At 40.9% G+C, this 576,716-nt stretch overlaps 1 protein-coding gene and 1 long non-coding RNA gene across 4 annotated transcripts; one reads left to right on the top strand and one right to left on the bottom strand.

Annotated features, from left to right (window-relative positions):
* Positions 1-304,376: 304,376 nt before the first annotated feature.
* Positions 304,377-562,444, bottom strand: Pid1 (phosphotyrosine interaction domain containing 1). 3 transcript variants are annotated; one of them, XM_045147429.1, is made up of 3 exons: positions 562,358-562,444; positions 439,388-439,534; positions 304,377-306,583 (listed from the first exon to the last, which is right to left on the bottom strand). In XM_045147429.1, exons 1-3 carry the CDS (start codon positions 562,442-562,444, stop codon positions 306,104-306,106), a joined length of 714 nt encoding a protein of 237 aa, XP_045003364.1. In that variant the 3' UTR covers positions 304,377-306,103. The 3 variants fall into 3 exon arrangements, with proteins under 3 accessions (XP_045003364.1, XP_045003365.1, XP_045003366.1); XM_045147430.1 differs by lacking the exon at positions 562,358-562,444 and adding an exon at positions 560,630-560,769; XM_045147431.1 differs by lacking the exon at positions 562,358-562,444 and adding an exon at positions 531,415-531,516.
* Positions 561,060-576,168, top strand: LOC123460110. Its single transcript, XR_006636789.1, has 3 exons — positions 561,060-562,195; positions 573,850-574,004; positions 574,207-576,168. It is a non-coding gene; the product is annotated as an uncharacterized LOC123460110 (long non-coding RNA).
* The last annotated feature ends 548 nt before the right edge of the window (positions 576,169-576,716 follow it).

The following is a 576,716-nucleotide window of genomic DNA, read 5'->3' as shown; positions in this document are numbered from 1 at the left end:
CAGGATTGCTCCCACAAATGATCCAGGCTTTCCAGGCAAGCACCTTAGCTGCTAAACCATCTCTCCAGACATTAAATACTTTGTTATCTGTAATCTAGACCACAATAGCACCCCAGAAGTCTCAAAAGGACTGGAGATAGAGCTTATCAGTTAAGGCACTTGCCTGCAAAGCCAAAAGACCCAGCTTCAATTCACCAGAACCCATGTAAGCTGGGTGCACAAGGGGTGCATGTGTCTGGAGTTCATATGCAGTGCTGAAGTCCCTGGTGTTTCCATTCTCTTTCTCTCTCTCTCTCCTCCCACTTCCTCTCTCTCTCAACTAAATAAAAATAGGAAAAAAATTAAATCTCAAAATTTATAAATTCGAAGTATTATATAGCATGCATAATGCCTAATTGAGGAGGAAATTGCTTCATTTCTGGGTGTGTGTGTGTGTGTGTGTGTGTGTGTGTGTGTGTGTGTGTGTAAGAAATGGGAATTAGGAGGGATAAGTCTTCACAGGCTCTGTAAAACAGCTGGTGTTGCGGGAATTTTCCTGCTTTTCCTCTTGGGAATGGAGACACTGACCATATATGTTTTTCTAGACTAAAAATAAATTTCAACTCCATGGTTCAGCTGAGCATTAGTCTAGCAATTTCTGAATGGATCCAGCTGCCGATCAGGACAGGGAGTGAGTGGTATCACCTGTTTCTTCTGCTGTCTTATGAACTTGCTTTCACTAAGAAGCATCTTGTAAGAATGTTTAGGGATTCGTGCATAGGTCAAAGTAAAATTAATCCTTAGTTTTCTAGAACAAGGCATAAAAGATTATGAGCAAGGGATTAGGCAGGTAGGGAAGTGTGATGAATTTGGGTTAGTATTATCTGTCATTAAGAATTGGTGGTATGTGGAAGGATATGTACTGCATCATTTTACACTTGGGCATGCCCAAAATATGTCATAAAATGGAAACAAGAGACCAAAATGTGAGGCAATGATTTAATCTGCAAGGATTTATTACACACCTGCAATGTCAAGGTTCTGTGATAGGCATTTCTTTGGGAAAAGATGATATAAAATGTGACCTTGGAGAGTAGAAGTACCCAAGTGACACTAAATAATGTGTGCTATGTGTCTAGAAAGCAGTGCAAACATGGATACTCAGATATTCAACCAGAAGAGATTTTTCTGGTAAGAAAGGACCACTGGAAACAGTTGATAATTCACCTGGAATTCGAGGATGGGAAAATTTTCAATGAAAATAATTGCGTATGGGAACTACTCCAACAGAATTTTATAAATATTTTCCTTTACTCGTGGGTTTATTTATAAGAAATTTGTGAGAGATTACCTAAAAGTATGAGTGCAGGTTAGGAAACATCTAGAAACGTCTTGTGGTGGTGTAGGAAGTAGGGAATCTGGCCAGAGAGGGTTTGGGTCCCCTTCCCTGGCCCCGCCATGTCACATGCCAGAAGTGTGACAGTGGCAAGTTGTGTAACACGCCAGAACCACATTTGACAATCTAGCATAATGGAAACTTCGGCTCATTTTTTAAAGGAATAAATCAGGCAATGCATGCTCTTCACTGTTACAGGATTTGAGAATAATATTAGCATATATCTTTAAGCAATAGAAAAGAAAGATGGTGAGTAATTTAACATTTGGTGAATGGCCAGGTGATGAGAGACATTATGGATTTTTATGATTGAAAGTGGAAGGAAAAGTTATAAATAAATGAAAAGTAATAAATCAAGTTCATTGAAAGGTTAGTAAACTACATCATTAGTAGACATAGGGAAAGGGAACCAGGTAGTTTGAAAGTCAAAATATCAAGCTTATTGTTAGCCTATGGAAATGGAGGTGCCAACAATATCTTTATATAAAAATGCACAGGTGGTATCTGCACGTGAGAGAAGGAAAACGGACTTAGAAGTATTTTTTCCCTCCAGTAAATCTCTCTTTCACCCAGCGCATTCACTGGCTGAAAGGTAAACTCCAAAAAAGCATGGCTGTGGTTGAAATCAGAGCAGATGTGAAGGATAAAATCTAAAGAGAGATTAAACTTGCAATGTGAGGAATGTTCTAGAAGGGAAAAGAAAGGTAGAGATGAGATTAGAAAAGAATTAGAATGTTGTGTTCAAAAGTAGAGCACTGGGATCATACGTTTTTGGGACTAGAAAGAGTTTATCAATGGATTAGAGTGGGATTCTTAGGAAAGCCTGGAAGCAAGGACCTGGGGAAATCCGACTGCAGCTGTCACCTCAGGAGCTGCAGGGGTGGAGATGAGTTAGCAGGCAGAAGGGAGCCAGATGTGAGCCTCAAAGCAGAAAGGGAGGGAGAGAAGGGAGAGAGAGTAAGGTGCCTGTGTGAAAAGGAAAGCAGACGGAAGGGGGGTGAGAGAGAGAGAGAGAGAGAGAGAGAGAGAGAGAGAGAGAGAGAGAGAGAGAGAGGGAGAGATACAGAGACAGACCCAGTAACACACACCCGACGTCAGGAAAGAGGACCAGAGAAAAGAAGAGAGAACGCACCTGGTCTTTCAATCCTGTTCTCTCACGCATGGTGACTTACTTGTCCAGAGGAGGGGCGGTGCTCAGGGAAGGCGCCTGCTTGGATGGAGCTCCTGCTGAGGTTTGGTCAGGTGGCAAGGGGAGAAGGGAGACTGGTAGGCGCTCTGGGACTCTAACGTAGAGTAGCATTAGAAAACATGCAAGGCGTGAATGGACAGTCAGGGAAATAAAACTGTGGAAACATGGTGGAGAGAACAAGGCTCAATGAGGGATCTATAAGGGGTTATTTAGTTTGGTGAGTTACGGCATGTGGCTTCCATTTTATAATATCAAGAGCATTTAGATGAAAAGATTTTACAGCATAACTCAGTGGCAGATGCAAAACATTTTCAAGGACCGATGGTGGCGTGAAGGGGATGCTCACGGGAAAACCACACCGGAAGCTGTCTGTCCAGGTTACTCATGGACTCATCACACCGCTAAGCAGCCCAGAGAAGAAAGTGCTTTTGTACGGAGGAAGCTGCAGACGAGGTGAGCAGCGCTGGTCAAGGGCTGATTATCGTTTACCGTTTACCATTATTGTCCCCCTGCCCTGCGCCCTTCTTTCTGGATAGTTCCTCTTTTATTTGAGTGTTATTTTATTTTGCCCTCCTTTATCATCTATATATAATATTGATGAGATCAATATTATGCAGATTTTCTTGAAGTAATGTCATCCACTGTGAGGTCATGAAGTAACATTTAATGTCCAGAAGATAATGTTCCAAAGTACTTGTCCACATCCTCTGGTGTGATTTATTTTTATTTTTTATCTTTGTAGTTAGTGAATACAGTCAAGTTGGTACCATTGTTAGCCTCCTCCCTGTCCTCCTCCCTCCACAGAGACCCTCCTTGTTCAGGTAAGTGTGTCAAGCATTGTGGGGTTTTAGTTTCGGGTAGGAGGAAATGTCTCTGCTGCTGTTTTCTATTATGATTTTTGAAGCACCCCTTGTGTGGTGGTTTGATTCAGGTGTCCCCTATAAACCCAGGTGTTCTGAATGCTAGGTTCCCAGCTGATGGAAATTTGGTAATTAACACCTCCAGGAGGCAGTGTACTGTGGAGGCCAGGCTTATGGGTGTTACAGCCACCTCCCCTTTGCCAGTGTTTGGCATACTCTCCTGTTTCTGTTAGCCAGGGGGTGATATCCACCCTCTGCTCATGCCATTGTTTTCCCCTGCTGTTGTGGAGCTTCCCCTAGAGTCTGTAAGACAAAATAAACCCTTTTTCCCACAAGCTTCTCTTTGTTGGGTGATTTCTACCAGCCACACGAACCTGACTGCTACATCTTGATCTAGATGCAGCACACCTCCATGTTCTCCACGTAGACAGATTTTAGAGCATCTTACATGTATAATAAGTAGTATGTTGGTTTGAAAAATGCTTTTATTTTTCTGCTTTATGCTAGATCATCTTGTATTAGCATTAATCTCAAAATCCAAAAGTCCTTGTCTGGCATCTATCTTCTAAACAGAGATGACCAGCATCTCAGAATAAGTGGTGTAAACAAATGAAACAAGAGTAACAAGCACATTGGAGAGACACTAGACTGAATAAGACCATATGATCATGAACATGATAACCCTTTCATTGCACTGAGCAAAGGTGGACAAAATCTGGAAACAAAGGAGACTGCCTTCTCTGTTTCAATGTCATATCCACTCAAAAATGCAATGGTACACATTCACTAAATCTTTCTGACAATTTTTCCATACAACAGCCTGTAGTAAACAGTTTTAGGTCACTGAGATGAACTTCCAGACCAGTCACAGTTATAGAGGAAGGGATTTATTGAAGCTTACAGATCCAGGGGAAGTTCTATAATGGCAGAAGAAATTGGCTTGCTCTTATAGGACCAAACACAGAGGAAAACAAACAACAGTGACAACACACACACACACACACACACACACACACACACACACACACACCCCAACACAGCATACCTCATCAGAACAAGGCACTTTGTATATCTTTAGACTGGAATTGTAAATCCACCATCGCACCTGAGGACTGGACACTAAGACCTGCCGAGTGACAACCAGGTGGCTATAGATCCAAATGTGCATTTTGAATTATTCCCCTTGAAGCCAGGTATGGTGATACATGCCTATAATCCCAGTACTCAGTAGGCCTAGGAAGGAGAACCACAAATTCAAGGCCAACCCAGGATATATAGTGAGTTCTGGGAATGCAGGCTGCTATACTTTCTCAGAAAAAAATACATACATATGTATATGTATACTGGAGGAATGGCTTAGTGGTTAAGGCATTTGCCTGCAAAGCCAAGGGACCCAGGTTTGATTCCTCAGACCCACATAAGCCAGATGCACAAGGGGCACACACATCTAGAGTTCCTTTGCAGCAGCTGGAGGCCCTGGTGTGTCCATTCTCCCTCTCTCTCCCTCCCTCCCTCTCTCTCTCTCTCTCTCCCCCTGAATATTTCATTCTCTCTCAAATAAATAAAGAACGATATTTTTTTACAAAAAGTCCCCTGCCACAATGAATAACGCACTAAGCTCCCCTCTCTGTTCCAGGTCCTAAGGATAGAGCAAGGACAGCATGACAGATGCCAGTGCTTATGGAATTTAAGTTTCTACCCACAAAAATGCAAAACAGGGCTTGGGAGGATGCCTCAGCACTTAAAGGAACTTACTTGCAAAGCCTGCTGGCCAGAGATCAGAGATTTCCCCAGTCACCCATTTTGTTTGCAGCATACATGTGTGTGCGTGTCCCGTCCCTGGCTCAGCCACTCACGCACAGATAGTGTACCATACAGCAGAGGGTTCTTCATTTGTCACAGTGCTCTGACTGGCACTTAAATGCACACTGTGAATCAATTGTCTTCATTTTACTGAGTTATTTAGGTGCTGTCTACAACTTGGCAGGGAAAGGAGCTAGGAAAATTTATTTTTAATTAATATATTCTGGTGGAAATAGGAATAATTCCAAACCTACCTAAGATGCCTTGCAGGATGGAAGATATGATAAAAGTCATAAATGAAATGAATTTGGCCTTGAAGGTACCCAGTGACTCCCTGTTTCACAATAAATCATAGCAAGGTGTTCTTGATTACGCTCAAAGAGGAAAGCAATCTTCAAAGGTTCAGCTGTGTGGAGGGTGTCATTGTCTTCCAGGACCTCTGCTTGTCACTTTCTCATGTCCCATAGCTGTATAGGCAGGTTATGAATTTCCCTTTATGCTTACCTTTTTGGACATCTGGAATTCGCAGTTTCAGTGATGAGCATGCTCAGCCACAGGAAAGTACCCTTCTTTGTTTGAAAGAATTGCTGATCAAGTTAGGGTAAGTACTAAAATTAGAATCAAGTTTTAAATAATTGGTTATCTTTCCCAACTAACCATTTGCTAAATTATATTTGTGTCACTATATCAAATGCTTATAAGTCTAGTCATTGCCAATCCATCACAAATATGTTAAAAGTTGATAGACCCATTGGATGAGACTAAACTTTTAAAAATCAGAATGAACCATTGCATTAATAACTTTATCAACACCTTTATAAAGCAGTGTGCATCTTAACAAAATACAAACCACATGAAACCCTATGTTTTGAGGTCACAATATTAAAAGAAGACAGTCCTTCATACAATTACAGACTGAATTGGTTGTCAGCTGCATAAAATGCTTACTGGTGGTGAAGGAAATCAGTATAGATGGGACTATGATCAGGTGAGATCTTGAAAGAGGAATAAAAATCAGCATATTAGCTGGGCATGGTGGCACACGACTTTAATCCCAGTACTTGGGAGGCACAGGTAGGAAGATCTCTGGGAGTTCGAGGCCACCCTGAGACTGTGTAGTGATTTCCAGGTCAGTCTGAGCTAGACTGAGACCCTACCTTGAAAAACCCACACAAAAAAGAATATTGCTTCAGGCAAACGGAGCATATACATAAATCTAAGGGCACAAAGGACGCTGCGTATTTCAGAGGCCCAAGGAGCTACAGCAGCTGCTGCATTTGGAAGTCCAGCATGGGAGAAAAGGGTCTTGGAGAAGGGCTGAGCTGCAGCGTTGGTGGACATCTTCAGTGGTTAGAATCAAGCTGGTGTTTATAGGCTTGGTGCATAGGCTTGGAAAGGCCATGGGTAAATCATAGGAGATTCCAGTTCTATTACTGGGTCCAAATATCCAGGATACCTGAGGAAACACTATTCACTATCTTGTGGAAGACACAAACACTTGATTTCTTAAATGATTGCCAAATATTATATGCACTTGCAAACGTTTTGGATTATACTCATATAGAATTAAAATGTATTTTTAACTTCAGAATAAGTGGTGTAAACAAATGAAACAAGAGTAACAAGCATTTTACAAGAGAAATAAAGCTCAATATCTATGAAACAACCAATCTAACCAATAAAAAAATGGAAAGGCTATAGAGTAGCTGAATTTGCTAATAACTTTATGGAAAGATTTTCCATCTCTCCTAGCAACATGGGAACTTCTAATAGACACACATGGACTTTATGCACCTTCATCCAACTGGTCAATAAGTGAAATTCATGGATTACAGATTAATAAAATAATCCAGAGGCAATTGTGTTATTCATTACAAGTGACTGACTGCATTGGTACTGTGATTTTTAAACAAGTTGTTATTATCAAGAAAATATGAACAGCTTCATACAGTGTACTTTTCAAAAACAGAGTAAGATGGTCATAAGCATCAAAAGGACTCAGAAAACATGCAGGGATACTCCAAAAAATATAATTTACAATGACAAAGTAGGATAAATTAAATATCCACCAATATGAGAATGAATAATACAATTGTGGTATCTTTCTATAATGGCGTATTACGAACAATAAATTTGAACCAAATATAGGTACATAAAGCACACAGAGGAATTTCAAAGACATATCAAGAGAAAAAATAGCTATAAAACAGATTGAGAAATTATCTGACATATGATCAAAGATTTATGAACAAGGATATGCATCATTGTCAAAAATAAAACTGTGCAAAGCCCAAAAGCTTAGAAATCTGTACACATTATAAATACATTAATATCCAAGTTTTCAAAAGTTATTACTTGGCAAAATATGATCAATTCTAAATTTTAAATTCTAAGTCAACCTTCAACAGAATATGGAGCATGAGTTTTGTTTTCTACATTCATGATAAATGAATGTGATGGGAGGAGACATGAACTTTATTTAACAGAGAAATCCACCAGACGTATTTCTGGAGCCCAGGGCGTAAGTTATTTGGGAGGCAAATAGCCATCTAGTCCAGAGTTCTGCAGAGATCTCCTTATGTGGAGGGCTTGTGTGACACTTTCAGTAATGGGCAGGTATGGGAAACGTGGCAGGAGGGCTCAGCATAGATTAAGGGTCATGCGCATCTCAGGAAGGTTATAAAACTGAGTTCCATGGAAAAAGCTAGCCTTGGCAAAATAAAATCATGGGGTAGGCAGGGCGTCTGCAGGGTTGAGTCCAGGAAAAAGTCAGGCACAGGTTACACAAAAAGGAGCATATGAGAAAACTGACAGCCAACTTTGCTTGCCATTGGAGTTCACTATTTCACTATTGAGTAAAAGCCATCTTGCGCATGACTGCTTTCTCTAGGCTGCAAATGTTTTCTATGAAAATTGTAACTATCATCTCAGTGCTACTTTCATGTTTTAAGACAAAACTGCCACATTAAAGCAGGGAATGCTAGTTCAGAACACATGAGATTTCCCAGCATCTCATGAGGATCAGTAGGCTCTCTGAGCTTCTACACAATTTATTCTGACTCTTAGTTTCTGCCCTGTAAAATGAGAAAGAAAATTACGGATAGAGTAAGATGGTCGCAGGCATCAAAAGAGCTCATGCATTTTGAAGGAAGCCAGGGACTGTCCTCACAAAATGCGGCACTCTGCTATGCTGACTCTCTCGAGTTAGGGGAAGTTGAAAGCAGTAGATGCTGACAACGGAGTTCCTCTTGTACTTCTGTGTCTGCTTCAGGCTGAACACCAAGGAAGGGAGGAATTTCACCAGGCTCCTTCTTGAGTTTCCATTAAGCAAATTCAGATCACAGTTCAAGAGGGGTATGGTTGTCCACACACTTTGACAGACTTTGGCCAAACATAGTGTGATTCCTACCCCAAATTCCAAACAGAACCATTTATAATCCATTTCCCTTTGTGCTGGCCAATCAGACTTGTCCCAGAAAACTGTGTATTCCCCAAGGCCAGCAACCCTCCCCCTCCCCCCAAATAACTCACAACTTCTCAAAATTGTCCACATCCTCCATTCTCTCCTCTGTTGAAATGCGATCCATGAGCTTCTGGGCCATTCTGGACTGGGGTTGATCTTTGTACTATGATCCCTTTTTTTCTGTACATTTGCACATTTATAGACTTTTATTCCCTGCCAAGTCATTATTTCATTGTAGTGAATCTTCAGAGGGAAAAGAAGAGAAATGCTTGAAAATCCATAGAAATTTTGTGAAAAAACAAACAGACCTCAAAAAAATGTCTATATAATATATAACATAGAGAATTTATATCAAAAGCATTTAGAGTTCCTTAATAGCTCCGGTATATTTTTTAAAAATATTTATTTTATTTATTTGCCATCAGAGAGAATGCATGTGTGGCGGGGAGGGGAGAGAAGGAATGGGCACTGTAGGGCCTCTTGCTACTGCAAGTGAACTCCAGATGCATGTGCCGCTTTGCACATCTCACTTTACGTGGGTACTGGGGAATGGAACCTGGACTGCCAGGCTTTGAAGCAAGCTCCTTTAACCACTGAGCCACTCTCCAGCCAGACTGGTCTTTTTGTTTGTTTGTTTGTTCATTTTTGAGTCTGAGCTGGGGTTCAACTTGTAGCCCAGGCTGTCCTTGAAGTCACGGTGATGCTTTCTGAATGTTGGCATTGCAGGAGTGAGTTACCATGTCCCACCAGCCCATGTGACTTTTACAAGCTGTTGTTGGGTTGTGAGTGTTGAGAGTGCTCTCTCTTATGCAGATAAGAAGCTCATGTGGCATTCCTGCTACAGCACTGTTCTTTCCTGAGTCTTACTGCATCCCTTCGTGCCACAATTATCACCACCAGCAGCTCATGTCTCGCTGGAGCAACTGAGGCTGAGGGTACAGCCTTCAGATGTTGAGCTCTGTGGATTTTCGTGTTTCTAAGAATGCTCCCCCAGGATCAGCATGCTTCCCACTGGGTGAACATCCTGCCAGGCATCTGGAAGAAGAGTAGTTTGACTAAATGGATATTTGGAATTAGAATTGAAACTCGGTTTGTCATGGAGTCTTCGAAGGGAAGAGATTCTCTGAGGTGACCACACACTACCTTCCATATGCACAGGGAGAAATAAGTGCCTGTCTGTTGGGTCAGGAGGACAAAGACAAGGGCCCTGACAGTTTCATAGTTATGGCCTGATGCTGGATCTCAGACAACCAGTCTACATTCCTGAGCTTTGAGAGGTAAACTTGTTTCCTTCTAATGAATCCCTATTTCATAGTCAGCCAGCTAGGTGCGTTATCTGACTTTCACTAAGAATCCTGACCAAGGTTCCTAAGATCTCTCTTTCTTACACATTGTGATATGAAGCAGGGACTGTATTGATTCTGCCCCTTCTGTGAACCTTCACTCAATTTCACATTTTTTTTCTATGAGACAAACTGATTCATGCTTCAGTGAGTCATATATTTTAATAACTTGCCTTTGAAGTAGGAAGATTACCTGTTCTGTTTTTACTATTATTTCTACTTCCTTTCTAAATAAGCACAAATAGTTTTTCCCACCTTATAAATGACGTAGGAGGTGGGGTTAATATTCATCTGTTTCTGGCAGCACACCCTGGACTGATTCAAGACTTCTCTGGATCAAGCTGTGCTTTCTAAACGTTGTTAAAATATTTTTCAAGAGACAACAAGAAGCAGAGTAAAATTTATTATGATTTCTGAGCAGCACTCCACTTTCCCATTCCAGTTTCAGATAGTAAAACCTTCACAATTTAAACAATATTTGGTTGGAGTTTTGTTTTATTTGTGGTTTTGTTGTTGATGCCAATTGCTAATTTCTTCTCAGCTTAACCAGGGGTGTCTAACAGGATGGGACTGCTTAGTGAGCAAGTTCCACTTAGGTAAATTAGTTGAAGGGTTGCTTTCTCTGTGTGCTTTGCAGCATATGCTGGCTATCCATTTGCAAAGATTCTTTTTCTGAACCCCATGAACTTTTTCATTCCTGTAACTTCCCCACCTGGCAGCCAAGATGCTGGGTGAGTCATGCAACTTCTTGCATGAAATGCCAAGTCTCCACACTGTCCCAGGCTAAGCACAGACATGTGAACTTCTTTGAAATATTTATTATATTTTATGATTTTCATTTGTTTCCTGCTTCTGTGAGGTTACCAGGCTATTTGTGCAATATGAAAGTACATAAGGGCCTTCCAAGGATGAACTCACTTAAGATTTTTGGTAAAAATATCTAAAAGTTTTCCAGTGACACACTACTCTTAAGAAGCCATTACACAAGAAGCAGAGAACTCCCGGCGCCTGCTGACAGGACCTGAGCACAGGAAGAGTTTCTGAAAAAGCTTTCAAACGAGTCAGTGGTAAAACCCCTTGGATGAAATTCCTCTTGTGAAATAAACACAACACAAAAAGCCACTGGTTCCCTTCACTTAGGACTCTCTGTGTGATTCAAGGCCTATAATTGCAGTTGTAGGATTCAAGCTATCTAGGCCACATGCCTCCTAAAGGCCATTTCAGTCTGGCCCCTCAGACCCTTTGTTCTGTTGTGAAATGTGTTACTTTTACAGATATGTACAAACAAGGATAAAATAACACTTTATGATTTCACTACAAAAGCTTACCTCTTAAAAGTATGATGAAATGAAATAAAACATGCATAGCTAGAAAATGCAAACATTTCTTGGTTTGTTTTCTTTTTTATTATTAGATATGGACATATTTTCTATGTAAACATCACATGTTGGTACCATCCTTTCCCTCATCCCTGCCCCTTTTCTGAAGAGGCCTTCCTCATTGGGGTGCAGGTCAGCTACATGAGGATTATGGGTTATGCATTATCAGGGCAGCAGCCAGTTATGGGAGAGAAGGAATGTTTCTGTGTAAAAGGTCCCAACTTGTGCCTCTAACAATTTTTCTGCCCCTCTTCTGCAAAATTCCCTGAGACATGCTGGGAGCATTTCAAGTCTCCTTCAGTGATGAGCACGTAGGAGCATCTGGACCTCTGGTTTGTTAGGCCTTGGATGTCCTCAGTACCTTTCTCCATCAACCCACAAAATTCCCTGAGATGTGCTGGGAGCATTTAAGTCTACTTCAGTGATGAGCACTTCGGAGCATCTGGATCTCTGGTTTGTTAGGCATTGGATGTCTTCAGTACCTTTCTCTATCAACCTTATGCTAAGGGAGCAGCACTCTTGCTCATTTCCCCAATTCCTCTGTGGTATCAGCTGGTGCCAGGGTGGAGTGTGCTGGATTGTTTATCTCCCCAAGTCCAGTTCTCATCTGAGAAAGAGAAGCAGATTCTTGAATGGGGAGTGAAGTCAGCGCCAGTTAAATGGATAACCATTATTAATTTAGAGAGAATTAAAAGGGTTTAGACACACTTATGGTCTAAGGTTAGTGGGAACTTGACAATGGAAAGCAGAATCATTATCTGGGTATGATTCTGACTTGTTTCCCAATTCCAGATTATGGTTTCCTTTCCACTGAGTGGATCTGTTAGCCAATCCAAGAGTAGTTGGTTACCCACCATGGCTGGGTGCCACTATTGCACTTGTGTGAGCATCATGTCAAGTAACATATGAAATAAATGTGGAAATGCTCCAGCCTTTTCTACTCTTGCTTCCCAAAGGTAACACTGCAAACAACTTCGATCTGATGTACAACAGGATGACTGTAGTCTTGAACTGTTCACTTCAACATGCTTACATATTCTCACCCACAAACATAAAAACAAACCAAAAGAGTACCTAAGTGGTTGATGTGTTGACAAACCTACAATGATGGTTAGGGTGTTGTCAACTTGATCTGTTTAGTAATCCACAGACATCCCTTTTGGGTGGGTCTCTGAGGTTGCTTCCAGGAAGGATTAACTGAAGGAGGAAGTCCCTCAGAATGAGCCCTTCCCCACAGTGGGTGGCCGCTTTTAGATGAGGACTTAATATAAGGAAGCACTGAGGGAAAAGAGCCCCTTCCTTCCTTCCACTTGGCTCCTGGAACTGCTTGCTACCTTCCAGTGTGGATTGAAGACCAGCGTCAATTGAAGACCTGCGTGGATGGAAACCCAGAGGCTTCTCAGGAAGTCTCCAGGCCTTTCAGTGCTGGATTGGGACTGCTGAGGCATCTGGCCAACTGGACTGAGCAGCTACAGGGTTCCTTGATTCTCAGGCCTACAACTGCTATTGGACTACCATAAAATAATCCAATAAATTGCCTTTTTAATATAATTCATTCTAGCAGTTCTGTTCCTCTAGAGAACCCTGAGTAATACACCTACAAAGCTGCTTAAGGGAATCATTTCACAAAAATATCTAGATATGGAATCAACATGTTGCATATCTCAAACCCACACAATTGTAGTGAATAATTATGTCTCTGTAAAACTGGCATTTTTTCTTTCTAAAAAAGGAAATGAAACCCAGGAACAAGGAAGATAGCTCAGCAATTAAAGGTATTTGCATGCAAAGCCTGCCAGCCTAGGTTTAATCCACAACCTGCCCATATAAGCCACATTCAAAAATTTGCCCTGATACAAACGTTTACACAGACAAACACACACAAACACACACACACACACACACAGTAATGATAAATAAACAAGTTATAAAAAAAGGAAAACCGTCCAAAGTAGTTAATTAACATCTAAATGTACTTACAAATCGAATAAGCATTTTAAATAGATATCTTTACATTCTAAAAATTATGATCAATTTAAATTATTACACTTTAAAATATCTGATATTAGATTTACGATTAACTATTATCTTTTTCCTCCTCCACCTAATATTCTGTCCTTTCCCACATATTTACTTTTTCAAGAGGGATACTAATGTTATTTTGTCAATATGCACTTCCCTAACCACACATATAGACTTTAGACAGACAGAGAGAGAAAGAGATGGAGACAGAGAAGATAGAGACAGATAGAGAAAAAGAGATCTTGATCCAGGTGGGATCCATTACACAGTCTCTAGTACATATTAGAACCATGGTTAATACCCAATCCTTCATATGCATACCTGTGATAGAATTTACTTTATACAGTAAAGATTAACAACTACTAATAAAATATAATCATTATAGCAACATGCCATAATAAAAGTTATTTAAGGTCTATGGATTGTTTCTTTCTGGACATTTCCCAGTTAGTCTTTTCAGATTGCGGTTAATCCAGGGTAACTAAAACCACGGGAAGTGAAAGCACAGATAAGGCAGAATACAAATTGGGATGCATTTTCTTAATTCTTAAAAGTTATACTGATGTTTCATAATCAATGAAGAATGCTATTGCATTTCCTCTGATCTAAACTTGGAATGTATTATTCCCTTTATTGCAGTGCCAAGGGTCATCAGGACAGTGTTACACAAGATTGTGACAGGCATCTTCAGTGAGATTCTGAGCTCAAAGGGAGAGAATCTCTGATTTCCATATTGAATGTGATGTGAGCTAAGGGTTCTGGTAGAAAAAAAATGTCTTAATCTAATAATAAGGAGAGTTCCCTTCTAGTCCTAGTTCCTGGTTCTAAATATGAATCTCAATAGAACCGGTCATAAGGCATTCCATTTTGTTAAGGCTGTGATCTGCATTTATTGATTTTTTTAAACTGAAAAATAGTATGTATTTTTTTTGTCAATTTTTATTAACATTTTTCATGATTATAAAAAATATCCCATGGTAATACCCTCCCTCCCCAACCCCCACTTTACCATTTGAGATTCCATTCTCCATCATATCCCCTCCCCATCTCAATCAGTCTCTCTTTCATTTTGATGTCATGATCTTTTCCTCCTCTTATGATGGTCTTGTGTAGGTAGTGTCAGGCACTATGGGGTCACAGATATCCAGGCCATTTTATGTCTGGAGGGAGCACGTTGTAAGGAGTCCTACCCTTCTTTTGGCTCTTACATTCTTTCTGCCACCTCTTCTGCATTAGACCCTGAGCCTTGGAAGGTGTGATCGAGATGTTACTCAGTACTCCAGTCACTTCTTTCCAGCACTATGATACCTTCTGAGTCATCTCAAGGTCACTTGTGGGAAGCCACGCTGGCTTCGTCAGGCTTTGCTATGTCAGCTTGTTTACTGCTTTCGTATCCTAATTGTCTGCACATGAGCACATGATGTTATTCTAATATGGCTGCTCACCCATCCCGATTGGGTGATGCAAAATCATCTGATGAGACTTAAGCCAATCAGATGACACTGTACAATCACATGACCACAAGTATATAAGCTTGGCGCTCCGTAGGGTCTGGGTCCTTCTCTCTTTCAGTTTGGAGCTCCCAATAACGTGTGCTTGAGAAGAATCCTGTTGTTGTCGTTCTTCCTGCTGGCGGGAGGGGCACAACAGTCACTGCCATCTGAAAGGGAAGATTCTCTACCCAAAGTGAGAGTAGCATTAACATAAGAGTATAAATATTAAGAGAAGTGCTTACTGGGCAGTTTGATAAGCATAGTATATACACTTATCCAGATATCAGCAGATGGTACACCCCTAGGGCTCATGACTACCCATTTTAAGTTTTCAATATCAGTGAAGTATCCCCCCCCCCCCATGGAGTGGGGCTTCAGTCTAATTGGAGGGCAGTTGGTTTCCACCATGACAAACATGCCACATTTATTGTTTTTTAATTGTTGCATAAAACTTTGCAAGGCTTATTGATATAAATCAAATAGATCATGACATGCTATCTTTATATATAGCAATGAATTTTATTTATTACAATGTTGTTTAGGATTTTTGCCCATATTCATAAGAAACATTAGCTTACACTAGTTTTACAATGTCCTTTTGATATTTTAGTATCAAGGTTTTGAAAAACTCAAAATTGAACTATGAAAACTCATGTCTTTATTTTCATCTACATTTTCTAGGAGATCTTATGAAACCCCTGTGCTACCCCTTCCCTGGGTATCTGGAACAAACAGTTGGCTAACCTGTATAAGAAATTATCATGATGAAAATTTAAGTTTCACATTTCACTTAATAGAACAGGAGTAATCAGGCTTCTAATTTAATCAGGTTTTAAATTTCTTATCATTTCAGTTTTGGTGTGTTTTTCAAAGTGTTTAGTTTTCATTTCTTCTACATAATGAAGATATTTTAGATTGAAATTTTCAAGAATTTTATGTTCTTTATGGTTCCAGGGCTTACTCTTCCAAGCTGGTCATGGTTACCTTGCTGGGCATAAAGTTTCCAACAGATGGGACATGACATGCAATTCCTCCTTGATGCCATTCAGTTGTGAGATGGTTTATTTACAATAGTCAGTCAATATATATTAAATTCTAAGCTATACAAATGTATGTGGTATGGTTAAATTGCCTTTCTTCTCCTTACCCCCCAAATCAGGCAGAGATTTAACACATTTATCAGTCCCTTCAAAAAATTTGGTATTATGTCCCTGTTTTCTGTCTCTTTTGATTTTGCTCTCATATTTATTCTTGTTCCTTTTTTGTTTGTTTGTTTGTTTTCAGGGGTTGATTTGCTAATTTTATTACCTAAAGTATTATTTTAATTAATTGTCTCAGACTAAAACATTTTTATTATATACATGTTGGACATTTGCACTTTGACCAGGCAGCTCTGTCTGTGCACGCTACCTCTTTTCTTTTCTTTTTTCTTTTCTTTCTTTCTTTTTTTTTGAGGTAGGGTCTCGCTCTAGCCCAGGCTGACCTGCCACTATTTAGTCTTAGGTTGGCCTTGAACTCATGGTGATCCTCCTACCTCTATCTCCTGAGTGCTGGGATTAAAGTTTTGCACCACCACACAGTGCATTATTTTTATTTATATATATAACCTTTCTAAAGATAGCAAATCTGGTTTCTGAGTGCTACTCTCTGTTATCTTTGATTATACTAAATCTAATATTTACTTCACTTCACTCATCTTATTTTTCTTCAAGTTTCCATTTGATAATTTTAGTGGATTTGGAGTCTTTCCTGCAGTTTCTTCTTTTGCTCCATTTCCTTGACACATCATGACAAAATACTTTAAATTTCTAATCAAACCCTTCAATATTGGAATCACCATGGACTAAGATCTGTTTCTTTTGTTTCTTTGTACTTCTGTTTTCTCTCATTCATGTTTGGTATATATTTTAGTACACTTCATATTTTCAATATATGGTGAACATAATTGGTAAACATTTTAGTGGTTGGTTCACACTTGCTTAATTTTTTATTAAAGAGTAAAAAGAGGTTCATTGGATCAACTTAGCTCTGCTGAAAGTTGGTTTTAGGTTTGTGTGGGGATGAACTATTTTAATTTTGACCTTTTATATGTAATGACCTTTTGAGATCTTAAAAGAAAGTCCAATTTGCTTACCAAGCCCACTATGACAGGGAGAATAATGGCCCCATCTGGGCTGTATGTTAGGTCACATCATAAGGGGAAATAAAGTGTCCAGATAGATTTACGTTTGCTTACAAGCTGAACTAAAGATGCAAAGCTACCTGAAAACCGTGAGGTATATACAATAAAACTATAAGACTTCTTCATGGAAGAGCCAACTTGAAAGCCTCAGTAGGTCACTTGAGAATTAATACTTTTTCCCCCAGAAGAATCTATTTCATTGATCCAAGCGTATTTGGTTGCTCTAAAATGCTATGGGTGTTCTAATGACATGGGAATATTGGTAGCTAAATAGTTTTCTAACAATAAAATATCCAGTAAAGTGTTTCCATGTGTTGCACTTATTTGTGAATCTGGTTCAAACTGAACTTCTTGCTGAGGGTTCCCTTTCTTGGACACTGAATGTGGTGGTTTGATTCAGGTGTCCCCATACACTTAAGTGTTCTGAATTCTAGGGCCTCACTGGTGGCTATTAGGAAATTGGAGCCTCCTAGAGGTGATATATTGTTGGGGGCAGGCTTATGGGTTTTATAACCAGCTTCTCCTTGCCAGGGCTTGGCACACTTTCTTGTTGTGATTGTTCTCCTGATGTTGGCCAGGAGGTGATGTCCATCCTCTGCTGTGCGGTAGTTTCCCCTGCCATCATGGAGCTTCCTAAGTAAAAATAAACATTTCCTCCCACAAGCTGCTCTTGGTAGGGTGTTTTCTGCCAGCAGTGCAAACCTGACTGCAACACTGGGGTAGAACAGAGAAGGAGGAAGTAAGTTCTTCTTTCCAAAGTCTAACCATAGAGACCCGCTATGTGTCACACACCACAGCACAAAAATAAATTGCCTTTGTTTGAATATGTTGTTGATGTCTCTAAATATATTATTAGGTAATTGTCATTAATTCAAAACAAATATGCTCTATGGAATTTGTAACAAATGGGTTGAAGTACTTCAATGGTGATACAAAACACTGTTTAATCTATTTTTCATAGGTAAATGACATATTACCTTTAGGGACATGTCAAGCTGAGAACTCATACCTCTACTTTTCTGTAACAATAGTCCATTTTTTATTAACTATCTCACTAGGAAATAATACTAGGCTCTTCATTTTTATTTCTTTACTAAGAAAATAGAAGAAAAAAAATCAAGGAATGTCGCAAAACAACAAATTTTATGTTCTCATCAATAGCAACTTGGTTTCCACTAAATCTTGGTGGGGGTGAGAGGAAGGTGTATTTTCTTGACCTGGGAACAAGACTAGGGTAACTGTCCATCCTGTCACACAGATCGGAGACAAGGGTCACCAGCCATCCTGCCATGCAGACAGAAGAGCGTGTCCATTCTATAGCTGTGTGCTGCCTGGGAGGCTTAAGAAAGTAATCCACCATTCTCCCTGAGCAGCGGTGTATGCTTTTCCTTGTTCCTCCTCCATGCTTGCTTAGAGTGAGGGACACAGGTAGGTAGGTCACACTAAGGGTTCATGACTGGGATGGTCCTGTAGGTTTATACCAGCAAGAATCTCCACTGGGCAGTTTTACAGGTGGAGAGTTTCACTCTTTCTTGCAATTATTTATGTAGTTATTATTGGAAAATGCTGTGATATGTTGAAGATTCGACATGTAAGAAATTAGTTATAGAATTGTGGTCATTTGAATTTATGTCCCCCCCCCCCATAGACTTAAGAGTTTTATGAAAGCTGGTAACTTTGATTTCTAGCTGCATAGCTAGAAGAGGTGTAAAATCCTGGGACCCAGCCCAAAGGTGTATTTGGGGGCAGATATGAATGTCAGCCTAAAGGTATGCAAGAGTGCTTTAGTTCTGCCTGGGGTCCCTGATCTTTAGCTGCCAGTTCTGCTCCTGCTTGTGGTGTTGGTGTTTGTCAGTGGTGTGTCTCTGCTTGGGGGTGTGAACAGGGACCAGCTTCTTCTACCATCAGTGCAGCTTCCCCTGGATCTGTAAGCTTCCTCCCATCAGCAGTGCCTGGTTTGGAAGGCCATCCCAACAGCACAGAGCTGACTACAAGAAGATGACTCAGAGGAAGGAATGCATGAAGACCTGAATCAAATCCCTAGTACACAGTTAAAAAGCTTGTCTAGAATGTATGTGACCCCAGTGCTGGGTGGGGATGGGTGGAGACAGGAGGATTGCTGGGGCTCCCCATTATTTAGTCTACCAGAAAAATGCTGAAAAGAAGAAAATAAGGAGGTACAGTTTCAGTGAGAGACTCTGTCTCAGGGAGGTGAAACAGAACAAGGAGGTTGCATATATATCCCTTATATATAATGAAAAATTTTAAAAAATAGTCCTAGTGATACATGTTATCTTTAAATACTAGGTAACTTTTAAGTGATCTTATTATAATTAGAATATAATGTCTGCTCTAAAATATTGCATATTTTTACCACCAAAAGCAAAACACCATCACCATATCCATCTAGGAATATCAAAAAGAAAGCCAATTTCTAATCTATAGTACTTAGATATCAGGAATTTCTCTGCCAGTGAACCCCCCTGTTTTAGTAGAAAAGAGAATAATCATTTTGACATAGAAAAAGAAAGTGTTATAAAATTTACACACTTCAGCACCCTATAGTCTACTAGCATTTAGTGCCAAAATAATGAAGGATGGCTGTTGTTGTAAGAATGCATTTTTCTTCAGTAAAATAACTGCATGACTATATTTACTTTGGATTAAGTTTCTCTAAATCTCAATTCATCTTCCCACACTCTCCATTACAACGCAGGGAAACTCATTTCCATTTCATTACATATTCTTCTGTCTCTACATATTTAAATCTTAATTCTTTCAAATAGTCACTTTTATGTGGACTACAGCTCATAGTGCTCTTTCTTCATTTCAAATTCTTCCTGAAATAAATTTGGTATTTTATTTTCCCTTCTAGCTTTCCACTAGTAGTAATAAAAATACTCAATGTTGTTCCATGATTTTCCTTTCTAGCAATTATGCATCACAATTAGTAATAAATAATTACTTTATTTAATTCATAAACAATTGTTTAGAGATATATTGCCTATATGTTAAACTTTTTGCCTGGTGAAGACTATATCTTTTTAAGGCATGAAATTTGCATGACATTTGGAAACCATAAAAAAATATATAAAAGTGTATGACATTTTATAAGCTCATTTATATTATCCTTTGAATGATATGAAATATAGTCACTAAATGATTTTTGTGTACAAAAACAATGACTCAAATGGAAGAATAGGTTGTGGTAGTTTGAATAGATGGCCCCCAAAATGTTCAGTTTTTTTAGTTTGTAGATTGGATCTGCAGCCACTTGGCTGGAGGAGGTAAGTCTTAGGGTCCAGCCTTAAGTTGTGGTGGTGGACTTGAGATTTCAGTCTAAAGGTATGCAAAGTTCTACCTGGAATTCCTGAAGTGTGCTTTTGTCTTTCAGATTCTCCCTCCCTCTCTCTCTCTCTTTCTGTCTCTCTCTCTCTCCCTAGTCCTTTAGGAGGTGGCCAGCTTCTTCTACCATATGGAACTTCCCCTGGATCTGTAAGCTTCAATAAATCCCTTCCTTCCATAACTGTGCCTGGTCTGGAAGTTCATCTCAGAGAATCTGAAGCTGTCTGTTACAGAGGGTTCAGGTTTAATCTGATGTGATGGTATTTTAAAGCTCCCATTTCTTGTGACAATATTTTATTATGGTCAAATGTCTTTAACACCATTATGTATAAAAAGAAATATTTTATAGTTAACAGTATGTTTCATTTTTAAATTTTTTTTGTTTGTTTTTTTAATTATTTATTTGGGAATGACAGAGAGAGAGAGAGAGAGAGAGAGAGAGAGAGAGATTGGACACACCAGGTCCTTCAGCCACTGCAAATGAACTCCAGACACCTGCACCCTCTTGTGCATCTGGCTAACATGGGTCCTGGGAAATTACTCAAGCTTTGAACAGGGATCCTTAGGCACTTAACCGCTGAACCATCTCTCCAGCCCAGTATGCTTCATTTTTAAATACATAAGTATTTTTATTTTGTGTAATATTCTAAGTTGTAATACTATGTCATATTAAGTATTCAGCAAGCATCAGTGGCAAGGAGCCCCCATCATTAGAACGTAAGCCAGAATAAAGGTATGAAAACAGAGGGAAAAATGGAGACAGGGAGCCAAATGGTTCTAGAGGGAGGAAAATTGAAGAGTGTGGTTCCAGCACCCGCCTGGTTTCTGGCAGGGCTTTCGTACTGCTCCAGCTCATGAAAAGAGGGCAAGGCCTTGTGAGCATGTGCAAAGAGGACAAGCATGAGGGTTCTGCTCTCCTTACATCAGCTACTCTAGTGATAACCATTCCAGGGCCACTAGGGTTCCAGTCATCCCTATAATGGCGTTTTCTGAGTGCGGGGGATTGAGCCCAGACTTTGGGCATGCTAGGCAATCGTTCTAAAATTAAACTACACCCAATCTCTCCAATCCCTTCTTAAATGTCTATCATGTCCAAAACTATCTCACTGGACACCAAATTTCAACATAAATTTCAGAGAGGATAAACTGGAGCAAAGGAGAAGGAAACTTTCTCAATCATATCTCTATTTCAGCATGAGAGAGTGATGCTTTTCTCTCTCAAGGAAAGGTGATTATGGGTCAGAAACTCATTTTAGGATGTGAACTGAAGGGATGTCAAATGTCATATTCTGCTAAGCAGTTCTAAAGACAATTCTCTGTGTCTACAGACAGGCAGAATCTTCCTTCCACAGAACCTTTCTTTCTATGAAGGCCCAAAGTTAACAAGTCATTCCAGGACTATCTCATTCATTTTATTTTCAGCATATTTCTAGGCTTATGCCTCTCACAGCTACCAGCATGTCTCAGTCCAAGGAACCTCCTTCCCACCATACCTACCTACCTTTTGTCATTGAAGTTAGGGAAGTGCTTCCCTCAGGGTAAGTTGAACAATTCTAAAACACATAGTGTTTGAACTCACTTGAAAAATCACATGAGGGTTTTTTGTTTTGTTTTGTCCCTCTCCCCCTCTGGAGGGATTAAAGGCATGAACCACCACACCTGGCACATATGAGGTTTTTGTTACAGTATGACATTGTCAACATACTCTAAGCACAACACCAAGTCTATACTTATTTTTGACTAACAAACCATTATTTTTCACATTTTACAGAAAAAGTGGGTTGCCTCAGGCACTCCATTACCTGAAAATTGGACATTTTGACTAAAAGGAGTGTTTAAAGACTTTCCTTACAAGAGAGCTTGCTTTTATTCTCTACTCAATTATGTATTGTAGAATCAGATCTTTTGAAGTATCTATACCTGAGCTACTCTGAAGTCAAGAAATCTGCTTTTCTTAGAAATCCAATCCCAAGTGTAATAACACCATGAAAAGCCATTATTAATCTTACTCTAGAATGATAAGCAGGAGAGAGAGAGATGGTTATGGCCACTGAGGAGACTTGTTTCCCCTCATCTCTGCTTATTGAATATGAAAGCACATTGCTCCAAGCATAAAAGCATTGTGTGTTACAAACCTTCTGAGAATCTTATCTTCCCATGACCAACATGTGTGTTTGCCAGCTGCAGCTTCTTTAAAGTAGCATTACCCTTTGTCTTCAGAATCTAGCAGCAGGATTGGGTATATGGGTGAGAATCCAGGGCTGTTTCACAGAAGAACTCAAGCTTAACTAACGCTCTATTGCTAGAGTCTTCAAATATTGAAAACACGCATCTGGAAGCCCGTGCATTATGCTGAGGGGTAGTGGCGTAGGCCACGCACAGGTGTTCAGAGCATTTCTGCTCAGGCACACACCCAGGGCCTCGATGCTCTGCCTGTGTGCAGCATTCACAATGAACACAGAGTTCTCTCCAGTGGGCTCACAGGTGTGGACATTCAGTGTGACTCAAGATACCACAAAGGGAGTGGCGTGTCCAGGACTGAGTTCGCAACAACACTGGTTGTCCTGAGAGGAGGACCTAGTTCCTATCCAAATCACAGAGGGCTGACTTCGTCCCTTAGACAATTTACACTTGCTTCCCACAAATTGTCTTCATGAAGCAGGCTACTTATTTATTCCTCACACTAGTAACATTAGTTTAGACAACGATGCCCCAGGGATGCACTGTGTCAATGTGGAATCTGTCTGTGCTCCTGATCTGAATCCTCATTCAGATGCATGCCCCTTATCCCCAGCCTACTGCTTCTGGCCTGAGATAACCACAAGTCAAATCCCCCTGCACCCATGAATATGCAGGTTCAAGCCTGCAGACATTTGCCCCAAGCCCAGCCTTTTACCTCAACCCCTTCTCTATCCCCTGTGTCATTATTCTCAGCTTGGCTATGGACTCAGTAGCTGAGCCATACTTACAACCTGAGCAGACCTGTTATGATGCTTAGTTGAAGTCAGTCTTCCCCTTCGAAGTCAGTAGAATAACACAGGACCAGGAGTCAATCCAGTAGTGGCTTCAGCATATTCCCTAGGGTTAACCGCAGAGGAAGGTGGTGGACTGAGCCAGCGGGCAGTGAACATTTAGAATAGTGTGAGCCAGAAGACAATAGCTATTGAGCAAGGCTTTGAATAGTTATTAAATCACTCAAGCATTTATTGGATGCTGATAATGTTGGGTATTCTGGGGACAAAATACTACAAAGAAAATTATAGACAAAAGTGTGGTCCTTGTCTTGGCATCACTTGAAGTCAAATAGAAGAATCTTTATTATGTTTGATGAGGGAGAGTGTTCAAGAAGATAACCTAAGCTATCTCTTGGGTTTAACAAAGTGCTCTTTCGGAAGGAATTTGGACTTCATCCTTTGAGTGGAGGAAATAAGGAAAAGCCTGTGTGGAATTCTGGCCATTGGAAGTATTTTTTCTGGATTGGTTTGCATCATCTCAATGATAGTTTCATTTGCAAATTAGCAAATCAAAGGCAAGACTATGTCTATGCTGTACTAATTGATGACCTAGGAGCATTTAGAGAGGGCTGAGGAGATGGCTTAGTGGTTGAGACACTTGCCTGCGTAGCCTAAGGACCAAGGTTCAATTCTTCAGGTTCCACATAAGCCATTGTACAAGGTGACACATGCATCTGGAGTTGGTTTTCAGTAGCTAGAGGTCCTGGAGTACCCATACTCACCCTCTCTCTCTCTCTCTCTCTCTCTCTCTCTCTCTGTCATAAATAAATAAATAATAAATCAGCAAATAATTAAAAACTCAATAAAACAATAACAACAAAAATATTTAGGGAATAAATAATATTTCAGGAGAAAATAAGAGTCATGTTAGCCTCCATGATGGGAAAAAAAAAAAAAAAAAAACCAGCAAGCTTTTGTTTTAGTCATTCGTTTTATTAGTTACTACTATGATGGTTTATCAGTTCTTAGCTCCCTTCCTTACCTGTGCAGTCCTTCATTATGCAAGTTTTGTAGGCATCAGTATGTGCATTTTTGATGCCTGTAAAGGAGCCTTTTGCATGCAGATAAGATTATTCAGAGGAAAATCATTTGAAAAAAATAATTTTCATTCATTAAATATCATTTAATTATTAAAAGGCCAACTCCAATAAACCTGTTCATCCTTAAATTTTAAATTCAGAGTATACATCTTATTCTATTTATAGCTCAGCACATTTTTATGATGATTTTTCTTTGAGAGAATCATTGATAAAAAACTATTTACTTTTTCTTTCAAATTTGGCCCATCACAGTCCCTGAAACAATTTTCACTGAATTGTCAGATTCACTGTTAATTTTTTGTTTGTTTGTTTCTTGAGTTAGGATCTCACTGTAGCCCAGGCTGACCTGAAAATCACTAAGTAGTCTCAGGGTGGCCTCAAACTCAAGGCGATCCTCGTAACTCTGCCTCCCAATTGCTAGGATTAAAGGCGCGTGCCACTACCAGCAATGGTTGTATTTTTATATACTATTTTCTGAGTGACAGACATCTCAGATGATAACTTGCAATCTAACTCCTTAAACATGCATTTTATTAATGAAACTTCCTCAATGAATTGATTCAGAGTGGGTGGGGGATCAAATAAAGCTTAGTTGGAAGAAAATAAGCTTTCTAAACAATACAAAATATGCTTGGTGGAGGCATTTTATAGGGAAAACTTGTTGGATAAACATTTTCCTCTGCATTTTTACATTCCTATTAGAAAGACATTACAAGCCAGACTCAAGGTCCAGAGGCATTTCATTAGACATAAAGTCAGCTGTGGTCAGAGACCCTTAAGCTAATTAATATATTTCCAAAAGTTGTTTAAGCATTTGATCCTGTGTCTAGCTATTCTCTCTTAGAAGAGGCTGCTAGTCACACCATAAAGTTCTGCCTCTGCTCAGAATCTGATTTTGCTTTCTCAAGTTGGTCAATCTTAAATTAATACCCAATATATAGCAAATTTCTACTTAAAATCTCAACCAAGACAATTACTCAGTTAAACAGTTTTAATTTGAATTGCCCTACCATAGCAAATTAAATTGAATGTTAAAAATAGTTAACATGTTAAACCACTCAGAGCCCTCTTTAACACAGAGATGCTAATGCTCTGAAGTTGATTCCTTTAAATATTCCTTTTCATAGATGATTAGCTCTCCCCAGGATTAGAGACAGTTATCCACTAGAGATTCCCTTATCCTGTTGAATGAATGAGTTTACAGATTTATCAGAGATCTCAGTTGAATTGAGGTCGGAGCTCCATATACATGAGTTGTTTTTTTCTTTTTTATTTTCAAAACTTGCTGATCTAGTTTTTATTTTTTTTTTCTTTATTTTTTTCTTTATTTTTTTTTTTTAGTTTTTAAAGCTGCTATGTCCAAATATTTAAAAGCCAGCTACTCACCCAGCTTATAGTATTCATGCCCCACATTTGTGACTTAGAATCTACTAATGATGGTCTGAAAACCACATTAAGACTAGGGTAACTTTGTTGATTTACCATATTGCATTTCTTTAATCTGTTGCAGATAGTGATTTTTCTGTCCAGCTCTAAAGACGGGTTGAAGCCATTCCACTCACTTCTTTACATCCTGCGGTAGTTGCTGTGTCTCCTTGGAACTGGACTGGCTCTTCCCGTGGTCCATTCTGTCATTACCAAACGTACACGTCCTACCACAGCAGTCGCCGTGGTGCTGGAGGTCTTTGCTGGTGCTAACAAAGATGGCAGCGCTGCGGCAGTGTCCTGTCCACAGTGGAGGTGGCCAGGCCTGCTGGATCCTGCAGCATGACCTGACAGCTGTTCCCACAGACCTGTGTCCTCTGGCCTCTGCTCCTCTTCCAAGTATACCTCACCATCTCAGGGGTTCCCAACAGCATTCCACTGCACCTCACCATCTCAGGGGTCCCAATAGCACTCCACCATGTCTTACTTAATGGTTCCCAATAGTTCTCCAGTACAGGAACTTCTAACTTCACTGTTTGCAGTCAAGAACTTGGATCTATAAAATATCACTTAAAATAGGAAATCATAATAGAAGCATAGAAGCATAGTTGATAGGTTTAGTGCTGAGTGATTTGATAACAATTGTACACAGATAGTTCTTGACAACACTGGCAAATCTGAGGAGTATTTAACACTAAGAATTTAATCTGTCCTATTGCTCAGACAAATACAACATGAGCATGCTTAGAATTTGGAAATTTCCAAACAAATTATTTAAAATTGTTTTTGTGTGACTTTATAGGTGATTCTTCTACTGACTCTTTCTGTCTTCCTAGAATACATACTTATTGCCCAGGTAAGTTTTAAATTTTTTAAATTATATTTCTGTGGAAAATACTTTGCCCTTATCATAGCTACTTTTTTAAAATCAAAGATTTATAAATGTTAGCATTACCAAGATAAGCTGTTGAGGATCCTAATCAAGTGATAGACACAGTGTTTAGGGAGGTACTTCATAACTCACCAGTCACCATGGAAAGCCAAATATTAAACCAAGAAAATGTTTCAAAATCTCATGATTATTTCATAATGGCATGAAATTGAAAATTGCTTTGTAATTTTAGACAATAGTAATCCTCTTACTTATTATGTAAGTTCATTTTATAAAGCTACAAGACATAGCACTGTTAGAAAAGTTATATTATTTTAGCATCTATTTTGTTGTTTATATAATCCTTGAAATTTTATTTCATCCTCATTAGTTTGGAATATTTCTCCATGCACACTTAATTTCAGAAATGAGTGTTATTGAGTGAAATATATTAGCTTATGGACAGAGTTATTAACAAATCAAATTTAGGCAATTCCCATGTAAAATATTTCTGTGACAGGACATCACAGAAGCAGATTTTAAAGATCTCAGTTCTGCTCTAAGCACTGGTTTAGCATCATTTTATAGACTTTGATATGCCAAGTACTAATATAATTTACCACTTTTTTATAGCTTCAATTATAATTTTATATTTGGCTCAGGGATTATAAAGAAGTATATAGCTTCATTTCTAGACAGCTAGAAAATCATAACATTAACAGAAAGATTAGATAATCACTTTTCTCAGATATTACTGTAGACTTAAAGAAATGTTAACCCAGACTACTTAAAAATATGATTAATATATAATCCCCAAAGTAGTCAGTTGATTTTTTATGTGTGTATGCTATGTTTGGGTGTGCTCCATGAAGGTTCACATGTTGGAAAGGTGCTGTTTTGGGTAGTGGTATTGGACTCTAAAGTGTCACAGTTGGATCACTGAAGACATTGTGCTCTACAGTCATATGGAGTGAGCTGGCTGCACAGAAGTGGGCTGCCATAAGAACAAGAATGGCCACTCCTGCTGCACAGTTTTCTATCTTACACTGTGATGTTCCTCATGAGGCTCCCCCACTATAGCATTGTCCATGACAGGAGATGTCCAGGAAGGAGTACCATCCTCAGAACCATGAATGCTACTAGATATATCGGCTTCCAGACACTGAGCTAATTAAGTCTCATTTCTTTATACATTCTCAACCTCAGATATTCTGTTACAACAATGGGAAAGCAGATGTAATAATGAACTAGAGTAGCAAAGGAAGCAACAGGCCAACAATCCTGTGCTTTACCCTAACGGTCCATTTCATATTGCTGCTTTCAAAATGAGCCCCTGAGTGCTACTTCCATAATGAATGCTGTAGCTGTCCAAATCTCCTAATTCTACTTTCAGCTTACGACTGCCTATGATCTGGGGTGGCCCAGTTTCTCACCTGCACTTTGAACCCTCTGCTTTTTGGTAAGAGTTCTCTGACTGAAAGTATCTGCATGCTTCCACTATGTTGGAGCAAAGCATGCATAGCCCAGGAAAGCACTCAAGACCTGTGGGTAATCCAACACTTAAGGGAGAAGCTTGGCTTAAAGGCCCTTAATGTGTCCTTCTTCCATGAGGATCCTCAATGTGGGGGCAACTAGGTGAGGTCAGGATGTCAGGGAAGCTTGAGGCCACTGGCTGGTAGTATGTGAAAATATTTAAGGAGATACTTTCCTGTAGATGCCAGGAGCTCAGGAAAAGGCTGTCCTGGGTATGATCAGTCCCTAGCTGATCCCTTTTACATTTTGACAAAAAATAACTTCAACAGGGATGGGGATTATAGAATTCAAAGCAAGAAGTATGCACCTTTGATATTGTAAGTACTTGTAACACTAAAGAGACTAACCAATTATAGTACAAAGTTGGTTGTACAGTTCTTCAGAATATAGAATTAAGGAAAGATGGATGCCATTATACTTTCCCTTAATGAACCCTTTACTTTAGAAGATTTATAGATTTATAGACAGCATGAAGGTCCCCATGTGCCCAACATATAACTTCTCTTTTATGAACATCTTATATTAGTATATTTATCAAAAGTAATGAGCCAAGACTGGTTATTTCTTACACAATCTCCTCTTTCTTTTATATGTTTCAGGATCCAATTTAGGATAGAATATTATATTCCTTGGCATGAATCTGTAGTGGCTCAATCCATTAGGCTTTGTGATAGGGCCAAACATAATTTATGGCTCAGAGTCAAGAGTCCTAAAAGCTCCACCCCTCTCAAAGTGCTGTACTTTGATCCAACACTGGAGAAGATTGTGGGGGGGGGGGAGATGTCTCTCCTGGAGAGAACACAGCTTGGCGATGACAGATTGTGTTATTCCCAAAGTCCTTTAGGGGAAGGGGTGGGCAACAGAATTCACAAGGATAATGGCTTTCCCCATCACACGTGATGAATATTACCTTCACTTACCATTGTAGAGAACGTTTACCATACATAAAATTAGGCAGTTTAGCAGTAAGTAGTCTTGACATGACTGAACTAAACATATGAGTCCACATTTCCTAAAGTATCAGTTCTTATTATCATGGATATTTATCTGAAATATTTGGAATGAGAACCACTTCCAGAAAAAATGTTGCTATTATACATTCCATAACTTACAAAGAATGTGCTTGTGTCTGTATGAAATATGTGGTGCATTTGTGCTATTTCCTCTGAGTGGTCTATAGGTAGAGCTATTTTATTTCTGTAGAAAAAGAAAAGGAATTACTGGTCCATTCTAGGACTGGCTGTGGAATATGAGCTGAGATCCAAAGAATGTCACTGCAGACTTAGCAAGCTATAGTCCATTTTCCAGAAACACTGTGTTGCAAGTATGAGTGAATGTGAAAACCATATATACATCACGACAGGATTATGGATAATATGTGATTTTGCAAAAGCTGGGGTATAGCAGGAATTTAGTTATGTAAGTGAAATTGTATATGAACATATATACAATGTGCACAACGATGTTTCATGTGTACAGTTTTTTTTTTTTTTTTTTTTTTTTGCTTGTACCAGTGACCATCTCTTGAGCACTTAACTGTGCTCAGCAGCACACTAAACCCATTGTGTGGGCTTTCTCTCTTAAGATTCCCAGCTCCTTAAAGGTGAGGGGCCCTGATCTCCTTTTCGTTGATGTGGGCAGATGTTCAAAATCACAGATACTGGGCTGGAAAGATGGCTTAGCTTAGTTAAGTCACTTACCTGTGAAGCCTAAGGACCCGTGTTCTACTCTTCAGATCCCACGTACGCCAGATGCACCAGATGATGCAACCATGCAAGGTCACACATGTGCACAAGGTGGCACACACATCTGGAGTTTGATTGTGCTACGTGGGGGCCTTGTGTGCCAGTGCCTATTCTCTCTTTCTTTCTTTCTCGCTCTCTCTTTCATCTCTCTCATACACACATTAAAAAGGGGCCAATTTGTTGGGCTTGCTTCAAAAATAATAAAAAATAAATTTAAAATATAACAACACAGATACTGATTGGCCATGAGGCCAGCTCCATGGGAGAGAATTTATATCTGGTATTGGAAATCAAGTCAGAATCCCACTCTCGGGAAACTCAGACTTTAGAGAGAAGCCCTCACTGTTCTTTGGAGAAAAAGAGTGAGTTTGCACACTAAAAAGAATTCTCAAAAAACTTTGCATTCCCCCTTTAGTTCAGGCTGTTTTCACTTTTGGGTGGAGAATATGCTTTATTTTTCAAATGACGGAGAAAATGGAAGAGAATGAAGGTCCATGGATAACACAAGAAGATGGCCAACTGCCCATCATGAAAGGTGCCACCTCAATCACACCTGCCAAGGTCCAGGAGATATTGCTGAGAAAGTGACGACATGAACACTGCTAGCCTGAAAACCCATTCCAGGGTGATGGTGACAGACATGGTAATGAACCAAAAGCTAAAAAGCATAAATCCAGAGGCTACATAGAACTCCACACTAATTCAGACTGCCCATAGCCCTGTCGTGGCTCAGTGAAGGGACAGAGACTGTGAGGGCCACCATGTGTAGGAATCCCCTGAGGCCCAGTCTCCCCATGACCTCACAGGGACTGACTGAGGCCTGTGTGACCCCACAGAGAGTACCATAACCCCACTGAGGATGTCCCCAGGGTAATGGGGACAGGGACAAGGAATTTAAATAGTACAATTTAAATACAATATGTGTGTATATTATACACACACATAATTTAAAAAACAGATCTAGAGAAGTTTAAAGCCTAAAACTAAAAACTAGTTAGTATGAGCAAAGCCTTTAATCAGACAAAAACTATGCTTCTAAGTGCAGGGGGAGGGGCCTCCTACACTGGGATGGGTACCCTCTTGAGTTACAGAAAGAATTAGCAAGGCTAACATAAGCCTGTAGAAATAAACTTCTAGTTCTTTGACACTCCCTGTATTTTTTAACGATTTTTATTCTCAAACTGGTCTTTCAGCAAAAGCACTTTCTCTGTCCTTTCCCTGTCTGTCTGTCTGTCTCTCTCTCATAAAACCCACATCCTCATGCATGCTAGTTAGTGTCCCATCACTGAGCTATACCTCTAGCGCAAGGATGGGATTTTGAGACTGCCTGAGGGCTTTGGTTTGCTTACTGACTTTTAAGTGCACCAAACATTCCCTACAATGGACACACTTCTCATTGGTATCATGACTGCTAGGTCTGAATCTTATTATTATTTAGTTGTTTGCATTGGTAATGTTTATGAAAGTAGCAAATAATGTTCCCTTCTTTCTAGCTTAATAAAACTAGAAAGGAACCAACAGGACAAGTTTCTTTAACAGAGAATAGCTAGGTATGCTTATTTCCAGGATATCTTTTAAGCAACTCTCTATTATAATTCTGCCTCAATTTCACTTTTCTCTTTGCTCACAGGAAGAGAGAGAGAGAGAGAGAGAAAATGTATCAATTGTGTGAGATTTAGACCCTAACTAATCTGGTGACCATTTCTTGTTTCCAAATTAGAAAAGATGTCTTACAGACTATGTAACTCACTTCCTAACTGGCCAGCCCTGCCTGGAACATGGGGGTTTCACAATAACATGACATTACTATCTTTTTACCTTTTGAAAACTCATAGAATCTCCCATCTCCACTTTGAAAATCTGCTATAAGACGGATCATTCTTAGAAGCGATGGATCTTTTCTTTTCTTTTGATAATTTTAGTGATTCATCAAAATAAACACAAGCCACATTCTCTTGTGTTGCAGGGTTCATGCAAAACTTAACTTCTATGCTCACAGCTAGCTGTGCTTCTGGCATCTGGCCTGTTCCCACCTCCAGAGGCAACAGACCCTGTTTTTGAACACTCAATCACAGTACGCTACTAGACTTTCATGGTGGCGTCTCAATCTGGGTCACTCAGAACGGTGTGCTGGAGAATGGTGATTAGGCAGTGAAAAGAGACTATCACCCAGTCCACAGGCGACTCATAACCGGTACCAGACATGCCTTCTGATAGCACTGGAAGCAAAAGTTAAGTAAATCAACACCAGTGAATTAAGCAAACAAATAAATATAGGATAAGTAAATAAATAAGCCAAACCTACAGCTTTCCACAAGTGCTAAATCAGTGCTACAGAAACAAAGCTATCTTAACAGAAAAGCAAGATCAAGACCATCACCAAAGACTGGCCATACATCATAGGAAAAGTTTCATTTCAGTTTTATGTTGTAGAACTTAGAAGTCAGATGGCTTTCCACCAGAATAAAAAATGTTTGCAGAAAGAGACAGTATGTCTGTTTCCTGACAGGATGAATAATGGTGAGTGAAGCTATGCATGGAAGCTTAACTATTCTCTGGAAACCATGGCTAAAAACAGTTTGATGCACTACCAGCGTGAGCATTAGAAACACCACCGATGTCTCTGCACACTCAAAGCGATTAATGCTGATTCAAGCCAACAGGTCAATACCAAGGGCAAGGTCAAAAGGCCTGCTGTTCCTTGAAACACTGCTCTGGCTGCTTGACCACAAACCCTAAGTACAACTCTCCTGGGAAGGGTTAGCAGCCCATGGGACCAGTGAACTGCCACTCTCCTCTGGTGCTCAAAAGTGGCAGTTATTCATTCTGGTAATGAGCTTCCTCCTCCTAGGAAAGGTAGGTTCTTCTTTCCTCAGACTCTCAAAACATAGCACACATGCATGCACATACAACACGTGCACACACATGCACGCATATATTCATAATAACTTTTACAAAGAACTACATGAAGAAGACAGTAACTCTACCAAAGGAGCAGTGCAGATCAACCACATCAGCATCAGGTGCAGTGTGGCTCACAGAATGAAGTTATGCAAAGCTGTGCTATTTCTATGAGAAAAAAAAAAAATTCATCATAGCCTCCAGTTCTTACACAGAGCTCCCACACCCTTGAAACTTCCTAGGTGACAAGAACAACATTTTTCCTAATGATGTAAGTATTGCAGAGCTTGAGAACAGGCAACCACCAGAAGACCAAAGCGTAACCAGAAGCCTAGGACCGCTGGCTCAGCCCCATCCTCTGGGAATGGGAGAGGGATTAGAGACTGATTTAATCCTTGTTCATGGTGAAGCCACCATAAAAATACCTGAAGGATTCAGACAGCTCCCAGTTTGATGAACAGGAACACGCCCACTCCCACGTGCCAGGAGAGCACAGGGCCTCCAGCCGTTGTGAGCAAACTCCAGAAACATGCACCCCCTTGTGCATCTGGATTAAGTAGGTCCTGGGGAATTGAACCTGAGTCCTTTGGCTTTGCAAACAAGCACTTTAACCAGTAAGCCATCTCCCCATCTCAGTAATTTGCTAGCATCACTCGCAGAAGCAAAAAAAATAAAATTAAAAAATGTTTACCTACCATTTCCAATTTATTAATAAGTGCATTTTAAAGGTTTAAAAATGAACTGAGAGACAAAATTGCTCTAAAAGCAAATTACTGAACCCAAGAAGAGGACTAAGGGATGCGTTGATTTGTAATGAAGTTGTGTAGAAGTTGTGGGTCACCTGGGACCCCTGCCTGTGATTAGCATCAGAAGTGGAGACAATGTTGGGAGACTGAGCTCACAACCTGTGGAGAGTGTGCTAATTCCCAGGGTCAGAGCTGGAATGGGATGTAGGGCACCAAGGTGGAGCGTGCTGAGAACTTCTTAGTGTGGGAAAGGCCTCCCTGCATAGAAGGAAAACATTTTGTTTTTGTATTTCATGATATGAAACTTCAATTTAGCTTATCTTGACTATTATTTAAATACCAGATTCAGTTCAAGATTCACTTGGTTTTTTTTTTTTTTTCTGGTTTAATCTGAAAACCTGAAAGAAACAATGGCTGATGTAGACGTCAGCAACTGGTTACTGAGACCTACTAGAGTTCAGCCACTTTTCTGGCCACTGGAAAAAACAACAGCAACAAGAAAGAAGTTAAAAAAAAACCCAACAAAAAACAGTGATCAAAACCAAGACCCCTTCAGAGAAGTTACAGTCCAATGGCAACGAGAGACAGTCTCCAGCTACACAAGTCAGCTCATAGTGTGGCTGTGGCAAAAGAAGTATTGCCTACAGGATAGACAGCTGGAGACAACAATGTGACAGGGCCTGTTCCTGTGTATTAGGAAGATGAAACATAATAAAATAGAGAAAACCCAGCACAAGTACAAACACAAACTACTTGACTTTCAAATTTTCTGACTCAGTATATTTTTGGTTTTACCTGAATCACATATGCCATTTATATATAAGCAAGTATAAGGTATAATAGTTTATTTTGGAGCAAGAATAAATTTCAAGCACAATGCAGACTTTAAATATCATAAGGCACAGATATTTAAAGTAGATTTTTTCCTTAAGTACCTGAAATATTTATTTCCCTCCCCTTGTATTTTGACATAGTTTCATGAACTTTTTTCATAGGACTGGTATTCATTAACATTTTTCTATGTGGAGAGAATTAAGTGATAAGTTGACATTGTCTATAAACATGTGTTGAATTATTCTCTCCCAAATTTTGAAGTTCTATCTCTCACTGTCCCATAAAACCAATGAGTTCATTTGGAAAAGGGGTTGTTGCAACTCTAAGGGATTAAGATGAAGTCCTATTGGAGTAGTTTGGGTCCATGTGTCCACCATGGTGTCCATATGAAGTCACAGAGACACAGGTGGAGACAAAGACCAGCATTATGTAACTACTGCCCGGTAATACCCATCCAGATGCAGGAAGGAGCAGGAAGGGATGGGGAAGCTTGAAGGTCCATGGACCTAATGACAACATTTCAGGTGTCTAAAGCTCTGCCACAACTATGAAGCAATAAGTGCCCCCTGTCTTAAGTCATTCTATTTCTAATACTTTTGTCATGACAGTCCTAGGAAATTAATAATCCTGTATGTTTAGTTAACTTTTGTAGTTTTAGAGAATCTAGAATACACAATTTGTAGCTTCTTAATTTACTATTATAATATAATAATACAATATAATTCTTGTCATTCTATTTCTTTTTTTTAAATTTTTTTAATTTATTTATTTGAGAGCGACAGACACAGAGAGAAAGACAGATAGAGGGAGAGAGAGAATGGGCGTGTCAGGGCTTCCAGCCTCTGCAAATGAACTCCAGACGCCTGCAACCCCTTGTGCATCTGGCTAACGTGGGACCTGGGGAACTGAGCCTCGAACCGGGGTCATTAGGCTTCACAGGCAAGCGCTTAACTGCTAAGCCATCTCTCCAGCCCTCTATTTCTAATACTTTTGTCATGACAGTCCTAGGAAATTAATAATCCAGTATGTTTAGTTAACTTTTATAGTTTTAGAGAATCTAGAAAACACAATTTGTAGCTTCTTAATTTAATATTATAACAATACAATATAATTCCTTTCTATTGTTGACTTTGGGAAAGCCTGTAAGGCTCTCCTTATACAACCTCTAAAGATGATTCTATATGACACACATGCATCTAAAGTGTGTGTACTTATGAATATAATTGAACACATTGCATTGAATGTTCTTGACAGAAAAAAGTCCTGCCTTGACCAGAGTTAATGAGAAACAAGTCTTACAATTTTGCATGTCTAATTACTAAAAGGATTTCATACATAGTAGCTCTCATTCATGGATGTCAAATTTTGTTTTTATTCCTCTGTCTACTTTGTCAGAGGGCTGAGGGGACAGCTCACTTCCACGTTCCTGTACCACCCTTGGTGCAGCACAAGTTTGCTTAATGGATAAAGAAAAAAACAAATTAAAAGCCACAACTTTTCTTTTGGAACAACTCTATATTTTGTTACTACCCTGGAAGCAACTGAGAATCACAACCACACAGTGCCAAGCCAAAGCTATATCCATTCTCAGCTAACTCCTAGGTGGATCCCCAAAATGTCCTTAGAAATTCCAATATTTCCAAATGAGAATGAATGTGTGGTGGGGGGACATTTTAAAGTAAAAAGGGGCAGCAATTTCACCTCATTAGAATTAACTGTAATATAATACATTCCTGAGGTACTCTCTGAACTCAATGAAGGATCCCTGTGAATATTCTATCTTAATTAGCCTGTGGTAAGTTTTCTTTCTGTCCTCTATTTGCATTTGGGAAGATTCCAGCAGTTTTAAGGACATGATGGTTTCAATGTCCAGGTTTATAGATTTATAGAAACCCTCAATTTGTAGAGGGTTTCAAACCACACGATATGTAAGGATTTCTGTCCAGATTTGTGCCTCTAAAATGTAAGCTTTAGAGATAAGTTAAGAGATGTTTTAGGGAAGTCACTTGAAAAGAACTCCCACTGCCTATAATATGGAACCCCAAAGAGTTCCTTCTAAAATCAGATCTACAAATAACCCCCAGAATTTGGTTTTAAAGTAATGTCAATAGTAAAAAATAAAAGAAAATAATGGTATTAGTTCAATACATATTTTAAAAGTTCACAAAAGGAAAAGTATTTGCTTATGATATTAGAAGAAGGTAAGTGACTTTTACATATATTCTTTAGCAAGGGTTGATGTCTCCTCAGACACAGAGCAATTTCTCAATAAAACTGTTTGTAGGACAAATAAAGTTTGGCATTCAATAGTGAGGAAAAATCATTCATAAAATTTAAATTTTATTCACATGAAATATATGATATTACTTAGAATTAATAATGTTATTATACTGCTATAGTCATCTTCTTATTGTGAGGACAAAAATACATGACCAAAAGTAGTTGATCAGTGGAAAGTTTATTTTAATTTTCAATTCTGAGGGAAGCTTCATGGTGGCAGTTTAAAGGATGGCATGAGCAGAGGCTGGGCATCTTTCTACATCACATCTTTCTACAACAGCTGGAATAAAGCAGCAGGAGTGAGCTGAACTCTGGCAAAGGGGATATGGCTATGCCACCCCTAAGATTGTCCCCAGCAATGCATCTCCTCCAGCAAGGCTCTACCTCCCAAATTGCCACCAACTACGACCAAATTTCAAAGCACATGAGTCTATGAGAGACCACTAATTCAAACCACCACACATATTATAAATAATAAATGTTCATATCCACATTATTTTCTGGCAAATGAGTAACTAAATAAGTTTTTTTTTTTGCCTGAGGTCATATATTGGGCTATTTGTTTTACAAACATATGCTAATAGAAGTAGGCAGAATAGTCATAATAATTTAGAAATTATGTAGTTCTCAGCACTTCCCAATATGGCATCTTCAGTCAGTGGGAAAATGTACTTTATCCTGTACAAATACAGGCAATACCTTCATAGGACCTATAATTACATTGACTCATCCCTGAAAAAGTTATGGTCAGTTGTTATTGTCCCTACAATATTGCACTGGGTTTTTCTCATAAAATTTCCCTAAAGCTAAACCAACAGAAAGGTGATGACGTGGGATGAAAAATTTATTAGATCAGGTAAATCCATCAACAAAGTGTTTCAACATAACAGGTTGATTTTTTGTATTTTTTTTTTATTTTAGGGCTTCTTCCATCTTTTCTTTTCAATTCCATTGTTCATTTATACAGAGTTACTTCCATCTACTTAAAATTATGAGTATCATTAATTATATTATGTTGTTAACAAAATTAAAATAGTCATTGAAAAGAAATAAACTGGACCCAAATCTTAATCTCAAGAATAGGGCAATGCAACAATAGATAACTTCATTAAAGTTCTAGTATAGAATACAGACTAGGGTTTAAATGACTCATTATTTATTCCAGTTTCTACTCTAGACAATGTATTCTCTTATGTCTTTCTTTAATGTCTCAATGTCTTTCTTTAATTTTGATCTCATACTTATTATCTTTCCTCTAAGATAAAAACCAAGACTCCACAGCTTGCCATTTGAGTCTCAGCCTCAATTTAGTTGAAGTTATTGCATTAATCTTACCTTCATTATTCCTCAAAATAAATATGCTTCAAAAACTTCATTGATTATAGACTATGTCCTGATATCTGGGATTCAGAATGAATAAGAATCATCTGTTAGATTGATGTGAATGTCATATGAAAATGGTGATAACACAATTATCTTAGAGGTTAGGTCAATTAAGGTAAAGAGAGAACTGTCCAAAGAAAAAAATCCAAATCAATAGGCTCTGTATCAGACAGTTCTATGGAATTATAAGCCAGAAAATAGAGGAATAAAGAAGCAAACTTGATATCAACAGACCGATATCAATGTCATCACATAAAACTGGGCACACTGGTAAAAGGCTGGATTCTGAGGGGGTATGCCAAGATTAGCTTTCAAAGTTCTGAATGAAAAGAGAAACCACAGGAAATTAATTGTTCATAATGGTGTCTAGATCTTAATTCAAGCTATCAGATGGAACTGAATGGCATGGCTAAGGAGACCAATTCCATCTGAGGTACTGAAGACTACAATATAGGACCAGCTTCATACCAAGTGTGACCGCATACCACACTATGGCAGCTAAAGTAGAGATGATCCCACCTTCAATTTGTATCTCGGTTGAATGTAATCAAAATTAGCAGGGACTTTATCCAGTGCAGAGAAAGATGAATAATATTCCTAATACTTTTGTGCAGCTAATAGTTATAGCACAAGTGTGAAGCAAAAACTCCGAGTAGACACATAAGAAGAAACACACACACACTCATGCAATTGCACACACACACACACCAGTATACATGCACCATTCTTCTTCACCCTTTATTGCCAGTCTACCCTTCTTTAGGTGGGTAAAGGGAGACGTGTACACTATTTGCTTTGTGTACAGGCTTTTCACTTGTTGGTTTCACCACTGATGTGTGAATGATTTTAAAACCATCTGTACTCCCAATTCTTTCAAAGAGGATACTCGGAGCAGAAAAGATACCAGGCAGTATAAATGGCACAAATTAAGTTCAAGTCCATTAGCATGTAATTATAAAGTAGAGGTCATCTAAGCTTATCAGTAATTAGAAAATGTGGCTGAGGCAAGTTTCCATTAGTTTATGTAAGTATGCTTTAACAGTAGGGGAAATGGGTTGAATATAGAATATCAAAAAGCAGAGTTCTTCACATGGGGAGCTCTGGATAAAACTGAGGGTTAAAACAACCAGGAAGAGCCCATTGAGAAGAGGAGACATATTTATCAGAAATGTAGGCTATCTCCAGTTTTTATAAAACCATGCATAAAGTGTTATTCTAATATAGGACCACTTCCCAGGACTAGGACATCTTGCTATGTTTGGTTACTGTTGTTGTTTATTTTGAGACAGGGTCTTACACTGTAACTCAGGTTAGCATGTTAATCATTATGTTGTTTGGACTGGTCTTAAAGTCATAGAAATCATCTTGCTTTGACCTCCCAAGTGCTTAAGATTATAGGCTTGAGTCATCATACTTGGCTAATGTTATTTCTTAAAAAGAAATACGTATGTGGCTATCAACTTTTAAATAATAATTTTCTGTACATTATATATTTTCTACTTTTAAAATATACTGGTCTTTATGCTTAAAGATAAGCTCCTTTCCCTATGTTTGTAATCTGTTTAGATATTGTTTATATCAAATAGATGTTCATATTATTTGGAAAGGATTACAATTTGTTGAAGAAAATGAAACAAATTTTTCATACTTATAGTGCATTATCCTTATTGTGGCTATAGTCTTATATCTAAGAAAGCTTTGCATATCAAACATTTAAAAATTGAGATATTTAAATATAATGAATAGGCATTAAAATACAGAGATATCAATATAATGTTTGTGTTTAGGTTTTCTCCCTAAGATTTGAAATTTAAGGAATGAAACACCTTCTTTGGAAGCACAAGCCACATTCGTTAGTTCTTTACAAGGTGACGGTTTTCTATGTGCTGTATGTACGGAGCATCAGGCTGACTCCCATGTTTACTAAAGCTGCCTCCAGCTCAGAACCCACAAGGACACCTGCCCTGCCCTTAATCTCAGCTCAGCTCCTGCAAAATTAGTATGTACAAGATGAACAGCATCAATCTGGACAAAGAGACCGCATAGAATACGAAAGGAGGGCTCATGCTGTGGCGTCTGCTGCAAACTGTCTGGAGTCCTGGCCTTCCAAGGGCATGTGCCAGACATGTGGAAATATTAGCTGAACTAAGATTTACTGCCCAGTTGCTTCTCACTGTCTGCTGCACACTTCTTCCGTGCAGCAAGTCTGTTTTCTAACTTCAGTCTGTCTGCCGACTAGGCAAAGAAAAAGCAAAAAGCCCTAGACAGGCTCTGAATCAAAGGGAATTATCCATTGCTCATTTGATCCAAATATAGAAATTCTGAAGAAAAGAAAAAAAAAAGCCTCTATCTTAATAATATTTCTTACAAGACATTATTTATAGTCCTTTGAGGAAGCTATGCTGCCTTATTTACTAAATTGGCCTGCTTTTTAAAGGGCTCTTTTTTGGGACCCTACAAGAACAGAATGTCTTGTTCATTTACATATAGTTAACAGATGTTTTCTTCGTCCAACACAAAATTGAGAAATAATTCTGTAACTCAACCCATTCATTGTAGCTTTGAAAACCCTGACTAATAAGGATCCCCAAGTTGTTTATATGAACAAAGTATGTTATAAAAACGTGTTATAAAGACCATTCATCTTCTGCTTCCTGCACACTGAGTTTCATTTTAACTGTTATTTCACAGACAAGCATGATGGCTCCTATTATTCATCTATTTATTCATAACCAGGCCAGTGGTATACATGTCAGGTTTGCTTTATTGTCTCTGTTCATCTCTGCTTTGGAAGTTGAAATAAAATTTGAAGGTGAAATATTTCCTTCCAGAGGTCATTGTGTGACTGTCCTGATCTGGCACCCCTTGTTTTCTTGCTGGGTCTTTCATTTAGGAGGAGAAAATAGTTTTCCAACTGCTCTTGGATATTCTTTCTCACTCTCAATTATCTTGGCAAGTAGATGGAGTAGTCTTTGAATTCCAAATAATACAGAGACTTCTACCTTGATGATCAAAATAAGCATATCCTAAAATGGACGTCAGGTATTACTCAAGTCTCCACAGGCTTTGATTTCTGTTGTTAACAACATAGCCCACAGGAATGTAAACAAGATGTATAAAGAAACTAGAAAGCTAAGGAAACCTCCTGAAACTATATTTTCCTATCCTTCTCCTGACCCCTTAAGTCAGAGGAAGGATAAACCTTCATAAGATTCTAGTGGAGCTCGGTTTTACTTTTTTCCACTTTGGTGTTTTATTTTGATGAAAATTTTATAAAAAATTATAAAAGTACCCAATAGTTCATTAAGTGAGAATTTAACATTTGCTTTATTGGAAAGGTTTTTTGTTTTGTTTTGGTTTGGTTTGGTTTGATTTTTGGAGGTAAGTCTCACTCTAGCCCAGGATGACCTGGAATTCACTATGTATTTTCAGGGTGGCCTCGAACTCATTGTGCTCCTGTACCTCTGCCTCCCAAGTGCTGTGGTTAAAGGAAGCACCACCACACCTGGCTTGGTGAGGTATTTTTAAAGAAGTAAGAAATAAAACTTGTGGGCTCAGTCTGTACCTGACTCAAGTTTCGATGCTGAGCTCTTTTAAGTATCACTTTGTCCAAGCTGCTGCTGGAGGAACGGCAGAGGGTTCTGAAGTGAAGAGTCCATTGTCACATTTACTTTTGAGAAGTACTTCAATTTTCAGATGTTTCCGAAAGAACCTATTACATCTTAGGCTCCATTCTGGATCTGGGAATACAGTCATATCCAGAGTTTCCTTTACCTTGTGGGAGGAAGATGGACAGCAAATCATATAAGCTAATGATAATTAATACTGAGGAGGTAACATCTGGCTCAGAGTGAATGAGGAAACTCTTTGTACTTTTTTTTAATTAGCATTATTTTTTGAGTGAGCAAGAGAATGAGAGACTGAGAGAGAGAAAGAGAGAGAATTGGCACACCAGGAACTCCCACCACTGAAATTGAATTCCAGGCATGTGAACTACCTTGCATGCATGTGTGATGTGTTTCCATCACCCTATGCGTCTGGCTCATGTGGGATCTGGAGAGTCGAACATGGGTCCTTAAGCTTCACAGGAAAGTGCCTTAACTGCTAGGCCATCTCTCCAGCCCTGGACATGGGTTTTGAGTATAGCCTGAGGTTAGGTCAATGGAAGGAGGCCTGTAGATGCTGGCCTCAGAGCAATTCAGACAGAGGCCGCACAAAGGTCAGAGGCACTTAACAGGAGCAAGCTATGTGTTCTGGAGTGATAGTGCAGCAGCCATGGGTTCTTCTACCTCGCCTCTCCTGCTGTATGGGCAATGACTGCCTGCCGTCTTTTCTCCCATCCCAGTGGATCCAACACCATGTTCATACCCAGGCTGTGGTTCCCATGGGATGCTCTCAGCCAACAACTGCTCATGGTGAGGACGGTAGTACAGACCTAGCCTGTGTCTAAGGACTCTCTTAATTCATGCTTTACTTGAGGTGAGTCCCCCCAGACTTGCTGAGACCTCATTAATGCTATTGAGTTCTGTGAGACTATTTATTTTATTTAATTTTTATTTATTTATTTTTTTATTACTTTTCTATTCTACGAGTACAGGCAGTTTGGTACCATTATTAGGCTCATCTGTGACCTACCCCCTCCCCATCGGCCCCTCCTTGTTGAGGTATATGGGTCGTGCATTGTGGAGTTAGCCCACAGTTATTGGTATGATAAATGTCTCAGCATATCATGACCCAACATGTGGCTCTGACTTTCTTTCTGCCCCCATCTTCCACAAAATTTCCCTGAGCCATGTTGGGTTCATTTTGGTCTGCTTCAGTGATGAGGTGTTGGGGGCTTCTGGGGCTCTGGCTCTTTGATTTGGTAGGCCTTGATTTTACTCTGTGTTTGTCTCCTTCCCCCTTGTGCTGGTATCCAGTTCATCAGGAAAACAGCACCCTTGCTTGTTTCGCCAATTTTCTTTAGTTTCAGCCGGGGCCCTTTTGAGGTATGATGGGGTGGCTCTCTCCTTAGGATCTGCATCTATCTGAAAAAGAGAAGCAGATTCTCCAACGGAGAATAAGTTATCACCAGGACAAATGAAATAGCCCTTACTTTTTTTATAGAGAGTTTAATAGGTGTAGGCCCTCTTGTAGCCCATGATTGATATTGGAGAGAGGGCTTATGTTTGGATATGGTTCTGACTTGTTTCCCAGCTCCAGCTATGGGTCTCGTACCACTGAGGGGATCAGTTAGCCGAATCAAGAGCAGTTGATACCCCACCATGGCTGTGTTCCACTATTGCACTTGTGTGGGCATCACAATAGGTTATTTGCTGCTAAGCAGGTTGGACCATGAGTTGCGTGGACAGATATTGGTCATTTCCCCCAGTCGCCCATGTAGCACCTTCTGGCACTAGACACGCTGACTGTGTGGGGACTGACTCTCTCCTGGCTTCCAGCCATGCCATTCCATTTTACATGTCAGCTGCATATGATGTCTTCAGCAATAGGGTCTTACCACTAACCTTTGGTGGGTCATCAAGTACTCTGACAGAAATCTGTCATTCTTTTAGAGAACCTTGTAGGTTTCTCTGATCAAAAGCTCATTGTGGGTGATAGCCCCATGCTGGTATTGGGAGTTACAGTACAGTACCCCCTAAGAAAATGAGGAAAAAAGGTAACTAATATATAGGAGTTAGAGAGGAGAGAGAGAGAGAGAGAGAGAGAGAGAGAGAGAGGGAGAGGGAGAGGGAGAGGGAGAGGGAGAGGGAGAGGGAGAGGGAGAGGGAGAGGGAGAGGGAGAGGGAGAGGGAGAGGGAGAGGGAGAGGGAGAGGGAGAGGGAGAGGGAGAGGGAGAGGGAGAGGGAGAGGGAGAGGGAGAGGGAGAGGGAGAGGGAGAGGGAGGGAAGGAAGATGTAGAGGATTTAGGTTACACTTGATCCTACCCTCTCCATTGTCTTGTGGTTCAGGTGTTTCCTGTAAGAGCTTGGTGAAGGTTCAGCCATTTGGTCTGCCTTTTAGGAAGTAGAATTTTATGGTACCATTGCCCTTTGGGTCTATATTAGTGTTTCCCACCCTTTCAAATCCCTCCCCTTCCTCCCCATCCCTCCTAGTGTCTAGTTCATGAGATGCTTTCTGGGTATGTAAGGTATCTTGGGTAGATTCAGGTTAGGTGCTGTAGATGAGTGAGACTATGTGGCGATTTTTTTTTTTCTGTGATTGGGTAAGTTCACTGAGAATGATCTGTTCCAGGTTCAACCATTTTTCCTCAAATTTCTTTGTGTCATTTTTTCTTACTGCTGTATAGAATTCCATTGTGTATACCACATCTTAGTTATCCATTCTTCTAGTGATGGACATCTGGGTTGATTCCAGCTCTTACCTATTACGAATTGAGCCGCTACAAACCTGGTTGAGAAAATCTCTCTGAGACTATTTTAATTCCTTCCTTCCTTTCATCTCCTTTCTCAGATATCTGACTTGCATCTTTATCTGAAGGCTCATCCTAGTTACTCCCACTTTCTCTCTTTAGTTCACAGTAATTATGAAAACATTAGGACTCTCAACACAAAGTAACCCCATGCAAATGCCTACATTGAGGGACTTCACCAGATCCTAGTGCAGTATCTTGCAGCATGGTCTGCATTTCTAGACTGACCAAAGATCCTCCTAAAATGGCTGCCTGAGAAACTTTGACACACCATCCAGAAAATGCACTATTTATTCTACAAACACCTATGGGAGATCCTTGGCTTTTCTCTTAAGGCATTTACTGGGAAGAGCTTCCAGTCATAAATATGCATCTCTTACAGCCCCAAGTATCTCTCCCGAGGGCCAGAGAGACATTCCTTTTTAATGTCATCACTGAGAAGGACGGGACTTCTGTCGCCTAGGCTCTGTAGGAGTATAAGGACCTACTGTCAATAACTGTCAGCCAGCAGACACAGCTGGCCTAAATTTCACAAAACCTGGCCAGCTCTTAGTAATGTTTCTCATACTAAGGAATCCCTTCTCTTCTCCCTGATGCCCAAGTCACCTCTGTAAACGTCAATGTTGAAGCTAGGCTTTGCTCAGGATCACCAGTGGTTAAGGAAAGGAATAAATCTGTTTCCACTGCCGGATCTGATATCTGCCTCTGCTTATCTTTGAGAATTTCTTCCAGTGACTTTCTGGCTCATCTCACCCCATCCTGGTGTCCACTTCTTAGGAGCCTGACCTATCATAGGAGCTCTGGGTGCCAAGGGTTACCAAGACATGTGACAGGGAGAGACAGAGCCAGGCACAAGCAGATCAGGCCATGGGAATGGCTGAACTTCTTATTTCAGTGAAATGGGATGGAAAAATAGAGTTTCAAGCAAATATGTCATGGTGTGACTTCCTTTCTGTAGCAGGATCCTCCTGGCTCTGCTGTGAGTGAGATGCCTGCAGACCCGGCAGGAACCCATCACACTAATCATGAGGCAAGGTTCTATATAAGGGTTGTGTCAGGCGATAGGGGAAATGGTAAAAATGTAGACATATTTGAAACTAGAATTCACAATGTTTGCTGGTGGGATGATGTATGCTGCTGAAGAGATAAAAAATCAATTGGGAGAATAAAGCCAATAGTATGGCCATGTAGATGAATAAAGGGTGTGCAGGGGTGAATATGAGAATTCAGCATTAGTCATATTATAAATGGGTAAAAATTATGTGAACACATTATAACTCAGAAAATTAATGGGAATGAAGTAATAGTGCAGTTAACAGAGGAACTGTCATTACAATGAACTTATTTATTATCAATTCCTATTCAAAACTTAGCTTCAATTAAAGAAGACTGAATTTGTAATTTGATGACATAGTGTGGTCTGAGTCTTAGTCTCTGACTCCCAAAGCAGGATAATTGGATCCTAGACTAAATGGCATCTCTTTGCAGGCTCCTGAGATTTACAATGAGGAGCATCTACTCCGCCATCAGCACAAATTAGCTTGTCAGAGTCATTGTTCATATGACTTCAAAGCTGCATTAAGTTCAACATTAGTATTTTATGATATCTTCATTTATTTAGTCTTTTTTTTTTCCTTTAAAAGTTGTTTTAAAATCCCTTTGATACCACCCTGTGATCTAGCACCACGTCCCTGGCTTCTATATCCCTGTGTCTCTCTTTATCTCCTGCCCTCAATAAGATTTATTGCAGGAAAAGGACTCCATTCTTCATCTTGGCTGGATACCAACATAATCTTGATGCTTCATAGCATAAAAAATAATTTATTGATTGTTCTAAGATATAAATTAACAAATATTTTTATTTTGTTCCTTCTATCTAAAATAAAAGAACAAAAGCTGACTGTTCTTGGGGCTGGAGAGATGGCTTAGCGGTTAAGCGCTTGCCTGTGAAGCCTAAGGACCCCGGTTCGAGGCTCGGTTCCCCAGGTCCCACGTTAGCCAGATGCACAAGGGGGCGCACGCGTCTGGAGTTCGTTTGCAGAGGCTGGAAGCCCTGGCGCGCCCATTCTCTCTCTCTCCCTCTATCTGTCTTTCTCTCTGTGTCTGTCGCTCTCAAATAAATAAATAAAAAATTTATAAAAAAAAAAAAGCTGACTGTTCTTTCAAGTAGCATAGAAACAGATCCTACTGAATTGAATATTACTCCACACCATGGCCCATGACATATTTTCAAAAATTACTCTTAACTTTCACTATAATTTTTTTATTTGCAGCACTATAGGACTTAGCAAGGAATCTGAATTTAGTAACAATGGATAAATATCGGCCTAACACTTCTGAATAACATAAGTGCATCAAAACTACAAATGTGCTTGCATGGACCTTGGGAAGAGGAGGACATTAAATACTATGTGTCTGAGACATCTCTTTACATCTCTACCCAGAGGGATAAAGTGGTCCAGGGCTAAACCATCCAGGTAAGTGTTACCTGAAGGATATTTGAAACTCAGCAAGCTGATTAGAAGAGAATCTGCCTTCCTACACACATGCCAGAAGCTGCTGTGCCTTGGAATGTTGGCCAAACAAGGAACCAGTTAACCTATTTATGCCATTGACCTTATAAGACCATCTTCTAGTGGTGGCTGGGTGTGGAGCATATGGACATTGTAATCACTGCTCATATAGCCAGTCACCACTAGAAATACCAGCAGATAAATGTAAGAAGATGAGAAATTCCATAACTAGCTTTTCTGGTAGCACACGGCAGAGAAGCACCTTACAATACGTTTGTACCACAGCCAGGCTACTGGAACATCAGTGTCCTCACAGAGCTTAAGACCCTTACCATTTGGTTAAACAAAAAAAAAAAAAAAAAAAACAAAAAAACAAAAAAAACAAACAAACAAAAAAAAACAAAACAAAACTGGCAGCTCATATAACATGGAGTGGTGAAGAGAAAGGCTGACATTTTGGACTGGCATCTGCTCCATAGGAGTGTGGACGTGGGAGCTGGAGCCTGGAACAACATCTACAAGCCTAAATGTGAACACGGAGAAACAGCATGAAGGCAAGTGTATTGAACTCCCAACGAATTTGATTTGGAGTAAACTCAGAGCCATAATCAACAAGGAAGGAAAGAGAAGAAAGCCAGCTGTGTGTTCTCACTGGGGTCAGGGACTTGTGGATGATAGGTGCTGCATGCCTAAAGGTCCCTTTAGGAGTCATTGTTCAGTAGGTCTCTGTGTCATTGTGAGTATAAGCCTCTCCTGTCTCTCCCCACAAGTCATCTGAGTCTACATGGTGCACTGCTTTGAAAACTGTGAACACATGTCTATAGACATTTTATGCTTGTAGACTGGGTTCTTAAGATGATAATATGCTGAGTCTTCAGTCTTATCCTAACGGGTGCCCTTGAGAGGAAAGCCACACATGAATTTAAATGACAGTCATCTTAATAACTCATTGGTAGCAATATTTATAGCAATTATGAGTCTCTTTTACCTGTGAAAAATACCCTTCCCCATTCTTTTTGCTTGGGTCCCTGGAAATAATGCTATGTCTTCCCAGATCCATTTGTTGCAGTCCTAACTCCTATCATGAAGGTATCAGGATGTGAGCCTTTGGGAGGTGATTAGATCTTGAGAATATAGTATTTATGAGTGGACTTAGTGCTTCAGAACAAAGGATTGAGAAAGAACTTTGCTTCTTTCTACCATGTGAGGGCACAGTGAGAACTCACTTAGTTTTCTGCAACCAGAAGAATGATCTTACCAGAATTTACCATGCTGGCTTCCAGTTCAAAGATTTCCAGCCTCCACAAGTGTGGGGAACATGTGACTGTGTGGGTGTGGTGCTTGTTACAGCAGCTGATTCTGACTAAGATGCCGAGGAGCCGCCTCTGGAGACACAGTCACTGCTCTGCGCAGCCCTGTGCAACTGGCACCTGGAGGGAAATGAGGGAATGCTATGTAGAGCCAGAACGGAAGGTCTGAAGACAAATCACAGGCAGTGCAAAACAAACTGCTTAATCAGTGCTGGAGAGATGGCTTAATAGTTAAGGCACTTGCCTGCAAAGCCTAAGGACCCAGGTTCATTTCCCTAGGACCCACTTAAGCCAGATGCACAAGGTGGCACCTACGTTGGGAGTTTGTTTGCAGTAGCTGGAGGCCCTGATGCACTCATTCGCTGTCTTTCTCTCTCTCTTTATCTATCTACCTCTTTCTCTCTTTCCCTATCTCTCTCAAATAAAAGGTTTAATAAATAAATACATTTGTCAATCAGAAGAGAAAATGCTAAAAGAATAAAATGAGAATGAATAGCTAAATCAATGCTAGAAGAAAGTACTTTAACAAGGAAGCTATAGCTGATTATTTTAAACATGAAAGATGTAAATAAATGTAATATTACCATCTAAGTCCACTATAAACAAGCAATATTAAAAGAAGTAGGAGAGATTGCTGGAGAGATGACTCAGTGGATACGGTGCTTGCTGGAAACCATGTGAAGCTAGACGCCATGGCAGTCATCTGAAATCCCCCTGTGTTTAGGGTAAGAAGGGAAGTAATGATGGTGATTCTTCTGGAAGTTTAGGGATCAGATAGCCTACAGAATGTAACAGTGGACCAGAAGCCATGCCTGCCAGGCATAGCGGCACATGCCTTTAAGTCAAGCACTGGGGAGGCAGAGCTAGCAGGATCACCATGAGTTCGAGGCCACCCTGAAGCTACAGAGTGAATATTCCAGCTCACCGTGGGCTAGAGACAAAGTTTACCTCAACAAAACCAAACAAAAAGAAGCCCTGCCTGTGTAAAACAAGGTGAAAGGAAAGGACCAACAGCTGGTGGTGTCCTCTGACTTACACACACACCTGACAGATGTGCACCTATGCTTACACACATGAACATGTTCACATGCAGGCACATGCACACGTAAAAAATAAAACAACTCAGTAAAGTGGTTAGACATTTTCAATGAATGAGAAAAATGTAAGGCAACTAAGATCTGTTTCAGATCTATTAACTCGCCCTATGACATGTGTACAACATGCATGTGTGCAACATGTATGTGTGTGCATAATTGTGTGTTTTCAGGTGCACAAAAGTGTGGGACCACATGTATATAAGTGCATGTGGAGGCTAGAGGGCAATCTCAAATACCTTTCCTCAGAAATGCTGTTCATTTTTAAAAATATTCAATGAACTTGTTTATTTGAGAGAGGGAGAGGAAGAACAGGTGCATCAGGGCCTCTAGCCACTGCAAACAAACTCCAGACACATGTGTCACCTTGTGTCTCTGGCTTACGTGGATGCTGAGGAATCGAATCTGACTCCTTTGGCTTGGCAAGCAAGCGTGTTACGTACTAAGCCATCTCTCTAGCCCAGTTGTTCACTCTTCCGTTGGGGTGGAACTCACCTAATTAGGCTAGACTGACTGGTCAGCAAGCCCCGGAATCCACCTGTCTTTGCTTCCCCAGTGCCGGGATTATAAGCATCTATCAAAATAACAGCTTGTTAAAAGTGGGTTCTGAGCTCTGGGGATTGAATTCATGAGTGCGCAAGGCTTTACTAGTTAATCTGCATTACCAGTATCTGAGTGCAATTTTTGACTTTACTTTTTTCTTAACTCTGCTGTCATTTCTTTGTTTTCTTTACCCTTCTTATGATTTTTTCTCACAGCTATTAACAATTATGTGCACAATCTCATTGTAGCAAATGAAGTTTTAGCATTTGGTATGTTTAACAGAGAAGTTTTTGATGTACCTTGAAAGTCACTAATCTAAAAAAAAAAAAAATCCTTAATTATCACATTAAAAATACAATGTCCACCTGACTGTGAAAAACCCAGCAGCAATCTTGTAATGAAGCAGTTAAACAACATGTATGCTGTTAATTTTCTTTGTTCTAAGGAAGTTGTTACTACCTGGGGACAACTTTTCCAAGCACAGAGGCCATCTGAGAATAGGACCACAATTATTTACTAAAATTACTGCTGTGAGACATGTAGAATGATAGTCATTTTATCCCTTTTATGATAAGGGAGAACATATTTTATAAAGATGAATGTCATAGAACATTTATTTTTACTTCAGGCCATGCCCACTGTATGAGAGCCAATAAAATATTCATTTTCTGCTGTCCTCCCTTCGTTTGGGGGTAATGGGCTGTCATAAAGAGATGTGAAACGTCATTATACTAAGGAGCTTTGAGACAAGTGGGCCCATCCTACCCCACCTGGAAGCCAGGAAGGTCTCTGGGGCTTTCCTATGCTCTCAGTGCTTAACGACCATCCCGGTCTCAGGGACTGGTGATCTGGGCTCAGTCAGCAGGCACAGGGCAATGCACCAGTGAGAAGCCATTTTTCTGGCTGCAAGCTCTCCATCTCTAGTGATGTCCTAGACAAGGAGCCACCTGTGTGTCTTGTTGTTTTGCTTTTCCACCTTTTCCTTCAGCAGTCAATTTTGGAAACTCTGACAGTCTAAGATTTTGATAAAGAGTTACAACAAGTTGTTTGGCTATGTAGCTTGGTTTTAGGGAAAGCAAAACCAGAGAATATTAAAGTCATTCTATGGGAGCTTTCTGCTACTTGAAAACAAGTTATTCCAAATTTACTGGAATATAACAGAACCCATTTATAATCTCTTTATGTCTAAAATACAGATATAAATTCTAAAATACAACATAACTGCACAGTCTTCTTAAAGCTCATAGGATTACAAGCAAGGTGGCTTCAGTCATATCTTGAGCTTGCTGACCTCTTCAAGGTCATCTGATTTTTTCAAATTTTTTAATTAGTTTTCTATTAAGCAAATGCAGGCAGTTTGGTACCATTATTAGGCTCTTCCATGACCTACCCCCTCCCCAATGGCCCCTCCTTGTTGATGTATATGGGTCGTGCATTGTGGAGTTAGCCTACAGTTATTGGTATGATAAATGTCTCTCCATATCATGACCCAACATGTGGCTCTGACATACTTTCCGCTCCCTCTTCCGCAAAATTTCCTTGAGCCATGTTGGGTTCATTTTTGGTCTGCTTCAGTGATGAGGTGTTGGGGGCCTCTGGGGCTCTGGCTCTCTGGTTTGGTAGGAGTTGATTTTTCTCTGTGTTGATCTCCTTCACCTTTGTGCTGGTACCTGGTTCACCAAGAAAACAGCACCCTTTCTTTTTTTTTTTTTTTAATTTTATTTATTTATTTATTCGAGAGCGACACAGAGAGAAAGACAGATAGAGGGAGAGAGAGAGAATGGGCGCGCCAGGGCTTCCAGCCACTGCAAACGAACTTCCAGACACGTGCGCCCCCTTGTGCACCTGGCTAACGTGGGACCTGGGGAACCGAGCCTCGAACCGGGGTCCTTAGGCTTCACAGGCAAGTGCTTAACCGCTAAGCCATCTCTCCAGCCCAACCCTTTCTTGTTTTGCCAATTATTCTTAGCTTCAGCTGGGGTCCTTTTGAGGTATGATGGGGTGGTTCTCTCCTTAGGATCTGCGTGCATCTGAAAAAGAGAAGCAGAGAGATGCCTTGACCAAGAACTCAAACACCTTGGTCCAGAGCCACAGTGGGTAGTCTTCTTCCTTTGGGACTCTGAGCTTCTCGCCATATGATAGCCTGTCTTGGCATGAGTCGAAGCTAGGGTGGGAATGACGCTTTCTCGCACAGTGTGGAGTTTGTGGAAGTGCTAGAACCACAGCTCTACTGCCCACCTGTGAGGAAACAGTGGGGGGAAGGTGAGTTCGGCTGAGCTGAAAGGCTTCAGCTCTCTGACTTGCTCTCAGGACAAGTACAGCGAGTTCACACTGACACTGACCAGAAGAGGCACTTCGTTACATTAAAGGATGACTCATCTGGCATCTCTAATCTCTAACATGAGGCTCCTTTGTCATTTTCATTCTTGTCTCACATTCTCAGCGTGTTCTTCAATTTGCCTTCCCCATCCCTAGGTCAATAAATTATGCATCCTCTTTTCCAGTCCACGCCTGCATTTCTTCTATCTACTATCTATCTATCTATCTATCTATCTATCTATCTATCTATCTATCTATCATCTCATTTATCTAACTGTCTCTCATCTATCTCTTATCTATCTATCATCTATCTATCTATCTCATCTATCTATCTATCTATCTATCTATCATCTCATTTATCTAACTGTCTCTCATCTATCTCTTATCTATCTATCATCTATCTATCTATCTCATCTATCTGTCTATCTCTCATCTATCTATCTACCCATCTATCTACAATGACAGTTAACACACTGCATCCTCTCCTTTTGGCATTCTGTAAGAATCATAGCTTTGCACACATACCCTCCACTTGATTTCAATTCTAAAGTTATGGGACAACTTACTAGAGGAACCTTTTAATCCCTTTAAATTAATCCTCTTTTCTGCATAACAGTCACCTAATTATTTCATGGTGTTAAAAAGGTGAAATAAGTGACCTGTGTGGACATTGTTTGCAATATGTAAGTGATTAAATACCGCATGGGAGCATCTCTATGATACAAACAAACAAGCATGCTGCTTCTGGGGGCTTTAGACCCAGGTTGGAGTACTACCATGATCATTCCCAAGGCATTGGATGAAGCACCTTACATGGCCTGTCATCACACCAGTTCCTCTTCTCTTGCTTTTTCTATGTCCATGATATTCAGTGTATACCGCCACTGCCAAGTAGCTCTTGAGAGGTGTGGACTGAAGAAGGCGTGTGAAACTTCCTAGCACCTACCACTAAGGACAACAAACCAAATTTTTCCCCACCCAATATACATGTGCCCCCAGATGTACGTATAAACACAAAGAAACAAATGAGAGAAAAATGTAGAATGATACTCTATGCTCTATACTCTATCCCTTCACTTGAGTGTCAGTCTTCCAACAGAGTGTCTATAATGTAAGGAGAAGCCCAGCTAGCCGGATCCTCACCATTATAGACAAATGCAGAGACCACTTCCCAAAGGAGAACCTGGGACTGGTGGGAACTGTGCAAGTGTTATCTCTGAGAAGGTCAACTTTCCTAAGTCAACTCCACACTCAAATCCTCTCTTCCTAAAGGGTAAGCCCAGTGGAGCATGGGACACCCTGGCTACTCAGCTCTGAGTGTGAGAAGTTGCAATGCCCAACAATGTTCCAACGCTGTTCATTATGAATCTTGACAAAAAAACCTGATGTCAGTAAAACTTGAATGACAGGTTATTGTGCCACTAATAAAGTAATTTCCACTTTAACATGACAGGCTTAAACAATTTAGAATGTTTTCCCATTAGTCATTTGCATAGTTCTCATATGAACCTGAAAACACGGGAAGAGGCACACTAAAAGCTTCAAAGCCAACTTCCCTTTGGAAACCAAAAGAGAAAGACAACTGAGGGCATCAAGGGAAGGGTAAAGGAAGCAAAGGATGGATGAAAGAAGCACAGGCAGGGGGAGGCGGACAGGAAATAGAACCGCAACGTCAGTGTCTACTTAAGAACGCACTTGTTAAGCAACAAAGCCTCTGAGGCAAGTTCACGTTGTACACTGGGGCTGTCTTTCAGTCTACAGCGTTTACACATAGGTTTTTTTGGATGAAACTTATTGCATCAGGTCAAAAAAGAAATAAATAGTACACTTGTTTCTGTGAGATATCAACACATGGACAAGTTACATACTGAGCCTGTGTTCATGTAAATGAAGGGGTACTGGGCAGGGATGTTTCCACAGAGGTGGAAATTGAAGACAGTAACACACTCCGATGGGGACAGAACGGGACAAGAAAGCTGACCCCGGAAAGGCAGGAATCTCCCCGTGTTTTAACCATGGATTTTGGAAGAAATGCATATGGCATGCATTTGGCAAAATGACTCTTTCCCCACCCAATATACATGTGCACCCAGATGTACGTATAAACACAAAGAAACAAATGAGAGAAAAATGTAGAATGATACTCTATACAATATCACGTAGGCTTATATTCCCTGTTCCAGTCTATTTTATTATTTTTTAATAGTATGATGATGGAAGAAATCATGGGATCTGACCTTCCCTGGAAGAAAAAATACAAACAACAACAACAACCCAAAAATCAGTTCAAGAAGTGGCTGTGCCCAAAGACTGTGGCTGGCCTGGTTCCTGCCTTCATCCCTTTTCCTTGGGGCTAAGAATCTAGTATGTTGGAAGGGACTGGTTGAGGACGGGGAGCTGCGGTCCTCTGCCATGTGGGTACACAGCTTTTCTGTGAGCAGTGGAGTTCAGGACTAGGGAGAAATCCTGTCTATGCAAGACTTGAAAGCCGTCACCTGTGATGGGTAATCATAATTGTGAAAGTGACTGGATTTGGGTGGGGCTGTGAAGGAATGCCTAGGAAAGGTTCACAAAGGAGGAAGACCCTCCTCCCGCCCCCCGCCAGGCAGCAGCCTGGGCGGGAAGAGATCAGTGAGGAAGGCAATGTCTCTGGCCTGCCTGCTTTCTCCTCCTGCTGGTGTGAGTGGAGTGAGCAGCTGCCACCACCTCCTGCACTGGCAGGAGCTCAGAAGACAGTGGCTCTCCAGGAATCCTCCAGGTCTCCAGCTCCAGGGAGGGCTGCTCTGTCTTTGTGCATCATAAACAACTGCAGCCTCTCCTGCATAGCCCTATCTAGTTCCTGTTGTGTAATCCCATCTCATAAACCCAGTTTTGTAATATATATACTCATTCATTATCTTGGTTCTGCTCCTCTAGAAAGACCCGAATAGTACAGTACCAGACTCAAACTAGTGTGCGAACAGAGGCCCATCAAAGTGCTTCTGTAGGTCAAAACCTTCTTCTAAAAAAAAAAAAAAAAAAAACAGGTCTTTTTTTTCTTTTCTATTTTTTGATATATTCCCCCTTCTTTTAAACAAGAATGTGTGTGTGTGTGTGTGTGTGTGTGTGTGTGTGTGTGTGCGTGCGTGCATGCACACATGTGTGGGTCTGCCCCACTCATTGGCAGAGCCCATAGGAAAACATCCACGTGTCTTTTGTTGCTCATTCGTGTGTTTCCTTGAACAGGGGCTCTCAACTCAGAGCATCCCTATTTTCATGTTTGACTGGCTGACTACTGAGCCCCAGCAATTCTTTGATCTCTACCCGCACAGACTGGTCATAGAGGTGTGTGGTCTTGGCCAGCTGTTTCACATGGCTAGTGCAGAATGGAACGTGGTTGTTTCAGGCCTTCTTAGACCGTCACGGTTGATGGAAAGTGTTCCTACCTGCTAAGCAGCCTTCCCTGACCAGGAAAAAGCACTACGCAAAAGGAAAAACATTTTGGAATTATTCTCAGGGACTTGGAGGTAATTTGCATTTGTTCTGATGTGTTCAGAATATTTTTAACTGATAGAAACAGATTTATGTAAATTCCTGAGGAAGATAGCTGCCCACACCAAGGTGCCTATTAACAATGCTGTTTGTACCCATAGTTTTACAAGGCAGCTATTAAAACACACAAACCCTAGCCTAGACTAGCTGTCCATACATTGCTAACAGCTTACTCTTATATTGGAAAAAAAAAAAATACTTCATTGGCCTTTTGCTGACAGAAAGCAAGTGCATGGACTATGGCTAGATACATGTGTAGTGACAGAAATTTTGTTGTTTCTCAGCTTCTAACACAGTCAAGCTGCCACCCACAATAGAGCCAAGACAATAATTTGGCTCTTTTGTTTGTGAGGCTTTCTTCATTAGTATGCTCAGGAAACCAGTCTGGATGGCTTGTCTTACCTGTCATAATGGCTGTATGCTGTTTCAATAGTACACAAATGTTTCATGTAATATTAAGACTCTCATCAAAAATATTGATCTCCTCACTTCTACGATTACACTCACTTCCTGACTGCTTCTTCTTCTCCACGAGAACCCTCCTGAAATCTTGCCCTGTCAAAATGCACTCTATTTTTAGAAAGCTTTTAAAAATAGATGATTTATTTATTTGAGAGAGAAAGGGAGGGGAAAAGCGAGAGAGATAGAGAGAAAATGGACATGTCAAGGTGTCTAGCCACTGCAAATGAATTCCAGATGCATGCACCACCTTGTACATCTGGTTTATGTGGAGAATAGAGAATAGAACCTGGGTCCTTGGGCTGTGTAGGCAAGCACTTTAACTTCTAAGCCACCTCTCCAGCCCTCAAATATATCTTTGTGGCTTCCAATTCATGTCCAAGTTTTCTAAGTCAATGCACTATCATATACTAACCTGTACTTGTAATGTCATTCCTAACTTGGAGCGATAAAGTTTATTCTTCAGTGATCATCTGCAATGGTATTATTAATTCAGTAACTTGTTTATTGAGTCATGTTCACCTATTATTTCAGACTATATGTTTCTCTGTTAGAGCTGAGACATGATTAGATACACACACACACACACACACACACACGATTAAAATGTGATGAATGTGATGAATGCAATGACTATCATGTTAAAGGGACTGTATACAGCTCACTGAGTTTTAATAAGAGACTACATTTAAAATTATTTTATTTGGATTAGGACAACAATATGTAACTTTTAGGCTAAAAATTGAGGTAAGTGAAAGATGGGAAGAAACCAAGCAGACTGACTCGAGTGGAGGGGAAGGCCTACACAAGAACTGTGTTCTTGATGAGCACAGCACCTGCAGGGGACGAAAGCACCAAACAGTGCACCAAGCTCAAGCAGAAGTTCAGGCTTGGAAAATAATCCAAACCCCAATCTAGGAATGACCCGCACCACTAAAAGACAGGGACTCTTGAACTAGGTCAAGTGGCCTTATCAGATTCGGCCGCCATGAGTCGATCTGATGAGAGGAGGGAATAGTCGGGTGAAGAGCTCTTACAGAAGGACAAGTGCAAAATGCTTTCGGCCTGAACTTCACAAGCGGGGAGGGAAGCGAGGATTGAGACACTTGGCGGTAGAGAGCAGGGTTTGGTGAAGGAATGATTTCAAGGTGTGTGGTGGTTTGGATTAGATATTCCCCCGTATAATCATGTGTTTCACGTGTTCAGTTCCCAGAAGACGGCAGTTTTGGAGGAGGTATTATCGGAGGTAGGCTTAGGGGTGCTATAGCCAGCTCCCCCTGGTCAGAACTTGGCTCACTCTCTGTTGCTGCTTCCATCTACTGCGGCAGAAAGGATGTCCAGCCTCTGCTCATGCAATGCTTTCACCTGACAACATGAGTCATCTTGAGAGCCTTTCCTCACATCAGATGTTTTTAGTCAGTGTGAAGGTGAAAGATGAATTTAGATTTGGGAAAGAGATTTTATGATGTACGTGGGAAGACAGCAGAATTGATCCCTCACACAGTAGATATCAGGCCCTGAGCAAAGGAAGAGGCCTGTGCATTGTGAGTTTGTGTCAGCCTCATTAGCTGATAATCAAAATAATGGGAATGGATGGTGTTCAGAGAGGAATGTGTGAGAGACAAGGCCAGATAAAACTGAGAATATAAAATTGCCTTAGCTTTAGGAGAGTGAGGAACCCAGAATAAAGAAAAATAAGAGACTTACGTGATAGCTGGGGGACATGGTGCCATGTGAGACAGAAAGAGCACGCTTTACAGAAACATTTAGTACAAAATGCCCCCAAGCAACCGAGTCACAGAGATGTGCTTATTATTAGGATTTCTACAGAGACTAGTTTTTGGAGGAAGGTCCTATTTCAGACTATAATTGTGTCCTCACAAGGATCCTGCTTTTCACTCTTAAAAGTGGGCCATTCTGAATGAGAAATGTTCAACATCTCACTTGCAAGGATAGCTCCAGAGCGTTAAGGCATCAGGCAGTGGACTGAGAATTCAGTTACTGTGGGGCACTGCCCTCTGGACCTGAACCTGCCAGTTCACTCCCGACCCCTTGATAGTTACCCATGACCACACAAGACTGGCACAGTTCTGAGCCCATCCACATTGTGACGTGGAGGACAGGGGGACATAGAGGACAACACAACGAGACAGAGGAGGGAATGCATTGAAACGAGGATACACAAGGGATGGGGTAGGGAAAGGGGACCAGTAAGGAAGAAAAGACAAATGACTTATGATCATATACTAAAGCTCTCAATAAAGAAAGGGAAAAATAAGTAGAAACAGCTAATCAAAGATGGTCCTTGAAACTGGGGAGATGGCTCAATGATTGATGTGCTTGCTACACAGCATGAACACCCACATTCAGATGGCCAGCACCCATGTAAAATGCCTGATTTGGTGGTATATACCTGTAATCCTTGGGATGATGAGTAAGGGAATTCCTGAGGCTTACTGGATAGACAACTAGTCCAGCCAAATAGGAGAGCTTGGGGTCCAGTGAGAGATACTATCTCAAAGGGTAGGGTGGAGAGAGACTGAGAAAGATACACAACATGGACCTCTGGTTTCCACACACATGTATACATATGCATACACACAAACATGCACACATGCATACCCATCCCATTACACCCCGTACATATAAAAAACATAAGATGTCCCTTAGTTACAGTGGCAGAGAAAGGGAGATAAGGTGACAAAGTCATAGAAAAGAGGACAAGCGCTATTGAGGACAATGTTTAAATGCTACTGGGAAGAAAGTATATATATATATATATATATATATATATATATATATATATATATATATATATATATATATATATATATAAAGAGAACATGCTAACCAGAGAGAAGTTTCTCAGGCAACAGGAAGAAAATTCAAGGGCACAAAGGAAGAGCATTAAATAATTAAATAATGAGATCTTACCTTTCTCATTAAATCTAGAGAGAAGGATGAATGACTGTATTACCAAAGGCCTGAAAGTCTGAGGTTGTTGGATTTTAAAAGCTACTTTTTGACATTTTCATAGATAAATACATAACATTTTGATCATATTTATCCCACACAACCTTCCCTCATGACCTGATGGCCATAACTCTCACTGTACTTCTTATCTTTTACTAGTGGCTATGCCCTGGATGAGCATGAACCCCCCTCCCTGGCAACCTTTATCTGTCATTAACTCATGAGGAAGGGACTGCCCTCCCAAGCCCCTCCTCTCTCTATGAGAGAATGAAGACTGGCCTCATCACATGCAAGTTTTGTGCAGGGAACCACTTCTGGTGTGAGTTCATGAGTGTGATGGTCATGTCATGTCCAGACAGATATCAGAGCTTTGAAGTCCTTTTCCCACACCTCTGGCTTGTAAATTCTGTCTGTCACATGTTCTGTGATGTTCCCTGGGCTCAGGAGAGGATCATGTGTGTGTTTCATTTAGGGATGACCACTCACCCTATAATTGTTTTTAATGACTGTGACTAGACTCCACCCCTCCAAAAAAGCTTTTCTGTTTGGAGCTGACAGCAGAACAGATATATGGATGTGAAGATAAATATTTTGAAGGCAGTTTGAAACACATCTGGTCAGCAATGCAAGAGTAGAACCTTCTTTATGGCCTACATGCTCCATAAGCCTGTTCTTTTGACCAAGAGTTTCTCTCGGCTGACTTCCTTCACCTCCTTGGGTTTGCTTGCTTGGTATTCCTGTGTTTGAATATTTGTGAGCTTTGTAAATCGAGGCACAACATGTTATTTATTTATTTAGATACCTTTTGAGCCCTTTTTCCCTGCCAGAGGTCTCCCTCCTCAAGGCCAGCTACAGCTATGAAGATATTTCTGAACTTCTTTTTCCGTTTTAATTATTTATTTGTTTATTTATTTGACAGAGAAAGAGGCACAGAGAGAGAGAATGGGTGCACCAGGGCCTCGCCACTGCAAACAAACTCCAGATGCATGCAACCACTTGTGCATCTGGCTAAGCAATCCCTCCAGCCCTATTTATTTTTTAAAATATCTTATTTTTCTTTATTTATTTGAGAGAGAGAGAGAAATAGGCAGAAAGGAGAGAGAGAGAGAGAGAGAGGGAGATGGGTCCTGGGGAATTGAACCTGGGTCCTTTGGCTTTGCAGGCAAGCAGCTAACCACAAGCCATCTCTCCAGCCCTATTTATTTACGTGTTTTACATGCATGTGTGATGTGTGTATGCATATTTGCATGCATATGGGTACAGGTGAGCTTGCGTATGTTTGGAGGCCAGAGACTGGCACTGGTTGTCTTCCAATTGCTCTCTACCTCATTTTTGAGACAGGGACTCACACTGAGCCTAAGCTCACTGATTCAGGTGGACTAACTGTCCAGAAAGACCCCATACCCTCCTATCCCTCCTCTCCAGTACTGCCAGCCTCAGCTTTTATATGTGTGCTGGTGATCTGAACTCAGGTCTGCACGCTGGCGTGACAAGCACTTAACCACCAATTCATTATCCCAGCTCCCATGTTGGTTACGTGTCACTAAAGCTAGTGAGGATGGCACTGAATGGGCAGCTAAGGTTAGTGTCCAGGGACTAGAGTAGGTTTCAGGAGTGGGTCCGAGTATGGTTGGGGTGTTCCATGATTCTGAAGCCGGAGCTCTGGCCTCTGATCATGGTTCCTACCGTTCCTCCATTTCCACATATGTTAAATAACAAATATTTCTAATTTCAATCTCCTATTGATTTTATGGACTACCCACACTAATTACACAGGTAAACGGATTGTACTATGATGTTTTATAGGTGCAAATAACGTGCTTTGATTTTATCTACCCCATTGCTCTCCTCTATCTTGTCCTCATCCCTGAAACCCATTATGTTTAATAATACAACCCCTCTCTCTTTTTATCTCTCTCTCTCTCTCCTAGGCTGCATATATAAGAAAAAATATGTGATAATTGTCATTTGAATCTGGCATTTGTCTCTTAACATGCCTTTGTTTTGAAAGTGGTGACGGAATAGAGATACTATGATTTAGTGCATTTACTTAAGACCTTCCCTGACTTTTCCTTTGGAAATTCTTCCACATTTTGCCATAGAGAACTGCAGCATCCCAGCACTTTTGTTTCTAAAACCATACTTCTCACAAGTCTGAGGATAGTGATGGAGATTCCAACTCAATATGTCAAACCTGGACTGAACTGTATAAGTTGGAATTTTTATATGAGGGGTAGAACTAATTCTGAACCTAGTGATAAATACCTGTTCATAAATCTCACTTTTGCTACCTATTATTTGTGTTACCTTAGAAAAGTGACTAAAAGTCAAACTTCTGTTTATCTGTAACACAGATGCTCAAGTCAGGCCCTGGTGAACGAGCATGGTTTCTACAAGAATGGGATCAGACCGTGCATGTGAGAACACGCTTCATGAAGGGCAATTAATAAAACCAGAGGCAGTGTCCAGGCCACGCCTGTGTGCTGTGACTGAGCGGGCCCATGAAAGTGACTCATCTGATTCCAGGAACAGAGAAGAAAATATAAAGAACAATCTGAAGGTGAATTACAATTAAACAGAACTCAGCCAATCAACAGCATTCATCAGTCAATCACTGCTCAATAGTGGCTATTTTTTATGTTTTGTTTTGAGATAGAGAAGATTTTATTTTATATTTATGAGAAAGACACACACACACACCACCACCACCACCCACTTCCACAACAGGAATCATAGGACATAACACGGAAAATAATGAGCTAGCTTAAAACCTGCATCCTCAATATATAAGACTTATACACAGTGAACCTTAAATCGCATTTAGTTAAATAACTCCTCTATCATATATTTCCCAAGGCAGGGAACACATAGATGTTTATAGCTAAGTTATGGGGAACTTTCCCCCCATTAATTCTAAAATGACCAAAAAATGCAATGCCCTTGCTGAAGTAATCCAAAAAATTAAAGCTTTTCTCTGGGCTATCATTAGACACTTGACTATATTCAGGTTCATCTGCTTAGATTTGATTTTCAAGACAATGAAAGGACTTTAGTTCCCATCTTGCAGTCACTTTCCCTGCCCAGAGCCGAGGGTCCTTCTTCTATGGCGTCTATCGGATCGTGACAAGGGAGCCCATTTGCAGCCTTGGTTCAAAAAGGTGTGTCTGGAAATACATCCACATTGAATTTCTGCTTTTACAATTTGCCAGTGGAAGCCATGTCCAGTGATCTGTTTTTCTACACATTCTGTCCCCCCAAGATGTATGAGGGAGAGTGTATATGAGGAAAACAGATTCAACAAAAAAGATAGTAGTTCCCACCTCCACCTGACTCTGTCTACTTTTGTCATATGTCAAGGCTGGGAGTTTGCTCCACTTCCTAATCATACAATGGAAATAAGTCCACTTCTTCACTTGTGGTAACTCAGCTCCCTTTACTAATAAGGAATTTTCTAATGATCAGAATGGGGAACAGGAATTTGAGAAAAATACCATTCAGCACAATATAGGAGAGAATCTTGACAAATTCTTTTGGGAAAAGTTTGATTCATTATTATAAAAAATTGTATAAGAAGACACCACACACACACACACACACACAAACACACACACACATATACACAAATGCGTGCACATGTGTCAATATGTTCCATCATATTTGTGTAGACAGTCTAAGGATTTGATAACTAAAGCTGCAGCTGCTATTCTGGGACCATTCATGAATCAATCTAGCAAATGGTACCAAAGGTCTAGCAGAAACTTAAAAAGGAAGGTGGTCCAAAATGATGGTTTCATTCTGTTGAGCAAACTTACAGTGTAAACAACTGCATTTGAGCCTATATGTACTCAAAGCACCTTATACCACCTTTAAGATTTTCCCCATCTTTTGTTCTCAGAAAGCATAAGATTTACTGAGAGGCAATCTGGCTGGAATACATACCTTCGGGTCCACTTTGCCCATAGCAATATGGCACATGTAAGAACAAAGAAGAAAATGCCTGCCCCTTAGAATATGGACTTCATTCATTCTACATGATTCATTCACTAATGGCTTCCCAACTTCCTAAGTCAGGAGGAAAAATCCAGCCTCTTTGTTCTTTCTACCAGCCTTCCTAAACATGGAGACTTGGCACATAGAATGCTACATTCCCCACAATTTTCCCTGGTTGTCCAAGCTTTCACACAGCCTCAACTGCTGCTTTGTGGCTCCAACCATCTCACTATCACCGACACAGCAGCACGGCATGCTCCCACTGTGAATGTGACACACAGCCTCAGCAACACTCAAGGGTTGAAAGGCAGCATGAGCCTCTACTCCTGGAATTCTCCCTATCTCTGGAGATCATAGAACGTCCAGCAAGCACAGCCTGTCTGAACTAACATTGTACAATGTCAGAGTATGAAAGTCAGACAGGCTTACGTTAGGGCCTCAGGTCATTATCCAATTAAATTGCCGGCCAACCATTACCCTCGGCTTGTACCTGAGTCCTTGATCTCCATGGCATTAGTTGGGATATCTTACCTCAAATACTATGATGCCCTAAAATGAAATCTAAGAATTAACACTAAAATATTTTATTTCTGTTGTAAAATTTCTTTTCAAAACTTATTCACTACTCTGCTCCTATTTTTGTACAGATTTTGACCAATTTATTTATTGTATGTATATAGACATATACCTATCTATCTATCCTTTTAAAATATATTGCATTTATTTATTTAGAAGCAGAGAGAGGGATATAAAGAAGAGATAATGGGTATACCAGGGCCTTCAGCCACTGCAAACTCCATATGCATGCATCACTATGCATTTTGCTTTACTTGGGCACTGGGGAATTGAACCCAAGTCAGTAGGCTTTGTAGGCAAGTACTTTACCCACTGAGCCATCTCTCCAGCCCCATCTATACTTTTTGACTGAAATCATATGGTGAATTGAAAACTCCAATAATTATTTTTGAATGACCTCACTCTACAACCTCTTTCTATTTCTAAGATAGATTAATTTTTCTCATATTTTATTGTATTTTTAGACGTGTGTGTGTATGTGTGTGTGTGTGTGTGTGTGTGTGTAGTGTATGCTCATGTATATGCTAATGTGGTGCCCCATGGGCTCATCGGTAGTGTCTGATAAACATCAGGTGTCCTCCTACACCCACCAGTCTGTTTTTCCTGGTGAACAAGTCTCTTGCTGATTCCACAGTTTGCTGTTCATGAGCTCCAGTGATTTCCATAGTCTCTGTTCTCCACAGTAGTTGGCTTCTAGACTTATATGTTTTTACGTGGGTTCTGAAGATTGGAATTCATGCAGTCTCAGGTCTCATCAGACTGTCATGCTTGTGCAGGAAGCTCACGTCACCTCGGTGCCATCTCTCCAGCCCTGATCGTTCTTTCAGAACTAAGGTCTTCTCCCAGTATCATGACACTACTGCTCTCACTAGCAACACCAGCTAAGAGAGGTTGTCTTCCTCTGTCCCCACTCCACACATCACAGGCATGCATGTATGTCTACCTATGTACACAGGCACATACTACTTGAATTGTGGGCAAAACAGTGTAAGGAAGAGAATAAGGAATGGAGAGGTTGCTATGCTTCACCCTTTCCCTACCAACCATCAGACTCTTCTTTGGAAGTCACTTGATCCAGTTTAATTAGTTTCTGTTTGGCATTTATGGGCTACTTAAGTGCCACATTTCATTTCATCTTCAGAAAATACCAAGAAGGAATTTTTCTATTTTCAATACATAAAGAAAAATGTGACATGTGTTAAATATTTCACCTAAGTTGGTGATGGAATTCAGGCTCTCTAACTTCAGGACATATACTTGAACCTGAGCTAAGTCACCCTTGGAGACACAGGGAGGGAAGGAAGGAATCATTACTTTAGAGCTGATTTATTCTGGGAACTTGTGAGAGCTCTCAGAGGCTGCCTTAAGCAAGGGTCTGGATAGGAGACTCAAATTTTTCAATAAACACAGATGAATTAGGTACTCTGGAAATAAAGAACTAGAATGAACTGAACATAGAATGCCAAGGAGCAGCAACATTGAAGAGATGGTGTACATAGGAATCCATGAACAAGAAGCATTAATTAGTCAGGGAGACAAAGCAGCCAAGCAGACATGGTGGGAAGGAAAGTTGAGACCCCATGAGGCTAGTAAGAAAAGCATTGAAAAAAAAATCCCCATTTAATTCTCAATATGGGAAAAATAAAACAAAACTTACCCAAAACATGGTGGAATTGATTCAGAAACAAGGGGCAATAGGTTTAAATGTAAATGGGAAGTGGCCAAATGGTGAGGCATGTAGATTAATTTTCAAAAAAGAAAGTTTAGATGAGAAGATGATTGCAAAAAGATTCAGAATCATGGCTAATTCCTTTCATTATTCTCACTGACTATTTAGGACAACAGTGAATTAAACAGACTGTTGCCAAGTTTCCTAAGTAGATGGTGATTGAGGAAGGTTCACAACCCCAGGGAAATAGCCCATGTGATAAGTTAGGCCCACATATAAGCATGCCTTTATATCCGCAACTATATTTTCTTATTCCAACAACAGAAAACATATTAAATAAACATGAAGCAATCCCCCCCTCCCATGCTAACAAAGTCCATTTACCTTTATATGTCCTTGAATCTATTCCTGCCTCAAGAACTCTGGTCATTAATTTTCCTACTAGTTTTTGTACCCAAAGCCTACCTTCTCCATGGGTACCTTCCTTTTGAAATCTAAATCTGTCCAGAAGATGCTACTTTCCTCTCTTCTATTTTCTCCTGCAGTTTCCAACAATCTGGGTCCTGTCCTTCACTGACAAGCTTTGGAAAGAGTGTATTACAGGCAAAGATGACATTTTTCTTTTTTTTTTCTTTTTTTTTAATTTTTATTAACATTTTCCATGATTATAAAATATATCCTATGGTAATTCCCTCCCTCCCCCCCACACACTTTCCCATTTGAAATTCCATTCTCCATCATATTACCTCCCCATTACAATCATTGTAATTACATATATACAATAAAAGATGACATTTTTCCCCTGTTCATTCATTATGTAAAATTTTGGATCTCTTTACACTAGGAAATTACTCTCTGAAAAGTGACGGATCCTCTCCCTATTTCCTTATTTCTGGTGAATTGAGTCCTTCAGGTCTGCAAGTGTTTTCTTTTGCAAATGATGGCTATATTTTTTTCCCTTACCTTACTCTTAACTGTAATTATTTCATTATTGCTGGTAATACAAAGTTTGACTAAACCTTCTTAAGGACAGACACACCATGTCCTCTGAGTCATGGAAAAATATTACATATATTAAATGTTTAGTTTGCATACTAAGGACAGACACACCATGTCCTCTGAGTCATGGAAAAATATTACATATATTAAATGTTTAGTTTGCATACTCATGAAGTAGAGCCTATTGTTATGTCCTTTCTGTAATAGAGAAAACAAAGTCAGTTTGGTTAATTGACTCAAGACTACATACCTAGTGAGTGACATCTAAAGATTTAAACCCAGGAAATCTGATTCAAATACTATACTCTTGATCCCTAATCAAAGACAGCTTGTAGCAATCCTTATCATATATATATTATATTGGGTGACTAGCTATGGTTGTTTCTCGGGGCTTTTCAAGCTTGAGCTGTAATTGCTCTGTAATTATTAGAATGTATCCTTTTACAATAAAAAAAAATCACTGCTTGAGTGATACATTACAAAGTCATACTAATTTTATACTCCCTTCTTCTATATTCACCCCAAATCCGCCAAACAATGATTTCCAGATTGTTTATTATTTGTTCTGGGCACATAGCATCCATAATTAATCCTTGCAGCAACATCCTGGGCTCGGTTTCCCTATTCCCAAGTGAAGACAGGTTCAGACAAAGGCTAATTGTCTCGATTAAAGCTACCCAAAGTGGCTAACTCTGGCAGACTTAATCTGCACGTGTGTCTACCTCTGAAACCTCTCATCTCTCTCTGTATTTTACTTGTATTCTAATCACCCTAACACTTCTCTTTGGCTGTTTCCAGTTGCTGCCTTGTATTCTGCCTTGCGTGACAGCAGTGTGGTTGTCTGTCCATCTGTAAGGACTGCACCCTTTGCCGCACAACCTGCGTCACAATCATTTTAAATCACCCAGGGTGCACAGCATGGATTGGCCCCTAGAAAGCCATTAGTAATTAAAAAAGTATATATATTTACTCTGTAATCTCACCACTTGGCAAATTTAGCTAGGTGTCAAATTTAACTTCATTTTTTTTTCTGGCTTTTCTTGATACAAGCTTCTCATGTATTCATCCCACACACTGCTTCATGCTCTAATATACTCAGCCACAGTCTGCTGAACACAATTTCCGCCCAGTGATTAGAAAATGCAGCCCAATCAAAAGCGCATCTGCCCCAACATCCTCCGTTATAATTTGTGAGCACTGGGTGCCACCTCCTGAATTCTAAAAGCACTCGACCCTTCCTGCTATCCAAGCTGCATGCACACCGGTCCCCCATTGGCAAAGCAAATGTGTTTCATGTTCACAAACCAGGAGCAAATAACAAACAACATTTTTTGATCTTCTGTTCAGTGCCTGATGCTCAGAAAGACTTGGCTTTAAAACTAGTGCATGATTTTAAGCTCAGTGCTAGCTATAGTAAAATCACCCAGGAAGCTCTTAAAAATAACATGGATTCCAGACCACACTACAGATCAATTATATCAAGGTCTCAGGGCATGGGTGCTGTAGGAACTTTCTCTTAAGTGATTCTCACCTGAGTGAAAGGCCATAAATTCAGAGCAACTTGTCTATGACCCTTCAGTCTGCTGAAAGCATTCTAAAATAGCCTTCAAAGAAGAGACTCTAAACATTAAGACAAAGAAGCTCTCCTATAGTTGTGCTCCATTCTGTAGACACTTATAACTGCTTCTTGTACACTCTCTGCTCTTACAAAACTGCAGACTCACATCCATTCCTACTCATGGGAGGTCTAAGGACAGTATTTCCATTTCCTCATGGGCACAGATGGTCTGCACTGCTCTCATCCCAGCTCTGGGCTCAGCCCTCTACAAACAGCTCAGGATTCGTGTCTCTAACACCTCCCTGAACTGTATGCTTTTGGGAGCATTGGTAAATGTCGATATATAACTTGTCTGGTTCTGTTAGGACTAAATGAGGAGACAAGTAAAAATGGCTTATGCATAGAAGCTTCCATAGTGGTAACATTCCCTCTTTCCTTCTCCAACCAGCCCTGAGGATAAAGAGTGAGCAGGGTGTCCTCGTTCAAAATATTCATCAAAATGGAATTGTGCAGCATCTTATTATTGCTGTTGAAAATAGATTGCAGGAAGGAGTACACCTGTTTTGCTTTGTCTAACATACTTTTTCTAGCATTATTTTAATGGGAAGTTGTGCAGAATGGCAATGAAAAGTTAGATGCCATCAGCCTAGATCTGAGTAATTACTTTATATAAAAGATCAAGAAACAAGCTGCTGCTGAAGTCTCCTCCTTGTCTGGGAGCCCTTACCCACGTAGCCTGACTGGGGCCCACTGCTTGCATTGGTGGTTACTGCCTTTGTTTTTCTTACCCCATACTCAAGATCTACATCTCCCCTGCTAGGTGAAAGTCAGTCTTCAGTGACTGACCTTGGTTGAAATGTCTCTAAATGGCCTTTGTGTTATTGGCTAGGAAACCCAGCCTCTCATCACTAGATAATCTCATCAATGTCATATAGTGCTATTTGCTAGCTCCATAAAGACAGACTCACATTTGTGCAGAGTTGTAACAATCACCATCCCGTTCCTCAGAGGGCTTACTCCCAATCACGCACGCCTTCTGGTGCCATCTGAGTTCACCTTCCAGAGCATGCTCAGCTGGGCATGGTAATTATGTCTGTGCTCTTAAAATGGAATATGAAGTAGTCTTAAAGCCATATTTCATACTAATATCCAATTACATCTGGAGTAGTTTTTCTTGGTTTAAAAAGATTTGGTGATAAAGGTTAATGACTTAATTAAGTCTACTGCCCACACCTGCAGCTGCTCCATTATATCCTAAGTGCAGGTTCACACCGCTCACAGGAGATTCTGAGAAGAAGGTGTCCACAGGATGGAAGCTTGAATTTTTCAGCTGGTGAAAGCTTTATTATCACATCTTGAACTAGTGACAATGGCTCAGGGAATAATTCTGATGGATAAGGCTCAAGCCCACTGGTATGGATTAAGAACATGTGGCTCAAGTACATTTTATAGTCCATGCTATACTCAGGAACAGCGGGAATGCTTTTGCCTCTGCCCCCCCCCCCCCAGTGTCCCAGTGCATCAGCCAATCCATGTCCAGTGAGTGAAAAGTAGACAGTAACTTGAACAAGGTCTGGATTTTCTACTCAGTGGCGGGATACACGCGTGTGGAGGAACGTGAGGTACACTAGGAAAGGAGAAGTCTCTATCCTCACAAAGCCTGAGTGGTAGATGCAGAGGTGGTTACAAGAAATGTGGAGTGTGGGTTGCTCAGTTTGTGAGAAGATGGCAAAACTTGAGGAATGAAAGGGAGAAGTGCAGGCAAGGTGATGGAAAGGGCACATTCGACACCACTAAGGAAATGCCCTTTGAGTGGAACTCAGGAAGTGCCTGCATTAGCTGCCTTAGGGCAGGAAGGAGCAGGGCAAGCTCAGGGGAGGAACTCACAGTTCTGTAGCACAGGCTAGAGGTATACAGCAACGGTGGTGGTGGAAGGCCAGGCCAGCTAGAGGAGAGAGAAGGCGAGAGAAGCAATACTGACGAGATTGCCTGAGGCATTAGAGCCACTCTGAAAACTCTGGAGTTTATTTTGAGTAGGAAGTTTTTAGTAGAAAGTTAACAAGACTTAAGGTAAGTTTCTGGCTGTCATGGGAGGATGGAGGGAGTACAGAAAAGCAGTGAGATGGTGTTGAAACTCTTCAGAAGCCAGAGTTTTTATTCATTTTTTAGGACTTAATGGATTTTACTGGGGGCCCCTCCACTACCCCAATTACAAAGTCATTCAGTGTTTCCTTTTTACTTCCGTTGCATTAGTCGCCACTTTGGAAGCAACATAATAGGTTGCTTCATGAGTGTGTCAAATTTTTGATTCAGCCTGGTTCACATCCACCCCAATCAGTGCAACTTTGTTTTATTTCCCTAATATTCTTTGCACAACCTTCTATATCCATGTCCTTGGCTGGTACCCTGGGTAAACAGATGGGATTTTCCCAATGAGCTCTCCCTTTCTTCCTGCCAACAAGTGGTACACAGTGGCCAGAAAGGTGGCTGTTCTTTTCCCCAAGCTGCTTTCTTTAAATAGCCATGGTCAGGGCAGGACTATCTATTCCTATGTGACTAGCTAATGGAGATCCATTCTTCACTTCTCCATTGAGTCCTCAAGGCTGCAATAGAAGGTCGTTATCAAAGCAAGAAATTGCAGACCATGTGACTATGAAGGATGCCATGGTGTCCATTATTAATTATGAATTCCATCTGAATTGCGAAACAGACCTTTCAACATCACACCCTTGTTTTGTTTTCTGTGCACGAGATTGAAGAGTCCAAAAGAGAATTCTGAGACATTATTCATCTCCATCTGGCCTCAGAATTTAAAGGTTTGCCTTGTTTTCCAGTAGCCAGTATGGTTAGACTTGGTGTGGAAGAGTACTGGAGACCATAGTAGACAAAGTTCATCTGTTGTACCTAGAAAGTTGAAGGCTCCGACATGGTTTGGGAATTCTGGGGGACTAGCACACAATGGCCTTATAACTTTCATTTATTTATTTTTGGTTTTTCGAGGTAGGGTTTCACCATAGCTCAGGCCGACCTGGAAGTCACTATGTAGTCTCAGGGTGGCCTCAAACTCATGGCGATCCTCCTACCTCTGCCTCTCAAGTGCTGGGATTAAAGGCATGCACCACCACACCCAGTAATAACTTTTATAAAATTGTAAGAAATTAAATCCAGAGCCATGAATTATTACTCTAGGCATCCTAAAAGAAATATGAAATATGTGGATTCCTTAACTATGACAGCACTGAGTTCTCAGGTAAAATTTCCACAAAGAGCTCAGGCAGTGGTTTGGATATAAAATGTCCCCCGTACACACTTATGCTCCAGATGGTGGCGCTGTTCAGAAAGGCAGTAGGTGGCGGGACCTTTAGGGAGTGCAGCGGCGCTGGAGGCAGCGTGTCTCCAAAGGCAGGCCACGTGGCTGTAGCCAGGCCTCACACGCCGTTCTTTGTGTTCTCTCTCTCTCTCTTTCTCTCTCCCTCCCTCCCTCCCTCCCTCCCTCCCTCCCTCCCTCCCTCCCTCCCTCCCTCCCTCCCTCCCTCCCTCTCTCTCTCTCTCTCTCTCTCTCTCTCTCTCTCTCTCTCTCTCCTTTCGCCATGCTGGTGTGAGGATGTGATGCTGGCTTCCTGCTTCTGCCGGGCTTTCCCCTCAGTGATGGGCTTCCTCTTGTAACTACAGCTGAAAATGAAACCTTTTCTTCCTCAAGCTGCTCTGGTCAGCTATTGTGATTTAGCAATCAGAAGGTAATAGATACAATGCATCATACCTCATCTTTCCTAAATAACGTTGACCCTAATATCTGTGTTATGTACAATGTACATTGGTACAATCTCATAAACACATATCAGCCTTATGTTCCACCTTAATTTAAGTTGTGCACATGCTTTGTTTGAAGATAATATTTCTTTAGGTCAAGCAGTTTGGCAAAGTCCTCTGAATTTTCATTCAAAGAGAATAATTCATCTCTTCCAATATAGATTATAAGAATTGTTTCATAACCATGGGTTACAATATATGACAAGCTTGTTAACTAATCATATAATTGCAATACAAATGACCCAAGTCAGTATTTGTGAATATAAAGCATTAATATTATTTACTTGACTTTCATAATCAGATTAGATTTCAATGCTGCTATCAAATGATTAAGAAAAAGACTTATGAAGTCTCACGATTCCATCATCAGTTATTTTGTTTTGTTTTGTTTTGTTTTGCTTTACATAGCAGAAATCAGCTATGCAGGAAGTATATGTGGAAGATTTTGTCTTCTCCTTGACCTTGAATCATCTGCAGACTGAAGGGGGTGAGGGCGTTTTGTTAGAACCTTTGTCTGCGCCGCCTGTCTTCTCTCCAGAGAGCTGCTACTCAGCAACACCGCGCCCCACGCTCCCCACACTCCACGTCTTGTATGAATCTGTGTTTTATTTGAGCGTTTACCTCTCCTTATTCACGTGACCTCCAGGCAACTCAGTTTCTCCCCGTATTTTTATAGATGTTATTAGTAAACTTTTATGAAATTAACACCACATATTTTCTCTAATAGGTTATTAGATGCACTAAGCTCCATCCACCCACAATAATTGGCTTATGCCATCACATATATTCATATGGTAGTTTCTTTCCAAATTCAATTTTAGTCAACTTGTCTAATCACTTACTTTGCATTTCTTCAACACAGCATAAGACTACAGCAAGAAAAGTAATGCATTCACAACCCAGGGATGCTGGCAAGTGATATCTATCTCACAGGTCAAATTTCAGATACTATATTCACATGAAAGACAAAAAGAAGCAAGGAAAGCAAAATAATGACAGTCCTCTGGCTAACACTTAATACTTGTGGAGGGGGGGCATAAGTATTGAGTGAATGTAGGAAATTTCTAGGTGGTATCTACTTAATAGTTAAAACAGAGTTGGTAAAACTAATTTACCAAGTGGAAATCCAAACTTTGGTCCATCCAAGAGAAATGTTTCCAGAAGAAAAGTTCAATGTAACAAAAGGACAATACCAACCCTGTGACAACAGTGTGGCCTTCATTGGTAGATAAAAGGATGCCAGTGGTGACTACAGATGAATTACTCCACAGTCTGGGATTTTCAATGGAAATCTTATTTCTGAATCTTCACATGGTTGGACAAAAGAAATATATCTGTTTGTATTATTAAGAAGAAAGTGAATGTGAAAATGAAAAACAGTGTGCAACTTCAAAGAGAAAGAGATGTCAGAAAACATTTGAATTAATTAAAGAATAGCAGAGCTGTTCATTGGTAGGGTTTTGTATGCACATTTCAAAACATCTGTGCTTGTTTCCACGGAGATGGTGCCTGGTTTATTTTGTTGCTAATATGCCATATGGGCATGAAAGAAATAACAGGAAACTACCTGATGGAAAACTAAATATAGACATTTCCAGACAGTCTCAGAGAGATGTTATGACCTCCTGCCTAGGCGGAGGATGTTTTAACTTCTGGGTGCAATATGCCAAGTTCAATGGACATCACTATTTTTAGAATACTGAATACTGGCAGTCTTCTTAGAAAAGGCACTAAAGGGCTTTAGTTCTAATACAAATTAGACCTGGTATTCTGATTTGAAAAGTTCCCCAAAATAAAAGAAAGCCTATTTCAATATATATATATATATATATATATATATATATATATATATATATATATATATATATTTATATTGTATGTATGTGTGTATATGTATGTATATGTATTTATTTATTTATTTATTTTGAAGGCCTGGAGGTGTCCTGGAGAGAAGCTGCTCTTCAGTCCACGCTGGACTCCGGTCCACACTGGAAAGCAGCAAAAGCAGCAAGCAGCCAGCAGCAAGCAGCACTGGCAGCCAGGCGGGAGGAGAGGAGAGGAGAAGACCTTTCTTCCCAGAGCTTTTGATAAAGCCTCCCCTCGGAGAGGGGCCGCACTCTCTGGGGGACGGGCTCACCCTGGGGAAAGGATTCCTCCTTTCGTTAATCCTGCCTGGAAGCAACCTCAGAGACCCACTTATGAGGAATGTGGTGGATTTCTGAACAAATCAAGTTGACACAAACTTAACCATCGCACTGGCTGTGGTTTCAGTTTACATTTCCCCGGTGGGCATTTTTCATATGTTAGTTGAGTATTGTATGTTTCTTTTGGAAACATGTTCATTTGGGTTGACCATGACCATATTTTTGGTGGGGTGGGGGGAGAAGGAAGGCTTAAAACCTTGTTACTGAGTTTTATTAGATTCTAACATATTTTAGATATTGGACCTTTACTTGATTTTTTTTTAATGTTCTGTAGATTGTCTTTTAATTTATTTGACTCTTTCCTAGTACAGAAGTTGGTTACTTTGACATAATTCCATCTACCTAGTTTTATTCTGGTTTCTTATGCTTTTGGGATCAAATAGAAAAACCTCATTGTCAAGACCAGTGTCAGCGAGTTCTTTACCTATGTTTTCTTCTATGAAATTTTATAAATTTTGACACATTTTGTGGCTATTGTCAAAAATAATGGACTGCATTATGACATTGTAATACACGGATGTCATCGCGCTTCACTCCCCTCCCCTCACGCCCCCACCCAACTTCCCAGTGGTCCCGTCCTTTCAGCAAATCAGCCCTCTAGCTCTCTTTCTCTTTCTCAGAGAAACACGATGTTTCTGCATCTGGCTTATCTCCAGGTCCATTTATTTCATTGCCACTGGCATAAGTTCATACTTCTTAAATGGTAAATACAACTCCAGTGTGTGTGTGTGTGTGTGTGTGTGTGTATGTATATATATATATATATATATATATATATATATATATGTGTGTGTGTGTGTGTGTGTGTGTGTGTGTGTGTGTGTGTGTGTGTGTGTGTATGTATGTATGTATGTATGTATACACTTGTATGTGAGCTATGCATGCATGTATGGTTTCATTGTCCATTAATCATTTGGTGGCGTCTTTCATTATCCATGACTCACTTGATGGACTGCTTCTATACCCTGGCTGTGGTGAACAGTGCTCTAATAAACATGGATATGCAGATAGCTATGTAGCATGCTGCCTTAGCTTAGCCTCCTTTGGGTGCATACTCAGAACTGGTATAGCTGGACCGTACTGTAGTTCTGAATTGAGTTTCTTGTGGTCTGAATGTTGGTTTCTTTGATAACACCATGTTGTTTTTGTAACTCTGTGGCCATTTGAAATTATGCGTTGTGGTATCTCCAACATTGTTCTTTCTTCTTAGACTTGGTTTGGTTTTCAGTTTTTTTTGTGTGTCTCTACATAAAATTCATAATTTATTTTTTTTTATTTCTGTGAAGAAAGCCATTGGAATTTTGATCATTATTACATTGAACCTGTAGCTTATTTTTGGTAATAAACCCATTTTGAAAACATTAATTCTTCCAACCCTGAGCATGGGGTCTCCTTTCAACTTCTGCTGTTTTTTAACAATGTTTCTGAGTTGTTTGTGTAGATATAATTCAACCTATTTATATATATATTCTCATAAATATTATTTTTGAACCTATTTTAAATTGAGTATCTTTCATGATTTTATCTCAGCATGTTAATTATTGCTTTGTAAAAATATTATTATGCTTTACCATTTTATACCACCTATCTTGCTAAAAGTATTTATTAGCTCTAAGACTTAGGTAATGGAATCGTAAGGATCTTTTAAGTTTGGGATACGACCCATTGTGTTTTTTCATCATCAATCACAATTGACTTTCAGAGCTTTCATTATATCATCTTGTGTTTTCCTGGCTTTCTGCTGGAAGATCTGGTGTTATTCTCGTACATTTGCCTTTGTAAGTGTTTCTCGTGCTACTCTCTTTCTGTGTTGATTGATTTGTAGCCTTGGCATCTTAATGACAAAGTGTTTAGGGCTATTTCTCTGATCATTTATTTGGAAGTTTAATGCCTCTTGTGCTTGATGCTCATCTTTCCCCTAAATTTGGAGAGTTTCTGCTATAATTTAATTTCATAAGCTTTCTGTGCCTTTAGGTTTTATCTCAGCTCCTTCTTCTACCCCATGGATCTAAAGCTTTCTTTCCCAGTAATGTCACACGATTCTTAAAAGTTGGGGTTTTTCTTTTTGGTTCTTCTCTACTGATATCAGAATACAACATTTCCTCATGTTTTTCTGCCAACCTTAATATTGTTTCTTTTGCTTGATCTAGTACATTAGTGATGATTTCTGCAATGTTTTTTATTGGATTCTGTAATATTTCTGTACTTTTTATTAATTAAAAAGTCAGTGTTTTGGTAGATAGTATTCTAGTTAAAGTTCACTCTGCTACTTTCTTATGGTACTCTCAATAAACTCTTAAAAGTAAACTTAATGCCTTTGCGGAATTACTGCTCGTTGTTGCTACTTTCACATCTGTTTTTCTGGCTATCTTACCAACATTCTGAATTCATTTTCCTGCTTCATTCATCACTGTGTGTGTCTCCTTAAAATAATTGCTCATTTTTACAATTGGAATGCTGAATTCTTTGTCTGGCATTTCAACTATTTCATTGTCTTTGGTATCAGTAACTGAGGAATCATGGTTGTCTGGAGGAATCGTTTTGCCTTGGTTTTCAAGTTACTTGGGACTCTATCTTGTGATCTGTGCATCTGTTGACATGGCTGTCTTTGTATAGACACATCATGCGTTGGTGCCATCATTTCCCTCCTCCCTGCCCCCATTCCACCGAGGGCTCTCAGTGGGTTTACTGGTATTCACCATGGGGTTGTGGGTTATGAGTTGTGAGTGCAGCAGCCAGTCACTGGGGTTAGGGGAGGGTTAAACTGCCTTATCATGTGAGCTTGATACTGAATGTTCCTCTGAGAAGAGGAAACACATCACTTCTTGCTGAAGGGTCCACCTCTCGCACTCCTGCTTGTGTGCTATGATTTGCGCAGCTGCTTGTTGAGCCAGACTGTCAGCTCTCCTATTCCCTCCACTGTGATTTTTTTCTACTCTTCCGATCTTTCTGTCTTTGAAATATTTGATTCTTTATTACCCTCACTCTTCTCATAAACCCTGCCACATGGAGACCTCATCTATTCTACCCCTTTACCTAAGAAATCTCTTCTAAGTATTTTGTGATTTCAGATCTTACAGTTAATACATCTTAAATTCATTTTTGTTTAGGATATAAGAAAAGAGCCCAATTTTACTTTTTTTGCACATGTAAATTCAGTGTAACTGGCATTATTTTTGAAGAGTCTAGCATTTCCATTTTATGACATTTAAGGAGAGTTAGTTGACCACATATAAACAAACTTATGTATAGATTTTCTCTTGAGCTTCATGGCTCATCCTTAATGTAGATAGGACTTTGTCCTTCAGCACATTCTGAGTTGATGGGATGGAGCATTAGGTTATAGACAGAACATTTGGCAGAATGATGCAATTTTAGTTTATTTCAGAATTTCATAATATCCATCAGGCCAAAAAGATAACGTCCCCATAGATCATTTATTGTTCCAAGAAGAAAAAATTATTAGCCCTAGAATTTCCCTTGAGGCAACGATGTATCTTCAAGTACTTCCAGTGCACTTTTTTCATACCTATTATCAACAAAATGATGACATGTAATTAATCTCAAATATTGCTTCTGAAATGCCAATATTCATAAAAATGCTCAGGAGTGTACTAGATTTGGATTGCTGACATTATAATTTATCTCAAAGTGGTATTTAATATAAAGCAATATCTGAATATGAATAGCTTTTAAGTGATTACCTTCCACCTGGTTTTGTTTCAAACACTTATTAAGCAGTTAAGGAAAGCATACACAAAGTGGAGAGACAATGGAATGCAGGTCATGATATCATATATGATGTTTTCTTTACTTTTTGAAACAATCTTGGAAGTTGATGTAATTAACTATTTTCTAATTAATGAAAAGCCTTTCAATTTGCTTAAACTGAAGCTTACTGAAGCTGTTCTTTTAGGATATCAGTTTTTAACTCTTACTCTCTTCCCAAGGATATAAGATCCATGAGGCAGGGATCATATCAGATCATATCATACAAGAATACACATGTTTCTGCCTTACATACCTCACATTGATCAGAAACTCCACAAGTATTTATTGAATGAGAGGGTAAGTAGTCCAGTTTTTTCTATCTCTCCATCACCTCATTGCACCATGAGCTTTGTGCTCTATAAACTAGAACAGGTCAAGCTATCCATTCTAATTCTCAGTAAACTCAAGAATTTTCCCAGTAACTTTGCTGTTTATAAATTTTCTTTTGTATTTTTAAGTTCATGGGTTTGGTGCTTGACATGAGAAGATAGTATGAGACAAATTACTGCAACCTAATACCAAGTTGTGTTTAATTCTCAGCCCTACATATAGAGGCCTAAAATATGGTTGCTGAAAAGAAACATTTATGCATTGCATAGATATTTAATATCTCATTGCAATGAATATTCATGCAGATTTTTCTGGAGGGTCAGGATGGCAAATTTCATTACACAGGACATAAGATCAAGTATCAGGAGAGCCAGTTGTGTTCATTTGTCCTGTTACTGGACTCACAGTGCTTATTTTTAATAAGTAATTATATTATTTTCCAAATAAATGACTGAAGGAAAAGGATAAAAACTGCACAGAGACAAGATTTATTTATGACTTACAGTATGTCTTGGATACTTGCAATTTGTATGGAACGACATATTCATCATTTGAGTAATTCCGAGCGACATGTAGCACCTTGCTCTCATGTTCCCAATAAGAAAACAAGGTGAAACAACTTGTATAAACAGGCACAACCTATAGGTCATGCATTCCTAGCTAGAAACCTTTCTCCAGGGTCTGTGCCATTAACCAAGACATCCCACAGTCCACTTTCCAATGGCAGAAATGATGATGGCCCTCCTCAGGGGGTTTTCAGTATTCACTGCGGTGTTACTAATGTCTCTGGGGCAGATATGGAGTGCTATCTCAGAATACTCTTCCCCACCCTGTGGCTTTTACATTCTTTCTGCCTTATCTTCCACATTGTTACCTATGCCTTGTTTGAAAGGGGGAAGGAGAGAAGGAACATAAAACTATAACCTTATAGTTATATACAATAGAAATAACATAAACAAAATAAACTAAATGCTGGTTAGAACTTCAAGTCAACCATTCTCTGCTGTTTTCAATCTATAGAGCATTAATCTCATTGAATCTGTATTTAACAGAGAAAATTAAATGTAGTAAACTGAAGGAATTGTTAAAATTTATAAAAATTTTTCTCTATCAAATATATAATTCCCAGTGTTATTCCTAAGATTTATGTAAGAGACTTCATTGATAGCATTAATATTTTAACAAATTCTTAATATTCTGTATAGCTTATGGATATAAATGATATGTAGATGGGTAGATGATATTCAATCAATGCATATTTCAGCCAGATAGATAGATGGCAGATAGCTACCATGAGTATAGACAGATATTTGCCATGCTGATTTGAACCCTAGGCCACTGAGTACTGGGTCATTGCTCTACCTCTGAGCTATACACTCAACCAATGCTTTCAGTTTAGTGCATAGCAATTGACTATGATGTGAATGGGTAAAAAATAAACATATTCTAATTCCAGTTGTTTTTCTTATTCAATGTTATAAGATCTATTCCACAATTCCTTATCCCCAAAGTAATTTAACCTCAAAGTGGCACATGGAATACTCACCTGCACTCTGTTGACTTCATATTTTCATTCCTAAATTAACTCAGTGGATGTAAATCCTTTTTATTGGTGTTTGACAATCTGTAGATGTCTTCTTATTGTTTTATTTTTGTTTCTAGTTTCATTTTGAGAGGGTTTTTTTGTCACGAATTAATGCATGACACCTGTAATTTGATTTTATACTTGAATTAAAGTTTGGCTGACTGGAAAATTTTTAGTTTTCCCACTCTTCTCCTCCCTCTTCACAATTTTCCATTTTTTTTGTTTCTTTGGAGATTGCTAATGTAAACTCCTGTTTGGTTTTGTTTGGCACTGATTATGAAAAATTCTGAAATCAAACTGACATTTACTTTTGGTTCCCCTTTTCCAGCCTTTCTTTTCAGGCCCCTTGTGTATAAAAAATCTTTGCTTGGAATTTCATACCATGCTTTATTGCAGATCATTTTGTTTCAATTACTTTTCTCCACTCTAATACACTGTGCATTTTCAATTTGCATTTTCATAAATTTGTTTCAGAAAGTTTTCTCCTATTATGTCTTTCAGAATATTTTTTTTCAGTTTCGTTGTTCTATTTCTGTGTTGAGTCCCACATCAAGGATTCAGATATCTCTGTTATAATTCCAGTGTCTTTCCTCTTTCTTACTTTCAGGTACGCATTGAGGGGCCAGGAGGAAAGGTTTCAGTCATTACCATCACTGCCCATCTCTGTCGCGCTGTTTGCTTGACAATCGCTCACTTCTCCGTGTACTCCATGCTTGTGCTTTACCTTCTGTTTCCTTTGAATTGTTGAGGTTCTCCTCGGAGCCTTCCTTGAGAAACAACGAAGCAGTAGGAAATGTTGCCTGTGATTGCTTTCCGACTCCGATGTGCCATTCTTGTCGGCTTTGTTGGTGTTTAGTCAGTAAGCGCCGCTTGACGGTTGCTCGCGTCTCTCCTGTGCATCCCTGCTCTGCCTGTCTGTGCACAAGCCCTGCGCTGCTTCCTCTCGCTCTCTTCTCTGCGGCGAGGATGGCAAACTGGAAGAGCTCACCACTTTTCTACTTAAATGTTTTATTGATTTATTTATTTGAGAGAGGCAGAGAGAAAATGGGCTTCTAACCACTGCAAACTCCAGATACAATCACCACCTTGTATGTATGGCTTGTGTGGGCACTGGAGGATCAAACCTCAGTCCTTAGGTTTTACAGGCAAATTATGTAACTGCTAAGCTATCTCTCCAGCCCGAGTTCACCACTCTTACTGGACCTAGTATCCCAAACATATCATAGGATCTGACACTGTGACCCCTGTTTCTTTCATGTTCCTTCTGGCCTTGGAAGTGCATATTCCTTAATTTTAGGCAACCAAAACCCAAATAACATTTGAGGCACCAGTTAACTGTGTTCCCTGACCTTGATTGCCTCCCTCTGACATCTCTGTGACCAGCATAAAAGTCAAGTAGAAGTGGCCCTGTCAATGTGCATCCTCCTTGAGTTCCACTCCCACCACACTTCCAAACAACTTTAAAGGGCACACCCAAACCATCATTCTGGAGGTCTGAGAGCTAACCAAAGGGTCTTTAAAATTTAATTCTCTTTGTGACTGAGAATTTGAGAATATGCACAGAGTGCTGGGTTCCTTCACCTGGCTTAGTGTAGATGTCACATTATTTATAAGACATGCTTCAATGTCAGTGTGACTTTGGGTTATGATCATTCTCTCATTTCATTGAGAACTTTGTTTCTTCAAACTATTTTCCATTATTTGTTTTTGGGGAAGCATTTTAAGGAGGGATGAATATATTTTTACTCTGCCATATTTACTGAGATTTTATTTTGTGTCTTTGAAGTAGGTGGTTAATCAAGCCTACATAAATGTGTACAAAACCGGAAATTTGTTCTTTATATCAACTGCTTACATCCCTTGGTATTCCTGTCATACATATTTTTCTTGCTATGCTGCCTTACTATGTACTTCAGATAGAGCCCCAAATACACACACAACCCAAATAAACCAAGCAATGGATGAGAAAATAGTGCTCTTGGGAAGCCTCACATCAATAGAATCTCCTTTGGCATGATAAAAATCAACATGATCCTGTCCTTCCAATATTTATATTTGAAAGTAGATTTAATTCTAGACAAAAGCAATATCAAATAGGAAAAGGTTTCTAGGAAGCAGGCTGAGGCAGAAGAAAATACTGGGAGCAGGAAGAGGGGGGAAATTTCCTGAAAGCCAGGAAATCTGCCCTGGTCCTTATTTTAGCATGTTAAGATCTTTCTGTTTTTGTCTATAGAGATAAAAATCATCAAATATTTTGTCACATTTCTTTAGTTATAAGCATTTTATGATAAAGAGCCCAGACATTTGAGATTATTTTGCATAATCTTTCACATAGAAAATAAATGACTATATGACAGTTGTATGCAAATAAGAGTTATTAAGAGTTCCCACAAGTCCCATATTCTCATTTGCCTATTAACATCTGATAATCTTGCAAACAACATGAAGTTGCTTAGGAAATCTTTCTTGTGTGAAAAGTAAATATCACTGGTAATGTTTGGATTATATTATTCAGAATTAATAATATTATATTATATCATGATGGTAGTTATTATCATTCCAGTAATATAACAGCATTATTATGATTTAACTCATTTTTAAAATTTTCATTTATTTATTTATTTTTGGGTTTTTGAGGTAAGGTCTCACTCTAATCCAGGATGACCTAGAATTTGCTATGTAGTATCAGGGTGGCCTCAAATTCACAGTGATCCTCTTGAGGGCTGGGATTAAAGGCATGCACCACCACACCCGGCTCTCTCTCAAATTTTTAGTCCTGTTATATAAGAAAGAACTGTACTTGTCATGAGCAACTTGAGCCACATCCTGTTAAGAAGTCACCTTTGCAAACACTGAATAACCTTAATGTGCTGTTTATATATTATGATTCCACACATATTTTTTATTATTATTTTATATTTGAGGTAGAGGGAGAGACAGAGAGAATGCGCACACCATGGCATTTCAGCTTCTATGAACAAAACTCCAGATGTGTGTGCCCTCTTGTGTGCATATGTAACATTGCATGCTTGTATCATTGCATCTGGCTACATGGGACCTGGAGATTTGAACATGCATTCTTGGGCTTTGCAGGCAAGCACCTTAATTAACTACTAAGCCATGTCTCCAGCCCTCCACACAGGTTTTAGTTATCAATCCCTTCATTCAGTTTATAAGTTATAAATTATTTATACTAAAGCTGGGGATGTAATCTGATCCCCTTCTATGAGAAGCTAAAGAAAATGTATTGAATGTCCTCAAGGAATGCTGGGAGGCCATTTTCAGTCTTTCCCATCAAGTGTGTGGAACACATTGAAGTGCTGTGATAAAACTACTCTGCTGGCCCATTTGGAACACACTGAGAGAAAATCCAGCGTCTATCTCAGCCTGTGCTTCGGGAAAGTGACATGCTTATGAGTAGAATCTCTCAGCCCTGGGCTTTCCAGAGACTGTGAGCTGCATCAGGCACCATGTGCTGCTTGCAGCCATGCCTGGTTCCAGGACATGGACCTGAGGTGAGCAGTCACTAGACAGAAAGTCCATTATTTAACAGCATGTTTTTCCTCAAGTTACAGAAAGTGATCATCATTAAAGTGTCATTTGTTCACCAAGCCTGACTTTCTGCTTTGCTCAATGGATGCAGAAACAACTCAGTGTTGGAGAGCTTAACTAATCAATTAACATAACAAACCTTATCATAAAAATCTCTTCAGCTTTTTAAAATCAAATGTTATTTTGTTCCTTCTTTCCCTGTGCCCTTGTCAGCCTTTGTCTTTGATGATAGCCATTCTGATCTGAGTGAGATAGAATCCCAAAGCAGGATGAATTTGCATTTCCCTGATAGCTAAAGAGGTTGAGTGTTATTTTAAATGTTTATTGGCCCTTTGTATTTCTTCCCTTGAGAACTCTGATGAATCGCTCCATTTTTTGAGTTGGTTAATGGATTTTTAAAAATATATTCTCAATATCAAACCTGTCAGATGTATAGCTGGTGAAGTTTCTCTCCCATGCTGGGCATTGTCTACTTTCTCTGTGAGTTGTTTGCTTAGCTGTACTTTTGCTTTTAAGTTTCATGAAATTCCATTGGCTAAATGTTTGTTTTCTTCCCAGTACTATGAGACTCTTATTCAGAAAATCTTTCTCTATGACTGTATATTGGAGTGTTCTGCCTGTTTTATTCTCTAGTCATTTCAGGTTCAGGTGTTATATCAAGGTCCTTGATCCATTTGGTGTTTTGGGTGCAGGGTGAGAAGAGGGTCTAGATTCATTTTTTATTTTATTTTATTTATATATTTGAGAGAGAGAAAGAAGCACAGAGACAGAGAGAGAAAGAGAGAGGGGATGGGCACACGAGGGCGTCTAGCTGCTGAACTCCAGACACACGTGCCCCCTTGTGCATCTGGCTTATGTGGGTCCTGGAGGATCGAACCGGGATCCTTTCACTTTGAAGGCAAATGCCTTAGCCGCTAAGCCAGCTCTCCAGCCCTAGATTCATTTTCTTTTTTTTAAACATATAGTTATCCTGTTTCTTCAGTACAATTTGTTGAAAATCCCCTGTGGGGTGGAGAGAGCTTTACCCTAAAACCATAGGACATAATGCCAGAGATGAGTCACCCTCTCCCACAACAGTGGGCTGTTGTTCAGGGAGACCTGTGAGGTCATAAAATAATGCAGGCCACTGCCAAGACACTTGGTTAACTAGCAGAACTAGATGATGATATCCTATTACAGAAGATACCACAAGCTGTGGTGCAGGGCAGTGAAAAATCAACCTGGAGCTAAGCTAGAAGCCATCCCCTGCCCAGCTAGTGGTCATGGCGCTAAATGCTGCTTGGGGAGGAGGGTGGAAAGGGTGGGAAGTCATCAACAGCATGAACAAAAAGTGGACCCTGCATGCTACAAACTAACCAGCCAGGCAATATGTACCTATGGGTGAAATAGTGGTGTACAAATTATGAAGGTAATCATCTTCTCTCTGCTTGCATATAAGGCCCACTCAGTGGGAAGGAATTCATGTCTTGCACTGAGAACCAAGTGAAAAAACTATGGCTTGGAAGGTCAGATTCTAGAGGGAAGTTTCCACTGTTATGTGACTAAATGGAGAAGTTATTCCCTCAAAAAGCCTTATAAATGTGTATGTTTATCCTCTTTGATACATGCTGATCTCACAGTTAGAAAACCTGTTTTTTATACATGGCAGTGACTATCCAGGAGAAATCAAAATGACAAAAAGAGAAGGCCAAGTGCCAAGCACTGGATGAGTCACCTCTACCACCCCCACCCCAGGGCCCAGGAATTATCACAGAGGAAAGGATAGATTATATACGAATGTGGCTCTCTCGTTGCTAGCCAGAGAGCTGGTGGTAGACATCCGGGAGACACAAACCTCTTAAAAGCAGAAAATAAGAGGCAGCCAAGAGCTTAACACTAAAGGAGACTTGAAATATGTCTTCTTTGGGTCAGGGAACATTGAGCAAGACGGGTCTTTAAGAATGCAAGAGATGCAGGAATCCCAGCACTAGGGAGGAAGAGGTGGGAAGATCACCATGAGTTTGAGGCTACCCTGAGACTACACAGTGAATTCCAGGTCAGCCTAGGCTAGAGTGAGACTCTTCTTTGGAAAAACAAACAAACAAAACAAACAAAAAAGTAATGCAAGATTCATACCGAAGGAAGGCACTGTGAGGCACTATCCTCCACACATGAATTGACTGGTACATTCAGGATGCCACAGTCGTTACTGAGGAGGGCCTTCAGTGAAGTGAGGGTTGGGGAGAGGAAAATTAAACAGGATAATGTGATGTGCATGTGACAATTTTACTGTATATTCATATATTAAAATTCTGAATAAAATTATTTTTAAGTGTTACTGTGGGTTGCATTTAAATGTGTAGAAATATTGAGGAGATCACACCAAGAATTTCCATATTATTAATATTTTAAGTTTGTAACAATTAATGAACCATAACTGGTTCACTGTTATTGACTTTTTAATATATCCTGAATTTCTGCCTCATTCTTTTTGTGCTCTAAGACTTTGTCCAGGGTATTACCTCACCATGAACATCCCTCATGTCTGCCTTGGCTGTTCATGACTGAACAGGTTCTCAAGAGTCCTTATTTTGAATGACAGTTTGTTTGGAAAGTTTTGAGGCATCTGCTGTCTGGTAGTTTTCTTGTGATTACTCTTGGGATACAAATTTTGCAGAAGGAAGGTCATTGAAGTTAAGAATCATTGTCATCACATCCAAAGGAGTGTACTATTTTTTAACATTTTAATTTTATTTATTTATAACATTTTAAAGTATTTTATTTATTTATTTGACAGAGAAAGAAGGTGTGAGTGAGAGAAAGAGAGAGAGAGAGAGAGAGAGAGAGAGAGAGAGAGAGAGAGAGAGAGAGAGAATGGGTGTCCCAGGTCCTCCAGCCATAGCAAATGAACTCCAGACATGTGGGACCCCTTGTGCATCTGGCTAATGTGGGTCCTGGGGAATCGAACCTGGGTCCTTTGGCTTTGCAGGCAAATACCTTAACCACTAAGCAGCCCTCCAGCCCATATTTTTATTTATTTATTTGAGAGAAGGAAAGAGACAAGGTAAGAGAGAGAGAATGGATGTGTCAAGGCTTCTAGCCCACTGCAAACGACTTCCAGATGCATGCCCCACCTTGTACATCTGGCTTACATTGGTACTGAGGAATCAAACAGAGGTCATTTGGCTTTGTAGGCAAGAGCCCTAACCACTGAGCCATCACTCCAGCCCCAAGGAGCACATTATTAACATGATGGGAGCCTTGATCAGCTGGAACAAGTAGCGTTGCAATGTACGTCCATGGTCAGGTTACTCTTTTCCTCCAACTCTGAATCAGTTTGTGGAAGTAAGCATCCACTATGGCTCACATGCAAAAAGTTATGGTTGGCTCCACTCCTGGAGGTACCTATGCAAGTTCCATGGAATTAGTCTCCACAGGAGATTAATTTTTGTTTGTTTGGTCCAATCTATATCACTCCATTAGTATTTGTTCAAAAAGATAATGACCTCACGCTCAAATAACCAAATACCATGAATGCTTATTGGCATTTTCTACCCCAAAATATTAACTTCCCTACCACTCCATGGGCATGTTCTTGTGTCAGATCTGAGTTAACAATGCTCATTCAGCACATTGACAGAGGCATTATATTTCTTCCCTTCCCATTTTGGTTGACAGGGAGTCAGTGACGGGATTCTTTGGAAAGTTGCACTTCTTCTGATTACAGGTTTACTTCTCTACAGCTAAGTATAAATAAATTACTTGTCTATAGACTGATTTGTGTTGAAAAATTCTTATTTGTACTTAAGTTATATGTATACTGACTCCAGTAACGCACTTCAAAAATGCTCTAGGTAGACTTGGCCTCTTGAGGCCTTAGGTCTCCATCTTAATCATTATAATATATTGGGTTGGCATCAGGATTAGTGTATGTAATTTATATAAACTACCTAGAACATATCAGTAGATAGTATGCATTACTATGAAGCAAAACATTTGAAATATATTTGAATGTGTCCTATCGAACTCCAAAAAAATAAATAAATAAAGTTAGGATGCTGAGGCAGGAGAATCAAACATATGTCTGAGTCCAGTCTATGCTACAGAGTGGGTTTTCTGGAACTTTGGCAGAATTTATGCTATCAACAATTTCTGTGGAGTGGTATTGTGGGCCAAGACATATACTGCCCTGGGATAGGAAGAGGCATTAACAAGGTTCTTCTACAGAGGATCAACCCTTGGGAGCTGCCTGGAGATAAAAGATTCTCCATCACCATGGATCCAGCACAATGATCTGTAAATTATAACTATATTTGTGGAAGTCTTGAATTTACAGACATTGTTACCAACCATCTCTATGAAATCAAAGACAGAAAACCTTAGTGAAGGTAATTTTAATATCGTTCTTAAACAGAAGAAAAGAAACAAAAATTTTCAGAACAAGAATAAATCTGGTGATTAAAGGTTGAGGAAAATGTCCTACTCTCCCCCCTTAACCCTCAGCAGAGAGAGCCACAGAAAATGGGTTATGATGTCTAAATGCTTTCAGAGAAAAACAAGAAGGGCAAGTACCTGAGAAGAGTAGATTTCTCAACCCTTTTTAGCATGAACTCTGTCCAGTATTCCTGTAGGCCTTCCTCCAAAGCTTCAAAGTCCAGAAAGTCATATCATCTCATCCCAATAATTCCTGATAAAAGTTTCAGTGTTCAGACTGGAAATGAGAGGAGGAAATATCTGTGAGCATTTTAAGGCTGAAGTGCCACAGAGCAAGAGCAAGAACCCCTGGGAGGAGCCATGAACAGACACTAAGAAATCTCTCCTTCCCTTCTTCCCACTTTTCTCATCAACCCAGAGCTGGTGAAATGTTCAGCACTCCCCATTCCCTTTCTTAAGCACCTGGTTACTACCACACTTTTTCAAACTCCTTAGTATAAAATCATTGACAGAGATGGCTATATAAACTGACAAGAACAGTGAAGATGAAAGACCAGGGCTCTTTGATCACAAGCATTAAGAATGGTGGCTTCAGAGTGTTAAAGGGCCAGTCCCTCTAGGCACAGTATCCTGTGTATTTGTGAAGTCACAAGCCCTTAACTCCACCCAACAGGCTAGATCTGCAAAGTATCCCACTGTGGGAATTTTATTCTTCTGGCCTTCTTTTCTGAAAGGTAGTAAGAACTGGCTCAGTGTACTCCATGGGATAAGGAAGGTGTTGGGATCTTCCTGTAGCTCCCACCCTCTTTCTGGGTAGTTCTGTGGGGTAGAAAGTATTGAGTTATTGCTTATTATACACGAAGAACAGACTTCTTGGTAATTTTTTTGCCCAAGGCTCTAAAGATTTACAGTGTTAACAAATATATGTGGTGTACTACATTGCAATCTCAGTAAACATGAATTCATAACAAGCCTGAGTCATAGAACCCAGAGTTTTGTGTGTGTGTCATAACCAAATTGCCATTGTTTGAATTCCTAATTCACCACCATAAACTTAACTGTCTTAATGGAAGGTCACTGGATGGACATAGACATGCAAGTCACAAATTAGATCTCATTAAGTCAAAGTCTCACTCACAGGGAGAGAATTCTCAGAATGTAGACTCCATATCTCCCAGAATGCCACTCAGAACTTTATTCATGCCAGTGCTGACAAACTGGAGGCATGAAGAAACTCCTGCTCTGAATGAGGTGACTCATGTTGGACAGTAAAATAAGATGGAGGAAATGAAAGGCACTTTCCTGGTAGAAATATTTCAGTGGCTTCTGAATCCAGAGACAACTCTGTGTTCCTGACTCAGAAGCGGGTTTGTGAGAGTCTAGAGAAAGAGACATGGAATCATATTCTTTCAAATGCTACCCACAAATGAGGTTCACTGAGCCCTATATGGTGAGGCAATAAGTCTGTGATTTTTCAATGCTGAGAAGCTGTTGGATCAGGTCAGAGGTCACAAAGAGGAGTCAGACCCCAATCCTCACCTGAATAGAAGGCAACCTGACCTTCACACAGTCAGCCCAAGTAAAACTGTCAGGCAGGAAAGGACTGAGATCCAGCCCACCCATTCTTCATTTTTGCTGCTGAAATGGACTTTTAAACAGAAGAGGGGAGTAGGAAATTCTTTTTATAGAACTGCTTTCACTAAATTTCACTTTGGCATCCTGGTGGCATTGATAGTGAGCACCAAAAACATGACCCCTTTGACACTGATAAAAAGTGGCTCAAACAATGTCATTGAGGACAGTCATTCTCTGATACAAGATCCTTAGGGATAATTTTTCCTTCTGTGTAGATTCAGAATAATGGATAAGCAAGTAGCTCCTGCTTCCATCTCTGTCATGGTTCCAGATAGAGGGGCATCCCTTACCTTACAGAGTCCATCTAGGACTGAGCAGAGAAACAGAAATTCAGAGGACAGACACTGTCTTCTGGCACCAACTCTTGTCTTTCAGGGATCATTTTCAACATCTTCTGTCAGTCAGATGCTACCACAGGAGTTGCCCGGTTGGAGACATCGCATCACAGTACACGACCAGCAAGTCTCTGCTCTGTCTCTTTACCCATGCAACACATTGTAAGGAGTAAATACCTAGAAATCGTTTGAAGAAGAAACTAAGATTCAAAAAACAGTAAGCCTTCTAAGAAATGAATTATAGAAAGAAAAATATACCATCTGGTTAGATATGTATATGAATATGAGAGTATAGCAATGGATTAATTGTGTGTTTTGTGTTTGTGAACACACACACACATATATATATTTGTCTGTATGATATATACATATATATATAATATACACATATGTATATATATGTATAAATATATGCCTCTGTATATATCTATTTCCTTTTTAAAGCACCCATCAGAACTCTCCCCCCCCCCCGTTTCTACACTTACAATTCCCTCAAATTCATGAACACTGAAGTGAAAATGTAACCCTGGTCCCCAGTTGCCAACCCAAACAGCCTGTGAGTGCCCATGAACTTGGGCCTCTTCTGGCCAGAGCCCCAGGAGACCAGGTGCATTTTACACTGCTGACTTCAGGTGTAGCCATGCTGCCCAGGGCTGCTATGCTCACTGTTCATGACAGCTTTCAGCTTTCAGCATCCCATAGTCTCACTTCACCTCAGGCTACAGATGCAGGCACTATGACATGCCCCTTGTTGTGGCTCATAGGCAGTTACTGTCACCATCAAGCAGAATCATTCTAGAAATTCAGAGTCTCTGGACCCACCTCAGTCCTTCTAAAGTACTGCATTTGGGGATAACGCACAGGACACACTTTTAAAAAGCTACCTAGATGACCAACACTGGAATTTGGAACTGATAAAAACAGCTATTGCCACCTTTACCAAAAATAGTGCGACTGTAAAGTGCAGGCTTGTTGACGTTCCCCTGTACAAGGAAAAGGGTGGGGGGTGTTGGATGGTCATCTGAGCTCTCAGCTGTCTTCCGTGGTGGCTGCATTCAACAATGCATGAAGTCTTGTGGTCTCAATGGGAGACTGAACACATACAGTGCAAACACTTAGGAGTGGAGACCGCCATCTGTGCAGCTATGGAAGGCCATCATCCATTTTGGATGGGGTGCCTCGATGCTATGGCTGCTTTGGATCTCCGCGCTCCTGTAACCCCTCACCTGCACTCTGTAAGAGAACCTAATAAACTCCTTCCAGAAGGGAATCGGCATTTTGTCTTTTGCAGATGCCCTGCGTGGGGCAGCAAATGTTCATGGGCTTCTCCCCAGAAAAGAGGTCACTCACCAACAAGCACAGAAGTCTTGGAAGTAGTGACCATTCTAATGGAGTCAATGTTCAGAATTAGAGTGGCTGTCAGGAGGCGTACAATCTCCAAGGAATGGAAGGATAGAGAGCTGATTGGTGTCTCGTACAGGGATTTGAGAGTTAATAAATATGCATATCCCAAAGAGGGGCAATTTGTATAAGGAAATACAGTGTCAAGATTTAGTAATTGTCAGAACATCTCATAAAACATCATCTTGCTATAGGCAGGACATTGTTGCAGTCCGGTTCACATTGCTGGTAGAAATCACCCAACCAAAAGCAGCTTCTGGGAAAAAGAGGTTTATTTTGGCTTACAGGCTCGAGGGGAAGCTCCTCGATGGCAGGGGAAAACGATGGCATGAGCAGAAGGTGGACATCACCCCCTGGCCAACATAAGGTGGGACACAGCAACAGGAGGGTGTGCCAAACACTGGCATGGGGAGACTGGCTATTAAGCCCATAAGCCCGCCCCCAACAATACACTCCCTCCAAGAGGCATTAATTCCCAAATATCCATCAGCTGGGAACCTAGCATTCAGAACACCTAAGTTTATGGGGGACACCTGAATCAAACCACCACAGGCATGAAGGATTTATGATTATCATTCCATCCCAGTTAGATGCATTTCAAAATGTAACTGGTTTGACTAGCTTCCAAAACAAGGCTATCATGTCCTGAATCTGAAATGTCCCCCACAGGCTCCTGTTTTAAACACTTAGTGCCTAGCTTCTCATGCTCTTTTGAATGCTATGGAAAGGTAGGAGGCGAGACCTGTGTGGAAGGAGGTCCCTAAGGGGTGGGTGTTTAAAGGTTCTGCTCAACCTTGGCTCTCGTCTGTTTCTCGCTGCTTCTGGGCCCACTGCCATGTTACCAAGCTACTGAATTGCTCCCTCCCCTCACAGACTGAGTCTTCCATGTAGGGACAGACTGTGGCTCTGAAACCAAAAGCCAAAATCAGTCTTTCCTGCCTTGAATGTCTTCAGTTAGGTGTTTCGTCATGGTGATAAGAAACATATTTAATCTGGGGTGGATTTGGTGCTTCTATGTCTACAGAGGCTGGGCTGAAAATCAGTGATTGAAGAAACATTCCAAGCCTCCAATCGCCACTTTTGTGTTTGCACTCTACCTGCGTGTGTTTGCTGGGTTTGAAAAGCCTTGCATCACAAATAGCTGAGCCCTTATCCTAAAGCTGCGAGAAATGATTGCCAATAAGAACCTCCTGTCATGTTTTCCACTATGGCTTTTATTGAACAGTTGTGAGTAACAGGAAAAAAAGGCCCTAGGAATGATTCTGAATGTAAGTTTGGAAAATATCAGGTCTCTAGGTTCAAAATACAAGTGAGTGTAGTGAGGTACAGACTTGCAGAAGCTGAGGCACGGGAGCACTCTTAAAGTGAAGCAACCTTCCTGTCTATGCAGAACTTCTGATGCATAGCATCCCTCACCTGTGCTTCTCTACCTCAGCTTGAACGGTGCCTTTGACTACTCAAATGTCTCTGGCATTGCTCATTTTATTTTAATGTGTGTAGCATTTCACTTTACTAGGCATCTTACTTCTGTTCAGTGTGTTTAGAAAGAGATAAATTGCTACACTGTTTCCCTAGCAAAGAAAGTGTGCGTGTTTATGCAGCAACCAGCAGTGTAATCAAGTCCATTCTGGGACCTGTGATGGTTGAGCATTGTCAACTGAATCTGGAAGGACTTAGGTGTGTCTTTGTGGATATTTTCAGCGAGGGTTAACTGAAGGGGAAAGACCTTCTGAATGAGGATGAGGGTGGTACCATCTCATAAACTGAGGTCCTGGAATAAATAAAAAGAGAGAAAGGAGAAAACAAGAGGAGCACTGGCATTTCCTAGTTATGCTTTCCAGTCAGAGAAGCAGACCAAGCTGCGTCCTCTGCCGAGCCTTTGCAGGCATGACAGACTGTCATCCTGTGAACTGTGACCCAATAAACCACTCTCTTCCCTTAAGTTTCCTTTTGTCAGACATTTGGTCACAGCAAGTAGAAAACTAATACACATACACGTGCTGTCAAAATTATATAAGGTTACTATGATAAAAAATATCGTAGGTTGGGTGACTTAAATAATAAACTTTGTTTCTCACAGGTCAGGAGCTGGGAGTCCATTACTACAGCCAGTTTCTTGGTCAAGGTTCTCCTCTTGGTCCCCAGGTAGATGTCTTATCCTTCCCCCTCACGTGGTAAAGGCAGAACAACTACCCGTGCCTCATCTTATCTGGGAAGTAAGTATTAATCCATTCATAAGAAACTCTCCTTCATGATCTAACTGCCTCCTAAAGACAATGTCTGATTATACTGTCTCACTGGGGGCTAGGGATTCAAGATAAGGATTTTGAGGATAGTGAACCACAAATATTCAGCTCAAAGCAAATGCAAGTTAAAAGACTAGCTGTTATGGAGTGGTTTCCTGGAGATTGACGCATTCTCTCCTGGAAGGAACAGGGAGACTCATTAGGTCTTGAAGCTCATGAAAGTACCAAAGTCAGGAAGGTCACAAACTCACGAGGCTCCGCCTGGAAGTGACATGACCAGTAAAGAGTTGGTGGTGGGAAGTGGTTCTTTGGTGGAGTAGCTACCTACAAGTTGTCAAGGACGTCCAGTGATGCAACTTCTTTGAGGCATTGCCCATGCTTGGGTGCGTTTTGGTGATGCGGTAGCTGAAGTCACCCATGATCCTGCAAAGGAGCCAACTTCACCTCACTGACACTTGAAACAAAATCCAACGCCCACAGGACATTACCAGAGCTTTCTATGGGAAATACAGATGAAGGATACCTAGAATAACTTAAAAGTAAGTTTCCAATAGCTCACTTTAGCCCTCAAAAATCACCATCAGCGATCAGATGGAGTCCTTGTTTAGGAAGTGGTGTGTCACACCAGTGCCCCACCCTAAGGCCCTGCTTCATTGGAGCAGCTATCTGTGGGGTATAAACTGAAGGACAAGGTGATAAGAAACAGAAGAAGACATGATGTAGCTCACTGGTGTGGACTAAGGAAGTACCAGAACTTGAGTAAGATTGTTTAAGAGCAATATTGTATGTTTTCCTCTCAGATTAAGATATGAAAATCAGGGCTGGAGAGATGGCTTAGTGGTTAAGCACTTGCCTGTGAATCCCAAGGACCCCGGTTTGAGGCTCAATTCCCCAGGACCCACATTAGCCAGATGCACAAGGGGGCGCACGCATTTGGAGTTCTTTGCAGTGGCTGGAGGCCCTGGCACACCCATTCTCTCTCCCTCTATCTGCCTTTTTCTCTCTCTGTCTTTTCCTCTGAAATAAATAAATAAAAATAACAAAAAAAATATGAAAAGCAAAGGCTGAAAAGTTTATTTTGTATTCTTGAAGTAAATCCCAGGAACAAACTTGTTCTAGTGCAAAACTCACAAGCACCTGTCACATCTGTGAGGTTTATCAAAGAGAATTGGAGCTCATGGAGTCCAATGAGCAACTGCACAGCAGGCTTTCCAGCAGTATGTGTTTGCTCTCAGAGTTGGAGAAGGTAAGACATTGTATCATACTAAGTGTTTTCTGCTATTTTCACAGAATGACAGCTGCCTGGACCCTAGAGAGAGGAAAACAGTTCTTTGCACAGGTCTGGGATTGACATTAGTTGGCTTGGACTCACATGTGCAGTGAAGAAAGTGTCACTTAAAAGCCAGATGTGAAACAGTGACCTGGCAAAAAATAGCTGAGTGGCTGGGGGAGGTGCCATGAGGAGTTCAGCTCAACTGAGTAATCTTTCGGGCTCGTGGATGCTTGTTAGAGGAATGCTTGTTCAGTCTTTGAGCTTTTGTTTTTTTTTATGGTGGGCTAATAGAAAAGTTTGTTGTTAAGACAAATAGTCACTAGAGGGCTCAAAATTGGAGGTTCAGACTTTTAAAAATCACTTAATTTGGCCAAATTCTTGATATTTTAGGAGCATAATTTTGGTCATAAACCCAGGAAAATTCTGGGGAATAGGATTATTTTGGTCTCATTGCCCAAGTCAACTCTTTTCCAATTCCTTGAGCCACTTTTAAAAAAGAAATTATTCTGGCATGTGCTACAATGGCGAAAGAGACTTTATAACTATTGTTACAGGTGTCACAACTGTAGCCCAAGGAGAGAAAGATTGATCTCCACTCTAAGTACAAAAACATTACAGTTCCAGCTAAGGAGCAGAACGGGTGTGCATAGAGGGTCTTGTGACAGAAAAGCACTAACAGGGAACTTCAAGGGCAGGCCAGGCTCTTGCTAACATGGGCCAAGATGTTCAGTGTCCAGTGTGAGGGGCCTCCCTCTAAAGGACTTCACTTTTATTTATTTATTTTTATAAATTTTTTACTTATTTATTTGAGAGTGACAGACACAGAGAGAAAGACAGATAGAGGGAGAGAGAGAGAATGGGCGAGCCAGGGCTTCCAGCCTCTGCAAACGAACTCCAGACGCGTGCGCCCCCTTGTGCATCTGGCTAACGTGGGACCTGGGGAACTGAGCCTCGAACAGGGGTCCTTAGGCTTCACAGGCGAGCGCTTAACCACTAAGCCATCTCTGCATCCCAGGACTTCACTTTTATAAGGGCTCTCACAGAAGCCCAACCTATGGGTCCAGTTGAGAAGAGAAAGCAGAGGAGCTTGCCTCGTTGACCCAAGGACAGTCTTGGCCACGATGTAAAGTAAGAACACACCACCCGTGTCACAGTACCTGGAGGGGCTGTGGGGTTGGCGCCAACTGCGAATACACCCTGAAAGCCACAGAGTCACATCCCCTTGTGGAGAATGTCTGTGATCCGTTCTGGCTTCTTGGGTCTTGTCCATGTCCTTCAGCTCAAGCCACTTATTGGGGATAAGTGATTACATGCCATAGATTCTTTCAAAGTGAAGATACGTGGATGTGATGTGCTGGCCAAGTCAGAAGCTGTCTGTTAGAATCTGAGTAGGTGACCCACACCCCAAAGTCTTAGTTTTATGTATTGCCTGTTTTTTATATCATTAAAGTAATAAATCAGAATAATTTCTGAAGCCAACCATCTACCTTTAACATTTAGCACCTGGGGTATATTTTACCAGATTCCAAACTACAGAAATTTAGTCAGGATTGATTGTTAAGACGCTTTCCATGAAAAACTTAAACAAGAAAAGAAAGTAGCTTAAGCAATAATAAAACATTATGAAACATTACAACATATATATGAAACTCTTCATGCATAACTTGAAATTCAGCAGTTATATTGTGTTAGATTTTTCTCTCACTGCTGTGATCAAAATACCTGATAGAAACGACCTATCGTAGGAAGGATTCTGAATTACTGTTTCAGAGGATTCAGTGTGAGAAGGTTTGGCCTGACATAATGTAGAGAACCCCAGGCAGAGTGAGGGTGTGTCTGAGGACAGCGGCTCCCTTCAAGGAATGCTGCCTCTCTCCTTCCCCCTCTTTATTCCACCCAGACTTCTAGCGCGCACAAGATGGTGCTGACCACACCCTGGGTGGATCCTTCAGTTGATCCATCCTGGAAAGGCACACCTCCCAGAGGTGAGCTTTGCTGATCTCCAGGGTGATTCCAAATCCAGTCATAAGGGTGCGGAAGATGAGCCCCACTCCTCTGTCATATGAAACACAGATAATAACAGTTTTCATAGCTCCTTAGTGGCTTTCTCTTGATATTATTCTCACCCTGGTCTTATGGTTTCACAGTGGATTTCTGTGAAAATGGAAGCTATGTGTTTCCCCTTAACATTCAACAGATGGCAGAGACATACAATCTTATTTTCCGCATGTAAATTTTATAGCTAGAAGTTACATGTCACTGCACCACTCACCATCACCATCACTACCATGATGCCATGACAACTGAATTCTGCCCTTCACTAGAACAAGAGCCGAGAGGAGTTCTTGCACACAGTTGGGACTTCGTTAAAAGAAATGGAAGGAGTAAGAGATGTCTGTACTGAAAATCATTTGAGGACAGACATAGCAACATCCCTGACCTTGTCACATACTACACATTTGAAAGGCTAAAACCCAGTAGCTATATTTTGCAGAAGCTCTCTCCAAGGATACTAGGACAAATCCTTCCAAAGAGGGAAAATTTTGTGACCTACGGAAGGGAAACTAAATACAGAGACTGGCATGACAGATAGTCACAAGAAGGTCAGTGGCTTCCAACTGCTATGTAAATGGCCCCTAGATATGTGGAGGCAGCATCCTGTGACCCTGCAGACCACACTCTGTAACTATTAGAGGAGTTTTTCTTGACCTTCACCCTCCAAGCCTTTCATACATCCTGAGAACATCTGTTCCTTGGTACTACATGTTAAAGATGCATGTTAAACAGTGTGCATGTTCAAATACACATAAGTAAAACAGTGGCCACTTTCACTGTCTTTAACTTACTACAAACCTGGCATTCATGACACCTAGGAAAAGGGTGGATATTAACTAGGAAAAATGCTGATGGATGGCATCAGGGAAGTACTGTGAAGGACAGAGCAGTATTTCCACTGTATTTTCTAATCTCCTTCACAGGAAGTTAGATTTGTTCACATGCATGACTACTTTATCAAAATTCACATATTGACCAGAAAGATACCTCCCCAAATACATAACCTTTAGTCATTGATGCTTTTGAAAAATGTGAAAGTCACAGAGGCCTAATTGCTAAGATCTTTCACACACAAATATTTAAGAATGTTAAAAGAAAAGCACAGTTAAAAATGAAATATGATGTTGTCTATGGAAATAAGGATAAAGTTAAATAACACTTAATCCTGCCGAAAGAAAAGTTCCAGCCATCTGCCCCATGCTTTGCTGATAGAATTGAAGCTGATCAGTACTGTCAAATTTACAATTTGGCTGAATATATTGAGCATCTTAAAAACGTTTGTGCTTTTTGACTCAGTAATTCCAATTCTTGGAATCTATCCTCAGGAAACAAGTCCAATTTTAAGCAGCCATATGCCTTGGCTATATCTAGCACACTGTTTTTCATAATAGTCAAAAGTTATAAACAACAAAAATGTTCAGCCACAAACAACTTTAGTTAAATTAAATTATTATTAAATAGATCGGCTTAAGTAAATATCTTACACTGATTATAATTGTAGTTATAAATACTAGTAATGATATTAACACATAAAAATGTTAATTAGTAAAAATTAAATGCAGAACTTAGTTACAGCCATTTAAACTATATCTGTAAGCTATAAAAATAGAATTAATAAATATAGACATGCAAGATGAAGGACCAAAAAGAAATGTAGAATTTGTTTCTTTACTTTTATAAAATGTTTGGAATACATAAATACTATTTCTATTCCACAATGCATGCTATGCTTTTCTACTAAAACTGCTTTCTCTACAGTTGTGTATTTTCAGTATAAACTAATATATGCTCATATATTACAAGAAAATACAAAATTCCTTGAGTATTAATCATCTTGGACTTCCATGAAGAAGTGTACATTAGCCGGGCGTGGTGATGCATGCCTTTAATACCAGCACTCAGGAGGCAGAAGTAGGAGGATCGTCATGAGTTTGAGGACACCCTGAGACTACATAGTAAATTCCAGATAAGCCCAGGCTAGAACAAGACCTTACCTCAAAAACAAAAAGAAAGAAAGAAACAAACAAAACAAGTATATCCTGGGCGGCTAAAACAACAAATACTCTTTTTTTTTCTCTCCCAATTCTTCAGAGTGGAAATCCTGCAGCGAGGCCCAGCCATGCCACTCCTGGTGCAAGCTCAAGTCCTGGATTACACATGGCTCCTTTCTTTTGTCCTCATATGCTAGAAAAACAGATCTCTGTATCTTTAGTTCCACTGATAAGGACATCTGCCATTTCAGGTTAAGGCACTTCCTTTATGATCTCATTTATCAGCCTCTACTCGCTCATATACTCTATCCTCAAGCAGAGTCAACATTCCCTAGAGCATTAAGGTTTCATCCCATGCAATGAAGAGGGGCACACACTAGTTCATAGCAAAGTTCATACCACAAGCAGGCAGAGTGTTATGACCCACACATATGCAGGACTTCATGCTAACAGAACTGGGTGTATCCCTACCCTACAAATGTTTTCATTTATGTTTTTAAACATTTGAAATATATTTAACACATCCCAATGCCCCCAGATCATTAGAGTATGAAGTTTTCATTGCAAAGGGAAAAACTCTGCCTTTTATTCATCTAATGGGGATCCTTAAAATTTTTGCTATCATTTTCCACCATTTGACCTCATATTTATAATCTCTATGTTCTATTTTATTTATTCGCAAATTTTCTGTTGTAGATAATTACCTAGCCTTGCTACCCTACACAAATTTATTCATCACCCCATTCTCCTGTACTCAGCCAGATAACACATGTACACTGGTATAATTTCCAAAACTGTTGCATCTCCAGATCCTTCTTCAAGGGAGATCCAGTAATACTGAGATACTATCCTTACATTATATGGCCAGAAAATATATTATTTTTCTAAAATATATCATAATTTTAATAATATTCTTATCTGGAAGATGTAAAGAAAACACAAAGTCCCAATGATGTTCAATGAATCTTTTCTTCTTCTCTCCTACCATTCCAGATTCCATTGAGGACTATCCCCTTTTAAAATAGTCCTTCCTCTGTTTTGTTGTCTCATTCCTTTTTTCTTCCATGTCAAAATATTTATGGACTCAGGACAGTGCAGGACTTGTGGGTATAGTTATCATTGTTTTATTATTATTATGCATTATATAAAACATGTGTATAATTTTATAAAATATATCTATATAAAATTTTGATTTATTTTTTAATATATTTAGTATATGTCAACCAACTGTAAGTTTTTAAAAAAATATTTAATATATTTAGTTGCAAGCAGAGAGAAACAAAGAAGAGAGACAGGCAGAGAGAATGGGTATTCTAGACCCTCCAGTCACTGCAAACAAACCCCAGATATATACGCCACTTTGTGCATCTGCATTTATGTGGATGCTAGGGAATTGAACCCAGGTCATTAGGCTTTGCAGACAAGTGCCTTAACCACTATGGCATCTCTCCAGCCCCTATCATTACTTTTATTTGTATGTTGGGGAGCGTGTGTGGAGATCAGAAGGCAGCTCTGAGGACTCTTTGCTTTACCTGCTTTGAGACAGGGTCTCCTGCTACTTGAAATGCGCTGCCCGACTGCAGGGGACCCGGAGCTCACTGTGTCTCCTGGCTCCGCTTGCCGTCGCTGTAGGTGTGCTGGGCTCACAGGTTCATGTGCTGCTTTGCGTCTCAGTTTACGTTTTAGTCAATGTCCGACTTCTTTTCTGCTCATATGACACTCATCACTACAAGTGATGAGTGAGGAAGAGACTGAGAGGAAACGGTGGTATTTTCCTGTTCCTCAGGAACCAGTGCTATCTGGTAAGATAGACCCTCTGTCTTATCAGGTCTCTGATTCCTGAGCTTAGGTGGGAGTGTGCACTGCCTCTGATCACACTTGTTTTATCTTCTTAGTCCTCCCCTGTGCACAAAGCAGATGCAAAAGCTGTGATCACGAGAACATCTCTTCAATATAGTTACCTAAAAGAGAGACAAAGTGTAGGGCCTAGCTCATCCCAAAACATGATCAGGGAATGAGCTTCTACAGGTAATATTTTCAGCTTTTTTCACAACAATCTATAGGCAGTAAATTATGATATTAAATGTTTTATGTTTATGCATTTGAATCCACACATAATATTAATGTTGATTAAAATGTTAACCACTCACTTATTTTAATTAACTATTGAACTTCTGACAAGTAATACTTCAATAATGACTAGGCCATACCATAATGGAGAGACATCGTATGAAGACAATACAGCATGCAGCAGGATGCAGTTTTTCTTGTTTTCTTTTTCTTTTTTTCTTAAAAAATTAGTTTATTTACTTATCCATTTTAGAGACAGAGAGAAAAAGGGACAAAGGGAGAGAGAGAGAAGTAATGGGAACACCAGGGCCTCTAGTCACTGCAAACTAGCTCCAGACACATGCACCACCTTGTGTATCTGGCTTATATGGGCACTGGGAATAGAACTAGGATCTTTAGCCTTTGTAGGCAAGTGCCTTAACTGCTAAGCCATCTCTCCAACCCAGAGTGCATTTCTTTAAACTGGCTAATGGGGTTGGAGTTACTGCCCAGTGGTTAAAGGTGCTTGCTTACAGAGTCTGCCTGCCTGGGTTTGATTCTCCATAAAGCCAGATGCACAAAGTGTCTTATACATGGGGAGTTTGCAGTGGTGAGATGCCTGGTATGCCCATAGTCTCTCTCTCTCTCTCTTGCTAATAAATTAAATTTAAAAAAAAACTGGCTAATGGTTAGCACTAAGTTGATAGATAAGCAAAGGCCCTGCATGTATATAAATTATCTTTTTGATTGTTTCTATTATTAGTACACAATTCACAAATTTACATCTTTTGGAACTTGAGAAATGTATGTGCATGCTCGTAATCATACCATCACTTGGTTTAAATTATTCCCTCACTCACAAGTCTGCTGACGCTCCTTTTCACTCTGCTGAGCAGGCTCCCTGTGCTCCAGCCTCCCAGTCACCCCATCTTTCCTTGCTGGCTCTCTTCTTCCTGCTCAGCATGCTCTGTCCCTCCAGTGCACATACTCCTCTCCTGCTTAATGGCCTTCGAGTTTCTTTCCTCTCTCCTGGGAATGTTCTTCCTCAGGGTAGCTCCAGGATTCACTGACTCACTTCCTGAAGACCCCTGATCAGATATAACTTTATCCTGTGTGTGTGCATGTGCACGTACGTGTGCATGTGTGTGTGTGTGTGTGTGTGTGTCTTTGGACTCCATGTCTCTGTCGGCTCAAAACTCATATGTTGAAATCCAAATCTCTATTTTTTGGGAAGTCAGGCTTTTGGAAAGGTAAATGGGACTGAATGAGGTCATGGGAGTAGGGTTTTGGTCTGTTAGTGTAAAGTGTTTCAACTGAGGAACCATAGAGGTGGTTGTCTTCCTCTGTGCCCCATGCGAGGATGCAGTGAGGAAGGCCATCTACATTTAAGAAGTGAACTCTCACTCTCCCAACCAAGGTGATATCACGGTGCCATCCAGATGGTAGCCTCTGGAACTGGAGATAAGAAAGAGTCTATCAGGGACACTACCCTGACTATGGTATGTTTTGTTTGGCAACCAAAGCTAATCAAGTAAATGTGTATATGTTGTTTTTCTGGATTCCATTAATTTTTATCCATTTTAGATTTATTTTTCTTCATAATATAAACCCCATAAAACATACTAGTTACATACAAGCCTAATTGTTAATTTGCTATTATAACTTTAAATATTATTTGCTATTATTTCATAAGCACATATTTTCTGATAATTTGTCACATCTTTAAAAATCAACTGCTCATTTATCCATTCACTTATGCATGCACACATGGGGAGTGTGCCAGGAAGGTCTTGCTATTATAAATATTGTAAATGAACACCAGATGCATGTGCCAGTTTGTATCCGACTTTACAAGGATACGAGGGATTCAAACCTGGGCCAGCATGCTTTGCAAGGAGCCATCTTAACCACTTACCCATCCCCCAGCCTCCTATTGTGTCTTTTCAAGGTTCCAGGTGATGTAAGACCCAACATTGTTTCTTGCTGTAGGTAGAATGGCAATGTCTGATTTTGCTGATCTGAATGATAAATGTGTGCTGACTGAAGAAGTTACATATAAATTAGCTTCAGGCTCAATACAGCGTTTACTCATACTGGGAATAAGTTTACGAGTTAATCTGATCAAAATTTCACAATGCTTACATAAAGCTCCTAATTGTTGTAAGAAATAAACATAACATGCCACTAATTCCAGATGACACATTCCAAAAGTTAAAAGTATATAGGTTTTTAAACCATATGACAGATAGCACAGGATGAAAGTAAATAAAAATTGCATTTGTTCTCCTCAACCTCAGTCCAGAGCCATGCTTGATGCAGCGCTTGTAATCACCATAATGTTGAGATATTTCCTTCTCTCGTTGGATACAGCATACATCATACTGGAAAGGCTGCAGTGAGAGGGATTTATGATTGACATTCCCTCTCCATCTGCCTATTGTAGTTTTTCTTTCTTCTCTGCTAATTACAATTTTGGCTTAAGGATGTGGACAAGATGGTGAATAATACATTAGAACTGAGTATATACAGGTCAATTCTGGCATTTATACTTTGAATATATATAAAGCTAATTGCTTTTTACCTATAATATTATTTCATTTTTTACATTTTTTTCATATATACTTCCCAAACCTGTACAAATGGCCAAGTAACTGAGTTTGAAAAGAGGCATGCAAAACTTTTTCACACGTTGCCTTTGGGCAGAGTTCTACTTATAAACATTTCGTTCATTAATAGTTTGATATATTGAGGGATGAAGAGAGGGGTCAGTGGGTGAGTGTGCATGAGGGTCTGAGGGGGCCTGGGACTGCCTGAGCCCGAGGGGACCAGAACCAGTGTAAACAGCGGGGGGTGGCCACACATTTCTCTAACCCCAGTTCTGTGGGAACCACGACAAGAATCACTGGGGCTTGTAAATGACAAATCAGAGAATCTGTAAGTGATTCCGCCACAAGGAAAAACAAGCAGGTGAGTGATGGAGGGGGCACCTGAAGTTTTCTGACTGCCTCAGGCAAACCATAGGGTGACACAGCTGAGTCCATGGAGCACCACACGTCAGAACATTCATGTGTCAACACCACACGCGACACACGTGCGCCACGCGTCAGAACATTCATGTGTCAACACCACACGCGACACGCGTGCGCCACGCGTCAGAACATTCATGTGTCAACACCACACGCGACACGCGTGCGCCACGCGTCAGAACATTCATGTGTCAACACCACACGCGACACGCGTGCGCCACACGTCAGAACATTCATGTGTCAACACCACACGCGACACACGTGCACCACACGTCAGAACATTCATGTGTCAACACCACATGCGACACACGTGCACCACACGTCAGAACATTCATGTGTCAACACCACACGCGACACACGTGCACCACACGTCAGAACATTCATGTGTCAACACCACACGCGACACGCGTGCGCCACGCGTCAGAACATTCATGTGTCAACACCACACGCAACACGCGTGCGCCACACGTCAGAACATTCATGTGTCAACACCACACGCAACACACGTGCACCACACGTCAGAACATTCATGTGTCAACACCACACGCGACACACGTGCACCACACGTCAGAACATTCATGTGTCAACACCACACGCAACACGCGTGCGCCACACGTCAGAACATTCATGTGTCAACACCACACGCAACACACGTGCACCACATTCTAAAGTAAAGAAAAAATAAGTATTTTAAAATTAATTTAGTAGCTCTTGAAACAAATACAACTTAGTAAGCATCAGTAGTATTGGCAAGGAAAGTAGAATGAGGCTAGGAGAAATGGGAGTCCGGGAGTGACGAGAGGAGGTCCGTGAGGTCACAGGCCTCAGAGGAGAGCTTCTGTGCAGACACTCATAAATGTTGTCAGATTCTTCCCAAAAGGAACATTCCTTACCCTTCTCCCAACAACCTTCTCTCTTCCCATCCATATCCCACTTAAACTCTTCTTCCCACCTGATCCCCCATCCTTTTTTCAGGCATTTTTTTGACCCGCTGAATTGAATTAGGGTCATTTTCCCAACCATGATGGGTGGGAGTTTATTGATTGGAAAACGGGCATCCCACCAGTGGTGACCCCACCAAGGAATATGATGCTCCTGCCCAAGAAATGATCAGTTGTCACTATTTACTCTGGGGGGTGTGGAGGTTCACTGGCCCCTCCCTTATCTGAACTTTTGTCAGGCTCTCTCGTGTGCAGGAAGCCACAGTTGCTGTGAAGTCAGGAGCACAGCAGAAGATGAAGATGGCACTCAGCACCTCCTCCCCTCTCACATTCTCTCTGCCCCCTTAATCAAAAAAAAAAAAAAAAAAAACAATGATGAAATCAGTCCTGGGGCCATGACATTGGTCTGTCCTGGAGAGCAGAGTCTTCATGGTCTGTGCTCCTCTTGCAGGTCTAGGTGTCAAGACTCAAGGGAATCTGTTCCCAGCTCAGGCACAGGAGAGCCACAGCCATCGTAAAACACATACATGCACACTGTCAAAGGAGGGTCACGGTGAAGTGTAAGCTATGCCTCGCTAAGCTCTTAGCATGTGTGGTTCATGGGAGAAGCTTGAATATGAAAAGGAGAACTGCTAATGGTAATAAACAAAAGAAAGGAAGTGAAAATCTCAGGGCCTTTCTTCCATGCCAGAATAAAGCAGATGTTCTGACTTTTGTAGTCCCTTCCACAACTGCTATTGCTTTCCCTGGAGAATTAGCCAATGGAATTCAATTTCTGTGTTTTAGTAGGAAAAAGTCATTCTATCATGGAAGAGACCAGGGTTCACATTGTCCAAGTGTCCACCTTCTTTTAATGTATTTGATGTATGGAGTATTGAGTTGGTCCAGTGCTTCATGGAAGAGCACCACCATTAAGCATGTGGTGTATGTGATGTGGTTAATGCAATTATAAATTAAATTATTAATGCATTACCTCTAGTTTATAACTTGGCTTGTACTTTGATTGTTTTACTGATTACTTGGTGACTGGTTTGTTCAATATGTCATGTTAGAGAATGGACTCATGAGGGTTGAATGATTCTATCCTTGAATGACTTCATATTTAGTTGAAAATGGCTGATCTCATTTCAGAAAAAAAAAAGGAAAGCTGTGACTATCAAAACTGAAAGAAATTCTCTTGCAAAATATCATGTCCCATTTGTTAAGGATTTTAGGAAGACTACCACATGTATAAAGGATTTCATCAATTCTATTTTGAACAACTTATTATATGTCCTACACTGAGCTTTCCTGGGTGATTAGAAAGTGTTAGCTGGGCTGGAGTGATGGCTTAGGGGTTACAGCACTTATCTACAAAGCCAAGGAACCCATGTTTGATTCCCCAGGACCCATGTAAGTCAGATGCACAAGGGGCACATGCGTCTGGAGTTAGTTTGTGGTGGCTGGAGGCCCTGGAATGCTTATTCTCTCCATCTCTCAAATAACTAAATAAATAAAAGTATTTTAAAAAGGAAAATGTTAGCTATAAGATCTAAAACTATGATAGGCTATACTTGATCTGTTGAGATTATCCATACACTGATCAAACATACCAACAAAATCAGCCCCATGAAAATTTACATGTATTCACTAATATTTGAAAGCATAAGTATGATTTATTTCCATTTGATAAGGGAGACACGTTGTCTTCACCAAGTCACTGAACTTTGCCACGTTCCAGTGCTCTAATCTATTCATAGAGAACTAAGGGAGTAAATGAATTAATGCTTCCTGAGTTAATGCAAATGGGATAATAAAACAATCTTCATGACATAGTTCCTTTTAAACTATCATTATTTGATGTCCATTAAAGTATAGATATTGGCACATAGTACAAGATCTAATTCTAACTCTCAGAGGCTTCCAGTGACAATAAATGACTTTGGGCAGTTGTGACTGTCACTGGGGAATTTTTGTGCATATGGTTGCTTGGGTGGACTATTTTTGAAGTGACTCTAGAACAGATGGACAGATGGCATAACTGAGTTAGCAGATGATGTTTTCTATTTCTTTTTACTCTGTAGCCTCAGGCTGGCCTTGAACTCACAACAATCCACCTTCCTCTGCCTCCCAAGTGCTGGGATTAAAGGTGTGTTCCACTAGGTCTGGTGCTGGTTTTGATTCAATTATTGCAGCCTTAATCCTTTCTGGATGAAGTTTCAATTTTATTTTATTTTCCTAGGATAAATCAAAAGTAAAAACCACAACATCTAGAAGCCTCTGTCCAAATGCTCTGTCCAAAAGTTCTGTGGAGCTGACCACTCTGATGTACCCAGCCAGTAAATCAGTGTGCCCCAGAAGAGCAGGGTACTTCTGATCTCCCAACAGCCAGCACTGCTTCCCTGAACATTGGCTGTTAGCTTTTGATGTGCAGAGCCAAGAGCCAAATGCGTGTTTTCCTTCACAGCTCTTAGACTGAGTTTCCCCTCTACAGAGTCTTCCAGAAGGCAAAATGGTCCCACTTCAGCCATAGAAATCATACCACTTGGCCTGCTTATATATTCAGCAAATGAATAACCAATATTTACCATAAGCCTTGAAGCTTATAACTATAAGCATAAAAAGATTGAATTTTCTGGGAAATAGCCATATTTAGATATGGAAAAGATCCTCATTTTTTTTTTTTTTAAATGTCTCCATGGGGGCTGGAGAGATGGCTTAGCAGTTAAGGTGTTTGCCTGAAAAGCCAAAGGATCCTGGTTCAACTCTCCAGGACCCACATAAGCCAGATGCACTAGGGGGGGCACACACATCTGGAGTTCGTTTGCAGTGGCTGGAGGCCCTGGAACACCCATTCTTTCACTCTCTCTCTCTCTCTGTCTCTCTACCTCTTTCTTTTTGAAAAATACTTAGGTTTATATATCTTGGGCAGAGTTCATTCACATCTACACAAACCAATGAACTAGAAACCTGTCTTCAGTCTATGAGGAAAGCAGGCTCCTGGTTGGTGGAAATTACGGGGCTGGGCCTGGATGAGGGAACTAAATACTTCTTGCCCTTATGTTCGTTGCATAGAATTGAGAATTAGTTAACATAACAGCATCATGAAAGGCTGTCTGTTTGAAATAAAGGTAAATCACCTGAATTGGATTAACAAACCCAACTGTGATTAGACCATAAGCAGGAGCCAAGGAATGAAGTTGGGAGTGCCAAAAGGAAAGGTGACCACACCACAGGGATTTTGATTCAGCTGGGGGGCTTTAACTTCGGCTGGAGTAACATCCTTCTTGAATTTGATTCAGCTGGGGGAAAATATGCTGTTCAGTCTGATGTTGCATTTAACACTGCACTTGAGCAGAGGTGGCCACAGGCAATTCCAGCTTCCTGCTCGCTTCTGCTTCATTCAAATACAATACCACCATTGCTCACGACGTGCCCTGGGTCACTGATTTCAGGAGCAAGGCAATGGTAGGGATCTGCTTAGATATTAGCTTGCTTAGAGCCCATTGAAGATGGGCCACTCACAATGATCAGCAGCTTTTGAAACAAAAGCAGAAACTGCAGGGGGCTTTGACTGCTGGAGAAAAGAATAGGACCTGAGTGGTATCATTGGCCCTGGATAGGAATATGACATTGTACATTTCCCCAAAGTCCATAAGAGTAATATTTAACAGAAGGCTTTCTGGTATAGAACGAAGACATACTGGCCATGGTTCCCTCTCTTTAGAGTCAATCCAAATATCCTGTAAATCTCCTGGACTGAAAGGAAAAACCATTCTAGAAAGTTGTCTGACCTAGAGACTTTAAGAAATAGTATAAAGTCTACCAAAAATGCAAGTTGTGCCACAGTGGTCTCTGACGCCTTGGGAGTGTTTCCCTCTCAGTGATCTCTGTGACCGCTAACCTCGCTCACTCCTAAGGGGCTTCACTTATCCTGATAAACCACCTTTTACATTCTGGTCTCTGAGACTCACCCGAATTCTTTCAAGGGACATTGTAGGCACTGGGGAACCAAAGGCAGGAAGGAGTGAGATCTCCAAAAAAAGGACATAAAATGGGTTTTGGCTAGTGAAATATGAGAGAGAGCATATGCAGACCTTCCAAAGAGTGTCATAAGAACTGGCAGACACTGACTTTCCAGCCTCTGTCCTAATCACACACAACACTGATGATGCTTATGGGTACTGTTGCACCCTCACAGTGTAGAGAAAGACACAGAGCAGAGAGTCCCAACTGTGTGCATACAGCAAGACATACACCAAGAAGACATATAGGCACTGAGCTTAGAGATCTGTCATTGCTTATTACCTAGTCTAACCTGCTCAATGCCATGGGAACACGTGGTAACCAGGCAAAGTGGTTACGACAGATGGGTTACTTTACACATCCAACTTGATATCATTCATTTCTCCAAAGCTATATATCCCAGGGTTTTATAGTCTCAACTTTATTTACTCAAGGGCAAAGGCCTGGTAGAAAAACCAAAAATCAGTTTATGTGTTTGATTCCAGTCTTTGACACCATCTCTATTATAACACTTTATAATTGCATATGGCATCAAACCCCGAATATCTGAAGGATGAGGAACAAACCTTTGTCAGTGTTCTAATGCTAATCATAGAATGTTAAAGGCAACATTCTTATTTTAAGCTACTCCTTCAGGTGCAGAATGCCACCTGCCCAGTGTAGTCCTTACCTTATCTGCTACTTTAATTTGCTGAGTCACGGACTCCTGGCCCAGCAGGCTACACTGCTCTTCCTATGTGGAAGGCCTCCCTTGCTCTGCTCTGCAGAGCCCGTCCACACCCTCAGCACTCACGCGTGTGTGCGGTCAGCCCAAACCGTCCTCCATCACTATGGTCTCAGCACGACTGTACACTTAGAAAACGCTGAGAACACAAAGAGCCTTTGTTTACATTTTTATAGCTATTCATGTTTATTTTTAAGAAATTAAAACAAAATACTTTAAACTACATATTTGTTAATCAAATTTAAACATTAGTAATAAATCCTGCTTATATTAATGTTAGCAACATGATTTTGTTTAAAATGTTTTATTTTACAAATGCAAAACACTTTTACTGATAAGAATGGCACTGCTTTACATTTTCATAAATCTTTTTAAGGTCTCACATAACAGAACACAGCCAGAGCTTCTCCTCAGATTCTGCGTTCAATTTGTTGCAATAGCCGCATCTTATTGCTTCAGGAAACCTCTGCTCACACTGCTGAGAGCGTGACAGGGAAGGTGGGTGAGGGCCATCTTAGTGTTGCCATGGAAATGTGTTTGAATTTGTACACCCCCTTCAGAGGCCTTCGAGACTCTTGGGGCTCTTTCTCTTTCTTCTCTGAAACATTGTCGGGTTAGAAAGTCTTATAAGAAGATTCAGGGCTGGAGAGATGGCTTAGCGGTTAAGCGCTTGCCTGTGAAGCTTAAGGACCCCGGTTCGAGGCTCGGTTCCCCAGGTCCCACGCTAGCCAGATGCACAAGGGGGCGCACGCGTCTGGAGTTCGTTTGCAGAGGCTGGGAGCCCTGGCGCGCCCATTCTCTCTCTCTCCCTCTATCTGTCCTTCTCTCTGTGTCTGTCACTCTCAAATAAATAAATAAATAAATAAATAAATAAATAAATAAATAAATAAAAGAAGATTCAGCACTTGATTGTCCTCCAAATGTTGTATGCATACCACTCATGAACCCTAATCTAGAGAAGCTGTTTAATGTGAGGAGGGCATAGCAACAGATGCCTCACAAATGCAGGAGAGAATGGAGAATAAAATCTACTGAAACTGCATTATCATAGTCAATAAATATCAAAGTGCCATTATTTAAAAAATAAATGCACACTTTAAGTAATGTAAATCCATAAATTGAACATTATTCAACTCCTTCCCACCTCCAAAGACAATCAGCAATAGTGAACTGAGAATCACTCCTAAGCACATCCATAGTCTGGCTTTATACTTATTTTCCACTTAGATAAATAATGCTTTCTGTAGAGTCCTTCATTTTTATACTCAAAAAGTTTTAAATTCTGTTTTTCATGGCTACTTTTAAACCTAGTAAATTTATTTAAACCTCTATATGTCCTTATGCCATATCATTTTTTACTTCCTATGAGGGAAATTTGCCTCATTTATCTTTATGTACAAATGATGCTACAATAAGTGCCCTGTTCATCTTTGCAAGTCATCTGTGCAATCATTCTAGACACAGCTTTGTATATGGTCCTTTGTAGGCCTGTACTTTTCTGTTTCAGCAGATGAAGTGTCTCTAACCTTTGTGTTCCAATTTATAACTGTACGAGCAGAGCATGAGAGGTCACTTTCCTCACACTTACCATTTCCTGGTATTATTTTTGTTTTACTGTACTTTTTTGAGCCTAGCACAGTGTCAGGACATCATGAATCTTTAGCAAATATGCATTGAATATAGCAACTCTAGCCTGAGTGTGGGCATATGGACCCTTTCCTGGCTGTTTCTGAAGGAAGCAGAGTATAAGGCGCAGCCAGAAGCTCCTTTCAACATATTACTGTTCCAGCATTACACTGCATTCTGCACTCTGGAAGAATGGCAGCACTGTATGTTTTAATGGTCCATATCCTTCACCTCCAAGGTGGACATCTTGTCTTTGAGGTCACCACTACTACAGTGTTGAGACAAGTGCAGCCGAAAAGCTTCATCCTAGACAGAAGCTCCCACAGCCCCCTTAGGTACACTTCGCTATGCATAGCTATGCAGTGAGACTGTTGTCTGCACTCAATTATGCTGATACAAGGATAATGTGATGGTTTCAAGACCCTACAAATTACCAGATGTCAAAAACCCACTCAGATGTCTTTCCATGCTCCTATAACCTGGTGGGGGCGGGGGGAGACTGGAAAACTGAGAAAGAAGTTTACATCTTCTTGATACCTCAATTATGTGTCTTCTGTGAAGGGTGTCTTGGGCATGTGTACAAAAATTGTGAGGACAGCGCTGGAGAGAAAGCTTAGCTGTTAAGCGCTTGCCTGTGAAGCCTAAGGACCCCAGTTCGAGGCTCAGTTTCCCAGGACCCATGTTAGCCAGATGCACAAAGGGAGCACACGCATCTGGAGTTTATTTGCAGTGGCTGGAGGCCCTGGTGCACCCATTCTCTCTCTCTCTCTCTCTCTCTCTCTCTCTCTCTCTCTCTCTCTCTCTGTCTCTCTCTCTCTCTCTGTCACTCTCAAATAAATAAATAAAATATTAAAAACAAATTGTGAGGACAGCACTGTTCTAACCAAGCTTCTCTGAAACACCCACGACAGGGTAATCTCGAGTCATGTACCCATTTCATTAGAGATAGATAGGAACTGTGTTAAATGACATACCCTAGGTATGACATAGAAAACCATAGGTGCATATGTCTTTTTGGTTTCTTTATAAAATAAGTTTTAAATAAACAACAAAGCCGGGGTGGTGGCACACACTTTTAATCCCAGCACTCGGGAGGCAGAGGTAGGAGGATTGCCATGAGTTTGAGGCCACCCTGAGATTCCATAGTGAATTCCAGGTCAGACTGGGCTAGAGTGAGACCCTACCTCAAAAAACAACCAAAAAAAAAAAAAAAACCACAATAAAATATATGCACCAAGTATGTAGGATGACTGGGAAATGCTACTGCAGTGACTTAAAATATGATTTTCATCATCCTTGATAAGAGAGATGAGGTATGAATTGGGAAAGTAAGCTGGCAGTTCAGCGTACAGGCCAGGACCCATCACCCATGGCCAAACATATCCAATCCAGTTTCCCAACAGCCATGTTTACAACAGAAAGTTCTAGTGCTCATTTCTGCTGTGCTGTAGCCCCTTTGTTTCTTTTCAGGGAAATTCCAAAGGTCAGAGAATTGGCAAGTTGACCCACCGGCTTCAGCCTGTGAGGAGCTTCTGCTCTGCCTCAGGCTCCCGCCTCCATTGCTAGTGCATGCCGACAATCCCTGGACCTCAGGAGCTTCCAAATTCTAACTTGCCTTTTGTTTCTTTCAAATCTGAGGTTCTCACCCCCATCGTGCTCCAAGTAAACCAGTTTATTCTGCCCCCTCTTTCCAAATCCACCAAAAAGTCTACTAAATTTTATATACCAACAATATTGATTCTAGTTATTATAAAATGGCACCCCAAACTAATATGCTGATAATATCTGTTTTACTTATTGCCCTAAATTTTTAACAAATATTTGATCATTCTTTCCTCAAAGAAAATAACATCATAAACAAGAACATCTGAGATGGATGCCTTTCAGTGGCACTGTTTTGGATGGTTGTGGGACCTCTAGGAAGTAGAGCCTTGGTGAAGTGCGTCGCTGGGGGTGGGTCTTGGGGGCTGTAGTTCTGCCCCAGTTCCTGTGCTCGCTCTGCTTTCTGTGTGCAAGGGTGACCTGGGCAACTACTGCTGCTGTCTCCAGCCTGCCTGCCACGCCCCCCCGTCCGTGAGGACCCCCCACACCCCCACATACTCTGCCACCTGCAAGCAGGATCAAGCCCTTCTCCTTCCATAAACTGCTTCTAATCAGGCGGATTGCCCAGGCAGTGAGAAAGGAAACAATAGAGTTCCAGGTTACATTTCTTACCCTTAATACACAAAACATTTTTACTCCCATATGAAGGTTGATAAGGCTTTTACAGATAAACAGTCCCCTTGGAGCAGGAACGAGGATGTCAGTGCTGCTCTGGGAGTCTCACGAGGTCTTTGAACTTTGTAGCAGGCATGCATTTGGCCAGATACTTACCACCAAGATGGACAACATGGGTCCCAAACACAGAAATACCAGCAGGTTGAAACACTGGGCTAAAAGGGTAAATAGGAACTGAAAGGAACAAACCTAACCTCAAGCTGGTAACAGTCATTTTAAGCTCACATTTATTTGATTCTATTTTTCCGAGAATAATGCAGCAAAAATAATCGCATTCCTTTTCCTTTACATAGTTGTGTTCAGAGGAACCAGCTGCAGGAGGAGTCTCCGCCCGCCCGCTCCCTGACTGTCAGCTCTGTTTAGTATTTCAGGTTTATGCAACAGAAATGAAAGAAGCAAAGGCACTACGTCGTGAGGCTTCTGTATGTAAATCAGTTTAACCATATTTTCTGAAAACAGACAAGAATCCTGGTTCAGATGTGTGTGTCACACTGATGTTTCAGAGCTATGATTTTGGCTGGGTTTTAAGGATCGACGTACGTGCATCCTTTACATACATAAGAGCATGTCTGCTGGATGGGTGATTTTTCAAGAGGAAATATTTACAGTGTCCTAAAAACATGTTCTTGTCCTCAGTCACTGCTGTCGTCAAAATCACAACTAACACAGTGATTATTTACTCATTAGACACTGATCTAAAGCCCTCATTTATGTATCACAAGAACTCCTTCTTGGAGAGAAATACTCTCTTTATTTTACTTTACTTATTTTTTAAAACAGTCACGGAGAAATTAAGTCACTTAACCAACTTATTATGAATTAAGTTTTTTTTCATGTGTATGTGAACATGTAGTACATGCGCATGTGTATGCATGTTCATATGTGTGTGGTGTATGTGTGTGCACATGCATGCATGTGTGTGTGTGCGTGTGTGTTCATATGGAGACCAGAGGTCAATGGCAGGTGTCATTCTCAACTGTTCTCCATTGAGACATGCTCTCTTACTGCAGCCACAGCTCACCAATACTGCTACTTTAGCTAGCCAGCATGCCCCTGGTCTGCCTGTCTATCCATGACTGAGTTCACTAGTGCATGCTGACATGCTTGGCATTTATGTGGGGGATTCTGAACTTAGGGTCTTACAGTAGGGTGGTCAGTGCTTTACTGACCCAAGCCAACACCAGCCTGAATCAAGAGATCTTTGAAAAAATATTATTCATTTAAGAGAGAGAGAGGCAAACAGAGACAGAGTGAGTATGGGAATGCCAAGGCCTCCTGCCACTTGAGATTCAAGATAACTGCACCACTTTGTGCTTCCAACTCTTTGTGGGCAGTGTAGAATCAAACCTGGGCTGTCAGGCTTTTAAAGCAAGCACCTTTAATCATGAGCCATCTCTCTAGCACCAAGAGATTCTTCAGAAATTCTTTTTAAAAATCTTTTTCTTTCAATTCATATTTATTTATTTTAATCATACCATCTGTGATACATTTTATTTCCCAAGTAGTCCAAAGTAGGGAATGTAGGTTGGAGTCCCATTTTCTCTGTCTTTATGTCATGTGCTGGTTGATCAAATTGCGCAAAAGGAAGAGGCCTCTCCTCTTCACCCCAAAGTATGCTTTCCCATCCTCTCAGAGAGCTTAAACTTTGATTTCTGCCCCTTTTCTGTACTCTTTTTTTTTTTTTTTAATCTTTATTCTACCCAAGCTCTACTAAAGTTGGGGCAAATGGTTATAGGGTTCGTTCACAATTAATATTAGTGATTATGCCTGCCATATTATGTCCATACTTCCTTCTAGACAGAGCATATTTAACTGTCTTATTGAATTTTGGTCTTGATCAATGGCACATAAGTAGAAGTTTTTAATGCCGCATTCCAAGCAAAACTAAATGGGAGGCAGTGGTTTAGCCCTGGATGCTTATATCCCTGTTCTCTCTATAAAAACAGCATGTTCCAGACAGGAACTGTTGCTTCACCCTGTGAGAAAGCACAGGGAGCCCCACCAAGCCCACACCATCAAAAGCAGGAAAGCAGCTGACCTAGAGCCCTGTATGAAGTGAGAGAGAAGTCCATGTTGTGTGACACTGAGCTAATGTGTTTGGAGGTTACAGGAGCCCAAACTGATAACAAGGGAGAAAAATGCCATAAAACATCAACAGTCAAAACCACTAGAGACAAGCCATCTGAAGATACCAAACTTAAGAATTTCTAGATGATGTAAAGTTATGGAGAAATGCACACTGGACAGTTTAGGTGGAGCCACTGCTCAGCAAATGCAGGAAGGCTGCACTTTGCCTTTCAGAAGCTGACAGAAAACAGGGAACCAGCCTCAAAGCCCATGAGCCAACTAATTGCAATCTCTAGTACTCATCTGAACCAAAGGAGAAGTTAAGGAGCCTGCTTAGACAATGGTTCTCACAGTTATATAAGACTCCATTATTGACTTCTAAGACATACTGGTCATTTGAGAAATGTGTACAGTAAAAGAAAAAGTCCAGTACTTTCATAGATAAAACACATTGGTAGAATAAAAAGAAATAATGATACATACACGGAAAACAATAATCCTAATTACTATGTTCAGAGATGTTTGAGGAGAGACTACATTGACAAAGATTAAGGAAAGAGAAATATAGCACTAAAGAAAGGGAATTTTCTGAAAATCAGAAAAAAAAAAAGGTTCTCTTTATCATCTAAACTATTCCACCTTTCAGGCTGGGGAGAGGTGTCAGTGGATAAAGTGCCTTCTTTTCAAGCATGAGGACCTGAGTTCAAATCCATGATTCCCATATGCATGCTAGGCAAACAGAGTTGCGCCCACATACATTCAAACACATGCACACCAAATTTATACACAAGATAGTAATTAAAATAAAACATCACTCTCAATAGTGATAATGCTAAGTTTATTTATTTATTCATTTATTTACTTAAGAGAGAGAGAAAGAGGCAGAGAGAGAGACAGAGAGAGGGAATTGGTATTCAAGGGCCTCTAGCAACTGTAAACAAACCCCAGACTCATGTGTTATCTAGCGCATTTAGCTTTACATGGCTACTGGGGAACTGAACCTTGGCCCTTAGGCCTTATAGGCAAGTGCCTTAACCACTGAGCAATCTCTGGAGTCCAACAATGCTAACTTTGATTACTTGGTTAAGATGGTGTCCAAGAGATAACTTCATTGAGAAGGAATATCTTTTTTGTTATAATTAAGAAGTAATTCACGAGATGCTCCTTTGGATTTTTAATATGCCATTTCATAGTCACTTGATAGTCACTTCATGGTATTGGTATCCAATGATAGTCATTGCCTGAATTTACTCATTGCATTCAGAATAATGGATGATGTTTTCAAGTTCTGCTGTTCACTGCTCATTTTTTATTTAGTTGTTTGTATCTGTCACTAGCATTTATTAATTTAGGAAGAATAATTTTTCTAACTTTTTCCTCTGAAAAGACCTACCATTTGTCTTTTAAGCAAGACATGTCTGGATATTAAGTGAACCTATAGTTTGAAGAAGGCTACATACTTTGTTATGATAAAATAACGTCAAAAGAGAGTCTAAGAGCTGGATGGAAATGGTCACAATGACATTCAATGAGCAATGTGAACACAGACAGAAATCCTAGAAGGCAAAATTTTCTCAACTTCCATTCTTTGTCAAAATGATGAATAAACTGTGAAAGAAAAACAGAGATGTTTGCAATATTCAAAGTCTCAGAATTTATCCCCAGAAGAAAATTTTGTCAGGGAGCTTCATGAGGGCCTATGCCAATAGGATTTTAGAGGAAACCAAGATGGAAAAAAATGGATTTATGGAATAATGGCAGCCTAACATGTAGGACAGCAAAGACTAGAAAGCTTATCAGGTCAGTTGTTTCACAGGTTGGGACAAGAAGTCCAGCACAGAACTAGAACATTCTAGTGGCACAGATTTGGAAAGGGAGTCCATCAGTCTGCAGAGGCTGCCATAACAAATGTCACAGGCCAGGAACAAGGATGCTCCAAAACTGGAATTTGTTTCTTCGTGGTTCTGGAGACCAGAAAGTCATGGCCAGAGTGCCAGTACTTTTATATAATCACAATCATGAAGATATATTTTAAGATTTTCTGATTTTGGAATCAAGCTCTACATATCACATGTAAGTCTTAAAGATGTCTTTTAGAACAGCATGTAAATTTATTATCTTTGGCAATTTAAAAGCAAAATACAGAAGACAGATGATGCAGTGGGGGGGCATGGGTGGGGGGAGAGATGTTACTAGAAAAGCATGGATCTTCAAAATGTCATGGAGCAAAGTGGGATAATAAAATATATATATACTATATATATATATTAACCTTGGTGCTATGTGGAAAAAAAAAAAAAAAACATTGCCAGAAGTTGAATTTTGCCCTATGCCAAAACATATGTTGGAGACCTAATTCTAAGACTTCAAATTTGACTGCCAATAAGGTCTTTACAGGGCTGATTATCTTAAATGATGCTATTAAGGTGGGCAATGTGGTTAATGTCTTTATGAACAGAAGGAATTGGAGCAGAGGAACTCATATGTAGAAACAATGTAATGTGACTGACTCAAGGAAGCGGACGGCTATGCACAAACACAGCCAAGAAGCCTGGATAGCCTTTAGAAGGTTCCTGGATTGTCAACACCATGGTCTTGGGACTTTAGTCTCCTGGACTCCCAGATCATAAATTTTTGTTGCTGAAAACACTCAACTTGTGACACTTTGTTATGACAGCCCTAACAAACTCGTACAACCATTCTAGTAAATTCGGGCGAAGTGAAAAGTAGAAAGTGTGTTACAGTCACAAAGTCCTCTTCTATGAAGGCAACAAGTCATCAGCTATGTTCTATAACTGATCAGTAAAGCAGCAGTTATGAACCAATGTTTGGAGAAATAGAAGATGCTCTTTGAATTTTTATAAGCACATTTTGTCAATTACCTCTGGGTAGAGGAATGGAGGTGGGAAAGAATGAGGCAGGAAATGGTTCCTCTTAATTAAATTTCCATATATTAGCAGGCTTTCAAGTTATGAAATATATTACTTTGTCTACCATTTGAAATTAATTTAAAACAACAATGAGAGAGTTTTGGGGGAGTCAACATTTTCATTAAATCTTTGCTATGAAGTAGACCTCTGTACATTGTGTGTGTGTGGGGGGGGGTAGGTCCTAGCTCTTAGTTTACCTGAGCAGAAAACTCTCAAAGACATGATCAAGGTTCCTTAGGAAGCATTTGCTCCAGGCAGGGGAGGCTCTGGAAGTCTCACAAATCTTTAAAGTGAATTTGTATTGTCACCATGTAAATGGGTCAGATTAGATCATTAATATAGAACAGAAGTAATGTCAAGGCCATAATATGCTGACATTATTTGGCCAGGAGAGAATGAAACATTGCCAAATGCCCAGCATTGAGCGTTGTATATAAGGTGTGCTGCTGCGCATAAGGTGACAGAGGGAGCCAGCTTCATTTTATTCCACTCTGAAATTTAATTATATGCAATTCAGCTTCCCACCCATAGGAGGAATTCAGCTGGAAGGATTTATGGGGGCTATGTTCAAAGATTAATGGAGCCATGCCAAAGGACAAGGGAGCTGGCTTGCAGGGGCTCCTGGTGGCAAAACAGGGGACCGTAGGAGCATCAGTAGGAATGACAGTGATGGATTACAACACACGTAATTTTTAAAAACCTGTGTGTGCATTGTTAAAATGAGGAAAAGGGAGGGCAGATGGAACAAGGGAGAAAAGTGGTTTTTTTTTTCTTTTTTCAGAAAAATATGCAAGGCTTCAGTAGCTATTCAACAGGAGATGATCAATAGTGTTTCCTGGCTCTCCAATACATAAACAGGGTTGATACATACCAATGTGTGCTTCTTAATCCTTGTTATTTTAATCTATGAGCAAAATGTAACCCAATACACAGTATTATGAATTCTTGAAGGATTTAGTGACATGGTATTAATGTTTATTCAGAATAGTGATAAGAGGAAGCTGAAATCTAAACTGTGAAAGACAGAGAGAAATACACAACACTAATTCATATTACAATGAATTTGAAATATGTGAAAATTACAATTTAGATTTGTTTTTACAAGAAAACTCAGTGCAGTCAATGAAGCAACTATGCAAGTGCATATGTCTAGGATTCCATGTGTTGGCATGTTAACACAAGTGGGTAGTGAATAGATGGTTTAATAGAGGAATCTGAGAGGACATCTTGCTGTTGAGGTAACGAAAATAAAAAGGAAGAAGGAGAAGAAGCTGAGGTTGCTATTTCAGTTCTTTCTTTAAACTTTATAAAAATTATTTATCTATTTTAGAGAGATAAAGTGGGAGGGAGAGAGGAAGAAGCAAATATAGAGAGAGAGTGGGCATGGTAGGGCCTCTAGCCACTGCAAACAGACTCCTGATGCATGTACCACTTTGTGCATCTGGCTTACGTAGGTATGGGGGAATCAAACCTGGATGCTTGGGCTTTGCTGGCAAGTACCTTAACTCCTAAGCCATCTCTCCAGCCCCTCTTTAAAGTTTTTATTGACAACTTCTATACATATAGAAACTATATCATGACCATAATCCCCTCTCACAACCCTTGTTTTCCCACCTCCCTTTCCTCCATCCACTATTTCCAAATAAATCCCAAATTACTCTAAAATTTAAACTAAGAAAAGGAATTCTTTTTAGAAAGCCTTTAAACTAGTAGAAGAAAATATGAGTATATGTCCTTAAAAAAGAGCGTAGAGAAATGTAGTAGCCAAGCTGCTTGTTTATAAGTTAAAAAAAAAAAATCTAACCAAGTAACAACAGGAAAAGCCATGCATGCTTTGCAAAGGACAGAAAACAGAGGGAAGGAGAGGAGGCGAGGAGAGGACAGTAGGACAAAGGTCAGCCACGCTCCCCAGCAAAACCAGTCTCAGAGACATGCTGACTGCCACCAGCCTTGAGTAGGAGATTGCGTCCCTTTCACTAGTACCAGGCGAGGCTCTATACTCTACCAGAGACCTTGGGCTGAGGGCTGCTGCAGCTGCTGCTGCCGCCACCTCCCCACCCGTGTTTGCTTCACTGGTTGCTGATGCCATCTGGCAGAGAACTGGAACTGACCAGCTATAGGTCATGTACCACCAGCATTTCGACTGTAAGGAAACCTGGGAAGAATGATCTAGTCTGCAGACCTTCAGGTTAGAAAAAGCTGTGAGGTCGGCCTGCCAGCAGCACCGTTCATACAGCCTGGAATGACCAGTGCAGGAAGTGGGTTAAGATTCTGGGTAGCCCCTAAACTAGAAACAGCAGTATGAGAGCAAGTACAGCCATGTAAGAAAAGATTGCATCAGTTACTTGAATGCTGGTTAAGTATGCAGAGGAAAATCAAATTAAAAGAGGATATAAATGTAAGAGATCTGACAATAAAATATATTTAAAGAAAACAAAAAAAATTACAAATATGCAATGCACATATGTATTCAAATACATATCTCCCACAGAAAATTGGACAGGTCATATTTTAGAAAGAAAATATACATGATTGATTGAAATGATAAAGAGTAACCAGACTCTCAATTTAAGAAATATAAGTTTAGTGGCTGGAGAGATGGCTTAGTAGTTAAGCAATTGCCTGTGAAGCCTAAGGACCCCAGTTCAAGACTCGATTCTCCAGGACCCATATAAGCCAGATGCACAAGGGGGCACATGCATCTGAAGTTCCTTTGTAGAGGCTGGAGGCCCTGGTGCGCCCATTCTCTCTCTATCTATCTGCCTCTTTCTCTCTCTGTCTGTCACTCTCAAATAAATAAATAAAATAAGCAAAAATATTTTTTAAAAAGAAATTTGTTTAAATTGAACTCTCTGTGTATACACACACACACACACACACTTTTCAGATTGGCAATATTTTTTTCTAATGAAATTCACAATAGAAGGAGTAGGGGAGATGTTTATCTACATAGCAGCCTTAAAGTGGGGGTGTCAGCAATAAAATAATACCTGGGTATATTTGCCCTCAGAAGAAAATGTCCACATTCCTGCTTCAACTATGTCAGAGTCTCAGAGTCTCACAGGATCTCCAATCTCCCATCCTCACAGCACACCATTTTTTCAGTCCCTCACCATAGCTGGCTTCCTCATGAAGTCCCTCTACCCTCAGGACACACCACCCCTCTACATGCTTTCATGTCTCCCTGCTTCCTCTTTTCCATCCAGCACAAACACACGTGACTATTTACACGCTGTGGGTTTGTATGGCTGCTCTTTGTTTGGGTAAAGGTGCTTCACAGATATTTGAACAGAATAGGCATGAGTAAATAATGGTAAAAGAGGGGATATATTCAATTACTGTTTAAACTTTTGATGACAAATATGGGTCAATCTTCTCTCTCTGACAACCATATTCTATATGCTTAATGTAAAACAAAGTGTGGGAACAAGAAGTACAGTTCTCTGCACAAATGTGCTTGGCTAAAAGAAATCTGCCTATTTTCTAAAATGTAGGCCCCATTCAGATCAGTTTGAATCAGGTGAAGTGGGGAGAATGGAAGCAGGCATGCCTGATCATCTCTCACTTGGGCCAGCTACAATCTGTTTATTTTCCCCAGATATAAAATCCAAGGTTTCAAAAGGAAGAAAATGTTGAGCCAGGCATGGTGGTGCACACCTTTAATCCCAGCACTCAGGAGGTAGAAGTAGGAGGAGCTAGAGTGAGACCCTACCTTGAACACCGCCCCCCAAATAAAAGAAAATAAAATGTTTATAAAATCAAAAACATTTGAGAAATTTTCACAGACCCTTCTAGAAAATTCACAACAGATCAATGAACATTCTGACACATTCTGTCTCAAGGTAACCTTTTGTATGACTTTAGGTGAGTATTGAGTACAGGCTTCCAGCCATAGAAACATCAGAAGGACTGCATGACCTCCCCCATGAAGCTGTCGAATCAGACGAATACGAGTCATTGTCCTTCTGCTACTGTGTGTTCCTGTTTATGCTTCTCTAACAGTGTTACCAGAGCTACCATCGGGATTAACAGTGAGTTTGTCTAGTTCCCTATCTCACTAATTCATGTGTTTACGAAGACAGTGTCTTGGGCTGGAGGGATGGCTTAGCAGTTAAAGTGTTTGCCTGCAAAGCCAAAGGACCCAGGTTTGATTCCAAGGATCCACGTTAGCCAGATGCACAAGGGGGCATGTGCGTCTGGAGTTCATCTGCAGTGGCTGGTGCGCCCATTCTCTCTCTTTCTCTCACCCTCTTTCTCTGTCAAATAAGTAAGTAAATAAAATATTAAAAATAAAGCACAGTGTCCTTGTCCTATTACAAATAGGACTGCAGCTGTTTCAACCAGCTATGGTAGACAGATGTAAAACTGCCAACGTGTGATGAGTGCTGACAGGGAAATGCACGCAGGGAGCTGTGACAAGGCACGGTGGAAGGAGAGGTTTACTCCAGTGAAGTGAAGGGACTGGTTAGGACATGAAAAGGAGTGCTCTCTAGGGCTGGAGAGATGGCTTAGCAGTTAAGCGCTTGCCTGTGAAGCCTAAGGACTCCGGTTCGAGGCTCGGTTCCCCAGGTCCCACGTTAGCCAGATGCACAAGGGGGCGCACGCGTCTGGAGTTCGTTTGCAGAGGCTGGAAGCCCTGGCGCGCCCATTCTCTCTCTCTCCCTCTATCTGTCTTTCTCTCTGTGTCTGTCGCTCTCAAATAAATAAATAAAAATAAATAAATAAAATAAATAAATAAATAAATAAAAAGAAAAGGAGTGCTCTTCACACTTTGAGATCTTGATTATAGGTGACCATAAAGGATAGTCCTGAATGGCCAAAAGGAGAAGTCGTTCCAAGTACATGGAAGGCATGGAAAACCATGGAGAATAATCAGTGAGCATACTGAAGAAAAGGCAAGAAGAAAATCATGGGGCCCATGGTGCGGAAACGGGGTAGGAGAACTATCATGACTTCCAAGAATACTTAAAAAAAAAAAAATTGGGTGAAATTTTGAAGAGGAACATTTCAGCCTCTAGACATGTGGCTTGCAATTGCAGCGTGCATGAGAAGCATGTGGCTCATTTGGGAAAACAAACATTTACTGGGTCCAAATATGTAAATTCAGAGGAATCTGTTGTGTGGCTTAGAAACTGCATTTCCCCAAAGAGGCTATCCTTGTGTAGGCCACATTCTGGGAACCCTCTGTAGTCACAATGCTCTAATTAATTTTTTTCTTTTTTCCCAAGCAGGTAGGTAAGAAGTCCCACCTGTGAAAGTCGTCCAGCAGTGCAAGAGGAAAATAAGTGAATCACCACTTGAAGGATTTGTAGCTGGCCCATGTGCGAGGTGATCAGGCATGCCTGTCTCCATTCTCCCCACTTCACCTGATTCAAACTGGGCTGAATGGGGTCTGTTCTTGAGGAAGGTACAGTAGAGGATACGATTTCAATGCATATAGGAAGAAATAAGAATGGACACGCAAGGATATACATCTTGACATGAAGAGGAAAGGGAAAGAATATTCTAGCAAATGGATCTAATTGATTTTTAACTGGAAGAGTCACAGGAACAGACACGCAGATAAACAGACATAAATGGGCCAGTAGATAACAGGTAGGTGAGAGACATGAAGGTAGACAGATGGTAGGTCATGAGTGCTTTGCAGCTGACAAATGGACAGTCCATATAGAGACGTGAGGGGAAAGAAGACCACGAATGTAAGTGTAAAGAAGATGAGCAGTTTGACTTGGGTTGCCTGTATATTCATTGTCATCCAATTATCCATCATTTCAATCAGTCCATTTGGATTTGGATATCAAGTTTCAAAATTTGAGAACTATATGTACTAAAAGTACTTGAATAATAACTCAGAAAGTCCACTTAGATTAGATGGCTAGAATAACTTACATACTGACCTTTATGTCAACAGGAACCAGCTTTCACCACTTCTACTGATGTCCATCTCAACCTCCACTTCTTCCCAAGCCTGCCCTTCATAATGACCTCCATCCAGGGATGGCAAGCAAGTTAGAATTAATTTGCTAACCTATATCTACAGGTAGACTCCATTTCCTTTATTAAATTATCCTCTGACTAGAGTCTTTCTATCATTTGTAATCAGATTCAGAACATTACGAAAATGAAAAATTGATTCTCTTGCTAGTGCAAGAGGAGTAAACTAAGCCCCTACCAGTCAAGTCAGAATGCAAGCTCTGAAAAATACTATCACATTGCAATCATGTGGGATGCCAACTGTGAGTCCCTTCCTCGTTTTCTGTATCACAAGCCATTCCCTTCTCTCTGCTCCTCATCCTATTGCACTACTCAGTTCCAGCCTAAGTCTATGTACTCATGAATTTCTATGGAAACAGTTAAAACTAAGAATGGAAAACAGAACATGAAATAGAGACTTGATGTGAACTCAGCAAGCACAGTTTCTCTTAATCAGGGTCAATGGCTATGAGAAGTGCTGGAAGAGAAGAAATGGAGAACATGTGAAGGGGAGATAAGCTCCATGCTGGGCATGCATGCTGATGAAGATTGGAGTGTGGGAAGAAGACCACAGGAAGCTTCGTTCATCTTCTAGGGTGATATTGAACATAAGAGACTCAAGAGTGTTTATGTCTCAAGATTGCATAATTAACAGGACATACAAATCCAGTAAGAGCCAACTGGTCATAAATGAAAGTAGAGGAGAAAGGAGAGGGAAGTATAGCTAGGTGGCAAAGGGTGACCAGATCCCATGTTCACAGACTGGTGCTTGTCAGAGTGCCCTGGGTTTCTGAGCTTTTTGTGTGTGAAAGGTTGTCCCGAAAGCTAGCTAAAATCCTACCCTCACAGGCTTTCAGCAAGCCACAGGAACTGTAGGGGTGAGATGCAGAAGCAATCCTTCCTCTGAGACATCGTGCATGTAGGAAGCTAATAAGAGCCTTGCAAATGTTCCAGGAGGTCCATGCAAAGGTGAAAGTCAGCTGTCCCCGGGGTGAAGCCAGGATGACTAGAAGGGATCAACACACAGGTGTAAGAGAGTTGGGAATGGAATGCTAGACTGAAATACATAGACTGGGAAAACATTTACATGGAATTTAAGGTTTAATAGAAATTATATCCTAAAATGTTTTCCAGTTCTGAGCAAGAATCAGTACTTGTAAAGGAGCTGAGCTCCGTAAGCCCTGCCTCACCTCCATATGGCTGTGCTGTAGCTTGTGATGTTCCACCCTTTCCACTAGGCCCTTCTGGTCGTGACTTCCTGATGGAGTGATTGTCATATTTCCTCTTTAAAATAAGACCTCATATATATATACATATATAACTTCTGCTACCTACTACAATTCTTTCCTCTCTCTCTCTTTCTTTCTTCCTTTATTCTTTCCTTCCTTCCTTTACTTTTCTTTCTTTGTTACTTTGTTTCTTTCTTCTTTCTTTTTCTTTCTTTGAAATCCTGGTTATTAAACCTAGGACCTCATGTATGCTAAGCAAGCAAGCACTCTACCACTAAGCTATAACCTTGGCCCCAAAAGCTTGTTTGAACACATTCTAACCATACTAAATGCATGAGACAAAGACTAAAAGGAGAAGAAAGCCTTCTCTGAAGCATATGTTTGTACTGGAACCAATTCAAAAACTGGAATCCAGGTCTCTCCACTCACTGCCAGGACTGAGTTGGCTAGGTGAGCTGACTCAAGGGATTTTTGTGTCTCTTCCTCCTTATACTGTTTATATACTCGGGGGGGGGGGGGGAGAAGAAAAATAAGAAGTAAAAACAAGGAATGAAGATTCCTTGCACATTGAAAACTATTCTTCAATTGAAGACACGTGGGTGGATTCATTTCCCTGCTAGAAGCTTTAACCACCATGACATCTCCAAAAACAAATATAATCTGGAGTTGGAACAAGCCTTCTACGAAAAGTTTGGTTAAATTGGCATTTTCTTAGATATTGTGAGTTTTTATTTTTCAGAGCTATTGAGAAATACCAAACATGTTGGTTATCATGACCATAAATGAATGCTTTCTCTGTACTCTGTGGATGAATCAAAATCATGTCTTCAGGATTCTCCAGCCAGATGATGCTTGCTGTAAGCCAAATTGTATTTTGGCTTTAATAAAAGATAATTATAATTCAGTAAAAACATCTGATAATCTAAACAAGCTGAACACAACCAGCAAGCACACAAGACCCTAACACACAGCCCTTTTTTTCCAAAACATCAGATTGAGATGATAAATCTTAAGCAACAACACAAAATACCTCGTCACGGAGGTCACAGATGCATGCCACACACCCTGCACGTACGAACAGTCCACAGAGAACATTCTCAGCATTCTGAATTATTTAGAGTGCTTTCGAAAACACTTTCTTAGACTAGATTAGAAAAAAAAGGAATTCCAAACAGATTCCAAATGCCAATAAAATCCAGCTGCGTTCATTCTGTACATAGGATTGTGAACTCTGATTGGTATTGGAGGAGAGGTCCTCGCTGTGACTCAATGCATATTACTGACTTCTTCTGAGTCTGATTGTGATTTAATCGTTTTTGTATTTACCTTGGCTTTGTTGGAATTGCACGGAGATGAATCCTTCTTCCATCATGTGTGTTGGCTTTTCACATATAATTGCTTTTTACTTTTATTTAACAACTTCCATCAATATAGACAATATGCTATGATCATAATACCTGTCCACTGCTCCCCTCTCCCCCTTTCCCAATCCACCCTCCACTGAAGCCCTTCTTCTTTCCAACAAGTACGTATAACTTTTTACAGGGCACCCTGTCTAATGAATCTTGGACTCTTCCAATAGGAAGGGTACTGGAAGCTAAGAGTGTCTAAGTCAGTCATTTAGAATTCTCAAGCACAAAGTAAGCAATGAGCAGGTCATATACACTACAGCAAACCATTTATGAATTGGATTGTAAGAAACCCCCAAAGTCTAATGTACCAAAGGGTTGAAATCCAGACTGTGGCCCTATTTGAAGGTGGTGGAAGCTTTAGGATATGGGAACTAGTAGAAGGAAGTTAGATCATGTGGGGAGCGCCCTTGCAGGGGATCATGAGATACTGTCTCCTTTCCTGTCTCTGCTTCCTAGAGCCATGCAATGAGTCGGTTTCGCTCTGCCATATGCCCCCCACATGTTCTTATGGACAACTACCTTCTTCTCATCCTTTCACTTGCTCATCTACGAAATCCTCATTACTTTGTAAGCGGGCGATTTGAAGGTCTAAAATCAATGATGAAGGAACATGAGGCAAGAGTTTCATGTTTATTCCACTTCAGTTTTTCTTTATGCATGTCTTGAGCTGTCAGTAAAGGTTTTGTGATTGCCTGTGGACATACCCCCTCTGTCTTATGCACAAAGAACGGATTCCAGGTACAGGGTGTGGTGAAAATGATGAAATCTAGGGATCGGAAAACTTCCTAGTACTTGAATAATTTCAGCAGAATCTAAGCTTAGTTGATTTTTATCATTTCAAGAGTGTAGATTTCTGAAGTTCCTACTGAACTGATGAAATCACAGGGGGTTTTCCATGCTTTCTGAGTCTTTGAGAGCAAATAGTTAAGAACAGACAGAATATTTATCATTCTTCCAGAAGATATTACATACATGCATTGTTGAAAATCTAGACACCGATGCCCCTTTATTCTTCTTACATACCAGTTTTTGCCACCAGACTGTGCAACTTCACTCTTGCTAACCCTACTTCCAAGGACCTTCCCCCTTAAAGAACAGCTTACACATCTCCAATTGTTTTTTAGGTTTTATTTGATGTTTTCTTAACCTTTTCTTTATAAGAGAAAGCAAGCGAGAGAAAGAGAAAGCATTGGCGCATCAGGACCTCCAGCCACTGTAATTGAACTCCAGATGCATATGCCACCGTGCTTGTATCACCTTGTACTTCTGGACTACATGGGACCTGGAGAGTAGAACATGGGTCCTTAGGCTTCACAAGCAAGTGTCTTAACTGCTCATCCATCTCTCCAGCCCAGTTTTATTTTAATTTTATAAAAATACTTTTATTGAATTAAGAGAGGGAGGAGAGAGAGAGAGAGAGAGAGAGAGAAAGAGAGAGAGAGAGAGAATGGACATACCAGGGCTTCTTTCTATTATAAATGAAGCCCGGATGCATGTGCCATTTTGTGCATCTGGCTTTCCATGGTACTGCTGAATCAAATCTGGGTCAGCAGGCTTTGCAAGCAAGATCTTCAATAACTTCTAAGATGATAGGCCTCATTATCTCCTTTTTAATCTAAAGAAGTCCTGGGCTCTCTCTTCTGTTTATTACAATTGCTCACTGGCTATGTTAACAAGGTGGGGCTAAGGTTATGTGAGGTGGAGAATGGAATGGAAGCAAATGGAGGAACTTGCTCCTATTACTCTTCTCATGATCCTTGTTGGCGGGTGTGAAGCAGAATCTTATATAATTGGTTCACTGGAATGGAAAACATTTTGGAATAATTGATCATGACTAGCCTATGAGGCCAGCATGGACTTGACATGAAGACTTTGTCTCAAATAAAAAAATAACATTGATTATACTGTTCAAATGTGACTTCTAATTTAATATAAAACACATGCTTGATTAGCTTTGAAATAAAATGAGAGCAGAAATAAAAGAGCTGATTGCCTATTTCCTATTTTATTAACAAAGAATGAATATAACATTTCCAAAAGAGAGCTTTGAAGCAATCAGCTAGTGTACTCTGTGATAAGAATGGCCAAAAGTATAGGAAGAGAAGGGAATGTGCTTCCTCATACAAGATTTGTAGTGGAAAACCCAACAGATCCAATTACTATGATTTAAAAACATTGCTACACATAGGCACTGGCCAGGCATAAAAGTGTTGGTGGTGATGTATAGCATTTACCAACCACCAATGAGATGCATTAAATAATGAAAGTTACCAAGGCAGGTTCTGCAGCTACAGATCAATATAGAATTTTAACTCAAGCTGTTTTTTGAAAAACTAAAGAAAGTATTAAACGCACCATCATTTTCATTATCTTGTCAGTTAATTTCAACTATATGTACATTTTAGCATACTCGGTCATTTTGATGGCCTAATCAGCTAGTTTCAGATGCAATTTCATTCAAAACAACTACCTTCCTGCTTTCACTCTCACCTTAAATCTAAGACTGCACTGTGTGGTTAATGTCCTTGGGGAATGTTGAGATACGTGACAGGAAGCTGCTTGATAAGGGAAGGGTTTGCTTGGCTCACAGTTCCAGGGGACACACTCCGACACGTGGGCAAATGTAAGCCAGCAGGAGCGGAGACCAGCTGGACACGACGAACCCAGAAGGAGAAGTCAGTCAAAGGTGAACAGGAAGTAGGGTGGGCTATAAAACTAGTGGGGGCTGGAGAGATGGCTTAGTGGTTAAGGTGCTTGCTGTGAAGCCGAAGGAGCCACGTTCCACTCTCCAGGTACCCCATAAGCCAGAATCGCAAGGTCACTCACACGCGCAAGGTGGAGCACATTTCTGGGGCTGGAGGACCCGGCTTGACAATTCTCTTTGTTCTCTCTCTCATAAAGGCGTGTGCCAAAATGCCCAGAAAAAAAGAAAACAACAACAACAAAAGAAAACTTTACAGGGTTCTCCCAGTGTCCCACTTCCTGCAGCAGACGTTTCATCTCCTAAAGATTCTGTAACATTTTCAAATAGCACCAGTAACTGGGGCCCACGGGGACACCTTGCATTCAACTACCCGTACACCCTGTGCTGTTAGGACAGCCTCAGACTTTAAATCCCTGCCGCCTTCCCCTGGAATCCAGCAACAGGTGGAGCAAGCGCTGTGTATGGGTGCACGGCAAGGCCAGCTAGACCACCTTTTGAGGAGACACTGAGCAGTAACTGTTCTGAACCCTGTATCCTGTACCAGTTAGCTGGTCAGTCAGCTATGGATACAATTAACTTTCATTTGTGTGACCATCAGGAAATTCACTGACACCCACTATGCTTTTAGAAGCTATCCTAGGAGGATGTGGATCCTGGTACTGAAACAGAAGAGAACTGGAAAGGACCAGGGCAGAGAAACGGAAGCAATCTGAGTGGTACACTTTAAAGACAAGGATTTCACTCAAAGCTTTTCTTTTTTTTTTTTTTTTTAATTTTTTATTTATTTATTTGAGAGCGACAGACACAGAGAGAAAGACAGATAGAGGGAAAGAGAGAGAATGGGCGTGCCAGGGCTTCCAGCCTCTGCAAACGAACTCCAGACGCGTGCGCCCCCTTGTGCATCTGGCTAACGTGGGACCTGGGGAACCGAGCCTCGAACCGGGGTCCTTAGGCTTCACAGGCAAGCGCTTAACTGCTAAGCCATCTCTCCAGCCCCACTCAAAGCTTTTCTATGTAATGAATGGGTGCCTTTTGGTCATGCTATTTATTCAAATTATTGTACCACTCGAGAAATAACGACGTCTATTTTAGGTGACTAAGACTGAAAATTGATATTGGTTCACCCCACAATGCTGCTTCTGTTTCTTTAAAGAAAACGTGCTCCTTGCTCTCCAGGTAGCCACTTTCTGGTTTTTAATGGTTTTCATTTATAAATCTTATATGAATGGAATCACACAGTAAGTCAGGTAAGGAAATTCTTTGTTCTTTGTCTTTGAGGCTATGTCTATATAGATGTTTAGAGTTTTAAATGAGTTCTTTTTAAATAATGTATAAGACCAAAGAGTGCATTAGGATTTTTAAATTAAGAGCTTGTTGGATCAAATTGATTACTGCAACACTATTGATTTTTCTCAGCTGCTTCTTGGAATTCATTAATTCTTCTAAGTAATATTTTCAAGTTTTCAGTGTATAGATATAACGTTTTTCACTGTATTTTACTCTGGATTCAATGACCTATTTTTATATTACTGGATATGACTTGGTTTTTAAAATGTTCTTTTACCAATTGCTTATTGCTGGTACCAAGAAATAAAGGTTTTATTCATGTACCCTATGGCATCATAACATTCACATATTGTTGTTTATTAGAATAGTTAATTTTCTGTTTTACATGTACACAAGTATGGTCTGCCAAAAAGCATGATTTAATCAATCCGCTTGATTCTCTATGCTTATTATTTTATTTCATTTTCTTCATTGAAGGGCAAAGGCATCCAGGCAATTTTAATAAAACTGCAAAAGTAGATGCCCTTTCTTTGTTCAGAATCTTAGGGGAAATTGCTGTGCATTTCCTCAACAGTAGGTCAATGTAGTGATTTTAGGGATATGTGTATCTATGATCATAAGGTTATTGACTGAGAACTTCCTTTTCTTTAATATTCTAATCAGGCTTTAAGAGTTATGCTGGCCTCCTAATTGAAAAGGATTTCCATGTCTGTATCTGAAAATGTTCATTGGTGTTGTATTATTTCTATTAACTTCCTTAAAGACGCTATAGAGATTTCAACAACAAAATTACCGGACATGGTGACTTTCTTGACATAAAAAAAATATCCATTTATAATAAAGTAGGTCTATAACACATAAGACTTCACATTTTCCAGTTCTTTTTCAGTTATTTTTAAAGATATTTTTTGAAAAAAAAAATTTAAAAGGTTATGTACTCTTATGTCCTTTGCCCACACCATTCCATGGAGGGCCTCTTCAAGTGGGGTTATTGGCACTCCCTGTGTGGTCAGGGAGGTCTCCACCAGCCTCAGTGACGCAGGGAGACTGTGCCTCAGGATACGCCTTCCCACCCTATGGCTCTTAAAATACCCCCCCCACCCCCAGTTCCCTGAGTCTTGTTGGAATGTTAGAAGTTTGATTTAGTGTTGAGCTCTCTGTAGCTTCTAAATTTCTGCTTTGATGAGTTTTGAGAGACCATGGTTTCTGTATCTATCTTTCTGGAGATGGTTGTTACCTACTTGTTGAACTTATTCCCTGGGATTGTTCATATAACCTGTTAGAATTTATAGACTCTCTAATGAGATTCTTCCTTTTGCCCACATGGTGTGTGTTTATTCTTTCACTTTCTTTTTTGACTCGGTCTCTAAAGGTAATATATGATTCTTTCTGTATTAGTTTTGTACTCAGTGAACCCACTCAAGTTGGTACCATTGTTAGCCTCCCCCCGTCCTTCCCCTCCATAGGAACCCTTCTTTTTGGGGTATATGGGTCATGCATTGTGGGGTTAGCCATCAGTTATGGGTAGGAGGAAATGTCTCTGTGTATCATGACCCAACATGATGCTTTTAAGGATCATGTCTGCTCTTGTCTTTAATTTTCTGTAAAATTCCATCTTGATTTATTTCATTATTTTCTTTTTTAAATTTACTTGATAAGTTTGTATTTTTTCAGCCAGGCATGGTGGCTTAAGCCTTTAATCCCAGCACTCAGGAGGCAGAGGTAGGAGGATCACTGTGAGTTTAAGACCACCCTGAGACGACATAGTTAATTCCAGGTCATCCTGGACCAGAGGTAGACCCTACCTCAAAAACAAACAAACAAACAAACAAAAAAAACCCACAACCAAACAAAAAAAAAAATACTGTGCTATTTCTAGCTCCATAAATTAGAATGACTAAACATTATTTTAGAATATATGCACTTAAAGTTATGAACTTTCCACTAAGAATTTATCTAATTGTACCCAACATCTTTTATCATTTTATGTTTTTACTATCACCTATTTTTTAATAGTGTCTGTTATCTTATATCATTTCTTTTTTTTTTAAATAATTTTATTTATTTATTTATTTGAGAGCAACAGACACAGAGAGAAAGACAGATAGGGGGAGAGAGAGAGAATGGGCACGCCAGGGCCTCCAGCCTCTGCAAACGAACTCCAGACGCGTGCGCCCCCTTGTGCATCTGGCTAACGTGGGACCTGGGGAACCAAGCCTCGAACCGGGGTCCTTAGGCTTCACAGGCAAGCGCTTAACTGCTAAGCCATCTCTCCAGCCCTCTTATATCATTTCTTATTAGACCCATTTAGAATGTTTTAAATTTCCTAACATTTGTGGGCAGCCTAGTTATCTTTTTTATTATTGATTTCTAATTGAATACATTTTGCCCCCAAAACATATGAAAATCTATATATTTCAATTTTATTTTTTTAAAAAGATACCTGGTTCATAAACCAGTACAGGTATACTTTGGTGAATATTCCACCAGTGATTGAAAAGAATGTGTTTTCTCAGTATGAAGCATCCTGTCCATGTCCATTTGATCAATTTATTTAAGAATATTATGACAGGCTTGGTAGAACATACCTGTAACCCAATATTCAGCAAGCAGAGGCAGAAGGAACCTAGTGCAAGGCCAGACATAAAGACAACCTATCAACAAATAAGGTTTAAATTCTAAAGTATTTTCTATCCGTCAACTAGTGGTGTGAGATTATATCTAGTAGAACTGTGGATTTGAGCATTTCTCTTCAGTCATATCACATAATGATTAACTTTTCCTGAGTATATATTATTAAGTGCATACACATCAAGGTTTTTATGTTGGTATATTTTTACCTTTTGACTACAAATCTTGTTTTTATAATGGTACTTGCCTTAAAGTCTGTTTTGACTGACATTGACACTAGTTATACCTGCAATTTCTTTTGATATGTTAGCATATTTTATTGCATCTTTGTACATAATTGTGCATTTTATGAAAATTTCTTCATACTTAGAATGCTTCTGTTAAAAAGAGTATGTTTGAACCCTTTTCCTTTTTCATCTTTTTTGTTTGTTTGTTTGTTTAAGGTAGGGTTTCACTGTGGTCCAGGTGAACTTGGAATTCACTTGAACTCATGGCAGCGATCCTCCTACCTCTGCCTCCCAAGTGCTGGAATTAAAGGCATGCACCACTACGCCCAGCTTTGTTTGAGCACTTTTTTTTTTTAAATTTTCAACGTCTATACTTACAGACAACAGACCATGGTATCTCCCTCCCCTCCCCTGCTTTCTCCTTCATAGCTCTGCTCTCCATCATGTCCCCTCCCTCTGTCCATTAGTCTGTCTCTTAATTTGATGTCATCATCTTTCTCTCCTATTATGAGGGTCTTGTGTGGGTATTGATAGGTACTGTGAGGTCTTGGATAAAGAGCACTTTTAAACCATGCCCTGAATTTATTCATCTTATTGGAGCATTCAGTTCATGTCCACCTAAAGTGTTTCCTGTGCAATATGGTTAAATGATCGTATTCTTGTCCACCAACTTTCACATTCATTATTTCTTCCTTTCTTTCTCCTTCTCCCCATTTTTACATTAATTGTATTTTATTGCATTTTTAAAAAGTGTGCTATTTACTTTATCTTTATTCATCATATATATATATATATATATATATATACACATATATATATATATATTCATATGTAAAAGAGAGAGAATGGGCATGTCAGGGCCTCTAGACACTGCAAAAGAAGTCCAGATGCATGCATCACCTTGTGCATCTGCCTTACTTGGGTTCTGGGGAATCACACCTGGGTCCTTAGACTTCACAGGCAAGCCTTAGCTACTAAGCCATCTCTTCAACCCTTATTGCCTTTTTGATTATTTGTTTTAGCATTATGGCCTCTGCTAACTTTCCTGAATTGTCTGTAGATTTTAACACACATCCTTAAGTCACCATATTCTATCTTCAATAATACAACCATGCATGCAGCTTAACAACTTCAGGGCAATATGATTTCCTTCCTGCTCGCTCTTCCTGCTAGTCCTGTGTAGTAGCAGCAAGTCACAAAACGAGTGGTCAGCCCACGTAGGCACGCATGCAGTATGAACGTGTGCAGGAGCCTAGTCTGTGATTGCAATGGAAAATCATCAGTTGTTAACAGAACGGTGGGATGGAATTCCCAAAAACAATTACTATAAACATAGAAATGAGCAAAAGCTGAGAGAATACATTCATTACCAAAGGGTAGGCAAGAAAACAGATACCTGATTAGTAATAGAGAAACCTAGAAAAATATTTAGAAAGCTTTTTTCTAATAAACTATGGAGTTGCCATCTCTTTGTTGTGTGTGTGTATTTAGTGTGGCAGGTAAATAGGTGATGCACATGACATGATGTGCACCACCATGCCCGGCTCAAAATTGGTGTTTTGAAGTGCTATCCCCTCCTCTCTCAGAATGCAGCTGTAGTTGGCGATTAGGTCTTCCAAGGGGTAATTTAAGCTAAAATGAAACATTTAGAATAGGATACACTTAATCCAGTCTGATTTGTGCTTTAGTAAGAAAGGGGCAATTTTCTAGAAATAAAAAAAATGAAAATTTCAGTACTTAAGCCCCACAGTTTGTAAAATTCATTATGTCAGACCTACCAAACTTATACGTTGAGTAAAAATGACCATGGTTCATTTCATTATAAAACCATAGAAACTGTATCATTAAAAGTTAGAATATTTAACTTAAAAATATTGAAGTCTGTTTGTCCTGTAAAACCTGTTGTTTAAAATGTTTAAATGCTAATTCAAATGGTCACAACATGAAGGAGAAAGACTCTTAACACCATCTCTTCATGCCATGAACCCTTATGGGGGGCGGGGGGCTTCAGAGCCAAGAAGGTAAAGACCTGGACTTCTTACAAATGCTTCTTTATGCGCCAACTGGATAGAGCATGGCTCTACGCAGCCACCACTGTCTGCACAAACCAAGAGCAGAATGTATTTGTCTACTACCAATCAAAACTATCCTTCAGTTTATAGTTCACATGTTCAAAATAGTTATGTAAATTGATTGCTTCATGAACTCTGACATCATCTATTCTGCAATCATAATATATTTTTTAAAGTTTTGATTTCAGGTATTTGCAAAGAGTGGTGGAAAAGAAGCCTCTTTAGATTCCTCAGTAAGTAGTGAGGCAAGATGAAACTTAGATAACTCAATGCAGTCACAGAAGTGCTTCAATACACCATCACGTTATTTTGTTTGGTTCATGTAGGCCATGAATTAAACAAGCAAACAAACTATATATATATATATATATGGATATAGATATAGTTATTATATATACATATATATATATGTACATATATATGTATATAGTATATATATATATATGTGTGTGTGTGTATATACTACACACACACACATATATATTTTATATATATATATAGAAACATAGTGAAGGGCTGGAGAGATGGCTTAGCGGTTAAACGCTTGCCTGTGAAGCCTAAGGACCCTGGTTCGAGGCTCGGTTCACCAGGTCCCACGTTAGCCAGATGCATAAGGGGGCGCATGCGTCTGGAGTTCATTTGCAGAGGCTGGAAGCCCTGGCACGCCCATTCTCTCTCTCTCCCTCTATCTGTCCTTCTCTCCGTGTGTCTGTAGCTCTCAAATAAATAAATAAAAAATTTTAAAAAAATCTGATTAAAACATAAGGAAGAATTCAGGGTTTAATTTTACTTTACATATCAAAGATTTCCTTTTATATTGTATGGTACATACTTTTGTATCTGATATTTTAGGTTGAAGAAATACACAATACCAATATAAACTATTAAATATATTGACCTTTTTTTTTGTTCTTGCATTTGAATGATTAAGTGTAGTGAATATTCCACTTTATGTGATATTTCATTTATAACTAATGTTCAATCACCAATTTATTCAATTAAATAAATGTGGTTTTTTTTCCTACTAATTGCTTTCATCCATTGTTTTCTCTTCAGTCTTAAATGGCATATGTTCAGTTATATATGAAGGAATTTACTTTGGGTGATGAAGAACATAACCACTCTACATCATGTTGAGGACTATATCACACAGTAAAATGTCATTTGTTTTAGTCCAGAATAGTTCCAAAGTATAGTAATACCAGGTACTGGAGACACACTCATCACGTGTAAGTTACCCCACTCAAGCTAAGCACCGTGGCACATTCCCGCAGTCCCAGCTACTTTGGAGGCCAACAACAAGGTCTTTTGAATCCAGAAGTTTAAAAAAAAAAAAAAAAAGGATCAAACAGAAAGACCGTTTCAAAAGAATAAATTAATAAATAAATATTTTTTAAAGCTAATAAGCACTATTAATTTATTTTGCATCAGGTAAAACATTTTCAATACATTATTCATTTACTCCAAGCCTGTTTCTCCACTTTTATTGCACAGATAACATTTACAAGGTCATTTTGACCTGATACACAATCATCAACAAACAGCTCTTGCTCAACAAACATATTTTCATTTTATATGTGTTGTTGGTCTTTTACATCACTTTAACTCAATCTTAAGTTTCTTATGTAAAAAATGTAATTAGTCTTTGATAACTAAATAAAAAAAAAAAAACGTAATTTCTCGAGCCCAGCTATCCCCGTCTTTGGGGAAACTGCGCGTGGTCCGTTGCAGCGCACAGCACGTGCCACTGCGCAGCCCAGAAGCAGAGGTCCGTGCGCGAGACAGCAGCGGCGGCGTGCCGAGAGGCGCCGCCCTTGAGCCGGTTTCGGGAGCTCAGGACGCGCCGTTACTGCCCTCAAGACACTTCTTACAACTTTCTGGCATTTGGGAGAGTCACAGAGATAAGACTCTTCCAGGAAAAAAGAAAATGACCAGGGCAGAATTAAGATCCCAAACACTGGAAGACAGGAAAACATGGCCACTTCATCACATCCTCTACCCAGTCAATCATAGTTGGAACATTTAAAGACATCCAGGTCTACATCATGAAATAATTATTAAAGTTTTACTTTGGACATTCTAGGTAAAGACATTATACTCAATGAGCACACAGATTTTTCTTCTTTAAAAAAGAAAATATTTGATGGCCCCAGCTCCAGGTCTGTCATGTAGATACTGACCCACTCATCCACCAGCTCGTCCACTAGAAATCCCCTCCTGAAAACAGATTTTATTTTTTTTTTTATTTTTAGTTATTTATTTATTTATTTTTGGTTGTCCGAGATAAGGGTTTCTCTCTAGCCCAGGCTGACTTGGAATTCACCATGACTTCTCAGGGTGGCCTTGACCTCACGGTCACAATCCTACCTCTGCCTCCCCAGGTGGATTAAAGGCATACACCACCACACCCGGCTCATTTATTTTATGTTATTTTCATTTATTTTGTTTTATGTAATTTCATTTATTTTATTCTTTTTTTTTTTTTTTTTTTTTTTTTTTTGGTTTCTCTAGGTAGGGTCTCTCTTTAGCCTAGACTGACATGGATTTCACTCTGTAGTCTCAGGGTGGTTTCAAACTCACAGCCACAATCCTACCTCTGCCTCTCCAGTGGAGGGATAAAAGACGTGAGCACCACCATGACCAACTCATTTTAATTTATTTTATTTTTTTTTCCTTTCATTTATTTTGTTTTGTTTTATGAGGTAGGATCTTGTTCTAATCCAGGCTGACCTGGAATTCACTATGTCATCTCAGGCTGGCCTTGAATTCATGGCCATGATCCTCCTACTTCTGTCTCCCCAAAGCTGGGATTAAAGGTGTGGCGCATTCTTGGCTCAAAATATTTATTTTTTCCATTTTTAGTATATTTTATATATTTGAGAAACAGAAAGAGAGAAAGAATGGCTGTACTGGAGCCTCAAGCCACTGCAAATGAACTCCAGATGCATGCAGCTCCTTGTGCATCTGGCTTATATGTGTCCTGGGAAATAGAGCCTGGGTCCTTTGGCTTTACAGGCATGGTACTAACCATTACACCATCCCTCCAGCACCTAAAGTTTTTTTTTTTTTTTTTTTTTTTGAGAGAGAGAGAATGGCTGCACCAGGGCCTCCAGCCACTGCAAACAAACACCAGACGCATGTGCCTCCTTGTGCACCTGGCTTATGTGGGTCCTGGGGAATCAAACTATGGTCCCATGGCTTTGCAAGCAAGTGTATTAAGCTCTCAGCCCTCCTCCTGGTCCACAGACAGCTCTTCTAGGCAGTGGTGCTACTGGTGCTTCGCCACCAGCAGAACAGTCAACAGGCAGCTGCTCCCTGGGGAGAACTCCTGCCTCAGCCTCTTCTCCTTGCTGCCAGCCACATATATTTCCCTTAAAGATAAGATTATTAAATGTATGGGAAGGCAATGTTAAACTCACAGAAAAATTTCAAATATAATGCAAGGAATAATTTTTTTCCTGACCTTTTAGGAAGCAATTCATTCACCTTATACCTACCACTTTCAAATATTTCATAATTTTTTCCTACAAACAAAAATATCATCCTGAATAGCACCTTCATCAAAACCAGGAAATTGAAATTAATAAATTACTGATACATAGTACTTAATTTTTATAGTTTAATAATCCCAGTAAATTCTCTAAAGCCAAATAGATCCTGTGCAGAGTGACATCTTTATGTATTGTTGCCTTGAATATGAAGTATTTCCTGAGGTTTTTCTTGATTTTCATATCATTGTCACTTTAAAAACTTTTTGCAATTTTGTATAATATCCCTCAACTTGAATTTGTTTGGAATTTTATACATGTTAAAGTCCATTTTCAGTGCCATTGGTAATAGTATTAATCATATGATAGTAACCTAGGAAAAATGCTGCTTTTTTCTCAACATTCTTTTTCTCCTTATTCCATTGCTACTGATATACATGAAGAATAATTTCTTTATTGAAATTTCCATGACAACCACATTTTTAAACCACAAAGTCAAGAAAAACAGTATTGGAGAAAATAGTAATGACTAGAATCTGCAGCCAAGTTTTGTGTAGGATACCTGATTTTTCAGACCCAAGGCAGCCAGGAAGGACCTGAGAATCAAACTGTTTAGCATGAGTATTTCTTCACAGGTACACTGAACTAGAGTCAGAAAGTATACTGGAGGGCTGGAGAGATTGTTCAGTGGTTAAGCTGCTTGCCTGCAAAACCTAAGGACCCAAGTTTAATTCCTCAGTCCTCATGTAAACCCAGATGCACAAAATGGCACATGCATGTGGAGTTCATTTGCAGTGGCTAAAGGCCCTGGCATGTCCATTATCTCTCCTCCCCCTTATCTCTTTGTCTTTCTCTATTTGCAAGTAAATGATTTTCTTTTTAAGTACACTGGAGTTGAAGCTAAACAAGGAAGGGTTGATGTAAAGAGAACTTGGTACAGGTCTCAAGAGGCCTCTGGACTTCTGGATACCCTTCCTGACTCCCCACTTTGAGGATTTTTTTCTATCATGTTTCCATGCCTTTTCCTACTGCCAAAAGGAAACTAGAAGTTTGTTTATAAGAGAGGGCATGCCTGAAAGCCCTTAGGTAGGATTCCCAGCACAGTGAAGACTTTAGTCAGTACACCACAGACAGAAGATGAAGAGATGGTTGCATCATAATGAACTCAGAACCCGAAACTCCCAGTTCCTCTTCCATGTTCTGGCTTCGAAGCGTCTCACAGGCAGATACTCATCCTCCAGGTGGGACCCTGACAAACCCACAGATGGTTTACAGTCTCTTCACAATGAAACTTAAAGTTGACGAATCCTATCACAAGCTCCTATTTTCAATAAGCTGTTTAATCAACCATGTCTGAACATCACTAGACTATCAGTTATCTGAGGAAATACACAAGTGTGGAGCACATCTAAAAATATTAATCAATTAATAAACTTAAAGGAAACTGAAATCATGTGCAGTGAAGACAGCACAAGAAAGTGTTTGGAATGCATGGAGGAGTGGAGGTGATGCTGCATTCACAAGGCAAGAGTTGAATGTTAGGTGCTGACGAGATAGCTGAGTTGGTAAAGCAGCTGCTTCTCGAGCATGAAAATCCAAGTTCAATTCCAAGTACCCGTGTAACAATCTGGGCAAGGTAGAGGAGACACATAAACTCAGCGCTGGGGAGCTGGGGCCAGGAGGATCCCTGGGAGTCAATGACCAGCCACTCTCCAGGCCAGTGAAAGATCTTGTCTCCAAGGAAGTAGGCAGTGTTCCTGAGGATAACAGCCAAGGTTGTCCTCTGGCATCCAGTGGCATGATTGCACGCATGCGCATGCACACACACACACACACACACACACACACACACGCACAAAGACAATGTGAAGAACAGAGCTATAAATGGGGCACTTAGAAAGTGAAATAGATCTTGTATATTGAAAACATGACAGTGGAATATTTTAATGCCATCAAAAGATACATTTGAAGAAAAGTCACCCAGAGTATGAATAAAGAAGGAATAATAGCAAACAGAATAGACAGGAAACTACAGAAGCGCCCTAGGAGAGGAGAACCAGTATCAAAATAACGAGTTGTGAGGGGAGAGAGGAGAACATGTAAGAAAATAAAAGACTAGCTATCACCAATTAAATATTTATGAAAGGTTACCACATTAAGACTTGAAATGTTGGATTTCTCAACGGAAACTCTGAAAGCCAGAAAGGCCTGGTATGGAACACTTCAAAGTCTAAAATACTAGAAACGATACTGGATGAAATTTATTCATATAAAATATTTAACTGTGGAACTTCAGACTTAAGTAGAAGTAAAATTCTGTAATCTTGTAGATAATAAAATAGAAAAACAAGCACCTACCTAGAATGTTAAATTCAAAAGACTTAAGGCTTGTCAACAGCAATAAAAGAAATAAGACAATGGTAATATGTATAATATATAATGCTGAAGAAAAGATTATGCCAACTATCAAGTCCTAGGGTAATATATCTCATAACTAAAAATTTTCAAAACTCACTTCCAGTACATCCTTTTTGTAAGATGGCTTCTGCTTTAAAAGGGAACAGATTCAAGTAAAAGGGATGACCAGGTTTTCCAGCTGATAAACACACTACTGAGAACAAATGTGATGAGAACCTCTTAAACAAAGGTGAATGGAGATCCCAGGCAGACATACAGAGGCAGCAGAATTCCCAGACAAGTCTGATGTAGGAAACAGGCCTGTGTGAAAGGCAGTCAACTCCAAGGATCCATGGATGCACCACCATTAGCCAGATAAAGTTAGTGAAAAGTCTGCCTCCATCAGAAGAAAGAGGATAGTACAGGAATTCCAAGGGAGATTAGAAAATCCTCAGGGAGCAATTCAGATAAGCCCTAGATGTTGGTTAGAAAAAATCCCCAAGTGAAATAAGACCAGAGAGACTGAGAAGATATGAGAAGATGTGCAAGTCTTGACAAATACATAGACCTTCCAACCTCCTAGGAAATAGCCCTGGGAGATCATGAGAAGCTGGAAAGAACTAGCAGTAAGTATAAGTATAATGTAGTTAATGAGAAAAGAGGGGCTGGAGAGATGGTTTAGTGGTTAAGGTGCCTGTCTGCAAAGCCAAAGGACCCAGGTTCCATTCCCTGGACCCATGTAAGCCAGATACACAAGGGAGCGTATGCATGTGGAGCTCATTTGCAGTGGCTGGAGGCCTTGGCATGCCCATTCCCTTTCTCTCTCTCTCTCCCCTCTCCCTCTGTGTGTGTGTGTGTGTGTGTGTATTTCTCTCTCTCTTAAAATAAATAATAAAATAATTTAAAAATAAAGAATAAAAAAAGAAAACAGTAAAACTTCAAGAAAAATGAGAAAGAAGAAAATCATCATATTAAAATGTTTCGCTGTGAATGTTTTTACTGTGGATGTGCTGGAATGATCTTACAATCCTAAAACAGATGTGAGGAACTCAGATTTCCCTAGGGCTCTGGACAAGTGTTAAGCATTGAGAAAACACTCTTACCACCATCAAAACCACCCCAGGACCCACGTGATCCAGAGGCACAAGGTGTCACGTCTTGTTGAGTTCATTTACGGTGACTGGAGACCCTGGTGTACCCATTCTCTCTCTCCCTCTCTCTCTCTCTGTGTCTCTCTCTCCCTCTCTCCCCACCTCACTCTTTCTATCTCTTTCTCTCCCTCTCAAATAAAATAATTTTTAAAATATTAAACATATTTTAAAATAGGGACCTGGAGAGATGGTTTAGAGATTAAAGCACTTGCCTGCATAGTCTAAGGGCAGATGTTCAGTTCCCCAGTATCCATGTAAGCCAGATGCACAAGGTGGTGCATGCATCTGGAGTTCATTTTCAGTGGCTGGAGGGTCTGGTTCACCCATTCTTTATCTACCTCTCCCCCTTTCAATTATATTAATGAAATATTTTAAAAAAATAATATTAGGGCCTGTGGAGATGGTTCTGTCTTTTAAGCACTTGCTGTTCATGTGTGAAGATACCCAGTAAATTGTCATACATAGTGGCAAGTGCTTTTATTTCCAAAATTGTTGACACAGAGACAGGAGGAAAAGTAGCTGGCCTAGCCAAATCAGTGAGCTCCATGTTCAATGAGAGACCCTCTCTCAAAAAATAAGGTGGAGGAGCCAGGCATGGTGGTGCACGCCTTTAATCCCAGCACTCAGGAGGCAGAGGCAGGAGCAATGTCACGAGTTAGAGGCCATTCTGAGACTACCTAGTGAATTCCAGGTCAGCCTAGGCTACAGTGAGACCCTACCTTGGAAAACCAAAAGAAAAAAAAAAAGGTGGAGAGTAATTGAGGACATCTAATGTCAACATCTTGCTTCTTCACACATGCTACATGCATCCACTAAGCCTTGACATAGGGCAGAGATGAAGTCCCACATGCAGCAGGCTAGGAACAAAAGCAGCAATGTGTTCTGCTGCCTTGACAGCTGCAGGAGAACTGGATCTGTAAGATCAGCCACCCCTGTGACTGCAACAGCCTCAGCAGACAAAGGCGCAGAGCAGTGCGACAGCAGCTCCCGCAGAGCCACATCACCAGCTGCTGTGGCGGGTTGAGAAACCCCAACATCAAGGACCGGAAACAACAACGTCAGCCATCGCCGAGAGATGAGGAATCTCAAATTCCTACATCTACACAAGAGTTACAACACTTGAAGGACTAAGAGTCTCAGTTCCCTAGGCCAGCGCAGGACCAGGCTTCCACCTGCTTCTGCTCCCTCTTGTCTGCTGCTACAACTCAGTGCTGTTAAATGATGAATGATACAAAGACTGCCAATGGCTGGCACATTGCTTTCTTTTCTGCCCACATTTTATATCCTTGCAGAACCAGCTGGCTGATCATCAACAATCCCAGCACTCAGAAGAAGGCAGAGGCATGAGAATCCCTTGAGACCAGGAATGTAGGGGCAATTTGGATAACATTAAACCTTATTTCAATAATGATGATACATTTATTATGTTTTTAAATTTTTATTGTACTTATTTCCTTATATGAGAGAGGGCAGAAAGAGAGAGAGAATTAAAAAAGAGAGAGTATGGACATGTCAGGGCTTCAAGCTCCTGCAAACAAACTCCAGATGCATGTGCCACCTTGTGCATCTGACTGACATGAGTCCTGGGGAATCGAACCTCTGTCCTTAGGCTTCACAGGCAAGTGCCACAACTGCTAACCTATCTCTCCAGCCCCATAATGATATTTTTAAAGGCATAAAAGAAATTCTGAACATTCAATTAACTACATATTATGATGTAAATCTAGTAAGGAGGGGAGAAATGTAAACAGGCATAAACATATGTCAAAAGAGACAAGCCTCTATCTAACCCAGATAAAATTAAAATGATATTTATACATATGCATATGACTCTTTCTGTGAATGTTTGTAAATTCTAGAAGAAAGAAACAAAGACAAGCAGGATGAGAGTGGTGAGAAAGAACAGTGCAGCTGCTGGCTTCTGGGAGTGGCCTGGTTCCCATGGAATATAAACGACTTCACAGAACACCAGCATTCTAAGAACCATGATGAACAAAGACTAATACATGACCTCTGGGTTGTCTCGTCGAAACATGGACAAAAACTAAAGCAATGTCCCTGGGTTGTCATATCGATCAATAGAAAAAGACTAAAACAAGGTCCTTGGATTGTCACATTGAAAGCTGACAGAGGGGGAGCACTGGCCTGTGACAGAAATGACGCACCTACCATGAGGGGTGACTGTTCCTTATCAGTGGATAATTTTAGTCTTCCTTCCTATGGGATAAAATGCATGAAGACAGATCATTACAAAATTCCCTCTGCTTACATTCAACAACCAATTCAAAGCAAAGACCCATTTCCTTGAACCTTTCCCCAAGCCTCCTAACATAAACTCTAATACTTTCTTACTGAGACACTCCACAGTGTCTATAGTGTGTGGTTGATCTCCACACAAGTCCAAGTGTAAATTTTCTGGGCTTTTGTTGGAAGTTATTGTAAGAAGTGTGGAGCAGGGCACTATTGGGTTTTGTTAAAAGGGTTTTATTTTTTAAGGGGATTTTTTTTAAAGTAACCTTTTGGACATGTTACATATGCATGTCACCTTATTAAAATATGGTTTTTAAAGGTTGTATTATACTCCATACCTATTCTTACTAATGTTAAATTACATCCTTTCTGTCAGGGGGCTTTTTGAGTGCTTTTTAAAGAGCTGTCAATTTTAGCAAAAAACTCAATAATTTTCAGAGATGACTAAGAATAAATAGAATACCCATGGTACAAGAAAGGCAACAATTGTGGGATGTTGGGTATATCAGAAAATTTATAGCCTATAGAAGCAAAACTAAAATCTTCTTCCCTCTGTCCACTTGACAAAAATAAAATTGTAGTTATCTCTTAGAATTTAGATCAAAATGAGCTTGCATGTATATATATTCATTAGTGATCCATGAGAATAAAAGCATCCACTTTAAAGTCCCAATTTAATATACCAAGTATTAGATGCACAAAAAATGGATACACCTTTAAATACCTATTAAGTGGCAATTTTGGTTGATCTCAAAAATCAACTGTCTTATTAAAAGACTATGTACTTTTGAAACTAGTGCTAATGCTATCTTTAATTATAGATCCTGGTTCTTGGAGGTAATTAGAATGACCAATATAATTTTTTAGCTAGCATTAAATCATAGAGGGAAAATGGAGCCACCCATCAACATAATCATTATCTCAATAATCCCTCTTTGGTACAGACACCTGTGGATAAACAAAAAGCCACAATTTAGAAATCTACCAAGATGTTATCAACCCAGGCATTCATTCGTAATAACAAGACTTTTAGAGAAATATCAAATGCTGTTGTCAAAAGCCAGTTATCCGGCTTTAATAATTTTCATTTATTTCACTTTGTCAATTGTGTTTCATGTATGGCCCTAATCTTGCTTCCCCTAAAACAAGAATACTTAGCAAAACAAGACACCTTATAATTTTATCTAAAATCACTCTATAAGCTATCTGTTAAAGATAAAGAACAACATAAACACAGTTCCATTTTCTCAGTAGAATTATAGCAAATAAACTAATACCATCCTCAAATATCCCATCAGTCTTCAACTACCTCCAAAAACCTCATAAATATTTTTACATAAACATTTATAGAGCTCATATTTTTAAAATTGGGGTCCAAAATCCCACACATGACATTTGTTTTACATTTCTTTAAAGTCTTCTTAAACACACTATTTCCCAACCCTTCTTTTTCCTATTTATAATATATTTGCTAAAACATTTTTAGAGGGATGGAGAGATGGCTTAGCAGTTTGGCACTTGCCTAAAAAATATCCAAAAGACTTAGGTTCAATTCCTTAGGACCCACACAAGCCAGATGCACAAGTTGGTGCATGCATCTAGAGTTCATTTGTAGTGGTTGGAGGCCCTGGCACACCATTCTCCCAACAAATAAATAAATAAAAATAAAAATATATTTAAACAAACTTTTTTTTAGAATTCAAATATTCTTGATTTTACTATTTAAATCCACATTATGTTTTTAAAATAATTACTTAAATATTTAAGTAATTCAATATACTTAAAAACTTCTGGCATCATTTTTATGTCTAGCTAGCAGTTCTCCTCCCCCCTTTTAATATTAATATTGATTCATGGGTCCAGGTGGGATCAGTCAGCTTGGTTTATCCATTATAAAAATTCCCAATCACTTTTCACATAATGATTTTGGCACCACTTGTGATCATTATCTTCATCCATTGCTGAGGTAGCCAAAGCAAAATGATTGTATTCTAATTCCAGCATTACTTCTGCATCAACTAACTAAGATGTTTACCTAATCAAGACTTTCCCTTACAATGATTGTCCGGAATACAATCTACACAGAAATAAAACCAATGTTCAACTCACCATCCATTTACTAGTTTTCATATTGAAGACAACTTCTTACATTCTCCAGAGATTGTCCAGGAAGTGAATTTTTAATAATAGGAGAAACTTTTGTACATTGCAGCACTGTTACAATATTTCAAGGTACTGCAGTAATCTTTATTTATGATGCCAGACTGGCCCATATTTTGCCAAGAGAATTCATTGCCAAGTATCCTGACATAACCCAGAGTTTTTAACAGTATACTATTTTCCAGGTAGAAAATATTCCTACATCTTCTTATTCACATTTAGTCCCCAACCCAACAGCAAAACACCCACCCGAAAGAGCTAATAACAGTGAAAGTTTGCCAGGAAGTGGAAGTCATTATCTTCTGTGGCATGGCCACTGGTAAATGATGAGAGAAAGACAGTGAGACAGGCAGATAAGAGAAAACAGTGTCAAGTACATACGTTAAAATGTAAAATGTGGGTGTGAAAATGTCAAAAGGTGCAACAAAAGCAGAAAAATTCACCCCAACATTTAACTAGAGCTCAATGACGTTGACCTCTAACATACTCATCCAAAATTATGTTTGTTTTTTAAAAGTATTTTTATTGACAACTTCCATAATAATAGACAATAAACCATAATTCCCTTCCCTATCCTCTTTCCCCTTCACAAATCCACCCTCCACCATGTACCCTCCCCCTCTCAATCAGTCTCCTTTTTATTTTGATGTCATCATCTTTTCCTCCTAATTTGAGGATCTTGTGTAGCACCAGGCACTGCAAGGTCATAGATATCCAGACTGCATTATAAGCAGTCCTACCCTTACTTTGGCCCTTACATTCTTTCTGACACTTCTTCCGCAATGGACCCTGAGCCTTGGAAGGTGTGATAGAGGTGTTTCAGTGCTGAACACTCCTGTCACTTCTTCTTAGCACTATGGTGCCTTTTGAGTCATCCTAGAGGTCACCATCATTTTAAAAGAGAAGCTTCACTAACTAAAAGGGAAAGTAGTATTAATATATGAGTATGAACACAAAATTATGTATCTTATGAAGAATGAGACCTTCCACTGGCCCCCACACCAGCCTGAGACCATGTTTCTGCTTCCACATGATCTCTTCTTCCAGACAAAAAGGATTCAATGGAAAAGGCACAAGTCAGATCAGGCAGATGAGAACAATACAGCGATTTTTACAACATATCCACTGAGACATGGAATGTGTGTGCTTACAGTAAAAAATGGTCCCCAGAGAAGCCATTGATCATTGTTGTTTGGACTGCGCAGTATCCTTTGGCTCAGCATACTGCTTCAGTACTTTCTAAATTATCAAATAGTTTCATTGTTTGTGCAGTGGCCTCACAAGGCTTTGTCTTCTACTGTGAAATTACCTTGAATAGGACCTCATCAGATATTATTTCTTCTAATTAGATTTCTTGGCTCTTAGGGACTATTATGCAAGAAGTCTCTTTTCCCATCACCCAGCCCTCCGACTTCCCTCTCCCGTTGCCTCAGTCCTGCGTTTATGTTTGTATTGACGCAAGATGTGAGCCAGATGTTGCATTAATAAGAGCTGATTTTCCTCAAGGAGCCATTCATCAGCACAGAAGCAGACCTTTGCAATTTCTGGGAATTCCTTACATTCCTTCCTTATTTTCTTCCCTTCATTTTAACTAAAAAAGTCTAGAAGATATACTTGAAAACAATATTACTGTGAGTGTAGGATTACATTTATTTACTGCAAATGCTCATGAAGATTGCAATTTTCACAACTAAGTTTGGGTTTTAAGGAATTTGAAGCCAGGAATATATTTTGGGTTTTGCTGTTGTTGCTGCTATAGTTTGAGACAGGCTCTCCCAGACTAGCCTTAAAGTTGCAATCTTACTGTCTCAGCCTCTTCCAGTGAGGATGAGGAAACATTCTTTGCATAAGTTTGCAGATATCATATTATAGTAAAATTATATATATTGCTTTTTGGAAACAAGGTATAAGAGAGATGTTTGGTCAAAGCAACTGAGTCCTTTACATCATAAAGTTATGATTCTTTGTTGTTTAAAATAGAATTCAATGACACTTTTATTCCTGTCCAAATGCTACTTTATAAAATGCATTATATTAAAACAAAGACACAAAAAGTTTCTCAAATATTTTCTTAAGATGAATACATCTTATAAAGCACACAGAGATTTTTAAAGCACAATTAAATTCATTATGACTCCAAAAATAGTCATGGTGGACCTTGTCTTTAATCCCAGCACTTGGGAGGCAGAGACAGGAGGGTCACCATGAGCTCATGGCCACCCTGAGACTACTGAACGAATGCCAGGTCAGCCTGGGCTAGAGTGAGCCCTCCCTCAAAACACAAAACTAACAGTCACGAAATTGCTACCAAATATCACAAGATCACTCAAAAATATTGCAAATATCTTTAAGTGCTCAGAAATAAGTTCTACATTTTCTCTCTCTACTGGTGTTTATTCTGTATCTTTAAGTTAAATGACCACATGGAAGAGATCATGTGTGACTCATGACCACACAGAGAACATGATTACATGGAAGAGGTCATGTGTGACTCATGACCACACAGAAAACAGTAGATCCTGGGGCCAGAAGCAGTGTTTTCAACATGTGGCCCAGACACTTTTAACAGCATTTGTAAATTGAACCATAACCTTGATTTTCATTTATGGTACCTATCCCTGACTACCACTAATGCTCTCTGGTACCACAATAAATAGAGAAAGATATGGCTTAATTGTATCAAGCCATCTTAATTAGTAATGTATAACTGAAAATCATTTTTTCTCTGGGTCTACCAGAACTTTAATCCATCAAAGCAATGCCCATCCTTCTCTACAAATTATGTTGAACCTCACACAAACACACATTATATTCCCCAAAGAAGCAATATAAAGGATAAAGAAGTTCTACGTCACTAAATATTTTAATTATATTCAAATATATTTTTATTTATTTGTGAGAGAGAAAAAGAGAGAGGGAAAGAGGGAGTGAGAGAGAAAGAGAGAGAGAGAGAGAGAGAGAGAGAGAATGGGTACACTAGGACCACTAGGACCTCTAGTCACTGAAAATGAACTCCAGACACTTGTACCACCTTGTGCATCTGGCTTATGTGGGTTCTGGGGAATCAAACCTGGGTTCTTAGGCCTCACAGGCAAGCACCATAACTGCTAAGCCACCTCGCCAGCCCTTTTAAAAGCTTATTTAAACTGTTCTGTTCTTTTTCAGTTCAATTGCTATTTTCTCTTCCACTCTTTGAAAATATAATGTTGTTTTTCCTTAGGGGTCAATCCTTAGGCATTAATTACTTCATCTTCACACACTGATTCAAAAATTAAGGTCTCTATCCTATCCTTCTCTCTTGAATTCCCAGTGTGTAAATCCAGCATTACTACCCACTTCCTATACTATCTCTCATTTGCTACATTCTGGAAATACTTTGACTGCTCACTCATACTTCTGTCCCTCCACTCACACCTACTGAGTCTGATATTTGAATATCTCTCCTTTGGACCACTATGTTCTCAATCAATGTCCTTGTCCTTGTATTTCCATCTGATAGTGTATCTAGATGCTACAGTCAGAGTGAAGATGACAAGCCATAATTTCTCTCTCCATCTCATCAGTGCCATCTAATGTGTTCCGCACTCCACAGAGGGACAATTCATGTATTTATACAGACCAAGAAGACCTGACCTCAATCTCTGAACTTTTGCAAACCTCAGCTCCTTCTAGCATGTGATTCATCTCACTTTAGTTACACCAACTCCCTTAGTTTTTTTTTTTTTTTTTTTTACCCAAGATGATGACTGCCAGGGAATCTTACATGGACTTTTGCACATGTTGCTTCTCTTCATACAGTAGACATCTACCAGCATCTACCAGCTTGCTTCCTCTTCATCATACATCCCTTGTTTATTTTTCCCCATATCTCCTGTCATTATGTGATACATCAAATGTTATATTTATTTTGTTCATTGCCCTATTACCCCCATACTAAAATATAAACTACACAAAGCCAGAAGTTGTCATCTGATGTGGATATTATCATTTTCAGATACAAGATAGCATAAGATAAATATTGAGCACTCAGTTAATATACATTGAGTAAATTGATATCAACTGGTCTCCCAACTTACCAATATTATTAATAAACCTGTTAAAAAACATAAAATGAAGACATACAACATCCATGAGTGTGTATTTACTGCCATGGTTGACAAAAATAAAGAAATGACATTTTCAGGACATGGGTATATAGAACACAAATATCAAGTACAACATAGAAGCATGGCAAAAAATTAAGAATCACATTTACTTATGTCACTGCCTCACTTTTGAAAAATGTATGTTGATGAAATACACTTTTTGGAGTTCCGGTCAAGATGGCGACCGCCTTGCTGCACTACAAACAACGAGGGAAAAAAAGGCAAGTATTCAAGGAAAATTAGGAACTTTTTGAAGAGGGAGGGCACAGATTGGGATAAAAGAGGGAAGCACACACCCCCGCGACCCACGCCAACCCACCCGCTGCAAATAACTGCATCGGGCGCAGTGGCCCGGCGCCCCGTGCACACCAAGCCCCAAGCGCCCCGGCGGCCCAGCGCACCCCACAACCCCCGTGCCCCACGCCCGCCGCACCCCCCCGTACCCCCCCAGCGCGCCCCTCCCCCCCAGCGTGCCCCACGCTCCCTATCCACACATGGCAGACGCGGCCCAAGCGAACCAAGGCTTCCCACGCCCTGGGCGCCCAGGCCTGCCCCGCGCCCCCACGCGCCCAAGACCCCTGCGCCCCACCCCCGCGTGCCTCGAGACCACCCCACGCCCGCCCCACCCTCCCGCGCGCCCCACCCCCCGCGCGTTCCGCGCTCTCTATCCACACACAGCAGGCACGCCCCAAGCCCCCTGCGCCCCAGGCGCCCAGGCGTGCCCCGCACCCCCGCGCCCCCCGCGCGCCCTGAGACCCCCACGCCCCACCCCCACGGGCCTCGAGCCTCCCCCCACGCGCCCCGCCCCCTCCTCCCCCCCAGCGTGCCCAACGCTCCCTACCCACACGCGACAGGGGCGCTCAAAGCGCCCCGCAGCGTCCAGCGCCCGTGCGCCCAGGTGTGCCCCGCGCCCCCCCCCGCGTGCCCCGAGACTCCCCGCGCCCCACCCCCACGCTCCTCGAGCCCCCCCCCGTGCACCCCACCCCCGCCACGTGTCCAGACTGCCCCGCAGCGTCCCGCAGCATCCAGCACTCCATCTTACCTCAGCGTGCTCCACGCCCCCTGTGCGACCCGCGACCCCCTGGACCCCCTCACCTCCCGCCCCTCGTGATCCGCCCCCTCCCCCCCTGCGAGTCCAGAGCACCCCACGGTATCCCACAGCGCCCCACGCTCCTAGCTGCCCCCCCTCCCCTCACGCCCTGCAGTTCTCACATCACTTGCCTCCGGTCAGTTTCTGCTATGTCCTGATTCCGTACCCACATCATCTGCCTCTGCACTACAATTGCACGTGCAGTGGGCCCAGTCCCACAGCAAGAGCCACATAAGTCCACACTGAATCACTAGCGCCAGCGCAGGTGCCATCCCCTACCTGTACATCGCCACCCATCCCCCACTCCCCTGAGGCGGAAGAGCACAGACTGTTTACAGACCCCAGTGTACCCAGCCAGAATCTAGGCACCTTCAAGGCTTGCTACCTCAGTCCCTTTTCAAGCTCAAAGGCAGACAGCTTAGGTGCATTACTGGGTGAGAATTCAGGCAACTTTGGTGCCCCTGTCAAGCTATAGGTAGGCGGCTTTGGCAAGAGTGAGCAAAAACCCAGGCTGCTTACAACTGCCCCAGGCTGCCTTGGATTTGCATTAAGCTAGATCCCAGGCTGCTCCACCCACCTACCTGCCCATACACTGACATGGGTAGACCACAGCGCAAAAGAAATAACACGAAAAATAAAATGGAAGAAAATCCAGACAGATCACCCAGTCCAACAAGGATCACAACAAACCAAAACATAGAAGAGTGTTTAGGATCAGAACATCAAGTGGAAGCAATGAACAATGCAACCCTGACCAAACTACTGCTAGATCTGACAGGAAAGCTACAAAGGATAGATAATCGTATGGATGCTACCATCACTAAGCTAGAGCAATATGATAAGACACTGGAAGGAATTCAAAGAGAGCTAAGAGAGTTGAGGGAGAATGAAAAAAAAGAGGACCTTAAAAATCAGCTGGCCACACTAAATGAAAACATAAAGAAATGCAAGGATGATTTCCAAGAATCATCAAGAAAATCAGAAAATGAGACAAAAAGGGAGCTGGACAAAGCGATGGAAGTGATACATAGGAAGTAGTAGAAAATGCAAACTTAATTGAACAAGTCCAAAACTCACTAGAGGCTCTCAAGAATAGAGTCAGCGAAGTGGAAGATAGAAATTCTGATCTGGAAGACAGGATGGAAGAAACAGTTCGAGAGTCCAAAAATTTCAGTAAGTTCAAAAGTTCCTGTGAACAGAACATGAGAGAATTGTGGGATACACTTAAAGGTCCTAATATCAGAATCTTTGGAATACCAGAAGGAGAAGAATTTCAGACCAAAGGCATGGAGAACTTATTTAACACAATAATTGAAGAAAACTTCCCCCGTCTCTTAAAAGAAAGGCCCATCAAGATTCAAGAAGCAAACAGAACTCCTAACCGACTAGACCAAAGGAGAAACTCCCCAAGGCATATTATCATTAAGACTCTAAACATTGACACCAAGGAAAAAATCCTAAAAGCAGCTAGGGAAAAACAGCACACCACTTTCAAAGGAAACCCCATCAGAATTACTTCAGACTTCTCAATGGAAACCCTGAAAGCTAGAAGGGCCTGGAATTATACTCTCCAAACTCTAAGAAACTATGGCTTTCAACCCAAACTACTCTACCCAGCAAAAGTCTCCCTTATAATAGATGGTGAAAGGAAAACTTTCCATGATAAAACTCAGCTTTACAATTATATGAACACAAAACCAAACCTACAGAAAGTGCTCCAGGAAATTCTCCACAGAGAAGAAACAAATAACCAAACACAAATGCCTACAAGAAGAAGATCACAGCAATCAAACCCAGAGTAGATACAAAAAAAAAAAAAAAAAAAATTCCATGGAAATGCCAACACACCTCTACCACCACAAAATGACAGGGATCAAATCAAATCTCACAGTCATCACCCTAAACATTAATGGCCTTAATTCACCCATCAAGAGACACAGGCTAACAGGGTGGATCAAAAAATTAGACCCCTCAATCTGCTGCCTTCAAGAAACCCACCTTACCACTAAAGACAGAAACCTCCTCAGGGTGAAAGGGTGGAAAACAATATTCCAAGCAAATGGGAATAAGAAACAAGCAGGTGTAGCTATATTAATATCAGATAAAGTTGACTTCAAACCAAAAACAATCAAAAAAGACAAAGAAGGCTACTTCCTACTTGTAAAGGGAACAATCCATCAAGAGGATATTACAATCATAAATCTGTATGCACCAAACACAGGGGCACTGCAGTTCATAAAACAAAACCTACTTGACAATAAAACAGAAATAACCACCAACACCATCATAGCTGGGGACTTTAACACACCATTATCAGTAATAGACAGATCATCCAAACAGAAGCTCAACAGGGAAGTAAGAGAGCTCAACAAAACCATAGAGCACTTAGACCTAACAGACATCTACAGAACTTTCCACCCCAAATCCACAGACTACACATTCTTCTCAGCAGCCCATGGAACATTCTCTAAAATAGACCATATACTGGGTCACAAAGATAGCCTCCACATATTTAGGAAAATTGACATAATTCCCTGCATGATATCAGATCATAATGCTATATTCCTAGAAATCAACAACAAAAAAACCAACAAGAGCCCCAACAGCAACTGGAAACTGAATAGCACACTCTTAAACAATAAATGGATAGTGGATGAAATAAAAAATGAAATTGCAAAATTCCTGGAATTGAATGACAATGAGAACACATCATACCAAAACTTGTGGGACACAATGAAGGCAGTCCTCAGGGGAAAATTCATAGCACTCAATGCCTTCATAAAAAAGACAGAAAAATCCCAAATCAATAGCTTAACCATCCACGTAAAGGCATTGGAAAAACAAGAAAAATCCAACCCAAAGAGCTCCAGAAGGAAGGAAATAATTAAAATCAGAGCAGAAATTAATGAATTGGAAACCAAGGAAACAATTAAGGCAATTGACAAAACAAAGAGCATATAATAAACAAGATTGACAAACCTCTGGCCAATTTGATCAAGCAAAAAAAGGAGAGACTCCAAATTAACAAAATTCAAAATGAAAAAGGAGAGATTACAACAGACATCAGTGAAGTCGGCAGAATCATCAGGACTTATTTCAAAAACCTCTACTCCACAAAACTGGAAAATGTGGAGGAGATGGATAAATTCCTGGATGCATATCATCTACCAAAGCTAAACTCACAGCAGATCAACCACCTCAATGAACCCATCACACTCATGGAGATTGAAAAAGTAATAAAAAACCTCCCAAAAAAGAAGAGTCCAGGACCAGATGGATTCCCAGCCGAATTTTATCAAACCTTCATGGAAGAACTCAAACCAATCTTCCTAAAACTGTGCCACACAATTTAAGAACAGGGAAAACTACCCAACTCCTTCTATGAAGCTAGTATCACCCTAATCCCAAAACCACAAGAAAAGAAAACTATTGGCCTATTTCCCTAATGAACATAGACGCAAAGATCCTCAACAAAATTCTCGCAAACCGAATCCAACAACACATCAAAAGCATTATCCACCTTGACCAAGTGGGATTTATCCCAGGAACACAAGGGTGGTTCAACATACGAAAATCTGTCAATGTAATACACTACATAAACAAGCTTAAACATAAAAATCACATGATCATTTCGATAGATGCAGAAAAGGCCTTTGACAAGATACAACATCACTTCATGATCAAAACATTGGAGAGAATCGGCATGGCCGGTTCACATCTTAATATAATAAAGGCAATATACAAAGCTCCAAAGGCCCAAATAATTCTTAATGGAGAGAGACTGGAAGAATTCCCATTGAGATCAGGAACAAGACAGGGATGTCCTCTCTCACCTCTGCTTTTCAATATAGTTCTGGAAGTCCTAGCCCAAGCAATAAGGCAGGAGAAGGAAATAAAAGGGATACAATTTGGAAAGGAAGAAGTTAAGTTAGCTCTATTCGCTGATGACATGATTGTATATGTAAGAGACCCGAGAGACTCCATCCCAAAACTCCTGAAGGTGATTAACTCCTATAGCAAAGTAGCAGGATACAAAATCAATGCACAAAAATCAGAAGCATTTCTGTATGCAAATGACAAAGACACAGAAAAAGAAATAAATAGTCCCATTTTCAATAGCAAAAAATAAAATAAAATACCTTGGAATAACGTTAACCAAGGAAGTAAAAGATCTATACAAGGAAAATATAAAAACTCTCAAAAAAGAAATTGAGGAGGACTTGAAACGATGGAAAAACCTCCCATGCTCCTGGATAGGCAGAATTAACATTGTGAAGATGACAATCCTACCAAAGGCAATATATAGATTTAACGCAATTCCAATTAAAATCCCTACAATGTTCTTCACAGACATAGAAAAAATGATCTCAAATTTCATATGGAAAGGCAGAAAGCCTCGCATATCCAAACATATCCTCAGCAAAAGAAATACCTCTGGTGGCATCACCATACCCGATATAAAGTTATACTACAAAGCCATAGTAATAAAAACAGCATGGTACTGGCATAAAAACAGGAGTATAGACCAATGGAATAGACTTGAGGACCCGGATTTTGGGCCAAGCAACTATAGCTACTTGATATTCGACAAAGGCCCAAACAATATAGACTGGAAAAAAGATAGCATCTTCAACAAATGGTGCTGGACAAACTGGATAACCACATGCAGGAAACTAAAACTTGATCCACACATTTCACCATGCACAACACTCAAATCCAAATGGATCAAAGACCTCAACATAAGACCAGAAACTCAAAAACTACTGGAAGAAAATTTAGGAAGTACTTTCCATGATATAGGAATGGAAAAAGACTTCCTGAATAAAACCCCAGTGGCTCAAGTTCTTAAACAGTCACTCAACCATTGGGATCATATGAAGCTGAAGAGTTTCTTTACAGATAAGCATATAATAATCAAAGCCAATAGAATACCCACAGAATGGGAGAAAATATTTGCAGGTTATCCAACTGATAGAGGCCTTATCTCTAGAATTTACAAAGAACTCAAAAGTCTAAACAATAAGAAGACAAATACCCCACTCACAAAATGGGGCACAGAGTTAAACAGGCAATTCACAGAGGAAGAGATACAAATGGCAAACACACACCTAAGAAAATGTTCATCATCCCTAATCATCAGAGAAATGCAAATTAAAACAACTATGAGATTCCACCTTACCCCACTAAGGATAGCCAACATCAAAAGGTCAAATGAAAATAAATGCTGGCGAGGATGTGGAGAAGCAGGGACACTCATTCACTGTTGGTGGGAATGCAGGATGGTACAACCACTTTGGAAAGCAATATGGAGACTCCTGAAAAAGCTGACTATAGAAATACCAACAGACCCAGTTATACCATTACTGGGCATGTACCCTAAAACCTTCAAACCAAAAGCCAGAGAGATTTGCTCAACCATGTTTGTAGCAGCTCAATTCGTAATAGCTAAAAGCTGGAATCAACCCAGATGTCCTTCATTAGAAGAATGGATAACAAAGATGTGGTATATCTACACAATGGAATTCTATACAGCAGTAAGAAAAAACGACATAAAGAAATTTGAGGAAAAATGGTTGAACCTGGAACAGATCATTCTCAGCGAACTTACCCAATCACAGAAAAAAAATCGACACATAGTCTCACTCATCTGCAACACCTAACCTGAATTTGCCCAAGATGCCTTACATACCCAGCAAGTACCTCATGGACTAGACAATAAGATGGATGGGAGGGCGGGGAGGGAATCAAAGGGTGGAAAACAGTAATCCGGACCCAAACGGCAATGGTACCATAAAATTCTACTTCCTAAAAGACAGACCAAATGACTGAACCTTCACTAGTCCCTTACAGGAAACACCTGAACCACAAGACACTGGAGAGGGTAGGATCAAGACTGACCTAAATCTCCTACATCTTCCTTCCCTCCCTCTCCCCCTCTCCCCTCTATCTCTCTCCTCTCTAACTCTTGTATATTAGTTATCTTTTTCCTCAATTTCTTAGTGGACACTGACCTGTAACCCCCACTTCCAGCTTGGGCCTACAATCCACAATGAGCTTTTGATCAGAGAAACCTACAAGGTTTCCCAAAACAATGACAGACTTCTGTCAGAGTAATTGATGACCCACCAAAGGCCAGTGGTAAGACCCTATTGCTGAAGACTCCATACGCAGCTGACACGTAAAATGGAAAGACATGGCTGGAAGCCAGGAGAGAGTCAGTCCCCAGACAGTCAGCGTGTCTAGTGCCAGAAGGCGCTACATAGGCAACTGGGGTAAATGACCAAGATCTGTCCAAGCAACACATTGTTTAACCTAATTAGCAACAAATAACTGGATGTGATGCCCACACAAGTGCAATAGTGGTACATAGCCGTGGTGAGGAATCAATTGCTCTTGATTTGGCTAACTGATCCACTCAGTGGTACTAGACCCATAGCTGGAGCTGGGAAACAAGTCAGAACCATACCCAAACACAAGCCCACTCTACAATATCAAGCTACCATCAATCACGGGGTGTAAGAGGGCCTACACCTATCAAACTGTCTATCAAAAAAGTAAGTGTTATCTCAATTTTCCGGGTGCTAACTTACTCTCCGTTGGAGAATCTGCTTCTCTTTTCCAGATAGATGCAGATCCTAAGAAGAGAGCTGCCCCAACATACCTCAGAAGGGGCCCAACTGAAACTAAGGACAACTGGCGAAATAAGCAAGGGTGATGTTTTCCTGTGAACTGGATACCAGCACAAAGGGGAAGAAGATCAATGCAGAGAAAAATCAACTCCTATCAAATCAGAGAGCCAGAGCCTCAGAGGCCCCCAACACCTCAACACTGAAGCAGACCAAAAATGAACCCAACATGGCTCAGGGAAATCTTGCGGAAGAGGGGGCGGAAAGAATGTCAGAGTTACATGTTGGGTCATGATTTTCAGAGACATTTATCATACTAATAACTGGGGGCTAACTCCACAATGCACGACCCATTTTCAATAACAAGGAGGGTCTAATGGGAGGGGGTAGATCACAGATGAGCCTAAATAATGGTACCAATCTGCCTGTATTTACTGAAAAGAAAACTAATAAATTAAATTAAAAAAAAAAAGAAATACACTTTTTAAGAAAGCAGTTCCAGATCTATTCATTTATTGAAAAATTTCGTGGTAACCCATGTTGAAATAAAATAAATATTCATTCAAATATTTACTCCAAAATTACTTATGGTAAGCATCATAGTTCAGGCTGTTGAAACAAAATACCATTGATTTGTTGATTTATAAATAGCCAAAGCTTGTTTCTCACAGTCATGTAGGGTGGAGATGTGTCAGGGTGCTAGCATAGCCAAGTTCAGATAAGGGCCCTTCTTTAGACTGTAGAGTACTTGCTTCTAGTGTCCCTTCCATAATTCCATTCATGAGAGATTCACTCTAATGAACCAATCACCTTCACAAATCCATACTTCCTAATACCATCACCTTGGGAATAAGGATTTCAACAAATGAAAATGGGGGTAAAATAATCAACTGGCTCTTAACAACATCCCTCTTATATCATAGTATTAACCTAAGATAGAGTATCTGTTATGAACTATAAGGAACAGTCCACTGGTGATTGGAAAGTTCACCATCATTGACTTTGACTTTGTCCTAGTGGATGATGGAAAAACTGTTAGCATTTTCTTCATAATTATACAATATGAAAATCTGATGGCTTTACTAGCTAGAATTTCATTCAAAATCTATTTTCCAAGTATTATTTTACATGAGGAAGATCGATGAGGGCAGAGGAAAATTGTGGGACAGGTCAAAAAGCATTTGACTATTTTATAAATAATTAAATATAGAGCTATTATTATATGACTCAGTAGTTGCTCATTAGCATAAATGAAAGAAATTATACCCACAAATCTTGTACATGTATGTTCTTAACAATGTCAGTAGTACACAAACTCTGGAGGCAATCCAATGTCTAACAATAGTCCAATGAACAAGTAAACCATTACATATTATTTCTGGAAACTAATTAATGAGAAAAAAGGTCAAGATATTGATGGGCACAATTTGGTTGGCTCTCAAAGTCATTATTTTAACTGAAAGTAAAATACTGACATAAAATTGAACTGCTAGGTACAGGTAGGGATACATACAGTTGCACAAGAAAAATTTCCAATATGTTGTATTTCAGTTGGGTAATTATAGTTAACAAGAACTAATTTTATATTTCAAATTAATTATAAAAGTGAATTTTGAACATTGATCATTCCCAGCATAAAAACTGATAATTGTTTAGGTCATGGATATAGCAGTTCCCTGATCCAATTATTACAAACTGTACATTTATCTAAATGTCACTCTGCACATCATAAATTTGTATAATTATGAAAAAATTTGAAAACATGTCTTTCATTTATGTAATTTCTAAGAAATGCAAACAAATGCATAGAATCAGAAAGCAGATTACCATATGAGAGGAGGAAAGCATAAACTGGTAAGTAGCTCAATGGTCTATTTTAAGGTGCTAAAGGTGCTTGTTATAACCATTGCAAAGCTCTTTTATGAGACTATTCATGTGCCAGTAGCCATTGTAACCATGATATATCCCTCAAGTATGTACATTTTATTGTCCAAAACTTTATATTTCAATAAAGTTCTAAAAATATATAATCTGAATTTATCAAAAGAACATTTTAACACTGAGTCAGCCCTCAAGAAAATATACTGGCTGGAGCACCTAGTACAGTGTTTGGAATGTATTAAGTTCCAAAAGTGTTCTTGCTGAACCATCTATCCATCTATAAATCATAAGCATTTATAAACTGCTTGCCTTGACTATACACTGTTAATGTATATAATACTAACTTTTAGAACCATTTGAGTATTTCTATTTTCACCCATTGTTAAAATAGGAAAACTAAGCCAAGTGCCCTCTACTGTAAGTTAATACACTAAATCACCGAGAAGTTTCCATGAAAGTTATTTAGCTGGTGATGCATGGGACTGAGACTTCTGTGCAAATACTCCTATCTATGGATACAGCTCAACACATTACCATGTTGAAAGCAGGAACTCTGGAACTCAGAAAAGACTGCATTGCTTGTGCCTTTGGAAATTAGAGAAGTTTTTACAAGAGGGTAGGATGTTTGCTGAGCTTTGAAGTATGGTTAAGCTTTGGATCAGGAGGAGGCATGACAGAGCCTAAGAAATTGGTGACATTCCTTAAAAGGCAGAGATATATCAAAGCTCAGTGACATTTTATCTAGTAAATATTGCACATAAGACTTAAATAGCAAGATCACTAGGAAAGAAGGATAGGGGAAGTGTGTCTTCTAGCAGAAACCCAGTGATATAAAGGGAAAGGAATATGGAAGTAGAGCAGACTCTTTAATGAATAATGAGACTTTTCTTACAATTTAATGTATTGCATGACCAGGGAAACTGATGAGACGTGGCTGCTCGCGCTGATAGACAAAAAGAAACATTGCAAGTGTCATTTGCCAACATTGGAACTTGATCCTGGAATTACTAATGAGTAACAACAAAATATCATTCATATGATTTCTCCATGCTGGTAAAGATGACATTGGCCAGATTCAGGGAAACAAAATCTGTACTACATAGATTCAGGTCTGAATAAAACAAGACATCCTTCATAATGAAGAAAATGAGAAGAGAGAGATTGAAGAGCCAGATTGAAGAGTTCACACAGGGATACAGGAAGCAGTCAAGAAAGCATCACATCAGGTGGGGAGAGAAAGAGAGAGAGAGAGAGAGAGAGAGAGAGAGAGAGAGAGAGAGAGAGAGAGAGAGAGAGAGAGGAGAGAGCTCACAAGCCAGCCCCAGCAGTGCTTGGGAAGGGAGGAAGAATGGAAATAGAAGAGCAGACCTGGGACTGAGGATGCCCTGGACCTTTTCTGATGCAAAGAAGAAAGTAGGCAGTGAGAGACAGGGCACTGATGTGCCCTCCTTGGAGGCTGCCATCTGCAACGGAGTGGAGGAGCAATGCCCTGCATTAGAAGCACCTCTACTACAAGCTCGCTCTCCTGAATAACTGCATGTTGGCATAAAGTGGGGTCCACAGCGCCAGACTCTACTGAGTAGGTCTGGAAGGAGCATAATTTATTCAAATACATGCAATGATCACAGATCTGCTTCCTCCTAAATAAAAGTTATAGATGTTGCCAGTCAGGAAAAATGGAATTGGAAATGACAAATAGCAAATTATAGCACAGAGATGGAACACATTTAAAATATGATAAATGTGTCATCACGGCTTGAAAATTTAATAAATATCAAAACCTAAGCTGGCTTAAAATAAGAGCTGAATGCAAATATATGAGATAGAACCTCAGCCCAGAAATGAAGACCACTGGAAACAGAACAAAGTGATTACTCAACACCTGCTAAGGAGCTGAATTCATCAGTTTGAAAAGCAATGAGCAAATTGAACATAGCCGAAAGTAAAGAACAAAGTAGGAGTTGTGAAAATAATACAGTGATAGTCGGATAAATCATTAATTGATCCTTAATAAAAAGAACCAAAACAAAAAAAGTATATTTAGAGTTAAATAGTCCAGAAATTTAAAAAAATCCTATCTTAATTAAACTCCAAATGCATAGAATAAGTTTAAGATAAGTGATCAGGTTACCACTATGATTAAAAACATACTGACTTGAAACCTTTCCACAGCAATGTTAAGTAAGTTAGGCAAGAAAGGTTGCTCACAATGTACTCTCAAACACTTATTGAAGCCTCCATTCAGGTATATAACAAAAGACTGATTTCTTTTATATGTAAATAAAGTTAAAAATATAGTTTTTATGAATCCATAGTAAAAAAACTAAAGACCTACTATCAAGTGACCAAAATTTAAATATAAAGTCATAAGACGTATTTACTTCTGTGAATAAAATGAATGTAAGGAACATTAATAATAAAATAATGATAAAAATCTATTCATTAAGTATTAATAATTTCTAGTCACTGTTATAAATTCTCACAAAGTTTCTATGAAGTGAGTACTATTATTATTCTAATTGTATGTGACCCATCATTCCATCATCTACCTGCTCAGAGGTTAAGTAACATGACAGAATAGAAATCTTACAGGCTTTGATAATATAGAAGTGAGATACCTGAAAGAATTGTGGGAGAAAAAGAAATTGCTGATGGCCTCATCTGCTCAACTGATAAAGCATAATTTCAAACTGATGATTAATAAATTAATATTTTAGTTTTGGTTCAAGGCATTGCATTAATCATTAAGATAAATAATGTAATACAGGGCAGGAGAGATGGCTCAGAGTTTAAGGCACTTGTATGCAAAGCCTAACGAACCGAGTTTGATTCCCCAGTTTCCACATAAAGTCGGATGCGCAAAGTGGACATGCATCTGGAGTTTGTTTGCAGTGGCTGGAGGTCCTCGTATGCCCATTCTCTCTGTCTCTCTTCTATCTCTCTCTGCTTGTAAATAAATAAATGAATAAATAAATTTATTTTTAAAGAATGTAATCCACTGAGATGAATTGGCTGAGAGGAAATTGAAGATTTAGAGAGATAATTATTTTAATGACATTAAAATACAAGGTGGACCTGGGGAAATGACTCAGCAGTTAAGGCACTTACTTATTTGCAAAGCCTATCAATCTGGGTTCATCTCCTCAGCACATACCGAAAGCCAGATACACAGAGTGGTGCATGCATGTGGAGATCATTTGCAGTGGCTATGAGCCCTGGCATCATGACTACTCTCTCTCTCTCTCTCTCTTTCTCTCTCCTTGAAAATAAATAAATAGAAATGCTTTTAGAAATTCAAAAATAAAATAAAAGGTGACATTTTCTGATAATAGAATTACAAAAAATAAGATGATAAAATAAGTTAAAGCTACTTTGTGTTCAATAACAAAAGGATCTGTTATATTCAATGCTACTCAATTTGCAAGAACACTGAAAGAAAATTATAGCAAAATATTGATCAGGAAAAGTATTTGTAACAATTCCTGGAAATATGAGGTCAAAAAGTAGTGGTTGTAATTTTCACTTCAGATAAGATTACATATAAGGTGAAGGAAGTTAATTAATTGCAGAACACTTTATAGTCAACAAGAAAAAACTCCTTAAAATGAACATAATAATCTTGATTATCTGTCAATCCAATAATATTCAAGCAACATTCAAGAATAAAGATGAGACAATTACAGAGTAATTGGAATTTATGATGCATCCCTAACTTTGTTTGAAAAATTTCTGTGAAGAAACATAGGTAAGGACATAGCAGAGGCAGATAATAAATAAATAATACATATAAAGCTAATTATGTATATAAAAGTACTACTTTACAAGAAAACACACACTTTTTTTCAAGGAACCTGAGATCATTAAAAAATACTAGTTACAAACAAAATGTGAATGGGTGCTAACTTGTAGAAGTAATGTTCACTACAAGCACATTAAATGGAAAAAGAAGTCAATATAAGGAACTAATGAGCTGAAACTTAAAAAAAATTTAGTTACCTGTGCCAGTTAAATTATTCCACAGCAGGAGCCCACAAAGTTTTCTATAAAGGTTGAGATAATAAATACCTTTGGCTGTATGGATTCCAGTCTCTACTGAGCCCATCCTGTTCTGTGAAAAGAATGAAAATGAGCACAGGCAGGATGCAAATGAATTGAGTGATTGGTTGTGTTTTAGTAAAATGTTATTTACAAAATCATGCAGACAATAGTTTATAATGCTCATTTTAGGAATTAAAAAATGCTCCTTCCAATTATGTGTATAAAAGTGCCAAATGATAAAATTCTCAAAAGTATAAAAAGAAGTCAATTCTTACAAATTGCTAAGACAACCCTTCAGCAAAATATTAACATATAAATTCAGCATCATTTAAGACAATAAATCAAAATTATGTGGGTTTTTATCCATTAGCATCAATATAGCTCAGGGTTGGGACTTACCAGCATAACTCACTGTGCCAGCAATGCTAAAGTAAAATCTCAAACGCCTACTGACTGTGAGATAAAAATTTATTTACAACAGCTGCAGACAGAAAACTATTTAATGTCCTTATTATTCTAAAGGCCAGTATGATGTTAAATGGAAAACAATGAGAGATTTTCCTTTAAAAATGATTGATTAGTACTTGTGTGTGTATGTGTGCATGCACACATATGCACGCACATGCACAAGCATCTCTTGTTGCAACAAGCAAACATCATGGCTGCTTTTGCTTTTCATGGATGTCTGAGGAATTGAACCCACACAGACTTTGCAAGCAAGCACCTTTAAAATGCTAAGCCATCTCCAAGCCCTAAGATTTCCTTTTAAATACTAATATGCTTACTATCAATAGGAAAAGAGGGGAGGCATAAAATTAGGAAGATTTGTAATATGATCATGATTTACAGATGGTATGACCATTTATTTAAGAAGTTCAAGAAACTCACTTAAAAACCAATATGCATCAATACAGGGACATTAGCTCAATCATGTTTATAGCTGCTCAATTCATTATATCTAAGAACTGGAACCAACACACATGCCCATCATTGGATGAATAGATGACAAAATTGTGGTACATTTACACAATGGAATTTTACTCAGCTGTAAGAAAAATAATAGAATGAAATTTGTACAAAAAAAAAGGGCAGATTTGGAACAGACCATACTCAGAGCACTCACGCAATTACGGAACATCAAATGCCATTTTGTCGCTTACCTGTGGTTCCTAACCTGGACCTGCTAGAGTTGCTAATGTGCCTGATGAGCACTTCAAGGCTCAGATAATGGGAATGGAAGCGTTTGTGGGGAGGGTGAGAGGAGGGTAAAAATAGACACAAAATTAAATCCAAAATGAGCTGATTCATAGAAACCTTTATCCTTAGACATAGCCTAAAATATATGACCCTCAAAAGGCATAATGGGGGGCACCTGAAAAGTAGGGCTCTGGTAAGAGTGGAATGAAGCCTAAGCTTAAAAGAATTTTTTCTCTGTCTCTGACCTGTAACACCCAGTACCAGAGATTGGTTGCTACCCACATTGAACTGTTGATTGGAGAGACCTACAAAGTCCCCAAATCAAGACAGCTTTCTGTCCAAGTACTTGATTAACTGTCTGAGGAAAAAACTAAGATCCTATTACTGAAGACACCATATGCTGATGACACAGAACATGGAGAGACCTGGTGGGAATTCAGAAGAAAGCCAGGCTGCAGATAGTTAGCCTGTCTAGTTTTCGAAAGTACTACATGAGCTACTGGGGGAAAATAGCCAACAAAGGTCTGAACAACCAGAGGTCTAACCTACTCAGAAGCAAGCACCCTGACATGATGTACATACCAGTGCAAAAGTGGCACACAACCTCAGTGGGTAACCAATAGCTTTCTGAGTGGGTAAGAGATCTGCTCAGTGTAAAGGAACCCATATCTGGAATCGGGAACCAGATCGGAATCCTATGGAAACACAGATTATGTTCTACAGTGTGACGTTCTCACTAGTCTGTCTAAAAGAGGGGTTACCTACATCAAATTCTCCCTAAGTTAATAATGCTTGTCCCATTTGCACTGTGCTGACTTCACTCTCCACTGGAGAATCTGTTCTTTTTCAGAAGGTATCAAGATGGGAGGAGATGAACTACCCCTTACACTTCAGCCAAACCCCTGCTGAATCCACACAGGAATTGGAAAGACAAGAGAGCTGCTTCCATGCTGAATGTGCTAATCAGCCACAGTGTCAAGTAGACAACCCAGAGGACACTCAACACCAACCAAAGCAGAGACCAGGAGGCTCCTAAGAGCTCATCAATGAAGTGGACTCACCATGGCTCAGGGAATTTTGTGGAAGAGGGGATGGAAAGACTGTAAGAGCCGCAGGTTGAGACATCATGCCCAGAGGCATTCCTTTCCCCCAAAATAACTGACTACTGCTCCCACAATGCATAAGCCAGAACCCCATGTGGAATACTTGCAACCCCACTGGGGAGCATCCCTAACAGAATGGGGGAAGGGACAAAGGAAAAGAGGGTACCAACACATGATTCATCTATATAAAACATCTTGTTAATAATAATAATAATAATAAAACAAATGTTAAAAAATTACTGATCTCATGGCTTCTAACCTGGATCAACCTGTAATGCTGCCATACCTAATAGGCATCATGAGGACCAGGCAATAGAGAGAGTAGGGCTTGAGGGGAGGGTAAGGCTTGGGGGGCACAAAACTGAACCCAGAACTGGTACCCTAAAGTCCTATATCCAGGAGGACATACTAAACGGTTGACCCCTCATCAGGACCTGAGAGGGAACACCGAATCAAAGGGCTCTGGGGAAAGTGAGATGAAACCTAACCTTAATTTTCTCCTGTTTCTTTTCTTTTTCTTTCTTTCTTATAATTTCTTTCTTCTCCCTTGGCACTGGCCTGTAACTCCAAGTGCCAGGATGTGTTTTGGCTAACACCCACAGTAGGTTGTTGATCAGAGAGACCTACTTCTGTCAGAGTACTTGATTAGAAGTTAATGGTTAAGACCCTACTGCTGAAGACACCATATGCTGTTGGTACAGAACATGGAGATACCTGGCTGGAATCGGGAAGGGAGCCAGTCCCCAGACAGCCCATATAGTGCAAGAAGGTTCTACATGAGTTACTTGGGGAAAGTGGCCAGCATCTGTCTGAGCAACTCTAGGTTGAAGCTACTCAGATGCAAACATCCTGACACGATGCTCACACAAGTGCAGTAGTGGCACACAGCTGTGGTGGGTAACCAGCTGCTGGGTTGGCCAACAGATCAGCTCAGTGGGGGAAAAAAAAAAAAAAAACATATCTGGAACTAGGAAACAAGTCAGGATCATATCCAGATAATGAGTTTACTCTCCCAAATCAAGCTCCCACCATTCTTGGGCTACAAGAGAACCTATGCTCATTAAATTCTCTCTAACCATTGTTTAACCTGCACTGACATCATTCTCCACTGGAGAATCTGCTTCTGTTTTTCAGATGGAAGCAGAATCAGCCAATCGCACCTCACTAGGGCCCCAGCTGAAACCATAGAGGAATTAGGGAAATGAGCAAGAGTGCTGCTTTCATGGTGAACCTGGTACCAGCAAGAGGGTGAAGGAGATAGACACAGAGAACACTCAACTCCTACCAAACCAGAGATCCAGAGGCTCCTAAGAGCCCATCACTGAAGTAGATCTAAAACAAAACCAACATGGCTCAGGGAATTTTGAGGATGAGGGGGAGGAAGAGGCTAAGGATGGTACCAACAAATGCTATTTACAGACTATGTTTGTAATTAATAAAAAAATAAAAAAATAATCCCTATGGGGCTGGCGATATGGCTTAGCATGTAAGGCGCTTGCCTGTGAAGCCTAAGGACCTATGTTCAACTCTCCATATAAGCCAGATGCAAATGCACAGGGTCACACATGTGCACAATGTGGCCCATGAGTCTAGAGTTTGAGTACAGTGGCTGAAGGCCCTGGCATCATGCTAATTCCCTCTCCCTCTCTCTCTTGCTCTCATACTATCATAAAAAATTACAAAAGTATTTAAAAATCACTATAAAATAATAATAAAGATCAATAAAATGGCTCTGTATGTTTGTATTTTCTATCTGAATATGCGTGTGTGAGTGCATATAACTTTGGAGTAATAAAAGAAACAATTAAAAACAAGAGAGAGAAAGAAAACAAATTGTTAAAGCCAAATCTTATAAGAAGCCGACAAAATCCATCATATGAAAACTTTTTAAGTTTAATTTGTAAGCATCAGCAAGGTACCAAAGAAATTTTATACAGATGAAAAAGTACAGGATATATAACCCTAGATTAAACTCAAAGCCATTAAGCTATCAACTCTTCCTGTTACTCTGTAACTTCATAGCCATCTGAAGAAAATAAGCAGATGTCTAAGTGTCATAAGAAAACAAGAAATAAAAGTTATCAGTGTTTGAGAGAGGAGGCTAATGAGTTGAAACTGGCTCTGTCAGAAAACATAATCCATCTTTGCAAGGATCAAAGCAAGACTATGGAAATACACCCAAATACACAACAGATTTCATTGTAGGAACTCTGTCAGTGGAAACCATCTGGATTACTCAATAAACATTACTGAGGCAATTAGGTAGACATTTCTACAAAACAAATCACTGTGCCATTCCACAATAACATTTGAATGTATCAAATACCTGTTTTAACTAACATCATATAATTAACAGTGTATGTGCAGTATAGGTATGAACTCTCTAAAACTGAACAAACCATATGAGGAAAGAATATATAGTTTCACTGTATAAACACAAAAATGTATGCACAAATTAAGTAATCATAAACAGGGACAAATACACACAAATAAATATTTAAAATTTATAAACCATGGCCTCTAACATTTAAAGGACATAAGTAAAAATCAATAAAATAATTTAAAAGTGCCCAAGTGAATAATTTGATATTAATAGAAAGTATATATGGCATTTGAAAGGTGGTCAACATTACTTTTCTCTTATATGATGATGATGATGATGATGATGTTTTTTCTCGATAGGGTCTCACTCTAGCCCAGGCTGACCTGGAATTCACTATGTAGTCTCAGGGTGGCCTTGAACTCACAGCGATCCTCCTACCTCTGCCTCCTGAGAGCTGGGATTAAAGGTGTGAGCCAACATGCCTGGCTCTTCCATTGGTTATTGAGCTTACATTTGGTACCCCTTTCTATTTGAGCTTAGGTTTTTCTTCTTTGTGTGGCTTCTGGAAGTAGATATTTCATTATTGATTTTAGACTTTTATTATTTTCAACATAAAAATGATGAATTTCCCTCTCAGTACTTTTAGAAATCCCTTTATATATTGCATTTTCATTATCTAAAAGTTTAGTTTTAACAGTCAATGCAATATGTTCTTTGATCTATGGGTTTTGTAGATGTATCCTATATAATTTCAAGAATTTGGAGACTTTACAGCTCTTTCACTGGTACTGATTTATTTCCTATAGTATGCCTATATTTCAAAATTTATTGAGACTTGTTTTATGGCTCTGGATATGGACAATCGTGATCAATGTACTATATGTCCCTGAAGACAATGTGTTGGTTTTATGTTAATGAATATCAGCAGGGCTGAGTTGATTGACAAGGGAGTTAATATTGTTTATGCCCTTAATAATGTTTTGCGTAGGTCTTCTGTTAACGTGATGTTCACAGAGATGTGACAACCTTCAGATTTGCTGGCACATATGATCAGAAATTCACATGGAGTGCTACTGGAGGAATTAAATGACCCAACACACTCCAGCCTGGCCCCAGCTGAAACCACAGAGGAAGTGGGGAAATGAGCAAAATCGCTGTTATCTGGGTGAACCTGATATCAGCACAAGGGTGAAGGAGATAGACACTGAGGACACTCAACATCTAACAAACTAGAGATCCAGAGGCTTCTAAGAGCCCGTCACTGAAGTAGACTTAAAAAGCACCCAACATGGCTCAGTGAATTTTGCTGAAGAGGGGCAGAAAGAATCTTAGAACTACAACTTGGGTCATTTTGCAGAGACATTGCCTCTCCCCCATAACTGTTACCCTCATTTTGCAAGACCCACAATCCCCATGGGGACGACCTGCATCCCAAAGGAGGAGGGCCTCTTCAGAAAAGGGTCAAGAAAGAGGGAAAGGATGGTACCAATATGTGTTATTTACATACTAAGTATGTCCATAACTAATAAAATAAAATTTAAAAGAGCACATGGGGCTTGAAGTTGCCTATTAATGACTTATAAATGCTGAAACTCTTTAATTGGGTACATATATTCATGAGTGTCACATGGTATTGATGAACACGTTTTAATATAAAATTGTGCCTTTTCAGTTCCTTTGTGTGTATGTGTGTGTATGTGCGTGGGGGTTTAAGGATGGTGGTTGGTGGTGCCCATGTGTGACTGTGGAAGCCGGAGGCAGACATTGTGTGTGTACTTCAGTGTACAGTGTCTATATTAACAGACAACAAACCACGGAACTTCTCTCCCCTCCTCGGCTTCCCCTTCATAACTCTGCTCTCCTTCATATCTCCTCCTTCTCTCTATTAGTCTCTCTTTTAATTTGATGATGACATCATCTATTTCTCCTATTATGAGGGCCTTGTGTAGGTATTGCTAGGCATTGCATGGCCTTGGATATCAAGGCCAATTTCTGTCCAGACTGTTGTATTGTAAGGAGTGATACCCTTCCTTTGGCTCTTATATTCTTTCCATCATCTCTTCCATAATGGTCCCTGAGCCTTGAAGGGTGTGAGATGTTTCAGTACTGGACACTCCTCCGTCTCTTCTTCTCAGCACTATGTTGCCTTTTGGGTCATCCAGTGGTCATCACCATCTGAAAAGAGAAGCTTATCTAACCATAAATGAGAGTAGCATTAATATATGAATATGAACATTAAATGTAGTGCTTTCAGGGCAATTTGGTGAGAGTAATATATGCATTTATCTGAACAAGAGCAGGCTTTATGCCCCTAAGGCTCATGACCTCCCTTGCCATAGGCTTTTGATTAGGTTTTCAGTACCAGGCATGTATTCCCTCTCATAGAGTGGGCCTTCAGTCCAGTTAGAGAGCAGTTGGTTTTCCCCAGCACAGACATGCCACTATTGCACTTGTTCAGTCATTTGGCCTGTCTGGTCACACTTGAGGCTTCCAGTGTCCACGGTTTTCATTGTGGACAACTTCTGTCTCCCATAAGGCTGCATACAGCATATAAATTTCAGTTGGCTGGGCTACAGGGAGAAGGTTTTCTGCTCAGCACTAGCTTGATTTCTCAGTAATTTTGCTGCTCAGGCACATGAAGTCTTTAGCAATAGGGTCTTACCATCTATTTCTCACAGGAAACTAAGGGCCTTGGCAACAGCCTATAACATTTTGGAGGCAACAGGGACCTCCCTGGTCACTAACTCACTGGAAGGTTTCCTGTCCCTGGCACTGAAAATTTTCTAGTAACAGTCTATAGCTTCTGGATGTGCCATTATTCAAGAAAGTAGATTTTCATATGTCTTATTCAGAATATCTTGAATTTTGTTTGAACCTCCCTCCCACCCTGACCTTGCTTAGGCCTTTTCCTCCCTGTAATCTGTTCTTCTACTTATACATATATACAATACTGTCCCCTAAAGTCTTTCCCTCTCCTCCCTCCCTTATGTTCTTTTTCTAGCTTATGTGCTTCTGTCACTGGTTTTTGGTTCCAGCACACACACAAGGCTGTACATTTGTAGCTAGGATCCACATATGATAGAGAACATGTGATGTTTGACTTTCTGAGCCTGGGTTACCTCAATTAGTATACTCCTTTCCAGATCCGTCCATTTACCTGCAATTTTCATAATTTCATTTTTCTTTACTGCTGAATAGAACTGTATTGTGTAAGTGTACCAAGTCTTTATCCATTCATCTGTGGAGGGACATCTAGGCTGGTTCCATTTCCTAGCTATAGTGAATAGAGCAGCAATAAACATGGTTGTGCAAGTATCTCTAAGGTTGTAAGAAGAGTCATTAGGATATATGCCTAGGAGTGCTATAGCTGGATCACGTGGTAAATCTATTTTTAGCTGTCTCAAGACCATCCACACTGATTTTCACAATGGCTGAACCAGATTACATTCCCACTAACAATGTAGAAGGGTTCCCCTTTTACTGCATCCTCACCAACAGTTACTGTCATTTGTCCTCTTGATGTTTGCCATTCTGACAGGAGAAAGATGTAATCTCAAAGTAGTTTTAATTTGCATTTCCCTGATGGCTAAGGATGCAGAACACTTTTCTTAGAAGTTTATATGCCATCTGTATTTCTTCCTATGAGAACTCTCTATTTAGTTCCATACCTCATTTTTTAAGTGGGTTCTTTGATTTCTTATTGTCCTGTTGTTGTTTTTTTTAATTCTTTGTATATTCTGGATATTAATCCTCTGTCAGATGTGTAGCTGGCAAAGATTTCCCATTCTGTATGCTGCCTCTTTGCTCTATTTACAGTGTCCTTTGCTGTACAAAAGCTTTGGAATTTCATAAGATCCCAGTAGTTGATTAGTGGTTTTATTTCCTGAGCAATTGGGGTTATATTTGGAAAGTCATTGCCTTTGCCAATATGTTGAAGGGTTTTCTTACCTTTTCCTCTAGCAACTTCAGTGTTTCAGGTCTGATATAAAGGTCCTGATCCATTTAGACTTGATTCTTGAGCATGGAGAAAGACAAGGATCTATTCTCATCTTTTGATATGTAGATATCCAGTCTTCCCAGTACCACTTGTTGAAGAGGCTGTCTTTTCTCCAATGAATATTTTTTGGCATTTTTGTCAAAAATTAGATGGCTGTAGCTTCCTGGATTAATATCCGGGTCTTCTATTCTGTTCCATTGATCTATATGCCTGTTTTTGTGACAATACCGTGCTGTTTTTGTTACTATGGCTTTGTAATACAGTTTAAAATAGAGTATGATGATACCACCAGCTTTATTTTTGCTGCTCAAAGTTGTTATGGCTATTTGAGGTTTTTTTGTACTTCCAAATGAATTTTAGGATTTTTTTTCCTATTCCTGTGAATAATGCCATTGGAATTTTAATGGGGATTGCATTAAATGTGTAGACTGCTTTTGGCAAGATTGACATTTTCACAATACTGATTCACCTTATTTTTGAAAATTTTTTTGTTGTTATTTTATTTATTTTAGAGTGACAGACAGAGAGAGAAAGAGCCAGAGAGAGAGAGAGAGAGAGAGAGAAAATGGGAGTGCCAGGGCCTCCAGCCACTGCAAACGAACTCCAAATGCATGCACCCCCTTGTGCATCTGGCTAACGGGGGTCTTGGGAAATTGAGCCTTGAATTGGGGTCCTTAGGCTTCACAGGCAAGTGCTTAACCACTAAGCCATCTCTCCAGCCCAGATTCACCTGATTTTTTTAAGACAGGGACTCACACTGAACCTGTCTCTGCCTCCCCAACACTGAAAGTATAGGTATTGCTTTTACATGGGCCCACGTCTAAATCTTTCCTTTCAAGGTTTTCCTACCCAGTACAAGGCTGTGGTTATGGCCCTGAATTCTGTCCTTTACTTTATTTTACTACCCAATTCCATCCATCTTCTGAGGCATTAACTTGGAGCTGCCTTTAGTTGAAGAGCCACTGAAAAAGGCCACATCGTCCAATGCTATTCCTTGCCTATCTGCATATATTCTCTTCCTTATTCTTTTAGTTTTGTTTACACTCCTTCATCTGGTGAAGATTGGCTCTACATACTTTTTAATTATGTTTCTCCTGAGGTTATAATTGTTATCCATGGGAATTTTTCCCTGATATGAGCTATGCTACACTAGTAGAAATGGGAATTTACCAAGCACATTAAAAATGAAAATAAAAATGACCATAAGACACAGATTTTGATCTGTCAGATCTGACAGGTAAAATGAATACCACGCAGGGTTGGCTATACTTGGATAGGTACTTATATGTATTGTTGATTGTCACAAATCATTATTACCCATTGGTAACTAGTTTGGGGAAGCACAGACTACAATTCCTAATGAAACTGAAAATGTACACTTTATTTAAGTGATCAAAGGCAAACCTAAGAACCTATGCTGCGGGCAGCCACAAGCAATGTTAATGGATTTTCAAGTATATCAACCACAAGACTTTAATGGTAAAATAATTGAAAATGTTACAGATCCACCGATGGGAAACTAGTTGAATTTATTAGCGCATATGTGCTTGCATAACAAATTACCACAAAGAAAACGAATACATATAGAAGGTTTTGTTGTGCCAGGCACTACTCCAAGGGCTTTACATGTGTTGTCTTACACGAGTTCCAGCGATACAACTACAACTATTATCCTATTGTATATTTCAAACAGAAAGTTAACCAATCTACCTGGCATAGTACAGGCAATAACTGGCAGCACTAATATAAACCCAGGAGACTTTGAATCATAGACTTCTGTACCACCATAATTCACTGTCTCACCATTGTATGATAGTGAAAATAACACAAATACTGCTCTCAAGACTAGCTGAAAACCAGTCCCAGGGAAATGGCAACAGACACTGTGCTCATTCAAATCTCATAAAACAGAAATCCAGAGTCTACAGAGAAAACAAGTCTAAATCAGATTTCTACCTTGCCTATCACTGCTCAAGAAGCATCTTAGAAGAGGGGCAGAAAGATCATGAGACCTTCAGGGTGAGTTGGAATAGCCTGAAACGCCACATTTCCTTGTAGAGACTGACTGAGGCCTTTTGGTCCACACAACAAACACCAATAACACTACTGAAGATCCTCAGAAGAACTGGGGTGGGGAATATGAGGTCTATTGTGCAGCCCTCTTATTAAAAAATCAATAATTTTAAAATTATTTTGTATTTATTTCAAAGGGAGGGTAAGATATACATATATATATGAGAGAGAGAGAATGTGCATGCCAGAGCTTGTAGCCTCTGCAAACAGAACCCAGACATATGCACCACCTTCTGCATTGGCTTATGTGAGTACTGGGGAATTGAACCTAGGTCCTTAGGCTTTGCACACAGAACCTTAACTACTAAGCCATCTCTCCAGCCACTTTTCTTTTTGAAAAAATATAATAATTTTTAGCTGGGAGTGGTGGCACATGCCTTTAATCCCACCACTCAGGAGGCAGAGGTAGGGGGATCACCATGAGTTCGAGGCCACCCTGAAACTAAATAGTGAATTCCAGGTCAGCCTGAGCTAGAAAGAGGCCCTACCTTGGAAAACCAAAATAAAATAATTTAAAAAAATGAATTATGACATAGGATGTCTATGACAATATGATTGTAATAAAATTCAACATATTTAATGAAGACTTTTGTGAACTGAGGCAGAGAATTTGAGGTCAGGCTGGACTATGTATGAGACCCTGTCTGAAAACAAAACAAAATTAAACAGAAAAAAATTTAAAACTTAATGCTTGTTGCACATATATTTGTAAATTCTTATTTTTTGTAATACAAATGGTTTTAAATGAAATAGCCAATTTTGTGAACACAGACAAAGCTTTCAGCCAAAAGACTGTGAGCAGTGTCTGTCCAGTCAAGGCAAGGCTGAGTGGGTTAAAATAGAGTGGGTATGAGCATGGGTGCCCGCTACCATGGAGCACACACCAACTTAGTCATATTCACTCATTTAAACGTTATTTCTGGGCTAGAGAGATGGATTAACAGTTAAGGTGCTTGCCTGAAAAGCCAAAGGACCCAGATTGGATTTCCCAGGACCTATGTAAGGCATATGCACAAAGTGGTTCGTGTGTCTGGAATTTATTTGCAATGGCTAGAGTTCCTGGCATGCCCATTCTCTCTCCATGCCCCCCCCCAAATAAATAAATTTGTAAATGTAAAATATAAAAGTTTTTTCCTATCTTTAAACGAGGTTGCAAAAAGAAATAGGATACTTTTATGTGTAAATATATACATACTTGTGTGCATAGTTTAAATGGCTAGATAGAAAGTATTTCTCCACAATGGAAAAAGAGAAGTTTCTTCTCTCCAGAGGCACGACAATGCAGGTTATCCATTCAAACTAGTGTGATCATGTACTATATTGGTCTGCAACTTGCTATTTTTACCAATTAATTTTGTTTCAAGAGTTTGTGAAACATTGGGTCTTTTCATTGCCCCAAATGTAAACCCTAGTCTAAATGAGCAACCAATGCACTTCTTAAATCTGAGCTAGGAAATGGGAATTGCTTTAGAAACACTGGGGAAAAATCAACAGATCCTGCCTTGCTGTAAAGTCTAGATTGTAAATCAGGATTTGAGACTCTATGTGTAAATCACAGAAACATTGCTGCCAATCTGAATTTCATGCATCTGCAGGCCACTGAATTACATATTTGTAAGCACCACGAAAGCATGCCTAACATTTTTTTTTTTTAAGTAGAGGAAATAACCCTGCATGTGTACTCTGTCTGCTATGCTAGATGCTTGTTTATGGGCCCCTGAGACTGTTCACTGTGCCTGAAATTTATAAAGTAATTACATGTTGAAAGTGGAAGCTGGAGCCATGCTTTATGTTCTATTGGCTCAAGCCAATTATAACTTCTTTTATTATAAAATGCTCCCATAAAGTCTACTGATGATGGCATATATCTCCACGACAGAGAAGTAGTTCATCTCTCATTAAACTTAATTTTTTAAATCCCAATGAGAGATAATTCTGTCTTGAAGCATAATAAATAGCCCTCACTTCAGGATATGAGTGAGATATCTGTGAGTGTCTACTCTTCCTCCTTGTCATGACAAGGAAGACTCACCTTTTCCAACTAACTTGTTTTATTTTCTACAAATAAGTTTACTTAATACTTCCAGTGATACATATTTACACCCAGGATATTGCCTATCTGGCTACTGGAGGAAGCACTATGGATTTGCCAACTTAAAGAAAACCCCAAGATCAGCCCAAGGTAGAGCCATATCAAGTCCCCTTGATCACAATTCTATCTTCTGACTGACCCATAGGACACTTATTTATTCTAGGACCCACATAGAAGGTAGGCTATTTAGGTCATTCTTTATTCATCAAAACTCCCCTATCTTGTTTCTCATTCCCTCTGTCTGACTAAATGCTAGCAACTATTTCAAGCTGGCCAGGGTTAACTGAAACAATAGAAACATCTGAGGGTTACTTTGCACCAGTTCAGGAACGGCAACTGATACAGGAAATTATCTTCTTTCTCTTTAAAAGTGGAATGGCATTTCTTTCCTCCCCTCTCTGTGTTACATGATTTTATTTATTCATGGGGTCTTTCAAAAGAGTCAAACACATAAAGGCAAAGAATTATAGAGTGGTTATCACAGGCAGCGTGGGGGAAGAAATAGGGAGATGTAAGTTTAAAGGGACAAAAGTGGCAGAATATGTTGGATAAACAAGTCTAGAAGTCTAATGAAAAGCATGAAAGCTATAGCTAATCAAATTGCATCATGTTTTAGATTGTTCAAGTAAGTAGATTTTAGCTGTTTTTTGTCCTAAGTTGTCACTATGTAAGAGGATAGCTATGTAAATTTGTTCCTAAAGTAATGAGTTTATTAACTGAATATATTCCATAACATGTAATAACTTCAAATATACAATATAATTTTTTTTAGACTTGTCTTTTTTTTTTTTTTTTACATCTCACAAATTGGAAAATCGACACTCAAAATGATCATTAAACATTATGGAACTAGTTAGTTGAAGGTCAGACCCAGATCCCATGTCTCCTCTTCTTGCCTCACTAATTTTGCACCCTCAATCCTGTCATATTATTACATATATTTGAATTTCAACATAACTTCTATGTGAAACATTCTGAAATTCTATCACATATGTCATTTAATGAAATATATAGTACAATAATAGGAACTATATCTATGTGAAACTGTCTATATATTTTATAATAGAGAAGCAAAATATACATACCAGATAATAATGAACACTGATCATGGAGCATAAAATAAAATGATCATATCAGACTGTGAGAGAAGAAGATGAAATTGGGCTCTTCTCTCTCAGAAGGAGGTACTATACGATGGTATTTCCATGGAGAATTATTTTCTTATACTTTAAACAGGTAAATGAGATAAAGATAACAAATATAATCAAATATTATAGTTCAGGCTGTCCATTCGACTCTGGAATTGATCACCTATTATTAGACTAGACTCTCATTTCAGGGACAAAAACACCTGATCAAAAGCAGCTTAAGGGGCTGGGGAGATGGCTTAGCGGTGAAGTGCTTGCCTGTGAAGCCTAAGGACTCTGGTTCGAGGCTCAATTCCCCAGGACCCATGTCAGCCAGATGCACAAGGGGGGGCCCACGTCTGGAGTTTGTTTGCAGTGGCTGGAGGCCCTGGCGTGCCCATTGTCTCTCCCTCTCTCTATCTGCCTCTTTCTCTCTCTGTCTGTCGCTCTCAAATAAATAAATAAAATAACAATTTTTTTTTTTTAAAAAAAGCAGCTTAAGGAAAGAAAGGGCTTGTTTTTGGCACAGGGTTTTGAAAGGAAGTCCGTCATGGTGCAGAAAGCACTACCGGGCAGAAGACTGGGCTCACACTGTGTCAGCAGCATGAGGGAAGTAGAGGAGGCCTGCTGCTTCTCAGCTAGCCTTCCCTTTGTTATTGAGGCCAGGATCCCATCCCATGGACTGTTACTGCCCATAGTGAGGGAGGGACCTAATTTACAACATCCCTAAGAGACATGCCAAGAGATTTATTTCTCCAGTGGTTCTAAATTCTATCAAGTTGACAATCGGAAGTTAAATTGCCAATGGGGACGTGGAGAAGGGTGGGCTATTCATGGGTCTGTGTTTGTTGGTTGGTATTTGTTGGTGTCTGTGTTTTGATTGATTGGTTGGTTATTGTGTTTTTAATTTTTTAATTTTTTTTGCTTATTTTTATTTATTTGAGAAAGGCAGACAGAGGGAGAAAGAGGCAAATACATAGAGAGAAAATGGGCACACCAAGGCCTTCAGCCACTGCAAACAAACTCCAGATGCATGTCCCCCCTTGTGCATCTGGGTTACATGGGCCCTGGGGAATAGAGCCTCAAAATGGGGTCCTTAGGCTTCACAGGCAAGCTCTTGACCGCTAAGCCATCTCCCCAGCCCTGTGTTTTGAATTTTATTTTTGTTAGGAAAAAAAGATATTGGGAGACATAAGGTATGTTGAATAGAGTTTCTGACATAACACAATCACAAAACAGGGCTCTAGAATGATGCACTGAATATCAGCCTGAGCCCATTCTAGTCATTATTCAGTCATTTTGTTTTATCTCCAGTACCTGCTACTAAGTACCACCTGACTTGTTCACTAAAGTTAGATGATCTCCATTTTTCCTCATTCTCCATAGTACCTTGGTGATAACATTTACCAGTCTCTGCTACAATTTTCTCTGTCCATATCTACCTTCTTAATAAACTATACCACTTAATGAAATAAAATTTGATAAATATTTTTAAATTAATTAGTTAATAGTGTATTTTAGTCTGAATACCTAACACATGATATGATGCCAAGGTCCCCTGGAGAAATAGAACCGACAGAATGAATAGATACTATAAAGGTAATTTGGCACGTTTGCCAGGAAGTCAGACAATTCCTGTCTTGTATGTATGCTAGAGAATGAAAACTCAGTAGAAGCTCATCTCATGACGCTTGATGCCTTAAAAGTCCTGATCTTGTTTCTTCGTCCTGATCTGGAAGATCTGTGGAGGACTGCTGGTCTTCTTGGAAGGCTAGAGTGTCTGGGTTCTACTGTCTATAAGGAGTATACTCACCACCAAGAAGCAAGGGCAGCCCCACAGAAGGGCCTTATCCTCTGGAAACTGTCTATACACTGCTCCTAGAAGGGCTGCCCACTCTGAGAGAAGGTCTACACCTTCAATTAATTCTTGTTGGACTGGCCCTCACAGACCTGCCCAAAAGGCACATCTCTTACTTGATTCCTTGTTCAGTCAATTTAATAACAGAGATTTAAGTGTTGCAGTAATAAATACACAAACATCATTTGATGAATAAGTGAATAAGTGAATTGTTCAGTCTTCTACAAGCTGTATTGTACCCTGGGAAAAATTTTGCTGATGTGATGACATCCTATGCCTAAGCTATGCAATTTGCTCTTAAATGTGTATGAACAAACAGTGAGCATTATGAGTGCCTCTATTTTTTCAGCATGTCTCCTCTCTCAAAAAGCTGATGGATACCTTTTGCATTTATATGTAAGAAAATGCATTATAAGCACCCATTTTCTTTTTTTATTTAAATATTTTATTTTTATTTTTTCATTTTTTGGCTTTTATGTTCTTTTTTTATTATTAGTTTTCTATTCTGCAAGTACAGGCAGTTTGGTGCCATTATTAGGCTCATCCGTGACCTACACCCTCCCCATTTTCTTTCAACTATATCCAATCAAGACATAAAGGAAATTTAGTTCCTAAAAATTTTCAAGAAGAATTAATTTTTAATCCTTCTAAGGTTTTCCTGTCATCTAGATGTGCTGCATATTATTTAAAAATCCCATAAAAAGGATGCACTTCTCAGATCCAATAACATTAATGCTCTCATAGCTGTGCCTATTTACTCCTAAAGACTTATTTGCCATGTTTACACTTTCCATCTCTCCATAACATATACCTCATGTACAAAATAGAGCAGATCCTAAGACTTCCTTCAGAGGAGAACTGCAGGAACAAGTAAGTGACACAAATAAAGCAGTGAAAACAGATCTTGACATAAAAGTAACAAACCTTAGTATTAAACTTACATCCAAACCTCTTACATCAGTCCAGGAGATTTTAAGGACGTACTTAAATATATATACTGGTTGATTAAAAGTGACTTTGGTAAAAGAAAGTGGTGACATACATAACTCTAGCATTTAGAAGGCTGAGGCAGGAAGATTGCAACTTCTAGGATAATTTTATCCACATTAAGCGAATGGGAAATGAAAGAAGGAAGAGAGGGAGGAAGGGATGAAAGAGGGCACTATGATGTTTGATCTTGACTTTAGCCCTCATTATGTTAAGAAATGCCTAGGACATTAGGGAGGTATACCTTTAGGTGTCTGTGAGAGCATTTTCTCCCTGGGGTTGTTGCTTCTCAACTCCTTGATCATAGAGACAGAAGTAACTAATGCAAGTACTTGCATAAACCTTGACTCTGTAAGTCCACTCATAGACCTCTGACAGCTTCTAACCTTTCCTCAGAGCCCACATTTCTACCATACCAGCTAATTTAGAAGTAAAACACCACATATTCAGAGCAGAATGAAAAGCTTAGGTTTAAAACCCCTCCATGGTGCATCTTTCTTCCATGTGCCTCCACATCTCATTCACTTCCTCCATTCCCACTTCAACTCTCCTGGATTTCCAGCTTTTACCTTGCTAAAAACACAGAGTTGAAGCCTTGCATCCATATTTATAATTTGCCACTTTATTCTTCAATCTCTGCAGGATGCTTCCTGAGGCCAAGGATTTCCCACCTTGAAATGAAGCAGACACCTGCAGAATTCTCTAAAACCTAGCCCCTCCATCCTGGGGCTGAGTGTGAACAGAGCAAAGGAAAGGCTCACGGATTGATGAGGACATCACGTGAAAGGCCAGTGCGTCTTCCTGGGAAGGCACTAAGATGACTTTTTTGTTCAAAAGGCAGCTGTGCCCCAGGGGAAAGGAAGGACACTCAGATAATCCAAAATAAAAGGATTTTATTCTTGACCATTTTCTCCCATTCATTTGACTGAACCAGACACCCATTTTTAAAATTTATTTCTTAGCTTTCCTCACAAACCTCAGTGACCGAGGATGACTGCCATTTATCTGTCTAGTGAGAGGCCAAGAAAGCTGACCTGAGAAGAAAATGGTCCTTCACCTGAAGTACTCAGAGACAACAGGCAACAACCATCCTATTAAGAGTTAAATCCCAGGCCAGAGAGATGGCTTAGTGGTTAAAGCATTTGCTTGCTAAGCCAAAGGACCCAGGTTTAATTCCCCGGGACCCATGTTAGCCAGTGCATGTGTATGGAGTTTGTAGTGGCTGGAGGCCCTGGAGTGCCCATTCTCTCTATCTCTCTCTTTCTCTGTCAAATAAATAAATAAACAAAAATTTTTAAAAAATAAAATATTTTTAAAAAAGAGTTAAATCCCTTTCAGACCATCACAACTAAATGTTTTCTGTTTGTGATGCTCAATTTACACTCAAAGCAGTGGGGTACATTTCCTTAGCACTGGAAATTTTTCTCTAGTGTTTTAACAACTGTCAGAAAATGTACCAAGTGATAATGAGACAGAGCATATTATATGAACTATGCTGTATGAGGTTGTATTTTATCACTCACAATATTGATGCAAAAATTTTGAATTTGTTACTTTTTTGGTCACTCACTGTGATTAAATACATGATGGAAACAAATTAAAGAGGGACAAGTTTATTCTGGCTCCCAGTTCATAAGTGAAGCTCTGTCATGTCAGGGAAGACATGGTGGGCATCTTCAGCTGTGCAAGGGTGAGGCAACAGCTTGTTCACATCTTGGTGGACCCACAAGCAGAAAGCCAGACAGGAAGAAGGCTGACCTGCAACCCCTCAGGCTGCACTCAGGCCCTACATCTTCCAGGTAGATCCCTCATGTCCAAAAGGTTCTACAACCTCCCAAATCAGTACCACCATGGAACCAAGAGTTCAGCATGAGACATGAGACAATGGGGGTCCACTTCTCACTCAAACCATAGCACCATCCACCAAGAAAATATACTACTTGCATGCTCCCAGCTGGTGAGGGGTTTGGCATGTGGGACCTATGTGATCCTGCTGAAGGTCGCAAGACCTTAGGAGATAAATCACCCCTCAAGCTTCAGCCAAGACATAGATGAAACCACCATGAAAATGGGGAGATGAGCAAGAGTGTTGTTTCCGTGGCAAGCCTGACAATAAGTACCAGGAGATAGATACTGAGGATGTTCAACACAAACCAAAGCTGAACTCCAGAGGCTCCTGAGGGATCAAACTGCAGTAGACGTAAAACATACCCACAAAGGCTCAGGGGATTTGGGGGAAGAGGGAACTAAAGGATTGTAAGAGCCACAGATCAGGAGGACCTGTCCAGAGGCATCCCCTGACCAATAACTGGCTGTTGCTATCACTACCCATAACCCACAACCCCATGGGGAATATGAGAAACCCCAGTGAGGTGGGCCCTCAGTGGGTTGGAAGGAGGGAGGAGAGAAAATGTTACCAACACATCATATGTCTACACAAAGAATATTCTTAGTGAAAAACAAAAAATACACAGAAGCATTTAAAAAGGGAAAAATACACTACGTAATATAGTTTTTACTGGATAGATGTACTGGAAAATGTTTCCCAGGGATCTGCCCTTTGGTCATGTGGAAAATCATAGCTTCATTTAAAAAAAAATGATGAAATTTTAACTTCTGTTCACCAGAAATGTGTCTTCACAGTGCTTTTTTTTCTCCTTCTGTTTTCTAATTCCTATCAGAAAATGCATAAACAGGAATATTCCACTAATGCTCAGTGCAGAAGAGAAAGTGAAGAAGAAAAGACATTACTGTGAAAAAGCAAGCATTGCTTCTACATACCATTTTACTCTTTCGTCCGGCATAGTGAGCATTTATAGAGCGCATGTATCGCTTGTATGATGACAAGCACTGGTGCATGGTGGAGGAAAAGACAGGACTTTCACTTCATGCAGAATCCATGGCAGCAGCAGGGAAACAGAAATAAATCCAAGATAAATGTCATAGATACGTCCAAGTAAATGCCAGTGTTTAGATCACAGATGATCACTGTGTGTAACAAAGGATGGCAAGGAAAACGAAATGGAGAGATGACTCGGGGCTGTGAAGTAATTGCCAGTGTTTAGATCACAGATGATCACGGTGTATAACAAAGGATGGCAAGGGAAACGAAATGGAGAGATGACGCGGAGCTGTGAGGGGTGGGAGGAAGGCCCCCCAGGTCTCCCTGAAGTGACACGGCTACTCCGTGAAGGACAGGGAGTGAAGTGTGTGCGGTTCCCGCACAGAGCGTTTTGGATAGAATGGAGGACAAGTGAAAAACTCAGAGGAAAGAACTATGTTGGCCATAGTGTCTAGAGCAGGGCCAGCCGGGAGAAGTGGTGTGGGAAGAAATCTAAAAGAGCCAAGAGTCAAACTACGCAGCCCAAGGGAAAGACATGACCATTGCTTTCCCTGTGTGGGAGGAGGTAGGAGAAGTAAAGGCCAGCATGCAGAGAGAGGAAACAGCCCGGAGGTGTAAAGAGCATGCACTTCTGAGGGGAAATGAGGTCACCAGATCCAGCTCCCACTTTGAGTCCATCTCCAAGAATAGGACATCTTTGCCTGGAGCAAAGTCACTTTACAAATTTGGAAACCTATAACACATGAAAATGCTGGTGTCTCAGTCTACTAGGATACTAGCAAGATAGGATACTAAAATATTGCTTGAGGGCTGGAAAGATGGCTTAGCGGTTAAGCACTTGCCTGTGAAGCCTAAGGACCCCAGTTCGAGGCTTGACTCCCCAGGACCCACACAAGGAGGCACACACATATGGAGTTCATTTGCAGTGGCTGGAGGCCTTGGTGTGCCCATTGGCTATGTATCTCTCTGCCTCTCTCTCTCTCTCTCTGTCTTTACTTTTAAATAAATAAATAAATGAAATAAACAACAAGAAATACTTTAAAAATATTGCTTGAAAATAATATATTCATTAGGGTTCTAATGAGTGAAAATATAGACATATAGAGCAAAATTCAAAGCAAAATGTGCAAAGAGAAATGTATAGTTAAGGTGGCAAGATATGGAAACATTTAGTTTTCTTCTTTTATATTGTTTTATAACATTTTCATTGAAAGAAAATCATTTTGAGCTTTTTTCACTGTTTTTTCTGCTTTATTAAGGCACAGTCTCACTCTAGCCCAAGGAGACCTGGAATTCAGTATGTAGTCTCAGGGTAGCCTCAAACTCATGGCAATCCTCCTACTTTTGCATCCAAAGTGCTGGGATTAAAGGTGTGAGCCACCACACACCAATCCATTTTGAACTTTTTTTTAAAATTAGTTTTGTATTCAGTATATACAGTGAAATTGGTACACTCGTTAGCCTCCTCTCTTCCCCCCTCCGCAAGGACCCTCCTCATTGGGGAATATGAGTCATGCATTGTGGGCTTAGCCATCAGTTATAAGTAGGAGGCAATGTCTCTGTATGATGACCCAATGAGTGGCTCTGACATTCTTTCTGCCCCCCTCTTCCACAAATTTCCCTGAGCCATGTTGGGTTCATTTTAGGTCTACTTCAGTGATAAGATCTTGGGAGCCTCTGTGTCTCTGGATCTCTGGTTTGATAGTTGAGTGTTCTCGGTGTCTATCTCCTTCACCCTTATGCTGGTACCAGGTTCACCAAGAAAGCAACACTCTCGCTCATTTCTCCAATTATTTAACTTTTAAGGCAGTAAAACATATTTTTGCAAGCAAGTAGAAAAAGGTTTCCATCTTGAAAAGATAGAAATGAACTCTGAGTTTCTTTATAGCATTTCATCTTATCTCAGTAACATAAAGCCCTGGGAGATGCAGTGCTGGCATTTGAATTAATAGGTGTCATTTATAGAAGTCTAAGAGACTGAGGATGGGGCAGATTAAATGAAGAACCAGCTGCTGCACAGTTAATTAAGCTTCCTCACACATTTGATGTGTCTTAGACACTATTGTAGCAATGTTCTATATGGCCCAGGAGCCAAACAATGACAACCAGGATCTTGACTTCATGAATTTGAGCTCAGCATGTTTTCCAGCTGATTTACAATCCTTAGGATATAAGTTGTTCCACAAATAATTAAATACATCTTTAATGCTGTTTTGCAATCTGGCCTAACGATGTGGTAATGGGAATGGACAAAGTGTCATATGGCCTCTGGGTATTGTAATTCCCCAAGTAATCTGCTGTCCTTCTGTCAAAACAACTTTAAGCTGTCTTCATCTTGCATGCTTGGTATACCAGTTTCTAAATATTTCAGATTTTTAAAATATGTTTCATTCGAGCTGGGCATGGTGGCACACACCTTTAATCCCAACACTCAGGAGGCAGAGGTAAGAGAATCACCATGAGTTCGAGGCCACCCTGAACTACATAGTGAATTCCAGGTCAGCCTGGGCTAGACTGAGACCCTACCTCAAAAAACACCCCCCCAAAAAAAATGTTTCATTCAATAGTAACTTATTATACATTTCAATCTTTTTGAAATGTTTTCTTAAGTATTGCATCAATAGTACAATTAAAATGAAAAAGGAAACAAAAACAGATGAATTTTATCTCATCAAAATAAAATTAAAAAAATAACTTTTGTGTATCAAAAGACACCATAAGGAAAGTAAAAAGACAGCCCATAGCCTAAGAGAAATTACTTATAAGTCACATACATGAAAAAGAACTTGCATCTAGAATATCTAAGGAACTCTTTCAAATGAATAACAAAAAGACAAATGATTAGGGAATCTGAGTAAACATCACCCAGAAGAATACATACAAGTGGTCAATAACCACATGGAAATATTCTCAGCCATCATGGAGATGCAAACCAGCACCATAATGAGATAACATCAACAGTCACTGGAAAGACCAGCAATAAATGTTGACATGGTTACCAAGAATTTGCAATAATAACAGACTTTGGATGGGAAGGAAAAATGGGCAGCTACTTTGAAAACAGTCTGTCAGTTACTTAAAAAGTTAGAAAACAGTTTCAGGTCATTGCTAGGATTGCCAGGTTTCTTTCAGAGAAATAAAAATATGTCCATACATAAATATATATATACATATTATTAGTTATGAATTATATATCATTATTATATGATTATATGATATATGCTGTACATTTTCATATCATAACACATAATAGGTAAATGTATTATGCAAGCAATTTTATGCATGAACATGTTTTTATTTCTCTGATGGATATTCTCTTATATATTATAAATTATGTAAAATATAGGATACACTATATATAACATAATATATAATATATTATTAAAATCATATAAATTATGACACACACACACACACACTCACACACACACACATATATATATATCAGTACTATTTATGAGGGCTAAGAGTGGAAACAATTCCAATATACCTCAGTGAACAAAAAGGACACAGAAAGCATGGTATATTCATACAACAAAATATTGGGTACTGGTAAATATTATGTGACTGAACCTTAATATCATCATTCTGCATAAAAGACACAAGCTAATAAAGTGTATACTGCATGAGTCCCCTAAGATGAAGAGCCCAGAATGGGAAAATCCTTAGAGACAGACTCCAGGTAAAGTCAGTGAGTGGCTGCAAAGAAGTGAGGATGGGGAAATGGAACGTGACTGGAAATGACAAGGGATGATAGGTGCAGGGCTTCCGTTTCTCATCTATTTATTTGCAAGCAAAGAGAGAGAGAGAGAGAGAGAGAGAGAGAATACAGGCTCACCAACCAGGGCCTCTACCACTGCAGATGGACTCCAGATACTGTGTCACTTTGTGTATCTGGCTTTATGTGGGTACTGGGGAACTGAACCCGAGTCATTAGGCTTTGCAGGCAAGCACCTTAACTACTGAGCATCTTTCCAGACCGGGTACACTGTTTCTTTATGGGGTGTAAAGCTTCTCAATTTCACTGAAGGCTACAAAATTCTGAGAACAGTCTTGAAACTATTAAATAGCAGCTGGTGAGATGGCTTAGTGGTTAAGAATTTGCCTCTGAAGCCTAAGGACCCTGGTTCGAGGTTTGATTCCCTAGTACCCATTTCAGCCAGATGCACAAAGGGGTGCATGCATCTGGCGTTCGTTTGCAGTAGCTGGAGGTCCTGGTGCCCCCATTCTCTCTCTCTGTCTGTTGCTCTCTAATAAATAAAAATAAAAATACTAAATAGTACATTTTACAAAGAGTATGCGGTATATAATTTATATCTCAATATGAATTTTGTTTTCAAAAGGAAAAGTTCTTATTGAAGTTGACAATACCTATATGATTTTAGCTTCACATGTTTTCCTCCTAAATGGCAGAATTCTAACCTGCTCAAAATAGTCAAGTACTAAGATTAAAACAACTAAACTTTCATTGAGCTATAGATGCCCGCAATATGAATTACAGAGACTAAAATGGTCAAGAAATAAGTATTTTCAAAACTATATAATGATGGCAAAAATAAAATTCTCTTATGTAAGATATTCACTTAATGACTGCATCTGTCATAATGGTGGAACTGTGGTTTCAGACAGTATCTATATAATCACTTGACCCAACTTCTAATTGTAAAATTGAGACCTGGAGGTCAGAAGTTGAAATGTCTTGGCCCACACCCATTCATAAAGTAAGTCATGGACTAAGAAATGAAAAAAAAGCCAGATGCCTCAAGTTCAAATTCAGAAGAAAGTCAAATAGATGAATTCTTTTTTTTTCTTTTATTTTTATTTTCTTTTCACAATTTTTCTTAACATTTTCCATGATTATAAAAAATATCCCATGGTAATACCTCCTCCGCCCCCCACACTTTCCCCTTTGAAATTCCATTCTCCATCATATTACCTTCCCATCTCAATTATTGTAATTACATATATACAATACCAACCTATTAAATACCCTCCTCCCTTCCTTTCTCTTCCCTTTATATCTGCTTTTTAACTTACTGGCCTCTGCTACTAAGTATTTTCCTTCTCACATAGAAGCCCAATTATCTGTAGCTAGGATCCACATATGAGGGAGAACATGTGGCCCTTGGCTTTCTGGGCCTGGGTTACCTCAAGTAGTATAATCCATTCCAGATCTATCCATGTTTCTGCAAATTTCATAACTTCACTTTTCTTTACCGCTGAGTAGAACTCCATTGCATAAATGTGCCACATCTTCATTATCTACTCATCAGTTGAGGGACATCTAGGCTGGTTCCATTTCCCAGCTATTATGAATTGAGCAGCAATAAACTTGGTTGAGCACATACTTCTAAGGAAATGAGATGAGTCCTTAGGATATATGCCTAGGAGTGCTATAGCTGGGTTATGTGGTAGATCAATCTTTAGCTGTTTTAGGAACCTCCACACTGCTTTCCACAATGGCTGGACCAGATTGCATTCCCACGAGCAGTGTAGAAGGGTTCCTTTTTTTCCACATCCCCGCCAACATTTATGATCACTTGTTTTCATGACGGTAGCCAATCTGACAGGAGTGAGATGGAATCTCAATGTAGTATTAATCTGCATTTCCCTGATGACTAGTGACGTAGAACATTTTTTAGATGTTTATATGCCATTCGTATTTCTTCCTTACAGAATGCCATATTTAGCTCCATAGCCCATTTTTTGATTAGCTTGTTTGATTCCTTATTATTTAACTTTTTGAGTTCGTTGTATATCCTAGATATTAATCCTCTATCAGATATATAGCTGGCGAAGATTTTTTCCCATTCTGTAGGTTGCCTCTTTGCTTTTTTCACTGTGTCATTTGCAGTGCAAAATCTTTGTAATTTCATGAGGTCCCAGTGATTAATCTGTAGTTTGATTGCCTGAGCAATCGGGGTTGTATTCAGAAAGTCTTTGCCAAGACCAGTATGTTGAAGGGTTTCCCCTGGTTTTTCCTCTAGCAGTTTCAGAGTTTCAGGTCTGATGTTAAGGTCTTTAATCCATTTGGACTTAATTATTGTGCATGGTGAGAGAGAAGAATCTATTTTCATCCTTCTGCAGATATATATCCAGTTTTCCCAACACCATTTGCTGAAGAGGCTGTCTTTTCTCCAATGAGTATTTTGGGCATTTTTATCGAATATCAGGTGGCTATAGCTACCTGGACTTACATCTGGGTCCTCTATTCTGTTCCACTGATCTACATGTCTGTTTTTGTGCCAGTACCATGCTGTTTTTGTTACTATGGCTCTGTAGTATAGGTTAAAATCAGGTATGGTGATACCACCAGCCTTATTTTTGTTGCTCAGTATTATTTTAGATATTCGAGGGTTTTTGTGATTCCAAATGAATTTTTGGATTGTTTTTGTCTATTTCCATGAAGAATGCCTTTGGCATTTTGATAGGGATTGCATTAAATGTGTAGATTGCTTTTGGTAAGATTGCCATTTTCACAATATTAATTCTTCCAATCCAGGAACAAGGGATGTTTCTCCACTTTCTAGTGTCTTCTGCAATTTCTTGCTTGAGTGTTTTAAAGTTCTCATTGTAGAGATTCTTTACTTCCTTGGTTAGGTTTATTGCAAGGTACTTTATTTATTTTTTTGATGCAATTGTGAATGGGAGAGATTTACTGATTTCATCCTCTGTGTGTTTGTTTTTAGCATATATGAAGGCTACTGATTTCTGTGTATTTATTTTGTATCCTGCTACATGGCTGTAGGTTTTAATCAGCTCTAACAGTTTGCTAGTAGAGTCTTTAGGGTCCTTTATGTATAGAATCATGTCATCTGCAAATAATGATAACTTGATCTCTTCCTTTCCAATTTGTATCCCATTTATGTGTGTCTCTTGCCTTATTGCTATGGCTAAGAGACTTCCAAAACTACATTAAATAAAAGTGGGGACAGTGGACACCCTAGTCTTGTTCCTGATTTTAGTGGAAAAGCTTCCATTTTTTCCCTATTTAGTAATATGTTGGCTGTAGGCTTGTCATAAATAGCTTTTATTATATTGAGATATATTCCTTCTATTCTGTCTCTGTAGGACTTTTATCATGAAGGGATGTTGGATTTTGTCAAATAATTTCTCTGTGTCTAATGAGATGATCATGTGATTTTTGTCCTTCAACCCATGTATATAATGTATTACATTTATACATTTGCATATATTGAACCATCCCTGCATCTCTGGGATAAAGCCTACTTGGTCAGGGTGAATGATCTTTCTGATATATTCTTGTATTCTGTTTGCAAATATTTTGTTGAGAATTTTTACATGTATGTTCATGAGGAAGATTGGTCTGTAATTTTCTTTTTTTGTTCTATCTTTGCCTGGTTTTGGTATCAGGGTAATGCTGGCTTCATAGAATGAGTTTGGTAGAATTCCTTCTTTTTCTATTTCCTGGAAAAACTTAAGAAGCAATGGTGTTAGCTCTTCCTTAAAGTTCTGGTAAAATTCAGCAGTGAATCCATCTGGGCCTGGGATTTTTTTAGATGTGAGATTATTCATAACTGTTCAGATCTCCATGCTTGTTATAAGTCTATTTAAGTGATTAATCTCATCTTGATTTAATTTAGGTAGGTCATATAAATCAAGGAAATCATCAATTTCTTTCAGATTTTCATACTTTGTGGAGTATATGCTTTTATAGTATGTCCCTATGATTTTTTGAATTTCTCTGGAATCTGTTGTGATGTTACCTTTTTCATCACTGATTTTATTAATTTGTGTCTCTTCTCTCTTTCTATTGGTCTGATTTGCTAAGGGTTTATCAATCTTGTTTATCCTTTCAAAGAACCAACTCTTTGTTTCATTAATTCTTTGCATTGTTTTTTTTTGTTTCTATTTCATTAATTTCTGCCCTAATCTTTATTATTTCTTCCTGTCTACTGATTTTTAGTTTGCCTTGTTCTTTTTCCAAGGATTTAAGGTGAAGCATTAGGTTGTTTACTTGCAACCTTTCTAATTTCTTAATATAGGTATTAAGGCTGTATTTGCCTCTTAGAACTGCCTTCATTGTGTCCCAGAGATTTTGCTATGTTGTGTTCTCATTATCTTTGACTCTATAAATTTTGTTATTTCCTTCTTGATTTCTTAATTGACCCATTCATAATTAAGTAGTGTATTGTTTAGTTTCCATGATTTTGTGTATGCTCCTTAGCCTTTCTTGCTACTGATTTGTAGTTTAATTCCATTGTGGTCAGATAGAATGCATGGGATCATTTCAATTTTCCTGAATTTGTAAAGATTTGTTTTGTGTCCTATTATATGGTCTATTTTAGAGAATGTTCCATGTGCTGCTTATAAAAATGTATATTCTGCAGCATTTGGATGAAATGTCCTATATATATCTGTTAGGTCCATTCCTTCTATGACCTCATTTAGTCCAGATGCCTCTCTGTTTATTTTTTCCCGGGATGACCTGTCAATTGATGAGAGTGGGGTGTTAAATTCACCCACCACCACTGTGTTTGGTGGTACCTGAGATCTTAATTCTAATAGTGTTTGTTTGATGAATTTGGGAGCCCCCATGTTAGGTGCATATATGTTTAGAATTGTAATGTCCTCCTGTTGGAGTGTGCCCTTAATCAATATAAAGTGACCTTCCTTATCTTTCTTGACTTACTTTGGACTGAAGTATGCCTTGTTAGATATAAGGATAGCAACCCCTGCTTGTTTTCTAGGCCCATTTGCTTCAAAAACCGTTCTCCAACCTTTCACCCTAAGATAATGTCCATCCTTTGTAGAAAGGTGAGTTTCTTGGAGACAACAAATTGTAGGATCCTGCTTTTTAACCCAGTCTGCAAACGTATGTCTTTTGGTTCTGTCATTGAGGCCATTGATATTAAGAGATATTATTGAAATGTGTATGTATGTTTGCCTTTTTTTTGTGTGTGGTTCTGGTTCTACCTTTGCTCTCTTGTGTTAACTAGTATGTGAGTATTGCTTGTTTTTCCCAGGTTTCTTCAGCATGGAGGATTGTATCAAGTATTTTCTGTAGAGCTGGTTTTGTCATCAAATACTCCTTTAATCTGCTGCTTTTGTCATGGAATGTCCTTATTTCTCCATCTATTTGAATGGATAGGTTTGCAGGATAAAGTAACCTTGGTTGACAGTTGTTATCTTTCAGAACTTGGAATTCATCACTCCAAGCCCTTCTGGCTTTTAAAGTTTGTATTGAATAATCTGCTGTAAACCTGATGGGCTTGCCTTTGTAGGTAACTTGATTTTTCTCTCTAACTGCTTTCAATATTTTTTTTTGGTTTGTGTGTTTGGTAGTTTGATTATAATATGGCAAGGAGAGGTTCTTTCCAGGTTTTGTCTGGCTGGGGTTCTAAAGGCTTCCTGTATCTGCATTGGCACCTCTTTCCCAATTTGGAGGAAGTTTTCTTCTATGATTTTGATGAAGACACCTACTATGCCTTTGGAGTAGAATTCTTCTCCTTCTACTATGCCCTGGATTCTTATATTTGATCTTTTCATAGTGTCCTGAATATTTGAAATTCCCACTCATACTTTTCTATAAATTTGTCTTTCTCATTGTTGGACTGTATTAGGTATGCCACCTGGTCTTCTAGCTTAGATATTCTGCCCTCTCCTTCATCCATTCCACTGGTGAGATTTTTCTACAGAGTTTTTTTTATTTCATTAGCTGTGTTCTTCATTGCTAGTAATTCTGACTGGTTTTTCTTTATTATTTCTATTTCCTTATTTATGTCTTACATTGCCTTCTTTATTTCATTAAATTGGTGTTCTGTGTCTTCTTTGATTTCCTCTTTGATTCCTTTGATTTCCTCTTTTATTTCCTCTTTGATTCCGTTGATTTGTTCTTTGACTTCTTTGAACATATTTATAATCATTCTTTTGAAATTTTTTTTTTAAATTATTTATTCATTTGAGAGCGACAGACACAGGGAGAAAGACAGATAGAGGGAGGGAGAGAGAATGGGCGCGCCAGGGCTTCCAGCCTCTGCAAACGAACCTCAGACGCATGCGCCCCCTTGTGCATCTGGCTAACGTGGGACCTGGGGAACCGAGCCTCGAACCGGGGTCCTTAGGCTTCACAGGCGAGCGCTTAACCGCTAAGCCATCTCCCCAGCCCTCTTTTGAAATTTTTATCAGGGATTTCCTCTAGCTCGTTCTCACTGGAGGTCATTTCTAATGCATTAAAACTTTTAGGTGGATTTATATTTTCTTGTTTTTTAGTGTTTCTTGTGTTATAATGTATATATTTTTGCATTTTGGGTTAAGTTAATGCTTGGATTTTCTGGCTAGCTGGGTATTCTTAGCTGTATCAATTGATTTGATATTATATATCTTCAGGGTAGGAGCTTAAAGTGTTAGGTGTGGCTCTAAAGACTTTCAGAGTATCTACAAAGGTGTTCCTAGGGGTTGAGTTTCCCTGCTATGGGAGTATTCACATAGGGTGAGTGGAATAAAATACAGGTATATTCTAAAATTTAACTAAACACTGTATACAGTCAATCAAGAACTTCACTGAGTATTTATGTAAGAGTAGTTATTATAACAACCAGATCCTCTATAAACAAAGAGGTTAAGATTTCTGGTCTGTTGAGGGATCCAAGTCAGCTTGTGACCAAGTGAGATCCTTCCCTGGTGCAATCCCAGTTACCTTCTTGGATGATTTTGGTCTCAGTCAAGTTGGTGGCTGGGTTGTTGGTCTGATGTTCTGATTTCTGGAGCTGGGCACTGGCTTTTCCTGCATGGCAAACCAAGCCTGGCAACTATGGTCCTGCAGATCGGCACCCCCACTCCTGGAACCACTGCTGCTGTGCTGAAGCTGCAGCTGCTGAATCTGTCACCATTGCTGCTAAAGCTGCAGCTTCTGGGTCTGTTGCCGCTGCTGCTAAAGCTGCTGCTGCTGGATCAACCACTGCTGTTGCTGCTGCTGGGGCCACTGTTGCCAGTGCTGGAGCCACTGATGTTGCTGCCAGACTCTGCTCCTGCTTGGGTCCTGCTGTCTGCTCAAGTTGGCGTGGCCAGTTCCAGGACTGCTTCTCTGTTTGCTGGATCTGGGCACAGGTGGTGGGGGAGGGGAGGGAGCTACAGCTGCTGTAGTTCTCTAGCTGTTCCATGTGTTCTGCCTTGCAATCTACTCCTCCATTGTTCACTGCCCCTCTCCCTTCGTGTTTCTAGAGTTTGTGGAGAGCTCCGGTGTGAGTGGAAGCTCCCCTCACCTGGCTTTTCCTGCAGCTCAAGCTGAACCTGGCGGCTTTCTGGTGTGCTGCCACTGCCAGGGTCAGCGGACCGTCTGGGGCCGCTTTTGCCGGCCTTTGCAGGTTCTGGATGCTCTGGATTTCTTCTACTTCTCTGCTGCCATTTCAATTTCCTATACACCTCACTTTTTAGTAAAAGTGTGTATTTTGCTGAGTTTTTTTGGTCTTTTTCCCCCTTAGGCTGCTTTGGCATGGTACCTACACCACCATCTTTACTGGAAGTCCACACTTTGTTTCTAGATGAATTCTTTGTAATATATAAAGATATTACATAACAGTTTGGCTATTGTTTTCTTTTTTAAGCTATGCTTTTCTTAAAGCAGTGCTTTATTTTAATAACAAACACTAAATTTAATGTAGTCAGTACTTTAAATCTGAGGTATGGGTTTAACTCAATGAAAAAATATGTCCCCACATATGTAAAAGGCACATTTTGTCATGTGTTTTCTAAGGTATAATAATTTTTAAAAGCAGACTGAGAATTCACAGGAAGATTCATTAAGGTGTTGGGAAATGGATACTTGTGATCTTCCTGGTCACCCTATCCCTCTATTCCTAGCCCTTAAGAAACTTGGAAGAACGCACTTATCAAAAGAGGACCCTAGGATCCGCAGAGGTAGGAATATTGCCTTGAGTTCGAGGCCACGCTGAGACTGCAGAGTGAATTCCAAGTCAGCCTGAGCCATAGTGAGACCCTACTTCAGGAGAGGGGTGGGGACATAGGCCATGAAAGGAATAGAGGGAAGAAGTTAAAGAGCTGAACGTGGTAGTCCTCCACCTCTGTCGTATAATCCTGAGCACTTGGGAGATGGGAGGGAGGAGTTTCAGATCATTCTAACTTACTCTATGTTGAGGTGGGGACTGAAGAATGGCCAAGAACAAGTTCTGGGTCTCTCATTCAGGTGTCTGTGTTGTTCCTCTCAGCAGGGACCAGAGCTACTTTGTTCAGGGACAGACTCCAGTCTCCCCTCACCTAGGGTTAACCACCACCTGTAATTTTTAATTTCACAACATCCCCAGATGTTTACAACTTGAATTCTCTGGACACACTTTCTTCAGCTGTTTCTTCAGGACACTCGTTCTCTGCTGGTTGGGGTCCCAAGTAAACAAGGAAGCTGAGCCAATTCTTGGGGACACTAGTTTCGAGGACTCACAAAGAACATGTTCATTTTGGCAATCAGCTGCCTTACTATATCACCCCATGGCCACAAATCCACTGCTCTTCCTCTCCGTGAGCGCCTGAGGAATTCCCGCACCTCTGCACTTGACTTTGGGTTACATTTATGTGCTTCTAGTCATGCAAAAATAAGGAAGGAATGTCCTACCTCCTGTCAAAACCTCCAATTTCACAAGTTCAATTTAATTATGGCCACAGATGGTACTGTTAAATAAAACTCAGTATTGTGACACCCAATCAGCTCAGCATTCCAGGCAGAATGTCTGGTGGTAGAAACCTGTTGCTGAATGTTAGTTAAACTTTAAAGTCTAAAGTCATGTTAAGGAATCCTTCATTCTAATTTTATTCCAAGTAAAGATTGCTGTGGAAACTTGTGTGTAAGCTTAGTCACATTTCATTAGGCTTTTCTCTGTCTAAATTGTAGAAAAAAAATGTTCATGTCACATGAACATGAAGTATTGCCTGGCTTGGATGGTGGGATGGAATTACACCCATGTGATAACTGCCTGGTCCTTTCCCGGTGCTCTCGTCCCCCATCTACAGTTCATCTAAAACCCTTTCTAGCCACTGCCTATGACAGCCATCTTCACTAAAGGGTTAATGTTTCAAAGAGAAATCAAAGAGGAAAAGTAGTGAAAGTTCTTTTAAAGACTATGTGATATTTCATTGTAGATGGTAAAACCTCAGTACTTATACATGTCTTTTTTTCTGTATCCACTAAAGCAGAAGAACCTGTCTTCTGTGACAAAGAAAATCATCATGGATGTCTGGAGAGGTGCCTCAGTGGACAAGGCACTTGCCATCATCCCTAGACATCATGCTAATACCTGGGAGCTGAGGACGGCTTCTATAATCCCAGCATCCTGACGAAAGAGAAGAGGCAGTCAGGAAAATTTCCCAAAAGCTTAGGAACTTGAGACATGAGCAAATGTCAAAGCAGTAGCAGTGAGAATGAGAGAAGAGATGACTCTAAGGAGGTGGAAGGCAAGAATTGACCCCAGAAATGGCTTCTGATGTCCACACATGCAACCATGGCATATGTCCACCTGAGTGCACATGAACACTACAAGCACTTTCTTTTTGTGGTCTTTCGAGGTAAGTTCTCACTCTAGGTCAAGCTGACCTGGGATTCACTGTGTAATCTCAGGGTGGCCTCGATCTCCCAGAAATCCTCCTACCTCTGCCTCCCATGTGCGCACAGCTTTAATCCCATAATGGAGGTTCCTAAACAGCATGGAGGTTCCTAAACTGTACAGTACTTCAAGTAAAGACACAAAGAGTTTTTGTTTGGATTTGATTTTATTCTTTAATATCACAAAAGCTCTAGGAGACAGGGAACTACCAGCTCTCTCTGAGAAGAGAAAATGCTTAAAACCTCAATAAACCACACAGAGATAGTATTTCCACATCCAGAAATAACTGATACTTGGGCTGGGGAGACAGATTAGCATTTGAGGTGTTTGCCTGCAAAGCCAAAGGACATCAGTTTGATTCCGCAGGACCCATGTAAGCCAAGTGCACAAGTTGACACACTCGCCTGGAGTTCGTTTGCAGCTGCTGGAGGCCCTAGGGTGCCCATTCTCTATTATTTTTTCTCTCTCTCTCCCTTTCTCTTTCTCTCTCTCAAATAAATAAATAAATCTATTTTTTAATTTTTTAATTTTTTTGTTTTTTATTTATTTATTTGAGGGCGACAGATAGAGAGAGAAAGAGGCAGATAGATAGACAGAGAATGGCCTTCCAGGGCCTCCAGCCACTGCAAAGGAACTCCAGACGTTTGCACCCCTTGTGCATCTGGCTAATGTGAGTCCTGGGAAATTGAGCCTAGAACTGGGGTCCTTGGGCTTGACAGGCAAGCACTTAACCACTAAGCCATCTCTCCAGCCTAATAAATCTATTTTTAAAGAAATAACTGACACTCCCCAGCAGCTCATTTTAATGATGGATTAGGATGCTGTGAGAAAGAAGTGATCATTGAGAGCTGAAGCACAACCCAAATCCATTCAACATGAAGGAGCTCATTTTGAACATGGCTAGTTATTCTTGCTTAGAGCTGCCTTCTGACTTACCTGAGTGGCCAATGACTAGCCAGCTGCACCATGAGGGCTGCCTTTAGAATCTCAGTTCTCCAGCATGGACAACTGGACCCAAAATCATTTTTTTTTAGTGTGACTTTCATTGAATATCCATTGGTCCATTATACTCTCTGAATCCCCAGGTTGTATCCTTAGGTACCTATGATGGTGAAGTTCTGTTGTTAACCTGTTCTTATTAGGAACCCGAAGATCTTCCTCTGGGGTGGATCTCCAAGGTTGCTTCCAGGAAGGATTAACTGGAGGAGGAAGTCCTTCCTCCAGACTGAATTCCTCCTCTAGAGTGAGCGGATTTCCCAGTGGTGGAGGGTGCTCTGAGGAAAAGCAGTCCCTTTCTTTGCCTGGCTGCCAGTGCTACTTACTAGTGTGTGCTTTCACTCTAGCAAGCATCTATTCTGTTTCTTTGATGGCTTTGGAACCAAGTTTCCTTAGCTTTCCAATGTGGACTAAAGACCAGTGCATCTCTAGAAATGCTCAGGCCTTCAGTGCTGGATTGGTACCACTGAGGCATCTGGCCAAGTGAATTGAGCAGGTACTGGGTTCAACTGGTTCAAGCCTGCAGAAATCAATTGCTTGACCGCATAAGCTGATCCAATAAATTTATTTTTTAAAAAATAGAATTCTTGTTTTCTTTTTTTGTTAAATAGAAACTTTGTATGGACACATACTGTGCTGATACCATCATTTCTCTCCTCCCTGCCCCTACTCTACTGAGGGCTCACCTTAGTGGGGTTGCTGGTATCCACCATGGAGTTGTGAGCTATGAGTTGTGAGAGCAGCAGTCAGTTGTCATGGGGAAAAGAGGCAACGACTCTGAATATTTCCTCCTACCCTGTGGTTCTTACAATCTTTCTGATCCCCTCTAAATTCCCTGAGCCCTGGTGGGTGTGTTTTAAGTATATTTCAATGTTGAGCTCTCAGCAGCTTCTGGATTTCTGGTTTGGTGTGTTCTGAGCATCCTCAGTGTCTGTCTCCATCACGCTGGCACAGACTGTTGGGCTTGCCATGGAAGAGGCGCTCTTGCTTATCTTGCCAATTCCTCTGTGGTTTCACCTGGGCTCTAGCTGCTGTGTTAGAGTGGTTCATCTGCTGACAGGGAGTCAGCTATTTTTCTTGTCTTCTTGATAGACTTTGGCTATCTTCAGTTTTTTCTGCCTTCAGAAAGTAAAACAGATTCTATAATGGAGAGTGAGGTCAACATAGGTTAGAAGAAATAAGCACTGTTAATTTATAGATCTTGATGGGTGTGGCCTCTCTTTTGGACAAAACCTAGCAGGACCTTCTTGTTGTAGTCCATAATCTTGGTCTCCATAGGATTCTGACTTGGTTCCTAGTTCTAGCTATGGGTTTCTTTTCATTGAGTGGATCTCTTAGCCAATCAGAAAGCTATTTGTTACCTACCTAGGTTGGGTGCCACCATTGCACAGGTCTGTACATTTTGTCAGGCTCGTCACTTTCATTTGGCAGTGTACCCTGCTTTCTCACAACAATGTTGTTGGCCATTTTTCAACATTAGCTCATGTAGCACTTTCCAGAAATATAGAGCCTAACCATCTGGGAACTAGCTTCCTTCCAGGTTCCAGATGGATCTCTCAGTGTCCTGTATAGGCAGCATGTGGTGTCTTCAACAACAGGATTTTATCTTTTACCTTAGGTGCTTTTAGAGGAGCCTATCTTGTTTTGGGACCTTGTAGGTCTCTCTGATCAACAGCTCACTGTGGGTTGTAACTGATTTCTGGTACTGGGAATTAAAAGGCAGAGCCAATGTTCTATGGTTAGGTTTCATCCCACCTTCTCCAGGCCCCTTCTTACCAGACAATATACCCACATTCCTGTTGAGAGTTATATATTTTAGTCTAATATCCAGGAGGAAGGTTTCTTGGCACCAATTTATTTTGTATATAGTTTCCTGTATATCTCTTTCCACCTTCCCATTCACCCTCCCCAAAACCTTTCCATCCATATTATCTGTCCAATAAATTCTTTCCTAAAATATTTATTTTATATTATGTATTAGAGAGAGAGAGGGAGAGAGAAAGAGAAAGGCTTGAAGAGAGTGAGTATGGGCATGCCAGGGTCTCTTGCCACTTCAAATGAACTCCAGAAATGTGGCATATATGCATCTGGCTGTACATGGGTAGTGGGGAAGCAAACCCAAGTCAGAAGTGTCATTAACGACTGAGCTACCTCTCTAGCCCCTAAATTCCTTTTTTAAAATTTATGCAAGAGAGAGAGAGAGAGAGAGAGAGAGAGAAAGGGAGGGTGAGGGGGAGAGAGAGAGAGAGAGAGAGAGAGAGAGAGAATGAACATTCCAGGGCCTTTAGCCACTGCAAATGAACTCCAGATGCATGTGCCACCACGTGTACCTGTCTTAGTGAATAATGGGGAATTGAGCTTGGGTCCATATGCCTTAACCACTAATCCCTCTCTTCAGCCCCTAAATTCCTTTTTAAATACTGATTTTTCTATTGGCTCTTTTCCTCTGGAGAACTCTGATTAATCCAGTACCACTATTCTCAAAATAATGGCCACAATCCTGCTTCAGCTGTGCATGTGGTAAGTCCAGCAATTTTTAATTTTGTGACAACATATCTTTCTCTCTATAATAGTAAACACAATTAGTAGCAGTACTGAGTTAAAAGCAGTCTATATGAAAAATTTTTATGTAAAATATTGTGTACTTTTCTCCATTATAGTGGTTATCAGCAGCCAGACCGTGGACCAGCCATAGTTCATCACTGTAATCAAAACACCTGACAGAAACAACTTAAAGGAAAAAAAGAATTTTTAAAAATCATTTTAATTATTTATTTATTTGTGAGCAGAGACAGACACAGAGTATGGGCACATCAGAGCCTCTCACCACTGCAAATGACCCATGAGCCACTTTGTGCATCTGACTTTACACGGATGCTGGGGAATCAAACCCAGGCTGGCATACTTTGCAGGCAAGTGCTTTCAACCACTGAGCAATCTCCGCAGCCCTGAGAAAAGAATTCTTTTTTTTTATTTTTTTATTTTATTTTATTTATTTATTTATTTATTTATTTATTTATTTGAGAGCGACAGACACAGAGAGAAAGACAGATAGAGGGAGAGAGAGAGAATGGGCGCGCCAGGGCTTCCAGCCTCTGCAAACGAACTCCAGACGCGTGCGCCCCCTTGTGCATCTGGCTAACGTGGGACCTGGGGAACCGAGCCTCGAACCGGGGTCCTTAGGCTTCACAGGCAAGCGCTTAACCGTTAAGCCATCTCTCCAGCCCGAGAAAAGAATTCTTTAGCTTACAGTTTCAGACAGTTCAGTCCATGGTTACGTGGCCTCATATGCTAGGGTAAAGCATCATGGCAGCAGGAGTGCATGTCACAGCAGCTCTTTTATTTGTATTTGTGTATCTGTTTATTTGTGAGAAAGAGGGCATGGATGTGCACATGCCAACCTGTGTATATGGAGGTCAGGGTACAACTTCGGGGACAAACGTTCCTCACCTTCCACCTTGATTTTGAGCCAGGATCTCTCTTGTTCACTGGGGCATTCAGCAGGTCAGAAACCCTTAGAGACTCAGGATTCTCCTCTTTGCACTGCCTTTCACACCACAGGTGTCCTGGGTTACAGATATTTACAATATTCTTTCCTGGGTTCTGAGGATCTAAACTCAAGTTGTCAGGGTTACAGAGAAAGTGTTTTACCTTTGTGAGGTTTACATGTTAGAGAATTCTGATGTTTTTTTCTCTTTTTTCTGTATTAAGGACAATGAAAATTTGAAGTAACATTTATTTGAAGCTCTTTATGATATCTCCTATCTGAGCCCTGTGTTCCACAGATATAGTACCTAAACCGTTGCCCCTCTAACTTGTCCAGGACTCAAGAGCAGTACTGCAATACTAGTAATTATGGTGTGCCAAGTGGGGAGAATATAAAGAGCTGTGCTGACTCAACCACCCTTTACTTGACAATAGCTGCAGATTTGGCATTAGAATCTCATAAGACTTACAAAGAGGTTTAACCACATGATTTTATCTGTACCTTTCAAAAACCATCCAGTGCTCCTAATTAGTCTACCTTTCAAAACATAATAAAACATAAGAAGTGTGACTTCTTTATTGAATTCTTCAGCCCTGGCCATGATTGGCTAACATTCAACCCATGTTGCAGAATGAATTCAGCTCAACATCAGAAGTCCCCATGCTCTTCAACTGTTCTTTCACTGCTATGAAGTCTAATGTCTCTTCAGACACTTAAAGCAACCTCTTAATTTTGACTCTCTATAAAACATAAATTATGTATTTCCAACACAAAATGGCACGAAAGAAAAATTTACAATACAAAAAGGAAGAATAAATGCCTTGTATGGCGATATCAGACCAAAGCAAGACTGATACCCAGTACAGCGAGCATCAACTCCCGGAGCTCTGTGTTCATTATCTGCTGCCACGGCATCTCTGGTGTCCTAAGGTCTTGCACTGCAACCTGGGCGTCATGGTCACAACTTCACAGTGACCTCTAAGGACCTACTTTCAGGAGCTCCAACCCCATCTCGCATGGCCCAGCTTCAGCTGCTCTCTGAAACTATGCAACAAGAATCCACAATTCCCTTAATCCTATATATTTCAAATATGCATAACTGGTATCATGTGGATGAATGTGTCAATTTTTGCTGCCAGCTCAGGAAAGAACCTGAACTCTTTGGACCAAAGTTGTTTTGGTCCTATGCTCCTGGATTGCTGAATCTGTGAAAATACTTTCAAAGAGGGTTGTTTTTGAGTTTGGAATCCCTTTTGCAACATTCTATTCAGATGTTCTTCTTTCAGAAGGATTTTGTTTCTCACAAATAAGAGTTTTCAATTAAGGGGGTTGTGCCCTAAAGGCATCTTTCCTGTTGTCCCAGTGAAGAGAGTGATGTTTCACTTTAATCTCATAAACACTGACAGATGTGTTGCCAGCTGCAATCTTCTTGTCCAGAACTTTGAGCTTGCTCATAAACCCTTCCTCTCTGCATTTCACTTTCCTGTGTCTATTTGCTCTATTTCTGGCTAAATCTGGCTAAGAGCCCTTCAGAATAACAATGCCACTCAATGAATGTCATTGTGTCTTAAAATTTCTTCTGCAAAACATATTAGTCCATTACATTTAAATTCAAATTCAACCTCACTCAAATTTTCAGGACATAGAGTGCAACCAAATATTTTGTCAACATATAACATGAACTGCCCTTTACCCCATTCCCAATAGAACCCTTGCACCCCTCTGATACCTTAGAAGGAGGCCTCCACTGCTTATGCCTCACTTGACTTTTCTGGTTTTCTGTATTTTCACTATAATGGACCGTTATGCAATGTTTGTAGCTCTGTAGACTTTCTCTAGCCCAAAATTCCAAACTCTTCCACATTCCTCCCACAAACCAGTTCTGAAGATCTGCAAACATATGGTCAGGTTTAACACAACAAAGGCCCAATTCTTGCCACCAAGTAATTACTTTATTCACTATAGTGACCAAATGCTTGACTATAAGCAGAGTAAAGAAGAAGGGGTTTATTTTGGCTTACTGTTTCAGGGGATATAGCCCATCATGGTGGGTTAGGCATGGTGGCACAAGCAATACAGGCTGGCCGCTCACATTGTATGCACACTCAAGAAGCAGAGTGTGAACAGCAAGTGGGGCCAAGACCCACCTCTAGGAACCCACTTCCTCCAGCAAGCCTCCAACCCCTAGAGATTCCACAGATTCTCCACTTGCAAGTGCTCCAACACCTTAGCCTATGAGAGACTTTTCATACTCAACCCCCATCAATCTATGACTGGGAAAATTCCTCTTCACTGTCATGTTCCAGGAACATATCAAGAAACAGCAAATCGAAGATCCTATGTCATCATCTAATCCAGAGACACAAGATGGTTCTTGAGATTGCTGACAGCATGCTGCTATGTGAAAGAGGAAGCAGAAATGCAAGCATCCTAGAGAATATGAAATAATCCTCATAAAATGTCAAGGACTTTACATCTCAGAGAGTTTTCTGGAGCTTGAAAGTTCTGAAGTGGGTTACTACCCATATTCCAAAATAAAAGGCAAATCGGCGTATCAGTGACCTTGTACACTAAGAGAGTTGGGTCTGGGGGCAGCACAGCCCCACTTACTCTGCTGGGCCATCAGGGTGACAATTTGCATTGGTACAACAGGTCCAGAAGACGACCAAGCTGCTCTGTGCTTGTACCTTACCTGTCTGATGTGAGATAATTGCCCTACACACGGAAGACAGGGATGCTGCCCCATTCTCTTCAAATCTTCAAATACCTTTTGATTCCTTTATTTTTGTTGTTGTTTAGTAACTGCTTCCAAAGAAATTTTAAAAGGGCATTATTCAAATTTCCCTGTTTAAGCATAATACCCACTTTACAAGAGACTGTATAGAAAGTAAGCAATGCACTATGTACTAAAACTTACTGATATTTTTCTATAATCCTTATAAATCTATAATACAAAGTCAGTTCAAGGATTAATCATTTCTAATCCTACTACCTATAAAGTTCTTTTGTAATACACAATTCTTATACCTTTTCTAAGTGAAATTCCACTGGTCCTGCCCTACCTTTGGAGAATTTAATAGATATAATTTGTCAGATAGCCAATTGTGAAACCTACTATTTCCTTGTTAATGATCTCTCTTATAAAGTTGGTTTTCCTTATAGAGTCAGTTCTTATCTTTACCAAGCTTATGTGAAAGTTAACATAAGACATTCGCTGCAGAATTTCCTGTAGATACTAATGCTTTGGCATTAGGATTTATGAGACTTGGTAATAAATACCACCTTGTGTTACAAAGGAAAGCTGTATTTGTTGGCCTGCTACTCCCCATGGATATGACTTAGTAAAAATCAGGATATCCAAAGCACCACCTTACCATCAGTCCTCCAGATGAGAGGACATCAACCACAAGACAATATCCCCCCACTCACAAAATATCCCAAATGATGCACAGCACAAAAGAAACTAAGTGTCCCCCCTTCTTAGTTTAAAAATAACTCTAGCACACAGTGGTGTATACTAGAAAAAAAAAATGGCCCTTGAAACCAAAAAGAATAGGTCATTAGGCTGTAGGCAAATGGGAATTTTAATATTCAAAATGTGTATTAAATATGTACCAAAATGATCTTGGTTTTGACACAATACTTAAGGAGACTGAAAACCTCTGCCAAATTTGATCTTGCTCAAGACATTGTGAGGAAGGCTTATGAATATATTTTTAGCAAATTAATTTTTTTAAGATTTGAAAAATGAAATAGGACTACGCCATTAAAATCTATTGTTAGAAATAGCAGCTGGTGACAATTTGATAAATTATTCATCCAAGACTTTCAATAATCTAAAACAACTTCTCCCACGTATGTTGACAGGGAAAGAGCTATCTACCAAAATTGATGAAACAGAATCGTTTTAGGACACTTCTGCATTGATTAGAAAATCCGTTTGTCTTTTCTGGCCCTGTTTGCACTTACTTTTAAATTAACATTATTGGGCAGCTATGACAAAGATTAGATACATTTTCAAAGTAAAAGCTGTCAGACACAAAAATGCTATCCTCACAGCAGAGCTGAATTTCACATAGATTGAAGTGGTCTTTAAATGGACATAGACAATATGAAAGAAATAACTGAATGTAATTATGACATTTCCTACATTAAAGTTTTGGTAAAAAAAATAAAAGAAGAAGAAAAGACAGAGATTTGATGGACAGAGATACACATCCCAGATTGTCTGTAGGAAAGGACTTCCTGTCACATCCCGTAGGGATTCTGTCACCAGAGAGCCACTGAGTCCAGGACACTCCCTTCATGCACTGCCCCTATCCAAAGGCTGACTGATAGAAGGCTTCTTCCAGCATAGAATCATGCAACTGTGACTGACCATGTACTTCACAATTGTTTGCATGTTAGAGAGGCTGTTGTTGGGCATATGGTACAGAAAACTCTGTGGCCCAACCTCAGGCCCTCCTTCCTCCCTCCAAATACACTTTAGTAGACATCCTATGTAGTAAACTCTCACATACTTTGTTTTCTAATTAAACAATCTGCAAATTATAAAAAAGTTATAAATTAAGTTCATTGTCACTCATTAGTTCAATAACCACTAACTCAGTATCAATCAGTGGCTAAATTATGATAATTTTCAAGGTAAGAAATGGAGAACTTTCTCTCAAGGACCTCACAGTCTGATGTGGAAAACTGAGCTACAATAAAAACTGTGAAGTGAAGCTGGGAGTGGTGGCACACGCCTTTAATCCCAGCACTCAGGAGGCAGAAGTAGGAAGATCACCGTGAATTCGAGGTCACCCTTTGAATACAGAGTGAATTCCAGGTTGGTCTGGGCTAGAGTAAGATCCTACCTCAAAAACAAAACAAAAGAAACCTATGATGTGCAGTAAAATAGGGTGAATGTTATTGAACATAAATGAAAAGAACTCTCAATACTCATGGAGACAGAATGGACTTTCCTGCCTAGGAAGACAGCTGGATTTGGATTGATTCTGAGTTAGTAATGAGATGTTTTCTCTTAACCTCTGGAAATGGAGCCTGTCTCTTTATATTTCAGGATAATCAGAGAACAATTGTGCAAAGAGGGAACACAACACCTTATGTCTACTAGAGAATTCTTCCTGAAGTCCTGAAGAATCACCTTTACTTACCAATGAAAGTAAAATCATCTTCATTGCAACAACACTTCCAATAAGTTTGGACTTAGTAAAGGCTAGCCACAGTGGTTAGAAAAAGTATGTTACATAGAATTTCTACATCTACCAAAGGAGGGGCTGGCTTTTGGTTCCTGGGGATGTTTTTGACATCTTCGTGTGGTCAGTACATATAAGCATATTTTTACTTCTTTTTATTTTAGTTGGATGCAACACTTCTTGGTTAAGAAATTACAAGGTAAGCATTCAAACTTCTGGCATTTATTCAAGGACAACTAGGATGAAAATACTGTCTGTCAAGTTGATTTGTTCACAGGAACTCACAGCATAATGAATTGAATAGAATCTACATTCCAAATATATATATATATATATATATATATATATATATATATACACATATATATACATATATATATAAACAGGTTCAAAAATATGATGACTCAAACCTGAAAGATCCCCAACTAATAAAAAAAGCAAGGATAGGGACCCTTCCTCCTGATACCATTGTGATAAGGAAAAAGGGAAAAGTGAGAAATCTGGGCCCATCATACAGACTTGTGAAAAGTTCTGAGGATTTGTGAAAAAGCTAGCTTAAGAATAATTTGTCATTCATAATGGAAGGTCCTATAGACCCAGGCCCCAGACGCCTGTCCATCTTCCAGAAAACAGACACTGAACACTCATAAAAGAGGGTCAACATCACTAAGTCTTCTCCATGGACTTGCAGGGAGGGGATAGACGCATTCTCCCAGTAGAAATCACAACAAGCCTGAGGGACCACTGTACAACAGTGAGGTATAGTTGAGGCATGACCCCACACAAAACCAGACTCCTCTCAAGAAGATGAAATATATTGTCAACCACTGAGCCAAAGCAAGACAAGGACTGTGGTGGACATTCCACCGCCCAGCATGAACTTCAACTGAGTGTGGTAATCAGGAGGGAATCACATATACCCAGGTACAATGCTTCTCCCTACATGTAACCTAACGACCAAAGGGAAACTTAGATGTGAGACACTGAACTCTGCATGCATCAATTTAATCATAGACCCAAAGTGAAAAAGAAAAAAATAAAACCTCAAATGTCTACAGGAAACTCTAGAACATCTAAGCAGAGCAATATTGCTTAATAATAAAAAAATTCAACTGCTAATGCATGCTAGCAATGGATGAGTTTACACTAAATGGAAAAATCATGATATAAAAGACCCTTCAACATGTTATCCATTCACTGGAAACATCTACTAAAACTAAATCTGAAAGGACTGCGATGAAACCTTGAAATTGATATCAGATGGAAGATAGAGTCTCTAGGGTATGATAGAAATGTTTTAAAGTTGTAGAGATTGTTCCACAACTCCACAAGTTTATTAAAATTCATTTATTTTATACTTTATTTTTTTATTTACTTTATTAGGTTTCTTTTAAAGACAGGCAGTTTGGTACCATTGTTTAGGCTCATCTGTGATCTACCCCCTCCCATTGGACCCTCCTTGTTGATGAAAATGGGTCGTGCATTGTGGAGTTAGCCCCCAGTTATTGGTATGATAAATGTCTCTGCAAATCATGACCCAACATGTGACTCTGACATTCTTTCCGCCCCCTCTTCCGCAAAATTTCCCTGAGCCATGTTGGGTTCATTTTTGGTCTGCTTCAGTGCTGAGGTGTTGGGGGCCTCTGAGGCTCTGGCTCTCTGATTTGGTAGGACTTGATTTTTCTCTGCATTGATCTCCTTCCCCTTCGTGCTGGTATCTGGTTCACAGGAAAAAAATCACCCTTGCTTGTTTCGCCAGTTGTCCTTAGTTTCATTGGGCCCCTTTTGAGGTATGTTGGGGCAGCTCTCTTCTTAGGATCTGCATCTGTCTGGAAAAGAGAAGCAAATTCTCCAACGGAGAGTAAGTTAGCACCCAGAAAATTGAGATAACACTTACTTTTTTGATAGACAGTTTGATAGGTGTAGGCCCTCTTATACCCCGTGATTGATGGTAGCTTGATATTGTAGAGTGGGCTTGTGTTTGGGTATGATTCTGACTTGTTTCCCAGCTCCAGCTATGGGTCTAGTACCACTGAGTGGATCAGTTAGCCAAATCAAGACCAACTGGTTCCTCACCATGGCTGTGTACCACTATTGCACTTGTGTGGGCATCACATCAGGTTATTTGTTGCTAATTAGGTTAAACAATAGATTACATGAAGCTATAAAATATAAAAAGAAAAGATACTAGACCTCATTTTTCCTTTAATACCACGTCAGATAAGTACAAATGAACACTCTAGTCCTCAAATTAACAAAAGAAAATATATTCTTTCAAAAGATAAATTGACATAATCTTGGTCTAGAACATGTACTGTGAGAAATACCAAGAATTATGAGCTAAATGTCAGTAGCTCCCTTACCTCAAGACCACACCTGTAATTTATACACAACTAATTCCCAACTAGCAGAAAAGACAGCCTTAGCACGGCCTGAAGTATAACAGCAGTCATGCTGTCTCCCTAGATTAGCTCTTGAACAGAGACTATTATTTGTTCATTAATTTTACTGCCATTTCTCCCAGCATCTCATTTAAAACCTATCAGTGCAAAGAAGCTGTTCTTCCCATGAGAAAGTTTTAAAAGAGAAAATTAAACCTGAAGCATTAATTCATCCCACCAGTGATTATTCAGGACTGCCTATGTGTCTGTAATTTTAAAAATGGAGATAGCAAAAAGACAAAGCATGCCTTTGTTCAGTTAACAGACATCTTGCCACTGGATTCAGAAATAAGTAACGGGGCAGGAAGATACACTTCATTGCATCATAAAGGGAGTGTCTGTAACAACCTCAATATTGTTTTTGCATGACTCTCCTCTTTATCCTTCTTTGCCTCTCTGGATGTCTCTCATATTATTAAAAAATAATATTTGATAGAATATAAATTCAATATTAGTATACTCAAAAATATACTGAACTCTACCACATATAACATGCTGTCCTGATGATTTGCTATCATCTCTTACTTCAAGAAGTTCTCAACACAATGATTTAATGTTAAACTCTGTGGTAACTATAATAACATATCTATGACAGACCAATTTTAAAACATTCCTATTGAAATGCTATACAAATAAATGCTGCTTTTTAAAAGGATTTTAGGAAAATTCAAAGCTATACATAGCCATGGCTATTTCCTTAAGAGGGCATCTAGATTTTATTTTGTATAGGTTTTACCATTAATAAAACCTGACACCCTGAGATGTGCATCATCGTTTTCGTCTTGTGAGGAGATTCCACGGCTCTGGCTTTGCACCACGCAGCAGTGTCTAACTGCGCTTCTCAGGCGAAGCGGTTGAGGCACCAAGCCCGCGCCGGCAGCGCCCCTTCGGCTGGCTCTCCTCTCTCTTGCATCTGTTCTCTCAGCTCACCACTCTTACTTGCCTGGTGCCATGGAAAGTTTAAGCAATCCTTGAAGCAATGAGGAAGGAATGTCCAAGAGATCCCACCGCCACACCTGCATGCATGAGCTCATCGCCTTCGGTTAACGATGCTCTGTCCATCCTGCAGCCTCAGCCGACCCTCCATCTGTGCACTGGATTCCATCCCTTCTCGTCGTTCTAAGGGAGCTGCGCCAGAACTGCTCAACCACTTGTCTGTACAATTTCTATAATATTATATAAAAACATGCTACCATTTCTCCCAACATTAAAAATAAATAAATCTTTCATCCTTTTGCCCCACTTCTCTGTTTTCTACTGCAACATAAACCCCCTCAAAACGGGCTGGAGAGATGGCTTAGCGGTTAAGCACTTGCCTGTGAAGCCTAAGGACCCCAGTTTGAGGCTCGATTCCCCAGGACCCACGTTAGCCAGATGCACAAGGGGGTGCACACATCTGGAGCTGGTTTTCAGTGGCTGAAGGCCCTGGCGCGCCCATTCTCTTCCTCCCTCCCTCCCTCCCTCCCTCCCTCCCTCCCTCCCTCCCTCCCTCCCTCCCTCCCTCCCTCCCTCCCTCCCTCCCTCCCTCCCTCCCTCCCTCCCTCCCTCCCTCCCTCCCTCCCTCCCTCCCTCCCTCCCTCCCTCCCTCCCTCCCTCTCTCTCTCTCTCTCTCTCTCTCTCTCTCTCTCTCTGTCGGCCTCATTCTCTGTCTCTGTCTCTCTCTGCCAGGCTACACTCCTGGTTCATGAAATAAGGCCATAGACAAAGCTTAACAAAAATTCCCTGTCTTCTCAGAGGTCGCATCTTAGGGAAGGAAACAAGCACTAAATACTAAACATAACCAGCCAGGAGGCCATTATGGAAGATTCCCAGCTGTTCTATTCCTCTGTTCTTTGGGCACAAAGCCAGGCAAATTTCCTAAATCCACTTGTAATTACCATTCTCAGTGGAATGTGACTGGAAATGTTAAGTGTCATTTCTTGGCCAATATAGTCCTCCAAGCCTTCTTGTGTTCTGTGTTACACTGGGTGCGATACATCACAGGGCCCTTCAGTGTGATGCAGCCTCGGATGATGCTCATTGAATCCTCATGTGATGTCGCTGCCTCTGGCCAGGCACCTTGCTTTGGACTGTTTCATGTGAGGAAAATAAAATTCCTTTGTGCTGCCTTTTGGTGTTGGCTTTGTTTGTATAGGATTCACTGGGTTAGTCAAATATACAGTAGGACTGAAATGACATTTTCAAGCTTAAAAAAAATGGACAAAGTAGATGGGCTTTGCATTCTCAGGTATGGGTTGATGGCAGTTTTAGGTAGAGAATTTAGTATTGGTCTCATGGAAAAGCTGACTGTATGTAATATCCATGGACTAGATGAATTAACAGACCTTGCTTTTCTCAAAGTCCAAGTTCTAGGAGCCCAAAGCCAAAATGTGAGCAATGTTGATTACTTCCTGTGATTTACTATTGTTTTGTAGAACTCTAGAGCACTTGGTATACATTTCATAAGTTCTTAAAATAATGAAATATTTATGTAAAATTTTATTTTAAAAGTTTTGCCTTTGAGTGATCGTTAAGCAAAGAAACAGTGATAAATGACTTATGTAGATTTTATTAGTTTTTAACAAGCCTGTGAGATTGGTATATTTCCTTTTTTTCCTGGGAATTTGAAAATATAGAACTTTTTAGTTAGTAATAAGATTCTATCATTTTCTCTTTGGGTATTTCAAAAGATTTGCTGGTATCAATTTAAAACTTTTGTTGTCATTGTAAACCATATCTCTTTGTACTTTAGTTATAACTTATTTTAATCCAGTTCATGTATTATGTTAATTTGATAATATATACTTAAACACTTTTATACCGGCAATCACCATATCTTCAAAAACAATTGTCTCTGTCTGGGAAACCTTGGCATTTCATTTCAAGTTTTATTTCATTTCAGATATCTTCTGAGACTATCCATTTAAATAGAAGTAGAAAAAGCTGATATCCTTGATTAGCTCTTGAATGTAAAGGAATACTCCTTGAGAGTTTTATTCTTGAAAGATCATCTTTATTACATGTATTTCATTTCTATTTCTCATCTTAAGTGATTTTCATTGTTGACTTTACTTGAGATTGCATTCTGAATTTTATTCATTGTTTTTATTACAACTGTGAAAGAGGTTGCATATTTCAGACTTTACACCTCAGCTTTAGGCTGTATAAAAGCAATGATTTCAGATCTGCTTTACTAAGAGAAAACAGATTTTCCCAGGTATATGCAGGTCATGCAATTTGCGGGCTGGACTATTATTCATTCCCAAAGGTGAATTTTGGTTAATTGCTACAAACCACACTGATTCCATTATTTCTTTCAGTGATTGGTTTAAACCTGAAAAAGTGACATGACGCTGGCCAATGAGACATAAATTGTATTTTTCTTGATGGTTCTAGAAAAAAAGACAAAGGAGAGACTCATCTGTTTTCTCCATTTGGATGAATTGAGGATTTCCTACCACTATCTTGTAGCTGAGCAGGGAACCATCCACACACTGACTACTTTGAGGAGAAAAAAATAAATGGAATAGGGTCCCTGGTACCACATCTGTAATATTGAATCAATTCTGAATGATCCAATTCCTATGTGCCTTGTTTCAAAAGACAATGCAGGCTCTTACTTGATGGCTTCTATGTGACTTTAAGTCAGAAACATTTGATCAATAATGTGCAGTGAATCAGCTAATGTTTAGTCATTCTCATAGTATAGATCATGCCTTACCTGACTCTGATGTGTAACTAATGTCACCTCGGATTCAAATTGCTTGAATTCCATCTAGATACCCCTACATTCAGCAGCAAGATTACGTTAGAATTTCTCCTTGTATATTGGTCATATGCAAAATCATGACAGTTTTATAAAGAGATGGTTCCATGCCTCACACCTTTATTTGATGAGATTATATCAAACTTGAATTAGTTATTCCTAGAACATCTGCTATAAGTTGGCTAATAATGGGAAATTATTAGTTTTTATTTAGTCATGTGCCTTTGTGAATGTCTTGTGAATGTCCATGTGGTGGAGAGATGTTTGTTGCTGATTACTAATTTGAAATTTAAGAGGGTGGTGCTGAGGAGAGAAGGCAGACCCCTTTTGCATGCTACCCAAGTGTTCACCACTGCTATGATTTGATTTGTTTTATTTAATTTTTTTTAAAAAATTAATGAATTAATTTATTTATTGATAATTCAATGCATGAAAAATCATGTATTCTAATCGTATTCACTCCCATTACTCTCTATCACATCCTTCGCCTGCTGAAACCCTTTTTCTTCCCAACTATTTCCCCTTTTATTTTAATGTGATTTTGTTACTCACTGAACTTAGAGTTGATTGCATGATTTAATTTCTTTCAGAAGGGTTTTAAGTTTTCTGTGTCCTCTTGAATCAGTTGTGACTACATCTAACTATATGTATAGAGCTATCTCTACCTATAATAATCTGTTTCCTCTGCATTCCAAGTAGACTAACATAAAATTATTTTGTGGACAATTATAGCTTTAAAACATGTCCATATATCCCTTCTTATATTATTTACATTCCTTAATGCTTATTTCTTTTATTTTCTAAACAAGTTTCATGTGAAAATGGGGCACCTCACCCATATTCTTAGTGTACTTTGAGCTTGAGGGGCCTTTCTTTTGTTCCCTTGTTTCTGTTGTAGCAATTTTTACTTTTAACTTATTATGGCTTCTTTCCCTTTTTATAGCATTGTTATATTGTTTTTTCTTATATTCCAACATTATTAATTAATTTAAATATATTTAAATATCTTTTTTTAATTTTTATTTATTTATTTAAGAGAGTCAGAGGGAGAAAGAGATAGAGAGGCAAACAGAGAGAATGGTCGTGCCAGGGCCTCCAGCCAAGACAAACTCCAGACCCATGTGCTACCTTGTGCTTATGGCTTATGTGGGTCCTGGGGAATCGAACCTGGGTCCTTTGGCTTTGCAGGCAAATTCCTTAGCCTTTAAGGCATCTCTATAGCCCTTAATTTAAATATTTTTATAATATGCACTATAGATAAAGTATTAACCTGTGTATCACATTGGCTATGTGATAATTTGAAAAGTAATATATACATTTTGCTCATTCTGCTTACATTCAAACATCTATTATTGCATCCACCATTGTCAGCTAATGAGGTAGAAGCCAGCTTCATGGTGCTGTTATTAGCACTGAAGTGAGCTGCAATACGACAGTCTCAATAAGTACCCAGGTTTTCAGGCTATCATTAGAATAGACTTTTATTTCTTTCTGGGATTAACATCCCTCTTCTTCTATGAACCTTAAATTACCCACTAATTTCCTTAACATCAGATTTACACAAATTTTTATCATTTATCCATGACTCTACATGTACATTGAAAGGAAATGTTCAGATGGCAGAAAATGGAGATAGACATGCTATGGTCATTTTTCTCATTCTAGCAATGAATTTAATACATTCCAGATGATCAAAGATTGTTAACACTCTTTGATGCTATTGTGTTGAAATAAGTTGAATGGACTTGGGAATCTCTCAACAGATTCAGATTTCTTAACAAAAATCTTCCAGGCCAGGACAGAGCAGTAAGATAGAAGAGCTACCAAGGAAGAGTACTTACTATACTTGGCAAAATAACATTGTAAGCAGAAGTGAGATAAACATGCTTTCAGAGTGCAGAAAAGCAGAAGGCAGACATTACCATGCCTTAGAAGAAGTGGCAATAGAAGTTACACAAGTTAAAACAGAAGATGCCAAAGCACTGTATCCAAGCAGACACTCCTGTGCTTTCTCTTCTGTGTGCACATGGCCAAACACGGGAGGCACCTTTGCATACGTTCACATCATTAGACATATGAATATTAATTCCCACTAGGGATTCTTATTTAAAATTTAATTGTATATTGTCTATATAATTAAATGATATGCAATGCATAAATAATCTCATAATTGTAAATATGCAATATCTTGCAGCTTTTAAAAATAAAGGATATTCTGACATCTGTTCAAACATTGATAAACAGGAGAAGCACTTTGCTATGTAAAATAAACCAGACATAGAAGAAGAAACACTGCACAATATCACTTACATGAAGAAGCTGAAATAACCAGAGTCATCATGTGCTGAGACATGGAAGGGGAAAAGGAACACATTTCATGTAAGGGTGAAAAGCTTCAGTTATCTGGCATCGGTGGGTTCTGAAGACCTTCTGCATATTGTAGAACCTGTAGTTAGCAATACTGTAGGGTATACTTTGTAAAGTTAATGAGACAAAATACTGAGCGTCATCATCACAAAGTAATGCAGAGAGACAGCTAGGGAGGATGTAGACTTTCAGAGGTAACAGATACATGGAATAAATTCTGCAGTTCTATACTTATCTGCAAACATGTCAGGTTGCATGCATTAAGTATGTACGTCTCTTTTACATTAATTATGCTTCAATACTTACATTTAAAAAAACAAACAAGGCCCAGGCACATGTGAGTAAACCAAATAACTATCTCTGCAGGTCAAATACAATTACCTGCTTCCTCTACCTTTTGAAAATCACTTATTAAATAATTTCAGAGAAAGGTTCCCTTTCTCTCAGAAATTAAAAATATAAACAGATCATCTCTTTTCCCCTCTGAATTTTTTGGAAGTAATCACTTCATGGTTCTATTTCTAGATAATCTGAAGTCCACTATCTGAGTTGGAATCTGATGAAAACTTCAAGATACCATTTAAAACAGAATATAACATGTCGTAAGTATTACTCTAAAATATTGGTATGTGTATAAAGATGCAATATATTTTTGCAGCAAAATTTGTCCTTCTAAGTCTGGGGAATGAAGCTCAGTGGCAGAGTGCTTGTCAATCATATGAAAGGCTCTGGGTCTGATCCCCAGCACCACAAACCAAAAGGCAAAACCAAAAGAAAAATAATGGTCATTTTCTTTCAGTAATGTTAGATTTAAAGCAGGATAGGAAAAATGTCATCCTCTTCCATCTTAGTCTATACCATGTTTTTATGGAAGTAAATTATGTTTGCAGACATATGTGTGTGCCATGTATGTATGTTCATATGTGCATGGATGCATGCATGTGTGTGCATATGGATGTAGAGGCCAGGGACAACGTCACATGTTGTTCCTAAAGAAAAATACCCACCTCCTTTGAGACAGGGTCTCTCATTAGGCTGGGGCTCAGAGTTTCAGATAGACCAGCTATCCAGTGAGCTGCAAGAATTGTGTTCTCTCCACCTCATCAATGCTGGGTGTACAGGTGCATGCCACCGTGCCTGGAATTTACAGGACTGTTGGGATTAGACTCAACCCTTCCTGCTACTGAGACAAGAACTTTTATCCACTGAACTATCTTCGCATGTAAGTAGTCTTTGTAAATAACACTGCTGATGGCCTCACATGCAGAAGTTGGAATGTTGGATGTGTGTGTGTGTGTGTGTGTGTGTATACATTTTATCTTTAATTTGGCTAAAGGAATGATATGTTCTTTAGCTAAAAAGCAGAAAAATTGCCTAGTCTTAGTAAAAGTGAATTAATGGCTTAAAGATACATAGAAAATAATAAAGCCTCACTGATTTTGTCATTAATAATTGAAAATTCTGATGACTAGGATAGTGTCAAGTCTAACATCATAAATAATTTTAAGTCCCTAAAATACAAGATATATATATATATATATATATATATATATATATATATATATATGTACATACATACATACATGCATGCATACATACATACATACATAATCACACTCTAAGGAGAAGCACATTGCCCTAAAGATCTTCAAGAGAAGCAAAGGGCATGCTAATTGCAAACACTTCTCCACTTACTGAGATGTGTTCTTTTAGAAAGTGGTGGTCTAGATAGGACATTAGTTTCCTTGCATGTTGCGGGGGCAAAACCTGACCAGGAACAACTTAAGGGAGTAAAGATTTATTTCTGTCACAAGTTCCAGGTGAGAGTCCATCATTGAGGAAGGCATCATGGCAGACACTTGAGGGAAATGGTTACAGTGAGTCTGTACTCATCAAGCAGAGTGCAATGAATTCTACTGTTCAGCCAGCTCTCTCCTATTTATAAATCCAGAATCCCAGTTTATGGTCAAGGTGGGCCTTCCCACTTCAGTTAACCTAACAAGATAATCACTCACAGGCAAGCCCAGCGGCTAATTTCCTAGGTGACTCTAGACCCTGTCAAGGTAACAATAAACATAAAATAGCACAATGGCTATAACTACAAACAAAAATTAGATATGCTTTGAAATGCATCTTTCTCCATGTATTTTGTGGTTTTGTGCTGACTACAGGCATGTAAGATGATATTGCTTTAATTGACACTCCTACATAAATGCTGTCTAATTACTTTAAGAAACCAGCATTTTTTAATCTCTTGTTGTAACTGAATAACTCATTGTGGACACACTGAAAATATAGACCTTAGCATACACTAGGCTTACCCACTGCCTATTCAGAATCAATACCTAATTAGACCTAGTCAAGCTGATGGGAAAGCAAACATCATTCCTACCTCCCTGCTTCAGGATGGCTCTGAATGCACACTGGGGACTCAAGTAATCATCTTCCCCATTCCTTTAAGGGTCTGTTCACTAAAAAAAATCAATATAACTTGCTAAAGATGTTTCACTCATTTATCATTTAATTACCTCTAGAATGTGTAAATAATCCTAAAGAAGATTAAATGCTTTTATTCCATGCATTTGCAGACTAAGTATCTTGCTACTTCTATTGGGACTCTTTGAATTTTATTTTATTTAAAATGTGAAACACTTGCAGATTTTGCAGAGTATTCTGCAAACCACTGAAGAGCAGAGCTTTTCATGTCAGGAGAGTATATGGACACATGGAACACTGGAGGTGTAACAAATAAACAGAGCAAGATACTGACCACAGAAGGTTTTCTTCAACTAAAATCTTGCCCTCCTAGGACTGCTGTGGCACATCAAGGTAGATTTATGCCATTTGATAATATCAATAATGTCCACGTTTCAGCCAAAATGAATAATAATAAGTTTACACCCTCAGCCTCTTCTGCAAGGATTAGAGAAGAATCAGTTAGTAGATGCATCTCTTGGTGTACTTAGATGACTCAGTAGGTAGCCATTTATAAGACAATGTAAATAAAAATTCCAGGCTCTGATCTCAAAGGAAATTCAATATTCTACTCCTTGTTCTAATCATGTATTTGACTGCTCTTCCCAATTAAAATTTTCACTAAGCTATTTGTACTATTAATACATTTCTTCTCTGTTGAAATATTCTTTGTTTTCTTTTTTGATATTGGACTATACTCCCATTACCATGGTAAGAATTCCATAACTGTACACCTGTGGATGGTATTGCAAAATGATAAAAATTCATGCTAACTTCTAACAGCAAAATGAACTCTGCAACTTTCTGATACAAAACTGCCCGTATTTGCTGAATAGAAAACTAATTTAAAAAAATTTTAAAAAGAAAAAAGAAAAGTAAAAGGATACATAGGAGAGTAAAAAAAAGAGAGAGAGAAGAAAAAGGAGAAAGTAAAGATTGTTTTGTTCTAAATATGATACCAGAAAATCATACATGTTACGCTTTTCTTTCCCTTCTCCTTTTCCTCTTTCCCTCTAGCCTGTTATTCTGTCCACAAACTCATCTTCCTTTCTTTTTTCATAATATATGTTTCCTTATATCTTTGCCTGCATTGTCACCACCTCTTGCACCCCTTTCCCGTGGTCTCCTATCTCAGCGTACAGCCATACTCAGTCTCACATCCCTGTATCAGAAGTCAGAATGTACATGTGAGAGAGAACATGAAATTGTGTCTTTCTTGGTATGTGTTACTTTACTTAGTATACTGCTTTCCAATTCCATCCATTTTCCTAAATTCATATTTCTTTATATCTAAGTAAAACTCCACTGTGTATATGCACCATTTTTCACTATCCAGTCAGACGGGATGGGCATTGATTGAGTAGAGCAGCAGTTAACATAACATGAATGTCCAGGTATCTCTACAGTAGGGCGTAGAGTTCTCTGGATATATGTGCAGGAGCATTGTAGTTGGATCACATGCTTCTTAAGTGGCTGAGTGTAAGTGAGCAGACTGCCTTGCCCTGCCGAGAGTTGTAAGGAAAGCAGTTAACACTAAAAAACTGAGCCATAGAACAGCAGTCACCCAGCTATGTGAAGAAGGCATATACCACTTCCTGCCATTTTCTGGCTGTGTGATCTGGTTCTGTGAGTAGCCTTTTTCTAGATGTTTCCCAGGTTGTAAAGTGGCAGCGGTATTCTTACCAGTGCCCTTGTGTTACCACTCACGCTAAACATCTCTAACTCTGGGCGGCTGTTCTTCTGTTCCATCCACATGGAATGTCCTTCACCAAGAGACCTTCAAGCTCCCAACCTTCCCACACTGTTCTTCAGTCTCTCCCGGAATCTCTTTGAATGATAATGCTCCTTAACATTGTGTATTTTGGCTCATTTCTTATACTAGAATATATACTCCCAAGGGACTGTATTAGCTGTATTTTCTGTCAAAGTGCTGCCTGTCCTGTGCTGTGTAAGTGCTTACAAAATGAATGAATGAAATGTTACTGGGAAGGAGAGGGTGCCTTCAATGCAGGTTACAAGGTACCAACCAGATGGTCTTCATAGTCTAGGTTACGAAACAGATTTCATCTCTCCAAGGTCTATTATCAAGATTGAGAAAGAGAGAGATTATTCAATCCAGAATGGCAAGTATCTGTACTTAATTATGTTGATTACCAATGGATTATCAAGGAATGGCACAGTGAATTAGTTGTACAATGGAATAGGCATCCATGTATTCATAGGCGATGCCACTTACCTTCTAGAACTTCAAAAGTTTTCATTAAAAAACAGAAAACTTTCAAGCCAGTTAATTAATTAATTAAACTGTTTTTGTTTCCATCCTCCTAGGACAGCCAACCATAACGGCCGTTTTATGAAATCTGACCACCAGATACCCAAAAACTCACCTGGGTTTGGTCCATTGGAAGAGTTTTGCAGCTCTGAGCAGATTGTAACTCTCATTCTCTTGATAAGCCAGAGTCCAGAAGGTGCATTTGCAATGTACACCGAGCTTCAGGTGCAGTTTACATACAGCCAGACCCGATGCTAGATGTTTCATGCAGGAGTATAATTCTCGTAATGATTATCTGAGGTAAGTACTGTTATTGTCACAGGCTATCAATGAGGAAACTGAGTCCAAGGGTGTCACTAAAACAACTTGCCCAGGAAGTGGCAGAGCCAGACCTGAAAGCAGGTAGGTTGGTTCATGTACCGGCACCGCTTTCGCCTGCTCTGGGCACTACTCTGAATGAAGACAACATCAGAGAAGTACACACACCATCCCATGCCTCGGCAGACAGCCAGGCTTAAACATCTCACACCAGAGCCCAAAGTGTCAAAGTGCCTCCCAACTACTGCCCTTATTCTTCCTTCATGACGCCAGCACACTTATAATCCCTCCACAATTTAGAACAAGTCTGTATGCACTGCCTTTTAGAGTTGAATAAAGTGAGAGGTTCTGTCTATACATGAAGTTTGCTAAAGCATAGAGTTGGAAAGAATACCAATAAACTCTTATTCAAGTAATCTGGTAAGATTTCAAATATTTATTCATACTTACATGATAGAATGCTTGAAAATTCATCTGCAATAATCTCCTATAGCTTCTAAACACCAGTTGTTGGCTCCTCTGATAGTGGCATTTCTGCCTTGAAAATGATATGACAATTAGCCCTGGGCACTTTTTTCTTAAGCAGGAATAATGGCGCACAAAGGGGAAAGCAAAAGTACCCGTTCTGGATGATAAAAATCTGTTAAGCAGTTCTTTTACTTCTGGGCTGAGAACATAGGAACCTTAGAAAGACTTATTTAAATGAGCTATATGAAAATAGCATTTCTGACTTTTAAGGATCTGGAACGGGATGTTCATTTGAAACTTATCTGTTAAAAAAGTGGAAAATAGCAGGGTTACAGTTTCTTCAAGAAGTTACTTAATGCAAAAATTGGCTCAAAAATATGTGGCTGTCCTTTCAAGACAAAATAAAATGGCTCATAATCTTAGTATGAGCTTCTCAAACACATGTGGTTTCTGCTTGCCTTATTGGGTTCCATCTGGTCCTGATCGGTACAAGGTACATCCAGTCACTACCGTTAACCCTCCTAGTCTTAGACCAAGTGAGAAATAGAAGTCTAAAATGAGGGAATTTTTCTCACACTTTAAGAATGACACGTTACCATTCCTTGTGACATAGCATTCCATATTTCCTGCAAGAGTCATCACAACAAGCTGATTCTGCAGAGCACTTCTCAAGCAGACACCAGCAACCAAGAATGGCTCCTTACTGAAAGCAACTGCCATTATCTTCTCAGGTCGAAACAAAATGAATTCACCCCTCAGATCATAAGGAATGCCAAGTGTCTTAGCCTAGCAGACAGCAATGCCTTTCTACTCCATCAACTGAGATTAACTATGAAAGAGTTTGATTCAGATTTATGAAACTCTGATGTGTATAAATTCCATAGAGCCACAAACCAAACCCAAGATGCCACATTCTCTATGTTGAGCCAAAACAAACTTCCAGCTAGAGTGACTCTCTCATCAAGAATGGTCCACTTCTTGATGCCTGAGTTTTCTCACTTTCCTAGAACTGTGCGGCATTCACCGTAGATGAAAGGAAGGGACTGAGATGCTTCTGCACATGAGAGTGTTATAGTTTATTGCAAACAGATCCTTCTGTATCCTAAAGTGGGGATAAAAGCAAGTAAACTCAGTTCTTAATTTCTCATTTTAGGAAAATCTGGAATTAGGTACTACACACTTGAGGATTGAGCAATCCGTCTGCCCTATTTGCTGTTGGAAATGATTTTGTTGGAACTAGCTGGTAATTCAATAAGTCTCTCTCCAGACCACCAGATCAGAATTGGCTTCAGTGGGAAAGAATTTCATGTCATTATCTATGATGGCTGCCTGCCTGCTTGAATGAGATAGGTTAGGGGAATTGCACAGTTTCCATGCTGGGGTGCAGAGACATGAGAATCAAATTTTATTAGTATCATCTTCCTTCCATCGCCCAGGGTCCTCTGGGGCACCAAAGCCAAGAATAAGTTGAGATAAAGAACAAGTCATTAGTTGTATTTGCTTTGCTGTGTGGTTCTACCTTTCAGATATCCTCAAGCCCAAGAGGACCAGTGTTCACAGTTACCATTGGGATATAGCTTTCAAAGTTGTGCTTTCCCCACTCCAGTGTGTGGGCAGACGTAGGGTCAGATTTGTGTCTTTAGAGGGTGAAAGGACTGAAAAGTTTTGCAGTAGCACCCACACCTATCAATCAAGATGACAACAGAGAAAGCTGTAAGCATGAATAGGAAGTTTGTAATACAGCTTTAGACCAGGTATGGTGATGCCTCCAGAGGTGTTTCTTTTGCTGAGGATATGCTTGTATACCCAAGGTCTTCTGCCATTCCATATGAATTTTGAGATTATTTTTTTTTTCTATCTCTGTGAAGAAAAATGTTTGGATTCTTATTGGTATTGCATTAAATCTGTATATTGCCTTTGGTAAGATTGCCATTTTTACAATGTTAATTCTGCCTATCCTGGAGTATGGGAGGTCTTTCCATTTTCTCAAGTCCTCCTCAACTTCTTTTTTGACTGTTTTTATGTTTTCATTGTAAAGGTCTTTCACACCCTTGGTTAATGTTATTCCAAGGAAATTTTGTTGTTGTTTCTATTGAAAATGGGACAGTGTCACTTATTCCTTTCTCTGTATCTTTGTCTTTTGCATATAGAAAGGTGACTGATTTTATGCATCGATCTTGTATCCTGCTACTTTGTTGAAGGAATTAATCACCTTTAAGAGTTCTGAGATGGAGGTGCTCGATTCTCTTATGTATAGAATCACATCATCTGCGAACAGGTCTAACTTAGCTTCTTCCTTTACAATGTGTATCCCTTTCATATGCATGACCCATATTCCCCAACAGAGAGGATCCCTGCAGAGGGGGAGGACAGGGACGAAGCTAACAATGGTAACAACATGACATATAGACACTGTGTACATAACTAATTTAAAAAAATAGGAAGTTTAATGAAACACAGAACTGAAAATGTCACCAGCACATCTATTCACAGAATCTCCAAACACGATACTCATTATGGAAGTCTCCTGCTTTGTTGGTCCTCCAGTGTGTATGCAGGCTGCATAAACGGTACAAGGAAGGGTTGGAAACTCAGCATGATGGAAAATTTCAAAGACCTGTGCTCAAGGTGTATCCTCTTCTGCAGAAAGAGTCCATGAACAAGCCTATGAACCACAACATACCTGTTTTTCTTCTTCTGTCATTAAATCAATCCTGGAAGTGTGATATGACTTCCCACAAAGAAATTATTATTTAAAGAATTACATAAATACTACATCTGAGTATTTTAGTTAGCATTAAGTTTCTTTTCCATATCTTATTTAACAAAAATTCAAAAATTTTGACTGAAGTGTAAAAACTATCAGAAAAGAAAAGCAATGTCAAGAGATCTGTCTTACAACATGATGATCTAGTTAGTATTGTATTGTATTCTTGAAAATGTTGAGAGTAAATTTAGTATTCTAATCACGATAAAATGAATGCACTGTGTATGTTAATTAATTCACTTTAGTTAAACACATATATGTTTTTAAATAATCTTTTTCATATATTTTTCATATTTTCATATGATACTGTACACCATAAATATGTGCAATTTCAATTCGTCCACTAAAAAATAATTATTTAAATGAGGTCATTTCAATGTATCCCATTTTGTTACATAAAATTGCAAACAATTTTCAGCCATTTTGTCCATAAAATTTTGTTTCATGTTTATGTGTGTGTTCCTCAGAAAATCAATACAGCAGTATTAATAAATACCAACAGGTGGTCATTTGTTAATCAATACTTGTGATTATTCATGTAACTCTCCCCATATTGTTATATGTATTCTTATTCTGTAGAGACCAGAGAAGAACTTGGGGATCTTTTTCCATGAAGTGCAGTCTCTTAGTAATACTACTGAGGCCCTTCTGTGAGGTTACAGAGAGAGAACTTGGGGACATGGAGGGAAAGAGAGAGAGGGAGCCTGGAGAGTCAGGGTGGGAGAAGGAGGGAGGGCAGATTGAGACAGTCAAAGGTGGGCCTCAATGATCATGGCAGCTTTTGGGACCACTGAGGAACAAGATGCCACAGAGATGTCTTCTGCACTTGGGAGATGTATTTGACATGTGTCAAAATCTTATTTGGCTGGAATAGAATGAAAGACAAATGGAAATCACAAAAATGAGGAAATCACAAGAAAGAGCAAGCAGGCAAGAGAGGGCTTTCTGAACCACACTTGTGCGGGAGCCAGCACAAAGCGGGTGACGTGAGGAGCAGTTCACATAAAGTAAACAGGCCTTGGCAGGAGTGAGCGAAAAGATGGTGACTTAGATGATTCCAATCCTTCTGGTTTTTATTGCAGAATAGATTCCTCATACCTTAAAATCATCAAGTATACTGGAAATATATAGGGCCAACTTTAGAAGTCTTAAGGTAAAATATATATGCTACTGACAGATTAAACAACTTAAAACTCCTTTTTCTGACTAATTACATAGGCTTCGGGCATATACAAACCCAAAATTTTGACCTTGGAAATTTTTCTGGTGAACTAGAATCTAATAGAGCTGACAAATTCCAAATGGCATTTTTGGGTCATATTCAAATGACTTTATTGGAGACATAACATCCCTCTGAACATGACAGTATTTTTAAAAGACTCACTCTCAACCCATTGTTTCCTATTTCTACAAGTCTTAGGCATGGATTCATCTTTGATATTGAAAGCATAAGAAAGGACAAATACTGATCTCATCATATTAATCTCGATTTATCCAGCCAAACTAAAGATGTTTTGGCTATTAGCTACACTGCCATGTTGAGTAACTACTCAGTCAGTCAGCAGCAGAATCTTTCCTTCATAATCTCACTTGCCAGAAATATTCCTCATAGAAAACTAATCCATAAACCTTTCATGTGAAGGACCAGGTAGTAAATATTTGACATCATTGTAAGTCAATGGTTCTGGCCACAAATAAATTGCATTATTGTGGAGGAAAGCAGCCACACATAATCCTTGGATGAATGCACCTATTTTACAACAGAATAGTACTTATAAAAGATAGCTAAGGATCAGACTTGATCCATAAGCTGTAAGTTGCTAATGTCTAAAATAGAACCTTTTATATAAGATATTTTCAGATAATTTCAGAAGTATTTCATATATATATATATATTATATATATATATATATATATATAGTGTGTGTGTGTGTGTGTGTGTGTGTGTGTGTGTGTGTATGTATATGTATAACTGGATTCCTGAATGAATTTTCTATTATTGCAGACCTAGGATCTTTTAGGTGACTACATGATTACATGATGGTTCATTTATACCATTCCTATGTTGGCATTTTTCTGGTGAAAGTCTGTTTGCATTTGGGAAAACAGTCCTCCTGATTACATGTAGCCCACTGTGACTCATAGTTTTCTTGCCATTATAGCAGAATAGCATACACAGTCAAGTGTCCCTTCTCATAGCACAAAATAAATAGCTCATGGATATAACTAAGTTGAGGAGATCTGATTATGGATGCTGGGAGAGATATGTCTGTCCTTCTAAACAGCCAGGCCACAACGATGATGTAATTTAGGATTCTTCCCATTCAGCTTCACAGGGTCCAGGCATGAAGTCATCTGCAATATTAGTGAATAAGATGGATGAGATGAGATCAAAGAATGGAAAGACAGTCTAACTGTGATAATAGAATCTGAGAGCTAGTGTCAAGTCTTCAGATCTTCTTCAGTTGAATAGAAGTTCTAGTGCTCACAAACAAAAGGTTTTGAAAAAATAAAATTTCTTTATAATTATAAAAAAATCCAAATGTATTCAGATGATTTCAGAAAGTAAGGCATGCCACCATTATAATTAGCTCAATGATTGACTTACTTAAGAAGGAAAAAAAAAAGAATTATTTAATACCCAGGCTTATCATAAAACTAACACATCATGCCAGGATAGTAGGAAGAAATACCAGGGTGCCATGACAACCACCGAGTTCACAGGTAAGCATGGCACCCAGCTTTGTAGACACCGTGGGTCATAGATGACTGGTTCCTTCACCAGCACAGTGTGAGTGTGGACAGATAAGATAAAAGAAAAATGTAAGGAAAAACTTGTGCAAATGTACCTTCAGAATGAAGAATGGCACGCAGCTATGGAAGACATCAATCTAATCAGACCAAGGTAGACTCGCATATCTGAATGAATAATGTTTCAGTCCACCATGGAAAGTTGTGCCCATGACAGTAGAATGGATGAATTTCAGGAGGGAAACCCTGTAGGTGTGCGGACTGCAGAAGTGTTGGGAATGAAATCACAGAAACAAAGAATGGGGACATAGAGAAATCTGTGCTAAGTACTTCCCCAAATGCTTTCTTCTCTTTTGGTGCTCCTGAAAGCCTTTAAGTAGCTATCAAAATGGCCAGTGAGTCCAGTGGAGAAGCAAGAAATTCCCAGCACTGAGGAAGTTTGACTCAATGTGATCTTGGTAATGTACTGTTTACTCACTCATTCCATGGCTTATCCCCTGTTTCCTGTCTTGCTTCTTCCATTGATCACGAAGGATAAGGCTTGAGTTGTACTATATGGTTCTCCCATCTGTAGAAAGGAAAGCTGGGTCAGTCCTTCACTTTCAGCAAAATCTTTGATTGTTAATATCTCACTTACAACTCTATTTCCTCCTGCAATCAGTCCAAACGCCCTATCAGTGAGTGTGCTCGTTCCTACAGCCTGCAGAGCATCTTCCACTCCACTTTTGACTATAGAGGTGATGGAGACTGAAGCAAACCACAGGTAAATGAAGACTTTGCCACTGAAATTTAAAAATTGCATGACTCCTTCAACATTTATTTCTAAAGATAGAATCCCCAAAGCTTCATCTGCCTTAACATTCTGGGTTTTTTGTTTGTTTGTTTGTTTGTTTGTTTGTTTTGTTTTGCCACTAAACATTAAATTGTAGAGGTTACAAGTGTGGTTTTCTGTGATTCTCATTCTCAAACTGAAATGCTTGCAAAAGCACATGTAACACGGGATGTTAAACAGATCACCTATCTGAGTTTATGTGTTCAAGGAGCATTTCACAATAGATACACTGAAAAGAATGCATCAGAGGGGAGAGGAAAATATCTCAGCAAGTAAATGTGCTTGCCACTTAAATATGAGGGTCTGAGGGCTGCGGAGATTTGTTTGGCTCTGAAAGGCCCAGGTGTGAATCCTAGTGGAACTTCCTGAGCCTAGCTAAAGTTTGACGACCTGTCTCTGGCCAGCTAGGACTCAGAAGGATGCCTAATGGCTTCTGGCCTGCCACTTCCACTTGGCAATTGCAATTACCATTTCAATAATGGCTTCTGGCCTGCCACTTCCCTGTGTTAATTGTAATTACCATTTCAATAGTTAAAGTTTACTATTGGCCCTTACCTCTTCCCCCATCCTAAAATCCCTGCCTTCATCCCCAACATGATATAGGCAACTGCTCAGAGTAATAAAGCGAGTTGTTTCTGCGAGTTCCTGCATCGAAAAGACTCCCGACTCTGTGGTTTTTCTCCGGTGGCCAGGAGAGGTTTCTGAGTTGTCCAACGCTCATCATACCTTCTCAACCCCTAGGGAGGAACCAGCAGGCCTGGTCCTTCCCTGGGCACTACCTGACCGGGAAGTAGCCCCACAGAGATTGCTCAGTGGTTAAAGACACTGCTTCCAAAGCCTGCTGGCCTGGATTTGGTTTCTCAGTACCCACAGAAAGCCAGATATACAAAGTGATGCATGCATCTATAGATCTCTAGTTCATTTGCAGTAGCAAGAGGCTCTGGTACACCCATTTTCTCCTTCTCTCTCCTCTCTCTCTCTCTCTCTCTCTCTCTCTCTCTCTCTCTCTCTCTCACTCTGTCTCTCTCTCTCTCTCTCTCTCTCTCTCTCTCTCTCTCTTGCTTTGAGCAAATAAATAAACAAAATGTTTGTAAAAGTCATGAGGTACTGAGAGGAACTAAAACCTGCCCCAGCATCCACATGAAAAGCTGGGAGTGGCTTCCTATATCTGTAACCCCAGTTTGGTGGTGGGTGGAGAATAGAGGCTTACTGTTCACCCAATCTGAATGAAAATGGCAGATCTAGGTTGACAGAGAGACTCTGCCTCAAAGATATACATGGATGAGCAATAAGTGAAGACACCTAGAGTTCTCCCCTGATCTCTGGGAGCATACAAGATGGGCACATCGGCACACATGCATATGCCACACAAGCCACACCACACCTAGTCTCCACACAAAAGTGAGCATATTACAACCCAAATAACAAGTCAGTATCAACACAAATGTGTGAATTAGACCAAAACCTTCCTTACTAATAAGGTAATTATAAATAATCTGTTCTTTATTATGAACATGTGATTTTTTTTTCCAAAAGCAACATTGCAAAATTTTCAAAAAAAATGGCTAATATGTCCTCAGCTGTTCACCATTACTTTTGTCATGTGCATGTTCCTGTGTGAACACTAATTGCTCAATAGAGTAGATATTGGAAAGGAAGAGATGGGAAAGAAGGTACTAAAACCCAGAGCACACCATGAGAACCACATCACCTTCCATTATCTCTTTAACGTCACACATATAAACACTGGCCGAGAAGCAGAGTTTTAGGTCTAGTGTTCATAGGTAGTTTATCAGTTCTGTCCTCACAGATCCATTTTTAGAGCAGCATTTACTAGAGCATAGTCCTGAATAATATTTTCATGAAATCAATAAAATTGCTCACCTCAGAGGTAAAAGCTTGTCAGTGCTGATATGGTTTCAATACAAATGACAAATATTTGCCAACCTAAAAGCCATCTTACAAAAACAAGGATTTAACCACAAGAAGAAAGGTTTTAGGAAAACTTCCAGGATCTCTAACAAGGATTCTAAGAAATACATGTGTTCTACCTGTGTCTTTAAGTAACTCTGATAGATAGAACAGGACACACTAAGCAAGCTCACAGCATGGCATCGGTGAGTTGGAACCCAGCAATGGTTGCCCACCCTCTCTGTGTGTGGATCATGCTTAGTGTAAAATGCTGACTGTTCTGTTGCTTCAGCACATGGTTTTCATTCCACTCACAAAGTTGTTCAACAGGTACTCAGCATACCTTCTTTATGTCACACAGTTCCAGGAACGTGCAAAAAAAAAAAAAAAAAAAAAAAAAAAAAAAAAGACAGTGCAAAGATCCTTCCTCTCAGTAGCTCTTCACAATTGGACCAGAGTGAAATTTGAAAACCAGACACTATAACAAATATACCAAATGAGCCATAGGACATTTGAGATGATCACTAGGGCTAGGGAACAAGGGATGGAGGGAAGGAAAGAGAGAAGAGAAAAGAGCTTCTGAAAGTCAAATGGGTAGAGACAGTGACTGTTAGTAGAGTGCTAGTGAGAAGCTTCACTGAAAAGCCAAGAGTAGAATAAAACTTACAGGGCTAGCAGGGAGCTACGTGCATATGAACAATAGCTAAAAAGACTCATGGAGCTAGCAGTGAGCTGGGTGAGAACAGTACACACTGAAGACTCAGAGGAGATGCAGTGAGCTAAGTCCATGAGAACAGTACCCAGTGAAGACTCAGAGGACATGCAGTGAGCTAAGTCCATGAGAACAGTACCCAGTGAAGACTCAGAGGACATGCAGTGAGCTAAGTCCATGAGAACAGTACCCAGTGAAGACTCAGAGGACATGCAGTGAGCTAAGTCCATGAGAACAGTACCCAGTGAAGACTCAGAGGACATGCAGTGAGCTAAGTCCATGAGATCAGTACCCACTGAAGACTCAGAGGACATGCAGTGAGCTAAGTCCATGAGAAGAGTGCCCAGTGAAGACTCAGAGGACATGCAGTGAGCTAAATCCATGAGAACAGTACCCACTGAAGACTCAGAGGACATGCAGTGAGCTAAGTCCATGAGAACAGTTCCCAATGAAGACTCAGAGGACATGCAGTGAGCTAAATCCATGACAACAGTACCCAGGGAAGACTCAGAGGACATGCAGTAAGCTAAATCCATGAGAACAGTACCCAGTGAAGACTCAGAGGACATGCAGTGAGCTAAATCCATGAGAACAGTACCCAGTGAAGACTCAGAGGACATGCAGTGAGCTAAGTCCATGAGAATAGTACCCACTGAAGACTCAGAGGACATGCAGTGAGCTCGGCCCATGAGAACAGTACCCAGTGAAGACTCAGAGAACATGCAGTGAGCTAAGTCCATGAGAACAGTACCCACTGAAGACTCAGAGGACATGCAGTGAGCTAAGTCCATGAGAAGAGTGCCCAGTGAAGACTCAGAGGACATGCAGTGAGCTAAATCCATGAGAACAGTACCCAGTGAAGACTCAGAGGACATGCTGTAAGCTAAGTCCATGAGAACAGTACCCAATGAAGACTCAGAGGACATGCAATGAGCTTGGTCCATGAGAACAGTACCCACTGAAGACTCAGAGGACATGCAGTGAGCTCGGTCCATGAGAACAGTACCCAGTGAAGACTCAGAGGACATGCAGTAAGCTAAATCCATGAGAACAGTACCCAGTGATGACTCAGAGGACATGCAGTAAGCTAAATCCATGAGAACAGTACCCAGTGAAGACTCAGAGGACATGCAATGAGCTAAATCCATGAGAACAGTACCCAGTGAAGACTCAGAGGACATGCAGTGAGCTACGTCCATGAGAACAGTACCCAATGGAGACTCAGAGGACATGCAGTGAGCTCGGTCTATGAGAACAGAACCCAGTGAAGACTCAGAGGACATGAAGTGAGCTAAGTCCATGAGAACAGTACCCAATGAAGACTCAGAGGACATGCAGTGAGCTCAGTCCATGAGAACAGTACCCAGTGAAGACTCAGAGGACATGCAGTAAGCTAAGTCCATGAGAACAGTACCCAGTGAAGACTCAGAGGACATGCAGTAAGCTCGGTCCATGTGAACAGTACCCAATGAAGACTCAGAGGACATGCAATGAGCTCAGTCCATGAGAACAGTACCCAATGAAGACTCAGAGGACATGCAATGAGCTCGGTCCATGAGAACAGTACCCACTGAAGACTCAGAGGACGTGCAGTGAGCTGGTTCCAAGAGAACAGTACCCAGTGAAGACTCAGAGGACATGCAGTGAGCTCGGTCCATGAGAACAGTACCCAGTGAAGACTCAGAGGACATGCAGTGAGCTAAGTCCATGAGAACAGTACCCAGTGAAGACTCAGAGGACATGCTTTGAGCTGGGCCCATGAGAACAGTACCCAGTGAAGACTCAGAGGATATCCAGTGAGCTGGGTCCATGAGAATAGTACCCACTGAAGACTCAGAGGACATGCAGTGAACTTGGTCCATGAGAACAGTACCCAGTGAAGACTCAGAGGACATGCAGTGAGCTCAGTCCATGAGAACAGTACCCAGTGAAGACTCAGAGGACATGCAGTGAGCTAAGTCCATGAGAATAGTACCTACTGAAGACTCAGAGGACATGCAGTGAGCTCGGTCCATGAGAACAGTACCCAATGAAGACTCAGAGGACATGCAGTGAGCTAAGTCCATGAGAACGGAACCCAGTGAAGACTCAGAGGACATGCAGTGAGCTGAGTCCATGAGAACAGTACCCAGTGAAGACTCAGAGGACATGCAGTGAGCTAAGTCCATGAGAACAGTACCCAGTGAAGACTCAGAGGACATGCAGTGAGCTGAGTCCATGAGAACAGTGCCCAGTGAAGTCTCAGAGGATATGCAGTGAGCTAAGTCCCTGAGAACGGAACCCAGTGAAGACTCAGAGGACATGCACTGAGCTGGGTCCATGTCAACAGTACCCAGTGAAGACTCAGAGGATATACAGTGAGCTGGGTCCATGAGAACAGTACCCAGTGAAGACTAGAGGATGTGCACTGAGCTGGGTCCATGTGAATGATACCCTGTTAAGACTCAGAGGACATGAAGTGAGCTGGGTCCATCTGAATGAAACTCACCATCATTCTCATGATAATGGCAACTCAAACCACAGTGAGCTGCATCTTCACAGCCACAGGGATGACCTTGATCAAACACACAGTGCCAGGGTGGTTGGAAGGATGGAAGAAGTGGTCAATGGCCTCACCTTGTACTGGTGGAAATGAAAGCCGGTGCCATTGCTTTGGGACTCTGCCTGCTGTTTCCTCCACAGTCAAACGTGCATACAGTTTGTCTCACCTGCCTCCCTCCTAGGTCCAGACCAGAAATGAATGCAAACCAATATCCACCAAGTACTTGCACACATGTGCTAATAGTAGCTTTATGCAAATTGTACAAGCAGTAATCGCCCGTATGCTCACAAATATGAATAAAACAGGGAGTGCAGGGCATTATTTGATTGAGTTACTAACTCCAGGAAAGCATGGGTAGTTTTGAAAGGCCTGAGTAAATATGAATCACTGAATCACTTGTAAATGAACTACTGAGGCCATAGCACAGCTTTGCGGACAACTTCCCGCCTCCTTCGTGCCTGTGCTGTCAGCCTGCTCCGTACAGAGTGCTCTCTTGACCCCCGGGCTGCTTACCCGCTCTGCTAACTGCTCATTAAAGGGAAGGTTCTCATCTGCAGGGTCCATGCTAAGTGTGTGTTTATTCTGAAGTGGGGCCGATGGCAGCCCAGCGAGTGAGTTGTGGGCCTGAAACCTACAACCTAGTGTGTTCAGGCCATTCTTCCTTCTTGAAAAGTAAGGATCCTGGACTGGCGTGGAAGCAGTACAGGTCCTTAGAGAGCATTTTTGTAAAACTAGTGGTATGTGTTTTGATCTTCACTTAAAATCATTCACAGGGCTGGAGACATTGCTCAGTGGTTAAGGCATTTGCTTATGAAGCTTAAGGATCCCGGTTCGATTGTTTCCTAGTACCCATGTAAGGCAGATGCACAAGGGGACATATGCATCGGGAGTTCATTTGTAATGGCTGGAGGCCCCAGCACACCCATTCTCTCTCTATCTCCAGCAAGATAGATAAAATTTATAAATGCTTAAAATTATTCCCAGGCAGCTACATGATGAATTACGTGCTTTAAATTGATTTCTCAATAAGCACAGCTAGGGCAATATTTTTATTTGGAATGTTGTTTGTGTCTAGTTTGGTTAGACAATGTATGATCTTTACAGTGAGTCATAGAACAGCATTGCCTATCCCTATGCAAGGTCACCTTAGCATGGCATCATGGTTGCATATTCAGACACGTACGTGTGCTTATGTAAGCACACCTTCAAAACACAGACACTAAACTACGCCATCCCCTGGGAGCTACTATTCCTAGTGCTGGTCTGAGATCTTATACTGCCTCCAGAGACATATTTGCCACAACTCAAAAGTTATGGTCACAAGGAAACAAGGGTCAAGTAAAATAAGACAAATGCAACAGCAAATTGTGATATCATGTGTAATTTCTTAACATCCCTTTCCTCTCACCTAGACCTCCATCTATGCACTGCCAGTCTCCTCCTCCAGCTCTGTTCTCCAGAAATGTGTAGAGAGCCTCACATACCAGCAGGACACTTACCCAAGTTCCTACATTCTCTCTCTCCAGACTAACGTCTACTGGAATGAGATCTGAAAATGAGAAGAGCACACATTTATAGGAAAAGGAGGTTTTGTTCATTTGGCTGCCTATACTCCCTACAGTGAGTAACTTATGAAAGTCTCCAAGCCATTCCATAGTTGTATGCCCTTCTCCCTGACAAACCAGAAGTCAGCTATGCAGTGTAGCCTTAAAGTCTGTACTCCATTTTGGCTCCCAGCAGCTGCTAATAGTGAAATCACCCAAAGGAAGGGCTCCAAAGACAATCCAAAACAGGACCATTGAAGGACCTGCCCCACATTGACTGAAATGTGATTAAACTTAGTTTATTCTGAAGTGGTAGTTATTTTTTTTTTTTTTCAATATAGGGTCTTACTTTACCTAAGGCTTAACTGGAACTCACCTTGTAGCCCCAGACTGGTCTCAAATTCACAGTAATTCTACTACCTCAGCATCCTAACTTAATTATTAGGATTAAAGGTGTGTGCCACCAAGCCACCATGCCAAGCACTAAGCTGATGATATTAAATGTCACTTTCACATACTGTTTGTAGCTGAGGCCTGGGTCATATCTGTCAAAAGATGTTTGTATTATGATTCTGATTTCATTTGTGCTGTGTGGGAATTAAGAATCCTAAGCGATGGGGATGACTTGGTAAAGTACTTGTTGGGGGCTGGAGAGATGGCTTAGCGGTTAAGCGCTTGCCTGTGAAGCTGAAGGACCCGGGTTCGAGGCTCAGTTCCCCAGGTCCCACGTTAGCCAGATGCTCAAGGGGGTGCATGCGTCTGGAGTTCGTTTGCAGAGGCTGGAAGCCCTGGAGCGCCCATTCTCTCTCTCTCCCTCTATCTGTCTTTCTCTCTGTGTCTGTCACTCTCAAATAAATAAATAAATAATTTAAAAATAAAAGTACTTGTTGGCTATTGACTGAAATAAAGAAGATCCTTGTGGAGAGGATACTCTTCCCCAAAGCATTTCCCAGATGTGGAATATATCTAAAACATTTGAAGATCCTCCATATCAAATATTCAGTACTGAGTTCAGTCATATAAAAACAAAGAACAGGTGATGTGAAGCTCATATGCTTCATCAATGTCCATGACAGGGTTGATGCTAGTTTCACCTGCTGCTCATCTTTGCATTTAGGACTTTCCTTATCCCCATCCCCGTGGTTGAGATGACTGGAAAAGGATCCCGTCACCAGTTTTCCTCATGGTGGTTTCATGATCTACATCATATCAATCGGCTACTCATTCACTGGGAGCTTTGCTAGATAATTTGGGAAACATGTGTTCTTTAGACCTGAGCTCGTGTGTAAGTTCTGTCTGAGACTGATACCCACCAAAGCTAAGCAAAGAAGAGCAGGGGAAGGAGTGAGACACCAGAGGCCTTGGACGTCACGCAGGGTCTGGATTTGTCTGAAGCTTGTGCTCTTCTTTAGTGCACTGAAACTAGTTTGAGTGTATCTTGTATCATTTGCAATCATTAGCAAATACTAACTAATAAATATGGATATAGTGCTAACTAGTAATTTTGGGAGAATAATCTTCAGAGTCAATTATACTCCCTTTCTCTCTGTATACTCTGCTGGGGCATGAAAGGGATTTTCATAGAACAGGCATGAACCAAAGCATTTAATGCATCAATTAATCCTTAAAATATGAAGCAAATGCTATTATTGTCTCCATAATTTCCTTATACAGTGAAATTTACTGAACTGTGTAATGTCACACAGCTACTCATTTGAGGAGCTGTGATCACTTCTTGCTCAGCATGATTATGCAAATTTGCCTCACTGAGGCCCTTAAAATGCTGGACTCTCTCCAAAAAGTCTGTGGCAAGTTGTCAGTAGCCACATTTTCAGCATGCATGTTCCACAAAGTCATCCCTATGGGATGATGGAAATGACCACTTGGGGGTTCTTTACACCTAGGTAGAGATTGTGCCTGAAACGGTCCCCCATCTTCCCTTCTTGAGAGAAAAAGATCTGCATACAACTACCTACCTCCAAGGGTTGTTGGTTTTAATGACTAGAGCACAGGAATCAGAGTGGAAAGGCACAGAGCAAGTGCTTCTGGGTCTGCAACCATCTGTAGGGACAGCGTCGCCCACCTAACACCAAGTGTGCCAGCTACCTTCTCGTACTGGGACAAAACACTCCCCCAGCTGCACAGCTCTGAAGGAAAGCTTCATCTTGGTAGGGAAAGCATTGCAGCAGCAGAAACCTGGCAGTAACAGGGGGGAAGTAGCAAGAGTGAGCGACACGGGCATGGCATTTCCATAACAGCAGGAAGGAAGTAGTCGAAGAGCCAGCAGTTCCTGGAGGTTGGATTATAAAACCCAAAGCACAGGCCTGGAGAGATGACTTAATGGTTAAGACACTTGGCTGCAAAGCCTAAGGATCCGGGTTTGCATCTCTGGGTCCCACATAAGCCAGATGCAAACAGTGGTGCATGTGTCTGCAGGTTGTTTTCGGCGGGTGGAGGCCCTGATGTGCCCATTCTCTCCCTCCCTCCCTCTCTCTCTTTCCCTCAGTCCCTTTCTCGCTGTGTCAAGTAAAAGTAAAAAAATAAATCTAAAAGTTAAAATTCAATACCTACCCCCAATGACACAACCTCCTCCGGTAAGGCTGAGTCTCCCCAAGGCTCCACCAGTTGGGGATTTAATAGGAGGCTTAAACACAAGCACCTAAGGGCATGGGGGACATTGTTCATTCCAACCACCACACCAGGAGAGCCCACTGCACCTGCCCATGCATCTCCGGTGCCAATATTACTCTGGACCAACATAAGGCCATTTCTCAACAAACCCTTCCTCCAGATCCATCTCTCTTACCTCAGTCAGCCAGCACAGCTCACGTCAGTTACTCTATGTGCTAGAAAGCTGAGAGGAGGCATGGCACCCAGCTCATCAGAGCCAACGCGTGGCCCGCAGGTCTGCTGCCCAGGAAGCCCACCTCTGGAGAACCGACTCCTATCAGTCTACGCGCCGTTCCTATTGTTCAGTACCTCAGGGTGGATAATTTCTAAAGTGAGTTTATTTTGCCCATGTTTCTGGAAGTCCAAGAGCATGGTACAGGCCTTGACTTGGCATGTCATGCCATGGTGAGGCGGAGATAATACATTAATCCATCAAGTCATGAGTGCATGGGTGAGTTAACTCATTCATGATAGCCGAACCATAACAATCCAGCCATCTCTCAAAAGGCCCACTTGGTCCCACCTCCCCCTGCCTAACGATTGTGATCCAATGTCAGTGTGAGCTCTGATGGCAACACTCAAACCTCAGTATTATTCATGTTATTGATTATGTTTCCATCTTGCCAAGCACCTCACACTTTGGGCCAGGCAATATTTCCAAAGTCACATAGGCTATAAAGTATCTGAAGTACATGTTTTTGATTTTCTGTTTTGCTGTGCATGTGATGTGTCTGTGTGCATTCATGTGGGCACAAGTACATGTGAGCACACATGCTTGTGTTTCTGAGTACAGGTGTGGAGGCCAGAAGTTGGCATCAGGTATGTTTCCTGATTGCGCTCCTCTTAAGTTTAGTTAGACAGGATCTCTCACTTGAACTGATTGCTGATTCAGCTAGTCTACTTAGCCAGCTTGTCCCAGGTTTTCCAGTCTCTGCCTGCTGAGTGCTGGGAGTATAGATGGATGCCATGCGCACCTGGCATTCACATGGGCACTGGAGATCTAAAGTCAGGTACTCATGCTTGTGCAGAAAGCACCTTACTCAGTGAGCCAACTCTCCAGCCCCCTGAAAGGTATGTTTATGCCTTTAGGGTATTAGAGGAAGCATAAATCTATAGAATAAATTGAAGCAACTTTAGCTAGATCTTCACCAGCTGGGCACACAGGCAAGGAAAGATATCAGGGCCAATCCATCTTCCACAATCATGTTTCATCTATGCCGACTCCAGACATACCCTCTCTATGTCTATTCCAGCTCAGGCTTGAGTCATTTAATTTCCCCCTTTTATACACCCCTGTGAAAGCCTCTGTGTGCTTTCATAGGCTGCTACCCCCTGTGAGATCGAGTGGTATAAACCTCAACCCATCCTACCCCAGCGGCCTCAGAAATTGCCCCCTCTGTTGTCTTTGGATTTTCTTCTGTGGCTAAGAGCATACTTCTTATGAACTGAGGCTCAAAAAAGACCATGAAAACTCATCCTATATTTTTCATTTTGTAGTAATCTGTCCTAAGTGTGAAGAATCTCACCTATATCAAATCCATGAAGCACCTAGACTAGAAGGAAATGACCTGGGTTTCCATCATATAGCATATCAATTTGATTACACTAAAACATCAGAATAGCATTATGCAATTAAATATTTGTATAATCAAATACATGAGAACAGCATGAACAAGTGTACAAGGACACTAATGGTCAGTCACTTGGATAAACAAATGCATAAGACTACAGCCATCTCGAAGCCAACCTTTGCAGAGCCACAGCGCAGAGGGGAACTGTGGAGGCTGCTCCTCTCATCAGCCCCAGAAAGGAAGTGAACCCACTTCAGTTTACTTGAGGGATGTCATCCAGCTAGGCAGTGGGTTTTGCCCACAACATTCACTTAACTCAAAAGTCCATGCTTTGCCACCACTGTCTTGCCACGTCCCCATTGTATCCATGGCTTTTCCCACCACTGTAGTGCCATGTCCCCGTGTATTCCATGTGCCCACTCCATATGCAGAAGCACATGCTACATCCTGCAGGTACATTTTCTTCAGGGATCAAGATATGCAGTGATTTGTGGTCTCAATCAAGTACAGAAGTCAAGAACTCTCTATTCCCAAGATACCAAGCAACTGAACACCCTGAAACACACAGAAGAACCAAAACAATGGAAGCTTAAGCCAGCCTGTGGCAAATAAAAAAAAGTTTATATACATACATACATATATATATATTTATATATATATATATATATAATATATATATTTATATATATATATTTTATATATATATATATATATGTATGTATATATATATAATATATTTTTCTGTGAGGTGTGAATGAAAGGGCAGGGCTCCCTCTTCTGAATGCCTAATGAACATTTCTATGTGGAGTGACTCAGTATAACAAACCTATTTCAACCCCTCCCCCAGTGGATAAAAACTTACTCAACATATTAAAACAAATGAATTCATGTAAACCTATTTATCTCTCTCTCTTTGCTATTCCAAGTTACCTGCCTAGAAGTGTGAGTGCTGATGTGTTCCATCTAGTATCACAGCAACATTACCTGCCAGGGAGGTCTCTTGTTCTTAGCCCTTCAGAGACTGGTGGGTGCTTCGAAATCTTGGGTTTAATCTGACTTCACTTGCCCCAAAGTATATGCCACACTCTCCAAATCAGCATTATTTGAAATTAAGATAGTGTTTGGTCTTGCATTTATCTTGACCCTCAGTTCAAGTCCCAGGTGAGGAAGAGTGGACTGTTCATTGGGCCTCTCTCAAATGTCTCTTTTCTCCAGAGCCAGAAGGCTTAGGAAAAAAATGGAATCTGTGGAGCCAAATAACACCTGGAGACATGTAGTGGAGCATGATATTTATGGCTTTGGGCTTTGGGCCTTGACCTTGAACATGCAATGTTGAGTATCTGTCTAGATTTTAAAGTTTTACAAATTTAAATTGAGCCACAAGGCCAGGGGTAGCATGCGTTTCCAATGGATCTTTGATTCCTGGGACCGGGTAAGTGAATAAGTATTATGCTAATCAAATGCTACGGCCATTTCTCTCTCTCCCTCCTTTGGTCCACCTCCCTGTCTCCACTTGTTATTTCCCTCCCTTTCTCCCTTTAACCTTCATAATTTCCCTCCCTCCCTCCTTCCTTGCTTCCTTCTTTCTTTCTTTCCTCCCTCCTTCCCTTCCTTCCCCCCAAATCCTGCATCATTACCTCAGAGAGGTTGGCTACCTCTGACAAATAGTCCAGATATAAAGAGGGCCAAAGATCAAGATTAGTCATCACATAAACCTTACAATCTTTGAACAAATAAAGGAGAGGCATGGGCCTTGGGAACCTGAGGTAGAAAGCCATCCTTGGCAGAGATCAGGGCTATCAGCTGACAGAGATACATGTCTTCTCCTAAGATGACATGCCTTAAGCAGGGAGCTGTCATCAGGATATGAATACTTTTCCATATACTCAATTTTTATGCATTATTGAACAAAAAAATACAGGTACCCTCCTTAATAAAAAAAAAATCCACCAACTTTGTGATCTATGAAAATTTAATTAAGATCAAACTCAAATGTAAAGGCCTGGGCCCAGGAAGTGGTATTTTACCATTTTTCCCAAATCCCAGCCTGTTTTTCAAGCCAAGGAAAGTTATTACAAGACTTGCCTTGGATTTGTGAGACTGCTTCACAGACCCAGGTGATAAAAAAATATTCAAAATCAAAGCAATTATTTTAGAAGAACAGATGGTCATTCAGCAAAGTGCACTGGGAGAGAGAAAGAGAGAGAAGACCACCCAGCTCGCAAGCTCAGTTGCTTTCCTGTCACTGTTGTCTTTTATATGCCAGTGCGGAAAGGAGAGTAGAAGCATGAAAGGTGCAACCCACTGTTGCAAAAGAAGTACAACCTAAGGGAGCAGAGCTTGGGGACCACCGTCTCACTGGGCTCTGTGGTACAGAAGCATCAAGGGCAGTTTGTGCTCAGAAATCAGAAAATAGGGCTGGAGAGATGGCTTAGCAGTTAAGGTGCTTGCTGGCAAAGCCTCAAGACCCAGGTTCAACTCTGCAGAACCTATGTATGCCAGACACACATCGTGACACATGAAAACAAGGTCACAATGCCCACAAGGTGCTTCACCTCTCTGGAGTTTGAGTGTAGTGGCTGGAGGCCCTGGTCCACCAGTTCTCTCTCTCTCTCTCTCTCTCTCTCTCTCTCTCTCTCTCTCTCTCTCATAAAATAAATAATAATTAAAAAAAAACTTTAAAAAAAAGAAATCACAAAACAGCCCATAGATCGCTGAGTAAAACAGAGCAATAGCTTGCGTGCCTTGTCACTGCATAACCCTCTGCCATCTCAGGGATGTTTGCCAAGTCATGGGGACATGAAAGTGGTCTAAACCAGAACATTTTGTAAGGGTAAGCCATAGAAGACTGGCACCCTTGCATGTTCCCTGGGAGAAGACCATATTTACAGAGAACAGAACATGTTTCCAGCCTACCAGCTGAGCCAGGAGCTATTCCTTGGAATGCTAATTAGACAAGGGCAAAGAAAGATAAGCTAAAGATGTCACCCCTTAAGTACTCTAACCATGAAAGCCCATCGCACTGTGGAAGTAGAGTGGATAGTCAAGTGTCTTGGTCCAACCTCCACCACTGGACCTTCCATATGACTTTATAGGACCCATATTCCTGCTCCTCACGGACCTTCCCTGTTAATATGGAAACCAGTGGATATCCAACTTTGTTAGTAAGTTTATGCTGTGGTATCTTCCACGTTAATACATTTCAATAAATCTTCTATCTCCTAGGTCTTTGGGATGTTTTCTTACGTTTGTGGTAACCCCTCTCCATTTCCTTCGAGCAGCTGGAATGGATGCTACTCACTCATTCTTCAGCTGGAGCACACGTAGGAGTGAGGCAACCTTCCCAGGGTGAGGTGGACAGAAACTGCTCACTGTATTGCATTTAGTTGAATGTTTCCCCACACCACATATTGGTTGAAGTCCTAAGCCCTAGTGCCTCAGAAAGTGACCGTGTTTGAAGAAAAACTCTTTACTGTGATAAGTTAAAATGGAATAATTAGGGTGTCCTCTACCCCAGTGTAACTGGTGACATCAGAAAAGGGAGACTTGGAGGCCGACAGACATAATTAAGAATATGACGTGCATATGACTGTGACAGTCCACACACCAGAGAGAGAAGATTTTTTCCTCACATCCACAGGAGAAACTAGTCTTGCCAGCACCGACTTGGGACTTGTGGCCTCCAGGACAGTGATGCAGTACTTTCTTTCTTTTTTCTGTTTATTTTAATTTCTTTTTTCCGTCAGAACACCCAATTAGTGGTAGCTTATTATATCAGCCCCCCAAAGTTAATGTAACTTCCTCTCAAGGGTGAGTAGACATTAGTCTATTGAACTGAACTATTCTCTATCCACTCCTTGGGGGTATAGAACATGACACTATCTAGAGCAATAAGAATTGAGAATTTTTTAAATTCAAAAAAAAATGTGAAAGGCAAGAAAACATTCCAATTAGACCATTGGCGTTTCTACTATTGCACAATTCTGATTTTATCTTTGGCGGAAAATGGCAAAATTTCTATGGTTTCCCTTAAAGCTCATTTGTGTCAGATTCCCTCCTAGACAACGGGAGTGTGGCGCTCTCAGGCTCACCTCGGTTGGGAGAGTTCGTGGAATTCAGTTTAAGTTCAAGGTCAGGCATCCTGGCGTGTAATCACGTAAGATGAGAGCCACAAGTAGAAGCCTTCTTTCCATGGTCACTTCTTGAAATTAATTATCATTATTGTTTATCACTAGTATTTTGTTACTTTGCCTGCAAAGTAACAAAAAGTTTACACAGAAAATTAATCATGGGAGATGGTTCACATTTAAGGTTTAATACTAGAAAATCCTTACACCAAGAGCTTTTTAAGCATTTCTAATAGGCAACTTTGTAGGTGATTTGACATGATTTGTAACCAAAAATATTACAAAGTGAAATTTTAGCCTTGGGTAAGAAATGGCCACACAAAGCCAGGGTTGATATTGAATGCCTATAAGTCCAGCACTGAAGAGGCAGAGGGCTAAGGAATTTCAGATCATCCTCAGCTGCATGAGACTGTCTCAAAACAAAGAAAAAGAAATAAAGAAGGAAGAAAGGGGATAGAGAGAGAGAGAGAGAAGAAAGGAAGGGAGGAAGGAAGGGATAAAGAAAGAAAAGAAGAAAGAGTGAGAGAAAGGGAAAGAAAGAAAGAAGAAATACAGAGGGAAGGAAGGGAGGGAGGGAGGAAAGAAAGAAAGAAGGAAGCAAGGAAGGAGGGAGGGAGGGAAATTATGAAGGTTAAAGGGAGAAAGGGAGGGAAATAACAAGTGGAGACAGGGAGGTGGACCAAAGGAGGGAGAGAGAGAAATGGCCATAGCATTTGATTAGCATAATACTGACCCACCCTAAAATTCTCTGTGACCAGTCTGTAAGATCCCCAGAGTCCTATTGGAACCTAGTATAGGAACTGGTATGGAAAAGTGGATGCATAAAGCAATCACACTTTCAGATCACACCAAGCTAGGGAGACCCCGTTTTAAAATCCAGGAACGAGTTCTGCTAGATTAAACTGGTTTAAAGTGACTCTATTACTGGAGGACAATTAGATTAGACTTATTCCTCTAATCCTCTCCACTAAACAGTGGTAACACTCTTCCAAGGAAGCCTAATTGACTCTGTCACTCTCCTCCATGTGCAACAGCTGCTTAAATTCACAGCCAGTTTTTAAAGAAGAGTTATAAGATACTTAGAATTACCAGTGATCAGTAAAGGGGAGGTATGCCACGTCTCTGGAACTGCTATGCCCAAACTGAAGCACATCTCAAGAGCCATTTGTGAGCTCCTTTCATGCACCGTCACATGTTCTGCCTACCTCCCAAACCCATGTCCTTCTGGCTACAAGTATTTGTCTCAAGGAGCCCAACAGACGTCCACCTGAGCTCTTCCTGCTGTAGATGAAGCTCTCTGTCTGTCCCAGCTGAACAGAAGGTGGGAAAAATCCATCTAAAGTAAATGAACAATGGCAGATTGTCTCTTGCATCTATATTTGGCCAGTACTGCTCACCTGAGAGGGCCATGAAAAGCTTTCTCTGAACAGCCGCATAGTTCATCATGCCAATCCCTGATGCAGGCCAGAAACTGAACCCACTGCACTTCTCAGACATATTCTGGGTGAATGTTTACATTTGGGAGCAGTTACAGGGGTTGGTTGTAGATGTAAAGGAAGGAAAAGAGCAAAAGAAAGGGCTACCAGTTTCTGTGTGGTCATTCCAAACTCTTCCGCTAACAGGAAAATCTATAAGGGAATAACAAAAGAAAAATATACAGCTCAAAAATGTCAGTAGGTAAGCATGGTGGGATGCACTTGAAATCCTAGAGCTCTGGAGACAGAGGAAGACGGGTGGAGAATTTTAGGACAACTTGGACTATATAACATGACCATGTCTCAAAGTATAAAGTGGATATGGTGGCACTCACTTATAACCTCAGCACTAAGGAGGCTTGACTACCTCAAGTTCTAGGCCATTGGACTACAAAATGAGTTCAAGGCCAGCCTTGACTGTAGCGAGATCTTACCTCAAAAGAAATTTTAAAATCCTCCAATCTAAATTCATTCATGATGTTTTAAGACTCAGTCACTAGATTGTAAGTGTAACAGAACATAAATGGGACAAGTAAATATGTGTGTGGCGAAACCATGATCATCACAGCTGGTTGATGCTGCAGCGGGTCGCAGTGCAGGTCTGATGGTGCAGGGTGAAGGCGAAGGGCATGTCCCTGGCTCTGAGCGCTACTGAGCTCTTGTGAGCCACCCTGACCACCCCTGGAAGGAAGATGATGAAATAACAAAGCAACTTGTCCCGTTTCAACTTTGAGGAAGACGTGAGGCTGCCACTGAGAGCATCCTAATTTCAAAAAGAAATCCAATATGTTTATAGTTCAAGAACAAATACAAGAAATAGAAAGAGATGAAGGGAAGAAAATGAATTGACTAATATCTTGTGATTTCCATTTGCACAAACTCCCATTTCATATATAGAAGAGCTGCATAATACATTGCTGCTTGTGTTTTTGTTTTTGTTTTTACTTATCATTAGGTTATTAGCATTTTATTTTCCCATGTTGTCTTCCTTGCCATTTATATATTTATTTCATGTATGTGTATGTATGTGTGTGTTCACTAGTCTATAAGTGCTCATGTATGTGAATAGAGGCATGCACATGCCACAGCACACACGTGGACAACTTTCTGGTTCCTCATCATTGTTTATCTCATTTGAAGCAGAGTTTTTCCGGATCTCATTTGGCATTCACAGGGAGATTCTGGGAAATTGTCCTGTCACCATCTGCCATTTCCCCATCAGAGTACTAGGGTTACAGAAGCCAACCCATGACATCCAGCTTTTAACATGGGATCTAAGGACTGAACTTGGAAGCTCAGACTTGAGTAGCAAGCACTTCATCCACTGAGGCCATCCCCCAACCCACTTCCACACCAGCATTCCACAGCTGCCTGCATCTCCTGAATCATGGTAATGGCTACCCATTCCACCTCTCAGTGGCAACTTCACATTTAGTGGATGTTTTTAAGTACTTGGACTGAAATTAGTCAATATATTTCAACATGTCATGTCCTTCATTTTTTTCATAAAACTCATTCACTCTGTCTGTGACTCTTATGTGTGCTTTTCCTCCTGCATCAAAACCTCTTTTTTCTGTCACCTTTTTAAATAATGTCTGGTTAGATAAAAAAAAAAAAGCTTCAATCAAATTTTACCAATACTCATAATCAAAGTGATTATAATCCTTTTAATGCATACCATGTTTTTATGGGGTTTCAAATATATTCACAAGTTCTGTGATATTCCTTTCAAAAGGTATAGTCTGATTTACCTGTCTACTGTTGTCAGTGACTAATTTATAACAAGTAGAATAAGTAAGACCATATGTAACACACATTATGTCATGCAAGCCATCAGTGCCTCTATTCTGAACCTTGCGTAACTGCCTCTGGGAGAAAACTTGTACCCAGCTATAGACAGGACCACTGAAGAGACCCTACTGGCAAGGGACTGAGGCCTCAGCCCACATCTTAGGAAGGGTCCCCCAATTCTAATCAGATCTTCTCTGTCCACAGCCTTGGCTGAATGAACTATGAACTCATAAAATGTCTGGGAGAGCCTACCAGCTGACCTGTTACCTCCAAAGTAATTCTGACCCACAGAAACTATGAGAGAATGTATATTTGCTTTGAGCTTACAAAGTATTGAAACAATTTGTAATATTCTTAGACAACTACAAATGATTGGACTTCTGTTTGAGTAGGAAGAAAAGTCAGTAGCAGAGGCCAGTAAGCTAGAAAGGAGATATAAAGGGGACAGAAAGGAAGGAAGAGAGGACTTAATAGGCTGGTATTGTATAAATGTAAGTAGAAGAACAGATTAATGGGGGAGAAAAGGCCTAAGTAAGGTCAGGGGAAGAGACTGAGCAAAGAAAAGGTGAAGGGAGGGCTAATCAAAAACTAAGAGGATATAAATAAATCATACGGAAACCTCCTTTTATTGGACAATTGAACACTCAGGAGCCATGGATTGTTACTAGAAAATTTTAATTGCCAGGGATAGGTTACCTTCCAGTGAGTTGTTGGCCAAGGAGGTCTCTGACACCCTCAAAACATTACAGGCCATTGCTGAGGCCCTTTGTTTCCCACCAGGAATAGATGGTAAGACCCTATTGCTGAAGACTCCACATACTTGGACTGCAAGGTCACTGGGAAATCCTGCTGGAACTGAGCTGAAAACCTCCTCCATGTAGACCAGCTGACAGAAAGCTGGAAGAAGCTATTCTACATGCCATTCAATGGAAGAAAGAGAAATCACCAGTGAAGATACTCAACAGTAGACACTGCAAACCTTATAATTGGCCAGCCCACATGAGCCAACGGGTGCAATAGTGGCACATCTGTCATGGTGGAAACCAACTGCCCTCTAATTGAAGTGGAGGCCTAATCCATGGAGGGAATACAACCCTGATACTGCAAACCTACAACAGGGGTAGTATGAGCCCTATGGTTGTAATGTCTGCTACTATCTGGCTAACTGTATTCACTCTGCTCATCAAACTGCCAAGTATGCACTACTCTTAATGTTCATACATATATATTAATGCTACTCTCACTTTTGGTTAAAGAAGCTTCTTTTTTCAGATTGTGGTGACCTTATGATGACTCAGAAGGCATCAAGGTGCTGGGAATAAGTGACAGAGGAGTGCTTAGCACTGCAATCTCTCTATGACACCTTCCAAGGCTCAAGGTCCATTATGTAAGATGTGGCAGAAAGAATGTAAGAGCCAAGGAAGGGTAGGACTCCTTACAACTTACTCCTCCAGGTACAAAATTGCCTGGATATCCGTGACTCACAGTGTCTGACACTACCTACATGAGATTATCATAACAGGAGGAAAAATATCATGACATCAAAATAAAAGAAAGACTGACTGGGAGGGGGTGGGGATATGATGGAGAGTGGAATTTGAGAGGGGAAAGTGGAGGGAGGGAGGAAATTACAATGGAAAATTGTTTGCAGTCATGTAACTTGTCAATAAAAATAAATTATTTTATTAAAAATGTGTTTTTATAATTTCTTTTTGACACTAGGTTTGAGTTTCTTTTACCTGACATTTTTGGATGTACCCTGTCACATTTTGCATTGTAATATTTTCAAAGATTTTGGACTCATGGAGTTTATATAATATCAGCCAGTTAGATACTATTGATATCATAGAGCAAATACATAAATTTTCTAAATACTATGTAGATTGTCAATCAGATGAAGTATGTTACTAAAACCTCACAGAATGTCATTTGTGTTTAAGTTGACTTATTTTTTTTTAAGAGAGAGAGAGAGAGTGGGAGGGAGAGAGAGAGAGGGAGAGGGAAAGAATGGGTGCACCAGGGCTTCCAGCCACTGCAAATGAACTCCAGACGCATGCACCCACTTGTGCATCTGGCTAATGTGGGTCCTGGAGAATTGAGCCTTGAACCAGGGTCCTTAGGCTTCATAAGCAAGCGCTTAACTGCCAAGCCATCTCTCCAGCCCAAGTTGACTTATTTTTAACATCTTAGAATGCCATGATAAAATTTCTTGTGAATGTGAGATTCCAGTGTATTCTGTCCTAATTTTACACAAAGATTTCTGTATGTCTCTCAATGTTTTATAAAAATTTGTTAATTGGGTTGAGGAGATGGCTTAGTGGTTAAGCACTTACCTGTGAAGCCTAAGGACCCTGGCTTGAGGCTTGATACCCCAGGACCCACATAAGCCAAATGCACAAGGTGGCACATGTATCTGGAGTTCATTTGCAGTGGCTGGAAGCAGTGGTGTGCCCATTCTCTCTCTCTCTCTGTTTCTCTCTCTCTTTCTATCTCTATTTATCTTTCTGTCAGCCTATGTCCAATAAATAAATTAATTAGTCAAATTAAAAGTTTGTTAATTGTATACTCATTATAAATTAAACCACTTATTAATTTAATTAACTTTTTATGTAAAACTTTATATTTATTGAGTTTCTAATATTATATACCAGTCTTTCTTTTATTTTTTAAATTGTTGCTACTCTAGTATCTCCCCCCATTTTCAGTCTATTTCTTATAAATTTATCTTTTGTAACTACCACTTAATTGCCATAATTTAATCTGAGAGACTTTGACTTTCAGCTGAGAGATTGAATTAACTTGTTCTTGTTATTATAATCACTTACTGATGAGCTTTCCTTTTCCCTATGATTTTTCATTTATTTACGGCAGTATATGAGTATTTTGTTGTTCTTGTGCCATGTTGTTTTTCTGAAATTAATTGGTGTTTTTGAATCTTGACCAGTGAAGGATTTTGATAGATTCCTGTTAGTTTTTCCATAAATATCCTTAACTGATATTAATCTCAATATCAAATGTCAAAAATTAGATGTTCATTTTTGGTCTTCTTTGTAGGAGATGAATAGCTTAGTATGCTTTTATTCTTCTTCATCTAATAATCTATTTGCCATTTTAGAACATGAATACTGCTTGCTTCCTGATGCAGAACCAGACTGTACCATGAAATAAAATTTTCAGAAACCTTTCCTTTTTCTTCTTGTTTTAATGTGTTTTTTTAGATATTTTATTTATTTATTTATTTGAGAGAGAGATAGAGACAGTGAAGGAGAGAATGGACACACCAGGGCCTCCAGCCACTGCAAGAGAACCCCATATGCATGCAGCCCCTGGTGCATTTGGCTTATGTGGGTCCTGGAGAATCAAACCAGGACCCTTTGGATTTTCAGGCAAGAGCCTTAACTACTAAGCCATCTCTCCATTCTCAGGAATTTTTCTTAACTGGCATTCTTCTGCCTTAGGATGAGTATCATGTCTTTATTAATTCTAGCCTTCAGTCTTAGATTCCAAAAACTCACTCTTTTGCTTTTCCTGTATTATCCAGGATGCTAAAAGCACTGAATAGGGTTAAAGTCCATTTCAAATTTAACATCTATCTATGAGTATGTCAGATCTTCACTCTCCCAACTACCTCCATCATCACCACACCTTCTCCATAGATAAACTCTTCCCCTACTTCACCAGCAGAAAACAGACACCAGCAGAGAGAAATACGCTCTTTCCTAGGTCTCCTGCCATCTTTTTTTCTTTTTGTCTTATCATCCCTTTGTTTTCCACTTTTTAAATAAAGTTAAATTATTAACATTTACTTCTGTTAAAAGTGACTCTCGGGCTGGAGAGATGGTTTAGCAGTTAAGCACTTTCCTGTGAAACCTAAGGACTCTGATTCGAGGCTCGATTCCCCAGGACCCACGTTAGCCAGATGCACCAGGAGGCACATGCATCTGGAATTTGTTTGCAGTGGCTGGAAGCCCTGGTATGCCCATTTCTTTCTCTCTCTCTCTCTGCCTCTTTCTCTGTCACTCTCAAATAAATAAATAAAATAACCAAAAAAAGTTTTAATAAAAGTGACTCTATGCTTATGATTCCAATTATTTCTCAAAGAGATTTGCCTAATGTACATGATATCATGCATATAGTAAGTCAACAAATTTTTAATCCATTCTCAGATCAAAATATTAGATTTGGAAAACATTGTATCTCAATATCCAATACCATAGATAATAAAACAATAAGTTTGACATCTATTATCAACTAATCTAGTGCTTTTTATACTTCTGACAAGGGCTTATAGAATTCTACAACTTCTAAAATTAAATAATTCATATTAAATGTTAGAATTGCTCCAATATTAGGTAAGGTTACAGAATTATTTTGAATTGAATTGTATGTGATTATTCTATGATAAATTTGCTTGCTGCAAAGTCCTAATCTTTTTAAATATGCACATTGAAATACTAATTGATGAAATCATATCAACTCATAATTTCTTTTTTCTTTAAATATATTTATTTATTTATTTATCATAGAGAGAGAGAAAGGCAGATAAAGAGAATGGGTGCACCAGGGCCTCCAGCCACTGCAAAGGAACTCCAGATGCATGTGCCACCTGGTAGATATGGATTATGTGGGTAAGGAGGAATCAAACCCAGGTGCTTAGGCCTCACAGGCAAGCATCTTAACCTCTAAGCCATCTCTCTAGCCTCCTCAACTTAGACTTTCTTTTAAATAGTATAACAGCAGTTGAGTTGGAATATAGAGAGAGCAAACTTGAACATATGTTTGTAATTGTGAAAGCCAAGGAAGGAGGTTTTGGGAATTCATTATACTTTTTCTCTTATGTATTTTTGAAATTATCACCTTAACAACATTTTAAACTGTTATATTCTGACAATGATATAAACTGATAAGAACCTGATTTAATAAGGCTGTCTCCTTCTGCTACCACTTCCCCGTTTTTCTATTCATTGAGAAAACAAGGACACATTTTTTGGATAATCTTTTTCAGGAGCTTCTCTGGGGAAAATGTTTTTCAGAGGCTGACTATTAGCATATTTATGAAAGCTAATTATGAGAATGCATCTGTCATTTTCATTTGCTTAGGCATGAATCAAGAAAAATTTTCCAAGGTGTCTTCTTTAAATGAAGTACTTATGACAGATTTTAAATCTTTTTTTTTTTTTTTTTTGATTAACAGGTAAGCAGGACACCTAAGCACTGGCGATTGCTCTGAACAATGACAAACATGAGGAATTGCTAAATCAAGTCTTACGACTGCATCATTGTAGGAGTTATAAGAGAGTGTTCCTCCTATTCCTGTCATTTGTACTTTTGCTTGCTATATTGAATGAAGCTGCTGATATTTCCCCACAAAGCATTCCAAAGACTTTCCTCTGAAGAAGGAACACATATAATACATTCCAATTTTTTGAGAAACATTACTAAATTATATTTCAATAGCTCATTGCATACAGCCTTTGTGTTTTGTCTCACAATCCTATATTACTTTATGAAATATTTTGTTTATTTATTTATCTGAGTGAGAAAGAGGTAGAGAGAAAGAGAGAGAGGGGAGGGGGAATGAATGTGACAGGCCCTCCAGCCACTGCAAATTGTGCTTTCGGCTTTACATGGGGACTGGGAAATTGAACTCATATCCCTAGGTTTTGCAGACAGGTGCCTTAACTACTGAACCATGTCTCCAGACCCCTACATTACTTTTGACCTTTAAAAATATTGCAGAAGTTGTATGTCTGCATTTGTATATGGTTAGTGCAATCAATGTGAATCCAATAAAGCTCACTGAGTGTTACGACACTGAAATCCTCGTCAACTCAACAGTTTGTTGAGTCACAGAGCGCTCAGTGGAGTCTAAGCCATGTGCTAAACCTACATTTAACATCCATCCCTGCTTTAGCAGTTGACTTCTCATTTCTAGGACACAAAAACTTGCCCACTAAAAGCTTATGGAAGGAAAGGGTTCACATGGGCCCCCACAGTCTCAAGGAGAAGACTCATCACGCTAAGGGAAAGCCTGGTAGGAGCAGGAAGTTGGATCACAGCTCACATATCAGCAGGGAGACAGTACAGATGATGAGCTTGCTCACCCTGGAAAAGGGGCTGAATTATAAAATCCTGAGGCTTGTCCCCAGTGACACACCACCTACGGAGCAAGGCTCCATCTCCCAAAGTCTCCGCAGGTTGGGAATTAAATATGAGGGTTAATCAAGAACACTTGAGGCTATGACATTTTACATTTGAAGCCACCTACTTGCTTTTGCTTGTACATAGAGCTACTGCTGATGCTATGATAGAAATAAAATGATAGCTGCTGTAAGGCAATTCCTTCGTTTCCAAATATTTTTGCATGTATGTTTACCGCATATGCTTGCTTGTATGTGAGTGCTCAAACACATGTGTGTGCATGGACTGGAGGCCAAAGGTTGACTTCAGGTGTCTTTCTGTATGTCTCTCCACTCACTGGGGGAAGGCTTCTCAGTTGAATCAAGAGCACATTAATTCAGTCTGCTTAGTTAGCCTGCTGTGGAAGACCACCCCTACTACCACTGCACGTCCAGTACCTGGATTCGAGGCACACACCACACGCCACCACGTCCGACATTTGAGTGAGTTCTGGGATCTAAACTCAAGCCCTCCTGCTTGCACAGCAAGGGCTGTATCCCTAGTCTCCTTCCAATCCAAATGTTATTTAAAAAATTATTTATTTTACAGCAAGAAGCAACGAGACTGAATGGGTGCACCAGGGCCTCCTGCCTCTAAATGAACTCCAGGTGCACGTGCTACTTTGTGCATCTAGCTGTATCTGGGTATTAGGAATCCATTTCCGGGTGTCAGGCTTTGCAAGCAAGTGCCTTTATCTACTGAGCCATTTGCAAATTAGCATTTCCTACTTGAAGACATCAATCACTCAGTTGTTGGGATTTTTAATTTCTTCTCACCTGCTTGGGATGTTCTTTTTGTTCTCAGACAACACTTTTCACCAGTAAATATCTATAAGTTTGTATAAAAGTGCTATATAGCAAGGTATAGTGGTACACATCTTTAATCCCAGCACTTGGGAGACAGTAGGAGGATCACTGTGAGTTCAAGGCCACCCTGAGACTACATAGTGAATTACAGGTTAGTCTGGGCTAGAGTGAAACCCTACCTTAAACACACACGCACACACACACACATGCTATATATCAATACTACAAATATATAAACTAGATTATGAAGTTATAGAATGTCTGGTTGGAATATAAACATATTTTACAACCAACAGTTTTATGATATGAAATGTATACAGCAGCTTAGAAATCCTAGTTTTAAAAATATTTTATTTTTTTAATTTACTTATGAGAGACAGAAAAGGGGAAGAGAGGGAGAGAATGAGCACACCAGAGCCTCAAGTTACTGCAAACAAACTCAGATGCATGCACCATCATGCACATCTGGCTTACGTGGGATCTGAAGAATCAAACCTGGGTTCTTAGGCTTCACAGGCAAGCACCTTAACTGCTAAACCATCCCTCCGGCTCAGAAATCCTGCTTTTTAATCCATAAATATATATGTGAGATATAATTATATTGCAACAAATGAAATGCTGAATAAATAATTGAGAAAAAGCTAAGTGTCATCTGCCTAGTATTGAGTTACAGTCCAAATCTCGAAACAACATCCATGGGTGCATGCCAATACAAGTAAATTAGGGAGAGTAAGTAAGCAAGTGGAGAAAAGAAATTAAACCTATGCAGAGTTCCAAATGCTCATTTGAGCCTTGGACCCTCATGAAGGTGAAATCACATTCCCAGCCCTTAAGCACGAGTTTTGCACAGTGACATCCTTCTGAGGAGCACAGTAAAGGTAGTGTGGCAATAGCAAATGGCATTACTGGGCTGGAGAGATGGCTTAGCGGTTAAGCGCTTGCCTATGAAAACTAAGGACCCCGGTTCGAGGCTCAGTTCCCCAGGACTCACGTTAGCCAGATACGCAAGTGGGAGCATGCATCTGGAGTTCGTTTGCAGTGGCTGAAGGCCCTGGCGCGCCCACTCTCTCTCTCTTTCTCTCTCCCTCTTTCTCTGTCTGTTGCTGTCCAATAAATAAATAAAAATAAACAAAAATATTTTAAGAAATGGCATTACAGAAGAGAAACCTAGCAAGGTGAACAAAGTCACCATCGTTGGTAGTTGACCAAATTGACATTAAGTATCCTTGCTTTGATGTGATAGATTGTCACTTTACTTGTGGCCTGCCTCCCCATTCCCATAATCCCAGGTTAATCAACACCTAAGTATCAGACTGCAGTTGGGCTTAGTGTACATATATACATATATATATATATATACACATACATACATATACACATACATACACATACACATATATACATACATACAAATATATATACATATATATATGTATATGTATATGTATATATAATGTATGTATATATGACCAGTATTTATCAAACCTATGCAGGTCTTCAAACTCAAGAAAAGTCTAAGACATTCTTATAACCAAATGCACCCAAAGAAGTATGATGTGTAAATCTATGGGATCCTGCAAAGGAAAAAGCACAAAATATTTTCTAAGGTAAAACTAAGTACATGTGAGTCACATGTAGACTGTAGTTGACATTATGTCAATGTGGACTCATTAACTGTGACACAAGTACCATATAAATTTATTATGCTAATAATAGGGAAAATTGGGTAAAGGATATTGTGGAACTATGTAATAATATAGTTATAATTTTTCTTTAAATTTACACCTGTTCACAAAAATAGTATATTTTCATGATGTCACCTTCCCAAACAGTTTTACAATATAATATTATAATAATATAACATACTAATAATATAAATAATAATATAACATAAAGCAGGGATTTGGTTCACATACAAATCAGAAATCCTGTTAATACTTGGGTCCTGCTAGAACTTTCTGCAGAAATAATGAATGCTTTAAACTCTCTATTAGTGCAACCTCACTTCCAAATCTGTCCTCAAGTACCAAATCATTACTATGCAATTTTAATTTCAAATAAAAGATTTGGTAATGAATATAAAAGCATTTCACCCTTTGCATGCATTTTGAAAACCTTTCCTACAGAGGTCTATGCACTAATTTCATAACTATGCCCACCAACCACAAATTCCATTTTAAGCACTGCTACCAACCCTGCCAACTCTTGGGGAGCCCCACCCCTCCCCACCAACCTCAGTACAGTGGGAAGTCTATGTCAGTGAGTTGTCCTGTGTACTCCCTGAGTGGCTTCCTGAATAGCAGCGCAACCCTGGCCTTAAAGAACACTGGCATTGATTTGAATGGCAGCATGTACAAATAAAATGTTTTGCAGAAGGAACATAGCAGGTATCAATAGAAGCCTCATGAGGCATCAGGAAGAAATCAAACTGAATATGCCCACTAGAATTGCCATCAGGGAGGTTTTCTGTGCATGTTTGGAAGGCTTTATGTGCTTATTGGAAGGATACCATTGTATACTTAGCTGTTTTATTATAAAATAAATAAATAAGACATCAGACAATGCCGAAAGGCAAATGCTCAGCACGGTAATTCACTCCTGTTGTGGAAGCTTGTAGACTTATAGAGCAGCTTAAACCCAGCACTAATACCTTCAGAATATATGAGCAGATCCTGTGGAAAAGCAGGTGAGTTTTTGAGATTTTTCATGTAGAGACAGAAAATTCTTCACAATGAACCATGAGTCATTTTCATAAGACTTCAGAAATAAGGCAAACATATACTATCAACTATTAATCATATTTCCTATCACCTGCTAGCCTAGCTCAAAGGTATAGAGGTCGGATCTGAGTTTCTTCATCAGTGAATTTTATAAAGATATAAATATAAACAATTTGGCTTTTTTTTTTCATTGCATATCCCAAATTACTCCTAAAACAGTAATTTCATCTGCTACTTATCTTACCAAAACAGTATAGCTCAGCAATGCTATTTCCTATTAATGACTCTCCCTCACCAATATATTCAAGTAAGCTGGCATTGTAATTTTCCTCTCACATAATTATGAGAGTCTATCAAAATGTAAATTGATTTGTTCTTCAATGTACTTCACTTGATTTTGTTAATTTTAACATCCCCATCACAATATGTATAAAGTTTCCATCCTTCTTTTATGCCTTTGGACCCAATGATAAGCCCTTTAAAAATATGTATATAGTGCGAATAATGACTATTATTTTCATATTTTATCTCCATTAGCCATAGAAAAAGAAAGAGGAAGAAAAAATGAGAACCAAACGACATAGAGGAGAGAATCAGTAAAATAGGAGGGAAAGTGGAGAGGCAATGTTTGGGTGGGTGAGGAAGACTGTGAAGGGACAGTGGAGAAGATGACAAGCAATGGGGAGAGAGAAGTCACTATGGCAACATTGTAAGGTGAACAATTTCAAAGTTATTCATACAAAGCATGCATGTCCTTGTCAATTAGTTATTCCAGCTTAGCTTTACTCATGTGCCATAAATCCGTGCTTAATGATGGTCTGTAAAATCTTGGTTTTCCAAAAAATCATTTGGATTTCAAATTGTCTATACTAGAGTCTGACCATTTCACTAGAGTCTGTATGGATTTATATGGTCATCATTATGGTTGAAGTAGGAGAATTCTTGCCTATAAAATTAATTTTCTAATCAAGATATCCTGACCAGAAAAGAGATGAATCATTGCGAAATAGGAAGAGTAAATCAAATTTATCAGAGATCACATGAAATCCTTCAACTCTCATGTATTCAAAATTTCCACCAACTAACTTGTTAATTCTAGTTTCAAATTCTATGAACTTAAATAATGAGAATCCGAGAGAATTTTCAGATAGCGATTTGGAGAGATCTAAAATTCTAACATGACAAATTATTCCTTTTAAAGGTCAATGCCCATGTCAGATACACCACTTATAAGTTAAAATTCCTTAACTATTCTTGCTGAACTCCAAGGACTCCCCTGGGTCAGCCAGCTAAGTGTGAAGGGCAGTTCCACTTTGTTAGTCATTCAACGACAACTTAATGCAAGCATGCTTCTTGGCGCTTGTCTGCTTTTTAAAATCCAGTCTCAATATATAGCAGGTAGACTTTGAGTCCAGTCGCTCAGCTGCAGAAAGGCTGTAATGCAATCAAAGCAGGAGAGGTGCGGCTTCAACCAGAAGGCTCCTGGTAAGCTTCTCCTGTGAGCCCATGTGGCCTGGGAAATATTGATTACCAGCTTGGCAGGATACAGAATCACCTGGGCAACAAATCTCTCAGTCACCCTGTGGGGTAATTCCTAGATTAGATTAAAAGACGTGGGAAGACTCATCTTAGGTATAAGGGCACATTTCCATGTACTAAGAAAGAGATGGGGGCATTCATTGTCCCCTGCTTCCTGACTGTGGATACAGTGTGACCAGTTGATGCCTGCCTCTCCTACCATGCCTTTCAAGACATAATTTAACAGCCAACTGTGGACCAAAATACACCTGCCCTCCCTTAAGGTGCTATTATCAGGTATTTTATTACAGTGATGAGAAAAGTAACTGATACAGTATGTATGGTAGCAAAGCCCAGCCTCAGACACCCAGACCTTCATTTCCCTGCCCTTCAAGTCTCTGGGCACTTGTGAGTGTAATCATTCTCTCTCTCTCTCTCTCTCTCTCTCTCTCTCTCTCTCTCTCTCTCTCTGTGTGTGTGTGTGTGTGTGTGTGTAGGCACTTGCATATCATAGTGATGTGGATGTGAATACGCGAGAGTGGGAGGGGGAGGTGGTGTCGCTCCTCATTTCCCATTAGAATGGAGCAGGGAGGTGAATGGTCCTCCTCAGAGTTGCAATAAAGAGGTACCATTTGGAAACATCTGTCCTCATACCATACATGGAGTGGGAATGGAGACAATCTTACATGTAGGATTAAATGTTAAAATAATGTAATCACAAAAAAAAGCAATAGGAGGAAAACATAATCATATTTTCCCTCCACAAAGTTCCTTCAGTAACTTGGTGCTCACATCAGCATCCTTTCCATAGGCTCCCAATGCAGCTTAGCCCATCCATGTCCATGATAGCTACTTTCTTGTTGCTGTGGCCAAACAACTGACAGGAAGAAGCTGCTTAATGAAAGGAAAGGGACTACTCTGGCTTACAGCTTTTGAGGGGATACAGCAGTCATGGCAGAAGAGTCATGGCATCATGAGCTGGGGGCCAGCTGTCTGTAAAGAGAGGGCAACAGGAGTGGGCTGGGCTATAAAATATCAACACCCAGCCCTCGGAGATCCACAACCTTCCTACCACCACCACCAGCTGGAGACCAAGCGTTCAGACATGTGGAGGGCATTTCACATCCAAACCACTACAACATGCTTGTGCCTACACTCGCTCACACACACACACAGACACACACAGAGAGAGATCACACTTTTTCACACTAGCACAGACAGGCCTCTCACTGTAATTCTCCAGGTTTGCTGAAGGATCATTAGTCTGAAAGTGAAGCAAGGAAGTTCAGCTCATGACAGGCCAGGTTAGATTTACAGATGAGGAAGCAAATAACTTAAAGGTTATGCGAACACATGTCATGAACAAACATTTAATTACAGCCTTGTAATTTTTAATTGCAGTGCTATGCTCATGTCTCCCTAATTCTCTCAATTTTAATGATCAAAGTAAGTGTTTAAAAGTCTGTGGTGAGTGACTAACTTCTTGTGACTTAGGTAAATCCAGTCCTGCCCTACCAAATACACAACACACACACACACACACACACACACACACACACACACACACACATACACACACACACACACAAACACTTTGCCTTTTGAGCACCTTGATGATTGGCTGTTAGGAAGGTGAGTTGAAATATATAAGCTTTTTTTCATTAGCCTACTTTTGTTTCATGTTTTCATGATTTGATTCTCTGTCCTATCCTTGACTCAAGCCCTTTGCCAACTTTCTCTTGTTTTCCTCTTGTAGACTAAGTGCCTTTTTTGTTTTAATTTAGTTGTGCTTTTTTATTAAAAAAAAAAAAAAGAAAACAACTTCAAGTCCCTTTGGAAGAAGACATCCTAGGTGAATATTCCATGTGGATAGGCAAACTTGCCAACATGGAAACAAAGAATATTTTGAGCTTAAAACAATCCTTCATGTAAGCAAGTCTATTCTCTCTTCATGTGACTTATGCTAGTACTTCATAACCCTCCATAAAGTATAAGCTCTTTCTTACATAATTTTCATGTGAGAAAATCAATTTCTTTAAAAGTGGGACCATTGTTTTGAAATATACTAGGGATATTCTATAGTTAAAGAGAAGCTATGGAGCACTTAAATATTTATCAACTCTCCATACAAAAATATCTTCGTGGGCTGGAGAGATGGCTTAGCTGTTAAGGCATTTGCCTGCAAAGCCTAAGGACCCAGGTTCAATTCCCCAGCACCCAGGTAAGCCATATGCACAAGGTGATGCTTGCATCTGGAGTTCATTTGCAGTGGCTAGAGGCCTTGGTGTGCCCATTCTCTCTGTCTATTCATCTCTTCTCTTCTCTTCTCTTCTCTTCTCTTCTCTTCTCTTCTCTTCTCTTCTCTTCTCTTCCCTTCCCTTCTCTTCTCTTCTCTTCTATCTCTCTCTCACACACATTCTCTCTCTCTCTTTCTCTTTCTGTCCTCTCATAAATAAATAAAGGCATTTTTGTGGCATTAGATATTTAATAGATGATGATACAAAGTTAACATGGCCATAATGTCACTATACTATTCATAGGTTCATGTTGAATACAATAGAAATTAATTCAGAGGAAGAATGTCATAACTATCTATTCTTTCTTACTTTAGCACAAGAACTCACCCCCCAATCCTGGGCTGGAGAAGGCACAATATAACCCAGCTAGTCTCTACTTCCTAGTTTTTCTTACAGCTAAGCATGGGTATGTGAATAAATTCTCAAAATACAAATGCAGGAAAATTTTTACAAAGAAATTTCTTGGGTCAGAGAGATGGCTTAGCAGTTAAGGTGCTTGCCTGCAAAGCCAAAGGACTCAGGTTCAACTCCCCAGAACCCACAAGCCAAATGCACAAGGTGGTGCATGCATCTGGAATATGTTTGCAGCAGCTGGAGGCCCTGATGCTCCTCTTTCTCTCTCAAATAAAATAAAGTGAAGAAATTGCTTATTCCTTACCACTGCCTTTCTCCTTCCACAGCGTGGAATGTAGGTGTGTGCTGGTGATTCAGCTTCAACTATGAAGACAAGAAGGATGCCCTAGAGATGGATAATAGCATGAGAGGAGGAATCTACTTCCATTCATGAGGTTGGGGAGCCGAGTTGTCAATAGCTTTGAATTATTTATATATCTCAATCCTCACATGATAGAAAAGAAATATCTATGTGTGATGCTTCTTTTGCTGCAGCATCTTGGTTTGTGTTTTACACAATTTACTAATTTAATCAGATGGTGAGCTTTTGGAATTATATTTGGCAGCCCACACCATGATCAGGACTTGACCTGGAAAATAGGCAGAGGCAAAAACCTCAGTGTGACCTGCTAAGAATGTGTATGGCTCTCAGCGCTTGATTGTGTAGCTGCCAACTTGAAATGTTCCTTCAATACCCTCGGGCTGTGAAATGATCCTGCAACCCTAACACTTAGCTGATGGGCAGAAAAATGACAAATTCCCTCTCAGGCTACATTTGGAATATGCCTATGCTTCTTTCCCTCACTCTTTCTTTTGGTTAATGGAGCTGGTTCGAGATAGGGTCTCTCTATGGATCCCAAGTTGTTCTAAAACTGGTGACCCTGGTGCTAGAATTACAGGAGTGTACCAATGTCCTCAGATTCCAATGCATACATGTTCAAAACAGAAAATGTTCTACTAAAATGCAGACATCACTCATATAACTAAAATGCAATCATCTCACTTGTCCAAGTGGAGGATGGAGCTTCCTTGGTCACTACAACCCACTCACAGCCCAGCGCCTTCTGCTTCTGAACCACTGGCAAGTTGCTATCACAGCATGATGTACAAAAGAGTGATATCGCTACAGTGAGACCCTACCTCGAAAAACCAAAGAGAACAAAGTGATATCATTCAATGTAGCCCATGTTATGAGTTAAAAGCAGGAGTGGAGATAAAAGGGAATCAGTTAACAATATAAATGTATAAAAATATAAATGATATGATAAGGGAAGAGGTATGGGTTCCATATCTAGTTCTCGTGTCTGCAATTTTCATTAACAGCTCATTTGATTATAGCAGTTCCACCTTCTATCTAATACCCGTCCACATTCCCTTTAACCTGAGATAACATCCCTGTTGGTAAAGTTGTTAACACAGGAAAAAACTACATGGGTTACATGAACCCAAGGAAAGGAAGCCATTTATTTTGCTCTCCCCAGGAACTCTTTTTGAACCACAAAGCAATTACCAAATCAGTAGCTGTGTGACAAGTAACAAGGGCACTATCGATCCATTTAGAATATGAACAACACATAGGAAATAGAAGCTTTAATAGGTGCCGTCCCCTAGTTAAAGTTGCAATTATCCATTGGCTATACAAGGCCAATCCATTTTATCCATGGACAAAACAGGAAAGTGAATGGGCACATGGTTATAATTATGACCCAGAGGGCTCTGAACAGTGGCATTGTGGTGATTCCCTTGTCACCCAAGTTAAATGGAAATGACTTTGATATCTTCTCTATTTTGATATTATTTTAATAGTCCATTGCCATAAGCACTCATCCAGGTCATTCCATGTCTGATATTATTTTTAGATCATATATAAGTGGTTGGAATAGTTTGTCGGGAGTCTCCTCTTCTTCTTCTCTATTTCCACTGTCTCGTAGCCTGATTCCAGTTCTGTGGCCTTATCCCTAAAGCTAGCTCCCATTTATATTCAGCTCCAGCTATTCTAACTTAGCAACCACATATGAGGAATAACGTGCAGCACTGTTTCTTTCTTAGCCTGTGTGATCACACTTGGAAGATGAAGGTCAGGGGAGGAGGGGAGGAGAGCAGTAGAAAGGGAAAGCAGAAGGAGAATTCCATGAAACTAATAAGAAAAGTAATCAATACAATAGAAATCTTCTCCTGGATACCATCACACAATTATAAGCCCCAATAAAGGGGGGTGAGCATTCTAGACAGAAGTGTCCAGTAGTAGGTAGAGACTTTAATTTTAAAGCCTTTGGCCATGACTGGTGAATCTTAAGACTAGATTTGATTTTACTCTCTCCCACAATGAGTTGCTGGTCAGGAATGCCCAAGTGGTCTCCCAAAACAACATAAGCCATTTCCAAAGCACCTGGTTATATGCCAGAGCATAAGACCCTATTGCTGAAGAGACCACAGTCTGCTATCACAGGACACTAGGAGACCATGATGAAACTTAAAGGACACTCTGTCCTCTCCTAGAAGACCATCATGGCACAGAACAGTGTTAGTTACAGTAGCTTCTGGGGTATCAAGGTCACCAGTAGCATGAACAATCAGGGGATCTTGAAAACTATTCAGGCAATCAGCCAGCAAGAGGCACACACCTTGCAATAGTAGCACGCAGCCCGTGCACATAGCCAGTTGTCTTCTGACGGACATGAGACTATTTAGTGGGAAAGAACGCATACCTAGTATTGGGAACTGAGTCACAAACTCATGGCAGAGAAGCTATTGACCACAGAGAGAAGGCCCCAGCACTCTCTGGATGAGTAGGCTGAACACACCCATCAAGTCTCTCAAGTCACTATGCATTTACCAGTAAATCAAAGCAGCCAGTATTCTTGGTTGTAGGTTTTATTTTATTTTACAAATAGCAGAGAGTCATGGTGAGATCTGAAATCCATCAATATGACAAGTAAGGATGCCCATCTTCCTCACAGGAGATGTGCCACTTATACCACAGCTACTGAGGCCCAGGAGAAAGTTACAGAGGAAGCAGTGACATAAGCATTGCTCCCATTGCTACCTTGACAACCAGCTCCAGGAAAACAGCAATAGACACAGTGGTTAATCAAAAGACATCCAAGCAGAAACCCAGAGATCGTAGAGAAGAACTCAACACTAAATAAAACTGATAACAGACCTAACAAGGTGTGGGTCACTAGATCCTCAGGGCCATGGTTCCCCAAAGGCATCCAGGCAACCAACTGTGGACAGCAGGGTCTTTAGCAGCCTTGTTCGTGAAGGGATGTGCATCAGGGAGACTACCCCATAGAGCAGTTGCATTTATTCAATAGGTAAATGGATTTATAAGCAGATGAAAGTGGGAAGAGGGTCCTAAGGGGATTGGAGGGTTCAAAGGTTGCTAGCCAATGCCAAGGGACATTCATTTCAGCATGTAGGGAGACTCGGGTGATCTGCATAGTGGCAGGAGGAGGATCACAGGGGGATGGGCTGTGTGAAGGCTGCTGGCTGATAAGGAGCTTCCTAGGCAACTGATCAAAGATCACAGGGCTATGGGCAAAGCCTAAGTTCAGGTGTGCCAGGCTTGGAGAGGGAGTGGCTTCCCATAGCCTGGGGGTCCTTAGCCATGCCTGGCAGCTCAGGTCCCTCTCCTGAAGGCTTCAGCCTGTGCCTAGCAGTGCCTGACACCAAGGCTTATAGAACATTGCAGAAGAGGGGATGGGAAGAGTCTAATAAACAAAGGAGGTTAGAAATTTCCTGACCTACAGCCTTCACCTCTAGAAACTGACTGAGGCTTTAATGACCACACTGAACACCAATAACTCCACTAGGAAAGCCTTCAGGGAAAATAGATACAGAGAACAGAGGGTAAAAGATTATAGCCTTTGTAAAAAATTAATTAATTTTAAAAAGGTACAAAACATTACACTGTCCTCTTGACATAAATTATTTTTCTATATAAAATTGAATCTATTTCCAAAGAATAAGAATTAGTAGGTGATTCAAAAGTCTATAAGCCACATAATTTGGGGGGTAAATTATAGAACTAGAAATAGTGGAAGTCAGTTAGCTGTTACATGGTTCACTACATGGTGATAAACCATAAACACGGTGAAATTGTGGTATGAAGGTTTGGAATTTTATGACGTTGATTGTGTCGTTGCTTATCGCATTCTCATTTTAACTCTTATCCTTATGTATTCACAAGTATTGTCTATGTAGAAAAATGCCATAATTTGCCATAATAAAATTAATTTTTATGTCACTATAAAAAAAAAGGGGGGGTTATGTGATCACAGCTTTGAAATCATATCTTTAACTTGAAGAACAAAAAAAAAAAAAAGTTTCCGGGCTGGAGAGATGGCTTAGCGGTTAAGCGCTTGCCTGTGAAGCCTAAGAACCCCGGTTCGAGGCTCGGTTCCCCAGGTCCCACGTTAGCCAGATGCACAAGGGGGCGCACGTGTCTGGAGTTCGTTTGCAGAGGCTGGAAGCCCTGGCGCGCCCATTCTCTCTCTCTCCCTCTATCTGTCTTTCTCTCTGTGTCTGTCGCTCTCAAATAAATTTAAAAAAAAAAAAGTTTCCTTTCTTAGTTGGGGACAGGAGATAAGAAGTGAAAGTGAAAGGATGGGAAAGATTGTTATGCCCATCTGATTTTATTTTTAAATCTTGCAGAAAATTGGATAATATCTACTTGTTTGTTTTTTTTTTAATTTTCTACTCCATTTGTAAAGGATGCCACTCTATTCCTCCTAAATCATTTTTCCTTGAAATGCTGCATTCCCAAAACTGCTTTCTTGGGTTCTGAGCACATTTTTATCATTTTTCCTATAACAATGTCTGAAGCAACAAGTACACTAGCTAAATATTCTTACATCTGTATTGATTTTCTCTTTGCATTCACTTTTAAAATTTTGTTATTATTATTTATTTATTACAGAGAGGGGGAAAGAGAGAGAAAGAATGAATGGATATTCCAAGGCCTCTAGCTACTGTAAACAAACTCCAGATGCATGCTCCACATTATGCATCTGGATTTACATGCGTACTGGGGAACAAACCAGGGTCTTAAGGCTTTTCAAGCAAGCACCTTAACCACTGAATAATCTCTCCACCCTGACTTTCTTTTAAAAAACAAAAACCAGTCAATTTTAGACCTGCCACAAACTCTGTATACTCTCTACCATTTTATTTCTCTTTGCAGAAGTGTACCACAAGGCCATGTTGAGAATGATGGCAGATGGAGGCAGGAGGCCCTTCAGATGGCAGCGTTTGCTGTGCTTGCGGGAGGATGCAGCTGGATCCTCAGAACCCATGTGAACAAACGCGGCACGTGCTTATAATCTCAACGCTGGGAAGAAGACAGGAAGGTCCCTGGGGTTCACTGGCTGGGGAGTCCAATTGGCAAGATTCAGGCCAATGAAAAACCCTGTCTCCAAAACGTGGATGGAACTAGAGGAATGAAACCTGCAGTTATCCACTGGCTTCTGCAAGCATTTACATACATGTGCATGTATACCTGCACAAACATGAACATACATGCATGCATTTACATACATGTGTAGGTATACCTGCACAAACATGAACATACATGCATGCACATTTACAAAAAGAATGCTGATGCAAATAGCCTATGAGATTTAGGTATATTTTTACTTACAAATACTTTTAAATGTCTTGTCTTTCAGTTATGTTCTGGGTAGAAATCTTATCTGATTGGTGGCGGGGGGGGGCGCTGTTTATTTGTAAAGTTGTAAGTTCACATGTCTTCCATTGCTTCCACTACTCAGAATTATATATATATATATTATGTTGATGAGGAATAAATACAAACTATAATGAAAGACACTAAGTTCAGTTCCCTGTATATCAGCAAATGAATGTGAGAGTTCTCATCTTTCCTAACGATTTTATGATCACATTCAGTAACTAGGAAACTTGGAAAATAACTGTAGGGTGGAGTCAAATTTTATTTGACACTTGACTCTTTGGCCTCCAAATATGACTGAAGTCAACATTTGCTTCTCTCTGAGACGATAACCATGATCCTACTTAACAGTTGCAACCTCTCTGGGAAGACTCTGGATGAAGGTTCATACTAGAAGTGGTTTATGCTAATATGAGGCTCTTCCTTTTTTTTTTAAATTTTTTATTTATTTATTTGAGAGCGACAGACACAGAGAGAAAGACAGATAGAGGGAGAGAGAGAGAATGGGCGCGCCAGGGCTTCCAGCCTCTGCAAACGAACTCCAGACACGTGCGCCCCCTTGTGCATCTGGCTAACGTGGGACCTGGGGAACCGAGCCTCGAACCGGGGTTCTTAGGCTTCACAGGCGAGCGCTTAACCGCTAAGCCATCTCTCCAGCCCGAGGCTCTTCCTTTTGAGCACATACTTACTTCCTTTCCAAAGGCTTTGGAACTGACTCACACTGGGAATCTGATAAAGAACTGTGGCTCTCAAAAAGGCCTCAGATTTTTTTTTTTTTTTTTTTTTTTTTTTTTTTTTTTGCTTGCTTGTATTTTAAGTTGTATAAACCAAATCAGTGCTTAGCAATCTTCAATTTGTTTTTGTTCCTGGTTCCCCATGACGAGTCAGGTACTGTTTGCCCACCTTATCCTAAAATCCACCTTACCTTCCATGCTTCCAGATATCAATGCTCTTTATTGATGGCTTGCATCTACATCCTTTAAAAACATTGCAATCAGAGTGTTCATTTTAATCTTATTATCTCCACCCAGTATTATATCTCAATCTGCAGAAAGTACCAAGGCAATATTATTTAGAAATACTAATACTCCTTCACAATGACTTTTTTTAAAATTTTTATTTATTTATTTATTTGAGAGCGACAGACACAGAGAGAAAGACAGATAGAGGGAGAGAGAATGGGCATGCCAGGGCTTCCAGCCTCTGCAAACAAACTCCAGACGCGTGCGCCCCCTTGTGCATCTGGCTAACGTGAGACCTGGGGAACCAAGCCTCAAACCGGTGTCCTTAGGCTTCAGAGGCAAGCGCTTAACCGCTAAGCCATCTCTCCAGCCCCACAATGACTTTTAAAAAATTATTGATTTCATTATTAGAGTGAAAGAGAGAGAAAGAGACAGATATAGAGAGATAATGGGTGTACCATAACCTCTAGTTACTGCAAATGAACTCCAGATGAATGTGCCACTTGTACATCTGGTTTATGTGGGTACTGGAGCATTGAATCTGGGTCCTTAAGTTTTACAAACAAATACCTTAATTGCTAAGCAATTTCTCCAGCCCAACTCAATGACCTGTTTTTTGAGGCAAGCCCGACATACTGGACTTTTTTATGAGAGAGTGAGGATTGGCACACCAGGGCCTCCAGTCACTCTACTCAAACTCCAGACACGTGAGCCTGGGCAGCCTTGTGCGCATCACCTTTTGCATCTGGCTTATGTGCAATCTGGGGAGTCGAACATGGGTCCTTATTAGGCTTCACAGGCAAGCACCTTGACTGCTAAGCCATCTTTCCAGCCCAACACAATGATTTTAATGACATGTAAACTAAAATCTATAAATAATCAGCATAGAAAATATTGTAAATTTTTATGCCAGGAAGAAGAATTGAAGTTTACTTTATTCTGTGATTGACTGTGTTCATATGTATACATGATAGACACCTTGATATAAAGTAATAAAAGTTCATTAACTGGAAAAAACTATAGGTAAAAAATAAAATATAAACTGTAGGTAAATGATAAATTAATTACACACAATAAATTCACCCTGTATTGTGTGAATTTATACATCAGGAGACATGGCCCTGCAAGCAGACCAACATTAAAACCATACCTGCTATTCTAGAATATTGGATCCAGAATACCTAATGCCTCATGGGTTTTGAAATAAATGATTCTGATATGGGTTTATACCTTTTCATATTCTAGCGCCATTGGAAACTAGTCCCATACCAAAGCACTGATCTTTATGGTGATGCAAACACCAGTGAACAACGAACTGTGGTATTTTTCATGCGGGAGACACTTCTGCAGTCTCACTCACCCAGTGGTTTGGAAAATAGAAAAGGTGAGAGGGCAAAGAGGAAATAGGAAAAGTTGAGTCTTTTCAGGAACAAGTTAGGGAGACATGGTGTCTTCAAAGCAGAGAGATCTGCTCCTGGGGATCAAGAAAATGAGCCTGCTTCAAGTTGCAAGACTAGCTAGCACCATGAAGCTTATGGAGCCCTAATTTTTTCTGAATACTGCCAGGCAGGCCACTGTTCCAAACCTCAAAAGCCTGTTCTGTCGTAATTCTTTGAAAGATTTGGGAGCTATAAACTGTGTAAAGAGACAATTGTAGAAGCAATGTAGAAGACTCTTGGCTTGCAGTTGAGGCTTTTACATAGTGGTATGATGATATGAGCTTACCATTCCTTTGTTGTTGGCTTTGTTTGCAAGGGGGTGGGGGTTCAGGATAGGGTCTTGCTCTAGGCCAGGCTGAGCTAGAATTCACTATGAAATCTCAGGGTAGCTTAGAACTCATGGTGATCCTACTACCTCTGCCTCCCGAGTGCTGGGATTAAAGGTATGAGCCACCATATCTGGCTTTTAAAAAATATTCATTTATTTGAAGGGAGAGAAAGAAGCAGATACAGACAGAATGGTCACACCAGGGCCTCCAGCTGCTATAAACCAACTCCAGATGCATGCACCATCTTGTGCAGCTGGCTTAAGTGGGTGATGAGGAACTAAACCTGGGTCCTTCAGCTTTACAGGCAAGCACTTTAACCACTAAACAATTTTTTTCACCCCCACATCTGGCTTTATTATTCCTTTGTAAGTTACCAATGATGTTACATGTGACTGTCCCACTTACATTTTTTGTTCTTTCTTATTATATGTATTTATTTATTTATTCATTTGACAGAGAAAAAGGGAGAGAGAGCAAGAGAGAATAGGCATACCAGGACCTCCAGCCACTGCAAACTTCAGACGCGTGTGCTTCCTTGTGCATCTGGCAAATGTGGGTCCTAGGGAATAGAAACTGGGTCCTTTGGTTTTGCAGGAAAATGCCTTAACCATTAAGTCATCCCTCCAGTCACCACCCTGCATTTTTGAATAATGTGTGTCTCTATAGTGCCGTACATCAATACTTTATGCTGGCCTTCCATGGATACTCCAGGTCTCAACAGGCAATCATTTAACAAATCGTATTGCTACTATATGGTGTGGGCTAATATATCCTCATCCTACACTAAACTGGAAAACACAATATGCTCATTGTCTTCATTTCAACCCTACCTGGGTGTTATCTGAGATTTCTCCACACTATAAAAAAACACAATTCACACCCCTAATATCTCAATATTATCTATGAAAGTGTTTTTTTGCAATAAATGGGAACAAACACTGGCTTAAGCAGGAAATACATTTCACTGGGAAGACACTGAGAAAGGCGAATGTGGTCTGTTACTGTGCTGTCACTGTTCTCCCTTGCCTCAGGCACAAGCTCAGTCTTCCTCTCTGGCCTGCAGCTCTTCCACTAGAGGCAGCACGTGCTTTGCCACGCTGCTGACATTGAGTGTGCAACCACATACGATTTGCATTGTTAAAATTTGCCAGTGTTACGTGTGTTCAGGCAGAGAATTGAGATATGCTTGCTTAGCTTGGCTTGCCTTCATGCACTCATTTTCCTATCAGAGGAACACACTTCCAGTAGCTGTTGGTCAAGGAAGATGAGTAAAATCTGCTGCTTCTGAAGCCAAACTCTGCGCAGTTATCCTTGGAAGAGCTGATGTCCTGCCAACCTGTGGTCATAGAAACTTCAAATACCTGCTATGTTGAATGCCAGTGAGATTAATTTCTGGGTGGAGGGATTGCCCTGCAGAATTTTCAAAACATTCAGAGAATAAGTTTTTAAGTACAGACCCCCCCCCACACACAGTAAAATAAAATTTTTACAAAGGGCACTAGACATGGCCAAGAATCTACAATAGACCTTCTTCTTACCGTACTACCGTAGGTGCCGTTCCTAATACAAGAGACTGGCTTCTGCTCCACCGTCTTCCACAGTACCCAGGTATACACAGAGCACAAGACGGCTTCATTCTACTCACAGCCCAGGAAACAATAGTTACAGACCTCTGCTCTCACTCACCAACCTTCGTCACCAAATTTCATCAAATGAGCAATCCAGGGTCAGATATCTCCATTCCAAGGGTCAAAAAGTTGGGAGAAATGCTGTCTTCCTGTGCCTTGTGATTTTTGTCAAATATGGAACGTTTATGCAATCTGAGTAACTATAAAGATACAAACATCTGTTACCCACCGCTGTGTCTGGAGGACATGAAGCTGTGGCACAATAACAGTATGAAGAACAGGGCTCCTCACTCCCGCCTGAGTGTGGGTGAGCACCCATGAGGAAGTACCAGGTTCAAGGAAGTCCTGTGGCTTGTCAAGATTTAGGGGACATGGAAACCTACTTCTCTTTCTCCTACTACTGCATAAATATATTTATTCCCGACTAATTAAAATATTTAAAATGGGGCTGGAGAGATGGCTTATCAGTTAAGGTTAAGTGCTTGTCTGTGAAGCCTAAGGACCCTGGTTCAAGGCTCAATTCCCCAGGACCCACATAAGCCAGATGCACAAGGTGGCGCATGCGTCTGGAGCTCATTTGCAGTGGCTGGAGGCCCTGGCGTGCCCATTCTCTCTCTCTGTCTCTTTCTGTGTTTGTCACTCTCAAATAAATAAACAAAAGAACCAGGCATGGTGGCGCACACCTTTAATCCCAGCACTCGGGAGGCAGAGGTAGGAGGATCGCTGTGAGTTCAAGGCCACCCTGAGACTACATAGTGAATTCCAGGTCAGCCTGGGCTAGAGTGAGACCCTACCTTGAAAAACCAATATATAAATATTTAAAGTAAAGTCATTCCTAGCAGTGCCTTAAGAATTAGCAATGATACCCGCTGCCTATGGCATGCTTCTCATTCTTACACCAATAGCTGACTTCACCGTCATTGCTAGCAACCCACCTCAGACCTCCCGAAAGCCAACCGTGGGAATAAATCACTTCTGATCATTCTCGATCTCTCTCTCTCTCTCTCTCTCTCTCTCTCTCTCTCTCTCTCTCATTCTCTCTATCTCGCTCTCTCACTCACTTGCTCTTACTTTCTTTTCCCATCTTCCTGGGGTTTCCTACCTCTACAATGGGATCTTTCTTTTGGAAGATTCTATGTAATATAAACAATGAACTATGTGTTCAAGAGGGCAGAAAACGTGTTTGCAAGGTCTGGATGAGAAAATCTAAGGGGAAACCATTGACAAGCCACTCACATATGTTGACTGGAAACATTTTTTCTACATATTATTCACAAGTTTCAGCATCTGCAACCAAAAACATATGGTATATGGTGTCATTAGGACTTGCACTGGGTGTATTTCCATCAACACTGTAAGTGATCATTAGACCACTCATCGTATTAAATAATGGAGTTACCGAGTAAATAATGAGGCAGCTGGCTCAAAGTGAGCTTCATAGCTGGAGAACGTTGTGCCACATCATGGTAGGTGCAGAAAGCAAACTTCATGCAAAGCCGAGATTTCTTCTCCTTCAGGTATTACCTTACACCTTGACTGCCAACTCTCAAAGATTCCGGGAACTGCTGATGTCAGAGTGAAGAACTGGAAACTAACTTTCTTTTGAACTGCGTGACTTCTTGTCAGCTGCACCAACAGCAAGTGAGATCATTTGTATGCATGGAAACAGATGGGAGGACATGATAAATGAAGACAAAAATATCATGGCCTGGTTAAACTCAGAAATGTCACTTGTTACCTTGAGCCCCTTAGAAGTGCATAACATCTACATTTTAATATTATTAGAAATAAAGTATATGAGCCACCATCGGTGAGCAGTAAGCAATACTAAAGTATTTGAGTAGTGTAGCACTGGCATAGAGACAAAGAAAAAAAATTAATGAATTAGAAATAAGCTAATAAGGACTTAAAATGGTCCAAATTATTCATGCTTAGGACTCAAACTAACCAAAAGCAAAGCACTGTAAATAGAGGAAGTTTATTTCTTCTGGAATAATGTTTTCACTGTGACCGCATATTGCTATATATTTTCCAATTTTAATTTAAAGTGAGATAGATAGATAGATAGATAGATAGATAGATAGATAGATAGATAGATAGATGCTCTTGGACCCCATTTGTTTGTTTTCTTCCATAATATAAGTAACAGGGTTGAATATGTATATCAAATGAAATAGTGATGCTTTCTTTCAGCACACATTCTATTTGGCATCTGGGAAGCATTTAAGGTCACACTGTCTCACTTCATGTAGCTCAGTTGAAAGAATTGAAATGTATTGGAAATGATGATTTTTCCTTAGAGGATGGCAAAACAGAAAAAACTGCATGTGTGTGTGTGTGTGTGTGTGTATATGTGTGTGTGTGTGTGCGTGCACACGATCTCATGCATGTGCATGTGTGTGCTCATATGTGTGAGAATGTGGCATGGCACCTGTGTAGAGGTCAGAGGACAACCTTGGGTAACTGTCCTTACCTTCCACTTTATTTGAAGCAAAATATCTCTAAGTGTTCACCATTGTGTTCACTGGGCTACCCAGCCTGCAACTCGTGGGCATGTCTCCATCTTCCAGCTCCTTTCTTGTCATAGGTACAGAAGGATTACGGGTGCCCACGCTGCAGCATCAGGCTTGTATGTGGGTTCTGCGTATCAGAACTCATATAATAATGCTTGTTCAGCATATATGCTAAGCCATCTCCCCAGCACTGCAGATGTATGGGTTCTGAGATGTATGGGTTCTCTCTTTATTTTTTAGAGGGGCGTTCCTTACTGAAAATGGAATCAGCCTACACAGGAATACCTCAGGTGCTTATGAAATTGTTAATGCAATCAGCCTTAGTCAAGTGGTCATGCTTTACTGGCTGCTTCAAATGAGTAGTCTGGTGCTTACCATATTCAGTGCATTTTACTTCCTGCTCATTGGTGCCCTCTTCCCAGATGATAATTGAGTTACTTCAGCCACCAGCTATAGCTTCAGCTCCTCTCTTCTGTGGGTTAATGGGCTATTCTACTATGGCAAGAAAAGTCAGTCAAGTGTACTATTGCCACAGAACAAGGGACGTCTCCTGAGACCCATTGTGTCTGCCGATCATAGAACCATTTCTTGCACATGTGTTACAGAAAGGTTCTCTGACTCAAAATGTCCATGTGAACAATTCCACTGATATCAGAGTAAATATGGCCCCTCTTTATTTAAAATGATTTTACTTGTTTATTTAATTGAGAGAGAAAGAGAACAGGCCTGCCAGGGTATGTAGCCAGGGCAAAGAAATCCCAGACACATGTGCCACCTTGTGCATCTGGTTTATATAGGTTCTGGTCCACAGGCGAATGCCTTAATCACTAAGCAATCTCTCCAACCCAAACATGGGTACTTTTATTGTAAACTTTTCTCTGAACTCTAACAGTTTTTTCAATTTTATTTTTATACTTAAAATACTATTTCAGGAAATTTAGAAAATGAGGTGTTGACACTATTTGTAATTCCATTTCATTGTATATTTTATCTTCTTTTGTCTTCATGTTTTTTTTTTAAAATCACTTCAGCCTACTGGTTTAACCAGCCAATCATGATTTTGGATCTCTTTTGCGTTCTCCAAGGTATAGAGTCTCCCCAAGCTCGAATCGAGTTCATTTCGAGAGGTCTCCAATGCTTAGGCTCCTACTGTTCAGCTTGGAACAAGGGTTACGCAGTGGGATGATTGCTGACTAAACTGTACTCACGTGCTAATCAGCACGAGATTGCCAGTAGGATGAACTACAGCCCATGGAAGGTGTCTGAGTGCCCAACTCAGTAACATGTGCCTTAACTCCCCAGTGAAAGTGATGATGCTGGGCAAAGAATTACCTCACATGCGGGCCCATTATACTGCACAACAATAACCAGGAGTGATGATGCAAAAACATCATGCTTTCACTGTATTCCACAAAATGTACTAAATATACCAACAGTTATTCTGAGATGAGGTAAGTGGGATTTATCAGACAGCCAAAGGAGTCTATGAAATACAAAAGGCTAAGAAGTCTTGCTCTAAGTTATAGACTGAGGTATGGCCTACACTTCTCCCTGAGGAGGTAATGGAAGGGCTGGCAAGATCTGGAGGAGTAACTGGCGTCGCTGCCTAGGCTCTGATGTTCAGGAACAGGGATCTCCTCCTGGAGCTTGCATTCTCCAAGCACCATCTTAAAATTCTTCATCGTTCCATCTTCGATTTTTAATTTTACAAGTGAAATGTATTGGAGCAAGAATAGAGCAGGCTCTTGGGACTCAGATTTCATTCATGCTTGATCTGCTTCTTAGCACCTGACCATTTCCTGGAACCATCACCTTCCACTCTCTGGAACAGGCCTTCCAGCATCAACTCTCTCAACCCTGCACAAGAACAACTACCTCCACCTTCCAGAATGAGGACCGAGCATGTATTCATAGAGAATAGTCTGGGCACAGAGGCCTGCTGTGGGACTGGGGAGGCCCTGTTGTTTCGTGAGCATGTCATGGCCAAGGAGGAGAGTGTTGACATAGCAAATACATTGACAGGTAATGGAGAGACCACAGAATACAATGTCTTCTTCCTGCCTCTCCAGCAAGGAAAGCATTTTAAAAGTGAATTTTCATTTGTGAATAACTTTACATTTTCGGGAAAATTGAAAAAAAAAAGATACCAAGTATAGTAAACCCAGCACCTAGTTAATTAGTGGTGGAGTTGGGATATGAACCCAAGTGTGGGAGGGGGACTCTCAACACTCACAATCATGTATGTTGATGGAATAACCATTACTTTTTCTGGATTTTTTCAGGGCCACTGAGGAAACATGATCTACACCCTTGATTCTTATTTGTAGAATTTTATGGTACCATTGCCATTTGGGTCTAGGTTTGTATCCACTACCCCCTCCCTTACCCTTCCTTCCCTCCCCACCCACCTTATTGCCCAGTACGCCAGATGCTTACTGGGTATGTCGGCATCTTGGGTAGACTCACGTTAGGTGCTGTAGAGGAGTAAGACTATGCGGCGATTATCTTCCTGTGATTGTGTAAGTTCACCGAGAATGACCTGTTCCAGGTTCAACTATTTTTCTTCAAATTTCACTGTGTCATTTTTTTCTTACTGCTATGTAGCATTCCATTGTGTAGATATACCACATCTTAGTTATCCATTTGTCTTCTAGTGAAAGACATCTGGGTTGATTCCAGCTCTTAGCTATTATGAATTGAGCTGCTATAAACATGGTTGAGCAAATCTGTCTGGACTGAGGCTTGAAGGTTTTAGGGTATATGCCCAGTAAGGGAATAACTGGGTCTGTTGGTAACTTTATACTCAGCTTTTATAGGAGTCTCCATATTGCTTTCCAAAGTGGTTGTACCATCTTACATTACCACCAACAGAGGATGAGGGTTCCTATTTCTCCACATCCTCACCAGCATTTATTTTCATTTAATTTTTTTAATGTTTGCTATCCTTACTGGGGTAAAGTGGAATCTCATAGTTGTTTTAATTTACATTTCCCTGATGATTAGCGATGATGAACATTTTCTTAAGTGTGTGTTTGCCATTTGTATTTCTTCCTCTGTGAACTGCCTGATTCACAGGCACTGAAGAGGGTGTGATGAAGCCTGACCTTAATCTTCTACAGCCTCTCTCTCTCTCTCTCTCTCTCTCTCTCTCTCTCTCTCTCTCAATTCTGTATAACTCTTTTACATTACTTATCTTTTTCTTCTTTCTTTCCATGGGCACTGACTTGCAACTCCCAGTAGCAGCATGTGGCTATCATCCACAATGAGCTTTGGATCAGGGAGACCTGCAAGGTTTCCTAAATGAATGACAGATTTCTGTCAGAGTACTTGACGACCCACCAAAGGCTAGTGGAAAGACGCTTATGCTGAAGAGAACATATGCACTTGACATATAACACTGAGTGACACGGCTGGAAGCTGGAAGAGAGTCAGTCCCCAGACCGTCAGTGCATCTAGTGCCAGAAGACACTACATGGGCGACTGGGGAAAATGACCAATATCTGTCCAAGCAACTCATGGTCTAACCTACTTAGCAGCAAATAACCTGTCATGATGCTCACACAAGTGCAACAGTGGTGTACAGCCATGGTGGGAAACCAACTGCTCTTGATTTGGCTAAATGGTCCACTCAGTGGAGCAGAACCCATAACTGGAGCTGGGAAACAAGTTAAAACCATATTCAAAAATGAGCCTGCTCTCCATTATCAAGCTACCACCAATCAAGGGCTATAAAAGGGCCTACACTTATTAAAATATCTCTAAAAAAAAAATAAGGGTTATTCCATTTATCTGGAGGTAACTTTATTCTCCATTGGAGAATCTGCTTCTTTTTATCAGATAAATGCAGATCCTAAGGAGAGAACCATTTCATCATACCTCAGAAAGGCCCTAGCTGAAACTAAGAGTAATTGGCAAAACAAGCAAGGGTGCTATTTTCTTGATGAACCTGGTACCATCACAAGGGTGAAGGAGATTCACACAGAGAACAATCAACTCCTACCAAATCAGATATCAGGAGACACAGAGTTCCCAAGACCTCATCACTGAAGCAGACCTAAAATGAACCCAACATGGCCCAGGGAAATTTGTAGAGGAGGGGACAGAAAGACTGTCAGAGCCACACATTGGCTCATGATACACAGAGACATTTCCTCCTACCCATAACAGAGGACTAACTCCTCAATGCATGATCCATATACCTCAACAAGGAGGGGCTGGGGGAGGGAGGAGGACAGGGAGGAGGCTAACAATGGTACCAACATGACTGTATTCACTGAGTACAAAACTAATTAATAAAAAGGTAGAGAAACACACACACACACACACACACACACACACACACACACACACACACACAAAGAAATCAAATCCAGACTCACCTAATTGACCATCTCATCTTTCCTTCCAACAAACATTAGAAGCAAGAAATCTGAGCAAAGCTTTCCACAGAAGCCCATGGCCCTACCTGCCTTAACCCTAAACCGTTTGTTGCTACCAAATGAAGAGAGCAGCAATTAATCAATGGCCTAGAAATACAACTTGGGACCCATTCCCCCATTCAGTGTAGAAGAATGAAAATTAATGTTTTACTTGCAGATTTGTTAAAAAGGAGAGAAACAATCAACCCCAAATATGATTAGAAAGTGTTTTTTCATGTTAACTACATACTGTTTCACCTGTTTCTATGGTTGAATTAAGACTGACCTCACTTGGGCTGGAGAGATGGCTTAGCAGTGAAGCACTTGCCTGTGTAGCCTAAGGACCCCAGTTCAAGGCTCGATTCCCCAGGACCCATGTTAGCCAGATGCACAAGGGGGCGCACGCATCTGGAGTTCCTTTGCAGTGGCTGGAAGCTCTGGTATGCCAGTTCTCTTCCTCTCTCTCTCTCACTCTCACTCTCTCTCTCTCCTCCTCTCCGTCACTCTCAAATAATTAAATAAAAAGTAAACTTTTTTTTTTTTTAAAGACTGACCTCACTCGTAGTTAGAAAAATAACCTCAATGTGAAGTTGAGTATTTCTTTAAGGGTGTGAGGGTCCTTTGAAGTTTTCCTTACATTTCATTATCCTCCAGGGCCCTGACATAACTCATGTTTCTTGAAGTTGTATGGAATCTGGAATGAATTATTATTATTTTTTTTTACTTTTTCATTTGGTGGAAAATAATTTTAGAACAGGTAGTATTCAAAATTAAAACCATGTTGGCTAAGATTGAAACACCAGAGAAAAGCAAAGGTGTATAATCAAGTGAAGCTATTCAAACTAAATAACTTTCTAAGCTCCTCCAACTTTTCCTATACTTTTTAAATGGTTCCGAGACATTTCTTTTCCAACCTTCATACATATCTTGTAGGTTCAGACATGTCTTGGGTAGGATAAGGGATTTGATTTCTCAGAAACAAAAGAGATATCTATCTTGGAGCTCACAGTTGGTGACCTTAGAATGCAAACCAGGAAACATTACCCAAGCAAATTCTTTGGAGGAACAAGTTTTCTATGCTTTCCATGTCATAGCATACATGTGACTGCACCAGAGCACAATGTTGTAGCTGAAACCAGCCTAGGTCGTCTGTTACCCTCACTTCACTGAGAGCAGAAACTCAAACCACACACATAATTTAATAAGGAAAAAACTTTCTGTCACTCCTTTATGTTTTCTTTTCTGTAATTCAAAACAGACAGCATGAGAATGATGTATGGGTTGGGGATACAGCTCAGTGGTAGAGCTCCTGCTGAGCAAGCTTAAGGCCCTAGGTTCAATACCCAGTCCAAAAATAAATTTAATGAGCTGGGCTAAGTCAGCATTTGCCAATATTTAACAGATGTCTGTTCTTCTGTGTCAATTAAAGTTTTATTTAGCTTAAATTTTCTTTGTGAATATGGCCCAAAAGTGACATGAAAAAAGAAAAAGATACTAAGTACTAAGGTGTAATTCAAAATCTATCATCGATGAGGTAGATAAAATGGGCCACTCTGAAGCACACCATAAAATGGCTGCAGCACTCAGAACGGTGACACTGGAGAGAGGTGGCGGAGATGCTCCCAGAAGCAAGTACGAAGCTGAAACGCCCGCAGGCCGCAGCAGGGATGGAGACACAGGTGTGCACTGGCATGTTGCTTTGAGCGGCAGGGAGAGTAGATGCAAGTGAAGAACTACTTGGGAAATCAAATAATCCCAAGGCCCCAGTCAAGGAGCCCAGATGGGAAAGACAGAGTGTGAAGGACCAAGGGCAGCTCACCTCAGCTGGAAAAGAGTAAAAGATGGCCTCACTGGTCATGGCTATTTGGCCTACTGAAATAAATAGTGCCAGTCAAATCTGAATAAGGATTATAAGGTGATTGCCATCATGCATATAATAGTAACATGTGATTAATACAACATGCCAGGCAAAATGCAAGCAAGTTACATTTATTATTTTTAATTATATTTAACACCCACAATAACCCTGCTCACTTCATTTTAACAGATGAGGAAATTGAAGAACAGAGAGATTAAATAATCTGGTAGGGTTAAAGAAATTTCCAAATGTTATATTATTAAAAGGGTGTCCAAAATTTTGGACCTGTATGGTCCTAAATGTTCTCAGAACTCACATTCTTAAGCACTGTAAGTCAAGTATTTTTGTCTTGGGACTCTTTCACATTTTGACTAAAATTGAGAATTACAGAAGACTTTTGTTCCTGTGGATTATATTTATTGAAATTTATCACATAGGAGATCAATGTGAAAATTTTTAAGTTATTAATACATTTTAAATAATAATGATATATTTACTAAATGTAACATAAATACAAAAATTTAAATGAAATATATCTACATTTCATAAACCAAAGAAAGGTAGTGAGATGGTGACCCTGTTTAATATCTTTTAAATCTTCTGATGTTTTTAAGATAGAAAAAATGGACTTTAATATCTGTGTCTGCATTTGATCTGCTGAGATATGCTGTTTTGCTTAAAGAATGTGAAGAATATTTAGCTTCAAAAATAAATGCACTTGGGAAAGACAGAGCATTTTAATGTAAGGTGTTCTCTGTATCTATGGGTCCCCCTATTTGTAGAAAAAAACAATTATAGGTGAAATATCTTGGGGGAAATGTCAATTGTGTTTAAACAGATATATGCATTCATTTTTTTTTCCTGAGCACAGCTATCAACATAGCATTCATAATCTGCTAGACATTGTAAGTAATTTGAATTTAAAATATATAGAATAGTGCTTATAGGTTGTAGGAAAATACTATGCCATTTTCCATATGAGACTAGAATGACAGAGCTTGAGGTATCCACCAAGGGCCCTAGAACTGAACTCCCACAAAAAATGACTACATGAATGTAAGCCTTTTCAAAAACTGTGTGGAATTTCTCCTCTAATTTTGCAAAATTGAAAAATAAATACTTTTTTTCCTTTAAAGTTAGATTATATGTGGAATATGAAACTACAGATATGAATTTCTTACCCTGGTAAATTAAAAACTCACTGGAATAATTTATATTTTCACCTAATCTTTTACCCATGCATGATCTTGTAGCAACCTGTCTTGGTCATTTGGTTTACTGAATTATGCAGATTATTTAAATTTTGACATGTTTTATGATGTAATGCTGAGAAATCATATTATTAGCACATCCTTTAACTCATTAAAAATATTGGTAAATGTGGGAAGATGTGCTAAGAAGGGCAGATGGCATTTTTCTACAATTGTAATTTTGTCTTGAGTGTTTCAGTGTTATCTTTGTCAACAAACATTGCCAGACTCACTTGATGGCTGTGAGCATACAACCCAGATACCCATATCTGAATGACCCCAATTCTATCAGCTGGTCATTCATGCTGATAGGACACTCTATGGACATGGAGGTAGTGTTCTTTGAGAAAATCACCCTGCTTTTATATTCATCAAAAGTGTTTTGCATTTAATTTCCATTTCCTTTTTTTGGCATATTATAAAGATATACTCATGATCCTCCTGCCTCTGCCTCTTCAGCAATACCCTACTGGCATGTGCCACCACAACTGGTAAGTGAAGGAGAAGGGAATTATCATGGTTTATTGTCTATAATTATGGAAGTTTCAATAATAAAAAATATATACTCTAAAGATAAAATTTAGTAAAATTAAGCATTTTTTCCATTATTAAGAAAAATCTTGGGCTGGAGAGATGGCTTAGTACTTAAGCTGCTTGCCTAAGAAGCTTAAGGACACAGATTCAATTCCCCAAGACCCACATAAGCCAAATGGACAAGGTCTTGCATGCATCTGGAATTCATTTGTGTGGCTGGATGCCTTGCCTTGCCCATTTTGCTCATTAAGAAAAAAAAAAAAAACTTACTAAAACTGAAAAATCTAGGGCAAAGAAGACCAGTGATTTTGCATTTTGGTGTTATGGCTGTAATTCATACTAATATAGTAGTGCTTTTGTTCATTATTGCTTTTGTACTTTCAGTGCAAATATAAAAATATAGCAGGCAAATCTTTTAGCTATCAAAATACTTTTCACCTGTGGACTCCCTAAACAGTTTCAGGAAATTCTAGGAGTCTCCCAACCAACTTTGCAAATCAGGGCGATATTAAAAAAAAAGGTCATGTATATATGTGCATACACAAAGATTTTACAAAAAAAGTTAGGTCTCACAGATTTAATATTCTTGGCATCTCCAAATCCATGTGTTGAATACCTAACCCAATGAGATGGCATTTGGAAAAGGGCCATTGGAAGGCAATTACAGTTAGAAGAGATTATGTGGAGGGAAACCTCATGATGGATTACTTTAAAAGAAGAGATATTAACCTTCTCTCTCCTGTCCTGTCCTCTAACCACTTGCTCTTCCTCCTCTCCCCTTCTCCATCTCCCATATCAGGCCTGAGTGAAAAGGTGGACATCTATATGAAAAAAGAGCGTCTTCAATAGAGCCTGCCCATGCTAGTCTGGATCTCACAGAACTGTGTGTGACACTGCAGTGAAATATGAGTTGTTGTCATTTAAGCCACCTGATCATGTTACTCATGACCTGAATCATTTTGAGTCAAATTCCTCCATTTGTGAATTACATCATATATATATATATATATATATATATATATATATATATATATATGTAATTTGTGAATTATATAAGTTATATCAGCTAAGTTATGCTTCCCAAATATATAATAAACTTATGTGACCTGCACAAGATAAATACAAGTATTACAAAAGGACAGATCAGAAGGCAAAAGAGGAATGATGGATCCAGAGCAAAACCAAAACACATCAAGACAAACTACATTAAAACCTAAAACTCAAACATAATACTCTATGGACTTCTGGTCCTAGTAGAGAAGAAGTCCATTCCTGATGCTCTGTCAAGCTGGAAGGTCATGTGTCCAAAGCCCTGCTGGTCCTTGTTATTCCCTCAAAGACTGCATTTCTCCAAGCGCCCTGTCTCCATAACTATGAGCAAAGGCTATATAGTTTACTACAATGAAGGTAGCACCTTCCTGATTGCCTTCTACTCCACCATGGGGTCATTTGTCTTTACTTTTGAAGAACACCTATCTATGGTCAAAAGTTCTATCATCTTATCATTTCAAGTGGAAAGGGTTTAACAGTCCTCCTTCACCCCACCCATTTTCTCTGCTACCAACTGCCACTTATCAACTGATAAAAAAAAAAAAAAATAGCTGCTCAGCCACACCCTAGCAATGTCCTCAGAAATAAGTTTTCTCCCATGCCCAATAACATGTTCCTTGTTTCAATCAGACCTTAATCAAATGGTCTTTATCCAAATTTTGATGACTCCTCATTCATGATATTTGATATGTCCCTAAGAAGGGGAAACATTTTTTTCCAATTTCTTCCTTCATTTTGAGTCCTCACTAGAATCACCTTCAACATCCAGTTATGAAAAAGTTCACCCAGATCCTTCCAATTAGATAGTTCCAAAGCAACTATTATATTTTTAGGTATTTGTTTCCTTGGGATTTCACTTCTAGTAACAAAATCTGTCCTAATTTGCTCAAATACTATAACTAAATATTATAAACTAAGTAGATTAGATGACAGGAATTTTTTTCTCATAGTTCTGAAATCTGAGAAGGCTAAAAACAAGATTGCCGGCCAACTTGATTCCTAGTGAGGGAACTCTTCTTGTCACATAGCTTCTCTCTTGTCACATCATATGAGGAACTTAATCCCATAAGAAGGACACTATCTTTATGATTTCCAAAATCTAATTATTTCTGAAGGTTCTTTCTCTGGAACCTCGGATTTTAACATGTGAATTTTGCAGAGGGAACATAAACAAGTCCATAGCATTTACACACACACACACACACACAGAGAGAGAGAGAGAGAGAGAGAGAGAGAGAGAGAGAGAGAGAGAGAGAAAGAGAGAGAGAGAGAGAGGGAGAGGGAGCACCTCTACCATCACCAACCACACATGAAAAATGAAAGAAATCAAACAAATCAATACATTGTAAATGCAGTCATATTTAAAATCAATACAAAAAACTGCATAAAATGATGGGGTAAATGGATCTCTATCTCAAAACATATTCAAACATAACATTTAATATAGAAGATGTTCATGTGTATTAAATAATGGCATGGAAAGAAAAGCTTGGGAGATTTCCGCTAACTTTTGGGTCAGGATGAGTCTCCAGGGGAAAGGCAATTCCTTTACCCACCTCTGATCTGCACAACACTCCAAATTGCTGAAATGTCCTGACACCAGAGGATCATGGGAACAGGGAAGCAGTCATGCATGACACAGAAGAGCAGAGAGGGGCCAGTAGGAGACTTAGAGCAGACCGAATCCACTTAGTGTTAAGAGGTGACTCACATCTCTCTCCATTCCTATGTTGAAGTCCTAACCCTAGCACCGCAGCTTATACAACAGCAGGGATACTGGCGACTCAAGTAGCTGAGATGAGGTCACCCTGGAGTAGGATTCACTTCTCAACCAACATGACTGATGTCCTTATTAAAAGGGAAATTTGGACAGAGACACATACAGGAGAAATGTTCCTTGAGTCATGTTCATGGGCAATAAACAAAGTCAGCAGGAGAGGAATTTATGCACACTGACTAACCTCCTCCTTCTTCCACTGTTACTGCATTTGGCATGTCATCCACATCCAAAGTAGGTCTTTCTCAGTTTCTGTCCCGCATGCTAACTGTTCGTAGAAAACCTCCCACAAATACAGTCAAAAGTGTACTTACCAGTCGTGGTGGTGCACGCCTTTAATCTCAGCACTTGGGAGGCAGAGGTAGGAAAATTGCAGAATTTGAGACTACCCTGAGAGTACATAGTGAATTCCAGGTCAGCCTGGGCTAGAGCTAAACCCTACCTTGAAGAAATAAAGTTTTCTTTACAAATCTCCTAGGCGGATCTCAATCCAATAAAGTAAGATTAATCATCACAACACCCATCAAAAAGTATTACACATTTACTTGTGAGATTATCAGTTTAATCCAGCAGGCCCCATGAGGAAAAACAGATGACGTTTTATTCATAACAGCGCCTATCACAGAGCTGGGAAGACAAAGGAGTCTCCCTATCTTTGGTTAATACATGATGTGGTGACTAAGTACATGAGTGAATCCAAGGATAGCTGGAGCCATTAGAGAAATGTCTTACAGCTATGGATTGGCAAGGCAACATGGTGCTGAGTGCCCAGGAGACAATTCTAAGTAGAGGGCACACTTCGTGATCATGGTGATGCAAAGGCTGCAGGTTCAGAAAAGACCTTGTACTCTATTCTCCTTGGGGACAAGGAGGGGATGGCATGGGTTAACATAAGAATCAGAAGTCACTGGGCCTGCTGGCATACATCTTTAATCACAGCTCTCCAGGAGCAGAGGTAGGAGGACTGTTGTGTGTTTGAATCCAGCCTACAGCGACAGAGTGAGTTCTCGGTCAGCTTGTGCTAAAGAACCTACCTTGAACAAATAGAAAAAAGACAAAAAAAGAATCAGAAATGATGCCTAGAACTAAGAGGAGTTCACAGAGGGACCTCTGTCTATCTGGAACTTTCATGAATTCCAGGCATATCCCGGGAGTGACAATGGACTCTATAGCTCCAGACAGTCAACTGTCTTTGCCAAGGATAAATGATGTCAGAGCTCCTAAGTGGCCATGTTCTCCCAATGTGACTGAAATTATGTAATTAAAAGAAGAAAGAAAGAAGAGAGAATAAATGAAAATAAAAGGCTATAGAAGATCATATTCTTCTCTGAAATTCTGAAATCACACCTTAAGAAGAAATACAAAATATAGTTCTATTTTGTGAAGCTTTAGGCAATATTTCCTGTGACCCACTCATTTTAATTTTGTTTCATTTAATTTCTTAGTATAACAAATCCAACTCCTTTATGTCACAGAATAAATTTATAAGTTCTCAAAAACACTTCTTTTCAATTTCCTTGTCCAATAGATGAAGGTTTCCTGGTGCCTTCATTTTTCCTTTTCATATGTTCTCTTCTTTATCCTCTCCTATACTATTTTTCTCCCTCCCTTGCTTCCTTCTTTACTTCCCTCCTTCTTCTCAACTTTCTTTCTTCCTTTTACTTCCCCTTCCTTTTCATCCCATTCAAGGTTACTCCCTCGCTCAATTCTCAATTCATTAACAGCACAGCAAGAACTCAGTATTAAGTCACTTTTAGTAAAGTTTTCAAGATAATTTGGAGACTGACTCTATCTGTCCATAGTTCTTCCTCTTTATATATTCATAAAGTTGATCCATAAGGTACCTCAAATCCTTTTAGGAAAGGAATAATTCATAAGTGAATAAATATGAAAACAGAGTTGACTGTACATAGAAAATTGTCACAAAACAAGTTAGTGTGGACTCTGGAACCAAAGTGTCTACGTTCAAACCTTGACCCCTTACTTACGATCTGTGGGATTTGGAGTATGGCATTTACATTTTCTGGGTGTCCATGTCCCACTGTGTGGAATGGAAGCCAATAGTAATTGTTTCCATAAGGTCACTGTGATTATTACAATAATTGCCATGCATAGCTTAGAATTCTGTATAGGAAGCAACAAATACTACATAAGCACTTCCCATTACTAATGTTGAACTTCCATATCAGACTGTGTGGTATAAGGTTTGGGTTTAGAAATGATATTCAAGAAATTACACATGTTGGAAAGTGCAATGGGTTGGTTAAGAATACAAATAATCTGGACTTGAGGGATTGCTGAGCAGTTAAGGTGTTTATCTGCAAAGCCACAGGACCCATGTTCTATTCCCCAGGACCCACGTTAGCCAGATGCACAAGGGGACTTGGGTGTCTGGAGTTCATTTGCAGTGGCTGGAGGCCCTGGTGCACCCATTCTCTCTCTCCCTCCCTCTCTCTCTCTCTCTCTCTCTCTCTCTCTCTCTCTCTCTCTCTCTCTCTCTCTCTCCCTCTCTCCCTCTCTCCCTCTCTCCCTATCTCTTTCTCTCCCTCTTTCTCTGTCAAATAAATAAATAAATACTTTTTTTAAAAAAAGAATATGAACAATCTGCAACACAAAGGGAGTTTAGACAGTCTCTAGCATAGCAGGAGCTCCTGAAAAACTGCAATGTTTTCCCAGTTCTCCCGTTCCTCAGTCATCTACTCCGAGGTCACCTGCTACTAGGAAATAGCAGAGATCAACTGCACTAGGAAGAAGCTGGCAACAGGGTAGAAAGAGTGCTTTGTTCCAGGCTAACCCTCTCACCAAGCCTAGTACCTGGGGCAAATCATTGTCTTTCTATAGTTTTCCAAATAGGAAAAAAGATTAGGCTACATTCCAAGACTTTTCCTATTTCTCATAATATTTTTTTGAAATTCTAGTCATTACAGTTCTCTTTGGGCACATGCCTGGTACTAAACTAGAAACACCTGTGATTTGGTAGAAGCAGAGGTTCATAAAGTCAGACAAAAGATGGAATCTTTCCATCATCCAAGCCATGTCTCTTTTCTGTGCTTTTTTCCAATATTTGTGATGTAGACATCTCTTTGAAGTCACTCTGTTTCTACTGGTTCAGGAATCAGCTGTTCTACTCCACCAAGACTTTGATCCCACACCAGCCTGGGACCTTCTCAGTCTGATGCAATCTGTATAGTTCACTCTATCCCACTGAACTTGCTGGAATGCAGCCAGAAAACCATGACATCCACCAGCCAGGCCACTTCTGCTTACAGCAGCTGGAACTGAATGGAGGGAAGTAGTCTAAGACCAGCAACTACCACTTTAAAGACGAGCTATTAATTCATTCTGATGATATTTGTGGGTCCCTTTTAAGTGGCAAGCTGCAGTGTGCACTTGGGGAACTTATAGGCTAAGTGTTTCTCGTAGAGTAATTACCCACAGTGAGACCAAAACCATGCCATAACAACTATAAGTGTGTGAAAGTAAATGCTCATAGTGATATATAAGTAACATGAAGCGTGGGACCTTTCTCCACTCCTCAAAAGGCTGAAGAGGTGTTAAACTATGACAGGATTTGAGGGTAAGGCTGGGGAACCTGAGCCAGGGAGCTGCTGGTACCAGTCTAAACAGAGGGTACATCCTGTGAGGAGCCATTCATTTGAATATGAGAGGAAATAGAAGCTGCCCTGTTAATGAGGAACAGAGAATGTCCTGGACTTTGGATAAAGCTTATCAGGGGTTTATTAAAGGCTAAGTACGAGCAATAGGTTTCTTTGACATTAGGATTCAAGTCTCCCTCTCTCGTGTTTCCTGAATTTTATCCAACACGTGGAAACAACCTTTTGGACTTTGTTCAGTTCCTGTAATTTTAAAACACATGAATCCATGGCCAAAAACTTTAACCAAAAGCTATCCAGAATATCTTTCCATTCTGTTTTGCTCAAGAATATTACTCTGATGACGCAGTTACAATCACCATTAACCTAGGATAACACACTCAAGCTGATGCACATTTCCACAAATTGTTTTTTTCCAGATGGCATATTTTCCAGTAGAAATGGCTTTTCATATTACCTGCTGTTAGTGGGTAGCTCAGAGCATATTGTGTCTCCTGAGAAGAAACTTCACCAGGGAAACTAACATTGGTTTCTACATTTTTCCCCTAAAAATTAGAACAGCAGAAGTAACTCTTAAATGAATCCTTATACACATGCATGCACTGTAAATAAGTTCTATAATTGCAATTTCAAATGGAAAGAATTACATATTCATTAGCAAATGGGGGAAATCTTTGGAAGTGAAGCAGGGTGTTATTTTATTGGGGGTGGGGAGTTCAAGCACAAACCCCAAACCCAAGATTGTGTCTGCTTATAAACAAAGAATTGGATAAATTAGACTGAGAAGGATGATTATTAAATTATTATATTTATTCAGAAGTCATGAGGAATGAGGAAGAGTCCAGTAACCAAAGAAGGGGGAATGGCAGGGGAGGTTACTGTGAGAACCAAAGGGTGAGGAGTGGAATGTCCACATGGTCTAAAGACCCATGTATATCCTTTCCCACCCTGACAGCAGCTAAACTAAGCTTCCAGGGTGAGGAAGAACAAAATCCTTTGGTGCTGAGATGAACAGCCCAGCAGCTAGACAAGAAGCAAAAGCCCCCATGAGCAGCCAGGCTTTTTATTTTGAGTCCAGACCTGTATCCAGAAGAAATCAGCACATCTGGGTGCAGCTTCCAGAAGGGGCTGGGCTTGGACACAAGCACCTGAGTAATTCCAGCTGTGCAGCAGCCACTGCATGTAGCAGGGTGAATATGTGGGGCAATTTCCTTCTCAGAAGAAACCCTTATTCCTCAGTCATAACGACACAAGAAGGGTGCCGGTAACAGGCTGAGGAACTGGGACTAGTTCTGCTTTCTTCCCTGTTCTGAACATGTTCCTGAAGTTTTGAAGTGAAGCTGCAGAAGGGAATTTCCCCAAAATGAAATCAGTTCCATAACATTTCTCCTAGAATAACAACTGGATTTTACATTCCAACATCTGCTCTTCTAGTTGGAGAAACAAAGTTAAAAACATGATAAGGAGATGATAGAAAAGAACAGGAGTGCCTTCTCTGGGTAATTTGCACACAGGAACTGATGACAGGTAGATTTAACAGGTTCTGAACATTGTTAGGCATAAAACTAGAACAAGAATCATGATTCAGTGGTTTACATTTTTAGTAAACATAATTACAGAAATCATCAATATGCCATTCCAGGTTAGTTGGATTAAATGCTACATTTGATTAAATGAACCTGCATGATAAATCACATTTATAACAATGAAAGCAGGCTGGGGAGATGGTTCAGTGGCTAAGGGCACTTGTTTGCAAAGCTTGCCTGCCCAGGTTTGATCCCATAGTACCCATGGGAAGCCATATGCAAAAAGTGACACATCGGTCTGGCATTCTTGAAGTGACAAGAAGCCCTGCTGTTCCCCGCTCCTGACATGAAAATAAATAAGAAAGAAAGGAAGAAATAAATTGGAAAGAAATAAAGGAAGAGAGGAAGGAAGGAAGGAAGGAAGAAAAGAAGGAAGAGAGAGAGAGAAAAGAAACAGCAATGAGAGAATCTGAGAAACAATCAAATATATAATGTTTAGACCTATGGTTTTTATTATCATAGCACTATTCTTTCCTTTGTGTGGTCTAGTTATGTGAACAGTACCTGCATGATATGTGTGTGTTTGCTCCAGCCCCTAAGTTTTTGGTTCCCAGTGGATTCTCACTTCAACTACTGAATAAACTGGAAGGAAAATTAAGATATCCAGGACAACTAGAAATAATAGTACTGTTAGGTGCCCATACCTCCAATAATGCAGAGGGTTTAAATATTCAGTGTATATTTATTTCTATGTATGATGTGTTTATATGTGTGTTCACATGGATAAGTGAAGGCACACGCATGCCAAAGTGTGTGTGTGTGTGTGTGTGTGTGAGAGAGAGAGAGAGAGAGAGAGAGAGAGTCACATAGTAACTTTTGAGTGTTAGTTCTTGCCTTGTACTCATTTTTGTTTTGTTTTGTTTTGTTTTGTTTTGTTTTGTTTTGTTTTGTTTTGTTTTGTTTTGTTTTGTTTTGGAGACAAGGTCTCATGAATCCAAGGCTGGCTTTGAACTACATATGTAGCCAAGGGTGACCTTGAACTTCTGATCCTCCTGTCTCCACCTGCTGAGTGCCAAGATGACAGGTGTGTACCACATGTCTGGTTTATACCATACTGGAAATTGAACCACAGATTTTGTGCATGTTAGGCAATTATGGTAGTTTGAATAGATGAGCCCCAAAATATTCACTGTTTTATTAGTTTGTAGTTTAGATCTGCAGCTACTTGGCTGGAGGAAGTGCCACCAGGAAGATCATAAAGTGAGATAGTGGCATTGAAATTCCAATCTAAAGACATGCAAAGTGCCTAGAGCCATCTGGAATTCCTAAGTGTGCTTGTGTGGATTTTGACTTTTGGGCTTGTGGCTTCTCTGTCTCTCTCTGCCTGGTCCTGTGAAGGCAGGCCAGTTTCTTCTGCCATTATGGAACTTCCCCTGGGTCTGTAAGTGTCAATAAATCTCTTCCTTCCATAATTGTGCCTTGTCTGGGAGTTCATCTCAGCGAGCCTGAAGTTGTCTATTACAGAAATTGGTACCAAAACATGGTGTGAGATGCACCTGGCCATGTGGATTTTGGTCTTTTGGAATTTTTGTTTGGGAGCAATGGACATGGTCTTGGTGCTTGCAATTAAAGGTGCCATCTGGAGCAGTAAGCCATGTTTTATGGACTATTTTGAAGAAAGTTTGAGGATGCTAGATGCAGAAAGTATTGAAATTCAAGGAAAGACTACAGAGGACATTGTTAGAACTGGACTATTGGCCTAAGGGCTGGCTGTATTCTGCTGCCCAGGCCCAAAGAATTTTTATCAAGGATAAAGTTGTTATGGACTGATGTGCTAAAGATATTGGACTGAGAGATTTAAATTTTTAAGTTGGAAAACCTCAAGCAAGTTAAAATTATAGACATTGAGACTGATTTTAGATTGCTGAAGCTGCTATTGTCAACACATTAGCAATCTTAAGAAAGATGGCCCAACTGCCTTACATCAAAACAATGGGGAAGATATCTGAAGAAAGACTATGACAGAAATACAAACTATTTTGGAAAGAGATCACTGGAAAAGGATCCGGCTTTTTAATGTTATGATTCATTTTGTCCCTGAATTAACAACATGGCTGTGGGCTGGAGAAATGGCTTCATGGTTAAGGCACTTGCCTACAAAGCCAAAGGACCCAAGTTTGATCCCCTAGGGCCCATGTAAGCCAGATGCACAAGCAAGTGCACACTATTGTAGGTTGTTTGCCCATTCTCTCTTTCTCTCCTTCTCTTTCTCTCTCAAATAAATAAAAAGAAAAAAAGAAAAATAATTAAAAAAATATATGGCTATGGCCTACATACCTGGTGTTAGTTTTCAAAACATAAAAAATGTGTGGAATGGTCATGAATTACATGTGATTCCAGGAACTGCTGCTGAGATGTGGCATGAGACAGGGTGTGATGACCCTGTAGGCTGAAAGAGCTGTTTAAAGATGGACCATAGTTTACATGGAGACCTGAAGATGTTTTTGATATAACAGGACTGTGCAAGGGCTACCATGGAGCACACTGTGGGCCTGAAATGGAAGTGCTCCATAGCTATTCTACCCAGATGGGGGGGGGGTGATTTGGAAGATCTGGAGACTGTCAGTCTCTGATTATATTGAACTTGAATACAGAAGTTTGATGTTTGTTTGATGGTGGTTGAGTTTGCATTGTTTTAGTCTCTCCGTGCTATGCCTTATACCAGTTGGAAATGTTTACTCTGTGCCTTTACGTGTTGAAAGTAATTAATTTGTTTGATTTTACAGGAATCACAGCTAAGAAGAAAAATCTTAAATCTCAGATCAGGTTTGGGAAGTTGGAACTATATCATAAGTTGGTCAAGACTGTGTAGACCTTTAAAATTGGAGCTGAATATAATTTACAATGTGTGATGGTTTTAAATTCACTGGAGGTCAGGGACAGAATGTGGTAGTTCTAGTAGGTGGCCCTCAACATATGCAATCTTTTATGAGTTTGCAATTTGTATCTGAAGCTACCTGGCTGGAGGAAGAGTCACTGGACAGATCTTAAATGGTGGGCTTGAAATTCCAAACTGCCTAGTTCTGCCTAGAGTTTCTGAAGTGTGCTCTGCTGTGTGGCTTTTGGCTTTGGGGCCTGTGACTCCTCTCTCTCTCTGCTTGGACCTGTGAAGGCAGGCCAACTTCATCTGCCATTATGGAACATCCACTGGATCTGTAAGCTTCAGTGAATCCTTTCCCTCCATAACTGTGCCTGGTCTGGACCTGAAGTCATCTACTATAGTAGGCAATCGACCAACTGAGCTACAGTTTACACGCCTCATTTTAAGGCAGGGTCTCTCACTGATCACTGAGCTCAGCAGGCTAGATGGACATTGAGATTCCTGGAAATTCTGTTAACTCTACCTCCTATCTTGGCATGTACACGCTGGGCTTGTAGAAGCCAAGCATGGCTTTCAGCCTCATTATAGGGCCTGTAGTTCTGAATTTGGGCTCTCAATCTCAGGCACCATTGAACCATCTCCCAGCCAATATGCCTAATTTCTATATTGTCAGGAAACACACTACATACAAAGAATTGCCAGTCTCTGCCTCTCCAACCAGCTTTTTGTAAGATGGAGAAGACAAATCTCCCAGGACACCACATTCTTATTGGAAATGTATTTCTGGCACCATGTTGTATTGAAACAGGGAATATGCAAAGATGCCCAAGATAGTACTTAGCTCTCTAAGCAGTTCATTTTTCTCCCCTACTTCCTTGAGGAACAAAGGCTCCTAAAGTTGAAATTTACTCAACTAGGAAGAAAGGTGCTGCTAGGATACACCATCCAGACTTACTTAGACTGAGCATGCACCATGATTTGTACTGGCCAAGGCCTTGCCTCGCCTGAGCAGCTGGTTAAGATGTCAGAAATAAGAATTATAGGACCTCTGCAGGAAGGGCATTTACTAATGCTTCATCTCTCTAAACTAAATTCTCCTCAACTAAAAACTAAGGGTAGCCGGACATGGTAGCACACACATTTAACCCCAGCACTCGTGAGTTCTAGGCCATCCTGAGACACAACAAATTCCAAGTCGGTCTGGGCCACAGTGAGACCCTACCTTGAAAAACCAAAAAAAGAAAAAGAGAAATAAAAAGAAAAGGGTAATAACAGTTCCCTCTGTGGTTAGCTTTTGTGAGACATGGAGTTAGAAAATAATTGAGAAAGCTTAAAATCTGAAAAGTGTTATATACTCTGTTTTATGTTTCTTCTCTTTCATCTCTAAATGAGAACATCATTCTGACATAAAGTTTACACTTCCAATGAGCACAGTGGAAAGAGGACCCCTACTTCCTGATTGGACAGTGAGTGGCAAGGAAATGGGCCAGGGAAAGTTGCACATTTGAACATCGCAAGAAGGAGCTCAGGTGAAATAAGCCAGTCTGCAGAGGTCACAGGACAAATTTGGATTGCCAGTCCTCATGTTTCATCTCATTTTCAAAAAGGGTTTAAGGATGGTTTGAGGCTGGTGAGACCAGGAGAAGTTACTTCTGCTTATTCCAGCAATAGATAGCAGGTAAGAGGCAAGAAAATATATCCTACACAGGGTGTGTGCGGGAAGTGTTAGTTCTTCTTGTTTGGGTTCATTCAGGAAAAACAATACAAATGATGGTCATCCCATCAAGGCAAATAAGTCATACTCAGAAAGAGAAGCATCACATTTGTGAATTCTAGATCCTATACACACACATATATGTATATATAACATGAAAATACAAACAAACCTGTTGACATGAAGAGAAATAACAGAGGGGAAGATGGGAAAGAGAAAGGGTGGGATCTTACTCTGCTATCAAAGCATACCTATGTATGAAAATGCCTTGATGAAACCCGTCACTATGAATGTACAACAAAAAAATGTTAAAAATTATTTTTCTGTTTCTTCATCATACCAGCCATTACATCTGGTTGAGTTGTGACATAACCAGTACATTCTGCTGCACAGGAGTGAAACTAGTTTATTTTGCACCTAACTTCATCTCTAGGAACATATCCAGGGAGAACCTACAGAAATACTATCCTGAGTTTCTTTCTAGTGCATCTGGGCCTTTAGAGAAAGCTTTAAGACATCTTTAAGAAAGACATAATACTTCAGACCCCCTTCCTTTAATTCTTCTCTGAAGCACGCGCCAGTAGAAACTAGATAGAGTTCAACTGGATTTGCCTAGAAACAACGAGACCAACCTTAGCACTTCCAAAATTATGAAGCTGAAAAGAATTGCAGAGCTCATTAGTTTTTCAGAGAAAAGACGAAATAAAACTTTTCCAAGTCTCATGACAAGAGTCTATTTAGGGGGAAAAAGGCAATTTATAAAACAAAAAGTGGAAACTTTAATCATAATCTAAGAAAGTCTGACCTTTCAAAGAAAGAATTGAATAATCAGCATGGAAAGTATTTTGCAGTAATAAATTCTCCCAGCTCTACAGAAGTTCTTAGGTTGCAGCCAATTCAGTACTGGTCTGGGCTTATCTGAACAGACTGGCATTGGAACTGCTGTTTTAAATGCTGGTGAAAGATGTTCTTCCTCCATGAGGCAGAGGATTATGATTCTTCTGTATGGTGCAGAAGGGGGACATAACCACATGGCCTCAATGTGCAGACACAGCAACGTACCACAATCCCTATGTTATTGGCAAATCTCAAATTCTAGCCCTCAACAGATTCTTCTCTTTGTGATGTGGGGAATTTGGTTGGATCACACTGAGATGCTTGGAAACACCAGTTCCTTCTAAAATAACAAGGGGCACCACAGGGAGTTCTGGGCATTGGCTTAGTCTAGGGCTGGCTCAGCCTGGGAAACTTGGCCTCAAAAACTTGGCTAATACTACCACACATAGAAGACCATCCTGCTTGCTTTGAGCTGTATTTCTTAAAGCCTCCAGCTACTTTCCCCTCAAAGCCTCATTTCCATCAGCAGGCAGCTGGAACCAGTGATGGCCAGACAGTAATGCAACCAAAGGAAACAAAAGATGAGAAAGGGCAAGTTCAAGGGAAATTTTGTCTCCTTACAGTTTATGTATTCCAAAGCCATGTTAATTTTATATTTCAAAGAATATTATTTTTGCTTTAAAAATTATTTTATTTGGGGGTTTTCTCAGTGGTTAAAGATGCTTGATTGCAAAGTTTCACATCCTTGGTTCGACTCCCTAGGACCCATGGAAAGCCAGAGGCACAAAGTGACACATGTATCTGAAACTCTTTTACAGTTGCAAGAGGACCTGGTGTGCCCATTCTCTCTCTCTCTCTCTCTCTCTCTCTCTCAATCTTTCTCTCTATCCTTGCAAATAAATATATTGACTTGTGAGAATGAGAAAGAAAGAGAAATCATGGCCATGCCCGTGTTTCTTCATGCTGCAAACATATTCCAGACACATGCCACTTTGTGCCGCTGGTTTTCCATGGGTACTAGGGAATTGAAACTAGCACAATAGGTTTGAAAACAAGAGCCTTTGACTGCTGAGCCTTTTACCCCAGCCCTGCTTTTGCTTTTGGAGTTAGTCCAGGTTGTGCAAGGACATCAGAGGCTCCAGCTCAAGCAAGAATGGGGAGAAGAGTGATAGATGTGACCCCTCAAGTCCTGCCCTGCCACTACTGGAACATGCACTCCACCAGAGGTGGACACATGACATTCCAAGGTTATATACATATGCAAACATCACACCTGCCACACCAAATGTGCGTACACACACACACACACACACACACACACACACACACACACAAAACAAAGTAGGCATCAAAGTCAAAGAAACCATCTTCTTTATTTTTGATCACATATGCATTACCCTGGAGAGATAAGAGCATTAAGTGTGAGGGGTCCTCAAAATGGCAAGAACAAACAGTGTGCTGAACCTGGAGTTGAACAGCCAGAAATGGAGCCTTGAAGAAAGGATCAACATTAATACGTAACTTGTCATTATGAGATGAACTGGGTTTCCACCCACCCATTAATCAGTTCTCAGTGTACGAGAATGTGGGCTCAGCTCAGAACGGGCATTTTGTAAATATAATCACTAAAGATAACATCTGTTGTGTGACTTTTCCTGAGGAGATATAAACAAACCTATTAGGTTCTGGTATGGCACCAATAAGAGACCAAAGAAACTATTTTACCAGGTTTAGCTTGGTGAACCAGTGAGCTTATTGGACTTATAACAAGCATGGCTGACCCATAAGATCTACTCTCTGCCTAATTTGTAAGCACATCTAGCAGTTTCCTCACTTTCAGCAATCGTTTACTGCCTTTCTAAATTTGAGAAGGGACCTTGTGAATCTTGTAAATGTTCCAAACTTCCTGAGCCTCCCAAATTTCATGAGCCTCCAGAGCCTTGCGATTTTCATTAGCTTCCTGAGTCATAAGAGCCTCCCTCCTCCCTGCAGAGGGGATGTTTCATTCCAAAGAAAATATCTGCATAACCAGGTTCTTATCCACAATGACTAGTGTCCTTATGAAAGGTGGAAGCTAGGCCGCATGCACAAATACCATGTAGTGAAGTGGACAGACACTGTCATGATGCAACAGAAGCCAAGTTGCCCCATCTCTAGCCAACAAGTCACCAGAAGCTAGGGAAGATATTCTCCCTCAGTGTCTCAGAAGGAACTATCCCTGATAGCATCCTGGTGTTCTAGTTTCCAAAACTATAAGGCAAATCATCTCTTCAGGTTACACCACTCAACTTGTAGTACTTTCTGTCATAACCCCGGCAAACTAATGTATTTACATACTTGATGTGGGTTATTCCTGTTCAAGACTGTATTTATTCATTAACAAAGCATTTAAAAGTCATCAGCCACTGTGATGAGCCCCATGAAGGAGAGAAAGTGAGGCAGTATAATTCTTCTCCTAGGCAGTGTTGTCCAACAAAGTAGTCTCACATCATACACTTGAAGTGATGTAGAATCTACTACAAGTACTAGATTTCAAAGACTTCATAAAATAAGAAAGTATTCATTTTAGGATCTGTGCTCACATAATATGGTTGACATATTTATCGGGTTACACTATCAATATTAATTTCACTTACTTCCTTTCAATGTGTTTAATTTGGGTGCTAACATTTTAAAATTATATATGAGGCTGATAATATATAGTGCTTAGGAAGCTGTCAGGCTAGGGATGGAATAAATAGTAAGAAACAGCTCTAACTTAAAAAAATGTAGAGGAATCTTCTCATATCTCTTAGAAATATGAACAAAAGAGCCAAAACAGAGAGGGAAGCATTAACTTACAGTAAATCAGGTATGTTTAGACCAAGCTAAGCCCTTGAGAAATTTTTAAATGCTGTTTAGGAGTGAGAAGAAGACATGAAAATTCCCCAAATGGCTTTCTGGGTGAATTTCAGTAAAGAATGAACCTTAGGCATCTATTCTTCCCACGCCTTTAAACAGTGGTGGGCTGGTCTGAAAACTGAGGAGCCTCCCACATGACTTTTGAGTAATTTTGCAGACAAAAGACAAATGTCCAGAGATAGATCAACTGAAACTGAGCTGTGGGTAAAACAGCGCTATCTGCTCCCTCTTTCAGGAGCTACTCTTCCCGACTATGAGCCCCTCCTCCTAGTGTTGAAGGTTTGTTCAATGGCAAGACTAAGATAACAAAAAAAAAACAAAATAAGAGAAATAATCAAGACATCCACCTTGGCATTCGGACACCAGGAAACAAGAGCAGGGGTAAATGTTAGCTTTAGGTTCCAGTCCTTCTTGGCATTGGCCTTACAAAGGGCATCCCTAGGGTACTCCAGAATGATTTCTGTCTTAATTGCTGATTTTTTGTCTTATTTCTGACATTTGGGTTGTGTCACACCTTTCTCTCAAGAGTAATAAGGAAGAAATATCACTAAACAAACAGTGATTTTATTCTTAAAATTTAGTGGATTTTTTTTTTTTTCAGTGGCATAGCCTGGGAATGTGATGAATGAAAGCTCACAGTTTGGATTCTGAGGTTATAAATTAGGCAGTTGCTACAGTTTGTCTGGTTGTCTTCCAGACATGATTTCACAGTCAATGATGCCAACAGAGGTCACTGGTGGTCCCTTCTTCAGTCTGCAAAAGCTCGTAGTATAATGAAATGTAATGTTTGACATGCTATGCCTGTGAATTTGAATTCTGATCCCTCTAGCAGCGCAACTTGTGTCTTAACTTCACTCAGGCAGAGGGGCCACAGTCCATACAGACATCCCTCATGCAGCTTGTGTGCTCAGAATGTAAACTCCCTTCCTGTCTTTAACTCCTTATACATAGACCATGTGGGTTAATGATGACCAATAAAAGAACAGAAAGAGAGATTATCAAGTAATTACTTTTGGAAACAACATCTCAGTATTAACCAAAAACACCTCAGAACCAAGATCCAGGTGAAACTCACAACTGGTCTTCATAAAGTGAATTGTGGAAAATCCCAACCTGTGGTCTCTCTGGTAGATGCAGAAAGGCTCTTCTCCTCTATACGAACCACCCCCTTACACAGCAGCCCTGCTCTATCTCAGTAAGTAAGTTGTTTTACCACACCCACCTGGCTCTGTTCACTATAGACTTCTACACAGAGAACAAACTGGGTGGGATCATCCTCAGAATTTCACAAATCAGCCATTCAAGTACAGCTAACTTGATTAGATTGGCATTGGATCAATGTGATCATCAACATTGGTCAGACTTGAACTTGTAATACAAATCAGGCCAATAAAGGTAACTGTCGTAATTGATTACTATATTACTTTGAGAAGTTAATGACATAGTTGGGGTGAAATACATTAATTTAATGCCCTGATAATTTAAGGTGAAAATAATCTCTTGGCAAAAAGAAAACTACTAATACTTAGAGGTGGGAAAATGTTATTTAAATTATTTCAGCTGCTCTATGTCAATGAGAAATGGGAAAAACTAAGTCATTTTCAGAGTTTTATTTTGTGTTTCACATAACAAACCACTTATATTAACTGAAGTAGAAGTGAGTGGCAGATATCTTAAAAGAAATTTTATTGCTTGCTTTCAAAGCTCTGAATCCAAGAACTGTGTTAAGCAGCTGCTGTTTAATGGGGAATCAACTTTAATAAATAAAGAAAAATTACTCAGAACAGCATTTCAAAGCTGCAGTTGTAGTCATGCCAACTTCTACTTATGCTGAAATTATGTCTAAGGACATGTTATTTTAATATGCAGAAGTGATGCTTTCCAATGAGACAGCACTTACAGTAGCAATATTATCCATCCTATTTATTTGCTTATTAAGGTGAATATAAAATTTAAAAATTTTAAGACTAAAACAACAAACTTCTAATTAGTTTATCTAATTAACAAGATTTTACTGTACTCATTTCTAAAAGCATAGCACTAAATTCTAGGAAATGCTATAGCAATTTAAGATGCAAGGGCAATAAAATAACATGGTGATGACTAAATTAAAGGCCCAACCCATCCCAGGTCCTCCAATTAAGAGGTTTCTATGTTCATAATAGTAACTGCATGATGATAATCTGGTTATGAACATAGTGAAATTTGTTAGACATTTTTTTGCCCATAATCAGAAGCAGAACCACTATGAGCCTCAGTCTTCACTGATCCAAAACTTACGTTCAAAAGGGGCCATGGGATAACTTATTACCAGCTGCAGCCCTTGTCTGCGTTCTACAGCAGATCTGCTGACCTTCCCTCTACTACCTACATGACATTCTTTACTCTTCACGCAGCATCTCCCTGCTCACCAGCCCTCGCCCTCATGCTCTGGCCACCAACATTTATCTTTCTATCAGTTCAACACTTTTTTCATTTCTCTCTGTGTATGAGATCATTTAGTATCTGGCCTTCTTTTCTTTTTTTCACTTAACATAATGCATTTCAGGTTCATCTTATTGTCTAAAATGACAGGATTTATTTTTTAAAATAATGTTGAATAGTATTCTGCATATATACCACATTTTCCTGTTGGGACACATTCAGTTTGATTCCATCTTTGGGCAATAATGAATAATGCAGCAGTGAACATGGGAGTCACACATATTTTGCCATATCATTTCATTTTCTTTGAACATATATAATAACTTGGGTTGTTGGATACCCTGGTAGTTCTGTACAATTTTTCGAGGATCTTTCATACTGATTTCCCCAGAGGCTATACCGAGTTACATTCTACCAGTAGACAGGTCTCATTTTTCTCTGTACATCCTCACCAAAATTTTCTACCTTTTGTCTTTTTAATAATAGCCATTCTAGTACAAAGTGATATTTCTTTGTCATTTTACTTTTCCAAAAATTTCCAAGAATAGGTTTCAACAGTAAAATTGTGTAAGATAAGATATATATTAGTAAGTTCCAAATATCATAAATACAATGGATTTGCCTCAATGTAGGGACAACCACAAACCAGCTGTCAGAGTTCTCATCTCACCAAACATGCACTGGATGGGAAACCTTGGCCAAGTGTCATAGCTGCTTGTAATCTTAGCTGCTTTGAAGTAATGGTGAGATCTGTTTATGAGATTCCTTTGAGAAGCATGGGAAGTGGATGAGCATGAAGAGTTATGACCACGGGCATGGGGAATGGAGTACATGAGGGAACATGATGCATCAGAGGACAATGCAAATTTGCATCGTCCTCTGACAGGAACTGTCACTGGCTGTCAAGAGTCAAGAAGACTTCATTAGCTAATTGAAAGTTACCATTCTGTACTTATTATTTTCCCATTTGACGATTATCCCATATGGAGCCTCAGACCACTATTATCCAAGCCAAGTACTCTGAAAAAAATATTCCAGAAAAAAACATTAAGAAAAAACCATGTATGCACATAGATTCAGCTTAACTTTTACTGAGCAAATGAAATGGTATTGTTCTGAGATACTTGCTTGCTAGTGTGTTTCTTTCTTTTAGATGTATCCTCAAGGAAAAGACAGTGAAACTGTAGTTAAGTTCAACTAGCAATAAATGTCATTTTAATCAGAGCTTGGTAGTAATCCTCACTTGAGTTCATCTGTCTAGCAGACATCCATATTTTTATTTTTAGAGCCTTGTCTTTGATTCACAAATGATCCTACAATTCTCCATGGATACCAGCCTTGCTGGATTAATGGGGACACTGAGAACTCATGGCCTGTGCAGAAATGTTTATCCTTTCCCATGGAGGGATCCTTCCTCTAGGCTTCCCTTCCAGCTTTATAGCCTCAGTTCTCCAAAGATGTACACAGTGCTTGATAGACAACAGTTATTTGCACAATGTTCTGAAACATTCTTTTCTGAAACAAGCGCGTCACACTAAATCAGTGTCAGCAACATCTACGTTACCTTTTCAATCAAAGTGTAGGTTGAACTATGGAAATCAATATGGAGACTCCTGAAAAGGATGAATATAGAGTTACCAAAAGACTCTGTTATTCCCTTATGGGGCATTTACCCTAAAAGCTCCACATCTCAGTTCAGAGATGTTTGCTCAACCATGTTTGTAGCTGTCCAATTTATAATTCAAGCATGAATCAATCCAGGTGCCCATCATCGGATGAATTGATAACCAAAATGTTGGGTATCTACACAATAGAATTCTACTCAGCAGTAAGAAAAAAAAATGACACATTGAAATTTGTAGAAAAATGATCAAACTTGGAACAGATCATTCAAAGTGAACTGAAACAATCACAGAACAACAACCATTGCACAGTCTCACTCATCTGCAATTCCTAACCTGGATCAGCCTAAATTGCTGTCATAACTGAATACCATCTTCAGGCTTAGACAATAGGAAGGGCAGGGCTTGGGGAAAGGGGAAGGGTAGGAGGGACACAAAGGTGAACCCAAATTGAGCTGGTACCATAGAATCCTATATCCCAGAAGCCAAAATAAAAGGTGGAACCCTCATGAGGACCTTAGGGGTGCACCTAATTGAAGGGCCCTGTAGAGGTTGAGATGAAATTTGACCTTAAATTTTTCATGTTTCTCTTTCTTCTCTATCTTTTTCTTTTCTCTTTTCCCTTGGTGCTGGCCTGTAATTCCCTAAATCAGAGTGTGCTTTATATCCATAATAAGCCGTCAATCAGAGAGACCTACTAGCTCTCCCAAAACAAACAAGACAGACTTCTGTCAGCACATTTGATTACCCACCAAAAGTTAATGATAAGACCCTACTGTTGAAGACACCACACACTGGTTGAAATCCAGAGGAGAGGCAGTCCTGGGCAATTAGCCCATCTAGTGCTGGAAGGTGCTACATGAGTTGCCAGGTAAAAGTGGCCAACATCTGTCCAAGCTACTCAAAGTCTAAGTGACTCAGAGGCAAACAACCTAATGTTATACTCACACAAGTTCAATAGCAACACAGACATGGGGGGTAACCAACTGCTCTTGGATTGGCTAACAGATCCACTCAGTGGAAAGGAAACTGTATCTGGAACTGGGAAACAAGTCAGAATCATATCCACATAATGATTCTGCTTTCCATTGTCAAGCTCCCACTAACCTTGGGCTATAAGAAGGCCTACACACTTTAAATTCTCTCTAAATTAATAAGGGGTATCCCATTTAACAGGTGGTGACTTCATTCTCTGTTAGAGAATCTGCTTCTCTTTTTCAGATGGGAGCTAGACCTGAGGAGATAAACAACCCAGTACACTCTACCCCAGCCCAGCTGAAACCACAGAGGAATTGGGGAAATAAGCAAGAGTGCTGCTTTCTTGGTGAATCTGATACCAGCACAAGGGTGATGGAGACAGACACTGAGGACCCTTAACTCCTACCAAACCAGAGATCCAGACCCTCCTAAGAGCTCATCACCAAAGTAGACTTAAAATGCTTCCAGCATGGCTCAGGGAAGTTTGAGAGAGAAAGATTGTTAGAGCCACAAGTTGGGTCATTTTGCACAAAAATATTGCCACTCCCCCACCCCATAATGCATGACCCATAATACCCTTGGAGTTGGCCTGCATTACCCAATGAGAAATGCCTCTTCAGAAAAGAGGCAGGGAGGAAGGAAAGGATCATACCAACATGTGTTGTGTATATACTAAATATGTCCATATCTATTAAAAAAATAGTATAGGTTGAGCATGAAAAACAAATGGAGATTTGGGGGTTTTTCCATATGTATATGTGGGTACACACATTCATGTGTCTGGGCATGTATGTGTTTGCATGTTTGGAAGCCAGCAGTCAACACCAGATGTCTTCCTCACTCACTGTCTACTGACTTAATTGAGACAGGGTCTCCCACAGAACACAGAGCTCACTGATTCTGCTAGTCCAGCCAGCATTCCCTGAGCACCTAGCCATCTCTGCTTCCCAGTAATGGAGATTACCAGTATGGAATGTCACACCCAGCATTTACTTGGTGTCTAAGACTCTCTCTGATGGATGGCTTATTATGGATATAAAGCACACTCTGGTTTAGGGAATTACAGGCCAGCACCAAGGGAAAAGAAAAAAGAAAAAGAGAAGAAAGAGAAACAGGAAAATTTCAGGTTAAATTTCATCTCAACCTCTACAGGGCCCTTCAATTAGGTGCACCCCTAAGGTCCTCATGAGGGTTCCATCTTTTATTCTGACTTCCGGGATATAGGATTCTATGGTACCAGTCCAATTTGGGTTCACCTTTGTGTCCCTCCTACCCTTCCCCTTTCCCCAAGCCCTGCCCTTCCTATTGTCTAAGCCTGAAGATGGTATTCAGTTATGACAGCAATTTAGGCTGATCCAGGTTAGGAATTGCAGATGAGTGAGACCGTGCAATGGTTGTTGTTCTGTAATTGTTTCAGTTCACTTTGAATGATCTGTTCCAAGTTTGATCATTTTTCTACAAATTTCAATGTGTCATTTTTTTCTTACTGCTGAGTAGAATTCTATTGTGTAGATTCAGATCCTCATGCCTGTGCAACAAGTTCTTTACTGAGATAACATTTCTGCCTAAAAGGGGTTTTTAAACACCATTGAGAAATAGGTATTGTGTGACCATTTTTTTTTTTAAATTTAGATGGAATTGTCATGTTGACTTATCTATTTGGTGTGTGGGCCTTCTATTGCTTGAAAAAGGAATCACACACAAAGTAAGAAATGTTTCTGCTTTATTAACACAAACATATTTTTTATTAAAGAGTGAATGCATTTATACTAAAGAACCGTTTACATATGTCATAAAGCAACAAGCATAGCCTTGAAAGGCGAGTCCTCATCAATTTGACTCCATGCTTATTGTACATGCCTGAAAACTAGACCCACACACGGTGATGCACGTGCACACACACACACACACACACACACACACACACACACACAGATGCATACATGAACACATAGGTACACAGACCAAAATGCCAACACCATTGCTGTCTGGATTATATTAGCTCTCATTTAAGGCTTCTAAGGTGCTCTGTTGCCCCTAACATCACAAGAAATAAAAATTTAAAAAAAGAAAGACTCTATAAAGGAGCAATAAGTTGAAAAATGAATCATCTGTTCTTTGCCTTAAATGTGTACATTGGAACAAATGCTCTAAATTTCATTCCAAGTTGATTCTTTGCAGTATCTAAAGATCCATGATACAGATATCTCAAGTGATCTTCATGAAAAGTTCTCATCAGAAATAATGAAGAAAGTGACAATTCTGACTCTAAGATATCACCTACTTTAAGACAAGATAAAATCTCCCTTTAAGTTTCAGTGGACATGGGATTCTGTAGACAATCTGAGTTGATGTCGTTCATTCACTGCTGTAGCGAGATGCTGAGTGCTGATGGGCCGAGGCTTTCTTGGCAATGTCCAGCTAGATCTGAAACATGCCGTCAAGGATCTGTCCAACAGGACGCTGAACCAAGTAAGTTACCCCCAATCAGAGCTCAATAAAAGAAAGCCTCCATGGAGTTTTCTCACTCATTCCTTTTTCCTAGGGTTTGTGTTGCTTGAAACTCCTGGTTGTTTTGCTTCCTCTACCTGTCATTTTCTTGGTTCTTTTCTGCCCTTTTGGTGTCCTGCAGTGTATGTTGGCTAGCATCCTTCCTTAGGGATGCTGGACGGGGCAAGAGGATGGGTGGGGAAGAAGATGGATGGGGCAGGAGGAGGGCAGAGAAGATTAACTGCAAGTCTTCTAAGAAAATAGATGAAATGAATACAGTGGAAGGGTGCTGCTCGATATACTGGTGTAAATAAAAGCATTACCTTTTAACTGCAAATTAACTGCCCACTAGAGTGCTGTTAGTTGTAAAGTTCAGTCACGGCTGTGCTGATCAGGATTCTGAGGAAAGTGTCTGCAGCAGGCCATGGGAAGGGCACTCGGTCAACGGGGGGGGGGGGTCCCTTCACCCTTCAGCCTCGCACCAGCCTCACCCCACACCACGCTGCCCCCACCCCCAGGGGTCCCGGATTTGCCCGGAACGTTCCTGATGGATCTCATAAGGCGGATTGCAATGGTCCATTAAATTTCAGCCACAGAGTATTTGCCTGAGAATGGTGAAAATCAGCATTGGAGATCTCCCACGAGGAAGCGTTGAAATATGACCAAAAAAACAAAAACAAAAACCTGTCTAGTCTCTAGACCCTTCCTCCCCATCCCATCCACACTCCACCCAGCATGGTCACAGCAGCAGATTTCAATGTCACATAATTACTTCGATGATACATTTCTTTAGATTTAGAGTGCTCTTCCGAATTTAAAACAAGCATGGTTAGCCAGCAGTTTGGCCAGTCTTTTCGTAATTTGAATCAGTCGTGGCGTGATAGGCAGCTGTCGTGTGGAACTCCTGGCCCGGTGCCGCTCGGCCGGGGCATCGCGGGCGCCTTCAGCCGTCGTCGGACTCGGGCTCCTGGGCGCGCCCGGAGCCGGAGCCGCCGCCGCGGTGGATCCGCCCGTCGCTCTTCATGCTGTGGAAGGTCTTTCTGAAGGCCTCCATCATGGCGTGCGCCAGCTTCTTGGCCTCCAGCTTGCTCTCGCACTGCACCGCGTGGCAGTCCATCTGGTAGGACAGGTCGTCGTTGATCTCTCGGTACACCCAGGCGAAGATGTTGGGGCTCACGTTGTGGTCGGCCGTGCAGTAGGCGATGCGCGCCACCTGGAAGGTGTCCATGTGCACGGTGGCCTCGCCCTTGTGGTCCAGGTGGTGCAGCCACACCTGGAACGGGCGGATCTCCAGGAGGGCGTTGGCGGGAAAGACATCCTCGCGGGCCAGCGTGTGCTTTCTCCAGAGCTCGATGACGGGCTTCTCGGTGCAGCCTGACAAAAACTGCATGCCCGTGGTAGAGACTTTCCCCAGATAGGTGACCTGCAGGTGGGAGACAGGGTACAAAAGGAGAGGTCAAAGGGCAGGTTCCTCACTCCAGCAGGCTGAGCGGAGATGCTGCGCCCCAGTGCACAGGTGTGCGAGCTCCTCGTCCGCCCCCAGGCTGAAGGTTTACCTTTCCCTCCTTCACAAGTTACCTTCTTAGGAAATGTATTCAAGCTCATGAAATAGAGCTGGAGCTTTTAAATCTACCATCTATACAACTCCTTTGATGTTCTATTTAATTTGGCATGTCTGTAAAACCATAAGGTCACTCAAAGTTAACTTTGAACTCAGCACACAGTGATGGTGATAAAAGGGAATCCAAAGAATGCTGCACCCAAGAAACAAAACCCTTATCGAGTGTATCTCTTAAATTATAGCCTAAAGCATGATTTTCCCCCTACCAAAGAATTTTTAAAAAAATACAACAATGGGGCTGGAGGGATGGCTTAGCGGTTAAGGCATTTGCCTGCAAAGCCTAAGGACCCAGGTTCGATTCCCCAGGACCCACATTAGCCAGATGCACAAGGGGGCGCATGCATCTGGAGTTCGTTTGCAGTGTCTGGACGCCCTGGTGCGCACATTCGCCCCCTTTTTCTCCCTCTTTCTCTGTCAAATAAATAAATAAAAATAAAAGTATCTAAAAAATACAACAATGCCTCATTAGTTTTCAACCTAAACAGTTTTTGAAGTGATGGGTATATGACTATGTGATAACAATTGAGAGATAAAGACGGTAAACTTGTCAAATACCTGGGCAGCCACTACTAAGTAAGAAAAAATAATTCCATATGAGTCAGATACAATCTTTTAAAGGTGTGTCATGGTATGCCAGAAAGGTATATGTGTCTTTTTAAGCACCATGATAAACAGGTATCTTGCCGCTGGAAGAGATACATGAGACCTAATGGGTAAGTTACAAACAATGCAAAGTTGTATAGAATTAGATTTAAATTAGACATGCAGATATAAGCTGCCAATGATAGGAAGGGAATGCTGGAACAAGTTCCATGGGAAGGAATGTGACCTGCGAATAGAAATTTGATCACAGTGCTTCAAAGGCAGGGATTATGTTTGGGACAATGCATGCTTCACACATAAGATTTTGAAAACAAAAGTGAGGTCCTGTCACATTGTTCTGTGCACTGGTTTTCTCTGAAACAAGAGCTGGTGGGATAGCACCGTCAAAAAGGAAATGGTGCTGTGCTGGGTAGAACATGCCTGCAATTTCAGAGCTCAGAAGACTGAGCCACCTCCAGGTCTGCCACGGGTACTTCTCTGAATAGGAGAAAGGAAAGCCAATAAGCACATGAAAACATACTAATCCTTGGGAAACCACAGGTCCAAAGTGCATGGAGATGTACTTGAAACACAGTATGACTGCTATCATAAAAGCTGACAATAACAAGTGTTTGCCAAGGAAAGGAACAGTTGGAATCCTTGTGCACTGTTGGTATTTGCAGTGGTTTGATTCAGGTGACCCCCATAAACTTAGGCATTCTGAATGCTAGGTTCCCAGATGATGGAGATTTGGGAATTAATGCTTCCTGGTGGGAGTGTATAGCCAGTTTTCCCTTGCCAGTGTTTGGCACACTCTCCTGTTGCTATGGTACACCTTATGTTGGCCAGGGGGTGATGTCCACCCTCTGCTCATGCCATTGTTTTCTCCTGCCAATTGTGGAGCTTTTCCTCAAGTCTATATGCCAAAATAAACCTCTTTTTCCCAAAAGCTGCTCTTGCTTGGGTAATTTTTTACCAGCAATGTGAACCTGACTGCAACACAGCCCCTGTAGAAAACATTAGTTTACCACTTCATCAGTGAATGAAAGACCTGCCACTGGCTACTTATTTAAAGAGGAGAGTTGCTTAGCTTAAAGGTTTAGAATTTAAAAGTCCAGATTGGTGCGGGAGACATTGGATAAGCCTCTGTCAGTGCAGCTGATAGGGTAAACCTGGCAGGAGGCCATGCATAAAGACGCAGTCAGTCTTTAGCAGGGACAGAGAGAAAGGACAGGGAAGGGATGTGAAGGACAGGTCTCATCCTTTTATAACCTTTTCACAAGAACTTCAAAAGAAGGGGCTAGGGAAGTGGCTATCAGTATAGTAACTGGCCACACAAGCGTGAAGACATGAGTTCAGATCCCCAGCACCAATGCAAACACTGGGCATGGCTGAGCATGCTCAGATGTCAGTGCTTGGGAGGTAGAGACAGGTAGGTCCTCCGGAGTCACTGGCTGGCTCCTCTGCACAACTCAGTGAGCAGCTCTTGCTCCAGTGACTGATTCTGTCTCAGTACATAAGGTGAAAAACAATTGAGGAAGATACCAGTGTCAACCTCTGGCCTCCACATGCATGCACACACATGTGTATATGTATGTTCATATCCACGTGTACACACACACACACATACACACACACACACACACAAACACGAATTGCACATAACTTACTTGAGAAACATCTCAAATTTGATAGATTCTACCTCCCAGCAGTGCCAACCTTGGATTCCAAGTCTTTAATAACAATAGGCACTTAGGAAACACAAAGCAGATTCAATCTATAGAAAGCCATAGTACAACTCATCAAGAAGTTAAAAACATAATTATCATATGGTTCATCACTTATACTTCTGGGTGTATTAACAAAATACTTGAAAGCAGGTCTCAAAGAGATTGTGTGCCCAGGTTCTTAGAAGTGTTATGTACAACAGTTAAACTGTGGAGGCATCCCAAGAGTCCAGTAACACATACATAAATAAGCCCAGGCACCAGAATATTATTTAGCCTTTAAATACATGTGTTACCACCTGGATGACCTTTGAGGAAACTATACTTAGCACAATAATCTAGTCACAAAAAGACCAACACTATAATTTCTCTTATATAAAATAGTGAAAATCATAGAGACAGAGATCAGAATGTGGTGGATATAAGCTTAAAGCAGGATCATGGACTGTTGCTGTTTAAATGGTTCAATTAGCATCGCTAGAATATTGTGACCCCACTAGTGCCTAGGACCACAGCCATAGATTTTTGGCCAGATTTACAGCACTGGCATGTTTTCCCTCCTTTAGAGCAGACCTCACATCCAATCAGAAAGTGGCTGGTTACTGTATAACTCTCTACCACTATTGCACCGGTGGACGCATCTTGCCTTGCAGGTTGGTGGGAAGCACAGAGTCCACAGCTGAGTAGGAGTTTTGATGCCATTTCCACCCCAGCAGCTTGCACAGCACCTTCAGGCACCAAGAAAGCCATCTGGCTGTGGGTGAGCTTCCAGCTCAGTTCCAACTTTGTTTCGGTACTTCCTGCATGGGGTGATTTCAGCAATAGAGGTTTATATCATAAAGTTTGGATGGGCAACCAAAAGCAATGGCAGCAGTCAATGTTGTTTTAGGGTACTCTGTGGGCCTCCTGACCAACAACACATTGGGAGGTATCTCATCCCTGACACAAGGATTTTTTTAATTAAGATTCAATAGCTTCTGGAGGCAACTTTAGCTACTTATCTAGGAGAACTTCATTTAAACACCTTTTAAAAAATATGTTACAATTTAAGTTGGTTTGCCAAGTAGTAGGTCTCCATATGGCTCATGCACATGTCCTTAGTTTTGGTTCATCTTCCCACCATCCCCGTCCTGTCACAGAAGGCTTCAGAAGTAGAGAGAATTGTACTCACAAGAGGCTGGGAGGGTGGAGGACTGAAGGCTAGGAAGGGACTGATTGCAGGTAGAAAGTCAACCAGACAGGATGAATCTGGACACTGCAGTATGCTGATACACAGAATTATGATTATATAGTCAACCATGTTGCATCATATGATTCAAAATAGCTAGTGGTGAATGTCCATGCCACAAAGAAATTAATGTTAACTATCCTGAGATTAAGGTTATATGATAAAGAGTTGTACCAAACTGTACCCTGGACAGACATGCAGTTAATATCTGTCAATTTAAAGAACTTAAAACAATTAATTTTATCAAAATACAAAAGAAAATTCACTAATGTTGTTAATGCTTCTATGCACTACATGCATGTGCTGGGTCCAGAAGTACTTAGTCCTCAACAAACAGAAACTCTAGAAAATGGAACTTAATGCCTGTCTGTACATGTCTACCTCAGTGTTGTCACGGGATCTGCTTTCTCTACATGGCGGGGGGTCTCTCCTTGAATCACTTGCTCTCATGTGGAAAGCCTGCCTTCCCTCTGCTCTGTGCAATGCCCTTCATGGGCGCAGAACACAGGACTCCGTGTGGGCACTGCTCAGGAGGTCCTGCCACCAGCACAGCTGTACACCAGTGTCAGGACTGGTAATAACAGACCTGCTATCCAGCCAGCCTATGAAAGTGGCGACTGTGCTCTAGATGAATGTGCCCCTTCTAAGCCCTATCTATAAGAGGTATAATCTTATGGAGCCACAAAGGAACAGAAAACACCACATTTCAAAACTGGTCACTAAGTTTGTCCAAAATGGTACACAGATCTTTTTAAAGTATCACCAGCCTAGGGAGTAGAAATAGAGACCTACAAGATGACAAAACCAACCTTCAGGAGGAGGAAGGGCCAACTGGTAATTACCAGCATCTATTCCGTGGCTGCAGGGAAAGGCATGGGTCAAGAAAGTTCGTATAAAGACATCATTCTAACAGCAACAAGCAAATGAAAATGGAAAGTTTTACCTCACGTGTCATTCAGTGGCATAAGCTGACATCTCAAATAGACATCTGTACTGAGTGTCAGCAGGCTGAAGAAGGAGCTGAGGACTGTACAGTATGTGCTAATCGATGGGCTGCGGGCAAGAGGGGCCCCAAGAGGGTCTGCCACACTGACCGCATCAGCTTGACAGAGACCCATGCCCCTAGAATATGTTCCCATCCAAGAGTTTTCCAACTCTCCTGCCAATTCCACATTCATAAATCATTCCTGCTTGACTGTGGCTAAAAATCATCCTGGTTGCAGACATCTGTCCTCTGGCCAAGCCAGCACTCTCCTCTCTCCTGACATCTGGTCTGTTTCCCTCTGACCTGAGAAGCCCCTGTTTACAACCCGATGCACTATTGTGGTTTGAATCTAATAACCCTACCCAAAAAGCTCATGTGTTTGAACACTTGGCTCCCAGAAATGTGGTACTATTTGGGGAACATTAACTGCTTTACCCACCTTTCACTAGACCCTGTGGGATGGGAAGGGTAGTATGAAAACCTCTTAAAAGGACGAGAGATGGAGGGATATTCATGTGTGAACCTAAGTACGTGTTATGGTGGTTGATCTTGTCAACCTGATTGGGTCTGGGATCACATAGGAAATTCATGGGAGTTTCTAGAGTAGGACAGTTAAGGTTGGGAAGAAGACCCACTGAAAGTGGGGCGACAGGGCAGGGGTCCTGGATCAAGTAAAGAGAACGAAGCTGCCTGAGCACACTCACTGCTCTTCACTCCCTGACTGTGGACCCAGGGCTTCATGCTTGTGCTGCCATGCCTTCCTGGCCACGATGGACTGTCCCCTCCAACTGTAAGCTGAAATGAATCCTTCCTCCCTTAAGTTGCTTCTTCTCCAATATCTGACCACAACAATGATAAAAGTAACCATTGCACCTGTTTATTTGGGGGTTTCCGGCCTTCTAAGCTGCATGAATCCAGCTGTGCAAATCTAATTTCCATCTGGAGTTCTCAAAAATGCATCTAGAGTAGGGGGACACTCTGGAGCTTCACGGATTATAAAATCTCTTACTGAACACGTGTAGCAGACTGCCTTTGTTTACTAATGGGAATGACATGACAGCAACAGAAGATGGAGAACACTTAGCTAGAGCCTCTGTCTACTGATGGAAATGACATGACAGGAACAGAAGATGGAGGACACTTAGCTAGATATCCTCATATCCCTCAGTTATGAGGCAGAAGATGAGAAAGACAAGAGCTGCCCCCACTCCAGGGCCACAGGGCAGAAGGAAAGCTCCCTCTCCACACTGCTTCCAACCTGCACACTTTAGGGGAAAGGAAATGATAGAATTCAGGCAGTTGTGACCCTAGGTTAACTGTCCTCCTTCCATGTTGGCCACAGATTCGCAAAAATTCCACACTGTAAGCATTTGGGGTTCTCATGTCAATCATCCTGCAATCCAAGAGGTAAGCACAGATCAGCTAATTATGAGCACACATAGCATACTGTAAGCCAAGAACATAGTATTTAAGGATAACCACTTTGACAGAGAAACGTAAGACTCTTTGACTGCAAAATAATAAGATGTATAGAAGGTTCTAGAGGATGAGACAATGAAGACAGAAAGTTAGTGAATGGAACAGTTTCAATGAAAGCAACAGCAATAGGACTAGGTGTTGACATTTACCCTGGGCTTACTTTATACCAGACTCTGAGCCAAATACTTTCTGTAGATCATTACTTCTCAATAATTCAGCAGGTATGGAACTATCATTGTCCTGTTTCTACATTCTGTGGGACTAGTAAGAGGCTAACCAACTTACTCAGGCCAGAGAAGAGCAGGGAATTAAATCAGGGAAGTAGGGCCCAGAACCCTTACTGACTTCTAATGCATTTCAGCTACCCTTCATAATGACAATCTTTTCCACCGGTGGTCAACCTACCTGCAGGCTCCTAGCTGGCTCCTCTGAACATTCCCAAAGTATTGAGGAGTTCCCATCCAGCTTCCCTGGATCCTAGAGTAACCCATCAAAAACAATAGAGAGGAATGTGATCTATCAACTATTTCACTTCATTAAGAAGGCTGATGAAAAATGTTTCTGCTTAGCATCTCTTTTGTATGTACACATAGACACACAGAGAGAAAGAAAGAAAAAGAGGAGAAAGAGAGAGAGAGGGACATATACATGATTGGTTTCATTTATATGTTGCTTTTTGGGAGACAGAGGAAATACTTCAAAACACAGGGCCCATGAAGGAAAATTTAAAGCTATTAGTGATCACCCTCGAAACCATGGATTAAAAGCAAACCACTCATTTTCTATGGAGAAGTCATTGGCTGCCCCAGGGCCCACCAGTGACAGAAACAGTTCTTGGGCCTTTGTCTGCCAACTTGCAGAAAAATTTTCCTCCAGTCAGGCATATCACCCCCAAGACTAAACTTCTAGAATAAGTTATATCATAGTCACGGTGATGGTGAAGTGTATATCCAGGTTTCCTCTATGGACCCAGTTATTTGGCCAAACACTGGTCAAGGGGTTATTGTGAATGTATTTTTTGGATGGTCACATTTAAATCTGTTCCTCTTGAGTAAAGATAAGGCAGTTAAGTCTTCTATTGTCAGTTGAAGGGCTTAGGATCATAAGAAAGTTCTCCCAGTGAGGAAGAGATTCCACCTTCAGACAATATCAATTTACATGAGTCTCTTGTGTATAAGAATTATGTATTTGGTCTAGAAAGGTAGTTTAGTGGTTAGTGCACTTGACTCTGAAGCCTGAGGACCCAAGTTTGATTCTCCAGAACCCAAGTAAGCCAGATGCACATAGTGGTGCATGTGTCTGGAATTCGTTTGCAGTCACTAGAGTCCATGGTGCACCCATTTTTTTTCTCTCTCTCAAATTAAATATTTTTAAATTAAAAATTATAATTATGGATGTTATAGTTCCCAAAACTGTATGAGCCAATTACATGATAATTCCATATAAATTTTCTGCTTGTCTTCATATTTCCCCATCTCTCTGTCTTCCCACACATATATACTGCATATACATGTATATGTATGCATATGATGCTACATGTGTTTACTTACGTATCCTGTTGCAGTTACCTTCTCACTGCAGGCAGAAAGTGCCTGACCAAAAGCAGCTGATGGGAGGAAAGGGTTTATTTGGCTTACAGACTCGAGGGGAGGCTCCATGATGGCAGAGGAAAACGTAGCGTGAGTAGTGGCCTGATATCACCTCCTAGACGACATCAGGTGAGAAACAGCCTCAGGAGAGTGTGACAAACACTGGCAAGGGGCAGCTGGCTGTAACACCCATAAGTCCACCCCCAACAATACACCACAACCAAGATTCCAATTCCCAAATTCCCATCAGCTGAGGATCAAGCAGTCAGAACACATAAGTTCATGGTAGGAATCAACCTACCACAAATCCTATTGGTTTTATTGCACTGAAGCACTATAACTAATAAAGCTATGTTAAATTGAACTGCCTTTAAAAGTTAACCAGTTATCTGACTGACAAATAGAAACACTTAACTTGCAATCATCCTGGGTTCCACTGCATGGGAAATTGGTTCCTTTGCGGGGTTCGTACTATACAAGTCACAAGCATGGGTACCAGCACCTCCCTGGAGGCTTTGACCACACTCCTAAAATGATCTACCTGGAAGCTCTCCATGTCAAGTCTTAACATTCAGTTGCCAGATGGAAACACACTCATGCTTTCCTGAAGAAAAGAGCATATGAGGAAAGCCTGGAATATTCATTCAGAAAGTCAGTTATAACAACCTCAAAGAAAGGACTCCTAAAAGAAGCAAATGGAAGTGATAAGCTTTGGGCTTGAGAATCAGTATGTTTTTAGCATGCACTCATTCATTTGCTGGATGTTTATTGAACACCTACTTGAAAGGGACATTGCTTCTAGCACTAGTTGTAAAGGGAACTAAACTGATAAAACATGTTCTGCCTGTTGGGGTTTCTATCCCATGCACACCCATGCCTTCCCTCCACGGTCACCAAGCTCAGCATGACACAAGTAAGGGTAGCCTTTTCCAGAGAACTGCAAATGTCTCTGTGAGCGTGTATAAGAACCGGAGGAAACATCCCTTGGGTCCATAAGTATCTGGCTCCTTTTATAGACTAACAGTGATGGAATTCATTCTTTGGATTTATTCATGTCCTGCAAAGGCTCCTACAGCTTACACTCAGTGTACTTTAGGTTCACAACATGATGCTGTGATAGACCAGGTGGCCAAAGTCTTCAGAAATATGCCTCAAGAAAGGAGTATGGGACACCAGAAGCCAGAAGGCCAAAGGCATCTTCATGCCAAATGAGACAGACCTGCAGTTATAAAAGGCCACTGGAGACGTTACACTCAGGACACATGAAGTACTTGGATTCATTTTACATTCCTGTGGCTCTATTCCATGTCTCATTGCACCAATTTGTCTTTGTTGAAATCCCATTTTAAAAAAAAACTGAGTTGTTTTGAGTTTTCTAGCATCTAATCTATTTTTCCTTTGGTCTCTTCCTTCTTTATTTTGAAGACCAAATAGTGAATTGTCCCAGAGCTTAAGCACAAAGCCACAGTCATTATACTGCAACAAGTTCCCAATGAGGCGAGTATGTAATCAGCATTGCAGGCTACTCAGAACTATATATGAAGGCGATAGCGTAGTCCATGCTCTTACTGCACCGTCATGCTGTTGCGCTGAAAGAGGACAACGGCCACAAGCATCCAGTTGGTCTGGAAAGAACACAACGTGGAGCCAAACTCCCCCAGTACAAGGCCAAGGCACATTCTCCTGCTCGAATCCCTTTAATGGAAGAGGATCTGGACCACATTATCTTTCTTTTTTTGAATCATATGTCATTTCTCTGGCCATTTTTGACTGTCTAGCCTAAGACTAGTACCTGGCGAGATGCATGGAAAGGTGACGGACACTCTACCAAGTCTTACTGTCCTGATCCTAAGCCATGTTTGTATAAGCCAGGGTTTAAAGTATAACGCTAGCACCAATAACAAAGTAGGACATAGCATGCATAGTAAATACTCAGCTGTCACATTCCTAAAGAATTATAAGATGGTGTTTTACAAAGCAAACAGTCACTGCTTCGAAGAACAATTTTGTAGAGCAAATATTATATATGTTACACTGGCCCCTGCCCTGCTAACTGAGGTGATGTGCCTATGAACTCAATAACACATGATAAAGAATTGCTCTTGGACCAAGCACTGTGGCCAGCCACACCTTGCACAATGCTCACCCAAGACAGGACAGCCTCAGCTACCCAGGGAAAGAGATCTCAACTGGGGAGACATCTCAGCTTCTATTGACCACCTCAGCTCTGCAACTCTGAAAAGTTTTCTGGGTCAGCTGTGAGATTCCCAGATGGTTTAGTTCTTGGAATACTTTCTTTTGTGTTGTTTTGTTTTGCTTTAAATACAGAACATGCCTTCTGGAGCCTTTTTTTTTTTTTTTTTTTTTTTTTGGCATATCTGCTTTTGTCTCATTAGAGTAAGGTCAGACCTAGTTGTTCTATGGCCAGACTGCCATGAAGAGAAATTGGTACCATTCCCTGCAAAACCCTCAAAGTCTCTGCCTACCGTCCATTTGACTAGGATACTATTCTTAATAGTACCAGTAATGCCAACAACAAGATACAGCTTTTAAAATATTTTTCTACTGCTATCACTTATATGTGTGGACATGCTGTGTGTGTGTGTGTGTGTGTGTGTGTGTGTGTGTGTGTGTGTACAGTCATCCTCCAGCTGGGCCACCCCCCTTTGTATTATATGATTACAGACATAGGCACCACTTGGCGTCAGGCTTTATGTGAGCACTGAGGAAGATCAGACTCAGGGCAGCCGGCTTACAGTCACATGTCCTTAACCACACTCCCTACAATACAGGTTTTCTATGGTGCATATGCTCTGCCATACATTTATATACAACTTTTTGTGGAGTATCAGTTAAACAACCTTTCCTAAGGTTGCAAATATCAAACATGTTATTTTTTATTTTATTTATTTATTTTTATGTATGGTCTCACTCCAGCTCAGGCTGACCTGGAATTCAAAATTTAGTCTCAGAGTGGCCTCAAACTCACAGAGATCCTCTTACCTCTGCTTCTGGAGTACTGGGATTAAAGGTTTCTTTAAAAGTTCAGCATTTCCCCTCAAGCTATTTACATGGCTCAAACTGATAAAATCTAAAATCACATTTAAAATAATTTCACTGGGACATACGTTTTCTCTTTATTAATTAAATGCATATCATTATGGGGGAAGTAAATTAATTCAATACCAAAGAATCATTAGGTATTATTTTTTAACTTTAATAAAAGGACATGTATCTCTTCAGCTGTAAACCACAGCATGCATCTCACAACTGGGTGTTCTAGTGACAGTTTCCCTTCTGTGTTCCATATTCTAACAACGTGGTCTCCGTGATGCAGAGTGACTTGAGAGTTGACATTCCATCTTGCACTTATCAGGCAGTCCCTGTGTGTAATTTGTCCTGTCAACTGGATCTTGGATGTGAGAAACTTGGAAATATTGCCCTGTCCCTGTCACTGTCAAAGATGGAAGCAATTTATCTAGAAGACAATGAAGGATGCCCCTGAAGACCAGGACATTTAATAACAATGACACCACATTGAAATTCATAGTCCCTCAACAGGCTCTGCCCAGAGAGCTGGCCTTAGGATGGTCAAAGCCAGAGCTGATCCACCCCAAGGCACAAGAACAATTTATTTCATGACAACTCTGAAGCTTCCCTCCATGTTTTTTAATCAGCAGAGTGGACCGAAACTGGAACAGAAATGTAGCGGCATGGTCACAATGCGAAAAGTCCCTCATTGACAAATCAATATCAAGCGTATGCTTTTGAGTCATGCTGAGCAATGGACTCCAGGAGCAAATGCTGTGGCAGGTGAAAAATGTCCCCAATTTTAATCCTTGTAGCACTATATCAGTTCATTTTCCATGGCACACAACTCATTAGAAATAGACCACAGAAGGCACTAACTGTTTAGAAAGAGTAATGGTGAGGCAATCTTTGGTTGGAGGTAATAAGCCAAACATGAAACTATTGACTATAAGCCTAGAACTCTTAATAAATAGGGCCAGTGTAGGTTACATACCTGAAAAGACATGTGTGTGCATGCATATGCATGTTCATGTGTGTGCATGCTGTAATTATCTTCTCTTTATGGGGGTAAAGTGCTGGACCAAAAGCGTCACATGGGAGGAACGTAGTTACCTTGGCTTACAGTCAAGAGGGGAAACTTCGTGAAGCAGAGGACAGCATGGCATGGACAGAAGCTGGACATCGCTTCTGCCCTAGCAGCTAGAAAACAGCAGCAGGAGAGTGAGCAGATCTCTAGCAAGGGGTAGCTGGCTACCACACCCCTAAACCTGCCCCCAGCCACATACCTCCTCCAGTAAGGCTCCATCTCCCAAACTGCTACTGACAAAGAAGGAAGCATTCAAAACAAATGAGCTTATGGGGGACATCTGACCCAAAACCCCACAGTTCAAGTGTGCATGTACACATGCATATGCTTGGAGATGAAGCTCCGGGGACAATGTTGTATGTCATCCTCAGGAATGGCATCCACCGCCTTTGAGACAGGGTCTCCCATTGGTCTAGAGCTCATAAGTTTGGCTAGACTAGTTGTCCAGAGAGCTCTAGGGATCTACTTGTCTCTATTTCCCCAGCATTGGGATTAAAGCACATGCCACCATATCCAGCATTTTACATGGGTACTTGGAATTGAGCTCAGTCCCCTCTTGTTTACAAGGCAGACACAGTTTACAGATCATCACAGTGTGGAAGTCATGGCATCAGGACCCTTGAGGCAGCTCGTCACATTGAGTTCACCATCACGAATCATAGCGATGGAGGCTGGCGCTCAGCCCACATTCTCCTTTTGATACAGTCCAAGACCCCCACCCATGGAATGGTGCTGCCCACGGTTAGGGTGCATCTTCCCGCTGCAAATAGCCTATTCCAGACAATCCCTCTCAGGCCTGCCAAGAGGTCAACCTAGTCCACGCAGTCCTTTATGGGAGATTCCAGGTCCTGTCACCTTAACAAAATAAACCACCCGAGGAGTAGAAGAGCTCCCCTGAGTAGGAGTGCTTCTGCATATGACAATTGGAATCTTTTGTGTCAGCTTGGACTAGATCATATGTGATCAAAAAGAGATGAAGCGAGCTGCATTGACAGTCCTTTGCTACTTTCTGTGATGCTGGTGCTTTCTAACTGTTTCCTTGAAGTCATTCGTCAAGTGGGTACATGGGGAGGTTCCAGTTTGAATATGACATCCTTTCTGGTAAGGTAATATAGGAAAAAAAAACTTTTTATTTCCTTTTTGAGGTAGTCTCACTTGAGCCCAGGTTGACCTGGAATTTACTATGTAGTTTCAGGCTGGCCTTAACTAATAGCAATCCTCCCAAGTGCCAGGATTAAAGGCTTTTGAATCTGTGTGTGTGTGTGTACATATATATATATATATATATATATATATATATGTGTGTGTGTGTGTGTGTGTGTGTGTGTGTACATATATATATGTATATATATATATATATATATATATATATATATACATATATATATATGTATGTATGTATGTATTCTGGGATGCCATTCTAAGGGAGAAATACAAGGACTATTAAAATTTAATGAAGGAAAAGGAACATTATAGTTTATAATAGTTTTAAAATGATGCCAGCTTGGCATGTGCAACATTAGAAACATTTAAGAGCCATAGAGCAAAATTGCTTAAAATTGTAGTATTTAAAGTATACTAGAGAATTTATCTTTTGCAACTATTTAAACTTATGGTGAAAATGTTTGATAAATATTCTTAAATGTATGTTACACTGCAATTGTAACTTGCAACAGTGGTGGAGAGTGGAAAAAAGAAGCACCTGGTTTGAAACCCAGAATTTGATACTATGTCGTTGGGGTAAAGAAAGAAATACTACAATACAACCCAGAATCCTGTTTGCTATGCTACATTTTCAAGGTGGAGTAGATTTGCAATTCTGAGCCTTCTTAACATGTGTTGAAGTAGCAAGCTCAAATAGTAAACGCTGAGAACCAGGCCTCGCGTTGTTGGAAGTTATTACAGAAAAGCAGAAAGCTGGACAGAACTCTGTGACTGGCATGGAAATGCAGTTCTTAAATCCTTAGCTTTCGCTGTACTTAGGCAGGTACAGGTGAGGTTTGTGTACATGCATGTGTACACAAATGTATTTGTTCACTGAACCCTGTGCATAATGCCTTGCTGGCGGCAAGAAGCACCTGGGTCTTGATTTCTAAACACTGTTCTCCACCGAACGGAACCAGCCAGGCTGGAGGTGGCTGAGCCCAGGGCTCGCAGTGAAATTTCTGAGATGCTCCGGAGTATCCTGCTGTACCAGAAAGTAGACAAATTCTTAGAATGACAAAAACATGTCAGATGGAGAGGGGGTGGAGGAAAAGCAATGATAGTAGCAGTTACAATCTGAAATAAGAACCCCAGAGTCAGGAGTCACTTCTTATGTGCATGATGCAAGGAAACAAAATGCTCTGAAATCTAATGAAAATAAAAGAGATGATGAAAATTAAAACACACACACATGTGCATACACATGTGCACACATTTTGCAGCCACCCAAAGTAAATGTCTCAGGCAAGAAATATCAATAGATGTTAAAACTGGAGATGACATATTCATTAAAAACTGGACATTTTCTAAACCTCAAAGTATTTTCTTACAGACATTTGGTAACTGCCAGTGAAGAGTAATATATTTACAGAGGAGAAGCCCAGAGAGCAGAGCTCAACCCAAGGACACAGGAAGAGGCTGGTATGGATGGGGCATTGCCTATTGCCTGCCTTCCAGGCAATGGGGGTTCCATCATAAGGAAAAGTGGACAGGTAGTGTTGCTTGAATCTGACTCTCACAGCCTCATGTTCTAAGCATTTAGTTCCTAGGCTGTAGTACTGTGTTGAAGGCTGTGGAGCCTTTAAGAGTTGAGGCCTCACTAGAGGAAGTAAATTACAATGGGTAGACCCTGGAAGGCTAAAAGGCTCCTGGTTCATTCAGGTCTGCCTGGGTTCCCTGTCTGCTGCCTTCAGAAAAGTCTCAGGACAAGCTCCTCCTACCACTGATGGGCACATCCCTGCTGCCACGCCTTCCCATCATGATTCAGTGGAACCATGAACCGAAATAAATCTTTCCTTCCTTAAGATGCTCTGTCAGGTATTCTGTCACAGCAACACAAAAGGAACTAACACAAGAGTATATGTTAAGCTTCCAACAGTATTAAGAAAGACTGTAAGCCAAGCACATGAGACCAATCATAGCACCCTGAACTGGATCCTAACCATCAGAGTACATGAGCACTGAGCATGGCGGAACATTCTAATGGTCTCGGGAGCTGGAGGCAGCAGGGTTAGAAGTTCACTGCCATCCTCTCCTACACAAGGAGTTTAAGTCCAGCTTGGACAACATGAGTGCTGTCTCAAAAAATTATGTTAAATTAAACGAATAAATAATCCAACAATAAAATACTTCAGTACACAGTTGTCAAATAGGAATATGGTATGCAGATTATATAACAGTATGCAAATGTAAATTTTGTGATTCTGATAACTTGACTGTAACTAGGAGAACCCCTTAGTTTCTAAGAATGATATAATTTCATGCCTGCATTTTCCTTTGACATAGCTGAGAAGAATGATGCATGTTAATGTGTATATGAACAGATGTGTGAGAGTGAGAGAGAAGAGACATAGGCACATACTCAGAGAACGTCAAGGACGAAGTAAATAAATGTACGTAAAAAGCACACACGGGATTATTTTATTATAATGACGTGACATCATTTTTGGACCTCTACTTCTCACTAAGGTTCCAGGCTTCATTCCCTAGTACCTACATAAAGCCAGTTGCACTAGATGGCACATGTGTCTGGAGTTTGTCTGCATTGTCTAGAGGCTCTAGCACACACATTCTCTTTCTCTCCCTCTCTCCAATAAATAAATATTAAAAATTATTTAGGAGCATATATTGACTTATTAATGTTCATATTCTGAAGAGTAAAGTTAGTTTTAAGATACATCTAAGGCTGGAGAGAGGCTTTAGCCGTTAAGATGCTTTCATGTGAAGCCTAAGGACTCAGGTTTGATTTCCTAGTACCCATGTAAGCCAGATGCACAAGGTGGGTACATGCTTCTGGAGTTTGTCTATAGTGGCTGGAGGCCTTTATGTGCCCATTCTCTCTCTCCCTCTTTCTCTCTCTCCATTTTTCTCTCTCTGCCACTTTATCTCTTGATAACTCTCAAATAAATAAATAAATAAGTATATATATTTTTAAAAAGATACATGCAACCCAAGACCTGCTTGCGATCAAATCCATCCTTTCATGCTACAGCATCAAGCTAGCTTAGCAATGCAAACTAGATTCCATTCTACTTGTTCTGATTTGCATGATTGTCTCTGTGTGCATGCACGTGTGTGTACAGGGATTTAAGTTGAAATATGACATGTTAAATAATGTTCCATATGCCAAAGTAGGGGCTCTTATAAAATAATATCTTCAGCAACAATGTCCATATTCACTCAAGAGCTTTTGATATTATTTTACTTAGTGTTAAGAACTAGAGCCAAATGAATGATGTGAAAAGTCATATTTAGTGGCCAGCCTCATTATGCTTCTATAATCTTAGTATTATCTTGTAATCAGTGTCCCTTCTGTGTTCTGAAGAGATGATCTGACCCAAGAAAATATCATTGCCATTTGTTAGAGTTCTCGCACTGAAGAAGACCTCTGGCAAGGCTTCCCTACTGTATTTCTAAGACAGACAAGCGTTGTCAACTATGCAGAAAGATGGAAACAAGGACTACAATGCACAGGCTTGTGTACTGTCTCCTTAAAGGGTGTGGCTAAAACCACTGCTGAGGAGCATAGCCGAAGAGAATGAGTAAAAGAAATATATATATATATTTATCCTCACAGAATGCTTGTAAGCACAGGAAGGAGAGGAGAGCCACAGGCTTTTGTGAGCGGTACGAGGTAAGGCCCCTCCAGCTTGTGTCCTGGCCTGCAGGGAGTACACGTTTGTGCAGCAGCCAAGCTTTCAGGGAATGAAAGATGTAGGATGAAGGGAAAGTGACATGTGCCCCTGTGACTTTTCAATGGGTATGTCTTGAGGTCCAGGGAGTGACATTATTTTCTTATTTCCCCACACAGCACATGACTAGAGGGCAGTGTTGCTTCAGAATTGGCTTCTGTTGCCTCAGCAAGAACAAACTGAGTTGACGGGCCATCCACAGGGGAGAGGGGAACGGGTCAGGTTAGTGGAAAACACAAGCCAGTAACACAAAGGGTAGGTTTTAACAATAGCAGAAGGGACAAGACAGGTCCATAGTCTCTAGGTCATATCCTTTGAAGACCTTTAAAAATGCCTATCCAACACTCTGGACCCTTCTATATTTCAGGACTTTCTACACATAAAGAAAAGCTTAAAAAAAAATGGGTCACAGACTAAGCCAAGAAAATAGAACCCTTAAAAAGAGAACTTTATTTCTTGCTGCTTTAGGAAGTATCTCCTCAAGAAGCTGGATTGCACATGTGGCTCTTTGCCTCTGTAAGATCACTTCCTCCCTCTTCTTGACTCACAGCTACCCTGCAATTTCAAGAAAATAACAGTACCATGTCTTTCTGCTCACTATCTTCCAAGAGCACAGGCCACCATGGCTCTGCGTAGGAAATGGCCTCACACATCTAATCCCCGAGGTATTTGTTACTTGGCTTATTGCTTGTGACCAAGTACCTGACAAGAAACAATTAAAAAAACAGAAAGAAAGAAAGAAAGAAAGAAAGAAAGAAAGAAAGAAAGAAAGAAAGAAAGAAAGAAAGAAAGAAAGAAAGGAAGGAAGGAAGGAAGGAAGGAAGGAAGAAAGAAAGCAAAGAGACGGTTTCTTTCCGTTTACAATCCTAACGGAGTGCCCACGGCGGAAGGCGAGCTCGGGCAGCAGGAGCAGGAAGCAGGCTGCCCACAGCGAAGCACACTCAGAAGATAGATGAAGCAGGAAGTCCCAGCCACAAATCTTAAAAGGAGTGCTGACAGCAACCCGCCAGCAATGTTCCTTATCCTAAGTGTCCCCAGCCTTCCCTAAAAGCCCACCAAGTGTCCAAACACATGAGTACATGAGGAGCACTTGACATTCAAGCCACAGCACCCAGCATTCTTTCCTTATGGTTTTGCAAGGCTCCTGTGTTTGGACTAATGGACAAGTATCTTTTAATTCACAACAGTAGCCCATGTTAAAATGTGAACAAAAGTGAGGTGATGTAAATCATATCACAAACTACTTGGACCTAATAAATATAAAAGAATAAAAATAAATTTACATTCCTTAACCTCTATCATTTTATTGGCATAATAGTACTGCATTGTAATGCTCAAAGCTCTTCAAATCCAGACCAGCTACACATAAAGAGTGGATGTCCCACCCTTTCCTATGATGGTTAATCTTAATAGTGAACTTGATTGGACCTGGATTCACCAAGGAGACAAATTCCTGGGCATGTCTGTGCGGGAGTTTCTAGGTTAGGATTCTACCATAGAAGGAAGGGGGTGGAATTCTACCAGCTCCATGAAGGCATGCCTCTGCTAGGTAAATGTCAGATTGGAAGGGTAGACAAAAGTGGCTAATATTGTATATTAAAACCAAAGGGTGGGCCCAATTCCTTTATTTCTCCAAATGCTTTATTTTTTATAATTTTACTTATATAACATATTACATGTGGAGTCATACAGTTTTTTGGTTTTTTTTTTTTTTTATTGATTCCTTCCAGTTTTTAAAGAAGCCTATTTGGAGTGCTGGGGCAATTAACAGTACCACGTGCAATGCCAGGAGCTGGCCTCTAGCTGGGGTTTGGAAATCACTGCACAGTGTGAGGAGGTAAATGCAAACTTGATTGTACATGCACATCGTTCTAAGGGGAGAGTCAATGCTTTCATCGTACTTTCAAAGTGATTACCAATGCCAAGCAAACACTGTCGTAAAGTCTTAGAAGCAGAGTAACATTAGTGAGGACCAGAGCCCTGCTAAGGTATTGATGTTCATATTAAATCGTCCGTTTTCACTTCTAGTAGCTGTGGAGAAGGCTTTCTCCAGGGGTACCATTTTTCACCAGTGACAATCATCATTTTTTTCCACCTTCCCCATTTTGACACCTAAAAACTATTCCGTTATGGTTTGGTTATTGGTACAATTTTAACTTTTCATATGTTTGACTTCAAATTGTATGGCTATCTTCATAAATGGCTCATTCAATTTCTGACCCTTTCATTTCCACAGAAGTTGCTTTGCTTTCAAATATTTATTCTTCATTGGTTTACATCTCACTCAACTGGCCAGAATGTCCAGAACCATGATGGTTAACACTGATGACCAAGACAGTATTGGTCAGTAGCCTGAATGTATTTGAAATTCAAGGCCACTGTAAAACAACAGAAACACATCATAAAAAATATACTCACCCAAATAAATTTCAGCAACTTCTGTGTTACAGCATGGCTGAGGGTTAGATCAGATAACTGATAACCAGAAATCTCCCATTGCATAAGAGACATTGTTTTAATTTCTTTTCAAAGTTTAACAGCACAGAAATCCTGAGGTTAGTTTTCTTGCATAAAAGCTCCCCCATTGCTTTTGTACTGTTTTTAAGAAGAAAGAAATCATTTTTTAAGAATCCATGTACAAAGAACACACATAACTGGAAACAATTTACTACATTACAGTCTCACAATATTGAATGGTCTTTCCCCAGAGGCTTCTAATTCTCTAATAACCACTATATTTTATTCTTACCTTAGGGAATGTTTACATATCAATATACACATTTGTACAAATAGGTGTCTATGTATACATGCATCTACGTATAATTAATTCAATAATCCAAATTCTATAAATTTTATTCACAGAAGAAAATATGCAAACATGCTCAAACAATAATGTCCCCCATATAGCAGCTCCTCACTCTGCAGTGTGTCTTCTGCTGTGGCTCTCGTGCCAATAGAAGCAAGAAGAGAGAGGATGCAAAATCCCAGGATGTAATGCAATAGCCACTGCAGCCATTTCTGCAAGTTCCTCATGGGAGCACGAAGTCCTTCGCTTCATGTCTCGCTGCCACCTCAGAGTGCAAAGTGAGGGCCGTGGTGGAGGAAACCCTGGAGATTCCCCAGCCTCTTAAAGTGGGCGACTCTCCAGCAGCATTTAGTGCTGCAGCGGTTCTCAGCTAGGCAGTGGAGGGCTCCGGGCTGCTGCTGCTGCTGCTGTGGCAAGCCCATTATTGTGAGGTAACATAGAATGTGCACAGGGGGCCATGGGATCTGTTGGCCTGAGCCACAAGATCGCCTTTATGTGGCCCCACCAAATGATGGTGGGTTTGGAAAAGTCCCATGAAACCATGGCCACCCTACATGAGCGTGCACACTGCACTGTGTTTGTACCTGCATACGGCATACCTGTGCAGGTGTTCGGTGGAGATATACCTGCCCTGCAATTAGCTACCTTAAAAGTATCCCATCTTGAGACACTGCTGAAGCCTAGGTATGTCACTGAAGTCTCTAGTAAAAAAGCCACCGCAAACAATTTACAACCTTAACGGTACAAGAGATCAGCATCTAAGACCAAAAAAATGTGCAGAAACAAATCATTACTCTTCATTTTCTTTCTTTTTTCTTTTTTTTAATTTTATTTTTAATTTTTTAAATTATCAACCTCCATGATTGTAAACAATATCCCATGTTAATACCCTCTCTCCCCCCACTTTCTCCTTTGAAACTCAATTCTCCATCATATCCCCCCCCCTATCAGTCCGTCTATCTTTTATTTAGATGGAACATATTTTCCTCCTATTATGATAGCCTTGTATGGGTAGTGTCAGGCATTGTGAGGTCATGGATATCCAGCCCAACTCTTCATTTTCTAAGAAGAAAATAATCACTAGGAACTTTTCAGACCAGCAGTGCATACAGCATAAGAGACATGCTTCAACAGAAGAGGGTGGAAGGACCCAGCAGTTTGAATACTGTGTTTCTAGTTTCCTAGTTTTCTTCCACTTCTCTACACATGCTGTGCTACCTCCCCCATTCCTGAGGTCCATGGGAATTCTAATCATGCTCAGTGAGCATTTCAGGTAGGAGTCCCTTTGCCTTCCCTTTTTCTTTGTGGGGTATCATATAGGTTGTTCACAAAATTTTATGACAAGATGGGCTGGAGAGATGGCTTAGCGGTTAAGCGCTTGCCTGTGAAGCCTAAGGACCCCGGTTCGAGGCTCGGTTCCCCAGGTCCCACGTTAGCCAGATGCACAAGGGGGCGCACGCGTCTGGAGTTCGTTTGCAGAGGCTGGAAGCCCTGGCGCGCCCATTCTCTCTCTCTCCCTCTATCTGTCTTTCTCTCTGTGTCTGTCGCTCTCAAATAAATAAATTTTTAAAAAAAGTTTAAGACAAGAAAAGGGCCAATAATGTAAACAAAAAGAAAAAAATAAGAGTTTTTCTTTAATTGAGAACTTTATTGTATGAACATATTACCTAGTGGTTATATTCCCATCATGAAAACAATAAAAAGCAGAATAAGAAAGATAACAGCAACAGCTTTTGGACACTGAGATTCGTAATTGCTGAATCATGAACTTATTTAAAATAGCAAGTCGCAGGGCTGCCTACATGACCCATTGTCTTGGGCAATTTACCTAATCTTGATTTCCTCACCTACCAAATGAGGACTCAGTCAATAAATGTCCAAGTACTCATTCTCTGTAAGAATCTGAGAATACAGAAGGAAATGGGTACATATTTGAAGTTAATCGTTCATTATATGAAAAAAAAAATCGATAGTAACCCCTCTTCATCCTCTTCCTGGAGGCCTTGCTTTCCAAGGTTTCAGTTACGTATGGTCAACTGTGGTTCAAAAATATGAAAGGGAAAGTCCAGAAACAAACAAACAAACAAAAAATCTTTAGTTTTTCTCATTCTTCTGAGAAGAATGACAAGATTTTGGGCCACCCTGCTCTGTTTGACTGACAGACATGGAGGATATCTTTGTCCAGTGTGTACGTTCTGTAGACGCTGCCCACCGTTAGTCTTAGGGTTCATCTCCAGAACCCCACTGCCTGTCTGACTGTCACACTAACTCTCTGCTCCAGGCACTGACTGGGGCTTTGCAACATTTCCCCAACAAATGGGGGAGAATGCTGAAGTAATGCTTATGTTATAGAATTGTTGCAGGGAGGAAGCTAAATGAGGCAATGTGCATAGATACTCAGCACAATGTGTGCCTCATAAAATCTCATAAATGCGTTCTGATTGCTACAAACCCATGCAGCCCAACTTCCCAACCTTGCTTACACTTTCCACAAGTCATTATCTCCCTCCTATCTTATCCCATCTGACGGTATTATATTCCTCCTGTAACATTATCCTAATTTCATCATGCACTGTCTAAAGTCAGAACTTGACCAGGCATCCTCTGAAAAGCCCCCAAAGCCTCGTGTTTGTTTCTGAAATGTACTTTATTCTCCAGGTCAGCTGAAGACTGGGAAGCCCGCATGATCAAAGACCCACAGACCCCTGGATCCTCACAGCCAAGTTCTTCCGGACACTCTGAAGGACACTGGGAAGCTCATGCTCTCTGGATCCTGCCTCCAGACCTTGCAAATGTGGTTTATCCTCCTCATAAGGCCCAGTACAAAGCAAGAGGGTGGAAACAGGAAATGTTTGCTTTGAGTTCTCTTACTCCTGTGCCATGTTATGTTTCCTGAATGTATAGTTTCTAAGAATTACATTTTAGAGAATTCAAAGTGAGCCATTTTACTTAGAAACCATTTTACTATGAAAGCTTCCACATATATGTAGGCCTAAGATTACAACTTCACAGAAGAAAGTAGAAAATAATGTTTTTTGGTGGGTGGGTGCTAGAAAACTCACCCAGAAACCCGTTCTGAATATTTGTGCCAAGAAAACTTCAGACTTCTTTACCACATTGGAAATAGAAGAAAAGCCCAATTAAAAATTCTACTTTAAAGTCACATTTTATCCAATTTGACTAGCAGTAAGATCCCATATAGTCCTACTCCTCCAGAGAGCTGCTTGGCCATAGCTAATGCTGCCAAGGGCATCCTCATCTAATTGCTCTTAGACAGGACCTGGCTGAGGGAGACCTTTTCTCAACAACTGGAGATCAATAAAGCCCTTGCCGCTTTTAAAGCAGATTTATGTGTTGGCCCATTTTCTCCCCAGCAGCCCTCACATATGAAATAAATTTATTGATTTGGTAATCCTTGGTCTAACTTGACCTTGCAAAAGTGCCCATGTTAAGCAGGAAGAAAAGAGCTGGTTTTACAATTACCTGGAGGCTACCTGGCAGCAAACTGATGGGAGGGAAGATCTTCAGGAGTAATCTGGGAGCTGAATCCATGTGGATATTGAAAATAGGCCAAGACTAATTACAATCAAAACTTGAGTCTGAACCATTTGAAAGTTTTTCTTATAATAGGAATTGAATGCCATAAAAGGCTCCAATACTAAAGCATAGCTTCGTTTTAAATGGCAATAACTTTTATATGTGTCACATATAATTGCTATGAAAAGTGTATTTCAGTAAGTAAATAATTTTAAGTGACACTTTAGTTAACAGTGATTGAAAGTGACAGAAGCCTGTGGCAAAAAAAATCTAATAGAAATTCATAAACACGAATAAGTGCAACTACTTATGGGTAGAAGACTGATTTCTATCAATTAAAACATCTCTCTGTGTGTAAGTAGGTATATATCTGTATGTGAGAGAGTGAACTTATTATATACATTATACACACATTTTGGCTAAAACCATATTGAGGATCATTGTTCTTGGCCAGATGTGACTCGAATAGCTGAATTTCTTGTCTTCATTTTTATATTAGGGAAATTAAAAGTGTACAACACTATGATAGTTAAAAGACAAGTCTACATGATGGTCAGAGAATGTAAAGCAAGCACTTGTCCATTTGAAAGGAAACATTTAGTGAGCACCTTAAACATGCAGGTAATGTTGCTTGTGAGTAAAGAGGCAGTGAATGAATGTATACAAATGTATGCAAGTGAATGCATACAAAACTCTGTCCTCTTGAAAAAAAGAAGAATCCTATCTCCTTTGTTACAGTTGTAGAACTGAGGGCTTCTGACAGCATTAGGGCCCACATCAGCCTTTCAGGTGGGTTCCCCACAATGATCAAGGTTGCACAGACTCAGGCACACCCTCCTGTCCAACCTTCCAAATGGGAGTGCTGATTTTAGAAATAAAATAAGAGTAGCAGCTCACCTGAAACAATCTGTCTAAGGCAAGTCAGTAATGCCAACATAAGCAGTCAGTTGAGGCACACCCATGACCAAGGTGTCGGGTTCTCCTGGAGAAAGGATTTAGGGCTAAGATACAGGTAAAGGATTTTGAAGTTTAGAACTTTGATCTCTGTTTAGTTATTCAATGATTTTTTTTGTCGTTATACAAATGAATGGTAACTTAAGAATTAGATAATCAGAGAAAAATCAACTCCTACCAAATCAGAAAGCCAGAGCCTCAGAGGCCCCCAACACCTCATCACTGAAGCAGACCAAAAATGAACCCAACATGGCTCAGGGAAATTTTGTGGAAGAGGGGGCAGAAAGAATGTCAAAGTCACATTTTGGGTCATGATATGCAGAGACATTTATCATACCAATAACTGTGGGCTAACTCCACAATGCACGACCCATTTACATCAACAAGGAGGGTCCAATGGGAGGGGGTAGATCATGGATGAGCCTAAACAATGGTACCAAACTGCCTATATTTGCTGAAAAGAAAACTAATAAATTAAATTTTAAAAAAAAGAATTAGATAATCACACAATGAATACATAGAAGGTAATTTTTAGATGCCCCTAATGATACTAGACAGGGATATAACAGAGAGGGGATGGGGAGAGAGAAAGGGAAGAAAGGAAGAAATGGAGGGAGGGACAGAGGAAGGGACTTTGAAATCTAAATGAAATCAATAAGCATGAAGTGAATCAAAAATGTTAAATAAGCCGGGTATGGTGGCACATGCCTTTAATCCCTACACTCGGGAGACAATGTAGGAAGATCATGGTGAGTTCAAAGCCACCCTGAGACTACATAGTGAATTCCAGGTCAGCCCAGGCTAGAATGAAACCCTACCTTAAAAAATGTTAAACAACAGGGAGATGGTTTGTAGCTACATACAAGATATCATGAGATGGAAGGAGTCTTGAATAACAGTTTTGTCAATTTCAAAGAGAGACTTCTGCATTAGATTTGGCTAATGAATCATACCATACAGACACAGACACTGGTGTGCCTGAAGCCACGTTTGTGTTTTGGGAAGAAGTGGCCTGCAACACTGGACACGTGAGAAGTTCTGAAAGACCTCAACGAGTGGTGGAGCTCAGAGTAGATGCAATCACGGCACCAGGGAGCACCAAGAATGGCTTAGTGGGAGTGATGAAAAGTCAAGAATTAGTGTCTAAAGAAACTGACCAGCATAGATGGCCAGTTTCAACCTTAATGTGACTTGCCTAGGCATAGAGAAAGATTGCCATAATGGAAAATGACTCTGTCTAGATTCTAGAGAACCTCCAGGTTACCCAACTGTACTACTGTGGGAATATTTCACAAATGTTATAGCATTGTCAGTTGTAAGTGATAATAGTGCATGCTAATTCTTTTTTTTTAATTTTTTCTGTTTATTTTTATTTATTTATTTGAGAGGAACAGACAGAGAGAGAGAGAGAATGGGCACACCAGGGCCTCCAGCCACTGCAAATGAACTCCAGATGCGTGTGCCCCCTTGTGCATCTGGATAACGTGGGTCCTGGGGAATCAAGCCTCGAACCGGGGTCCTTAGGCTTCACAGGCAAGCGCTTAACCGCTAAGCCATCTCTCCAGCCCAATGCATGCTAATTCTTGTTAATAAGTATAAATAGTCTAATGCGTCTTTGCTGTACAATTGATGCCTAATACATTTATAACCTTATATCTGAAATAAATACAGGGTTTTTGTGAAAATGGTTATAGCCCTTGACTCAGGTATGTGTACGTGGACTGAGGTCAGTGTCTGTGTGAAGGGGGAGAAGAGAGCAGTCTTCTAAGAAAATGATGGGCAGGACATGGTGACTGAGCAAGTACTATAATACCCAAGTCACTCCCTGTAGCCTCAGGCTTACTCTGGTGTTCATGCATGCAAAGTTTTCCAACCTTCAAGAAGCCATGAAAGTATGCACAAGTGCTGATACAAGAAAAGAGACAGAGCTCCTTGTGTCCCTGCAAATCCATGTGCACGGTTTGCAAAGTCTCCTGCTCTCCTGATGGATGGCCTTCTAAAGTTTCTTATCAGCCTTCCTGCCTATGGCTTATTTCACTATTATTCCACCATCCTTAAAGAGAAATAGAGTAAAACAAGATAATTAAATATAGCTAAAAGTTTTCTCCATTTATGCCACTAAGTCATATTTTAGAATACACTGAAATATAACCATGGAAGTAAACATCATCAAGAAAAAGGTAAGAAATGAAGTTGCCTCATATATGTGATTCTCTGATTAGACTATATGCGGGTAAGTAGAAGTGGGCTATGCCCATAGCTGTGAATTTTTCTTAATAAACAGAAGCCAAATGAAAGGAAGCCAGGATCTGGGAATATGGCTCAGTGGTAGAGCAAATACTTAGCATGTACAAGGTCCTACATTCAATCCTTAACGCAGCCATAAATGTTTAGTTTGATATATAAAGTATAGCATGTGATGAAGTTAAGATAATATACTCACATTTGGGAAAACTTATCAGCATATGCATATCTCCTGATTTTGTTCTAAAAGTCTGAGTCCATTGGCACAGAACCTGTACTTGAACTTTCTTAGCCACACAACCTGATTTCAATATTGCATTTCATTCATGGTGTCTTACAAGATTGCAAAACATTCCCATGTTAGGCATGCTACACAGCCCTGATATCACTAGTCAGGCCCTGCTTCTCAGCCCAGCAAGTTGAGATGGAGAGCTTGAATTGCCTTTCCAAGTGGACAGAGTTGTTAAGACCTACGCAATCTGGAATTCCAGCTGACACTTCCTTAACCGGTAAAGACACTTGTTATGTATACTATACACAATTTGTTGAATGTATCTGTCTATAGGCACAGCTCCTCAATGGTTGTTCTCAGGAATCTTCTTCAAAGCTTCTGAAACCAAACCAGCTAAAAAATAACAATTCTGTGGGAAAGGAGTAAAGGCCCAACCTATGGGAGACTGACTAGATCATGGTCCCAATTAATGCACAGACCTTGACATGTGTGTGCACAATAGTGCTGCAACAGCTAATGACTTTTCAGACAGCAATACCATGACCACAGATGACAGACACATGTTGTTTGCTGTTGGACATATGACCAACCTTTTTTTTTAATACCTGAATTGTCTCTCTTCAAGGAGGAGGGCTATAGCTTATTAAATGATCTATCTTTAGCATATCAATAATGTCTCAGTGTAATGTAGCATAAATAAATCTTTTCAAAACAATACCCTTCCACTGTAACTATAACACAGAATAAATTAGTCCCTTAAGCAGAGTTGGCTCCACTGCCACCCCCCCACTTTCCAATACAAATATCAAGTCATCTGATAATGGAGGTGTTCACAATTATTGTTCTCTAAAATCAATTTCCAGTGTGAAAATTCCACTTCCAGTATGATTACAGCACTCATCCACTCTAATATTGGTTATCCACCTCAACATCCTCAGAGGTCCACACTCTGATACTCTAGAACTAGAGACCCACTTGAATGTCCTGACTGCCTCATACTCTAGCGTGCTCTAATATTAGACATGCATCCCAACATGTACAGTCTAGTATACGTTAATGTTAGAGGCCTACCTCAGCACCCCAAGTGGCCCACAGTAGTGCACTCTAATATTAGAGATTCGCTTCAAGGCCCTGGGTGGTCCACATTCTAACATACTCCAATATTAAATGTCCACCTCAGTGTCCCCAGTACCACACACACTGGTATACACCAACATTAAAGAACCACCCAGTGCTCAACACTCAAATATATGCTAATATTTGAGGTCCAATTTCTTGATTTTCTTTCCCAAAGATAAAGCAAAGAAAAGCAGAACGCATGCTCCTTAGATATATTGAAGAGGCAAAGCTTTCTATTTCAAGATAGAATTACTAGCTCATTGTGATGGCATTTTTCTAAGATGTTTTTCCAAATATAAAGAAATATCTACAACTTTATCATAACAAACAGAAATGATTCTTTTTGCTGGCCTGAATGAAGATTCACTGCATACCACTGCAGCAACATCAAAAACAAAAAGACAAGACCCCACAACATAGCAGGAGATGAGCAATAATAGCAATACTCATGCTTCATCTTTGGTCTGTGTCTCTTCTCCCTGCAACCAGGTCTTTTCCTTCTGCGTCAGTGGCACAAAGGAACACACAAAAAGAAGAAATGAATCAGATGGTGAACTGGCCCACAATGGGACAGCTAAAAGCTACCTTGGAAAACAGAATCTCAGAGATAAAAATACTCAACAAGTACATGAGAAATATAACCAGATGAATCAGAATCTAACTAAAGTGATGTTATAGAATCTATTTGTTGTTAGAACTTGCCTCTCTCTAGGTGTTTTTGTTTCAATTTCTCAGGAGATATTAGAAGGAATTTGGGGTGACACACAGGTAATAATGTTCTTCTCTGGGCTAGGCACATGACTCAGTTGGGGGATCCCTGGGGCTTGCTAGTTAGCTTGTCTAGCCAAATCCGTGGGCCCTAGGTTCAATAAGAGACCCTGTGTTGGAGAGCAATAGAGAAGGACACCTGATGTGGAACTCTATCCCACATATGCACACACATGTGCACCCACACACATACAAACATATACTACATACGCCACACACATACACACATACAAAATTAAAAACAAAAAAGAAACACTCTTTTCCAAAGTATGATTGTAGAAAGAATATGCATCATTTTCATCCCATACTGGCGGAATGCTGGATAGAAGCAATGGAATCTTATGATCAGTATTCAGCATGCATTAAAAGTGGGACAATGCTGACCTATATGTGTTCAAAAGAATTAAAGGGCAATTAGAAATGCAAAGCCTTTCTTCCTCTGAAACATAGGTACAATTAGCAAGGTCAGCTGTGCAGAGGTGAATGATTTTGTGTCCCTTGGTAGACGAGTGGTCAGAATAAATATAATTCTGGTGGTTTGCAAGGGTTGCCCTGCATGAATACCTGAATGCTGGGCAGCTATTACCTCTCTCACTCTGCACAGCGTCACCTCAGGGCAAATGTACCACAGTAGAATTTTGTTGGAGTTTACTTAAGAAATCACTAAGAACACATACAACCTATCTACTAGTGAGTCTTTGTGTGTCCTATGTCATTAGTGGAAAACATCACATTCTGAAAGGAGAGATCAGTTCACAGCAGCAGTTCTCCAATGGTCTCCCTTTGGCTACTCAGGAGGCCTTATGGCAACAATTTGTTTTCTGAAGAAGGAAGCACCCTGTAGCCGCATGGCTGGGTACCACTTGAGTCAGTTCTAGCCTAGAGAATAAGTTGCCCACTGGCTAAAGGAACATTCACAATGTTGAGCTGGATTCCCCATGAGGGTGTTCTTATGACAAACCTTCTTGTACGCAACTGGAGAGACTTTCCAGCGACCACATTAGCACCATAGCTCTTCGCCGTCCTCTAGCTGTCATGGGTCATGTGTGCCCTTTGCACTTCTAGGAGCCTGGTGGGGAATGCTACGTCGGTGGAGACGCCTTTGATCATGCTCAGGAAGCTACTTACATGGATGGAGTGAACTTAAAACCCAAGTAAGCTTGAGGAAAGAAGTGGAATCTAGTTTTCCTACCACTGATTATATTGTGTTCTTAGGATCGATTTCTTGACCATGAGGAATGTGTGCAGAGAAAATATAAGACAAAACAACAGCACAAACCCCTCCGTAAGCACAACTTAAACCTCAAGTTTTAGAACCCCATGACAGGGAATGCAGCGGGGGCAGAAGGCAGCAGCACCTCAAAAGGAAGACAGCTGTGGAATTACCTGTTCGGGAGGCACCACTGATACCTCTTCCCATCAGTTCTAATGGAAATTTAGTGAATATATATTTGAAGCTATTTCAAGAACTTTTTTAGGCCAAAACACAAACACAAGAAAAACTTGACCATAGCAACAAGACATAAAAAAAATTAGCTTGGAGAAAAACAAAAGATCCCATTTTCTTTAATATTTTCTGTAGGATAAAATACAAATAGAGGGTTGTCAGTGAGGAAATAAATGAGAAACAGAATAGAATTGATGAGAGAAAGAGAGAGAGTTCAAGTTGTACAGTCAGTTTGCAAAGGGAAATGAAGACATTAAGACAGGGTTGCTAAAGCAGGTCCCATGCGATAACGTGAAGCGCCTTGGTCAGCGGGAAACATCCACATCTCCAGCTCTCGTTCATGACCATCCGTGCACCAACATGCACTGAACTCCTACTGTCTTCCAGGAACCAAATCAGAATCATTATCTCCTGTGTTTAATCAGAGAGGAAACCAAGCCTCAGAGGAGGAAATCAATTTTTTCCAGTTTAGCGGTCTAGAGGAGACCACCCTGCCTTTCACTGGAGCTTTACTTAGTCCAGTGTTTTTCCTGTTTTTTTTTTTCTTTTTCTTTATTCTTTCTTTCTTTCTATTTTTTTTTTTTTTTTTGAGATATGGTTTCTCTCTAGTCTAGACTGACCTGGAATTCACTGTAGTCTCAGGGTGGCCTTGAACTCTCAGAAATTCTCCTACCTCTGCCTCCCAAGTGCTGGGATTTAAGGCGTGCGCCACCACGCCCTTTTATTGCGGAAGACCCATTTTGCCGCAGTGAGGTGAACAGTTGCTGGGAACTGACCGGAGAAGGAGTTGCCACAAGAGTGTAAAACAGTCATGTTTATAATGAGTGGGAGGAGCAGCCACAACTCACAAAAGAAGGAATAACTGGGGAAAGGAAAGACAAATTAAATTTGGAAGAAGCTATCTTTATGTCCCTACCAGACAATCCAAGCATTGGGAACAGTCCTAGACTGCATGCAAATCGTTAAGGCTTTCAAGGTACCTCTTGAATAGAAGTAAGAACTGAAATGTCTACTCATTTAAAGTGCAATTGTGACAGGATTGATTATTTTGGGTTTGTACACAGGGTCTCATGAAGCTTAGACTAGCCTCAAACTAAGTGTACAGTTGAGGAGGATGAGCTTGAACATCTGACTTTGCTTCCAAGTGCTGAGATGACAATCATGTGTCATCATGTCCAGCTCATGTGGTACTGAAGAACTCAGGGCTTCATTTATGCTATGCAAACACTCCACCCGCAGAAATATCTTCCCAGCCCAAGACTAGTACATTAAATTCATAAATTCTCTAATTTTTAAAAATATTTTATTGATTTATTTGAAGAAAGAGAGAGGGAAAAATCATGTACCACCTTGTGTACCTGGTGTATATGGATCCAGGGGACTTCAACCTGAATCTTTTGGCTTTGTAGACAAGAACCATAACTGCTAAGCCATCTCTCCAGCCCAAATTCTCTAATTACTCTTAACTTTTATTCATTTAATTTGTTTGAGAGAGAGAAAATTGGTGTGCCAGGGCGCTCAGCTTCTGCCAATGAACTCCAGAAGCATACACCACCTTGTGCATCTGGTTTATGTGAGTCCTGGAGAATCAAATCTGGGCCCTTTGGCTTTGCAGGTCAGCACCTTAACCACTTAGCATCCCTCCAGCCCCCAAACTCTCTAATTTTTGACACAGAAAATTTTGCATGTTGTGTGTGGGGAAATGAGCTAGAAGCTTATTGTTTGGTACTTGAACTAATTATTCATGTTGCAGCTGTTAGCTACCATGAATGAGTTAAAATTATTCAGTGTGGCTATTCTCTCTTTTATGAACAGGAATTTAGAGAGGTCATGGGACATGATTATACTGGAATCTTCTAAACGAAAGCCATGGAGTACAAAACATAACTAAGGAACAATAAAACTAGTTTTCCTTCTATGCTGATTCCAAAGAGAGCCTGCCTAATGGAGACCTTTATAAAGTGCATAATGGAAAATATGCCAGAGTCATGGAACAGTATGGCAATTCCTTATAGTGAACAGATGGTGGCTATGAAAACTGTGAGATTTAATAAGCTGGAGTAGCCTTGTGAGTGAGCCAGGCTCAAGAGAGTGATAACCAGATGCCAATCACTGGCCCCACATCAATAGTTTGCTCTTTACTGTAACAGCTTGCACAGATGAGAACATTCTCAGGGTGCCTGGAAAGAAAGACCTTGGCTGAGTGGAAAGTACTTAGGACTTTAACAGAAACTTTGCTTTTAATTAATTACTCATTTATGTACCCACTGGGAACTCTTCTGAACATCCAGGATTCTAGAGCTGCCTTTCTTTGATAAATACTATTATGATCTGGCCTTGTTCTTGGATAGGGAAAGAAAATCCCAACTCCTCAAAAGCAGAGAAAATGGAATGCATGTGAAGCAATTTTTGTTGACTACTTTTCCTGTTGTGACCAATTAGGTTTGGCATCAAGGCTTGACAAAAAAGTAGAAAGAATCTGTTGGCTATATAATGGGAGATAGTAGATGTATTACATCACAAATTATTTAACATTGATTTCATTTTTATAACAAGTTCCTTAATTTCATACACACACAGACACATACATATGCAAAATTTATAATTTTAAATGAAAAGAATGCGGGGTGTGGTGGCACATGCCTTTAATCCCAGCACACAGGAGGCAGAGGTAGGAGAATCACCAAGTGTTCAAAGCCACCCTGAGCCTACATAATGAATTCACTCTAGCCTGAGCTAGAGTGAGACCCTACCTTAAAAACTAAAATAATAATAATAATAATTAATTAAAAAAGAAAAGAACTCAAACTTCAAGGATCCTTTTCCAAGATACATTGAAGCCATCCATGATTTCATGCTGAGGAAAGTTTCTTATTATGTGTTATTTAAACTAAAGCTAAAAATGGGTGTTTTTAATTAAAAATATTCCAGCCTTGGCTGTAGAAATGGTTTAGCAGTTAAGGAACTTGCCTGTAAAGCCAAAGGACCCAGGTTCAATTCCTCAGGATGCATGTCAGCCAAATGCGCAAGGTAGTATATGGGCCTGGGGTTCATTTGCAATGGCTGGAGGCTCTGGTGCGAACATCCTCTCGCTGTGTAACTGCCTCTTCTTCTTCTTCCTCTTTCTCTCTTATAAATAAAAATAAAATACTAAAGAAATTCCAATCAAATAGAAAAAAAAATCAGAGAATTTTGTAAGACATTAACAGACCCAACAAATTCAGCTAACTGCAGCTAACCATCTGTATCTACCTACAGTTTCCTCTAACTCATTTCCAATGTGTTTACCAGTGGTGGATAAAAATAATCTGTTCATGTTAATGGTTATGTTAAACTGCTGATGTAAGCACAGGTCACAACTGAGACCTTTCATGAGTGTAGAAATAGTGCCATGTATACTTACAACCCAAGGAAATCCATGTAACAATCTCACTACCTCTAATACTTGCAGTTGAGAGAACACAAGCATCTAGAACAACACTGATCACAAATGCAAATGCAACTGAAAAATAAACCAAACAAAATTGAAAATTGTCATCACGAGTGTGACGGGAGCTGGCATATGTAAGAACCCAAGATGCCATCATCCATTCATGCATCCATCAAAGGCTAAGCCTACTTGCTCTAGATGATGAAAATCTAGCAGCCTCTGCCTTCAAAGACCTTCCAGTCTATATAGGAAGATAGGTGATCTACGAACCCAATATGATTTGCCACGAGATAGACAGGAAGCATTCAGTCAACCGGAGGGAGGAAAAGGTGCTGCTGCTGAGAGGTGACACACCTGAAGGATGTGCAGAGGTGCCCATGAACTGGCAGGAGTCGCTTTCTGAAAGCTGTCCTTGTTTTTGTGTACATGGAAACAGCCTAAAACACCAGCAAAATAACAGTGGCTTTCGTAACCCTGCTGAAGTCAGAAACACCACAACCTGCTTTGTGGTGTTAATCCTTTTACAGAGTTCTACACTATTTGAACTGGATTTGAACATATGTAGGATTTTCCACCACTGAGTGTCTGGCTGCTCGAAAACAGATACCTGAAAAAGAGCCAGCTTCCCTTGGGGATGTAGCATATGCACACTGAAGTCTTCTCCCTGAATATCAAGCAGTAATCCCTCCCCATTAAGTCATCATACAGCTAACACCTCCTCTCAGCAAGCTGGTTCAAAAAAACCTCTCATGATAGAAAGGATGGTTTGGCTAATCCACCCGTATTAGCCTCCTTCAGACCCACAAACCTCTCTGTAGGTTTTATTCCGACTCCATAGGCATTGATTATGCTGACTTTTTAAATATATGCCATTATAATTACTTTTAAATAACTCCTTTCCTTGGTTTAAAGTCATTGCAGAAATGAAAGGCTTATGAAAGACCTGCATGATTTTAATTGGATTTCTCCGGTGGCCTATGTAGAGGGAGAGGGATGGGGAATGTAGATTCTATATATGTTGATCTTTCTTCATGTATGAACTTGAGAGAACTGATCTCTCTCCACTGTAGTGCTCTTTCCTCCTGCAGCCCCCATGCAGGCCCTATGTGCCCCTCATCTGGAGGGTAGCAGTAGGTCTCCACTTGGTCACTGGCCTCCTTGTATCCTTCTACACCCCTCACCCTGTGACAACACATCCTCCATGAAGTCCCTAGAGAGCAACACTTAAATCACCTCCCCAGTGGGAGAAGATCTCCATTCTTGATTCCCTGGCAAGGCAAATGAGACCTTCCTTAATCCATCCATCTTCCTGCACCCACCTCTCTAGGCATGGCCCACAGGGAAGCGCTCCAGTACTTTCCTACCACTGTGTATGCATCATACTGTACCCTTTCTTGGCCAGTTATCATGTAATTCCTTCAACTGAAGAGGTTTTTCTTTATCTTGTGCCATACAATTTCCCCATCTATCACTAGATGCATCTATCACCAGATGCATCCTTCTAAAACAAGGTCATTTCCAAAGCCTGCCCTCAGCTCTCTACCAGGACTCAGTCCTCCTTGCCATCTGACTCCCAGACGCCACTCTCTGCTGTACTCAGAACAGTCAGCAGATGGTGTCTATATAGCTTCCTCTCTCACATCTCACTGAACGCCTCAAGATGCCCAGGTCTGTGCCTTTGTGAAGCCGCCTACTGTGATGACTGGCATGTAACCTGTGCTGCTAAGCCCAGAGCTGGTTATCTGGCATTGAGAAGGGAGCCATGTTCAAATAATGATAGAGGAGGTCAACACCACTGTTGGAGTAAAAGAAGAAAATCTTTGCTTTGCCAGGAACTAGACTTATTGTTTATCTTTCATCACTGGCTTGTGACATCATTCTCTACATTCTGCCTTTATTTGGCATGAAGATACACAGCAAGAATCAAAATGTTTTACAGAATTACACTGTCTGGTTTGTAAGAAAAATAGACACCTAGCTTGAAAGAGTCCCTATAGATAAACCCAGTTATACATCACATATAGACCAAAACTATTCTTGGTTTGCAAACACAAGTGAAACTTAAGTAGAATTAACTTCTGTAAATGCCCATTCTAAACAAAACTTAAAATTTTGTCCAATCAGAAACATCCAACAAACCTATACTTCTATAACTGTAGTGTGAAACTTTTTTATGGGACAGACCAGATGAGACAATGGCTCTACCTCTGTCTCTGTCCTCTAGAAGTCCTCTGTGTCCCCTTTGGGGTACCCTGAATTATTTCTGATTTGGAGCTCTATGATTCCTACATTGCTATTGGCTCAAATAAACTCAAAAATAAATCTTATATGGGCTGGAGAGATGGCTTAGTGGCTAAGGTGCTTGTCTGCAAAGCCAAAGCACCTCAGTTTGATTCCCCAGTACCCATGTAAGCCAGAGGCACAAGATGGCACATGCATCTGGAGTTCATTTGCAGTGGCTGGAAGCCCTGACCTGCCCATTCTCTCTCTCTCTCTCTCTCTCTCTCTCTCTCTCTCTCTCTCTCTCTCTCTCTCACACACACACACAAATAAATAAATAAATAAATAAATAAATAAATAAATAAAAATATTTTTAAATAAGTCTTGTGGTGCCTCAGTTTACTTTTTGAGCAGCTGTAATGAACACTTATTTCTCATCCAAGATAATTTTCTTCATCATACAAGTTGACATGTAACTGAATCAGTGCCAAGGACCTTATTTTATCAGCTATTGATATTAGGCAGAAATAATATTTGTGTTTCTTTTCCATATTCAAGGAAAAATTAGCATAGAGCTTTCTAATTCCCCTGGGGTGGAAAGCATGTCTGGACCTAAACATTAGGCTACTTTCCCTATCATGAGACATGGGAGGGGTGACAGCAGTTATATTCCATGGCTGGAAGAGAACAAACTCTGGGAATCAGAGAATTAAGTGCCATCTACTTTTCTCCTCTCAATACTCCTGCATATGAGGATTAGAATCCCCACTTTGTGGATAAAGAAAGATACCAAGAGAGCTTAAGTAAGTTGCCCACAGGGCCCTGCTGTTCAATAAAAATGGGCAATTCAACACAAGATCAGCCTCAGAGCTCCAAAATCAAAGCACTGTCCCTGTGTGGAAAATCTCTCAGACAGCCCACTGTCTTCTGACCTCTCTCTCTCTCTAGAAAGAGGAGCTTCTTTCTCACACTAAAGATCTCCAGGTCTAGTTGGGGAAAAAAAAGGATCTTTTAAAAGTGTTATTCCTTAAATTATAGTAGCCAAGTTTATTTCCTATCATTAAGGTGAAATTCAAGAGAAGAAGTTACATCAGAGAAATTATATGCAATCCCTTAGATTCCATTTTCCTAAAAACAAGGAATTTTCAGGTAAGCTTACAACAAATTCATCTGAAAACAGTGTTAAATCATTTCACATAGAGAAATAAGCTTTTGAACCATGGAAAGTGAGGCAGAGAGGCAGCAGCACTGACGTGGTGTCAATGACCATGGAGTAGTCACAGCACTAGAACTTACTACTGATGAGACTTAAAATAATGGAACAACCACTCTTCCACATTGTGAGACAAGTTGGCAAACAGAAAGAACATAATTGTGGCACCTGATGACTGCTTATCCCAGGAACAATCTGCATATGCTACACACAGTTGGATGATTTTAATCACTTAACTAACACTGACTGAGGAGAGTCTGTATGAAGCCTTCTGAGAGGACAGCAGACAGCAGACAGGGAAATCCAGAATTCAAAAAGGCGTTGACTCTGCAATCTCAGATATCACCACCCAGACAGGAAAACCATGCAAATATACAAACAGGGGTGATGCAGACCAGCCACAATGTAAACAACTACAGAGTGTCAAGCACTAATATATCACTCTTGTATAATCAGGGGCATGATATTTTCCCATATCTAGATATTTAAATTCTGCTGTTATTCAAACTGATCTTTTGAAACCAGTATTTTATCAATGAGGAAAAAAATTCAATAATCAGCCAAAAGGAGTGAAAGAATGGGAACCCACAGACCAAGAACACTCACATCTAAAAAGTTTTCTGTACAGATCAATTATTGGTCACATAATAGAAACCTGGCCTTTGCTTGCTTGGGAGATAAAAGCCACATCAGGAAGCCTCATGAAAAAAAAACATGATGTTTTATTCAAGACCATAATGTGCACAGAGCTGAGGCTGTATGCTGCAATCATTTTGTAAATATATGTAATGTGAATGTTAAAAAGGCCAGGAGAACTACCCCTAACATAGCAGCTTATAAAAATCCAGTGCTAGGTTAATATGAAAGATGTAGCACTACCTATGCTGCTGGCCATCATGGAGCTTCCCATTGAGTCTGTAAGCCAAAATAAACATTTTTCCCTAAAAGATGCTCTTGGTTGGGTGATTTCTGCCAGCAATTAGAACCTGACTGCAACAGTAAAGTTGATACCAGGAGTGGGATTGCTACTAGACACCTGAGTGTATGGCTTTGGCATTTTGGAGCTGATTTTCAAGAGAAACGTGGAAGGATTTGAAACTTTGACCTGAGAAACACTTTTCAGTTCTGGAAGTACAGCTTGATGGACTATTGTGGTCAGAATTGAAAGACCTGAATGTAGTAAGAACTATGAACTATGAGGTTTGGTTTATGATTGTGATAAAGAGTTTTGTCTGGACTGGGCTAGAAGCAGTTTGTGTGAGGAGCTTGCTGTTATGCCTATGTCCTGAGAATTTGTGTAGGGTTGCATTGCATACAAATGGACTGATATGAGCAGAGGGATATGACACAGAAATGAAATATTTAGGCTGAAACTTTTGCCCATTCAGCTGCAATTGTATGAGAAATGAGAAATTATAGCCTTTGAGATTGGGCCAGATGACCTGCACTGTGGCTACAGGAAGAATGTAGATTTTTTGAAGGGGACTGAATGCTCAAGGAGTGTCCTGTTCTTCAAGGTCTGTTTTATTCCCCCTGGATTAACAATTTGGCACCCAACTTGGTATCATGGAGTATAATAAATGCAGGAAAGAGAGGAGCATTGAGTTTGCAATATGGTCTTGTGTTTTGGAAAAAAACTATGGGCAGTGTGCAGTAGTTTTGTTGGATGCCTGCATGGAGACCCAAAGGAGCCATGAGGATAGACTGTGGGTTGCAGTGGAGACCCAGTGGAGATGTCAGGATCACAAGATGGCTGCTAAGGAAAACTGCCGGCCCTGGATAAAGTTTTCCAGGACTGTGAGTAGCCTAGTTGGAGTGGCAGAATTGGAACTCCAGAGACTCTTTGCTGGTTGGAATTATCAGATTTGGAGATTTGTCACTGAGTAGAGTTGTTGGAATTGGAACTACAGAGTTTGGTGTTTGCCCTGTTTAAATATTGCATTGGCTGAATATTTCTTTGCTATGCTCAATGCCATCTTTCGCAGTGTGACTGTTTATTCTGTGCCATTTTGGGGTTTTTGGAGATTTTTGGTATTATGGCTCATTTAAAAGATCTTGGACTGTGGAGAGGTATGACCATCACTGAAATTGATTACAAACTATGGGAACCTTCCAAGTTGGATAAATGTATTCCATTTTCCATTATGGATGGTTATCAGTTTATGGGGGTCAGGGGTGAAATGTGGTGGTTTGATTCAGGTGTCTCCCAATAAACTTAAGTGTTCTGAATGCTAGGTTCCCAGCTGATGGAGATTTGGGAATTAATGCCTCCTGGAGGCACTATATTGTTGGGGGCAGGCTTATGGGTATTATAGCGTTTCTCCTTGCCAGTGTTTCACACACTTTTCTGTTGCTATTGTCCACCTTATGTTGGCCAGGGGGTGATGTCCACCCTCTGCTCGTGGCATCATTTTCCCTGCCATCATGGAATGGAGCTTCCTCTTGAGTCTGTAAGCCAAAAGCTTCTCTTGGTCATGTGATTTCTGCCAGAAGTTTGAACTTCACTGCAACACCTGCTAACAAAGATGGTGCAAGAAGCTTCAACAAGTGTTTCCTTGGTGATGTGTAAGATATTGGATTTCTCCTAGAGGAAAACTGGAAAATTGACTCATCTCTGAAAATACAGAGCAAAATATACCTCAAGTGATAAAAACTTCTTAAAAGCAAAAGAAGAAAAGAACAGTAGCAATAGGATGGCTTTAAAAATAGAGAGAAGTGGGCTGGGAGTGGTGGCAGACACCTTTAATCCCAGCAGTAGGGAGGCAGAGGTGGGAAGAAAGCCATGAGTTTAAGGTCAGCCTGAGACTATATAGTGAATTCCAGGTCAGCTAGAGCTAGAGTGAGACCCTAACCTCCAAAAAAAAAAAAAAAAACAGAAGAAGAAGAAGAAGAAGGAGGAGGAGGAGGAGGAGGAGGAGGAGGAGGAGGAGGAGGAGGAGGAGGAGAAGAAGAAGAAGAAGAGGAAGAAGAAACAAACAAATGTAAATGGAAACAGGAAGAATGGAATGTCACAGCAAAATCAAATGTCATGGAGTTTTTCTTTTAAATAGCATTTTTCTCAACTGCATTATGGTTCATTGGTGAAATCTAATATGTATCTATGCAAAGAAATAATACCCTTAGGAGAAGAAAATGTTCTTTTTTTCTACATTAAATACAATCTCATGATCCTTCACTAATTATTCCATTAGGCATACCTAGGCAGGTCCCAAGTATAAAAAAATTTACCTATCTTTGAGTCGTTAAGGTACAAACAAGGATAAAATAAGTAGCTAGAGATAAGGATAAAATAAGTACTAGATCTTTTTATTCTAAGTGTCCCAAGGCCTGTAAGTACATGGCAAAATATACAATGAGGTTTCAGAATCGATAAGCTTGCTAAAGGAAAAAAATCTAAAATAAATAAATAAAAGAATTGTATGAACAAACTTGTTCACCAAGTATTGTACTATTTTTTTCAGACCATACAGCCAAACATGTGAAATCTGTAATGATTTACTATATACACATTGGGATATTTCTATATTAGTAACAAAAGATGCTAGTATCATTCTCATTTTCACATTTTTCACAAAAGCCTCACCCATCTGTCACACCCTGTACATGTAACTGAACATGGAATGATTGCCTCCATAAAATACGAAATCCACCATCTTAAATGTTTAAATTTTGAAGTTTAGACCCATAAATCCAAGGAAACTCTATAATGTGACAAAAAATCGTATCTGGAGTGAGCAGAATCACATAGGTATGCAAATGTCCAAAGTAGCAGAAGTAAGAGCTTGTTACATGCAGGGCAAGTTCAAAAAGACAACCTCGCAGGGAGGCTGGTCTCCATCTGCCGCACATTTCAGCAGTCTCTGTCATTAACTGTCACTCAGACTCACTAAAGAACCACTCAACTCCTAAATTCTCTTCTCCTGAACTCCATTATAAGAATGCTGGTCTCCCATATGCCCCTGCCCTCTCTGCCACATCAGTCCTTTTCCTCCACAGTCCACTGCCTCGCCACGTTTAAGCCAGAATCGCTGCCTATGGTAGCTAGGTTTCTCTCTAGCACACTGTCGCTTCTACCCACCACATTTTATTTCTTCCTTTTCGCATTTACTTCCAGAAGCCTCAGATTACAATTCAGAATCAGGAGGGATTAACTAGGTAGATGTTTTCAGTAACATACACCAGACTTTCGGAATCAGTTTCTTTGGATAGAGTACAGTAACCTATATCTTCCAAAGGTCTCCAAGATGATTCCAATGTACGTTCTGAGAGCCATTGCTTTCTTTCCTCCCAACCTTTTCTTTATTTTAATATTTTTATTTATTTGCAAGCATATACAGAGAGGTTGAGAAAGAGAGAGAGAGAGAGAAAGGATAGGCACACAGGAAACTCTTGCCACTGCAAATGCACTGCAGACGCAGGCCTCATTTTGTGCCCTAACTGTACATGAGAACTGGGGACTGAACCCAGACCACCAGGCTGGGCAAACAGGTGCCACTGAGTTTATCTACCTGACCCAAATCGCCTCTTAATCTCCCAGGTGCAGGTTCTATTCTTGAAAGTCCTTTGACTCGGCTTCCTTAGCCTCAATAAACTTTCCTACTGTCAATCTCCAGGCATTTCTTGCCATCCCTCTCCTGTACCACTCTTCTTCTTTTCAGGAATCTTCTTCTTGCTCTTGGTTTCATGATGGACGCCCAATCATCTTACTCCCCACCTCTCAGAATATACGCGCCCTTCACTCCTCTCTACACTCCCATCCTGTGTGTGCCCTGTGGTTGAATGTTAAGTGTTTGTTTTGTTTTTTTTTCCATCTGCCTTCCTATTGCTTTGTCTTCTCTCTCAAGCGAGTCATCTTCTTGTAACATTCAAGACCTTCACACTGACAACTCACAAATGTGTATCTTCAATACCTCTGCCCTCATGTTACAATCATTAACCCAAATGGTCTATCTGCTGTTCATATTCCCAGGTTTATTTGCCGTCCCCTCCTACCATGTCCAAATGATATTGTGATACTGTGATGATTAATTTTATGTCCAGGTGAAGCACTTGGGACATAGGAAATCTGTGACAGTATCTCCAAAAGATGTTCTCATGTGAATGTATGGACTTGGTAACGCAAATCTCCTTCCCCAATGTCAGTGTGTAACATCCAACTTACTGGGGGCTAAATTGAACAAATAGAGCAAGGTCAAATTTTCTTTCTGCTAGAGCTGTAACACCCAGCTTTTCTTGATGAATTCCTGGAAGGAGTATTCCTTTTATACTTTTCTAATTCTTTTTGTTTATTTGAGAAAAAAACACACCCACAGAGCAAGAGGTAGAGAAGGAGAAGGAGGGAGGGAGCGAGACAGTCTGGGCACACCAGGGCCTCCTACCACTACAAATGAACTCCGAACACATGTGCCACTTCATGCATATAGTTTTATATGAGTAATGGGGAATCAAATCCCGGTCCTTAGGGTTTGCAAGCAAGTGCTTTTAACTACTGAGCCATCTCCCCAGCTCCTGAAAACACTATTCCTGTGGGCCTACTAGACAGAACACCATTGCTAGAGGAAACAGCTTACTCAGACAGCCTCAGATCTTGCCCTTGAGGGCTTCTTGTTAGAATAGGATATAGGCTATAGATACAAAACCACTGTGTAGCATAATACTAAGATCACTAGAAACACAAAGGTATAATTTTCACATGCAAAACAGAGACATGATCTAATAAGTCCCCAGTCATGTGACAATAGAAGTATGGTAATATTTAACCTACATAATTCCATGGAGGAAAAAAAGACTTCAAACTTAAAAATTCATTCTGTGGGATGGATAGAAAAGTTAATGTGCACTACTATCAGATTAGAATAAATTTTTAGTCATTCTTTAACATTGTTGCAGAGAAAAAAGTTCTTTTCACAGAATAATCAGGAAAATTGGCCAAAAATTTGCTGAGGTAAGTATATTTTAAATAAAAGCACTTTGAACATTTGTTTAAACAAAACAAGCCATGTTAGCTTTCCAAGGTGAAATTGCTTCTAATATCAAGTGGCTGTGGGAATAAATACCACTTCAAAACATAAAGGGAGAAAATCCATTTTTAAAATTAGTTTATCCAAAAACCTTGGTGCATTTTTAAAGTTACTGTAAACCAGAAACCAAAGCAAATTTACAAATTACAGCTCAAAATAAGCATGTACCCAACTAAAGGGGCAAGTGGGTTGGTTTTGGAATTATTTAAGTTCTAGGAAATCTACTTTGGGGCATTTCTTAGTTACATAATTTGGTTTATTCAAACTATTTATTCACTGATTCTATTTATCCCTAGTCAGTGGGACTTTTCAAAGAAGTAAAGCCATTTCCTCAATAGAAGACAAACATCTCTATTAAATAGGTTTAAATAGTTTAAGAGTACAGCCTTTAAAGAACTGGCGACAGGGATACTCTGAGGTCTCATTAAAGTCCCTTTCCTTCAGTCCCCCTCCACCAATTTATTGTGTCTGGCTCTCTTTGGTTTCTCGACTGCACTGCCCCAGTGGCATGCTAAGGTCATGGTCCTCCTTGAGCATGGATGGCACTGGAGGCTTGTGGGTAAAGTCACACACTAGAGCTTTCTCGTTTTGTAAATTCAAGAACTATGCTTTTAGCATCTTGCTTTGTCAATCCGTTTGAGGAAGTAAGTATCAGCATGCAAAGAAACATGATGAGAGAAATCTTTCTGGGTTCTTTTAAGGATCAGTAAACCCCAAGTTAAAAGGAGGGAGCATTGGGCCAGGTGACTAAACCCGTTCAGCATTTATTGTACAGTAGAGGGCTGTACTATGTTGGGTGAGGTAGGCAGAAGGAGTCATCTAGTCTAGAGGAGGTGGGAAGAGGAAGGAGAGGAAGGTGAGAAATGAGCATTGCTGGCAGGCAGCTGGGAGGCAGATCCAGGGAGGGCTCTTGTGCTGGTCAGAAGGAAGGAGGAAGACTTGCAGCACAGCAACAGGGAGAAGGCAGGGGAGGCAAGTCTCCTGTCTCCAGCCTACTCTTGCCCACCCGCGGTGCCGGACCCAGGAGCAGCGTGGAGTAGGTGCACTCCCACAAGCCCTCTGACCAGGACCAAACTCAGGCACACTCTCAGCTCCCATGATTCAGGTGAAAACTAACTAACTAAATAAATAAGTAAAGCAGTAAAGCAGACTGGGAGATGGTTCAGTCAGTAAAGCACTTGTTGCTGAAGAGGGGGACCTGAGCTCAGATTCCTAGCACCACGCAAAGCCCAGTGTAATAACAGACTCCTGTAAACCCCATGCTGGGAAGACAGAGACTGCAGAATCCCTGAGGCTCACTGGCTAGCTCCTCTACCTGAAGCACTGCAATCCTGACTCTGAGAGTCCCTGTCTCAAAAAATAAGGTGGACACTGATAGAGGAAGACACCCAACATTGACCTCTGGCCTCCACACTTGCAAACATGCACATGCACTTTCCATACACACTCAAACAAGCCTATGTACATAAACACACACACACACACACACACACACACACACACACACACAAACACTCTCTCATGTGCATGAAGAAAGAATAAGTGTTATCACACTCCTACCATAGATCCCTTCAGGGGCTCCACTCTCTCCTGGATAAGGGTCAAGACACAGGCTTACTATCTAGCCTCTCCCTCTCTCTGCAGCCTCGTTTTCAACCTAGCTCTCAATGCTGAACAGAATTTTGGTCCACCGCTCACATGTCCCTGTTCTTGTGCTGGAGCTCTGATAGGGTAATTTAATTCATGGCTTTCCTTGGGAACCCAGGACTATCTCCATGGGAGAAGTCACACCCTATTCTCTTGCTTCCTGCAGCCACTAATACAGTGTAAGAATGTAGTAAGGACTCAATAAATATTGTTTAATGTTTGCATTTAGCATATGTTGATTACACTTATCGATCCTTAAAAGAACACAGAAATATTTGTCTCATTCTATTTCTTTGCATGCTGATAGTTACTTCCTCAAATGGATTGACAAAGCAGGATCTGCATGTGCACATATGGACTTAGATCACGTTCACCCTTACTACTCCCTCCAGTTCCCAACTTCTGCCTCTTCTGCTTTCATTCTTTTTTGTTCTGTGACCCAGTGAGTTTCTTTATGGTTGTTTGCTAGCGCCCAGGAGCCTTGCCCTCGAATATAACACTGAAGGAAGGCGTCCTCGCCTATCTGTCTGCTGTTCAGAAGCACACACAGAGGTGGAGATCCCAATAATCCCTCCTTTCCACATGGCACAGTGTTACTCTCATGCAGGTAATGCACTGCTGTGGGTTCAAGAGCACACAAACCATGTCACAGCCACAGTCGGGGTTCCACAGCACACCTTTTTCCAGCTGTTACATGCAAAAATATGCACTAAACCAAGGGGTTGACACATACATTCAAATCTGCTTCTTAAAGTTATTTTTCAAGGAGTATATTTCAAGAAAATCCTCAAGTTTTTCAAGGAGCAGACCTAGCAGCACATGGCAAAACTATAAGCCATGAGGTTATGAGGGGAGTTTGGCATTAAGATGCTTACAGCCTTGCATGGAAGAACAAATATGTCAACACATGATTTCAATGCAACATAAAGTATGTGGCATTGAAGTATGTAACAGGCTAAGAAGTACGACTTGAGAGAAAATATTGAGACATTATCGGACTGTAGCAGAGGCCCTAACAGGGAGAAATCAATTTTGCCAGAAGGTTGGAGGCTGATTGAGCAGCCAGCAGAGAGCCACAGCCAGGCTCAGGAGGGAGAGGCCCACTGCCGTGAAGGCCATTTTAGAAGAGCTGTTTGGCAGCCTCAGGAAATCATCAGAGCAGGAAGATGGGACAATGGGAGACGCCCCTGAGTTTTCTTGTCCTGAATTACAAAATGAGGCATTTTACCTTATAAATGTGCTTTGCTTTCTGACATTAAATGTGTTTATATACTCATGGGAAGGCAAAAAAAAGAATCATGCTTCAGAAAGTCAAATGCTGAAGAAATAACAGAACCGTGGTGTATGCAGGAGATGGCATATACACACGAGCATCTACTGGAAAGTGCAGGGACAAGCCACCACATCTTCAGAGCCAGGCAAGTCTGAGGAGAGCAAGGCACATCGTAAGGATTTTTTCATCAAGAACCTCCTGCTATTTTTTTCAGAGAAAGTGTTTAAACATCAAATGAAGGAAACAGAAGATTACGGACTTCACCTAACAGAACATGGGCACAAAGCCTCCATAGTCTTTACTAGGATACAAAAGTATATTTCCAAGACCGGCACAGTCATGGACTCCATCAAGCTCAGAGGTGCTGGGGAAGCTATGGCACCAAGTTCACGGCTCTTGAGTGTCAGTCTCAGAGCCCCAACCAGACGGTAAAGGTAAAGAGAATGAGGTGCAGACAAGGGGGTGCCATGTTTGTAGTGTGATGGAATACACTGGCAGCTGATTGCAAGCAAACGTGCAGGTGATATCGAAGGTATTGTGGTATTTCTTTTCCCTTCCCCTCCTATGTTGAGCACAGTTCTAATCCTGAGATGTCCCCTTCACTGTCCTCCATATATTATCCCAGTGATTCCATCACATCCCGTAGCCAAAGAGCTTATGCCATTGTCACTAAGTCACTAATAAACTGATCTTAAGAAAAGGAAATCACTCACAAGACCCATGCAGATCTAATCACACACGCCCTTTATGCAGAGAAGTTGCTCCTACTGTGGCAGAAGGGGAGGATTAGGGCAGAGAGAGGTGAAGGGGTGACTGAGCCACGGAGCTCAACAAGCCTTCCAATTTGTAAACTCTTCACATTGCCTGAACCAGACAGGGGAGTTCTGAAAGCTACCACATGCAGGCGGTATGGAGGGAACATTTCTGCACTGAATAGTTACAGACAGAAAGCTTGGAAACAGCTCACCACCAAAGGGACCCTATGAGCATTTATATTCTGCTGACTGTTTATCACTGTGCACCAAGTAAGCTCCAAAGCAGAGCTCTACAAGGGAGGGCCCTCAGGCCTCCGTGTCCATGGCTGGCTCTCCCAGAAATAAGGTGACAATGTCAGAGCTCCAGCCAAAGAATACAAGTGTCCCTGCTACTAGCCATCTCATTATTTACTCTTCCCACCATTATTTATTCAATGTGTTTGTGGCTACCAATGCATACAAAGTAGAAATAGTCTCTTGGAACAACATAAGGTACTTTAATTGTTCCTAATACCAATAAGTGGAAGAAAAAATTCTTTTCTTTCTAGCCAGTAATGGTGTTGACAGCTCTCTGTTTTGTCTCCAGGTTAAACTAAAATGATGGAGTCTGAAATAACAATTTAACTGAGCTGGTAAGTTTATAGACATGTGAATTGGTTCTGTCTCATCCTGATCTGCCATGAGAAATGATTTCTTTTCCTTGTTCCAAACATAATTATGCTCCTGATTAATAACATGTGTGGGTACTCAGATCCTCAAGCAAGGTTAAGGCAACATATTTCTAACCACCACTACATGTGTTTTATAACCACTGCCAAAAGGACTCCACTAGACTCAGGGCCAAGATGGCAGACCTTTCAAGAACAAAGGGCAAGTGGGGTCTCCTTGCACACTCTACTTGTACATCAAGCATGAGGGGAGACTCTCAAGTCACTTGAGCCAAGCACATTTGTGTGGTACATTAAAGCCACATAATTCACAATGACCAAGCAGTTTATTTTTCTGGTAGGATACAGCCCAAGACAAATATTACTTTATTTTCCTTAGCAGTTCAAAGGAGATGGTTCATGTCAGTAGGAAATCTCATCATTTGTTTTGTTTTCTTGTTGTTGTTTTTTTTTAAGGATGTTTTCTTCTTCTTTCTTTTCTCCTTACCATTTCTGGACTCTAAATATAAGGAACATAAGACAAAGCTTTCTAAGTCATAAGCTACAAAGAAGAACTAGAAAATTCCCCAGGTAGTAAACTAAGATGACAAATCTGATTTTCCTTATGAATTAACTTTGATAAGAGCAAGTATCTTATTGTAATTATCACTAATAAAAGACAAAAAAACTATTACCTACACACGCATTTTATCTTCATATAAACATCCTCATAACAAATATAATGAACAAGGGTTATCTACTTGCAGATGAAGGGACTATACATAATTTGATGTAACTTCCTTGACCCTTCAGGAAATCCATTCAAAAATTTCTGGATTGAGTATAGATTCCTATGGCTCCATAGATCTTTAATGACATCTCACTAATCACTGAATTCTGACCACGAGTCAGGATTATTATACTTAAGAGCAGTCAATAACAGTGAATTGTATTGAATTGAACAATCAGAGATGACAATCAGTTTGCAGCTTCTGAGGCATGTTAGAAGGTCTAAGCCATTGTGGATTCATCAATCAAATGAGAGCTAGAAGATGCCCATGCAGAATAACTGCTTAAATACACACACCAGACATGTGTGAAAAGTGCTAGGTAACCTATGACATACATAGAAAAGCAAATCTCATCAACTAAGCATGTCCCTGTGCTCTTCCACTGGTCACAGGTCCTGGGACCACAAAACACAATTTGACTTCCACTGATCTCTATATGAAACTCTCTAGTGGATAAACCTGAAATGTCTGGAAATGTGAGGGAGGCATTCAAAAGAGAATTGAGGAGAGCCTCTAAAAATCCACTTAGGGGGCAATGTATCTCTGACTTCAAGAACACACATGTATTTTCATGTTGGCTACAATAAAAATAAAGTCAGTGGAGCTCTTCAAGGGCCACCGTTTTGTAGACCTTACACATCCTGCTTTGATGCCTGATCATATTCACATCCAGGCCCTATTCAAAATGATAGCAGATGTGGAAAAAGGAAGACCTTTTTAATTTTAAATAATAATGAGTTTGGATGACTTCTTATTTGAATTTTCAACTGCCTTAAATTTTCTTTCTTTTGTCTTGTTTTGTTCTCATTATTGTTGTTGTTTGTGTTGTTGCTGTTGTCTAGACAGAATATTAGACTTGCCTCAAATTCATGGCAACTGTGATGTCTTAGCCCTGTAAGTGCTAGACTGACAGGCATGGGCTACCATTCCTAGCAAATTTTATTCTTTTCAAGGTTTTGTAAAAGTAAAACAAAGAAAGAGACAAATGCCAATTGCTAATGCAGCAGGAAACTAGAAAAAAATGCTGGCAAGCGACTAGAAAGAGGCTCATGTCAAAGACGACAGTCTCCTGGCCTACACCATGACATAGAGACAGCAATTTATAAAGGACATGCACACAGCTGGCTCATAAACACGATGCATTTCTCAGGGTCATACGCTTCCTACTTGCCCAGCATCTGTGGGACAGAATACACTTTGACCACAACACGGTTGAGTACATGCCAGCACGCATATACACCACACTGCTGTGTGTGCAGGCCCATGTGCATATCACAACACTGTCTTGCTTGAGTGCTCATGTGCACAGACATGACACTGTCATGTGTGCATACCGTGTGCACATACATGATACTGTCATGCATATGTGTACATGTATACAAGCATGACACTATTGTATGCCCCAGCCCATGGAGCATTCTGAGATGGCAGACAATGGCCATCTTGTGTTTTCTAGTCATAAACTGTTGTCAGAATGAATATTATGCTTAGCCTTTCAAATGGCTAGAAATAACAACAGATTAAGTAAAGAAGACAGCTGCTGGATTGAAAGTTTCTCAGCTCACACTTATTGGGCTCAGTAGTGATCAAATAACTGCATACCAAATTACATTCATTTTTCTTGTCTCCCTTTGGAGGAGTCTAAAATCATGCTAATGATCAACACAGCAAATAGCTACCAATTTAAAGGTGAAAAAAACCTCTCTTGTTAACTACAACATACTTTTAAGACTCATTGCTAAGGATGTAAAGATAATAAAATAAGTCAGACATAACAGGGTACTTGCTATGGAATTACACTTTTATTTTTTTATTTTTCTAAATTTTTATTTTTATTTATTCATTTGAGAGCAATAGACAGAGAGAAAGAGAGAGAGAATGGGCGCACGAGGGCCTCCAGCCACTGCAAACGAACTCCAGACATGTGTGCCCCTTTGTGCATCTGGCTAATGTGAGACCTGGGGTATCAAGCCTTGAACTGGGGTTCTCAGGCTTCACAGGCAAGTACTTAACCGCTAAGCCATCTCTCCAGCCCCAGAATTACACTTTTCTGTAGTTCAAAAATAGGCCACATCAGTGGCCTTCTGAAAACATTAGTGACGGATAGTGACTACCAAGGGCGTGGGACGGCTCTTGCGAGGCTGCGATGTTCTGCTCGCTGAGCTGTGTTCAGGCTGCACAGATGTGTTCTGTTTGTGAAAAACCATCAGGCAATATCATGGATAGTTTCCATGTGTATCAGGGTGTTCAGCACACCTAGATCAAGTCCCTAAAACAAAGTCATGTACAGTCTGTTGAGTCTTCCGTTATTGTTTTTAAAAATGTGTATTTATTTGAGAGAGAGAGGGAGAAAATTGACACACCAGGGCCTCTTGCTGCCAAAAATTCTAGACATATACAACACTTTGTGCATCTGGCTTTACATGGGTACTGAGGAATTGAACCCAGATAGGCAGGCTTTGAGAGAAAATGGCTTTAACGAATGAGCCATCTCCCTAGTCCTTTTTCCTTACACATGCGCATAAGACAACACTTTCAGGCAAACAATGCACTCATCTACCTGTGCCACCATCTGCCACACCAACATGTACCCACACAGCTCACCCTGTACACACAACACACACACACATACCAAACTGCAGATCCACCAGTCACACCTCCAGCGTGTGCTCTCCGCACTCACATCCCGTCTATGTGTTCTTAGGGACAAGACTGAAGACAGGGAATTCTGAAGGGCTTTCTCCTATGGATGTGGATTCTCAAGATGCCACAACCTTCAGCATGCATAATGCAGACATATTCAAATGCAAAATATTTAGTTATTTAGATTTTTAAAAATATTCTAACTATAACTGTGTTTGCTGCACAGAAGGAAGACAGGCTCAGGGCATCAGCAAAATTGCTGTGGCCTTGTGAAAGATTTTGAACTCAGGTCTTGCTAACTCTGAAGCTGTATGCCTCAGATCATCCCACTACACAATTCACTTAAGTGCAGAGCCAAGGCCAAGCCTTCCTCCAAGGGAGGGAGCTATGGGATACCCAGCTATTGGTCTAGTCCCAACCAAATAAAAATTGCAGAACAGAAACTTCCAAGGACTTTTGGGCTTCCCTGTGGCCTATAAGAATAGCCAAGAGCAGGAAAGAGTTCCCCAGAAACAGAATGGAGCTCCTGTTACTAACAGCTGCTTACAACTAGTTCTGGGAGTTTCTAGACTCAGTATGTTCCCAGGGTGTGGAAATCAGGTGGGTCTCTAGGGGAAATGGATACCTAAGGAAAGTAAGCAGTGACTTTGTTTTCATATTTATAAATATATGAACTTTATATATATATATGTATATATATGTATATGTGTATATATATCATCTATATTATATCATCTATATTATATAACATAATATATACTATACATTATATAACATATGCTATATATTGTACATTTAACATATATAATATAATAAATATATATATATCCATCTTAAAGATATAGATAGAGATATATAAAATCTCTATCTTAAAGACTATCTTGAGGAACTATTATATGTCAGGCCCTCAGTGAGAATTATAATCCAGTCATTTAGCCCAAGAACAAAAAAGACAGTAAGTCAATGGCCTTCAAATTGAGAATAACCAAGTGGGAGAGGGAATAGACAAGGTGATCCATGATGTTTCACCACTTCCTTGGTTGGACAAATAATGCATGATCGGCTTCTTTTCATCTGAGGGAAGCTGCACACAGCATGTGTGCCCCTCACTGGATGAGTTCACAATACTTGTGAAAAACAGTTAATCTCAGTAAAGATTATTCCAGTCTCCATACAGTACCTACCATAAATCCCATACAAAGCCAGGTTATTAGGCAGTTCCAGTACAACGTTTATCCTGGGACTCTTCCAGCTTTGTTGGGAGTCTTTCTCAGTCGCTGCTTAATGAATCTATTTTCACCTTGCTCATCCTTTGTCTATGTTCCTTAGTTCTTGCTTGGAAAGTAACAGAACTCTAGAGCCAGCCACTGACTTAGAGTGGTTCTGATGACTGCTGAATTGTCCCAGACCTTAGCCTTCTGGATTTAGCCCACCAGAGCCAAGAAAGGCTCCACCATTCTTAAATTTTACATCATAAAGATATGATATTGATGAGGTTAAAGAGGCAAATACCTTGGAAAAAGAGTGCTCCCAAATGGAGAGAATAGGATTTTCAGCCTCAGTGAAGAGGTTTAAGAAGAGGAAAGATTAGGAGGATGAAAGAAAGGGAAGGAGGGAGAGAAGGAGGGCAAGAACAAGTCTGGCTGGCAGTGGAGTGTTCTTCTAGTATAAACAAGAGCCTCCACATGGAAAGAAACACTCTGGAATCCATGTGGTACACCACGGAGGTAAAGAAGGGGCTAAGGTCTACTAAGGTGTCACAGTACATACATGGCCAGGAATCTAACTTGTTTCCAAATGCACACCAAGCCCTTACTGCCATGTGGGTTATACCATCAAGAACTACAAAGGAATGAAATATATGTTTAAGTGTACATTATAGTTAAGTCCCCACATAAATCATAATCACCACATGCTAGGTCACACCTTTCCAGGACATTACCTGGGACTTGTAGGAATTCAGCTTCCTATCTGTGTAGATTCTATTATGACAGTCACTAGACGACATCCTTGGCTACTTGAAGTTACTGTTAATGACAGTGATTCTCATCTTGTCTCAGGAAATTCTTTTTTATTTGACAAAATTATCTCATAATTTTATTTGACATTTAATTATTTGACAAATATATGTTGATTCTTTGTTCTAACAATGTAATATACAGCTATTTTTTTCAATCAAAGATCTAACCAAAATCAGCATCTTAGTAATTTTTCCATAATCTTCTTAAAGCTAAAACAGTGACCCTGGCTTTATATTTCAAATGCATCTTTAGACATAATAATGTCTCAGATTTATCTATAGCATGCTTTTTCTAAATTATAATATTAATAAAATTATTTGTCTTTGAATTAATTATGTCCCAATAAAAATTATAGACACAACTCTGCAAAGTATTCTTTTTAAAATTTATTTTATTTTTTTTTATGTTTTATTAGTTTTCTATTGTGCAAGTACAGGCAGTTTGGTACCATTATTAGGCTCATCCATGACCTACCCTCTCCCCATTGGCCCCTCCTTGTTGAGGTATATGGGTCATGCATTGTGGGGTTAGCCCACAGGTATTGGTATGATAATCTTTGCTCTTGAAAGCCTATCTGATATTACAATTCTAACTCCAAACTGGATGAAAGAAGAAAGGTAAAGGAGCCTAGTTTTCATATTATGAGACGCTCCAAGGTAAAACAAAGGAGTGTGAGGGAGACGAGATATCTCCTTGGGACTGACACCCACTGCGTGCCAGCAGCTAGGACTTGACTGATCTCCCAAAATTTCTTCATATCTAATGATGTCTGAAAGTACTCATTTATAGACTTGAAAGTCGCTGATGACAAAGTTTTCTAGTATGTCCTGTTTCTTAGTTACATTAAGTCTTTCAATCATGTAAGTCCGATCTCTAATCTAGATGATAGCATTAGTTTTACTGGCCTTGCGGAGATGGGACTCCTTCAGAATGTAACAACCAGACTATTGGAATAACCTTGATCTCCAGACTCTGGCATTTCCTCCCAGTGAATGATTCTTTGATTCTTATCATCATGCTAATTAAGTAGAAACATAAAGGCTTTCTCAGCGCTTTTCATAAGGGAACTCTGCTTGAAGGGCTTATTTTATAAAATCTATAAAATCCTAGGAGGCATATCAATTAACACTAGTGAAAACACTAAGCATGTATAGAACACTTCACTAAATATGGTATACTTATACTCAAATACTAAATATTGAATTCTTAGTAAAGAGTAAAGATCTTTCTCTTTCTAAAGAAATGAAACACAGATTTGAGACCTTCAGCACTGACTTCTGTTTGATGAGCTGGAAAATGTCAGTCATCAGCAACTGAAGGTATACTTTTGTGTGGATTGTAGGAAATGTGCTCCATGGCAGATAAATGCAAGTAGAGGGCATGTAGGAGGAAAATAAATGAGAGAGAAGAAGAAGAAAATTGAGTCTGGCTGTGGCCTATGGTTTTATAAGTAAGTAAAAATCCAACTTGGTTGAAGGAATTTTACACTCCAAATATATAACATACATGAACCATTTCCAGTGTAATTTCCTGGTCAAAAGTTGTTAATTTATCCTTGCTTAATATGATCACAAGTGTAATTATAATGCCAATCTCAAACTTAACTAGACCTTTCATTCAGTCCTCCTAAAATAAAGACAAGGATCCCAACAAATGTGCTCATGCATCTCTCAATTGGACACACCTGAATGCTAACCCAGTAGGAAAGTAGTCAGTTCTCTTAGTTTACATTTAAGCAAGTAAGTTAATAGACTTCAAAATCAACAGGTAAGACAAACCTGGAGTGTTCATAGTCACAGACTGATCCAATTAAATCCATCTTAACCATCACTTTCTTATTATTGAGTATGCAAACAAACACAAGGCTTGAATTGGGTATTGGTGGTGAGAAGTCTCTCATAACCTGTATGAGTGTGTTGGAGAGGGGGTGTATCACTTCTTTCTAAGTCATCTGTGTTTCCTTGCCTATCCATGGAGGGAACTGGTTGTCAAGGGACAACTGTAATGGTGACCTATAGCTTCTAGCTTCCTTATCACTACCTCTGACTGTGCTTGAGCTTAGTAAAAGTAAGCTTGAGTCCCACTCCTCCAGATCTTCTGTTAATTTTACAGTACCAAATTCCTTGTATTAAATATTTCTATTTAGTACACTTAGCACTTTTTTTATTTCTACAATTAACCGTCATAAGTACTCTAACTCTGGAAATTAGGGATAAGTAGAAGAAAAAAAGAGTCAAACCAGATGATGATCTGGCATCATTCATCTATTCATCCACAAATCCATGAAATCCATGCATCATATAATTTACTAAGAGAAATGTTCATTGAGAAGATATTGTGTAACTGCCAATAGCTTTGGCCTTTACAGAACCATGACAGTAACAGGAGTAAAACAGAGAACTGGGAAAATCTACCAAGGTTAATCCCTCTGGCTCAGGCTCCTCCACTATGGCTCACATTTAAGGTCTCTAGCTATTTGAAGATATCAGATACCCGGTACAAGTGAGGCCCAAGACCAGTCAGTATGACAAGAAAAGAAAGCTGACTGCCTAACACAGAAGAAGTTCTCTCTATCATACCTGTCAGGGCTCAGGAAAACATTACAAAGAAAGTAGCAAATTACATATGACTGCTGCCCTCACTTCTAAGCTGAGAAATTCCTCCATGGAGATGGTAGGAGATACTGAAGAGATGCAAAACTCATCAAAGCAGAAAATCGGAGACTACAGAGATCGCAACAATAAAGGAGACCTATAACACACCCTCCAGCATTCAGGGAACATTGAGGAATAGAGGTCATAAAGAATGTTAGAGCCTCAGTCATTGCCCTCCCCCAGAGACTGACTGGTTCATTCATAACCCTACAGTGGTTACTGATAATCCCACTAAGGAGGGTCCTTGGCGAAATGGGGGTGGCAGAGAAGCAACATGAGTATAACCTGATCAGAATATGTCCTATTTGCAATATTCCTATTGATTAATGTTCTCAATATTTTTTTAAAAAATTATCTAATTGAATAGTCTGCCTATGTCTTTTATACATTTTTAGTTTTCTAAGATAATTTTCCTCTATGACACTAAATCCAAAGAGATTAAATTTCTAAGCTATCTGTAAATGATTACATATGCATGCTATAAAAATAATATGCATATATCACAACTTAGATACAATTAGCATATTATTGCTCATTACTTTCAAAATGTATTGTGTTTCAATAATGTATTTATTTACTCATTTATGAGAGAGAGAGAGAGAGAATAGGCATGCCAGGCAGGACCTCAGAACCTCTAGCCACTGCAAATGAACTGCAGATGCATGTGCCACCTTGTACATCTGGCTTACGTGGGTCCTGGGGAATTGAACCTGGATTCCCAGTCTTCTCAGACAAGTGTCTTAAGTGCTGAGCCCTATTTCCAGCCCAGAATGCATTGTTTCCTTGGAAAAAAAATAATTAAATTATTTTCTAAAAGCATGTGTGATAAAACTTATATAAATGATTGGTAGTGACAAAAGGGGCTCGTGGCTTCCTGCAAAAGCAACAGGGTGTTGAGGAAGTCACGAATAAATAGAGGATGAGTCACAAATGAACAAGCATTAAAACTCCTTCTGGGAGAAAAAGTGATGGGTCACATCAATCCATTTTCATAGTTCAGATATATGTGGCCCTCCAAAATTCTTGAAATCCTACCCCCCCACCCCAAGTGGTTAAACTGGGAAGTTGAGCCTTTGGGAAATTAGTAGGTCATGGGTGGGATCTTGACAAACAGGATTAGTGTCCTTATAAAAGAAGCTCTTTTTAGTCCCCTCACACCTTGTCATGTGAAGTGACAGCAGAAAGATGGTCTTCTAAGGAGCAGTCTCACTTTAGCACCTTGAATTTAAATTTAATAGATATCAAGACCATTTGAAATAAATCTATGGCTTTGTTAAGCAGTCCAAATTTTGCCAATCACATACATGAGCCAGTTTGACCACCAGCCTTAATTCACATGGTTTTTGGCTGGAATCTGTTTAGATTTTCATTGGCATCTGTGACAATCAAGCTTGAATGTCAATTTGCCTGGACTGAAACATTCCAGAGAGATTAGTAATGCACATCCCTGCATGTTTTTGGGAGGACATTTCCAGAGAGGACTGTTGAACCTAGGACAACCAGTCCTGAATGTCGATAGCACTTCCCCATAGGCTGGAGGACTGGATGGACAAAATGACACAAAGGAAGGAAAAGACCACTGAGCACAGGTATTCTCATTCTGCTATTCTCATTCTCTGTTTCTCTCCTTTCCTCGCTTCTTCCTGGTCACCACGATGTGAGCTGCTCTGCTTTGCCACTCCCTCTGCAACCTTATGGACTAAAACCTCTCAAATCATGAACTAAAATAAATCTTTTCCCTCTTAAGTTGTTTTGCTCAGCATTTTGACCCAGTGAGGAAAAGTGTGCTACCATAGCATCTGTGGGGACATGGTGTCCACCACACAGGCATCATTTTTACCTCAAACTTGCTCTGTTTTTTAAGAACGGGCTACTCCTGCTACAAACATATATCAAGGCTATATAATGCTTCATTGCATATTAGCTAGATTATGCCAAGCCTTGTAAGCCCATTAGCTCTTGAAGTTGAAGCCATCTGTCCTGGGCTGTGCTCATCTGTTGTTCTTATGAATGCCTACTGCATTTTCAGACAGAAGTAATGAGTTCACCAGCAACGTGTGTTTTTACTTTTTTCAAGTATAGGTTTATAATCCTTACACTAGTACTACAGTCCAGCACGCTCTGCAAGAACTTAGTGTCACATCACCTAACGGTCTCTGGTGTAAGATGATGGCACAAGAGCAGAAGACACAGAAACATGACTCTAAGAAGCAGACCATCTTATAATGGCATCCAGTGGATTCTCAGAAGCAATGGAACTTGTCTGAACAAGTGGAAGTTAAAGGTAAGGGAGTTCCTGCCTGCTTGGCAACTCAGCTGACTTGCCCTGCAAAGGAGAACACCCGCAGAGCTACAATGGGGTTAAAGTAGTGAGTAGAGCACCAACTAGTGGATTGATCTTCTTTGAGGAATCTAGCTTCAAGAGGGAGGGGGACTTCCTCACCACAATTTAAACTGAGAAGCAATGTGTGTCCTCATCCAATTAAAGTATGAGGGCTTTTGTGATGAGTGGAACCCAACAGCACTGCCAGTAAGTAAATGTTCCATCTATTCCCTCCTCCCCCAATGCTCCCTGAAAACTCCTGAACACACCTTCATGTCTTCTGATGTTTAGATGCTTTAATCAGGTGTCATGAATGTTCTTGATTATGTACAGAAAACCAAAATCATTAAGACTCAGGTTCAAGAATGAAAATGTGTCCTCTCACCAAATACAGTGCTCATGATACCATTTAGCTTAGTAACACACCATTGTGTATCTTTCAATCCTTCCTGTTCTTGCTTCTGGGTAAGTGTAGTCTACAAACCCATTTTCAACTTCACGATGTGTTCCCCCTCCCACAACTTGACTTTTGCTCAACCTTAGCAGTCAGTTCCATTGACTCCACTCTCTATCAAGGTTAAAAGTGATGACTGAGGGCTGGAGAAATGGCTTAACAGCGAAGCGCTTGCCTATGTAGCCTAAGGACCCCGGTTCGAGGCTTGATTCCCCAGGACCCACATTATCCAGATGCACAAGGGGACACATGCGTCTAGAGTTTGTTTGCAATGGCTGGAGGCCCTGGCGCACCCATTCTCTCTATATATATCTATCTGCCTCTTTCTCTCTCTCTCTGTTGCTCTAAATAAATAAATAGAAATAAATGAAAAAAAATGTTTTAAAAGTGATGACTGAGCTGGGTGTGGTGGCGCACACCTTTAATCCCAGCACTCGGGAGGCAGAGGTAGGAGGATCACTGTGAGTTCAAGGCCACCCTGAGACTACAGAGTGTATTCCAGGTCAGCCTGGGCTAGAGTGAGACCCTACGTCAAAAAAACAAGAAAATAAATTCTTTGAAAAGTGATGACTAAGCAATAATCTCCTCCCTTCCTCCTAAACATGCTTCTCCTGGTGTTTGATGGATGGTTTCTCTCCGTATTTATCTTTCCTAAACCTAAATTCTTCCTTTCCTTTTCTGCTCTTTCTTCTTGTTTACATTGAGAGAGAAAGAAAGAGAATGGGATTTCCAGGGCCTTCAGCCACTGCAAATGAATTCTAGACACATGTGCTCCCTTGTGCACATGTGAGACATTGCATAATTGTGTCACTGCATCTGGCTGGTATGGGACTTGAAGATTCGAACATGAGTTGTTAGGCTTTGCAAGCAAGCACCCTAACCACTAAGCAAGCTTTTCATCCCCTTTTCTGTTCTTTCTTTCCCAGTGATCCTTACATCTGCTAATTGTTGCTGCATAACAAAAAAATGTCAGAAGAACCAGAAAACATTGAATTCTCATGTGCCTCCGAGCTCAGATGGGAACCTGGGGGTCATATCCCATATTTGCATTAGCTGAAGGCTCTGTTCTACATTGTGCTTGACCAGGACACCTTCACTGGGGCAGGTCTATATTTTATGTCTCTCCTCCTAGGGACCAGAAGCCTAGCTTGACCATGTCTTGCTCATGACAATGACAACAGCTTATAAGGGAAAACAGAAGCACAAGCGGTCTTTCAAGACCTAGGGATGGAATGGTAGGTATCAGTTTCATCTTATAGAACTGACCAAGAAAATTGTAGGTTAAGTTCTGAATCAGGCATGGGGTAGTCAACTTCGACTCTTTTGGAAGAAAAACTTTAAAATTACATGTCAGAGCACATGGGCAGAGAAAGAGGTAAGAATAGGTTCATTGTTATTTAAACAACTTAGCCACGCCCTTTCCCATTGATCTACATGTGTGTGTAATATGTGCATGTGTATACATACACTCACATATTCACATAAAGAAGGTCAAGTTCTTTCCATCCACTAGGGAACACATGGCAGCTGTATCGCATCCACTGAACATGACCATGCTGAACTGGAACTTTCATGAACCCCCTAGAGTAACCATATTCCATTTTTCCTGCAGGTTTTTTTAAACATATTACAAATGTACAAAACCATTGCAGAGATATGTGGAGTTTTATAATTGGACTCTGGCATCAGAAATGAGCCCAAATCTTTGATACATCACAGATACTCCAAATTTGAGGCAATGACTTTTTGCCTAACCATTCCTCCATCTGATTCAAATTTTAGGGATCCACTTGTTCCTGCTGGCTCCAAAGACCACGCTTCTCTCAGCTCTCTAAATCCATATCTCTCAGATGTAATCCCATAGATAGATCAATTTCATTGTAGTAGATCCTCAAGTCCACATATAACCATATTGTAACTAAACTGTCTCCAAACCCAAGGCTATGATCCTGGATTCCCTTTGTCTATCTGTCATCATTCTGTCCATTTAATTTCAGCATGGTGTAGGGACAAAGTACTTGGTCTTGGAGGTATGTGGTCTTTCTAACTCCCAGCTACCAATCCATAGATCTAGCATTCAGCTTCTCCCTGCCTCAGTACTTCATCAGTAGTGTTACCTTTCCAAAGATTGACATAAATAGCCCACTAGCTACAATGAATGAAATCCAATTAATATGAATTCCTTCTTACAAGTGAGATTTGCACTTTTCTTTGGTCGAATTAATTACCTACAAAAATTCAAAAACCAGGACTGGGGCTGGAGAGATGGCATAGCGGTTAAGCGCTTGCCTGTGAAGCCTAAGGACCCCGGTTCGAGGCTCGGTTCCCCAGGTCCCACGTTAGCCAGATGCACAAGGGGGCGCACGCGTCTGGAGTTCGTTTGCAGAGGCTGGAAGCCCTGGCGCGCCCATTCTCTCTCTCCCTCTATCTGTCTTTCTCTCTGTGTCTGTCGCTCTCAAATAAAAAAAAAAAAAAAAAAATTTAAAAGAAAAACCAGGACTGTTGAAATCTCCTCATTTTTACCTCCCACCAACTCATTCTCACACTCAGGATACTTACTGCCTACTGACAGGAGCCACTTGCTTTGGTGATCATTTGGCATTATTAGTGATCATTATAATGGCTTATGAGTGTTGTAGCCCCTGCACCTGCTAAGCTAATTTTCCAACATGGAACAAACACTAAACATAAGCAACAAGGTTTTGTTTTTGATTCACATTATTATTCCTTGATGTATTATGAGGAAAAAAATCTCATAAAATTGCTTTTTGCTTCAAACATCATTAAGCACTGTCTTCTATGGAAGATGTTGGTTAGATCAGTTTAAGCCAGGTGCTATCCTATATATGTTACATATATGGTTTAACCCCACTGACAGTAGAAATCACGCATCTCACTCTACATATGAAAACAGTAGTAAGTAATCACTATGCTAATACCACACAACCTGTGAGTCACAAAGCTGTCACTCCCTCCCCTATTCCATCCCAAAGACAATAAAGCAATAGAAGCAATGCTTCAACTGTAGAACAGCTCTAATTATCTTTCCTAATCTGTAAACCAAGCATAGGATGATGCTGGTTTCTCTCCTTAGAGACAGAAAATCAGGCAACATTCCAAAAGATTAAAAGATTAGGCATATTGTCTCCAATTTAGGTTTCTGCATCTCAAAGTCTTAGTGACAGAAAATAAATAAATAAAAATTAAAAAGCATGGCCCAGTGGCAGGAGACTTCCAGTTCTCTTAATATTAGAGGCTACAGCAGCACTGGGGTTCTCATGTTGTAATAGGAAAACCATCCTCAAATTATAATAGTTAAGGAAAATTACCCATTTTGCATTTGGGGACAAAGAGGACATGACCTCATATTTTACTGCTCAAATTTGGAGTCATTTCTGATTAACAAGTTACTTTTAAATTGCTTTTTATGCATGTTCCTTTAGAAATCCAATTATGACTTGCTTGCATAAAATTAACATACCAATGGTTTTCTTTGCATTGATAAGCAAATTTCTTTTCATATCAGAAACCATTTATACAAAGATACTCACTGCAGACACTGGGATCTGTCAGCGAGTTGAGCTTCACACCATAAATCCTGATCATGCTGCACCCAACATTTTCCCAGTTTCAAATAGACTCATCAGCCCTGTACTGCATGCCATAGACTGAAAACACTTGTGCATGTGGGCAGAGACACAAAACACCTTTGAATTGTTTCCATGAAGTGACTATTCACTCTTTTTGTTTTAATTCACTCTTAAAAATATGATAATTACTAGGTTTTCCTGATGCTTACTGAATTTGGCTTTATCAAATTTGATTTTCACATTTTGAGTTTGGAAAGAAAAAAGAGCTTGCAACAAGCCAATGTAGGAGAAAATAAATTATTGCAGCTTCATTTCAGTCCATTGGAAAGTATCCAAGCCTGTCATATGATGTTGAAGAATTAGTAATATAAGTAACAGAGAAATCCTTCTATGCAAAGTCCACAATTCTGTCTATGAGAAAATTGTCCAATTGCCTATAAGCAAAGTAGCTATATGTGTAACAGGATTTAACTTACAGGCTTAAGCAGATAGTCTTTTCAAGTTGGAGCAAAGGAAATAGAATGCATTTGCCTCTTTGAAAAAACTGAATTAGGCAAAGGAAACACTAAAATGTCAGCATTTGTTAATTTAATACTTTATAACCTCATTTTACTTAGTAAAGGGGTATGCCACTTGTTTGGACAGTGTCAGCATTAGTCTCAATAATTTGTTTTGAAGATAATATCCTTGCTAAACGAAGTGAAGATAATTCTGAGGTTTCACTCAGAACAACTCATTACCCAGAAATTTTCTCTGAACATGATACTAATAAAAACATCTTGATCTCACTCAGTTGCGATCCATATCATGCAGTGATTTCATTATAAAGAAAACATTTGAAAGGCAGCTTGATAAATATCGTTCTAACTCATAGCAATACAATAGTTCTTGACTTGGGCTTCACAATACATTACCCTACACACCTAGTGGGTCAGCTAGAAGATAACAAAATAAGGCTCTCCTAAGTGGAACACAGGAATGATGTCAAAAGCACCAGAGCCCTAAGTACTCAAAGCTTTTAGAAATTCAGGTCTGGCTTACATCTCCATGGGAAGAAAAACATCATGCGTGTGTTTGGTAAGAAAAGAAAACAGTTTCTGAGCCATGTCTCTTAACCCCTCACTAAGGATCCCCTCCATGTGCCCTTGTACTAATAACCACACAGTTGGATCTCAAGACAAGGGTCCTGCTTACATGAAGGCATTTAGATGTGTCATGAAAAATAAACAAGTCAGAAGAGGAGAACAAACTAGAAACATATGAAACACACCATAAACTCTCAGTACTGGGAACTCAGCTGTGAAAATAGCCTGTGAAAGGTACCCTGTGTTTGATTAAAAAAGAAAACTTTAAAAAAATCTCTATAAAAACAGCCATGTTTGAAGTTCGCCACTGCCGCGAGATAAAATGCTTTAAGGGATTTTCAGATAGAAATCCATGGGTGTTTGTGAAAACAGTTCCATGAGCCTCTTGTAGGACTCTCAGCTTGAAGCTGCTATGTGAGTGAGTTCTTAGAAACCTCCAAGTGGAGAGTCCTGACGGGATGGAAGAGTGATGCAGAAAGAATAAACGCCCGTCTTTCTTATCGTCCATGTTCTTTGTCACAGATGGGACTGCCAAGTTCTGGATGCCCTACAGATCAGGTGACTTGATATCTACCTCAGGGCCCAAATGTTTGAGCTGAAAGCCAGAGCATGTGAGTGACTACTGATAATATATCTGTCTTAGAATATATTAGTGTTTATGACAGAACTCCTTTCCTTAAATTAGATGTTGCTAGTTTTTTTCCCCAATGACTTTCACTGCAATCATGAGAAATAGATATTACATGAGATCTACAGCCATAACTTTTCTGTCTAAAATAACACATTTAGTTGGCAGTATCAAATATAGTTTCCCTTAATAAAAACGTATGGTCAACAATGAGGCATCATTCAGAAGTTTCCAACTCATGGCTTTGCATATTCCTTAACTTCCCCATAGAAGTATTTGGACACATAAGTCTACAGGAACACAACATTTAAACCACATTATTACCGTGGAGCCCTTGAAGCATCAGTTACGGTATCTAACAGTCAAGGAGTACAACTCTGGATCATATTAAAAACCACCAGCTAACAGAATATGGGCTATATGCAAAACACTGGGGTACTAATCCCACCTCAAAACTTCCAGAGGGGATTTAACTGGGACAAGTACCTTTTCTTTTGACCTACTTCCTCATTTATAAAATGAGCAAGAGAGACAAGTATTCCAAGTTATTTTCACCAATGAGAGTTCATGAAAAGAATCAATAAAGATGAAAGAGGTAGAAAAGAGTATCATGCTTAAATGTGGAAAACCCTGAAAAGAGGAAGAGTCTCTTCATGACAGATCTCAGACTTGAAGTACATCTGCTCAATGTGTACTTATTGACAGCATGTGAAAATACCATATTTCTTTCCATTCAAACAAATAGTAGCTGCTCTTTCTTAGGGTTGGGACAGAAGAAATTGGGATATTCATCCCAACAACACTTATAAACAAAGCCTACAATTGTGTTTATAAGCAAAATGATCTAATTATTTATACATAATGTAGGTATACTTGTATTGGAATTACACTCAAAGTCTTAAGCAAACAGCCATTTAGATACTGGATCTAAGGATGCATCATGAACTTTTCATCTTACACTTTAGAAAAACCATGACTAGGGACTGGTGAGATGGCTCAGTAGATAAAGTGGTAAAGCACAAGATGAGGACCTGAATTCAGTTCTCAGAACCAACATGAAAGCTAGGGAAAGCAGTGTGTGCCTGCAATCCTAGCCCTGGGAAGGCAGATGCAGAAGGATCCCTGGGGCTTGCTAGCCAGCTAATCTAGTCTAATCAGTGACTTGTCAGTTCACTGAGAGACTTTTTCTCAAAAAAGAAAATAAAATACAATGAGTATATGAGAAAAACAATCAAACCAAACACACATGCATGTACAGTTGAACCCACATACAACCACACATATATAAATGTGCATTACTTACCATGCACATTCATACACAAGAAAACTTGTGACTAATTTGAATAAGAGAATATAAACATATTAATGCCAGTATCTGCTAACTTCCACTTCATTCTCAGTTTACTTAAGAATCAGTTACTTTCTCACTGCTGCAATAAAATACCTGGCCCACAGCACCTTAAGGAAGCAAAGATTTTATTTTCAGCTTCTAGTTTTGAAGGAAAGTCTACCATGTCAGCCAAAACAAGGCAGGGGCAGACAGCTGATATCACATCATCACATCAGCAGGCAGAAAGTGGAGAAATGAATGTTAAATGGTTACTTAGCTTTCTCCTTTTTATACAGTCCTGGTTCCTATCCCAAGGGATGGTGCCACCCACAGTTAGGGTTTGGGTCTCCCACTTCATCTAGAAAATTCTTTAGAGACATGACCAGAAATTTGTTTCCACTGTGATTATAAATCCTGACAAGTTGACAACCAGAGATTAATCCTCACAACTAGGTAAAAGGGTACTTCACTTTCAGGGCAGCTGATTCCCTGGGGGAAGACCTTTTCTGAAGTCACTGTTCACTCCTGTGGCTACCTCCTGGACTGCACAGCTCTTCCCTTCTCTGAGAACCCTCTGCTCAGATGCCTCCCCAGGCTCTGTATCCATGTTCTCTCTGGGCATCTCTCTCTCCTCCAAGTATACCACAAACTTTACATTTCAGAGCAAGTGAAGAGTTAATAAGCTCTTTATTTTGGCAATACATAGTAATTCTCTTTCACCAAATTCATGCTTTTTTTCCAGTTTCCTTACTTCCTTTTCCCAAATGAATCTCCATCAATGTTTTAGGTTTCTTCTCTACTGTATTTCTCTGACACTAAAGGGATGCTAAGGACTCACTTTTCTTTTTGCCACAGCAAACAGGCAGAGAACAGGCCACACTCCATGTGCAGAGCCTGACTGGGGAAACAGGACCTGTGTCTGAGAACTTACAAGAACTATGTCTGTATCTTTCAACCACTGATATCAGTTTTAAAGTTTCTCTGCCCCAGTCATACACTTTAGAATCAATAATTTAGTATACAGGGAAAGGATTTTTTGAATATGTGTTTATAAAAGTAGAAAATTTTAATTTTAAATCAAAGGGAACAAAAAGAAGGAAAGGAAGGGTGCAAAAGTAATGAAACTCCCTCTTATTTTTCTTCTCCTATCCCACATTTTAAGCAGCAGATGTCATTTTTTTTTATTAATTGTTTTGCACAGGCAAATTTTCACCCACTGGCTTTGACAAAGACCATTTTGAAGAAAGAAACTTAATACCAGAAGGTAGAGTACCAACTGCTTAGCTTATTACACAATGTTTTAATGAGTTTTAGACGAAATATGTGTAAAGAAAAGATGCATAGGAATATTAGGACAAGCATAATGTTTATTTGGTTATAAACTTGAAAGCAACACATTAAAGTATAATTTAAGTCGCATTATTTATTTGTTTGTTTTTACACAAGTTTGCTTATTGGCTTGCCAAGTAGGCTAGGCTGGCTTGGGAGCTATAGGGATCTGCTGTCTCTACCTCTCTAGCCCTGAAAATACACAGCACATCACCATGCCCAGCATCTTTACATGAGTTCTGGGAATCAAACTCAGGTCCACATACTTGAAAGACAAGCACTTTACCAACAGAGCTGTCTCCCCAAGCCCCAAAATCCTACTGTTGAATGACATTCTGAAAGAAAGTAATAATAGGCATTGGGAATTTTGGACTTCTCCCCAGAAGCCTCTTGACCAAGTAAACATTGTGTGGCTTAAAATGATAAAATTGAAAGAAATATAAAATTGGTGAAAAGTCTAACTGACTTGATCCACATTTGAATGTAGAAATTCAAGCTCTTTCCTCTTTATAGAAGTTTTTCTTCTTAAATTATTGTTGAAACATCTTTCTTGTTTGTTCTGCAGTGAATGTTATCCTCCCAAAATTCATATATGGAATCCTAATCTGTATTAATGTGATGTTATGGTGGGGGGTGGGATTCTCAGACTTCAGGTCATAAGGGTGGAGCCTTCACAATGGGATCTTTGCCATGCTTAGAATAAACACTAGAGAGCTTCCTTCTCCTCTCTGTTCCCCTCGATGTGACAATAGAAGAGGTCAGCCATCTGCAAACCAGAAAGAGGCCCTCACTAGCTTCAGATGTGGCAGCTCCTTGACCTTAAACATCCCAGCCTGTGAGGAATGAGTTCTGCTGTTTAAATCATCCAAATTGATGGAATTTTTTATAGCAGCCCAAAATAACTAGACATTTCCACATTTATTTTATATTCCCAAATGACTTTTTAATATGATTGTATTAGTTCATAATAAGAACATATATATTGGGCTGGAGAGATGACCTAGCAGTTAAGATGCTTGCCTATAAAGCCTATGGACCCAGATTTCATGTCCCAGAACCCACGTAAGTCAGATGTATCTGGTGGCACATGTGTCTGGAGCTCATTGGCAATAACTAGAAGTCCTGGTGTGCCCATTCTATCTCTCTCTCTAATAAATAAATAAATAAAACTAAAACAAGTTTTTTAAAAAGAACATTTATGTTAACATTTTATTCAACATTCTCAATAACTATTTAAAATAAATTATTCTTCATTAAATCAAATGTATTTCCAGACAGAAATTAGAAAATCCACAAAGAAACCAAGATTTCCTAAGGAATCCATGCATATTTTCCCCAGAGGATCAAGACCAATTATCTCACAATAACTGTTTAATACATGTAAAAAAAAATGATGAGTAATACATCATTGCTTTGTCCTTGCTTCTGACACAGGCAATAATCCAATAACATGTAAAACATAAACACAGCCCGGATTCTCTTGTTTTCTATCAATTACTACTGCTGAGATAAAAATCCTCTATTTTAGCAATGGAAATCTACCGAAGTTAGATGAAGTTGAAGTAGAATTGGGGCTTTTTTTTTCTTATTTTGCAAAAAGTGGCCAACATGCAACCCTTCCCTGTGTTACTTGCTTCCTGCCATTCCGATGCCCAGAGGCATCTGACAGTACAACAAAGAGTCTGGCAAGGAGACGGTCCTTATTCCTTTAAGGAACCCACCGCAGCCAAGCTCTGTACTCACCAAACATCCCCAAGTGATCTGTGCCCCACGACATGGTCTGCTTTGTACACTGCCAAGAAGTTGTTGAAATTAACTGCCAAGGGCTCCCTTCCCAAACAGGAACTTCAGGAGGATAGAGAAGTGATGTAATCATGTAGACGACTCTAGATTACTGGGTAATCAGCCAGAAAACATTGATATGCAGGTTAGGCAAGGGTTTCTATGCTGTGAACAACTTTGGCAGACAACTTTCCAGCTGTACCCCACACATGCTAAATGCAGTGCAGGCTCATGTAGAGATCAAGCTACAGGATGTAGCACTTTGCCTTGGAATACCAACAGCAATGGTTCAACGATTATTAGCAGCAGAGACATTTCCTCTAACTATTGCCAAATGGTATAGAAAAGGCCTGCTTATATCTCCTCATTTAAAGTCACAACCACCACGAGCCATTGCCACTATTGTGCCCATTGCGCCATGCAAAGGAGAGTTGCCCAAGGTCACAGATGGAACACCCATGCTGCTTGGCTTATGAGGGGTTACATGCCCACAGACCCTCTGTAAGTTAAAATATCCTTAGACAAAATTGTGTTGAAGTCATCTAACCTTCTATAGCCTAACACTGCAAAGTACCAGTGGTATACCATCAGGATTGCACGGCTGGGTGAAACTACGGCTCCATGCTGCCTGTTCAGCACTGGAAGAGAGTGTCGAGTATCTTCTAGTACATACAACTTGCTCTGGAAGTGGCCGCAACCCAAGGGATTGGGACAGCTTTGGAAGCTGGAAAATGGAAGGGCGTGGGTCCTCCTCTGCAAGTGTGCTGCCTCCTGGATTCGAGTTGTCTGAGAGCCACGACAGACCTCTGCCACAGATCTGTATTCTGGCAAGGCTGCTCTATGCAGTACCATGCGCACGTGTTCTAGAGTAAATTTCAAAAGAAATAAATATGCAGACTCACCAAAGATAAATAAACGAATAAGTAAATGTGTTCACATTTTGAGTCATTAACTGTGTTGTAATTTGCAACAGTAGCACCAGGAAACTAAGCGTTCAACATTCAGTCAAGAAAAGTGATGAGACAGTGCAGTGGTTTGATTCAGGAGTCCCCCATAAACTTAGGCGTTCTGATGGCTAGGTTCACAGCTGATGGAGATTTGGGAATTAACACCTCCAGGAGGCAGTGTTCTGTTGAGGGTGGGCTTATGGGTGTTATAGCCAGTGTCCCCTGGCCAGTGTTTGGCACACTCTCCTGTTCCCATTGTCCATCTCATGTGGGCCCGGAGATGATATCCACCCCTCTGCTCATGCCATCATTTTTCCCTGCCATTGTGGAGCTTCCCCTCAAGCCTGTAGGCCAAAATAAACCTTTTTCCCACAAGCTGCTCTTGGGTGGGTGAAGTCTACCAGCAATGTGAACCTGACTACAACAGAAGGGTTCTGGAGAGATGGCTCAGAAGATAAAGGGGCTTGGTTGAAAGCGACCAGAGGAGTCACCAGGTTGGGTACACAGGTGAGGAGGGAAGACAGACCCATACAAAGACGCTTCTTCGCCCAACGAGCTCAGAGCTGGCTCACTGTCCTCTGGGAAGGGGAGATAAGCTGCTCTGCATCTTTCCCAGTGGCCTCCTTGTGGCTCTCATCACAGGACAAGAGCTCAGCGCTTCTCAGCACACCCCACCACCCATCAGCTTAGTGATGTTTACGGAAAGAGGCCTGGGCAGGTCCTGTTATATTTAATTTTTTTTTAGATTTTTATTTATTTATTTGATTATTTGAGAGTGACAGAGAGAGAAAGAGGCAGATAGAGAGTGAGAGAGAGAGTGGGCGCGCCAGGGCTTCCAGCCACTGCAAACGAACTCCAGACGCGTGCGCCCCCTTGTGCATCTGGCTAACGTGGGACCTGGGGAACCGAGCCTCGAACCGGGATCTATAGGCTTCACAGGCAAGCGCTTAACCACTATGCCATCTCTCCAGCCCTCCTGTTATATTTAACAGCTCTCCTTGGAGGCCTTGACTTGACAGAGTGCAGGGAAACCAGGTTAGAATGCCTGGAAAGATCCAGGCTGGCAAACTTATTTCCATTCACCAGGCAGCTTGTAATGTAGGACCATTTCCAGAGCATTCTTCCATGAGGGCTGAGAAAAATGCCATCTCTGAGGTGAAAAGAGATCTTCCAGACAGGAAAAGTCAGTTTTGCCCATCGGACATCATGTGGCAACAGAACTCTGTCTCTTTAATGCTAGCCTCCTTCCTCTAAGTCAAGGACACTGATATTTCTTAGGCTGATGATTACAGCGTGTGAAGTCCTGTGGCAGCAAAACTTGATCTGGAGATCATAAACTCTTTGTTTATAAGTCTTTAAGCATGGAGGAGACTTCTAGTGTCCAGCAACATCAGGGACAGCCACACGGGTGTGGCACTTTGCTATACAACAAATTTGTCCCAGACAACATTTTAATCGATTGCTTTAGAACTGCTGCACGTAAAACTTTCATTAGCTTAATAAATCAACACTTTAAATGGAAGATCACATGTGTGTGTGTGTACTGTAGAGAATGCACGTGTATGTTTGTGTGTGTGTATGTCTGTGTGTAATGCAGAGTATGCATGTGTGTGTGTGGTATGTGCACACGTATGTTCCTATGTGGCACCCCCATGTGCTCATCTGCAATGGGGTGCACTCTACTCTGACAGTTCAGGTGGCCCACTCCACTGCTCTTCTGTCTAATCTGATTTCAGCTGGGCTGATCCCAGAGCATGCTGGGTTTTTGTTTGTTTTCCTGCAAGTGGCAGAGAATCTTCAGTTTCTGCTCCCCACTGGACCAGATGTGATGTGTGTGGCCACGCCCAACTGTGTATGTGGCTCCTGGAGTGACCTCTCGACCTCCCAGACCCAGGTGCTTTCATAGGAATTGCTCTTAGGTACTGAGCCATCTCACCCAACCAAATACAAACTCTTCCTAGAAGTGTCTGAGGCAAGCAGCATGTGTAACAATACAGCAAGAATATAAAAGTACATAAGAGAATATATAAGGTTGGGCTGGTTGTACATCACTAACCAAGTATGCTTTACTTTTTAAAATACAAATTTGTGGGATGCCAATTAGACAGTGTGGTGGTTTGATTCAGGTGTCCCCCATAAACTTAGGTGTTGCGAATGCTAGCTCCCCAGGCTGATGGATATTTGGGAATTAATGCCTCCTGGAGGGAGTGTATTGTTGGGGGCGGGCTTATGGGCTTTATAGCCAGTTTCCCCATGCCAGTGTTTGGCACACCCTCCTGTTGCTGTGATCCACCTTATGTTGGCCAGGGGGTGATGTCCACCCTCTGCTCATGCCATCGTTTTCCCCTGCCATCGTGGAGCTTCCCCTCGAGCCTGTAAGCCAAATAAACCTCTTTTTCCCAGAAGCTGCTCTTGGTTGGGTGATTTCTACCAGCAATGCGAACCGGACTGCAACAGACAGAGATCATGTAGCACCTATGAACTGTGTTGTTCAGGTAGAATAAGTCACGCACGGTCCTCTGCTCTCCCTCCTGTTGCTTTGAACTCATAATAAATTGCTAGTGAGCACAGTGAGCTTCCAACTTACATGAATCTGACATTGGCAATGCTTACCCAGAAATGCCATGCTGAGATTGTCAGGTTCATCTTCTGTCTTTTGTGTTCCCTAGGAATGGAATGTGGGAGAGCCTACCTCTCTGAGCTGGTAAAATAGTTATAGTATTAATGCTTAACTAATAAAGTTGGAATGAAATGAAAACTCACACAAAGCACGGTGCACCTTACTTGACACACAATAAAGCTAGTCACGTTCTTCTTCATAAACATCACAAGTGAAGGTTTCAGGGAGGTTTTCTTCACTTAGTGCTAAGACTGTGGTATTTGATGTCCCAATGGCTGGATTTGTTCACTTAGAAAAATACAGACAGACACAAATGTTCCCCCAGCACCACCAAGTCAAATTGCAATACTCTGACAAGTTTCCCAAACAGCTACTAGGATTTGTATAGTAAGGGTATTAAAAGATCACCACATCTTGCCAGGGGATTATGTACTGAGTACATTTTAAAAATATATTTCATTTATTTATTTGAAAGACAGAAAGAGACAGAGAGAGAGAGTGAAAGAGAGAGAGAGAGAATGGGCATGCCAGGGCCTCCAGCCACTACAGACGAACTCCAGACGCATGTGCCCTCTTGTACATCTGGTTTACATGGGTCCTGGAGAATCAAACAGGGATCCTTTGGCTTTCCAGGCAAACACCTTAACCATTAAGCCACCTCTCCAGTCTACACTGGATGTATTTTGTTGAAGAAGGGCTTTTCTTTGTGTCTTTCTCTCTCTAAATCAGCCAACAGACAATTCCCCCATATTCTTTCAAATTATTTTTGTTCTTTTCTTGTTCTTATATTTTCATTAGCTTTATGTAACTTCTGTTCATTGCAATGTGGCCACACAAGCAAGCACATGCATGCACTTGTACAGGTACACCCACACACAGAAAGACTGGAGATACAGGCAGAGAAAAATGACAGCTGCCCAAACAGGTTCAAGTCAATGTTATCCCTGTTTTCTTCAGTCATCCACGAAGTACTGAGGGATATACACTCCCCCAAAGGTTAAAATAATGATGTCCTATGAAATACTAGACACAAAGGCTCCAAGGAACAGAGTAGTGCAAGCAATCAGGTTGATGCAGGTGTGTGTTCCCTTGTCTTCCTTGAGAATGCCACAGCAGCGGTGCGCAGGGTCCTTCTGTGAATAGATCGTACAGAAGGTTGTCAAGAGACCCAGTGATGCACCGGGCTTTCAGGTAAAAAAAAAAAAAAAAAAAAAAAAAAAAAAAAAAACCAGCCCAAGACAAAGGATTGCTACAACAAGAACTGTGAAAGCTGTATATCTGTACAACAAGAACTGTGAAAGCTGTATATCTGTGAGAGATCAGAGGAGGCCATGAAGAAACATAAATAGTTGTGCTTAGGGGGCTGTTCTGTTAGAATTGTTTTAACAAATAAGAAATGTTTCAGTGACCAGTGGATTTTTGAAGTATCCTTGTGCATAAGATCTCACCACATTGTTATATGTTATAATTTCATTTATCTTAGTTCTGGAATAATAGGAAGGAATTTCTATAAGCCAGAGATGTCAGGGGCATTTCCTTGAGCCAAGCCCCCAATCTGATCTGGGTTTACTCCACTCAGACCAGCACCATGGGCAATGGAAGCATTCTGCTCCAGAGAGGAGATTCAGTCGGCAACAGAGGGTCTCCTTCCAGCTATAAGAAGCTCAACCAATTTAGCCCAATCCTTCCCTTCAGGACAGAAGGAAACAGCCCAACTGAACATGAATTAGGCCAAATCTCCTGGGATCTGAGCTAGCGGGAAGAAAAAAAAGTACCAACATGACTGTGGTAGCAGCAGGGCGGGGTGGCAGGTGAGTCAGCTCACCACTAGCGTTTGTCCTTGCTCAAATGCTTCCCGTGACGTACCTGCTCTGGGTATTGTCATTCCCAAGTCATCTGGACTCACACATGTGTGTAAAGGCCAGCAGATGTCACAGCCTGAACTCAGTGTTGCTTGTCCATCTTTTTTTTTTTTAATTTTTTATTTATTTATTTGAGAGCAACAGACACAGAGAGAAAGACAGATAGAGGAAGAGAGAGAGAATGGGCGCGCCAGGGCTTCCAGCCTCTGCAAACGAACTCCAGACGCGTGCGCCCCCTTGTGCATCTGGCTACCGTGGGACCTGGGGAACCGAGCCTCAAACCGGGGTCCTTAGGCTTCACAGGCAAGCGTTTAACCACTAAGCCATCTCTCCAGCCCTTGTCCATCATTTTATATCAGACTTCATGAAAGCCTGGCTTCAAGCACACTGCTACCCCAGTTAGAGGTGAGAAATCTAGGGCTCACACAACCATGGTGACAGATGGAGCTTGCCCACTACGACCTCCAAAAGCATACTCCATCCACTAAACCCCAGCCTGGCACACAGCAAGTACACTTTACATACCCCTCCAGGGCAATTTCACCTCTATTCAAGAGGAAGGCAGAGGGATGTATAGACGGCAAAGGGTTAGTCCACAAAGCATCTCCAGGAGGTTAGCTCCCTGGAGATGAGCCTGTCAGTGGCAAACCTTATCCCAAAACTCTGGCCTAAGCTCTGAGGCTTCCTATATTTTCTATATTTTTCAGTACATTTCACTTCCCAATCTAATTTCATTCTTAATAATAAGGCAGAGAGCTGTGATCAACAGCACCATCCATTTTGAAGATATGGTAGGGAAATTTGCCTACATCAGTGCCCAATTCTAGATGTGTGCTATAGACAAGCTAGGGAGACCAGCCAAACTACCCAGCCAGAGAGAGGTAATGTGATAGGTCACATTCATGTTAATATTGTCTACATCGTGACATGAAAAATGTTTTAAATTTATTTTTATGCAAGTGTGTGTGTGCGCGCACACGCATGTGCCAGAGGACAACCTTGGGTGTCATCCTCAGGAACACTGTCCACCTCCTCTTAAGCAGGGTCTCTTATTCTCCTGGAGGGTACCACTTAGGCTGGATTGGCTACCCAATGAGCCCCAAGGATCTGCCTGTCTGCATTTCCCCAGCACTGGGTGACAGGTGAACAGCAACATGACCCGCAATTTACACAAGATCTAGAGGCTGAACCCAGGTCACCGTGTTTGTAAAGCAGATACTTTACCAACTGGGCTGCATCTCCAATCCCCAAATATACTATATTGGATTTTTATGATATATTGGGTAAAATAAATGTTATTAAGTTAAGCTCATCTGTGTTTTTTCCCACTTTTTCTTCTTTTTGGAGATAGGGCCTCACTCTAGCCCAGGCTACCTGGAACACATTCTGTAGTTTCAAGGTGACCTTAAACTCATGGCAATCCTCATACCTCTGCCTCCCAAGTGCTGGGACTAAAGGTGTGAGCCACAGTGCCCAGCTTTTTCACTTTTTTAAATATGGTTTTTACTAGGGATTTTAAAATGATTCATATAGCTCACATTACGTTTCTACTCAGTAGAGCCGCCACAGGGAAAGTCCCGGTGCATTACTTGGCATGCAATTTCTGCGAAATCACCAAGATAACCCTGTAACATGGAGAGAGACTCTCAGTTGTTCCACTTGACAGATGAAAAAACTGAGGCATAGAGGGCAGAAGTATTTCTTCCAAATTCACAGACCTGTGAGAAGCAGAGCCCAGATTATCTCCAGACAGATATCCCATTTACCTCATTGTAGTCATTTGAATTAGATGCCCCCAATAAACTCATGTGTTGTGAATGCTAGGTCCCCAGATGGTGCAATTTGGGAATCAGAGTCTCCAGGGGAAATGTGTTATTGGATGAGAATTTATTAGTCTTACAGCCAGCTTCCCCTTGCCAGTATCTGGCACACTCTCCTGCTGTCACTGTCCACCTGATGTTAGTCAGGAGGTGATGCCCAGCCTCTGCTCATGCCACTACTTCCCCTGATATCATGAAGCTTCCCTTCAAGTGTATAAGCCAAACTGAACCCTTTTATCCCCTGCCACAAACTGCTTTTGGCTGGGTGCTTTCTGCCAACAGCATGGAGCTAACTGCAATACTCTCAAACACTACAGTTTATTTTCTGGTCTCTGTGTAATGTAACTTGTATAGGTGGAATATACAGGAAATAAATATCTGAACAAAAGACGCTTCTGTTATTTTGCTGAAAAGTTCTACTGCCTACCTACACATAAACTGAAGTTCATCTATCAGGACCAAATAATGGGAAAAATATGTTTTTCTATGTGATGGAATATTTCATTAGTACTAAGTAAGTCTGGCATGAATCACAGTCTCATGTTCAAAGGTAGCAATTTCAGATCACTGGATTATAGTTTAGCTGCTATTGTCCACCAAGGAGTAGATTGGATATGCCTTTCTGTGGGTAGAATTACTGTGTGGGAATCCTATCTATGCAATGATATTGATTTCTGGAAAATGTGACTTCAACCTATTCCAGACCCTGTGAAAAAAGCCCAGAGTACAGCAGCTAATTGCTGCGGGGCTGCTGAGTGCAGATTGAGGGGCTGGGTGCATGAAGGCATAGTGAGTCACCCCAAAAGGCACTAAACACTGAACTCCATGCATTTTCCAGTAGCTGCTTGTTAACTAGCCTGTGCTTTGGATGGCAGACCAAATTCCCCAGCCACAGCCAAAAGGCCTCAAACGACTGGAGAAGCGATACAGTGTAGTTTCCATTCCCCCATCTTGCTCCCTGGAAGAAGACCTAGCCACGAAGCTAAGTGGTATAAAATAAAGCGTATTTTTATGCAAGGAGACTATCTCGTGCCTTCTGCCAATAACTGACCCATGATAAGTTGTGTACAGACTGAATTTCTAATAAACTGAATGAGGTTTTCCAATTTACCCTCACATTAGTCTAGGCTGCCTTCTAAGTTCTTCCGCGTGTAAGTAGACAATGAATATAAATAAGATTTGCAGGATCTCTGATCCACGTTCTTCAAAAGTCCTTAATACCTTCTAGAATGAGATAGAGTAAGAATGACATACATGGGCTGGAGGAATGCTTTAGTGGTTAAGGCATTTGCCTGAAAAACCAAAGGACCCAGGTTCAATTACCCAGGACCAACATTAGCTAGATGCACTAGGGGTGCATGCATCTGGAGTTCATTTGCAATGGCTGGAGGCCCTGGTGCGCCCATTCTCCCTCTCTCTCTCTCTCTCTCTCTCTCTCTCTCTCTCTCTCTCTCTCTCTCTCTTTCTCTGTCAAATAAACTAATAAATAATAATTTTTAAAAGTTGAATACATCTCAGTTTCTCAACCATTTGGTAGCTGGGAAGATAAAAGGCAAGGGAAATACAGAAGCTGGTATAGCTTTAGAGAAATAGATCAAAGGGCAGAATGATGAAATAAATAAATAAACAAAGGCCAGTGACCTACAGGAAACTTATAAATGAGGATATACATGCAGCAGCATTCAATATCAAGTGGTGCAAGATTAAAGAAAAATGTGTGGGGTCCTCTGTATGGAATCTGTCACATGTTCATATCCAATGACTTAGGGGCTGGAGATTCTGGCCAGTAGTAGAGTGCTTGCTTAGATGAGAACATGACTGAAGCCCTGTGTTAGAAAACCCAATAGTTTCCCATTATTAATCTTCTAATTAGCTCAATTTAATGCAGAGACTATGGCATAGTTACCTGCCTAGACCCCCCATAACTGCCCACTGTTGATGCACACAGGGACTATGGTATAGTCACCACTATACCATAGTCTCCACTCCCTTGACACACAGGCCTAAAACCCCTGAGCTCTGCGCAGAGTAGGGTATTTGCACAATACTCTCTTCCGCCAACTGTTCTTATCTGAGTTTCGTGTACTGCTAGCATTCTGACCCAGTCTCTGATGCAGGAGTATTAAGAGATGGGACATCCAGAAGATGATGAGTTCAAACGCCCAACCCTCACGACTGGGGTTAGAACTTAAACTAGTTAAATTTCATTTTACTGTGACAAAAATCCTGATAGAAAAAACATAAAGAAGGAAGTGTATAGTGAATTCAGTAGTCTTCAAAATTATTAGTGTCAGTGTAAACCCCAGTGCCTAAGCATGTGAGCTCATCTGTAAACGGGATCTTTGCAAGTGAAACTTAGTTAAGGATACAGGGATAAGGTGGCATCTAAAGTTGGCTGGTCTTCTTATAAGATACAGGAGAGTTAGATTTAAGAGTCAGAGACACATGGGGGGAGGCAAGTGTGAATGGAGGGATAGACTGGAGCACACTGCCACAAGCCAAGAGGCAGCAGTAAACACCACAGTTGGAAGAGGAGAGCAGTCATAGCACATGACCCTGCCAGTGACTTATTGCTAGTTCCTGCCAGAAATATTCAGAAATAAATTTCAACTGCATTTTTTTGTTATAGTAGACATATGTTTGAGGCAGGTTTACCATTATTGTGAGAAATCCATACGAGAAAAGAATTTTCAGGAGGATTTATTTCAGCTCACTGTTTCAGAGGTTTCAGACCAGATGCATTGCTGTGGAGCTAAGGTAAAGGAGAGTATCATGGTAGCAGAAGCGTGTGACAGAAGCTGACCCCTCACAGTGACCAGGAGACAGATGGAGAGAATGCTTGAATTGGAGGCTCTTTCCATTTTCCCTTTTATTATCCCACTGGTGCCTCCTAGACCACAGGATAGCATCACCACAGGACATGTCTTCCCCCAGGTGTGCCTTACTAAGTGTCCTAGGAAACCCTGATCTCTCTTGTGAAATGTAACTCATTTTGTTTCTAAGTCCCCTAAGCACTTCTTAAGTCAAGATGCCAATCAAGATAAATCCTAGGAATTAATACATAAGAAGATTTTGGACCCAGTGGACAAGATTATCTAATCTGTGGATATAAGTGCATTCTACAAGGATATATGGGTAGTTTTTACTTTGACTCATGAAATGGGAAGCAAGGTGTTAGTTTGGGGAATTCCTCAAAATGGCCACTACTCTTAGTGAAATTGTACTCAATTGAATGGGGAGATATAACTCCATTTACTCTAAATCTGTCCACTAAGAAAAGGAGCTGAAATAAATCTGCATGCAGTACATCATATTATGTAACATAAACTTGCAAAGACTATAAAACTTCCTGCATATACCCAGACAGAAAATAATCAGTTTTACTTGAGCTCCTCAGAATCAAGGTAAGAGTGGCATGTTTTTATTTTCAAATTGTGAAGCAGAAGGAAACAATTTTGCTTTAAAGTCTCATCTATTGGGAAAAACAAGACACCATGTGAATGCTAATGCCTCCTCCTCTCAATGTGCTCCATGGCCTGTAGCATTGACTTTCCCCAAAAGCTGGTAAGAAAAGGCAGAATGGCAGGATCCTTGCCAGAGCTACTGAATCAGAATCGGCCTGAACAAGAGAAGAGGCCCAGGTGTCTGGTGGGCACAAGAGAGTTTAAGAAGCCCTCCTCTATAGAATTCACTATTCAACTATTGCAACAAATAACTGTGACACCTTAAATAATCAAAACTCAAGAAATACACGTGCACACATGACATATCCTGCAAGTGCTTTGCCTTTCTTAATTCTCTTGACCTTGACAAGAAGGCTACATTATCTTGAAAATTAAAAAAAATAAAATAACAGTGAAAACATAAAAAGACTACTGTATGTACTTCACTACTGTTGCTAAGTGGATTAGACTCCCAAGTCACATTACGTCTCAGAAATCCCAGGGAGAAGAAGCAGTGCTTTTACAAAGCATACTTTCCCCCTGTGGATTTGATGAGTCATTAACTCAGTTTGTCAGGAGAATCCAGTGTAGCTCAGCTGGTAGTGCCCGCCCCCCAACAACCTCTGAGCACAACACTGAGTGAATGACAGCCGCGCACTGGAGCAAACAGCTGCCACCACTGCACGCAGAGGAAACAGACATGGAGAGGAAAGGGGTAGAAAAGACAGAGGCCCTGGTTTCTCACAGAGCCCATTTAGCCCCTCTTAAGAGCAGACAGCACCTCCTGAGGAAAATTGTATGTTTCAAGAGACTTAAAAACCAATTTATGGGATTGCCTTGTTAAAGAAGGTTGGGGAAAAAAAGCAGTGTACTAGTTATCTTCTCCTTGCGATGACTAAAATACCGACTAAAAATTATATTTAAGGGAGGAAGAGGTTATTTCAGCCTGATGGTGAGGCAGCCCACAGAGAAGAGACAGAGAATATGGAGTACTGCAGCTCAGCCAGCTGGCTTCTTTCCAAAGAGCCCAGTATCCCAATCCATGGAACAACATCATCCACTCCTAATGTTGATCTTCTCACTTCACTAACCCCATCAAGACTGTCCTTCACAGGCATACCCAGAGGCTAATCTAATGGAGACAAGCCCTCACGGGTGATTCCAGGTCCTTTCAAATTGACAACTAATATAAGCCACAGGGCTGGAGAGGTGGTTTAGCGGTTAAGGTGCTTGCCTGCAAAGCCAAAAGACCTTGGTTCGATTCCCCAGTACCCATGCAACCACAAGGTGGATTATGCATCTGGAGTTTGTTTGCAGTAGCTGAAAGCCTTCGTGAGCCCATTCTCTCTCTCTCTCTCTCGGTCTCTCTCTCTCTCTCACACACACACATGAACACACACACACACACATACACACTCACTCTAAACTCTTTCCCTCTCTCAAATATAAAAATAAAAATAAAATGAAAATATATAAGTCATCACAGTCTTGGCAGAAGGAACAACATATGCAAAAGCAGAGCAGTGTGAAAGGTTCTGGGGTTATGGCAGCTATGAAACATGAAGCACGGGACAAAAGATGAGGAAACTGAAGAGGCAGGTGGAGGCCAGCCTATGAAAAGAGCCATGGAGTCCATGCTGAAGAGCCTAAACATTGCTGTGGAAGTGATGGGCAGCCTGACTCTGTGGCACTGATGGTGGGAAGAAACACGACCTTGAATTCTCCAGAGTATCTCACAAATGACATTCAACATTGGAGTAATAAAGCTATATTTTTGTTATAAAATTAGCAAAATCTAGGACACTTCTTTAATGGTTAACTGTGTCATCTTAACTGGACTGAGGAACACTTAGAGGACTAAAGGAACACAGAAGACCAGAATGCCAGTCGGGATGGCCACAGAAAAACCATGATGTGAACAGAGACCTAGGATGTGTGTCCTGGGACTGGCCTCAACCATGTTCCCTTTTCCAGGTAAGCAGAGAACTTCCGCAGCCACGGGCCAAAGAGGCCTGCCTACTGCAGCGGCTGGTGGCAGGGCTCTCTTATCACCGACAAGGTTCTGGTGTGTCAAGCATATACAATGCAAGGAATATGTTCATGGAGACTTCCACCCAGATTTCAGAGGAATGGTTGGGAAGCCAGACAGCTTTCAGTAGGCTAAGATTCCCTCCAAGTCCCTCTGTGAGGGCATTGTGTGATGTTGGAAAGTGAAGTCAGACATGCGATGCAGAATGGAGGAAGTGGGAGAATGTGAGACACTGCCTAGGAAAGCTGTGGGCAAGGGGGCAAGCCAGTGCACAGAAGAAACCATGTGGACCAGAGCCATCAAGACCATATGACAGCAGCTGACAAAGCCTTTTGTAACTCACATGTCAGCCTGTGACCTGAATAGTGGACATGGTGTGGCAGGATTTAGTGTTTGCCCTGCTAGGTTTCAGCCTGGCTTTGATCTGATCCTTCTTTGCCATTCTCTCATTCTTCTCTTTTGGGATGAAAACGTTTACTATGTGTCATTTTATCTTGGAAGTATGTAACTTGCTTTAGTTCTTTTACATTGGTTCAGCCCTAAGAGTTTGCCTTGAGTCTCAGAGGAGACTTTGGATTTTAAGCAATACTGTAACTGGGGAAGCAATATATATGCTTTCAGTTGTAGACAGAAAAATTACTCATTTTAGACAGAATTAGGACCTTGTTATTATCTTTATCTGAAGATTAAGTATGGTTTAAGAAAGTGTGTTTGAGTGGCAATTAGTATGGGGTAGACTTGTGATTGTTAATCTTGATTGCCAACTTGACTGGGTTGAGAGATGCCTAGATCAGTAAAGTACACATCTGTATGTGTATTTGGGGGCATTTCCAGAGATTAGATCATGAAGATTATGATATAAACACTGGTTTGATTCCTCCATGGATTCACTCTTTGACTAAGCTATTAGGCAGTGGTAGAACGGTGAGAAGTGGGGCCTAGTGTGAATAGGTGACTTGTTATGGCTATGCCCTTGAAGGGCCTGAGCCCCAAATCCTCCAGTCCTTGCTCTCTAGTTCCTGGTTTCCATAAAGTGGGGCCTAGTGTGAATAGGTGACTTGTTATGGCTGTGCTCTTGAAGGGCCTGAGCCCCGAATCCTCCAGTCATTGCTCTCTAGTTCCTGGTTTCCATAAAGTGGGGCCTAGTGTGAATAGGTGACTTGTTATGGCTGTGCTCTTGAAGGGCCTGAGCCCCGAATCCTCCAGTCATTGCTCTCTAGTTCCTGGTTTCCATGAGGAAAAGAACTTCCTTTTCCCTGACCATCCACCATGACGTTCTGACTTGCTCCAGACCCAAGAACACAGAGCCAACTGACCTTGGACTATAATCTATGAAACCATGAACTAAAATAAATCCTTTTCAGTCAGGTATTTTTTTCACAGAGACTAGCACAATATCTTAAAGTCAAAATACATCTTTTCAATAAGATGTTACAATGTCAAGGCATAAAATATAGGAAATGTTTTGATGATATCACATGATCATTTTAGAACAATAACAACTCCAATAATGAAATGTGATAACAGTGGAGCCCACTAATGCTAAAATTTGCATATCTTAGAAATTATACAGTGATAAAAGCAGACAGTAAATTTAAATCTTTTGAAATATTTTGTTTAAAAACTAGAAAGAAAAACATTATGGTAATTTAGCAGTCAATTCACCTATATGAGGAGATTCTTTAACCTTCAGGATTTAAAAACATGCACAGAAGATCTTTTAAGTTAGTGTGAACAAAAGTCTTCAGTTTTTTAGAAATCTCCAACTTCTTCCCAAGACAGTGTGCATTTGAGTGTTAATGCCAAGGAGTCAGAAAAACAACATGGAATTTTCCAGGCAATTAAAGAAAAAGAATAGCCCATGTGTCAGTCACACACTGGAAGCTGTGGTTCTGTGTCCCAGGTGTGTTTGTTCACAAACACAAATTGCATCATTACCTCCATTTGCTGCCTTGGGATTATATGCTCACTAGCCCAGAAGGTGTCTGGCAAGAACAGATGAATGGTGTAGGACCACTATCAATATCATCCGTAAATTGCTTTGAGCACTGAAGGGGGTAGTGGAACCATCCTTGTAACATAAAACTGAGGCGATATCTTTCTTTAAATGATTTTTCCATAACCATGCTTTGCATCTTGAATGGGAACACACATATCCAGTCTACAGCCATATCCCTCTGAACACACCTGATCGTATATGATTTTAGAAGCTAAGCAGGATCAGGCATGGTTGGTACTTCCACGGGAGAACACATGCATCTGATGAAAACAGATGGTGTGAACTCCACCTTGGACTCCTGGGTTGAGACAGGCAGGAGAAGAAAACCCACTAGGTCTGTACATGGCAAAACAACAGCAGATGCAGAGGTTGTCTGGCCAGGGCTGCAGGCCCCAATAAAGAGCAGACTCAGTGATTGCAGCTGTCTACATTATAAACCACACCTCTTTCTCTCAAGACCCACTAAGGTCTTCCTCATTATCATACAGTACATACACAAGATGACTCTAATTAGTTGGTTGATAATCTACAGTGTTACTCCAGTTGTTGTATCTGCCAGTAGCAGCTGGAAGAGTGTTTCCTTCATATGTTGGTGTGGTAGTTTGAATGTGTGTCCCCCATAGACTCAGTTGCTTTATTAAAGCTCATAACTTGAGTCTCCAGCCATCTGGCTGGGGAGGTGTCACTGGACTCCAGCCCTAAGGTGTGTTTGGGGGTGGATCTGGTTTACAGCCCCATGGTATGCACAGAGGTTTGAGCACTGCTTGGGTTCCTGCTTGGCACTGGTTAGGGCTTGCTGCCTTTTGGTGTTGCTGGCTGCTACTGCTGCTTTTTCTCTCTGCTCAGATTTATGAATAGAAGCCATCTTCTTCCACCACTGATGGAGCTTCCTTCTAGACCTATAGGGGTAAAATAAATCCCCTCCTCCTCTAAGTGGTGCCTGGTTTGGATGTTCATCCCAGCAACATGGAACTGACTGGAACTCTTGGGCAAAGGCATGGCCTTTCACTCCCCAAGACAACCTGACTCTGCTACCTTTGAAGAGGCCAATATCCATTCCGAGGAGACCTGTCAGTTTCCAAGTTTTACAGCTTCTCCCTTTTTCTATGGCATGTGCCAAGGGTGGCCACACACTTTCTTTACCAGGTGATGAGTCATGACTCAGCCAGAGCAATTATGGAATATTTGAATATACATAATAAGTTCTCTTGGGGGTAGGCTCCAGTCTAATCATGAAATGTGTTTTTATGTTTCACACATCTTTTAAAAATATTTTTTTAAAGTTTTTATTTATTTACTTATTTATTTGAGAGCAACAGAGAGAAAGAGGCAGAGAGAAAAAGGACCTCTAGGCACTGCAAACGAACTGCAGATGCGTGCACCCCCTTGTGCATCTGGCTATCGTGGGTCCTGGGGAATCGAGCCTCGAACTGAGGTCCTTAGACTTCACCGGTAAGCGCTTAACCACTAATCCATCTCTCCAGCCCTGTTTCATACATCTTACACACGTAGCTCAAAGGCAATTTGACAATATTTTTGGTATACCTGTGATTTGACTCTGACCCATTAAATGAAGTCAGATGTGTTTTTCTATTTTTTCAGACTTGCAGAGTTTCAGATCTTGTTACATGGACAGATTCTGGATTGTTAAATAAGGAATGCTCAGCCTTCAGTGATATATTCTGACTCAGTAATCTATAAAGTTTTAAATCTGTTTGTAGAAAACCTGTAATGATGGGAGAAAGATATAGATATAGGTAAAGATAGTCAAATAAGATATCTTTTGACTTCCTATGCCCCAGCTTAAATCAATAGAAAATGAATTCCTTTTCTGATCTTTCCTTGTCTGCACAAATTCAATATGACACTGAAACAATGAAAACAACATTCCAAAATGAGGCTTTAGAGTTTGAAAGGCCTCATTTTAAAATCAAGCTTTCTAATAAAGAGTGCATTGATTGAAAGGCAGATTAAAACCATCCTATCCAAGGGCAGCAGTGAGTCCAACAATGACCTGATCATATGATGAGCTAAATGACACCAATTATAAGTGAATATGAAAGCAATTTAAAATAATTTGGAAATAATCTTGAAAATTGTCTCAAAATATCAGAGAAAAAAACTCTAGAGAGGTTAAAAATGAGATAAAATATTATCCAAAAGCAGAAAAGATGGATATCATATCCGTGCTAGGCAAAAGATGAGTGTCTGATGTCATAAAATCCTGAGGCCTATGTGATGGCATTCAGGGCACTGCACACCACTTAAGGAACATATGCTAATGGTCTCAAACATGTGTACCAGCAAGGTTAGGAAGGTCTCTAATTTTTAAGGCAAAAACTGTTACATCCACACGAAGTTCTTAGCTCTCCTTGGTTCACAAGGAATTATAATTCCCTTATATGCAAAACAAACCTCCACCATTGATAAATAGGATATCTTAACAGATAAGTTTGTTCCACCAACCATTGTCCTGGGCTCTCTGCTGACAAGGAAAGACTCTGATGATTGTTGGGCCAAGTAATTTCTTCTTGTGTTCAAGTTCATAATGAAGACATCTGACCTTCTCCAGCAATATACTCAACTGAATCAATGAACTTCTCACCCTGAAATATTTCTCTTAAGTGGAAGATATTAGGTATTTCTCTTCCTTCCTTTCCTCCTTCCTTCTGATCTGCCTTCCTTTCTTTTTCTTTTTTCCTCTTTGCATACATAAAGGGTGTGTGTATGTATGGGTGCACATATATGTGTTTGTGTGTGGAGGCCAGAGATCAGCATTAAGGGTTTTGCTCAATTTTTCTCTCCCTTTTTTTCAGACAGGATCTCTACTGAACCTGAAGCTCAGCAGCCCAGCTGGACAACATAGCCCAACAAGACCCAGAGAGCACTCACCCCACCTTCCCAGCACAGGGATTACAGGTGCATGCCGCCACACCTAGCAATCTTGTGTGGGATTGTTCTGGGGATTCAAACTCAGGTCCTCATGATTATAGAACAAGTATGTACAACCTGAGCCATCCCCCAATGCAGGTGTTCCTAAAATTCAAGTGTGGAATGCCTAAATAATAATTAAAGTAGATTCTACAAATATCAGCCAGAAATTTAAGCTTTTATGAAAATCTCCTATAAACTACACATTTAAAATCAGAATTCTAAGGAAAGAAAAAATAAATGATTTGAAACCTTTGAGAAATATTACTTCTTAATCTGTATAATTAACATCTTTTACCTAAGCCAAAGTATTCATATTTTGCCCTATTCACAGCCAAGAGTTGAAAAGCCCACCAGGAAACCATGGGGATATCAGCCCACAATAGTGACACAGCAGATGTGTCCTACTTCATGAAGTCATACTGGAAAAGCGATACTCAATACTTTATTTCCCAAGTTCCTTGAACTTAGCAAACCAGAATCAGCCTTTACTATGTGGATATTCTAGGTTTCCCCATATGCAGATGCCAATTGGCCAGGTTCAATATTTAATTGCTTTGTGGGCTTCAATCTAACTTCCAACTGGCTTTCCAGAGAATTAAAAAAAAATCATTTTAATGAATCAAAACATTCAGTCAAATTCTACAGAGTTCAGTGACGAGCAATTGAGTTATTAAAGTAAAGTCTGTTCCTGAGAGTTCTACCTGCCTTGTTTCCCAAGGTTGAGTCAGGGGACTTATTGTGATGACGCCATGCACTGCCCCTGCTTAAAGCAGTGTCTGCACACATCAGGTTTTGTTTTTCTCAACATCACACCCTCTTGGTCTTTTACTTTCCCCCTGTGGTCTTTTCCCAGTATCCTCTAAGGAGTGCTTCTTCTGATCCTACACAATGCCTTAAGTCTTGTTGTCCCTGCCCTTATCCTTAATGAAGACGTTCTCCCATAATGCATATCTCAACTTACCGATCAACCAACCCTAGTCCCTCTTGTCTTCCCAAATTCCTTGTCCCTTGATGACCTCATCTCCAACCTGGTTTTAAATACTTTTGTCATTTTGGGGTGTAAAATGTACCCCACTTGGGCAACAGCTGGTTGTACTGACTTAGTGAGTGTGTTCATTACGTTTTGCTGCTACAACAAAACACCTGACAAGAAGAAACTTAGGGGAAGAATGCTCATAGCATGGGAGTACAATCCATCATCGTGGGGAAGACACAGCAAAGCAGCCTGAGGAAGCTGGTCACATCGCATCTGAAGTCAAGGAGAGAGGGTGAATGCTAGTTGTTAGCTTGCCTTCTTTTTATTCAGCCTGGGTTCCCAGGACATGGAATGGGGCTACCCACAGTTGGGATGGGTCTTTTCACCTCACTTAACCATATCTCAAAACTCCCTCCAGATGAGTCCAGAGTTTGTCTCCCAGGTGATTCTTGCTCTGTGGTAGTTTGAATAGATGGCCCCCAATATAGTGGTCTTTTTTTTTTTTTTCAGTTTGTAGTTTGGACCTGCAGCCACCTGGCTAGAGTAAGAGTCACTGAGGGGATCTTATGGTGCGTGTGTCCTGTGGATTTGAAATTCCAATCTAAGGATGTGCAAAGTGCCACCTGGAGTTCCTAAAGTATAGCGTGTGGCTTTTGACTTGTGGCTTTCCTTCTCTGTCTCTGCTTGGACCTGTGAAGGCAGGCCAACTTCTTCTGCCATTACAGAACTTCCCCTGGATCTGTAAGCTTTAATAAATCCTTTCTTCAATAACTGTGCCTGGTCTGGAAGTTCATCATAGGGACCTAAGGCTGTCTACTCCAGGATCCAATGAAAGTGATGATCCATATTAACCATGACAGGAAGGTTGTGGATCATTTATGATCTTGGCCAAGCTAACAGAAGGTGGTAGCTTCTTGTTCTGGTCTGAGCTCTCTGTTTTCTAATCAATTAAGACATGAGGAGCCTCTGCCACAAGCTGCAGCCCCATAAACTCCACTATGTCATCCCAGCTGTAAGGACTGAAATAGTGAGCTAACATAATCCTTTCCTCCCTTCTGACAAGAAAAGTGTACAACCACGCCAGTGCATAGCTCAGATATGTGCTTTCTTTGTACATTCTTGCTTCTCTTCTTTTTGTCTATTTTTCAGTTTAGCTCAGGTTTTCTATCCTGAGCCCTAGCTGAACACAGCCAAGATATTTTTTAAAAATATTTTAGTTTTATTTATTTTTTGACAGAGAAAGATGGAGGGAAGGAGAGAGGGAGATAGAGAATGGGTGGGCCGGGGCTTCCAGCCACTGCAAACGAACTCGAGATGCATACGCCCCCTTGCACATTTGGCTAACATGGGTACTAGGGAATTGAACCTGGGTCCTTTGGCTTTGCAGGCAAATGCCTTAACTGCTAAGCCATCCTTCCAGCCTAAGCCAAGAGATTTTTATACATATAAAATCAGTAAGTCCAAAGGATCATTCTTGCATTATTTATTTCTCTACCCCCAATAAGCCAAACTTGGTTCCTCTTCTAGTTATCACTTGGTGACTTAATGAAATTAGACCACACCACCAATCTCTCATGTCCCAATCTTGGCACAAAAACCTTCCCCTTCAGGCCCCATATAAGATGAGGTCCATCTTCACAGACTGATTCACACACATCACACTCCTCTACTGCCATTTCCCTGGTCATTATCGCTTGTCTGGATTATTATTAAAATGTCCTAATGGGTCTCTGATATAGCTCTGCCTCGACCCTTTCTTTTGCTGCAGCCAGGGTAATGATACAGCTATATGCTCAGAGCTTTATTGATAATACCCAAGTACTAGATGACATAGAACCAACCTTCCACATTGTCTCCAAGGACAAGACTACAGATCATCAATGACCTCCACCTATCCCCATCACATCCTTCCTCTTTCCAATTGCTCTCACTTTAAGCCTCTATTTCTCTGTTTCTCATACAAGGCAAAACCCTGGAAGCCTTACGTTCTTTGTGCATACAATCTTGGCCTAGCCTCTCCTCCCACTCTCTGCTAGCAAGCCTCCACCACTCTCACTTTTCTTCTCTTAGTCAAAGAATATTTGCCCAGGAAGTCTTGGACTCCATGCTTAGTAAAGATATCTTGCTACAGAAGCCCATGTTATCTCATCCATCTCCTCAAGATGTATTCTCACTGTAGTCAAAGTAGCCTAAAGGTTCATGATGTGATGCCTGTCTTTCTCTATGTGTAGATTGAAAGTTCCTGAACTCAGGATAGCTCCTACTTTCTCTTTTACCTATATCTTCAAAGACTAAACTAGAGCCTAGCACAGAGTAAGTACTTAATGCATGCTTGATGGATAAATCCACAGATAAATCAATAAAAGAGGAAGGTGATTTGTCCAATTTTTTTTTTTTTTTTATTGGCTTCTGCATTCAAACCATCCAGCCCTTTTGGTTTCTATGCAGATTGATGAAAGTAAACACAACACTGTGATGGCTTATCTGCATCTCCCCCACTCAAGACTGTGTCTCTGCCACTCAGAATTGTAGGTATAAGCAATGTCATCTCTGTCTCCCGGATGCAGCCGTGGATAGGTGGGTGGAAAACTGTTTATTTTTTGCTTGCAATCTCAAGGGCATGGCAGGGCAAAGGCTGGCATGAGCAGAGGCTGGACATCACTTCCTGGCCAATATCAGTAGAATGTCCTAAACCCTGTCAAGGAGAATCTGGCTATAACATCCTTATGCCCCCCGCCAAAAAAAAAACACCTCTTCCAGCAAGGCTGTCATATTGTTACCCACTGAGTTTATGGGGGTTCCTAATTCAAATAACCACACTTCCCCACTAAGAACTGTAGACATAAGTAAGAGATATTGCCTGTGTTTCCCCTGCTCAGGACTGTAGGCATAAATAGTATTATTTTAAAGAAGCACACTACAATCATATTCTCTGTTGCCTAGATTTAACAAAGGAGTGTATTTTTCTTATTTGCATACTTATATATCAAAAGAATGCCAAGGCCATACCCATACAAGGGATTAAAAATCCCTGTCTTTTTCACCAATCAACTCTGAAATGAAAAGCCAAACTTGTGTTCCAATGTCTTCTATGAAGATTGTGGCCAATCCTACTGGGGCCAATCATTTTGGCCTGTGTGTGTGTGTGTGTGTGTGTGTGTGTGTGTGTGTGTGTGTGTGTTGTGCATGCATGTATGTATGTGTCTGTACATATCTTGGCATGTGTCTGGGGGGTGGTCATGGATATATGGCATATATGTGTATGCATACAAAGGCCAGAAGTCAATGTTAGGTTTCCCCAGCTGCTGGCCACCTTAGATTCAGAGGCAGAGCCTGTCACTGAACATATATCCCATTGATTCAGTTAGACTCCTGGTCCCCCAAGCACTACGGATCCTCCTGTCTCTCTTTCTCCAGTGCTGGGATGGCATAGATACTTTGGCACACCTGGCTTTTACCTGGGTTCTGACAATACAAGTCCTCATGATTGTGTAGCAAGTACTTTTCCCACTGAGCCATCTCCCCAGCCACGAATCCCATATTTGGAGATGCTGTATGACAATGCTTTGTAAGGGTAAAAGGAAAGGTTAATACCTGGAGTGTAGATACTCCTACCCATTCAACACAAGTGTGAAAGGACTCAAAACAGCATGTGGTTTGCCTGTTATTCAAGTAATGCTAACATATAACTCCTGGGATAAAGTGTGAACTATAAAAGAATTTTAAGTAACCTATATCCAGAGAGAAAAATTTGTCCATCCTGCTTAGAAGAACATATTTTCCAAGGCAGCGCTATCTTTCTAAATGAGCAAAAAGAACCTAAACTCATGGGCAGTGTAATTATGAAAACAAATCTGATGTGTGTCAGAAGCAAGAGCCCTGAACAAACACAGGTCTTTGGCCAATGTTATGAAACTTCAATTACATGTTCACTGTAATTCCGACTGGGATAGACTATTTCTCAAGTTGCCTCCTAATTTATTACATGCAATTCATTTTCTTTACCTGAGCTGACATTTCCCCCCCACAGGGAATATTATTTGCATGCTTTCTGCTACTAAATAATGTCAGTGAGTCGGAAGCTAGCACAGCTCTTGCATTCAGTACAAAACAAAGCCAGCTCTGAGAATGTGTGCTCTAACCATAGCATGACTTACCTGCAGGTAGCCTTTGGCAGAAAAACCCTTTCATGTGTATCACTTTACTGAGACCTCACTACCTGTAATGTATGGTGTTTTCTCTTTGATAATCAAGGAACTGTGTCACAGCAGTCAGCAGGTGGAGGTGAGAGAGAAAGAGAGGAGAGAGAGATGAAGGGAGAAAGAAGTAAGGAAGCACGGAGGGAGACAGAGACAGAATGGCTTAAAGAGTTCAAAATTTCTCTGAACTTGTGTAATTCATACCTGGCAGGGCCAGGGGCAGTATGGACTCTGCCCCTCAGTCCCTTATCTCTACAGGAACAAAGCCTGAAGAGTTTAAGTATTTTAGAAGTTAGTTCCCTAAAATAGTAGCAGTCATTGCGTAAAAATAACTTCAGTGCTTATCTGCGTGATATCTATTCTTTATTTAAAGCCATCACAGATGGAATCCACTCTTGCCTCCTGAAGACTGATGTAATTTTTTCCCCTTCATCTGAACAGAATTCCCCATGAGACCACTTGGTAGTAAGACAAGGTAACAGAGGAACAGCCTATATTGAAAAGGTTGAGGACCTTAAACATACTGGAAGTAAGTAAAATTTGATGGTTCATTTTCTGTGTCAACTTGACAGAACCCTCAAATGTCCAGGTGTCTGATTAGATTATTATCTATTTATTTATTTGACAGAGAAAGAGAGAGAGGGGGGGGATGGGCATGCCAGGGCCTCCAGCTACTGCAAATAAACTCCAGACACATGCACCACTTTTTGCATCTGGCTAACCTGGGTCCTGGGGAACCGAACTCAGTTCCTTTGACTTGGCAGACAAACATCTTAACCACTAATCCATCCCTCCATTCACTGATTAGATTTTATCACTGTGAGTCTGAAATTAGAGTGTGGAGGAGTAGACTGAGTAAAGCCAATGGCCCTCACCTGGGGGGGGGGGTAGGACCCACCAAATCCTTTTAGGATCTGAAGGGGAAGAAGGTTCATTGTGCCCCATTTTGGTGACTCAAAGGCTGGGACACCTGCCTCCTCCTTCCTTTAGCACTCTGGAGTCTCAGACTTTCAGATGTGGAATACGAGATGAGGCTCCTCCTCTCTAAGCCTGCACTGTGAGCTACGCCGACTTCCCTTTCTCTGCAGCTTGGAATCATCAGGCCCGGGACACTCTGATGCCAAACTTCTTTCACATAGTATATTTTTTAAGATTCATCATTTTTGTGCAAGTATCCATGCTTTAGGTCATTCTATTGCCACATAGATCCCATTTTATGGTTATAGCATTCACTATCTATTTAGCAGTGGGTGGATATTTGGGTTGTTGGCATTTGGGGTTTTTTGTAAATTACATTACTACATTTGCACAAGTTTTGTGGAGACATAGGTTTTCATTTGTTTTGGGCATCTTTCTCTTAAGTGTATACTCTTTGGAATGGACTTTCTGTATGACGTGGATTCTTAGTTTAACTTTTGCATGACTACAAAGGAATTTTCCAGCATGGTACAGTACTTTCCATCTCCTCCTAGCCATGTCTTAAAGGTTTTACTTTCTCCACAGTCTCAATAGCACTTGACATTATATTTTCTTTTTTCCTTATTTTTATTTTTTCAGTATTTTAAAATATTTTTTATTTTTATTTATTTATTTGTCAGAGTGAAAGAAGGAGAGGAAGAGAGAGAGAGAGAGAGATTGAGAGAATGGGCATGCCAGGCCTCCAGCCACTGCAAACAAACTCCAGACACATGAGCCACCTTGTGCATCTGGATAACGTGGGTCCTTGGGAGTCACACCTGGGTCTTTTGGGTTTGTAGGCAAATGCCTTAATCACTAAGCAATCCGTCCAGCCCTTTTCTTTTTTCTTAATTCTAGCTATCCTACTAGGTGGAAAATAAAATCTCTTGATGGCTTGGTTTACATTTCCTTAATAACCAATGATATTGCATACCTTTTCATTTGCTTACTGATCATTTGTATATGTTTTTGGTCAAAACGTTCTGTTTGAATCATTTGCCAATTTTTAATTTTGTTTTAATTTATTTATTATATAAAAGAGAAAGAGACAGATAGAGAGAATGGGCACACGAGGGCTTCCAGCTGCTGTGAACAAATTCCAGAAGCATGTGCCACCTTGTTCATATGGCTCACGTGGGTCCTGGGGACTCCAACCTGGATCCTTAGGCTTCACAGGCAGCACTTCAGTCACTAAGCCATCTCTCCAGTCTGATTTACCTATTTTTAAATTGAGTCGTTTGCTGTTGTTTTTGTCAAGTTGCAATATTTCTTTACATGTTTTATATGACAAATTCCTTACCAGCTATATGATTTGCAAATATTTTCTCCAAAATTTTAATGCACCAAGTAGGCCTGTGCCAGGGAACAGACTACTTTCAGGCCTGCTTCTCTAGTAGGCCAAATTTCTGTTTTTTTGTTTTTTGTTTTTTTTTTACAAAAAATATTTTATTTATTTATTTATATATGTAATTACAATGATTGTAATGGGGAGGTAATATGATGGAGAATTGAATTTCAAATGGGAAAGTGTGGGTGTGGGGAGGGAGGGAATTACCATGGGATATATTTTATAATCATGGAAAATGTTAATAAAAATTTTTTAAAAAAATGAATTCCAGGTCAGCCTGGGCTTGAGCAAGACCCTACCTTGAAAAAGCAAAAAGAAAACAGTGAGGGAGGGCTGGAGGGATGGCTCGGCAGTTAAGGCGTTTGCCTGCAAAGCCAAAAGATCCCAGTTCGATTCTCCAGGACCCACATAAGCCAGATGCACAAGGGGGCACATGTGTCTGGAGTTCGTTTACAGTGGCTGGAGGCCCTGGTGCACCCATTCTCTCTCCCTCTCTGCCTCTTTCTCTCTCTCAAATACATAAATAATAAAATATATATACTTTTAAAAGAAAAATTTTTTTTTATTTATTTGTTTAAATCTCGTTTTTAATTTTTTAAATTTTTATTAGCATTTTACATTATTAAAAAAAATCCCATGGTAATTCCCTCCCTCCCCACCCCCACACTTCCCCTTTGAAATTCCATTTTCCATCATATTTCTCTTTTATACGTTAAATAAAGCATAGCACTACTGCAAGGTAACCTGAGATACATTTCCTATGCATGTTTAGTAAGCTAAAAACTGAGGCAAAACCAATGCAAAATGAAATGTTGACTCTTCAGGCATGGTGTTCTGTTGGTTTTATCTATTTATTTGTTTTTACCTAAGGAGGAATTTCAAGAGGGGAGCAGGGGACTTTGTGAGAGTTGGTGGCTACGTTCAAAGCATACTAGCCAGCCCAGCTCCCTCTTCATAATCTAGTCTTCGGTGTTGACTTCACTGAAGTGGATGGCTCCATCTGACCGCTGTGTTGTTCCTCTTAACTCTTCTGGGATGACTGACAACTTACGTAATTTGGATGAAGAAAATGGAGAGAATTATAGTAAAGAAGAAAATGAATTTAAAAACTGGTAAGTTTATCTTAGATCTTAATTCCATAGATAGTTACAATGAAGCAAGAATTGAGGTTATATGTACTGCAATATATTCTGAGACTACCACCCTTAATTCTCTGTAATTATATTTTAAGATCTTTTCTCATGCTTGATATTTGTCTTGACACTGTTCAAGAGATCTTGGAAATGAAATTCAATAACCATTTCTCACATCTGTGGACTTGCTTCTCATTGATGTCTGCACTTCTGGATGTCAGCATTGTTTTCTTTGTGGCCTGAGTATGTGTGCACGTTTGTGCTGACTGGAACGTGAGCAGAAGACCACCTCAGGAGTCATTTTCAGGCACCATCCACCTTTTTGGAGACAGGGACTCTCATGGGTCTGTTGCTCATCAAGTAGTCTACACTGGCTGATCAGTGAGTCTCAGGGTTCCTCCTGCCTCTGATTTCCCAGCCCTGGAGTCACAGGATCAAATGACCACACCCTTATTGTTTAAAATAGGATGACTAAATTAAATATAACCAATTCAGAGATTATACTGTTGGTACTAGTAACTAAGTCTGGATGTCCCCTAAACTAGAAAGCCTTTCCATCCACTTACTTCCAACAGAAGAATAAGAGTCAGTGTGTGACTCCTATTCTAGATACTGTTATAAAACTATCCCTGTGCCATTATTTTTCTTGGAAGCCAACTTCAAATCTGGGCTTAAGAGTAATGTTTGCATAAGTGTATTTTGTGGAGGCAGGTAGTGAAATACCTATTATCATTAGTAATCAATATCCAGGTCAATTTCTGATTTATACAATGAGCACTATTTACTTTTTTTGATGTTAGCTTTGGCTATAGAACCACCTCAGGCCAATAAAGCCAACAGAGTGCTGTTTGCTTTTCTTTTGCTGACTCACTGAAGAATCCATGGGTACTTCCCCAAGCTTTGTCTCCATGACCATGTTCTTTACAATTCTATATGATGGTCCTGTGTCTCAGGGCAGAGAGAGCATGAACCAGAGCCCTCCAGCATCAAGTATGTGACAAGAGTAAGAAATGTGTCTGCACTACTTTCCGTGCTTGATATGCGGGGAGGTTTGCTGCTATAGGACAGTATTCTACTCTGACTAACTCACGTTAGCTGCAAAGGAGCCACCGGCAAGGTTGGTCCTCAACCCAAAGTTCTTTCTGTATCAATTATTGAGGTCCTCGGCACACTAAATCAGTTTGGTTTCACTGTGTTGCTGAATCTGCCTCTTGCAGCAGGATGCAAACACCAAGAATAAAGTGTTTAGAACACAGCTTTTACTATACTGGTGTGTACCAGTGGCGTCTTCTCCCTTCCCCTCCTGTGCTCTGTGCACATACAATGAAGCCTCTTATCTATGCAAACAAAATGAAATATGAGAGTTCATAGTGTTGCCAAAAGAATCATCCCATTACTTAAATTTTATTAGGGGACACTGAGGGCTCACCACGATTGGTCTGCATACTCTGGGCACATCTACCCATGCACACAGCATGCCTGTGGGAGTCCAGCCTTCAGGCAGACAGTGGGTGTAACCACAGAAAGGCTCCCCAGGGAAGAATGATGTGCACACTGCATAAACTTTGGACCTTGTCAGCCTCAGCAGCAAGACTTCCATTCAGGTTCTACGTGGCTACAGACTTCACATTCCTTGGTGTCATTTAGGGAGCAATGGAGGATGACCCAATCTCAGTGTGCTCACCAGACTGGTTCTCCCCATAGTGACAAAGACAAATTCCTCATCACAACCTTCCCACAAGGACTTTAAAGCATTGCTGCAGCTCAAGTGTGAAAGACTCCAAAAGAGCCACACCACCTGCCAGATGCGACAGCACATGTCTCCCTCTTCCTCTCTCTCTCTCTCTCTCTCTCTCTCTCTCTCTCTCTCTCTCTCTCTCTTTTTTACAGTGTTCATATAAAGCTGATCCTGCCCAGAGTTTCTATGAAATAATGATGATGCAGCCTGCTGAGGAGGGCAGGCTTTGGAGCATGAGAAATAAGAGTAAAATGCATTTGGGGTTGAAGCACTGAGTTCTTTTTTTTTTTTTTTTTCCCATTGTGCTACATGAAAAAAACAAAAACAAGATGGGTCTGGAGGCAATTTAACAAGTTTAAATTACAACTTGGAAAGTAATACACTTTGGCTCCTGTGATGCACAATCGACTGAGAATAGTATGGCAAAAAATAAATTAATTAATAAATCCCTGTGTATTCCATATTTTTCAGCTAAGCCCCTGACTCTCATGTGACACTTAGCATTTAGGAGATAATACATGGATTCACGAATCTTGGTGCAGGAACTTGAAATCACTAAACTGATAGCCTGGGATATGCAAGCAAATTCCATTGTGTACTGAAGTACGGGTTCAGTGTACACTTTGATTGGTTGAAATGCATGCAGTCAGATTCAAATGCATGTGACATATTCAGAGGCATCAATTTTATAAGTTTATTTGTACCCTTGCACGCTGGATTGAGTGAATTTCTGCATGTCATCACGGGCAGCCACAAGCTAGACCCCTCATGTCCTCACTTGCCTACTTCATTGTTTTATTAGTCAGAACAAACCGGTTTCTTTCTGATCTTGGTATTTTAGTGGCTTAATGCAATGTATTCCACCCTCCCTTCATGTAATTCTCAGAGCCAAGCTTCCTGATGTGCCACATTCTCCCAAGAAGCACATCAGTCAGGATTCCTCTCAGTTTGTAGACCCACTTTATGAAGCCAGCAGAGCACTCCCTAAATTTGAAGCCAGGGAGAGAAAGAACATGAGATACCTGTGCATTCGATGGGCCAGGTCGACCAGGGATGCACCACCTTTGCTCATACTTCATTAGTTGGATGCAGTCTTATAGGAGACCCAGAGACTGAGAAATGTGATCTAGGTGTGAGCCCAAAAAGAATAGGAAAGGATTTTTGTGACTCCTCCCATCCTGAGTTTAGTAGGACATAAGTGCTCTGCTTTCTGTTCTAAAAGACAGACATAAACAGTTCAATTGCATTTTATTATTTTTATAACATTTTAATCAGAGATCCAAAAAGAAGCAGACACAAAGTTATTAGAAAGCATGGAAAATGCTACTTTTCTTTTTTCCAAAGGAAGCTGTAAATCATCAGCCACCAGCAGGAATGTCTCATTCTTTTTTTTTTTAATTTTTTAAATTTATTTATTTATTTGAGAGCGACAGACACAGAAAGAAAGACAGATAGAGGGAGAGAGAGAGAATGGGTATGCCAAGGCTTCCAGCCTCTGCAAACGAACTCCAGATGCGTGCGCCCCCTTGTGCATCTGGCTAACGTGGGACCTGGGGAACCGAGCCTCAAACTGGGGTCCTTAGGCTTCACAGGCAAGCGCTTAACCGCTAAGCCATCTCTTCAGCCTGGAATGTCTCATTCCTGAGTCAAGCTGCCTGAAATCCAACTAAGCCATCACGAGGTGATCGCCGAGGGCAGGCGTGACAGAGAAGGGCACGATGTAGACTGAAGGTGTGTTTTGTGGTGTTTGTCCTGATGGGGTTAGCAGGGTTTCTCAGCCTTGGAAAAGTAGACATTTGGGGTCAGATCGCTCTTTGATGCAGGACACCAGAGGATATTCAACAGCATCCTTAGCCTCTACCCACTGGACACTGTTAGCTCTTCCCCAATCATAAGGACCAAAAGTGTCTTCAGATATTGCCAGATGTTCCCTGGGGCCCTAGCATGGACCCTAATACCACTGAAGTAAAAATCATTATTCTAGATCTTAATAAAGCATAACAAATTATGACAGCCAGTGACTTGGCTAACAAACTTCCACATGCCAGAGACAATGGCTGTCTGTAGGTCAGTCTGTCCCCATCTCCGTCTACATCTCTGTCTCCATCTCCTTACTTTTACATCTCCCTCTCTGGCTCCCTCTTACTGTTTACCAGACATGCTGGGAGAAGAGGAGTAACCCTACTGAACACGCGTTCCTTGGTTCCCTTGTCCAACTTCTATGAAGAACCTCTTGCTCTGACAACTTCCCTTGGACGTGCTGGTGACGTTGAAGTGGCTACACATCCTTCCTGGACAGCAAGATGTCAGAATGCTGCATGTGACGCCTAACACTCCTGGACAGCAATGCTATGCATTGTGGGGGAAGTAAGCTTCTACAAAAAGGCAAATGAATGGACGTTTTATACCACAGACCTTCAAATTTAAGGTCTTAATAAGGGCTGAATGCAGAGGTAGTAAACTTTGATATTTGTGCTTTCATCTCCAGGTGCTTATTGCAGTTACCTGCTAGTTTCTGAGACAAAACGACACACCAGAAACAGTTTACGCAAGGGAAAGGGTTTACATCCAGCTTAAAGCTTTGAGTGGAAGTTTCATCGTAGTGGGGAAAGCATGGCAAAAGCAGACAGCCAGGTGCCACACGTCCAGGTACCATTAGGTAAGAAGAAGAGAGCTTGAGCTTGCTCTGAACTTTAAGTGAACCTCTGGGCTTGCCCCAAAGTGACATGCCTCCCTGACCAAGTTTCCACCTCTGGAAGGATCCACCAGCCGGGGATTAAGCATGAGGTTTAATCACTGCTGCAGTTACTTTCTTATTACTGGGAATAAAGCATCTGACCAAAAGCAGCTGATGGGAGGCAAGGATTTATTTTGGCTTACAGTCTTGAGGGGAAGCTTCATGGCAGTGGGGACAGGAAGCATGAGCAGAGGTGGGACATCATCTCTGGCACATCAGGTGGACAACAGCAGCAGGAGAGTGAGCTGAACTCGAACAAAGGGGAGCCAGCTATAACACCCCTAATCCCTCCCCAAACAACACTCTTCATCAGGCAAGGCCCACCTCCCACACCGCCATCATCTGCAAACCAGGCATTCAGAACACACGAGTTTACGGGTGAAACCTAATTCAAACCACCACAATCACAAACACATGAGATATGGGTGGCATTTTACACTCAAACCACCACAGTACCTATTCTTAGTATACTTAGGAACACACCTTCCCTTTAAACTTCCTTAGATTAAAAATATCATAATACTAATTCTAAATCTTGGTCCAGATAACAGCATTGTTTTTCCTCCCTTCAATTAGCTATAGCATTTCAGTAATGAGGCAAAGGCTCCCTGGTGTCAGCAAAAGTGTACAAAGTTCCAAGGGTTTTATGCTGAAATGTGCAAAGGGATTTATTTATTACTTTATTTGCTAAAAGGGGAATCTTTGACAAGAAAAGGGTTCAAAGCCAAAGATTCTTTTAATCTGAATATAGTACACTCCAGAATGGCTATGCTGCCTGGGACACCACACCACTCAAGGAATAATTGTGTTAATGATGCAGTGAGTTCCTGTGAGTACTTCATTTCAATTTGTGATTAAGCTAAAAACTATAGCATGTGCATGTGTGTGGGGTGCATGTGTGATGCATAGCGTGCATGTGTATGGGTACATGGTGAAGGAGGGGCACATGTGGAGGGCAGAGGTTACCATTAGAGTTCTTCCTCATTTCCTCACTACCTTAATCCTTGAGACACTCTTCTGATGAATTGACTTGGCTAGACCACCTAGACAGTGAGCCTCAGGAGTTCCCCTGCTCTACCACCCCCCCCCCTCCGGCATGTTTGCTTTATCTCCTCAGCATATCCAGTTCCTGGCTATCTGAACTCAAGTAATTATGGATAAATAGTGGCCCAAAGAAGAGAGTTACTTGTTTTGAGAATGTAGTGTTTGCTGAATATAGCAGGACTTGAACCTGAATCTCCTTGATTCCAAAGTCCATCAGCTTTTAGTTTTTCCTCCAAGTTATGACAATGCCAGAGGAAATTCATTTATTGCAAATTCCATTTTGGCAAGCTTAGGAACTTCCCCAGACTCAGACTGAAATGTCACTATAGAAATAAGAGGTATAATTTTCATTTAATTGCCTGGAAGTTTTCCTCAACTGGGTGGCATGTTGGATTCTGGGTAACAAAGATGAACTGAATCACAGTTACTTAGCGAGCATTTATTCGTTATTATCTTGGTGTAGTATTTTATGCAAAAGTGTTATTCTGAAGCATATTTCTAATAGCCTTGCTGCCCATCTCCAGCCCCCACCATTAGTTATGGTATCTTCCCTTAGAGAGGACCAAAGGGAAGATTTTTCTCATGTGGTGGTGGCTGCCCGAGCTAATGAGAGAGGCACAGCACCGGAGAGCACCACGCATGGCTGCACTGTGGTATTCACGTTCATTACAATGAAAATCTGCCCTGCTGTCTAGCAGCTCAAGTAACCATGGCAACCCACAAGCAACATGGCTGGCACAAATCAGAGCAAAGACACTCTGACTGATTCCACCCAGAGACTGAACAGGTCACACAAAGAAGAGACCTTTCTCAAGGACACTTCACTTTGCTCTTAAGCCAACACTTTCAGTGCTGTGTCTGCTCAGATTCAATGCCAGAATCAACGTCGGCTCACTTTCGCTGGCTGCTCTTAAAAACAATTAAACGTAATGTGGTTGAACATTGGTTGTAACTAAGCTGGAGAGGTAGATCTCTACGTGACTATGGTTGTCAGAAAGGGCTTGATAAGGAGTCAGGAATCAAGTGGTCCTCAGCTCATCTGGATGCTGCACACACACCTGAGTCTTCATCCCACACGGAGCCTCACTATCGAGGGTACAAATCCTGGTGGTAGAAAAGTGATACCCCTGGCCTGCTGAGAGCCAGCATAGGAACCCACACTTTGGGGAAGGTCTAGCTGTCTCATTATGAAGAAATGCTAGAGCTGGGGATGGCTCAGTGGATAAAGTGCTTGCCACACAAATGTAAGGACCTCAGTGAGGGTGGGAACCCCTTTAAGTCCCAGCAATTGGGAAGTAGAGGCAGGAGACTCCAGAGGCAGGTGAACTAGTTGAATTGGTGAGCTCTGGGTTCAGATGAAAGACTCTGACTCAATGAATACAAAGAAGAATGGTTGAGGAAGGCACATGATGCCAAACGCTGGACTCCTCATGTGACGTGCACCCACACAGGCATGCGCACCATATGCACATGGAAAAAAAAAAAAGGAAAGCTATAGAAGTCCTTTTAAAATTATCTTTGAGACTATCACAGACAAGAGAGTCATTTGTCAGGTGTTGAACAAAAGAGTCATGGAATGTGGCCAAGCAAGTCAGGAAACCAGGAGATACTTTTATGAGTATTTGAAGTTGGTGCCTCGGAACTTAGAAGGATATTGTATTAATTATCTTTTTTATGTTTATTTTTATTTATTTATTTGATAGTGACAGAGAGAGAAAGAGGCAGATAGGGAGAGAAGAGAGAGAATGGGCACTCCAGGGCTTCCAGCCACTGCAAGCGAACTCCAGACGCATGCGCCCCCTTGTGCATCTGGCTAACGTGGGTCCTGGGGAATTGAGCCTTGAACCAGGATCCTTAGGCTTCATAGGCAAGCGCTTAACCACTAAGCCATCTCTCTAGCCCTGTATTAATTATCTTTCTCATTACTGTGACAAAAAAATACCTGACATAATAAATGTAGAGGGAGAAGTTATTGTGGCTCCTAGTTCCGGGAGATGCATTCCACCACGGCCGAACGTGGTTCTCAGGCAGGTAGTCACTCTGCGTCCACAGTGAGAGTCAAGGTGAATGCGGCGTTCGGGTCACTTTTTTCCTTCTTATTCTGTCTGGAACACCCATCCATGGAATTATGCAACCCATGCATGGGGTGGGTCTTCTCACTGCAGTTAACCCAATCTACAAACTGCCTCATAGACATACATAGAGGTTTGTCTCCTGGGTGTCTATGTCTATGTCTATGTCCAAATTCCCCCTTTTTATAAGGATACTCATCCTATTTGATAAGGGACTCTGATATGACCTCATCATAATGTGGTAGAGATTTCTATCAAACTAAAACCCCTCTCTCCTTTTCTGTGCTGAGCAGTGTTTTGCAAACACAGGAGATGCTGAGCTGAAAAGAAGGTGAACGCATGGCCCTGCTCTTACTATGGCCCAGCACAGCTGCGTCACTAAGTGCTGCACTGAGCCACTCAGCGACCATGGGCAACTTCCCCTCTCCACCTACAAGAGCTAATAGCTTATTGTTTTGCCTCTGTAGGCCACTTATTGCTTTCTGGCCATGAACCTGGTCATGTACCCCAAAAGTTTACCTCACCAATAATGTAAAGAATTCAAAATGATGTCAGACTGCCTGCCATACTGTCTATAAAATCCTCTGTGCTATCAGGGCTCAGTACTCAGGCTTTGGAAGTTATCTCCGTGAGTCCCTATCAACACGGATGACTTTTATGATTTTCCATTCTATCTCTGGTGACATCTCAGTGACGTAGTTTTCCATAACAATAACTTATGTCACAACCTTACTTTCAAATAAAATCATATTCTGAGGCGATGAGATTTGGAACTTCAACATATTAATTTTTAGAGGTCATAATTTGCTTCATAATGTCTGAGTGTAGACTAAATAAGTATTAATTATTTTAGTGGGAAATCATGTGAAAATAGTTACCAACCCCATTCACACATGACAAATTACCATTTCAGATAGACTTTATAAGTAATTTATTTAATAGTGCAGGCAAAATGTCTATTCTCCTAAAAGTCACATCAAAATATTCATACCAGATATATCAGTTAGCTTTTTGTTGCTGGAACAAAATGCCCAGTGATAAACAGCTGTAGGAAGAAAAGGGTTTACTTTGGCTGACAGTTCCATAGGGTAGACTTCATCATGGCAGCAGAATCACAGCAGAAGCAGCAATCCAGTGTAGAAGTCATGGGGTCAGGGAAGGAGAAGAAAGGGTGAATGCTGCATTCTCAGATAGCTTTCTATTTTTAGGAACTTAGCCCATTGGACTGTGTTGACCTATATCAATTAATCTAATCTCGAAAAACCCTCATTAATATGATCAGAGATTTGTTGCCATAGTGATTTTAATTCCTGTGAAGTTGACAACCAGAAATTAACCATCAACCAGACTTGGGATTTTGCTAATTAATCCTGTTTAGCAATTAGAAGCCAGAAACTCAGGCATTAGAATAGTTCCAAGTAAACCATAGTTTGAACCAAGTGAAATTCAGCTCCTAAGAATGCTATGCTTTCTTCAATGGACAACAAAGCAGTCTGAGCTAAAATTAGTAATATTAATATGTCTTAAAATTAGCCATTGTCTGGGCTGGAGAGATGGCTTAGTGGTTAAGCGCTTGCCTGTGAAGCCTAAGGACCCCGGTTCGAGGCTCGGTTCCCCAGGTCCCACGTTAGCCAGACGCACAAGGGGGCACACGCGTCTGGAGTTCGTTTGCAGTGGCTGGAAGCCCTGGCGTGCCCATTCTCTCCTTCTCCCTCTATCTGTCTTTCTCTCTGTGTCTGTCACTCTCAAATAAATAAATAAAAAATGAAAAAAAAAATTAGCCATTGTCAAAATACGCTGATACGAGAGACAGCTCTGGCCCGGTAGGAACACCCTCACACATGGAGCACCCCATCTCCAGAAGAGACCCATCACATCTTACAAGTCAGAAGATGCTGGCTATCTTTCTAATTCCCGGGTCCAATTCTGCGATGTTAACCTATTTATTTCCAGAGACAAGGTGGCCCGTTTGCTTTTACTAATGGCACTTGGTAAGACCATTTCCTTTTAAAGGTGCATAGACTGCTCACTTCTAAGGAATGGAAGTCTTAAAATTGGGTAACAGAGTGAGAGGAACCACATCTCTGAGGATAAAAGACCAAAAGAGAGATAAGGCAGTTGTCCATCTTCCAGTGTCTCAGTCACTATCACCTTCTGAGAACCACAGCACTTTCCTCTCCAAGCATGACAGTAAGAGGTTGGTCCCCTTTAAGCTCTGGCTCCACTGTATTCATATGACAACCATCACATTCCATAGAACACAAATGAGCAGTCAGCACTGTGGACGTGGCTTTAGAATTGCTTCTTTATATTCATTATAAATAAATAAACATGAAAAAAGAGCATTTGGTGTCACTTTGGGATCTTCTATGAAAACTCAAAAAATCCTCACACTCATCATCTTCCCCACCCCCGCAACAGTGGGCATCAAAGCCAGAGCTTCAGACATGCGAGGTAAGTAGTCTACCACTGAGATGCCTCCCCAGCCCATGTTGACTGTATCATTTGGTTCTAAAACTTCAAAAGTAATTTTAAATGCTAGATATTCTTGGTTTGTCTGTATTATAAAACATTCTGAATTTCTATGAATTGGCTTTTAGTTTCAGGTTACAAATGCATCCAGGCTCATTATGTAATTAGATGTTTGATTAGGAGCATGAATTAGCATATTATACAGAGGCATATAATTTTATGAGACAAACTCTTTATTTGCAACAAAGAGATTCACCATGGCAACAAATTATCTGACCCATCCAATTAAATATGTAATTCAAAATGATTTTTTCAAATTATCTAGGAATAAAGCCATTATTCAAAAGATATAACATAATGTGTGTACTTTACTACTGAAATTTTTGAAAAACTACTCAAGCCAAAAAGAGAGAATTTTAATTTGCTTTAAAAATGCACAGAAGACTTCTAGGGGGAGAAGGGACAAAAGAAAGGTATTAGAAGAAAGTGTGATCAAATGATATCATGGGATGGAGATACTGCTTAGTGGCTAAGGCACTTTCCTGCAAAGTCAAAGGACCCAGGTTTGATTTCCCAAGACCCCCCTAAGCTAGATGCACAAGCCAGATGCTCATGCATTTGGAGTTTGTTCACAGTGGATGGAGGCCCTGGTGTTCTCTCTCTCTCTCTCTCTCTCTCTCTCTCTCTCTCTCTCTCAAATAAATAAAAATAAAATATGTTAAAAATATTACATTATGTACAAGTATGAAAAGTATCAATAGAAAGCCAAAGATATAACAATATACATAGGTGGAAGATGAAAACTGAAATTTCAACAAAAGAGGATAAAACGCTAACAATTTATTATAGCCAAGGTTATGAGGTTGATAACATACGGAAAAAATATATATTTATATATTGCATGTTTAATTTTTCTGGTAGTCATGGAGAAATGGATCTGATTCATAGCCTTCTGCTCAGAGCATGATTTGTGGAAACCACCAGACACAGTCTGTATTAACTCATCTGAGTCTTCAAATACAACTGAGCTTGCTACTTCCAGACCTGGGATGACAGCAGTTCTCACAGCTGTTTCTAATTATGCATCCAGCCAATAATAACTAAATATAGTTTAAGGTTCTGGCAGTCACTATTTAAGGTAACTACTAGTGTTCAAGATTAGTGATTAAAAGTAACTCTTCAGGTACAAACCTGCATAATTAGAAGCCACAGAAAACACACATATGGTTCAGTAGGTGGCACTATTCCCTCAGCTAGGACTTTCCTGGTTCTGTGAGACTTGAGGAATCTCTTTATGGCAATTACCTTTATTAATTTCTTCCCGAGAAATCTGTGACCTGAATTAGTATCAGCTTGCTAATCCTTAAATCCATCACCTGGCTGCTTCTTGGGGCTACCCAGCCCACATACAAAACAGTGTTCCAGAAGAGATATAAGTATTCCACATCTGTATTTCATTTCAAATCCAAAGATAATTAGGTGAGTGTAGTGTTACAAGTGACTTAAGGCAAATTAATTCTCCATACCCATTAAAGATGATCCAATTGATTTCACTTCTTCCGTTGATACTAGCCAATGAGTTAATTTAAAATATTTAATGTATCCAATGATTAGGTTCCCAACCTTGAAATTAGTAATATTTAGGATGGACAGTTCTTTACTGGGGGAGGAAGATGTAGCTTGTGAACTTAGCAAAGGTTAACAGCATCCCTGGCCTCTACCCAGTAGATGCCAATAGGACCTACGCAGTGTGACAGGGAACAATGCCTCCAGGTAATTGCCAGATGTTTCTGGGGAACTGAGGTAGACAAAATCATTCCATCTGAGAACGATCATTAAGTGAGTGATCTTTCTTTATGCTAATCACCAATTTCTGGCTTTGTTGTCAAAGATCAAGGTATTCCCCTAGCATACTTTCAATAACAATGTGTATTAGCCTTTTTATCTGAACCTGGAAGTTAATGCATGTGCATTGTAAGAAATTTTTGAGGCTATTAAAAGCACAGTGAAGGATAAAAGCCATCAGTAATTGTCCCATGCTATGGTAATGGCTGTCATAGTTTCAACTGGATCACCTTGATTGTTCTGAAGAGATGCATCTAGAGTATTGTGGCACTATGTGATTTATGAACATCTTGGAGACACATGGTATTACTACTTTGTAAAAATATCTTTTTATCTCTAAATATATCCCATGTCATTACTTTATTAAGAAAAATTCAGCAACCAAATAGCATTACTTTTAAGAGATACACATTATTTTAATTGATCTCTTATGTTAGGGTTTTTAAAATCAGACTCATGGGTTAATGTGCATTATTTTTACCAGGCTGTTGAGATAAATTCTCACAAGTAAGAGATTTTAAGTGCTATGCTATTTTAGATATGTCTTTACACAAAGTGAACAAAAGAGAAACAGAAGACACAAAAAAGGGAACAAATAGGAAAGGAATAAGTGAGTAGCAGGAGAGAAGAGAGAGAAGGCAGAAAATAGAATGAGAAAGACAGAGAGCAGAGAGGGGGAGGGGATGATGGAAATGGGGAGGAGGGCTTTCTCCTGGCGGGAGCTCATGTGGAAGTGAACGCAGCTGACACAACCCGCCTTCCTTGTCCTTTGGCCTTTGCATGGTTCTTGTGCCTAGTCTTCCCACAAAGATGGCCATGCCCTTGCCCACGATTTGGAGAGCAAGTCCACTTCAGTTATTTCTCCTCATTCAGTTCTTCCTGTGGCTAACACACATTGGTAAAATGGTTATGTAAAACAAAACAAGATGCCTTGAAAGCATTGTGTTCACTGAAAGGAACCAGACACACAAGGCGGCATATTTGTACAATTCCATTTATATGAAATATACAGAATAGTGAAATTCATAGAGACAGAAAGTAGATTAGTGGTTGCCTGGGGCTGCAAGGAGAGAGAATGGAGAGAGACTGCTTAATTGGAATGAGGTTTCCTTGTAAGATGATGAATATGATTGGGAACAAGAGAGCGGTGACAGCTGTGGAACATGATGAATGGACACTCCGGTACACTCTCTCTTGGTAAAAATGATGACTTTTATCATGTGTATTAGGATAGGTTATGAATGAAACAATGAAATAAACTTGTTTAAAACCATTAAAGTACAAGGTTGGGGAGATGGCTCAGCAGGTAAGAGCACTTGCTGAGTAAGGATGAGGGCCTTGGAGGCCTGAGACGGCCTGAGCTGGAGTCCAGCACCCACATACACAGCTGAGCATAGCCACACACAGCTGCAACCCAGGTCCTGAGGAGGACAGAAGCAGGAAAAATCACAGGGGGCCCTGGTCAGCAAGTCTGACTGAAAACAGCATCTCCAGGTTCAGCGAGAGACTCCAACTCAAGGAAACAACACAGAGAAACAAAAAAGAAGAAGGAGGAAGAGGAGGAAAATGTGTGTTCTCTCCAGACTCTACACGTGTACATAGACCACACGCACACCACACCACGTATATGCACACACCATACAGCATGTACTTCATATTCATGCCAGAAAAGTGTTAGACTTCATGGGATTCTAACAATACATAAGAATAAGAAAAAAGCAAAAGCTAGTATTTTATCGAATAGTATGTGTGGATATCAGCCCATACAATATTGCCAGATGGAAATTATTTCCACAGTCCAGATGATGCAAGGGACATCCATGATGTTACACTCAAGTATAGGCAACTACAGAAAGGAGAAAACCGAATTTGCTTCTGGCTTGGGGATGAGGAGATAGATCAGTCAATAAAAGGCTTGTTGTATGAGCATCAGGACCTGGGTTCAGATCCCCAGCACCATGAATAATGCAGGGCATGATGACGTGTGCATGCAGTCCCAGTGCTGAGAACATATAAACAAGATCTTGAAGACTTGCTGCCAAGCTGGCCCAGCAGAATGAGCAAGCTCCAGATTCACTAATAAACGCTGTCTCAAAAAGTAAGACAGCAAGAGATTGAGTAAAAGACAAAAAAAAAAAAATGTTGACCACTGACCTGTGCATGCACACACACACACACACACACACACACACACACACATGCATGCACGCACACATACACGCATGCACAAGAATTTGCTTCTACCTCCAAATCATGCTGTCATGGACTGGCACCAGTTAACTAGATGAAAGAACTCTGAGGCTTTACAGATATAGTAGTCTCTTTAGCCCCTTTTGTTTCATTTAATTATTTATTTGAGAGAGTGAAAGAGAAACAGGCAGACAGAAAGAGAGAGAGAGAGAGAGAATAGGTGCACCAGGGCCTCCAGCCACTGCAAATGAACTCCATATGCGTGTGCCACCTTGTGCATCTGGTTTAAGTAGGTCATGGGAAATTTCACCGAGGTCCTTTGGCTTTGCAGGTAAATGCCTTAACCATTAAGCCATCTATCCAGCCCTACGAGCCTCTTTTGTTATCACAGAGTCAAGAAGGGCAAGAAGAGAAATATCAACATAATCTGCCTGGGTGAAAGCACTCATCTCAAAAGAAGCATTAATGTTTAACAGAAAAGGAAAGAGGATGAAGCGAGGGAACAAAGAACCTCAGGTCTGTCATTTACAGCTGTCTGCATGAGTACCATAAACCCTTGACTGCCCACTTCTGCCAGGTGCGCAGGATCAGCTGCAGGCAGTGGCTACCTCCTGGGGACTGGGAGTGAACACTATCAGACTCATAACTTGGGCAGAACTCTTCGATTGATGCTATCAACTAAATGGTGTGAGTTTAATCAATACATCCTTAAACTCTGGTGGGACGATGGCAGTTCCACTTGCAGAAAGACCATGGTGTATTCTTACTGTGGATTAGGAGTAGATGGCAGCAAATTCATGCTTACAGACCGTCTTGTGACAGAGACGGCACCTTTCTGAGTAGCGCAGTGCTATATAGAAGTGCTTGGTGCACATGCTCTCTCTCTCAAATAAATAAATAAGTCAATAAATACATTTTTTAAAATTTAAAAATGGCTGGAGGGATGGCTTAGTGCTTAAGGCACTTGCTTGCAATGCCAAAGGACCCAGGTTCAATTCCTCAGGACTCACATAAGTCACATGAACTAGATGGTGCATGTGTCTGGAGTTCATTTGCAGTGGCTAGAGGCCCTAGCATGCCCATTCTCCTTCTCTCTCACTCTCTCTCTCTCTCTCTCACACACACACATAAATAAAATAAAAATATCTTTTTAAAAATGCTGAATATGTAATTCCTGCAAACCCTGAAGCTACCAAATACTCAGTCTTAAATATACTCAGGAACCAAAACAGCACAGATCTGGAGGTGAGGAGTGGGAGTGGAGGGTGATGAACGGCATAAAAGCATAGCGTCTCACCCAGTCTGGGAGGATGCTCCGAGTAGCACCTAAGACCTGGGGCAGAATGGGGCACGTTTTCAGAAAAGAGAGCAGCAGACGTATGAAGTGTAGAATTCGGATGACTAGTAACATTCATTTTATGAATGGTTGGGGATGGAATGAGATCTCAAAAAGCAGTCACCATTATAGAATGAATGCACATTCTTTTCTTTTCTTTCTTTATTTTAATGAGAGAGACAGAGAGAAAGAGAGCATTGGCATGCCAGGGCCTTCAGCCACTGCAATTGAACTCCGGATGTGTGCACCAACTAGTGTGAATATGTGACCTTGCACTTGCATCACCTTGTGTGTCTGGCTTATGTGGGATCTGGAGAATTGAACATGGGTCCTTAGGCTTTACAGGCAATTACCTAAACTGCTAAGCCATCTCTCCAGCCCTAGAATGCACTTTCTAAGATAGTCCCTGTTATACTCACTTCCCTAAATTCATGTCCCTTTAGTATCGGCTACACTTTGTTGTGACTTGCTTTCAATGTCACTTTGAAGTTCAGATTACAACAGAGTCTGCTTCCTGCCTAATTCTTCCTCTTTAGCTCTCTCACTTAGCTGTTAGGATGGAAACCATATCATGCCATATCATATTGCCATATCATGCAATGTTAAGGAAAGGCTCTGGTGACAAGGAACTGAGCAAAGCTCTGGCCCATAGCCAGCAAGGAATGGAAACCATTAGGTCAATAACCTGTAAGAAACCAAATCCTGCCAACAACCCAAGTGTGCTTGGCAATGGAGCCACATTCAGGTGAGCTTTCAGTTGAAACCATAGACCTAGCTCATGGAAACTTCAGGAGAGAGTTGGAAACCAGCTAAGCCACACTCGGAATTCTGAACCTCAGAGGCTATGTCATAATTCTTGTTTGTTGCTTTATTACCAAGAATTCTAGTGTTATTTTTCCTATGCAGTAGATAACAATTTAATAGGGTTTACTGGTATCTTTCTAGTTAGTAGAAGAAGAGAATCATCTTAGAAATGTAATATTTCCCCCCTTGAACTTAGTCATGTATTAATGCCTCCTGCCTCTTCCTGTGAACTAAGGATAATGGACTGTTTACCCTCCATTTTAAAAAAATCAATTAAATATTGGCACTTTCTCCTTTTGATTTAAATCTACTGGCTGGTTATCTCCAGCCTCATCACCACAAATCGACAAAGGAAGCTATTAGAGCTGTTTGATTCCCCTGAGGAAGCGCAGGAAAGTAAGTATTCCCTCAAACTCCTTAGCTCTCCTTCAACCTAAAACTACCTGCCGCGGCAGCAGAGAGCAGCAGTGCGGGAACAAAGGTGGCGGGGCTCCCAGCAGCGGGGAGCATCAGGAAGGAGGCTCCTGCACCCCACACCAACAGTTATCACATATCTTCATGGCAAACATGTTTTCCTTGGAGAAATGAGCCATAACCCGAAATGTTTGCAGCAGAATGCTCAGCTCCCTTCAGGCAAATGGGGGATTTTTACTACCAAGCTTTACTTCACACATAATGGAGAAGAAAATGCAAAGATAAGATGAGATACACTCATTTTTTAAAATGCATTTAAGAGCTTTAATAAATTAAGTTCATGATCCTTTCCCTTCAATTGCGAGACCTCTGCATATGTCATCTTTTCAACTAAAATCAAACGCGCAGGGGCTGCCCTTTCTCATTCCTCCTAAGTAGCTGCTCCGTGTACTACATTTGAGAGACCCCCAGGAACAAAAGAACGCAGGGGTGGAGTGATCTCTGTCAAATGCTCCATGCATATTTGTGTGGGTAAGTGGCTTAATTATAACATGTGCGAATTAATGAAAAGAATTTGAGGCTCTGAATAGTGAAAACAAAGCAACTTTACTTATTCCTTAATCATTCTTTACCATAAAACATAGTAAATTTCTCACAGTAAATATAGAACTTACCTTGTAAAAGAGAACTAGCACTTAATACTAACTAGATTTCAAATCAAGGACACTCAGTCCCGTCTGATATTTCCAATTAAATATTAGTGGTTTAAACAATGAAGTTCCTGAATCAAGGCAAAGAAATGAACAAAGGCCTGAACATATGCAATATACCCTAGGAAAAAAAAATCAATGGTAAGGTGCTGAGGGACTCTCAGAAAGAAACAAGGCTACAATACAGGGAACTGACTATATTCTACACCCAGGCTAAGTGGGCTATGCTAAATGCATCTGCCCTCATTATGCAACTTATCTAAGCTCCATAAGTGAATGCCAACAGCCATGCTTTCTATAAGCCTTTATAAGTGAAGCATTTTGTGTGGCTCATTTATGTGCATCAAGGCAACTGAATGTGCACTAGATGAACTCCTCATTGTTCAGCTGTGAAAAATGGAATAAAGCAAGGGAGAGATTTTACCAGGCACGACTCTTCCCTACCTAAGACAGACAATGCATTTGCCTCATGTCTGAAGAGGGCTGGATGGAAACAAAGGGAGTGGATTCTCCTCATGCTGAGAAAACACCTTTCTGAAAAAGAATGGAAGGCAAGTTTAGAGAATAAGTGTCAGCAAATAACCTGAGATGTCCATCATCAAGTCAGAAGCAGCGCATGCCTGCTCCTGAGCCCTTGGAGGGAGAAGCAAACTGCAGTGACCTGCACTAGGTGCCCAGGCCAATACAACTGTGACATGAACTGTGCTCCCAAATCCTCATTGCTTTAACCCATGTGGCATTTCATCTCTGTTTATCATCAACATCTGATTGAAATCTCTCCTCTTCAATATAGACCCTGAGAGCCACTTGCAGAATTCTTCACACATCCCCTCAGCACTCACTAGAATGTCAGCTGGCTCTTGGGTCATCATAGAACCAAGATTCAAGGGAAAATGTGATTCCCAGTCGCCTGAGGCCTGATGTTATACATGGCCTCTTCAGTGAGTATCGTGCATTAGAACTCCTGCCTGTGCTGTGTGAGCAGGTAGTATCTCACTGCTCCTCATGTTCATCCTCTCCCCTCACTTCCTAGGACACATGATTTCACTGCCTCAGTCCAAGTTTTCTGAGCAGGATGAACTGATGGCTAGTTCTACCACAGGTAAGACATCCAGGGTGACTATATTTTATTCTCCAACCCAAAGTGAATAAATCTAAGCTGGTCAAGGAATATAGTAACGTTAGAGGATTTTCATGCCTTTGTTGGATATTGTGGACTTAAAAAAAAGAAAACAGGATGCATAACAATTAGTAACTAGCACATAGATTTAACCTATATGCTTATATACTTGTAATTACAAGTGTGTTTATTTTGTTTGAAAGGGGTGTGGAAATTTAAAAGAAAGACATGGGGCTAGGGAGATGACTCAGTGAATGAAGTACTCGATGCTCAAGTTGGAGTAATTAAACTCAATCCCCACACACAAGGTAAAAAGCTGGAATATGCCATGGCAGGTTTGTGTAATCCTAGCACACTGATGCTGACTGCAAGATGAGAGGCAGAGACAAGAGAGTTTCCAAGAAGCTCACGGTGGGCACAGCAAAGGCTGGTAGAGCAAGAATCTAGATTGAGAAAGCCTGCCTCAACTGAGGGGGCAGGCGAGGACCAAGCCAAAAGTTGTCTTCTGAACTCCACACATATGGTATGGCATTGAACATACCCCTCTACCCCTCTGCACACAGAAACACAGACACACACACACACACACACACACACACACACAAAGGATAATGATAATAATTTGTTTTACGAAGAAAACCATATGAATAGTCCATTGTAGGGAATTTTGGTGACCATGAATGAACCAACAAATCTTTCAATGTTCGAATGGGTCTTTTTCCTTCTGGTGCATCTTGCTTCAGAATGGCTCCAGTACATAATGGTACAGGATGAACTACCTTCCTCTTCTGCCTTTCCTTTTCCAGAAGGTGACCCTTGCTAAGGAGAAACAGTCTAGCTCTCTCATAACGGAATGTACAAAGCTTTTGCTATAGAAAACAGGTTCCTTAAATCATTAAGATAAGATTTTGCTTTATAGAAAATATTTGTTGAGAGTCCTTAAGATCCTTTTTTTAAAAAAATATTTAATTTATTTGAGAGAGAAGGAGAGAGAAAGAGAAAATAGGCAGGTAGAGGGAGACAGAAAATGGGAACACCAGAGCCTCCAGTTGTTGCAAATGAACTCCAGACTCGTGTGCCATCTTGTGCATCTGTCTTCCGTGGGTCATGGGGAATCAAACATGGGTCCTTTGGCGTCTCAGTCAAGTGCCTTAACCACTAAGCCATCCCTCTGGCACTTGAAAATCCCTTCCCATGATGTTCCTAATATCCTAGAACCCTTGGGAAATGGGGCTGCGAGGCAGGGCCAAGGAGTACAAGGACCTCAAGATGTCTTTGGAATTGAGTGAAGACAAATCAAAGAGACACTGAGATGCTTTTGATGACTTGGTGAGCTCTCTGATGAGAAAAGTTTGTGCTTTTGGTATGATGCCATGAACAAAGCACTGGGAAAATGTCTTTGTGGCCACGAAAGGCCATTCTTCTGCCTTAGCAAGCATGGCAGACAAAGTAGATGCTGCATAGGAGACTTCTAGCACTGCTGTCAAGCGTCACAGAAGCACATTCAAAGAGAAAGCTTTCCTCAGTCAACGTAGGACAAGAAAAGCAACTTCATTGAGGTTGTTAGCTCAGAAGGTAACTTTCCTGGTTCCCAGGGTGATAAGTTTCATTTATCCCGATTACTTCCTGAGTAAATGATTTTATAATCCCTGGATTTGGCTTATGAAGATGCCTGGTGACTCATAAACACCCATCTGACTAATTTCTCATTTAGAGAACCCAGTATTCACAAGAGCCCAGACTTCATCTTTCCTGCCAGCAAAATGAATGTATATTATTTTCAGTAAAAACAAAGAAATGAACAGTCATACAGCAAAGAGAAACATCTGCACCTGTTGTGACAGTGGCTTTTATCTTCTGCTTGCTGGGGAGTTAGGGACTGAACCACGCAGAGATGTCATTAAGAAACAGCTACACATATCTTAAAAGCATTTCAATAACCTCTGCAGGGCAGTGGGCTGTTTATTGCCATATTACCATCTATATTTTGTTTGCCACCATGTTGGCTTATAGTTCACTGACCTTTACATTCAAACCAAGAAAGTGTGAATCTCCATAGCAACAATGATTTATTTATATAGGGCAACTCCTGGTAAAAGTCCAAAGCACTTTATGAATATCTATTTAAACTTGAAATTAAGCCTCATTGTTTTGATATACATATATATACACATATATACATATACACACATATTCTTAAAAGGCTGGTTCAACTAGCTAACATTGGTGATTTAGGAAGTTGTTGGTAGTTCTAAAATGATTTCTAAATATAGGTGGCAAGTTATTAAATATTTATCTCAGCTCTCTCCTAAACCCTACTATGCTGATTATGATGCCAACGTCTGCATTACAAACAGTATAAAAATGGAAGTGGGAGAACATGGGTACATAGCAAGATTTGGAACCTACACATAGGAGCCACGTCTTCCAAAGCAAGGTTAATAAAACTGAGATATAGCCTCTCCCATATCTTATGACTCTATTTCTCAAAGGATCTGCAAATTAGGATGGGGGGCAGGGTTTTACTTAATATTGCATAATCTACCAGGAAACCCAAGCCTGAACTGAAGATTCACAGGCATCCAATTGGATGAACCAGAGAGACCCTCACCAAGGTATATCACCTTAAAACTTCAAAGCATCAAGAAGAAAGGAAGATTCTCAAAGATTCCAAAGTATGCAGGGAAGCCATCAAATAAAAAGGAATTACTAGTGTCTAAATCAAATGAGATTAATTTCCTCAAAAGTATGAGAGGACAATAGATGTCAATGGCTAGTACCTTCAGTTTTTCATTACAATAAATATCTGAAATATTGCCTTATAAAAAGTGAGGGATTACTTTGCTTCCAGTCTTGGAGGCTCCTTCTACTTCTCTTCACCCTATTGTTTTGAGTCATATGGGGAGACAAGGTGTGTCAGAAGCAAACACCAGCACACAACTCAGCGCTCAGTGAGCAGAAGAGAGAAACCTGGCCCAGAATCGTCAAGAGCACACTCCCTAGTGCCCTAAAGAGCTTGCATGAGCTCTCTCCGCATCTGTAAAAATTTCACCACCACAAAACAGAGCCATGTAGGGGAGCAAGACTTTACCACATGGGGGCACTTAAGGTCCAAAACCACCGGACAATCAATCCATATTTCTTTACTCAGCCAAGCTTTCAAACATGTGGATAGAACAACAAAAACATGTTCAGACGTAGGGAGCATGCAATTTTAATGCGCTCCAGCATTGCAAAGGAGTAAGAAAACAGAGGACATCAAACACAAGGGAGTGGCAGAGAGAAGTTACAGCAATAAAGTTCCCTAGAGACGATGAAAGTTTACTTGGTAGGACAAGGAACTCTAGAGGAGAGATTTCCAGGGGTTCAAAGAATGTGCTGTCATGACAGAGTAGATGGGTTTGTATACTGACAGCTGTGTGCCAAGTCAGCCAGGGCATGGGAAGAAAATGAAGCATAGGTGAATATAAACCTAAAAATAATATCAACCTAAAAATAATGCATATCATCATTTTACATCACAAGACAACAAATAAAATCATGGTGCATTGGTGGACTCTTATTTACAGCACAGATAATGACTTAAGTAAACTTTCAGAAGTAATTACAAAGAAATACAAAGGAAAGAAAATAGGCCAGGTTGTTAAGACCAAATCTCTACCTACTAAAATAGGAAGCTAAATGGGGTGTGCGGCTGCGGAGGGTGCAGAACAGCCACTAAAATAGCCATGTTTACTTCTTCAAGCAGGACTTGTCGTGTAGAGCAGAGAAGGGGACAGCTAAAAATATCTTATGATTAGTTTTTCAAATTATTTGATGTTTTCATCTCTGCAGCTACAACTTTGATACAATATAAAACTTAAGGGAAAACACACTTGGGAACGAAGTCCAAGGTTCCATGTGGTCACGTCCACAGTTTACAGTTTCTAATGCTTCCTTATTTAAAGCCCATTTTCTCCTTAATGTACAGTAAATGAAGCCAGCCTTAAAGTAGACGGTTGACTGTTGTTCAAACATTTAGTTTCCTCGGCACACACACCTCTCATGTAAAAAGTGCAATTCCCTAGCACCCATTAAAAAAAAAAAAAAAAAGCCAGATGCACAAAGTGGTGCATGTGTCTGCACTTCATATGCGGTGGCACCAGGACATGGTGTCCCCATTCATATTAATTCCCAGTCTCTCTCTCTCTCTCTCTCTCTCTCTCTCTCATAAGTAAAAATTTTGAAAAATGGCATGAATGCTAATACAAAAATACATAAACAGGAAAATCTTCTAAAAATTAATTTCTTCTATTTAGACATTGTATTAGAATAAACTAGATTTTCGTTTTTGAGGTTTTTATAACCTAAGAGTTTCTTAAGAAGTGGCACAGTCTCTACTGGAAGTCATAAAGCACAGTATTAATGAGTTTATACCATTTTAATTACTTTTCTGTACAGTACTACAGCTAAAGAATTGAAACCTTCCTCACAGGAACCACATTTATCCACAGAGCTAATCCAGGAAAACACACAGAACAAGTAACAAATGTTCTAAATAAATAAACTTTAACTTTAGATAGTTATTAAACTAAATAACTAAAATTTTAGAAGTGATCCTACAAATTATTTCAAAATCCAAACTGTCTAAACAGGAAGCTATGAGAGGGAGATAACTGCCTACAAGGGGACTTCTCTCAGACATGCCATTATACTCACATTTTCCATGCTGCTTTCAAAATTATGTTTAAAGCTTTTCTGCGAATGAGTAGAAAGGCATGTATTCACACTCCCTGTGGTGGAATAGTAAGTATTTTACAAACACTGTGTAAGGTACTCACTGTACTCCACCATGAACCATAAATGCTCACAATTCTGGGGAAGCAACCTGCACATCCTATGAGATTTTTGAGCTATCTCTTTTGCAGAAAATCTGATAAAGAAATGAATAAAACAAAGAAGGGCCAATGAACATGACAACAAGATGGTCTTTCTACAAACCACTCCCAACTCAAGTCTTACTCCTTTAAATTGCTTTCTGAATTCCAGTGAAGACTGGTGAAATGACAAGCTTAACCTAAACTAATTGACTAAAGCGTTCTATATGATATAACTGTATGTCATATTTGTATATTCCGTATTTACACACGACACAGCCAGCCCTCCCTACCCACAGGTTCACATCTGCATTTCAACCAATCACACATCGGAATACATCTGTCCTGATACGTAAGAACTTGCTCTTGACACATTCCTTTCCCAACAGAAAACAACTGTTCAGGTGACATTGAATTTTATTAGGTATTGTAAGCAATATAGAGATAATTTAAAGTATTTGGTAGAATAGGTGTGGAATATATATGAACACTTTACCATTTTACTGAAGGGACTTTGGGAAACTGTTGGACTTTGCTATCCTTAGGGGTACCTGGAAGCAATACATATGGATATCAATACTTCATCATGAAACTGCATAAATTTTCAGAAAAAAAATACTATTGAAAGGTAACCAACCATCTGTTACAGGCTGAATAATGACTACTCAAACCTACTCAGAAACCATAAATGCTACAAAGAAGTTTTAGTTACTTTTCTTGTTGCTCCCTGGCTAGAAGCAATGTGAAAGAGAAAGGGGGTGTTTCTGTGGTGAAGTTCAAGGAGGGAGAGAGCATCACAGCAGGAAGGCACGGTGGCAGGGCAGGAAGCAGAGGAGAGTGGTGAATTCGTACTCAGCTCCACGTTCCTTTTGGTTCAGTCTGGGATTCAGGCATCAGAACAGTGCTGTCCCGGGTCTTCCTACCCAAAGTAACCTAATTTACAAACCTCTCTTGAACAAACGCAAAGGCCTATCTCCTAGGTTATTTTAGAGCCTATCATGATGGCAATCAGGTTTAATCATCACAAGGGGGCCACACTGATTTAATTAAAATGGGAATTTTAAGGTGGGAGATTATCCTAGAATATTCATTGAGCACTAAATCTAATTAGAAGTTGTGGCTTAAATTTGAAATGTCCCATGTTGGCTCGTGCATTTGAATACTTGGTTTTTAGTGAAGTGGCATTGTTCAGGAAGCCTGGAACCATTGGAAAGTGGAGCCTTGAGGAGGGAGGTAGGTTACTGAGGCCTCGCTTCAAATGACAAGATTGTCACTTGAAGTGTGCTCTGCCATGCTTCTCTTACAGCGATGAAGCTTCTCCTCAAAACTTTAACTGAAATTTCAGAAAATTTGACAAAGTAATGAATAAAATATTAAGCTCAATCAACATAAGAACAAGATGCTCTTTTACCCATGGCCCTCCTCACTTTTCAAAATTTCCCTATCATAACCTGCTTTTGGTTAGATGTTTACAAAGGTAACTGCTACAACACTGAAGGGAAGATGGTAATTTACAATACAGGCAAAACCCAGAGTGATGTGGCCACAAGCCAAGAACTTCTGCAGCGTCCACAAATTGCATGAGGCGAACAACGTGTTCTCAGTGGAGCTTTTAGAGGTACTGTAGCTTTGCTCCCACCTTGATGTTAACTCGGTGACGCTCACTGTGGACTTCTAATCTCCACGTTTTTGAGAGAATACACTTCTGCTGCTTAATGCCACAAAGTGGCCTTCAGAGAACCAGAGCAACATCCTTTCAGATGCTTTTAAGTAAGTCTGCAATTATTATGTGGAGCATTCCAGCAAACCTGACACCAAAGAAACCACAAACCGGACAGGAAAAGATCCCTTTCTCTGAAACTATGGAAATTCTGGTATGGGGAGAGAAAAGAAATGAATGTCTAAGCCGTTGGCTTAAAGGGAACTGGGCTTGAAGGATGGTTTAGCAGTTAAGGCATTTGCCTGCAAAGCCAAAGGACCCAGGTTCAGTTCCCCAGGACCCACGTTTGCCATATACACAAGGGGATGCAAGTGTCTGGAGTTCATTTGCAGTGGCCGGAAGCCCTGGTGTGACCATTCTCTCTCTCTCTCTCTCTCTCTCTCTCTCTCTCTCTCTCTCTCTCTCTCTCCTCCCCACTTTCTCTGTCAGATAAAGAATGAAAGAAAAATAAAATATTTTTAAAAAGGAAACCATTTTACAAAATACTACTTTGAATAGAAATATTATAGATAATATTCTAGACAAATTTCTTACAAACAAAGATGTTTATTTCTGTATTACTTTTTAAAACCTATTTTGTAGGTCATGTTTGTTTAATGTTAGATATTATAAAAATAGGGCTGGGGAGATGGCTTAGTGGGTGAAGTACTTGCTGCATGCACATGAGGACCTGGATTCTCATGCCCAGGAGCCATGTCAAATGGCATGTGCCTATAACAACAGTGCGGGGTAGGAGGAGATAGGGAATCCCTAAGGCTCACAGACTAGCTAGACCAGCCAAATCTCTGTACTCCAGGTACAAGGAAAGATCCTGGCTGAAAAACTAAGACGGAAAGTGATTAAGAAAGACACTCGTTACTCTGTCTTCTACACAAACACACACTCACACGTATGCAGGCACGCTAACATATATGTGTACATATGTGTCTATTATATATGCCCATACACAAAACAATATGCATATACCTATGTATGATAAACACCCATATACATGGCAACAATTATAAAATGAAAAATTTTTAAAAATCAGGTTTTACCCTTATCTTGTTATCCAGAGATTATTTCCATTCATATTGCATCATGCATTTCCCAATATTCTAGTAAAAATGCCTTTTTAATAATTTATTTTACTTTAAATAATTGCACAAGATAGGACTCTGTAATGACACTTTACAATCAGCTTTTTTTCAGTCACTTAATACACTGTGGATATTTTCTACAACATAATATCAAGAGAATTTTTATTGACTACATGCTTTCCCAACAATCATGAAGCCAAAATTTTATGATGTTCTTTTAGAAAACCATAGATGATTGTTTCAATTTTGTATAATGAATCTTTGCTGATCTTCCAAGAATTTAAAAAGGTAAGAAGTGAACTGCTATAGTCAGTAACCTTACAAATTGGGATATCTTGCAATATTTCATCTTTGAAAATATCACAAACATTACATTTTAATGTCCAAATTGACTCTTTAGGGTAAAGTAGGTCTTTGCAGACACTGGCCTCACAGTGGAATCAAATTGCTGGGAGATTTTTAATCAGAGAATAAATCCATGAAAAGTCCATGATCTAACACAACCCGCACCAGGTTTGCAAACTAGAGAAATGGAGCAGAACGGTCACCATCACTTTAAATGCTTGTATCAGCTGAAGTGAAAGCAATTTTCAGGAGGAAAAGCTGTTAGGGAGAACATAACACGTGAGCTAATGGAAGATAGAATTTTACATGAGTAAAACCCACAAGGATGAGGGCCATCGAGGTGCTATCTGAACCCTCTCTCTTCTTGGGAAGCCACCGAAAGTGGCCAGGCGCCTGCAAAGCGCACGTCTGCACAATGAGGTGTACTGTGGTTATGGCCTCTTAGTGATTTGAGACATAGCACTGTGGGGACAGGGAGGTCATAAGCCAGCAATCAGAAAATGGAGCCAGTCACCTGTCAGGGGATTTTCCCAAGCTGGGTCCGGGAATCCCAAAGGACTTGCTGAGAAATGCTTAACCTGACACTATGGGGCTCTAGCCCTGTTCCCAATGACCTTACTCTTTGACCAGGATTGAACTTTGATTGGCCATAACTGCCCTGATTTGCATGGTAGAGATTGCGGCCCAGCTGGAAATTAGGTGCACAGTGGCTCATGCTAACTTCCCAGAACTGTGCAGAACCAACCAGGCTGTCCTCGCATGACATGAGTCAGATGCCAGGAATCCTCACTCAGAGGAACTCATCCTAACCCATAGGTACTTCTTCAAAATGGACATTTCCCACAACCCACTGTCCTGTGCTACAGAAGGTACTCCTGCTGCAGCCCCGGCTTCTGCCCTCTCGCAGCATACTCAGCTAAGTACCTTTCTGTCCTGGTATTGGCGAACTCATTTACTGCCAAGTAACCCCTTCACTGCTGCTATGATAGTGGCTGCAATCTCCAGCGTTAGCAATCAAGAACTTACTCTTCCTTGCCTCCCTTCCTCCACACCTGATCATGAATTATGGATTGTCAAGAGTAGAAACCGAAGGTACAAAGCTCACAGACTGGGGCTAATGGTTTCCTCATTGAATGAAAACATCCTTGATACCAGTAAGATAAAACCCTTAAGTGCAGAAGGTCACGGCACATGGCAAAAGATGGCAACTCTCAATTGCTCCATAGAAGGGTCCCAGGATATAGTCTCAGCTCATCAAACTTGACCAACCTCTATGAAAAAAATAAAACAAACAAAAACTCTGTCCATAGGTACTTTATGGAATGGACTGGGACTGCAGCAAGAAGAGAAAGGTGGTCCTTGCTCTGCCCAAGGTACAATAAATTTGATAATAATGGGTAAAAAAAACTCTGTCTAAAATGAAAAATTATGACTATACTTCTAATTAAATACATAACTGAAGGCATAAAATTTCTACATTAAAATTGAAGTACAGAAAATAGTTATGATATGCTGTTTTCAAATATATTTAAATCCGAGTCAAGAGGCTTTATCATAAGGTGGATTGCTGGAATTCATTTCTCAGAATGGTCATTTTACTTATGCACTTCACAGAAGGATTTAAGGATTGACTGAAAACCTTCAGCTCAGAAATGTCTTGTTTCTGTCCCATGAAACTATAAATCAAGCACATGACGCCTCCTGACATGAGAGCAGAGTCTATTACTGCTGTGTTGGAATATGAAGGCTCTTCAAAAGATTGGGGTACAAATTGCCATGGTTTATGGATCCTTACCTTTTGAAAGGCAGTCTGATCATTTCTTCCTTCATTAATCAATGGGAAGACAGCCAAATCATTAGATGGTACGTCTTACAGAGCCAGGCCAAGTGACCTCTGAGGGGAAGGGTGGCTAGGGAGCATCAGCTTTCTATGCCTGCACAGGTGAGAGCTGCTGGAGTGGTTCTCAGTGACGAGGGAAGGAACAGAGGTTGCTTGACATGCTCCAGAAGGGTGGAAAGAAACATCACCTGCTTCATCAGTGACAAACACCTCCAGGACTTAAGGCCACCTGGGTGATAGCAAGGGCATGCACAAGCCCTATAGAGCAGACCAGCCCAGATGACCTTGACCCAGATACCGGAAAGACCTTCGGGTGAATCTGTAATGGAGGCAGACAGACTCAGGTTCAACTGCCAATGACCCCCTTCCTTCCCGCCCCGTTACCTGCCCCTCTTCCCTTGGCATTTTTCCTCAACTCAGGTCCTTCTTCAATATGTGGAAATCTTTACAGTCAGAAATGTCTAGCAACCATGACTTTTTTCAAAAATACTTTAGTTTAAACAGAAGACATATGTTGTAAGATGTGCTGGGTGCCTCCCCACTGCTGTGCCTGAGTGGCATTTAATTTATTACAGCATGGCTGATATTTGACTTTAAAACTGTAAGAACCATGAAAATGCAGACAACTTCTTTGGAAGAGGCTTCGCAGAGCATCTGCATAGCCCTAGAGGAACTCAGTGGGCACTTTAGGTTTGATGTGTATGTATATGCAGATGTGCAGACATATATTTCCCTAATAACTTATATGTCATGGATTTGCATACTATGGAATCCCAGAATTCATGGAGTAAGAGGGAAGGCAGAGACAGCAAAACCACGTGAAGCGCCGGGGCAAGCTAGCATGGCAAAGGCTTTGATAAACAAGACAAAACAAAACAAGAGACCCCGCCTCAAACAAGGCGGAAGGCAGCGACCCACACCCAAAGTTGCTCCCTGTCCTCCGCACGGATGCTGTGGCATGTATGCGCCCACACTCAGACACCTGAACATGTACACACATACAAACACGCACATATCATACACACACAAAGAGAAAGCTTAAGTTTAAGAATCTGACTGGAATGCTTCGAATAAAATACCATTACATACTTAACCCATTGTCCCTGAGTTTTCTGGATCCTGTAAGAAAAAAAAAATTCTATGCTAATTAACAAAGAGAATCCTTGAGTTTTGGACTTTTTGATGACATTGATCTGGAGATAACATCATCTGTTTAATTTTGCTGTGGCTTCCTGTGCTTCGGGGCTTTTATTCTGAACAGCAAAACAAACAAGCCACAGACAACACACAAAGGGGAAAAGGTTCTCAAACTGTTCATTTAACAAAGGACAAACATCTAGAATGTATAAGGAAGTGAAAAAACAAAAATCTTCAGTAACAAACAAATCAGGAAGACTCCACTTACAATGAGAAAATTATATGACTACACATTTCTCCAACAAAGAAATTCAGATCGCATTTAAATTTATTATTATGAGCACATTTATGAAGGAATATCCAAATACATCAGCGGTCAGGGAAATGTGTGCCAAAGCTAATGTAAGATAAATTTCACTCCAGTTCGAATGGCTACAATTAAAAAAAGGCTATTGGTGAGGATATGGAGAAAAGATAATTCTCACATCTTGTTGGCAACAACATAAATTAGTGAGGTGACTCTGGATTGATGTGTAGACAAAGATGTGATATATAATCCCGTTGTCCCACTTATGAGCATGTTCCCCATCAAAGAGAATCTGCATGCCCTGTTCACGGCTACACTCATCACAGTGGGTAAGATACGACATCACCCTGGATGTCCAACACTGAATGGATGGGTAAAGAGAACGTGGCACAATTGCAAAGTGGATAACGACAATGGAAGGCTCACTCTTGCAGCAGAATAGACAGAAATAGTGTTGCAGTAAGAAAAATAAGCCAGACACAGAACGACGAGTGCCCCACGTCTTCTGCTGATAGGGTTTACATGCAAGACACCCTTGATTCTCATGTTGTATGAGTGATCCCATCCCATGGCACTGCCAGAAGGAAGGGGAAGGTTTGAGAGGCCACACCTTCGTGGAGGATATAGGTTACTTGGGGCATACCCTTAAAGATCACTAGGACCCTTGTCCTTTCTCCCATGACCCCATTCACTTCCTGGCAGCCATAAGGGAGCAGCTGGACTCACCACACTCTTTGCACCAGGATTATGATGGTTTAAATCTGATGTACCCCATAAACTCATGTGCTCTGAATGCTTGGCCCTCAGTTGGTGACAATTTGGGCAATGGAGCTTTGCTAGAAGAGGTGTGTTGTTGGAGGCAGGTGTATGGGTATTATGGTCAGCTTCCCCCCTTGCTAGTGTTTGGCACAATCTCTTGATACCTTGGTCCACCTGATGTTGTGCAGGAGATGATGTCCAGCGTATGTATCATGCCAAGTTTTGCCCTGCCATCAGGGAGCTTCCCCTCAAGTCTGTAAGCCAAAATTAATCCTTTGTTCCCACAAGCTGCTTTTGGTCAGATGCTTTGTGCCAGCAATAAGAAATCAACTGCAGGGCTGGAGAGATGGCTTAGCGGTTAAGCGCTTGCCTGTGAAGCCTAAGGACCCCGGTTCGAGGCTCGGTTCCCCAGGTCCCACGTTAGCCAGATGCACAAGGGGGCACAGGCGTCTGGAGTTCGTTTGCAGAGGCTGGAAGCCCTGGTGCGCCCATTCTCTCTCTCTCCCTCTACCTGTCTTTCTCTGTGTGTCTGTCGCTCTCAAATAAATAAATAAAAAATTTAAAAAAAAAAAAAGAAATCAACTGCAGCAGTGATGTTCAGTCTTACCACAGCTCCAAAGCCACTGGGCCAAGTAATCATGGACTGAAACCTCTGATAGCATGAGCTGCATTAAACACTTCCTCCAATTATTGGTTGTGGTGGTCTCAGTCAGATGTGCCACATAAACTTAGGTGTTCTGTATGCTAGGTTCTCCAGCTGATGGCAATCAGAAATTAATGCTTCCTGGAGGCAGTGTATTGTTGAGGGTGGGCTTATGGGTGTTATAGCCAGTTTCCCCATGACAGTGTTTGGCACACTCTCCTGTTGCTCTGGTCCATGATGTCCACACTCTGCTCATGTCGTCATTTTCCCTGCCATTGTGGAGCTTCCCCCTCAAGCCTGTAAGCCAAGATAAACCTCTTTGTTCCCACAGCTGCTCTTGGTTGGGTGATTTCTACCAGCAATGTGGACCTGACTGCAACAGTAAAGTGGTACCGAGAGTGGGGTTGCTGCTAGATACCTAACTATGTGGCTTTGGCATTTTGGAGCTGATTTTCAAGGGCAATGTGGAAGTATTTGAAACCTTGGCCTAAGAGATGCCTTGCAGTGCTGTAAGTACAGCTTGATGGACTATTCTGGTCAGAGTTGAAAGCCCTGAATGCAGTAAGAACTATGGACTGTGAGGTTTGGCTTATGAAGATGGAAGGAGCTTTGCTTGGATTGGGTTAGCAGTTTGTGTGAGGCTTGCTGTTGTGCCTATGTCCTGAGTTGTGCAAGGTTGCATTGTGTAGAAATGGAATGGTGTGAGCAGAGGGATATGGCACAGAAAAAAATGAAACCTTTGGGCCTAAATTGCTGCCCATTCACCTGCAGATTATTTGAGAGATTACAACCTTTCAGACTGGGCTAGCTGACCTACACTTGGGCAGTAGGAAGAATGTAGACTCTTTTGAAGGGGCCTGAGTGCTCAAGAAGAGTCCTGTTCTTCAAAGTCTGCATTATTCTCCTCTGGATTAACAAATTGGCACCCTACCTGGTATTGCAGAGTATAAGAAATGCAGGAAAGAGAGGGTCATTGTGTTTGCAACACGGTCTTGTGTTTTGGAAATGGCCAAGAGCAGTGTGAAGCAGGTTTGCTGGATGCCTGCATGGGGACCCCATGGGCCATGAGGATGAACCATTGATTGCAATGAAGATGCTGAGACCATGAGATGCTGCTAAGAAAAGCTGCCAGCCTTGATGAAGTTTTACAGAACCATGAGTAGCCTAAGTGGAGGGGTGGAATTGGAATGCCAGAGACTTGTTGCTGGACAGAATTATTGAACTTGGAGATTTGTCACTGCCTAGAAAAGTTACAGAGTTTGGTGTTTGCCCTGGTTGTTTAAATCTTATATTGGTTGAATATTTCTTTGCTATATCCAACACCATCTTTTGCAGTGTGTATTTTTATTCTGTGCCATTATGGGTTTGGTGAGGATTTTTTTGGTTATTATGGCTCAGTTAAAAGATCTTGGACTATGAGGATGTTTGAACAGCATTGCAATTGATGAAAATCATGGGGACTTTAAAGTTGGATGAATACACTGCATTTTAGATCATGTATAGTTATCAGTTTATGGGGTCTGGGGTGGAATGTAATGGTTTGAGTCAGGTGTCCCCCATAAACTTAGGTGTTCAGGATGCTAGATTCCCCAGCTGATGCAATTGGAAATTAATGCTTCTTGGAAGCAGTGTATTGTTGGGGGCTAGATTATGGGTGTTATAGCCAGTTTCCCCATGCCAGTATTTAGCACACTCTCCTGTTGCTCTGGTCTACATTATGCTGGCCAGGGCTGATGTCTACCCTCTGCTCATGTTTATGTTTTCCCTGCCATTGTGCAGCATCCCCTGGACCCTGTAAGCCAAAATAAACCTCTTTTTCCCCACAAGCTGTTCTTTGTTTGGGTGATTTTTACCAGCAATGCAGACCTGACTGCAACATTGGTCCCAAGTATTTTGTCACCAAAACAGAAGGTAACTTACACATGTAAAAACATGTGAATTTTTTTAACAAATAATGAAGTTGGTCTGGGGAGGTAACTCAGTGGGTAAAGTGCTTGCTGGGAAAGGAGGAAGACCTGGGTGTAGATCTTCAGGAGCCACATAGAATGATATATGTGGTGGCATGAGTTTGTAATCCCAGTGCTTGGGACGCAGTGACAGGTGGCTCCCTAAGCCTCAATGGCTACCTAACGTGCCCTAATTGGTGGGTTTCAGGTTTAATGAGAGAGCCTGTCTCAAAAAAATGTTATGGACAGTGACTGAGGAGGATAACTGACCTCAACATCTGGCCTCTACAAACACACACACACACACACACACACACACACACACACACACACACACAAGTATAATCATGCATACACACATGTACCACTCACATGCACCTGCAGAAAAAGTCAATTACAAGGTACAGTGGTGGTTTTTAGAACCTAGGAAAGGTAAGCATAGGAACAGAGAATGCAATATTGGAAAACACCCAGAGTCAGAGAATGTAACAGAGTCTAGTGTTTGGAGAACAATGAGGTAAGTATAGTTCACAGCAGCATATAAATATATTATGAATAAATATTAGAGGATTTAAAAAGGTCCAAACAAAAAAAATGTTTAAAGATAGAGAAAAATTACTTAATTTTACTTTTTGAGTATGCATTACATCCAATTATTGAAATACACACTGTACTGCATATATTTGTACTATTGCTATATGTTAATATATATTAAGTGGATTGAAATAGTAAATACCCAATTTGCTTATTTCACAATACATACATGTGTGAACTTACCCTACTGTACCTAATTAATTTGTACAATTAAAACAATTGATTAAAAATATAAATTTGGGGGTGGAATAGATGGCTCAACAGTAAAATGCACTTGCTTACAGAGACCTATGGCCTAAGTTTGATTCCACAGTTCTCATGTAAAGCCAGGTGCACAAAATGGTGTATCAATCTAGATTACATTTGTAGTTGCAAGAGGCCCTGGGACACTCATATTCACTCTCTCTGTCTCTCTCTCTACTTTTAAATAAATAAAATATTAAAAAAAATAAAAAGTAGGGCTGGAGGGGTAGCTTAGTGGATAAGGCACTTGCCTTCAAAGCCCAATGACCCAGGTTCAATTCCCCAGGACCCATGTAAGCCAGATGAATATGGTGGTACATGCTTCTGGATTTTGTTTGCAGCAGCTGAATGCCCTGGCTTGCCCATCCACTCTCTCTCTGTGTCTCAAACAATTTAAATTAAATTAAAAAATAAAAAGTACAGAATTTTTAAATGTACATAAGTTACACCTATATGTCATAGACACTCGTCTATAAAAGAAGTGGCTTGCTCAGAATCTGATGGGACAGCTTGCCAAGCAGTTTCTAGAGAGTTTTAGAGAGAGATGTCTATTTGTCTGGTGTGAAGTGGTGCTCAAATCTAGGGGTGGCGGACACAGACAACTGTCTAACTTGCACTCAGCTGATTGCTCACTGGGCACCTGAGATTGGCCAAACAACTCTCCTTGCCTCTCCTGGCCCATCTAGGACGTGGGGCTTTACTGGGTTCTCATCAGAATGAAATCTTTCATGCCCTGAAATGTACAGAGATATACTGAAAGTGCTTCACTTACTGATAAGCAGCAGATCCCTAGTGTCAATTCTCTATTAGCGTTTTACTACCTTTACAGTCAGCAGCAGCAATTTATGAGTGGCCTGAGGACTCTGAGGAGGGAACCTGGAAATGGGTCAGTGTAAAACAGTTCAGGGCTCCCTAGAGGCTGAGGTGGCATGCATAGAGCACATGTCTGGTACAGAAATTCTACAGCCCTAGCCCCCCTGACTGTCACTTTCCTAACCTGTTGTGTGCAGTACACACTAGTTCCCACCAGCTCTCAAATATCCACTCTACCCATCCCCCACCTCCCAAGGTGTGTATCATCACTTATATCACTCCAACCATGCGGTGCTCTGTGCACAGCATTTGCCAAGTCCCAAACATGGCCACACCATGTAAAATACATGGCATACTTTAAAGTACAAACACCTGCTCTCCCTCACTAACATTGAGAAGGTGAATCAAAGTCCCTGAGAAGAGGAACCAAGGACTTGTATTCCAGGGCAGGACATATATATATATGTGTATATATATATATATATATATATATATATATATATATATATATATATATGTATGTATATATATATACACACACACACATACACACACATACATACAGGATATATATATATATACACACATACATATATGTATATATATATATATACACACATACATATATGTATATATATATATATATATATATATATATATATATATATACACATACACACACACATACATACATACATACATACACTTGTATGAACAGGAATCAGTTAAATCAGTTAAATGTACACACTTGCTCAAGGCTGTTTCAGCAAGAATCCTAATGGGATGCAGTGGGTTCCGTGGTTTAAAAAAAAAAACTTCACTCCAGGGGGGAAAGTGGCAGCAAGAGAGGAGAACACACAAGGACCCAGCTGCCCGAAACGTGAATAGCCTGACAAGGCAAGCCTGCCGGGACCTGCCAAGCATACAGATCAGAGAGAAAGCAGGAATCTGAGATGGGCAAGGGTCTCAGTGATGCCAGCCATAGCCCATTTTTAACCCCCCTCTCCTTTGCTTCTCCCTGTCTCCTTCCCTTCACAAATCCCAACTTGAAGGTGAATAGGAAAAAAAAAAAAAAAAAACTCTACAAAGACAGTATCCCAAACGCTGGCCCTGCAGCTGGGCCAGGGTTATATTGTGCTCATTATTCCTGCGATGGTGAGCCCTAGAGAGCCCCTTCTGCAGCTGGCGTCCTGTGAGCCCAGTCACTCTGGCAAGAAGCAGAGAGGAAACACTGGACTCTGTTCTTGAAATGATTGGGAAAAGTTGGGGGATGTCCCGGGATTTTGAACAAAAATGTCAAAAGTTCCATGATCTAACCTCTTGCTTTTTCAGCAAAAGAATCGGACTTTGAAGACAAACATGACAGTATCTTTATAACTAAAGAATTCAGCTCCAGCATATCTAGTTAAAATTTAAAGGTATAAGCCCATAGTGCACAGTGTGGATATGGCCAGTTCTCATCCCTCAGAGAGCAAGATAATGTTGCAGAGACCCTCAGGAAGTGTTGATGCAGGTGCCGGACTCTAGATGTGTGAGTATCCTCACTGCAATCCCTTCTTCTCCATTGCTAGGGATACAGAGTTCATAAGGCTTTGACTTTGGTTTAATAGCCCAGTAGAATATTGTCCCTTAGTGCAGAAGCTCTTTCCTGAAGACAATTGTGCCTTCTGGGGGATCATTTTACATGTTTGCTCCTCTTGTTTAGCTGAAGCGATTTCCCTTTGTCTAGCTGCTCACACACACTGACGCCTCACTATGTCAGCCCTCAGCCATGTCAGACTAAGCTCTTACTATTTTGCTCAATGTCCTTTTAGAAGCAAACAAATGAACACAACCTAAGGTGGTTGAAAGGATGAATCTTGAACTCTACCCTCCTTTTCAGAAAAAAAATGATGGTTTTTATTTCATTCCCCTAGCAAATTAACCTCTCTTTCTTTCTCCCCACCCCACCCATATGTTGATATGTGGATGAGATTCCTGTCGTATTATTCTGTAACTATATGCCTTATCAATTTTCTTCCCATTTTAAACATACTTTTAGACTCTGTCAAACTAAATGAAACTCTCTCCTTATATTTGTCCCTAGCAATCTTCCAAAGGATGTGCGTGAATTTGATCTCGCACCACTTTCTAATGTCATCAGTATTCTTTTTCATTCTATATCGCTTCACTGGCAGCATGGCCTGTGACGGACTGGAGAACAGTTCCACACGCTCACTCCCTCCAGCCAAGGATGGTGGACCGGAGGCCAGTTCACATTCACTCCCTCCAGTCAGAGCTGAGACACTGCCAGCTGCTCTTGGAAAGCAGAGTTGTCGGTTTCACCTTATCAGGGTTGCTCTCTAGTCACTGTTAAAATGGAGTCAGAACTTACTTGCCTACACCCTCACTGAAGTTAGAGAAAAAAACAGATTCCTCAGCATGGCCAGAGATAGGCTGCACCTGAGCTGAACCCAACACTTAGAACCTCCTCAATTTCTCAGGTACATTAGTGCATTTCTTTCCTCCTGCAAACATAGGAGACTGTCCTCACTTCAACAATTATAGCTTTCCCTGTTCTTTCTACCTAAGAGATGCTTCCAGAAGCTCTTTGCAGACTGCCTTTTCACCAGTCGGTACTTGTATACCTGCATTTCTTTCTCCTCTGAGTCTTACTTAGCTGTTAAAAATTCCCATAGGGCTGGAGAGATGGCTTAGCAGTTAAGCGCTTGCCTGCGAAGCCTAAGGACCCCGGTTTGAGGCTCGGTTCCCCAGGTCCCACGTTAGCCAGATGCACAAGGGGGCGCACGCGTCTGGAGTTCGTTTGCAGAGGCTGGAAGCCCTGGCGCACCCATTCTCTCTCTCTCCCTCTATCTGTCTTTCTTTCTGTGTCTGTCGCTCTCAAATAAATAAATAAAAAATGAACAAAAATATTTAAAAAAAAAATTCCCATAAAGAAGCATCCCCAATGGAATGGGGGCAGGGGCAAGGGAAAAGAGGGTACTAACACATGATGCATCCATACGAAACATGTTGTTATAATAGTAATGATGATGATGATTTTAAAAAGCATTAAAAACAAACAAACAAAAAGAAATTCCATAAGGACACTGTCATTTTCCCAACACTCAAGCCCCAGAGCCTGGCAGACAATGAGCATCTGCTGAGTATGTGCAAAATGAGTGGGAATGTGTGGGGTTCTGTGCAGACCACTGTCACCCAAGATTGCACTAGGCTTTAACATGAGCACAGCTATGCAAGAACTTCTTCCTCAACAACAACAAATAAGCAGAGAGGCAGAGCTACAACGCTTAAAAAGAATCCATACACAGACATGCATTTTCCTTCCCTCTCATATTTTCCCCCATTTAAATTCCTGATGACCAAAAATGCATAAAACATATTTTCTTTGTTTTCACTAAACCAACTTCTATATCCACCAACCCAAGCAAGAAAAAAGAATGGGATATGAGAAAGGACCCAAAATCTTACCAAAATTATACACTTGTTTTTAGTTTTTTTTTCCCTGTCAGCATTATACTCTGCATAAATGAAGAGTTCTTTCTTACAGATTCTGAAACATGACTATTAGTACCAATTGTGAGAGCTGAGACAAAGCAAAAATGCAAAATTACCCCAAAAGGACTCAGGAAAATTGTTGGAAATAAAAAAATTTTGTCATGCTTAAAGATATGTTTTATTCAGATTGCAAATACAACGAGGGGAATTATCATCAAAGATAACATTTTCCTTGTGAAGCCCAAAGTTCCGTGCATCTACTGAAGATAAATAAAAAAATACTGTTCTATTCAAACATACTAAAATCTATGTTTTTAATTGTGTGTCCCAAAATGATGGTGAGTGTTCTATCATTTTCAGGGGGAGGGGAACAGGATATGAATTCATACTACCATCACTCAATGAGCTTATTCTGTTACTCATTTTATATTTGCATTCCTTAAAACAATGTATAATACTGTGGGCCATAAGCATCACACCACACATTCTTGAATCTGGCCCCCTGAGAGAAGCCTTGCTAGCCACGTCTCTACCTTGCAGCCACTGTGAGTCCGCGCCTTCATCAGCGGTGTGGTGGTGCACAGCTCAATGGCCTCCGGCTCATGGAAGATGACTGCTGGGAGAGGTTCCTTTTTCAGTGTGAGGACATTCAGTTTAGACTTCAGCATGGTCTGAAAGTGCTGCAAGGCAGAGAAATGAGCCAACAGTTAAATCACTTGGGCTTGCATGTGGTACAATTGCACATCAAACTTAGTAGTGAATGTTTTGTCTTATTAACTCTGTTTTAGTGGCCACAAGAGTTATTTATTAAATGAAGAGGGCAAAATCCCATGAAGGTGGTGCTAAAATGAAATGGTAGGGAACAGCCAACACCCAGGCAGGTGAAGTAGGCACCTCACTGAGGACCTTCTGTTCTGAGAAGCTTTTCCAGGGTGTCACATGATATATGGAATCCTGGAGGTGTAACCTCTGCAGGTTCATCTACACCAGCAAAAATGGTCACAGAAGAAGGACATAGAAGTTCTCTGGGGAAAAGTCCATAGGTAATGTACAAGAGATGAAGTGGCCCACAGGACTTCCATTCTTTGCCCTCCTCAGACCTTTCACTCACTAGCTGTAAGAATCTTGAGAAATTATGTGTTTCACACTGGACCACGTTCATCTCTCATCTCAGGCAAGAATCTTAATGAAATATTCTTATACACAACCAAGTTGTATCAGTTTTGAAAACTGATCCAGACACAGGCATATTTAACCATTGTTATCCATGCCACCCAGACAAACGTTCTATCTTCATTGCACCTGTTTTGACGGCACCCAAACCCATTTCATTACTTTCTACATTTTACCTACACACAGTATTGCCAGGGAGAAGTCAAAAGGGTTCTTCTAAATTCCAATGATGGAACACTGTCCCTATTGCTCAAACTCTCCTGTCTTCCCATCTCTTCACAGAAAAGCCCCAAGCCATCACCTTGGCCTTTGAAGCTATACTTACATCTGAGACCCATTACCTCTTTGATTTCATCTCCCAACTTTCATCCTCTCACTTGAGGATCCAGCCACAGCAGCCTCCTTATAGTTTCACTGACAGGCAACCTGTGTAACCACACAGACCCCTGAAATCAGAAGAACCACACACGCATGGTGCTTCTTCCTTGAGTTCATATTTTAGTTACAAAATCTTAATTTTAACTTTGAACTTGTGTTATAAAGTGAATTTCAGTGATAGAGTGGACCACACTTATGAATCAAGGGCATTATTTGAAATATATGTCTCTCCAACTGTCATGATTTAAATGTAAAATATTCCTGATAGGCTCATATGTTTGCACACTTGGTCCCCAGTTGCCAGCACTGTCTTGGGCAGGGGTGTGGGGATAGTGGGACCTTTATGAGGACAAACCTTGCTGGGAAAAGTGAATCAATGGGAGCAGGCCTTGATACTTTTAGTTTGGCACCACCTCCTGTTCTCTCTGCTTCTGGACTGTGGGTGCAATGTGATTGGCCAGCATCCTGCCACATTGGGCTGGGCTTCCCGGAACCCTACGTCAGAATAAAGCTTTCCTGTCCTAGGCTGTTTCTTATCAGGTATTTGGTCACAGCAGCAAGTACAGTTACCAATACAAAAAAAATCTTTGGTACCCATTTGCTACCCACGGCATTAATAACTCTGCGAGAGCCAAAGTGAGTCTTTGGTAACAAGTTCATCCTGTGGCTGAGCGAGGAGAGGCGTCCCTGCACCACACTCTGTAACCAGAGCATCCTTCCAAGACAGTGTGGTCGGCGGTGTTCAGGGAAACACGAGTGATCAAGACGCCCTTCCCCAGCCCTTTCTGCTTGCCTTGCAACCACTCACACTTACACTAGAAAGAATGGCTCAGAGAAAAAAGAAAGGCGAGGCAACCACAGCCCCTTCTCCTCCCGTGCCTTCCTTGCTCATCATAAAGCTCACGCTGAGGCAGAATGCACAAGTCTTGAGATAAAGATAAGGTAAAATTGGACAAGTCAGTTTCATGCAACATTTTCCATGTTTGGAAAAAACAAAAACACCTTACAAACTAGAAATTTTAAAAAATGCGCACTCTTAGTTATTCTACTAAATATTTGACTTCCATCTTTTCACTGAACATGAGAATTGTACAATAGAAAGATGATCTCATAAGATGCTAGTAATAGAAATTTTACTAAATAGCAAATAAAAATAATAAAACATTATGTCTTTGATAAAAAGAGATTCAAGAACAAAGGAAAAGGCTTTTGGCTTTAGAATGTCCCCTAACACTTTTATTCCTGTGTTTGAATAAGGAAACACGATATTTGTCCTTGCCATTGGATCCTGATAACCATGTAGGAAACGCTACTCACATATGCACTCACCATGCCTCCTCCCTTCCTTTGCCTTATTAATGATTTTATCCTAGTGTTTCCCATTAGAAGATAAGCCCCATAGAAGTAGACGCTGTTTTTATTTCATGGAATTCCCCATGGACCTAAAACAGGGCCTGCATGCCCCAGCAATCTGAGCGATATTTGTGGAAGGTAATTAGACTAATGTACTGAAAGTACAATGGGACCACAAATTAAGACAATGTCTAAGTCAAGGTTCATAGAAAGTATCAACTTGCTATTTCACATAAGTTGTCCTTTCGGGACCTGCTGTGGTTTACGAAACAAATGCAGGGATAGCGATACACAGATACAAAGATACACGCATATGCACCTAAGAATAAACTGCCAAGACACGTCTTTAACAATTCTATGCTTTTGGGAATCATAGCAGAACAAAGCTAGGAACATCACGAGTCCTGAAAGTAAAGACTAGGACTCCAGTATATGAGACAACATGTCTAGGACACAGTAGCCAGTTATCCTTGGTAATGACTGAAAATTATGAAAGCAAAATATGCATCAACTCTGAAAAATGTTGACCACATTCCCCATCTTGTGGTATCCATGTATTCATCCAGGATTTAACTCTTCATGCAAAAATAAACAAGTCAATTCACTAGAGTACAACATTGCTTTCATCTTTAAGAAATGGTAAAATTTCATGTACACTAAAAATTATTTTAAAAAACAAATTTCTTTATCATTTACTATCAGTAAATATTTGATTTGAATATCTATTTTATCTACTGACCTACCCAGGGTCCCATAAAATTTCTTGGTGAAAATTGATCACAGGTAAGGTTTAGGAAGCATAAAGCATGGCATAGTCCTCAAATTATCCTTGACTAGAAAAAGGTCCTCAGAGCTTTGCCACAATAAGATGAATCCCAAGTCCCAAGAGATGGCATGGAGTGCGCCAGCAATGACACTCAACTTGGTGACAAGTGCTGTAACTGCATTACCAGGAGCAAGATGTGATGCTCAGACAGATGCTCCATGGTCTTGTGCCATCTGGGTCTCAGTTTTCTCAAATTTGTCAACTCTAAGATGTGAGACTCTGACATGTCAAAAAGGATATTGTTTGGTCTTTGCACAGACAAACAGGTGCAATAGAGAAAATGCTAGTTAAAAGAACATAATCTGGCAGCATTATAAGAAAGCCACAAAAGGGGACTCGATAAAGGGGCACAAGAAAGCTCCCCTCCCTAACTGAAAGATGCAACGTTCCACCCTGAAAATGTGCTCTTCGTTCTCAAGAGGAGGCGAATGATGTAGAAAACCGGGGCGCTGCCCTGAACAAGCTGGATAAAGCTAAGCTTTCTTCATTTGGGGCTTTATGTGTGATCCTAAAATAGATCCTCAAAATCAAACCCCATTATGTGGATAGGGTAATCACCGTGCCCTGTATAATTTTTACAGTTGGCAATGCTTTCTGCTTCTATTCAGACATTAATCTCTGACAGTTTAGCAGGCAGGGATTTACATATTTTACCAATTTAAATGGGGTGTATCTCACCTTAATACTGATTCAGAATCCAAAATATAAAGTGTCTCTGGAAGGTAAATTCTGCAACATGCTTGGAGCTCTACCCTGCCTCGCATGGGAAAGAAGGCGTAATGATTCACCTCCTTGGCTCATCCCTGTGTTTGGAAGCCCGGTGATAATGGTCAGCTGTAATTTGCTAATTACTGATTCAGCAGCGCCCCAATCAAGCTGCAGAACTGCTGGAAATGTTCTTCTGAGGAGAATCACAAGGAATAAGTTGGGGAGCTGGACTCACAGAAAACCCCAGTATCCCAAACAAGTGGGAAAGCACAGCACACAAAGTCAGTGAGGACTGGCATTCTGTTCTTCACCAGAGTTCATCGTATTTCTGTCGGGGTATGGCAGAATTAATGAGACAAACTTGTGGTTTTCTTACACTTTGTTTTAAATAGGGCATATTCAGGCTCCAATATGAGAAAAGAAACAATAGTGACAATCCCATAAAACCTTCATGAGATATCTTGCCTCTCCTTTTAATGTATAATGTTACATTTTACCTTTTAGATATTTCTGTCCTATTGCTTCACTAAAAGCATGAAAGCAAGTAAAAATAAATAAACAGCAAATAATTTGTATGTAATTAAAACTCATCCTAAGTAAATAAAGGAAAAGTTTCCTTGACTAAATCTAGATTCTATTTAAGTAAACTTTTTTTAATTTTTATTTATTTATTTGAGAGCGACAGACACAGAGAGAAAGACAGATAGAGAGAGAGAGAAAGAATGGGCGCGCCAGGGCTTCCAGCCTCTGCAAACAAACTCCAGACGTGTGCGCCCCCTTGTGCATCTGTCTAACGTGGGACCTGGGGAACCGAGCCTCGAACCAGGGTCCTTAGGCTTCACAGGCAAGCACTTAACCGCTAAGCCGTCTCTCCAGCCCTAGATTCTATTTAAATATATTTTTGTAAAGGGTTGTATTACTCTATTTGATTTATCCTTTCAAAAAGTAAATCATGAGGTTCAGAAGGTGTGAGTGCTTTCCCACATCAGCATGAGGGGCTGAAAGGGATGGAGAATTCAAATGCACACTGTGCCTGCACAGAGCTGGGCGTGGCTGCGCATGCCTATAACACAAGTCCTACTGGGAGCAAGACCAAAGCATGGCTGGGCCTCGGGAAGACTCCAGCTCCTGAGGTCAGAAAGATCCACCTCTATAGAGAAGGTCACCTGACGTTCTCCCCTGGCTTTCTTGTGCATGAACCCAGGACACACACATCTGCAAACACATGTGCAGTCTACCACATATGCCACATCATGACATCCTACCCACACTTGCGCACAAACTTTAGAAAGTAAGTCAGGGTTGGATAATCTCCCCAAATCTACTAAGCAAGCACAAAATTGGACCACTGGACTCCAAATATTCATTTCTTAATGAAAATTTGTCAACCTAGTTTAGAAAAGAAAGCCCTTCACGATCTTGGCATTTATCTTCTTGCTATAAATCATTCTAGTTAAATGACTCAAAAAGAGTGCAGGCTGCATTTAAAAAGCTTATACCTCAACTCTCGTAAATGTAAAAGGCTGTCTAAATTTATTAAAGATCTAGATATTATTAACCTAGCTGAAAATATTCCTGTTCACACATACAAATATATTCATGCAGTTTTGGTTATGGAGGCATTTTGTTCTCTCAAGAGAGTATGTGGATCAAACACAAAAATATCTCATGCCCTATAAAAAAGTGTGTAAAAGACCTCATAGCATGAAAATGTTCACTCATTCCATGTCCTGTATATGTGTGTGTGTGTGTATGTATGTATATATGTGTGTGTGTGTGTGTGTGTGTGTGTGTGTACAAATAGTTGTATGTATAAATAGGCAAACAGGCATACCTATGGTTACACATACATATCTGTGTGGCTTGAATACACAGAATGTCCTCCCTTATCCACAGGTAATATATTTCAAGATGCCCAGTGGATAACTGAACTTTAAGTAACATTGAACCCTGCATACATAGTTTGTTCCTATACACACATATATAACAATTAGAAAGCTAATTTACAAATTAGACAATATATGAGATTAAAAATAACAACTAATAATGGGATATAATTATTATAACATGATAATGTAATTATAAAATTACATGAGTATGGTTCTCTCAAAAGATCCTAATGCTTCCCTCATTTTTACTTGAAGGAAGCACTTAACAACTTCTCTTCTGCCAGTGTGAATTGCTGGCATCACCACTCTGGCACTTTGGGACTGTGGCTAATGAAATCAGCTGTGACAGTCAAGCCACTGACCAAGAAGGCCCCTAAGTGATAGCAGGGAAGCACCGTATGTGGCATGGATACTTAGGACAAGGAGATGCTTTACATACTGGGAGGGGATGAGTTCATCCTGCTGCATAGACTGGAATGTAACTCATGTGACTTATTCACTCTTGGTGTTTTCCATTTATACTTTTGGACACCTATTGACTGTGAGTAACTGAACTTGCATTGAGGGAAAGCACAGACTGGGGAGACCACTGTGTGTGGGGGTGGGAGTGAGGTAACTGTTTTCAGTAACATGTATGTATGTATGTATCAGTAAAAGAAAAAAAACATGATGAATTCCTAGTCTCTGTTCTCTTCAAACTATTTTTCTATGTAAAAAAAAGTTAATTTTCAATTTTTATAGTTATTAAGTGTTAATCTATTGCTAAACATGGTTTGAAAGCTCAGTCCAAAGACAATTTATATGCTATTTGAGTCAAATATTGCATTAGGATTAAAATTTGACTAGTATTCCAAAATTGTATGTAAGTGTGTGTGTGTGTGTGTGTGTAATGAACAATCTGCATTTCCACTTCTCTTTAAGAAATCAGAAGATCTACAGAAACAGATTACATTCCCTCAAAGCACTGATTAGCTTGTGGGTTGTTTCCCCACCCCTGTGGACCTGGGGGTGTTCTCTGCAATTGACCATGTTCTCCCAGGTCAGGATTTCTCTTCCATATTAACTACCAGTGTTTTGTTTTGTTTTTTAATTCACACTTTATGTCTACCCAAATTCATTCCTAGCTATTTCTTGGCTGACCCTTAGAGGCACTTGGATATGTAATTTCTCATGCAAACTATCAAATGCTAATAGCACAGGGTAAAACTTACACCCACTCATGAAAGAAAGTTCGAGTATGACTAAATTAACTGGCACCTGTGTTTATATCATATGAATTCAACCAGGAGAGTGTGAGTGCGCGCAGCACAGGGAGTAGCCACATATGAACAGGTCGGCACTCCACCTGTCGCCCGCTCATGAGTGTGGGTCAGCAATAAACACTTAAGAACCTTACCACAATAAAAAACTTACTCTTTCTTGCCTATGATGCTATATTTGGTTGTCCTGAGCATCAATTAACTACTAAAAACAGCATTTTTACTTTTGCTTTAAGCCAGCATAAATAAACAGGTAACAGGGTGACTTTTACTTTGAGTGATCAAATAACCTTGAAAGAAAATATGAAACAGGGGTTGGAGGGATGGCTTAGCAGTTAAGGCACTTGTCTGCAAGCCAAAGGACCGTGGTTCGACTCCCCAAGACCCATGTAAGCCAGATGCACAAGGGGGCGCATGCATCTGGAGTTCGTTTGCACTGGCTGGAGGCCCTGATGCACCCATTCTCTCTGTCTCTCTCTCTGTCTCTCACTCACTCTAACTCTGTCAAATAAATAAAGCTTAAAAAATTAAAGTTAAAAAATGTGAAACAGTTTGTAAGACCCTGAGTATCAGCTCATGAGGAGCAAGGTCGCTGGGCTGAGCGACAGGACACAAACAAGGCAGGCTGTACGTACAACTGCTTAGCGTACTGCCGTCCGAGCATTTTGCGAGCACAGCGCAGTCCAGGGATGACAAGAGAAATCAGGGCCCCGCGCAGTCAGTGAGCTAAGAAGACAATAGACGAAAGCCAGGGAAGACAGAGAGGGACTATACCAAGAGATCATTCTCTAACCAACCCCTCCAGAGCCTTTAAATACTCAGCTGAGAGCAGCTCAGAGTAGACATGATATGAAAGGAAGCTAACCACACAGCTCAGTCCTACTGGGAAGGCTGAGACAGTACACTTCTGATGCTCAGACAGGAGCAGTTAAGCCCACCTAGTCTATTCATTCAGGGCAGACTGGAAAACCTCAGATGCCCAGAGTGGTGGTAGAGTGCTCAAGAAGGCCTCGCCACTGTGATGAGGAAGAGGCAGGACTCGGGTAGATGCTTCTCGGGCCCTACCTGCAGAGCTCAAGAGGAAGGTTCAATAGGATTCAGATGATTTTTAGTCATTAGCGAAATAAAAATGGCAAAAAGTTGAAGGATATTTATAAGAACACACACACACACAAATCTCTAGCACCCAGCAAGGTAAAATTCAAAATGTCTTATACTTAGTGGGGGGGGGGGGAAACCTTCTGGACATGTAAAGCTGCAAGGAAACTAACTTATAGTGAGATAACTCAATTATAATTCGAATCTGTTATAGTGGATAATGACATGAATATGTGTTCCATGCATTCAATATTACACTGGAGGTTCAGCTAGTGCAATAAATCAAGCAAAAGCAATGGAAGAAAGAAATGAGCTCCATATTAGAAAAGCAACAGTAAAACCGTCTTTCCACTGTGATCATCTACGACTGTTGCACAAACTCAAAACAGTACAAAAGAGCTATTTGAGTCAATGTGTGAGCTTAACAAGGTTAAAGAATAAAAGGTCAATATTCAAAACATGTTTATCTGCAGTTTAGCAATAGGAAATTGGCAATGAGAGAAAGTGTTCATAAAATGAATATCCATGTTAGTTATATTTTAAATAGCCCAAAAGTAAAAGCATACAAAGTTTCCCAATCACATGGATAATTTTAAAAAAAGCAGCCTATCAATATAGTGAAATGAAGTGGATAAAATTTTTAAAAAATATTTTATTCTGCTCTAGTTGCCTTTTTATTTTATTTTGTTTTGTTTTATCTATTTGAGAAAGGACAGATAAGAGGGAGAGAATGGGCATGACAGGGCCTCTAACCACTGTAAACAGTCTCTAGATGCATGTGCCACCTTGTACATATGGTTTATGTAGTTACTGGAGAATCGAACATGGTTCCTTAGGCTTCCCAAGCAAGTGCCTTAAGTGCTAAGCCATCTCTCCATCCCCTCCCCTTGTTTTGTGACTTTTTTCAAGGTAAGGTCTCCCTCTAGCTCACACTGACCTGGAATTCACTATGTGGTCCCAGAGTGGCCTCAAGCTCAGAGATCCTCTTATCTCTGCCTCCCAAGTGCTGGGATTAAAGGCGTGCACTATCATGCCGGGTGGATAAACTTTTGATACCACTGCAGCATGCATGCATCATCAAATAGTTACAATGAGGAGAACATACTATATGATCGTGTATATGTAAAATGCCAAGAAATATAAGCCAGTGTGTAGTTACCAGTATCGGTGACAAGTGACTGGCTGCGGACAGGGGGGAATGCTGGGAGGACAAGGAACATGAGGAGATCTTCGTGGTGACGGTTTCATAAAAATGTAAAAATAACTGAACTTACCACATTGTGGACTTAAGTGTGCATAGTTTATTTTGTTTTCATAAAGTATCAAAGTTATTTTTGAAAGAAAAATGTAGTTTCATATGACCACTTGTACTGTGGTTCAGTTGGTGCCATGCTATAAGAAAAAGTCACTGTGTTGAGCACACTGAGACCAAATCCTGATCTCTATTGTCCTGTAGCAGACAGCTTCAGGTTCACTGAGACGAGCTTCCAGACCAGGCACAGTTATGGAGGAAGCGATTTATTGAAGCTTACAGATCCAGGGGAAATTCCATAATGGCAGAAGAAGCTGGCCAGCTTTCATAAGTCCAAGCAGAGAGAGAGAGAAAAACACACACACACAAGCCAAAAGCCACACCACACAGCACACTTCAGGAACTCTAGCTAGGCACACTTTGCATATCTTTAAACTGGAATCTCAAACCCACCACCACACCTTAAGAACCACCCAGTGACTCCACCTCCAGCCAGGTGGCTGCAGATCCAAATACAAACTAATAAAACACTGAATATATTGGGGGACAGCTATTCAAACTACCACAGTCCTAAAAGATTTCCAGGAAAATTTGTGTCTGTATTTTTGACTATTCTTGATTATGAAAATTTTAACCTTCTGAAATCATTTGTATGTCTATTAAAATAATATGAAAAGAATAGTCAGGGTTTTTCCCATTGGCTGTCTTTAAGAATCAGACAAGTAAACAACAAATGAGATTAGAGTATACTGTGAACCACAGACTGAGAGAATATTCATAAAATGATGAGAAATTTTAGGTTAGTCCTAGAAAGGAGCTAAAAAAAAGACAGTCAGAATAGTAATAAAATCATTATAATGGGTAATAATCAATAAGCTATAAAAAACAGCAATCAAAATACTGATATGAGGTAAAGAATGAATAGAGGGCATGTGTTAGGGTTCCCTAGAGAACAGAACCTATAGGGTGATAAGTATTGTAAAGGGTATTTATTAGATTAGTTTAGGGAATATTATCTAGTCAGTCCAGCAATAGATGTCTGTGGGCTTGGCCCTGAGGAACCTGGTGACTGTTACAATGACTAATGAACTCTTTAAGTGCCTTCATCCCGCCTTGTCCTTAGTGATTATGCTTTCTCTCTTAGTTACATTTATTGGAGTGTCCATTCTTTGGTTGTAATTCTTATAAATTCATGTATTAGTGCATGCATTCAATGTTTTAAAAATGTTTCATTTATTTACAAGCAGAGAGAGTGAACAGGCACACCAGGGATTCTTGCCACTCAAATGAACTTGATATTCAAGCCCCATTTTGTGAATCTGGCTGTTTGTGGATACTAGTTAATCAAATCCTGGTTGTCAGGCTTTGCAAGCAAGTGCCTTTAACCACTGTGCCATTTCTCTATCCCTCATTCCGCTTTTTCTTAGTTACATACTTAATACATTAATTACCTTAAGTTCTATTTCTGAGGCATCTCTGAGTCTGATTAGATTGATGCCTTGTCTCTAAAAAAAAAAGGATTTTTTTCTTTTCTTTCTTTTTCTTCAGTTTCACTCCTCATACTTCAGCTCCTCCTCACTCTCTCCCGTGTTCCTCCTTTGTCCCTCCCTCCTTCCTTCAATCACATCTCTTCTTCCGCTTAGTTATATGGTATGTACTCTCAAATAATCAATCCAGTTTGGAATTAGGTGGCATGAGTTTAATTGCTGCACCACAGGCTTTGATTGCTTTAGGCTTAGCTTGTCCTTGGAGTAAAGTGCTGCTTTGGTTAATATGATCAATTTGATGACATGTAGAAATAGGCGAACCTCTGGGTGTATCTGTGACAGCATTAGCAGAGAAGTTTCACTGAGGCGGGAAGACCCAGTCTGAATGTGAGCAGCACCACTCCATGGGCTGGGTCTCAGACTGACCAAAGAGGAAAGAGCAAGTAGGGCTCCACACTGACGTTTCTCCGCTTCCTGACGGCAGACGCAGTGTGACCAGCCGCTTCATGCTCCCGCTGCCACACCCCCCGTGACGGACTGTGTGCTCAGACTGTGAGCCAGAGAAAACCTTCTCTCCTTCAAGGCACTCTTGGCAGGGATTTTGTCACAGTGATGAGAACTTGAGATACAGGTACTACCCCAGTATTTACTCAAGTGTTTCTGGTGTCTCAATATCCCTGCTCGATTCTCCTACTTCTCTGTAGCCCTGTGACTACAGAGGACTATCTCCTCGTGTTTTCCATATCCTTTCAAAAGTTGACTACAGATGTTTGGCGCTAGTTTCTTCCTACCCTGGGGTAAAGAAGGATTCTCTATGGCTCCTTTCTGGACTCAGGCAGACCCTGTGATCCTAGTCTTAGAGATGCGCCTTTCTGAGCCTCACATGTATGGACTCTCTAATGGTCATAACAGGGTTGTTTTCCTGCCTTTGCATACATATAAAAGAACTTTTTTTTTTTCTATCTGAAAATTGCAATGCAACTTAATCTATGCCCTGAAAGCATTAGGATTATGCAACTGAGTTCAGACTTGTACTCCTTAGGGAGAGGAGTCAGGAGTCAGGCCTTTGTGTAAGATGACTACCTTTCTCCAGATCTGCACCATCAGAGGTGTCTAGCCTAGTCCTAAACTTTCTCCTGAGTCCCAGTGTTGGTGTGTTCTGAAAAGTATTTTCTTTTTTTTTTTTAAAAAAAATTTTATTAATTTATTTGAGAGCGACAGACACAGAGAGAAAGACAGATAGAGGGAGAGAGAGAGAATGGGCACGCCAGGGCTTCCAGCCTCTGCAAACGAACTCCAGGCGCGTGCGCCCTCTTGTGCATCTGGCTAACGTGGGACCTGGGGAACCGAGCCTCGAACCGGGGTCCTTAGGCTTCACAGGCAAGCGCTTAACCGCTAAGCCATCTCTCCAGCCCTGAAAAGTATTTTCATATGAGCCCTCCTTGGCATCTAGTTAGTATCTACCCTATTCTCCCTTAGAAGACCACACAATTTTTTTTCTTTCTCAATTTTATTAAACATTTTCCATGATTATAAAAAAAATCCCATAGTAATACCCTCCCTCACCGCCATTTCCCCTTTGAAATTCCATGCTCCATCATACTTGATCTGCAACATTTGTTAATAATTTTAGCTGTAATGTTCTTTTCCTGATGCACTGTAAGTCATGGTGACCCATGACATGTGAACAAGAATTTACATGTGGCTTCTTGTTGAAAGCATGTATGTTAGCTATATGTAGTGTGGTCCCCCATATCCAGAAAGTCTTCAATGTATTTGAGAGAAGTGATATGATTTCATAAATTATAAAGGTTTTTCTTCTTAATAAGCTGAAAGTGATGCTTTCTCTAGCTTTCTACATCCAAGTCAAAAACCATTAATAAAACTCATATTTTCAATAAGTTTAAAACAAAGTGCATTGAGGAATTATTTGTTTGGAAGACACAAACAAAATGTTCTGAAGTTCACAATAGCAGGACCATCAGAACCTCCCAACATTATCTGCTTCCAGCTAGATAGTTACGTCTTCATGGATGCAGCCCACACCCTCTTCTACATACCTCACCTGACAGATACACTGTCACCACACTACCTCACAAGCCAGTGTGGAAACACACACCTGAAGACGTAGCTAACAAAATCAAGGTCCAGGTGACCCAAATAGCTCCTTAATTTCTAGATCAAGAAACTCAGCCTAAAGTTATCCAGGATTAAAAGCTTCAAAATCATAAGGACCTAGAACTCCATATATGTGATGACTGACTCAGCTGTTGATTGGCATGTCGTTCTGGATCACTTCTGCCACCTTTCTAAAGAAGACAAAAGAGCTGCTCCATCACCTTTTGTAAATGCATGTGAGAACCTGACTCTATAAAACACCATAATCACATCATAAATGGAAGGCTTTAGAATGCAAAAATGCTGTTCACCTATCATAATAGTTAATATTAATTGTCAGCTTTAGAAGACCTGGAATCACATGAGATGGACTATGTAGAACAGGCTAGCCTCTATTCGTGTATGGGATCACTAGATCGGGTTGATCAAGGTAGGAAAACCCTCCTTCTCTATGAGCAGCACCATTCCATGGCTGGGGTCCTGGGCTATATAAAAAGGAGAGAGCTGACTAGGCAGCACCATTTATTGTTCCCTGCTTCCTTGCTGTGGACTCTGTGTGACCAGCTGCCTCGAGTTACTACTGCCATGCCATCCCTGCCATGATGGACTGTAACCTGGAGCTGTAAGATTAACTAAAGCCTTTCTCCCTTAATCTGGTTTTTGTCCCATATTTTGTCACAGTAATGAGAAGCTTACTAGCACACTCATTCATCAAAATATTTTACTGTGGTCACGTAGTTGTATATATTCTGAACCTGTCTCATTATAAAACAAGGCTGACAATACTTTTCCTAGAAAACTGACATACTGTGTGTGTGTGTTTGTGTGTGGGGGGGGGTCTGTATCCCACACCTCTCATCAAGTTCCATGTTCTATACAAGCATTATCTCATTTACATTTCCAATAATACTCTAATTAAAGCAGAGAAGATTCACTCTCTGGCATTTTGATGTCAGAGCCCAGATTTTCTTGGATATCCTGAAGCATACAGTACATATTATATGCTAGAATAATCAATACACATTTACATATACGCTCACACACACATACTCATATATACACACAAATATATATTTCTCTCTCCTTATTTTTTCATTTTAATTTACACAACCACTTAAAAGTGTTTGGAAGCATGAATAATATTTGGAAGTGTATTAACAGTATTAATAGGAGCTGTCTCCAGCTTGCTGGCTAGCACAGAATTTTTCCTCTTCTTTCCTCTAGCTAATTTGTATTTTCGACTATTGAAAGAACAGTGTGCATAAAACATTCGCAAAGTCTCATATAAGCTACTCGTGCTGACATTATAGACAGGCAGAGATGACGTAGATGTCCATCCACACCAGCCTTTGATAGACAGGAGCTCCGTGAAGCACAAGGCAGCCTTTGAAACCAATCAACGCAAGGGCACAGGGAGAAAGCACACAGGGTGCTTCTTTCTCCACAGGGTGAGGGTGAGAGGAGCAGAGAATGCGAACAAAACTGAGTAAACATAAAATTAAAAGAATGAAAAAAGAAAAAGACAAAACAATGTAAGCTTTGAAAACCAGAGCAAACGTTATGAGCTTAAGATTCAAGGACTCCTTCTCGTATTTCCCCCGAGGACTTCATTTCAGTCCCCAAGGACAGCCCCAAGGGCACCTTGACTGTTCTCATCTGCAACGTCCTGCATTACAGTCTCAATGAACACCCTGCTCATCGGAACGCTGCACAGCTGCACGTGTTACAAATACGCACTTTTTTATGTCCACACACATTTGTTTCTGTCTCCATTTCATTTTGGTTGGAGAAAATTCCTATTGGAAACCATGCAGGACTGGCCATCATATTGGCAGGTTGGAAGCCAACTAAAATAATTTTGTCGTCGAGCTTCAAGCAACCAGGAAGTTGATACGCCAAAGCCTGGACAAGCCAGAGTTCAGTTTGATAAGGGATCTGTGGAATGCATGGTGCTGCAAAGTCATCTACAGAGAAGCTGATTGTTAGAACTTACAACAGCAGGAGAAATTTTAAAACCAAAAAAAAAAAAAAAAAAGAAAAGAAAAAGAAAGCTGCCCACATGTATAGAAACAAGCAAGCCTGGCATTTTGCTGGCAGAACTGCCATCAACCTTCTGAGTTCCCTCACCTTCTGCCCCAGGCAGAATGCACGGTCCTGCCTTGTGGCTCAGTTGTAACATACACAACAGTTAGTATTCACACAGCCAGAGCACTCAGAAGCACTGTTTATATATGGGTGCATCTTCTCTCTAGTCCCTAGCAAAATGGCACATAAGCCTCACTGAATGAATGTTTAATAAGAAAAATGAATAAATACATGAGTACAGAAAATTGAGAATGGAATTTTAAAACAACGTCTTAAAACACCTAAGTCACATGATTCTCTTCTTACATCACCCACCTTCTTCCATTCCTACTCCACCCTGGATATCACCATGGCGATGAGTCTGGTCCAAACCCAGAATCATTCAGAGGACCCTGGCGGCTCTCGTCATCCATGGGGCCAAGGTGTACTGGCGACTCCATTCAAGTCTGAAATCTTGCAATATTCCCTTGCACAAAGTGGGCTCTGCACCTGTGGCACCAGGAAGAGCAGCGTATAGGAGATGCAATCTACCTTCTGGCTGGTATCTCTGGACCACAGTGGCAACAGGGGCTCACCCCCACCACGCTGGGCTCAAGCTCTAACCACAGCAATGACGGAAATGACTCCCTCTGAAGGGAGCGTCCCTCAGCTCTCCTCCCAAAGGACAGCTACTAGAATGGGGGCCGGTGGGGGGAGAGGGGAAGAACCTACAGCTGATGGAGAATACTGTCCTGCTGCAGCATAGCTGCTGTCTTAAAAAAAAAAAAAAAACTTTTCAAAATTTTCACACAGAACAAGAAAGAGAATGGATGTACTAGAGCCTCTAGCCACTGCAAGCAAACTCCAGAAACATGTGCTACTTTGTGCATCTGGCTTTACGTGGGTACTGAGGAATCAAACCTAGGCCATCAGGCCTTGCAAGCAAGCACCCTTATCCACGGGGCCATCTCTCCAGCACTGGCCTCTTATCCTCTTTAACTACCAGCAGCTATAATTACCAGAAGGAGACCTACACAAGAATGGGCCCATTAACCTTCCATCATGGAGGGGAAGGGACTCATCAAGTCAAGCCCCTCCTGAGAATTTTCTGGCAGTTAATGGTTGCTAGGGGAAGGAGCACACAAAGTCCCACCCTTCCCCAAGGATATACTGATAGTTAATGGTTGATTGGAAGGGAGAAACATTTTTCGTCAGCAGGGTGGCTGCCCATCAGAGCTGCCTGTGTTCTGTAAATGACCCCTCACCCATGCTCCTGTAAGTAAGCCTCATTAAACTAATTGGTTCACCAAGCTACACTTGCATGGAATCTTTTCTTTGTTTCTGTCACTGGTGCTCTGAGGTGATAGACGTTTGTTCAAATCGCCTCACAAAAATTCACTCATCAGGTGAATATGAAATATTAATTATTGTAACATGAAGAACAAGGAGTGCATAAAGCAGGAAGAGGGGAGGCAACCATTTGGAAATGTGTTGGGCAAAAACAAAAAAAATGTGTGGTGGGGAGGGCAGGATAAAATAAGTACTTTGCCAGAGCTCCTATAACAAAGTACCAACAGTTTTATGGACTGCTGGCTGTCGAGGTTAGAGGTAGGACACAGGTGTCCTCAGGATCATGCTCCTGGAGGGCTCCAGGGGACAGCCGTGCTTGCCTCTTCCAGCTGCTGGTGTCAGAGCAGTCACTCGTGGTGTTGGGCCGCAGCACTCAGGGAACGCTGCTGGCTGCTGTTTGCTCGTACATCATCTTCTCTGTGCTTGTCTGGCTCTGTGTCCTAATTTCCTTTTTTGTAAGGACAGCATTCATATTGAATTAGGGCCCATGCCAGTGACCTCATTTTAACTTCATTCCTTCTTTAATAGATCTATCTGTAAACACAGTGACATTCTATGTGATATGATACGAATTAGTACTTCCAAGCCTGGGTGGCAGTGGACAGAGTTTAGTCTCTGTAACACAAGGGGGATGTGGATCACCAGAAGATGCAAGCTCTTTGGAGCATAGACAGTTCACTGGTTACCATCCATCCACATTACTATTTTTCACTGCACCTAAATGTAACTTAAACTAAATACCCAAAGATTAGACATTCATGAAATTGGGCAGGAGCTATCCTGGGATGACTGAATTCAGTGAAAATGAACGTGACTCTGGACTACATGGTCACAATGACAATGGTTCAACAGGAAGCCCAGGCCTCAAAGAATAGCTTTATCTCATTGGTGGGTGGTTTGTTTCCTGTTAGTTCACGAGTGCCAGGAGCAGCTGATACCTATCAGGGTTCATTGTCCACTTGAGTCTTACACCCCTGCTCAGTCTCCCTTGAGCTGACATAGTATAGGACACACCTCTTAAATCTCAGGGCTAGGTTAGTCAACCATATATTCACCAATCCTCTTATTTTCTGAGTCAAACACACTGTGAGTTGACAGTGCTGAGCAAGACAGGTGTGCTTCCTGTGTTCATACATTGAACTTCCACCAGGGATACTGACATTGAGTCTTATACTCCCAATTATTATTTCTGTCCCCTCTCCTCAGAGTGTTTTAATTATAATGGGCAAAGGAAACCTAGACACAACACTTTTCATGCCCTCCATTGTGTGCCCCATGACCTCTTCCAAAACCACAGAAAGAAGACATGGGAGGAGTGGACTCTCTGGCATCCTCAATCAGTGGATGGCCAAATACCAGCATGGATATCTCCCTCAGCTCCCTGACATTGTGGGTGGTTTAATTCTGAGTTGGGCTGGGAGCATTTTCCTAGGGACTAAGCTCCACTCACATCCTCTGGTGGCTGGACCGACAGGGCCCCTTTCACTGGTCTACCCTCCTTCCCCATCCCACTTGCCCCATCTCCACCAATGCTTCCTGCACTGAACACACCTACTTGTACTTAATTCCTTATCTCAAGAGCTATTTCTCAAAGACTTTCCAAGTAAGACAAAGTCCAGTTGCCATCTTTCAGTCCACTTTAATTCAGTCTACTAAATGTTGGCAAGAGGCATTCCACAGGCACATGCTATATGGATTCAGCATATTACTGTCGGGTAAGGTAGAAAGATAAATACCACAGAAGTTTCTGAAATACACTGTTAATGGGAAAACAAAAGAGCTGTATGTGTATAAGAAGGGAATGAATGGTTGCTTCTGACTGCTAGAACTGGGATGGGAGAGGCTACAGAAGATAGGACAACCGGTCTATCCTAGAAGTTACGGAGTTTTCTTCAGACTTCCACACATTTTTTTTTGTTCCTTCTATAGTGCCTTCTTAGACCTATGTCCCCCTTAGTTCCTCTTCTCACCTTTGAAATCTTAATGCCACATTTATACTTTATATCTTCATTTGTCCTATGTTATAAACAGATATCTCCATTATAATTTCTAAGATGGTCTCCACTCCAACTGTAGTCAAGAATTAGGTTTTTCATCTATTGAAAATGCTCCAAATTAATGATAATGATAAAAGAGAGGCTCAAGAAAAGGAACACTGCGATAAGTGACCAAGGGTATGAAAAGGAACAACATTTAGTGCTAAAGAAAACTAGGACACTCCACTGGATACCTTTGGAGCACAAAGTCTTAGAATCCATCCACCATCCACACCATGCGGAAGCTCAAAAAACCCCAAAGGAGGCATATATGAGGGAGAAACTAACTCAGCTTCTCCCTGATATCAGCACCAGTTCACCAGCCATGGAAAGCCACCGTTATGGAAGGCAGCTACACTAACCACTACACCCCCATGCCTCTTGAAGCTGCGACTGTGAAGTACATCATTGGTGCCATGTGACCTGCTCCTGCTGTCACCATGGAGCTCTGTCAAGAATCAATGATTGCTGATTTGAGCAACTAATGTTGAGGGTTATTTGTAATACAGGGCAGGGGGGACAGTCAGAACACATTGCTTATGAACATGACTCAAAGCTAACCAAATCACTAGTGGATCTACTGCGTAGTCACACAGTCCAGTCTTAACCAGGGTTTGTTCATGGCTTTCCATGTGCTCCATAGCCAGAAACTTGAGCCTGCACTGGGTAAACAAGGAGTCACTTCTTAAGTTACTGAATCATGAATCAGGAACACAAATTCCTGTCCTCTTCTTAAGTCTAATTTTTAAACAAGGTTGCTCTTGCTAATGAGACAATTACATTGTAAATGAAGATGTTCCTAAGTCTCCATGAACAATAGGGTTGTATTTCCAAGATACAGTATGGAGGGATGACTTAATAAATATAGTTAAGTGATCAATAATACAAACAAACAAAAAAAAAGAATATGCTTAGGGCTGAGAAGATGGCTCAATGGGTAAGAGTGCTTGCTATAAACATGGAGGCTACCTAAGGGGGCCTGAGACAACCAAAATTCAATGCCTAAGGACCCATGTTGGGCATGGCTACACACATCTGTAATGCCAGGCCTGTGGGAAGCAGACTGGAGAACTAGTGGAGCTGGTTCAGAAAGAGACTCCATCTTAAGGAAATAGGTGGCCCGTGGATTGCAGGACACCCAACATTCTCCTCTGACCTCCACACTCCTGAGCACATCTGCATACATACATGCACACACAATTCACACACACACTCACTCACACCATACCACACATGCTGTATATGCAAAAAAAATGACAGGCCTAAAAGAATAATCTAGAACAACACCAAGTGAAACAGTCCACTGCTACTCAGCCATCCAACATGAGAAGAAATAAGTGGTTCTCATACCTACCCATCCCACGCCACACAAATCCCTTTGTGAGAACAACTGGCTTTAAACGATTACCATTTGTTCAAAAACACTTATCATACTTGCCTATCATCGCTCCATTCTCAATAATCGTTAGGAAAAAAAGATGTCTTAACAGTACAAATGAAGCTTGCTGTATTTGCACCCACAAGGTGGATATTGAAAAGCTGGATACAACTTCTCCCACAAAAATAGTCCTTTGTCTGCAACAGGACTTAGAGAAAGAGAGGAATTCCGTGCTCTGCTAAGAATGCTTTAGCCATCCCAATGCCTTCTGCCTTCCATCTTCCACTTCAAGTTACAACCCAGGTTCTCTGCACTTATTCAAAAAAGTAACATCTACCAAAGCAACAAATTCAAAACAGGTGCACAGTTAGCATGTAAATTTAGAACAGCTTTTATATTTCTTTAACTGCATTCAACATGCTCATAAAATCTGGATTTCTGCTGTTCAATCCAAAGACTCTATCACCTTAAAAGAGAACAATTAGCAAATTAAATTATTTTTTAAAAGTAAGATAAAGAAACTTGACTTCCCACCAGTGAGTGGACTTGGTAAACAAACCCCAAATCCACATCCAAGTGTGCATTAATTGGTTCCATTTGGCTCCGCTCCGTCACACACCCACCCGCCTGGCTTGGCCCTGGAGGCATATGATTTCTAATTCCTAGATTCAGCACACATTCCCAGTGCAGCCTTCAGTACAGGTCCTTTCTATTAGGTCCTCATGTCTCCAAATTCAAAAGCCCCCATCCTGGCAAGTTTCAAAACTCTTAGCAACTAGCTGCTACTTATGATGCTAATGGTGAATGATGTTTCAGGAGCTTGCTCTGTCCCACTGTCTACAGATTAGTCATGACTAATTTCAGCAGCTCTCCCTGGATGTCTACAACCATTATGTCATTTCATGCTCTACATGCCATCCAGCCTTACTATGAGGAAGAGAAGGGCACTATATAAGCTGCAAGCACTCCAATGCTCCACGAAAATGCTGGTCACCTCCATGTGCTTTCTCCTGAATCATGGATGGAACAAAAGAAAGCAAAAGTATATATTATGGGGTTAGGAAATCACTCTGTTGGTAAAGTGCTTATTTTGCAAGCATGAGGACCCATGTTCTATACCCAGAATCCACATATCAATGTCAGGCATGATGGTATGAACCTACAATCCCAGTACTGGGTAGGCACAGACAGGAGACTCCCTGGAATTCCTGGACAGCTAAACCAGCACAATTGGTGAACTCCATGTCAAAGGAACTTTGTCTCCAAAACAACAAAACAAACAAACAGGCAGAAAGCATTACTGAGGAATGACACCTAAAGTAGTCCACTAGCCTCCACACACATACATGCAATTGCACATATATGAGTTGGTGCATGTACACAGACATGTGCACACACACACATACACAGTTTCTAAATTTTCATGGACCTGAAAAATCCACTAGGAGGTTAAGAACAAACTCAGGAAATTCTATTTCCAGTATAATACCCTGGTGTCACTTTGCCTTCAATTAAATTATGGTTTTACTTCCTACCACATGCATGACCTTGGGAGTTCTCTGAACATCCCAAGCCTCAGTCTGTCGTTGGTAGATGAACACAGTTATGGAATCTACCCCTGTAGGGACTACCTAGGAATGCAGGGGGTAGCATAAGTAAAGGAAGCACAGGTATGGAAGTAACCATAGCCAGGATGCAACGCCTGATAACATATGAACATTCAGGGGAGCCCATGTGTAGAATCGTTACTGCATAGTCGGTGGTATCCACACCTAGCTAGAATCATTACCATACATTCAGTGGTGGCCGTGCCTAGACTCATGGGCATTAGCTCTTTTCCTGGGCTTATGTTGTTCTGTCATTGCCTCTGTTTTTTGTTTTTCCTGTTCTCTCAATTCTTCATCATGCCTTTTTCCCCCCTCCTCTCTTTATTGTACTGATTTTAACTTTTTTTTTTTTTAATCAGGTTTTCACTCTCACCCATGCTGGCAAGGAACTCACTCTGCATCCCACACTGTTCTAAAACTCATAGAAATTCTCCTACCTCAGCCTCCTTAGTGCTGAAATCACAGGCATGGGCCACCATGCCAAGCTTTCTCTTTATCTCACCATTTCAGTAATGACCTATTTCATCATGTATGAGTATGAGTTCTACAAACCACTGACATCTAATAAAGAAAAGCTGATTGAAAAGGTTATGGATAAGGCATGCTAGAGGGAAAGACTACTCAAATTTCTGACACGTTATGCCATCACCATCACCATCATTGCCATTATCTTGGCTGCATTTAGCTAGTTGTGACTCAAGTACTATTTTGGATATAATGACTCAGAAAATGCCCACTACAATGAAAACCACTTTGCAGAGGTTAAAATGGAGAAGGGCGCAAAGATCCCACCCACCATGAGGCATTATTGGCAGTTCACAGAGGCTGGGGAGTGGGCGACATGTTCTGAGAGGACCCACATGCTCTGGTAAACAATCTTCCACCATGGGCCTTAATGAAACTCAGCTGGTCGCGTCCACACAAAATAAAAAGACATCTAAATCCAAGAGGGACTAGTTGGGAATAAGGTGTTTAGTGGGTGGGGCACAGGGCCGAGGTCAAGAGAAGGTAATGGGTGAGGATCGCGATCAAAGTTCATCATATCTGGCCTGGAGAAACGGCCCAGCAGTTAAGGCACTTGCTGCAAAGCCTAAGCAACCAGGTTCGGTTCCCAAGTACTCACATAAAGCCAGATGCAGAAGGTGACGCATGCGTCTGCAGTTCAGTTGCAGTGGCTGGAGGCCCTGGCATGCCCATTCTCTCTGTCTATCTCTCTCTCCTTCTGTCTCTCAACTAAATTTTTTTACAAGTCATTATATTCCTATTTAAAACTTAAATAAGTAAAAAAAAAAATAATTAAATAAGTTAGCCATCATTCATGCAGCTCAACTTCACAAGGCCCCAAACTAGGCTGCTAGCTTTCTACAGGATCCCACCACCGGACTCTAAGGCTCAGACTGCCCACACTCAAGAAGTACAGAGGATGAGGAACAGAGAAGATGTGAAGACAGAAGCAGAACCATCGCTGTGTAAAGAACGAGTCAGGGGAGGGAGAGAGGAACCTGTGTGTGCACTGACCATATGAAGAGCCACGCCAGCCTTGGGGTGAGGCGCTCTCTGACTGCACAGAGAGTTGGACACTCCCTGAAAAGATCAAATGTGAAAACTCAGTCCACAGATATTGCGTGTGATCTCTTTCACGCTGGCTTGTTCACTACTTATCCCTCTGCTCTCTATGTGTCTGGAGAGAGAGGGTGGGAACCTCAGGCCCTTCTGGGTGCCAAGGCCATCAGCAAACATTGCCCCCCACCACATGGTCTAAGCACTGTTTCTCCTCCTCCTGCTGAGCATCTACACCTGATCCTGTTAACACTAGGAAGGCTTGCATGCCAGTTCCCACAGGCAAGGCAAAAAGGTAAGAAACCAACTAATGAACCCCCATTCTTCACAGGCAGAGCCTGTAGACTGGGCACTACAGTGTCTCCTATGAACCCTACTGAACTTAAGGAAACAGAACCCATTTGCTCTGCTCTCTGCTAAGACATAAGCAAATGTCCAGGCTCCTCTGACTACTGATAGTGTGCCTCATTACAAAAAATGATTCCCACCCCAAGCTGTACAGATAAACTGTTAATAATGAGCTATGAGAAAAAAATTCCAAAAGAAGTTGTTGGAAGCAGGGTCAGCTACTCCAGTAGAAGTTTTAAATGAAAGATGCCCTTCCATTTCTATGCTATTTATAAAGAAATGTTGCTATCCATTAGGGAGGTGTATAAAAGAAAGCTACTATCATTACTAACCTATTAGAAATTGCATTTTCTTGTTAATACAACCTTGTAATAAAACTCAATCATGCAAGATTCTAGGCTTCTATTTATAAAAAGAAAACGCTCCCAAAAGCAAAGGTCGCTACATACAGAGCAAATGCCAGACTGTTTCTGGCTGTCTGAGAATACAGTCTGCTGAGCTGACTTAAGCAAATGCAGCTGCATGGAGGTCATTTGTTTGCCCTGGACTAAGCAGAAGAAAAGCACAAGAGTCTGGATTCTCCTTGGCCACCAGGTCCTTTGCTCAGCAGCAACCCTATCTGCCCAGACTCACCTCATTCCTTTCTGCTCAACAGAGCCCTTCACAGCATACACTCCCACCCCCCATAAGCCCAAACCTGCACCAAACACAGGAGTAGGGACTTCTCCTGCAGTGCTAACAACCGCAATGATTGTAACCACATGCACCTTGCACATAGGTTCCAAACCATAAATTTCCTTCCTTTCTTAAAGCTCTTATTTTATCAATCTTTCCAGAACCTTGAAATGCTACACTTTTATCTAGAGAAACAAAAATGATTCATGCTTATAATGATGTAGGTTAGATGAAGAGGCATAGAAAGATATATTTTTGACTCTTCACAGATTATGTTCAGGGCTGGAGACATAGATCAGTTGGTAAATACTTTTCTTAGAGGCATTAGGATTTACGTGTAATCTCAGTACTGGGGAGATGAAGACAGGAGGGTGCCGGGTCTTCCTAACCTAATTGGCAAGCTCCAGGCCAAAAATAAGTGGATAGTGTTTCTGAAGAACAGCACCTAAGTCTAGTCTCAACATGCATATGCACACATGTGCACTTGCACACACATGAATTTACATATACACACATGCACACATATGCAAAAAAAGATTAAGTTAGGTTCAATATAAATTCAAGTGTTACAAATAATATTTGTTGGAAATTAATAATTCATAAAAAGCACCTAATCTGCATGCACATAAACAGCATGGGGTAAATCATGGTAAGTAATTATTGGTTGATGAGTAGGTGCTAACATTACATTTGCCATGTGACAGAAGGAAGCCTTGGAGAGGTGGAGTCTCAAGAATGTAACTTACAACATGCTCCTCCAGACACAAAATGGCCTGCATATCCATGATCTCACCGTGCCTGACACTACCTACACAAGACCATCATAAGAGGAGGAAAAGATCATGACATCAAAATAGGAGAGACTGATTGAGATGGGGGAGGATATGATGGAGAATCGAATTTCAAATGGGAAAGTGGGGGGGAGGGTATTACCATGTGGTATTTTTTACAATCATGGAAAATGTTAAAAAAAATGAGAAAAAAATAAAACTCAAAAAAAAAAAAAAGTAACCAAGCAGATGTGTCAAGCCTTTAGCTTGATGGATCTCAAAGCATGCAGTCCAGACTCACAGCAGCAGGGCCTCCCAGAGACTCCTCAGAGATTCAGGTCTCCGTTCCCACCTCAGACCTACTGGATCAGAACCTTGGAGATGGGGCCAGGTGATGCTGGCATGAGCTAATGCTTGAGGCTCACGTGACTGATATGAACCATCATTAAGGAAGTGCTCTCAGCAGGGCCACGAAGCTTAGGTAAGATAGAACATGTCAGCAGAAGCTAGGTCCAGGAAGCAAACCTCTGATGAAGAACCAGCACATAGTATGGGTTGGGTGAGAGAGACAACACTGAAGGGTGAATGGTAGAAGTTTAAGCTAAAATAATAGATATTCATCAGGACAAGAGACGATACACTATATTCTGTAGATTGAAAAGCCTGTGTGGATTTGAGGTAAGAGCATTGACAAAATCCACCCTGCTAATCCACAAATATCTTTTGACATTATATAAGCTACCATCCTATAAATGGTAAGATGGCACTGAGGCAAGGAGGTTATACTGATGTCACTTCCCCCAAATTCCTCTAAGATATCACTGCTGACCAAAAGTTTCAAACTCATAATTTCCACATCCTTAGGATCTAAATGTTCCATTTAGAAGTCATGAACCATCGAATTGCAAGAGGAGAGCTCAGAGATGACATTCTGCTTCCTTTTTGTAGACATTACCAGAATTGTCTGTCGACTAAGTGATGAAGACTTAAGAAATCCAGCAAGGGGGCTGGAGAGATGGCTTAGCAGTTAAGGTGCTTGCCTGCAAAGCCTAAGGACCCATATTCAATTCTCCAAGTCCCATGTAAGCCAGACACACAATGGGACACAAGCGCTCATATATGCACGTGATGCCACACACATCTGGAGTTCTATTGCAGTGGCTGGAGACCCTGGCACACCATTCTCTCTCTGAGAAAAAAAATTATGCAAAATAAAGGGGGGGCTGGAGAGGTGGTTTAGTGGTTAAGTGCTTGCCTGTGAAGCCTAAGGACCCCAGTTCAAGGCTCGATTTTTAGGACACATGTTAGCCAGATGCACAAGGGGGCACATGCGTCTGGAGTTTGTTTGCAGTGGCTAGAGGCCCTGGCACACCCATTCATTCCCCCTCCCTCTCTCTCTCTCTCTCTCTCTCTCCCTCCCTCCCTCCCTCCCTCCCTCCCTCTCTCTTTCTCTCTGTCACTTTCAAATAAATAAAAATAAACAAATTTTAAAAATGCAAAAACAAAGAAATATAGCAAGAAATACTGTACTCAGGTTACATTTTGTAATGAAAGTTAATAACCCCTGAATTACCTGCAGAAAGAAGACTGAATGGCATAGTGAGAGTAATAAAAAAAAGACTGAGTACTTATTACTAAGTTAAAGAACCCTATCTGAGAAGGCGGCATCCGTCAAGATCCCGTTATGTAGCATTCTGGAAAGTTGGAAACTATGGAGGTAGTAAAACAAAGATCAATGGTTGAGAGAGGTTAGAAGTGAGAGAGGCACGAGAAAGTAAGAACAAAGGATTGTGGGAGAAGTGGCAGGAGTGTCACGCTGCAATGATAGATGCTCATCAAGACAAATGTGCTCAGCCTCGTAGACGTGTGGCAAGAGTGAACCCTCGTGTAAATGATGGCCTCTGGGCAATCATGATGAATCAAAAGAGATTCATCCAATGTAAGTGGGCGACTCTGGTAGAGGATGTTGCAAAGGGGGAAACTGTGTCTGTGGGAGGAGGGACATGCAGAAATCCTCTGTGACTTCTACCCAGTTGTCCTGGGAACCTTGAGCTGCTCTTGAAAAAAAATTGTGTATATATTTGAAGTAATAAAGGAAGCTTCCTCACATAATATTAGAGTGGTTTTAGGTAATACACTGAAAACTTCAGTAGATGGAGAACATTGAAAAACATCCACCAGCAATAGCTCCATTCTTAGCATCCTAGTACTGGCCACTGTCTCCTGTTTTTCCAGAAGACTCTCCTGAATGCCCCATGGCATGCACCTTCACCCACCTTCAACATCCAGTGACCTCCATCCATGCATCTGCCACCTGTTCTCTGTGACTGGTCCTCTACTGTCCCATCAGTCTTTCTTAATTGGCCTTCTTTCCAAGGTCAGTTATCATAACAAGTCCCTTTCACACACTTGTAATGACCACTGCATCAAAACGCCCTTGGGTGAACAACCTTCCGCTCAAGTCACAGATGCATGCGCACAGCTGGCTATGGCTGTAGGCATACAGCTGCCCCTAATTAGAGAAATCCACATGGTTAAGCTGGCAACTCACATGGGAAATTCAGGACCACAAACCCGCGCAGGCAGCAGTTCAGGCTGCTGGACAGTCTTCCACTTCAATCAAGTGCTCTCCTGCTCTCGGCAGGACTAACGTGCCTCACCCCTTCTGAGGGGCTTTCTTCCTGCATAGGATGGACTCCCAATATAATATATAAAATATAATTGTCATGCAGATGCTCAAGTTAAGGTGAGAAATTAGAAGATTAAGATAGACCCAAATTTGCCGGGCATGGTGACACATGCCTTTAATCCCAGCACTCGGGAGGTAGAGGTAAGAGGATCACCATGAGTTCAAGACCACCCCGAGACTACATATGAATTCCAGGTCAGGTTGAACTAAAGTGAGACCCTACCTCGAAAAAAAAAAAAAAAGAAAGAAAGAAAACATATACCCAAATTCAATTTCTAAAATCGTTTTTATTTTTAAACGTTATTAATTTGTTTATCTACAAGCAGAGAGATACAGAGGTAGACATAGAGGCAAAGATAGAGAAAAAGAGAATGAGTGGGCACACCAGAGCTTCCAGCCACTGCAAACTAACTCCAGATATATGCAACACTTTGTGTATCTGGCTTTACATGGGTACTGGGTAATTGAACCTGGGTCATTAGGTAAGTGGCTTAACCACTGAACCATCTCTCCAGCCCATAGAGTTCTTTTAGGAAGAGAGAAATTGGGAAAGTTCAAGAATACAGCATATAAAAACAGAAGCAGATAATAAAGAGAGATATGTCTTCAAAGCAAGGAATGTCAAGAATTGCCAGCAACCAGCAGAAGAGGAAGTACAGTTATAGAATGGATTCTCCCTCAAAGAGGACCAATCCTACTTAGACTTTAATTTATAATGTCCATAAATGTGAAAGAATACATTTCTACTGTTTATAAGCCATTGTGATAATTAAACTCATATGCTAACTTTACTGGGGAACAGGGTGCCCAGATATTTCATCAAACAGCATCTTAGGTGTCTATGAATATACTCTTGGGTAAGATTAACATTTTACTTCCTGGATTGAATAAAGTAGGTTGGTCTGTGTTATCAGTCACTTTATCATGAGTAGGACAAAATGCCCAACCAGAAGTAGTTTATGGACGAAAAAGGGTTTGATTCAACATACAGATTTGAGAGGAAGTTTCATCATGGTGAGGAAGGCAAGGAGATATGACAGGCTGGAATAGGAAGCCTGCATCACATCTCATCAGGAAAAAGAGAGAGAGAGAGAGAGAGGAAAGGGGAGGGGAAGAGAGGGAAGGAGAAGAGAGGGAGGACAAGTTGGGCAACAAGACCCAATGACCCACTTCCTTCAGCAAAGCTCCACACCTTAACACAAACAGCACAGCCAGCTGGGGATCAGGCTCAAACACAAGCCTATGGGGGATATTTTACATCTAAACTACTACAGCCTCCCTACTGTGAATGGAAGGTATGACTAAAACAAAAAAGCTAGCCTACCTACCACTGCAGGGAATTCGTCTACTTGACCTCCTGCAGCGGGCACAACGTTCTTCTGCTCACTAAGCATCGCCTCTTCTTGGCTGGCTTTTGGACTGGAACTTACACAGTTGGCTCTCCCTGCTTCTCCTGGCTTTGCAGTTAAGACCAGAAACACATGATTGGCACTCTTGAGTGTTTCCTCTTGCCAACTGTGGCTTGGGGCTTCTCTGCCTCCATCATCACAGAGCATTTTTTTTTTAAAATCTCCTATGGGTTCTGTTTCCCTGGATAATCTGAACTAATTCAGCCATCCAGTAAGCGGCACCACCCAAAGGCAGCTCTGGGAAATTTCCTCCTTCTCTGAGGAAACTGATACATAAGGAAGAGACCATTTCTAAGTTCAGCAGAAACATCCCTCAGGGTGTGTTCCTGAGGTTCTTCCTTGTCTTCTGTCCCTCTTGATGCTCCAAAGGAACTTGATGTCCAAACGGACAGCCATCGGTCACATGCAATACGATCTCAGCTCTTGGTGCCCTCTTGAAACACTATTGCAGCCACTCTTCCCTCTGTCATTCCTATTGCCCTATAAGATGACTTCACTAAGGATAAGACACGCAATCATTTCCTATGGCTAAAAAAAAAAATCCAAAGCCTTCCTTTCCAGTCTTCCACTTCACAACAGTTATGTTCTCATTTCTCTCACCCCTTCTGTAGCAAAACTCAGATTTCTAAGTTTTCTTCATCTTTTTCTTCAGTTCCCCTCCTTCCACTCTCAAACACCTACTCAAATCAAGCTTTAGCCCCATCACTCCGCAGAAATGGCTCAAAACATATTTTGTGAATGACACATATAGGTTCCATCCCATCACTGGGAACCTTCTTGCCCAATGTGTGTGCTCATACTTATTCTTGGCTATTCAACCTGCCTCTGCCTCGTCATCCTGACGCCGGACACAGGTTGGCTAGACCAAAAGACAAGTCATTGCAGCCATGCAGGGGAGGGACTGGGATTTAAGGTGCTTACATATTCTAGAACCTTCAAAAGCGAAGGCCTGAGGGCTGAGACTCCTCTTGGCCCTGGCTCTGCACGACTGGCTTCCATTCGCTGTCACAGTCAGTCATGGTCACTGGCATCAGGAACCAATGGGAAAATATGTGCACGCTACAGACAATGGGAAGCACTCAGTTCTCTGGGGGTAAGGGACAGGAAGGGGGACAAGAGGGCAGAAGTAAGGGGTGTGCAGAGGGAGGAGAGAGGGAAGAACAGAAGGGTGGAAGATAGGGAGCACAAAAAAGTAGTGCTCACTCAGAATACAGCTCTGTTCAAGAAACATTAATTTTTATATCCTGACTCTATAACAAGAAATGATTAAATGAAAGAATTGCTCATTAAGTCTCCTTAAGTCTTTAGTAAGCTTGCTTTTAAATATTTATGTGAAGACTTTTCGGCTTCTCCATTACATTTTCTCAGTGACAATTGCTCATAACCGCTCCTTAAGCACTGCTCAGAACAGGGAGAGAAGTTAGGCACCCCTGGGAAGTACGGAGCCTCCCAGAATGCTGGGAGCCTGTGTAGGCACCAGAGACTTGTTTCCCATCACTTCACACAGATCTTATTTTCCATCACACACACAGCCAAGCAGGCTGTGGGGGTTATTCCTGCTGGCAGTGCCCCTCAGACAAGAAGCAGTACAGGCTGAGCAGTGTTCTAGGCACCTAGTGTTAACTGCCCGGAGCTGCGCTGAGTCCTGCTGCATAGACACGAGCTACAGATAACTAAGGCCTACTGTGGACAGGGCGAACACATCTTCATTCAGTCCTGCGCATGGTCTGTGTCCAACTCAATGCTCAGCACTGGGTTTACAAAGCGGAACCCAGAGGCTTAAAGTGGTTCACGGCTGACCACTGTAAAGGGACAGGGGAGGAAAGGATTGCATGACCCAGGCTGCCTAGGCAGAGTTTCCAAACTATGAACACAACCCCTGTGGCACATGCATGGTATGGATTTAGGTGGCATATAAGTATAGCTTTGTATATACTCATCTCATCTAAATAGTGGGAAATCTACTTTCCCATGAATTCTTCAGGCAATTAAAAAGAAAAAGTGTGAGTGGGATGTTAGTATGCCATCAAATCCTACAAGCTTATCTTCCTCTTTACATACTGCATACCTACTGACGGCATGCACAGGGACTGCAGCAATAATAACTTATGAATTATTTCCTACCACGTTTCCTTTTATTGTTTCTTTTAACTTACAGCAAGTGACATCAGTTTCCTGTATAAGACAATGGCGTAAACATTTCATTTCAAATAAATGTGCTATCTAATAAAGCGTGCCACTTTAATGGCAAAGCAGGGCAAGCGTTCCGGTTTACAGAGCTAAATAACAACCGTGGTGAGGCATATGCTACGAAGCCGCGCTGGATGCACTACGTGATGCCTGCAGCGCCTGCGCACTCCGCGGCAGCGACTGGCTGCAGGAGAAGCAGGCCCGTCTGTCTAGCCTGGGGTGTTCCATGCTTGGCACAGACTGCAACCCTAGGCGTATAGCAGGCATTGCTAAGCACTGTGGAAGTGAGTTAGGGGAATGTGATCTACTCACTCCCTGGACCACTGCAGGGAACATGAGCACATAAAGGGAGACGAGGCTCATCAGCGCCGATGGGCAGACTGCTCGACCTCGCGGCAAGGAGGCTTCTCTTGAAAGACAGGAGAATCAGTGCGACACCGCGGTTTCACCTGACTGCAAACTCGCAGTTGTGACACTTGCCAGTGCACTGGGTAGATGAGTTGCTTCCAAGCCTTCCCATTACTTGCCTAGGGACCTCATGTCTTTTTGCCTCTTGGAGTTTTGTTGTTGCTGTGGTGGCCATTTTCCCATCACACACAGAGATGCGATGGAGCTGGGTTATTTATAAAACTTTCACCTTACAAAGTAAGCCAGTTGTATATGCATCCGCAACAGGGACCGTGATCACCTCCAAGAGGGCAAAAATTGGACCTCAGTAGATTAAAAAAAAAAATCTTACTCTTGGATTGGAGAGATGGCTTAGTGGCTAAGTGCTTGCCTGTGAAGCCTAAGAACCCCGGTTCAAGGCTCAATTCCCCAGGACCCATGTAAGACAGGTGCACGAGGGGACTCATGCATCTGGAGCTCTTTACAGTGGCTGCAGGCCCTGGTATGCCCATTCTCTCTCTCTATCTCTCTCTCTCTCTCTCTCTCTCTCTCTCTCTCTCTTTCTCTGTCTCACTCGAATAAATAAATAAAAATGAACAATTTTTTAAAAAGAAATCTTACTTTTATGTATAAAAATACAGGTTAAAAAAAACCACAGTATAGTTATTAGAGGGAAAGATCTAGAGGGGTCCTGGGAGTAGGAGGTGGAATGATTAAAAACAAAACCTGAGAAATCAGAAGTTGCTCCTTGGGTTTCCCACAGTGGCTGCCATGCTACAGCTTCCCTGACTGTTACCTGGAAATGACATGTTAATCTCCCAGTAGTCTCCACTGATGAATGTTTCCTGGGAGAAGGAGAGCAGTTGTTTTCCAACAGGAAACAATTAGGCCAGAGGAAACCTTTCCCAGATAGCAAGAAAGGTAGCCACCACTCAGACACATAGTCCGGTGGTTCTAAAGATGTTAATATGTTCTCTCAAGGAACAGAATAAAATTTTTATACAGCCAAATTCCCCCAAGGGCTCTTTCCCCACAGCAGAGCCCAGGTCCATATACAAAATGGTTCCCAAGAAAGAACATGAAATGATCCTTAAGAGCCTCACACAGACCTTTGCCACGAGTAAACTGAGTCCAGCAGCTCCTGCCTGGGCTGCCAGTAGGATGTAAAAGGCTTAGAAGTGCTTTTCAGTTCACCCAACAACTTCACACATGGGCCTGTGTTCACTCCATTCTCCAATCAAAATTCACAGGTTCAAAGCATTATGCACAATGTGAATTGGCACTTTTGAATTGGATTAGGATTTCTGAAAGAATTATCAAATCAAACTTAAGTAAAATTAATCCTGTCAATGAAAGTGAACTTCATGGGAGTTTGAGAGGCCCAGTGAGTAACACTAGCAAGGTCAGAACAGAGAATCAGCATCTATTCCGTCTCTTACGTGCCATGTGATTTTGGACAATCAAATTATTCTTTTTAAACAAATATTTAAATGCTTAAAAATATAAACCTGGAATCAGCAAGAAGGCCAGGTTCCAGTGAGTCTCTGACTCCTCTACTACCAAGTCAGGGTGGCCAGAGCTCTGTGGTGGCTCAGCAGCCTGAGCGTACGTTCCACAAGGCTGAGCCCAGGCGCTGGCTGCAAGACTTCCTCCTCATTGTTGTTTAAAGAGGAAATGTTCCCCATAAAATGGACATGTCCCCCGAATACTCATGCGTTTGAATACTTAAAAGACAATTGTTAAGACTGTTAGGGAAGGTCGTGGGGATTTAGGCTCTGGAGCATCACTGGAGGACAGATGTCACTAGAGGCAGGCCTTGAGCTCTTTCAGCCTGACCCACTTGCTGTTTACTCTCCTTCCTGCTGATGTGATAATGTGACACTCCTGCCACATTTCCCCTGACATGATAGATATAATCTCTGGAAAATGTAAGCCAAAATAAACCCTTTCCTTCCCTAAGATGCTTCTGGCCAGGTATTTTGTCCCAACAAGAGAAAGTAACTGATAAGCTTGCAAACCTCTGAAGTCTTTTCTGCCATGTCTGTGTCAAGTCACTAAAGCCAAGCCAGACTCCATGGAAGTGGAAGCAGACTTTGTCTCCCAGTGAGAAATGAAGGAACATGCTCCGAGGCCTTGTTAGTCTACCGCAACGACCGCATGTAAACAGGAGCTCTAATACCCTTGCTCTGTGGGTCAGGTCCCAGGGTTATTAAGGAAGAGAGCTATGTTTGTTTCTGTTGCTGTTGTGCTGTGTGAATGTGTGTGAACTGCTTAATGGGCACATAATGAAAAGCATGTACTTAATAAAATTATATTATAGCCTTATTGGAAAATGACCTTTCAGGGAAGGTTTTCCAGAAAGAAAAACAAGTAAAATTGATGTCAAGTACAATTTAGTCCCAGCCAAATTAAACACTAGTTTCACAAAATGAAGAGGGAGCCATATGTTATTTTCAAAGTGACTTCCCAGGAGGGCAAGAAATATTGTGAAGGGATATTCAAGTTGCAGAATGGAAAGACACTGTCAAAGAGGACTGATTGCCTCCACGTAGAACAAGAATAATCCCCAGTCCCTTGCCACCAAGTTATGGCTCAGAAAGCCTGATGAAAATTCTAGGAGGGAATTAAATTTAATTTGTTGTTCTAAGCTTGTTAGTTGTTCCACAGCTATTCCATGGGTTTGCTGCGCCTTTTGAGTTTTTGAAAAATAATTTCAAAATGGCTAGCTAATCTCAAGTTCAGAAGTTTTAAAAATGTCACAGATCCCTTCCACACCCCCCAAACAAACTAATTAGATTAAAACACATAAGACCCAAGATCTATTACTAAAATTTATAACTAGGTCTCAAAAGCGTCATGATTTAAGTATTTCTCTTTTAAAGGGAAAGAAAGAAACCAACACACAGCATACGATAAGCATGCTGGCCCAAGAGAAAGAAAATGCCATCCTGGAGACTTCAACAGAGAAGCAGACTTTCACACAGTGCTGAGTATAGACAGCCAAAGAGGACTTGACAAAATCATTTTGAAAATTTAAATAGTATATATGATGGCATCATATCTAATAAACAGAATTTTTAAATTAAGGAGAATCTGAAATGTAAGAAGATGACAATAGATACAGAGAAATTTCCCATTAATTTAGGATTACAAGGTTTATTTTTGGTTCTTTATTCACTGAAATCTAGGCTCCTTAATGACATTAACATCATCACAAGTTTACTTTTTTTGTCTTATAATGTAAATAGAACATGTAAATTGAATATTTTACTGTGTGTCTTCTGTGTTTTCAGGGCAACTCAGTAAGAGAAGACAGGATCCTGTACAATAGGATATATTAGGAAAAATATATTCATTACAAATACATTCATATGTATGCAAGTGTTACATACCAAAAACAGTTCAGGGGCTAGAGAGATTGCTTAGTGGCTAGTGCCTGCCTGTGAAGCCTAAGGACCCTGGTTTGAGGCTCAATTCCCCAGGTCCCACGTTAGGCAGATGCATAAGGGGGTGCACCCATCTGGAGTTCATTTGCAGTGGCTGGAAGACCTGGTGCAGCCATTCTCTCTCTCTCTCTCTCATCTGCCTCTTTCTTTCACTGTCTGATGTTCTCAAATAAATAAATAAAAATGAACAAAAAAATTTAAAAAACAGTTCAGAATAACAATGCCAAAATCTTTACTGTAAGATATTACTAAATTTTAGTGATTACTGTAAACAATTAAGGTATCTTGGCAAATTCCATCTGCTTTCAGAAATTACATTTTGTATCTTGCCTTAATTTAACCTGCAATTTTATAAACATCTGTAGGGTTCCACATTCCTCCCTATTTCAGAAATACTTCTTTTTATCTCTATCATTTCTACCCTTCTATGCTACTGTTTTCTTTCCCCTTTGTAACTCCAATTATGAGTTTTTTTGGTTTATTCATCCTGCACACACCAATTCACACACAGACACATGCCTAAAAACATATAGCTATGTACACACACACATTTTACATACATTTACACACATATATGTATTCAAATTTTTCCATTCATATTGTCAGTTTTCTTAAGTAATATAATAATATACACAATCTTTCCCCACTCAGTTTGGCTAATAATTTGCTTAGCAATATGTCCCAGAAATAATTGTTAATTTTTTTAAACAATTGCATAGTGTCCACAGCATGCCTGTTCTGTAGATCATTAATCCCTATAAATGTAACATAATAACAGGCTTTTGCTAACAATGAGATAGCCTTGGTGTGATGACCTTTTATATTTTTACCAAATACATTAAAGAGCTTTTAAGTACACCAGTTATAACCATTCATATGAGTGAGCCTAATTAACTTATTAACATTTCTCAGACTAGGCTACATACAATCAGTGTCGTGGTGCTTATAAAGTTTATGTAAAAGAATAGCTCATTAATATAGATAGCAAGAGCTCAGGACATATATCACCTACATTCCCTTCTCTGCTTATATATTTATTAAAAGGTGCAAACTGGGAGAAGCAGCACTACTAAAAAGCCAAGGATTATAAAATTATGAGATAGGAGAACTGACTTCCAAACAAGTTTAACATCAAGATAATTTTAAATAGTCAAAGTTAAAACGATTTCCTGAAGTGAATTCCAAAATAATAATTTGATAATAACCAGTATGTAAAATCCATAAATTATAGGGCTGGAGAGATGGCGTAGCGGTTAAGCGCTTGCCTGTGAAGCCTAAGGACCCCGGTTTGAGGCTCGGTTCCCCAGGTCCCACGTTAGCCAGATGCACAAAGGGGCGCACGCGTCTGGAGTTCGTTTGCAGAGGCTGGAAGCCCTGGCGCGCCCATTCTCTCTCTCTCCCTCTATCTGTCTTTCTCTCTGTGTCTGTTGCTCTCAAATAAATAAATAAAATTTTTTTTAAAAATCCATAAATTATAATTCCAAAGACTGGGAAGTGAGGAAAGAAAAATAATAACACTAAATTTCATCTTATGTTTTTAATAAGTTACTCTGTCACTGTAAACTCTGATAAGACAAATGTGGGTTAAGCTGCTCAAAATATTCTTCACAGATAACCAGATAATTCATGTATTCAAAGGTGAAATTACCTACACTTTCTGCCTCACTGAAGAAAACAAAATTAAACAGAATTCATTAAAAGATGCTATATAAGGAATCATGAATAAAATGACCCAAAGTATCATAATCATGGGCTGAAGAGATGGCCCAGCAGGGAAGAGCACTTGTAGCATAAGCATGAGGACCTGAATTTGGTTCCCAGGTAAACCCAGGTAAAAACCCTGCCTTGGTCTCACATTCCTGTAACTCCCATGCCAAGGCAAGCACAGGAAGCAGGATGCCCAGAACTCCCTGTCAGCCGGCCTTACTGAAAGCTGTCTATCTCCATGTTCAACTAGAGGTGGAAGAGTGAGAAAAGGGTATCCAGCATCTTCCTCTGGCTTCCACACGCATGCAAATATGCCCAACTCACATATGTATATGCTACATGCTACACACGTACCAAAATAATAATAAAAAACTATGATTAAAATAGCTTTATGTCATCATGTAGATTATAACAGTGCATACAGAAGTGTCAAATTGTCTTTTTAAAGCTTCTTAGTTATGACTACAGGCAATCAATGTCACGCTGGTTGCTCATCAAACTATCTAGACGGACAATTAAGGACAGGCTTTGAGATGAAACAGTTACTTGATTATGTACAAGTCATGATTATACTTTTAATTTTCACTACTTTTATGCATACAACAACACTACCAATACCCATAAGACAAAGTCCATTAAGGTTTATAAACAAAATTGTGTATGTACAATGCTCAAGGTTAAACAAACATTTACCTTTCATTTAAGGATTATTATTAGAAAATTAAGGTAACTAACATGGATATACTGTTGTAAAACTGAGTTTAAAAATATATGAACTATGGGCTGGAGAGCTGGCTTAGTGGCTAAGCTCTTGCCTATGAAGCCTAAGGACCCTGGTTCAAGGCTCAATTCCCCAGGACCCACGTTAGCCAGATGCACAAAGGGGCACACTCATCTGTAGTTCATTTGCAGTAGCTGGAGGCCCTGGCATCCCCATATTCTCACTCTCTCTCTCTGTCTCTCTCCCTCTCTCTCTTTCTTTTTTTTCTCTCTCTCTCTCACTGCCTACTTCTCTGTTGCTCCCAAATAAATAAATAAAAATAAACAAAAAATTATGTGAACTATCAAGTAAATATATGTTAAAACAATATCAACTTTAAAAGACAAAACAAAACCACATTTGCCCAATATATCTTGATCAAGGGAAAACTTATTTAAACTATAAAGCTTGATGTATCAAATAATTTTCGACCCAAACACAAATAAAATGTGAGCTACATTAGAATTCACATAGAATAAGACAAATAATACTAAGAAACACTGGAAAACCACTTTAGGATGCTAAGGAATATAGTTGAGAATAGTCATACAAAGAATCTGAATTATACAAATAATAATGTCAATTTGGCTTATATAAATAAAAGATCTGGGCTGGAGAGATGGCTTAGCGGTTACACGCTTGCCTATGAAGCCTAAGGACCTTGGTTCGAGGCCCGATTCCCCAGGACCCACGTTAGCCAGATGCACAAGGGGGCGCACGCATCTGGAATTCGTTTGCAGTGGCTAGAAGCCCTGGTGTGCCCACTCTCCTCTCTCTCTGCCTCTTTCTCTCTCTGTCTGTCGTTCTCAAATAAGTAAATAAAAAATAAACGACAATAAATAAAAGATCTAACACTTCATGGTACGCAGAATTTCTTCATAATATCAATAAAACTTCTAAAAAAAAAAAAAGGAAAAGCTCCTTAGATATTATTTTGAGTTTTAAATCACATACTAGAAGTCAAATTCTCTATCAGGTGAAAACTCACTAGACATTGATATCTGTGGTTGTTTGGGTGAGATACTTATAAACTCATGTATTTTGAATGTTTGGTCCCTGGCTGGTTCAACTGGGAGGCATGTGGCTGGATGTGGGCTTATGGGTTTTATAGCCCAACTTTCACCTTAAAGGAGTTCAGCTCACTCTCTTGCTTCTTTCTTCTGTCTGCAGTGGCAAGGAGTGATATTCAGCCTCTGCTCTAACATTCTTCCCCTGCTGTCATGAAGCTTTCCTTTGAAGATTGTAAATCAAAACAAATTCTTTCCTCCCATCAGGTGCTCTGGTCAGGTGTTCTGTCCCAGCAACATAAAGGTAACTGGAATAATATTATCACAGTTTAATTTTTTAAAAAAATATATCTTCAGGGCTGGAGTGACGCCTCAGCGATTAAGGCAGTTACCTGCCAAATCTAATGCCCCAGTACCTACAAAAAACCAGATGAGTGGTGCATGAATCTGGAGTGCATTTGCAGTGGCTAGAGTATCACTCCCATTCTCTCTCTCTCTCTCCCTCTTTCTCTCTCTCTCTTCTATCTGCTTGTAAATAAATAAAATATTTTTAATTATCTCTTCAAAACAATCTTAATGAGAGACTACTCAGCACACTAAGATGCAAGTATGAGTTAACAATAGTAATCTGAGATCACTCTTTACCTTGCTTAGACAGACTATAAGTAGTGTATGCCTCCTTTTAATATACAGATAAGTCTCTCTCTCATATGTTAAATGTGACAATTAAAGTGACAGTGATACACATGTTGCAGTGGAGGTAAATGCAGGCAGCTCTCCCTCCATCATCTACAGTGTATATCCCCTTACCTCCATACCTGTAGTTCAGCACCTGACTCAGGATCACAAAATGAAAATGGCCAAAATAGAATACACAATTATTTCTCCTGGAATCCATCTCGCCTCGATGAATATTACTAACATGCACTCGTTTGTTTATGCTAAAATCCTAGCAGACACTTTTCTTTCTCAACCAGTCTGCACACGCCTAGTAATAGGTGCTAGTGGGTCTGCATTCAAAATACATGCAAAGCCAAGCACTGCTCCCGCTCCCCGCCATGGCCACTATCTGCACTCTTCACTTAGCGGACACTCTTGTAACTGCCCACCGCTGCCTGGTTTCTTCTTCACGACCATCCTCCATGCAATGGCCAATCTAAAAGAGAATTAAGTGCATAATTCCCACCACTCATAAGGTAAAATTCCAATTGTTCATCACAGCTTGATAGGATCTAACTCTTGGTGGTATTCCTAACCTCATTTTCTTCCCGAGTTCTGTCCCCTCATAATGTACTAGACACTGAGATTGAGCTTGTTTCAAACCGAAGGCTCTTCCAGGGGCCGTTCCTTGTGCAGGCAATGTATGTCCTCACATGTGCATGGCACATTCCTTATGAATATTCATGTTTAGCAAGTCCCTTCTCAGACTGTGCTCCTTTAAGTTAAAGCTCTCACCTTCCTGGAATCATGTTGTCTCACTTGCTTTCTTGTGTAGTACTAAGACTGCCTGATATGCACTATTGCACCATTATCCTATGTATGTTTCAGGGTTGTTTTTTTTCTTGTTTTACTATTTTCCAGTATGAGATAAACAACTGTTAGAGAATAGGAACTCACTCTCTCTCTAACCACAGCTCTATTGACTGTATAATTCAGTACCTAGCATAGTACCTGGCTTACTATATTATAAAAATGACGTCAAAACAACAAAAACATAATGTATATGTTAATGCAAAAAAATTAGATAAAGGTTAATTATGTTATACTTTCTTTAACCTGGAAATTTTGGATCTGTGTAATCTACAAATTATCTCCATGACTAGGTTCAAAGAAGAATGTCTTAATGTCCCATCAAATATATATCTTTAGGATGAATTAGAACTTTCTAATTCAATAAATATATAAACATATGGATTTTGGTCTATCAAGGCCAATTTTAATAGCATTCCAACAATATTTCAAAATTACACAAATCAGAGCTTGTCTGTATAATGAAACATATAGCATACACCAAAATTTTAATTCAAATAGCAACATGTTTAATCAAATGCCAAAATGTTCCTACATATGTTTTATATATAAAGTTCACATATCTGTGCACTTTAGTAATGTTAATAAGATTTCATACTTGTATTTCACATCAGCACCTATAGAAAGTCAACTTGAAGTTCATAATTGCGTCTTCCTGTCCTGACATGGGTTCTAGCACTGAACAGCAGAGCAGGAATGTCACTTCTGTAGCGAGCCATTTGCTTGGTGCTGACTCGGCACCACATGCTAGTTGCAGTGGAAAGGGAAGCCTTGGCCAGTGTCTGTGGAGTTATGAAAACTCCTTCTCGGAGGAGGATACTTAATAGGTTGATATTGTATATATGTAATTACAATGATTGTAATGGGGAGGTAATATGATGGAGAATGGAATTTCAAATGGGAAAGTGTGGGGGTGGGGAGGGAGGGAATTACCATGGGATATATTTTATAATCATGGAAAATGTTAATAAAAATTAAAAAAAGAAAAAGAAAACTCCTTCTCATGCAAGGACGTCGACCTGGCTCATCCTTGTTTACAACAACCAAGTAATCAAGTGACTAAACATGGGGAGCTGTTTTGGGAAAGCATATCAATTTTGTCCACTTTTAGTAAAAGGATGCCAAGAACCTATTAGTAACATAACAATGGGTCGCTTTCCATATAGACATGCTAAATTAACTCTCTCATCTGTGGTCCTCAAAACTGATGAGTCAGCTGCCAAGATGCTGGTCCAAATCTTGACATGTCATGCAGTCCACAGGAGTATAGCTGGGAGCAACTATACCAGCTTCCCTACCACATAAGCAAGTCATCTGGGAGTGTCTTTCAAGGCCCACTGCTGAGCAGCGATAGTGCTGTCTGTCTATCTGGCCTCCTGGAATCCCTGCATGTAGGACTTTCTGCCATGCTGCCTTATTTTTCATGAGTTAATTTACCTCCAACATTACAGTGACATTGTTTTCCCTGGACTGAAAAATCTTTCATATCTGTTCTCTGCCATTAAAAAAATGAAAGTGAAGAGGCTGAAGAGATGGCTCAGTGATTAAGGTTTTTGCCTGCAAAGCCTAAGGACTTGAGTTCGATTCACCAGTACCCATATAAAGCCAATGCAAAAGGTGGCACAGGTGTTTGGAATTCATTTGTAGTGGCTAGAGACTCTTGTGGGCTTTCCTTCTATCTTTATCTCACTATCTCTCTTTAATAAATAAAATATGGTAAAAAAAAAATGGAATGGAGGGACTAGGGAAAAGGCTCATCCAGTAAGAGCACTTGTCACAAAAGTATGACATAACCTGAGATTGATCCCTAGCATCCATATAACAAAAGATGGATGTGATTACAAACGCACATACACACACATACACACACCCCTGTAACTCTAGCCCTGTCATGGACAGAACCAGTAGGCTTGCTGGGGCTCAATGGTCAACTCATAGGACATGGTATTAGCAGGTGCAGAGAGACTCCACGTCAAGGAAACAGCACGGAGGAGCAGGAGAGGACAACACCCGACATTCTCCTCCGGCCTCCACCCAGCTTATGGGTCAGGTGCACGCGCAGATGCACTTTAAACCCACAGTACACACACCACACCTACTGGCACTCTCCCCAACACACAAACACACACGTGCAAAAATGTGAATGGACAGATAAACATACCATAATGGAATTATGTCAAACGACATACAGTAAACAAAATGAGCAGGTCACAACATCCATCTTGTAAAGGCACATGAGATCTGCAAGTATCTTTTTGACAACAGAATGCAGAATGAACACCACACTCTGAACACTGGAGCCTTCACAAGGTTTGCCTTTTTTTTCTTTTCTTTTTATTTTATTATTATTATTATTATTTGTTTGTTGTTGTTGTTTTGTTTTTCGAGGTAGGGTCTCACTCTAGCTCAGGCTGACCGGGAATTCACTCTGGAGTCTCTGGGTGGCCTTGCTCTCAGTGCGATCCTCCTCCCTCTGCCACCCGAGTGCTGGGATTAACGGCGTGCACCACCACGCCCAGCTTTGCCTTCTTTTTGATACCTTTCTAAACCTTACTATGAGGATACTGCACTCCACCAAAAACAAACACAAGACCACCCAAGCCTATATCTATCATGAAAGTATAGCATGAAGGGGAAGGGAAAGGGGAATTCTTAACCAGATAGAATTTTCCAGAACCATCAGGTTCAAGTAGAAGGAGAAATGGACCTAGTATTGAACTCAATTCTAGCCCTTGCAGTGGGGACTCTCTGCTTTCTGGGGATCTGAATAAACATTTGTCAATGAAAAGGGGTAACCCTTTCCCCAAGGTGCCCACACTGGCAGATCCAGGCAATCTGAGGTTCCATACTTTGCACCCTCATTTAAGGTGTCTCAGACCCACCAGGGTTAGAGAATTAGGAAAGACACACAAAAAAAATTTTTTTAAGGTGTGAAAGCACCATTAAATCATCCCCATTTTACACTTTTTTTTTTGAATTGTGGTAAAATACAAATCAAGTTATACCTTAGCCATGTTCAAGTGTGATGTTTGGTGGTATTGAATACATTCATATTGTTGTATGACCATCACCATTTGTCCTCTCAACCCTTCATCTCCCCAAACTCAAACTGTACAACAATGTTTGTTTTCCACCTTCCCATTCACCACACTAGTTTTTGTCTCTTTGTGCTTTTGACCATTGTAAAAACTTGATAAAAGTAGATCCATATTATTCTTGGGTGTGTGTGTGTGTGTGTGTGTGTGTGTGTGTGTGTGTTGTTTGTTTGTTTTCCTTTGCCCAATGTCTTCAGGATTCATCCATGCTATAGCATCAATCAGAATTTCCTTCCTATTTCAGGCTGAATTACATTCCATGGTATAACTATAACAAGTTCTCTTACACATTCATTCATCAATGGACACCTGGGTCCCTTCCCCATTTTAGCCATTGTGAATAATACTGCTATAAACTGGATCATATTTTATTTATAATTCTATTTGTAATTATCAAGGAAAATCCATGTTTTTTCCCCATAATAGTTGCATCATTTGACATTGCCAGAAAATGTGCACAGAGGTCTAATCTCTCTACAGCTTCACCAACACGTCTGTTCTGTGCTCAGAACATGGCTATCTTAATATGTGTGGGTTATCATACCATTCTAGTTTTGATTTGCATTTCCTGAATGATAAATTAAATTCATTTTTGCTTCTATTGTATTAGTTTTCATTGTGAAGATAAATATCTTTCTCAACTCCACCAGCCCAAGCCACATTATTCCAGCTAGCTTACACATTATTATTTGGCCTGAGATTTCTTTCTTCCAACTGCTATTATGTGAAAAAAAGTAAGATTGATGTTAGCACGCAAATCATTTGTTCCTTGGTCACAGAGAGAACCTGACAATTCTGAAAAACAACTGTTAAGCTTTTCAAAAGGAGACAGGAGCACAAAATCTGTACAGACAACCTACCTCCTCATTTGGCTGTCTAGAAGCATAAAAGGAAAGAATATGAGCTTCTTATCAATGTCTCAAAAATGTCTGCATTACAAGACATTTTAGAGGAGGTACATAGGCAGGGCTTTGCTGACTTTTTATTCACTTCTCTCTGAAACTCAGAGACAAATTTTTCTTGGAATTCTAGTCTGCTACTTTGATAACATGATTATTTCATCTATGATATTACTGTGTTTGCCCTCAGTCATGAATTCCTTCTTACCATTCCATTCCTATGAAAATGAATAGCAGATGAAGGATTTGGCAGGAGTTTAAAATTTCCAGGGTTGTTGGACTGGGATGGCTGGCTGAAGGACTAGTTCAGATGCTGAGTCATCTATCTTTAGGAGGTCTGCAGACCCCACCAGACCTGGCTGAGGTGAGGTATAAATATTATACACATATAATGTAAAACAAACTTTCCTGAACATGTCACCTGGTAATTAACTCTTATCAGCACTGTTAAGTAATATTGACAAAGTACATAAAATGGGGTTTCAAACAGAATATTTTTTCCTCAGTTTAAGAATAAAAACATAATTTATTCTAAAAGTTTTCTATACAAATATGATTTCATCATACTGCCTGTGAATTTTTCTGATTTACCTTCCAAGCTCAAGGTGGTCCTTCATTCTATGCACAAGAATGGTAGATTATAAAGGCCTTGTATTTCAAGCTACATCAGTAACCTCAATAAAACCACAGATCCTATCCCCAGAAAATGCATCTACTACAAACTTAGACGCCCAGAAGTTTTGATTGAATTATTACTTATTAAGGCCCATGTACAGAGCCCATTCTCCATCAGAATTTTTTGGAGTATTCTTATGCAGTGAGGATTTTTGAGTAGAAAACGGGATCATTTTGGCATTTCTAAAAAAGCCACAGTGATTCCAATGGACACTGGTATTTGAGAACCAGTGTCTTTGGAACTCAAGATGAACAACAGTCACTCCTGATACAGAAAAAGAAGAAGAAAAAGAGCTATAGGATAGGTTTGCTGTTCTTATTTGCATAATATTTCTTTTTAAAATCATACCTATGGAAGGGATAGGAAAAGTAATTTATTTATCCAAGATAAATAAATAAAAGAAAAATAAATTGAACAACTAGACATGCATTTTGTTCCATGGCTAGCATGCTCAGGATTTCTAGCAAAGTATTCTTACCTCGGGATGTTTCCTGAGTTAACATCCAAGGAATGGAAACACAAGCAGGAGGAGATGGAGGCCTGATTACACTCTAAATGCAAGGAGATAGTCCAGTTCCCCCAGCTTCCAGCCCTTGCTTTATGAATCTTTGCTCCCCAAACTTACAGACAAGTGTTTTGTGCAACACACACAATTGAGATGGAGTGTGAGTCGACCCTGCTGACAGCACTATCCCAGGCACCTACTCAACACTGGCTTCACAATAAATGCAGGACGCTACTATAACAGTCTAAGTGTTTAGATCTAGGAGAACCATAGGGTCTAATGCAGTGAGCTTTTCTGATGTCCATTTGGAGGTTAAAATTTTGCTAAAAATACTTGTTTTCTCTGTTGATTCCAGAAACAGGATCAATGCACACCATGAACACACTCTCCCTGCTGAAGCCAAAGAACTTTAGAATGGACAGATGAGGTCAAGTCCACATACATACCTGCTGATTGCTGCTGAGTCTGCCAGTTAGGAGTAAGGGATAGCTTACAGAACCCAACCTGTGAGAAGTGTGAGAGGTCTTTAAATGAGTGCCACAGAACATTACCGTCTTAACTTCAGTCAGGCTTTTTATATGAAAAACGATGATGATGATGATGGACATGATAATGGTAGTGGGAAGCACCATGTGTTAATTAACCTCTGCGATCAGACAAAGACACAGGGGAATAACCTAGCATGTGATAAATGACCTTTACAGAAATCACAGACCCCTTAAAGAATCAGATGAGACCCAAGCAACAGAATTTATGGAAGATGTCCACACCATGTTGACCAGTTCTACAGTTCCTACAAGGTCATCTGTACTGGTCATATTTTTAAATAGTGCTTATCAAGTTCATCCACCTGCTTGGAAACCATAACATAGTCAAAGGTAGAAGAATGTGAGGGGTAGGCCCCATGGTTTCTGGCCAGTGGATTTCTACGCAGCAGAACGAACACGGAGTCTGAACCCTCTGGGGATGATACAAGGCTGAATATGGTGGCTTTATAACCAAAGATGGTCATGACTGTTCTAAAAAGCAAGGGAATAATCTAATCAACATGTTTAGTCTTTAGCCTTATATAGAGGTCAATATGACCAAACAAATAGTGTGCATATTCTTCAGATATAAAGGAGACTGGGGTGTCATTATCCTGTACATCGAAACAGTGGTATAGAACTTCTCAGGTCACAAGTAGAACTTTATGCAAAAAGTGAGGTTTCATTAAGATTCTTTGGATGAAATCAAGAAATACAAGCTACACTAATTCAACTCAAAGTATTTTTTAGGAGAAATCATCAGCATTCTTGAAACAGCACATGCTTAAAAAGTAGCTAACATGTAGACCATTATATCCTGACCATTTCTATCACAAGTTACAAACACAAAAACACACAATCCCATGTCCATATTATAGACACACGTACCTTATATCTATGTTGTAGATATATGTGTATGAATAGTTAAATAATTTTGATCTCGTTTCTGGACTATACTTAAAAATAATTAGCTCTTATCTACTAATGAAAAATCATTGCATGAGAAGCCTTGGAACATCCATTTCTCTCTCTCTTTCTCTAATTCTTACAATTAAACAAATAAAAATATTTTTAAAACACTGCAAATTTATATTTTTCATAAATCAGCATGCATTTCAAAAACTCTGGTGAGTGGAGGCAAGGAGGGCTTATTTAATGAAAGATTTAATTAAATCACTATTTTTCACAACCTTTGATCAAAAAAGAATTGCATTCAATCCTTCAAAGGTACTTTCTCCACACTAAGTCTACAGAATTGAGTCTCAAGAGCAGCAACAGCAAGCACAGGACTTTGTGAGGTAAATGCCACCATTTCAAATCCCAGTCAATTCACAGTAGCTACTTAAGAGATGCAAAAGGCCTGGCAAGAGTATTTATTTCCTGCAAGAATCCTGTGCAAGCAAACTGTCCATTCAGCAGTTCTGGAGGCTACTGTTTCACCATGCGACAGGCCCACTTATTCATAAACAAATCATTAACATTCTTGACATAAATCCATACTGGACCATTAATCCCAGCTATGATAATGTTTAGTGCATTTGCTCTACTCATCATGAATGGGAGTGTTGTCTCACAGAACCCATCCTTGACAAATAAGAGACAAATTATGCCCCGTGAGAAAACTTGGAGAATGAACGGCTTACACACCAATTACCATCTCGTTTTCTGGCTGATGCAGAAATGGATCCTGTGTGCTCCGGGTGAAATGTAGATTTTTCTTACTGGGAACAACAAAAATTCAAGTATTTACAAAACGATTTGCCAATGTGAGTTCTGTGGCTTGGTTTAATTTCCAGGTTGTACTCTTGGGATATTCCTCCTCAAAGCAAATCAGGAAGTAATGCATGAGAAAAATAAATCCTCATAAACTGCAAAGACCCTAGCAACTCTGCTAACCAAAAGTTAATATGGTTTGTTAGCAATTTTCTGTTCATTATATTCTACCTAAAAGTTGGTAAGAAGGAAATAGGACTGGTAGAGAAACAATATAATCAGGACATTAAAAAAAAATAGACTCAATGACCTAGCATTTAAAATAAACATTGAGTTTATAACCCCCAACAGAATTTGAAAATAGATTTCATGATCAAAAATGTTGGATTGAGCTGGAGAGATGCCTCGGTGATTAAAGGTGCTTGCTTATAAAGTCTGCTGGCCAAGATCAATTCCACAGTGCCCACATAAAGCCAGATGCACTAATTGGCACGTGCATCTGGAGTTCATTTGCTATGGCAAGAGTCCTTGGCATGCCCATACTCTATCCCCTTCTGTCTCTCTTTATCTCTCTCTCCCATCACAAATAAATAAAAATATTGTTTTAAAGTTGAATAAGCACTCAAATATAAGAAATACTTTTTGTATGTTTTTATGATCTAGGCTAAGTGGATCTGTTCTAGCTCTTTAACCCTGACATCCTATTTAAATAAATAGACTGACACTTTTACAAATGCAACCAACTCAAAGATTCTACTCAGTGGATTAGTAGCCTTAGTTCAACCTTCAGTCCATCTGCTAGACTGAACCCCTTCCCACCCTGGCTTGTGCCACCAGCCACCACGCCATCCACTCATATTGCTGGGGACATCATGGTGAGCCCCTTCATCTGGATTCCACCAGCCTGTGGGTGGAATGATGTTCCTCAAACTTTTCACATGCAGGAGCCACTAAGGGATTTTTCTGAAATGCAGGTTCTGGGTCAGTAGAGTATGGGTGGCAATGGACACACTGCATTTCTATCACCCAGGCAATTCTCTCCTGAGACCACACTGAATATCAAGGTGAAGAACACCATTCTGTGAGGATAACTTGATGGGCAAATGACTTGGCTATCCCCACGTATGACACAGAAATCAATTCTTCTATTTTATTTTGCTTTCTCCATTAATAATAGAGTTATTGCAAGGCCTGGGGCATAGACCCATAATACCATACACACAGAATGCTGAGACAGAAGGAACACAAGTCTCATTCTTTCTTTCTATTACTTAGAATGTAGAGCCAAAATATAGGACTGGACTTCTCTCAGCCTCAGTGTTTGGATCTATAAAATGGGACTATAAAAAAGCAACTGCACAAAATTAGGATGAAATAAAGACATTAAAAGTTCCTTAGCACAGCACATCTTTAATTATTACAAAGCAATAGTCAACTCTACTCCCAGATCTGGAAAAAATTAAGTTAATCTGATAAGAACTTCAAGCTGCTTTGGAATCCTGGCTCTATTACTTTTTCATCTTTACACAAATTGCTTAGTTCAAAGGCTCTCAGATGCCATAGTCAGACTGGATTATGTTGTCATCACCATAAGCACAGGCTGAATGATTAGAGGACAGCGACCTCTCAAAGCTAGAGGTGCTGCTTTCTTGAATTTATCCTCATTTTACCACAATTCTGGCCATAACCAAGCCTAAAACAATTAAATTCTCAATAGAAATACCCATTCTTTCCCAGCCCTCTATGCTAGAACAGAGATAGTGTCACTCAATCTTCCCACCTACATATTCAGTGAACGTATCCATTCAAGATGGCCTCCAGACTCTGCCTTCCTCTAATGCTTTGTTGTAAAGTTCAAGAGCAAATGCCCAGGCACACCTGGAGAGCCAGGACATGACTAGTGTGACAGCATTTAATTACAAATGGCAGCTTCGCCATAAAAAGGGAAGAGGTCTTTGAGTCTCCTCTATGCCTTGTCCGTTTGACCATTTCCCATCTAAGAAACTTCTCGAGGTTGACTCTGAATGTGAAGAAACCCAAGCAACCACGATTACAGAAAGAAATATGCATTCCCACCCACTGATCTAAGAAGACAAAGATCCCTTTCTCAGATGTAAATCTTAGGTAAAATGGAATAAGGTGTATAAAACATATTCATGTAGAAGGCAGGCTTTAAGCAGAGAGGGAAGAGCATTTCCCAAGCACATAAAATACATTCTCTTGCTTAGCTCATTTTCCTTCCTCCTTTCACAACTCCCTCCCTGTCTTCCTTCCTTCTAATGGCATTGATAATTACATAAACTCGCTAAAAGTTCTTCTAACCAACTTGTATATAATTTCCTATCTTTATCGAGCAAAGCAAATGTGTCCTAAAATTCTAATGGTCTTCTGAGAAAGGATGGGAAAAAAAGAGAGACAGGCAGCAATGGAGTATGAACTACACTCTGGTTTTCACTCCCTGAACTATGCAGGGTAATAAAGATTAGAAGAAAAGGTCTGGTATAATAATATGACACTTGACTTTCATGCTCAAAAATGAGAAGTGAAGGATTAGGGAGGGCAGTGGTGACAAGGACTGACAAAGGAACAAATGCTCCCTCTGAAGGTAGATGATGCTACTCAACTCTATACAAGGGTGGCAAGCAACAACAGAAATTTGATTCTGCTAGACTGTCAAAATTTTCATGAAAACCACATCTTAGCGAATCACGCATTATGAACAATCTTCTGATTTTTTTTTTAATTTTGGTGCTTACTATAATTTGAAAATTCAATAAGCACTGTATTGGCCAAAGGAAGTACATGGAAAAGTGAGTATGGCTTTCTGGCCAACACTGTGTTCCCTGACCTACATAGTGTCTGTGGCAGAGATGCTGGATGGCACCAGAATCTGTTTCCCTCCTTCATGAGCACTCAGATGGACCAGGTTTCCCCACTATCTGTGTCGAAGTGTGAACCAATGGCAACATTCTAGACAATAGACGTGAGCAAAGAGAACACTGGCCATGCTGCCTCCTTGGGTTCGTCTTTGCACTTGGGCCAAGACTCACACTAGAAGAAGGCCATGGGGCCAATGAACTGCCAGGAAGCAGCCTGGATCCCTGAGCCCAGCTTTGTATTATGATTATGTTTTGGAAAAACAAACGTCTCTATTATTTGAACTCATTTCCTATTTTAGAGTCTATTGATTACTGTAACCTAGTTTCCCTCATTTAATAGAGCTTCTTGGATCCATCACCTTAGGCTTTGAAATATAGTGGTCTCTCATTGTCTCTGGGCTGTCTTTTCCTTGCATGCGAGTCGAAGGCACTTAACTTTTCTCCCCAAGAAAATTTTATGTTTAGTTGTGATTAGAATAGGTTTTCTATGTCTGTTCAAATTAGTTTACTATTTACTTATCAATTGCTTAAATACAGAAACTATGATCTCTTGGAGTATGTAATCAGACTGACTGGCAGGCTACCAGGAAAAATTACTATAGGAGAAAATGAAAAATGTTATGAAAGATCTCTCCATATGATCACCTATAACTTGAAAATCACAAAATACCTTCCCCCCCAAAAAATGATGATTATATTTTACAATAACTTATCCCTAAATTGTTGCTTATTACTGATCTTGTACTTCAAATGTTCTCCAAGAATGTTTAGTATCAGAAAGGCAAACACTGGACTTAGTAAAATTGGTTAAAATATAGAAATGGGTATGGGGGAATACAACCTAGATTCAATCAAAGGGCCCTAGAGGGAAGGTCAGGAGCCCTTAAGACAACACATTTATCACTTAGGTAAACACACATTTCAAAAAAAATGTAGCATTTTTGTCTTATAACTTTTTATGCACCTATATTCTGTTGTAGAAATATACAAAAGGATTGAATGTTAGGTGACAATATGGTGCTGGAAGCCTCCTATGAATTCTGTCAGCTCAGGAAGTATGATGTGTCCCTCCACACAGGTTGGATATCTGCCACCCACAGCACGGCCCTCCAGAGGGCACACCTAAAGCTTAGCAAAAGCTCCATGGAAACAGTTAAGGAGGGTTAATCACTTTTTCCGTTTGCTTTACCCAATAGGATTTAATTAAGTATACTTTAATTAAAATTTAATCAAGCTTTCTGTGGCTGTAGACAGCCATTGCTGAAAATTGCATTAGCTAGTATTTTCTAAAGTCCCTTTCCAAATAAAAATGCTTTATGATGAAGAAATTATTTATTGTGATGATGTATTATTCTCTCCTCCAAAGTGGGAGAAGGGGATTGAAGCAGAATGAAATGATTACAGTAAAGAAAACTTACAAAGAAATATGTGAACAAACAAGGGAAGCTGGTTGATAGGAAATAAGTAGTCCTCAAATGAGAGAGTTTAACCACAAAGCACTGCTCAATTCACAATGACAGTAGGGTTTATATGCCGCTGAGAAGTGAGGTGGCCCATGTAATCTGCTGTCCATCTTCCTTGGTCCACCACTCAGTGTTCATTTAACACACTTAAGACAGACACTGTGCTGGGGAGAGGGTCTGTCACAAAGATGATCTCCAAATGCTAAATCTTCACTTGACTGTGATGTATGAAAAATCTTTATGCACATGTTTGTGGTTTTCAAAAACAGACTACACAAGTAACATTAGATAGTGATCATGCTTTTACCCACATGAATATAAATTGTTACTTGGCTTATATAGACAAGTGTTTTCATAATCTATGGAGAAATGCATAACTCTCTGTGCCACAGGCAAAAAGTATTTTTGATAATATGTTGGTAAACTCTTCATCTCTCCCACAGAATATGATGCATGGCAGTTGTGAAAATCGTTTGGATAGCACAAGATTTTCGTAAGTGCTTCTGGACACACCTTGATTGCCATGAGCATGAATGAGGAAAGTAAGTTTTCAAGAAAGAGAACATCAAAACAGAGCTTTGTACATACCTAACAACAGCAACACGCAAAAATATGTTGGGGGCTGGAGAGACAGCTTATCAGTTAAGGAACTTGCCTGCAAAGCCTGAGAGTGCATGTTGGAATCTCCAGGTCACACACAGCCAGAGGCACAATAACACAAGCATGCAGTGTCACACATGTGCACAAGGGGGTCGCACACATCTGGAGATTGCAATGGCTGAAGGCCCTGACATGTCCGTTCTCCCTCCCTCCCTCCCTCCCTCCCTCCCTCCCCCCCCTCTTTCTTTCTCTCTCTCTCTCTCTCTCTCTCTCTCTCTCCTCTCTCTCTCAAATAGATAAACAAATAAAAATGAAGAATATGTTGGATACTTTAGCAATTTCTGTCCCAGAGTTAGGACGGCCCAGGACTTTCTGCATGCCTGGTGAACAGCCTAACACTGAACTATATCACCAGCCTTTCACAAATTTCGATTTAATCAGAATTTTAGGAAAATTATATGCTCCAGTTGGCTGAGTTTCCTCCTCAACTTGAACTTGGAAACAATTCTGACAATAGCAGGAGATTCTCAGATGAATCAGAATCATAGAATGCCTCAAGCTCACTTTTCTGGAATCAATCTTAATTTTATAATTTCAAAAATATAGAATGCATAAGGCAGATTTAATATGTAACAAAGCCAGGCCCACCCAGTTTGTTTTTAAAGTTGGAGTTTATATTTTCTGGGAGGAAAAATATAAAGAAGAAATACTTGGTTGAGAATTCTGCCAATTTGTTTTTTCCCCTCTGCAACATTGTGTTTTTGAAGCCAGGTTTAAGGTAGTATCACCCTCTGATGACTTTGAGTTGGATATCCAAAAGTTTTTTTTTCTAAAGAAGTTTATAATTCCTTTTCAAAGCACTTTTTGAAACTCACCTGGAGAGTGGGTAGTCACCCACCAGAGAGCGACTCCGGCTCTCCTGCTGGGCGACCTCTTCATCTCCCTGCCTCTGTCAAAAGAAACACAGCCCAAGTCCTGCACAGGCAGAAGAGTGCCACGAGGCTTCGCTAAGACAGGGATAAGCTCCAGGCAACACTCTGCTCTACCTTGAGCTGGTACAGGATATTAAACCTCCAGAGGTGCCTTCCCCAATGCCCTATTTGGCATTATTATGTCTATGCAAAGATAGCTTGGTAAAAATGCTTGTAGGATAGGCCACAAAGACATACTTTAAAAAGATCTCTTTTCCTTAATGCCCTCAAAAGTTTATTTTTCAAGAGCTGGACCTAACAGTCAATAGTCCCATCTGAGTAACCACAATATGGTACAATATATGTACAGTATGTACATATGTACAATATGGTACAATATATGTACAGTATGTACATACGTACAATATGGTACAATATATGTACAGTATGTACATACGTACAATATGGTACAATATATGTACAGTATGTACATACGTACAATATGGTACAATATATGTACAGTATGTACATACGTACAATATGGTACAATATATGTACAGTATGTACATACGTACAATATGGTACAATATATGTACAGTATGTACATACGTACAATATGGTACAATATATGTACAGTATGTACATACGTACAATATGGTACAATATATGTACAGTATGTACATACGTACAATATGGTACAAGCCAGAGACTGCTGGACACTCCAGAGGTGTCACCAGATTCTCAACACATCACCCTACCAGAGAGAGTATCACTCCCATTTTAATATGAAGAAATTTAAGATTAGGGCTGGAGAGATGGCTTAGCAGCTAAGCGCTTGCCTGTGAAGCCTAAGGACCCCAGTTCAAGGCTCAATTCCCCAGGACCCACATTAGCCAGATGCACAAGAGGGCACACATGTCTGGAGTTCGTTTGCAGTGGCTGGAAGCCCTGGGGTGCCCATTCTCTCTCTCTCTCTCTCTCTCTCTCTCTCTCTCTCTCTCTCTCTCTCGCTCTCGCTCTCGCTCTCACTCTCGCTCTCTATTGCTCTCAAATAAACAAAAAAAAAAAAAAGATTTGAAAAAACTTTTTAAAAAATTGAAGCTATAGCTTTAAAATAAAAAACAGAAAGAAACTTAAGATTAGTCACTTATGCCCAAAGCCAAGCAGGACACGTGGAAGAAACAGAATCAGAACGCAGTATTTATACCCCAGCAGCCCAGTCATTCTCCATTCCCATGTACCCAAGCTGACCCGCCACAAAGTACACATCACCCGCACCTGTCCCGTGACCCCAGCCACCTGAGCTCATTTCCAAACTCCCTTCTCAAATCTTATCCCTTCTATAGCCAACAATATAGATTCATGATGCAAGGGGAGGGAAGTAAGAACAAACTCTGTGGCTCATTAAATAACATAAAATTTAAAGATTAAAGAAAAGAGAAACAGCTGGGCGTGGTGGCACATGCCTTTAATCCCAGCACTGGGGAGGCAGAGGTAGGAGGATTGCCATGAGTTCAAGTCTACCCTAAGACTAAGGTCAGCCTGGGCTAGAGTGAGACCCTACCTCAAAAAAACTTAAAAGAGAGAGAGAGAAAGAAACAACATGTGAATTAAGGAGTAGGTTAGGTCCAGTTCAGGATCTGTGACTCACTAAGCTGGTAACTGTGACAAGAAAGTTAACCTCCCCAAGCCTCCATTCCTTATGGATAAAAAAAAGCTAACTTACAGAGCATCTAAAAATTAAGGGAGGAAAATGAGGGGAGTGTGGACCCAGCACATAGGGGATACCCTTACCCTACCTTCCTTGCCTCAGACATCACAGACCCATAAACACACCCCATCCTTTTGAGTGGAACTTCTCTCGGTGGCTTTGTCTGTCTACACCCATCCATCTACTTCCAGCACTGGCTCTTCTCAATTCGATAAATTAAGTTCATAGCATCTGAGCCAAACACAAAAGCAAAATTTAGGACTGAGAATGGCAGAGATGTGTTGACTCAGAGGAGGGCAATTTCCACACATGAGGTTCCAGGGCCCTGCACAAGAATAACAATATATAGGGCTGGATGGCTTAGCAGTTAAGGCATTTGCCTGCAAAGCCAAAGGACCCAGGCTTGATTCCCCATGACCCACATTAGCCAGATGTACAAGGGGCACACCCATCTGGAGTTCATGCGCAGTGGCTGGAGACCCTGGCATACCCATTCTCTCTCTCTATCCTTCTTTCTCTATCAAATAAATAAATAAAAATAAGAAAAAGAATAACAAAACATTTACAATTCCTCCTCTACCAACTTCCCAAGCAGTAAAATGTTGACAACATAGTCTTTTTTATGGGCAGCCCCTTCAAAGTTCCACTGGTCACATACCCTGTATGCCTAAGGATGAGTATTGAATCTTCCTTACTGTCTCAGACTTCAGGAGAATGAATGCATGGCACTAACACACCAGCTCTGTCCATTTAAAGTAGCCTGAGGCCTGGGGAGATGGGTCAGCAGTTAAAGGCACTTGCTTCCAAAGCCTGCTGGCCTAAGATCAATTTCCCTGTAACCACACAAATCTTGATGAAAAGTAGAGCATGCGTCTGTGACCCCAACTCTCCTGTGACAATGAGAAGCAGAGACAGGAGATGCCAAAACTCATGGGTCAGCTAGCATATGCAGTCTGTAACTTCATTTGCAGCAGCAAGGGACTCTCTCTCTCTCAATGGACGTGGAGCCAGACCTCTCTAAGTTGTTCTTTGGACTAAATAAATGAAACTTTTAAAAGACTAAAATAAGAAATTCTTTAAGGAAAAAAAAAAAGAAAAAATACAGCATAAATCATGGAATGTGTTGTATTCATTTAAGCTAACCAAAGATCCTTGACACAAAAAAAATGCCACAAACAATTAAAACACTATTTTAAACCATGTTGGATTTAATGTGGATGAATGGAGGCATGAAATCATTAAATTTTGTACTGGAGTAGACCTTCCATCTTCACCTAGCCATCGTCTTCATTATAGGTAAGTAAGCTACGAAGTGCAGAGGAGGCAGGCATGTCTATCAACATAAAGTTACAGACAACAGGTGTGATTAGGACTTTGGTCAAGATCCACCCCCCCCAACTGTTTTATAAGCAGCATGATTTATTCATACACGTCTGTCTATGTGGCTGCTAATGTTAATAGTCCCACCCTTCCGATGTGGAATGGAGAATAAGGTAAGTCAGCTGTCCAGAGGCCTGTTGGCAGCATGGGGTAGAGCTTAGCGGTTGCTTTTCACTGGGAACGAGGGGCAAAGGATTCCCAACAGAGGCGAGCCCGGTACGCTTGCACTCTCACCGCCCCGCTGCTAAGAGGCACAGAGCAGCAGCGGAGCCCAGGTCTTATAAATCCCAAAGAGCTGGAAAGGGGCTGGGGAGGTTGCACAGTGGGTAGTGTTTGCTATGCCTGGAGACAGACATGAGTTCTGCCCAGATCCCACACTGCCAAAGAAAGAAAGTAAAGAAAGGAGAGAGAGAGAGAGAGAGAGAGAGGGAGGGAGGGAGGGAGGGAGGGAGGGAGGGAGGGAGGAAGGAAGGAAGGAAGGAAGGAAGGAAGGAAGGAAGGAAGGAAGGAAGGAAGGAAGGAAGGAAGGAAGGAAGGAAGGAAGGGAAGGAGGGAGAAAGAAACAAAGAAAGGAAACAAAAGGAAGAAAGGGAGAGAGAAAGAAAGAGGTATGATGGCGATACTTGTAATCCCAGTGACGGGCAGAGTACTGGTAAGTGGGCTGGACAGATTTCTGGGGCTCTCTGGACAGCCAGTGCAGCCTAATTAATTAGTTCTAGAACACTGAGAGACCCTGTCTCAACAAAGGTGGTCACCGCCGCACTCACATGTACCCACACAGATCGACATGCTGCACATACCAAACACAAAACAGCAACAGCTTGAATCAATTACAAGTCAAATCAACGAGCATTTAAAGTCGAAAAGCAGACTTCCAGAGTCATATCTGGGGCAGCAGTAGGACACTACTGAAAAGTGGGAATGGAGAACTTCGGTGACGGCTCATCAGACAGAGTGCTGGCTATGCAGGCACGAGGACCTAAGCTCAGATACCCAGCACCCACGGGAATGCCAGGTGGGTGTGTTGGCGCAGAGTCAGGGAATGCCCTGGGCAACCTGCCTAGCTAGAACTGGTGAGCTCTGGGTTCAAGTGGGAGACTTGGAGGTGAGCAGCAACAGGGCAAAGCCACATGACATCAAACTCTAGCCTCACACAGACATGTCTCCCCACACGGGAGCACTCATGCGCATACATACACACAGAGAGAAGGAGAAATGATAAAGAACGGAGGGCTTTTTATTAATGACTTCTCTTATCACTATGACCTCCATGCTCACTGCGCGAAAGACAACTGAATCAATAGTCTATCACTGTTAGGTAATCTACCACTATTTTAGGGCTGCTTGTCATTTTGTCTTATTTTGCTTTGTTTTTGCTTTGCAGACGTTTTCAATGCATTTATATGGGAGAATATTTTTTCCTTCCTTGTTATTAAATAAAAAAATATGGAGTGGGAAGATGACCCTGCAGTTAAAAGTGCTTGCTTGCAAAGCTGGCCCACAAGGTTCAACTCCGCAGCTACCCATGTAAAGCCAGTCAAGTATTCTTTTGCAGCAGCAAGATACCTTGGCACACCCATACATGAACACAAGTGCACCAGCCTTTCCATCGTCTTCCTGGCTGAAGCAGTGGCAGAGGAAGAACCCCGTTCTTCTGTTCCCCATCGGAGCACTGGGATGACTGACTCCATAGGACTCTATCCGTACAGGAAGGCAGAGTGAGGAACACTCCATCAATGTGAATGTGTACACTAGGAAAGCTCCAAATTTAATTTATTTTATGCTAATGAGGTTTGTGGGTCTTTGAAAATATGAAGCTCAGCTGTTTAGGATTTGCTTTGTTTGTTTTGCTGTAATTAATGGTAGTGCCTTTCTGGAGAGAAAATATCCCTGAGAAGAAATATAGACAGAAATGATCCACTGCAGATTTAGTTGGCCCTGGCTCCAAAATGAATGAGATTTCTCAGTCTCACTGGGATTCCAAAACGGCAGTGTGTAGTGGGGGGAGCAGGTGGCCCACCTCAAGATAGGAGGAGGGTCAAATCAAACACAGGACCCATCCCTAGTGTCAGGCTGGAGAGGAGCAGGGTTGGACTTAGACACAGGGCCTCAACAGGTTTACCTAGTTTACAGACAGATACCCAATGCGAAACTACTGACACCTATTTCCCAAGCTCCTCACAGCACTAGCCCATTGCTTTACTTTATACTCATTCCATTTTACAATAATTTCCTATCCCCACCAGAAAATCTCCTCACCACAGGAAGGAACATTTAACCTGTCCTGCTCTCTTGCCAGCTGAAACTTCCCTTCTCCTCAAGCACTCATCAGCCCTCAGGGGTGTTCAAGACCGCCTCAATGATGTTTACTCCATCTAGAACCTCCTTCAAGATCTAGCCTCACTGCAATTGCACATTACCCCTAAAGTGCACCTCAAAACCTTTATGTCCCTCTGTAACGGCCCTTTATTTCCATTAAATGGTGATTATATTTCTCCTCCAATAAAGTACTAACTTGTTCAGTTGTCAAAGATAGAGCTTAGAATATAGTAGTTGCTTGAAAAGTAAATAGCTCAGGATGAATTTATACAAAAGCATATAACATGTGTTTATGCAGATCCTTTCATGAATTTTTTGCTAGTTAAACAGAAATGCTCTGAGTAGTTAAGTAGTAGGTTGGTAGGTAGATAAGGGATAGATTGGTTCATATAGATGATAGATTAAAGACAACCAGATGATAGGATGAATAGATGATGACAGATGAGACAGATGGTGATGAAGATGATAGATAGCTGGGTGTGGTGGTGCACGCCTTTAATCCCAGCACTCAGGAGGCAGAGGTAGGAGGATCACTGTGAGTGAAGCCACCCTGAGATTACATAGTGAATTCCAGGTCAGCCTAGAGTGAGACCCTACCTTGAAAAAAATGTAAAATAGATAAATGGATGGATGGATGGATGGATGATAGGTGATATATGATAGACTAACAGAAAATAAGTGAATAGATAGATGATAGATAAATAGACAGGAATAAAGACTGTAATGCACAAAATGATGATCAATAATAGTCAAGTATAAGATAGATGATAGAGAGAGATAAGTAAATGATAAACAGATGGATAATAGAAAGGTAACAGGTGATAGATGCAAAACAGGTAGATGATAATTATAGGTAGACAACAAATGGATTGATAGATATATGACAGGTAGACAATAAATGTATGTGTATATGATAGATAGATATAGACAGATGATAGGTAGATAGATGATAAAAAGATAGCTAGCAGATAGATAGATAGACAGACAGACAGATAAATGATAGGTACATAGGTAGATGATAGATAAATACATGATAGATGATAGGTAGATAGATAGATAGATAGATAGATAGATAGATAGATAGATAGACAGACAGACAGATAGATGATAGGTATATAGATAGATGATAGATAGATGCATAGATACATACATAGATAGATGATAGATAGATAGATAGATAGATAGATAGATAGATAGATAGATAGATAGATAAGATAGGTAGATGATAGACAAATGTCATCAAGAACATCACTGGCCATCTTCCCCTGCTTCACTTCCTATTGTTCCATGCATTCCCATGCCCGTTCCAAGTGGTAAAGTTGCCTCACTTTTCTTTAAAATATTTTTTGTCCACTTTTTAAATTTATTTATTTGAGAGTGACAGACATAGAAAGAAAGATAGAGGGAAAGAGAGAGAATGGGAGTGCCAGGGCTTCCAGCCACTGCAAACGAACTCCAGACGCGTGCGCCCCCTTGTGCATCTGGCTAACGTGGGACCTGGGGAACCGAGACTCGAACTGGGGTCCTTAGGCTTCACAGGCAAGTGCTTAACCACTAAGCCATCTCTCCAGCCCTGCCTCACTTTTCATGCATGCTTAAAGCAATGGAACCAAGCTGAAACAAGGTTGGGGTCAGCAACTGCCTGGAGTGTATAAATGTTTCCCAGAGGCAGGATGGGGCAGGCAGTTCTCCAAGGACCAGGGAGATGTCACTTGAAAACAGAGGAGGTGCCTGGAAGCAGATAGTACACATAGACAAGGTTTGTGGCCTGGGGCCCAGGGAATACAGGAGGAGTGTACAGGTGACCCAAAGGCATACACTAGACTGGGATGAGAGAGGAGACAAGCAGACAGATGCAAGCACACAAGCCAAACCTGGGCCAAGTCTGTTCACTTGGTTGGTATAAACCTGTACAGATCTGCCCAGAGTCAGATTGGCTAAGCATCAGCCATACTCCTTCTCCGTAGTAATCCTTCTGTGTCAACCACATCCTCACTTCTAAATGTCCAGAGACATTAAAAGTAAACCTTCCTCGGGGGCTGGAGAGATGGTTTAGTGGTTAAGGCATTTGCCTGCAAAGCCAAAGGACCTTGCTTTGATTCCCCAGGACCCACATTAGCCAGGTGCACAAGGGGGGTGCATGCGTCTGGAGTTCGTTTGCAGTGGCTAGAGGCCCTGGCATGTCCATTTTCTCTCTCTCTGTCTCTGTCTCTCTCGTCCCTCCCTCTTTCTTTGTCACTCTCTAAAATTAATTAATTAATTTTTTAAAAGAGTAAACCTTCCTTAAGACCATCTTAAAAAACCTCTCATGACTACAATTGTGTTAATCTTCAGTCCAGGCTACAGTGAACAGTAGAGAAAATGCAATGTTCAAATACTAGAGAGATCCAGCAATCATAGGACTCAAGTCTTTTGTAGGGAAATAAATAACTAGCAGGAGACTTATCCAAGGTAACCTCATTAATAAGAGCCTTGGGCAGAACTAATAATAATACTTTTTAAAGTGGGGCAAATGCAGTGCTAGGTACTCCAGACATGAGGGATTGTCAACCTGATGATGCTATTAGATCTCTTCACACTGAGAATCACAGAAGGGTGGATGGACTTCCATAGAACTAGTAACTGGCCATGACAGAAAGCCTCAGACTTAGGCACATTCTGGATTTCCAAACACTATTTTCCATTCTAAAAAAAAAAAAAAAAAAAAGCTCAGTCACAGACAGCTAATCACTATCCTTAAATCCACACAGGATGGTCATCAGAAACCCAGCAGCCTCTGCTTCCTAGTGAAGCAATAAGGAATGAGGCTGAGAGTGTGGTCCAGGGAGTGGTTAAAGATAAGAGCTTAATACCAGAAAATAGCAGTAGTCAGACACAGTTGAGCAAAAAGTGACTTCAAGCCGGGCATGGTGGTGCACACCTTTAATCCAGCACTCGGGAGGCAGAGGCAGGAGGATCACCGTGAGTTTGAGGCCACCCTGAGACTACATAATGGATTCCAGGTCAGCCTGGGCTAGAGTGAGACCCTACCTCAAAAAACTGAAAAACAGGAAAGTCACTTCAAAATTGAGGGACTTGGGTCTTTTTCTGTGACCAAGATTCTATCCGTATTGTGTATCTTTGAAGCAAGTGTTCTCACACATTGCACAGCACTCCACCACCTCATTACTGAAAATTAATGAGGTGTTGTTATTAGTTTTTATTTCCCTTGGTGTAAAATTAAAACGAAATAAACACTATAGTGATTGGACAACTCAATAAGGAAGCTATTTAACTTTAAACTGTCAATGTTTATACCAGAATTTTATTTGCTGTGATTTTACTATGTAACTCTCTTCATTTTTTTTTTTAAACTAAAAGAAGGCTTGCTTTGTTTTGTTTTGTTTTTTAATCAGCTTTCTTATCCCAAAATTTCACGGGAATGCTTCCACTCAAAAATAGTTTCAGGGCTGGAGAGATGGCTTAGCAGTTAAGGTACTTGCCTGTGAAGCCTAAGGGCCCATGTTCTGCTCGCCAGATCCAATGTCATCAAGATGCACAAAGTGACACGGGAGCTCAGGGCTGCGCGTGCGCAGAAGATGCACACATGTCAGGAGCTCGATTGCCATGGCTGGAGGTCCTGGTGCACCAATTCCCACCACCATAAAAGAATACAAAATAAAACGTTTCAAAAATAATTCCAAACTCTCTACCCACTATGTTAGAAGTTCAGCTGAGAGTTGCTCCCTTGTCGCTGAACTCCAACTGCACTGTTCAAGTGCACCTGGTGCCCTTATGCACCCCAGCAGTCCTGGAGGACACAGAATGCCGTTCGCATACTTTTACAGGGGTACGCATGCGAATTTGGAAGTGTGTGATCACATAGGTGTGCGGGAGTATATATACTCATGAAAGTACATGTGTGGAGGCCAGAGATCCACATCAAATATCTTCCTCAGTTGCTTTCTACTTTGTTGCCTTTTTAAGTCTAAGTCCCTAAATCTCTAAATCCCGTGCTCCCCCAGGGCTCTGTCTCCACTGTCGCTTCCAATGAGAGGCTGCCTTTCCCCTGGGCATCCTTCACAGCCCCACTTCTCACCCACGTGCCAACAGACCCATGTTCCTTTCCTGACTATCCCCTCCCTCCTGAGAAGAACAATATCTTAATTACTGACAGGGCAAACACCAGACATCTGCTAATGACCAATGCCCACCTCATCCAAGATGGAGCCCCAATCTTGCCTTTCTACCCATTACTCCTCACAGGAGCTCTAACAAGCTAAGGGTATAGCAACCTCTTTCTCTCCTTCCTCCCGCATACTGCCCCATCTGAACACTTGGCAGGTGGTGGGGATCTACCTCCCCCACTCTTCTCTAGGTTTTCTCCTCTCCACCCCCACACTGCCATGCCTGGTAGATGGTTTTCATACACCCTACTGGACCACTAGAAAGGGCTCCTGAAATGTTTCCCTCCACTTCAAGGTCTGCATGCAGTCAAAGTCACCCAGACATAAATTTAGTTATAACGTCTTCAATAGTTCTTCAATGCCTCTTTGGGCAAAGTTCAAGTGCTTTAGGATGGAACCTAAAACCTTCCAACACTTCAGTACAACTTACCTACTTAACCTGATCTTGAGACACTATTCTATACACTATCAGAGGTCTATTTACCCCTTTTAATCTGCCACAAATAAATATCTCTCTCTCTCTCTCTCTGTCTCTCTCACATACACACATACACACCACTTAAAATGAGCTACTAATCTGCCTTGTCTTGCTTCCATCTACTGTTTTTATTTTTCTGTGGTTACTCCTAAAATGACAACCTACACATAGACTTTTTGAATTTGAATGCATAATATATAAATATAAATCAGCATTTTATTTCATTTTATTTTCAGTTTCTTAGACATCTTGTCAACCATTTTGTCTGCATGTATCTCTATGGGTGTTTCTGAATGGCCGTAATGGTAGAGTTGGCAAATGGAGTAAAGCCGACTGCACTACACTATGGGTGAGACTGCTCAAATCCATCGAAAACCTTGCAATATGTAATGCTGATAAGAAAGAATAATCCCGTCTTCTTGCATCATCAAGATGGTACACCTATCTTTGCACTTCAGAAACTGACTTACTGGAACCTTCACCAATTTCTCTGCCCACATTGTCATATGAACCAGTTCCTTATAATCTCCTTCCCTCCCTCCCTTGTCTCTTTCTCTGTATCCATCACATGCAGGCACACACACAACACACACAAGCACATCATGCTTCTCTATGGAACCTTAAGGTCCACAATTTATCACTTCTTTGTTGGGGCTCTTTAGGTGGCTTCTAATGCTCACTACTGTAACTATTATTGCAAAGAAACTTTTCTTACACATGGCTTTTGTTGTCTTTTTAACAATTGTCTCAAGATAAATTCCCAGGAGTAGGATTAGTGGGTGTAAGTGTGTGGAAATTTTATGATTCCTTATAATTGTTGCCAAATTGCTTTTCCAAAGAGACAGTCCACATTCCACAGCCACCACACCAAGGACCTTGTCATTTCCTAGCATGGGTCTAAAGAATTTTTAAAAACTATTACTCATTTAAATTATGTAAAATGCCATTTAATTTTTATTGTAATTTGCATTTCTTTTATTATTAATCAGCTTAATTTTTCAAGTGTGTTTATTCAGCACATTCTAATGTTTATGCATGTCCTTTATCTATTTATCAACATGGTGGCTTCCTGTACAATGATTAACATATTTGTTACAAAGTTTAACCCTTTCACTATCATAGTTAGTACAAACACATTCCCAATTTGCTTTAGTGATTCTTTTGCGCTACATTGCCAATCATTTTTGGAAACCTATCAAGTCTTCTGTAAAAAAGAAAAAAAAAATGATAACTTCCTCCTGGATAGTCTAGATGAAAATAAGCACAGCTTCCTAGAGTGGATGGGTGTGGGAACTGAAGACAGGAAAGCAAGCTTCTCCTGGACTGCATCTTTCTCTGCCATAGGATCGCTGGCAGGTTTCTGGGCCTCAGTTGTCTCATCTGTACAGTGGGGAGTTAATGTCTAGCACAGGCGATAGTGAACCTTGGATAAGACAGTTCTTAAGCCCCATATTGCACCTGGCTGCCCTAGAGAAGAGACCCAACTATGCCAGTCATGTCCTGTGCATTGTATCCTGGCTGGCTCCATCAACAAGGCAGTTATTTAACTGTGTTGCTTATCTGGAATTAATGTTAGTATCTGGTATTTCATAATGATTTTTTATGGATTGTATGCCCACTTAGTCAAATCTTATTTTTACTGAGGTATTACTCATCCACCCCCTTTTATACATTCCATCCACATTTGTATGCTCTTCAAAATGGGTAAAAATGAAAATAACAGAAATTGATATTCTGGCACAATATCTATGCATCATATTTTAGCATTCTATTTCCCTTGGATTTTTTTTTATTTAACTTAATAAAACTGTTCCGTTGCCTGCATTTTCTAATTAACAATGTGGTATATTTGACTGACCCGTGGATTAAGGATCAAAAGAAAATCTAAATTCAAATGTCAGTTATAAGATATTATCTGTTAGCAATTCATGTGACCTGATAGTTTGATATTGCGGCAACCTCCAAGATTACTGTGGGGTGCCAATGAGATAATGTCTGTGATGTGTAAAGTAAGGACATTCTTTCCCTTGTCATGACCATGATTCTTACCACAGAGTTTGGTTGCCAAATCCCTTCATCATCTGATCTATCTCTGCATCTTTTCCATGGGTAAAGAAGCCACAAGAATCTGAACAGAATTCAGGCTACTAGACTTGGTCAGTGACCAGCTGTTAAACTTAAGTCTGTGTAATATCCCTAACTTTACTCTTTTCCTTAAAAAAAATTGCAGACCTAGTGAGAATGGAATGAGCAATGTGTGAAAGTGTGTTTCAGCCTGTACACACAAGCAGCACTGGATACAGGGCCGTCATTCTTCTTCACCCTCAAAAGCCATTCGTCACCCTAGGTGCGGTGGTTCGAATGTGAAGTATCCCATTGCCTCATGTGTTTGTGATGAAGCCTCATACTTAATCCCAGGTGTGGAGCCTATGGGGGGGGGGTGGAATCTTGCTGAAGCAGATGTGTCACTGAAGGCAGGCCTGTGGATTGTGTAATCCAGGCCCCTTTTTCCAGTGTGAGGGCTTTCACTCTAGCTGATTCCTCTCTGCTGATGTGACGAGATGCTCAACTGTCTATCTGCCATCATGAAACTTCCCCTAAAACTGCATGCCAAGTCAACCCTTTCCTTCCATCAGCTGCTTCTGGTGGAGCATATAACTACGGTACTTGGTACTTCAGTCCTCACTTCCACTGAGACTTTGGAGAAGTGTCAGGAAATGGGTGGGAAGGAAAAAGAAGGAGCTAGAGATAAATGTAAGGGTCATATGAACTGTTCTGTACTTCCTCCAGAGGCAGGGGTATTTCAATGTCTGCTCTTCTACACCCAGGAACACAACTCCCATCAGAAACCTCTCATTCCAGACCAGAGCACTGCTAGCTCTTTCTCAAGAATGGAAGCCACTGGAGCTTCCTACTGAGGCTGGCCTTTGATGCTGCATTACCCCTCTTTGGTCCCCTCAACCCTGTTCACTTTCCTGTCAATAGCCATCCATTGGCTTAATCAGACGTTCCCCATAAACTCATTTGTTCTAAATACGAGGTCCTGAGCTGGTAGCAATTTGGGATTGGGAGCCTTGCTACAAGAGGTGCTTTTCTGAGGGTAGGCTCCAGGGTGCTATAGCCAGCTTCTGCTTGCCAGTGTTCAACTCACTCTTATGACGTGGTTTTTCACCCACTGTGGCAGGGAAGTCTAGTTTCTGCTCATGCCACCCTTTCTTTTGCCATCATGGAGCTTCCCCTTGAGTCGATTAGCCAAAATAAACTCTTTCTTCTCAAAAGCTGCCTTTTGTTAGGTGCTTTGTGTCAGGAACACAAAAGTAACTGCAGCAAGTCTCGTCTTGGAAAGCAGTTTCACTTCGCACTGCACCACCAAGGCTAGTCTCTTCTGAAAGTCACGGCCAAACTAGTCCTTGAATTTATGATCTGCTTTCAGCTGAGATGCTGATGTGAATCTTACAAGTTCTCATTTAAAGTGATGGTACAGCTTCTTCCAGTACTTACCACAAGCCCTACATGTTCTGTGTCCTGGGATTCAACCAACCACAGATGGAAATATTTTGTAAAAATTGATCATGTTCCAAAGAAGCAATACTTGAATGTGCTGCATGCCGTGTGCTGTGCCGAATCTGCATGAATGATGTGTGGTCACACCCTTCTGTGACTTCTGCCACTTCATCCATTTTTGGTCACTCTTTAGCACTTGTTTGTGACATGTGTTGTTGATGTACTACAGTTAGAACTATGATGCCTAATCATGTCCACTTTTCTTATCATGATTCCTAAAAGTACAACTATTTACGTATCATTTACATTGCATTTGGTATTACAATTAATCTAAAGGTTGACTTCAATAGTAGGTAAACAAATTACAATCTAATACTAGCAAGTAATGCACCATTTTTATATAGGACATGGACATTCACAGGTATTTGTTTCCACAAAGGGTCCTGTAGATAATCTCCATTAGATACCAAAGGACACTGCACATCAAGTAGAGTATGTCTGACATTTAAGTATCAGTGTTCATTCCCATGGAGGTCTGTTGCCTGGTCAAAAATTACATATTTCTAATTTCTAACTTTCTACAATTTGTTTAACAGTTGTTATTAACAGTATAGAATTTCCCTTAGAGAATTTCATTACCTTTAAAAAAAACATACAAGATTCAAGGGATATGTTGTTGAATCTAAAAGACACATAAGCATTCTAATTTGGACACTGAACTGACTTGCTGTCACATCTGACAAAACTTAGCATGAGGTGACGTCTCCCAAACCCACGTGATCACCCAAGATGTCGGCCGCCAGGCTCCAGGGATGTTTCCGATTAGCACATCGTGAGCTTGGTCGTGCCCATCCCACCAGACCCTGGCCAGAGAGCACTGCCAGAGTGCTCCCCAACACCCTAGTGTGAAAGGAAATCGAGCTGGAAGGCCTCTCAACACTCAAAGTTTCCCGATCTTCTCAAATATTTCTTTCTCATGAAACTTGCCAAGAATAAAATTAAATCCAAAATAAACTCACACATCTCAGAGGTTGGGACATTTTATGAGCAAAAATAAAAAAATATCAATAGTTTGTACAACAGCAGATCTCAAGGAAGCAGACGGTCCCTTTAAGGGTCACCCACTCCATTGTCATTGTCATTAAACTTGTGCTGCGAAAGAAAATAGGACGAATGTATATAATTTGCAATGGCATCAAAATTCCAACTTCAGATTAGAACTGTTCTCTCAAGAAATCTGTGCATTGGCAAAAAAGTTGATCTTTGAGTTGACTACATAAGGCAGTAATAAATAAGTGCAAATCAAAAACCCATACTGTAAGAAATACCACTTCGAAATTAGTACGCTTTATAAAAACACATTTGACCACAAAAGGGCTTTTATCTCCCCAATGCTAACCTTGTACTCCAAAATTATTGAGATAAGAGGCTAAACTTGTGTGGTCCAAACTGGCAGTCATTTGCCTTGCCATATATGAATAGTTAAACTAACCATAGACAAATGTAATTTAAGGAATAAATTCTTCAATCACAGCAGTCAAATTCCAATGGCTTACCAGCCACTTGCAGTGAGTAACTACCATATTGGACAGTGCATATTACTGAACTTTTGCATGGCAGACCTAATCTGTGGCAGCATTATCTTGGCCTTCCTCTTCGGACAGCAGCAATGCTGACAAACTTGGCAGTCTTCAAAATAATTCTGGCCCATTGTTTGCACACAGAGCAGTAGGCTGTAAACAGAGTTGTCCTAGGGATGGCTTAGCACACACCTCTTTCCCTAACAAACATGCTACCTTGTTCCTGCTCCATCCTTGACATTAACGCTCTGGGCTTGCAGCAGCTACCTTCCAAAGACAAATGGTTGAGGTCAATAAACTCTGCATGCACTGAGAGACAGATGGGATCTACAGTTTTATTTTTTATTTATTTTTTTGTTCATTTTTATTTATTTGAGAGTGACAGAAGCAGAGAGAGGGAGGGAGAAAGAGGCAGATAGATAGAGAGAATGGGCATGCCAGGGCTTCCAGCCACTGCAAACGAACTCCAGACACGTGCGGCCCCTTGTGCATCTGGCTAACGTGGGTCCTAGAGAACCAAGCCTTGAACTGGGGTCCTTAGGCTTCACAGGCAAGTGTTTTAACTGCTAAGCCATCTCACCAGCCCAAGGGATCTACAGTTTTGACAAAATATTCAAGCAACTATCCAGAGCAGTAACAAACAGCTCTCCACTTCTTCTTACATGAGAATTTGAGTCTCTGTTTGTTTTAATCACGGTTATTCTTTTTGGTGTATATGTGTGAGGTGTGTGTGCTTGCTCACGTGTGTGAGCACACATGAGCGTAAGCCATGGGTGTGCAAGTGTCACCACACCTTTGTGGAGGCAGAGGATGGCCTCCAGATGAGCGTGTGCTCCTCGTCTGCCTCGTTGAAGTCAGATCCTCCCATTGTTTACCGTCCCATTCTCCAGGTTTGCTGACTTGTGAGTTTCCAGTGGTTTTTCTGTTCCTGACTCCCTGGTCAAACATGTTCTGGGGTTACGCATGCCCAGCACAGCATCTGGTTTGGAAATGGGTTGCGGAGAGCTGAACTCAGATACTCGTGCTTGCATGGCAAGCACTCTATCCACTGAGCCATCTCCAAGCCCAATTTTTGTCTTCTTTTGCTTTTTAAAAGTTTAAATCCATAATGAAGAGGTTCTTCAACTAAGACCTAAGACAATTCAGGTCACTGAAACCACCACGTCCAGAACATCCCAATTGCTAGTGACAAGTCAGACCTGCATATACTTTCATGTATAGGGTCTTGTATATTTAAGCAGATAACAGAATCACAAAATAAGTTATGTGAGTTTTTATATCTATATAGATATTCATATAAGGCATATGAGAAACTTAAAATTAACAATATCCTAAGGAAGTTAACAAGGATTTTTTAGTATGTTCTGGTAAGTTTTCTCCTTCTCTGAAAGTGTTTTTCAATGGGCACAATCTTTAGCATGAAAATTTGTAAAATCTGTAAACATTCAAAAACACTTGTAGGGCTGGAGAGATGGCTCAGCAGTTAAGGCACTTGCCTGAAAAGTCTAAATAACCAGGTTAGATTCCCCAGTACCTACTTAAAGCCAGATGCACTAGGTGGTACATGGGTCTCAAGTTTATTTCCAGTGGCTAGAGGCCCTGGTGTGCCCATTCTCAAACTCTCTCCCTCTTTCTCTCTCTCCCTCTCACATAAATAAATAAAATATTTTTAAAGCATAAAAACACACTTTAGAGACTTTCACTCTTCAGACACAAGCAAGAACATGTCTGTTAAATCTACGTGGCAGCTGAAATGAACTTATAGATAAACCATAAAAGGATTGCTTTATACAGAAATATCCTTGGTTGGTTTCAGAAATCCAACTATAAGAAATCCCTCTAGAGCAAGCAAGACAGGAGTTTTAAAGTCTATGAAGAAGTGCAATTCTTCTTAAGGAAAGAATGAATCCCCTGTTGGTTTTTAACACAAGTTGGTGTAAGAAATCACTTTATCTCAGACACAACAGTCTCTTGAAGGGTACCGCTTGGAGTCTCATCAAAATGGAATAATGGGGACATGATCTGCTGAACTAGCCTCAGGGTCAGCCAGGAGAGCCTGAGGCCACCATTAGATTTGTGTACTTAGTAAAGGACTGACATTCATAGTAGAGCTGATTGAAATCACAAATGACCAGCCATCAGCCGCCTGTTTGCTCTGGACCTGTGTGTCTCATACAGAACCTGCATGGCATGAATATTCAAATTCCAACTTACCATGTTGTTGTATGTCTTTGAATTGTCCCAAATAAAGAGAATGTCTAACATCTGTGATCAATTTCTGGTGATAAAAAAATCTTATATAGTTTCCCTCAGTCAAAGTGTTCTGCCATACAGACAATTCAAATGTAGAATATCAGCAGACTTTCACAAGCATGTTTCTCATCTGCCACCTGATTTCCCCCATATATGCCACCAGTATAGACCAAAGTTTCACCATTAAAATTTCAAAGTAGGAACCCCTCTTGGCTTCACGCCTCCTACATCATGATGTGCTGACAATACCACCTGAGCTTGGCTTAGAGCAATTGCTTTGGTCAATAAGTTGACTCGGTGCTCTATTAAGCTTTATTTAGCTCTTATATTTACACATATGGTTCATGTTAAAACTTCTATGCAGACACAAAGAATGCTGGGACAATTCTCCACTAAGATTTTATTAAGTAAAAGAACTGTCCCATTTGATATTTTCCCTGACATTTTTATTCATTGTTTCTCATATACTTCTTGAATTGTAATGTTTAATCTTGGCCTGGGAAAGAATGCTCATCTCAAAAAAAATATTCGTGTCTAATATTTCGTCAAGGAGTGTTTAGATGTATCCATGGATAAATTAAAAGTATTTGTAACTGAAATTTGGAACCTAAGACAAGTTGTATATTGTACTATGCCACGGAAGGAGGCAGCATGGGAAAAGAAAGGGAGGGAGGGAGGGATGGAAGGAACAAGGGGAGAGAGTGCAAAGGACGGAGGGAAGGGGCTACATCAATGAGCTTGGCCAGTGAAGCATGACCACCAGGGTTTTAAAGTTCGGAAATCCTCCAGTAAGTTCTGTGTTTCACAATATAAACCCTTCTTGGCCTTTACTGCACATTCAGATTAAACACCACTCAGATCCAAAGCTTGTTTATCTCTTTTACAACTGGACATTCAGCTGTGAATGACTTCTACAAACCCCTTTGGTGTAAAGCACCCTTGAGTCATTTGGTTTGTCAGCTCTACAATTTCATCATTTGTTTCATAAGCTTGGACCCTAATGAGATGTAAATCAACACAAGGAATTTATTGCTGCCTTGCCTTTGGGGCCTGGTAAGATTTGCTTGTGATGGTTACTGGGGATGGATGAAAAGTACCTTGTTTTTCATTTCTTATATCAAATCACACTCTGCTTGTCAAAGTACCACGCACTTTAATTTTCCACAGTTGAATGCTTCACATGCATGTCATGTTGATGAAGCATATATGTTGGTTTGAGCAACATATATTTATACAACACAGCATTTAAGAATATAAAATATACTACTCATTTCTCTTGCTTTACTTTTTTCTTTCATGTAACACTTCATATTACTTATTAAACACTGAGGATGGGAGGGATGGCTTAGTGGTTAAAGTGTTTGCCTGCAAAGCCAAAGGACTCAGGTTTGATTCCCCAGGACCCACATTAGCCAGATGTACAAGGTGGCACACACATCTGGAGTTCCTTTGCAATGGCTGGAGACCCTGACGTGCCCATTCTCTCTTCTCTCTCCCTCTTTCTCTATGTCAAATAAATAAATAAAAATAAAATATTTTAAAAAACACTGAAGTTTTCTAATCCTTCTTAAGGCAGTCATAGAAATCATTAAATTCCTTCTCTCTCTCTCTCTCTCTCTCTCTCTCTCTCTCTCTCTCTCTCTCTGTGTGTGTGTGTGTGTGTGTGTGTGTGTGTGTGTGTGTGTGTGTGTGTGGTATTTGGTGTTTGTATGATGTAAGTATGTGTGTGAATAGATATGTGCATTCCATGCACAGGCCAGAGGAAGACACTGGGTGTCTTCTTCTACTGTTCTTTCATATTATTTTCCTGAGATAGAGTCTTACTGAACCTGCAGCTGTCGTTCCTCAGTCAGTCTGGCTGAACAGTGAGTCCCAGCGATCCTCCTGCCTCTGCCTCCTGCAGCACTAGTTATAGGCATGCATGGCCGGGCCCAGTTGTAATCTGTGTGCTTGGGATTGAACTCAGATCCTCTTGCTTGCACATCAAGCATTCTTACCTTCTGAGCCGTCTCTTCAGTCCCTCCTTTGCCTTCTTCACAGCTAGAAAAGTATAACCATATCAGGTGCTAAGTTCTTATCCCCACCAAAGATCTGATGGAAGCTAAACACCAAGGGTCAGGAGCACAGTGCAGGACACATGCCTCTCTACCTGCATCTGTCCACCTGGAAACCGGATCAGAGGCCACCAGGATCTCCACAGGCTTTCACCAGCACCAGTGCCACAATGAGACCAGCCCACGAGCAGGTAAGGTCTGGTTCAAGTAGCACACACAGCTCCTGACCCCTGGCCTCAGAGCCAAGCCATCCTTTCAGTTTATGGGAGACTCATTCTAGCCTAAACGTTGGCTTTCCATGGCAATTTTCATAAGCAGATGGCCTGTTCCCCTTGACACAATTCCTTTGTGCATGAAGTGACTCTGGGGACATGCCATCACATGAGTCTCAAAAGCCATCACAGTTAGTATGGCACTTCCTTCATGCATACCAGGTCATCAGCATTTACCCCCATATTCTTTTCTGGCCCTCTAAGACAAGTATGTTTAATCCCGTTTTACAGATAACAACAGACTCGGGTACTCTGAGAGACCTGCCCAAGGTCCCTCCACTAGAAATAAACCCAAATTTGCCACTTGGAGCCACCTGGAGTTTGACAGTGGAGTAGTATTCTTTCCTCTATGCCAGAGTTCCCAAACATTGGTCAGCACCTCTCAAAATCAAATTTTTATAATGCATGTTTCCACCAAATTGTCTCAGTATTCTAGCTATAAGACTGCCATTTATAGAACTCATGTCCCACATCCTTTCTTCCTTCTTGTCTTTGTCCATGTGTGCTGCTATAACAAAACACCAGAGACTAGTAAATTTATAAAGAGGAAATTATCCTCTCACGTTCCTGGAGACAGGGGAGTCCAAGATCAAGGTATCAGCAGGTTCAGTTCTCTGATGAGAGCTCCATCCTTTGAAAGAGAAAAATTTTACAACTTCACATGGCGGAAGGCAGTTCAAGTGAGAAGAATGCTGTGTACAGCCACTGACCTCATTCATGAGAAGTGTCTAGTCAGGGTCTCACCTCCTTATCCCATCACATGGGCCATTAAGTTTTAACAGCTGAATTTTAGAACAGAAACGTTTACTTCTCAACCCACAGAGATGGAAACCAGAAGCAGGAAGGCATGGCCTAATGCTCTTCTTTCACCCATCCTATTTTCATCCCACAGCACATGTCTATTTGCATATCCCGTCTTACACTCATATGTGCGTGCATGCGAAACTCACACTTATAGGAAAGAAGCTGCTAAAATGTGCAAAATATGGATATGTGGAAAATGTTTAGCTGCAAATTGAAGCAAATGAAAATCACTCTGGATTGAAATTGGATGATAAGTTTCTCAAGTCTGCTTTTCAATGTCATCACATGACCACTGAAACAAATGTGTGCTCCATTTCTTAATAAAGCTGAGCTGTAAACTGTTCAGAAGGGAAAGTGCCAAAATATTTTTATTATCGGAGGGAAAAATAGGAAGGGAACAGATTTCATAACCCACAAATCCTTAGTTTAATTTTGTTACATTTTTTTAAATGGTTAATATGCCTATACATTTTTCATAATATAATCTGAATTATTATAATCAGATTAGCTGTTCAAAGTTGGAATGAGATTTTACATGTGCAGGAAGAGAGCCAGGATGAGAATCGCATAAATTTTGTGATGTGTAACTTTCGGAGTGTAAAGGCCAGCTGGCATACTGGCACATGTCCCCTGAGCAACTCTAGATGTACGTGAGCAGGGTTGGCAGGTGGGGTAACATATGTGCAAGTCAATTCGACAGAAGAAAGTTATGAATTGAGGCTCTTAAAGGCCAGGTAACAGTACCTATTGTGTTAGGACTGAAGTGATTATTATACCATGAGGAAATGACTACTACCTACCACGACTTGTTTGTCTCCATAGGAACACTTTCAGTCAGTCAGCGACAGTCACCAAGGCTCATGTTGGATGATTTTCTCTGAAACAGCATCTAAAGCCGGGCATGGTAGCGCACGCCTTTAATCCCAGCACTCGGGAGGCACAGGTAGGTATGAGGCCACCCTGAGACTCCATAGTGAATTCCAGGTCAGCCTGGTCTAGAGTGAGACCCTACCTCGAAAAACCGAAAAAAATAAATAAATAAAACAGCATCTACCTTGAAAGGATAAGACGTATATAGGAAACAATGTTTGATGCCCAATAAACAAGGTGAACAGTGTATGTAGTAAGGCACCTGAGCACCTGGATGGATTTCAGGATCCAAAGTAAAAGAGGCAAGCACCTGATGGCTGGATTCGAAAGATGGCTTTTGCACTTGCAAAAGGGAAGGAAGAAAACCACGACCTTCTGAAAGGACTAGACAAACACATTTGAAATAAAAGCAAATTCAGGAAGTGCAACAGACATTGAACTGTACAAGTTCCATGAAAAATGGTATCGAAAGCTGGGTGTGGTGGCGTGCACGCCTTTAATCTCAGCACTCCGGAGGAAGAGGTAGGAGGATCACCATGAGTTCAAGGCCACCTGGAGACTACATAATGAATTCCAGGTCAGCCTGGGCTAGAATGAAACCCTACCTTGAAACACCCCCACCTTCAAAAAAAGTGGTGTCTGCTATTTATCACCTTCCCTTTTGCCACATCTTTCCCAGTCCAGCCAGAAAGAGTCCTCTACCTGTGGTTCAGTTGGCTTGGGTGATCCAAAACAATTGCCATATTTCAAGCCCATAATCTTAATCACCATTGCAATGTTCATTTTGCCATATAATACAATCAAGTAGGCAAAATCATACACTATCCCCTCAAAGGTGCCCACATCCTAATCCCTAACGTCTGTCAATATGTTCCATTACAGTGCAAAGAGGATTAAGTTTGTGTGTGAAATTAAGGTTGTCAAAACAGTTGACATTAAAACAAAGAGCTTGTCCTGCCTCTGCCAGGTGGGCCTGAAGAACCTGAGACCAAAGAAGCTGACATAAGCCACTACAAGGGAGAAGGCATGGTTTTGATTCACAGGTACAGAGGGTTCCACCCATGGTCACTTAGCTCTGCGCATTTTGGCAGAAGACCACGGGAGGCGTGTGTGAAGGAAGAGAACACTTTATCTCAGGGTAGATAGGAAGCAGGGAAAGAAAAGGGGAGAGAGGGATTTAAAAAAAAAAAAAAAAAACCCAGGACCTACCACCAGTAATTTACTTCCTCCAACTAGGTCTGATCTCCTAGTTTCCAGAGCCTCCCAAAATAGCATGACCATGCTTCTAGACATAAGACTCCAGGGGCATTTCATATTATAATCCTAAGATGACAGTGTAATTACCAGAACCTTCTAAATACAGAAAAGAGAGGGGGAAAAAAACTCTCAACAACAGAATGATACTATGTGAGAAAAATCTGGTGCTTCTGGATACAGAAAGGGGCCACAAGCCAAGGAGTCTGTGGGCCGCTTCAGGAGCTGGAAAAGGCAAAGAAATGGATCTTCCCCTGAAACCTCCAGAAGAGACTCCAAGCTACAGACAGTTATATGGAGCCCAGTAAGGCCCATTTGGGGATTCTCTCCTGCAGAGCCATAAGATAATAAATCAGTGCTGTTTTAGGCCACCGCATATCCACTAAGTTGCTACAGCAGCAGGAGTAAACGAGTACTTGTAACATTCTCAATTTTCAGGCATTGGGAAAGAGCAATCGGGCAGTGGGGACATCTGATCAACTATAGAGATGGGCCACCACCTGGTTGAATAGACATCTGAGAGAGTCATTCAAGCAACCTGTTGTTTCTAGTGGCTCCGCCATGTCAGAGGACCTCTTCTGAAAGGCCATATTTTGTGCAGCAGACAGTGGAGCACCTGGCATGGGGCCTGATGCAAAGCAGTGCGTAGACAGCCACTGTCTCTCCCCACATGGCCACTAGTGGGAAGCCAGAGTTCTGCATCCTGACAACCCAGTCCATCCTGCCTCCTTGGAGAATGTGAAATGTCTGTTATAACCAGTTTCCTTTGCTCTGTTGCTCCCTCACCCTTCCAGGCTCAACTCTCCCCTGAGCCCCTTTCCATCCAAATCTTCATTCTACCTGGACCCATGAAGCAGGAGGAGCTCTCAGAAGCTGTGAACCCCTCCCTCAAAGACAAAGGAAAGTACTAGTAACTTGAAGAGAAATCACTGCAAAGTGCAAACAAATGTTGCACTCAGCTCGTCAAGATAGCAGAGGAACTGCAGGGTAGCTGCGGTCCTGGATTTTGTATTCAGAGGAACAAAACATTACGAAAGACCCCATGGATGCTGGCCAAGATATCAGAAGGAGGTGGCTTCTAGGCCAGCATAGGACGGAGAAGGACATAGTAGACATAGTAATCCAAAGCAGCCAGGCAGATGTTTTGTGATGTGTTCACTTTGACTTTCACTAGAAACACCCTCCAGGCTCGTGTTCCCTGATTTTTCCTGACCTTTGAACACTTTCTTAACAAAGCTTGACATTAACATTCGAAGTTAAACACCAGCAGTGTCATGTCTCCTCCACTGATGCAGATGTCTAACAAGTAGTCACTGGCTGAAGGGTTTGCTCACACAGAGACACTAAATGGATAAGATGGAAAAAGGAGAGATTACATTCATTCAAGAGAACTCACTCGTGAGCATCGAATTCGCAGCCAGAAGGCTTAGGTCAAAAAGACCCTCTTGAAAGAGTCAATAAGATGGCTTCCAGGCATCTTGACAGGAGAAGACAAAGGGACTCATGCTAGCTGGACTCTGGAAGTAGACTTCACTAAAACTAGTAAAGGACAAAGAGGCTTTTTTTAGTGACTTTTCAAGGAATAGAAAATCAAAGCTGTATTTTTTTTTTATTTATTTCTTTGAGAGCAACAGACACAGAGAGAAAGACAGATAGAGGGAGAGAGAGAGAATGGGCGCGCCAGGGCTTCCAGCCTCTGCAAACGAACTCCAGACGCGTGCGCCCCCTTGTGCATCTGGCTAACGTGGGACCTGGGGAACCGAGCCTCAAACCGGGGTCCTTAGGCTTCACAGTCAAGAGCTTAACCGCTAAGCCATCTCTCCAGCCCCAAAGCTGTATTTTGTAGTGCTACAGATAAACCCTATGGTAAAGAAGTCTTCAACAGTGAGTTCCAGCCCTTGTTTCACTGAGACAGGGTCTCTGTATATAGCACAAGTTAGCCTTGAACTCACAATTACCCCCTGCCTCCAAACCTACATTTGGAGAAATGGCATTGTGTCTCAGAACATGACTCCATGAGAGCCTCAGGTAACACATGGCCAGAAGAAGACCTGCTGACTACAGATGACCATCCAAGTCTACAAATGGTTTGCTCTCTGGCTACTTCAGCAATGACTGGTATCTTTGGGGACAATAATGATGCTCTTAGATAATCACCCATGGGGTCAATTTGGGAATGAACTTTTAAGAAATAGGCTTGCTCGCTATCTCTCTCTCCTTTGAAAGGACTAAGATCTCCCTAATATGAGCTTGTCCCAAACAAGAGCAGGGGACAGACAGACAAGGCGAGTGAAGCAGGAACACCTAAGAGCAGACCATACAACTTCTGGAGACTTTGCAAGGAACCAGGCAACCACTTCCAGCTCAGAACTTCCTGGAGAGAGTATTTCCACAAGCCCACTGCAACACCCGTTCGTGAAGAAAGAGTTCCCTCTAACCCAAATGTTGCTTTTCTCTACTTGAAGTGTAACTTCAGGAGGCTACCCCATGGGTTGGTAAAGGAAGAAGGTGGGAACTCAACTGCAAATGCACGGGGTAAGGAAATATGCATGGTTATCAGTAGGGCACAGAACTACTGCAAGGATTTCAACATATCTACATAGGTCCTTCAGGGAACAAAAGAGAAAATGCAGGAGAGCCCACTGTAACTTGGAAGACAGAACTTAAAGATAAGCAAGAAGCAAGCATGCAACCCACCTTGGCATGAAGAATAGACCAGCGGCCCACAATACCGAAAGGTGGTTTTAGAGATAAGGAAATCTATAGTGCTAAAATCGAACAGAGTCAACAATCTACAGTCCAACCACATCAGCCCACCACTGGTTTTACAAATAAAGATTTATTTAAATACAGCTAATCTCCTTTGCTTGTGCTCTGTCTATGGCTGTTTTTATATGCCAGAGAAACATGTCCCATTAAACCTAAAAGACTGTCTGACCCTTTGTGCATACACACGCACATAGATACACACACACACACACACCCTTAACACAAAGAAATCAAAGCAAATTGGCCATATGTAACCAGAAATGTGTCAGTTTAAGGAATCCCTCTGCACTGAAAGAATAATAATAGAAACCAACTTGAAATTTTACTAAATTTGCTAAAGCACATAGGAAAATACATGTGGTAGCCAACATTTGTCAGGGTTGCAGAGTGAGGCCGTCGTCACTCAGAGGACAGCACTATGGTTCTGAATGCCTTATGTGAAAAAGAAATAATAGCAACAGTGGTCACGTGGACTCACCCTTGCATGCATTTAGCAATGACTTCTAAAAACACTGCTTTACCAAATTAACCTAGCAAACATTAGTCTCCAAATAACACACAGCTTTGTGGGAGCAAAAGCAGTAACCTGCATTAGAAAAGAAAAATTCCTTGAGTCCCACATGGGCAAAGCTGACCCTGCATTTACACCTGCATGTGGTGCTGGAGAAGAGGGGAGGGAAGCATAGGTACCAGAGATGTGGGTAGAAATGAACAGTGAGATGCTCTGGTCCTTCTAAACAGAGTTTGCTTGAAAGCTTCCCACAAATGGCAAGTTGGAATATGAATGATGCCTCTTAAGTAACTATACACTTTCATATCCTGACCCTATCCTCTTCTAAACACAACACCACACACACACACACACACACACACACACACACACACACACACACACACGTGGCTTTTCTGAATTCTTAGGAGTGTCTGACAAACTCTCAACCATAGAAGCAGACCACAGGAAATCTAAGGAATTACTGACACTTGAGTTAGTGTATATTGACATTAAAATTAATTTATATTGACTTGCACATAATGAATTGAATCATTCCAATTTTAGTTAATGGCTTAGTTCCCTCTGCTAAACAGAATCTGTGTGGTAAGAAGCACAGGGCTAGCACAAAACTAACCAGTAACTTTAAAGGTTACTCTGAGTTTTCAGAGATATTAAAATACTATCATATTAAACATCATTTTTTTCTGTTGAAAGTTTATTTATTTATGAGAGAGAGAGAAAGAGGCAGACAAAGAGAAAGAATGAGAATGAGTATGCCAGAGCCTCTTGCTGCTACAAACAAATTCCAGACACATAGGCCACTTTGTGCAACTGGCTTTATGTGCAGACTGTGGAATTGAACCGGGGCCACTAAGCTTTGCAAGCAGGTGCCTTTGACTGCTGAGCCATCTCTCAGATGGACCCTAAACTTCAATTTTGAGAGCCCCTTCATCTCTATTTAATATAGCATATCTTGATTTAAACATATTGTTTCATGGTTAAGAATAAAAAATATTTTAGAGATAATATGAAGCCCTCAATGACCATGAGTACAGCTGTAAAAGCCATCTCTCATTGTCCCGTAAAGCTTTTGAAGTAAGGAGAACATAACTCTGCAAGGAATGAGCTTCATTCAAGCATTAACTGCTTTCAAAATCATCCAACTTTAGGACTGGAGAGATGGCTTAGCAGTTAAGCACTTGCCTGTTAAGCCTAAGGACCACAGTTCAAGGCTTGATTCCCCAGGATCCATGTTATCCAGATGCACAATGGGGCACATGCATCAGGAGTTTATTTGCAGTGGCTGGAGGCCCTGGCATGCTCGCTCGTGCGCTCTCTCTCTCCCTCCCTCTCTCTCTCTCTTTCTCTCTCTCTCTCTCTCTCTCTCTCTCTCTCGATATATATATGGATGTATGTATATCTGCCTCTTTCTCCGTCTGTCACTGTCAAATAAATAAATAACAATAAACAAATATTTTTTAAAATCATCCAACTCTAGAGTTAGCGTTTTGCTATTTAGGATGCCAAACCACAACATCACTCAGTTGATCTTGGAAAGCTTCAGAAAACCACATACTAGAGACCCCAGATAAAAGGTCAGCTGGATCCATCATATCAAGAATGAGATGAAGTTTTAAAAGAAAAGGATATAAATATTTTGTTTGCATGAACAATAAAGTTCAGCATTAACTCTACTTGACCAAGGTACCTTTGAATATTAATTTGAAAGGACAGATAAGCCACAAATGAGTGGGTAAGATAGGAGCTTGTCTGAAAGTACATGAACTTTGGCTCCACTTGAATAGCTTTAAAGAATATAACAAGTCTTTGTCCTCACAAGGGCCATGGGGCATAGGTGGGAGAATCCAGGACAGAAACAGGAGGAGACAGGGCATTGATGGGGGAAGCCATGGCAAAGGCGGGAGGGTCGTGTTACCAAGTGTCTTGTGGTGTCAGTGTTTGTACTACCTGACCAACATCATCATCATGATGCTGATACTAAACCTGACCTTGGCCACCTCCCATAAACCTACTTCCTCAGCATACAATAACATCAGCATGCTGAGCTCAGTAGTATTAAAAGATAGTTTGGTGGTGTGAACTTAAAATGCCCTCCATAGCTGCATGTGTTTGTTATTAAGCCTCATCGTGAAATCCCAGCTGGTGGAGTCTTTGGAAGGTAGAGGCTTGCTGGAGGGGTTGAATCGCTGAGGGCAGGCCTTGGGATTGAACAGCCCAGTCGTGCTTGTCAGGGCCAGTGAGCTCACTCGTTCAGATTCCTCCATGCTGCTGTGGAGATGTGATGCCTGATGCCCAGCTGTCTGCTTTTGCCAAGTTTTCCCCGCCATGATGAAGCTTCCCCCTCGAAACTGTATTCTGGAAATAAACTCTTTCTTTCCATAAGCTGCTCCTGATTGGATGTTTCTGGGGTAACAACAAGGAAACTGCTACAGAAAAGAAACATACAAAAGATTTGATCCATAGGAAAATGTCCAGTAGATATAAGGCTCTCTTATTGATTATCAATACTCCTAATTCTTGTTACTTTTTATTTTTCATTTCGCACATGTAGATGGATGCATTTCAATCATATTCACTCCCCATTACCTTCTCTGGTCTCTCTTCCAATAAGACTTTTCTCCTTCCCAAGCAATACCCTTCGATATTTCATGGCCTTCAATCCATACCAGCAATGATACTTGAAAGTAGTGGGTCCTCAATTCTTACTATTACTTAAGAAACTCAGTTGTTCATTAAGCTGAGAAGCAGCCCTTATCATGTGCAACTACCAGCAGCAGCAAGACTCTTACATCTACGTCACCTTGTGGCCGAGTAGTCACCGCACTGGCAAACTACTCCAAAGTCTTTTCTGCCTCAGTAGTTCTCAACTTCCATGAAGATGCTGGCTCTGCAGGAGAGCATGCAAGAGGACAAGATATTGCTGGACCCCACTTGCAGAGTTTTCTACTTAGTGCATTGGTGAGAAGGGCAGGAGGTGCACTTGAGTACATTTCCAAGTGACTGATGCTGCAGATCCATCGTGGATAAGAGAACCCCTGCTTTAAAGGTCATTAGGAGTCTCTGATTGAGGGATAAAGAGACTGAAATCCACAAACTGCTAGAGGAAATGAAAGAAATTAAAAAGAAGAGATGAATAATCACTCTGTTTTTAACAAGCCATGCAACTAGAGAACCCCATGAGTCCATCAGCACCCAGACTTGGGCAGCCCAGGAAGAACTCAAAGTCAGTACCCAGACTTGAACATCCTAGGAAGAACTCAAAGTAGAAGAAATGTGTTTGACTTTTTAGAAGCTGCAACTAGACTGAAGAATAGGAACCTAGCACGCTAAATTCAACAGAAAATAATGAGCTCTTCAGCTCCACATCCTAACATCCTCCAAGGCAAGTTTGTATCACTGGGCAGCAGAGAAATTTAAGTCACTTAATTATTCACTAAATTAAATTCCAGAAGTTAAAATTCTATTTTAACTCTATGGCTTAAGTCATTTGCAATGTAACTATAGAGCTTGCGTGCGTAGCGCTGATTTGCAATGCTTTGTGTTTAAGCTACACGTAAGAGTGCACATACTAATACAACAAACCCAGAAGGTAATGACTTCATTGTAATGTAACTCTATCTATATTTCCCAGCACTGTGATACTCAAAATATGCACAGGAAACCCTAGGTGGGAATTCCATTTTCCTGTACAGCTAAACAGTCTTACAAGGTAGTACTGGACAATTCAACCTTGCTGGAAAAAATTTCACGCTGGGGGGGGGGGAGATTGGCAGACCCAAAAAGGAAAACCCACCTCACATTGCAAGGGTCAGGAAGCAGAGGGAGAAGCAGGGCATGGAGCCAACAAGAGCTCACCTCCAGGGACATTCCTCCCCTAGCAAGGTTGTGCCCTTGAAGGTTCCACAACTGGAAGTTAACTATAGCCAACTATTCAAACACATGAGCCTATGTGGAGGCATTTAACACTGAAACCGCCACACCCCCACAGGTACATATGTACCGGGCTGTGACAGTATTGTAAGGTACTGTGGACCTTTAAGAGGTAGGGCACAGTGGAAAGTCCCTCATGCATTGGGGCATGCCTTTGAAGGGGACTTGGGGCACAAACACACACACTCACTCACTCACTCACACACACATGAATCCCCACCTGTTTGAGATTTAATTGTGTAACAATGTGTCACCAGCACTGTCCCCACCAGGACCAAGTAAACAGACCTACCTGACCTTATATTTTGACCTTCCAAAACCATGAGCTAAATAAACCTTTTCCCTCTATAAGTTACCAGCATCAATTATCTTGTAGCAATGCAAGGTTAACTCTAATACACCAAATTAAGTAAGCAGAAACCTTTCTGCCAATATACATATATCTCCCCAAATGTAGAGTTGTGTGTTATTAGAATGTTCTTGTCTTTCAGCACTCAAAATAAGTCACTGCCGTTGTCTCCTATGTCCACTCCCTGACTTCTGGCAAGTTAGTGCCACTCTTCTGATTGCTCCGCTACACACACTGTACTGCTTCTCTCTGGCTGATCTCATGATTTCCTCTTGACCGCGAGTCCCAGCATTTGGCTATCTCTTGCATGAGTATAGTTTAATGTGGCTGTCTCGCTGGAGCTTACAGGGGTTCTTAGCTCTGCAAGTTAATAGTTTCTAATAAATTTGGGGAATACTTTTATTGATTATTTGCAAAATATTGGTTTCTTTGTGAGTCTTTTCCTGGCCTATTTCTGAAACTTTCCACATGTATCTCACAGAAATTCATGTGTCCCAAGTTAAGGCTCTATATTTTTAATTCTGTGTCTTCTTAATCTGGATTCATTTCTGTTGATCCAGTCTTATGTTTACTGGCCCTTTCTTCTTTTATCTATCTGTTATTTAGCCCATATAGAAAAGCTTTTCCATTTTAGATATTTTATTTTTCATTTCTAAAACTTCTTTCATATTTTTGTGCTTTGTGGTTTTTTCAAAGTAGGGTCTCACTCGAGCACAGGCTACCCAGAACTAAATATGTAGTTCCAGGCTGGCCTTGAACTCACAACAATCCTCCTACCTCTGCCTCTTGAGTGCTGGGATAGCTTCCCTGCTCTACTGCTTCTTTTCATTTGTTCATTTCTTATGACAAGATCTCTAGTTCTTTGGCCATATGTGTAGGAGCTGCTTGGAGGGTAGTCCAACATCTGGGCCTTCTTAGGGTCTGTTTTCATTGACTCCATTTTTTCTGTTGTCTATATGTTTCATTTTTCCTTCATCTTTTTTTAACTTTATGCCAACCAGCATGGACTGGACATCTTAAGGTACCAGTTTCTGCTGTCACATCATGCTAACAGGATTATGGATTCGAGTGTTAAAAGATAGTTACAGTTACTGGTTTATCATCTTGAACTTGGCTTATGGACATATTTACTCTTTTGTAAAAGAAGTCTGCTTCTGTTTTGCCTTCAGTCAGAAGAAATATTCATTTTACCCAGAAAAGCTTATAAAATGTTTGCCTAGCATTTTCAACATTAATGTTGCACACATGTCAAAAAATGGAAAAGTATGTTTTATGTGAGAACAAGTTTTAAAGATGTCTTCTAATGCCATAATTTTAGAAGATATTATAGCTATTTTTTCCCTAAGTAGTAAGTGTGCGTTTAAGTATCCCCCAAATCATTATGTACATAAATCAAGCTTTAATTATTCCCATATAAGCAAAAACATCTTACTGGCCAGATAAGAAACAAAATGCATTACAACTTGTCTACTGTAGTGAAAAAATATATATTTTTTATTTCTTTAGCTATTTTACCCTCAAATCTTTCTTTTTTCCAATAAACAAATATAACAATATATACTGGCATTAATACAGACCTGGTCTGGCTCAGTCCTCACCACTTGTAGAAAAATTCATTAGCTGCTGTCACTATCAATATTCTTTCCATGATGTAGCTGACAGCACAGGAGCTCCTGCACAACACCAACTGCAGCCCTGTCACTGAGAAGCAGACCCCTGCCTCCAGCTCACGAGGTAGAAAAACAAAAGTTTACTCCAGCAACCAGACTGCGGGCTTCCTATTCTAACTGGTAAGAGGCCTGCTGAAGTCAGGGCTCACACCACCGCCCAGGGCTCAGCTCAGGCCACGTAACGGCATGTTCTACATGAAAATAGTGATGGCTCTGAACGTAAAGCCTGTGGGCTTACACCCAGCCTACCCCATGGCTACTTTCAAACTGTGCCCTTCCTCAAACACCAAACCTGGCATCTGGCTCTGCTCTGGTGCCCAGCCTAGAACTCAGCATCTGTCTCAGCTCATCCTGGCCTTCTGACCTACATAGGTGCATTCCACCTTCTCACACTAGCCTCTGCCATCTCTCCTCCCCCTGACTGTGATCCTTGCTCTCAATGACATCCTCATCCACGTTGGTTTCCACCATTTGCAACAGCCTGGTAAGTATTTTCTCTGTGTTTTAATATATGTTCCCTACAACCACCAGAATGACTTTCCTAAAACGAACTATCTGAACCCTTTTACTCCTTTCACCACCAGAACCTTCCCTAGGCTTTTAAAAAGTGAAGCCCATGCTTAGAAACTACAGCCCCCCACCCTCCCCAAAAAAAGACCCTTGAAAATTGCATTTGTGTTCTGTGTCAGCTTTCAGATTCATTGGCTCAGGCATCCTATGCCCTCCAGCCTCATAGAGTATACCTATAACCTAAATAAACCTAAATTTACAGCTCAGTGGAGACTTACCCTTGTGACTAAAACATGACTCTTCACCTCTCCTCTGTGAAAGACTCCCTCCACTGTGGAGGGTTCCCTGCTCTGGGGAGGGTTCTCAGATCTGGGGAGAGTTCCCTGCTCTGTGGAGGGTTCCCTGTTCTGTGGAGGGTTCCCTGTTCTGTGGAGGGTTCCCTGCTCTGTGGAGGGTACCTTTCTCTGTGGAGGGTTTTCTCCTCTGTTAATGGTTCCTTGTTCTGTCACAGGTCCTACTCTGGAAAAGGACTGCCTTCTCTCTGGAAAGTTCCTGTCTGGAATGGGACTCCCCCATGTCTGTTTTGATGATCTCACCTTTCACAGTGATTACTCACAGGTCTAATGTACCCCAGGACTGTGAGTCCCAGAGAACAGAGACTACACCCAGTACAAAATCTGACTGAGAGAGTGCTCAAAACAAATTCCTTGAAGTAATAAATAAATGAAATAATAAATAAATAATAAATGAAAATGTCTATACCTCACAGGCTACAGATATGTCGTTTGAATGCTAATGCCCTGAGATAAAACATATAATGGAAAATAGCTAATCTCACCACCAGAGAAATAATCAAGGAGATCAAGAAACAAAGAGATACAGCATTAATCTCAGTCATCTTTATCTCCATCTCCCCAAAACCAGAAGGAATAAAGATTTCTTATTTTTACAAGATTCAGGTTACATCTACACATGCAGTGATAGCAACTCTCAGCCTTTCCCAGCTCATATATTTTGGATATAATGTTTTCCTCTTTGATTATCTAATGCTTGCAACAACAACAAAACCTTCCTAAGTTAGTTTTTGTCAAACAAAGATTAATATCGGTTTCATGTTTGGCAATGAATGGGCCTTGGCAGAAAGCTACATGTGTACTTTTACTAAGATTAAATTGCTCATTTATAATACAAACATAAGAACGAAGAAAAAGCAGCATAAGTAAACAAACTACATCACTCTTCACTTCTCAGCAGGGTGGGTGCAACTTCTGTTCTCACCACGTCGGGGCACTTTTGTGGTTGCCACGCAAGGCAGAGAAGAAAGGAGTCCTTATCACATATCAGCATAGCCATACTCAACTCAATAGCTTTGTTCTGGAAAAATTTTTAAGTAGCCTGGCATATTTTTTTCCAAACACAGAAAATGTTTCCCTGACTTTTGTCATCATACTAACAACGGCGACCAGCTGTGAAAACTAGGAGTGGGACTCAAGTGCGCCGCCAGGGAGTCCCCTCAGTGGTACCCCGTGTGACTGTTTTCATCAGTAGCTATCTGTGACCCTCTGTCCAGAAGTCCTGCTCTGTCCACCACTGCACTAGACGAAGGTCCTTCAGAACCTTTAACGTTGTCCTCACTTAACCAGGTCAAAGTACGTAAGCTCTCCGCCTTGTGGAGCAGCAGTGCTGAGTCTGACTCCAAATGACGTGACTTCTCATGAGACCTGTCATCTTCTCCTTGCTCTGGGCTATATTTTGTATTCTTCCAAATGATGCATTTACTACAAATGCAAAATCAGAAATTCTCTAGTATCCCCATACTATCTCCAGTGTTGTCTCATCTTCAGAAGCTATTCTCCATTTTTTAAAAAAATTTTGTTTATTTTCTTGAGAGTGACAGACACAGAGAAAGAGGGAAGGGGAGAGAGAGAATGGGCGCAACAGGGCATCCTGCCCCTGCAAACCAACTCCAGACGCGTGCCCCCCCTTGTGCTTCTGGCTAACGTGGGTTCTGGGGAACCGAGCCTGGAACCGGGGTCCTCAGGCTTCACAGGCAAGCGCTTAACCGCTAAGCCATCTCTCCAGCCCATCCATTTTTTTTTTAAAGTAACACTGTATAAAATTCCTTCCTCACTTTCTCATGAGAACATCATGTCCAAAGCTTTGCTTTCTGAATACTCATCAGAAGGCTCCTACACAACCCAGCCTAACCATTACTTTACTACTGGTTGTGGGAGCTATGATTTCTGTCACTATATCAGCCACTCTGTAGCTCAGAGAAATAGAAAAGCCTCCTAGAGGATTCCAAAATCCCATAATCAAAAGCCTTGGGTTTTATAAAAGAATTAAGTAACTAACTTTTCGGTTGCCTAAGATCAAAATCCAACAGGTAGGTCTGTCCTTCTCCACCACTAGAAAGTCTTTCTGTACCCTTAAAAGAGCTGTCTAAGCTAATGACAGCCTTTGCATTTTCCGGACTGCTCTCTTTTAAAAATCCTCCTGCTGGGCTAAATTCTTCCGCATGATAGAATGTCTTGCATTCTGCTTTCTCCAGGTCTGGCTCAGAGCACTGGGCTTTCTCATCAGCCTTGTCCTGTAGACACAGCTCTGTCTACTCCAAGTGGAGCTGAGATGGGAACCACGCTCCTTGTCACACCTGCAGCCACCCTGCAGCAGATGCAGCAGAGTACGAAAATCCTCAAGTGCATTGTCTCCTCATTGCCAAGGCCCAGAAAGAAAGGCAGATTGTTTTTCCTTGTCATGAGCCATCACTAGCAAGAACAATAATCCTGAAGGTGTGAAAATACCTCCTGTTTGAATCAGAATACATTTTTGCACATTAGGCCAAAACATCTGGCAAATTCATACCCATCACTGGCATCTAAAATGCAAAACTGCATGTGCTACTCACAAGGAAGACTAGCAGTGGAGGCTGGGGAGGGCTTGGCACCCCTTTAATTAGCTGATTGCTTTGAAAAGAAAAGGACTTGAGTGTATTTTATAAAAAAACTTCTATGTATATGATTACATGTGTATGTAATCAAAACTCTGTGAGGCAAATATCACTACCTTCATTTTAGTGACTGGGAAAACTGAATTCAGAATTGTGTATAAATTGCCCAAAGTCATAAGGAGGGCACCTAACCGGACTAAAGCTTTCATGACAACTTACGGACTTCTGCTCTTGCCTGTTCCTATTGTCCCAGACTCACTTACCTCAGGAGAATATTTAAGTCATGGTTCATTGTGCACTCTACATCTTGGTTTTGGTTTGATTGGTTGTTGGTTGTCTTTGGTATTTTTCTCTTGTTGTGTTTTACTGACCAAATTATGGCAGGCACTTTTACAGTGACTCTGGGCCTTCCCACCACAAAGAAAAACAACACAAGAACAAAGTTATTTGCTTGCATTTTCTGTAGGAATCAAAATAAAATTTGCATATACTGGTAATCAGCAATTCTATCTGGGCTATTTAGTGCTTAAAGAGTTGGAAAAGCTCACACAGGATAGTCCCAAATATAATCCTTTTCATTTAGGTAATTTCCAGTTATCTTTGAAGTGCATATTAGCCAAGAAACCCATAAGCCAGCCCACCAGAGGAAACCAGGCTTCAAACTCTAGAGCTGTCGGCATTCTGGCCATGAAATAACATCGCAGTGGAAATTATGCAAATAAATTCTGTTCTTCATTCATGAACACTTGAAAAATAAATGCTTTGAGGAAAAAACAGAACACCAGGCACTACCTCTGCAAGGTCCATTTTCACATCCCTGTGTCCCTGGAAAACCACACATGACTATACATGGAGTTTAGCTGGATTTCTTACATACCCATCTACCAACAACAATCCAGAAGTCAGTCACTCTATTTATGTTGTGCTGTGGGCACGCACACCCATTTATTATCTGTAGGACTGTCTGTGCCACAAATCTTAGTGGCAATAAACAGTTTCAAAGGAAGAATCCTCTACTGAACAAGTGAAAACATGAGTGGATTCCAAAAAGCACAAAGATGTCTAAACAAAACTCCCCAGGGAGAGTGAGTGCTTCTGAAAACCTGGTTTGAATCCTTCATATAAAGTGTTTCTGGCAACTGGAAGCAGTTAAAATTTCTCATTTTCTGATCATTCCAAGTTCTACCTCTACACATCCGGTCTCCAGCTGGGTCAGGGAGAACAAGAAAATAGCCTAAGAAAGCTAGTTCTCACAATCTCTTCAGACCAATTTAGCAACTTGCAAAATGAAGGAAGTTTGCCGTGGCAGAAGAGAAAACAGGGGCGGAGAGACACTGTCAGCCTAAAGGACACCAAGAACCACAAATTCTGACCCATCTCATGGGCAGAAAGGGGACTACACCACAACAAGAAGGCTCTTTTCAGAGAACACTAACGAAGGAAAACAATCAAACCAAAAAGACCTGAGAATTTCCAGTCACTGTGTCCATGGCACAGACAGAACAAGAAACTCCATAGAGGAACTGAAATTCGATAATAATGATTTTTAAAAAATATAGTGTATCACTGAAGATTAGCTTCAGCTGCAAATAAAAGAATAAAACCAAACAGTAAAGATTTGAAAGATCGATGCTCTTGTCACGCTCACATAAGTGAAGCCTGGGGTTAGTATGCTATGGCGGCCTGTGTGTTCGCTCCAGTACCCCGTCCCACAGTCATCTATACCTGCTCTAAAAGGCCCTCTGGAGCATCAGCCTTCATAGACAGAACAGAGGAAGAGGGGTGGAGGCGCAGGCAGGCTTCAGGATCCCCAGCTTCCATCCACTGTCTACAGCTAATTTCTCACAGGACTTGGAAAGAGCAAAATGTTTCTTCAAAATTGGCACTTGCAATTGTGGGAAGATGGATATTCCACAGCTGAAGGGACATCAAAGCCCTGGATCTGCGTGACCATCAAACAAATACTTAGACACTACCTGTTCCTGCCAGGTGCTGGGCTCTGCACCTGGGGACAGTGAAGACTTAGAAGGCGTGGCCTTGTCCTCTCCACAAACACTCCTGCAATAGCGACACCCAGAAGAGCTGTTGTGAGAACACATACATGATCTGCTCCTCATTAACATCTGATTCTGAAGTGATTTCAAATGTACTGAGGTGCATTAAAAATAGGTATGCCTTCACCACGCCTGCCGACATCCCACACTTGATCACTTTTGCTTGTAACCTATTGCCATCATCATTCACTTACCTTCTTTCTCTTACTCTCTCTGTTCCTCCTTCTCTTTCCTTTATTCCTTTCCTTCCCTAGCTCTTCCTTCTTTCCTCTTCCTCTATATGTATTTAAGAGTAAAACAGATATCATTCCTCCTTCATCCCAAAATACTGCCACATGTGTTTCCTACAAGCAAGAATATTCTCTTATATAAACATAGTGAACTCATGTGTCACCAATCATCTTTTTGATAAGGAAATTTCTAGGTTCAGGACAATTCACTACATTTTGATGACATGTCTATTTAATATTAAACAGTTTCTCAGCCTTTCTTCACTTCCAAAGCCTAGCAGGAGATGGATACAACTTTAACCAAGAAAATTTCTTCAGTTTCCCCCTCAATTTCCATTTACTATGAATAGCCCCAACTGTTGGCATGTCTTACATTCCTTAAATTAAATACAACAAAGATAATGTCTCTAGTAGTAAGCAGGTGGTAACTTAAGTTTAAGAGAGCTATGACATATGATATTTTGACTTAAATGGTGTTATGTATAATATTCTGGCTGCAATATGAAGGAAGTTCAGGACATACTCCAAAGACTATGCTATAGACACAAAGGAACATGTGCCTCCCCATTAACAGCTTTATTCTAATAATAAATACTGATTCTCCCTCTCTGTGTCAATACAGAAATACAGCTCGACTCCTAGCACCCTTATTGATTCACAGTTGCCTGGAATCCTATGTCTTGATCTTCCTTCCAGAGAAATTAAGAGACAGTTAATCATAAAGTATCATTAGTTAACTGAAATGCTATATAAATAAATATGCTTGCTGGGTTGTCTTGTGTTTGCAGATATTCACCTGCAAATGCTCTAAGAACTGTGTCAGGTGCACTAGGATGGACAGTGTAAGTCTAAATTGCTTAGGGCTTAGAGCCTTCCAGGAGATGGAAGTCCACAGGTAATTTTAACAAAAACAAAAGGCAGGATAAGCTAAGGGTTGAAATAGAAGAGAAAAATATGGACACACACAAAAAAAAAAAAATGGGAAGACTCATCGCACCTGGAAATCAGAAAACGTGCTGGCATCTACTATGACAGGAGGAAAATCCCCCAGGCAGAGTGAGCAGCCATAGAAAGGAATGTTTTAAGCTAAGAAAATAACATTAGCAGAGGATCAAACACCAGAGCACACGTGTGGAAAGCAGTCTATAATGGAGGGAAGGATGTAGAGAGATGGTGATGTGTGTTTGAACCAAAGCACTAGCACGACTTCTCAGCACCTGATAACGGCCTTCTTCCCACGCACGCCACAGAGGGGGCAGAGTGCCACCCAGTCACCAGCATTCCAGTTCATTTGGCCTCATTCCATACCGTCTTCCCATCCCATGTACAAAGGGCTACAGAAAGAAGAAATAAAAGGACAAGATATGCACACTAAATGACATTTCCTGAATAAGCAATAAGCCAAATAGCATCTGTCCAAATAAACATAAAAATTCTAAACTTCTGAGCACTCGGATGCAACATGTTTGCAATCACAAAATGTCTTCCTTTCTCAGCACATTTGGGGATTCTTAGCACATGATACTGGTCAAAATGCTCTCATTTAACATTGGGCCAGAAAACCTTCTGATGCCAGGGCACATCCTGCATCAACTGACTGCTCCAACCAGAGGCTTCTCGTCACTTGATTCCCACCTCACCAAACCCCAGGGAACAAACATGGGGTTCTAGACAAATAAGGCAACTCAAAATCTGGAGATACTGCGTCTTCCACATCTGTTACTAGTTTAAAATTTAGCACCTGCGCTGGTGAGCTGCCTGCTGTCTTCCCTGCTGCCCTTACAGACATAACTCATATTCCACTGGGTGCAAAAAGCTATGCAAATGCTTGGGTGATGACTCAGTCAGTAAAGTGCTTTCCTTGCAAGCATAAGTCCCCACATAAAGATGTCAAGCATAAGGATATGCATCTGTAGTCCCAGTTTTGGGGAGGCAGACCTAGGTGGATACTTGCCTCACTGACCAGCATGTCTAACTGAGTTCCAGGCCAATAAGAGACCCTGTCTCAAAAAGAGGTGGACAGTATATATTTAAGGAAACATATCCAAGGTTGTCCGCTGGCCACCACATGCACATATACATACACATGCATGCATACACACACACACTTGCATATAGACACACAAAAAAATCATGCAGTTAAAATATTTGTTGTCCCAGCCAAGCATATGGTTGCATAACAAAGGAACATGTGCCTCCTCATTAACAGCTTTATTCTAATGATAAATACTGATTCTCCCTCTCTGTGTCAATACAGAAATACAGCTCGACTCCCAGCACCCTTATTGATTCACAGTGGCCTGGAATCCTATGTCTTGATCTTCCTTCCAGAGAAATTAAGAGACAGTTAATCATAAAGTATCATTAGTTAACCTTAATACTATATAAATAAATATGCTTGCTGGGTTGTCTTGTGTTTGCAGATATTCACCTGCAAATGCTCTAAGAACTGTGTCAGGTGCACTAGGATGGACAGTGTAAGTCTAAATTGCTTAGGGAAAAAAATGAAAAAAACAACAAGATATAACAAAAAGATGATTGGTGACACATGAGTTCTTATTTCAGAGATATTGGGATCCTCCTTGTTAGGACTTAAAAAAATAGCTTTATTTCTTAATGAAAAGGGGAAGATCATCGACATAGTAACAGTAGCTTAGAAGGGAAGAGTTGCCCATAACAATAACAACATATCCCAAATTTGCTGGGTGACTTTGTGCTGGGTGACAAGGTGATAGGTGCCATTGGACTCAGCCCAAAGCACAAGGATAGTAAACATTTCTTGGAAGTAAATCCCATCAGGAACAAGCATGAGGGGAAGCACTGTAACTGATCTCAGCCAAAGTCAGTAAGGCTTTGCTCCCTGAAATCGCTGTCCATCAAGTTGGCAGTGCCACACTCTTTCAGGTATCGATATCCTTTTTAAATTTAAAAGGTTGTTGACCCACACATGACATCTTGAACCTTAGTGACTGAAAATCCACACGGAACCTAACAGCCTCTACGAATCGATAATGACTTCTAAGACTAAGCTCACAGGATTTGAGTAGTAGTTAGCATGATATATGGTATATTTTCTGTCCATGGGACAAAAAGTTAACAGAGGTCTTAATGTAACTCCAGAACCCCTTGGAGCTCTGAGAAATCTCCTGGTTAGTAATTGCTAATGAGCAAAAACACTTTGGTCCGTGCCACTGTCTGTTCCACAGTGGGCATCCACAGAGCCCCAGGGTGGCAGTGCTCATGGGGCCACTTCTTTACTTTGCACCACGGCAAAGCTTAATCTACTTCCCATTTCTTAAACTGGATTCTTCTCAAACGTAGAATGTAAATTTTTATGCATGGTCACAATGATGAAGTTGTTGTGACATATAAAAATTCCCCTGGGGCTGGAGAGATGGCTAAGCGGTTAAGCACTTGCCTATGAAGCCTAGGGACTCTGGTTCGAAGCTCGACTCCCCAGGACCCACATTAGCCAGGTGCACAAGGGGGCGCATGTGTCTGGAGTTGGTTTGCAGTGGCTGGAGGCCCTGGCACACCCATTCTCTATTTATCGCTACCTACCTCTTTCTCTCTCTCTCTGTCTGACACTCTCAAAAAAATAAATAAATATTTTTTTAAAAAAATCTCCTGAACCTGAAATGCCCAAAGAAATAGGAGAGATGATAGATCACTGCTGCATCGCACCTGTTCTTATTTGCCAGCAACAGCTCGAAACAAAATTGTGATTTATATTCAAAGACCAAAGAGTGAAATTATAAGAACAAAAGCATTCGTCCCTTAACAAAAGCAGGCATCTGCTAGGTTACAGGATAGAATGTTGGCACATATGAAATCAACAATACATCAACATCTTCCAGCCCCACGCCCTTCTTGGTTGTTTTTGTGGTTGGAGGACTAGGGATGGATGGAACCCTTGGGGCTCAGGCACTATGGGTCAGTAAGCTCTCTCCCACTCAGGAACACCCCCAACCCTGCTTCCATCTATGACTAAAGAAATGATTATGATAGCCATCTAAGATACACATAATACCCTCCTAACCCCAAAACACTGAAAAGGGAAAAAAGTAGGAATGGCTTTGAAGCAACAGCCAATTTCTTTTTGTTGTTGTTGTTGTTCAATTTGGTTGTGACTTCCAGCCCACCAAGAGCCTGCAGCTGCTTGAAAAAGCAAGGAGACAGAGGCAAGGTGCTGACCGTCCTCTGAAAAGCTATTAACAGTATATAAGAAGAGTTCAGTACTTAGCAAGAAAATGCAAAGATAGAGATAGAAAGAACCTTACCCATTTGTTGTGAGAAAAGGAGGAAAGAAGCAACAGAAAATCAAAAAGGAGGGGAGGGGAGACACAGATCAAACCCACTTTAGGAACAAAGTTTGAACCTCTGTAAATTCAAATTAATTCTTCTTCCTGAAAGACCCCCTCCAAATTTCCCTGAATGCTTGTCCTGTTCCTAAGTCTCCTACCAGCACGCATGCCCTCCAGTTCAGACCAAACCCAAGCTCACGGGTGAGCCTCTGTTCAGAAAAAGCCTGAAATTCTGTTATGAGAAGAAGTGCCAATTCCCCCAGCCAAGGAGTAAAGAGATCAGCCCAGAGCCTGTGCTATTCACCATTAAAGCAGCAGAGAAGGAAACATAAATTAGTAGCTTTTTAAATTCTGCATTTCTCATTCTCAAGACTATGTTTCTTCCAGGAAACCACTGATCCATAGCGTTCAATCTATCAACTTTCTAAAACAGACACTGGCCAAGCTCTATCCCTGAATATTGAAATATAATTTTCCCAAAAACATTCCCTCCAGGGGAATACTGATTTAACTTGGCTATGGTGTGCAACACTTCCTCAAATTCGCACTTTCGCAATGCCATTCATTTTCTCTAAAGCATGAGACTGCGAGAGAACAGACAGGGGTGGGTGGAGAAAAGGGTGGTGTGCGACCTGCCAAGCTGACTGATGCCACATGAGTTTTTCTCAGATCCAGGCAGCTTTGCCATGAAGATCTCCATTTTGCATGAGATCAGAGTAGCAAAGCTAGTCTTGAGAACGAGAGAACTGCTCTCCCCAGAAGACAAGAGCTGCCAAGGACAAAGGCATTTAACTTTCTGGACTAAAGAATCTATGCTGTCCTAGTGTGAACTTACCGAGTCACTCACATTTTTTAATCAACTACGAATGTTTCTCCAGAAATGAAGCACAGGCAGTCTAAGACCAGGTCCTTTGGAGCCTTTGGACGAAAGCAGCTGTTGTATCCTTGACACCATTTCCATTCCAATGTCAGAAACAAGAGGGATGCCTTGTAGAGTGTGTACCAAAATTAGTTTATTTGTTGTGGATGCAGTGAAACAGCATTACTTTAAATGACACTCTGCATTTCCAGTGCAGAGATTTGGCAGGAAAGCAAGACCAACGTCCAAGTTACATAAACCTTGAGATTTATAGCAGACTCATACCCGGATGAGCAAGGATGGAAACTCCTCCTCTATGTGGACCAGACCAGGGAAGCCAGAGGCCAGGAATATGGCATAATGAGGACTATTTTTCTTCTAAGTGACTTAATGAAATAAGGACATGTGCATAAGAGAACTTCATGGTTCTCCTGAATCACACGTCAGCTTTTGTGACACAGAACTGAAGACTGAAGATAGTTCCAGTACCTGCCTGTCCACCAGAGCTTGGTGGTTACAAGCAGCAGACACCAATGGTAACTCATGCGGGTAGGTCACTGGATTGGGTGGAGAGTGGATGGAATAACTTCAGAAAGAAGATGGGTAGAGCAGCTCTCAGGTCTACATAGCAAAACTGTCTGCCTTCACAAAAGTGGCTGGTGGAATTTTCAGCTATGGCTGCTCTTGTCTGCTGTATCACTGTGCTCAGGAGTCCCAACTCCTGGAATTAATCTAGCTTTAACGGCATGACACTTAGCAAACAGCCCTTCCCCAAAATGAAATAAGCCTCCTCACTAGTGCAAGGGAAAAAATACTCTGTCAACACAAAATCAGTGCTGACACTGGAAGATGGGGCATGAATTAGAGCAGAGAAAAATACAGTGTCTCCTTCAACTGTCTTCACATTCCTGTTGATTGATTTATTATTCCAACTTCCAGGGACAACTTCTGTGGAAACTCCAATGCTGTATCACTCAGCAGCCTGTGTGACGATGGCCGATGGCCCGTGCAGAGAACAACGGGCTGGGGTACGACTCCACACACGTGCGAGACCCTAGGTGCCACTCCCAAGAAAGTGGGGAGGAGGAAGAGAGAGAGGGAGAGGAAGAACAAAAGAATGAGGAGGAGAGAGAAAGAGAGAAGGAAGGGGAAATGGGGAGATGGGGAGGAGGAAAGGAAGGTAGAATGAAAGTGGGGAAACAAAGAATCACATGATGCATTCCATTTGAGACATAGCTTCAAATGAACTGATACACATTCTTCTCATAGTAAATGAGACAATGTAACCCATCTTGTCATCTTTTTCCTTGAGCTATCAGTAAGCTCAAAAGTTAAAAGTTTTAAGCCCAGATACTCCTTTATTTATAACTCAAGTATTTTGGTTTTTTTTTTTAATACAACTAAACCTCTTCTTTCAATTTGTGGCTGCTGTTTGAGAAATTTAATCTTGGTCTTGTTTTAATAGTAATTTCATCACTCAAAAGAATGTGACATTTCCCCTTCTTTAAAAAAAGCCAGCCTTTTTAGAAATATCTAGGAGTATACTATATATCTGTCATTCTGAGTTTGTACATCAGGCAGGAATTTCATAGTCCACGAACAGCAAAATTCATTTCCTTTTGTGTCACCGAACCAAGAAACTAGGATGGAAGAATCTATACTGTATGGGCTGATAGTTACAAAAGGTGCTGTAAGGAAACAGATTCAGATAGATAGGTAGATAGATAGATAAATTAGATTAGGTGAGATTAAATAGATAGATAGATGATAGAAAGAAAGACAGACAGATGATAGTAAATAAAAGATAGATATAGAGATCATATATAGACAGACAGATATAGAGAAGTTGATAAATGATGTATAGATGGACAGATAGATGATAGATAACAGAGAGATCATAGACATGAGTATGCATACAGTGTACAGTGATTTAGAATACTTTATGAAATTCATATCCTAATGGAACAGGATGAAATGGAGGAAGATGAGGCAACTGCTTCAAAGCTGAATTTGACAACATCAACTGTCTAAAGTGGATGAGGGATGGAGGGATGACATAGCAGTTAAGGTATTTGCCTGCAAAGACAAAGGTCCCAGGTTCAATTCCCCAGGACCCATGTTAGACAGATGCACAAGGGGTGCACATGTCTGGAGCTGATTTGCAGTGGCTGTGGGCCCTGGTGCGCTCCCCCCCCCCTCTTCCTCCGTTCCTCCCTCTTTCTCTGTCAAATAAATAAATAAAAATAAAAATGGATGATGACAGCCTATAGAACCAAGAAGCATGTCAGCTATGCTTGCATGAAGCCAGATGAGTAGAGGGTGAGAAGTCTAACTCACTGCTACATGGCACAAGCCCCTGTGAGAATTAACTCCAAGTGCTCCAGATGGCACAACTAGGAGCTCAGAATTCCCTAGGAATGAGGAAAATATAAAGAAGAGGTGGGTGGGCCTGTTAGTATTTTTCAGTGAAAGTTGGGAATCTCTAAATATAAAGATGTTGCCTCCAGCATTGATGTCTTCCAACTTAGGTTTTCTGAAAGAACATTCAGGGTAGTTCTTTGCCCAACAATAGTCTGTAAGATCAATACTAAAACCCACCAAACTCAAAACTCTCCTACAGTTTTCCCTTATTCAGACTCCATCTATTCCATTGCTTGACATCTCACAAACAAGCCAACACAGCCACAGTGAGAAGTTTAATTAGATGCCATGGAAGGTGTAGGAAATGTTGGTTTTGGTCTGATTAAAAGCAGCCACTCACTTCTGCTAAGAATCCCTCCTCTGGGTGCTGGCTTAGAAAGTCCAATGAGCAGCCACCCTTTGTTCCTTCTATGGTGGTTTGAGTTAGGTGTCCCCCATAAACACGTCGGCTGCGAATGTTTGGCTGTCAGCTGGGAATCTGGGGATCAGAAGCGTGCTGGTGGTGTGCTGCTGAAGGCGGACCTGGACGTTTGTTAGCCCTAGCGTCCCAGTGCTAGTCTGGCTCACTGTTCCATTGCTGCTGTCCACCTGACGTTGGCAAGGCGGCGACGTTAAACCTCAGCCCTGCCAGCTTTGCCCCGCCACTAGGAAGCCTCCCCTCAAGACTGCGAGCCAAAATATACCCTTTCTTTCTATAAGCTACTTCTGGTCAGGTTTTTGTCCCTGTAATGAAAAGGTAAGCACATCAGAAAATTGGTACCAGTGTACGGAATATCATTGCTGCTATAAACCTGATTGTGTGGCTTTCAGCTCTTCTGGAAATGATTTTCAGGAGGAATGTGGAAGGATTTGAAATCTTGGACTAAGAAATGCCTTGCAGTGCTATAGGCAGCAGAGTCTGAGGGCCATTCTAGTCAAAGTTGAGAGACTTAAATGCAGAAAGGATTATGGGGGGAAGAAACAGATTTATCTACACTGGGCTAGAGGCAGTTTGTGTGAGAAGCTTACTGCATTTTTCCTGTATCTTGTGAATTTGTGCAGGATTGCACTGTGTAGAGATGGACTGGTATGGGCAAAAGGATATGGCCCAGAAAGGAATTAAAGTTTCAGAATGGAAACAGTGCCCATTCAGCTGCAGTTGTTTGAGAGCTTACCAACATTGAGGCTGGGCTAGCTGTTCTGCATTGGGCCAGTAAAAAGAACACTGACTTTTGAAAGTAAGGAGCCTGAGTGCTGAAGGGCTTTTCCTGCTCTTCAAAGTTGGCTGTATTTTCCCCTGGATTAACAAATTTGGTAGCCCACTTGGTACTATGAAAGTCTAACAAGTGCAGGAAAGAGAGGGTCATTGGATTTTCAACACAGTTTACTTTTTGGAAATAACAACTGGACAATGTGAGGCAGGGTTGTTGAAGGCCCTGTGAGGAGACCCGATAGAGCCTTGAGGATGAAACATGGGTTGCAGTGAAGATTCTAGGATTTTATTAAGATTCCAGGCTCGTGGAATGGTTATCAAGAGAACTCTTTTTCTGGGATAGCAGTTTCCTGGGTGTTGAGCAGCCCAGCTGGAGGGAGACTTGGAACCCCAGATACTTTGCTACTGGTTACAGATGTCAGACAGCAGAATTTGATGTTGGCCTTATTTTTTTTGTAAAACAAATATATATGAATGAACTGGATATAACTGTGATTGATTTTATTTATTTGCTTATTTTTGAGAAAGAGAGAGAGAGTGGGGGCATACCAGGGCCTCTAGCCACTTCAAATGAAATCCAGATGCATGTGCCACCCTGTGGTTAATATGGGTACTGGGGATTTGAACCTGGGTCCTTAGGATTTGCAGGAAAGTGCCATAACCACTAAGTAATCTGCCCAGCCCATAACTGAGATTGAAAAAACAAATTTGCTCATTATTTTTTAAGAGTCAAGAGACAATGTAACTTGTATTTTTCTGAGTTATCTCAGTATATATTTTTCAGTTCTGATCTTGCAGTTTGTTTTCAATCTTTCCTTGTGATCTTGTGATGCCATCTTTTCAGTGTGAATGTTTACTTGGTGCCATTATGTCACTTTTTTTTTTAATTTTTTATTTATTTATTTGAGAGCGACAGACACAGAGAGAAAGACAGATAGAGGGAGAGAGAAAGAATGGGTGCGCCAGGGCTTCCAGCCTCTGCAAACGAACTCCAGACGCGTGTGCCCCCCTTGTGCATCTGGCTAACGTGGGACCTGGGGAACCGAGCCTCGAACCGGGGTCCTTAGGCTTCACAGGCAAGCGCTTAACCGCTAAGCCATCTCTCCAGCCCCCTTTTTTTTTTAGTTTTAAAGTTCACAGTTAAGAGGCCTTAGACTATAGGCATGTTTGAACAGAGGAGGGAATGGGGAAAACAATCTATGGGGATTTTTAATGTTGGACTAAATGCATTTCATTTTACATCATGGATAGTCATAAGTTTATGGGAAGGGGTCTAATGAAGTGGTTTGAATTAGATGTCCCCCATAAACACATGTTTTAAAAGACCCATTCCCAGCTGGTGGCAATTTGGGAACTGGATCCTTGCTGGAGGCAGTATGTTGCTGGGAGTACCTTGAGGTCTATTAGCTCTCCCTTTCCAGGGTTAGTTTGCCTCACTCTCCTGTACCATAAAGCTTCCTCTCAAGACTGTAAGCACAAATAAGCCTTCTCCTCCTGTAAGCTCCCTCTGGACAGGTGTTTGTCCCAGCAACATAAGGAAACCACAACATAATGTCAATGGTTCTCCCCTTCCAGGCACCCAAATCCTAACACACAAAGAGAAACAAGGCTTCCAGGTTATGTGGATGATGCTAAACCAGCTAATTTAGTTCCACATTTGCTAATTATCTTTTAAGAATCAAGAGTCCATGCAATTTGTATATTTGATTTACCTCAGTTTAATTTTTGTCAGTTCTATCCATTATCTTGCAAATTTCATAATTTCAGTTTTCTTTACATAGGAATTAAATTCCATTGTGTATCTCTTCTACATTTCCAGTCATCAATTGATGGACATCTGGGCTGATTCCATTTCCTAGCTATTGTGACTAAGCAGCACTGAGCATGGAGAGACAAGTGTGTCTTTCATAGGGAATAAAGTCCTTTGAGAATATACCCAAGAGTTGTATAACTGGGTCACATACTAATTCAATTTTTTAGCTTTTTGAGAAACCTCCACACTGATTTCCATAGCGGCTGCATCATTTTGCAAGACAAAAATCATGTGTTCTTTCTCATGTGCAGATCCTAATGTTTAATGTTTGTGTATACATAAGGAGACCCAACAATAGATACAGGATGGGAAACTAGACAGGAGAGAATGAGAGGAGGAGAAGAGTTGATTAAAAAAAGGAGGGGAGGTAAAAGCAAACATGTACCATGACAGCAGAAAAGGGGCGATGGTGGAAGGAGGGTACGGGGGGGGGGAGGAGGGAAGCAAAAAAGTTCTTTTAAAATCATCATGAAAACATTCTTTATAAGCAAATAAAAATAAATAAATAAATTTGGGGCTAAAATATCAGGAGACCAAGATATATTGTCTTAACTCTAATATTAAATGAATCTGGGGTTTAATTCTCACATCAGACGGAATCTGGGTTCCCATCTCAGAGACTGCAGGGACCAGCAGGCTATGTAACTTAATGAAACACCAAGGAAACCTGGGACAAAGTGGAGGCTGCTGCATTCATTCCAACCCAATGGTATGGCTGCTGCCCAGTGATCACTCCCTGTCTGATAAGAAGTCTGAGCCTCCCATCTTCAAAAGAACCAGAAAGCCCAGCTTTAGTTATAAACTCTTCAACTTTTTTGATCCTGGACACTCAATTGCAAAGTTTTGATTTATACTGAAAATGCCAAATCAAGATTTCTGCAAGATGGAGCCAGACCTCAGGCCCACATTTTGTCTGTATTGAAACCCCCTGGACTTTGGAATGCTGTGCTGTAAAGGGTCACCATGGTGTCTCTTCTCTTGAGAACCCATGCATGGGCCACTTGGATCCTTAAAAGCAATGAGAAATTCTACACTGTCACCAAACTCACACTAATTAAATGAGGTACCCTTAGTGACAAGACCTATATGAGCAACTTGCTGAACTCGTGTTCCATGGAATCCACTTTGGAAAACACCAAATGTCTATTATTTACTCGGCTTTAAAGTTATATATTTCTATTCCTAGTCTACCGGTGGACCTGAAGGAAGAGAACCAGATGCCAAGCTGAGCTCTTCACAGCACGTGTATTCAGTCACCAGTCATGACAACCAGGCACTCAATGGCGCCACCCCATTTTCAGGTTGAGAAAACATAAAACAGAGACAATGAGGTGATCTTAATAAGTAAGTGGGCAAGATGTGTATCCATGGGAACCTGATGTAAATCCCTACCATCTGCACACACTCAACAGTCCACATGAGTTCCAAGAAACCAAAAAAAAAAAAAAAAAAAAGACATATATACTCTTGTCATCTCCCATGTTCCTCAGACTGCCCACCTCTGTGGCTTTCATGCTATTTTTATTACCCTTCAGTCTCCAGGATCTTCATGTGAAGGACAGCATTGCCCTAACAGAGCAAGATTATCCACACTTGCCATACCTAAGCAAGTGATAGCTTGTGATGGCTGTGCTCAAAGTGACACTATATTAACAAAGCCAATACCTGACATCTCACTTCCACAGAGCCACATATGTGCCAGGTTCAATGCCAAGCATTGGTGCAATGCCCTTCGCCATTCCATATCCTTTGGTTGGATCACTTCCTAAACCCCTCTGAAATGGTTTTGTTCCCTCTTCCTGGCTTTCCTGCCCATCTGCCATCCCTCTCCTCAACCCACTTCATTTCTTTCCCTCACCCCAAAATGAGCACAGTTAGAAACAGACCATTTCTCTTGCTGTACTTAGCATTGCAACACATCCTGACTTCCAGGGGACATGACGCTTTCTGCCTGCTATTTTAGTGGATTATTAACAGTGCCTCCATCACATTAAGGATGCCTAGGATAGGACAATAAGCCACATGGCCTCATATATATTTAATCAAAGGATCTTACATTCATTGCTTTTGAGTCTAAAAGGGGTCAAGTTTGAATGTCTCAAGTTTTCTTCCTTGAGGGCAAAAAAACCCCACATTTTTAAGCAACCAGATTAAAGCCATTTGTGTGAATGCTCTTTACTGGTAGTCAGTGGTCATTCATTGGCAAAGTTGTCCCATCCTGTCCACATTTTTCAGTTGCCATATTCTTAAGAAAAAAAGCATTGTTGCCCATCGAGTTCAGACCCTACATTTGCTGGGCATGATACTTCCATTTGCAAATTAAAACTCAGAGACACTCATGGTTTCCTGATGTATAACCTATGTGATATCTGTCACAAGAGGAAGAACAGCAAGATGTCCCAGTCAGCCATAGGGGCCACGGTCCTTGAAAGGTGCTCCTTCCACACAAACATGTATCGTCCATGGTACATAGAAACAGTGCTGTGCATGGGCGTACAGGCTGGCAAAGGCACCCCAAGGACTGAGCCAGCTGGGAAAACCACATGTTAGAAGAGGAGCCAGGAGAAGCCAGCTGCTGAGAATGGGCAAGGATCAGTAGTGCTCCAAATGAAACTTTCCCCTTACATTTGAATTGCTTTTTCTTTCCCCCAAATAGCTGGTTTCACTATGACATCCTTAGGTAACAAGGACTGATTTTAAAATGTCACTTCAGCCCAATTAGGTGATATGTACTTGGAATCCAAGCACTTAGGAGCCTAAGGCCAAAGGATAAAGAGTTTAAGATCCTACCTCACAAACAAAAAACAGGGGCTGGAGAGATGGCTCAGCATTTAAGGCTCTTGTTTACAAAGCCTAGGGACCCAGGTTCAGTTCTCCAATACCCACATAAGCCAGATTCACAAGGAGGCACAATGTGTCTGCAGTTCATTTGCAGTGGCTAGAAGCCCTGGCATGCCCATTCCCATTCTCTTCCTCTCTTGTGCTCTCTCTCTCTCTCTCTCTCTCTCTCTCTCTCTCTCTCTCTCTCCATATATATATCATAAGCAAATAAAATATTTTTAATGTAAAGACATTTTTAAGAACAAAGTGAATAGGGGCTGGAGAGATAGCTTAGTGGTTTAGTGGTTAAGGCACTTGCCTGAGAAGGCTAAGGGCCCAGGTTCAATTTTCTAGTACCCACATAAGCCTGTTGCACATGGTGGCACATGTGTCTGGAGTTTATTTGCAGTAGCTAGAGGCCCTGGCATGCCCATTCTCCCTCTCTCTCTCTCTCTCTCTCTCTCTCTCTCTCTCTCTCTCTCTCTCTCTTTGTGTCTCAAAATAAATAAATAAAAATAAAAATGAACTAAGTGAATAAGCATTTTAAATGAAGAGAACTTCATGAGAATTTTATAGAGCTCACTATTTACATTCCAGGCTAGAACTTTAATTTCTAAATTAAAGGAAATGAAAGCTGCTGAGAATTATTGGGACTCAAGAATGAAGGCACCCTGAGAATGCCTTCAGCATCAAGCATTGGAGACACACACACACACACACACACACACACACACACACACACACACTTGAAAGAAGTCCTACATAGGTTTAATTAACATAAAATAGTCATGCTAGGGCTGAAGAGATGGCTTAGCAAATAAGGCACTTGCCTGCAAAGCCAAAGGACCTAGGTATGATTCTCCTGAACCCACATAAGCCAGATGCACAAGGTGGCACATGCATCTGGAGTTCATTTGCAGTGGCTAGAGGCCCTGACATGCCCATTCTTTCTTCATCTATTTTTCTCTCTTTCTCACTCTATCTCTGCTTCTTTCTCTTAGTCTCAAATAAATAAATAAATTAAAAATATTTTTAAAAAGCAGTCATGTTATTTAACATTGCTGTAGTCACGTATAAACCCAGGACACCATGACTAAATCAAGATGTGGAACATCTTCCTCAAGCCCTTCCTCATCCCTCCTTCCATCCCATCTTCAGATGACACTAATCTGCAATCACTCTACCTTTCCCCAGTGTCGCTGTGGCCTCCCAGCAGACTCTTGCATGCTGGCTGCTCCCGGATCGCACAGTGATATTGCTGTGGCTCTGGTTTGCATTTCCCTGATGACTGATGCTATCGAGCATCCTTTCATGTGCCTATCTGTCTTCTGCGCATGTTCTTTGTTCAAGTAATTGGTTCATTTTTGATGGGGGTATTTACCCTATTATTGAGTTTTGACAGTTTGTGTCTTTATGTATCTTGGATCCAAGTCCTTTGTTACGTACATAATTTGCACAGATTTTCTCTCAGCCTAGATATTATCTTTTCATTGTTGTATCCATATCTCCTAAAGAACACAGTTTGTAAAAAAGCAATTTTGACACATGTGTGTGTAGTGTATATGGTATGTTGCACGATATGATGTGTGTGCATGCATACTGAGGCCAGAGGACATTGGGTGACCTCTACGTTTTGCTTATCCATCTGCTAGCTTGAGCTCAAGTCCATTATTCAACCCAGAGCTGCCATTTTCACCATTTTTTCTTCCTGTCAGCAAGCCTCAGCGACGGACCAAGCTCCTCCACCACAAGACATGGTACAGCATGTGTGGCATGTCCACGTGGGTGCCTGGGAATTGAGCTCAGGAGACCTCAGAGCCTCGTGCTCATGCAGCAAGTATTGCCACCGAGCCATTTCCCCTGCTATGAACAAAACTTAAATATAAATACAAAAATATATATATTAAATAATAAAATATAAATATGACATTATATTATTATAATATATAATAATACAAAAATAATAAAAATATAAATATTAAAAGTTTAATTTTATAAAGTCCAGGTTATTTTTCCTTACTGATGGTGTTTTGTTCATTGTTCTATCAAATCTCAGCCTAATGTAAAGGAACATCTGGGTGTAATGCAGTGTTCACTATCTTGATTAATGTTTACATATCCCTGCACATACCATAATGGCTGGTCACTTTCCTGAGACTCCTTTAGCCCCATAGGTGTGCACAACAAAGTAATTCAAACATCAGCGGGTGGGAGCCTGATGTGAGGTCCAACAAAGCAAAGGCATAGAGGTCCCCATGTTTTCCTAAGTTTCATTTTAGGTCTATGACCCATTTGGTGATTAATTTTTATATATGGCATGAGGTTAGGACTCAATGATTGCTTTTCTTTTTCATCAATAAACCTGGCATAGTTGAAAACATCTTCTCAACACACTGAATACACTTGACCTAGCAAACTCCATGACTTACTCTAGCCTACCTTAAACTTGCTCAGAAGACAAAAATTAGCCCACAATTAGGCAAGATCAACTAACAAACATGAAGCTGATTTCATAGGAAAGCACTGACTCTTGTGATTCCCTGAAGGCGGCTCTGACAGCGCTCAACAGGGCTGTGGCGTGGGTCAGCTTTCACAGCGCTGTACGGCCGAGACGGCTCCCCAGCGAACCGCGGGGCTCGGGCCTATGCTGCTGCTGTTCCTGCTGCTTTGCGTATGGATATCCAATTGCTCTTTCCTCGCTTACTGAAAATGCTACTTTCCCTAGTAGCTAAATGTCTATGTTCCTTCCAAAGTTCGTGTGTCGACATCCTGAGCCCCGAATTGACAGTGTTAGGAGGTGAAGCCTTTCCGGAGGTGAAGAGGTCCCTGGAGCCGAGGCCTCGCGCGTGGGTTTGGTGGCCTTGCCCGGCAGGTTCAAGGGGGCTTGTCTACCCTGCCACTGTATGGGGCAAAACAACAACAAAGGGCATCATTTCCTTGACCCACAAAACTGGGCCCTCATCAGACAATGCTTTCTGGGCCTTGATCTTGGACATTCAGCATCCAATGCTATAGGAAATAAATTTCTGTTGTTGATAATCCTCCCTCTCTATGGGCTTTTCTTACAGCTTCTCAAGAAGTCCAAGACACCAGTGAGCCATCTGCTTTGTACCTTTCCCAAAAGTCACAAAGGGGCTGGAGAGATGGCTCAGCAGGTAAGGCACTTGCCCATAAAGTCTGAGAACTGGTGTTTGATCCCCAGTCCCCACGTAAAGCCAGATGCACAAGGTGGCACATGTGTCTGAAGTTCATTTGCAATGACTGAAGGCCCTAGCATACTTATTCTCTCTATCTGCCTCTTTCTCTCTATCACTCCCTCTCTCTCTCTCAAATAAAAATATTTTTTTAAAAAGTCACACAAGCTTCCAGTCAAAAAGGAGCCTTTTCAATACAGGCCTTTAAAGCCAGCTATCTGCAGAGGTCCAGAGCAGGCATGCATCTTAAGCCCACTCTTCTGGCTCTGGAAATTCAATGTGAAGAAATGTAGCCACATACATGTATGAATACTCACAAGTTACTATTGAAGTTCTGTTCAAACCTAGGGCTACTCAAGCACACTAACCTGCAACTAAAGGCTCACCCCAATGTGCACAAAATATTTTCTTTTCTTCTGTTTTCCTTCTTTGTTTTCAGAGGCAAGGTTTCTCTGCACAGCCTGGGCTTTCTTTAGAACTCGAGCCCCTTTGTAGTTCAGACTGACCTTGAACCTCAGAGTGAGCCTCCTCCTCCTCCTCACTCGTCCACATGCTGGTTCCACAGGTGTTTGCCACTATACCTGGCTCACACATTTCTTGTTGTTATTGTCTTTTCTTCTTTTGAGTACTGATGTGTGTCCGTGCGTGTGTTGGCACACACGTGTGCTTGAGTGTGTGTGTACTTACGTCTGGGTGGGGGCCAGAGCTTGTGAACTGGGTGTCTTCCTCACTTGCTCTCCACCTTACTTTATTTTTTATTTTTTTGAGGCAAGCCCATCAGACTGGCCTTTGTATGCAAGAGAGAGAGAGAAGAAAGGGGAGAGAATTGGTGTGCCAGGGCCTCCAGACCCCGCGACCAAACTCCAGACATGTGCACCACTTTGTGCACATGTGTGACATTGCACACTTGCGTCACTGTGCATTTGGCTTACGTGGGACCTGGGGAATCAAACACAAGTCCCTAGGCTTTGCAGGTAAATGCTTTAGTAGCTAAGCCATCTCTCTAACCCTCTACCTTATTTTTTGAGAGAAGGCCTTGTGTTAAACCTAGAGCTCACCAATTCCCCTAAACTAGCCAGCCCTGGGGATCCTCCTATCTCCACCTTCCCAGTGTCGGGATGACAGACACCTGTCACCACACCTGGCTTTTATGTGGGCCCTGGGGACTTAACTTACCATCGTACATACTAAGCCACCTCCTCAGTCCCACAAAATCTTAAAACAGTATTAATTACATGAGAAAAACAAAAGAATGTGAATAGAACCCAAATATTCCCTCACAAAGAAATGAGTAAATAAATCAGTCTGGCTCCACTACAGAATTCCATGTAGATAATAAAAGGAATAAGTTGGGAGCTACATGTGCAGACCAGAAAAGGTGCCCAGGGAAGACTATAAAGTGAAAACAAACACCTTAAAACACATTGGAAAAACAAATACGAATTTACCTTCTTTTGGGAGTAAACTTGGACTGGGGATAAAGCCCAAGATTATTAACTCCTTTCACACTTCTAAACCATCTAATCTCATCCGATTTTTAATCTAATCAAGTATAAAATAGTAGCCACAACACACAGCAAATGTAGCTTTCCATTTCTTATTCGCACTGCCACTTGGGAAAAAGTTCTCATTGCCTTTGCTTTCAATGGTTGTCCAAGCAGGAAGAAATAGATCAGTGTATGGCAGATACTCAAAAGTCAGCCTGACTCTCAATGTTATAGATTGTTTCGCACACAGTCACAGTGGCGGGGGCGGGGGGGGGGATGCCATATATTGAAATCCTAACTCATAATTTAGAATGTGACCTTATTTAGAAATAGGGAGGTTGTGCATATCATTACTTAAGGTGATGCCATACTGGAATAAGATGGTCCCCTGATCCAAGGAGACTGGTGTACTTACACAAAGGGAAATCTGAACACAAATCACACACAGGGACAGCGTCTGTGGAGACTGGAACTGTGCCGCCACAAGCCAAGGAAGGACAAAGGTGGCTAGCAACCATCTGCGGCACTGGAGAGAGACTGGGAGCAGGTTCTCCCTCACAGCCTCAGGGTGAAGCAGTCTTTCTGGCACCTTGACCTTGGACTTCCAGCCTCCAGAACTGTGATCTCTTCTTTCTCTGATGTTTAAACTACCCAGATTTGTGGTGCCTTGTCATGGCATCCTAGCCAATGTATCACAGAGTGGCCAATATCTCAAGTCCAAGAGCAAACTAGGGCAGTCAACAGGACCACATCCCAAAGCCTGCAGCTCAGTGTTTAGGGAACAGCCCGAGGAGGTTTACTGAATGGTAGCACTGCTCTCCTGCAGTGCGGGGGACTTAAACCAGTGTATACCAGGGTAGCGCTCAATGGAAGGAAGTGGGCCTGCACAGCCACAGACAGCTTCATGTGTTGAACTGGGAATCGCTACTCAGCCTCTAGCCACAGTGTGAGAGCTACCTGGAGAAGGGGTTGTTACAAGACCTAGTACTGAGGGAGAGTAATGGTTAATCTTCATTGTCAGCTTGACTGGATTTAGAGTCATCTAGGAGACATACTACTGAGCATGTCTGAGAGTGCTCTTTTTTCCAGAGACAGAAGCCCCATCCTGACTGTGGGTGGCACTGTCCTAGAGGCCAGAGCCCAGAATCTCTCTCCCTGCCCCTCTCTCTCTCTCTCTCTCTCTCTCTCTCTCTCTCTCTCTCTCTGTGTGTGTGTGTGTGTGTGTGTGTGTGTGTGTGTGTGTGTGTGTGTGTTCCCTGGTCCATTCAGATGTGAGCAAGCTCTTACCACCACAGCTGGGAACTGCTCCTACACTGGTCACAGCCAATCCAAGCTTCCATGATGGGCTAAACTTAAGCCATGAGTCGAAATAACTCTTTCCCCCCTTAGATGTTTCTTGTTCATAACTGGTTATAACGATGAAAAACATCAGTGGAAGGAGGGTGGCAATGCAGAGCCCTTGCTCCTGGTGGCCCTCCACCCCTCCCTTTCCTAGGCACATAGGCAGGCTCCACCTCTGAAGAGGAAAATGAAAAGCCAGACAGCATTTATAGCTAAATGCCAGCCTATGAAGAAACAGAGGCTGAAGTGAAAGTTCAGGAGCAATGCAGAGACCTTGCCCTCATCCCCTTACCCCTCACTCATCACCCCTTGCCTCTTATCCCTTACCTGTCACCTCATCCCCTCATTCCTTGAGTTGGAAGATGATGGCTGTGTCCCTAATGGCTACTACACCTAATGACTGAGCTTGCCCAGTGATGAATTATTCCTAGGGATGGTTTATTTTTGTCCTAAACTTGAGCTCCAAAACAAGAATTGGTTCCTTATCTTAACTGACATAGTGGCTGGATAATCTAACACAAAAACTGAATATGGGACCATATATAGCCTGTCTGACAATACAACCAGGGTGTTCTGGAGACCAAATTTAAATGTATTCATTCCTTCATGAACACATTTTCCTAGTCTGGAAGGGGTAAAGTTCATGGGAGTGCTACCCTGGGCTACCAAGATTGAAGACAAAATCCTAAATCCTAGTCTTTCCTTGGGCTTGGTGTATTGGGCGTCATTTTGGTGAGAACCTCCTCAAAACAACCATCAGACACATCTCTGATACAAAAATCAACTGTTTTCAGATGGAAGCACATTTTTCATATTTCACCAAAGCCTTGTTTTCACTACTTTAAAATCTAAAGTAAATGTGTACTTATTTGCATAAATAGATGAACATTTTCCCTGCAGGACATAAAATCTAGGACAGGCAAACTGGCAGCAGTGGTCTCAACCAACAGTGAGAGGGTGACCAGGTCTCATTGGGAAACTTGCTTCCAAAGGCTACAGTGACAGATCGCCATGACTGGGTAGCTTAAAACAACAGGACTATATCCTTCATGGTTTGGGAGGATTAAGGTCCAAGTTGTTGCCTGACCATGCTCCATTCAAGGGTTTAGGGAAAAATACTTCCTGGACTTGTCTACCTTCTGGTATTTTTCCAGTGAACATTGGCATTCCTTGGCTAACAGCTGCATAACTCCAGCCTCTATCTCCACCTTCATGTGACCTTCTTCTGTCTCTCCCATGTCTTCAAACCTCTCCTTATAATGACACCTGTCATTGGCTCCAGGCTTGTGCTTATCATTATGATCTCATCTTCAATTGATGACATCTGTGCATTTATATTTCCAAATAATGTCACACTCACAGGTGCCAGGGGTTAAGAGGGGTGAAGATTTCAATATATTTTTGGGGAAGACATAATCGAACCCACAACAATGAGTAAGATATGGAGACTTAACTGTGAACTTGAATTTTGGTTCCATGGTAGCTGTGCCAAAGATATAAACTATAAAAGTTATAAATAATAAACAAAATTTAGCATGCATGCTCGAGCAAATTTCCAATAAGGCAGTGTTCACAGTAAAAGTTTTGATTTGGAAGAACCATTGATGAATGCCAATCCAGCCTCCTTAGCAGACTGGGTTTTTAGCCTCATCTTTTGTTGTTTCAGAATCACGCTTTGGTTGTGACAATATCAAATATCATATTGTGCTTATGGCATAAAGAAGAGAGAAAAGGGAGAAAGGCTATTTCTCAAGACGCTTCATTTGGGAGGCTGGGAAAATGGCTCAGTGGATAATGTACTTGCCAGGTAAACCTGAGGACCAGAGTTCAGATCCCCAGCATCTACATAAATGTGGGGTAGACATGAGTTTGCTTATAAGCGCAACATTGAGACAGGGAGGGGTCCTTGGGCAAGTTGGCTAGCTAGACCAGCAGAATCAATGAGCTCTGATCTGAGTTCAAGTGAGAGACCCTACCTCAGTAACAATAAATAATAATTACAGGGGTTGGAGAGATGGCTTAGCGGTTAAGCACTTTCCTGTGAAGCCTAAGGCTCCTGGTTTGTGGCTCAATTCCCCAGGACCCATGTAAGCCAGATGCACAAGTTGGTGCATGCATCTGGAGCTCATTTGCAGTGGCTGGAGGCCCTGATGCATCCATTCTCTCTCTCTCTCTCTCTCTCTCTCTCTCTCTCTCTCTCTCTCTCTCTCTACATAACATATACACCACACGCATACATATACATGCAAAAACAGATCAGTTCTTACTCTAAAAGGTAAGCCATCCCTGGTAGATATTCTCTTGTATCACCATGGTTAAAACTTGATATGTGACAGTCCTGGGCCAAGTATGATGCAATAGACATGGCCAGACCATCCTTCCTGATAAATTTCGGGCTCTGTTAGCAAAGGAAAAGGCTGTGGGCCTGAGGGTAGTTAATGGAATCAAACAAAAGCTACCTATGGCCTCTGCCCATCCATTCCATCACTGTATTAAGGAGGAAATATCTCTGACCCTTAGAATTTTCTTAGGGATTAAATCTACTTTCCATATAAAGCACAGTATCTGCTGGAGGACATGAAGCTTTGTGTTTGGAGTGCCAGCTCTGCAGCCAGCAAGACAGAATTCCAGCTCTTCCTCTGCTGGGAGGGTAAGGCAGTACTAAGAACATAGTAGGTATTAAGTAAAACACTGGCTGCTGTTACCATTAGTTCTCATTATCAATAATAACATTGATACTTACTTCTCATATTTCTGCATTTTTTCCATTAATTTAGCCTGGCAGCAAAAGGAAGTATCACAAATAAACCACATGGCAAATTTTATTTATTTATTTCAGAGTGACAGACAGAAAGAAAAAGAGGCAGAGAGAGAATGGGCGTGCCAGGGCTCTAGCCACTGCAAACAAACTCCAGATGCATGCACCAACTTGTGCATATGGCTTGCGTAGGTCCTGGGGAGTTAAGCCTCAAGCCAGTTGCCTTAGGCTTCACAGACAAGTGCTTAACTACTAAGCCATCTATCCAGCCCCTATTATTATTATAATCATTTATTTTTACTGAGGCAGAGTCTCTCACTTGAACTCAGAGCCCATTGATTCTGCTGGTCTAGCTAGCCAACTTGCCAAGGGACCCCTCCCTGTCTCAATGTTGCTCTTATAAGCAGGCTTGTGTCTACCCCACATTTATGTAGATGCTGGGGATCTGAACTCTGGTCCCATGCTTACCTGGCAAGTGCATTATCCTCCGAGCCATTTTCCCAGCCTCTTAGTTAATTAGTGAGCAACTCTGAAATAGAAAGACCCTGACCACAGCCCCTTCTAAACTCTGCCTTTTTGAGTATCAACATCCCCAGGACAGGGACCTTCCTGCTGTGAATCACTGGAAACAACTGTGCATCCAGTGGCTTTTAGAATGTTTTAATTAGCTGAACTCTTGTCTTGGAGCAGTGTACTCTCAACCCACACAACTTCCTGAGCATCTCCTTCATCATGATTTCCTGGGCGATATCTGACATGAAAAGGAGAACCCTTCACGTGAACCCAGACCATCACCTAGCAGGAATCTCAATACAGACCTGCATTCAGGATGTTCACAACCAGACTCCCTCAAGACGGGGATTCAAGTAGTCAAGGCCACAAGATGTGTGTCTCCCCAGCGTCAACACAACTCCAAGGCCCACCTTCACTTCCAGATGTGTTTATGAGTGACAAACCTGAACGCTGAACCTCCTGCACTCCACACGCCTCCCCCAGCTGTGAAGGTAATTCCATGCAGTGAGTCAAGTTTCCCCATCAGACAGATAATTCAAAAGAGCTTTGCCAAGGGCAACAACACAAGCACTGGCTGAATCCATAAGCATCACTTGGTTTCTGATGTAGGGAACTGAAGGACTTGGAGTTTGAAACAGTAAAGGCTGTGTTCACACCAGAAAACATGACATTAAACCTAATTTGGAACACTGAGGGACTTAACTAGGTTCTCTAAGTGTAAAATGCTGTCCTTCTTTTCTCCCACCTTCACGCTATAAGGTGTTTGGTATATGTTCAATAAAGATGGATGGAAGGGCCACTGGTACTGTCGCATGTGTTCTGGTAAGTAATCCCCACCTAGGCTCATGCAGGTAATTTATTCAACTCAATGGGCCACACATATACACAAGAAAAAGAGACATCAAAGTAGAAAAACATAGAGGGAACCCTAATTGGGAAGAAGAAGGGGTTCAGTGGAAGAGAGATAGGGAGAGTGGTCGAGAGAAGGTGGTAAGAGTGGTTATTATAAAAATACATTATATACGTGTGTGAAACTTGCCAATTATAATATTTAAGGTCTGGATGATGTCTCAGAGGATAAAAGTGCTTGATCACAAGTCTGACAGTCCAAGTTGGATTACCTAGCACACACATCAAGCCAGATACAAGGTATCACCTGTACCTGTGGTCCCAACTCACCTATGGCAACGTGAGGTGGAGCCAGGTGAGCCAGAAGCTCACAGGTCAGCTGGCCTAGACGAGCACATGTTAAGCAGAGGCCAAAATAAAGTAGGCCTTTTCTCAAGCAGGGTACAGGGAAATGACAAACACCCCAAGGTCGCACTCAGCCTTCCACACATGCACTATGGCACGCACACATTCATGTACAAATGCATTGTGAACAGCCACACATAGACATAGATACACAAACATAACTTTAAAAAATTTAAAAGATGAGTGGGAGAAGACACCAGAGCTCAGACATACCTTCAATCAAAAGTAACGACCTCAGCAAGCACGCCCGCTCCAGCGAGCACACACTGTACACCAAAAACCTCCACAAAGTGAATGCTTCCACTGTAGACAGGAGACACAAAGCTCAGAGGAGTTAGAAAACTGCACTAAACTGCTAGTAAGAAACTGAGGTTTTTTTGTTTGTTTGTTTTTAGCCAAATGATTCCTGATTCAGGAAAGAACTGGCTTAAAAAATAAGGTCATTACCGGTTTGTTTCTTTACAAAGTGAGACCTCAGTTCAAATAAAAAGAGTAGAGGAGACCTTGGCCGCCTGAGGGACCCTGCCTCGTATCAATCCAGTAGTCGAGCTGGCTGAGACACTGGGCACATTGAGAAGTGCCAAAAGTGCAGAGCAACTGGGTGCCTTCACCTTCCCCAGTCCTTGGGCTGAGCGGTTGGACCTACAAATACACTGTGGGGCTTTATCATTAATTAGCAGCTACACTGGGATCAAAACTTGTTTCTCAGTTAACAAAAAAATGATAGTAAACGGATTCCACTGACATGAAGGAAGTCTGTGGACAAACATCTCAACTATTTCTTCTTGCCCACTTCTAGAAAGCCTGTATTTAGTCTGGTGCCCCTGGGGAAGAAGGAGCACACTATAGTCATTGAATGCTTCTGAACCAGTTTGATGTGCTGACCACTAACGAGCCCCTGGCCCACTGCTATTCAGGGGCTCAAGCAGGAGTCTTGTAGAAGATAGCCTAATCCCTGGTGTCTTCAGAGCTGTAGGCCGACCCCACCAGTCCTCCCAGGGCTAAGTGACGGATCAGTGTGCAGGGCAGGGAGGAGAGAGCTAATCTGGAACATCAAACAAAACACAAAAGTTGCCCAACACTGACTGAAAGAGTCCCCAGAACAGTCAATAACAAACAGCCATTAGGCAACAGCCAGCCAGTGAGTAGCGAGTTTTATAATGCTTGTGTTTGGCAAATACTTGGTGGGGATTTTGCTGAGTAACTTACAGAAAGTCAGAGATACAAACCAGCTTTCTAACTCTGACAGAAAGGAGTTAATGATAGCTCCAAGTCTACTTCATGACACAGAGACCAGTACTCAACTGTAAGAGACAGACAGACAGAGTGAGAGAGAAAGAAAGAAAGAAAGAAAGAAAGAAAGAAAGAAAGAAAGAAAGAAAGAAAGAAAGAAAGAAAGAAAGAACAAGCAGTAACTCTAAAATAAATTTGGTGGGGAAAACGGAGCATCTTCGAGAGGAGAGGCTGAAGCAGGAGGATCATGAGTCCATCCAGGCAACTTGATTCAACTATATCTCAAAAGAAAAAGCAAAAATAAAGGACTGGGGATGTAGCTTAATGGTGAAGCACTTGCCTCACAGGTGTAAAGCTATGATAATCCCTCAAAACACACCTGTGCACGCATGCACATGCACACACATAGAACACATATATGCATGTGCACACCCCATGTGTGAGTAGATAGGAGAAATGTGATAAAAGCAATAGCTTCTCTAAGCACCATCTGTGTCCATAACCTCAGCAAACACATGTGCACAGCACCATACTTTGTCTCACCTTTCCTCCCAACAAAGACATAGCTGGAAAGTGAGACTAGACACCAAACCACCCAAATTAAACTCCGGCTCAGCTCATTTCTTGCTGTCTGACCATGGGCAAATCATTTCAACTCTCTGGTGCCTGGTTTCTTTATCTATAAAGTGCAAATTGAAATGGTTATGCAAAATAAATGAGCTACATAATTCAGCGAAAACTCAGCATACTTCTGCACACAGAGCACATGCCCCATAAAAGCAGGCTACAATTACCTTCCCATCCACTTTCTTAGTTGCTGTGATCAATTTGGTGTGCCTGGGAAAGTGTCTGGCTTGCCCACGGTTCCAGTCTGCCTGATAAGCCAGACCTAATGGTCTCTAGCTGGTGTGTTAGAGTGTTCTTTAGTCTCGCTTCTCAGGAGACAAATTGGTAGAATAATAGAGAAGTTGATCTGGAATGATCCACTGTGAATCAAGTCAAGATATGCCAGATGTGAAGGGCAGAGCCAAATCGAGGCCGTCCTAGGGAAAGATGTGTTCTCCCACTCCACATTCCTCAACTAACACTTAGTGAAGAATTCTGGAATGATTCAGATGGGAGATGTCCCCCGCCTGTTTGAATACGTGGTCCCCAGCCGACGGTGCTGTGTTGCTGTGAGGTGGGGCCTAGCTAGAAGAAGGGAGTTTCTGGGCAAAGGGTCTTAAGGTCTATATTGTGGCTCCACTTCCTGTCCTCTCTCTGCTTCTTGCTCACCTAAGATGTGAGGAGGTGAGGAGTCCCGTCTCTGTGTGCCTCCCATCATGGAGCTATCTGCCAACACGTCTTCCATGATGGAATGCATCCCTCACACCATGAGTCAAAATAAATCCTTCCTCCCTTAAGCTGCTTCTATCAAATATTTTTGCCACAACAAGGAAAGTAAGTAATACAAACATCAACTCCCTTATGGCCAAAAGCTGAACAGGAACCCCAAAAGAAAGGTCTTTTCCCATGCTTCCTCACTTCACCATCTTTTGGAAGTACCCATATATGCCTACTGGGCAAAATAAAGTGAAAAAGGAAGATGGGGCAGAGTCATGGATGACAAATGAAAATCCGCCTTCAAGGATGAAATATGGGATGGAAGAATTATAATCTGAAGAAAGACAAGCAAATGGGTAAATTACAACTTTGATAGCACACCTCATAAGAAAATAGTAGATACAGTCGTATAATTAGCATTTTCTAGGGCTTGTCTCCCATACAACTCTATGACTATGTTCTACTCTACCCTCTTAATGACCACATCCCTAAGGATGTGTTGGCTTCCTTTGTCTTGAGCCCAGTCTTATGTCACCTGTGTCCTACTCTCCTTCCCTAAAGGAAAAGCATGTCAGGGACAAGAATGCCCAAGACATTCACTCCGGGAGATGCACAATCCTGTGTTTAAGTCACCCGTGCTTGGGCTTGTGCTCTCAAGGGATCCACCAAACACAGTCATTAAGTCAACTGGGTAATCTAGGCAAATTTTGAAATATCAGGACTAAATATAATCTCTTCTCTGTTTGAAAAAAATAATAATACTTAACCTTTTTCTATTGAAAATTCCCCTTTACTGGTCTGAAAAGAGCCTGTTTCAAATCTGCCTCTTTAAAAATGTATGAGTCTCCCAAGCCTCTATGAGATTAAAAAATAAAAATCAACGGTGTAGAGGAGAAAGTGAAGAGGGAAAGGCTCCATGCTCACACCTTGGGAAGCCAGGAGGGCGGTTTAAGTCTTCGTGTCCCTTTTGAACCTATGATCATTTTCACCAGCAGAAGAGCCCAGAAGAGCTTGAGTGGGACGCAACAGGAGTTTTAACATTCAAGGGAGCAGATGAGGTGGCCACAGTTCTTGTGACTGAATGAGGAATGACCCAGCTCAGGCCTGCCCTGGGCAGCAGGTCCCTTTGCCTGGACTGGATTGGGGCAAATAACTACATTTCAAATCAGCAAATATTGGCAGCAAGGGTTTTTGGGAGGTGGGGGGCAAACAGATAATGATTCATGATACTAAGAGTCCAAGCTGATCAGAGATTTCCTACCCTTGTCACATTCACCGGAAAGACAATTAGTCAGAAGACGACTGTCTAGTCTCAGCAAAGCTGGGCCCCAGCCCAGGCCTTTGGAGCTTTCAGTGTGCGTCTTTTTATAGGAACTGATAAAATAAGGACACAATTCTTGGCTTCTTATGCCTTTATTATTTCTAGGTATTTCTACAGTCAGTTGATTGACTTGGTCCTCTTAGGAAGCTCTGGAGACACTTCCGTGAAGCATTTTTCAGCTCATCTCTGTTAGAATGTTTCTATTGAAAATTAATGAGAGAAATATGAATGAGTTTATACAACATGATTAAACAATATTTATGAAAGGAGAGCAGACTTTGCTGAAGAGCAGGGCTCAGCGTCTACTTCTCCGTCCAACACCATTCAGTGTCATGCTCATGGCCTTGCTATCTGGACCTGGAAGCATACCTCCTCATGAGAACATTTTGTATGATCATGCCTTGGGGGCCAAAGAGGGATGAAAAAAAATGTCCCAGATGGCAGAGATGTGACAAAGATAATCACAAGAAATACACATATGTTGTTACAAACAGCTCTCTCCCCACCTCGCCCTCAGGAGCTCCCTCCTACAGAAGTAAAAACATACAAGTACTACGTCTTCAAAAGGAGCCCAGCTCCTGTTTGGGAAGAATCTGTGTGTATGAACAATTCTGCTTACGTTTAGAATCTCAAAGCTTCAGAGAGAAGTGGGCTCACTGATGATCCAGGACCGACCCGGCCGGCAGTGGGGCTGGGGTTAAATGAGTGCCTTCCCGGAGTGACTGGGTTTCCCTCAGTGATGAGCTCTGTGCTCCCTCGCCTAAAGCCCAGGCCATTTCAACAGGGCACCATGACATACAGCAAACTCGTGGATCAACCCGAACTATAAGAAACCAAGCTGGAGCCAAAATGCACAAGTGCCTGTTTCGGTCATGGGACAAACTCCACAGGGAAGCGAGCCAGGCCACTTGCCTGCCCAGGGTCCTGTGCCACGGAGCAGAGCAGAGCAAAAGAGGCCAGTAGGAATGAGTTCAATAAACAGCAGTCTACAAACTCTTCAGAAGCAGAGCACCGGGCGGTAAACACCACCGCAAGGGACTGTGGTCACGTCTCTGGAAGGATGGAAAGGGTGCCCAAGCTCTGCTTTCAACACTCGCAGGTGAACGGCCACCTCATCTCCTCTGTCATTTAACTTCTTTGGAACTGAATTTGGGTCTTGAGCTAGAGAAGAAATCCGAATGCAGCGCTGACATCTGCTGCCACTGCCAAAATACGCTTGCATTACCTCGTGCCAATCACCCCTGGGGCTTGCTGGTTTTCTCTAATAAGACAGGGAGAGGGCCAGGAGGCTGGGTTCCACTCTTCATGTCCAAAGCTAGCTACAGGTTTGTTTGTTTGTTTGATCTGTTTGAGACTCCCAGGAGCTGCTCTGGCATCTCAAGTTCTGCAAAAGTGAACACTCTCCCCCACCCCACATTTGCAGCCCTGGGGAGATTTGGAAAGGAACCAGTGGATGATTGTGGAGGGAGGAATCTGCTTATATTCAATGCAATGCCCCCTGCAGGTTAAGCCACAGGATGAAGGTTGGTCTGCAAAGCTGGCTTCGCCCAGCATCAGAGAGGGAAGCTCTGGGTCTGAGGCTTGCCTATTGAGAAACCTCCCAAGGCAGCCAGGTAGGCTCCTGGCCTCACGGTCCCAAGTCCCCAGGCACGCTCAGCCTCCAACCCTGCCGAACACGCCTTCGAAGTTTGCTGTACACTAGTGTGTCTCTGAGTCTGCCCAAAGTTTAGCTGCAGGAGTGAGTGCAGGGAAAGTCGTCCCCTGGAGAGTGCCTGTGAGCAAGGCGCAGTCATGGAACCCACCAGCCAGGGCTTCCCAAGGCCTGACAGGCCACCGAGGAAGTCTATGGGGAAATTGCGTCTTTTTCTCTGGCTACCCTTGTCCCCAACTCCCTGACTGCAGCATCCACATCAGAAGCAGCGTGACATTTCAGGGAGTAGCAAGCATTGAAAAACACTTTGGGTGGGATGACCTGGGACATTACCTTCCCAGGGTGACATTAACTTTTGACTTTCAAGTATCTGGGGGTTCTTTGGAGTCAGGGAAGATGAAGACAGAGAGGCAGGCCAGTGAATAAGGGGAAAATAAAATAAGTAGAATACCACGACCAAGCCAAATCAAGCTTGTCGTTTCCAAATTATACTGGCAAATGGATGCCTTCACAAATCATTTGTTTAAAAAAAAACAAAAACGGGGCGGGGTGTGGTGGTCTGGATTCAGATATTCTAACCCCACACCAGCAAACTGTGTCAGTGAAATGCTATGCACAATGCGATTCAGAAAGTCCAGCGTTATTTGTACCAACACGCGCACGAACGCCTCCAAGCCAAAAGTTGCAATGCTTGAAACAGTGCATTTATCAATTTGATCACTCCCTGGCCCTCCCTGGGTGTCCGGGCTCTGGGTTAAGCGCCCCAGGACCCAGTTCCCATCCGTGCATGTTCTATGATCTTTTTGTGTGTGTGGGGAGGGGAGGTAAATTCTTGCGAGTGGGCAGAAACACCACCTTGGCTCTTGCAGCCAGACACCTCCTGTCCTCCTCCTCCTCCTCCTCCTCCAGGCTGACCCCCGGCCGGCCTCCCTCCTCGGTGCCCCCTACCTGCAAGCGCTCGGTGGCCGGCTGCCACATCTTCCAGCCGTGGGGTTTGGCCGAAGAGACGCCGGCGAGACTGTGGATCGCGCCCGCGCCCGCGCCCGCGCCCAAGGGGATGTGTGCGAGGGGCCGCGGCGCCGCTGTCACATCTGGGGGTCAGTGTGGGCGGGAGCGTCGCCGCCGCGGGTGGGCGCGGGGGGCCGCGGGCTGGAGGAGGCGGCGCGGCGCGGCGCGGCGGGCGGCAACTTGCGGGCGCGGGCGGCGCGGGCGGCGGGGAGGACTGCGCGGCTCCGCCCGGGCCCGAGCGCGCGGCGGCGGCGGCGGCGGCGGCCGCTCCCTCCTCCCCCCGCCGCCGGGACCTGCGCGCTCTGAGCATGCCCGGGGCGTCCCCAGCTAGGCGAGCCGCGGGGGCCGGAGTGAGCACCCCCAGACCCTGGCCAGGAACCAGCGCGTAGGCCAGAGCCTCCCCCAGCCCCGCTGAGACAGGATCGGGGAGGGGGGGACAGAGGACACAAAGTGACCACTCGCACTCGGGGTGCCAGGCTGGCCTTCAGCAGGGCTCCCTGAAGCGCTGCTGACCAGTCTGCACGGGGCCAGGCAAAGACACCGGTCCTTGGACTTGTCTGAGCCTCGATGATGCGCCATCCCTATGCTGGGCTTCCAGGATAGGAGTGGAGAGGAGCGTGCAGCCCACTCCTGAGCCTGCATCAAGGGGACTGCCTTAGGCAGAAAACTCCAGAAAGAGCTCGGGCTGGGGTGATAAACATTAGGGAGAAAGTCAGATAGGACTGATGCGCAAAGGAGGAAGAAAGAACACCTCCCACCTCAGGCAGGGTCCTGGAGGAACCTGCAGAAAGTCCTGAAGATGAGGCCTTGGCATGAGGCGGGCAGTGTGCCAGGGGCAGAGCACTAGGGGTCTTAACGGGCGAGGAGGGGACGTCAGAGCCCCCTCCCCCCGCAGACGTGCGTCCCAGATCTGCCAGGTGCTCCAAGAACTCACAGGGAGCCACACTCGCCTCCGAGGCCTGGAGGTTCCCGAGTAGCCAGCGCTAACCAGCCCAAGGAATTGCCTTGCCTATGCAGACCTGTTCTCTCCATGCTCTGGGGACACCTCAGCAACATAAATGCTAACATCCCCACCATGTGGGTGACATCTGGGTCACTTGTCCAGGTCTCAAAGCCAGTGAGTGGCTAGGAGAATGCACACTCATCAAACACCGGGTGGAAGCTCTTGACGCTGGCACGCCACGGAGAAGAACCCCCAGAGTTGAGAGCTCGATGGGGCAGGGATGGGAAGCTGGGTCTGGAGGGCTGAGGAAGAGTGTGAGAGGATTGCATGCGGGGACAGAACACGTGGAGAGAAAGGTGGAGAACACGCACGGCGCGTAGAACCAGAGCCCTGCGGGCATCTCTAAGACATCCCACAGCCCGGCTTCTGGGGACTGGTGCCATGTCAAAGCGAGGCCTTGGCCTGAGAGGAGCTATCTCTTCCTTACCCAGCAGTGATTTCCAGAGAACAGAGCACTCCAGAATCCAGCACTCAACTCCCCACATCTGCCAACAATTCCCATGGTAAGAGCCCATTATTTCCCCAGGTAGGAGTCCCATCATCTCCCCGGATAAGAGCCCCATCTCCCGAGGTGTGCAGAGTCACATGGGCTAAGGCTCTTGGCCATGCGTCTGGGCTCCACGCAGCTCCTTTTGGGCCTCTAAGTCACTAAGTGACAAACTTACCCCAGACAAGCTCAGGACCTCAGTGTTCCCAGAGTCACTAGCAAAGCCACCGAGCGGCCACAGGCTGGCCTTTGTCTCCCTGAACATCCACGGGGGCCTCTGTTCACTGGACTCTCCACTCTGTACCGGCTTCTCACTCTACACAGGTTCCCATCAGCCCCTCCCCATGACATGTGGCTGCCTGAGTTCTGAGTGGAAATGTGACTCCTACGCTTGCTGGTGCAGTCCCTACTTTAAGCTATTTTTTTCTTTCCTTTGCTAATAACTGCCTCATCTGGCACACTTACCACACCTAGAAAAGTCTTGATGAAAATAGACTGTCTCAGCCCCATACTCTCTCTTATAGGTTCCCAAAATAAAAAGATGCACTTATTACACAAAAAACGTAGAAAATCCAAACATATGAAACTCTTCAGGCAGCTAAAACCGGAATATTGTGTTGCCAGGGATGTCTTTAGACAAGCTTTGAAAGCAGCCTTCATTGCAGATGCTTGCGTGGAAAAGTGATTTTGTTTTAAATAGCAGTGGGATAAGATAAGGGACTAAATTCGAATCGCGTTACAGCGTTATATCCTGCCTTCTCACCTCCGAATGTAATTAATTGTTATGACTCAGGAATACAGCTTCGAGTTGCGAGCGCGCTGTATTACTTAAAAAAGGCTTGGCTCTGGGAGATTGCTTTCAGACACCATTCCCCACTTTGTAGACAGATGTGGTTTATTTAAACTCCAATCACACTCCTTCCAACTTCCTGTATGCAGGGAAACAGGAAAGTAGGTGAAAGGAGTTGGAGAAGGGTCAGGTGAAGACTGGTGGAAAGTGACAAAAGAGACCCTTTGGTTTTGTTCCTATGTTTTCCCATTCAAGAAAAAACCTGCAGTGGTGGGTGAATGAAATAGAGACATCTACTGGCCAGAGGTGGGCCATGCACTTGGGTCTCTCCCCAGCATGTCTGAGAGACACTAAAGCTCCCTCCTCCTGGTGATTCAGGAAATGCCACCTTACTGAGAAACAGGTAGGCTAAAGAGCAAGAAGCCTGTCCTGAAGGAGGCAGGAGGAGCTGGGGTCCAAGAGCAGAAGCCCTAGACACAGGAGGATGGGCATAACTTCATGCCCCAACTCTGCAGCTACCCAAGCTGGTCTAGTCTTGTTAGCAAATGGCGTTTCAAGGAAAAGGAAAAGGAAACAGAAAGGAATGGCAAGACCAGGATGAGTTAGACACAATATTTGGCCCACAAGAATAATTACAACCTCCTTAGAATTTTTTTTTAATTTTATTTATTTATTTATTTATTTGAGAGTGACAGACACAGAGAGAAAGACAGACAGAGGGAGAGAGAGAGAATGGGCACGCCAGGGCTTCCAGCCTCTGCAAACGAACTCCAGATGCGTGCGCCCCCTTGTGCATCTGGCTAACGTGGGACCTGGGGAACCGAGCCTCGAACCGGGGTCCTTAAGCTTCACAGGCAAGCGCTTAACCACTAAGCCATCTCTCCAGCCCCTCCTTAGAATTTTTATTAAGCCTGATTTAATCTAACTCATGGCTCTAAACCCTAGGATAAGCCATGTAAGATGTTCACATGAGGCAAATGGTGAATCAAATTATGATCCAACATACAAAAGACTATGCAGCCATTACAGGAGGATGATTGTGAAGTAGATCCACTAGGGGAAAATGTTAGTAATATGTTCTATAAAGCGGGTTGAAATGTGCATTATTTTAATACATAAATAATATATGGCAAAATAAATATTGGAAAGCAGTAAAGACAACGGGAAGCCTCAGGTTGAATCATGGCCCTATGTTTACCTTGATGATAGGTTTTCACACATCATTGATCTGAATCTCACATATTTCATCTACAAAAAGAAAAAGAATATCTCCCAGTAGTTGTGATTACTGGGAGCAGCCCCATGGTGGGAATACAGAGAGCATCAGTTTTAGCCCGAATTATGTTTCTCGCCCTCTTTCTTATTGGAGGAGTCAAGTCCTTGTGTAGTCTCCCTTGCTTCCTGGGGCTGTAATTTCCACTTGGAAGATTTATGGAATTCAATCATTTGAATCAGTTTCTTACACAAAAGTGATAGGCCATATAAAAGCTTACTTACAATTCCGAAGTAAGTAGCCAGCCAGCAATATTCATTAAAGTTGTATGTTTAGCCAAGTAAGTAGCTAAAAGAAGTCCTTATAACATTATTAGCCTTATTTCACAATCGCAGAACCGCTGTAGATGAGCAATATAAAGTTCATTGAGGCATTTAAACCCCCACGCACTGACAAAGACTGTGGAGCTTTTATCATTGTTTGTTGTTGTTGTTGTTGTTGTTGTTGTTGGCTTTTCGAGGTAGGGTCTTGTTCTAGTCCAGGCTGACCTGGAATTCACTCTGTAGTGTCAGGGTGCCCTTGAACTCAAGGCACTCCTCCTACCTCTGCCTTTCAAGTGCGGGCTTAAAGACGTGCACCACCACGCCGGCACGGCTAAGCCAGGGGTTTTGATGCCCACGTTAGTGAAGAGGAGTTTATTGAGATGTTAAGATGGCCCTTTTCTTTCCTCAAGAGGGAGTTTTCACCATCCCTCTTTTTCAAATGTGACTTCAAAATGAAGGGCGTCGGACTGTTGAGCTGAGGGCCATGCGTGACTCTGCTACTCACGGCTTCTCGTCCCCTCGCCAGCTCAGACATCTGAGAAATCACTCCCAAAGACGGCGCTGAGACTTGCCTGTTTCTGTCATCACGAGGTGAAGTCTGTCTCGCTCCTTCAGTCGGTGCGGAGCATGTGACCTGGGCGGCTAGTAAATGCTAGATATATGACACCAGGAACTTTTAAGCGTGAGCCTCAAAAGACCTGGCATCTCTGCTGACCCTTTTCAGACCCATGACCATCCCCAGACTCGCCTCTGCCTCTTTATGATGGGAACCAAGAAGGGCACCCACAGCCAGACCTGTGAACCTGCTCCCCTTAGAAGACCTGGCTCGGCCGTGAGACAGCGGTCACACAGGCGACTCCCAGGGTGTGCAGAAGAAGCACTGCCCAGGGAGACAAGCCCGACTCACGGCGCAGGAGACAGCCTTTCACCACAACGCACCCACCATAGGAAGACTGGGGAGCTGCGGTAGTCAGCCAACGGAGACAGCATCACGAAGACACGTCCGTCTTTCCCGTGAAGCCTCACGCCCTTCTCAACACTTCCTAGCAACCAAGGTAAGAGAACTGTCAACAGTTAAAGTCTGCGGACTCCAGCAGAAAGAGTTGCTTCCTCTCTTTGGCTTCCTCCTCCTCTCCCAGCACCCCTCACCCACACTGCCACTTACAGGAGGAAAGGTTTTCTTGGGCTTATGACCCCAGAGGTTCACTTCACTGGTACCTGGCTCCACTGCTTTAGGCTTGAGCCAAGGCGGAGCATGTGGGGGAAGAGGCTGCTCACGTCCTGCAACCAGGACTCAAAAGGAGCCAGGGATAGGTTATGCCCTTGACAGGCACTGCCCCAGTGACCTACTTCCTCTCAGTAGGCCCCACCTCCTAGCCTCCCATTCAGTTATAAAGCCATCAATAGATTTATCAATGCATAATGTCAGCCCCCCTCATGGGCCAATCACTTCTCAATAGCACACCAGCCGGGGACTGATCCTTTAACGCATGAGCAAGCCAAAATACCCTCCCTCTGTGGTTCCCAGGGGTTGGCTCAGGAAGGGGCAATTCTGTGCAGCCACTGTTCCCTGCAGGCCCGTTTCTCTCTCTGTCCTGCTCCTGACCCAGTGATCCCCAATACATCTTCACGGGGACTTGTGTGAAGCGCTATCTGTTCTGTCCTCCTATCTCATCACTTCTCCATCTGAGCTGATTTCACATACAAAAAAAAAACCCAATCTCTCTTTGCTTCTATTTTTTTCTCTCTTCTCACTTCCATTATCAAAGCCAAGAATTATTTATTCTAAAACCTATAGGAAATGTGCTGGGTACAACTTGTAGAAATGAGGTTGTCTGGAAAAAAAAAAAAATCTCCAACATAAGAAAAAAAATGCTTCCTGACCTCCACTAACCTTTGTCTGGTTCCAAACATCTGTGCGCTGACCTGCAATGCATGACCTGTGCAGCTGACCCGGACAGCCCTGGCCTGCCTACTCTCCTTGTCCTTTCTTTGCGAGGTTGTTCCTACATGAAAACAGGAAGGAGTGGTTCAGGCAAGGCTTTGGAGGGAGTTAATCTGCACCTACAGAATGCCCTGGGCTGCAGGTAGAGTAGGCCCCACATGCAGCGCTCCGTGTTCCGCTTTCATTGGTCAGGCTGCAAAGAGCAGAGAACAAAGGAGCCAGAAGTCATCAGAAGCCTCTAGAAGGCTGGACAACACTCAGCGCCGGCTCCTAGCCCTACAGTGTGTAATGGTGAAGAGCCTGTCCAACACCAAGCTTTGTCTTAGCATCAGGAGTGTGAGAAGCCGCTGAGTCTGTGGCCTACAAATGAGTCCTTAGGATGCCATCAGCCAAAGGGTGACGGCCTGCCCACTGTCAAGCTCCCTCCACTGATAGAGTCCACTTGTAAATATTGGTGGTTTGGGGGAGCAGAGGCCTTTATAGAAAACATAGTGGAGGGCCGACCCTGCTCTAGCCTCCAACTGGATGAGCCAGCTTAGGGGACAACTTCTTTTCTCCATGCCTCACTTGCTTACAGTATGTGGAGGTTTGGGAGCCAGACCACCCACCGGATAGCGTTAGGTGAAGTGCTGATCGTCTTTGGAAGCAGTGTGAGAGCAACTGTGAAAACCTTCACAAGTGGGGACGTGAGATGGATCAGGAATGGCAGCGATATGCTGACGGGTGCAATGTCTCAGGCATCAGAGACTGCAGAAATAGTAATTATATGGATACAGAATCTGCTGTTACTGCTGAGTGCTATGGATGTGTTGGAGAAAGACAAAGGAATGCTGCTGGTGATTATGGTGAGACATAAAAGCCAGGCTGTGTCTTCAAAGCACAGACAGCCTGGTGTGGTGACGCACACTGGTAATCCTAGCAATTGAGAGGCTGAGACAGAGGATCAAAGGTTTGAGGCCAGCCTGGGCTACATAGTGAGTCTTGGAAAATACAGACCAAAAACCAGTCACAACAGCAACAAACAAGTGGAGCCTCTCCTCCCCTGCACACAGATGATATGGAAAGCCGAGGGTCAGTCCAGGGTTCACTGCACAGACAGTGGGGCTCCTGAGAATGAACCTACCTCTCCAGGAAGCAACAGGTCAAGTTCAAGACCCCAGCTGGAAAGGAGTGAGGCCCTGGAGCTTGGGAGCACAGTCCAGTGTCCTTGAAAACCGAGAGTTCCCAGGTCCTCTGACATGCTCCAAATCCCAAAGCATGGCCCACCTCTCTAGCAAGAGAAATGTTTCCTTTTCACTTATGACAAATGTATCATATTCCTCAAGATAACTATTTTAGTTTCACTGATTTTATAGAACACTACATACAGCTTCAGAATGTCCATTCTTTGGAAGAAAACACCAATACAGACTAAATAGCACTCTGTCACACAAGTGTGAGTAACTTTAAAAGAACTGAACTCATACAGAATATGCTCTCTGACCACAGCAAAACTGACTCAGAAATAAGTAACAAAGATATGTTTTAGAATACTCACAAATATTTAGAAATTAAATGTATATAAACATATATAGTGCTAAATATCCTGTAGATCAAATAAATTAAACATTTCAATAATAAATGTCAGCATCTCAAAGTAGTTGTATACAACAGAAGCATGAGAAGAGGGATATAAAACATTCTTAGAGAAGACACCTTGAGTCAGTTATCTAACCTTATCCCTTCAGTATCTAGGGGAGGAAAGTGTGGGCTGTCTGGGATATTATGGCATTAGTGTTGAGAATATAAATGCCACAGCCATTTCAGAAAATAGCTTGGTGGCTTCTTGTAAAGTTGAACATATGCTTATCATCTGACCTAGCAATCCCACTTCTAGGTGTTTACCAAGGAAAAATAGGAGCATATGCCCACACAGATCCCTGTTTATAGCAACTTTATTCATCACAAGCCAAACTGGAGTCCACCCAAATATGAATCAATAGGTAAGTGACTGAACATATACTGGTATATCATTCCAATGGAATACTTTTCAGCAGTAAAAGAGAAAAATTACTAACATATGTACCAACACGAATTACTTAAAAATACCGTGTTGAGGGCTGGAGAGATAGCTTACTGGTTAAGGTGCTTGCCTACGAAGCCTGAGGATCCATGTTCAACTCTCCAGTTCCCATGTAAGCCATGCATACAAGGTGACTCAGTGCAAGATCACACACATGTGCTCAAGGGTTCACATGCATCATGCATCTGGAGTTCAGTTGCAGTGGCTGGAGGCCCTGGTGCACCAATTCTCTCCCCCCTTCTCTCTTAAAAAATAAAATTAAAAATTAAAAAAAAATACTGTCTTGAGGGGCTGTCTTGAGATGATTAAGTGGCTAAAGTCATTTGCTTACAAGGCTGCCAGGCCAAGTTCAATCCCCTGGGACCCAATGACAGCCAAATTTAAAGTGGCACATTTGTCTATAATCCCACTGCTCCTATGCCAATGGAGACAGACCAGAGGAATCCAGAAGCTCACAGGCCAACAAGACCAGCACACATGCCTCAGCAAAGACAGTAAGGGAGACCTTGTCTCATGCAAGGTATAAAGAGAAGCCCAAGCATGTCCATGCACACACACACACACACACACACACACACGTAACTGCGTTGATCAAAAGAAGCCTATGCATTGTATAATCCAATTACTGTTAAATTCCAAAAAGAAAGGTTGTAGAGATGGCTTAGCAGTTAAGGCCTGTGATGCCTAAGAACCCATGTTTGACTTCTCAGGTCCCAAGTAAGCCAGATACACAAGGTGGTACAAGCACAAGGTCTTGCATGCACACAAGGCAGCACACGTGCCTGGAGTTCCATTGCAGTGGCTGGAGGCCCTAGCGTGTCCTCTTTCTCATAAAAAGAAATATAAATAAATAAATAAACTCCAAAAAGGCAAAACTTATGTGCAGTCATAGTGACAGCAAAATGTACAGTACACAGAAGAGGAGCTTTCTGGGGTGATAAAGTTGCCTTCTCTTGATTACAGCGGTCATGAATCAAAACATCAACTTAATGGATTTGAGACATTTTCAGCTAATACTATATAAATCATACATTTAAAAAGTTCATTTTCTGTGCTGGGGAGATGGTTCAGCAGTTGAAGGTGATGCTTGCAAAGCCTGCCAGCCTGTGTTTGATTCCCCAGTACCCCAGATGCACAAAGAAACACATGCATCTGGAATTTGTTTATAGTAACAAGAATCCCTGGCAGATGCCCATTCTCATTCATATCCTCTCTCTCTCTCTCTCTCTCTCTCTCTCTCTCTTTGCAAACAAATAAACAGAAATACTTTTAGAAGTTTGTTTTCTGAAAGCTTTTTAAAAAATTGAATGATACCTATGCTGAGGTATTCTGAGTCCATTACCAAGACGTTAGCAAACAAGGGAAGGAGTCCCCCACTTTTCCAAGAAGAGGCAGGGCAACTCTTTCACAAGGTGGCAAGGAAGGATGCACCCATGTGGTATGCTGGAAAATCTCTTAGAACACCCTCCCCAACTGCTGAAGTGAAAACAGCAGCGGTGGCTAAGGGAGGCTCTGCTGTCAGATGGTAAGGCCGATGGCCTGAGTCATGAGGGAACCCATAAGACCTGCTGGGTCTCCAGCTGATGCCAAGTGGGAAACAGAGAAGGCAGTAAGGGAGGGAGATGACAGGAACCACTGGCCTTGGCTTGAGGTACACTGGAGCTGTAGTTAATCTCACTGGCCTCTCTTCTATAAGCTTGTACAAAAATTGAGGTGCCGCTCCCTAAAGTGAAGAGGGGCTCTATGAACAGACAAGGAACAGAATGTGGTGATGCTGAGCCACATCATTACCTTCAGCCACCGATATTGGCTGTTGACAGTTCCCAGCTGAGTCCTTCTACCTGAGGGCTTTTCCCTCAGCCATGGGAAACTGGCTTGCCAAAGTTATGATTCTTCCCTGAGGAAGTTCCTGTCTAATGACTCCAATTGGTCCAGCATTAAAAGGATTCAATTATAAAAGTTTGCACATGTTGGCTTTTGGATATTGTAATATACAGAATATCACCAAGGAGAAAATAATCATGTCATATAATATAGTTTAGAAAAAGGTGCTCTTCATTTAGCATCTTGACATATTTCTTTCTAGGCATCTGGACAAGTAAAGAAGCAGAGAAATAATTCACACTAAGTCAAGCATTACTTTGAAGGCGGATTGTGGTCCTAAAATGCGTAGTTAGCAGTTTTGCAGCAGCACAAACATCTTTCCCAAACCTACATGGTCTAAGTCTGCCACTCAGCATGACCTCCAGACAGCTAAGTCAAAGAAGCTGCGTGATGCTGTGATTGGTACCACACGGAATACTTTGGTATACATTTTATCAGTAGTACGCTCTAAAACAATGATTTAAAAAATGTAATAAGTTCAGAAGCCAGTGCCATAATCATGTATTACTATTTCTGTCAAGCACTATGCACTGCACACATTACTGCATTACTAATCACAACTGTTACATGACTGGGCACAGTAGGCTTATTCCTGCATCTCCACAGATGCGTGGAAACTACAGCACGTGACAACATAGCAGTCTGAGTTCTAGTTCATCTTAGGGGACCACTGACACATGCAGCCATCAATGACCCAAATTTCTTTAGTGGTACAAGTTTTATATTCAGGCTGAAGAAATGCCTTAGTGGTTAAGACACTTGCCTGTGAAGCCTAAGGAGCAAAGTTCAATTCCCCAGAACCCACATAAGCCTGATGCACATGGTGGTACATGGGTCTGCAGTTTGTTTGCAGTGGGTAGAGGTCCTGGAGTGCCCCCTTTTTTCCCCCTCTCTCTCCTCTTTCCTCTCTGTCTCTTTCAAATAAATAAAAAGTTTTACATTGTTTTTTGAACCCTGATCTTCTCTCTTACTGTGTATTCTCTGTGTGAAAGGTAGGTGTGTGCTCTCTGCAGAACAGGGACGAGGTAGATGGAATAGCCGCTCCGAGTCGCGGAGGGGACACCCTAGTGCAGACGTCACCGCGCACTTCGGGGTAACTAGTCCACGGACAAACAGCTCCAGAATGCTAACCTCTAATATTTTTCCAAAGTGTTTTTTTTTTTTCCAAATCGTGTTCGTTTTTATCTGTAATAGCTAAATCCAAACTTATACCAATGTGAAGAAAAGGTTAAGAATTATAGAACATACCATATATTCTCAGATAAACTCAGAAATGCATCCTGATGGTGGTGGCTAGGAGAACTGTGTGTGGCAGGTTTGACTGGTAAGTCAGGAAAGAAACACACGAAATGGACATGTGTCTGTCATCCACCTGCTTCTATGAGCGCACTTGAGTTTCTCTACTAACCCTAACACTGAGATTACAACCTGTGACAGGGTGTGACATCTTAGTTAACCGTGTTTAATGCTACAAAAAATTACATCAACTTAAAAAATAATAAATATTTGGGCTGGAGAGGTGGGTTAGTGGTTAAGGTGCTTGCCTGTGAAGCCTGAGGACCCAGGTTTGATTCCCTAGTACCCACAAGGGGACGCAAGCATCTGAAATTCATTTACAGTGGCTGGAGGCCCTGGCATGCCCTTTCTTTCTTTCTTTCCTTCTTTCTTTCTTTCTTTCTTTCTTTCTTTCTTTCTTTCTTTGTTTCTTTCTTTCTTTTCTTTCTTTCTTCTCTCTCTGAAATAAATAAATAAACATTTCATGAAGCTTTTTTTGGTTGTGTGTGTGAATGTGTGCATTGCCTGTAGCGTGACATGATGTAAAATGTATTCTTACTGAATGCCTTGAAAGCTTGTTCCTTCCCAGAGTCAGAAGTACTGGTAAAAAAGCACCTGCAAAATGTCTAGGCCTTCACAGATGGTCATTGTCTACAGATCCCCTACTACCAACACACTTGCAAGCACACGTGTGTGTGTGTGCACACATGTATTCCCTGGCTTTCATCTATGGTTTTTCTTATCTACAACTTTGAAAAAAACATGTGTAATAGAAATAAAGCATAAATTGATGGAATAGGATAATGATACAGGAAGAGACAGCAAAAGTAATTTTACAGTCAAGGAAAAAAAACTATCAAAAGAGGTTTGGAGAAGCCAGGCATGGTGGCACATGTCTTTAATCCCAGCACTCAGGAGGCAGAGGTAGGAGGATCACCATGAGTTCAAGGCCACCCTGAGACTACTCAGTGAATTTCAGGTCAGCCTGGGCTAGAATGAGACCCTACTTCAAAAAAAAGAAGAAGGAGGAGGAGGAGGAGGAGAAGAGGGCTGGAGAGATGACCAAGGTTTGATTTCCCAGGATCCACATGAGCCAGATACACAAGGTGGCACATGCATCTGGAGTTTGTTTGCAGCACCGAGAGGCCCTAGCACACCCATTCTCTCTTTCTCTCTGTCTGCCTTTCTATCTCTCTCTCTCTGATAAATAAACAAACAAATAAATAAATAAAATATTTTTAAATATCCAAAGAAGGGAATCTGGCTGAAAAGATGGATCAGTGGTTAAGATGCTTGCCTGCAAAGCCTAAAACCCAGATTTGATTCCCAAGTACCCATGTAAAGCCAAGTGCACACTGATGTACGCATCTGGAGTTCATTTGCAATGGCTGGAGGCCCTGGAACACCCATGCTATCTCTCTCTTTCCTCTCTATCTCTGCTTGCAAATAAGAAAATAAAAATATTTTGGGGAAAAAAGAAGGAAATCTACCAAACTGTCATAATGGCCATCTCCAGAGAATGGTCTACAGATGACTTTTATTGTGTCTTGGATTTCTCTAGCCACTACAGCTTGTTAGCAGATCAGAGCTTATACTGCACAATCAGGCAGACCTAGGCTTCATTATGGTCCCAGAGCTCACCAGAGATGAAAACCTCAGCATCACTACATCTGTGAGCGCATGCAATGCTTCATGCATTTCTAACACTTTAAATATTTTTATGTAAGATCACTTTCTCTCCCACTGACAGCACATTAATTAGCTGTGCTTTGGGTTCTCCTTGTTGCCATCGAAATGGTTACAGGCCGACTGCTGAGAGCTGCCCGCGCTTTCTGTGGCTACCTACAGTAAGGTAGTGTATGCGTGTTTTCTTAATCCTCCACCTTCATGTGCAATTTTTCAATACAACTGAAAGTCAGATTTTAGAACACCATGCTGAATTAAAGGCTATAGATGGCAATGTTTCTATGGTTTTGGCCTCTGGTGAGTTATTGAGCTTTTAAGTATTAAGCTCCAAGGCTGATATTCATCATGTCACACCATAAATTTTCCCACCACCACCCAAAAGCTCATTAATATTTAATAATGGCAACAATGTATGACCAGAAAGTCCTTGATCTTTCTTGCGGTATTTTTCACATAAGCTAATAAACCTCCTAAACATCTCTTGCTCCCTAGACAACCAGTATTCGGTGATGTCTTCATGAAGCACAAGAGGCTTAAGGACTTCAGACAGAGACAGCAACGTGTTCAGAGTCCAGGAGAGTGTGCCAGCTCCAGCCCTAACACGAAGCCTCTGAGTGACTTTGAGAAAAATCACTTAACCTCTCTCAGTCTCATTTTACTCATCTAAAATAAATGATTTGGATTAGTTTACCTATAAGCTTTGTTCTAGCTTTAAATTTTTATTATTCCTTCCTTTGGCTAATGATCCTATTAAAAGCATATAATGTGGTACATCAATAACACTAATGGGATTCTTTAAGCCCTCTGACTGCTTCTGATTTACCCACCATTACTCAAATCTATTTTTAGAATGAAGCATGTGAGCTGCCCTTGGGAATCGCCAACACCAAGTATAATGGGCAAGTGGAAGAAGGGAGCAGTGCAAACTGAGCGGGATTAGAAGACCCTGGAGTTCCTGGTTGCTGGTGTGACGTCATCTGCCTCATGCGTCATTGTGAGGCAGAGCACTTACAGCAGGCTCCGCGCAGCCGTGACTGTTCAGGTGCTGAGAGCACGTGTGCCGCGCAGCTGACGGGGGAGCATCTGTTCCAGCAAGTCTTCCTGGGACTGGCATATTCCAAGTACACAATCCCACTTCCGGAGAATTCCACCTGGCTTTTCACTAACAAACCTTTTCCTATTCTCCCAAATGATTTTGTCACCCTTGCCCCTTACTGCTACCCCACATGCACATCCCCTCTCTCCAGCCATGATGTAAAAGTACAATGAAAGAGCTTTAAGAACAGTCACCTTATTTTTGTACCAAAAACTCAAAGTACATTAGGATTATTCAAAATTCTCAAGCTACTTAGTAGCAAGTCATTTACTGTAAAATATTAGAAGTGAATTTCTCAGCACAAATTATGATGTACATGTACAATGCTGTTTATTGCATGTGGTTACTATATTTCTAACATCTTTGCCAATGTGAAAAATAAACCTGTGACAGTGTGGTTCTGCCTGTTTTAGGATCATATTAGCAAGAACCACTTTTACTGAACTCCTCCTTGCCAGCCACTCTGCTGGTCTATGAAGTACTATCTCCCTTAGAATAGACCCTTGTTACCCCATGTGATCAGTGAAGAAAGGGAGGAATGGAGGGCTAACGACTCTGCCCAAGTTGCATTGCTGAAACAGAGCTAGGGTTCACAGGAAGTAAGACTGGCTCCAAGTCTCTCAGGTCTTGGCGCCAGACCAGACAGAACGGTCTCAGAAGTAACCTTGTAAAGCTGGTGGAGGTGACCATGTAATCCAGCCCAATATTTGAGAGATTAACCAGGTGTCCAGGCACCTGGATAGTTAGTAGATGACTAGATCACATCCCTGGCATCTTTGGCAGATGTATTATAACAAGAACAAAGTTTTATCTAATAGCAGAATGTTCCAGAAACTGAACTCCACACACTGGATGTACATTGTATTATTATTCCTATCAGTCGTGACAGGGGCACATGCATGAGAATGCAGGTGAATATGCATGTGTGTGCATAACCAAAGGCTGGTGTTAGGGGCCTCCCTCAATATCTTTCCCCCTTATTTTCTGAGACAGTCTCTCACTGAACCTAAAGCTCATAGATTCAGCTAAACCACCAGCCAGCAACTTCTGGGAATCAACCAGTCTCTGTCTCCCAAGCTCTGAGTGACAAGCACATGCCACCACACCTGGAATTTTTACTTGAGCACTGGGGATTCGAACTCAGAACTCCATACTTACACAACAAGCAGTTTACACAGGGAGTCATCTTCCAGCCAGGTAACTCTGCTTCACAAAGATGAAGGTAAGTCAAGGGTGATGCCATCACGCAACTCTAAAGCATATGACTACTTCCTGGAAAACAGGAGGTAAGGAAATGGGCCCTGAGCGTAGTGCCAAAGACTGCTCTCCCTCTCGGGCCTGCGCACCCCATCCAGGGTGGGTGCGAGCACGGGTCTTCCTTCTGTCGCGGTGCGCTTGCTCCTTTCTGTGGCTTAGCACTGGCTGCAGAGTGTCCTCCAAGCCACTTCTGGAATACTTTACCCCTGGAGCATGGCCTGGTAGCTTCTTGGCATGAATCTAACAGTCTGCAAGAAAAATCATCCCCCAGTTTCCGAATGTGTGTTACTCAAAACATGTTCCCCAAGAACTATGCATATGCTATGAATACTTTCATGCCTCCTGTTGGATACTGCAAAACTGGATATGTCAATGAAAAGTTACAGTTGGGAATTATTATAGCATTGTGAGTATTAGGTATTCTCACTAGACTCTGTTAGAGGACTAAAAAAGCTTTATTATTGTAGTTTATGTGTAAAATTGAAATTTTTCTATTAAAGTATCCATACTTCTTTTATATGTTTTCCACATATTTCTTTAAATTATATCTTTTTAGATTATATCTGCTTCAGATACATCTAAAAATTCATTCATTACTACATACAGTATTTATGCTAAATCTCTTATCTTTATGTTCTTTTCTTTTTCAATTTCCATTCTGTTTGAGTTATTTAGTTATTAGAATGGATTAATTTTTGTTGTCTAGTTTTCTTTCAACCACCCACTGAGAACATTTCTTCACTGTAAGTAACAATTTATTCGTTTTAAAATTTCCAAATATGACAAATACCTTTATGCTTTATTATGTAATGTCAAAAACCCATAATGGTATATTTTTCTGATTATATTTTTATACATCTAATACATTTTTATTAGAATGTTCTTTAAGATTATATAAACAAATTTATTTAGAAAACATTTTAGTGCTCAGGTTGTCAAGATAAAATTCCTATGATTCATTCTCTTTTATTGTGCTACAATAAGATAATATTCTAATACTATATGT

Source organism: Jaculus jaculus, chromosome 4, assembly GCF_020740685.1.
Source record: "Jaculus jaculus isolate mJacJac1 chromosome 4, mJacJac1.mat.Y.cur, whole genome shotgun sequence".
Taxonomy (NCBI): Eukaryota; Metazoa; Chordata; class Mammalia; order Rodentia; family Dipodidae; genus Jaculus; species Jaculus jaculus.
This window is presented reverse-complemented; position numbering and strand designations above follow the sequence as displayed.

Bases quoted from the DNA above. Each gene is read 5' to 3' on its own strand.
- Pid1 (XM_045147429.1), bottom strand. From the start codon at position 562,444: ATGTTCAGGGAGACAAAGGCCAGCCTGTGGCCGCTCGGTGGCTTTGCT. The intron at 439,535-562,357 runs GTAAGTTTGTCA...TCTGCCTTGCAG, and splicing joins AGGTCCTGAGCTTGTCTGGG to CACTTTCAGACCATGCTGAA. The intron at 306,584-439,387 runs GTAGAGACGTGG...TCCCACCTGCAG, and splicing joins GGACTCACAGTGGCTGCAAG to GTCACCTATCTGGGGAAAGT.